This window comes from Rhinolophus hipposideros (assembly GCF_964194185.1).
Source record: "Rhinolophus hipposideros genome assembly, chromosome: 1".
Taxonomy (NCBI): domain Eukaryota; kingdom Metazoa; phylum Chordata; class Mammalia; order Chiroptera; family Rhinolophidae; genus Rhinolophus; species Rhinolophus hipposideros.
This window is the reverse complement of record NC_138047.1, coordinates 72,445,312-72,959,635: the sequence shown is the minus strand read 5'-3', so window position 1 is coordinate 72,959,635 and position 514,324 is coordinate 72,445,312. Positions and strand designations below refer to the sequence as shown.

The window sequence follows — 514,324 nt, the reverse complement described above, 5'->3', positions numbered from 1 at the left end:
AGTCACAAGGAAGGATGGAGGCATCTTAGAATGTGAGAGGCCAGGGTTGTGCTTTGTGGTTAGCCATTTCCTAGAACACAAAAGGGTACAAGGATTTCTTAGCTGTTGACGCTCAAAGACAGCTCAGCTCAAAGTCCAACACTGTCAGGTGACAGAAGAATGAGAGAAGTTTATGAATGTAGAAAAGAATTTAATGGCAACTTTTAAATTCTATGCCCCTGATCAAACCCTTTAAAATGAATTAATGTAATTATTCTTTGCATCTAAAATTATTTACTGTTAAATTTAAGGAGAATGGAAAATTAGGATCATCCTCAGTGCTACATTGTAAGAAAAGCCAATGTGTAATTGATAATTGTGAGGTGATCATTTATGCTATAAAATGATTACTTGAAGTTTTTAACAAGCTTCCCAATAATCCATTTTTGGAGATAGTGTCAATAGTGAGAGGCTACCCAAGGACTTAACAATAAGAAAAATAACATTGCCCTATAGGACAGCTACTCTTTATGGCATTTTCCAAAAAAGCTGCTTCAGTGTTTGTTTAGGTCATAGATTATACCTAGAACATCAAATAGTGCTTTGCATAGAGTAGGTACTCAAATATTTGCTTAAGCTAGTGATTTTGTAAGGATAAACTTGGAAACTGTAGAATTGTAGGACTAAAGAGTTTTGGAATACCTCAAAATCTAATCAAAACAAGTTAGGTGCAATCTTGTGAGGCAAGTCTGGAATGTAGTTAAAGTTTAATAAGTAAAACCCTCAGCAGTGGTATTATACCTTACTTAGAAAGACGATATAAATGAAGTAGTTCAGAAACATCACCCAAAATATGCTGATCTGGCATATTGACCATTTTGAGCTAAAGACACTTGAAAAACAACAGGTGAAAGAAAGGTACTCTGATTTCATAGAAAAGGTACCCTTTTCTATTGAAAGCAGGAGAAAATACCCATGCAAAATATGCTCTTCCTACCTAGAGGAAAAGAACAATCTTATCATCAGAGACAGTTAGTTGAGGCTTAGAATAATCTGTACCTATAAATACTGTTAAAATAACCCTTATCTTCCTTTATTCTCCTCATATATTTTAGGTACTTTTCTTTCCACAATTACTACACTTTTTTTCAATCTAGTATATAAGCACTTAGGTCTAATTACTTTTTGGGTCTTCATTTTCCAGTGAAGAGTTCCATATGCATATGAAAATAAAATTTGTATGCTTTTCTTCTATTAATTTATGCCCAACTGGAAACCCTAAGACGGTAGAGGAAAAGTTTTGGCTCCCCTATATAAACAAAAAGGTTTGTTCTGTTTGGAGTAGAGACCATGGAACCCCCAAATAAAAAGGTGCTAATCTCCATATAAGTGCTGTCCAGGCAGAGAGTGTGCAGACTGATGAAAATGGCTGGGGAGGTGAGAGCTCCATGCTTTAACCTGATTTCTTTAAACGCTTGAATTATGTAACTCATGTTTCTATTCTAAGCAACATTTTAATTCTAATATGGCTTCCTGTGACTATCAGAGGAACAAACCTTGGATTTAGGGAGTTTTGTACTGTCTGTACTAACCATGACAAATTGAACTGCAGCCATGCATTGAACTATTTCTTTACAGACACATTATTAACTATTGCACCTTGGAAACTAAGAGACTGAGAAACACAAGTATAGTAATATGTTTAGAATTAGGTTTTAGATGGGTTTCTCAGGCTGCAGTATGGGATTTAAGATATACAAGACCCAGGCAGAGGAGTTAGAAGGGAATAATTGAGACTGTTCAGTCAGGATAATGAAAAACCTGAATTAGGATGCTATAGAAACGTGGAACCAAAACAGGAAATAGTTCTCTGCACTCTTACTGATACTGGGTGTTATTTTCTAGACTTCTTTATTTGATAGGTGAGCAATGTTACCTCATTATTTGAATTTCAAAGTCATTCATTACTAATAAAGATAAAATTTTATCACTTAATTCTTTTGTTTAACTACCGTTTAATTTTTAAAATTTTTCTCTCATAAAATGCTTTAGACTTTAGATGTATAAGAGATTCAAACTACTTAGCATTAACCAACAATGGTAATAGGGACATTTAAGTATATAAAACTAAATAGCACTAATTGAAATGCAAAGCAACCTTACTTTACTTTAATGTAATGCATTAACTTTGTTCTGACCTTCAGCTTTGATTTACACAAAGTTGCCTGAGAGATAGAATTTACTTACTCTGAATAGACCAAAGGATTTGTGTTTTAAAAGAGTCCAAAAAGCTAATTCTAAGAAATGGAGTAAGTTCATCCAGAATTTAACAGTTCCAAGGCTCAGGAAGATATTTTTAAAAATGAGGCTAGACTGATCAATGCACTGTACACCTGAAGCTGAAGTTAAACAATAATGAATGCCAACTCAATTATATATAGTTACAAGAAGTGGAGTACAGCATTAGGAATAGAGACAGTGGTAATGTAATGGCTGTGTGCAATGTCAGAGGGGTAGTGGATGGGGGGAGGGGGGTTGTCACTGTGTGAGAAATATAAATGATAAATGTCTAACTATTACATCATTTTGTGCATCTGAAACTAATTAAAAATGTTAAAAATAAAATAAAATCAAATGAGGCTAGAAGTGCAATCAAAAAGCAAATTCCAGTGTAATGGTAAAGTTTTCTTCCTAATGGTTATATATTGTAAAATTAGCAAAGATAAGAACAACAAAGGACTCTTATTTGTTAAAAGAAAGTAAAATCATCCATAAACCCATGACCATATCACATTTTATTTTATTTTTATTCTTCAGTTTCTGTATCTGTGTAGTTGGTGTGAGTTTGATATCTCTGTAGTGTTTGGGAATTCACTTGAATTTATTTCCTTTTAAATGTCTTTAGAGAAGCTACTACATTTTTCTAAAGCAATAATAACTAGACATTACTATTAGTAGTATCTAACAGCTATTTGATATTACTGCAGTGATGTACCTAATAATTTTTTCCCATGGACCAAAAATTCTTACAATCCAGACTCAAATTTGAAAGATGTGTAAATGGCATTTAAAAATCACGTTACAATCATTTTGCCCTTAGTCATTTCTTTTTTTCTGTTGCTTTCAAACAAATATTAATTAGTATGAAAGTAATATACATATATATGTACTGTAACATGTGAAAACATCTTAGCCCTGTAACTTACGTCACACATTCATCACTAATCTTTGAACTTTAGTTTTCTCTTTTGTAAATCAAAAATTTACACAATTCTTGTAAGGAATATATGATGTCAAATTATAGATTATGCACTCAATGAATGTTCACTTTCATTCTACGAGTTGTTTTTAAATATATTGCTACTTCAAACTGAATTATGAGCTAGCTTTATGTGTATGGTGCAAAAGATCAATGCAGAAAAACATCTATGATTACTTGAGCTTTCCTGAGCACATGTGCGAGTGTCCTTCCATTAATGGCTATAATCTGAAATACATTTGCCTCACCCCTCTGGGACTGCCTTCAACTCTTAAGATTGCTTGATAAACTGCAAAGACTGAAAAACAAAACAACAAGCAAAACCCAACTTAAGCTTTATAACAAGCAATAGGGAATTTATGAAGTTACAAAAATTCTTTAAAGCTATCAGTAATTGTATAGAAAGTTCTAGTCAGAGCAATTAGGCTAGCAAAAGAAATAAAAGGCATCCAAATTGAGAGGAAGAAGTAAAATAACCTCTGTTCATAATAGAAAACTCTACAGACACCACAAAAAAACCTGTTAGAATTAACAAGTGTCAGGATAAAATGTCAACACACAAAAATCAGCTGAATTTCTACACAGTAACAATAAACAATATGAAAATGATATTACAAGACAAATTCCATTTCCAATAGTATCAAAAATACTTAGGAATTCATGAAAAAGGTAAAAAAATATATACAATTAAAACTCTAAAACTGGAGTTTTGCTGGAAGAAATTAAAGGCAAATAAATGGAAACATATTTCATGTTCATGGATTGGAAGTTGCATATTGTTAAGATTGATATCCCAAAGCAATCTATAGACTCAATCCCTATCAAAATCCTGTTTTTCACAGAACTAGAAAAACGCATTCTAAAATTTATATGATATCTCAAGATAGCCCAAATAGCCAACACTATCTTGAGAATAAAGACCAAAGTTGGAGGAATCACAATTCCTGATGTCTAAACATACTATAAAGTGGGAGTAATCAAAACAGTGTGGTACTAGTATAAAAACAGACATATTGACCAATAGAAAAGAATAGAGAGCCCAGAAAGAAATCCTTTTATATATGGTCAAATGATTTTTGACAAGGGTATCAAGACCTACAGTGGGGGAAAGGACGGTTTTTTCAACAAATGGCTCTGGGAAAACTGGATATTCACATGGAAAAAAATGAAGTTGGATCCCTACCTAACACCATATACAAAAAAGTTAATGAAACTGGTCAAAGACCTAAATGTTAAGACTTACAACTATAAAACTCTTAGAAGTAAACATATGACAAAAGCTTCATGACATTGGATTTAGTAATGATTTCTGGGATATGATATCAAAGGTATAGACAAAAAAAGAAATAATAGACACATAGGACTTTATGAAAATTTAAAAAATTTGTGAATCAAAAGACACTGTTAACAGGATAAAAAGGCAACCCACAGAATGGGAAAAACATTTGCAAATCATATATTTGATAAGGGATTAAAGTCCAGAATATATAAAGAACTAAACAAAACAATAAAAAAACCAAACAATCTGATTTGAAAATGGTCAAAGGACTCAGATAGACATTTCTCTAAGAAAGATACACAAATGGCCAATAAGCACATGAAAAGATCCTCAACATCATGAATCATTAGAGAAATATAAATCAAAATTACAGTGAGATCTATCTCATACCCATTATAATTGTTACTAGAATGTGAAGAAATTGAATTTTTGTGCACTATTGGTGGGAATGTAAAATGGTACAGCCACTGTGTACAACAGTATGGTGGTTCCTCAAAAAATTAAAACTAGGGCTACCATATGATCCAACAATTTCACTTCTAGGTATATACCCCCAAAAACTGAAAGCAGAGTCTCAATGATATATTTGTATACCTATGGCCTAGCAGCATTATTTACAGTAGCTAAAACATGGAAGCAACCCAGATGTCCATTAACTGATAAACAGATAAGCAAAAGGTGGAATATACATGCAATGAAATGTTATTTAGTCTTAAAAAGGGAGAAAATCCTGACACGTGCTACAACATGGATAAACTCTGAAGACATTATGCTCAATGAAATAAACCAATCATAAAAATACGAATAATGAATGATTACACTTATATGAAGTACTTAGAAGAGTCAAAAATCATAGAAGCAGAAAGTAGAATGGTGTTTTCCAGGGACTGGGGAAAGTGGGGAATTGGCAATTATTATTTAATGGGTATACAATTTCAGTTTTACAGGATAAAAATATTTATGGAGATGGTTGATGGTGATGGTTGCACAACATTATGAATGTATTTTATACCACTGAACCGTACACTGAAAAATATTAAGATGGTTAATATTTTATGTATATTTTACTACAGTACAAAAAAAAAAAAAAAGAAAGCAAAGAAAGCAAACCCACTACAAGTAATAATTATCCCTAAAATTTCTTGCTCTTTTCTTGTTTGCTGGCATCATGCTCTGCCTAACATGCTGGGTGTGACCGGAAGAAGTCCTGTAGGCATGCTCTTTGCTGCCCATCTCATGAAAGAAAAGGGTGTAGAACATCTAACACTCTGCCAAACTAGGTTCTGACAGAGTTCTGGTTCTCACTGCTGCAAGAACCAGTAGAATCCCTAGTACTTTCCAGATCTTGAGGGGGTACCAGAATATGGCACCCTAAAATATGCCCCTTGGAGCATATGGATGATTTTTGAGCTAAAGGCTATTGAAAACCAGAAGATTCAGGAAAAGCCCTAAAACCAGACACAAGTTTTCTTTTCATAAAGAAAATTTTCATTTGTAGAAATGTCTCCATTTGCCTTATCAGGGAGGAGGACTCTTAGCAACTCTTATCAACAGAGACGGAACCAATTTTAATTCTGCGTAACAAACCCTACCAAACAACCTGTTTACCATACTTTTCCTGGTCATCTTCACATAACTTGCCTCCTCGGCCCAAAAGCCAAAACTTCTTTTCTTTTGCTGGTATTTAAACTCAAGTTTTATTATAATTACTTCTTTGGGCTACTCAGTACTGAGTATTCCAATGCATACACGTGGGGAGCGCATATTAATAATCTTCTGTTTGTTATTTTCTTGTTAATCTGTCTTTGGCTAGTCTAATTTACAGGGCTCCAGCTGGAGAAACTAAGATGAGCAGAGCAAGAGATTTTTCCTTACCTACAACACCCTCCTTTTCTCTCTGAGCACAAACCACGGATGGGTCCCTTCTCAACCTGGGTTGAACTCACGCTGGTTTTGTGGTTGCCTTGTTTTTTTCTTTTTGATAAAGTTTAAGGCTCAGAGCACCTTGGGCTAAATGCTTGATCCTAATGCTTGATCCTTTCTTTCTGTTCTTTCATTTGCCTGAGGAACAATTCACTAGACAAAGAAGTATGTGCAAGTTCTTTCAGATAGATTCAACTATTTAATGAATTATTCCCAACTAATGTGTAGGCCTCTTCTCAATAATGGCTATAGCTATAATAGCAGCAGGTTTTTCTACATTTGTAATTTTTCTTCCTGTAAAGTGCACAACTTAAACCTTATTTTTGGCCTGAAGGATTACTGGAATTTTCAGCTCAATTGTCTATAAGAGACAAATGATATACTGTGAGTTCAAGGAGCCCCTGCCACCTGCCTCTTTGACTCATTTTCCTTTCCAATAGAAAGTAAAAAAATCTGTTATTAGCTGACAATGAATTCAGGTATGAATTATTGCTGGATGCCAAACTATCTCATTGATGAAGAATAGGATATCTACATAGCCTCAAAGTATCTAATCACAAATTACCAATCAATTACGAAAGAACTACTGGTAGTAACTTTACAATGGAGGAACTTGGCAGATATCACCTTAATCAAGTAATTAAAGTTAACATCACCAATTATGGAAAAAAATCAACATCATGTGCCTTCTGTTGTGAAATACTGGTACGAATACAATAACACTTATGTAGTATTCCAGTCCAAAATGCAGAACCTGAATCTAACCATGAATAATCATCAGATGAATCTAAAGTGAGGGATGTATTACAGGCTTCTACTCTTCAAAAACATCAAGATCATGAAAGACTAAAAAATTGTTCCAGATTAAAGGAGACAAAAGAGACATAAATACTAAATGTAAAGTGTCACCCAGACTGGCTCCTGAACTAGATTTTATTTTTGGTATTAAAGATATTAAAATATTGGTAAAAGTTAAATAAAGTTTTGTAGGTTAGATAATATTGTTCAAGGTTAAAATTCCTGTGTTTAATCATTTTATTGTGCTTATGTAAATGAAGTGTCTTGCTTGGAAACATACACTGAAGTATTTAGGGGTAAAGGGTCATGATATCTGCAACTTTATTTCAAGTGATTCAGAAAAATTATAATACATATAAAATATATAAGTAATATATATATAATTATATAATATAAAACTTATAATATTTTGTTTCTCATTTGTTTGCCTTGTTCTTTTGTTGTTTTTGGTTTATATACCACATATCAGTGAAATCATATGGTTCTCTGCTTTTTCAGTCTGACTTATTTCACTTAGCATTATAATCTCAAGATCTATCCATGTTGTCACAAATGGTCCTATTTCATCTTTTCTTACCGCCGAATAGTTTAGTGGTTATCAGAGGGTAAGAGGGGAGGGGTGTGACAGATGAAGGTAAAGGGGATCCAGTATATGGTGAGGGAAAGAGAACTGACTCTAGGTGGTGAACACACAATGGGATTTATAGATAATGTAATACAGAATTGTACACCTGAAATCTATGTAACTTTACTAACAGTTGTCATCCCAATAAACTTTAATTAAAAGAAAAATTGAAAAATATTGTAGTATTGTAGAGATAAAGCAAATGGCACAAAATATTAATAATTATATCTGAGTGAAGGGTATAAGGAAGATTTTTGTACTAGTCCTACAATTTTTCTGTACATTGAAATGATTTTTTAAAAAGTTAAAAATGTATCACTAAAGTTAATAACACCATTATAACTTAAACAACAACAACAAAAAAAACAAAACAAAAACAGAATAGCCATGAAGTGAGCAAGAATGCAAGAAGTTATTAAACTAGGGATTATCAGACCTTTTCTATAAAGAGCGAAATAGTAAATATTTTAGTCTTTGTGTGCTGTATGGTCTCTGCTGCAACTGTTCAACTCTGCTCTGGTAGCTGGAAAGCAGTCATTGACAAAATAAAAATGAATGAATGTGGCTGTGCTACAAAAAAATTTTATTTACAAAAGAGGCAGTGGACTCAATTTGGCCTAGGGGCCATAGTTTGCCTACCCCTACTAGATTGTCTTGTCTTTGACACTAAGGATGGTGTCTTCTTATTTCTCTCTGTTTCTCTGATGCCCAGAATAAGACCTAGCACTCGGCCATCCTCAACAAATATTTGTCAAGAAAATGAAGATGGCCCTTCCCTACCTTGGTGCTGGATCTTTGTTTCTCACAGGTTATGTAATTTTGACCAAATCACTTGCTATTTCTTTCCATTGCCTCAATTTCTCACCCTTCATTAGTACTAGTGACATCAGCTGTGACTACTTTGTAAGCCTGCGGTGAAAATCTGAAGGGCTTTGATACTATTCCATGCGAACAGCCAATTGACAGAAATTCCCATGAGGTCATGAGAAAGAACATAATCTGTCTATTTGCTGTTAAACCTGTTGGATTTTAGTTGTAATCTTTAGAGAGCAAGTAATGTTGAGAGTTTCTTTTTCATAACAATCTTATTGTGAGTTCCTGACCAGAAAGCACTTGGGAACTTGGTTGGAAAACAAAACACTGAAATGAAAAAATTATATTCTTCCATATACCTGCCAACCTTCATTTTCATCTTTCTTGCCACAGGTTCATATGTCATTGGATCAATTAGAAGTCATCTCCTCTTTCTGTTAATTCATATGGTATTCTGTCTATAGTTTGAGTTATAATCATTTCTGTGTGTATATTTTCTCTAATGATTTTCCCAATAGAAATAGCCCTGTCAGCAGAACAAACGTATTCATCCCTGTGTTTGGGTGGGTTTGCCTGGGTGATTCCCCTTTTGCCCTACTTCTATAGCCAATCAATGTCCCTTTTTTATGGCTCCATTCTTGCATTAGCTATGCTAATATATTCAATAAAGTACAGTCAAATCTTACGGACTTGACTTGGCAGGAACTCTGTCTTTCAGGGGACTTTGCCCATAAATCAATTATATGTAAGCACACATTTTAACTCTTTGAGGATAATATTATTTACCCAATATCCAGATTCTTGCGGCACCACCCATTGCAGCACTTTGTACTGACAATTGTAGAAAGTAAATTAATGTTTTATTTATAGTCGCAGTGAGGTTGGTGTCATTTCCTGGACATCAATAGCTATTCTGATTGTGTAAGATGATGTTTAAGGAACTCTCTTAGGCATTGTTCCTCCTTGCAATTATTTCTCTTGAGCTTAGCTACCCTGCTGCTGTATTATTTCCATGTGCCCACATTTGCATATTTTCATTGTGATAAACATCTGCATTCATGTTTATTTTCTTCCTTCCTGTCTCAGAATATGAAGTGTCCCTCCTACCCCTCAACCCACAGCAATCTGGCTTCTGCCTATGCTCCACCCCCTTCACCCCATGACTGAAATTATCTTTGCTGAAATAAAATAATGCATTATAATTACCAAATTCAGTGGCTCCTTTTCAATCTTTATCTTACTGAGTCTGATTGTTGGACAAGCTCTTCTCAAAACTCTAGCCTTTGTGCTCTTGGCTTCTTTGACATTGTTTATTCTGATTCTAATCATATATTCCTAACCAATTTCATTTTGCTTCCCAGGCTCGCTTCTCCTCGTTTTGCCTACAAATCTTTAATTTTGCTTGTTTCTGAGGGTTCTTCCTGTCTTCAGGCACTGCTTTTCTCTCTTTGTCCCCTCATGGGTTATCATTAAAATACGCATAGTTTTAACTATCTGTTGTATGCTGACTTTCAAATCTCTATATCAATCCTGAGATCTCCTGTATTCACTTATATAATTAACTATATACAAATTCCCAAGTATTGGTGATGTTTTGGTGTTTCATACTATGAAAATAAAGCATCACGTTTGTTGACCAAACTTTAAATTTCTCAACCACATGTATTGGCTTTAGGTAGAAAATTTTCATGTCATCACAGAGATAGCTTCCATGTTATCTTGTTTTGATTTTTTTCTATTTTATTAGATATGTAGATTAAAAAGCGAAGAAAATTAGATACTTTCTTAAACTTTCTTAAATGTGAGAAGTTAAATAAATGTACAATTGCAGCTGGATGTATGTTATCTCAAGTCTCTCATTTCAATGCCCAGTGTTCTTTTACCTAATGCTGTGTTTCTAGATGTAAATATGTTACAGATGCTCCTCAAATTAAGTTTGGGGTTATGTCCCAATAAAGCCATCATAAGTTAAAAATATCTTAAGTCAAAAATGCATTTAATACACCTAACCTACTGAATGAACATCGTAACTTAGCCGAGCCTGCCTTAAATGTGCTCAGAACACTTATTAGCCTACAGTTGGGCAATTACCTTGAGTTTCATCTTCTTACCAGAAGCAGGAAACACATATAGGCATTTTGTATACATGATAGGATATGAAAACTCAAAATACAATATCCAAAAAAAAAAAAAAACACTGACAACATAGTACACTGTAGGTTGTTTAATCGTGTGATTCTGTGGCTGACTGGGATCTGTGGCTTGGTGCCGCTGCCCACCATCCCGAGAATATCAGACTGCATTATCGCTAGCCCAGGAAAAGATGAAAATTCAAAAGTACAATTTTTACTGAATGGATATCACTTTAGCACTACTGTAAAGTCAAAAAATCCTAAATCACGTGATCATAAATCAGGTACGGTCTGTAGTTTTATATTGATAAACCAGTTAAATTGATACATCAGTTAAAATATTTCATCTGTAACATAAGAAACCCTTACTCAAATTGGTTTAAATAATCAAGAAATTTATTTTCTCACATATCAGTAATTCCAGAGGTAGGGTGGACTCCAGGGTTAATTTCTTTAGTGGCATGAAGATCTAGGTTTGCTCCATCTTCTAATATACTTCTGTCCTATACCTTTTTACAAAGTGGAATTATTCTGCGATTGTCAGGGTGACTTAGTTTTAGGAATGCCATCAATATAATTGTATATACCTACATGTCAGCTGTAGCCATTCGGTCAAGACACAAAAATATTCAAGGAAAGAAGAGACACCATTTTTTTTCTGTGGTTATTCCATAGAAGTAAAATTTCCTCAGAATCAAGTTTTCTATTATTCTCTAACAAATCACCACAAATCTAATAGCTTACCGCAGCACCTATGTATTATCTCACAGATCTACAGGACAGAAGTCCAGGTGGGCTGTACTGGGTCCTCTGCTCAGGGCTTCACAAGGCTAAACTCAAGGTGTAGGCTGGGTTGGTCTTCTTTCTGGATGATTTGAGGAAGAATCACTTTCTGCTCATTCAGGTTGTTCACAAATCCACTTTCCTGTGTTTGTAAGACTCAGGTCCCTGTTTCCTTGTTGGCTCTCAACTGGGGTGTTGATTTCAGCTCCTTGGGGCTTACTACATTCCTTATCAAGGGGTTCCCTTGAATCCTTTTTGTGCTTCTCATCTCTCTGAATTTCCTTTCTGCTATCAGTTGAAGACACATCTCTGCTTTTAAGTGCTTGTGTGATTAGATTAGACCCATCCAGATAATTTCCCTATTTTAAGACCAACCATGCCAAATCTCATAACACAATCATGAGGTGATATCATATTCATGGGTTTCAAGGATTAGGGTGGGACATCTTTGGGGGAGACGCATTTTAAAATTATGCCTACAGAAGCCACAGTTGTGTCACATGCTCTTTCCTGAACCAACCATTGTTAAGGGGAATGAATTTGCTCAGATAATTTTCTGAGATACATTGGGGAATAAAACACAGTATTCATTATGTACTCACATTACAATGCTTCTCTTGAGAAGTGCCAAATGGGTTTATGTATTCTCTCTCCAATACATACATATTTTTCTTACAAAGAACATTATCATCTTGTTAGTATGCTATTTTCCTCCTTATTTCTCATGATGCAGAGTACGTGTTGGTTAGGATAGCAGTTAAGTTTTATTTTTGAAGAGGGGAAAAAAAAGGAGACTTTTTGAAGTGAAGTTTAGAATTTGAGAACAAAAAGAACAGAATGTTTCTCCTACCCTATTATGGTAAACTATCTTAAAGAGACAGCTAATTAACTTGCTGATGGATCAAATTTGGAGTTTCTTACAAATCTTTATGTAAAACATGTAGTAGAATTATGGCAAATACAGAGCTGATATCGGTTCACTGTCATCGGTAAGTCACCTGAGATGTCTGGGAACAGCTTTCTATAAGCACTCATTGTCCACTTAGCGTTACCATTGGTGACCTACTTATGGACTCATTAACTTCCAAAGATCTCTGGTATTGCTTTAAGACTTCCTCTCCAGGAGACCAGATCCAAGATGGCTGAGTAGATAAATGCTGTGCTCACCTTATTCTGTGAACAGATCAAAATTATAACTAAATTATAGAACAATCAACCTGAAGTCTAGCTGAACAGAATTTTTATAACTAAGGATATAAAGAAGAAGCCATGTTGAGACTGGTAGGAGGCGTGAAGACACGAAAAAAGCTGGTCCCACATCCACGTGTGGTGGTTAAAAAACAGAAGAGATGTCTCAGCCACATAGGTTTTCCATGAAAGAGGGAAGACCCTAATCCCCACACCAGGCTCACCAGGCCAGAGTATTGGTTCCGGGAAGAGGAGCACCCACAACTTATGGCTGTGAAAAACGGTGGGGATTCCGACCATCTTGTGGGATGGAAGGCTGCAGAAAATCAAGACATCCTCTTAAAGGGCCCACACAGGCACTCACCAGGCTCCGGCAAACGGTCCATGACTCTGAGGGCATGTGAGACATATGGGGAGAGACTGAATTGTGTAACTTTGGGGCGAAGACTGGAGGAACATCCCCGTTTTCCCTGTGTGGAGCCTTCCTTCCATGTAGCCAGCAGGCAGGCACCATTTTTCCTGTGTTGAGCCCTCTGGCCAAATCTGAACCTGATTGGCCTGGTGAGCTCTGCTGCTCCACCCTGCTGACTCACTGAGACATTGCCTCACCCAACTTGCATTACCACAGGTGGCTTTATCAGAGGCTGAACCTTATCGGAGCTGGCAGGTGGTCATAGGCCTCAGAGTGTCCTGGCTTTTTGCAGAGCTACCCCAGACCCAGTACTGGTGGTAGCTGTCCTTGGTTCACAGCATGGCCTCTCCATGTGCTTCCAGGTACAGTGTAGGCAGCTATCAACTGGATCACTTTGCAGCTCCTACCAGGTACTCTCTAGCCAGTCACAGGCAGTGGCTGACCTGGGCCTGTATTGGAGTCCCTCCCAAGAAGTCCCAGAACCAACATACTTGGAGGCTGGCTTCAGACCATAACAGAGCAGCACATAGTTAGCCCCACAAATGGCACACACAAAAGGTGGTCTCAACAGGTACCAGAGTCCACTGGGATGAATCCTGCTGTGTGGGGTAAGCAGCTCTGCATAGCAGGGCATAAGCTGTGGATATGGCCAAGCCCCACAGCCCATCACCCTGAGGATGAAACCCACATACTGACATGCCAACAACAATCAAGATTCAACTATAACAGAACGACACACAGAATCCACACAAGGGACACTCCTGGAGCACCTGGCATAGGTGTCCAGGGAGACTGTGCCCGGGGTCCTATAGAACCCCTACTACATAAGGCCACCTGGCAAGACTGGGAGACATAGAAGCCCTACCTAATACATAGAAATATACACAGAGAGGCAGCCAAAAAGAGGAGATAAAGAACTGTATCCCAAATAAAAGAACAGGAGAAAACTCCAGGAAAAGAACTAAATAAAATGGAGGCAAGCAACCTACCACAGACAGATTTGAAAACAATGGTTATAAGGATGCTTAAGGAACTTAGTGAGAACTTCAACAAAGAGATAGGATGCATAAAAAAAGACATAGAAACCATAAAAAAGAACCAGTCAAAAGTGAAGAATATAATAACTTAAATGAAGAATGCACTAGAAGGAATCACCAACAGACTAGATGAAGCAGAGGATCAAATCAGCAATTTAGAAGATAAAGTAGCAGAAAACACCCAACCAGAACAGTAAAAAGAAAAAAAGAATCCAAAAATTGAGGATAGTTTAAGAGATCTCTGGGACAACATAAAGTGTAACGACATTTGCTACATAGAGGTACCAGGAGAAGAAAGTGGAATGTTGCTTGGCCAGGGAAAGGAGTGGGTTCTCGCCATCTGAGGCGGCATGGATGGACATGGGGAGTATTATGCTGAGTGGAGTGTCAGACATAGAAAGACAGATGCAATGTGATTTCGCTTATATGTGGAATCTAACGAACAAAATAGAAAACAAAACAGAAACAGACTCAGATATAGAGCACATTTTGACGGTTGCCAGATGGGAGGCGGGTTTAAAGGATGGGTGAGAAGGGGAAGGGATTAAGAGTTACAAATTGGTTGTTACAAAGTAGTCATGGGAATGTAGGGTATAGCATAAGGAATATAGTCAATAATATTGTAATATATCTACATATGGTGTCAGATGGTTACTAGATTTTTGGGGGTGATAGATGGGAAGGGGTTGGGGGACAGGGTGAAAAAGGTGAAGGGATTAAGAATTACAAATTGGTAGTTACAAAATAGTCATGGAATGCAAAGTAAACTTTAGGGAACATAGTCAATAATGTTGGTAATAACTACTAGTCAGGGGATCACTTCTCAAATTATATAAATGTCTAGTCATATCCTGCATACCTGAAATTAATATAATATTGAATGTCAACTATAACTAAAATCTTAAAAAAAGGTGGAGGGCAATAAGTAGTCCAAATACCGAGGTATAAAATAAATGTAATGTACAGCATAGGAAATATAGTCAATAATATTGTGATAGGGTGGTATGGTATCAGGTGGTTGCTGGACTTACCATGGCGATCACTTCTTTTGGTACATAAATGTTAGATAACTATTGTGCACACCTGAAACTAATATTATATGCTAACTATATTTTTAATAAAAATCTTAAAAAAAAGAAAATTGGTAAATAAAAGGAAAGAATAAAGCATAAGAAAAAATTCCTCTCCAAGAATTGTCCAACCTCTCTAACTCTCTCAGCCCATCCACAGCCTGGCTCTGTCGAATCTGTTGAAATATAAGGGCAATCTTACTATATAGCATGTCACTCCATTAATATCTAGTGTAGCCTGGGACAGTCTAGCTAACAAAGGAGATGTCATTTTCCCTACCCCCTTCTACCTATGTGGACCTGCAGAAGCTCTTCCCTTTGCCCAAGATAATGACTTTCCTCTAACGAGGACTTTTCATCAGGCAAGAATAGCTAAGTGGAGACATTTCCCTATTAAAATCTCTTAGGCAAGGATCTATCACAGTTGATTGTACCATCTGATAGGATTGTTCACTATATAATTAGGCAAGACTTCTCCAAGAGCCGAATCCAGGTCTCGGAGGTCCATGTGAGGTGTATATTCTGTTTGGCTGATGTGCTGTTTTGTATGTGAAGATATAGCTCAAGAGCTGATAAACTTTCTGAACTATAAATTATTCCAGAAAATGAAGTGATAGTAAAAACACTGGATAAGTCTGAAACTTTGGCTGTAAATACAGTAATGTTAGTATACAAAATGTCAACTGGATTATAAATCAGGTAGACCTCATTTTCTACTGTTTCTAGATCATATTTTTTTTCTATTTTTATGTATGAGGAAATTAAGGTCCTAATTGTGTATAACTAATTGTGTATAATTAAAGTCAAGCAGTGAAGTAAGAAAAATTCAGATTTTTGAATTCTTTGTCTAGTTAACTCATTTTAAGCATTCATAGTGAATGGAATCACCAGTCCACTTTGTTATATTATAGTTTTATGTGTATTAAAAATGTACATTTGATAGATGTTAATGTTTAATATCTCTAAGTATTTGATGTATTTCACTGTAGAGAGACTATATTCTTTGGATTACTTGTTATTCATGTAACACTGGAATTCTGGTTATTATGTTCATAAATAAGAACATGAAACATGGTATATTAGAATTATTATATTTTCAAAAACGTATTTATTGTTATGCAGGTTTCCTGTTCAATTATTTAGGTGAACTATAAAAACAAATTATATTATTTGTGAATTAATGAGGATGAATTAGCATAAATTGGTGAAATTGTGCCATCTAGTGCCCTTTAAAAAAATTGTATTTTTTATAAAGATATTTTTAGTTTCAAGAATATTAAAAGCTTCAGATTAAAAATGAGTCTACAAAACTATTTTTCCAACTCTTAAGTATTAAAGATAAGAAATATGAGTACATAAATGAAAATAAAGTTAGGACAAGTTACTGGATGAGTGTATTCCAGCTACAGAAGAAAATTCTAGCTGATCCCTAGGAATCGGTGTGGTCATTCCAACTATTTCCTAAGATTTATTTACTATATCTCATATAACATTCTTTGTAGAGTGTGTGTATTAGTGTGGAGTAGGAATAAGAAGAGCGTGAGACTGAAAACTACTAAATAATGAAGTTCTTGGTGGTAGGTGATGGAAGGAAAGGACCATCTTGAAGACTGGGGCTTCAGGATTCTTCCCCTCGTCCTTGTTTTTCCCTGTCTACTCTATCACCACCACAGGCTCTATTCTGAGAACTGGGGGAAGCAGAGGGTGTGTGTTTTGATAAGAGGAAGAAGATAGGAGTCATGATCTGCATTGGGATAAATGGCAGAAATGTGAAAGAGAAGGTAGAGAAAATGAAAAATTATATTTTAGTGTTCTGGTAGCTGAAATTAATTGACAAAAAGCTTTGGAGTTACATTTACCCAGATTTGGGTTTGTGTGAGTTTGGAATTACCTGATTACTTTTGAAGACTTAATTTTCATATATTTTTTAAAAAGTGGAGGTGGAAACAAAGAAAGGTAAAATCAGGTACCTTATAAAATAATTGTCTGGATCTTGTGACTTCTATCATTTTCTTGAAAATATTTTGTATCTTGAGTTGTTATTTAATTTATATTTTTAGGATTTGTGTCAATAACTCTATATCTACATATAAAAATGTTTTGCATACTTCTTATGTTTTGTTCATAGTAGACAATTAAATACTTTTTTTTACATTTTTTACTAGGCTTCAGTGGAATTTTCCTTTACATAGGTAAAGACAAGTTATCAACAAATCATTTATAGTACAACCATGAAAAAAAGTATATTTCATTAAGTGCATTTGAGATTTCACAAACACTCATGTAACTTAAAATAATTATTTATTTTTGATTGTAAAAAACACATAACATAAAATTTAACATCTTAATCATTTAGTACAGTTCAGTAGTGTTAAGTACATTTACATTATCGTACAATGGATCTCCAGAAGTTTTCCATCTTGCCAAACTGAAACATTACATCCATTAAACAACTCTCCATTTCCCCCTCTGTCAGCCCCTGGCAACCACCATTTTACATTATTTCTATACATGTGACTCCTTTAGATACCTCAGATATGCGATATCATATAGTATTTGTTCTTTTGTGGCTGGCTTATTTCACTTAACATAATGCTCACAAGTTTCACCCATATAACATATGCCAGTATTTCCTTTTTAAGGTTGAATAATATTTAATTTTTTAAAGTAGTTAGATTGTAGTCAGAAGACTTGTTTAATCAATGTGAACTACAAATCAGTTTAATGTGGTCTACATATATAACAGAAAAAATATACCTACATATATTTAGTAAAATACTGTACAAAGCCTGGACAGAATTTCAACAATTGAGAATCTTTTAAAACTATAATAAGCTCACTCCTTTGGGACATTATGGAAGACAATACATTTTTAAAAATGTAAATATGTTCTTAACAGTTTTATCAACAATTTATAAGTTGAGCCACATGAGACTTGGACCTCAATAACCACATACTTTCCATTTTTAAAAGGAGTGGACATACAGTGTATGTACAGGTAGGAAGGTCTAGGAAAAGAATACAAGTGAGTCACAGCTCTGTGAGGCTATACAAAGCTATAATAGGTTGGATTAAAGCAGAATGCATGCTAAGGAAATGAAGTTCACGTGTCTTTAATGGGTGGATTTAATGCTTCACACGTAATGCAATAACTCATATGCTTGATTTTATTTAACTTAACTTTTGGTATTTATATTATGTTGTTCTTTTTTCCCCCCTCATTATGCTGGCTTGATGTAGTGATTACTCATTCCATTTTCTTTTGTTGTTAATGTGGAAGTCCTATTGCAAGATTTTTATTTTGTTATTGGTTACCACTTTTTTCCTGTGCTGCAAATGAGACACATTTCTTTATCATTACTTGAAAATAAGATCTTTTTCTTACAAAGGGGCATTTGTATTTCTCTTTTAGTAACTCTTCAAGGTAAGACTTTAGAATATTTTCATTTTCTTTATTCTTTTCTTCTCTTCCTCATAGCCATGACCTTTGGAACACTGTGTCACCTCTTCCTCCAGCTTCCCCAATTCCTAGTTTTTTTCTATATAATTTGTCAGACTATTATTAGTTTTTTATTTACTACATCTTCTTAGTTTCTAGGGTCCTTACTTAGAACATATTTTATATATATTTGGCCATTTTTTGCATATTAATATATTTAAATATAAACAACGGTACATTGGTTAGAAAACTTTCATTGATCAACACAATTTCTTCTCTTCTTTATTGTGTCTTACCTTGAGGCTTTTCGTGTAGATCATTTTTTGGTCCATTTTTAGAGCAATTTCATGAATCTTTTAATTTGGTATATATGTGAACAATAAGTAGTTGTCGTGCAGGGCGGCCTGCAGGTCTCTTGTCCCGCTCCCCACAAAAGAACGCAGGACATGGTGAGGCCAAACAGGAACACCCACGGAGCCATGAGCAGGGGAGTCATATCACTATATTCTTGCTGGCGGCATCCGCCTCTCTGCAATCCCCTCTTGCTAGCCCCCATTTCTTCTGCTAGCATAGCTACAGCAGTTATATTAGCGGCCAATGGCTCACTGGTTATAGCTGACGGTCAACTAGCCACAGCTGATGGCCATCTGATCACAGTTGATGGCCATTTACTACCCGAGCCAGCACCTTTCTATGTGAGGCCGAGAGCCTGGAAACTGCTTTTTGGGGCTTTGTCCCCACAGTAGTACTTTCTAAATCTCACATATCCACACATATCTTACTTATGCCTTGACAGATGAACAAAATTATTACTGGGTATAGGCTCCTTTGGTTTCCATCCACTATTTATTTTTAGTAGTGTGCATATGTTTTTGCTTTTTATACTAACTTAGTGTTGAAGATGAGAACGCTGACTTCATTCTAATCCTTTCCCTTTATAGATAACTTATTCTGTCTCTTCCACAAGAATTTTTTGGATCAGATATATCTAGACGAATGTTATTTCTCATTAATCTCAACTCAGTCTTAGTTCTTTTAATCTGAAGATTCAGGTCTTGTTCTCAGGATTTTTCTGCTTTCTTCCCTTCCCTTCCCTTCCCTTCCCTTCCCTTCCCTTCCCTTCCCTTCCCTTCCCTTCCCTTCCCTTCCCTTCCCTTCCCTCCCCCCGCTCTCTTTTTACTTTTTCTGCTTTTAGAATTATTTTCACATTAGTTCTTGTGGATCTATCTTCCAGATCTCTGATCTCTTCCTCTTGATTTCTGTGTTTTCACATTTTTTGTTCTCTGTTTTGATGTATTTCTTCCATTTGGTCTTCAAGGTAATTTGGGTCTCAACAATGACTAACCTCTCCTTCAGTGATGCATGAAGGAACATAAAAACTGAAAAATGGCATATGCCAGGGAGCCTGGAAGAACCAAGCAGCTGTCTTGAGTTTCTCATAGTCCCACTATTTGTTTAATTTACAATCACTGTTTACCCATACAGTATACCCTGAAGTCTTTCATCACTTATTTTATAGTATTTCCCATGCAATTTAACATAAAAGACAAATTGTTTTTTGTGTTTTTTTTTTTTTAAAGATTTTATTGGGGAAGGGGAATAGGACTTTATTGGGGAAACAGTGTGTAGTTCCAGGGCTTTTCCAAGTCAAGTTGTTGTCCTTTCAGTCTTAGTTGTGGAGGGCGCAGCTCAGCTCCAAGTCCAGTTGTCATTGTTAGTTGCAAGGGGTGCAGCCCACCTTACTTTGAGGGAGTCGAACCGGCAACCTTGTAATTGAGAGCCCACACTCCAACTGAGCCATCTGGCCATCTGTGAGCTGAGCGGCAGCTCACTGACTTCATTCTAGTTGTGGAGGGCGCAACTCGCTGGCCCACGTGGGAATCAAATTGGCAGCCCTGTTGCCCAGGGCTTGCGCTCTAACCAACTGAGCCACCCGTCCCAAAGACAAATCTTTTGGGGTATTACAGGGACCCTTCTGAAACACTGTAAAGTTATTCTTACATATATTGAGATTTTAACACTTAAAACCTCAATTTCTAATGAAAACTAAGAAGTAACCAATCAGCATTCTTTAGCTTGGACATTTTATAACACCTAGAAACATTTTTTCCTAGACATCAAAGTTAATTATAAACATGGACATATTTTTGTAAAACCTGGGTAAAATATAATACCAATAACTGAAAAAATATGTCTATTCTACTTAAACCAACAAACTTGAACTAGCTTTTATTTACTAAGGATTAATCTTAGATCACGTGAATTTAAAAAGAATTTGACTTAGTTTCTATTTTTATGAGAATTTTAGAATAGTCAATCCTCACAAGTACTTACCTTTATATTAATTTTAATAATACCATCTGGAGGTAGAAAATTACCTCACATTTACAACATATGTATACAGACATGCACAGACAGACACAGAGACCTTTTAGCCACGAAAAAAATGCATTGGTTTATAAGAAAATATTTGGATCCAAATTTTGTTTTAGAGGCATTTGTAATTTATATCTGTCATTGACAAGTCAAGTTCCAAATTATCTTTTCCCTTTTAAAATAAGGACAGCTATTTTAAAAAAAATTCAGGATGCCTTTTTTATATAGTTTTATAGAAAGTTACAAAGATGCATTTAGAACAAGTAAACTATAGCTGCCTGAGAGACAGAGTCTCCTTCACAGATGTTTCATCAACACTCCAGAGCCAAAGACGGGGTCTGCAAAGTCTGAAAAAGGAATTTTGGGTCTCTGTGAGGTCGACATTTAATTATGAGAAATGACGGAGATTTCGAGGTGTCCATGTGTGCCTCCCTGGGAAAAGAGCCCTAAAGAGATTCTGGCAGAGAATAAAATCACGGCACAGGACTGACTTCATCAGCACAATGCAAAACTAGAGGAACACACTTCTCAGGACTGTTTATATGTTCAACACACTGTAGACAGCGGAGGGAATGGGTTTTGCTTGCTGACGACTCGCTTCTGATGTTGATATGATATACAGCCTCTAATGCAACTCACGTATATCAGGTTGGCCAGAAAACACCAGACGTCATCAATGTCCATGTCTTCCACTTGAATGAATTTCAAGATAACTAGAAAAGCATCCAGAGATAGCTGGTGTGTTTTGAGTAACACGTATACTTTCTTAAAAGATTCCTGTAGGTGATGATCTTCAGTTTTTCAAGGATAAGGAAGATACCACAGTGAATAACAAAGGTCTTGGGCTTCGTCAGAGCTTTGTTTAATAGAAGGAGATTGTCTTACAGCTTTGGTTACTTCAGCAAACTGCATGAGATGATACTTTTTCAAAAATTCAATGGTTGGCATATGATCCAATATCATTTTTACTGGAAGTAAAATATATCAGAATCTTTCTTTTGTTCTTCTGACTTAAATGATGACAGTGCTCAAAGGCAAAGGACAAGTACTCCTTGGCTTGCTTAGTCATTATTGAACGTGGCCTTTCATCCAACATAGTACTTGAGTGTCACCCTCTGTACAGTGCTGTAATCATCTTTCAGGTTTGAGCTGTCAATGGCTGATTAGGGGTTTAGACAAATGGAGTCTGTTGATCTTAAAGTAAATGTTGAATAACTGATTCACCAGAAAAAGCATCCCCCACTTCTCAGAATCCTCTATACCAGTGCAAATGTCACTGGCAGAGACATGGAAACAGCTCATCAACAATTCAGCTGCTTTTTCCAACATGTCCCTGACTTTGCTTTTTCCTTTCTTTATTAACTGCAGACCTGCATTATTGGCAAATACTCAAAGGTCAAGTGCTACTGCATACATGACAGGCAGAGCCCAGTTTTCTTCTCTGTGGACCTGAAATGCCCACAGGAATGATTGCATGATGCCAGTCTGGGATTTGTATGCCTCTATGAAGTTGTGGATCTTCACCATGTAAGTGCACCATAAATGAGCTGCAACATTTCATCGTAAGTGGGTTCCAAAACCCGTTGACATTTCTCTTCTGGAGAGGCCAACTGAAGCCGTGGGTTAGCAACATGGGCATGCTGGAAAGACACCAGCTCTGCCCAGAATGCGCCATCTCTGGTGTCTATTGTTTCATAGACCGGCTGCAGGAACTGGTTTATAGTGATGTGAGCCACCGTGGCACCCACTGCTGGCAGGAAAGCCATTTTTTAAAAAAAATTTATTGGAGTGACAATTGTTAGTAAAATTATATAGATTTCAGATGTACAATTCTGTATTACATCATCTATAAATCCCATTGTGTGTTCACCACCCAGAGTCAGTTTTCCTTCCATCACCATATATTTAATCCCCCTTACCCTCATCTCCCTCCCCCCACCCCCCTTACCCTCTGGTAACCACTAAACTATTGTCTGTGTCTATGAGTTTTTGTTTCTCATTTGTTTGTCTTGTTCTTTTGTTGTTTTTGGTTTATATATCACATATCAGTGAAATCGTAGGGTCCTCTGCTTTTTCTGTCTGACTTATTTCGCTTAGCATCATACTCTCAAGATCCATCCATGTTGTCACAAATGTTCCTATGTCATCTTTTCTTACTGCTGAATAGTATTCCATTGTGTATATATACCACAACTTCTTTATCCATTCATCTATCGAAGGACATTTTGGTTGTTTCCATGTCTTGGCCACCGTAAACAAAGCTGCAATGAACATAGGAACACACAAGGACAGCCATTTTTAACACTTCAAAGAATTGGGTAAACACCTAAATGACATTAGAGGTTGATCCATTTACTGCAATCCTATTTTTGAAGCTTTGAGAGACCAATTATATATGTTTTCCATTTATTCTGTCTAATATTATAGCTAGCTTTTTCTAATTATGCATGCCAAAGATTAATTTAGAAATATCAAAGGATCCTCATCTTGGTCATCTTAGTACTAATGGAAGTCTGACTGCTGTGGGTATTGTTGGCCTCAGAGGCACAATTTCCCATGTTAATTTTGCGATCTGTAGAGTCTGAACAGACTTCTAGGGAGAACCATCCTTTACATACATGTCTTTAGACGAGCCAAATGCGGTGGATACCCCTATAGGACTGCTTCATGCCCTTGAGGAAATTGTTCCTCAAGAAACCCCACAAAGATTCTTAGTTACTGTGGGGACAGAGCCCAGAAAGCAGTTTCCAGGCTCTCGGCCTCATGTGGAGAGGTGCTGGCTCAGATAGTGGATGGCTGTCAGCTGTGGCTGGTTGGCCATCAGCTGTAGCCATTAAGCCATTGGTCACTGATATAACTGCCGCGGAGGGGAACCAAGGAGAGTGAAGGAGGAGACTGAAGGAGGGTAAGGAGAGTGGAGGAGAGTTGGTCGGTTGGCAGCAAAGCGGACAGCAGGTCGCATGTTGTGTAAACCCAGCCTCCAGTGAGACCATAGTGGTATGACTTCCCTACCTATGGCTCCGTGGGTGTTCCTTTTTGACCTCACCATGTCCTGCGTTCTTATGTGGGGAGCGGGAGCAGAGACCCTGCAGGCCGCCCCGCCGGACACCCCGCACGACACATGGCGTAGTCGGCAGGATATGGTGTCGGCTGAAACTCTAAGGAATGTACTGGAGCAGTTTACACGTATAAAAGCTCAGTTTCATAAGCAGCGTACGGTGCTGGCCAAAACCTACCAAAGCATGGTGGAGCGGTTTGTGCGTGTGAGAGCCCAGCTTCGGGAGGCCCATGAGGAGTGACACCGGGAACGGGAGGCGTGGTCTCCCTGGGAGACTCAAGCCTCCAGCTGGCACACCACCTTCTTGGCCTTGGATGGCGTTGCCTTCATTTTGGTGATCTGCTGTGGCCTTAAGCTCCGAGGCTGGTGGACATCTTCCACGGAGGCCTCCACCCACTCAGACACCTGGCACGATGAGCAAGACTCCGACCAGGTAGGAATGGAGTCTGACTCTGGGCAGGAGGACATGTGGCCCCCGCACAGTGTGTGGTGCTCGGTGGCCACTGTTCTCAGGAGTTGGACCCCCAAGGAGGGGTGGGAGGACATGGACGGCTCTCCGGCCAGCATGGAGAGGGCCCTGCAAGCTCTGACTGAGCGGTTGCCGGAGGAGGAGAAGGCTACAGCCGGCCGAGTGGGCTGGATGTTCCTCAGGGCCTTGAGTCTTAACACGGAAAATGCGCTTAATGAAATGGCCCAGGTGCCGGACCAGGTGTCCCGGTTGGAGGCGCTGGAAACCCGGGTCCGCCTGTTAGAAGAGGGGCCCCACAGTGGAGACAATGTAGCTCCCAACCCCCAAGCCCGGCCAATCTTGAAGCAAAGGGTAAAACGTGAGCAACCTTTGGGCCCCGGGGGTGTTGCTGCCGGCAACCCAGCTGTGACTGAGTTCACAACCTACACCCCTTACACTCCCACTGAGTTGCAGGAGCTGGGTGGGCGGTGCCGACAGCGCCCTGGAAAGCCAGTCTTGGCTTGACTACTACGTTTATGGGATGAGGGAGCAGACAAAATTCTCTGCTCCCCAGGCGAGATGGAAAATCTAGCCTTTGTGACAGTGCATCCATCCCTGCCACAGAGGTTACAGAACTGCCATAGGTTGACCCACGACAAGGGCAACCACTTTCTAATGGAGTGGCTCACTGCTGCGGTATGCACAGTATGGGGACAGGCTAGTGAACTGCCAGGCGCTGTGAGTCAATGGCATTCATATACAGAACTCATGCAAATTATCCATGAAATGGGTATGAGAAATGCAATTTTTAACCTTAACATGCAGGGGCCGGATGACGAGCTTTTTACAGCCAGCATGAGAGATCTGGTTTTGGATACTGCACCTGAGAGTGCTTTTGGATCCTTGGTTGCTATTCTAACACCTTATGTAGGGCGACGGATCCATGAAGTTACAACTGCCATGGCCAGACACCCCGCACGACAGTCACCTAAGAATACCTGAGCAAGGGCCAGTGAGAGCTTACCAGACTTCACCAGAACTGTGATGCTTTTCAAGGTATAGGCCACTCTCTCGGGATAAACCTATTCTGGGGCATCCTGCCCTTTTCCCTGGAGTTCTCACCAGCTTCTCTGGAGTTAGCTGCATTACCACACTGGACACTTCGTGGTACCTATCTCTGCCACTCCAGATTCAGGGATCTGCAACAACTACTGTCGCCCCATTGGCTGTTTGGCTTGGGGAAATTATCTCTTTCAAAGCTAAAGAGAGTTCAGTCTCTCATTTAACCAGCAAAAATTTTATTCAGACTCAGTAAGTAATCCAATTAAAAAGCTGAAATTAATAGTAGCCACCCATTTTCCCCCTCCCCTTTTCCTAGGTCATCTCAACCCTTATACCTCAAGGATTTTCTAAGAACAGCTCAAATAAAGTCATGGCCTGCTAGTTAAAGCAAGGAGGACTGGAATTCCAAGAGAAAGCTCACTCAAAATCACCCAATGTGAAGTGGGGAGCCAGCCAGTGATGTACAGTGGGCCCTTGCTTGTATGTAGCACCAGGTCTGCAGGGTAGTCCTGGATGGGCGTCTTTGGAATTTTGCCATACGATGCTAAGTAAATGACAATATAAGAAACATCCAAACATGCAGAAAATATTTATGAGTTTATTTTAGCCAAAATTGACAACAATTGTCAGGAATCAAGATCTCAAATGCTTCCCAGAGTGACAGTTGGCAGCTTCTTTTATGCATTTGAAATTGAGGAAGGAATTTAAAGAAGATTACATGAAGGTGGGAGAAAGGAAGGCAGCAACTCATTACAGGATAGTTAAGATTATGTGCTCTCTTGAGGGTGGTTATACCTTTGAAGGTACTACTTCTGGTACTTCAAAGGTGTGTTAACCTAAATGCACAAGAATAATGGACAGGGCTTGCATAAAAACCTTTCCCTAAAGAAGTAATAGGCTTAGGGTGTGACTACCCACCATGACCTGCCCAAATTAGCAGGTGTCAGAAAGTATAATGAGACCCTGGAGAGTAGGGTATAGTTTTGGAAACCAGAGAGGGGAAGGTTTCCCAAAGGGGTGACTGTAGCAGAAACCAAGAGGTGCTTTTCTTTAAATGGACTCCCTTCTCTTTACTAATAGAATCTGGTACCACAAAATGGGTGATGTTTCCCTGCCTCCTTTAAAGCTAGATGTGCTTATTGACATAGTTTGGGTCAATGAAATGTAAACATATTTTTGTGCATTACTTCCAGGAAGTCTCCTTGAAAGGGAGGGGGGCATACTTTTATTTTTCCTTCCTGCTGCCTATAATGGCTGGAACTCCAGCAGAAACTTTTTGGACCATGGGGTGATCTAAGGAATAGAAGCCAAAGATAAAGATGTGGAGCAGAATGATAGAGCATTCTTGTTTCCTGTCATCAAGGGGCCACCACATCTGAAGGACTACCTCTAGAAGTTAATTTTTAGATGCATAAAAAAATGCAGGCAAGCTGCATTTTTAAGAACTGAGAAAATAAGAACTGAGAAAAAAAAATCATTGAACTTGGGAGTAGAACATAGTTGAGGGCATTTCCCTCATAATGGACATGAAGGCAGGTTCTAGAGTTAAACTGATTAGCTTTAAATAAGCTCCATCATTCATTAGTTATGTGACACTGGACAGAAATTTAATAGCTCTAAGCCTCATCGTGTTAATAGATAGATATTAATATAATATAATTTTACCTTATGGGTTATGTGAGAAGTGATTTAGATTATTCATATAGAGTACTTCACACAGAGCTAGTACATAATAGGTGTTCAATAAATGTAAAGAAAAAATTAGATGGTTACTGATAACATGGTATTAGTTTTTGAACACATTTCATGAAATTTGGTGATTTTACAGTCATATTAATCCTACAGTTTATAGAAACACAAATTTATATTAAACAAAATACTGAATGTAAAATATACTTTAAGCTTCAAATTACCATGTAAAAATAATTTTTTTACCATTTTAGCTTGAATGCCTATCATTTTATCTGACAGCTAATAACACTGAAAAGGTATATTTAGTTGATTTTGATACATGCCAAATGATTTATTACCATTAATTTTTATTTCTACAAAAAATGTACACACATTTTAAGAGATGTTAACACTTTGGTCAGCGTTGCTCAAGCAGCGTTGCTCAAGCAGTAGTTCGCCGTAATCACGAGTGTCTGGACGCTGATGGTAACCACTTCGAGCACCTCTTGTAATTGCGGAAGTCAAACAATGACTTGTATTCATTTTTTGTTATCAGTATATATTAATACAGATTTTTTCTTTCTTAAAAATGTATATACATTTTTTGGACCCCCTCTGTATATATAGCTTTTGTATGGAGAGCATTCTAACATATAAGGAACAATTAAACCACAATTAGTGACTCACTGAGTAATGAGAACTGAGTAGCAAATCGTGTTCTAGAGTTCTACAAATACTATAAAAATTCGTAGTAGGGACAAATTCAAGTACTGTTGTTCATTTGGGGCAAGGTATGGTCAAGACAGGATGTGTTTAAATCCTTCAAAGGATAATTAGAATCTGGGTAGGATTCTTGCTGAAAAAACAGCCTGAGACAATTTTGACAGGGATTCTGACAGACTCCTTAAGACCTATGGGGAAGCCAGGTTCCTTCTGCCTAAGGTTAGGAGACTCATTGGTTTAGTGGGGGTGGTCTACGCTTTCACAGGACACTCACTGGGCTTTATAAACAGAGATGAATCAATGTTGCTGTAGCCTGGCATCTAACAACAGAAGCAGCTTTCAGTTACCTGCACTTGCATCCCTTCTTTGGGGAACTTCTCCTCTCCTTTCTTCGTTCCCAGATGCTTGTCACTAGCACATTCTGAGTTCCTCTTACACCGTTTGGACTATCTGTGGGATACACTGTACGAGTGTAGCTGTAGTAGGAGTAGGGGGTGAGCTGGCACAACCCAGGCTCTGCTTCGCGCGAAGGCATTTCTTTTCTTTCAAGTTTTGCTAGTCTCTTCCCAGTCGCTCTAATTCATTTTTTGGAGTCAAGTTAGCCCTAACCCTTTTAACTCGTGTAATTGAGCTTTTCTGACGAGTCCAGGACCTGCTGTTTAGAGAGTGCAAGGCGCAGCAAGCAGGAGCGCTCATGTCTTGGAGCACACGCTCCCAGGGCTCCACGCGCATGCTCCAAGGGCTTGGCGGGGGTGGCGGGGGGTGGGGAGGGGGTGGGGGGGTGGGGGTGGGGGGAGCCCGTCTGGTTCTCTCCCGGAAACTTCCGTGGCGTAGAGAAGTGGGCGGAGTCAGGGCCGGAAGCAGAGTGATGGCGCCTATTCTTTAATCTCCTGTCTGGGAGGAGCGCCATGGGTCTCCGCCGGTGACCAGATGTTGGGGGTGTCTTATTTCTGGTTGCGCTTTCTTCCCCTTTACCACAGGGCTATAAATCGACCTGGGGGAAACTGACACCCATGAGTAGGTGGGGAGACAGCCCCTAAGTTCTGCCCGCGCCTCCACAGAGTGTTGCCGGCTTCCTTTCGCTGCACACCTCCTCTAGCCGCAGTGTTTTTATTCCTTTCCAGTCGCTCCGCCCCACCCCGCCCCAGCCCCTCCGGCCGTTATGTACGATCGGGCTCCCCGCTCGCTCAGATTGGCTGAAGGTGGCAGCACTGAGGATCACGTGGGTCCTGGATCTTACCAGGTACCTTTCCCGAAGCAGCAGGGAACAGGTAGGATGTGATGAAAGGCCAGCCCTCTGTGACAGGCACCTCACTTTCATCCTGCACCGCTTCCTTGTGCTCGTGGGTTAAACATAATAGTACCACTTCGTAAGTATAACAAAACACGAGGCCGGCAAGGCAAATTCTTATTTTACAGGGAGTCACTGGTAAAATCATTTGTCCCGTATCACAAGGCCACAAAGCATATGACTCGGACTTCTGAGTCTACAATGGTTGTCTACATCATACTTTCAAGTCTATCGATCAGATCTAAGATTTTGATTTCCTGGCTCTGTTGACTATGAGTCTCCAAATCCTGTGTACTTCTTACTACCTGCTGTCTCTTCATTGTAATCCTGGCTGCTGCACACACCTTTCCTACCATTAGCCAGAGACACATTTATTTACTAAAATGTAACTTTTATATTTCTATTTTGCAACATCATTTGAAGATAGTGACATGTATTTTTCCAGATAGATGCCTGTATGTGACCAAAACCATGTTCTCTTTGAACATAATAAGTGCCCCTTCATCCCACATTCTGTAAAGAAAAGCTATACTCTTGGGAGATGGAATGGAAATGGATAATTTAAATAATTATTTGTTCTCATTTGTTTGCAGTTAGTGACTTAGGGGAAATTGAGTAAATACTTCCAATTTGCTTTCTGCTTGTTCTAATCTGATGATTTCGTGGAGTTTAATATCATCCAAATTAGTTTTTCCCTTGCATTTTCCCTATTTCTGTGCTATGTCTGTATTTTTAGACAAATGCCAGGATCCATTACTGTTGACCGACTGATCAGATTAGGGTATTAGATTGATTTAGTTTTCTATGGGTGGAGTACAAATTTGTCATTTGTTATTATTTTAATCTTGAGTTTTATGGCTTTTCAGCATCTGACATCAATATCAGTACTTTGGAGCTTATTATGTCTGTCTTTAATGCAGCTGAGTTGTTATAAGCATTAACTCCCTAATAATTTATTAGTTACCAATGACCACCCAAATGCTTCCATTTATGATACTTTTCAATCCTTACTTTATTGTAGCACTCTCTTTTTAGAAATATTTCTTCCCCTCTTATCTGTAACATAATGTTTTTCTGGTTCTTTTCCCAACTATTGTCTTGGAACAATGCCTGATATATGGTTAGGACCAAATAAACATTTGTTAAATGCTGAATCAGGGAATCATTTTCCCCCTTCTCCAACCCAACCCTTCATAGTTTTCTTTAAAAGTTTTAATTTTTCTAAACGTCTTTTAAATGTTTATATATTGTACTTTGCATTGTTTGTTTGTTGCTTCTGTACTTGCTCATTCAAATCTATAGCTTCAATTACTGTCCATATTCTGACTCTGAAGACTCCCAGAAAAAAGTCTTTAAAGATATAGGTAATTTATATCTCTAAAGTGAGCTTTCTCCTTATCTTAAGTCCTCTGCATTATCAATTACTTTTTTGGACATCTCCACCTCTGGCATCTGAAGTTCCAAGTGTCTGAACCCATCATTTTTCCCACTGTTACTGGCTCCTTTGAAATTATATCAGTCAATTATAGACTTTAAGCTTTGGAATTATTCTCAACTCCTTCTCTGATTGACCATTCCCATTGACCTTTAAGACCTATTGATTCTATCTTCTCATTATCTCTCACATTAGTTCTCTTTCTTCATTTAACTGCCCTTGTCTTAGTTGAGGCCTCATTATGTCTATTCTGAAATAAACCAATAAAATGCTACTGGTTTCTCTCTATTTCAGTCTCCAATCCAACTTCTATCTTATGGCTAATGTGATCTTTCTAAGATGTAGTGATGTCATTTGTTTAAAAATTTCCCTTTAACAGTAAGGTTAAAATCTGAACTCCTTGACATGGTGTATAAGATTCTTCATTATCTGTTCCTGACATGGTCTCCTGCTTTATCTGGTCTTTCCAGGCAGTCACACCTCCACCAAGACTTTACCTACATACCAGCAATTCCAACTTTGCATCTTCTATAAGTTCATGCTTAACCACCTCTAGGCCTTTGTACCTGCTGATGCCTTTGCTCAGTATGCTCTCTGTTCCTTCCTTACCTGACTAATTCCTACTTATTCTTCAAAACTTAGGTAAAATGAAGTTGTTCTCTGGCTGTTCTTTCTCAAGTATTTCTTCTTTGATTCCTTAATGACTCTTTCATAGCACTTTGATTCTATATTGTAATTATCTGTTAACTCATCTGGCTGCCCCACTAAAATGAGTTTCTTGAGGGCAATAACCAGGATCTTTACTCCATTATTCTGTTTTCAGCTCAATACCATAATAGATAAGTACTTACTTAAATAAAACAAAAACAGTAATTCTTGAAATAAAGTTTAAAAATTTTAATGAACAACACATAGCAGAATAAAAACTCTTACAACATGACTTGCGTGAACTCTGTTTAGGGAGCAGTAAATAGGATATTGCAAGGCCCTTCTTTTAATGTTTTATAGAACTCTCCCTTGTATGAAGGAAACTAGGAAATTCCGTGCTTGAGAACTTTGAGTGGCTTCATCCTATAGGTCCCTGTTTTTAGTAATACTCAGTGATAACATGCTGATAATTGATGAAAAGTACAGGCGTCTAGTCATTTCCCTACTGAGTTCCCTGGCAAGATAGTTTAAAAGTAGCTGTTATCTCTCTTGTAGGTATATTCTGCCTTACCTCTCTTTAAATCAGTAACACACTGGACTATTCAGAAGTACAAACAGTTATTTCAATTAAGGATCAAATAGATTTTATAGAGTATGATGTGGAAAGAGCAGATGTCGGGACTTTGTATAACTTAGTTGTTACCTTGAATTACACAAGAGGAGAGGAACTTAACTTCTTAGATCTTCAAAAGAAAGAAGCAAATAGTCTTTATTCCCAACCTTTCTTTTTCCTAATTACCACTCCTCTCACGATGACATACTTGGTCAATCCTGCACTGTATTATCTTCACATTTTCCTCAGGAAATTCTTTCCACCTAATTTGCAAACTTCATTGCCTTGGCTTTTGGCCATTGGGTCAGGGAGACTCCTTTTTTTCCCAGGATTTGCAGCTTGAAAGGGACAGAACTGAGCTGCCTTGGTTTCCTGAGTGGGAAGGATAATGGATATTCCAATTACAGATTAGTGAGAGCTGTTGCTAATATTCTCATAATTCTCTGAGCAGCAAGTATGTCTTATCTCATCAAAGCAAGTTTTCCCCAGAGACAACAGCCTGGTAAAATATGATAAAAACATAATCCTTTTAATAATGTGACTGCTCGTGGCATTACTGGGCTAAGGAATATTTTATTGGTTTTAAAGCTTGATTTTCATAATGAGTGACACCCCACATTAGCTGTATGTATGTTAGTTATCTTGGTTCTGTATTAGTTATCTAAACTCAATGACACCAGCTCCTAAATATTTTCTTTCCCAGATTTCTTCTCTGATTGGAGAGCAGTTAGCTTTATCTGCCACAGAGGCATAAGCTGTCTCTGGTCTTGTGCTTATGTCAAAAATAATGATTTTACCTTATTAGCCAATCAGAACTTAGGGAGATCACCCCAGGGAATGCAGTCTATATTTAAGTGTAAATAATATATATGATTGTTCTGTATGTTGATGTTCCTGAAGATGAGCATATGTTTTAAAGATCTAGTTATTGCTTTTATGCAAAGAATGCTCTTTTCTTTGTTTTGTGGCTATGAAACTTATATTTTAATCACATGCTGCCCACCCTTTTTTCTCAGAATGGACTTTTATTACTTTATCCCAGTTTGATTTATCTATTGCTGCTGGCACCTCAAGCTCAATATATTCCAAACTGAACTTATTTCTTCTCAAATTTTTTCCTCTCATGTATTCTTAATTTCTTTCTACCCTACAGTTTGTTTATCATTTGTAGTTGGCACTCTACGTGTCAACATATCCATAAGTCCCAAATAAAGCTTTTTATTTTACACTTTATCAATCCTAATTCCCCAGAATCCTCTTCTATATTTTTTTAATCTTACTAATTATCAGCACTTTTTAGGTGTAATTATTTGTGTATTTGTCTGGCTTCCCCACTATTCGAGGCCAGGGTTTTTTTCAGCTTATGCATTATTGTACCCTCACTGCCTCTGTCTGACACATAATAAAACATTAGATATTAGTGAATGAATGACTAAAGGTGTATTTTAGAATATTGCCTATTCTATATTTATTGTTTAATACTCATGGCAGTATTATAGGGTTACCAGCCATCTTGGTTTATCTGGGAATGTTCTGGTTTTAGCACTAAAAGTCCTGTTTCCTGGGTGATTAGGACAGGGTGTCACCCTGACTGTAAATATTGGGTATATGGTCATGAATAAAACAGAAAATTTTCTTCTCTCATGAAGCTTATCACTCACTATAAGCTCCATGAGAGATTTTATATTTATCACTATAAATACTTACTTTCCTTATGGTTTTTCTTGAGCTCAATATTTCACATAAGTTTTTAGCCTATTGATGAAAGATTCCATATAATTAATTTTGGAAAACTTCAATGAAGATTTTATGAGTACCAGCTTTCTGAATACATGTGCTATTATCTAGTTTTTTTTCAAAAAATAAATTTCAGTATTTTGCAGTTAATTTTACATTTGTTTAGGTGGGTAGTTTCAGTTAGAATCTCTGCCATGTTCTGATAACAGCGGCCTCAAAACTAGCCTGAGCTTAGCTTTATTCATTCTCATATTACATATTACCTCAGTGTCACTATGAACCTAAATTAAAAAAAAAATATATATATATGTATATATATATATATCTTTAATTGTGACATGAAATAGACAGAAAATTACATAAAATATAAATTTATGACTTAAGAAGTAAGTACTGGAGTCAAGAAATATAACATAGCCAAATTTTCCTTTTCTGTCATAACCCTATCCCTTTCCCCTATAGGCAAGCACTATTTTGATTTTTATGCCAATTATTTCCTTGCTTTTCTTTGTGGATTATTAAATCCTCTTGATGAAATGACCCCTTTATAGTAATGAAATGTCTCTCTTATCTCTGGTATTCCGTATTCTAAAATCTACTTTGTATGATTTTTTTATATGGTCACAACAGCTTTCTTTGATTCATGGATGTATGGTATATCTTTTTCATCCTTTTATTTTAACCTCTGTGTCTTTTGTTTTAAGAGGGTTTCCTGTTGAGAGCATAAATTTGGGTCTTGCTTTTTTATCCAATCTGACAATCTCTGCCTTTTAATTGGGGTGTTTAGAACTTTTCCATTTAATTTAATTATTAATGTTGTGTTTACATGTACTCTCTTGCTATTTGTTTTCTATTTATCTTGTTTGTTCTTTGTTTCTCTTCTTTCCCTACCTTCATTGAATGAGTTGAGACAGCCCAGATAGAAATAATATACATATGCTATTGCCTGCAAATAATAGATGCTATTCCAAAATGTAAAACAGTGGTCCTCTGAAGATGAAAATATTTTATCAGTGAAATACTATAATTGCCATTTCATCTTAACCAAATATGCTTAGAAGAAAAATAACTTTTATTTTGTTTTTATTTTCTTTAGGTATTTTTTCTGTTGTTTAGTAAATCCAGTTCTATAAGTTCTTATATTTAATATATGTTAATATAAATTCCATTCTTACATCAGAATTTAAAAAATGCAACAACTTCTGTGTCTAGCCATTACTTCTGATAGTATAGTCTCATCAATTGAGGTTACTAAATTGATTTTATATATTTTGAATGATTTTCCTTTGAAATCATTGGAATCTTATCTGCCAGTGACATGATTTTACTTTTATAGGTGGCTATGCACCATTCCTTTCTTTGGCTGCCAGAGAAAGTACTTTTACAGTTGCTTCTAACACTGAGAAAGCTGTTCCAGGTCCAGGATACTATAATGTTTCAGATGCACAGGTAAATTTATAATAGTTGTTATAATTATCTACGTTAATAAAAGTCATGCTTTCTTCCTTTAATAGACTATCATGTCCATTTTCATATTTTTTCCCTTCACATCATCTTTTTCCTTTTAATCTACATTTTGGAATTAGAAAAAGAGAAAATAAATGTGTTCAATGTTGGTTGCCTCATTGGGTATTTTTCATTATTCTACATATTCTGTAAGACATAAAATATTGTTACATGCTTCATGGTCCTTGAGACTCTTGAATGGTAGAATAAGACTACTGAATGAATTATGGCTCATGAAAATTGTACAGTTGGTCAAGATATATAGAAGAGAGACGGACATAGAGTGAAGGCTTTGGTTTGTGTGCCACACTCTATAGCTAGGGCTATTGCTATTGACCTATGTGTTTCCTAATTCTATACAGTCTCAGGAATCTGTTATCAGAATATCTTCAATGGTCCATTCGTGTTCAGAACTGTGGATGTAACTCTAATATCTTCATAACTGTGAATATACCCTTTCCACATAAATTTTGCATTCTTACATAATGACTCCAAGCAGACCCTACCAGACCTCTATCTCCCCCGTTGGAGGCCCAGGTGCAGTCATTGAAACCTTAGACTTCCTGAATGAATAATAGCAACCATTCTGTGAGGGGTTTGGTTACAAGCAATAAAATAGACTTAAAACAGATACTAGGTTTACAGTAAAAGATTTACAGGAAGGGCACTTGGGTAGCTCATAGACTTGAAGAACAGTCAGGTCTTAAGGAAAGACAGGATTAAAACAATTCTAGGTATTTCAGGAGTACGAACTTCTGCATCCTTCAATAGGAACTGCCATTACATAACTTAATTCTATAACTTTCTTCCATTTTATTTTTTATTTGTGACTCCATTCAAGATTAAAATTTCTAGTAGGGAGAATCTGATTGTTCCAGTTTCATTATGGTCTAACACCTGTAGTTTCTGGGATAGGAGATCCTGTGTTTGGAAGATCCTTTAAAACCATAAAGTATGGGGGTGGTTTGATTACCATTACATTTCACCTCTTGATTGCCCAGTTATCTTCTCTTCCCTTCTCTTCTCCTCTCATCTCCTCTCCTCTCCTCTCCTCTTCTCTCCTCCCTTCTCCTCCCTTCCTTTCCCTTCCCTTCCCTTCTCTTCCCTTCCCTTCCCTTCCCTTCCCTTCCCATCCTTTCCCTTCCCTTCCCTTCCCTTCCCTTCCTTTCCTTTCCCTTCCCTTCCCTTCCTTTCCCTTCTTTTCCCTTTTCTCTCTCTCTCCGCCCCCCCCAGTTATTCTTCCCATATATATAATTTATAAAAATGCAATTATTTTATGTATGATTTTCAAAAATACCTTCCCAGAAGTAGCCAAACTAATGTCTAGCTACTGTATTCAGAGATGATATTACAGTGTCACTACCAAATGAATCCTAGATTTCTAGATTAAGGCCATTTCATCTCTTCTTCTTTCACATTTCTATTTAATTGTTCTGCAACCTATAGATTAAATGGTAACCAACACTTGATATTTTAAAGAAATGGTTAAAGAGTGTAGGCTCTGCAGCTAGAGTACCTAGATTCAAAATCTATCCCTGCACTTACTAGCTGTGAAACTTAAATCACTTAATCTCTTTGGGCCATAGTTTCCTCATATGTTAAATAGGAGTAATAACTTTATAAGCCTTTTCTAAGGTCTAAATATATTAGTAAGCATTTAGAATAGTGTCTGACTATAGTTAGCATTCAATACATTTTCATTATTATTAGTGTTGCCATTTTATAATAGAAGGGGGAAAGAATGAGATGGAAAGTGAAAGAAAGTGATGTAGGAAGCAAGGAAGTACAGGTGGGAACCTATTTTGTTTCTGTAATTGGTCATAAGGCTGTTGGTAGCCTAAGATTTTTTCAGTACTCATTCTGTGTTCTCCATCTTTTCAATAAGGACTTTATCTGCTGGAGTTCTTAGCTTGGTGGGGTGACAAGTATCTTCAATTCTAGGGAGTCTGAGCGCTTGGTTCTCAGGCTTGCTTCTCAAACCTTTAAATAAACTTGCTCTTAGCATTTTCACTGGGTTTTATAGTGCGAGGAAGTGCTGTAGGGTGTCTCTGTGATCCATCCCCCCACACTCTTCTCATTAATCCTGTTTTTCAGTCCTGGTGAGGGTTAACCACCTCAGCCAATACACTATCCTCCTTATTTTGCCTTGTAGCATAAAGAGCCTGGAATGGTCATTTGGTGGTCTCAACTTTTAATTCAGTGGACTGTTACTGTTACTTGGGGTCTTAAAACTTCCAGAATACCAGAGCTTAGAGGACAAAAACCAAAAAATTCGATAGTGGGTCATTAGATGTAATCACTCCTGCTTCCACTCCATGGCCCATAGATCAGCATATTACGGGTGTATGAGCTTGCTAGTTCCACAAGTAGTTCCCTTATTAAAACTGATTAAAACGTAACTCCACTATTCCAAGAGGGAAATGTGGTAAAATACACACAAGAGGTAGATTTCAAACTTGTTAAATATGACAAGTGTCAGGATGTTGGAATATTATTTTAATACTGATTTTAGTCAATTCCACATGTAAAATACTACGAAGTACAATTTAGATCAAATTTCATTTTATTCCAAATTGGGTGCATTTCTTGAATTTCAGGAATAAGGAATTAGGAAATGTGCTTTTTGTATAATGAATGATCTAAGAAAAAACAGTTCTAGTACTCTCTATTTTTTTCCTTATAAACAAATACCAGAAGAAGATTGATTTCCTTGGTTTAGAAAATGACTAATGACTTATTCACTCAATTGCTGTTGAGGTTTTTTTTTTTTTTTTTTTTTTTTTTGTAGTTTACGCTAAATTATTGCAGAACTGTTAGAAGTTCAAGGAGTGTGAATTTATTACACTGTTTAAAAAATAAAGTCCATTTTATTTTCAATAGATGAATTAGGAAACATGTTTATAATGTGACATAGTTTACATATTCCATAAATAATTAATATGGATAATAATTAAAGGGATAACATTGGAAATTAATGCAAGTATGTATGTGTGTATGTATATATATATATATATATATGTATTTATTTATTTTTGGAAGCATAGGTTGAAAGGTTGCTTTCTATCAGCAAAGACTTAGTAAATATTATTTAGAAACTTCAAACGAAATTCCAAAAAACCTAAATGTGGGTTGTAGTTGCAAGGGCCTTCCTACATAGTAAAATACAAAATAGTTAAAACTTTATAAAACAGAACATTTAGGAGTTGAAACTGTATGCCCCAATTTGGTCTTCTCTATTTCTCTGTACCTCTTACGGTTACTTTTGATTATGGTTTGATTATGGTTGCCACCACCATTCCAAAGTCAGTGGTGGGGTTGGGGTGTACTTTTTGCCTTTGCAGCTCTTGCCCAGTTATGGGCAAATTCACTTTTTCTTTGTTTTCTTTAGCATATCTGAAACATTAACTTTTTTCGAAAGGAAGTTTTCTTAGTTGAAAACATCATAAAGGAATTAAGAAAATAAAAGAAGCAAAAGAATCAAGTTTACAAAGTGCAGGCTTCTGATCCTTTGATAGTTATATAATTAGGTTATTAAGTCAGAATTTGTTCTGTTCTCCTGTTTCCTAGGATGATTCCTGCTGCAAAGGTCAGTACAAATTTTACTTATGTTTTCTTTCATATTTTTTATTACCTGGGAATCTCTTTTCTGGGTGTAGACAAGTAGTTTCTTTCATATTTTTTTATTACCTAGGCCTAGGAAAAGAAGTCCAAATTAGGTTTGATTTTTGATCCAAGAGATACCCCTCCTTAGAGCTGCATGATAGGATATCATAGGTGATACAGTATCTGGTCTCATGCATCAGGTGAGACTCTGACCCTGTAGTGTTGGGGGGGGGGGTTGCTGACAATATGATAATTCATCAAATAACTATAGTATATAGACAAAAGCACAATACTCAAGGGGTATTTAGACCATTTTCTCATTGGTTTTCATATAAAATGTATAATTACTTGGTAAAATTCTTTTTTGGTTACTTATCTGATACATATGCAGTTCCTTTTGTAACCTCATAAAATGAGAATAATTGGTAATTCTGAAATATGAAAATTCTGAAAAAATTTCTGGTTAGTTCCACAGTTTTTAAAAAATCACCTACATTAGATGAATTTTATTATCTTCTGTTAAAGTATTTAATATAAATTCAAATTGTAATTTGAATTGTAAGATCATAGAGACCATAGTAATGGCTTTTCAAAGAATAAAAAATTGAGGAAGCCTTATTTTTTTCACGATTGAACTATTTACACAACTTGTAATGTTAATGGTTTTTGCAAAATCATTAAAGTCTATTATTATAGATGCAATCTCTTTCAACATAGGAATTCTGATCTTATTTAAATAGTAATCAAGTAGTAAATTGGCTATCTATGAATGTAATTTCACTCATTTTTAAAAGGAAAACCTCTTTTGTGTATTTCTTAAAAGCTGAATGGGATGCAAATTAGAGCAGGCTCAGTTAAAAGTGATTGTGAACAACTGACACGTGCACACCATGTGAAAGGTCTGTTGGTAAATAATGACTTAAAAAAATCTTATCTGATCAATCAAATGCCAATTACTGTTATGAATCATCTTTAGAATGATTGCACTATGACTGTTTATAGAAACTAGTATGATAGAATTTTATCTGAATTAACTGGCTACTAGCCAGTTGATAATTTTCTGATTCTAGAGAATCCAGATATGTGGCATGGAGAGCCATGGAAGATTTCTTCCAGTGCCCTTGCTGCAATAAACAATGTTCTAAACTAATCTGAGCATAAAACCAGCTGTTGCCAATAGGCCTACATCCCTAGAAATGAACAGAATGTTATTCATGAAAATAATTAATCCTAAACAAGCTTGGAAGTTTTACTTTTTTCCTTGCAATATGAATATCAGCATTTTTAGCTCATTTCAAAGGTATGCATTCTCCAGGGGCCTGTAAACATGCACTCTTTGTTCTTGTTCCATAGCCTTGGAGATTCCTATGCCACTGATTCCTGTTTTAAAACTGTTTTGCATTCCCTTACAGTGTTCTAAGTACGCTAAATTTTAGTTTGAGTCTGGAGTTAAAATTGACAGCTATTGTCATTTTCTCTTACCCTCTTTTACTAGAACTATGTCTTCAATCAAGAGCCTTAACTTTCTCAGGCTGGGTTTTAAAACTGTTTGTTCATGTTAATATATAATGTTTATTAAATAGATATTATTAAGTACTTTTAATTATTTTGTATTTTTTTTTCTCTCCAATTTAGTATACTATAAAAGGAGGCCATAGTCTCCAAAACCGGGAGAAACGTTTTACGAAGTTTATTTCCAATAGTCCAGGACCAGGAAGCTATGATCAGTCTTGTCCTGGAACATTAGGTATCACAAAGAGAAAAGTACTAAAGGCTAAAGAGCATTTTCAATCAGTACGTTACAATTTTAAAGTATTCTTCTAATGACACTTCCTTTAGTTAAAATAAAAAAATAGAAAAGGCTCAATGTTTTATATAATGTTAAGTACATTTAAAAAGCCTTAGTATAAAAATTCATAAGTTTGTTAGTATCCATATTGTAGTTATTTTATAATAAATTGAATACTCATTTTTATAAACTTTAGTTTTTAAGTGTATTAACATCTGACTTCTTTTTTGCTTTTGATAAATCTATAGTCACTTCCAATGTCCATGGTGAACAGAAAGTAAGGGAGATTTTACAAACCACCTACATGGTTTACCTGTATATGTATATAGATAGACAGGAAACTCTGTTTAAGCATTATTAATAAAACAGTAAAATTTAAAACATGATTCCTGAAATAAAAGAGCTTGAAATTTAGATGGGAAAGATACCTAGATAGCTACCAAGATGATATGTGAGAGTTGCAAGATGAAATAGATGCTAAATGAATGATTATGTAATTAAATGCCATAGGAATTTAAAGGAGGATTACTGTGTTATGGGGAAGTATAATTTGCAGAGGATTTATAGAGGAAGTTGGCTTTGAAGTATATGCATTTTGGACATAGAGAGCTACGTGAGTGAAGATAGAGAAGTGGGATCTTACAGAGGACAATGAGGAGATTATTTTGACTGGAAAGAAGAATTTGTATAGGGAACTAGCAGGTAATTTGTTTGGAAATTACCACTCTGGCAGAGAAACCACAAGAATAAAGACTACTAAAGTTGTAGTATTTAATGGTGTGGTATGTTTAGAGAAGAACAAAGTTCTTTGGAATACTTGGAGTATAGGATATCTAAGGGAGAGTAGTAGACATAGAAGCTGGAGAACATAGGGGTACATTTTGGAAAGTCTTGACATCATGCAAATATTTTTTGAAAGTAGTGAGTGGAGGGGAAACCATTCAATACTTTCCTGTTTTAATTTGGTAATCAGTCTCATTAAGTATTAGGGAGAGTACTTAATAATGTCTCTAATGATAGAAACATTTTTAGCTAATGATAATATGCTAATAGTATAATATCATTATGCTTTTAATTGGGCATGTGTGAACTCAACTATAACATTTATCTATCTATTTATTTATTTAGAAACTGTAGAGGATCAATATATTTTTAATAAAGAATTTTCCAGATAACTAATTTATTTATCTGTATTTTATTTGATATATTTTATTCTAGTATTTCTTATATATGGTACTCCTTCCTGTTTTTATTTAAATTATAAAATATTTTTCATTAAAGGAAATTTTGAAAAAATTTCCCTAAACTCCTGACTCTAACACTGATATTAAATTAATTTTTGCTTAGCTTCTTTCAGTATTAAATCACATATGTATATGACTTTATACACTTATATATACATTCACATAACTTACATAGCTATAGTCCTAAATTCAATTTTATATATATATATATATTTTATTTCCATTCAGCATTATATCACAGACATTTTCCTTGCCACATAGTCCGCATAATTAGGATATTTATAAAGGGCAACAGTAATATAGAATTAGATCAGGAGCTGGGAAGAAATGAAGCCAGGAAATGTTACAGGAAATGTAAAGTTTGGTTTTGCTTGGCAGATACTATGATGGCATAGCATAAGTAACTCGTTTGGACTGTTGATTTTTGATGTGATTATAGGAATGAATGCCTCTTTTCAGAATCAGTGATACTAGTTTTCCTAAGCAATATAAATAACTAAGCCAAGTGAGAGAGATTCCAAGTGAGGAATCTCTCTCACTTGGCTTAGTTATTTATATTGGCTCATAAGGTAGCTATAATAGTACTGGTGTATATTATCTTGGTTTATATGATGAGGTAAGACTTGAATTCTTAAATTACTCCCTTAAATTACTTTTATAGAACAAATATTTTTGGCTTATGTTATGAAACTCATTAAGTCAATATTTAATAGTTCCTTTTTAGTAAATTTTAATATTTGATTCTTCATTTTTTCTCCTCTTGCCTTTGAATAAATAATGTGTTTTCTTACAGAAAATTTCAAGGACACCTTCAGCTTCCAGAAGTGTTGATGTTCCTTCAATTCCTTCTTGTGGATGGTCATGTGGTTATCATATTAATGAGGATGACAGTATTATGAAATGTTTTCCACCTGTTAGTGACAGCACACTCGGTCCAGCATACTATAAACCTCAATTTGTAAGTAGATTTCATTTTATATTGGCAATTGAAAGGTTGTTTATGATTATGTGTGTTTAGTTAATGTAACACTAATTGCAGTAACAAATAGACCCCCAAATCTTAGTGGCTTCAATGCAACAGAAATTAGTTTTTCCTCATTCATTTGGACATCCTTGTTAAAAGACTTTTTCTCCATGTAGAGATTCAGGCTCACTCTATTTGTGTTACTGTCATCCCCCAGGACTTGGGTATCATCTGCTTCCAGCTGGCAGAAGGGGAAAGAGGATGGAGGACTGCTAGTGGGAGATTTTTGTAGGCCAAGCCTGGGAGTTAATGCTGTCACGTGAATGCACTTAAGTGCTAAGGAGGCTGGGAAATATAGTCTAACTCTGTCTAGGAAAAAGAGGAAACAGGTTTAACTTAGTAGAAGTCTCTGCTCTACTGTGTAATCATACTCAGTCCATAGATATTCTTTTTTTTGAATTGGAAAGTGAAAGAGAACATTTTATTTATAAAAGAATTTGGGTCTCATACTGTATTATTTATTTCACAAATGATTATAAAAAAAACATAAGAAGCTTCTCTCTGATTAAAATATCAAACACAATCTATCAGGTCTATCTCATCCAGGCTTTAAATTTTAAACCTGGCCAGAACTGAACCAAGATTTTATTTAGCTAGTTGAAATTATATGGGTTATCCATGAATACAGACAATAAATATAAATAGATAATATGTCTGGTTTTACTTAATTACAAGACTGAAGTACACAGTGCTTTGAACCTGTTTGTTTTTATGTTTTTATGAGATCTGGAAGAAGTAATCCTAAGTGAGGAAAATGGCAAAAATTAAGCATAGGTTTAAGGAGAGGCTGACGAGACACCTTAAGGCAAAGAATAAGAATAGGTGCTCTCAGGATTTGCCTTGACCTTCATCCTCAATACTCTGCAGTTTTTTTTGTTTGTACATGTCTCCATTTTTGGGCTTTGGCTTAAGCATTTTCCAAAACCATTTGGTTTGTGGCAGTAGGTATACCGAAGCATTTTTGGATCTTAGATCTATTGAATTGTGAAGGTTTTTTTTAAAAATATTTTTTTCTGTAATTTATATACTCATAGTTACACATTTAATAGTACAAACATAATAACATACCCATGTACCCTCCATTACATATAACACAAATAAACTTTTGTGAATCTTGAATTAGCTATGTTTTAAAATAAGTATATTATTATTACCGTACTCAATTTCCTCCCTTTGTTCTTTTGCCAAAGTAAACTTGAATTTTTATTATATACATGAATAACAATATATATTGTTGTATGATTTAAAAAATATGAGTAAATGGTGTCATCTGGTATGTAGATTGCTTACTGTTTTATTTGTTTAGATTTAACCATATAAATATATTAAATCTAATTTATCCATTGTTTCTAGTTAGTAAGTTTCTTTCTTAAAAATAATTTTAAATTTTGAAATAGTTTCAGACTGTTTCAGAAAAGTTATGAGTAATACAAAGAATTCTTATATACCATTCATTCAGATCCTGCAGTTAACACTTTATCACATTTGCTTTATCCTTTTTTCTCCCTATACATTTATATAATTATTATTATGACATTCAGTATTATATTAGTTTCAGGTGTAGTAGTTCATAGCATAATGGTCAGTCATTTACATAATTTATGAAGAGATCTCCCTTATTTGTCTAGTAACCACCTGGCACCATACATAATTATTATAACATTACTGACTATATTCCTTATGCTGTACTTTACATCCCCATGACTGTTTTGTAACTACCAATTTGTATTTCTTAATCCCTTCAACTTTTTTATCCAGCCTCCCATCTCACCTCCTATCTGGTAACCATCAGTTTGTTCTCTGTATCTATGAGTCTGTTTCTGTTTTTTTTTGTTTATTTTGTTCTCTAGATTCCACATATAAGTGAGATTATATGGTATTTGTCTTTCTCAGTCTGACTTATTTCACTTAGCACAATATCTTATAGGTCCACTCATGTAGTTGCAAATGGTAATATTTCAATCTCTTTTATGGCCTAGTAATAGTCTATTGTATAATATATATGTACTGCATCTTCTTTATCCAATCGTGTATTGTGGGTGCTTAGGTTGCTTCCATATCTTGGCTGTTGTAAATAGTGCTGCAATGAATATAGAAATGCATACATCTTTTTGAATTAGTGTTTTGGATTTCTTCAGATAAATATGTAGAAATGGGATTACTGGGTCATAAGGTAGTTCTATTTTTAATTTTTTGAGGAACCTCCATATTGTTTTGCATAGTGACTGTACCACATTGCAATCCCGTAAACAGTGCATGAGGATTCCCTTTCTTCCACGTCCATGCCAGCACAGTTTTTTGATTACTGATTCGGTTCCATTAGTTGTAATCAGTTTGTTCAGAATTTCTGTTTCCTCTTGATTTAGTTTTGGAAAATTGTATGTTTCTAGGAATTTATCATTTCCTTCAGATTGTCCAATGTGTTGGTATATAGTTGTTCGTAGTACTTTGTCATAATCCTTTGTATTTCAGTGGTGTCAGTTGTCACATCTCCTCTTTCATTTCTGATTTTATTTATTTAGGTCTTCTCTCTATGTTTCTTGATGAAATGGATTAAAGGTTTATCAATTTTGTTTACCTTTTCAAAGAACAAGCTTTTGGTTTCATTGATATTTTGTATTTTTTTTTAAACTCTATTATTTCATTTATTTCTGATCTGATCTTTATTATTTTTTTCTACTCACTTTGGTCTTTGTTTTCTGTTCTTTTTCTAGTCCCTTTAGTGGTAAGGTTAGATTATTTATTTGAGATTTTTCTTGTTTCATTGGGTGGGCCCGCATTGCTATGAATTTCCCTCTTAGGACTGTTTTCTCTGTTTCTCATAGATTATAGGTCATTGTGTTTTCGTTTTTGTTTGTCTCAAGGTATCTTTTGATTTCTTCCTTGACCTCATTGTTAATCCATCCATTGTTTAGTAGCATGTTATTTAGCCTCTATGTGTTTGTGTGTTTTTCAGTTTCAGGTTTTTTTTTTTTTTTTAATAATTGATTTCTAGTTTCATACCATTGTGTTTGGAGAAGGCATTTGATATGATTTCAATTTTCTGAAATTTATTGAGACTCGTTTGTTGACTAATGTGGTCATTTTGGAAAATGTTCCATATACATTTGAAAAAAAAACATATTCTGCTGCTTTGGGGTGAAATGCTCTAAAAATATCAATTAAATCCATCTGGCCTAATATGTCATTTAAGGCTGCTGTTTCCTTGTTGATTTTCTGTCTGGAAGATCTGTCTATTGGTGTCAGTGGGGTGTTAAAGTCCCCTACTATGACTGTATTACTATCAAGTTCTTCCTTTATGTCCATCAATATTTGTTTTATATATTTAGGTGCTTCTTTGTTGGGTGCATAAATGTTTATAAGGGTTATATCCTCTTGTTGGATTGATCCTTTTATCATTATGAAATGTACTTTTTTGTGTCTTACGGCCTTTGTTTTAAAGTCTGTTTTGTCTGATATAAGTATTGTTGCCCCAGTTTTTTTTTCATTTCTATTTGCATGAAATATCTTTTTCTATCCCTTTACTTTCAGTCTGTGTGTGTCTTTCTATCTGAAATGGGTCTCTTGTAGATTGCATATGTCTTGTTTTCTTATCTATTCAGCTAGCTACACTACATCTTTTGATTGGAGTATTTAATCCATTTAAATTTAAAGTGTTTATTGATAGGTACCTAGTTATTGCAATTTTATTGCCTATATTTATGTTCTTTTTCCCCTTCTTAAAGAAATCCCTTTAACATTCTTGTAATACTGGTTTGGTGGTGATGAACTCCTTTAGTTTTTTCTTATCTGGGATATGTTATTATTTTTAAGCAATTTGCCCATTTTTAATTGGATTGTTTGACTTCTGTCACTGATTTGTATGAGTTCCTTATATATTTTGGATATTAACGCCTTATTGGAGGCATTGTTTGCAAATATCTTCTCCCATGCAATTGGTTTTCTCTTTGTTTTGTTGATGGTTTCTTTTGCTGTGTAGAAGCTTTTTAGTTTTATATAGTTCCATTCATTTACTTTAGCTTTTACTTCTCTTGCCATTGAGGTCAAATTCATAAAATCTTCTTTGAACCCAATGTCCATAAGTTTAGTACCTATACTTCTATGTGATTTATTGTTTCAGGTCTTATGTTTAGGTCTTTGGTTACCAGAGGGAAAGTGGGGAGGGGGGATGGTAGAATCGGGTAAAGGAGTCAAATATATGGTGATAGGAGAACTGACTCTGGGTGGTGCACACATAATGCAATATATAAATGATGTATTATAGAATTGTATACTTGAAACCTATGTAGTTTTGTTGACCATTGTCAATCCAATAAATTTTAAATAATAAAAAAAAAGGTCAGTGTACTAGGTACATACATTACTACATGGGTGTCACTGGTTCTAGGCCATTTCAATGGACAGAGTTAGAAATCTGTATTTATTTCTTCTCTGTCTGTCTATTAAACACTTTGAGTTTATACTGATACCTCCAATTTCAATCCAACTCTGCAGGTTTATTCTGGCTTTTCCTTTTCCATATTTGAACTCTCTTCTCCCACAGTGAAAAACCTGGTTCTCATTATCCTCAACATGTTTACTTATTTGCTTAATCTTATAAAACACTGAGAGCAGTTGCAGAATTACTAACCCATCACTGCAGAAAACAGACTTAAGAAGGTACAAAGCTCTTATCTCTAGGTGACTTTGAGGCTCCACACAAGCAGGAAGTGAAGGCTAAGGCAGACATTAAACTACCTACTTGTGTGTTGAACGTGTGCCTCAACACATGCACAGAGCTCCTCTGCGAAGGTTGGAGATTTATTGGTTCAGGCATTTAAGGAAACCTCTATCCAACCATTACCTGACTATTCAGCTAACCAGCCTGAGACCTCAGTGGACACATGTGACAAAGAATACAGAATTTAATGCATTAGTGTAGGAAAAATCACTAAATAAACAAACAAACAGAAAACCCTCTTGGGGTGGGGGAGATTCTTATTTTCAGAGTTGCCACATTATATTTTAAATGTCTAATATTGAACAAAAATTATGATACGTGCAAAGAATGAAAAGATATGGCTTAAATAATTCTCTCATTACTGTTAACATATCAAAATGATATTCTTGCTTTAAAATTATATTTTGATATATACCATTTCTTAATTTTGAATAATATGTCACCTATTAGAAAGCCAGAATAATTCCTCCAAGCTTCCCTAGATGTACAAAACCTTTTCACATGTGAATAAACATTACTTTGACATGTAAAATTTGATTTCTTTTTGGGTAAACTATTATTCATAGAAGATAGAAACAAGAAGAAAATTTATTGCATAATTTTAATAGGTTAATTTATTTGATGACTTAATTTAGTAATTATTGAGTCAATCCAACTTGTATTTATTGGAATAAAAATCTATATCTAATTTAAGAAAACATTTAAAAACATAGATTTATATGTAAATTAAAAACATAGTTGTTAATATTCAAGAAGATCCCATAAAGTTCAATTTGAATTGAACTGTGATATTTTCTGAAATCTCCTTCTTGAATTTGAGAGAACTAAGTAAAGCTCAGTAGCCAAAAGTTTTATTTTCTTGTTTTTCCTACAGCAAAAAACAGTTTCCTCACTGACTACTGTGAAGTTGATACTGTAGTAATGTTAATTCATACCTCATGCAAACTTCTGATAATTCTGTTTTCTTTAGATGCTTTTTGAGATAATACTATATGTGTGCTCAGATTCCAGATGTGAATATTAATAGAAAATCAAGAAAATATTCTAATAAATGGATAATTATTGTGATTCTTCCTTGACTTGGTGAATAACATCTGCTGAAGATATCTTATATAGATTAAATATAGAAACAACTCTGAAATTAAGAGTTGTATAAGACTCTAGCCAACAAATAAGTTTTAGCTGTACTTAATCTGTAAAAAGAAATTATATTTATAAGTTATTTTGTGTAACATTTTGATTTGAGAATTTAGCTTCTCTCTCTCTTTTTAGAAGAGCCCTAGTGCTTTAGAAGTATCATTATACATTTACTTTTCAGAGCAAAGTTTGCAGTTAGAATTATGGCACTGACATGTTTGCTAATGATAACATGCTGAGAATTACGTGTGTGCTGCCACACTGGAAAACAGTCCATTAGTGTTAAATTGATGCACTTTGGGACTTTTAATTCTTCATAAATTCTACTTCCATATTGAATTATGGAAAAGACTTGGGGGAAAGTTGCATAGTTGTTTCCTCATTCATTTCATTGTCACTGGTAGTGACAGTTAGTAATTCTTCTTCAAGGTATATTCCAAGATTCACTTAAAATAATGCAGCTCCTTGCTGAGTTGCTTCAATTAAGTCATATTTTATTTGCTAATGATTTTTCAAGTTGATAATGACCTTGAATTTGATATTGTCAACACTTCTTGACATAAAGAGAGTGTGATTTAGAGCTAAGAGTGCATAAATTTATTCTTCATTTTCTGTCTGTATTTTAAAAAGACTTTTAAATTAAATTTCAGATGGAACATTTACCTAAGTACTGCAGAGGTTAGTGAGTTAAGTGCTTTTCAATTCTCATGACTTAAATAAAACAAATTTTAGTGTGTACACAGAGAAAGGATTTTGCTAATGTCTTGAATGGTGTGTGTGTATGTATATGCATTATCTTTCCTTCCACTGGGTTACCTTAAGAATTGTTAAATAATGTAAATTAAATCGCAAAATCGCAATAATGTAAATTAACCCAAAGAAAGCTTCCTGGACATAATTCTGTTCACGGTCCTGAAATGCTGTGTTAAAAGAATTAATATAAAACCTTAACATGTATTTTTTTGGCTATAAAAGAATGATGTAAAAGATGACTTATAAAATTGCTCTGTTTTAAATATTGATTTTCTTTTTTTACAAACCTATAGGCTATAATAGTAAGTTAATGTATTAGCTATGCTTCTTCCTAAAATATGTAAAATATCTAACATGGCTATATTATATTAGAACAGAGTTCTACATCTGTGTACTTCACTAGTGATTATACTTAAAATCTGCACAATTATAAAATTCTGCTTCATTTCTAAGTAAAGGACAACACAAATGAGAAATTTTGTTCTTTCTTCCATCAAAACTGTATATGTACTTTAAAATCCATGGCTATATTAGGTAATTCCATTTGAAAGGTGGTCTAGAACACTTACTTTAGCAAGAGAAAGTATTGTTCTTTCTTTTCCTGAGGCTCTATAGGGTGCAGCCGTCTTTGGAGTTGCCATTGACCCAAAGGAACAGGAGGCTTTTCAGCGACTCTAGTGGGTGCCATAGTTTTTTCCAGTACTCTTCTACTACCATCTGCTGCTCTGCTGGACATGTTAGGCTGTGCCATTTTTCTATGCTACTCTGCTAGGTATTATAGCATTTCTCTCTGCACTCCAGACCCAAAGCCTTTGGATGAGCCTATTGCCTTATTTCCTTTTGTGTTGCACTCAGGAGTGCCAAAGTAATGTATACTTTATGTGTGATAGAGCCTGGTAGGATAGCTCTTTTAATTTTTGTTCATAGCTCTGTTCTAGGACTGACAGAGGTCTGGGTTTGGGAATGCTGTATCCACTAGACAACCTCCTTATAATAGTATTAATACTACTACCACTACTGCTACTAATATCTTACTTTGATATAGTGTTTGGTAGTATTGTAGTTTCATAGTGTGTTAAACCTAAACGTCCATAGTGAAGAGAGGAAAATACCACTCTGCTCTTTGTGTTATAATTCATTAAAAAGGATCTGCATATCAATTAATATAAGCACATTGAGACCACTTACAGTACTGGACATAGTCCTAGTGGAAATAAGGATTCATACTTTTTATTTATCTAACAAGTTTTTGCAGGCTCATTAAATTCATTAAATTCATTAAATTCACTAAATTGTGGGTATAGAGTCATAGTTATGTTAATAACACAAATATGTATGTTGTCTCCTCTTATTGTGGTAGAGTACCATCACCTTCTGCAAAGTTCCCTTTTCCAAGTGTTTCTAGAAGCCCCCTGAGGCTGTCACAACCAGGCTCCTGAACAAATTTGTTTCCACTGAGACAGCTGCTGCTCCACCAGACATCTCAGTCTCTTGCCAGATGGTGCTCTCTGCTGGGCATTTCCACCAGTGCACTCATCATAGCTAACGCTGCATGCTGAGCTGAGTGAAGTCCGGAGAACAATACTCTTCCTTCCTTGTGTTATATTTCTTTAGAGGGCTCTAAAACTGGTGCTTATTTTTACCAGCGTTTTAATGAAACAGGTCTTTTAGATTTTTATCATAGCCCATTTGCACTTTGCAGGACACAGGCAGAAATCCACTGGGGACTGTGTTAGGAGACAAATTCAGTCAACAGAAAATAGTATTTAGCACTGACACTAAGTTTTTTTTACTGGGCGAGGGTCATGGTTAGCTGCTTTCCATAGGATTAGTTTTCACATTCACTGTTGGGCGGTTTGCTCTATTAGTTCACCATACATTCCAAAATATGTCTGAATCTTACTTGGACATAGCTGGTAACTCCCTGTTTCTCTCAGCTCTAACATTCTCCACCATCCTAAGCAAGGAACAAGCAAGGAGATTTACTAAAATCAAAACACGAGAAATCTTCAGAGAAATTATAATTCAATTTCTCTATGAGATTGCATCTATGAAAAAAAGAATCAACAAAGGTCTCTCTTCACTCTATGCAAACATCTAAGTTCTGTCAGATTTTGTTGGCTTCTGTTTAATTCTCTAAGATCAGGTGGTGTGGAAGAGAAAGTTTAGTTTTATTGTGTTTGTATTTGATAACATCCGAGGGCTAGTTGTTAGTGGTAAGTTCTAGGAAGCAACCCACATTTTCACATAGTAGGGAATTTTAGTGCTGTGCTAGCTTCTTTTTGCATTTTGATGTGGCATCCCAAAGCTTTCTGGAGTGGTGCCTTTCTAATTAGAAAGTCTGTCCACATTAGGAGCTAATAGCAGTGCTTCATTCATTTCCAGTCACCCATGCCAAGAAGAGAGTGGGTGTTAGCATTCATTCTCTTTTACCACTTCATGTCAAGGCACTGGTGCAAATATCTAAAGGTATTAGTAGTTTCGAGATTGCTCCCTACTCATTACCAAGAGTCCATCCGATTTCCTATTTTTGTCTTTCTGGGGACATTAATAAGGTTCAGCTGAGGTTCTTTTTACATTCAGTGAAGTCTTTTTCTGGTTCTAGTTTCTGCTGTGTTCTGTTTTTCAGAAATTCCTCAAAGTTTTGGAATGTGAATGACACTTTGTCTTAGTTTATAGCACTGATTATTTGTGTCTATTTTATACACTTTTTATATTTTGGTGGGAGTGGGGCAGATACAGGTTTAATTAACCATTTTAAACTGGAATTATACTTTTTATGACAAATATTGCTATTTTTTTATTATAGTTTATAATAGTAATAGGGAGAGGTTGGTTCCACTGTTCCTGAATAGTAATGGTTACTTAGAACAACTAACACACTTATGCAATTAAACTATAAGTTTATGCTATGGGGATTTTATTCAGTATCATATTAATTGTTTTAATAATTCAAAATTATTTTAAAAGTGTATTACCTTGTCTTGTACACCTGAAACTAAAAAAAAAAAAAAAGATGATATGGGAACATTTGTGACAACTTAGATGGATCTTGAGAGTATAATGCTAAGCGAAATAAGTAAGACTGAAAAAGCACAGAACCATATGATTTCACTGATATGTGGAATATAAACCAAAACAACAAAAGAACAAGACAAACAAATGAGAAACAAAAACTCACAGACACAGACAATAGTTTAGTGGTTACCAGAGTATAAGGAGGGTGGGGGGGTGGGAGATGAGGGTAAGGGGGATCAAATATATGGTGATGGAAGGAGAACTGACTCTGGGTGGTGAACACACAATGGGATTTATAGATGATGTAATACAGAATTATATACCTGAAATCTATGTAACTTTACTAAGAATTGTCACCCCAATAAACTGTAATTAAAATAAAAAAGTGTATTTTTACAAATATGAATTAAAAATAAATTAAATAGACTAGAGTTTACCTTTTACCATCAGTTAAAAGATGAATTTATTTTAAAAATATTTTTAAATGATTGCTCAATTTAGAATGTAATTAGGTCAACAGAAGAGAACTCTTGTAAGGGAAGCTACGGTTCTTATACTAATTTATTTTACTAAATTATATTAATTTATTTTATTGGTTTTTAATAAAACCAGGTGCTCTAATTTCTCTAAAGTGAACCTTTTAATGGATCATGCTTAATTTTGATATCTGTATAGTGGATATAGAGGAAAGATGATTGATTTCTCACGTCACAAGTAATTTCTTTGGCATTAAAAGACTGATCTTGACCTCAACATTAGTAATAAAATGAAATGGTAGTATTTAATTTATTGTCATATATTTGTTACTCTTTGAAATGTTATAGTTTTAAGTATCAGGTAATTAGAAGTTATCTAATATCTGCCGATGATGTTTGAAATTTAATTTAACTTCTTGAAATTAATGTAATTTCTGTTTAAGTCATCTTTAGTAGGCTTTCTCATTCCCTATATCATAAAATTTGTCCCCCTCTTTTTAAAAAAAATGTTGAGCAGCTCATTTTCTTTGCCCTTAAGGTTTTAGATTGCTGAATGGACTGTCGGGAGAGGAAATGCTAAAACTAGAGGTGCTTCTCTAGGAATTCTGGCAGACGTAGGAGTGAAATGGGGCATAGCAATAATAACTTACCTTGAGATCTTTCAAGGAAGACTAGTATTTACCAGTGGAACTCCTTAACTAAGGTTATCCTTGCTTTAGATTTATACTTAAATATAGTTAAACATTGTTTCATAGCTTATTTAAGTTATTTCTCATCTACACTTTTTTTTTTTTTAAATAGGATTTTTCCAGTGCAACTTTGAAATACAAGGGAATACATTTTGGCAACTCTTTGGGAAGACTAGAGTTACCTATAAAGTCAGGGCCTGGTCCTGGACAGTATGACATAGTCCAGTAAGTAAAAAATAAAAAGTATACCTTTAATATAATTCTTGACTATATTCTAACAATTTGGACTAATCTATGCTATATGAAAGGAAAAATCAGTATAAAATCTCCAAGAAGTAGTATATTTTGGAGTAACCTATATGAAAACTATTGTTTTTTTGTGAGCTAGATCCTGTGCTACCTGCTTTACTTATATTACCTCATTTAATCACCACAAGTTTCTGTGTAGTTACTATTGTTATACCTATTTTATTAGTGAAAAATGAAAGAGTCAAAGAGAATAAATAACATATTCCGGATCATGTGGCTATTAAGTGGCAGGGCTAGACTTTAACTGAGGCCTGTTCAATTACATAGCCCCCGTATCTAAGTTCTAAAATATACTGTCTTCCATTATAAAACAGACAACATATCAGAGAAAATATCAAAGAAGTAACCCAGGGTTCATCTTGTCCCTGGCCCTAGTGTCCATTTTTCTGACTGCATGATAGATTTAGAAGTCATTCTTGGTGTGCATCAGAGCCGTAACATTAGATTGGAGGTAATATTAATCAAATTTAACGAGGAAATACATTTCTGCTATAATAACTCTGTCTTTAGTTTCTCCTACTCATACAGTAAGGACTTAGATTTGGGTCCATTGAAGACAAAATTGAGTAACAAATACCATGTTGTTCTTAGACTACCAATCCATTTCATCATTAATTTTCTTTTTTTTAATCAAGGTCCAGGTTGTCTACCTGATTCTTTCTCTCTCATAGAATGAGTTTTCTCACAAGAAGTCCCATAGTGATTGCCTATCCAAGTAGTTTGCTAGACAGATTCAGAAATATCTACATACCAGTGGTAGATACAACTTATGAATAGACTCTTGTTGGACTCCCCTGCTATTGTTCATTCATTGAACAAACATTGTTTGAATTCTTGCTATGTGCTAGTGCTATACTTAGTAACTTAGAATAAAAATAGTAAAACATGGCCTTTGTTTTGGAGAGTTTATATACTATTCTATTGTCCTTTCATTTTTTATTCTCCTAATATGGGATAGCCACCTTATATTTTTATTCTTTTGGTAGTTATACTGGAACTTTAAATATATATTTAGCTTAATGGGGTCTAAACTTAATATCCTTGTCATTCTTCTAAAGAAAACAAAGTCTGTTAAATGCGCTAACTCTACTCATCCCCTTGACATATGCTTTTGTTATAGAGGATTCAAATTTTATCCTCCTTGTCTTCTAGTTGGGCTGGTTTGCTTATCTATCTGTCTGTCTGTCTGCCTGCCAGTTTTATTGAGGTTTAATTGACATAAAGCAAAATTAATGTTTTTTAATGTATGTAGTTCTATGATGATTGTTTTCCATCCATTCTACAATACTTCTCACTAAGTGTACCTCAGGCATAACCAGGACTCTATCTAATCATGTTTCTCTGATTTTACGTGGTATTTTTTTTTTCTAAAGCACCTTTACTTTTTCAACCCTGTCCCATTCCCATTCTTCTATTTTGTAATATTATTTTCTTTTTGATCTTTGTCATTTCCCCTGTGTTTTCCCTTCTTTTATTTGTATTTTTATTTTTGCTTCTAGGAATGTATCCATATGAATTGCATTCCAGACTAGTTCAGTTATTACCATTTCCATTATTGGCTTTCCTGTCTTGTATCTTTTATTTGGAGTTGTCTTGTTTTCTTCTGGCAGCTGACATTTTCTACCCCTTTTTAAAAATTTTTGACTTTTGTTTTATTGAGTCAAGTCAAAATTATTCTTGGAGATTTGAGATAGTATAAAGTGGAGATACTTGCCCATTGTAAATGGAAAGATGAGCTTATAGATCTCTGGGAAAGACCAACCTAAATGATGTGTGACCTTTCTGATGTCCCAAATATAAATTTGTTATCCGTAGAACTATTCGAGGTTTTGAAAACAAATTTATTTGTTGAATTTTGTGTGAAAAAAATCAGTGAAGTTAGTGTTTAACAGTGAAGTAAGATGTTAAATGAGTATTTAAATCATAGCAATGTCAAAGAAAATAATTGCAATTATGCAACTTGAGCATTTGTCTGTATTTTTTTCTTTAATATTATTTGCTTTTTAATCTGCTTATGTTCAGGATAGTTCACTGGAAATGTTTAATGTGATATTTAAAAAATTTTTTTCTTTAAAAAATAGAAGAAAATAGTAGATATAGCCGATTTAAATATAAGTCTTATAATAATAATAGCTAACAATTATTGTGAACTTATTATGGGCCATATATGGCACTAAACACTTATTATCTGCTTTAATCATTACAACCTTGAGAACTGTTTATTACTGTTTCCAATCAGGTGAGGAATCTAATCTGATGCTTAGAGAAATTAGGTAATTTGTGTAACATTACACAGCTAGTAGGTAGTAATGCTGGGATTCATATCAGGCTGTCTGACTCCAAAGCTTGGGCTCTTAATTGCTGTTTATTTAGTTTCTTATTCTTTCTTGAGGTTGTATGAATTTCAATGAAGCTTCCCCTTCATTTTCAAAGATCTTTCTTGATGTTCTTTTCCTGATTATTTTATGATATAAATAGCATAGATCTATTTTCCCTATTATATTAGTAATAATTGAAATACTAAACAATTTGAAATTTTAAAGACTTTTTATTATAAATAGAATACACAAGAAACTTTTGGTAGCTTTTTATGTAAACTCATGACATAAATCCTCTATTTTGTTTTCTTTTTGGAGTCGTTATTAGAATGTGTTCATTATAATGCTCTAAATTGGAAAATGCAGAACTAACCAAGATAAATAAATATATTTTATAAAATTTAGAATATATTGGCCTAACACATCCAGATAATGTTTTTGTTGCATATTTTTTAAGCAGAAAATGTTGGTGTAAAAATATTTTGTTGGTTTGTTTAAATATTTATGCATTTGAAATTGAGAACTCAATTTCTTTTTAATTTTCTAAAGGAAAAAGACACCACATTATGAAAATATTAACATCAAGAAAGATCAACAGAAAAATTATTACTCACATCTACCACGATTTTATGAAGTAATAATATTACAAGAGGAAAAAAAAGTAAGTTGAAAAGTAACTATTTCATTTACTTTTTAGATTTTAAGATCATTGAATCTTACTACAAGGTTAAAGTACTCAGGATCTACTGTACCTGGTAACTAGCTAGTTGTCACTCAATGAATATAGTGGAAGAAACTGTACAATCCCCATTAAGTTATTACCATCTCTGCTTAAACATCTCTTGTAATAAAGAACTCACTAATCTTACAGTTTCTTATTTCAGTAGTGGGCAACTCTGTTTCTTACAATTTTCCTTCTTAAACTGACTTAAATTTACCTGTCTGCTGCCTACTTATTCTTTCTTTTCCTACGACTTTTTAATCTCCTTGTAAATCTTTTCTAGTGTGGATAAATATGTTTAAAATATCTTTGACTATTCTCATTATTTAACTGAACAGGGATCTCTTCAGTTTGTGAATTTCTCTCTTTAAAAAAAAAAACAACAACAATAAAAAAAACATACAATACCAGAACCAAGCATAATATTCTTGGTGTAGTACCTAGTAAGATTTTCGTCTTCCTTGTTCTGGATAGTGTGTATTTATTAATATAAGGCCCACAATTCCATTAATTTTTTTGTGTGTTTATGTTTCAGTTTACTTATTTAGAATTTGTAGACAAATAAAGCCCAAGATTTTAATTCCTTTGAGTATATTATATTTGAACTTAAAAACTTGAAGATTCTAGGATAGCATTTTAAAAATGGACCCCTTAAGAGTAAGGATAAATGATATTTGGTTGAAAAATCAATACTATTTCCTTAATAATTTTCTCTGCATTTGATTTCCTAGGTCTTCTCCTGAATATTAATCAGCAATGAAAAATATTGTTTATGGAAATATTAGAAAAGCACACAATAACAGAATAATATAGTACAGTTGGTTTCACAGAATAACAATTATAAATCTCAAACAGGATGAAAAAGTCTTAATTTAGAATTACGAGAGATACTGGTTTATAGTTAACTTGTAATGTATTTGTCTTGTTTTGGTATTAGGGTGGTGCTGGCCTCATAGAATGAGTTAGGAAGTGTTCCCTCTGCTTCTATCTCTCTGAAAAAGATTGTAGAGAATTTATATAATTTCTTTCTTAAATATTTGGTAGAATTTACCAGTAAACCATCTGGGCCTGGTGCTTTCTGTTTGGGAAGATTATTAATTATTGATTCAATTTCTTTAACAGATATAGGCTTATTCAGGTCATCTGTTTCTTTTTATGTGAGTTTGGTACACTGAACTCTTTTAAGGAATTTGTTCATTTAATCTAGGTTATTAAATGTATGGGTATAGAGTTGTTCATAGTGTTCATTTATTATCCATTTAATGTCTATTAGATCTGTAGTGATGTCCCTTCTTTCATTTCTGATACTAGTAATTTGTGTCCTCTATCTTTTTTTCTTAGTTTGCCTTGCTAGAACTTTATAGATTTTATTGATCTGTTCAAAGAACTAGCTTATGGTTTTATTGATCGTCTCTATTCATTTCTTATTTTCAATTTCATTGATTTAGGCCCTAATTCTTTTTTCCCCCTCGCTTTCTTCCATCCCCCCCCCACTCCACTCTGGTTCAAGCCGCTGTTTCTCAGTCTAGTTGTGTAGGAGACAGCTCTCTAGCCCATGCTGGTATTATGTGCCTTGCACTCCCCCTCCCTCTGCTGAGGCAGTCGGTCGCCAGTCGTTGGTCAGCCGCTCACAGCAGCTCTCGCCAGTTGCTGTTTGCTCATGATGGCTGCTGGCCGCTCATACTGGCAGCTGCTTTTTCACATTGGCCACCAGCCACTCATGGCAGCACACGGTAGCCCACGACAGCACACAGCAGCCTGCGGTGGCACACAGCAGCTCACAGCAGCTTACGCCAAGCTCTGACTGCTCACGGCAGCCCAGCTCCAGGGAGAGCTGTTGTTCACAATCTTAGCTGTAGAGGGTGCAGATCACTGGCCCATATGGGAATCGGACCGGTGACCTCTGCGTTAGGAGCACAGTGCTTCCACCACCTGAACCACCGGGCTGGCCCGGCACTAATTCTTATTATTTATTTTATTCTCCTTAATTATTCTTTGTTTTATTTTCCTAAGGTGGAAACTTAGATTATATATGCTTTTAATGCTATAAGTGATATCAATTATATCAACTAGGCTGGTGCTATTACTGAGTTTAACTATGTTCTTATGTCTGCTGGTCCGTCCACTTCTGAGAGGTTTTGAAATCCCCAATTGTGATAGTGGATTCACGTATTTCTCCTTGCAATTCTATTAGTTTTTGCCTCATAGTTTGCTGCTCTGTTGTTATGCACATATACATTAAGAATTGTTATGTCTTCTTGGAGAATTGACCCTTTTATCATTTTGTAATGACTTTTTTATCCCTGATAACTTTTTGATGTCTGCTGTGGTTTAAAAATCAATGTAATCACTCTTGCTTTCTTTCGATTAGTGTTAGTATGATATGATTCTCTACATCCATTTACTTTTTATCTGTATGTGTCTATATTTAAAGTGGGATTATTCTTTTTTTTAATTTTTATAAGAGTTTATTTGAGCCAAACTGATGACATATGCCAGAGAGCAAAATCTCAAATGCTCTGGAGAAGAACTATTTTTCAGTTTCTTTCATGCATTTGAAAAAAGATGGATGTAAGGAAGATTACATGAAGGTGGAGGAAAGCAAGGTGGGGGGTTGGATCACTGGATAGTTAAGAATATTTGCTCTCTTGAGGGTGATTATATCATAGAAGGAGGGGAGTGAAAAGGTGGTTCACAAATTAGAAGGAGGAGTCTGAAAGAGGCATTTCTAAGGTGTATTAACCTAGATGTACAAAAATAGTGGACAGGGCTTGCTTAAGACAAAGATAAACATTTTTTTTTTCAGCCTTTTGAAATTTTCTTTTTTTAAATAAAGATTTTATTGGGGAAGGGGAACAGGACTTTATTGGGGAACAGTGTGTACTTCCAGGCCTTTTTTCCAAGTCAAGTTGTTGTCCTTTCAATCTTAGTTGTGGAGGGTGCTGTTCAGCTTCAAGTTGTTGTCCTTTCAGTCTTTGTTGTAGAGGGCACAGCTCAGCTCCAGGTCCAGTTGCTGTTTTCTGTTTTCTAGTTTCAGGGGGCACAGCCCACCATCCCTTGCGGGAGTCGAACCGGCAACCTTGTGGTTGAGAGGACGCATTCCAACCAACTGAGCCATCCAGGAGCTCAGTGGCAGCTCAACTCAAGGTGCCCCATTCAATCTTAGTTGCAGGGGACGCTGCCCACCATCCCTGTGGGACTCAAGGAATTGAACTGGCAACCTTGTGGTTGAGAGCCCACTGGCCCATGTGGGAATCGAACTGGCAGCCTTCAGAGTTAGGAGCATGGAGCTCTAACCGCCTGAGCCACTGGGCTGGCCTAAAGATAAACATTTTACTAAAAACGTTATATGCCTAGGGTATGACTACCTACCATGAGCTGCTCAGTTAGGAATTTATGATTAGATCACACTGTGAGGTTACTTTCCATAGATCTCCCATTTTTGTCCAGAGTTCCCCCTTTTGGTCATAAATCAATCCAAAGAATGCATTGACAACCAAACTTTCGGTCAGATAATGTGGTCTCAAAGTTCTAGGAAGGCTTATTTCTAGGTAGTCTCAGTATCTATGTTGTCTTATTGACCATTGGGGATGGGGTTTTTTTGAAGTGGCATTTGGCATTTTTTTGAAGTGACTTTATCAAACCTTGGCAACACGTAAAATGTCTCCTTTCAATAATGTCAACTCATAAGTTTCTTCATCTAAGTCCAGCTTAAATGCACTATGATGATGCCAGGGAGCCGGGAAGAACCATGCCGCCATCTTGGGTTTCCCAAGCCCTGATTATTTGTTTAATTTACAACCATTATTTGTTTACCCATACAAAATATTCTAGAAGTTTTTCATCACTTATTTTACAATGCTTCCCATGCAATTTCAAATCTTTTGAGGTGTTCCAGGGTTCTTCTGAAACACTGCAAAGTTATTCTTACATATTTTGAGATTTTGACCCTTAAAACCTCAATTTCTAATGAAAACTAAGAAGTAAGCAATTAGCATTCTTTATTTAATAGATTGATGAAGGCATTTTATAAACTGTAAAAACAGTCTATTTTACTGGCAAATACACACACACACACACACACATATATGCGTGAATATATATGTATTTATGTTTATATGTATATACACACATATATGACATTATAATCTTTAGAAACATATTCATAGATATCAGTCAATTATTAACATAGACTTATTTTGTAAAACCTAGGTAAAACATAAATATTATATTTAATATCAGTAACTCAAAAGACATGTCTGTTCTACTTAGACCAACAAATTTTCACTTTTATTTACTAATGATTAATCTTAGATCATGTGAGCTTGAAGAGCATTTGAGTTCATTTCTATAGTCCTGGGAATTTTATTTTTATTTATTTATTTAGTTTTTTTAAGGCATTTTATTTTTTTATTGGAGAATATTGGGGAACAGTGTGTTTCTCCATTGCCCATCAGCTCCAAGTCGTTGTTCTTCAATCTAGTTGTGGAGGGCGCAGCTCAGCTCCAAGTCCAGTTGCAGTTTTCAATCCTAGTTGCAGGGGGCGCAGCCCACCATCGCCTGCGGGAATCGGACCTGCAACCTTGGTGTTAAGAGCTCTTGCTTTAACCAACTGAGTCATCCAGCCGCCCACTCCAGGGAATTTTAGAACACCCTATCCTTACAAGCTCTTGCCTTTAAGTTAATTTTAACAGTACCATCTGGAGTAGAAAATTGTCTCACATTTACAACATACATATACAAACATAGACAGACACAAACAGAACAGTTGGATCCAAATTTTGTTTTGGATACCTTTTACTATTTATATCTGTCCTTGACAAGTCAAGGTCAAAATGACCTTTCCCATTTTAAAATAAGGACAGCCATTTTTAATCCCTTAAAGCATTGGGTTGACACCTAAATGACATCATCGGTTGAGCCATTTATTTCAATCCTTTTATAGAAGCTTATAGAGACCAATTAAATATGTTTTCCATTCATCCTGCCTAATTTTATAAGCTGACTTTTTCTAATTGTGTATGCAAAAGATTAATTTAGAAGTATCAAAGCATCCTTATCTTAGCCATCTTAGTATTAATGGGAGGCTGACTGTTATGGGACTTGTTGGCCTCAGAAGCACAATTTCCCATGTTAATTTTAGCTTTTCCTTTGAGGTATGTACAGTCTGAAGATACTGTTAGGGAAAACCAGCTTTTGTATGCATGTCTCTGGACAAGCCAAATGCAGTGGGTTTCCGTATAGGATTGCTTCATCCCCTAAAGGAAATTTTTCCTTAGAAAATCCCACAAAGATTCTTAGATACCTAAGAATACTTGAGCAAGGGTCAGCAAGAGCTTACCAGGCACCCCTGGAACTGTGATGCAAAGTGGGAACCAGTGGGGCACAGTGGGCCCTTGCTTGTACATTGCACCAAGTCCAGCTCCACAGGGTGGTCCTGGATGGGCTTCTTTGGAATCTTGCTGCACTATGGCAAATAAATGTCGACATAAACTAAAGTGGGCTTTTTATAGATAACAAGACTACTATGAGGTTGGTGCAAAAATAATTGCGGTTTGTAATATGTAAGTCTTGTATTGTGCATTTTGTCTTTTGATCCACTCTGACAATCTGTCTTTTAACTGGTGTATTTAGACCATTGACATTCAATAATTATTGATACAGTTGTAATAATATCTACCATATTCCTTACTGTCTTCTATTTGATGACCTTTTTCTTTGTTACTATTTTTTTTTGTCCACTCTTTTTCTGCCTTTTGTGGTTTTAATTCAGCATTTTATGTGATTCCATTTTTCCTCCTCCCTTAGCATATAGCTATCTATACTTTTTTTACTTTTAAGAATTTGTCCTAGAGTTTTTAATATTGATGTACAACTAACCCTAATCGACTTTGATGTACAACTAACCCTAATCGACTTTTAAGTAATACTATACTACTTCACAGGTAGTGTGAGAATTTTGTAATAATGAAATAATACTAATTCTTTTCTGTTGTCACTTGTGTCATTTCTGTCATTCATTTCACTTACATATAAGCATACATAAGCCTATATGTGATATATATATAGAACTACATAATCAAATATATTGTTGCTATTATTATTTTGAGTTTATTATCTGTTATCTGTTAGATCAATTACGAATAAGAAAAATAAGAATTTTTATTTTACCTTCACTTATAACTGCTTTGATGCAGATCTAAATTTCTGTCATATGTTATTTTCCTTCTCACTAAGGAATTTCTTTTAACATTTCTTTCAAGGCAGGGCTACTGGAAAGAAATTCTTTTATTTTTTGTTTGAGAAAGTCTTTATTCCTCTTTCACTTTTAAAGGACAGTTTCACAGGCTATGGAATTCTAGGTTGTTTATTTTCTCTTTGTACTTTAAATATTTCACTCCATTCTGTTTTTGCTTGCAGATATAATTCTTTGTTTCTCTTTAGGCAAGGAGTTTTTTTTCTCTGACATCTTTCAAAATTTTTTCTTTATCTTTTATTTTCTATAGTTTGAAGATGTTATGCCTAGATGTAAGTTTTTGGGTATTTATCCTTATTTTGGGGCATTGGTGCTCTCTGATCTTTCTGGATCTGTAGTTTGATATCTGACATTAATTTTGGGAAATTCTGTTATTATTGTTTCAAATATTTCTTTTGGTCCTTTCTCTCTTTTTTCCTCCTTCTGGTAGTCCCACTATGCATATGTTACACCTTTTGTAGTTGTCCCAAAGTTTTTGGATATTCTGTTTTGCTTTCTGAAGTCTTTGTTCACTTTGCTTTTCAGTTTTGGAGGTTTTTATTGATATTTCCTCAAGCTCAGAAATTCTTTCCTCAGGCATGTCCAGTCTACTAATAAACCTACAAAGGCATTCTTCATATCTATTATGATGTGTTTGGTCCGTAGCATTTCTTTTTGATTCTTTTTTAGGATTTCCATCTGTCTGCTTACATTGCTCATCTGTTCTTGCATTCTGTTTTCTTTATTCGTTAGAGCCCTTAGCATATTAATTATGCTTGTTTTAAATTTCCAGTCTGATGATTGTATCATCCCTGCTGTACCAGGTTCTGATCCTTGCACTGTTTCTTCTAGTTTTTTTTTGCCTTTTAATATTCTTTGTAATTTTTTCTTCATAACTGGATATATTAATTTGCTCAGGTTGCTATAATAGAATACCATATGCTGAGTGGCTTATAATCATGAGAAATTTATTCCTTTAGTTTTAGGAGTCTGGGAAGTCCAAAAATCAAGGCACCAGCAGATTCAGTGTCTGTTGAAGTCCCACTTCCTGGTTGGTAGATGCTTATATTTTTGGTGTGTCTTCACATGGTAGTAGAGGCAAGGAAGCTGTCTTGTATTTTGGCTTTGTTTTGTTTTTTGTTTTTTCTTTTAATAGGTGCTCTAATCCCATTCATGAGAACTCTGCCTTCCTGAGTTAACCCAAAGGCACCCATCTCCAAATACTATCACATTGGGGGAATAGGTTTAAACATGAATTTTGGGGGAACACAAATATTTAATCTATAGCAATTGATATAATATATGAGGTAAAGAAAAAGTTTCAAATATTTCTTAAAATGTGGTGGTCAGTTGTGGGGGGATGGAAGCATTCTGCAGTCTTATGATTAGTTCTCAGTCTTTTAGATAGCTCTTGCCTCTGTACTGTGAACTTCATAAGTGTTTCTCAGTTTTTTTTCTCTCCCGTTGGGGAAGACAGGATGGCTGGTGTGGCTTGGAGTTGAGTATTTTCTTTATACTATGTGGAAGGCTAGAGGTGACTGGAGTTGGGTATTTCCCTTCCTCAGATCTTTTGGGAACTGATAATATTCCAGCAGGGCAGGCTATGGTTAGTTAGATTCTCCTGAAAGCAGAACTTGCTAAAAGAAATAGATTTCTAGTGTATTTAAAAATGGTTCCTTTCTCTCTATCCCTGCAAGAAGCATGAGGGAATTTTTCTCCAGTATTTACTGTGAGAACCTCATTGAGCTCTTGGAGATAAATCAGAACTGTGGGGTCTTCCCCTATGACTAGGCCCTTAGAGTGTTTAACAATCAGACTTGTCTGCACTGAGCATCCAGTAATTCTTTAATTACAGTTCCGATTATTTTAGCTTGGTACTGGTACCCACAGTTGTTGCTACTTGTAAGTCTCTGCTGTGATGCTCTGTGATTCCCTGTATTAGCCTGTCTGCCTCTCCAATCCGGGGGGGGGGGGAGTAGTTTGCCCTGTCAAAATAAAAAGAAAACAATTTTTAAAAATGGCAATAGTAGATCTTCACTTTTTAGTATTATTATTTTTTAAAGATTTTTTTATTGGGGATGGGGAACAGGACTTTACTGGGGGATAGTGTGCACCTCCAGGACTTTTATTTTCCAAGTCAAGTTGTTGTCCCCCCAACCCCAGCCATGGAGGGAGCCGTCCAGCTTCAAGTTGTCCTCCCCTCAGTCCCAGTTGTGGAGGGCACAGCTCAGCTCCAGGTCCAGCCGCCGTCGCTAGTCGCAGGGGGCGCAGCCCATCTTCCCGTGCAGGATTCAAGGAGTTGAACTGACAACCTTGTGGTTGAGAGCCCACCGGCCCATGCGGGAATCGAATCAGCCGCCTTTGGAGTTAGGAGCACGGAGTTCCAACAGCCTGAGCCACCTGGCCGGCCCAATCTTCACTTATTATTAATTACCTAAATGTAAATGCAATAAGCTCACCAATCAAAAGTGGCTGAATGAATTTAAAAAAAAATCCAGCAATATGCTATCTATAAGAGACTCACTTTAGAATGAAATGTATACATAGGCCAAAAATGAAGGGGTGGAAAAGATATTTCATGCTAATGATGACCAAAAAAAAAAAAAAAAAGGCAGGGGTGGCTATATGTACGTCAGACAAAATAGAATTTAAGTTTAAAACTGTCTGGTGACAAAGAAGGTCAATATATAATGATAAGAGGGTCAATTTTATAGAAACATATAACAATTATATATACACTCAATATCAGAACACCTGCATACATAAAACAAATATTGACAGATCTCAAGGCAGAAATGGACAGCAATACAAAATAGTACGGAACTACAATACCCCACTTTCAATAATGGATAGAACATCCAGACAGAAAATCAATATAGAAACAGCTAAGTTGAACAACATTATAGTACAAATGGATCTAACTGACCTGTGCAGATATTTCTATCCCACAGGAGAAGAATACACATTCTACTCAGGTACACACTGAGTATTCTGCAGGATAGGTCACATGTTCGGTCACAAAAGAAGTCTTAACAAATTGAAGAACATCAAAACCATTTTTTTTTAAACCACAATGGAATAAAAGTAAAAATCAATGACAGCAAGAAAATGGGAGAATTCACAAGAATGTGGAAACTAAACAACACTCTCTTTAAAACCACTGGTTCAAAGAGGAAGTAGAAAGGAAGTTTCAAAAGTATCATGAAATAAACAAAAATGAAAACACAACATACCAAAACTTATGGACTGCAGCAAAAGTAGTTGTGAGAGGGAAGTTTACATTACATTAAAACAAACAAACAAAAAAAGATCTCAAGCATCCTAACTGTATACCACAAGGAACTAGAAAAGGAAGAACAAATGAAGCCCAAAGTTGGCTGAAGGAAAGAAACAATAAAGATCAGAGCAGATGTAAGTTAAATAGAGAACAACAACAACAGAACAAAAATGAACAAAACTAAGAGTTGGTGTTGTGAAAAACAAAATTGACAGATTGTTAATAGACTAAGAAAAAGAGAATAATCAAATAAAATCAGACGAATGAGTGGACATTACAATGGATGCCTCAGAAGTAAATATGTAGGAGTATAAGAAATTATTACGAACAATGATATGCCAACAAACTGGACAACCCATAAGAAATGAATAAATTCCTAGAAACATACAACCTACCGCTGAATCAGGAAGAAGTAGAAAGCCTGTGCAGACCAATAACAAGGAGTTTGAAGCAGTAATAAAAATATATGACAACAAGGAAAGCTCAGGACCTAATATCTTTAGGAGTAAAGTCTATCAAACATTTAGAGAAGAATTAATAGCAATCCTTCTTAAATTCTTCCAAAAAATAGAAGAGGGACACTTCAAAACTCGTTTTATGAGACCAGCGTTGCCTTGATGCCATAACTGGGCAATGACACTTCAAGAAAATAAAACTACAGGCCAATATACTTGATGAACATTAATACAAAAATCCTTTATAAAATATTAGCAAACCAAATTCGACAGCACATTAAAAGGATCGTATACCATGGCCAATGGGATTTATCCTACAGATGTGAGGACGGTTCAAGATACACAAATCAGTCAACATGAAACAACGTGTTAGCAAAATGAAAACACAACAAAACAAAACATGGTTATCTCAGAGATGCAGGAAAAGTGTTTGACAAAGCTCAACACCCATTTATGATTAAATTCTAAACAAAATAGGTACAGAAGGCTCTTTCATCATCATCAACAACAACACAAAGAAAATAAAAATGGCAACTCTGAGATGAGAGCTATATTAATTAGCTTGGTTGTGGTGATTATTTCACTATATATGCATATCAAATGATCACATTGTAATCTTAAGTATATACCACTACAATTTTGCTTTCCTCTTGCATTTTTTCATTTACAGTTATTGTAAATTGTATGCCAAAATATTATCTCTGTATTACCCTATTGTATATCTGTTATTTGCTACAAATGGAAAAACTAAAAGGTACTGAATGATTATAGCACAAGTCTGGGTGTGTTGGGGGAGTGGGTGGTAGCGGATGTGAATACTTGAAAGAACTGAAGATTTGATTGCTGATTGGTATGTCCTTTTATAGTGAGATCTAATGTACAGTTTAAATTTGACTATATTTATGGGTAATTTACTTCTAAATATATCTATCTATCTATAGATAGATAGATAAATATATTGGAGGAGCCAAAAAAATGTATACACATGACTTGTATTCATTATTTGTTATCGGTATATATTGAGTATTACAATTTTAATACATTTTTTCCTTTCTTAAAATGTATGTGTGTGCACACACATACACACACACACATATATCTCGGGGGTGCCAAAACAATGTATACACACTGTGTATACATTTAAGAGATATTATGTATTAAAATATACATTTAAGAGTTATCTATGCTCAAGCAGCAGTTCACCATAATCAGAAGTATCTGGACGTTGATGGTAACCACTTTGAGGACCTCTTGTAATTGCAGAAGTCAATGTGACTTGTATTCATTTTTTGTTATTGGTATATATTGAGCATTACAATTTTGGTACAGTTTTCCTTTCTTAAAATATGTATACATTTTTTGGCACTGTGTGTGTGTATGTGTGTGTGTCTGTGTCTATGTGTTTGTATACTTCTAAATACAAATTTTAAATAGAATATTATGTTTACCCAGGGGCTTATCTGTTGTAACTATATGCAACTTGTTTCTTTTCCCTTCAAAAATCAACTGTGTGAAAACAATTTTGATAAAATAAGAACATTGAGGTATCAAAGACATTTATAATTAAAGCAGATGAGAAAATACTGATTTTTTTCCTATTTAGAAAGCTAATAAATGTTTGTTTTAAATAAAGAATTTTTCTCTCCACAGCTTTTTCCATGACCCCATCTGGAAACTAGAGAAATAAAATCTAAAGAATAATTTTTCATATCTTTACCCTATAAATAGAAAATAGAATAAGGAATTAAATTGAATGAATTAGTTGCAAAATAGGATCTTGATTGTACATGGCATTTATCAATACTTTTTTGTCCATAGCAAACATTTGTTTCTAAGATGTACGGATTTTTAATCTAAATTTTGAGGTAACAAGGGAAGATGAACTCTTTTCCATTTCCTAAACTCCAAATTTCTCTGTTTACATTATGATAAATGGCAATTTCTCAGTGATTATTAGGCTAGATTTGGCTCATAGGCCATAGTTTGCTGACCCCTGAAAGAGAAATATTCAGATGTTTAGTAGATAGATTCAGTAATTTTATTTGGATGTCCTATATTGTTTTGGTGACATACGCAAAACAGACCTCTCCAGAGGGTAAGCGAGTTAGATGTTCAGCACTTGAGAAGAATGAATATACACTATGAGGAATGACAGGAATAAAATTAAGATAAATAAAATAGTTGCATGACAACAGAAAAAGTTCCTATTTGATAGTGGTTAGCAAAAGCTCTTTATATCAATATGGGGATAAGACTGGGAGCCTTTATTATATGGCTATACATTGTTAGAGATTGGAGCTATAAATATAGTAAATGGTGAGGGTTTGAGAGAATCAAGATTTTAAAGACCAGAATGGCTAACCATGGAATCAAGGCAATGTGAGGGGATAAATCAGAAGGGCTGTAGAGGGCTGGCCTGGTGGCTCAGGCGGTTGGAGCTCCATGCTCCTAACTCTGAAGGCTGCTGGTTCAATTCCCCCATGGACCAGTGGGCTCTCAGCCACAAGGTTGTCGGTTCAACTCCCGCAAGGGATGGTGGGCTGCGCCCCCTGCAACTAGCAACAGCAACTGGACCTGGAGCTGAGCTGCGCCCTCCACAACTAAGACTGAAAGGACAACAACTTGACTTGGAAAAAAGTCCTGGAAGTACACACTGTTTCCCAAATACTGTTCCCCCAATAAAGTCCTGCTCCCCTTCCCCAATTAAAAAAAAAAAAAAAAGAAGGGCTGTAGAAATAGGGAGGAGTTGAAAATTGGGAGATAAAAATGAGGGTCAGCAGTAGGTAGGTAGGAGAGGGAATAGAAGAAATAAAAGGATAGTTGGTTAGAAAAAACTGTTCCTAGTGACCAAGCAATCCTGAGTGTGCTGTGTTATAGTGGCTTAGTTAAATTACATTAGTTAAGTAGAGCCTTGGGGTGTTGCATGACATGGTTCAGCAAAAGACTACAAAGGAATGCTAATAGAGAAGTGTGTTACTTACAGGTCTTGAAGGAAGTACACAGCATGTCTCAAAGAGCCATGTGGGGAGGTCAAGGCAGGGTGCAGGCACAGAGCACAGCAGGATCTCTGGGGCACATGCCTTGATTATAGTCTATGGGCGGAATACTTTGGAGTTCCTGGGCTTAGGTTGGATTGGTCAATTAAAACAAAAAGAGTTTTGGTAAGCAGGCCACTTGACCACACAAAATGGATGCCGAGGCAATAATGTGGAGTAGTTTGGCTAAACTCTCAACTTGTGTCTGTAGGTAGCTGAGGTGGAGATTAATTTAGTGATTAGGTGATAAAAAGCTTATAAAATTTTCTTAGCTCTTACAGTCACTGGTACATTACTGCTACTGCATCATGCTGGCTTTCCTGTAGGTTGGATGAACCCTATATTTTGCCACTTTCCTAGCTGCTACATAGGAAATGAGGCATAGGTTTTCTTTCTGAGTCACAACCCATCTGGTATAGATTATACCTTCCTACCCCTCAATTTAGCATGTAGCTTTATGATGGGGAAGTGTAAGGCTCAGGACCCATTCTCAAACACACATATCTAAAATCTTTTGCTTTTCTTTTCGCCCCCTTACACATGAAATCTTTCTTTAGGCAAGGAGAGAAGGTGCATGGGGAAAATAGCCTTTAAAAATTTTTTGTTTTGATGATATTTTCTTCTTTTGTCTTAATGCTTGATCCTTGACTCTAGACAATGCCAGGAAATTGCTTCTTATTCTGTATGTCCTTTACCTGTTTGGCTGCCCGAATGCAGATGAAAAGAAATGAGACTATGGGAAGGGATTTCAGTAGTGGAATGCTGCAGAATTTTAAATAGCTGTTATGAATAAAGAAAGTATCTAGTAAACAGACTGAAGAAATAATCTTGGGGACCCAGGGATGGGAAAAAGAGCAAGGAGAAGTGACTAGCTTTAAAAGTACCAGAAAAATAGCATTTTGGACTACCTCCCTCACACATTAAGAGCAGCTGAAGGAAGTATGACTTGGGAAAGTTGATAAATTTGGTGTAGGTTAGACTGAATAGCTTTGCTCCATTTCTTGGCTTTTAAAATTCAGCTGATGCACTGATAAGAATATTGAGGTATCGAAGAACATTTATAATTAAGGCACATAATGTGAAAATACTGATATTTTTTTCATAGTTAGGAATTATTTTACAAAGCAGCTGTACTATTTTACATTACAACCACCAAAGTTTGAAAGTTCCAATTTCTCCACATCTCTGCAACACTTGCCATTATTTGTCTCTTTGATTATAGCCATCTTTGTGGGTGTGAAGTGGAATATCAGTGTGGTTTTGATATGTGTTTTCTAACGACTAACGATACTGAGTATTTTAAATTCACTTATTGGACATTTATATCTTTATAGAAATGTCCTTTGCTCATTTTATTTATTTATTTTATTTATTTATTTATTTATTTATTTTTATTTATTAGTTTCAGGTGTACAAGACAAGGTAATACTTAGACGTTCATCATTTATATCCCTCACACTGTGAACCCCCCCTCCCCCTGCTCATTTTAAAATGGGATTGTCTTTTTATTGTTGACTTGTAAGAGTTCGGTAAGTTTGATTTGCTTTTGCCTAAATTTGTGATTAATTTGAATAACAGTATTTCTTGTATATGAAATCTTTTTAGAAAAAATATATTTATCTATATTCCCAATTAAACCATTGTTCTTAGAGGATAAGAATCTTTCATGCAAATTGTTTGTTGGTATACCTATAGTTAGTGGAGTGAGATACATAATGTTTAATAATGTTTTTTAATGAATTGATTACAGATCTGAAAAATGAGCAATTTAATTTTAAAATTTGAATTTAGAGAAATTCTTAGGTTTTCTCTTTCCTTCCATTTGCCCTATTGCCTTAAAAGAATAAGTTTCATAGCAGTAAAATAATTAAATAAGTAAGTACTTTAGTGTCTTTGGATTTAAGCATTTTCTGATGGTAGAACAAAATTTAACAGATAGCAATATGAATATAATATTTTAATGAGTGATTGTTGAGTTTTTAAATTTATCATTCCTTGAGATCTATTTAATTCTGTTGTATACGAGACATTGTTTCAATGCATCTTTTAAATATATTATGACATTCTACTCTACTGAGAACTCCTGTTAAAAAACTCCAAAATATCTTTTATTCAACCTGAATATTTTCCAGAGAAATGTGTCTTGCCTTTTGCAAAAAAATTTATTTTTATTATTTTTCTTAACATTAACAAAGTCTTTAATGTATAAAAACATTTAATAATTATTTCTATTGAAGTTCTTTGAAGTAGTAATGCAAAATTGATGAAGTTGCTCTATTAGCTTATCAGTTAAAAAACAGTAGAATTTCACTAGGTGGCGCCAATACTCTGGATCTTTATTGATATACAACTGTATCTATTCATTCATTTTCCACATTCATTAAAACAAATATTTTTTCATGCGAGTATGAAAATTTTCCTTGTAGTTCTTGTGAACAAACCTAAAATGGAAATTTTAATTCTTTGGAAGTTATGCCAAATGGATAACTGGAGCTAGGTATTTTAAAATGTTTATTTAAATTCTAGTTGCAAACTAAATTTAGAGTTGTCATTTCTGTTCATTATCTATATAAATTCATCAAAATTCTTAGAATATTAAAAGTTATATTTTAAAGATATAATTTATAAACTAGCTTTTCTCTGAATTAGTAGATTACCTAAATATAATTTACCAATCTTAAGTAGATTTCAAGTAGAAAGGTATAATTTCATATAAATAAAAATATGCTAAAAAGACTAATAATTAGGATATACGAAGCAGCTGAGATAAGACTGCAGCCCATTCCATATTCTTTGCTCAGATTTGTGCCAGGCACATTTTTTGCTGACATCTATCTGCAGATTTATTTTTGCAAGTTTCCCTTTAAGTATTGAGTTTTGGGTAAGATACTCGGCAAGTCATTATTTAATCTTTGGACTTAGGTAGTGAGAATTTACATTGTGATCTAGACCTATATTTAATTATGTTGTTTTAAAAATGAAATGAAATACATTAGTTTTGTTGTGGACCTTCAGGCTTTTTGATTTGCTAAATCTTATTATTCTCTCTCTCTCTCTCTCTCTACACACACACACACACACACACACACACACACACACACACACACACAGAGTTCTTTCTTGATATTGTGCATTTAAAGAAAATGCCTTTTCTGTATCCTTTGGGTTAAAGTCACAGACACTGAAAGACTATAGCATGGATTTTATGAAAGACAGTCGTTGGTTTGAGTTCTGCTATAATGTTTGCTAGTTGTGGGCCTTTGAGCAAAGTACTTAACTGTCATAAGGCTGTTCTGTGAAATGAGGAGAATCTCATAGTTTGTCGTGGGAATTCATTTAAACAATACAAGGAGATGTGCTTACTTAGTACTTATTATATTGATGAAAACATAGTATTCTACTCAATAAATAATTTATTATTTTCTATAATACTAAAAATATAGTAAGTTTAAAGTCACAGTTTGTGTAAATTTTTTCTTTTGGATTCTTTCCTACTAATATGCATTTATTTAACTTAACTGAATTAAAGTGTTATACTTGTGTTCTTCCAGTTTTTAAGTTTTTTCTGTGTTCATTTAAGCCATTGCCTACTTTTGCCACCAAATTATTTTGTCTTATATTGGAATGAAATATTTATAAAAGTAACATGAAGATTATGATAACCATTGATTATGATTGATTAATTCGTGTTAATTTGGTATTTTTAACACTCTTGAAGAACCCAAATACAGAATCATTTCCTCATATTCCTTTTTTTTTTAATGAAATAAAATAGTATGATTGCCTAGAAAAAAGTTATTTGGACAAATATGTGAGTGTAGCAAGAACACACAAGGTCAATATACAAAATAAATACTAATAAAATATATATGATATAATGTAAGATAATATATTATATATAAAATAAAGTATAAAAAATAAATTGCATTTCAGTATTCTAGCTGTGAAAAATTAAAACTTGAAACAAAAACACTATAAGTACTGTACATTATTAGAAACAATAAACAAATACAGTAAAGTTGCAGGGTACAAAATCAATGTACAAAAATCCATTGCATTTTTATATACTAACAATGAAATTTCAGAAAAAGAAATAACCAATTCTTTTTGCAATTGCAACAAAAAGAATAAAATACCTCGGAATAAACTTAACTAAGGATGTGAAAACCGATACACTGAAAACTATAAGACATTATTAAAAGAAATTGAAGAAGACACAAAGAAATTGAAAGATATTCCATGTTCATGGATTGGAAGAATTAACATAGTAGTTAAAATGCCACATTACCCAAAGCAATATACAGATTTAATGCAATCCCCATCAAAAGCCCAATGGCATTTAAAAAATAAATGGAACAGAAAATCATCAGGTTTGTATGGAATCACAAAAGACCCCGAATAGCCAGCAATCCTGAGAAAAAGCCATGGCTGGAGATATCACACTCCCTGATTTCAATTTATACTACAAAGTGACCAAAATCAAAACAGCATGGTATTGGCAGAAAAACATATACACAGACCAATGGAACAGAACTGAGAACCCAGAAATAAACCCACATACGAGGTATGATCAAACAATACGGTAAATGTTTAAATAAAAACATAAATTTATCACAGTAAAAGACTCATAGCCATTAATCCCCTTCAAAATATTCCCCCTCACTTTGAACACACTTATCCCATCATTCTTTCCAGTTTCTGAAGCACTTTTGGAAGTACTCCTTCATGAGTATCTTTAGTTGCATTGCTGTGGCTGCCTCCATGTCCCGAATTAATTTAAAATGTTTACCTTTCATGGTCATTTTGAATTTGGGAAAGAGCCAGAAGTTGCATGGTACCAGGTCCAGTGAATAAGGTGGATGAGGACACACAGTAATGTTTTTATTTGACAGAAATTGCCATACCAGAAGCGACGTGTGACATGGAGTAGTATAGTATATAAACTGTAGAAATTCCTCAAACAATTTAAAAATTACTTTACATTAAACAATATCTTTCATAGTGTTATTTATACATAAAATGTGCATAAAAATATGTTTTTTTAAGTATGTTTTCACATTCTGACTGTATATGTTTGCTTTTGTTTTTTTTTAAAGATTTACCAAATGCATTTTTTGTTTTTTTAATTAGGGAATATATGGGGAACAATGTGTTTCTCCAGGGCCCATCAACTCCAAGTTGTACTTCAATCTAGTTATGGAGGGCGCAGTTCAGCTCCAAGTCCAGTCGCCTTTTTCAATCTTTAGTTGCAGGGAACATAGTCCACCATCCCATGCGGGAATTGGACCAGCAACCTTGTTGTTGGGAGCTCGTGCTCTAACCATCTGAGACATCTGGCTGCCCCTCTGTCAGATGAGTGGCAGCTCGTTGTCTTCAATCCAGTTGTGGAGGGCGCAGCTCACTGTCACATGTGGGAATCGAACCTGCAACCCTGTTCAGAGCTTGCGCTCTAACTAATTGAGTCATCTGGCTACTCCATATGTTTACTTTTTGTATGTATCAATTTTTCTAATAAGCAATTAATAACTGTGTTAGGTTTTCTTTAAGAGTTTAGGTATAATGTAATACAGATTTTATTTTGAAAAGCAACTGCGCAGATTACAATTCTTCAGTCTTACCCAGCATTTTTCAGAAAGTAAAATGACCATCTCTATAGATTTTTATGGGTATGTAAATATTTCATGAATTGATCTGCAAAAGTGAACATTCTTTTTGGAATATGGAGTGAAATAATTTTATTTCAAAGCAGACATTTCAATACTATTTTAAAAGTATAATTATAGAAAGATTGATACTTATTATAAAGTTATATAAATGTACCTAAAGAGTTTTACGACATAGGAAAATATTACCTTTGTGTTTCATAACTATAGCATTGCTGTATCATAATATGGAGTTGATTATCTTGTGAGTCAGTCAGTAGAGAAATTTAGAAGAATTAATTTCTCAATAGTGCTAGCAAGGTTATTTTAAAAGACTGAATCTAATAAATAAGAGTAATATTTTCTAAGAATTGATAAAGACAACTAGTAAAGAGTGAATTTGGAAGAGAAAGTGAAAACAATGTCCTGGTATGACTAATGAGTATGTGAAATACTCATCTTTGCTTTTCAAACTAAACCTTTTATTTAGGTCATCAATCAGTCAAGTGTGGCAGGTAGTGACCATTAGGTGCATTCATTAACACCCTACAGCCTGTTTGTACAGAGTGACCCGCATCTGTCTTCATTAGAAGTTTTCTAGTTGCCAGTAGTGAACAGATGGGTCATTATTGCCAACACTGCCCTCTGGGCCTACCTGGAGGACGTGCAAAGTCATCCCGTACAGGACACAGACCCACATTTACCTACTAGGGTGTAAGCAAAATATTTTGAGTAATGGGGATATATTAAGACATTTTTAACCAGAAAGCTGCCCCTATAGATTCATATTTGTAAACAGTTTATACAAAAATATTATTTTGAAGGAGAGGGAAATTATTTAAATGTATATTTAAAGTATAACTATTGTGAACATCTATAAAAGCTAGTATATAATTGAGTTGTAAATTAAGCATAAGTTAATGATAAATTTTCATTCAGATTATTTGAATTTAAGAGTATATCGAGAGACTATTAAAAACACGTAGAAACATAAATATGGTGATTATTGGTGTTTTACATCACAAATACAATGTATTTCAAGATTTCCTTCCATTTATCTAATTTGGTCCAAATAAGATTATACCTTATAACATATGATATTAAATTAAAAAAATAAGATATTAAAAGCTTAGAGTTCTATATATTTAATCTTTTTAACTGATTTAAATAAAAGGAAAATCGTATTTATAGTCAAAATATGCCATTTTAGCAATGAATTATATCTTGAGAGTGTCTAATTCAATGGCAGTAAGCACTTTTGTAAGAGCAGATTAATTATATTTGTTGTAATAACCTGGGTGTAAATGATGGTGAGATATCGACTATGCACATTTATCTTTGCACCCCTGCTTCCCTTTTTATCTACTGAGATGCCTTTGTTTGTTAATATTCAGGGTCACCACAAATGCATGCTACCTGTATATAGATAGAATACTGAACCAGGAAAATTATTTTATGAAATTGTTACTCTTCACATAAAATGCTGTAAAGCAGTATTTTAAATCTAGTGTTGTTTGTTTAGAAATCTGGATGCTAAGGTCCTGGGGAATTAGAATAATTAGCAATTCTGGGAATTAATTCTTTTCTTAAATTTGATCGGCTGACTAGTGATGAATATGGTTTCTTTCATATAGGTTTCTAAGAGAATTGTATAATGAGGGCTTCTAGATGATGATGATGATGATGATAATGATGATGACAGGAGTAGGGGGAGGAGTAAGTAGTAGGCAGCTAGCTTTACCTTTATAATGATCTTAGAGATATTCATTGCCTAAGGAGTCAAATGAGGGTAAACTAGAAACACAATGCCCTACTTTTTGTTAAAAAGTGTATGTTTTCTTCATGGTTCCCCCTTTCTCCTCCCGGCAATGTGATCAATTTGGTTTACAACTGGGGAGAGAAACAAAGATTTTTAAGAATTGTATTTGACATTCAAGCTCTGTGTCTGAGATAAAATTAATTACATTTCAGGAAAACTGTCCTTGGATTAAGTTTTAAGTTTTCAAGGGAGCAAAGAGGAAAAAGAATTAGGAATATGTTGTGGGGCGCATGTACAATGTTTTTGTTCTGCCATTGTGATTGTCATTGAAATATATTGTAGGGACACAATGCAATCCATAACATTCTGTGAGAGTAAGAATATTTAGTATTAGTGAATTTTGCATTTTTGGTTTAACTTTTATTATATTATCTTTTATTGGTACATTTAGGATTTATCAATACAATAGTATAAAATTAATGTTTTACTATTTTTATCTTGTGTGATGTTTTAAAAAATAGTTCTGTAAATATAGCAACACTTTTTGGTTTGATCATTTTCTCTCTTATCATTTAGGTTGTGGGGCACTGGTTCTCAAACTTTTTGACATCAGGACCTCTTTATATTCATAAAATGATCAAGGACCCTATAGAACTTCTATTTATGTGGGTTATATCTGTTGGTATTTGTTATATTAAAAATTGACTGAGAAATATTTAAAACATAAGAGCTTACAAGTGTTCATGAGAGAGCAAGAGTCAAATAGGCAGACAAAATCTTAGTATTTTCTAGAGACTGAATGTGTCTCCCTAATTCCCAATGTGATGGCATTTGAAAGTGGAGCCTTTCAGAGGTGATGAGGTTATGAGGGTAAAGCCGTTATGAACGGTACTAGTACCCTTGTACAAGGGACCCCCAGGGAGCTCCCTTACCCCTTCTGTCTTGTGTGGATACAGTGAGAAGATTGCTGTCTATGAACCAGGAAGGAGGCCCTCACCCAGCACTGAATCTTGGACTTCTCAGCCTCCAGAACTGTGAGAAATAAATTTCTGTTGTTTAAGCCACCTAGTTTATGGTAATTTGTTATACAAGCCCAAACAGACTAAGACAGTATTACTATGAAAATAATTTTGATTTTGAAGGATCCTGAAAGGATCCCAGGGGTCACAGGAACAAACTTTGAGAACCAGGACTAGAGGGTTTTTGAAGTCACAAATAGCATCATTTGTTGATTAAATGCCTAGATCAGAGAGTCTTTAACATGTTAGCTAATGGTTAGTAGCAAACATTCTATTACCGTATATAATATCAACTTGTGTATTTTAATGTCCAGGTAGCTTTTAATAGACCTATGTTTTTCTGTTAATAAAGTAAAATTATAGCCTTTCTTTAAACATGCTGTGAAATTGTAATTGGAAATGAGAATAGAGTTTCTAAATATACCTCTTAAACTTATAGTGACCTTTAGAAATATTGCTGGCATTTGCAACTCTTATATTAAATGTCTTCCAATATTACATTCTTAGCAGTGAACATGAGGATTGACTAGTTTGAAATGGCACTCTAAAGAAAAGACATGAACTTTGAAATAACCATAACTGCTTTTAACATGAAAAATCACACACGGACAATCTCAACATTTGTTTCAGTGATTCTAAAATCTCTACAAAATTTCAAAATTATGTTTAAGAAGCATATTCTTACTTGAATTTGCATCAAATTTTCATATTGCTACCCCGGTTTTTTTTCCATTTCATTTGCATGAAATATCTTTTTCCATCCCTTTACTTTCAGTCTGTATGTATCTTTTGAGCTGAAGTGAGTCTCTTGTAGGCAACCTATGTAAGGGTCTTGCTTTCTTATCCATCACCTATGCTATGTCTTTTGATTGGAGTATTTAATTCATTTACATTTAAAGTTATTATCAATTGGTACATAGTTATTGCCATTTTGTTATTCATATTTATGGTTCTTTTTCCCCCTTCTTCTTCTTAAAGAAGTCCCTGTAACATTTCTCGTAATACTGGTTTGGTGGTCATGAATTCCTGTAGCTTTTACTTGTGTGGGAAGCTCTTTATCTGTCCTTCAACTTTAAAAAAAAATTGTTAAAAAAAATATAGCTAGCACACAACATTAGATCAGTTTTACATATACACCATAGTTGTTCAACATTTATATACCTAAAGAAGTGATCACCGTAAGTCCAGCAACCATCTGACACCTTAGCACACTATTATATTATTGACTATATTCCCTGTGCTATACCTTACATCGCCATTATTTATTTGTTTTATACCTGGAAATTTGAACCTCTTATTCCCCGTCACCTTTCCTTCCCCCTTTTAATTTTTCAGTTAGAGTTAACATTCGGTATTATTTTGTATTAATTTCTGGTGTACAGCATAGTGGATAGACAGTTGTATCATTTAAGAAGTGATCCCCCTGACTAGTACTAACCTAGCACTATACAAAGCTATTGCTATATCTTTGACTGTATTCCCTAAGCTTTACTTCACTTTTCCATGACTATTCTGTAACTACCAATTTGTACCTCTTGATCCCTTCACCTTTTTTACCCTGTTCCCCAACATCCTTGCATCTATCACCCCAATAAATCTAGTACCCATCTGACACCATACACAGTTATTACAATATTATTGACTATATTCTTTGTGCTATACCATACATCCCCATGACTATTTTGTGTCAACAAATTTGTACATCTTAATCGCTTCTTACACCCTCTCTCAACCCCCCTTCCATCTGGCAACCATCAAAATGTTCTTTGTACCTATAGGTGTGTTTCTGTTTTGTTTGTTTTTTAGATTCTACATATAAGTGAAATCACATTGCATCTGTTTTACTCTGCCTGACATATTGCATGCTGCACAATATCCTCCAGGTCCATCCACGCCACTGCAGATGGCAAGAACCCTTCCCGAGCAATATTTCTTTGTATATATGTACCTCCTCCTCTTTATCCATTCATCCATCAATTGTCCTTCAACTTTAAATGATAGCCTTGCTGGGAAGAGTAGTCTTGGTTGTACATTCTTACTTTTCATCATGTTGAATATTTTGTGCCAATCCCTTCTGGCTTGTAAAGTTTCTCTTGAAAAATCAGCCTATAGTCTTATGGGAGCTCCCTTATAGGCAACCAACTCCTTTTCTCTTGCTGCTTTTAGGATTTTCTCTTTGTCTTTAACCTTTGCCATTATAATTATAATGCATTTTGGTGTGGGCCTCTTTGGGTTCATCTTGTTTGGGATTCTCTGTGCTTCCTGTACTTGCATGTCTATTGCCTTTGCCAGATTAGGGAAGTTTTCAGTCATTCTTTCTTCAAATAGTTTCTCTATCCCTTGCTTTCTCTTTTCTCTTTCTGTTACCAATATTATGCAAATGTTATTTCATTTGATGTTGTCCCAGGGGTTCTTTAAACTAACCTCATTTTTTAAAAAAAATTCTTTTTGCTGTTCTGATGTAGTGTTTTCTGCTATCTTGTTTTACAAACCACTGATTTAATCCTCTGCTTCATCTAATGTGATGTTGATTTCTTCACTTATTCTTTATTTCATTTATTGTATTTGTTGTTTCTAACTTGTTCTTTTTTTATAGTTTCTATGTCCTTTTTTATGCTTACTATATTTTTGTTGAAGTTCTCACTAAGTTCCGTAAAAATTCTTATAGCCAGTGTTTTGAACTCTGTATCTGGTAGGTTGCTTGCCTCCATTTAACTTAGTTCTTATTCTGGAGTTTTCTCCTGTTCTTTCATTTGGGACAGGTTTCTTTATTTCCTCATTTTGGCTGTCTCTCTGTGTTTGTATGTATTAGATAGATCTGTTACATCAACTAGTCTTGGCTAGTTGGCCTTATGTAGTAGGTGCCCTGTGGGGCACAGTGGCACAGTCTCCCTGATCATCTCCACTGACCACTCCAGGAGTATCCTTTGTATGAGCTGTGTTTGCCCTCCTCGTGTAGTTGAGCTTTGATTGCTGCTGGCTTGTTAGTGGTTTGGACTGACCCACACATAGGCTGACTGGTTGTGAGGATTGGCCATGAGCACAGTGTACGAGGTGTTGTGTGGGGGCCGACCACGTGGAGTGGTATTTACTCCAGTGGGCTCTAGTGCCTGCTGAGACGACCCTTTTTATTTGCCATTTGTGGAGCTAATCAGGTGGTTCTCTGTTGTGATCTGAAGCTGGCTACTAGGTGTGTTGGTTCTGGGTCCCCTTGGCAGGGGCTATTTTACAGACCAAGGTCAGCTGCTGCCTGTGACTTCCCCAGGGCTACCTGGTAATTGCTACAAAGTGATCCATGGTTGGTAGCTGCCTGCGCATGACCTGGGGTAGTTGGGAGAGGTTACCTTGTAAACTGAGGCTGCTGTCACTAGTATCAGGTCTGGGGTAGCTTAGCAAAAGGCACAGAGCACTCTGTGGCCTGCAGCTGCCTGCTAGCTGTCAGTAAGGCTCAGCTGCTGAAAGAGCCTTGGACATTATGTGAATCTGGTGAGGTGGGGTCTCAGAAAGTCACCAAGGTTTAGAGAAATTGACTGTTAATGTCTAGTTGTATGGAAATGTGAGCGATACCTGGAGAGCAGTCTCTGAACAACTAGACCTCAATTTCTCTTCTGATGAACACCAAACGTTTGTAGCCACTATATTTCATGCTTTTTTCCACTAGAGAGACCCTTAGAAATTATTGCTTTTACTTTAGGCATCTGTCAATGAACTTTTTGTTATGATATCCCAGCCCACAGCAAATTAAAAAAAAACTTGTTAAGGGCATACTGATTGCAGCAAGTCGTGAAGACAGATAGGGAGAAGGCAAAACTTTATAAATAACATACACAAGGATTATAATAAATTCCTAGAGCTATTTATTGTGGCAGAAGCATTCACATATCAGTTATTTCTGATAGAATTACTATTCAATAGCTAAAAATAGTTAAATTTAAAAAGTCCAGTTATTTAAATAATGCTTTTCAATTATCTAGAAAATTTATGTGTGTAGAACACTAAATCTCCTATGATTAAAAATAAGTATTACAATGCAAGTGTTTTAAAAATGGTGATTGACACATTTATATAGTTGATCCATTTCAGTAGAATGAACAGACATTTTTGCACGTATATTTTTAATACATATTTTAAAAGTTAAAAACGTTTGGTGCCTATTTGTATTCTGCAATGCAGTAGCATGTAGAAGTTGTCCCTATACTTAAACTTTTTGGATCTCATTGTTTAAGTCTGGATCCAGAAAACCCATATGCATGTTTAAGGGAAAAATAAATAACTTTCTTCTCCTGACCTTGGTTATCTTTAACATTACCATGAAACTCAGGAGCTTTTTCAGATTAATGGCCATTTTTAAATACTTGTACTTCATTTAATTTATTCCACATATATTTAATAAGCTTCTGCCATAATCCAGGTATTCTGCTAACCTCTGGAGATGCAGTGGTGAACAAAAGTACATGTGGTCTGTCACCTCAGGGATGTTACAGTTAGTCTAGCAAACAGCATGTCACATACAAATGCAAGGGAAGAGAGGTACTTGGTTTTGAGAGTTTAAAAAAATGGAATTGATATAGTCATGGAGATTAAAAGAAAGGCTCTCCTTTGGAAGTGAGGTTTGAGTTGAGGACTGAAGGAGAACATCAAATAGAGGAAGAGGTAAGGGAAGTGAATTCTAGGCAGAGGGAACTTCATAGGACCTGTGGTGGCAGGGGCAGATGACAGTCAAAGGAGTACAGCCTGCATGATTCTTGACATACATATACATAAATATAGAAAAGATTATGAATTATTTTGTAAAATCAGCATCTTATTGTGGAATTAAGTTTAGACAACTTAGGTCGTTTAGAGCATACCATCAGAAAAACTTTTACCAGAGAAATGAAAATTTTAAAAATTGCTTTTGTCTTCATCTAACTTCAATAATAAATGGATCTTTTGGAGCAAAAATTAACATAAGACCCAATATTATATTATATTTTATACATATTATATTATATTATATTATATTATATTATATTATATTATATTATATTATATGACCCAGTCTTATATTATACTAAAATAAGACAGGGTCTTATATTAAGTTTTGCTCAAAAGACACATTAGAGCTGATTGTCCAGCTAGGTCTTATTTTCGGAGAAACAGTAGGATTTTGGATGTTGATAGAAAAGATGCAGGCTTAAGTACAGAATGATTATTTTCCATAACACCCAATAAAACATAATATTTGTCTTAATATTATACATGAACTACAATAATCTGCGTTTCAACCCCCAAAATAAGTTGAAAGATACAGGTTTATCAGGAACCCCTTTGGTTTCAGTGCTCATTGTTGAAAATCTTTAAAAAATGTATTTGCTCTACCCCTCATTTCTTTTAACTTTATACCTGAATAACATTGTACAAATAATAGACTATCTGGATTTAGGTGCTTTTAATATATCAAAAAGATGTTAAATATATTTTATAAGTTGATACTGCCCTCCTTTCCTGCTCCCAAAACTTCATGAAACAGCTGAATCTTTTTGATATCATTGGCTGAAAGATGATTAAGACATTAATTTACTCTAATATAGGAAGTACAGGCTCTCTGTCTTCTAGATGGAAAATAGTAAGCAGTACTCTTCAAAAGGTTAAATTGTTTAATTATTCTTAATAGCTAAATTATTGTGATTGGCTCATTGAAATGAAATTTTCTTTAAAATTGAATATTATGGGAGCTTTATCAATAATTCTGCTATGAGTTTACTTCAGGTCAAAGTAATCTAGTGTTTACATTGTGGAATTCAGACTTTTATCAAGCACTTGTCTGAGATACAGTGTCAGATTGCCTTCTGAAAAAGCCTACCTCTACATGATAACCAAATAAGCAATTTTAAGTGTTTTTATATGAGGAGAATGTTTGACTCAGTGAACTATACTGATAGTTTAGATTCCTGAAAAGGAGAGAAGTGAGAAGGAAATATTTCCTTAATGTATTGCTGAAATTGGTGAGGCCATGAGCCTTCTGACATCCATAAATGCTAAACTCAAAAAAAAAAAAAAGAAAAAGAATGTAATTTTGTCATGTTTCTGAATACATGTTATTCATTTGATAAAAATGACCATGACTGATATTGATTGTCAGAAATAATAAGCTTGTGAATAAATAAAGCAGTCACTTGTACAGTGATAGGTAGAGAGAATGAATTAGGCAATTTGAGTATATGTTATTCACTTAATAGTGAAGGTGATTTATGGATAGTACGTTGTCTTGACTCATGAATAGTAACTTTAATAGTTGATCTAGTAGAAAGGGGACATATTTGCTGCCATTTTTGCTTTCTTTTATCAGTGTTCTGACAGATGAAGATATATTTTCTTGTTAGATATGGGTAAAGGAATGTGGCATAAGATTTTTTCCAAGTGGAATAAATATTAATGTGTGGCTTTCTCTTTAAATTTTGACAAATAACTTCTGCATTAAGACATATTATATATTCATATTCAATTTGTCTTTTGTGTGAGCCAAGGTTGGATTACATTGCCCACCAAATGTGTAATTTAAAAAAAATCAGCCAATAAAGTCATTTAAATACTTACATAGGTGATATATTTGATTATATTATAAGCAGTATATTTTTGATCTCTAAAACAAACTTCCTCAGCTTCGATATATCTGTAGTTGAAACATATTGTTTACTTCTAAATAGCTGAAGTCTCTGAGGCTTCAAATTGTTGAGTTATTTTTAAGTCATAGCATAATCCAGTAGAGAACATTACATAAAATGAATGATATTAATATGTCAACTTCTCTCTACTCACAAAACACATTATAATATAGTACTTTACTAAACTGCATATAGATGCCCAAATTAAAACATGAATACGTATACTTGCAAATTCACTTACGCTGATAAAGTTGCAGCTATAAAACATACAGCTTAAACATAGAGTGTAATAGTATAAGTCAACATTATAACTAATAGTGGTCTTCTGAGTGCATCTATATTTAAACTCTATTGCCTTGTTATGATTAAATAGCAGAAGTAGCCTAGATATTGGGGCAGTTGTTTAAGCAAAGTAGCTCTGTGTGTTGAAATGAAGAATTGGTTGTGAGGGAGTCTCTGACATATATTTTGTCGGATGGCATTATTTAAGTACGTATTTGTTTACTTTGTATACTCCTTATAGATATATACTTTTCTTGGTAGGTGTATCCGGTAACAGTAAACCAAACTTAATCTGTCTTAAATAGAAAGGGAATTTGTTGGTACATTTTAGAGTAGGTCTGACTCAGTCACTGTTTCAGGCTCCAATGATGTCACCAGAACCTATTTTTTTTTGGCTCCTGAGAACCTCTTCTATACTTCTTTTGTTCACATAGGATTTTCCTAACAGTGACAAGATGGCTGTTGCACTTAATAGCCTCACAGCATCTTGTTCAAATATAGTGAGGAAAAGAATATCTCTTCCTGGACTATTCAAACAAAAGACCATTTTGACCAGTCTATTGGTTTGTGATGTTTATTTATCATGTATTAAATTCTTACATACATTAGGATCAGTTTCTGGCCTATTTAGATTGTTCAGACAGCTAATACAGGGCAGGATTTTTGGGGAAGAAATAAATCTTTATCTAGTAACTGGATTCCTTAAAAAACTTTTTTTGAAGAGATTATCAAATAATTCTCTTAGCTCTTCTCTATATATATAATCTTTATCATCAGAATGATAGTTTGGCTCCTGCCTTTGTCAGCATTATTTTTGGTTAGCTGTTTTGCTGCCCTGGACAAAATTACAGGACAATATTTAATGATAATGGTGGCATCTGATGTTCTATTCTGATGTTTTTAATGGGAATGCTTTTAGTTTTCCCCTTTAAGCATAGCATTGACTTGTAGTGTAGCATGAATATTCTTTATCATTTAAAATATTTTGTATTCCTGGTTTTGTGATGTTTTTCAATTTGGAATGTATATTTAGAGCTTTTTGTGTTATATAGACGAAGTTATTATGTGGTGAATCTCACTAAACCTACTGACATGATAGATCTTTTGAGAGATTTTCTTATATTAGGCCCTTCTTGAATTTTTGAGGGATGGTAGACTATTCTCTTAATATGCCACTGAATCAATTTTGCAGGTATGCGACAGGCCCACAGAACATCTCCCTGGTTAATGTTTTCCCAGTAGGGACTGCCTCTTATTTATGAAGACAGTAATATCGTAAAATGTACATCCTCTAAACAAAATATGAAATTTTCAACAAAATGATACGCAGGCACATTCTAAAATAAAAATTTTGCAGAATAGAAAATTCACCTATGGGTATTTTGTAAAGTACACTGAGTTATCAGCAAAGAAAAAAAAAAAAAAAAAAAAGGGGTGTTCATCTGCAATGTTGCTGGACTAAGAGAGGCATCATAGTATCAAAACACGCAAAGCAACTAACTGTTTGTTAATAGCTATGTGAATTGTTTGATTATCAGGAAGCTATGTTTTAGCATTTTACTCCTTAAACATAGTTTGTTACATATATAGACATTTATAGGGTTTTAGTTACTACATAAAAAAGTGTTAGCAGTTTTAGGTTGATTTATATACATTATAATTGTTATTTTAGCACAGAACATCTAAGTTTTAGGAAGTAATGATGTTATGCAGTTGATGCCTGTGCTTCATTTGGATGTTTTTACCTTTACTCTGTAGTAGTGATAATATGTCAGATTATGATATCAGAATTTCTTTCATAAAATAAATGGAATAATTTAATCTTGACATTTTAAAGTACGTGGCAAAATTTTCTAGTCTGGATCATTTTCGAACTATTAGTTAAATTTTATAATTCAACTTTTATCATTTTTTTTGTTTAATCAGATTTACCTACTTAATTTTGAATCATTTAGCTTTGAGTTTTTATTGTGGTTAGCAGGTGAGGCCAGCCTGGGGGTTCCCAAATGCTGGTAGGGTTTGAAACTCTTGCTGGTACCAACGGAGGGGACACTTTGGCTTTCTCATCAACTTGCCCAGATGTGGGCAGAGGGGAAGAGGAATAGGTGAAGTTTTAGAAGCTCTCAGCAGTCAAACATCAAAAAATGGAGTCAGACTCTTTATTTCAGTGAAGTTTACAAGAAAAGATATAATAATAAATGATAGGGTATTAGTTTGCAACAGTTTTACAACTGAAGAGTGAAGCAATTGATTTTGTTTGGTTTCCCTACAGAAGTCATAGTCACCCTCTGGCACTTTATGATGTTGTGTCTAAACTGGAACACAAGAAGGATTTAAGAGTAGCTGTAGTCCTACAGGCTGGATGGATTATGAATCTTTGTTGCTGACAGAATAAATTCAACATACAGGGAATTTGGTCAGTAGCCATCATAACTTCCTACACACCAGTGGCTGGGTTTTCTGACCAGGTCCACTTCATGGACCACTATGGGACAGAGCAGTTTTTTACTCTTAGTATAAAACTGGATTCACTCAGACTTTTATGTGCTCCCACAAGCAGAAGATTTATTTTCTATTTTATGTCTTCGTACTTTTGCTATCAGATGAAGGGTTAACAAGATACCCCACTCAGGCATCGATATCTCATTCTCATCTCCCTCCTCATTTTCTTTTTTTTCAGTCTCTTCTTCCACTCAATATCTTTTCTCTCGCAGTGTCTTGGACATTGGGTCAACGGTCTGAACATCTAGCCCCTACTGTTAGGCTTTGGATCAGACTACTCAGAAGAAGGTAGGATAGAAACCGCAGCTTGGCAACAGGAAAGCATCATGCATTCGTCTTCTGAGGAGTTGTAGCAGTGTCACAACACTGCAGCTCAGATGCAAGAGATTTACATTGTGTAGGTGCAGGATCCTGGCTTAAAGGCCTGTGTCCCTTTGGAGCTAATATCCCTTGTAACAACTTCATAGGCATGGCTTCCAGAAACTCCACAAGACATGGACCAATTACAATTGTCATATTCTGGGAAACCCAAAGCAATGGTATCCCCATCAGGTATTTATAGTTTTCTCATTCCAGATGCAATGTACAATGCAGGGTCATTTTTAACCTAAGTGACGTGGCCTGCAACACAGTTGACCTACTACCCTTATGTTACCAGGGCAGCAGAGCCTGACCTCTGCCGTACTTTCTCCTACCAACAACCCTATGTTGTAGCTTATTTATCCTTATATCCCAGAACCTATTTCTCTACCTGTCATAAAGTAAGTACTTTTTTTTTCATATTAAATAGAATTACAGTACATTTAAATTTTTTTTCCCAAGGGAAAAAAGGTGTTTTTCTTTTTCTTTTTTTTTAATTAAAGTTTATTAGGGTGACAATTGTTAATAAAGTTACATAGATTTCAGGTGTACAATTCTGTGATACATCATCTATATCTCATATTACGTGTTCACCACCCAGAGTCAGTTTTCCTTCCATCACTATATATTTAACCCTGTTTACCCTCTCCTAGAGCCCCTTTCCCCTCTTACCCTCTGGTAACCACAAAACTATTGCCTGTGAGTTTTTGTTTCTCATTTGTTTGTCTTGTTCTTTTGTTGTTTTTGGTTTATATACCACATATCAGTGAAATCATAGGGTTCTCTGCTTTTTCTGTCTGACTTATTTCACTAAGCATTATACTCTCAAGCTCCATCCATGTTGTCACAAATGTTCCTATTTCATCTTTTCTAACCGCCGAATAGTATTCTATTGTGTATATGTACCACAACTTCTTTATCCATTCATCTACTGAAGGACACTTTGGTTGTTTCCATGTCTTGGCCACTATAAATAAAGCTGCAATGAACATTGGAGCACATATGTCTTTATGGATAAACGTTTACAGATTTAAATTTAAAGAATATTTCCTGGGCCATTCTGAAATCACAGTAATAATTGTGTAGTATATCATCATTTCTTTTAGCCTCTTTATCCATTTACTTGAGTATCCACTGTTCCTTTCTGTGCTCAGTTTGTTTAGATGGTGCCTTTCCTCTAAACTTCTACATTTTTTTAGCAGAGATCTCAATTCCATGGCTTTAAATACAATGTATATGATGATTACTTGCAGATTTCTACCTCTAGCCGCTCATCCCTACTGTAAATATTTTTACTTAACTGCATATTAACACATTTCTACTTGGATATCTAATAGGCATCTCAAATCACGCAGGTCCGAAACAGAAATTCTGATTTCCCCACTAGTCTTTCCAATTCAATCCAGCAAGCTAGTCATTAAATAGTACCAATTTCTTTTTCCAAGAAAACTTAGGTTTTTTAATTGATCTCTCTGTAATCCATTACACACATATCATTCAGAGATATTTTTCTAGAATAAAATCATATCATGCACTTCCTCTACTCAAGACCCTCCACTGATTTCCATTACCTTAAGAATAAAATGCATACATTTAATCATAGTTTCTAAGGTCTGTCATGATATAGACCCAGCCCCCTGCTTCAATTTTATTTTCTGCCACTTTTCTTATTACTTACTCTTAGGTATTCTACTGTCTTTTTTCAGTTTCTTTGAACATGCTCAGCTGGTTTCTGCTTTCAGCTAATTTGTATTTATTCTTTCTTCCACCTTGAATGCCTTTGCTGTTGAGAGGCTTTCCTCTTATTTCATCAAATTTGTGCTCCAATGTTACCTCTTCAGAGAGGTCTTCTCTGACTAGCCGATCTAATCACCCACCCCCATGTAGTATTTTTCATTTTTCAACATTATGTATAATGTTATGCATTATATATTTAATTATTTGACCTCCCTATTCATTCTCCTATTTATAGACTTGCTATGTGTTTTTGTGCTCAAGGCAAACTTCATGGATGTGCCACCAGTGCAGTTACATAGAGCCTCAACTCAGAAGGGTCCCACACTTGGTTTAATGCTCTACTGTTTGTTTTTTTGAGTTTCTTAATAATCTTTTACAAACAATACCACATTTTCATTTTGCATTGTGCCTCAAGATCATATAAGAACAGCAAGTCCTCAATGTCATCAATAGGTTCTGCAACTTTAAGGGAAACAATGTATAATGAAGCCAATTTTACCACAGGCTAATTGATATAAATAAGAGTTAAGTTCCTAGGCATCTCATCAATGTTATAATGTAAACATGTTGAAGGAAACGATGCTATTTGCTGACCTGCTGTGGTCCTATCTGTGCGCCTTATTTGGCATTGTTTTCAGACGATAGTCTCGGTTCCAGGATTCTTCCATTGGCTGTTTCAGGTTTCCGTGCTCCAGCCGTCTCCAGACCTTTTGTGATCCAGCCCAGTCCCAGCTTCCTCTACCTTAGCATAGCTCCCGGGAACAGCACTGTGGTTACCCTTATCCTAGCCCTAGGCTCCAGAAATTTTTACTACAAGAATTTTGTGCATAGTTATTATAGAAAATATTTATTAAACATTTACTAGATATTGGTTACTGTAATTGTTAATTCCTTATTTAATGAAAACTTATAACTTATTAAAATGTTGTGAGAAGAACTTTACCAGAGCAAAATTGCAATAGAATCACTGAATGGTATGCACCAAAGAGTAATTATCTTCATTATTTTCAGAGTTTAATAATATTTTCAATAATAGCTTCGGCTCCAAAATGGATTTCAGTTATAAGCATTTCATTTTATAGTAAATGTGAAATTCATTAAAATTAGTGAAAATTTTTAATAAAATTGAGTTTCTTTTAGCAGATAAAATAAAGATAATTTACCAAAAAAAGTTGAGATCTAAGTTCCTAGAAATATCATACTTAATAATCTTTAACAAAATAAACCTTTATGCTGATTAATTTTGCTCACAATAATACTCCAAATTATGGTAATGCAAAGGTTATTTTTCTTCGTATTCATAATTATTTAGGTGTGTGCCTTTGAAAGACAACTTATTTGTATTTTGTTTCTTTGGAATAAATTGTATAAAAATGTAGAATGCAAAATTAAATATTATGAGTAACAACTGTGCTTTTGTACCCTGCTGAATGGGGTTATTTTATATTATTTGTTTTTGCAGCTTCGGGATTGATTCTTAAAGATTTTATACAGCTAGAGTTAATGGCTCTTGTAGAATGAAGACCTTGGTAGAAGTGTCTATAGAAACCAAAATATTAAAGGATATGGGATGCTGTGTACCTATACTCTAAGCAAGGGAATTCTCAAAGTGTGATTACCAGTAGATGGGTTCTTGTGAAGGGTTAAGAGCTGATCCCCAATTGCATGTTCTCATTTGTTTCTCATCAAAATCAATGACATCTTTGGCAGCAATTCTGACGTTATTTTGCTGGTTAACAGAGAAGTCCTTTTAATTCTAATGTATCTTGATTTTTTATATTACTTTATTTTTTCCTAATTCTTTGTTATAAAAAAAATTGGCAATGTTTGATGTAAGTGGGCGTGAGGTCTTTTGTATAACCTAAGAAACTATCAGGGAAACTCATCAACCAACCAGTCTTTGATAGCTACTGTCCTTTTATGTTTCATCAGTCTTTGTGTATTCCTAAAACCTTGAAAGGTAAAGTATACCTTGAAGTACTCTTTTTATACTGAGAATAAGACTATGTTAACCTCTCTCAGTGAGGAGAGGGAGGGAAAAGACTGGATATAGTCACTGAATTTACTAGCTGTCTCTTAATAGGTGGTGACAGTTTATGAGTATATCAACATAATATAAAGATTCTCCTGTAGAATGGGTCTATCGTTTCAGTGCTTGCTAAGTGACAGCGATTGCTATTTTAAATATATTATCTTATTTAGTCCTTTCTAGTTACTAAATATTTGCCTCTATTTATTTTCCTAATAACTATATTAGGTATATATTGGCTTTTCTTATTTTATTTTCACTACTTATATAGATTTATATTTATTAAAATAGAATACTAGTTGTCAAGAACATATTACTGAGTTTTAAAAGACATTAACAAAACCCACTTAATTTAAAACTGTATTATTCATATGTATATGCTTAGACAGATGTCTTAAAGGGTATTTACCAAAATGTTAACAGTGGTTAATAATTACTTAGCGGAGGAAGGTGTGAGAATTCATGAATATATAATATTTTTAAAATTAAAAAAACAAGCTATTCTTATTTCAGTACAAAAGACAGTGAACCCTATCTTTGACTTGACAAATTCAAGTATATTTAAATTCCTTTCTCATGAAGAGATAAAGAAATAGGAGCAATAAGAAAGCACTCCAAAAATGCATCAAGTAATAAATTACATTCCTATCTAGAAAGAAAAGCTGCTGGGGGATAGAGCATTTCGATCTCTATCGGGTACTCCTTTCCCATCTAATTAATTTTTGGAAGAGAATAGATTTTGTAGCCCATTTTACTGGTAAATGTTAATTCGTTTCCCATTTATACATAACAGCCTGAGCTTCTGTACCTCCTCCATGATGCTATCAAGCCTCCTGTCCTCTATTTCTTCCTCTCCATGACAATCTGAATAACCTCCAAAACTTATCTAGAAGTTGTTTTTTTTCTGCGCTAGAACATTTTTTTTTTCCAAAGAAAGAATGATAAGGTAGCAGTTTTGATAGAATCAACTTTAACTTTGGCAATTTAAGGCACTTCCTCCACATGTCTAGTCGGGGCCTTTGGTGTGGTCTTCTCTTAATTAGTCAAAGACCTGAACAGAGTTCATCAGTTATTTGAATCTTCTAAGCATACCTTCATTGTTCTTCTCTTTGAATTGACTAAGACTTGCAATGGGCTTTGTAAGACCAAGGACTTTACACAGGTCAAGGAGACACTTTGTCAGTGAGGCTTCTTTTTATGATTCTTGACGTAATGTTGCAGTTCAGCTCAGTATACACTTGGGACTCACAGGGAAGTGTCTTTCCAGCCACTGGTGGGGCATGGCTCTTCCATCTTCATCCTCGATGTAGTCCTTCTCAGTCAGTGCCTGTGCCGTCCGTTTGCAGTTATTGATTGCTTCCATGGCACAAAGTGTGTGGGCTTCAAACTTGCACACTTCCCAAGACAATCCTTCGTGGTTGGCACACTATGGCCCCTGCACCAAACCATGGCCTATAAACCTGTGCTTCTTTTTTTTACACACTCTGAGCTTACAGTAGATTTTACATTTTTTATAAGGTTGTAAAATAAAACAAATAAGAATATGTAACAAAGACTATATATGATCTACAAAGCATAAAATGACGACTATCTGACCCTTTACAGAAAAAAGAAAAATTACCAACTCCTGATCTATGTGATGTGACCCTAAATGAAACCTCTTGACACAAAGTACATTGGCCTAACCTGTGAATAGGAATACCAATTATACATCCCTGAGAAATGGTACATGTGGTATGAAGTAGGCTCAAAATATTCCCCATTCTGAATGTTTTTCAGTCTTTCGGTCCAAACATTCATTTCTTTTTTGTTATCAGTACACAAGAGGAACTTCCTACATGGAATGATGACCACAAAGCTGTTGGCGTTGGATTCAACCATATTAGCACGTGGCAGACCCACCTCATCAACAGTGATTGCCTTTGTTGTTTTTGCATAGGACAATACTAGTCCTCGAGGCTTGAAGTATCTCCCTATCCCCTACGTCCCCTCTCTGTTTTAAATGTTGGTATGGGGGTTTCTTTTCATTTGATAATTGTCTTTTAGCAGGTCTAGCCCCGATGAAGACCTTGCCGATGAGCTTCTGTAGGAGCCCAGCTCTGCCTTGGGCTCACTGTGCTTTGACTCTTCTGGGTGTCAGAGGCTGCAGTGAGCTCTGCTGAGGAATGCCTCCCTGCTGGCTAGCACACTGGCTGGTGTAAGCAAGGCCTGCCTGGGAGGAGAGGCACATAACTCTATTTTTTTATTTAAAAGATATGAACAATTAAAAGCATATACAAAAGTGGAGAGACTATTATAATGAGTTACAATGTACTCATCACCCAGCTTCAATAATTTTCAGTTCATGGTCAATCATGCTTATCTCTTTATTCTCCCTCTTGAATTATTTTGATACAAATCCCAGATATTATTTATTTTAGTGTGTAAACATTTCAATATGTCTATCTAAAATATAATTGCAATCCCATTATTACAGGTACAAAATGAACATAATATCCTCAATAATATCCTATTTGGTGTTCAAATTTTCCCAATTGTCTCATATTAAAAAAAAAGTTTCAATAAGAATTCAAATAAGTTATATACATTGTAATTGGCTGATAAAGCTCTGAACTTTAAAAAAAAATATAGGCTTCTCTCCATCTCTTTAGATATTATATTTATTGGAAAAAAAAGTTATTTTTTTCTTAAATTACCTATAGCCTGGCTTTGCTGAGTATTTCCCGGTGGTGTCCTTTACTATGTTCCTTTGTCTCTTGTACTTTCTACAAATTAGTAGTTGAACCTAGAGGCTTTATCAGATTATCTAATCCTTTCAGCAAGACTACTTCATAGGTGTATTGTATACTTCCATTAGGAAGTACATAATGCCTATTCTCTCTCCTCTTTCTGATATAATCTAGATCTAATTATTTCTTAGGAGTTTCAAAATGGTGATATTCTATAACATAATCTCCCACCGCATTTACCAGTCGAAATACACTCAGCTGTTTGATTATGCTATAGTACAGTTCATAAGGAAAAGTCAAGATGAATACTTGATTCATTCGTTTTACTTACTACTTTTCAAAATACTGATGTATTGTTGCTTAGAATCCTTCAGTGAAGACCAATGATCTTTTAAAAATATCATTATGAATTTATAGAGTTAGACATATTATGTATATTTCAATCAATATTTTTATTGCTGCCCAACATCTTCCATTCTTCGCAATTGGGAGCCTAATTTGACTTAGGCTTCTTTTTATTCAAACCTCACAGGCTTTGATTCCTTTCTTATTTTCTGGTATAGTACAGTGTTCCAAACTCATTCTCATAAGACATTTAATCGGCCATTTCTTATGGAGCCCTGGTTCCTTTTTAGTGTTATCCTTGTTTTAAAGCTGAGAAGATGAGTTTGGCCAGCGTTTTACAGCTTATAAATGATGGGACTGACATTCTGGCCCAGATCCATTTTATTTTAAAACTTCAAATCCACCATTGGAGACTCTTCTATTCCATGAACTCAATTCTTATTTTGCATTGTTTATCTACTTAAGTTTCTACATATTCTACTTTAAGGGGGAAAAAAAAACCTCAAAATTTTTTATGTGTGCTTTTTTTTTTTTGCTTTGTACATCAAAAAGCCCACATACAACTTTACTTGCTTTTTCTATTTCAAGTTTAAGAGAAGCTTTGTTCATCAGTTAGGATTAATTGCTTTACTGCTATCTCTAATTATATGAACTCTTATCCAGGACAGAGCCTTATTCTTCTGAACATTCTATAGTTCCTCTGAACATTCTTATACCTATTTTATCTTCTTTTATCTTGTGGATTAAAAAGGAAAGCCAAGAGAAACAGGACAAGACTATAACATTGTTTCATCCTTTCCAAATTTAAGAGTTTCTCCTGTTGGCCCCTCTGTATATTTCACAGTACAGTTGTTCTTAATTGAGATATTCACTAGAATCATGCATTTTTTTTTAAAAGCATACCTTTATCCTTAACTTCTGAGTCAATAGGGTTGTTTGGGGGTCTCACTTGTGTATTTTTGGAGAGTTTTTCTGGTGATTCTGATACTACATGTAGTTGAGTATTACTGTTCTTGGGACTCTAATCTCTGTGAGTTTCCTCCTCATCCGGAAAAAAAATTTATCAGCCCTATTTATGTATCACATATTCTTTCATCATTAAGCTCAGGCTTAATCCACACTTCCTTAACATTTAAACATCTCAGAATAAATTTTTGAAAAGTTTGTGGTGCAGAAAAATATAAAGAATAATGTAACAAATGACTGTATTTAAAATACAGAATTTTGCTTTGGTTATTTTTTAAAAGACCAGGCATAAAGCTGAAGTCCCTTTTTGTTTTCCATTTTCATGCATACTTTCTTTTTTTTTTTTTCACAAAGGTAGCTCTCATCATGAATTTAATATATATCTTCCCGTGCATTTTTCACATTTTACACTATAGACATTGATCCATACATGATCTATTTAGAAGTTACATAAATACTATCATACTTTACACATTTTAAAACTTTTTTCATTCAAATCTTAGGGGATTCATTCACATGTATATAAGTAGATCTGTTTAATTCATTCTGCTACAGTATAATATTCTATCATGTGACTAGCACAGTTACGAAGCAGTTGTATTGATTTACCCTTTTAACTTTGGGTTAAAAGTTTTGTTTTCACCACATCCTCACCAGTACTTTGTATTGTGGCGGTCCAGCCACCACAAATCTAACGGTACCTGGAAGGGGGAGCGGGAATGCAAAAGAGACACTCACACGTATGATGATGCGGCCGGTCTTCAGTGATGCTGAAGCATGGATTTATTTTACCTTCACCAATATATACCCTTTGGGTACATGCAGTTTAACAATCACAGGTATGCATTACCTCACAGAAGTAATTATCATATGAAAGAGACTACCAAATGTCCTGATAGCCATCAGTTATCTGTGTCCCGGAAAACCGGCCACTCCCACCTCATTCTTCAAATACTTGCAGGCCCCTAGAGGCACAGGTGAAACAATGCCTTAGGTCCTGAAACAGATTAATCATGAACTAAGCCAGGCCACAGGTTTCCAAGGAAACAAGAAATTATGGCTCCCCACATTGTATTTTCTCACTTTAGTGTGATGGATATGTGACTCTTTTAAGACTATATTTCTCAGGTTATTATGTAAGTGGACATACTTACATTTATTTGTTCCTGTTTCCTCTTCTATGGATTTTCTGTTCATATTCTTTGTAGGCAATTGTTATATAGTTTAGATACCAGGTCTTTTAGATGTGCTACAGATATCTTCTGGTCCTTTGCTAGACTCTTCACTCATAAAGTAATATAGAGGTGAATAAAAAAATATCTTCTTGAATATATTGACACACTAATAAGGTAGTAAAAATTTACCCAGCAAGATATGATTGGTGGAGAAAAGAGGCTCAAGGAAGTAAGCCTTGTATAGAAGGGACAATAATAATCCCCCAGAGATGCCCATGTCGTAATCTCAAGAACCAATGAATATGTTACCCTACATGTGAAAGACCTTTGCCAATATAATAACGTCTCTTGAGGTGGGGCATTATCCTGGGTTATCTGGGCAGTCTCAATGTCATCACAAGAGTCCTTATTAGGAGGATACAGGAGAGTCAGAGTCAGAGAAGGCAATGTGATGATGGAAGCAGAGATTTGGTAATATAGGGCCATGAACCAAGGAATGTAGGCAACCTCTAAAAATTGGAAAGGCAGGGAAACAAATTCACCCCTAGCGACTATAGAAGGAATGCAGCCCTGCCAACACCTTGATTTTTAGGACTTTTGACCTCCAGATTGTAAAATAATAAATGTGTGTATTTTAGTTAGTAAGTTTGTTATAATTTGTTAGAGCAGCAATAGGACATTAATATAGATTTTGGTACCTGGAAGTGGGTTGCTGCTGTAACAAATACCTAAAAATTGTGGAAGTAGTGTTGGAATTGGGTAATAGGAAGAGGCTAGAAGAATTTTGAGAAGCATGATATAAAGAACTTAGATTGTTTTGAACTGAATGTTAGTAGAAATATGAATACTAAAGAATGTTCTGACAAGGTCTCAGAAGGAAGTGAGGAGCATGGTAGAAAAACCTGTATCTTAGAGATTACCTAAATCATCATTAACAGACAATTGGTAGAAATGTGGACATTAAAAGCACTGCTAGTGAGGGATCAGAAGAAAATGTAGAACCCGTTATTGGAAACTATAAGAAAGAGAACCCTTATTATACAGTGGGAAAAAGCTTAGCTGAATTTTGTTCTATACAATTATGTGGGAAGTAGAATTTGTAAGGGATGTTCTTGGATATTTGGATGAAGAGATTTACAAGCAAAGTGCTGAAGGTACTCTAAGGTTTCTTCTTGTTACTTATAGTAAAATGTGAGAGGGAAAAATAAATTGAGGGAAGAACTATTAAGCAAAAGGAACCAGGACTTGATGATTCAGCCTTGATTATACAGAATGAAAAAGACACTTAAATTAGGAGATTCACTGTCAGAAAAGAGTGCTCTGGAGAGAAAGCCAAGGTTGTGGTTGAACAGTTTTTTGCTAGTGCCTTCGAAGGATCTAAGTAGTAAGCCCTACAGAAGATTTTTTGAAGAGATTAATTGTATGACTCATGGATCCCATCGGCCATCTCAGCAGAAGCCAAAAGTAGAAATGGGATAATGTAGAAAAGACCTGTGGAGGAGCCAGTTGTGTGGAGTGAATTCCTTTGTTAGACACAGGAGACCCACAAGATTCATAAGAATTTTACATCAATAGCAATAAGGCCACCTTAGACTAAAAGGGATGGAGAGAAGGAGAAATGAAAGAATGCTCTGAACAGCAGAATTCTATAGGTAGCAAACAGGCTGATAAAACTATTGAGCGGGAAGCACATGTTACCCTTCATGAAAAAGGAAGGTTGGTTTGTGGGGTAGAGTCTTGGCCCCCGAGAGTGTAGCTATGTCACAGAGGGTTACTCTCATAGCTAGAGACCTATGGAGCTTGCCTGATAGGCTTTTGATATTGCTTGGGATGGCTGACTTTTGTGTTTTCTTCTATTTTCTCCCTTTTTGACTGAAAATGCCTATGTTTGGTGTTTCACCTCATTGCGTTTTGGGAACTGATAGTGTGTTTTCTAGTTTCACAGGCCCACATGTAGAGAGGAATTTTGCTTCACATGGGACATACCCAGAATCTCATCCATACCTGATATATATGATTTAGATGATGTAATTTGTGACTTTGAGTTCATGAGATTCAGATGAGATTTCACACTTTGAGTTGCTGCTGTAATGGGTTGAGACTTCTGGAAATGTTAAGGTGCGGTGAATGCATTTTGAATGTGGGGTGGATTTGAGTATTTGGGGACCTGAGGGGCTGACTCTGGTGGAAATAGTAATGTACCCCCCAAAGATGTCCAAGTCCTAATCCTCAGAAACTGTGAATGTTACTTAACATGGTAAAAAGAGACTTTACAGATGAGATTAAGTTAAGGATTTTGATATAGAGATATTATCCTGGATTATTCAGATGTGCCCAAAGTAATCACAAGGGTGCTTATAAGAGGAACAGAAGAATGTCAGAGACAGAGGAGGGAGACAATATGACAATAGAAGCAGAGGGAGAGAAGACAATGATGGAAGCTGAGGTTGGAGTTATCATGGGCCATAAGCCAGCGACTGGGGACAGACTTTACAAGTTGGAAAAGGCATGGAAACATAGCCCTACTGACACACAATTCTAGTAGTTATTGTATCAGTTGCTTGCTGGCTATGTTAATTAATCCTCAAATTCAGTTGAAGTCCCACTGAATCCTCTTAATTAAAGACTCAGATGTAAAATAACCTCCTAATAATAAAGGATAGCCTCTCTACTCTTTGTCCTTTTCTTTTTGTTGTACTTTCTGGAATGTAGATGGAGTAATTGAATTTGCAGTGCTCATTTTATGACGATGACATAGCAAATAGAGAAAAAGATCAAGAAACCTCAAAGACTTGGATACTGACATTGTTCAGCCAATGAATCAATGCTTACATAACCTATTTCCAGACTTCTTGCATTATGACAAATAAAACTTTATTTTTAAAGGCAATATTGGGTTTGTTGATGTTTGTGGTGAAATGCATTTCTTTTTTTTAAATTAATGTTGATTGGGGTGACAATTGTTAGTAAAGTTACATAGATTTCAGGTGTACAATTCTATAATATTTCATCCATACATCACATTGTGTGTTCACCACCCAGAGTCAGTTCTCCTTCCATCACCATATATTTGATCCCCCTTACCCTCATCTACCACCCCCTCCCACCTTACCCTCTGGTAACCACTAAACTATTGTCTGTGTCTATGAGTTTTTGTTGCTTCATTTGTTTGTCTTGTTCTTTTGTTGTTTTCAGTTTTATATACCACATATCAGTGATATCATATAGTTCTCTACTTTTTCTGTCTGACTTATTTCACTTAGAATTATAATCTCAAGATCCATCCATGTTGTCACAAATAGTACTATTTCATCTTTTTTTTTTTTTTTTTTTTTTACCACGGAATAGTATTCTACTTCTTTATCCATTCATCTATCAAAGGACACTGTGGTGGTTTCCATGTCTTGGCCACTGTAAATAAAGCTACAATGGACATTGGAGCACACATGTCTTTATGGATAAATTGTTTTCAGATTTTTCTGTTAGATACCCAGGAGAGGGATTGCTGTGTCATATGGTAATTCTGTTCTCAATTTTTTGAGGAACCTCCACACTGCCTTCCATAGCGGCTGCACCAGTCTGCATTCCCATCAACAGTGTATGAGGGTTCCTTTTTCTCCACAGCCTCTCCAACACTTGTTACTATTTGTCTTGTTGATGATAGCCATTCTGACTGGGGTGAGGTGATATCTCATTGTGGTTTTTATTTGTGTTTCTCTGATGATTAGTGATGTTCAGAACTTTTTCATATGTCTATTGGCCATTTGTATGTCCTCTTTGGAGAAATGTCTCTTCAAGTCCTCTGCCCATTTTTTAATTGGATTTTTTTTGTTGTTGTTGTTGAGTATGAGTTTCTTATATATTTTGAATATTAGCCCCTCATTGGAGGTGTTGTTTGCAAAAATCTTCTCCCATTCAGTTGGTTGCCTCTTTATTTTGTCAATGATTTCTTTTGCTGTGCAGAAGCTTTTAAGTTTCATATAGTCCCATTCGTTTATTTTAGCTTTTACTTCCCTTGCCTTTGGAGTCAAATTTATAAAATGCTCTTTGAACCCAAAGTCCATAAGTTTAGTACCTATGTTTTCTTCTATGCAATTTATTGTTTCAGGTTTTATGCTTAGGTCTTTGATCCATCTCTCTTTTAATAGTTTGATTATTTGATTCCACTCCCTCCTGGCTTGTAGAGTTTCTGCTGAAAAATCTGATGATAACCTAATGGGCTTTCCTTTGTAGGTTACCACCTTCTTTTCCCTGGCTGCCTTGAGTGTTCTTCCTTTATTGTTCATTTTTGACCGCTTCAATACAATGTGCCATAGAGAATGTGCCTGTTGGGGCTGAGGTAATTAATTAGGTGTTCTATTTGCTTCTTGGATTCGAGGATCCTGTTCTTTCTACAAGTTTGGGAAGTTCTCATCGACTATTTGTTTGAATGTACTCTCTGTTCCCTTCTCTCTTTCTTCTCCTTCTGGTATGCCCTTTATTCTTATATTTGTCTTTCTGATGGAGTCAGAAAGTTCTTATAGAGTTCTTTCATTTCTTTTAACTCTCAAGTCTTTCTTTTCTTCCATCTGTGTCATTTCCAGATTTCTATCTTCGATGTCACTGATTCTTTCCTCCGTCTGATCAGCTCTGTTACCTAAGCTGGCTGTTTCATTCTTCATTTCTTTTATCAAGTTCTTAATCTCCAGCAGTTCTATATGGTTCTTTTTAAAAATTTCAATCTCTTTGGTAAAATATTTATTTTGTTTTTTGATGGTGTCTGATTTCATTAAACTGCCTGACTGTGTTCTTGAATCACATTGAGTTTTTTCAGAACTGCAATCTTGAATTCTCTGTCATTTAAGTCACATATTTCCTTTTCTTTAAGTTTATTTTCTGGAGACTTTTCATTTTCTTTTTGAGCTTCCTTGTTACCTTGGTTATTCATAGCAATTAGTGAATTATTATTTTGCTTCCTGGGCATCTACAGGAATGGATTCTGCAACTGGTTGATAGAAAGAGGTCTTTCTTTTGTTGGTGTTAGTAGAATGTTTATTTTCTCTCCAACTGCAGCCTTTTATTCTCTTTCACACTGTAGTGTTATCTTTTCTCTGCACTATTTTGGCTTCTCACACAATAGGCAGATTCCCTGGAAGGCAGGCTTCTCTTCTGTGAACAGATCGCCTGGTTCAGAGTGCGCTGCCTCCTTGTTGGGATGTGGAGTGCTTCTGAAGTTCCAAATCTCTTCCTCCACCAGATTCAGAGCCCGTTTGTTTCAGCAGCTCTGTTTACTCTTGCAGGGATATGCCCAGAACGGTGGGGACAGGGGTGGGATGGGTTGTGAGAGGTGGCCCAGAGCAATGGTGGCAACCATCACCACAGCTAGTCCTGCTTCCACATCTCCCTCCCGTTTGCTGGAACTAGTTGGGCTGTGAGTCCATATCTGTGGACCACAGTTCTCAGAACTGCAAATATTCCGTCCTATTGATCTGACACTGCTACTGTTCCGCTTCTAGCATCGGGCAGGTGGGGGTGGGGCAAGCTCTGGGAGGTTGGGAAGGGGTGGCTAGGCTCAGTGCCTAATGCTTCTGTCCTCTGCTTGGCTGTGAGGACTTAAACCACTGTTTTCACTCTTCTTGCCTCAGTCTTTGCTTCAAGGTCTCTGCCTTGAGCTTTGGGTTCAGCTGTGTTACATGCTGATCCCTCAGGCAAGACTGTGGGCCATAAATGAAGCACTAGAAGTCCAAGTTCTTCCCTATCCTACAACTGCAGTAGCTCCCGAATGGAATGAGCTAAGAGCTTTGAGCTAGATGTTCATCTACCTGTGTGGTCCGTGTCTCCCCATTTCCCACTTCCGTCCTCCCCTGCTCTCCCAATTTGCCCACCTTTAGATGATTTCAGTTGCGCGTCTCTTAGTCTTGCCTGTCTGCTATGCAGGGAGTCCTATGTGGAATTATAGTTGTTCAATTTGTTGTAAATTCCAGGGGAGATTTCAAGAGGCTCACCTCACTCCGCCATTTCTGTCACATCATGTGAAATGCATTTCTACCTGATATTCTTATAAAATGCGATGAAAAGTCAGTGACAGTAACAGTAATTATGCTGAGAGAAGCACAGTGAAAGTGAAATTTCTTTATTAAATCAAATCTCATGTCATATAATATCAGTAGCATATTGTAAAAAATCTCCTATAAACATGTACTACTATCTGTCCAAACATGTTTTGGTTTATACTTGTGTTAAACTACTGAATTGCAGAAAATTATTGACTCTGGCTTATATTTGCTACATATATACTGAGGGTGCCAAAAAAATGTATATACATTTTTAAAAAGGAAAAAAAAACTGTATTAAAGTTATAATAATCTATACCAATAGCAAAAGATGAACACAAGTCAAGTGTATACATTTTTTTTTTGGCACCTCCAGTACGTGAGGAAGAATTTGGCAATTTTTAGTTATATTTATCTTTGAAAACTCAAGCAAAGGGAGAAGTGGTGTGTCTTTGATTTAATTTTATGGAACATAGAGACTTGAAAACTTTCATTTCGATCAGCAATAAGTAGTACCAACCGTATTCACAGCATAGAAGAGTGTTATGTAAATTAAAGACTTTCTACCTCAGTAACAATCCATACTCTGCTTTGTTCAGAGAAAACAGTTGAAAATCAATAGTCTACTTTCTGACTTTAGACTGGATTTGAAATAGAACATAAAAAATAAGAACATATTCAAATTGCAGTCAGTGTATATGTGTATTTTAGTATGGATTGTGAAGAAAGAAGTAATGGATACAATTGTTTGATAATACTAAAGAAAGAATATTGATACAGGGACAGATGATCATATGAGTCATTGAAGTAAAATACAAATTCAATGTCAGTAAAGACCATTATAATTTCATGTGGCCTTTTCAAATGGCATATCTTAGAATTTTGCTTGGTCTCAATTCTTCATTTCCAAGCCAAAGTATTATACTTTTTAATTGAGGATATTTTGAGTATATTTTGCCAGGATTTTAAAAGATAACTATATTATAATACAAATAGCCTGAGACAAACATTTGGACTTGTTCCCAGCTCAATGTTTTCTTCATGTATGGAAAAAGAAACTGATGATGTATTACTTAGCTAATATATAAACCACATCCAAATGCTGCAACAGAGCATGAAGAAATAATTTCCATGACTGAAACAAGAGTGGATTACTGTTGTCTTCCAAGTTGAAACATCCAACCAGCTTTTTGGCTGTAAAATGTTAGAACCTGTCATCTATTAGAGTGCTGAAAAGTAGTCTTCAGTGAGCCATCTCTCCATAATTTCTGGGCCATTGGTGTTTAATATGAATATCCAGACTTATCTGGCAGCCATTAAACACTTGGTGCCATTTACAGTGATCTATGATTGTGAATTTGAAATTTCTAATTTAGTAGAAGCCAGCATGAGAAATCCATTGCAAATATAACCTAAATTATAAATTAAGCTATTCACCATTGAATTATATAAAGCTACCTTGGTGAAAGCCTGCAAACATTATTATCTTTCTCATTGAAATAAAACATATTTTATTGCTAATTTAAAAATACTATGTATTTTTGTTATAAGAAAATTTAAGAAACATTTAAAAAAAATTATCCAAAAATTGATGATCTTCATGCACACAGATTACTCATTAAGGAGTGTGTAGGTACCAAACTTTAGAAAACATTACTGTTGAATCTATAGGCAAGGAATTTCCTTTATCTTGAGTATTAAACACCTTGTTTATTTCAGAGTTTGTAAGTAATGACAAGTATCCTCAATTTAGGGAATCAGAATTTCCCCATCATCTTCTTCACCCTCCATCTATGTGAAATTCATATTGACATTCCATCACACAGAGTCAGAGAAAGTTCTTATTCTGGTGCTTTCATTACTTGATGACTTGATCTATTACCTTATCTGCTCAGAGGGGATCTATAAATCTGTCCAGCTGAGCCTCCTTTCACACTTCATTTTCTGATCGCCACCAGCAAATCCCCCATCCACTTTTTAGAGAAGTATGAAAAATTCTAATTTCTTGTGTTCACTAACTTGTGAATATAGCAGAAAGGTAGATCGTCTTTCTGATAATGAAAATTGTGAAGGAAAAAAATCAGTCTCTTTATAGTATTAGGCACTGCCTTTGATGTGACTGAGTCTGATCACTCTATAGTAATCTAGTTAAAGTAAATATGAATAATTGGCCCTCTTTCCTACACAGCATTTCAGAGATTACTTCAGACCGAGGCAATCCTCGTTTCAGATCTATCAGTGTGTGTAAAGATTGAGTGTCTGCTAATTACTTGTAATTATGAAAATTATAATTTCATTTTGATACTACAATTAGGAATAGAAAACTTCAACTCACTTACTGAACCTCTTTTGGACTTTGATTTTGCAAAAACTGGAGTTATATGCATGAATTTACGTAGGGAGGTATATTTTTAATATACCTATACTTAGACTAAGAGTTGAGTGTGGAATCTAGTAGCCAATGAGCTAAATTTAATCCATAAGTGGATTATGACCAGTTCATAGTTATAAAAAATTGAATTAGTTGCCAACATTTGTGATTTGTAGGATTACATATACAAATCCAGATTTTCAGCTTTTCTTAAAAATGAAAAAATAAAAAAGAAACAAAACCCAACCTACCAACAATCATTGGGGCTGATTAAATGCTGTCCTTGGGAGTGAGGGTGGGTGATATTCAGTGCACAATTTTCCTTTGAATACTTACTTGCCTGCCTGGCTCCAGTAGATATTTAAGTTTTCCATCCTTGTGAGTGTAATATCAATTAATCTAACATGGGTCCTTTAGCTTTATTTAAGATTTATAACCCTTAACGTTATTTCATTTGGATGTGTTCAATTGTGTGTGTTATTGTTTCTTTTTCCTTTAAAAAGAGGAACTTGGGTTTGCAAAGAGCAGGAGGAATACACTCATATTAAGTAGTTCTATGCAGAAGTTCATGTTGCATTGCACAGTACTAAATATTAATGAACTCTGAACATTTACATAGTACTAACTTACCAAAGTAGGCATTATAAATCTTGACTGCTATTTGATAATCCACTGTATAGGATCTAGTAATTACAGGGAAACAATATAAACTATTGTAGTTTATATTATAAAATGGGCATTACAAACAATTATAAAATAGGCATCATAAATCTTGACTGCTACTAGATAATACACCATATAGGATATAATAATTACAAGGAGACTATATAAACTACTTGTATATGTTTCCTCTTGATGAAAAGAATTTTGAGCATAAGACTCTTACGTAATTTTTGATCATAAGACTTTTTGGGATAGGCATATTTAGTCATACTTACTCTAGCTCAGAATGTGGCCATGTAACTTCAGATTTGCGCTATTAAATTTTTGACTCAGCTTAATTACTAATACCAGTGTTGACATGAACTGTTATTTCAACAGATATATTAGAGAATCTAAGTAGCTTTTTATCAGCTGTACTCAATTTCATGTTGGAACGGTTGAAATTGAATGACAAACAACCCTATACTCTAAAGCAAGAACATACATTCAAACCTAGTATCTTACATTTAAATTCTCTCTACTGATTTACTTGTTTAGATTTATGTGGGAAAGCCACTTTTGTTTTCCAATTTTGTTATTGAACATATGGTAAACTAACCAGTATATGATTTATTCTACCAAGCACTTTCTGTCACTTATTTAATTTTCTCATTTCAATGGTATCTAACCTGAGTGTGATATCTGAGACCCAGTGATACTTGTAATGCTACTATTAGTAATACAAAGCTATTTTCAATTCCTGTTTGTTCACTAAAGAGTTTCTCTTACCACGTTTTTTGATTTAGTTTTGCTTAAATTTAATTAGGTTTTTTAAAGTCATATAGAGCATGTTTGTTTCCTGACATAAGAAACAAAAAAATGCATTATGCTTTCTAAATGAAATAAAATTTGTGCTGTAATTATGAAAATTAACATATGGACACATGTTCTTTTCTACACTCTCAAGTCAAAGTTGTATATTGCTGTATCCACTTAATCATCATGATTGAGTGGATTTATTCATTTATCTGGTACCTGTTATTTGCCTGTCTCCCTTACTGGAATTTTCACTTCATGAGTGCAGAGCTCTGTTTTGTTACCCATCTAAGAAACTATTGTATACTTGAAATATATTAGACCATTAAATAAATATTTGTAACAATAAGGAATGGATAACCAAAGATATTCACATTTCATTTTATTATGAAATATGACAGGATGCATCACTATATAATAGGTTAATGAAAAGTCAATATTTTTCAGTCAGTTCTGTCATGATATTTGCAATATCGCACTTTTCTAATACCAGTTGAAGAAAGAAGAGGGACTGTGTAGTTAATCAGACCTTATAGTTTGATTTGTGCCCCTCTAGTTATGTTAGAGGTAAATTACTTAATCTTTATGGATCTTATTTTCCTCATTGGGCAAACTTAAGTAATGTCTATCTTGTAGGATTTTTAAGGATTAAAGATAACATAGGAATAGTATCAAGTATAAGTGCCTGCCACACAGTGGTGTTCAGTAAATATAGGGAATTAATGTTTCTTCATTTCATTTGTAAGAAGGATCACCGATAGGGTAAACTAAAAACATTATCTAAGTAAGTATTTTTGTAGAAGTGAAAGTTTTATTGACAAAGAAAAATCTCTTAACTAAAATAAAACCTTTTCTGCAATAGCTGGATGGAGGCTAATAGAAAAAAAAATAAATTTTTTCTCCCTCTACACTCTTTCTGCAACATCATTGCATTATAGTTTGGATATTTGAGGACATTGCTTTAGAATGAGGCCTCTTAATTAAAAATTATACTGGAAGAACAAGCAGCAATTAAATTAGTGAAATTAAAGTGTATAGGAACAAATTAAAACCTTAAAATTAGACTTCTCTCTGTATCTAATCCTCAGATGAGGATCCTACACCAATCCTCATTTGGTAATCATTACAATTTCTTCAATTTTTGTGTTTTTTGTTTTGAGTTCTAGATTGGAATAACCAGTTTAAGTCCATGGTGTAGTTTCAAATGCTATATGTATAGTATTATATTCTGTCCAAATATCAGATCTTGAAAAGTATCTTCTGTATTTGAAAATGAGATGCAGAAATGTCAAGAGTTATGGATAGTATTCATTAGTCTGTCTTTGTAGTCTCGTCTATTCAATTAATACTATTGAATTATTATGTGTCAAAAGTATGGTAACGCTGACATTTTCCTTTTCAGAATTACCACCACCATGACTCTTAGACTTTGATGGTACCATTGTTATATTATCCGCTACATTCCTAGCTTCATGAAATTCTTTATATTTTGTAGTTATTATAGGAAAGGGCAGAGGGCTTCTTATTGAACAAGGTTGATTGGATCCATGCTTATATCTTAGCTTCCTTAATCTGTTAGTTTCCTAGGGTTGCCATAACTAAGTACTATAAGCTGGGTGGCTTAAACAAAATAAATTTATTTTCTCACAGTTCTGGAGGTTAGAAGTCTGATATCAAGATGTTGGCAGTGATTTTTTTCTGAGATCTCTCTCCTTGGCTTGTAAATGACTGTCTTATTCCCATGTCTTTACATGGTCTTTCCTCTGTGCACTCTCATGTCTGTATCCAAATTTCCTCTTCTTAATAAAAACACTAGTCATAGTGGATTAGGGCCCACCCTAAAGACCCCATTTTAACTTAATTACCTCTTTGAAGATCTTATCTCCAAATATAGTTACATTCTGAGGCACTGGGGCTTAGGATATTAACATGTGAATTTGAAGGGGGAACATAGTTCAGCCCATAATGCTCCCAAAGCTTCACTAAATTAATAAGTAAAAGAATAAAAAGGTGCAATACAACAAACACAAAAAGAATAGAGGGGAGGAGATGTTAATTGATAAAAGATTTTCAATTTTCAAAGATGGGAAACTAATGGCAAATGGTAAATGTAAAAGCTGATGGGTAAATGTTAAATGGTAGAATGTATAAAGCTGTTATGTAAATACCTTAAGTGGGTGATGACAACATGAAAACCAACTCACATTATAGTCCCTTTGAGAAGGACTTTGAGAAGGACTTCTCAGAGGAATATTAATTATTTTGGAAGGTGGCAGGTGGGACTGAAAACATCAGGATTGGTGATAATCTGGATGAGAAGCACAGTCTCTTGTAGTGAGGCCACTTTGTCATTCCCACTCTAGGAGAAGATATGAGGTCTGTTGGTCGAGAAATTAAATGATAGAGTTTCTGGACTCAGGGACACTGATATAGAAGAGGAAAAGGGTGAGGTGATGTAACAAAAACAGAAGATATTTCTGGACAATAGATTGGGGTCTCTAAATATTACAAAGAAGGATCAGAGCTCCTTGGAGAAATGGCTAATTCCAGATCTGAAGTAGAAATTGTATATGATGAACTTGAAGCATCTTGTCAATACCAGAGAGCAAGGGAGCTATGAGAGACTACTAGGGTCATGTCAAAAGGATTCAGAGGCTCATGCAAATAGGTTCTCACTGACCACAGATGGGATAATTTCAGCATCAATAAGCAATACAACTCCAATATGTTTAAATCCATGGGTTTAAAATTAGAATTAAAAAAACTTTGAGACTCTTAAATAAGAGGGAAAAAAGATAAACATTTATCTTGCTTTTCCTATATGAACTATACCTTAGAATAATAACTAAATAGTTGATGAAGGAAGTGTATTTTTATAGAAGTATTTCAGCCAATAAATGGGAAAGAATTGTGGAATTATAATACCATTTTAGAACCCCTAACAAATTATTAGATCTAGTTAGTAATCATCTGTGGCTGCTAAAATTGCACAATGGGAGAGAATCAGCTATTATGTGTGCCTCCTTGTGGAAGCATGAAGCACCATCTGTGAAGTAATCTTGCAAAAAAAAAAACAACAAACAAAAAACAAAACAGAAAATTGAATTAGAATCTGATCAAGCCTTTATATCAGACTGCCAGTTTACAGAAAATATGAGGGGCGGGAACCACATAGATACTCAATCAGGAAAATAAAAACTGGGGAAACTCAAAAAATTGGACAAAAATCTTAGCTTCTTCACAAATAAATTGAAAGAAAAAAAAGTGTTGGAGAAGAAACCTATTGGTTATAAGAGATTTAAAAACGTATTAACCATTTATAATGGTATGAACTTTAATTAGTTCTGATTTCAAACACAAATATGTATTTATATATTTCTATACATATATTTAATATACACATAAATTGATGAAGCAATCATAAAAATTTGAACTCTAAATAATTAAGGATTCAAATCATTTTTGATTTTTTTAAGATATAAAAATGGTATTGTGGTATGTTCCTTATATTTTAGAGATACATTCTGAAATATTTGTTGATGAAATTAATGATATTTTGGATTTGCCTCATACATCTTTGGAGTGGGAATTGGGAAAATAGGTTGGATTAGGAAACAAATTGGATATTAGTTGAGGATTCTTGACCCTGGGTGATAAACATATGGGAATTTCTTATATTGTTCTTTATTTTTCTCTGTGTGTTTATTTTTCCATAATTAAAAGTAAGACTGGAAGAAAATGGAGACTCTAAATGAAAGTTCATATACAGAATGGGGAGACATTTCCAGGCACTTTTCCCACTCACCTAAATTGTAAACCAGACTTCAGAAAAGACTGACATTTGAGGGCCTGCTAATACAAAGGTGAATTGTGATTTCATCACAGCATAATGACGTCCAGCCCAGTAGGTTTCAAATCACCTCCTTCCTAAAACACTAGCAACAATGGCAGTATAGAATTAGTGGAAAGTTACTGTACCTGGGTGAAGCCTAGGATTGTGAGTTCTACATTGATTTAAACCTCAATATTAATTGTACATAGAAACAATCAGGAAGCTTAAATTAAAAAAAAAAAAATAATAATGCCTGGACCTCATTTCCATTGGCTTTAATTTGAATGCGGTGGAATGAGGCAGGGTTATTTTAGAAGTTTGCAGAGGATTCTCCTGTACAGCTTGGGTTCACAACCATTAATCTAGTGTGAGCTTCTCAAAAGCAGAGCCCTTGCTTTATTTATTACTGTATGCCAGTGCTTTGCACATTGTAAGCTGTTAATAGTTTTAATGAAAATAATAATCATCACTGATGGTGGCCCCAAGTTAGAGGAGTAAAGGTGAAACTGTATCACTTTCCCCACTCCCCCTAATTCTTCCTGATCAGATCCCTCCCCTTAAATACCTTTGGATCAAATGTATGATTATACCCCAGTTTTTAAAGAAAGAAGCCCATTTTTATTAGTTTGTACATGCAAAGATGCCATGAACAACCCTTTTCCAATAATCTAACCTCTGTTTATGAGGCAGAACTCTCTCTAGATCTGGGTCTTCTTCCTTCGGGTGGGTGTAACTAGCAAAAGAAGCTGCAGTAGTGATCCATTTGGGGATGAGTTTTTTTTTATGGTTCACGTGAATTATTGTGAGGATTGTTAAAAGTGTGGATTCCTGGACCCAATAAGATCTGACTCACCAGATCTCAAATGAGACTCCAGGGCGCTACATGTTTAATAGGTTAATACCAATGCAGGTGGTCTGTTGATCATAATTTGAAAAAGCAGGATAAACATCACAACATTTTCTGTGTGTGCCTAGAGTTTGCTTTTCTCAAAGTCTTTTTGCTTTCTTTATATTGTCATAAATGGAGACCTGCCTTCAAGTGGTCAGTGTCTCACAATCCTGTTTTGGAGCTTATTTTACATTTGCTTTTTAGATCCTAAGTATAATTTTTAGAAACAAAGACCTAATTTTAATACTCTATCTTGTTTTAGTGACGCAAAGTTCAGTAACATTAAGAACTTTATGAAAAAACAGAAGAAAAGAAAAAAATTAATTGAAGGGGTCAACGTTTCATTTCTACTTTTATGTGAAAGAGTTCCCTGAGACTAAATATATTCACTTATTTCACTATTCACACTTAAAATTTCCCCCTGTAGTCTCTTAGTAATGACCACTTATACAACTGTTGAAAACAGTAGGAAGGTAAACCCAGAGTGCCAGTAGTTGATTATTGTTTTTACCATGCCTGTCTATATAGGGAGAAGATGGATATAGCATATGAGTAACAAGAAAACAGATTAAAGTTATGTATTCCAACTTATGCTCTCCATATTTAGATATTTGATGCATATTGCATAGGTTTATATAAACACAAAATTGTGCACAAGTTTTTTTCTTCTAAAGTTCACTTACTGCAAGTTCATAGATAAAAACAATCTTACACGCTATAACTAAAGTGCATCTTTTCTATGTCACCAAATAATGGCATAGAGTTGTTCATTTGAGACAAGATAACATGGACCTTTGCATAAATTTTTAGAATCTAACCTACATATATAAGAAGAGGTACTTCTATATTAGAATTTCTGCTGAAGAACTTTTTTCAAATTATTGTGTTTTTTTTTTTAAATACGTGGGCTTTAAGATATTTTGCTATAATTAGAAATGGCTAATGCTATCATTTGGAGCCACTTTGTTTCCCAGATCATATCTCATTAGATGATGAGATATGATATTTCATTTACTAATCATATCTCATTATATGATTAGTGAAAATGTAGGATTAATACATGCATTTTTCAATTTATCCATTCTTTTGGCAGATGTTTACCGAGCACTTCCAGATACTCTTCTGTACCCTAAAGATATAGCAGTGAACAAAACAGAAAAACAAAAACATAAACAAAAAAAAACTACCTTGAGCTTACAACATGGCAGAAAATCGTATTTTGGATATTAAAAAAAAAATTGGTAGGTTAATAAAGAGGTAGGAAAGGAGACAGAAATTGTTTGGGGGAGGCAATGAAATTTTAGACAGGATGGATTGGGAATGACACATTGAGAAGGTGACATGGAGCAATGACCTGATTGAAGTGGAGTGAGCACTGGAGTTATTTAGGAGAAATTCCAAGCAAAGAGAATGGCAACTGGAAAGGTCCTGAGATGGACATATACCAAATCTTTTTGAGAACAGAATGAGTGGAGTGGGGAGATTAGTAGAAGATAAAGTTAGAGTAATAATAGTGTGCCTGGAGGTAAACTTCATATCATATTCAGTACCTTGGTTTTTACTTGAAGTGAGATTGGAAACCATTGGATGGGTTTGAGAAGGGGAGTGGTGCAATCTGACTTGGAGTCTTAACTGTATTCATCACCAGCTGCCGTGCTGAAAATAGGCTGGTGATGAACAAGAATGGAAGCAGTGTGGGTGGTTAGGAAGATTTCACAATAATCTAGGTAAGAGATGGTGCGTTGGATCAGAGTGGTATTTGTGGAGGGGGAAAGAAGTGGTTGAATTTGAATTTGGACATATAATGATAAAGGTGACAGGATTTGCTGGTAGAATTTCATCCAAGTTATGAGCTAAGTATTTAACTCACAAATAATGGAATAATTCTTTCAAATGTAGAAAAGTAAAGGAGGTATACATAAAGCAGAAGATTTGAGTCTAAAATTTTTATAATATGAAGGAGACTTTTTTAAGGTAATTAAGATATTTGATGACGAATGAATAGTACTTCTTGATATACGTTTAAATTGTATTACTAAGATAATAAAAACTCAATCCCACTGTTTACTGAATTAATTTTTATCTATTTTAAAGTATCTAGTTAAAAGCTTAATGTCTTACATCTTATAACATTTGTAGTTAAAATATATTCTGAAGTTCATTTGTTGGAAACAAAGTGGTCTATTGATTAACGGAAATTTGAAAGACAAAAAAATATTTATTTTTATTTAAAAATTTTTTTTTCTTTTTAAAATTTTTCTTTTTCTTTTTTTAGTTCTTTTTTAAATTAAAATGTATTGGGGTGACAATGGTTAGTAAAATTACATAGGTTTCAGGTGTACACTTTTATATACATCATCTATATATCACCTTGTGTGTTCACCACCCAGTCAGTTCTCCTTCCATCACCATATATTTGATCCCTCTTACCCTCATCTACCACCCCCTTCCCCCTTACTCTTTGGTAACCATTAAACTATTCTCTGTGTCTATGAGGTTTTTTTTTCTCATTTGTTCGTCTTGTTCTTTTGTTGTTTTTGGTTTGTATACCACGTATCAGTGAAATCATATGGTTCTCTGCTTTTTCTGTTTGACTTATTTCACTTAGTATTATACTCTCAAGATCCAACCACGTTGTCACAAATGTTCCTATATCATCTTTTCTTACCGCCGAATAGTACTCCATTGTATTCCATACCACAACTTCTTTATCCATTCATCTGTCGAAGGACATTTTGGTTGTTTCCATGTCTCGGCCACCGTGAATAAAGCTACAATGAACATTGGAGCACACGTGTCTTTATGTATAAATGTTTTCAGATTTTTTTGGTAGATACCCAGGAGAGGGATTGCTGGGTCATATGGTAATTCTATTCATAATTTTTTGAGGAACCTCCACACTGCCTTCCATAGCGGCTGCACCAGTCTGCATTCCCACCAACAGTGTATAAAGGTTCCTTTTTCTCCACAGCCTCTCCAACACTTGTTACTATTTGTCTTGTTGATGATAGCCATTCTAACTGGGGTGAGGTGATATCTCATTGTGGTTTTTATTTGCATTTCTCTGATGATTAGTGATGTAGAGCATTTTTTCATATGTTTATTTGCCATTTGTGTGTCTTCTTTGGAGAAATGTCTCTTCAGGTCCTCTGCCCATTTTTAAGTTGGGTTGTTTGTTTTTTTGTTGTTGAGTTGCATGAGTTCCTTATATATTTTGAATATTAGCCCCTTATCTGAGGCATTGTTTGCAGAAATCTTCTCCCATTCAGTCGGTGCCTCTTTAGTTTTTCGATGGTTTCTTTTGCTGTGCAGAAGATTTTAAGTTTGATATAGTCCCATTCATTTATTTTAGCTTTTACTTCCCTTGCCTTTGGAGTCAAACTCATAGAATGCTCTTTGAACCCAAGGTCCATAAGTTTAGTACCTATGTTTTCTTCTGTGCAGTTTATTGTTTCAGGTCTTATGCTTAAGTCTTTGATCCATTTTGAATTAATTTTGGTACATGGTGACAGCAGTCCAGTTTCATTCTTTTGCATGTGGCTTTCCAATTCTGCCAGCACCATTTATTGAAGAGGCTGTCTTTTCTCCATTGTATGTTTTTGGCTTGTTTGTCAAAAATTATCAGTCCATATTTATGTGGTTTTATTTCTGTGTTCTTAATTCTATTCCATTGGTCTATGTGTCTGTTTTTCTGCCAAAATCACTCTGTTTTGATTATTGTTGCCCCGTAGGACAAGCTAATGGCAGGGACTGTGATACCTCCAGCACTGTTGTTTTTTCTTAGGATTGCTTTGGCTTTTGGGATCTTTTGTGGTTTCAAACAAATCTGATGATTTTTTGTTCTATTTCTTTAAAAAATGCCATTGGGATTTTGATGGGGATTGCATTCAATCTGTATATTGCTTTGGGTAATATGGCCATTTTAACTATGTTGATTCTTCCAAACCATGAGCACGGAATGTCTTTCCATTTCTTGGTGTCTTCTTTAATTTCTTTTGAAAATGTCTTATAGTTTTCAGCATATAGGTCTTTCACATCCTTGGTTAAGTTTATTCCTAGATATTTTATTGTTTTTGCTGCAATTTCAAAAGGAATTGTTTTTTTTTAATTTTTTTTTTTTTGAGATTTCATTGTTAGTATATAGGAATGCAATGGACTTTTGTACGTTGATTTTGTAGCCGGCAACTTTACTGTATTTGTTGATTGTTTATAATAGGTTTTTGGTGGAGTGTTTAGGGTTTTCTATATATAGCATCATGTCATCTGCAAAGAGTGATAATTTAACTTCTTTATTCCCAATTTGAGTGTCTTTTATTTCTTTTCTCTTGCCTGATTGCTCTGGCGAGGACTTCCAACACTATGTTGAAAAGGAGTGGTGATAAAAATATATATATATATATATTTTTTGAGAAAAGCTGGTTGTAAACATTTAAATGGAAGAAATATAAAGCCTCTTTTGCTCATTGTAATGTTTAATCATGTGAAAAAGCAGATAATTGTTTTTGGAGCTCTATCAGTAGAGGGCAGCAAAGGTTCAAGTAGTGTTTTTTCATGTTTCTGAGAAGCTTTGATAAAGGAAAATTCCCCCTCCCCTTTTTTTTGTTGCTCTTAAATTTATTCTGTCTTGCTTTTTAATGAAGTGCTTTAGTAATATCATATAGGAATTCACTTAAAAACCCTTTAGCTTTGGTTCAGATATTTAGCCAACTGTTCTCTTAGGTGCTATAAATGTTTTCTTAATGAGAACATGTTTTTTTTTCCTTTCTTTTCTGTAATGATTTAGGGAGTACCAGGGCCTGGAAAATATGACATTAAAAGTCAATTTCAGAAGACTGGAAGTATGACACCAGGTGTAAATGATGCATCACCTGCTTTTCTTTCTCAATCCCAGGTAATGGTCTATAGTCATTTTCATAAGCAGAGTATAATAGGTATAATGTGAAGCCAGCGACAAATCCAATGATGTTCAGGGAGATTAAAAAAAGGAAAGTGATATTTAAGCAAATTGGAAACAGATATGGCCTGGGCAGATCATACTGCCAAAAAATGGAGGTAAAATAAAATGAAATAAGATTACAATATTAACAAGAATATACATAGATGAATATTTGAATTGAAACTATATATTAAACATTTTCTATTATACCGATTTGCATATATAAATGTTCAGTTTAGCTTATAAAAAATTTTAGTCTGAGTTTTAAATATACTTTGCCAATGAACATGTAGAGTGTTAGCGTGCAGTCTGTGAGGAGCTGAATTTCTTTTGGAGAAGGTTCTGAAGGCTCTCTGCGGAGCCAGGTGATAGGCCATATATAGAACTGCCACTGGGGCCTTATTAGTTATTCTAGAGTCTATTTCACAGTAATCTTTTCACATTGTCCAAGGTATATACCAAAGAGACTTGAAAGTATCTAAGATATTTCTAAGGCAAGAACATTACAATACTAGCAAATTTTTATAATGTGGTAATCTCTAGATCAAAGTAGTTGTGATATTAATTCAATTGTACTATGTACAGCTCTGATTATCTTATTTAACCTGGGAAGGTTATTAACCTTCAGGTGACAGCAGGTGACTACTTTAGTTTTATTGTACCTAAGTGGTACCTCCTTGGAGAGAAGTAGATAGATTGCAGGTATATTTTGGAGTTACAATTAACATGACTTTTTTAATGGGTTAGATGTTGTATGAGGGACTTAAGAAGAATCAAGAATGGATACCAGTTTCTGCCTTGAGCAGCTTGATGGTACTTAAGGTACTTCTCAAAGTGATTGTGTGGTAATAGGAAATTATGCGTGTGTGTGCCCTGGATTTTTAAAAATATCATTTCACAGCTAAAACTCTCAGTTTTTATTCTATTTCTGTTCATCTGGTATATAGTCCTAATTTGACATCAGTTGGCATCAATTATAATATTTTAAATATGTTTGCAGAAATGGAATAGATCATGATACCAGTTTTATTTAAGGGGATGACAAAGAAAGAATAATGGTTCTGGGGTAAAAATATGGAGGAGTTGAAACCAATAGGACTGCCTGCTAAGGGGCACTATTTGTGTTTAGTTGAATATGAACAAATATACCAATGACTCTGGTGGAAAAATGAGATTAATAATGAGATTAATAAGATAGACTTAACACACAAATTTTGGTTTATAGGTATAAAGGCAAATTAATTTTTTAAATTAATTTCATTATATTCATTTTAATTATATTCACTTTAATTATTGATTTAAGGAGTTGTCTGGTATTTTATCTAAATGCATTGAATTTCTTCATGTCTTCAACTATTAATTTTTAAACATAAGAGTTCCTTTATCACAATGTTCTTCCTCTTGCTGTGTATTAGAAACACCTGGGAAATTTTAATACCTTTGAATATCCAGGTGCCTTCTTCCCTATCTCCCAGGGATTGATTCAGTTGGTCCAGCATAAGGCCCAGGCATCAGTAGTTTTTGAACTCCTCAAGTAATTTTATATGCAGCCAGGGTTGAGTATTATAATTTTTAAAATATTGTACTCAGTAACTAAATAATAAGATAGTATTTAGGAGAAAAATTTAGAGAGCCTTTTTTGTTGGTTTCATTAATAAATTTATTTTTGGTAGTGTTAAGATTTACCTACTGTAAGAAATGCAAAAAACAAGGGAAAATAAGAAACATACATATAATTGCTTATCTTTATGCAAACACATCAAGGATAAATCAGAAAACAGTGAAATTGGTTACCTGCAGGGCTGGTGAGGAGATGGCGTGGTAGCACTGCTATACTGCTGTACGGATACATACATATACATGCAGTTCATTTCTGCTGGCTGGCAGGACCCAGTTGTTAACTTTTCCAGTTTTGCATGTTGGTTGATGTTATGTTGGTAGTGTAAAATTAGCCACCATGGAGGTGTATTTATACCGTGGAAATAAGCAAATGTTATAAATTTGGACATTTTTACCCCAGTGGCACAGATTCCATGGGAAAATGAGAGGGAGCAACACTTCTTTGAGTACACTTTAAAAAATATATATTGGTCTTTTAGAAGCATGTCAGTGTTCCACATATTCAAAAATAAGGATTAATAAGAATGGGAAGGGTTTTTAAAAACTCCCTAAAACTGAAAGCAAATGGAAACAAATGAGCCATTGTATTCTAAATGTATACTCTTAACCACATTGAAGGGGAAAAACAAAAGAATAACCCAGGTAACCACAGTATTTGAGTATATCAGTCTTGGCTAGGATGGAGTGGGGTGTAAGGAGTACAAGAATTGCATTCTGAATTTTTCTTAGTAGATTGGTTGATTGTAATGGTATAGGTGAAGCAATCATGACACTCTTTTAAGTGTATTGCAATGTTGAACTAAAAAGTTGATATTGTGAGCTAGGTTTTCACCATAGAATAAAGTATATATACAAATATGGACCTGGGGGAGGTGAGGTGGAAACCCGTGGAACAGGTTTGCATTGAAAGTTTTGATGTGAACTTATGACTTACAAAAATATGTATGTATACATGTATGTGTATATGACATATATGTACATATGTATGTGTGTCTGTGTATATGTACATGTGTAGATACAGATATTTAGATATGTATTCTAGCTCTGACTGCTGAGTCAAGAAGCAGGGACTGTGCAGAGTAGGTGGAAGATGAACCTGTAACATCTTGTTATGTCAGAAAGAACTGTGTCAGAAAAAAAACGATGAGGGCAGATCATAGGGACTTATGAAGCATCTTGAAGGGCCCCCTACTGGCAAAAAAAGTAATTAATTATAAATCATTAAAACTGGCATTCATGAGACCATATGGATAATAAGTAGATAAGTAAGTAGCTAGATAGCTAATTAAATAATTGGGGGAGAAGGGAGGGCTCTTGCTTTCAGTAGAATGCTGAGTGCACACTGATAAATGTAGGCGGAGTGTTGTGTTTGATCAAAGTTGAAATCACCAGTGAGGTCCAGAGGACATTGTGTGCTTCTTGATGTGATACTCTGAGAAGGGCACAACATCACCTATTTAGTATTCTGTCTGGAAAGGCATAACCTAACATAATCGCGAGGAAAAGGCAGAGAAAACCCACCTGAGGAAGGTTCTATCATACAAAAGAGGGGATGCTATATTCTATGAGAGTCACAAAACTAAAAGGAAGCCTTTGAAAATGTTCCTGCATTAAAGGAGACAAGAACAATATCTGATCCTAGAATAGATTATGTATTGGAGGGCAAAAATGCAATAGAGGCATTATTAAACCAACTGACAGATTTGGAATATGAATGGTAGACTAGATAAATACATCATTGATACATTTACTGAAGTTGATAACTGTACTTCAGATATGTATAAAATATTCCTATTTTTAGTAAATACACACCAAAGTATTTAAGGATAAAGGGCTATGCATATGTAACTTTCCATTAAATATGTGTGTGTGTGTGTGTGTGTGTGTGTGTGTGTGTGTGTGGAGAGAGAGAGAGAGAGAGAGAGAGAGAGAGAGAGAGAGAGAGAGAGAGAGATGGAAAGAAGGGAAAATGGATAGAGAGAAAGAGGCAGAAACAGAGAGAGTGGGCAAATAAACACAAAAAATAAATGGTTTAATATGCAAACAATAGGTGAATCTGGGCCATATGCTATCCTCTAGAATCTCATATTGAGATAATTTCCTTCAAAAAGGCTTTGTGCCGTAGTAAAGTACATAATGCGTCGCTGTATTAATATGTAGATTATTTTACTAAAAGCTATGTATTTTATGTTTTGATAGGCACAATATCTTAATTCATCTACATTTTCTTCACTCCATTAAGAACTAAATTAAATTCCAGATGTTATATTATTAAGAAGGCAGTTTTTAACTCACGAAGTATAAAAATATACTGTAGTTTCTCACTGGCATATTTTCCTGTTCTTCACCAGAGATTTGCACCTAATAAATCAACCACCCCAGCTCCTGGCACATATAATGAATCTCGAACTGCTTTCAAGTCCTTGAAGAAAACACCAACACTGAAAAATACCCCATTTGGTCAAAGTGCTGCTCGATTCACACAGGTCTCCAGGACAGAGGAAATTCCAGGTTAGGAATTAATCCGTGCATTACTTCTTTGTAGCTATATGTAACAACATTCTTAACAAGATGGATGCACTAGAGAGTAGTCATTTCATTGTGCTTGTTCTCTCATTGGTGTTGTCACTTTAAGTCAACAATGCTTTTAAAAAGCATTGTCTATACACTAAACAGATAAAAATAGCATACAGTTTTGATAAGATTTCAATTTGACATGTCACACATCTTAGTTACAATTGCCATTCAGTGAATTTGCTAATTTTCTCTTGGTGGATGAACATATAGAATATATCAACTATGTAGTCATTGCCAGTAATATAACTTACGATGGTCAGTTTTGTTAAGATTTTATTTTGGGTAGTCCAATCACATATTCTAGTATTTTCAGTGGGCGTTCTAATATACAGAGCTAAGAGATAGAACACCAAAATAACTTATATGATTGTGATCATATAGTTATCTGTTGTTGCATAATAAACTTTGTAGCTTTGACAAAACCAGGCTTTTCTATTATATCTCATTATTTTGTGGGGTAGCTGGAAGGCAGTGCTCAGATGGTACTGTCATTCAGAGGGCGTGCAAAGAAAGCTCCAGTGTTGCTGCTCCCGGGTAACTGGTCTTTGAACATGGTAGCTTAGAGCTGCACAAGACCTGGCAGGCTGCTGCAAGGCTTTTTATGACCTATCTTCAGAAATCCACTTTCCATCAGTCAATCAAGTCACTCAGGGCAGCACGTGTAGGGCATGAAACTTCATCTCTCAAAAAATGTGTGGCCACCTTTAACCTACTATAGACTACCCTCTGGTCAGAAAATACTTATATATTTTTTCTACATATCTTGTCAAGGCTTCCAAAGTCTCATGCAATTATGGTATAATCTTGAAGTCCAGGATCTTGTTATCTAAGTCAGGGATAGGTGCAGGTGAGGATTCTTGGATGTAGTACTTCAGATCAACTTCTTGAGTATGACTCCTCTCTATTAGAAGACCTGTGAACTAAAGACACAAGTTATCTGCCCCACACATCCAACACACAATGGTGGGAGAGTGATGGGATGATCATACTAAACAGACACTCCTGTTTAAAAAAGAGGGAAAACTGGAGGCCCATAGCAGTCACAGGGCTATAGCAATTCTGAAATCCAACCAGGCAGGCATACGTTGCCATTTCCTTGATTGTATCTTTTGGGCTCTTGATTTCATCCTTTGAATCATCCTTCCTTTCTATAAGAAATAGGCTGTGTTTGCAGCTGGAGCTTTCTCAGCCTGTTTTCTGCACACTGAACGTTGGGATCTATAAGCTCCTTTTCATTTTGCACTATTGTTCCTTTCATTCCAAGTTGGTACAATTCCTTACAAAAAGTTTGTAGGTTTCTTAATTTATAATCAAATATACTGGACAAAAGCCACATTTGCATGCATGAGGTGTGATCAAATAATACAGTGAATGTTTAAATAAAAAATTATTACAGTAAAAGACACATTGCCATTAATCCTCCTCAAAATACTCTCCCTCGTTTTGAACACACTTATCCCATTGCTGAGTAGTAGTCTGTTGTTCGGCTGTAGCACATTTTGATTGTCTATTCACCCACTGACAGACATTTGGATAGGTTTTATTTCTCTTGGGAAAATACCTATGAGTAGAATTTCTGGGCCATATGAGAAGTATATATTTGACTTTAAAAGAATTTGACAAATTGTTTTTCAAAGTGCCATAGCATTTTGCTTTCCTTCTAGCAATATATGAGTTATTTCTAAAAAAAATTGAAGATTTGCTCTCTTAGCAAATTTCAAGTATACAGTAGATTATTATTAACTGTTGTAACCATGCAATGCATTAAATCTCCAGAATTTATTCATCCTGCATAGTTGAAACTTGGTACCCTTTGACCACCATTTCTCCATTTCTCTCACTGTCCCCCAGCCCCTGGCAACCACAATTCTAATCTCTGCTTCTATGAGTTTGACTCTTTTATATTCCACATATAAGGTAGATTATACAGTATTTGTCATTCTGTGTCTGGCTTATTTTACTTAGTATAATGTTCTTCAGGTTCATCCGTATTGTCACAAATGGCAGGATTTTCTTCTTCTTTTTTTTAAGGCTGAATGGTATTCCTGTGTATGTTTGTGTGCGTGTAGATCATATGGTAGCTCTGTCTTTAAATTTCTACAGAATCTCCATACTGTTTTCCACAGTGACTGTGGCCAATTTACATCCACACCAACAGTGTACAAGAGTTCACCTTTCTTCACGTCTTCACCACACTTGTTATCACTTGTCTTTTTAAGAACAGCCATTCTGACAAGTGTGAAGTGACATATCGTTGTGGTTTTTATTTGCATTTTCCTGGTTATTAGTGACATTAAGCATTTCTCACATACCTGTTCGCCATTTGTATGCCTTCTTTTGAGAATTGTGTATTCAGACCCATTGCCCGTTTTTTAATTGGATTATTTTTCTTGTCATTTATGAAAAAATTACTCAGTTAAAAAGATTTAAAAGCATGTTTATTCTTACATACGATATTCTTCATAATTTTAGGTCCTGGGTTTTATAATATCCTGAGCAATACTATCATTGACAGCTTTAGCAATACGTGCTTAAAGAAACAAAAGAAAATTGCTTTTGGTTCTTCTGTTCCTCGGACTTTCTTCTCAGTTCAGAAAGAAGCTTTTGGTACTCCTGGGCCTGCTAGTTACCAGGTAATATGTGAATAACCAAATAATATTCCTTATGTGGGTTTCAAAAAAAAATTACATGTGATATATACGAGGTCTGACAATTAAGTTCACCAACTCACCCTAGAAAAAGTGCTACATACCTCATTGTTGAATATCAGTATAGTCACCTTTGAAGTACTCCCCTTGGTAAACTATGCACTGATGCCAGTGCCTAGTCCACTTTTCAAAGGAATTTTGGAACTTTTTTCTGGAATGGCCATCAGAGCTGTCATCGTATTACCCCTTGATGTCCTGAATGTCATCAAAATGTCTTTCAATATTTTCTTTATCTTTTGGTAAAGAAAGAAGTCATTGGGGGCTAGATCAGGTGAGTAGGGAGGGTGTTCCAATACAGTTATTTGTTTACTGGCTAAAATCTCCCTCTCAGACAGTGCCCTGTGAGCTGGTGCATTGTCATGATACAAGAGCCATGAATTGTTGGTGAAAAGTTCAGGTCATTTAACTTGTTCACGCAGCCTTTTCAGCACTTCCAAATAGTAAACTTGGTTAATTGTTTGTCCAGTTGGTACAAATTCATAATGAATAATCCCTCTGGTATCAAAAATGGTTAACAACTTCGTTGCAACAAGTTCGCGAACTTAATTGTAAAATCTTTGTATGCCTCATTATTAAAAGCCATACTATTTTTAGTGAAATTATTTATAGAGTAAATTATGGTATAAGAATAAAAAATAATTTATTCCACAGCTATATTTGTAATTTCTTTTTAAAAATCTCGTATGTACTTCATTAACTGCTTATCTTCATTTTTAGATTGCTCCACTGTATTTTCTGAAAAGACATTTAGGTCTTTTTAAACTTAGGTCTTCTTTAAATGCTTCTCAGCTTTATAATTTTTGTGTAGAAGTCTTGCACATCTTTATTAGATTTATTCCTTGGTATCTGATTTTTTAAAAATTCTATTGTGAATGGTACCTTTTAAATATTTGCACTATTTAGCTTTCTGTTATTGATATAAACAAATGTAATGGTCTTTACTAAAGATTTCATAATCCTTCTGCAGGTTCATCTTTAGAAACCTTATTAAAACTTTCACTTTATCTAGATAGTCTAGTTGGACTGTCTTATAGGTGCTCTGCCAAGGTGTGGACCAACCTGGAGGTCTGATTTGAGTGCCCCATTAAACCAATCAATACAAGCTTATGCTTCATTGTGGGAATTCCTTGTTCATTGGGAATAGCTACAACCCTGATTCCATGATGAATGGGGTCCACAGGGTTACCTACACTTACAGTTTCAGAGTAGGCCCGTGCTGAGCCAATTGGTTTTAGTGTGCATGCAAATTGGGACATCTAAGGGCAGCACAGACCTGCTATTTGCTTAAATCCTGGGTGACTGCCTGCTAAGAAGTCAGATGAATGGCCACTGCTTGGGGGTTGCATAACTAGTTTTTATGCCAGAATCTTGTTTGTGATCAGAATCAGCCAGACAAATTGCTCTACCAACTAAGAATGGCCATGCACCACCACCTATGGAATTGAGAAAAAGCTATCAACTTTTCAATCTTTTTCATGCCAGGGCCAAGTGAAGTCTCCTATGTTGAGTCGAATTAAGCTACTGCACATGACATTTTTGTTAATTATTCCATTACTATTTAACAGGAAATCCGCCCTTTTCAGCCTTCAATAATTTTCTCATTGCCTTTTCAGCCTCTATTAATATATTGTCATCCCTCAAGCATTTGCTAAATCTTTCTCATGATATGCAGCAGAATATATGTCGAATACTCCTGAGAAGTTCCTATTCATTCTTCAAAACATTGTTTATATGTCACCATTCTTGGAAATCTTTCATTGATCACACTTTATCCCTGCTCCCACTCTACTATTTCTCCTTTTTGTTATCATGTATTTTGTATATCTTCAGTAACTTCATGCATCACACTGTATTTAATTACATGTCTATGTCCTCTCCTAGACTGTTAGCCCCTGGACTCAAGGAAACTCATCTTTTTAATTTTGGTAGTTTCAGTATCTAGAATACCCCTTATGTATTTTGAGTGGACTGTAGAAGGCACACAAGTTAAAATCATATCATATAAAAACCCTTGAAAGACGTGAAGATGTTTAATACAAAGATTGAGAGACTTGGACAAAATAAACCAGACAGCTGGTTTAAAATTGAAAGTTTTCTAATATGGAAAAGAGTTCTTTGTGGCATAAGGCATACAGTGAAGACTAAAAGCTGAAAATTATGAGTTTCAGATTTCAGTTCAGTGGAATTAGTTACTAGATTTTGGTTTAGCACAGTTTTCAGATATATAGTGCAATTTTAAGATGAGAACAAATTGCAGCAACAATGAAAACATAATAAAACAAACCAGAAAAAAGTATGCTTAATAATTTAAAGATGGCAGTTGTTACTAACTACTTTGAAATGTGATGTTCTGAATGACAGATGCATTTACTCTTCCATGTTTTATTCATAAGCCTTATGGAATTAATTTTTATATATTTAGATTTTTTTTTCAGGTGTCTAACTTTTATTCAATTTACCTTTCAGAGATTTACTTTCTATGTAAACATTCCCAAAGAACTTTATTTTCTATCTAAAAATCTATTTTTATTCTTTTTTATTATTAAGAGCCAGTTCACTGTGGGTGTTTTGTATTTTTGTATATTTTTTTTAGGACTGTCCTTTCAAAATTGATTGCATAGCCAATAGCTTTGGAAGATAGAGATAGTGTCTTCCTCACAAGCTGTGGACATGCATGCTTACTGCTCAGTATAAAAGATTCGGGTTCCCTAGATTCATTGTTTTTTTTCTCCTGAAACAAAGCACATTGTATATACAAGTGTCCATTTTATTCCATCTGTCTTGTCCTCATTAGGACTTGAGGGCAGATATCACTAAGATGTTATTTAAAGATGTTATTCCATTGTTTTGGGCCTTCTGTTATATCTTTAGCATCTGCTAGCATGCTGATGCTCTTGCTATTTGTTATGCCATGAGTAATAAGGTCTTTTGTCTCTGACTCAGGAGTCTCATGTCTTCTGCCAGCATCAGTAAACTGTGGCAGGTTAACTTGTTAACTTGAAGTAGGTAAAAATCTCAGACCCTTTATAGCTCTTACATCCATATATCCTTAACTTATAGATGTTTTCCTTCTATTATTTTTTTGCTCCCAAAAGCCCCAGTAGTACATTTGATAGTCTTCTCAAAAGAGCTCTCTCCTTTTTGTCAACTTTTTTTTCTGTTAAATTAGCCAGTTTATTATTGAGATGCTAAAATAAGAACAAGTTTAACATGCATTTGCATACTCTAAAACATCTTCATTTTTCTAGATTACTAGATTTTCTAGATTTCTAGGCTTTTAATGTGAATTTCTTTCTTTGACATGTGTCTTTTCTCTAACTTTTGTAGTTCATTCAGTCTGATAGAAGTATATATATTTTTAATGTGGTGAAAAACACATAACACTAAATGTATCATCTTAACGATGTTTAAGTCCTTATGTAAGTGTATTTTAAATACATCATGAATGTTAGTAGTTTTTAGAACATTTCTGTTGTATTTTGTTTAAAATGTACTAGAAGTTCATTATTGTGAGTAACCTGACATTTAGATTAAAAAGGATTATTAAAATTATGTGTTAAAATAATTATTTTAAAAAATCCTTATTATAAATACTCTTTATTCTCCACTGAAGATATTGAGACAGTGTAGCACAGTGACTATAGTCTAAGAGTGCTTGAGTATATATTTTTGCTCTGTCACTTACCTTGTATAAGTTGTTTGAACTCTTTATGCCTTAGTGAAATGGAGATCATAATAGTACATATCTCAAAGTATATTGTATTAAATGATCAATTTATGTAAAATACTTTAATTAGCTTCTGGCACATAATGAGAATGCAATAAGTTTTGTTTTTATTATTTTCAGTTTAAAACTACCTTTAGGTATATCTCAGACTCTGGTAGTTTACACACTATAAGACTGAAAGATACATCCTAAATGTGCAAATTTTAAAAATCCAGTCTGATGAGCTTTGTGTTTAACTACAGTATCAATGCATTTATATTTAATGTGGTTATTAATATAATTGTATGTATATAAACTGTATTATTTTATATATTCTACTAGCCCATTTATTTTAGTATTTTTCTTACCTCACCTTTTTTCAAATTAATGAACTATTTTATATTATTCCATATCATCTATCTTTTTTACATTTTAGTTATGTAATGTTTTACTCTTCTTTTAGTGATCACCACCAAAATTATGCATCCTTTACTTTTTGCAATCCAATAAAAAGGATTACTTTTATTGCTTTCCCAATAATGCTGACCTAGAACATCTTACCTCAGTTTTGCTAACTCCTATTTTGTTTAATTACTGTCATACATTTTATGTTTATTTATATTTTTAAACCCTTTAATTATTGTTTCCTAAAGGCAGTATTTATTCATACTTACCCACATAATTCCCTTCATGTTGTGCTTTATTTCTTTCTGCGTTTCTAAGTTTCCTTCTGGAATTATTTTTCTTCTGCCTGGAAAACTCTCTTTAGTGCTTCTTCTGTTGATGATTAATTATTGTAGTTTTTGTCTAACAATGTCTTTATTTAGTCATAGTTTATTTATAAATAAACATAGTTTAGATTTTTCAGTTGGTATAAATTTTCTTTTAGCACTTTAAAGATGTTATTCTATTGTTTTGGGCCTTCTGTTTTATCTTTTGAGAAGGGAGTTTGACAGCTTATTACTTCTCATCAACTTATTGTTTATTGGTATTGTTTTCTTTTTAAAATTAGTTTCAGGCGTACAAAACAACATAATGATTAGACATTTACACCCCTCACAAAGTGATAACCCCCCCAAGTCTACTACCCCTCTGACATCGTATATTGCTATTACAGTAACATTGACTATATTACCTATGCTGTTCTTTATATCCAATGGCAATATATATATATATATATATATATATATATATAGTATATGTAATTATATATGTATATAATTATAGTTGACATTCAATATTATTTTATATTAATTTCATGTGTACAGCCCAGTGGTTAGACATTTATATAATCTATGAAGTGATTTCTCCTGATAAATTTGGTACCCACCTGGCACCCTACATAATCTTTACAATATTATTGATTATACTTCCCCTACTGTATTTCACATCTCCATAGTCACAGTTATTTTAAAGTCCTGTCTGCTAACTCCAGTATCTGGACCACCTATCCGTCCGTTGTTATTTTTTGTTATTTATTTTCTTTTCCTTTTGACTGTCTATCATGCATATCTATCTTTTGGCATGCCCCATAATTTTTAATAGAGTGTCAAATATTGTTTATAATATAGAGACTCTAAATGGTGTTATATTCTTCTAAAGAGATTTCATACTTTGTAATGTAGACCAAAGTCAGATGACATCACCTTAATCCAATCATGAATTGTTTTTCTAGGACTTAGTTTACTTCTGGTTTGGTCATTTTTAAAAGTATAGTCCTCTGGGGATTTCAGCTGTGAGCCTGATATATTCAGCACCCCTTTCTCTGTCATGTTCTGAACTCTTTTAATACTTCTGTGTTTAAGAATTTTGACTTAGATTTTTTGCATCAGTTTGCCCCTCAGCCCCTTGTAAACATCTTGATGGGGAGACAGAACGTGTTTTATGCCTCCTCAAATCTGCAATTTTTAATCATTCTAGTCCAACAAGACCACAATAAGCTTGTTTCTCGGTTCTTTAACAACAGCCCTCTGCCAGGTCTAAATCCAAATTCTTTCTCTATTGCCTATTATCAGCAAACGCCCCCAGGGACAAAGCACCTGCAGATTGGCAGCTCACCTTTCAGAGGTTCTACCCGCTTCAGAATCTTTGCGCCTCTTATCTATAGTGACAACTCTTAGAGTTGGAAGCATACACAACACTATGAGGCCTTTAAAAATAGGTTTTTGTTATATTTTATTTGGATTTTATTATTTTTAATTATTTGGGTATTAAATGTTGTCTTTTGTGCAATACTTATTCCCCCTAAAACTGAAGTCGTTCAATGAGTAATTCAACTTGCACTTGTTAACTTCTTCCCCTAAACAGAAAAAATTGCAAAATGCTTTTGAACTTCTTTATGTCATAATTTCCATTCCATGTACATGATAATAATATTATAAAAGTAAATTATTTTGCAGTTTCAATAAATATAAAACCACACAAATAATAATGTTGGCTCAGATGCTCTATATTTGTAGGCTTTCATATTTCTAAGATGTGACTGCTATTTTTCTGTTTTTGAAAGTGATAAAATCTATTTTCTTTTGAGTGACCAGCTAGGAATAATAATATAATATTAGAGAAAAAGAGTGGAAAAGCACCAATTTCAGCATTTAGGATAGAGAGGCACATAGTTTCAAAGTTATAGTATGTGAGGGATGGATTTTTTAGTAGATTGGTGTTCTTCAAAAGTGAAGTAAACGATATCCAAGTATTCTACTAGGTATAATATTTTGAAGTATTAGATATGAACATCAAATTCTGAAATAAAAACAGTGAAGTATGCAAAAATGTGAAAATAAATTCTCATCCCTTTTGTATACATAAAGAATGGTTATAGATGGTTACTGCTCATTCTAGTTTAAATTATTAAATGAATACAAATGGTTTAATTGCATGATAAATTGGAAAGTATCATATTGCAAGGATTATATGATGGCTAATTAAATTTTTGATTACCTACTTCATCTAGACTATTAATTTACATCTTCAATGCATATAAAGAATTATGATATTTAAGAGGATGTGGATCATTTCTAATAGAAAATGTATTAATCCAAGATTGTCACAAAATCCATTTAAATAGTTATTGTTATTATATTTTTATTCCATGTATTAATAGTTAAGTATTAACAAATAATGCTGTATAATTGGCTGAATATCTTATATAGTGTAGAGATTACAGCTTTCCTGGTTATGAATCAGAATAAGAATTGACGTCTGTATTTGACATTAGAGTATAGCTAATAACTCACCCATAATATGTTTAAATAATGTATGCAGATCCATCTTACTTTCTTAGAGGTTCATATAATCAACTCTTTTTCCATTTTAATATCTCATTAACTTGAAGTCTTTTACTTCTATATTCCATTTAATTTTTTCTTTTTTTGAATATATGTCTGTAATGATAGAGCAATATTGATGAGCTTCATTGCAAACTTATTACTTATAGTGCCACTTTTATTGATAAATATAAATTATATACTCTTTTCAACATGCTTTTTGGAATTCACAGGTCTGTGGAATTTCTGATGAACCTCCTCACTTGACTAGTCGATGTACTGCTTTTTTGTCAAGAACAGAAAGAACTACTAAACTATCCAATATGGTAAGAAGACTCTTTATAACCAAATTTATTTGTAATCTGAAAATCTCAGAGTAGAATGTTATATTATGATCTGAGAGAGGTACCTGGGAACCTACTGTAACATCTTTGGCTAGTATGATACTTCCGTATTTTCAAAGTTCAACAAAATTCTTGAAGCTAAGCAGAAGTCCAGCATTGTTCCGTGAGAGAATATTACGTGGAACATCTCCTGGAGGATTAGAGAGCATTCATTCCTAGGACATATAGGAAAACTGAACTCGTGTTACATATGAAGTGGAATTTACTTTAGCCTCAACTCAGTTTAGTCATAAGTATAAATTTTTTCTCTTTTCAGTTTGAATCTCTCTTGAATCCCTAGAATCTTCAGAGATTTTTTTATCCCCATTAATCTGCTTTTCATACTGTGTTGATATGAATTTTTCTAACTGAACATTCATTTTTATAGGTACTGAATAAGTAGAAATAAGTAAAGCAGATAAAATTTAAAAATGAATGCTTGACTATTTCATTCAGAATTAACTTACTAAAAGATCAAAGTGAAATTTACAGTTAAAAAGTTAGATTTCTGTGTATAGGTATTGTTAAAATAAATTTTAATAGAAATTGGACCAGCATTGTAAGATATTAATAACAAATGACCAAAACAGGATCATCAACCAGTGTTTAAAATGAAGCCAATCAACCAGAAAAGTAACACTGTTTGCTGAAATAATACTACTAGGTGCACAATGCTAAGAGTTTATTTATAAAGCTTTCCATGATGAAATAACTGGTACAAGATTAGGATGAACTAATTTAAATAAAGTACAAATACAATGCTAGTTAAATTAATATAGCTGTGAATGTCTAGGATATCATAGGAATTAGATTAATTTGGTGAGAGCCATTCAGGAATGGGTTTATTTTTTCTGAAACATCAGTTGACTGAATCTAAGAGATGGGGTCAAAATTAGCATCAGGTTTTATGAGATTTTTTTTTTGTAGATATAAATTCAAAAGACAGTTTAAAATCATCTGGCAGTATTTTTGACATGTAAGAGATTCTCATAATTGTTAAATAAATGTGTTGTTTTAATAGATCATTTCTTCATCTTGAGGAATTTAAAGATTGTGCTGTGTTTCTCAAGTGAGTCATTGTGCAAATCTTAAGTTCCACGGTGAAGTGTCATCAGTAATTTATTACTAATATAAAGCTTTTACATTTAGGGATATTTAGAATGGATTCATAGTTATTTCTGTCATAATATTATAGCTACTAGGAAAAAACAATGCGAATCTCTGTGGGTACCCATGGGAATGCGTATGTATATGTTATACTTTATGTTTGTAGTGAAAACAGATGGAGATCTGCCTTAAAGTAAGATGAGTTGCTCTACCAATTGCTCCTATCTAATATTCACATTTTTCTCTTTTAACTTTGTCTCTAACTGTATCTAGAAACTTCTTTTTGGTGTTTTGTTTTTGTTTTTGTTTTGGCAGGAAACACTTGGCAATTAAAAGCATTGGGTGAGACTGAGCTTACCCAAGAAGCAAAATAGTTTTAGTCATATAGGATACATAGAGTACTTCGGTTTTTGAATCCCTTTCGCAAATGAGAATACCCTTCAAACATGCAGGTGTATAATATGTATCTAATGAAAAATCCAACTCACTGATCTCAAATAAAAATTGATGTCAAACTTATAAAATAATGGAATTAATTTTATAATTTTTATTTGAAATACAAATATTAGAAAATTTACCTCCTGCATACTTAAAATTTGTGTATATAGTATGCTTCAATCTTGAAGGAAGGCATATAATTTAATTTTCAACTTTTTACATAAAGGTTTCACATAAAATATTTAAAAACCTAGGCTTCTTGTTTCAAATGAAATACAAAGCACATACATCTCCCTTCCTTTTACAAGTTCCCAATGAAATAATTAAAAAAAACAAACTATGACATAAGCATTAGTTGGATATAAAAAGGACAAAGAGATTCAAAATATGATAAATGGAAGCTAAACACAAGTCAAACATCTGTTTATTAGACATTCCAGAAACAGAAGGTTGAGATAGTAGTTGGAGTATTTGATATAAACAACAGTAAGTTATCCTGAGCTGAATAAAGACATAAATGTTCAATTAGACCAGTTCAACAAAATACCAAGGAGGATGAATTTTAAAAGACATATATTTTTCACATTGTTTTGCATTTTCAGAAGACTAGAAATGAACAAAATACCCTGGAAGCTTCCAGAGAAAAAAGTAAATGAGTTACTTACAAAGGGAAGAGAATCATACTGAGATCAACACTTTCTCAACAGCATTAGCATTAGCATCTCGTTTCAGAGCTACGAGATGATGGGATATATTTTCCCACATTTCTGAGAGAAAATAATTTTGGATATTGAGGATTATCCAATAACCAATAATTTTGGATATTAATTTGAAAATAATTTGAGAATTCTGCCTCCACCTAAAATTTCAATTAAATAAATCAAGAAAAACAATTTTGTGACATGTAAGAGCTCTGTTCTAGCAAAATGAAAAAAGGGAAGCAAGCCCAGGGTGACATAAACCCAGTGAAAAATAGAAAAAGCATTTTCCAGATGAAGTAAAGTGAAAACAAACTAATAAAGAAGGTGCTTTTAGCTCATGCTTGGGACATTCTTCAAGAGTCAGGGTTTGGTGACAGAATTTCATTTACCTCTATAGAAATTGCAGAGGATTTAATTATAATATAAAAATATAAATCTTAGAAGCATTAATATCAATAATCAAATAATAAAATCAAGAGATGAAAGGTTGTGAGGCAATAGAATGTGTCAAATTTCTTATTTCATATTGCAGAGGGAACAGATGTCAAAAAATTGAGAAATTACAGTGTTAGGCCCTATATTACATTTGTAATGGTGAATACAAAGCAAACAAACAAAGAAAAAACAACAACAGCAAAAAACCCTAAAAAAACAACAACAATCACTGTGAAAGGAATTAACAGTTGATGCTTGACCAACAATTGTTTGAACTGCATGGACCCACTTGTACCCAGGTTTTTTTCGGTAAATATATGTACTGTTTTGATTCCCGGTTGGGAGCCCATGGGTACAGAGGTCCTACGGTTGGGAGCTTACATTGATGGCATAAATCAATGTAAGCATTGATTTATGCCATTTTATATAGGGAACTTGAGCCTCAGCAGATTTGGAACCCATTCCCCTCTGCCCCCTCCATCCCAAGAACAACTAAGTTTTTCAATTTATGGCTCAGAAAGGGACATCAGTTGGCTAATGACAACTGGTATCAAAAAATATCACAAAAATTTTTACCCATGTTTTCTAAAAATTAACAAATGACTTGAAATTAGAATTATTTGGCAAACAGTTTGAGCTGAAACTTTTGTCATTTGATAAATAGTTTTACGGTACATAGAGTTGAGAATGAAGGGAATTTATTTTTTTAAATTAAAGTTTATTGGGGTGACAATTGTTAGTAAAGTTACATAAGATTTCAGGTGTACAATTCTGTGTTACATCATCTATAAATCCCCTTGTGTGTTTGCCAACCAGAGTCAGTTCTCCTTCCATCACCATATACTTGATCCCCTTTACCCTCATCTACAACCTTTCTACCTCCTTACCCTCTGGTAACCACTAACCTCTGGTAACCACATTGTCTGTGTCTATGAGAATGAAGGGAATTTTAAAAGTAAATTTTGACTTATATTTTGATTTAAATTCATATGAGTTGTTAAAATCTTTTAAATACCATCTCTGAATAGGTTCAAGTTTAAAAGCAAAAGTTTTGCAATCGGAAACACTTGTCTAATCTCTGCTCTGCCTTGTAGATACACAAATGTAAGGCAACGTCCCTAAATCTCAGTTTCTTCAAATATTAAATAGGGATATAAATTAAAAAGTGATAACCTGATAGGGTCATAGTAAGAAATAGGTGTATTATTGCTTATAAGAGTCACTTCATTGTTACCATAGTAAGTTTTAACTTAACTATAAAAATGATAAATGGAAGGGTGATGACTCAGGTAAATATAATTGCATTCCAGAGCCTATGATCTTTTTTCATCATTCCATAGATTAATGAAGAGTATATATTGAAATATGGCAGTGTCTTTTTCTTTTTAATACTTCCTTGCAAGTGACATTCATCTTCCTCAATCAGAGGTACCTCTATCTTGCATGGTATTGCTATATCAGGAATGCAAGACGGAAAGAACAAATGTTCAGTTTTTCACTTTGGAAACATTTCTGGAAGCTAATTTCAGAGACAGTAGTTGTGGGGAGCATGGCTTTATAATGGAGCTTTAAAAAGAATGAAAAGTGTTTTCTAATATCCACTTTTAAAAAAAAATGTTATAGAACTAGAGTATGGCTAAGAGGCCTAACTTCTGTATTAGTTAGCTATTTCTGAATAATAAACCTTAGCATCCAAAAAAAAATCATTTTTTACTTACTTGTAAATTGGCAGCTCAGCCAGAGAAGCTTACTTCAGGCTGCAGGTTTGCTGAGGAAACTGCTTCATGCTGTCATTTGATGGGGGTAATAACTCTTGGGACCAGCAGGATCGTTGGGCATGTTTTTCTCATGGTGTTGGCAGAAATACAAGAATATTACTATAAGAAAGAAAATAGGAAAATTTTAGGATAAAGGAAGTTTCCTGCTACACTGAATGAGAAAGCCTGTCCTTAATTGAAAGGATAAAGAAAGGTAGCATAGCAAGGGAGTTGCTATTTGAGTATGAGGCCTATTTCATGCTCTCCCACGTTGTGAGTGAACTCTCGTAAGACTGGGAGTTGGTAATAGGGGTGAATAAGTGGAGACTCAGGTTAATACATCCCAGAGATGATGAAGTATGAATTCCACTTCATACCTCAGAGCCTGGGAGGGTGCTAGCGTAACACCCTCCTTGCACATAGTGGGTGGCTGATGTAGAAAGTTTTAATGGTATGTTTAGGTAGAGAGGGCCTGTGTCAGTCATGGTCTAGTCAGGAGACAGAACTGCATTAGTGAGTTTGAGGTAAGTAATATAAGGAATTGTGGATATTGGAGAACTGAAAAGACAAAGAGAGAACACTAAGGTATCATGGAAGCAGGAACACAGACAATGCCACCATCCTTAAATTTTGGGGAACAAGGGGGAACAAAGGGAATAGGTTGGAATTATTAAAACATGAAAGCTACGAGAGACCTTTTGTTGGTGGGATTCAGACCTCTGGAGGGGGAAACAATTCAGCTGGTATTGGTGACCCAGGAGCTCACAAGAAAGATCTCATAAGCCTGAAACACAGAGCCTTAGGACCTAGCTTAGGACCTAGCTAGTAAAACTATATTAGACATGAATTTCAGCTGAACTGTTCCATAATAGTCACAGTTATTATGACTCAAAATTGTGTTCTGTTACCCTCAATCTTTCTTTCCTTCAATTTTTCATTGGAATATTTATAGAAAATTCTTAGATTTTTGCATAGTTTTTGAGTTTATTTTGTTGCTTGGCTAGTTTGCTTGCCGGTATCTTATTTCTCATCTAACCATTGATGGGGGAGAGCACATTAAAATGAATTTTGCAAGCCCATCAATGCAAATAAAGGTATGAGGCAAATCATTTCTGACACACTGAAGAGTGAATTGGGTACAGTACACTTACAGACTTCCTGAACTTCCATTACATTTTAAAGTCTCTATAAAATTTTCTTTTAATTGTCTAACTTCATTAGTTCAGAAAATGGGTTTGATATGCCAACACCAAGAATAAGTGCTGCTCGATGTCATCTTCGTCAAAGCAGAGAAAACACAGTGAAGGCAACTGCTGAGCAAGATACACTGTGATAAGTCAGATTCTACTAGCCTGCTTCTTGACTGGGTGGGATTGCCTGTCAGTACTTACCCAGATCGTGAGAAGAATGCAGTTATACAGTTTTAGATTAGTTATTTTTTTATTGCCCTACATAAATCTCAGAAAAAATAATAACTTCACACAGACGTGATTTACTCTTTGGTTGATAAAAAATAATTTTTACTTTCATCTGTTTTGAGAATGAAGTTTGTCTGAACATTGAAGGTGCCATGTCCTTTTAAAATGAACAACAGCAACATAACTCATATTCTACATAATCTTCGAGACTTAAAGTATACTCCCTTTGTGGCATCCTTTTCAATCTGATTACTACAGGTTATATCAAACAGTCATTGTTTTGTAGCTTATATGGGGATTAAAAGAGATAAAATAATGTTAAAAGTGATGTGGAGATGATTAGTCAAGACCTTAACTCCATCATTTAAGTCTTTGTTGCCAACATGATTACATATGAACCCTACATGTGTATAATGGTGGCATGGCATAAATACCATTAAAATCTCTTTATAATAAATTTATGATTAATGAAACATGACCTTGAGAAATTGACTTCTTCAAATGTCTCATTATCTTACTCAGATGCACATATTCATGAGGAGAAACCTTGTTTCAGTATATTTAAATGTTTAGGAATTCATATCTCTTTTCGAAATTACCTCCACTAATGAAGGCTGCAATGCTGGAGTCTTTTACAGAAATCTGATCTCATTGGCATGATTAACACGGACATATTTTAAGCAATTCAGAATATTAAAGTTTTCAGTATCTGGTCATCATTATTATACAGAAGTATGTACTAATAGTCCTTCTGTTGGCATTTTTAGGGCAAACAGTAGTTCCGTTGTCTTATTAAAAAACGTCTAGGGGGAAAGACATTTTTCCGTTACCTAACTTTAAAATGTAGTTACAAAGTAATATATTAGTATCATTACAAGTACACAGGGAGTGAATATGGAAAACCCTAATAGGTTTATATAAGTTAAAATGACATTGGTAGGAAAGCAAAGAAAAAAAGGAAGTAAAGGAAAAAGGCCAGAGATATGAGGAGTACAAAGAAGTGAGATAATGGAAAGTGGTACTCATGTTGTAAAGTTTGAGGGGGTACAGAGTGACATAAGAAAAAACTAAAGCAGAAGCATGTGGAAAAATTGCAACTAGATTCAGTTGCTACTATTGAAAGGAGCTGCTGCTTCTCCAACGATGAAGCAGATCCATAGGAACAAACCCCTTCTTCCACTAGCCATGCACATACCGTCCAGCATCTCCTGTTGGCCCAACAGAGGGCCATCTGACAAAGCACAAAGATGGTTTGCAGACTCCCAGGTTTGGAGCCTGGACAATAGTTTAAAATCTGGTACCTTTCATACCTTTGACTACTTAGCATCCATATTCATCTTTCTACTTATATTCGAACTTCCACATAATATTCCAAACAATTATATTTCTGCCTAATACAGTACAAGTATTCTTTGTATAACAAATGTTTTCTCACTCTCCAAAATGAAGAGACAGGTTTCCAACAGATTGTTTTCATCTTTGGGCAAATTTAGTCATTGTCCATTTAAATATTTTGTTATCTAAATACTGTTATATATTACTGATTTATGGCTTTTAATTGTTGCCTGTATACTAAATCATACATTGTTAATTTCTCATAAAACTTTAAAAAAATAAAAAGGAGGAGAGGAAAGATGAAAATAGTTAACACACACACACACACACACACATTTATTTGAATAGCTGCCACAGTCCTTGTTTCTTAACTGATTCAATGCTGTAGAATATATTTCTGACTTTCTTCTTCTCTCACCCTCTCTGTTTCCTTTGCCCTCAACCTGGTTGTCAGCTGTTTAAGATTCTTCACCTGATGAAAGACCGAACCTTCATTTTTGAAGGTTATGAATCCTAGCGAACCCTCTCTTTTTTTTGGTCAATGTAATTTTCAACAATTCTTAATATTGGAGATTGAAATAGTAAGAGAAATCCCAGAGAATGCGTGACAAACTCTTCCAATTCTCACTGTGTAGGAGCAACTCAGATTCCACTTCTTAATCGTGACAAATAATCCCAGTCATTAGACTAACAAGTACTTGTTTTCAGTGGCATGAGTAGCCCAAAATGCTAGTTGACAATCTTACTAGTAACTTTGAATTCTGTAGAATCAGAGTTATGTCTCTAAGTGGAAGCATTCCTATCTTGGGAATTCAGACTTATAAACAATTAGAGATCAAGGATATGGAGACAAGAGAAAAACACTTTGTGGGTGTGTTTATTAGGTGAAGTGAGGAGAAAGGTACTTCATGTATGTTGCGTATATTGCATCATGTTTGCGTAAACCTTGTCCTCTCAAGGTCTGGGCTCTCAGCTGGCACCATAATTGAGTTTTCAGCAAGCCCTTCTGTTGTTCTTCTAGGTCAGCTGCTTTTAAATAACAAGGGCAGGTTAGACCTAGTGCATTCTCTGAGCGCAGGTCCATTGTTTCATTTCTTTTGCTGTGAAGTGAGTTCTTTGATCAGAAATAATTTGTCTAGAATACCATAACAGTAAAAAAGCCCTTTTTTAAGTCCAAGGAAGGCAGTGTTGGCAGAAGAATTATTGGCAGGGAAGACAAATGAGGTCTTTTCTTGTAATGACCTTTTCTTAGGTTTTGGAGTCAAGGTTAGGCTGGGTTCTTAAATAGAGTTAAGTGTTCTTTTTCCCTCTCATTCCTGCAAAGAGTTTATTTATTTTTACACCACTGAGTTATTCTTCCTTAAATGTTTGTGAGACTTCAGTATTAAAGCCTTCTGGACTGGTGATTTTCTTTGTGGGAAGGTTTTTAAAGAAAGGATTCAATTTTTTTATCTATTAACCTTGTGTTCCTATGCTGGCATCTGGGGCCTTGTAGACTTTGGAGAGACTGCCCCTTCCAGGGTTGGCCAATTACTAGAGATAGCAAATGACTGTCCTGCAAATATGCCTTATCTATGCAAACTGTCCAATCCAGAGCTCACCCCTTTTCTACGAGGCTTTCACACTCATGGGCATTATTCTCCTGCTCTAATCGTCCCAGCCAACTAGGGACAGCTCCCTATGACCCAGAGCCTGCTGAAATTATTCCAACCAGCCAATACTAAGCCTGTGTACCCTGCCTCACTGACTCCTTCCTGTGGAAACCACAATAAAGTCACTCCTCTATATTTTCCCCTATTTCTGCCTCCTGACCAATACTTGTGCTTCTCGGTGTGACCTCCTCTGACATGACGTGCTCCTCCTCTGGAATCTGAGTATAACAAGCTCTCTTTTCAGTGGCAATCATCTCCTGATCTGTTGGCCTTGACATACCTAAATAATAATAAAACCTAATTTGTAAACATCTTACTAAATATTGGACTATTTATATTTTTTCTTTTGTCTACTTTTAATAATTCAACTTTTAGAGAAGTATATTCATTTCTTCTAATTTGTCATATGTATTTGGTTAAAGTTAATCATGATATTCCCTTCTTTTATTTGTCTGTAAGATTTATAGGGATGCCCTTTTTTCCCCTGTGATATTGCTAATTTGTGCCCTCCCTCCTCTCACTCCTCCATCTTTTTGTTCCTTCCTTTTTTCTGTAATCAGTCTTACTGGTGATTTATCAATATTCATAATCTCTTTTTCAAAGAAAAACTTTGACTTTGTTGACTTTCTCTATTTTATGTTTATTTTCTATTTCATTGATTATAATATCATCCTTTGTGCTTTCCTTAGGTTTGCTTTGTTTTTCTTTTTCTAGTGTATTGAAATGGAAATTGTGTCAATGTTTTTCATCTTCTTTTTGATTACATGTACTTCTTTTTTTTAAAAAGATTTTATTGTATTGGGGGAGGGGAACAGGACTTTATTGGGGAACAGTGTGTACTTCTAGGCCTTTTTTTTCCATGTCAAGTTGTTATCCTTTCAATCTTAGTTGTGGAGGGTACCATTCAGCTTCAAGTTGTTGTCCTTCCAGTCTTAGTTGTGGAAGGCACAGATCAGTTCCAGTTGCCATTTTTCTAGTTGCAGGGGGCACAGCCCAACATTCCTTGCGGGAGTCGAACCAGCAACCTTTTGGTTGAGAGGATGCATTCCAACCAACTGAGCCACCTGGGAGCTCAGCGGCAGCTCAGCTCAAGGTGCTGTGTTCAATCTTAGTTGCAGGGGGCGCTGCCCACCATCCCTTGTGGGACTCGAGGAATTGAACCGGCAACCTTGTGGTTGAGAGCCCACTGGCCCATGTGGGAATCCAACCGGCATGCAGCCTTTGGAGTTAGGAGCATGGAGCTCTAACTGCCTGAGTCACCGGGCTGGCCCCTATATGTACTTCAAGGCAATATATGCCTTCATATACTACTTTCGTTGTATTCCACACATTTTGTTATGTTGTTTTTAATTTTTGCTCAGTTAAAAAATTTTTTTAATTCACACTTTTTCTTATTTGACCTATTTAGAAGAGTACTGTTTAATTTCCATGATGTTGGCTTTTTTTTCTAGTTATTTGTTATTGATTTCAACCTTACTTCCATTATGAAAATAGAATATACTCAATTATTTCAATCTATTAAAAACGTAGAAGTTTTTTATGGATCAGCATGTGATTAATTATTTGTGTGTGTATGTGAAAGGAATGACTTATCCTCACTTTGTGACATCTGTAGAATTCTACCTAATGCTTAACATAGGCTTAACAATACACATTATTTCATCTATTAGCTCTCTCCATATCATGGAATAGAACTCATGCGGAGCTGCAATTTTAATTTTCTTTGAAATATTCTGATTATCTCTGACAATTATTTTCAAGTTTTTTGAAATCTATTTTGTGAACCAGTATATGAATTTTTATTTTAAGTAGGAAAGTTACTTTTTGAGGGAAAAGATGGGCGTAAAATAGGAGTTCAGTAATTTTTCTTTCCCAATCTTCTAAAAAAGCCTTTTATAAATATCATTACTCAAGAATGCCTTTTTAAAATCTTAATTGCACTTTGGACCATCTGTCACACATTGAATTAAGAACATTGCTATGAGGTTGGTTTTTACTTTCTTTACATGTGCACATATTATTTATTTCTTAAAGGTGAAGATTCTGTCTTCATTGTTGCCCTTTATGGTTTGGTATCATGCTAGTTACATAATAGGTCTTCAGCATATACTTTTATATTTAAGGAAGAATGCAAATCAGAGCCTGCTCTTTTTTCTATGTGCAGTACCTTCAAAATATTCTCCAAGTGAAGAGTAGATTTAATTATGAAATATCTCATGAGCTAAATAAACAAGAGATGAAATCTTGTCAAATTGATATAGTCTAAAAGAAACACTTGACATACATAAAAGTTGACAGAATGGCTTTATCTTTTACTATGTACCTTGCACCTTGTTTAGCTGTGGTATTTTTGTACCTAGGGTTTCAGAGATCTAGGCTGTTTGAGGTTATTTCTGTTCTCTGTATCAATATAGCTTGTTAGATGTGTCTTTACATGAATATCAATATACTTTTAAATCTGAAATTTATTGTGTTTATTTAAAAATGTATATTAACTTAATTTCTCACCGTTGTGTTTTAAATTTTTCTTAGCCAAGTGAAATATTATGCTCTTCCGTAAAAATGGGGAAAATATGAAAGTTGTTAATTAATTGCCAGTGTTTAACTTGTGTTCAGATTTTCTCAATTTGTTCTCTTATTTTCCAAATCCTGTCCTGACTTAGCTCTTTATTTTCCTGGTGGCCTATCCAATCTATACTTTCTTTAGATTAGTTTAGTGTACTAATTCTTTCTTATAATGATTACAGTGGTTTTCATTGGACTTCAGAAAATTCTAAGATTGGTTGTTTTTGCCTTAAAAGTAATTTCTAGGAATATATGATGAACATCAATTTAACTTGAGATATGAATTTGCTCTCAGACAAAGATTACTCTGAAAACAACTCTATAGAGGGAGGTTTTCTTGCTCGTTGATATCAAGTATTATGTGTGTTCAGTTCACATACATCATTTCAAAGAATTGATTATCTTGCATATGTAGGTCTAGATCTCATAAATGTTGTAAATTTTGGAGATTTTATTTTTAGTGCATGTTCTATTTGAACTTGAACATTCTCAGGCTTTGCATTTATAATTTTGTGTTATTTTTGATTAAAATAAACACTCAAAATCAGGAAGCAACCTAAAAATTACATTATTGTAAATGTTAAAATTTGCTTTCAACTTGCTCATTTAAATCTGCTTAAGTTAAAAATATTCACATTTAAATTTCAAATTTAGCATGAGACTGTATAGAAAAATTTGGATTTCATATATGCACTAGAAGCTTTACAATTTGTAATCCAATGATTCTATTTGTTACATTAAAAACATGATGATACTCCTATATTGAATGAGGATTTTTAATATTTAATCCATCATGTGTAGGTTTATGGTCCAATTTAAATCACCCTTGGGAGTATTTAACACTTGGAATTACCTACTATCATGCACTGTAACCTTAATTGAGAGTTTAAAGCTACACTCCCATCATTATACCATCAAGGAGTAGAAACTATTCTATAGTTCAAGGACAAGTACATCATTTATGAGTATGTTGACAACCCATCTTCTCCTTTGACCTAAGTGACAATTAAGTTTGCGAACTTGTTGCAACGATGTTGCTAACCTTTTTTGATATCAGAGGGATTATTCACTGTGGATTTGTACTAACTGGACAAACAGTTAAACTTAAATGCTGAAAAGGCTGTGTGAAAAAGTTAGACAAAAAGACCTGAATTTATGGCCAACAATTCATGACTCTTGTATCATGACAATGCACCAGCTCACAGGGCACTGTCTGTGAGGGAGTTTTTAGTATTAAACAAATAACTGTATTGGAACACCCTCCCTACTCACCTGATCTGGCCCCCAGTGACTTCTTTCTGTACCTGAAGATAAAGGAAATATTGAAATGAAGCCATTTTGATGACATTCAAGACATCAAGGATAATATGATGACAGCTCTGATGGCCATTCAGAAAAAGAGTTCCAAAATTTCTTTGAAGGGTGGACTAGGCGCAGGTGTCTGTATAGCTTCCCAAGGGGAGTACTTCTAAGGTGACCACAGTGATATTCAGCAATGAGGTATGTAGCACTTTTTCTAGGATGAGTTTGCAAACTTAATTGTCCAACTGAAATGTGGTTATTTCATTTTGTCTGGAACTGAAAGCCCCCTATTTAGTTTTCACAGTGTTTAGATAGCTACTGTATGTATTCTGTCTATGGTTTTTAGATGGATTCAGTGGGAGAGGTGAGGTGAATATTGTTTACTCCATCTTAACTGGAACTAAAAACCTGTATTTGATTGTTTTTTCCCTTAGTGCTAAGGTACAACTATCTTTTAAAATTTTATTTTCCAATTGTTTGTTCTACTGCTTAGAAATGCGTTATTCATATTGACCTTATATCAGTGATCTTGTCAAATTCACTTACTCATTCTAATAGTTTATATGTAGTTTACTTCAATTTATTTGCATATAAAACTATATAACCTATGGAAAATGACTTTGTAATCCCTATGCATTTGATGATGATGATGACGATGATGATTGTCATGTATTAGTACACTGGCACTAGACCAGTAGAACGTTGAATGAAACTGGTGAGAATGAACATCTTTATTTTGTTTCTGGGAGAACATTTCAGTATTTCACTATATTGTGTAATGTGAACAGTAATTAAAAAATAATCTTTATAATTTGAATAAGTCCTCTTCTATTTCTAGTTTGCTAAGAGTTTATATTGGGAATATGTATTAAATATTATTTTTTTACATCTATTGGGATATATGCAAATGTATATGGGATTCATGATTTTACTTTTTTATTCTCTTCATGTAGTAAATTATATTGACTACTTTTTAAATATGAATCCTTTTTTGCATATAATGAGTAACATCTGCATTTGTTCTTGATGTAGTATCCTTTTATATGCACATTACTTGATAATATTTCATTAAACACTTTGTTTCTGTGTTCATGGATAGATTGGTCTTTAACTTTCTTTTTAGCAATTTCGCTGTCAGGCTTTGATATCATGGTTATGATTACCTCATAAATTAATTTGGTAAGTGTTGCCTCTTGTTCTATTTTCTGGAAGAATTTGGGTCAGATTGGTAATTGTTCCTTAAATGTTTCTTGAATTCACTGGTGAAACCATGTGAGGTTAGAATTTTCTGAGATTGCTTTAAATAACAGATTAAATTTCTTTAGGATATTCAGGGATTATTTTTCTTTGTTTCTCTTGTGAATGTTTTTTTTACATTAAATTTAAAACATACCTGCATAACGTTGTTCATATATCCTCTACTATTTCTAAATATCTCTAGGGTGTTTGGTAGAGGTCTGCTTTTTTATTCTTTATAATGGTAACATGTTTTATCTTATTCTCTTTTTTGATCAGTCTTACTAGATATTTTATCAATTTTACTGATCCTTTTAAGTAATTATTTTGTGTCTTTTTTTGTTTTCTATGTTTATTGTTCTTTCTGTCTTTATTTTATTTTCCACTTTATTTTTAATTTGCAGTTGTTTTTCTCTAGAGTCTTAATTGGAAGCTTAAATATTTGATTTTTGGTTATTCTTTTTCTCTATAAATTTCCCTGGAAGCCCTTTATCAGCTGCATTCCACACATTTTGACACATCATATTTTTATTATAATTTCAATAGATTTTATAATTTCTGTTATAATTTGTTCTTTGACCCCCATGGGATTTTAGAATCATATTGCTTAATTTCAAGACACTTGTGAGTTTACTATTTATTGTCCTTTTCTGGGTTCCTGGCTTATTTCACTGTAGTCAAAATATAATCTATATTATTTAAATCCTGAAAAACATTATTAAGACTTTTTTTATAGACTGTCTATTACTATGTGGCATATTTTGGTAACTTAAAAAGAATGTGTATTCTGCAGTTATTGGATACAGTGCTCTAAATATGTCACTCATCTCAAATTTATTAACTGTGCTATTCAAATCTTCCATATTCTCGTCTTATCTGCTTGTTCTGTATCTGCTTTTTAAAACAAAGACAACTGTTTTAAAATCTTTAACTTGCAATGTGGATTTATTTATTTTTCCTTTTACTATTGCCTGTTTTTGCAAAATCAAAAGAAAATGAGAAAGTTTGATGATTATTTTCAACTCTTGAATCTATCCTTTAAAAAGTAATTATCGTCTTCTCTCTCATTTCACATTACACAAATAATTGAATTTTTCTAAGTGTAAAAATGTAACTCATTTATAAGTTCCAGCTTTTGTTTGCCATTTCTCTCTTAACTTTAATCATATCTGCACTGAACTTTATAATTTTCATTTATATGCATTTGATAAGCATATCATACCATCATTGCATTCAAGTTGTTTACAATTTAATAACTAAAGAATTTAAATTACAGTGTAGGCAGTCTCATGAAAAACTACCGTGTTTCCCCCAAAATAAGACATAGCCAGACCATCAATTCTAATGGGTCTTTTGGAGCAAAGACTGGGTCTATAATGTAGTGTAATATAATGTAAAATAATACCAAGTATAATATAACATAAAATAATAAAATATAACATAATATAATGTAATATAGAATAACATAATAAGACCCGGTCTTATGTAATATAAGGGTCTTATATTAATTTTTGCTCCAAAAGACTCATTAGAGCTGATGGTCCCGCTAGGTCTTATTTTTGGGGAAACACGGTAAGTACCTCTCCATGGAGATTATTTTAAGTAAGGAATAAATTATGGTTTCCTAGAGTGCTATGGAATTGTTACTGTATATGGAAACATTCCAGTTATTGGTATTTTGCATGCCTTGTAAGCATTAGAATACCATATCATGGACATTTACACAAAGAACATGCACAAAGATTTTGTGATTAAACATTTAGTTCTTGGAAGAGAAAAATGTAGAATTTGAAATATTAAGAGAAGTGAAGGATTTTTAAAAAGTATTTATATCCCTTAGTATTCACAATGATTCTGTAATTGAAACAACATATTGGTCTATTAAAGTTTTTTAAAAAAAATTATTTATAAGAGTAATACCTACTTGAAGAATTTTTTGAACACAAAAATAGTGAAAGAGCAAAACAAGTTCATACAATTCTACAATCTAACAGTAGCAACTGTTAATGTTTCATTGAATTTTTCTTTCATTGTAATAAGGGTGAAAATACTTTTTTGTATTTTGTTTTCTTTAATCAAGACTGTATTGTATTTTGTGATATAAAACATTATTATTTAATGACTGTAAAATATAGGAATCTCTCATTTGTTGTGAAAAATGCATTACTGAAGATGGCCTATAATTCAGCTCTCATTTAAATTAATAGTTTTCACATAGGAATGAATATACAGTTATGGGTACATTTATATTCAAGGATAATCTGCTGTAATTTAAGAACAAATTAGTTGCATTGATTTTTGTAGTCATATCACCCACAGGCTTATTTTTTTTTAATTTTTCATCATCCCTAGCTAGTTATGTAATTTTTTTTTGCAAATTAAACATCTGTAGCATCTGTCCTTATTTACTTGTGACACTATTTACTTGCGATTTTTCTCTTGTTTTCCATGTGTTCTCTGAGTTATACTAGGCATTCTTAAGGGGAGTTGACACTTTTGCTTCATTAGAATGTTATAGGATTCATTAGTTCCAGACATAAAATTTTATATTAATTTTATGTTGCTTCATTTAGGTTAATTATGATAGTTAGCATAATTCTCTCTCTCTTGCCATGGTGATTGGTTCAGGTGGGATTAGGAACTAAGTTGGCCCAGAGAATAGCCTAGGATTGTGTTCTATGGTTACAAAAAAGAAGCTTTCTCTTCTTCTGGATTCTGTAACAGATGGATGTAAGGCTGTAGTCATTATTCATCACAAAGAAAGCCTGCCTGCAGGAGTTGACACATGGAAGAGAATAGGGTTTAGAGAATCAGAGAAATAGGATTGATATACTGTTTCAGTCACATCTGAAACCCACCATTCTAAAGCAGTTTTGTTTAACCCTGTGTATACATTGGAAGTTATCTGGGAACCTGTAAAAAGAAATGTCTGGAGTACCCAAGACCACTTAAAGCATCATCTCTGGGGAGAGGCCATTGAGATGTGGATGTGGGCAAGGACAGTTTTTTTTTTTTTAATTTAAACCTCCCCTTTCTAATGCACAGACAAGCTTGAGAAACATTGCTCCTGATTTTTCAGTAACACAAAGCCACAATTTTCTTTATTATTTAAGTCTATTTATGTTTCTTTTTCTGTTATATGTGACTACAATCAACCTTTCTGATACATAAAGAAAGGAGATTTCATTCGACAAATGTAGGAAGGAAAGTTATCCTGAAAAACATATAGAACTCCTATCCCAACGTCCCTTAGGCTCAGGACTTATTAAGAGAAGATCTAACATCTAGTAAGTTCAATTTGTTAGGAAAATTTTTAAAAAGGAATGGTGCAAACCATTGAAATGAGGTAAGAAAATGTTAAGAAGATAGAACTATGGCTTTGTAAAAGTACTCTTATTCATATTAGGTGATGGAGTGAGTATATATAGAACTAATCATACATGTACCACGATCTTTCCACTTGGATAGGAAAGACACTTTGTCATAAAGTTGACAAAGCTCTTGAAAGGTAATGTGATCATGGGCTTGATTTATGAATTTTTTTCTTTATATGTTACAGGTAAAGATTGCCTTTTTATTTCCTTAGTATTTCCTTTTTATTTTAAGTGTAGATGAGGCACTGTAAAGGTGAAATTTCAGTATCACACCCTGCTTTTACATGGCAGGATGCTGCAGCATTTCTTATTTGATACTGAGCCCTCTTCATCAGACCTGGTTTCAATTGCTTCATCATACATCGGAACTGCATTGTCTTTTCAGGATACATAGCACAATGCCTACCATATTCTTGTTTTCTTTTTGAGTCATGTGATTTCCTTGTTTAGCATTTGGTCACATTTATTTTAGAAATTCATAGGATGGCTGAAAAACATAATATTGAGAAACAAAATTGAGACTGCAAATGACATCAAGTATTCTTGCTAATTTTTAGAATTTTTTCTTGACCACTGAACTTCAATCATTTTCTTCTTTTTTTAAAATACCAATTCCAGAGATCCACTTCTTTTTCTCTGAGCTGCTTTTGTTTGCTAGCCCTTGCAGACGGTTGTTGTTGAGACTTAGGCCTCTGAATAGGGATACTGGTATTGCAAAATCTGTACAAGTTTCCTGAACTGATGTAAATTTAGATCAAGGAAGACTTCAGTTTAGACATGTAAACTCTGTAGGCATAGAGATGACTGAGAATCACCTTGAGCATGACTTAATATTAGCTGGCAGGTGAAGACTATGGTTAAGATTTTAAGTAGAGTAATTAACTGCAATCTTGAGATAAAGGAGTGAAATGTTGAACCCCTTGCAGATGATCATAAAGAAAGAGATAAAGGCAAAGTTACAGCCAAAGTAGACAGGAGGGAATTCTTATCTTAGCAAGTTGTTTTAGAAAGTAAATGCTATTCTATTTTTGAAACTAGGAGCCAGAAGCAGTTACTTTGGTTTGAATGGCCTGTTTTCTGCGTAGTACAATGGGCAACAATAAAAAAATTTTATTTTTTCATACTGAGAGAAAATGCTAATATTTTCATGAAGGAATTTACCACTTTAAACCCTTTTGGAAACATGGTGATGTAAATATTATAGTAAGTAATTTGTGAATCATATGTATTATAGAAGAGATATATGACAAGTAAATTTAAAATATAAAATAATATTTACAACTGGATTTATTCATAAAACAAACCTTTTAGAATGTGGTTCATCTTTCATAATTACATAGCCAGGTCTTTTAGGAAAATAGGTTTCTGGAAAGCACACCAGACTTTTGTTTCTAAACACATAGAACTTTATACTTCATATATTTGAATAGTTCTTTTGTTGTTGACATGTTTTGTTTTCTTCTCTTATTCTGTTTTATACTCCATTGGCTTTTACCTCTGTTACTGGTACCAGGACCCATCATCTTTGATTTCCATATTTATAAATGGTATATTTTAGAAAGCTCAGAAAAATGTACCATGTGTGTGGCAGGCTGCCATCTTCCTTCCTCAACATTTATTCTCCTCTTCTTATTAGCAGAGCATTGACTCTTTTGAAGCAATAAATGCACCATTTGTAGCTATATGTAGTACAGAGCTAAGTTTGGGCTAATGAAAGGTAAACTTAATTTACTTAATAACTCGGTTTCTAAGCCCCTTTTCTCCTTTATAAAATATACTCTTTCCTTATGTTTTACTGACAGATAGCCCTGAATTTCTTCACTTTGAGCAAATTCTTTAAAAGAGAATAAGTGGCTTTTTCTTTTCCATTTCTTGGACACCAGGGACAAGGGCCTTACCTAGGGACTGCAGAGCAGTGAGTTGAAAGAATTTAGATCCCTGATAACTCTGAGGAGTGCCATATCAGCCGTGGATTACCTAGCCCTAGAATTATTGTCTTTATTTATTTATTTATTATAACGATAGATAAAATTTATTGAGTACTTTCTATGTACCATTTATCACATTAATCTTTCAACAAACATTAGCTCATTATGACCTTATAACCACATTTTACCGATAAGGAATGGAAGCCTAAATATTTGCTTAAAGTCATAGTAAGTCGTAGAATTCAGCTTTTTCTCTGAAGCCGGTGCTCTGAACCATTATACTTTATCTCAAGGACAGGTATCAGGAAACCTCGGGACTTAGTCTTAATTCTGCCAGTAATTCCTGCAGCAGTGGGAAGGTGTCACCTTTCTTCATCTTTAGGAGCCCATATAGCTACCTTTTTCCATAATCCCAAATCGTCTTTAACCTGATGCCAGCCTCTGTCATCCACACTTCACTACCTTGCCTATCAGTACTTGTCCTCAATGCAGAAACTGAACTCTTAAAGGTCACCAATGTCTTCTTTGCTAAAACAAACAGTATATCGAGGTCATTCACTCTGAATTCTCTCTGGCTTACTTAACACAATTGGCCAGTCCACTGATTTCAATGAGCTCTTCCAACCCTCCCCCACCCACCCCTTTTAATTACTATTCTCACTTTTTCTGCTTCTCTGATTCTTTCATTTTTAAATGGAGCTCTGTGGAAGTAAAATAGATTTATAGTTTGGCTATTCTGGTAGGTACCAAACTTTTCAGGGTTTATTTAGGGGTGTCCACACCTTTAATCAATTCTCAAAGGGTCTATAACCAAAACAGTTTCATTCATTCATTCCTGCATAGAGTACTCTTCATTGTAGGTCATTGCTTTTCATCAAATTGAATATTTTATGCCAATCCCTTCTGGTTTGCAGTGTTTCTGTTGATAAATCAGCCGACAATCTCATGGGAGCTCCCTTGTAAGTTACTAGTTGCCTTTCTCTTGCTGCTTTTAGGAATCTTTTTGTCTTTAACCTTTGTCATTTTAATTATAATGTGTCTTGGTGTGGGCCTGTTTGGCTTCATTCTCTTTGGGACTCTCTGTGCTTCCTGGACTGTTATGTCTATTACCTTCATCAGTTTAGGACAGTTTTCAGTCATTATTTCTTCAAATAGATTCTCAATTCTTTGCTTTCTTTTTTCTATTTCTGATACCCCTGTGATGTGAATGTTGTTCCTTAGGTCTCTGAAACTATCCTCTTTTTTTTTCTCTTCCTGTTCCAATTGGGTGTTTTATGCTACTTTGTCTTCCAAATCGCTAATTCAATCCTCTGCTTCATTTAGTCTGCTGGTGTTTCCTTCTATTGCATACTTCATTTGAGTTATTGTATTCTTCACATCTGACAGGTTCATTTTTTATGGTTTCTATGTCGTTTTTTATGCTTGCTCTCTCTTTGTTGTAATTCTCACTAAGTTCCTTGAGCATCCTTATGACCATTGTTTTGAAATCTGTGACTGGTAAGTTGCTTGCCTCCATTTTGTTTAGTTCTTTTTCTGGATTTTTTCCCCCTCTTCTTTCATTTGGAATGTATTTCTCTGTTTCCTCACTTTGGCTGCCTCTCTGTGTGTGTTTCTATGTATTAGGTAGATCTATGTCTTGCAGTCTTAGCTGGATGGCCTTATGTGTTGGTGCCCTGTGGGGCTTAGGGATACAGTCTCCCTGTTCACCTGCTTTGGGTCCTCCTGGAGTGTCCCTTGTGTGGATTGTGTATGCCCTCCTATTATAATTGAGCCTTGATTGCTATTGGCACTTCATTGGTTGGATTGACCTTCATGCTGATTGGCTGTGGGATTTGGCCACATCCATAGCTTATGGGCTGCTGTGCCCCAGTGGGCTCCGATTGCTGTTGAGACTGCCCTTTGTGTGTGCCACTTGTGGGGCCAATTGAGCAGTGCTTTTCTGTGTTCTGAAGTCAACCTTCTTAAAGAGAGAAATAGGACTCAGTTTTCTTAAGTAACTTTTTCACTTTTTCCAGTTAGTTAAACTGAGTTAGTTGGAGCTTAAAGTAATATCTGTTTGATTCTCAAACCCATTATTACACCTCTACATTTTATTAATCTTTTACACAGAAATTACAATAGTATTATAAGTGCATTGATAGAGAGAATTTTACAGAAAAGTTGACATCTCAGTAGGAGTTATCTAAATGACTTCCGGCAGTGAGAAGCACTGGGGTCAGGTACCATGGAAGTCGGAAGGTAGTTCAGGCAGAGGAAAACTCCACTACCTACCAGGTAGCAAGTTTTGGAGAAGTGCTTGATTTAGTGGAAAGGACAGATGTGATGGTTTCTGCTCTCATGGAGCTCAAGTGTTTCTCTAGTTTTGTAGAAAAGTTCATTGCTCTTTCCATTGAAATGAAATATTATTCAATTATTATTAAGTTTCTTTTTCCTTCAGAGGTTTAAGTAATTTCAGTCTAAGTAATTCAACCTCTAGAACAAACAAGACTGAATAATGGAGTGTACGTGAATCTTTTTTCTTTTCCATCCCACAAGATATTTTTCTCTTTATAATAAGAAAATAAGAGGAAAATATATTTTTGTTTTGCAGATAGGACAGAAAGTAATATATCCAAAACAAATTCACACACAAAGTAATAAGCAGTGTTAGTAATTTTAACAACGTAACAGCATATTATTCCTTATTCAGTTATCAATTGTTCTTAATATTTGGGTATCTCATTTCTTCAGTTGGCTTCTTTGATAAATAAAGCTTTATTTTTTAAGAGTACACTTTTGATCTTAAATGTAATATGTTAACATAGAATCAGGGAACTATTACTGTTCTTAAAATATCATTTTTTATGCAAAGCTTTCTCATAATATTTAAAGCAATGAGAATTTGCATGTATACCTAGTTTCTATTTGCTTGAATTTCTCATATCTTTCTTTTAGAAAAGTCTTTATTTATTTAATGAAATAGTGTTCTGTTACAGGTAAACTAGTTATAAACCCAAAACGAGAGTGAGTAACCAATTTAAACACATTCGTTAGCCACAATTAATTACATCATATATAACTAACTATGGCATGCCTGATTCACAAAATATTAAATATCATTGAAATATAATTTTAATTACTGTTGCTTAGTCTCTATGAAAATAAGAATATCCTTTCCAAATAGAGGTTACTTTAATTTATTGAAGTGACCTTATTTTCTATACTTATTCAATGCGTAGAAAACATGACCTCAAGTGAAGAGGAAAAATTACATTCTTATTTCAAATATATAATATAAAACAAAGTTAATAGTCATTTTAAAATAGAACATTTCCTGTAAGAATGTCATTGTGACACTTGATTTTTACAGACTGAAAACTATTTTGTGTTTTTTCTCCTCTTGGGTAGCATATCTTTACCTCTAGAGGAGACTGGTTAGTTTAACAATCTTTCAAATAGTTGTTTTAAAGGTACTTTAAAAGGTTTGTATTTATAATTCTCTGGAGACTTTTATCTCTTTATATTTTTTGTTAGAGAGAACTTAAATCTTTGAAAAACTTCTCTTCTGTTGCCAGCATACCACAGAACAATTTTCAACTGTTTGACTTTAAATGAATTTATTTACTTTTTTTTATTAACCTTTCAGTATTACATGTTTTCTTGTTGCCTCATATAGAGCGCCATGTAACTTTATCATATATGAAAAATATTATGTATTTATAATTTTTAAATCATTATTTTAAAAGAAATAGCAGAGGTTCCAGAAATTCGGACACATGCTATAATCTAAAGAAATAATCCAAAGAGAAAATTCTCTGCTTAAATGTCAGTTTACTGTTAGCACTCTTGCTGTGAATATTCTGTGTGTAAATACACTGTTGTGTAATTACACATATAATGAACAATACTTTGATAGTGGCTCTTTGATAATATAAGCTTCTGAAGATGGAGCAGACCACATTTGTATATATACTTAGAAGAAAGTAACTAGAAGAAAGTAATTTAAGTAAAAATGCTAGTTATTATAAATCGTTACAATCACGGTTGTTTTACTCATTACTTTGACAAAGAAAATTAATAATAATTTATCTGGGCAAGTAATTTTCTAGATGGTCCAATTTAATGTATTCCTCTTAGAACACTGGGAATCCTAAACAAGTTCAAAAGTTAATTGTTATGTGTTATATAAAATTAGCAAATTATTACAAGTAGATCACAGATGGAAAGGAAATACTTTTTTGGAAGTCTACATATGGTGACTTATAATCTCATTTACTTAAAAATTCTTTTAGAAGAAACATAAAGCTCCAATTTATTATATGTTGAGTAGGTTTAGAAATTAGGTTTAATAAAGAGATTCTCATGTAGCTTCGAAAGTGTCTTTTTTTTGTGTGTGTGAGTTTCCATAGCTCTTGAGATGCCTGAAAGTCTGAGGAAGGTCAAAGGAATCTTTTAAAAATGTTTTTTATCATTTTTTAAATAGCCTTAAGCTATTAAGAGAAACAAGCTTTATGAAATAATATACCAACTTTAAATGGAAAAGGATAGCTTATAGAAAACTATCACTAGTTTCTTGAAAACCTCAAGTGTGTTAAATCCAAACTTTCATACGTAAAGCTGGACTATTTAAATTTTATGGTGTTTTCAATGAGTTATTGCAAGAGGTTTTCTTGAGTTATGTTGGATTGTTACTAATCTAATTTATTGTTATTTATTTCTAAATAGTTTGCCAACCATTTGCTTAAATTACTTTAGCACCGGAGTAGAAGATTTAAATTTTGTCAGAGCCAGGATTTTTTTTTTTTTACTGTCAAAAGCAAATTCTAAATTATTTCTCCTGACCATTGTATCATCACTATCATTCATTTCACTTATATATAGTATATATATGACATACTTAATCAAACCTAATTGATTATATTTCATTATTTTCAGCAAACTTGTATCTATTAGATCAATTAAGAATAAAAAAAATAAAAGTTTTTATTCAACTTATTCTATTTTATTCACTTATCCTTTCTTTAAGGCTCTTTCTTTCTTTATTTAGATCCAAGTTTCTGACCTATATTATTTTCCTTCTCTCTCAGGAACTTTTAACATTTCTTGCAAGGCAGGTCTACTGGTAACAAATTCTTTCAATTTTTGTTTTTCCAACAAAGGCTTTATCTCTGCTTTACTTTTGAAGGATAATTTTGTTGGGTACATTATTCTAGATTGGCGGATTCTTTTTCTCTGAACACTTTAAATATTTCACTCCATTCTCTTCTTGCTGGCATGGTTTCTGAGGAGAAGTTGGATGTAATAATCCTTATCTTTGTTCCTATATAGGTAAGCTGTTTTATATTTTCTTCTAGCTTATTTTTTCCTCCAGAAGTTTTTCTTTATTTTTGATTTTCTGTAATTTCAAAACTGATATGCCTAGGTGTAGTGTTTTTTTTTTTTTTACGTTTATCATGACTAGTGTTCTCTGAGCTTCCTATATATATGGTTTGGTGTCTGATATTAATTTGGGGAAATTCTCAGTCATTATTTCAAATATTCTGTTCTCTCTCTTTCTTCTCTTTCTGGTATTCCCATTACAAATACGTTAAACCTTTTGTAGTTGTTCATCAGTCTCAGATACTCTGTTCTTTTTTTTTTTTTTTTTTTCCTATTTTTTTGGCTTTGCAGTTTTCCAGGATTCTTGATATATTCTCTGGCTCAGAAATGCTTTCCTCAGCCACATCTAGTCTACTGTTTTCATTTGAAGTGTGAAATCAGTCTAAACTGATCTCCTGTTATTTTGACTAGTTTAATTTCTTTTCTTTAAGCTGGCAATAATAAAAAGTAGCAAGGATCTTTTATGTTAATGGAATAGCATAAAATTACTGCTTCCAAAGAATTATTTTTTTTCAGATAGTCATAATGTACGACAATTACATTTTTAACAGCTTTAGATAGTTAGTGTAATAATCCAAAGGAGCCTTGGAGACTCTCTTATTTTATTAATCCACAGAAGCAGTCAAGGAAATAGTAAGTTTAGCTCAATGACAAATTTTGAAAATCATTGATTTTGAACTTTGTGATCCTGTTTAACTTGTTTAGCCTCCTACTTTATAATCATGTTATGTTCAGATCAGATCAACAAAATATGTGTGGTTTTGCTAGTTGTTTTGTCATTAAAAATTATAGGCATGCCACAAGAAGAGGAATGCACAATACACAATCTGAATTTTTTGAAATGAGAAATTTGGAAACTGGACTTTTTTACTTTTATGTGATATTTTGCCACGTTTGTTTGCTTACTTACTTTTGAAATGTGAGGCAATACAACTGATTGTTGAGAATGTGAGCCTAGTGTTTTCAGGTCTAAATTCTTTTTTTATTTTTCAATTACAGTTGACAATCAATATTATTTTATATTAGTTTCAAGTATACTGCATAGTGGTTAGACTATGGTTAGACTAAATTTATATAATTTACAAAGTGATCCCCCTGACTAGTCTAGTACCCACCTGGCACTGTAGTTGTAGTTATTACCATATTATTGACTATATTCCCTATGCTATATTTTATATTCCCACAACTATTTTGTCACTACCAATTTATACTTCTTATCCCTTCACTTTTTTCACCCAGTCCCCCAACCCCTCTTTCATCTGGCAGCCATCAGTTTATTCTTAGTATTTATGAGTCTGTTTCTGTTGTGCTTGTTTATTTATTCTTTAAATTACACATATAGGTGAAATATGGTATTTGTCTTTCTCTGCTTGACTTATTTCACTTAGCATAATACCCTCTAGGTCCATACAAATTGTTGCAAATGGTAGTATTTCATTCTTCTTTATGGCCTTGTAATAGGCTATTGTAAAATATATATGTACCACATCTTCTTTATCCAATCGTCTATTGTGGGTGCTTAGATTGCTTTCATATCTTGGCTATTGTAAATAGTGCTGCAATGAACATAGAGATTCATACATCTTTTTGAATTAGTGTTTTGGATTTCTGTGGATAAATACCTAGAAGTGGAATTGCTGGATCATAAGGTAGTCGTATTTTTAATTTTTTGAGGAACCTCCGTACTGTTTTTCATAGTGGCTGCAGCATGTGTAATCCAACAGCAGTGCATGACGGTTCCTTTTTCTCCATGTGCTTGCCAGTACTTGTTTGTTGATTTACTGATGATGTCCATTCAGACAAGTAAATGTGAGCTGATATCTCACTGTAATTTTTCTTTGCATTTCTCTGATGATTAGTGACATTGAGCACCTTCTCATATATCTATTGGCCATCTGTATGTCCTCTTTGGAGAAATGTCTATTCAGGTCCTCTGCCCATTTTTTAAAAATTAGATTGTTTGTTTTTTTGGTGGTAAGTTATATGTTTTTTCCATAAAATTTGGATATTAATCCCTTATCAAACATATCATTGGTGAATATCTTCTCTCATTTAGTAGGTTGCCTTTTTGTTTTGTTCATGGTTTTCTTTGCTGTGCAAAACCTTTTTTAGTTTGATGTAGTCTGATTTGTTTATGTTTTCTTTTGTTTCCCTTGCCCAAGGAGATACATGTGATTATATCAGCAATATCAGAGGGTTTACAACTTATGTTTTCTTCTAGGAGTTACATTTAAGTTTTACATTTAAGTCTTTAATCCATTTTGGAAACTGGAATTTTTTCACTTTTATGTGATATTCTGTCATGTCGTTTAAATTGGATACCATATCAATAATAATAGTAGTAGTAATAATAATAAATATTCAGAAATCTAGAACATTCTCACTAATATATTTGAAAAGTAATGTAGCTTTCGAACAAAGTATTGTATTATTACTGTTGTTGTTGTTATTTGCAGCAACTTGTATAGAACCTTCTTGAGTGTTCTCACTAGCACATGGTCACAGTTACTACCACTCTTTCATTGGCTACCTTTAGATGGCCTTAGATTTTTTGAAGTTTTGTTGATTCTATCGGTTAGATGTGTGCAGTATTTAATAGGTGAAAGGCTCTCGGGTCTAAATATTTTCCCCAGAATTGACCACTACTACAGTCACCTAGCATTACAATTTGATTTGGCTTTGTTTAAACTGAGCTTCTGAGACTCTCATATACTACAGCTTTCTTTTTCTTTTTTTATTTTTATTGGGAAATGGGGAACAGCATGTTTCTCCAGGGCACATCAGCTCTAAGTCGTTCTTCAATCTAGTTGTGGAGGGCACAGCTCAGCTCCAAGTCCAGTTGCCGTTTTCAATCTTTAGTTGCAGGGAGCACAGTCCACCATCCCATGAGGGAATTGAACTGGCAACCTTGTTGTTAAGAGCTTGCTCTCTAACCAACTGAGCCATCTGGCTTCCCCTACAGCTTTCTGAGTAGATGCCAACTTCTCTCAAGGTAATGCCACAGAAGTTACAAGGAATCCACAGTGTCATATAATTCTGATTCCCAAGAGGAGCATTTGGCTTTCTCTGGGGTATAGTTCCAGAAGGAGGATATTTGCAGAGGTCAAAAGAGCTGGCATTACATGGGAAAAAGTATCTTTCTCTATAATGCTAGGGAATAGTTTTGATAATATAAAACTTTTGCTAGGGAATAGTTTTGATAATATAATCTATGTTAGAGTAGGTAACAATTAGCCAAACCCAATTTAGATAACCCTGAAAGTCATTAACCTGGGGGACCTCTCACTCACAAACCATAAACATCTTGTCTAGCATCTAGGATCTCTTGTTCAGAGATAATACAGCCCAAGAATTTCAAACAGAATCTCAAAATACATTTAGCATCATTGACTTGGACTCAGAGCCAGTGCTGCAGTTGGAGATTGAGGACTAATTTGAGTCAGGGATTGTGTAAAGTCAGATTGGGGCAGTGTATTATTAATTTACTCATGGAAGCACAACCTTTAGGCAGGAAGGTCAGGAAAGATGCTGTTATGTGCACTTCATGTGAATTAAAATGTTTTCCAAGCCAAATGGCATCATCATGTACTTATATTGGCCCAAGCTTTATTTAGATGACTATCTTCTATAATTACTTTCCAGTAGGAATTAAGATTGCAGATACTACAGGTATAATTTTGTAGTGTCAACTAAATAATTTAGATTACAAAATACAGTTTTCTCCTTTGAGCTTGTGTTACTCATATTATGTGTCAGTTTTTTTCTTTAATCAGATCCAGTGTGGATATCAAATAAAAATCGCATTAATTTAGAGACTTTATTAGGACTATTCATGACAAACTGAAGTGTCTCACAATTTGAAAGATGAATAATAGTTTTAACAGATGTCGTCTAGTATCTGAATTGTTTAGCAGCATTAACAGCAACTTTTTCCAAATAGTTTTAAGTTTTGCTGCCTTATTTTGTCTCCTGAGTCTTCTCAACCAGTTCAATGTCTGTAAACTTAGTAAAGGCAAAACAGTGCTCTTTATCAATTAGAAAATGATGGAAGTTTGGGAAGCTTTTGGGGACTCATTGTGTAATACAGATAAAGAAATTTAATTTCTATAGACTACTATTACTTTAGAGTTATCAAATAATATAATATTTTATTTATGTGATTAATGTACTTTAACATTATTTATGTTTATAATATTTGTGAAACTATAATTTAATTCAACTTGTGAATTTAATTGTGAAAGTACATTTTAATATAACTTAATTTATTTAATGTGATACATTAAAAATACAAGTATTTTAATTTAAGGCTTTTTTTAAATTAAAGTTTATTGGAGTGACAATTGTTATGAAGTTACATAGATTTCAGGTGTACAATTCTGTAATACATTATCTGTATCTCACATTGTGTGTTCATCACCCATCTCTTTCCATCACCATATGTTAGGTCCCGTTTACACTCTTCTAGAGACGCCCTCTCCCCTTACCCTCTGGTAACCCCTAAACTATTGTCTGTGTCTATAAGTTTTTGTTCCTTCATTTGTTTGTCTTTTTCTTTTGTTGTTTTCAGTTTCATGTATCACATATCAGTGAAATCATATGGTCCTCTAATTTTTCTGTCTGACTTATTTTGCTTAGCATAATCTCAAGATGCATCCATGTTGTCACAAATGGTCCTATTTCATCTTTTTTTTAAACCACCGAATAGTATTACATTGTGTATATATACCACAACGTTGTTTTCCATTCATCTATCAAAGGACATTTTGGATGTTCATAAAGCTGCAGTGAAGACTGGAGCACATTTGTCTTTATGGATAATGTTTTCATATTTTTTGGGTAGATATCCAGGAGAGGGATTGCTGGGTCATATAATAATTCTATTCGTAATTTTTTGAGGAACCTCCACACTGCCTTCCATAACGGCTGCACCAGTCTGCATTCCCACCAACAGTGTATGAGGGTTTCTTTTTCTCCACAGCCCCTCCAACACTTGTTACTATTAGTCTTGCTGATGACAGCTATTCTGACTGGGGTGAGGTGATATCTCATTGTGATTTTTATTTGCATTTCTCTGATGATTAGTGATGTTGAGCATTTTTTCATATGTCTATTTGCCATTTGTATGTCCTCTTTGGAGAAATGTCTCTTCAAGTCCTCTGTTCATTTTTCAGTTTGGTTGTTTGTTTTTTTGTGGTTGACGTGTATGCGTTCCTCGTATATTTTGGATGTTAGCCTCTTATTGGAGGTGCTGTTTGAAAATATCTTCTCCCATTCAGTTGGTTGCCTCCTTATTTTGTTGATGGTTTCTTTTACTGTGCAGAAGCTTTAAGTTTGATATAGTCCCATTCATTTATTTCAGCTTTCACATCACTTGCCTTTGGAGTCAAATTCATAAAATGCTCTTTGATCCCAAGGTCCATAAGTTTAGTACCTATGTTTTCTTCTATGCAGTTTATTGTTTCAGATCTTATGCTTAAGTCTTTGACCCATTTTGAATTAATTTTGGTACATGGTGACAGATAGCAGTCCAGTTTCATTCTTTTGAATGTGGCTTTCCAATTCTGCCAGCATCATTTATTGAAGAGGCTGTCTTTTCTCCATTGTATATTTTTTGGTTCTTTGTCAACAATTATCTGTCCATATTTGTATGGGTTTATTTTTGGGTTCTCAAATATTCCATTTGTCTGTCTGTCTGTTTTTATGCCAATACCATGCTGTTTTGATTATTGTAGCCCTGTAGTACAAGCCGAAGTCAGGGAGTGCAATACCTCCAGCATTGTTCTTTTTTCTTAGGATTCCTTTGGCTATTCGGAGTCTTTTGTGGTTCTATACAAATCTGATGATTTTTTGTTCTATTTCTTTAAAAAATGCCATTGGGATTTTGATGGGGATTGCATTAAATCTGTGTATTGCTTTGGGTAATATGGTTATTTTAACTATGTTGATTCTTCCAATCCATGAGCATGGAATGTCTTTCCATTTCTTTGTGTCTTCTTCAATTTCTTTTGAAAATGTCTTACAGTTTTTAGCATATAGGTCTTTCACATCCTTGGTTAAGTTTATTCCTTGTTATTTTATTCTTCTTGTTGCAATTGCAAAAGGAATTTTTTTTTTGGTCTCATTTTCTGAGATTTCATTGTTAGTATATAGGAATGCAATGGACTTTTGTACACTGATTTTGCAGCCAGCAACTTTACTGTATTCGTTTATTGTTTCTGATAGCTTTTTGGTGGCGTCTTTCGGGTTTTCTATATATACCATCATGTCATCTGCAAAGAGTGACAATTTAACTTCTTCATTCCCAATTTGGATGCCTTTTATTTCTTTTTCTTGCCCGATTGCTCTGGCGAGAACTTCCATCACTGTGTTGAAAAGCAGAGGTTATTTGGGAGAGCCCTGTCGTGTTCCTGAACGTAGAGCAAAGGGCTTCAGTTTTTCAGCATTAATTATGATATTAGCTGAGGGTTTGTCATATATGGTCTTTATTATGTTAAGGTATTTTCCTTCTATCCCTATTTTATGAAGTGTTTAATCATAAATGGATATTTTATCTTGTGAAATGCTTTTTCTGAATCAATTGATATAATCATATGATTTTTGTCCTTTATTTTGTTAATGTGCTGTATCACATTGATGGATTTGCGAATGTTGAACCATCTTTGTGCCCCAGGGATCAACCCTACTTGGTCTTGATGAATAATCTTTTTAATGCAGTGTTGTATTCGATTTCCTAGAATTTTGTTTAGGATTTTTGCATCTGTATTCATCAGAGATATTGGTCTGTAGTTTCCTTTTTTGTGTGTGTTACCTTTACCAGGTTTTGGTATCAGGGAATGTTGGTTGGCTTCATAAAATGAGTTATGGAGTATTGTCTCTTCTTCAATTTTTTGGAAAATTTGAGTTGGATAGGTGTTAGATCCTCTTTGAAGATTTGGTAGAATTCACTAGTGAAGCCTTCTGGTCCAGGACTTTTGCTTTTGGGAAGGTTTTGGATGACTGATTCAATTTCCTTACTGGTGATCGGTCTATTTAGATTTTCCAGTTCTTCATGGTTCAGCCTTGGAAGGCTATATGTTTCTAAGAACTTGTCCATTTCTTCTAGGTTATCGAATTTGGTGGCATATAGTCCTTCATAGTATTCTTGGATGGTCCTTTTATTTCCATGGCATCAGTGATAACTCCCCTCTTTCATTTCTGATTTTTTGTATTTGTGTCTTTTCTCTTTTATGTTAGTGAGTCTAGTGAAGAGTTTGTCAATTTTGTTAATCTTTTCAAAGAACCAGCTCGTCACATTAATTTTTTAATGGTCTTTTTGTTCTCCATTTCCTTTAGTCCTGCTCTGATTTTTATTATTTCCTTCCTCCTACTGAATTTCGTTTCATTAGTTCTTTAAGCTGTAACGTGAGATTATTTATCTGGGATTTTTCTTGTTTCTTGAGATAGGCCTGTAATGATATAAATTTCCTTCTTGAAGCTGCTTTTGCTGCATCCCCAAAATTTTGGTAGGATGTATTTTCATTGTCATTTGTTTCTATGTATCTTTTGATCTCTTCTCTTATTTCGAAATTTCTTTGATCCAGTCATTCTTCAAAATTGTTGTTTAATCTCCACATATTTGTGTTTTTTCCTGCTTTCCTTTTGCAGTTGATATCCAATTTCAAAGACTTGTGATCAGAGAATCTGCTTGGGATGATTTCAGTCTTCTTAAATTTGCTGAGGCTAGTTTTATGTCCCAATATATGGTCTATCCTTGAGAATGTTCCATGTACACTAGAAAATAATGTATAGTCTGATGTTTTAGGATGAAGTGCTCTATATATGTCAATTATCTCCATTTCATCTAATGTGTCATTTAGGGCTGCTATTTCGTTATTTATTTTCTGTTTGGATGATCTATCCATTGCTGTCAATGATGTATTTAAGTCCCCTAGTATAATTGTGTTCTGGTCAATTTCTCCCTTTAGTGCTGTTAGTAGTTGCTTGGTGTATTTCTGTGCTTCCTGATTATGGACATAAATATTGATGACTGTTAAGTCTTCTTGTTGTATAGTCCCCTTTACCATTACGAAATGTCCATCTTTGTGTCTTGTTACTTTTTTTATCCTGAAGTCTGTTTCATCTGATATCATTATGGCTACACCTGATTTTCTCTGGGCACCATTTACTTCGAGTGTCAATTTCCACCCTTTCACTTTGAGTCTATGTTCTTGTAGCTGAGATCTGTCTCTTGGAGGCAACATATGGTTGGATTTAGTTTTTTGATCCAATCTGCTAGTCTGTGCCTTTTTATTGGTGAGTTCTGTCCATTTACATTTAGGTGATTATTAATATGTGAGGCTCTCTATCATTCTATCTTTGGTTTTCTGGTAAGACTGTGTCTCCATTGTTTCTTTGCCTTTTTGTTGTTGTCTGTTATTTCTGTGTGGTGGTATTCTGTGATTTTCCCTTCTGTTTCTTCTTTTATTATGTTACATATTTCAGTTCTGGATTTTTATTTTTTTGAGTGGTTACCATTAAGTTTATGTGAAAGAAAGTTTCATATTTAGAATATTCCATTTCATTCAGCACGCTTACTTTCTCCATTCCTATATTACAGTTCAGGCCTTTACTATCCCCCCTTTTATGTGTTGGTTGTCACAAATTATCCCTATTCATGGTGGTTGAATAGCCTCCTTCAGTATTTCTTGTAGTGCAGGTTATATGTTAAAAAATTCCCTGAGCTTTTGTATGTCTGGAAAGGTCTTTGTTCCTTTTTCATATCTAAAGGCTATCTTTGCTGGATATATTATTCTTGGATCATAATTTCTCTCTTTCAGTAATTTAAATATTTGGTTCCACTCCCTCCTGGCTTGCAGAGTTTCTGCTGAAAAATCTGATGATAATCTAATGGGCTCTCCTTTTTAGGTTACCATCTTCTTTTCCCTGGCTGCCTTGAAGATTCTTTCTTTGTCGTTAATTTTGGATAGCTTCAATACAATGTGCCTTGGAGAAGTGTTGTTGGGGTTGAGGTAATTAGGTGTTCTATTTGCTTTTTGGATTCGAGGATCCAGTTCTTTCCAGAAATTTGGGAAGTTTTTGTCCACTATTTGTTTGAATATATTCTCTGTTCCCTTCTCCCTTTCTTCTCCTTCTGGTATGCCCATTATTCTTATATTGGTCTTTCTGATGAGGTCATAAAGTTCTTGTAGAGTACTTTCATTTCTTTTAAGTCTCAAGTCTCTTCTTCCATTCGTGTCATTTCCAGATTTCTATCTTCGAAGTCACTGATTCTTTTCTCCATCTGTTCAACTATACTACCTAAGCTGGCTACTTCATTCTTAATTTCTTCTATTGATTTCTTAATCTCCAGAATTGCAGTTGTGTTATTTTTCTTTTTAATTTCAATCTCTTTGGTAGTATGTTCATTTTCTTCTTCGATTGTGTTTCTGAATTCATTAAGCTGCCTGTCTGAGTTTTTCTGCATCTCGTTGAGTTTTTTCAGAACTGCAATCTCGAATTCTTTGTCATTTAAGTCATATATTTCAATGTCTTTAAGTTCATTTTCTAGAGACTTTTCATTTTCTTCTTGAGCTATCTTGTTACATTGGTTATTCATGATAATCAATGATTTATTATATCTCTTCCTAGACATCTACAGGAGTGGGTTTTGCAACAGGTTGATAGAAAGAGGTCTTTCTTTTATTTTCCAGTAGCTGTTGGTAGAATATTTTACGTTCTCTCCAACTGTGGCCTTTTATTCTTTCTCACAATGTAGTTATATTTTCTCTGCACTATTCTGGCTTCTTACACAATTGGGGATCCCCTGGAAGGTGGGCTTCTCCTCTGTGAACAGTTTGCCTGGGTCACTGGGCACTGCCTCCATGGGGGGATGTGGAGAGTTTCTGAAGTTCTAAAGCTTTTCCTGCACCAGATTAAGAGCCTGTGTGTTTCAGCAGCTCTGTTTACTCCTGCAGGGATCCACCCAGATAGGTTGGGACAGGGGCAGGGTGGGTTGTGAGAGGTGGCCCAGAGCAATGGTGGCGACCACTACCACAGCCAGTCCTGCTTCCACAGCTCCCTCCCCTTTGCCAGAACTAGTTGGGCTGTGAGTCTGTGTCTGTGGACCACAGTTATCAGAACTGCAAATATTCTGTTCTTTTGATCTGACACTGCTATTGTTCCACTTCTAGCACTGGGCAGGTGGGGGTGGGGTGAGCTCTGGGAGGGTAGGGAGGGGGCGGCTAGTCTCAGTGCCTACGGCTTCCGTTCTCTGCTCAACAGTGAGGGCTTAAACCACCATTTTCAGCCTTCTTCCCTCAGTCTTTGCTATGAGGTCTCTGCCTTGAACGTTGGGTTCAGCTGTGTTATGTGCTGTCCCCTCAGCCCTGTCGTCATAAGTGGAGCCCTAGCAGTCCGAGTTCTTCCCTCTCCCGCAGCTGTGGTAGTTCTGGGATGCAGTGAGCTCAGAGCACTGAGGTAGGTCTGTGTCCTCTGCTCACATGGCTCCGTTTCCTTATTTCTCTCTTCCTTCTTTCCCCACTAGCGCAGTTTGCCCAGCTTTAGATGTTTTCAGTAGTTCACCTCTTAGTCTTGCCTGTCTAGGGCAGTCCTTTGTGGAGTTATAGGTGTTCAATTTGTTTTAAATTCCAGAGGAGATTTCAAGAGGCTCACCTCACTCTGCCATTTTTATGATGTCATCCCTAAAGGCTTTTCTTATCATGTAGGTTTGAACATTTCAAAAGAAATGTTTTGTAGTAGAATCATTGGCTGAATTTAATTATCTAGACTTTAGTAACTGTCAGTATTTAAAAAATTGAAATCAAACATAATGGCTATAAATAGAAGACCATTTTTAGTTATATGGTTTGAAAGTCATTTAATTTTCACATGCTGGGCATCCTTTTACCTAGTTTAATGAAAATCAGCATGATGTTGTAGCAGTTAGTATTTGATATCTGCTCTTATCTTCATAAGTAGTGAAATGAGAGAGATTCAAATAACAGTGAATAAGCTAGTATTATCTCTATCATATTCCTCATCTGAATCAGAAACTTGCATCGGCCTTCAGTAAAAGTTCTCTCTCCTTTGTAGGTACCTTCATTTTCTCTGTTCTCTGTGAGATTAGATCAGAATTGCTAAATAACAGTTTAGTAGCCTTCTTTTCAATTAAGTATTCACTTAATTAAGTATTCAATTCAGTGGATATTAGTATATAGTTGCCCTGAGAGATTCAAGGCAGAACTCAGTGATTTGATTTGTAGCCGGTGATGCGTCCATGAAAAAGAAATGCTATGTCAATGTTTATATTCATTGATCTCCATGAATATAATTAAGACAGAGTAATAAACTTTTCTTATCTTTATATAAAATACTATATGCCTTTCAAGCTAACTGTATTATTCCCATTTTGGATTTCTTTATAATATTTAAGGTCAAATTTTTATCACACAATGTCTGACCAATCTTAGCTTCCATGAGAATATAAAGACTTGATCTTTTACTAATAGCTTTTTTACTCTTACAAATAATTAATATGTTTAAAAAAATTAGTATTGGCAAATCTTGTGAATGGTAAAACTCTATATTGTCCTCTAGTTTTAGATACGCCAGTATTTTTACAGACCCTTTTGTGATACTTTCACCCATTAATCACTCTCTTATTGGTCTTGACATAGCTGTCATGATAGACCTGATCTATGGCACATTTTCACATTTGGTGGGAAACATTTAGAGTTACTATGGTAACTCACTGGGAACACTGTGATAAGTTTTTGGGTTGAACCCTTTAGAAAAAATTTAGCTAGAAACAGACTATGTTTTTGAGAAAACTGAAATGAGACCACAAATTTAGTATTTTGTACTTAGAAAACGATGCCTAACCAAAAAAAATGTGATAAATATTTACTCAGAGATATTCTTAGGGGAAAACATTTTGAAGTAAATTCAAATTCAGAGAAAATCAAATTAAGTTTAAACTATTATAAATATAGTGTTAAATATTATGCAGACAGAAGAAATTATACTACCAATCCAGAAAAATTGAATTCGCTTTTAATATTTGCTTATTATTTTAACTTTCCTTTTATACTGTACTGTATTTCAAATCAATAGGTTCTTTAAAATTCTACCTTCCTTTGTGTGTGTGTGTGTGTGTGTGTGTGTGTGTGTGTGTGTGTGTATGTTAAGCTTTACTTGAACTACTTTGACGAAGAAAGCACCAAATCTCCTATAACTTTCAGGTTAGTGGGGGAAATTGAAAAATAAGGGCATTTTTGCAATAAATAATGGTAGACACTCTGATCAGAAGGGTAGGTGGTTTTACCCAAGGAATGACAGAAATAAAATCAAATTTTAGAAAGATTTCTCTGGCAGCTAAATGGAGAATGAGTTGGAGTGGGATATAGAGGAATCAACATGACCAGTAAGGAAATGTATGAGATTTCTACAAGTACTATCACAAATGACCACAAACCAAGGAGCTTAATACAGCACCCATTTGTTGTCTCATACTTTCTTGTAGTCAGAAGTCCAGGTGCAGCATAACTCAGCTGGTTCTTTGCTTAGGGTTTCATACAGCCAAAATCAAGCTGTTCACAGAGCCATGTTTCTTTCAGAGGTTCTCGAGAAGAACTTGTTCCCAGGTTTATTCGTGTGTCGACAGAATTTAGTTCCTTGAAAGTGTAGGGTTTAGTCCCTATTCTGGCTGCTAGCTGTCAGCCAGAAGAGCTACTTAAGATCAGAAGTATTCCTTTTTATGTGACCTACACCATCTTTAAATCGGGAATGGCAAGTCAAATCCTTTGCATGTTTCAAATCTCTTTGACTTGTGACACCAGTCTGAGAAAGTTCTCTGCTTTAAAGAGTTTGTGTGATGAGGTCAGCTCACCCACTAATTCAGGATTATCTCCCCATTTTAAGGTGCTTAATCTTAATTAAATCTGCAAAATCTCTTTTGCTAACATATTTTCAAATTCTGGGAATTAGAGCATGGATATAAGGGGACCATTCTACCTACCGCAGGAGATCAGTCCTCTAATCCAAGAAAAAAGATTATTGTGACCTAAACCAAATCAGTGCCATTGGAGGAGGAAAAAAGTAATTAGGCTCAACGATCACATCAATAAATTTATTAATTATTAATTAGTTGTATGTGGAGAATAAAGAAAAGAATAAAGAAAGAGGTTTAGTCTTTAAATTTTAATTAATTTTAATTTCATTAAAATTATCCTTTAGTTTCAGTTCGTCCAGGAACAAATGTCTGTCCAAATGTCAGTGTCTATTCATTTTGGTTTTTTGAAGCTCATTCTTTAGTAGATTCATCAAGGGGTACTCATAGGAACACTATGCCCTGAGTTTTCGCATGTTGATAACAATTTTTCTGTTACTTCTATATTTGAAAATTGCTTTGGCTGCATTAAAAATAATTAGCTCATAGATTCTTTCCTTGAGTAATTTAAATATGTAACTGTTTTCTATTGGTATAAAGCATTACTGTTGAACAGACTGATAAAAGTCTTACTTTGGTTCCCTTTTAAGTGGTTTGGTCTTTTTGTCTAGATACCTAATATTTTTTTCTTTTGTTTCTATAAAGCCCAGTAATTTTGCAAGTATGCGTTTTGATTTTGCTCACTCTGGGAAGATTTTCCCAAGTAGGTGCTTTGCCCTTTATATATGTTGTATATACTCAGTTTTAAATCTTTTTTTTTTCTCCTAAGGTTTTCTTGAATTATAGGTAGTAGTGTATATTCCAATTCTTTGGTTGTTTTCTTCATATATGCACAATCATTTTTGCCTTGAAGAGTTTTCTTTCTTCACTTAAGAAAAATTTTAAAAATCAGCCTTATTTTCACCTTGGGACATTATATGTAGTGTTTATTTATTCTCGTGTACCTTTAAGTTTATTCATTATATATGAAACAGTTTTTTCATGTATTTCTATGCTTTCCTGGGTTCTGTTATTTCATATATGAGATTTTCTAACTGTGATTTATATTGTCATTTAATATCTTATACCATTTAAGAATGTTTAGCTTGTTTAGAAATACAAGGTGTTCTGGATTATATATGGTCAACTGAGTACCTCAAAACTTTTTACTAAAGTTGGAAAATACATTTTCCAGAATTCCATTTCATATCTGTTTCCAGGTTAGAGTTTGGCAATGAGGGAATCGCACTTGATTTTTGAAATGTGGAAATAAATTGAAGTCATTATTCTTGGGATGCCGTGATCCCCAATTGCCACAGCCTTAGAGATATGTCCACAAATTCCTACTTTATATTTGAGGTAACTGGACTCCACATTTCCTTTTAGACTTTTCTGTGAGTTCTGGCCTCTTCATCAACTGTAGTGTTTTAGGCTAAAGTTTAATGACTATTTCTTCAGTTCTCTGACTAGAGCCTTCTAAATGTTCACTTCTCTCACAGTGATATAAGCCCTAAATTCCCTATTAAAAATTTCATTTCTTTAATATTTTTCATAGCTTTATTTTCTTGACTAAATCCAGAGAGATATACTAGATTTGAGTTTTTAATTGTTAGGTACACATGTACTCGTTTTTCCTAGAGTGCTGTCTTTGTCTGTAGCGGTGATTTTTTGCATCTTGTTTTCTTTTATAACAGGTTTGTGTAGGTTTCTGTCACAACCCTTTTCTATTGATCATTATTATACCAAATTTATTTTCTTGAACTTTTAAAAGGGAGAGATGGGTCAGGAGAGACTTTATGGGAACCAAACTGATTCAGTATCTTCAGAACTTCTCAGGAACCATTGTGATACACATGAGTGTGCAAAGCCCTTTCTTCTTCCCTTTCTCTACCCCTCCTCCCTTCATTATCCTTCTCTCTCTCTCTCTCTCTCTCTCTCTCTCTCTCTCTCTCTCTCTCTCTCTCCTGTTTATACTGCATGGTGTACTTTGATCATTATCTGAGGTTCTTTGATTATTATCTTTTGAAAGTTTTTGCTCATTTCCTCTTCAATATTTATTTATTTTGCTCCTTCTATCTCTACTTCTAAGATTTCAATCATATATATATATATATGAACAGCACCATTTGCTGTTGTACAGAGTCTTTTTGTTGTTGTTAAGCCCTTTTTCTCTTTCTTGTAATTCACTGGGAATAACTTCTATTGGCCTATTTTCCATGCACTGATTCCTTGGCTGTGTCAAATCTATTGGTGAATATTAGGAAACATTTTGCATCTCTGTTTCTGTATTTTTCATTTCTAATGCTTCTATTTGATTCTTTCTTAGAGTTTTCATCTCTCTGCTGAAATTCCCCATTAGTCTGTTCATGTTATTTTGTTATTCACCTTTTTTCCCAAAGCCTTTATCTGTAATCATAGTTACTTTAAGTTCCATGTACGAAAGTTTCAATATCTGGGTCGTATCTGTATCTGGTTCTACTGATTATTTTCTCTCTTGACAGTTTGTTTTTTTCTTTTCTTTTCTTTTCTTTTCTTTTCTTTTCTTTTCTTTTCTTTTCTTTTCTTTTCTTTTCTTTTCTTTTCTTTTCTTTTCTTTTCTTTTCTTCTTTCTTTTTTCTTTTTGCTGTGTGTGTGTTTTTAACAGTGATTTTTTTTCCATTTGTGTCTCATAAATTTTAGTTGAAAGATGGACATGCTGTGTAAGAGAGAAAAGAAAAAAGTAAATGATATTTATGCCTAGATTGGTATACCTTTTCTTCTGATAGGCCTTAGTGTGGAGTGTTGTGCCAGTCATGTCAGGAATTGAGTTGGTTTTGGGTTCTGTGTTAGAAATACTTACCTCAGGGCGTTGCTAGCTTTGCAGTAATTTTGTTACCTTATGTTTAGGGTGAGTGTTCCTTGACAGAATATTTTTTCTCAGTATTTCTATTCCACCAACAGCTTTAGGCTATTCCTGATGTTACTTGCTACTGAGGTCTTACTGATGTTAGGCGGTGTGGGATGGATGTTCTACATTGTTCTGGCTCAGCCTGTGTTTCAGGTAGACCCATGTACCTAGGTATCTGGGGAGATCTTACAGTTATTTTGAGCTTCTGCTGTATTCTTATGATTTTAGTCCCCCCACCCCCCAGAGGATTTTCTTCCCCTTGTTCCTTTCCTCCAGCCAGAGTAGTTCTTCACTTGTGTCCAGGACGTTTACTGCCATTTTTCTACAGCTTAAGGCTTTTGTTCTCGGTAGAGTTTTTACCTGTTCTACAGCAGTAGCTACTTTTCTCCTGCAGGTCTGCACCATGAGAGATGTTTTCTCTAGTTTCCCTCCCTGCCCCCAATATTTCTTGTGAGCACATGGTCCACACAGTAGATCTGCAAGTGGATACAAACTACGTTTGTTTCTGTTGGTCCCTGGTATTCCATACTTTCATACCAGCCTGCAGTTAGTCTTAAGCAATGCATTAAAAATTCTTCATACCAGTTTCCATGGTGTTTCGCTTCTTCCTTTCATGCTCCACCGTAGGTTAATCGGTACTTGTGACATATCTTTTTTTGGGGACACCTGTCTCTTAAATTTTAGGCTAATTTTTTTGCCCTGTTACTTCTTCTATCTGATGGGATTAGGAAATGTTATTTTATACAGTGACTTTTTCTTATTGTTAAGGTGGAAATGACACTTATTTCAGGTTTTTACATCTGAAGTAGATGCTGAAAGTCAATTCTGACATTGAAAATGTTAATTTTGAATATGAGAGAATAGTTTGGCAATTATGATGGAGTACTTTTAGGTGACTATTTCAATAATCTTTGTGTTAGATAATGATGGCTGAAACCACAGTAATGAGAGAAGTATAAAAAGTCTGATAAGTTTTCAGTGTGTAGATTATAAGGTACATTTGAGGAGGAAATATTTTAATTTGAATCTGCTCTGATAAAGTCACTGTTTAAAAGTATAAAACTTATTCCTGAATATCATTTTTTCATGCTAAATGAGCTAGTATATTATTTGTTTTATGTCATTTTCAGAGTCTTTTTTTTTTTTTTTAAGATTTTAATTGGGGAAAGGGAACAGGACTTTATTGGGGAACAGTGTGTAGTTCCAGGCTTTTTTTTCCCCCAAGTCAAGTTGTTGTCCTTTCAATCGTAGTTGTGGAGGGTGCAGTTCAGCTCCAGTTCCAGTTGCCGTTGTTAGTTGCAGGGGGCGCAGCCCACCATCTCTTGGTGAGAGTTGAATCGGCAACCTTGTGGTTGAGAGGAGGCACTCCAACCAACTGAGCCACCTGGGAGCTCAGCGGCAGCTCAGCTCAAGGTGCCGTGTTCAATCTTAGTTGCAGGGGGCAGAGCCCACCATCCCTTGCGGGAGTTGAGGAGTTAAACTGGCAACTTTGTGGTTGAGAGCCCACTGGCCCATGTGGGAATCGAACCAGGAACCTTTGGCGTTAGGAGCATGAAGCTCTAACTGCCTGAGCCACCGGGCTGGCCCTTCGAGAGTCTTTAGAGTCATTTTATTTATGACTATAAGAATGTTTTAAATTCTGGGGTATTTTCTTGCTTGTCCATTTATGACTTTTGTTACTTAGTTCAAGAATATTATCCAAAAGTATAGAAAATGCATTCGCAAAGCCCAATAATGAACATTTGAGGGAGGAAAAACTACTTAAAATAACAGCATTTTGGAGATGATAGAGATCTTAGGGAACTTTTAAAGTAACATTGTTGCCTTTAATAAATGATAAAATTAAGGGGCAAACGGTAAAGTGGCTTGTAGAAAATATCCTAAAGAGATATCATGCAAAAAGGAGAGGTTTGGCTTAGATGATCTTTGAGAAAAAGTTTTGTGTTTTGTCTTTTAATTTTTAAAATGTAAGAGCCTCTTCTCAGACTTGATCCTATCTACTTTGCTCTTTTTTTCCTGGATTTTCATAGACCCAGGGCACTGAGCCTCAGATTTCATTTTCTTTATTCATTTACACCCTTCTTGTGTTTCCTCTGCCTTCTTAATGCCTGAGTCCAGCTGCACTCTTTCATTTTTGCTTTTATTTTCAAAATTGGTAAATGGACCTCTTTCTTATTAAGGATAATCCTTATAGGAAAACAGATTGAAGACAGCAGTAATAAAAAAGACATTTTGAGCTGTCAATATTAAAATTACGTTAACAAAAATGGCTGGAATCGTTTTTAACTGGTAACAGAAGTCTTGGTGGGCTTATTCCACATTTACTCTTAAGTGTGTTGTAGATTCATACCTGTTTCTCAACTTGACCATATTCCATTTCCCCCTGCAGGCCTCATTTCCCAGCATGCAAATGATGGCAAAACATTCAGATAAGAACAATATTGTACTTCAGTTCAAGTGGCTAATTTGCAGGTGTTTTTTTTTTTTTTTGCTTTGCATCTACTGATGTCAACTGCCTTACCTACACTCATGCATGACCAGTTCGTGAGGGATATGACTTCTTACCCACCAAGATTATTTTTGCTATAGGACTATTCGATTTTTGAGCTTCCCTAGTATTCCAGTTACACTGTAAGAGACCCTGAACTAGAAACCAAGAATCTTGATTTCCTGCTCAAGACTTTATTTTTGATACTATGCTGCTTTCAAATAAAATAGATCTTGCCATTTTTGCTGATGAATGAAGGCAATCTTCTTTCATCTGTGCTATTTCCTGTGTTTTGGGCATACTTTCTCTGTCCCTACTAGTTATGCTTTTGCCATTTCTATTTTTCCCCTCTTTTTAAACTATACCTACAGAAATAGAGGCTCTCAATATATCTGAAGTCATTGAAACAAAATGCAAAACATCTTTAATGAAGCATTTTATATTCACATGATGCTGTGCCCTAGTCCACAATTTTTCTGTTTTCTCTTGCTTATTACTAAACTAAGAGAACACAAGAATCTCATTGCAGAAAGTAAATACATTCATAATTCTCATCTATATATAATGGAAACTCTTTAAAAAATCTAAGTAGTAATAATTAAAAGGAAAATGAGATTTTATGCATTCTATTGTTTTAGCTTCCCTTAAATTTAAAAAAAAACCTGTTGTTAAAAATATTTTAAAACTTACATACAGTAAGTTATCCTTAACTTTTAAATGTATATAATGATTAATGTGGGAAAGATCTTCAAAGAAAGTATAAAGCACTTCCCTAAACAGTAGAGAACAAAGGAAGCTGCCTGTACTTTAATGGTAAATATCTCTGAGGATTTTCTAATTACTTTCTAATATGGCATTTATATCTAGAAAATTAATTTACCCATTTTTATGGTACCACATTCAATTTTAGAAATATGCTTTTAAGACCTCATTGCTTTATTATAATAGATGCATTAACAAACTAGATTTTTAAAACCTGAATTTGCACATTTGAGCATTTCACTAGAGTTTAAGTCCTTTTTTAGACTTTTGATTTGCTGTATACAAAGAAAAAAATCACATATTAAACATTTGCCAACAATTTCCTAATGTGCATTGCAAATACATGATTACATCTGTTTCTTCACATGAATCTCATAGTGCACACTTAGGGGGCTTTTCTTCTACTGGTATTCAATTGATTTAAGTAGGCAAGTCCCACTGATGTGCTAATTGGAAGACAGACTTTTTAGCATTCGCCTGAGATTAGATTGCATTCATGGAATCATAATTATTTTGATGGCTTGCCACAGTGAAATAGATGAACTGTGCACCAGCTAAATTTTTAATGAAGTTAACTTTTTACTTCCATTCCTGCTATAATTTCTCTCTTCGTTTTGTATATAAGATTGTTTCTCAAAATGTCCTTTGTTTTATTTTTGTTTTTTTCAGTTGTCGCTATCTTTCTAATCTGCCACATCACTAATATTTATACACAAAAATTTGTTGTATATTTACAAGATTGTCAAATGAAAGAAAGACAAAACAATGTTGATCTGAAAATGTAATGCTGGGAAATAATAGTAATTAAAATGATATATTAGAGCCCGATTGTGGCATAAAATATTTTACCTTATAAGTTCTTAATATTTTACATTCTATTATACTTTCTGATAATTTATCTCCTATTTATTTAACTGGTTAAAGTTCACGATTCTGACTCTAATAAAACACTATTACGACATTGCTATGTTCCAATCATTGATAGCATTTGGACACAAAGATAACTGTGACCTTTCTGTAGAAGAACTTCATTAGTAGAATTAATGCCTTTAAAAAAAACCTGAGGAACATTTTTTTTTTAATATTGTCTAGAACGATTCATTTTCCCATTTATATGTACATTCTGTCTGTAATTTAACCTTATCATGGATTCCCAGTTTTTCTCTTCATTTTTTTTCCTTCAAAGTCTGATCTTTTTACTTACCCAATATTTCAGAGGTATTTGACCTTTAGAGAAAAATATATAAACAGATTGATGTAATTGCAATATAAATAAGTATTTAAGAAATAATCATGTACAACCACTTTGGAAAGCAGTTGGGCAGTTTCTTCAAAAGTCCAAATATTTAAAACTCACTTACCATTGATCCAGACATCTACTTCTTTATTCAAGAAAAATGAGAGGTATGTATGTCAGTGTTTGTGGCAATGTTATTAACCAAAACCATTGTTATTAACCAAAACCTGGAAACAACCCGAATGTTTATAAACTAGTGAATAATCAGCAGACTAGTATATCCATACAATGGTATACTATAAATGTAAAATGAATAAAATATGGATATACATAAGAACATAATTAATCTCAAAATTATTATGTAAGTGAAGGAAGCTAGAAACAAAGTATAATATGATTCCATTTATATACAACTCTAGAAAATGGAAACTAATGCATAGTCACAGAAAGCAGTTTACATGTGGATGTGGATAGAAGGTGGGATCGCTTATAAAGGAACATAAGGAAAATTGAAGGTGAAAAAAATGTTCATTATCTTGATGATTGTGATTGTTTCATCATGTGACATGCCAAAACTTATCAAATTGTACACTTAAATATATGACGTTTACTGTATGTCAAATATACATTACAAAGTGCAAAAAATTACTTAGGTAAGATAAATTGATATACTCATATGTCATAAAAATACAGAGAAAAACACATTAATGACAAACAAAAATACGTCATTAAGATGATCATTGCATGAATTGGTAAGCCTAGAGAATAATGGGTCCATAAAATGTATCCAATGAAGTGTTAAATAACTAATTTTTATTTCAAATGTTCAATGTTTTTAAATGATTCTGTTTATTTTGATTGATGAGTGAACAGAGTTTACTTCTGATATCTGCTTTTACAGTTTTCTAATGTAAAATTCTTCACTCCAAGGAGGTTGACTAATGTTTAAGCTTCTCTTTTATTATCTACATTCCCTATTATCAGTTATTTTATTTTAATTACATAATTAAAGAAAAGTTATTTAGGAAAAATACTTCTACTTTTTTATTTTAAACAAAATTTTTTTTTGGTATGCTTCAGTAATAAAAACCTTCAAAGCAACTGTGAACTTAGAGGAGAACAAGTCTGTTTCTAAATTCAAAGATTCAATATGTAATAGAATTGATGTTAAGTTACAAACTAGAATTTTAATTTTTCAAGAGATGGAAATATCTCTCATTCAAACATGTAAGGATGCTATAGTGGAATGATTTTATATCTGTTTTTGTCCCTGGGAAAATAAATTATATATAAGGATATAAGAACCTTGGTAAATATTTTGGAGCAGTTTGAAATGAAAGAAAAGGCATGAATTCTATATGAAGGAGCAGTATTCAAGTCATGAATACTGTTTTTTCATAGTATTGTGAAATATAATACGATGTATTTCACAATAATTTTTTTTGTAGTATTGTGAAACATTACTCCTTAAAAAGAGAAGACACATCTAAGAGAAATTTTACATGTTCAGTAGTGCTTTTTGTTGTTGTAATTTCCTTGCAAGTAAAAACAATATTATTATTAGGAATCCAAATAAAATATGAATATAAATTTTGAACACTTTCACTAAACGCAAAAAGAACTGCTAAACTGTATTTATTTGTTCTATTTTTCACAGTGATATAGGTTGGCAATTTTAAAACTACTTTCTATGTGATCTAGGAGTAAATAAATAAGTGACTATACTGAGAATAATGAGAACTGTGATTCTCATTGTTGGGGAAGAGAGTCATGAAGAAGAGTCATGGAAAGGAGAAAAATCAGAATGTACACCGCAGAATTAAGTTGTAATTGAAAGTATTGTTATGAATCCTCATTATATAGGATTCACATATAGAAAGGGGAATATATATATGTATATATATATGTGTATATACCGTGTTTCCCTGAAAATAAGACCTAGCCAGACAATCAGCTCTAATGTGTCTTTTGGAGCAAAAATTAATATAAGACCTGGTATTATATTAATATTATATTATATTTATATTATATTATATTCCTGGTCATATATTATATTGTGTTATATTATATTATAGTAAAATAAGACTGGGCCTTATATTAATTTTTGCTTCAAGAGATTCATTAGAGCTGATTGTCTGGCTAGGTCTTATTTTCAGGGAAAATAATATGTATATGTATATGTATATACATATATATGTATATATGTATATATATATGTATATATGTGTATATATTTGTATATATATGTATATATATGTACAAAATATATGTGAGTGTGTATATGTATATATTTACATATATACACACATATATTTTGTACATATATATACATACATATATATAGATAGATAGATATAGAGGTATTTGTATATATACGAGTATTGGTGGATATGCATTTTTTCCCCCTAGCTCTGTCTGCTGAAAGGACCCTAGTAGCAATGAGCACATTTAATTCTCAGATGTTGGTTTCTAAAAACCATTCCTCACTTAATGGTTCCAGAGAGCCTTAGAGAAAAGACGGATTCCAGGGCAGGAGCAGGAATATATATACATATACATATATTCCTGTGTTACAAATTAGTGCACATTAAAAAAGTGATTGAAACATGTTGCAAAAACAGAGGAGCCAGCCTGAAGGTGTTCCTACTGGCTAATTCTGGCATAATTTGAGCATCAAAATAAATAATGACAGTAAGCAATTGTAACCCATAGAATAAATGGGAATCCATTAGTCAACATGTCTGTTTTGAACTGACCACGGTATTTTAATGTCTCTTTCTATTATTAGTGTGCTTCTATGTACTTAGCCTCACATTACCTGTAGTTTTTGTTTTATAAATGTTGATGTTTTATTTGGTGCATGGATAGTCATGAGTCATATCTTCAAAATGAATTGTGTCTTTTAGCATGAAAGTATTCTTCATTACAATTCATAGTTTTGGTTTGGATTCTGACTTATTTAATATTATGAACAGAACTCTATATTATTTACATTTTTCTGTTATAACTTTATCTTTGCCCATTCCTCTTTTTTAGACTTCTTGAATTACTTTGTTTTATGTTTGTCTCTTGCACAAAGCAAACAGCTATTTGTTGGATGTTGTTTTGTTACCCAATTTGAAAATCATTTTATTTTAATAAGTGAATTAAGTCCGTGTACACATTTATCACTAAGTAATATATGTAGTCTCTATCATAATATTTTGTTATAATTACTATAATATTTACTGTATTTCTGTCTCAGCATTCTTTTCTCCTTTGGTCTTTATGAGGTCAATTTATTTGTTTAGGAATATTTGTATTTTGTTGCAGTTGTTACTTTTGTATTTCAACTTTTTGATAACTCTATTAATCTTATTTTCTTATCTTTTTCTGTCTGATTTGTCAGTTCTTAGTGGTATCCTTTAACTACACTCTATAACCCATACAGCAATCAATGGGTTTTTTCCTCTTTTTATGTTCCTCTCCCTTCTCCTGCCATTATTAAATTGCATTACTTCAACTTTGTTTTAGTTTTATATCTAATATTGCATGTACTAAATGTGTTTAAGCCATTTTACAAAAGTTTTACCTGTCATATCTTATTTGTGTGAAATCTATCCTCATGTAGATTTTTCATAAATACCTTATTACTTGGGTTCTTGTATGTTTAAAATTATTTCCTATAATCTTGATACTTTAACTGCAGGTTGGCTGGTTATATCATCCCTGGATATGTTCAGTATTTATGTTTATTAAAAATAATAGTCATTGTTACCTAGTATGGTATTCTTGAAGAGTCTGTAGCCTGCCCAATTTTATCTCCTTTGGTCTTTTTCTTAGAGGTCTTTAGATATGCTTTTAAAATATTTAAAGTCCAGTAGATTTATTGGTATAGTTCCACAATTGAACATTTCAATTTCAGTTTTCCTACATATAAACTGGCCCCTAGTAATATGTATATTTAAATAGATTTTTTAACTTCCAAATGTTTTTCCTAAATTATTACTTTAAATATTAGTTTATTCCATGTTTTTTAATCTTCACGAACTCCATTTATATATACATTGAATCTTCTCTGCCTGTATTCCATTTCAAACTACTTTTTCTTTTCTTGCTCTTTCTTTCTTCGTCTTATATTCTTATTCTTGATTGATTTCCCGATTTTCTTCAATATTTCTTAGGAATTTTTTATGTGAACGTATCTTTCTTGGTTATCTTGTAGCTTAGTCTTTATTTCTTAGATGGTTTTGTCTTTTTTCTTCCACATTTTTTCCTATGTCAAATCAACTTTTTTATTTTTTTCATGTCTGTTTTTAATTTTTAAATTGTATTCAATATATTTTTAATCTCCAAAAGCTTTATTGAGGAAATTTAATTCAGTTTGGAGTTTTGTGTTATAGTTTTCTTCTGGTGTGTGTGTGTGTGTGTGTGTGTGCGTGTGTACATTTGGAGGACACTTATTAGCTATTTTCTCCTCATTTAATTGTGGAAATGCAGACTGAGCTCATATATTTATTTTGTGGGCAGGCTTCGTGGTCTAGTATATCTCAGAATAAATAAAAATGCTTTAAAATGAACACACTATTTTTTCCCCCTCCTTTCAATATAAGCCTTATTTGCTTGAAAATGAGTAGAAAGGAGTTTACTTTTTTCTTTCCATGACGTTTGACGTAGCTGACCTTGAGCTATGAACAGTTAAGAACATACATAGTTGTCAGTTTCTGGGGAAGGTCATTTTAATCTTCTAGGATATGACATGATGATATTAAAAAAGCATGTGGCAGAAGATCTTATATTTGATAATATAATAAATAAGATTACTATGGTGATGAAAATAAGCAAAATGAGGAAAAATCATTATATGCTGGTTGAAAGAAATGCCTGACCAGATTTTTAAAAATGATTGAGAAAGATGTACTTTATAGAGCACTGAACTACAAGTGGAAGATCTGTGTTCCTATCCTGACCCTGCCACTGATAAGCAGTAATGTGAATTAAAGTCAATTTATTTGTGGGCAAGAAGGCCTACAAATTAGATGAACTATTACTTGATATTAAAAGAGACTGAAAATTATGTTTAACTGAAATCCTCTGAAAAAATTAATGAATGGTAGTTGATTACCCCTTTGGTGTTGGAGGGCAGGTCAATACTTCTAAGATTTATGCTTGAGTAATAATAGACAATAGCAACATTACTTTCTAAAATGGTAGGGGCTGGTTAACTACAGGAGTTTGATTGCTGAGTGGAATTTTGCAAGTTTAGGGACATAGACATTCTGGATGAAAAGCAAAGGCTGAAACCTGCTAATTAAGGGTTGCCTGTTTTATTCATTCAATCCCTGATTTAAATATATATTTTTTAAAATAAGTGCTTTAAGAATATACAAATGCTTAAAATATATTTAAAGCTTATCTGTTTAAAAATGCATGAAAATATTTGTCTTCTTGGGTCACTAAATAGTCTGTCTGGTCTCTGCACAACTCTCAATTTAGTTCTGACTTAGAACAAATAACTTAGCCTTGTTGTCCCTTTTTGTTGTCCCTAAAGGACAAGGCAATTAATAAAAACTGTTTTGTTAAGTATAGTCTGTTACTATATATACCTGTATACCTTTTTAAAAAATTTATTAATTAATAAAGATGACTATAAGGCTATTTTAGAATTAATTTTAATTTAAATGACTATATGTCACCAAATTCAATAATCTGGAAGAAATGTACAATAATTGGAAGAAATTATAAACTCATTCAATAATAGAGAATACATTTCTTCTATTCTAATTTTCAACTTATTAAAATTTTGAAAATATTAAGTTATTTTGTTTATAAACTGAGAGCTTTAGGGATTTATTAATACTTTCAACAAATTCATCAACAATGATTGAGCAGAATAACACAGGAGCTCCACAAATTATCTTGTTTCCTGGCCATAAGATCTGCTGACCATATGCACATTTTTCACATAATCACATGATCAATATACAAAACTGCAAAACTAATTAAAGTTGAAAACTGTATCAAAGGATTTCTAGTTCTGGCATAATGTCAGATTAGATGACTTGAAACACTTTCACAACAAAAGCTTTGAAGTGCTAGATACGTTATAACAAACATCTTAAGAATGACCTTTTAAGAAATTAAAGGTATTTATCAAGGATAAGAAAGGACAAGGCAATTAATAAAAACTGTTTTGTTAAGTATAGTCTGTTACTGTGTATACCTGTATACCTGGGATTTGGAGGGTAGACGAGTACTGGGTACAGGTGTAGTAGGTAGATTCTAACCACTATTTGGGGATATAAGATGCAGTCTTGGAGCCGTATGAAATGGGGCGTTAGGAATGAAATAGCACAAAGCCAGAAAATTGAAAGGAGTGAACCAGAAATGAAAGTGTAGACCAGAAATATTCACCAAGCAACCCAAGAATTTGACAGGAAACTTCTTTGTTGGCATCTGAACTCTAAGAATTAAAAATAAATTTTCTGAAAATTCTAATAATGGTCTTATGTCTCACATAGCTTTGTGATCTTAATTTATACTACTACCAAGGTCTGGGAATCTCTATGCTAAGAAATCAATATAAAAATTACCTCTGCAGTAGAGTTCCTGTGAGAAAAATATAAAAATTACCCTGATGGGACGTGGTCTTAGGTTTGGATGACCAAGATTTCCGTAGATAAACCTTTGCCAAAGATGAACTCACAGTCCACAATTACAGTATCAATAAGGGAATAATCCACCATATGTATGATTCATGTGGCACAACAAATATCAGGGATAGGTACCCGTGAACTTCAAAAATAGAAGCATTATATGAAAGCTATAAAAATGAATTTTAAATGCTTAAAGGTATAAATGAAGGAACTAAAATATAAGATAGGACACAATAAAAATAACAGATTGAAAAGAAGTCAAATAAAACGAGAATAAAAATATACAGAAATTAATAATTTTTAAAGAGCTCAACATATGTGCATGGCAAGCACTTTGAATTGCTTTCCTAATATCCTTTTTTTCCTATTTAGCAGAACACCTGATTTGTTTGGGTTTGAAATATGACTATTAAAAAAAAAAGTATGTTTCTCAGTATTCTTACAGCTGTGGATAAAACATGTGATATTTTGGCCAAAAAGCTATTTTATTTTATTTTGTTTTGTTTTGTTTTATTTTATTTTATTTTATTTTATTTTATTTTATTTTATTTTATTTTATTTTATTTTATGTTTTATTAACTGAAAAGCAGACAGGTGGAATGCAGTAAAGCATCCATTTTGCTATCATAAGGCAATCATGAGAATTAACCATGCGTTAAGGTTGACAGACTAGAAAATAGGAAGAGCTTGGGCACTGATACTATTATAAAGTTGTGGATTTTTAAATCATATTCCCTCAGAGACATGAAACACCTATATCTATCATTACTCCATTTATACTTAGGACAAAATGGAAAGCAAGATTCTAGGTGCTGTACAGTTATTCCCAATCTTAGCAGACAATACTGTTTTCATACTTTCAAATATCTTCTTGTATATAATTGTAAAAATGGTAACAATATATATAACAGATTTTCAATAAATTCTTTAGTCAACTACTTAAATAGAAAATTATATACTATCAAGACATTAAATTAATACATATAAACCCATTATTAAGTGGTGGCTTATAAAGATATTTTTGGCTCACTAATTGAATTTTAGTACCTCTAGCTATAGCTCTCAAAATGTATTAACTATTAACAGACAATGGTTGTTCTCATCTTTAAAATAATCCTCTTTTCTTTGCCTAGTGAAATTTGATTTGTCAGTTGCAGTGGGCAGAATTCTTTAAATGTTTCCCAAAGATGTTGTAGCCTAATTCCTGGAATTTGTGAACATGATGAATTGTCACTCACATAATTATGGTATGTGTCACAGTTGACTTTAAAATAGGGAGGTTATTCTGGATTGTATAGGTGGGCCCAATAGTGAGCCCATAAGAACAGAGAACTTTCTCCAACTGGTGGCTGAATGAGAAACCAGAGAAATTAGAATTCTGAGAAGGACTGAATGGGCCATTGCTGTTTTGAAGATGGAACAGCCACACGAAAAGGAATATGGAGGGTTGGTCTCTAAACAGAGAGAGGCCCTCAGTTAACAGTTAGCAGGGAAATAAGGGCTTCAGATTTATAGTTGCAAAGAATTGAATTTTGCCAACAACCTGTGTGGTAGTCAGTTCTTCCCCTGAGCTTCTAGGTTAAGAGCCCAGTGAGACTGACACCTTGATTTCAGACTTGTGATACCTTGTGAATAGAAGCAAGACCTGTCCACCTCAAACTACTAACCTGTGGAACTGTGAGCTAATAAATGGGCATTATTTTAAGCCACTAAGTTTGTGGCAATTTGTTACACAGTACTAGGAAACTAATACATTAGCCCACAAAGTGAGGCCTTTATTTTTTCATACTAAATTTCTTTAATATCCATAAGAAATAAAGTGCTTAATCTGTTCAAATTAATAAATGGTTTAAATTTAAAGATAGAATAAGGAGCATGTATTTTTATTCCAACTCATGTTTGTTCTTCCCTGCTCAACTCAATGTAATTTGATTATCTTCTGTATTTCATGTATAGATTAAAAAAAACAAAACCACTGTGTAACTATATTATGAGTATGTTTGATGCTTAGGAACATCATTAAATGATGATGTAATCACTGATGAATGTGACAACACCATTTGAACTAGATGAGTGCTGAAAATGCAGAAATGATAATAAAATGCAGATGCAGTGCTGAGAAGTAAATGTCTTTATTAACTTTATTGATTTAAAAAATCATAGCAGGGACAATTTTTCATACTTAAAACAGAGCATAGAGCATACTCATAAAATCAAGAATTATAGTATATTAACTATTAGTTTTTTCAGCAACATTGCAGGTAATATTTAAGAATGTCACATTGTGATCTTGTTTGATTAGAGCTTTCCTGGATTTTCAAGTGGCACCGTTTATCAACTTTAATTTGTATTGTCTAGGTTTTAATGGTATATATTAAAAATGATTAGTATGAAAACATTACTTAATTTGCCTTCAAAAAATCAAATTTCTATAGATCTTAGATAATATTATATTGTTTGGACTAAAAGCCTTTCAGAGTGCAATAGGTTTTGTAATAGATTAAATATTTTCCTTGGAAAAAGGGAAAGGCAACAACAGTGGTTTTTACCAACTTTTGGAAAGAAGGAGGAGGGAATAAAGGGATGATGAGCATACTAAGAGTAATAAAAATTGAACACCACCCTTTCATTTTGAAAAAAAATGTTGGTTTGCCAAAATGAAGGCTTTAGGTATGTTTTGAAAACCTCATCTCCAAATCCGATGTATTATTCATAAATATTTTAATTCTACTCAAACACTGGCTGGAATCAAAGTTATACTCAAATGTTTTTAAAATTCATAATTTATTTATAATAATGAAATCTGATAATAGACTGACCAAGTGTTTCAGAATATATAATTAGTATTTTGAAATATTAACAATAATTGAAAAAAGAAATTCAACTCAATTTTTGGTTGTATGTAATGAAATAAAGAATACAAAATAATGCTTTGCACCCTCACACCCATGGGAATGTGTTTATAATGGTGACTTGGAGCAGGCTGGAGGGGAAGGCAGGAGTTCTATGGCTGACTTCACTGGTTTATAGGGAGAATCACAGCCACACCCTCTGCCTGCTAACTTAGAAGCCTGGCCGTCCAGCCAGGCTTTAAGATATGCAGATAAACCTCTACGGGAAAGACTGGGAGGTGTTGCTTGCCCTTTCAGCACTGAGACCTAAGGGAATAGCCCCACCGAGTTCTGCATTCCTTAAAAACTGCTTCTTGTGGGCTTTGTGGATACAAGCCATTCTGGCTTTGAGAGACAAGTATTTTGGGAGACTTTCTCTCTGGTGGGAGCCTTAAAATTTAGGGTGCTAGATGTGGAATCCAAACCCTTCAACTCTTTAGGGAGAAACTAGGGGTTAGGGGTTCCCTCCCAATTGTTTGGCACTGTGCCAGGAGTGGGGTTTATGGCAAGAGTGTGTCTCAGCCTTTCGGTAACCATTTTGATGTGGGTACTTTCCCATTCATCAGATGTTTAGTTGTTCAGCTAGTTTCTGGATCTAGTTGAGGGATCTGAGGGAATTGTTCCCTGTTTAGTTGTATGTTTGCTGTGTTTGTGAGAGAAGGGGAGCTCAGGAGCCTCCCATGTCATGATCTTGATGGATTCCCAGGAAATATTTAATTTTCATTATTTTGATTATTAATTGATCATGGTGTATGTTTATTGGCTAATTTTATTTGTTTAAAAATCAGCCAATCATGTTCTTTTACACTCTGTATTGTAGAATTAAAATTTTTCTTATTGCTTTCTAAGAGATATTCATATACTATAAAGAAGAACCCATTAACAATAACAACTATATTACTACCAATAATAGTTAATTGCTAATTGGGATTTGTTGTTTGCCTTTAAATTTTTGCAATAATCTTTTCATAAAAAAGTTGAAAATTCTTGTTTAGACATTTATGGATCTTTTCCTTTATTCTGAGTCTTTTTGTCAATTATAGGACACTTATCTTAAAACTAGACAAATAAATACATTTATATTAGTTCTTGTTAGGTTTTTTTTTTTTTTTCACACACCATTTTAAATCTTTGGTTTGGGAAATATTTCAAACATACTGGAAAGAAAGAGAATAGCACCACACAAAGAAGGCTTTCACACTCATCATCCTGCTCTATCTATCAAGCTCACATGCTGCTATACATTTTAAACATCCTTAAATGGGATAAAACAATCTAAACCCAGTATATAACAACATATAAGTTTTTGTGGCTTTCTTTTAACCCTGCTCGCTATTGAATTGAGTGATAGTTGATCATCTAATCTACAGCTGCTGTTCAAGTTGATTTGTATATATTTTTGATCCATTTTCATTGTCTAGTAGGCATTAATCTAGAGCAATTGTGCCCAATTCAATTCCCTTCATCTCCCTGTTACAGGAAAAGAGGGTTCTTGGTTTCTCCTTGGAAAGACCCCACATAGAGTTTAAAGTAAAAGTAAGTTTATTGAGTAGAGAATATGAAAACCAAGGCCACCCCACAGATAGAGTGGCGGTCTCTAATGGTTAGTGGACGAGAGACCTTGTCCACCCCCCAGACTAGGGTTTGTATGTGTTTTCTGCTTCCATGGAAAATTCATTGGTATGCAGAGAAAGGAGGCTAGAAGAACAATAATGTTTATCTTTAACTTCAGTAAGATGCAAGAAGAATAAGGGCATGTTTGTTTTTAACTCTTATAAAGCACAACCTGTGTTTTCTTTCCATGGGCTTAACTATGGGGATGGTCCTAAGGGGATCTCTGATTTGCTCTGTATGATGGATTAACCTCAGTCTGAGTTCTGTGTCTTGAGTACATAGTTAGTAGGCTTGGAATCCAACCTCTTTGTTCTTTCTGCAGCAAAAATAATCCTTACGCGACTTCTCTACGTTATCCTTATCCCCAGCCCCCAGCCTATTTTCCAGCACTTGGAACCCATGGAGTTCGTGGAAAACTACAGTCCTAGGTACTACCATAAGACTACTTTCTCTCTTTCTCTGACTGTAATGTTTTGCTTTTATGAGTCTTCGTACAATGCGTGTTCTGTGACTGCTTCTCCTAGTCTCTACTGGTTACCTTTCTAATGTGGAGTGACAGGTTTCTAATAGTTACAGAAATATAAGTTGATTACTTTTCCTGTAAAACAAATTAAATTGATTAAAGATTTAAACACTCAATTAAAGACAAATTTGGATTAAAAATAATCTTTCATTTCAAAGGTCTTTTTGAACAAAGCATTCATAAGGGAAACATCAGGTAAATGTTACTTCAAAAAGTTAAATATGTTTCTATTGCAAAACTAAATAAAAATAAAAATGCCTTACTAAAATAAACAGAACTCTGAAAATTTTTAAACCATAAAAGTAATGCTATAAATAGATGCAAAGGATAAATTATAAAGTAGGAATAAGATCGTAAACAAATATGGAAGACAAAATCTATTTTCTTGATATACGAGAAGAATTTATAAAACAAGAAAGAAAAATGAAGAACTCGATTAGAAAATGACCTATAAATAGCTAATAAATACATAAAAAGATGCTCAAATTTACTTGAAACTAAAGAAATATAAATTTAAAAAAAGAAAATATGTTTTCTCTTTTGAGAGATTTTAAAAGATAATATGCATTGTTAACAAGGGTGGAAGAAATAGATACACTATTGGGATAAAACCTTTCTGAAGCTACTTGATCATTTCAACAAAAAGTTCAATTGCACATATCCCTTGCCTTAACAATTTTTGAGGAATTTATCTTATTGACATTTGCACATAGTGCATAAAATACACATTTTCACTTATTATTTCATTGTTTATAACAATGAGGAAATGAGCTAAATGTTTGATAATAAAGACTGGATTAAGTAATAGAGTAGCATAATATAGGAGTGATCTTTGTCACGTGGGACTGTGTTGGTTGGTAGGAGAGAGACTTTCTTTTTTATTTTACATTTCAAATGTTAACAATGAGAATGTTATTTAAAATGCATGAGTATAGTCATGCCAAAGGAAAATGAGCAATACCTGATTGCATCAAAGATGACCTACTGGCCCAGTAATCTGTGTGGTATTGATTTTAGGTGTCTTAGCCAGGAACAGACAGTGGTGGCAGGATGCAGTGTCTCCTCCCTTTTAATGCTAATAGATACTGTCTATTGCAGGTAACAAAGTAAGCATTTTATACCAGTTTTTGTTTTCCCTTCAGGACTATGTGATTTATGTTATCAGATATTCCTCTTCACTTGTGGTTGTTGGCTTTTTTTGTTCATGTGATTTCACTTTTATGTGTACTTCTTACTTTTCTATAGATGTCATGAATACCCTGGCAAATTTGGAGTGGCTTCATGAGAGATGTGAATTAGATGCTTTTCCAATCTGAAAGCATGAACTTTTCTTTCTTTCTCTTACACTTATCTTCCTTCACATGCTTTTGTGCATGCTTAGTTGACTTTCCTTTTTATTGTGCAGGCATTAATATGGACTGTGGATTTTCTAAATCGGAAATGTAGTTTTTTCAAGGTAGTTGTATCTTTAAGGTATTGAAAACACATTTTACAGATCCAGAAGGTGGGACTAGAAAAATTACATTTTTCTTAATATATTGAAATGTAGATTCCTGATAACTATAACAAAGGCATTTAAATAACACTTTTTAAAAGAATTGATTCATTCCCCTGAAATGCATTCGCAATGGTTAAAATAAGTATTTTTTAGCATGACATTTCTTCAAAAATGTTAATAAATGAAAGAGGCCTATATGTTGTTCTATTTTTTTATGTCTATAAAGGTATTTGTTAAATTATATTTGGCCCATAATCAAGTTACAATTCCATGTCAGTCTTTGTACATTTTGTCATTTGAAACAGATACACTAATATTTTTTTAACTGCTTGCTCTAAAATTAATTTATTTTTGACATTGAAGAATATATTACTTTCAAACAGTACTTGTAGTAGTTCTTTGGGGAAAAAAATCAAATACCAGGAATTTAATATTTATAATGATGTATGATAACTAACGTTTAAGTAGTGCTCACTTATGTGCTTGGCACTCTGTGTTACACATGTATTAGCTCCTTTAATTCTTACAACAACCCTGGGAGCTGGGAACTATTTTTATTATATTTATTTTACCACTGAGGATATTGAGACTTAAAATACACCCATGGCCATATGGTTAACAATACTGGGAAGCCAGGAATCCACAGTGTCGGTCTTTACTGCTGGTGGATGCGAATGGCAGTGCTTAGTGAGGCTCAGCAAAGTTTTGTTGTTAGGCTGATAGACCAAGACTAACATAGTGTAGCACTTAAAAACAATATCATTTAAATAACATTTTGTTTATAGTACTGGGGGAAACAGTATAGCAATTGTTCAAAAGAAGGGAAAGGAAGAAGTAAGGATATTAACATTTTTATTTTAGATGATCATTTTCTTTATTCCTTATGAAGTTAAAAAATATTTTTGGATGTTTTTAGACGGCTATAACCTTTATACGTATGGCTCTGGAAAATAGTAATAGCACCATTGGAGCCCTTTTATCTAATGTTTTAATCTGCTTGTTTTGTTTTTTATCTATTCAATCAATAAACATTTAGTGCCACTAAAAAATGTGCTGTTAAACTTGACACTAAATATAAGCTGAATGAATAATTCTTTAGTGTCACATAATCAGTGTAAATCTGGAAGAAGATGGGATATTTAAAACATATTTTATTCATCAGAAAATATATTTATAGGAACATTAAGGGAGAATAATTAGGTTTCCTACATTTTCAAATGTATGATTTGCTTTTTGCTATTGAGATGTACAATCTATGTGTCATAAAATGCAAAACAGTTATTTTTGTGTGTGGGTAACATTACCAGTGCCTGCTATCTCTCTCTGTCTTGACAATGTTCATTGGCTCTTGTGACATACCTTCTTTGTCTTAATCACCTTTCTTTCTCTCCTCTCTTTTTATCTCTTTCATAGTTTATGCCTCTGTCATCACTTCTATTCTTCCCTATCTAGATAGAACCAGAACTGTTTTTGCAGTAGGTAATGGGATGCTAAGATTTTACAGCTTACAGAAAGCAAGGCCGGACCATTCTGCCCACTCTTTGCTTACTATGGTAGAGACAGCTTCCAAAAAGGAATAGTTCTACAGCTCATCTTACTGTCAGTCTCATAGAATGAAAAAAGACGCATCAACTGCACAGTGACCCATTGAATATTTCTGAACATGACTTTGAGCATACATCATGGTGGGAGGGCTTTGGATGAGTGGGTGAGATCCTTGAGGGCCTTTTTGAGGCAAATAATAAGGCTGTGCACAAGAATTCTGACTTCAAATTCTGTGGTATTTCCATGTCACTACCTTGAAATTATCCTTCTTTTTTCACAGCAGATGATTATCGCCATACTGAACATAAGTAGATGACAGTAGGGGTCATTTGATTTAAAAAAGTTTGAACATAACAAATTGATCTGACTCTTGCGTACAGACATTCCTCTAGGGTTAATCAATAATTTTTACAACTCAAATTCACATGTCTCTCACAAATCACTTTCAAAATTTTCCTCTTTTAAGTTTTAAGTTTATTAAGATGATTTTAGGGTGTTATTTAAATCTGTCCAGCTGGCTCTGGGATCAATTATTTATTTTTTAAAGAATCATATTAACTTTCTTCCTTTCACATTCAACTTCAAAATAATTAACTTTTGGGGTATGTATTGAGTTGATAAAACTAAAGAAATGACATCACGTCAATTAGAACTATTATAATTGGCAATAATCTATGCTTTTTTCCTGCCTCGGTAGCATTAGCATTTATAGGAAGAGAAAGGTTATGCAGGCCATTTCTATTCACATGTTTTACTTTAATCTTCTGAAATATGCATATTTTTTCTATAATACCAGTGTCAAAGCTGGTCATGAAAGGCTCACGCATTAAAAGTAAAAGTTATCTTCTTTTTGATAGCAAAGAGAAAGAAATGCATCTCACATAAAATATTAACCAAATTTAACTACCTGGAGACACTTTGTAATGATATTGTGAAAGTTAGTCCTTGATTAGTTTGTATGGATATATCCATACTTCTGTATCATTGCTGAGATCACAAATTATATCTATCTTTAATAGAAACAGGAATATCTTTAGGGAAAGCAATACTTGAGTAGTCTTTACACAACACACATTTCATATAGAACTGCTTACATACGAGACAAATTTAAGCACTATAGGGGTTGCAAATACTTTGAAGGCATAATGTCAGCCTTAATATTATGGGGGAACTCAGTAATAAGGCTGAACGTGAGCAGGAGTGCTTCAAGATAGACAGATAAGTGACAGACTCGCTCGCTTATTCGTTTGCTCATATGTCCACTCAGCGATTAAAAATATTCATTGATCATTTGCTGTGTGCAAGGCACTTGCCTTTACTGAGGGTACAATAATGAACAAAACAGATGCTTTCTGAACCCTCAAGAAATTTACATTCCTATGGATATGAATGATATTAAACAAATAATTAAAGACTTGTTTAATTGTAAGTATAACGGCTACAAAGGTTAGAGCTGTGTATTCTGAAAACATCCCAGGAGACCTGACAGAGCAAATGGACTCAGGGAAGATTTGAGACCTAAAGGAGGAGCAAGAATTAGACAACAAAGCCGATAAGCCATGGGTTAAAGTAGCTTTTGATAGAGATAGTCTAATATCCTGGGGAGTGTTCTGGAAGTTAGCTTTTTTTTTTAAATAGTTCTAGTGCCCTCAAAAGCAGAGAGCTATTATGACTGAGATTACTAGTTGCCTACTACATATTTATTCTCTTGTTCTTCCTTATTAGCAGAACCCAATTTTATTTAGAAAAACAACAAGCCCAAGTAAAACAACTACCTTTTCCAGGTTCCCTTATAGTTATAAGGTGGTTATTTAACACAGTCTTAACTAATGCAAAGAAAGCAAACATTACTGGATTGGGCTTCTAGGAAAGTTCCTCAGAGAAAGCTGTTTTGGCTGTTAAATGCAATTTTGACTGTTTAACTTTTCCTTCATTTCTGAAATGAGAATGTTATGGCAGGAGCTATGCTCAATATCTTGAGAGCATAATAAGCATGAGGGTCATCATCTAAATCTGGAACCACAGAAAGCATGAAAGGGCCTAGATGCCCAGTGTTATTGTGGAGCCCCTATACGCCTGGATTCCTACCATCAGTTTTCTTTAATTTGAGAGAATTAAATAAAAATTAATCTGCAAATGTGTAGGGTAAATACAGTCTTATCAGTGGAAACCTTGCCTTCCTTCTCATCAGATGGCTTTATCCACTTTCTGCTTTTATATAAAAACAAACAAAGAAAGAAATGTTCAAATAACTATGATATATTTGTTTGATGTGCTATTTATGTGTTTATGTGTTTATGCAAACGATAAGTAAAGAAGAATTAAAAAGTGAAGGGTATCACTTTTAGCTAGGGTGATCAAGAATACTTCATGGAAGAAGATTCACTTGAACTCAGTTTTAAAATTGCATATTTGCCTTCAAATTTAAAAATGCTTTGCAATGGAATACTATACTACTCTGCCATAAGAAAAGATGAAATAGTGCCATTTGGGACAACATGGATGGATCTTGAGATTATTATGCTAAATGAAATAAGTCAGGCAGAAAAAGTAGAGAATCATATGATTTCACTGATATGTGGGATATAAAACTGAAAGCAACAAAGGAACAAGACAAACAAACAAAGAAACAGAAACTGATAGACACAGATAATAGTTTAGTGGTTACCAGAGGGTAAGGGGGGAGAAGAAGTCATAGATGAGGGTAACAGGGATCAAATATATGGTGATGGAAGGAGAACTGACTCTGGGTGGTGAACACACAATGTGATACATAGGTGATGTATTACAGAAGTGTACACTTGAAACCTATGTAACTTTACTAACCATCGTCACCCCAATCAATTTTAATTTAAAAAAAAAAGGCTTTGCATTCAAGAAGAATCTTCTGAATTTTTGTTTTCCTCACAGGCACTTGGCAACCAAAGAACATTTTCAGAAAATTTCTGCCATCTTATTTGCTGTTGAGGTGCTGATTATTTGAGACTGGAAGATGTTAAGGTTAAAGAGGCAGTTAGGATAGTTGTCAAATAGTATATCAGTGCTCATGCCAGGATTGTTTTGATAATAAAGGAAAGAAACAGATAAGGTGAGAGAAAGTACAATAGATAACTGATGATTTTTAGAAACGGAAGGGAAAGGTGAAGAAAAGTGAAAACCACCTTTCTATTTTAAGTCCTGGCTAAAGAAGGAATTACTGTAGGCTGGTGAGAAAGGATAGATGGTTGGGTAATTGCGGAAGGGAAGATAAAGTTTTATTTTAAGGCTATCTGAGTATAATAAAGTGGAAATGTTCAGCAAAGAACTGGAAATTTTGGAGAAACTGGTTGGAATCAATGGTTATATTGCCTACATGATTTCATCTATCAGCACTTTTTGTTATTCTTGACTGAGCCTTGAAGTATCATGGTATAGCTGACAATTCTAGTTCCTTTCATAAAACAGCATTAGGATAAAGGATCTTTTTCACTGTGCCAAGAGAATATGGAAATCAAAACCAATATTTCCTGTTTTTGCCTATCACAATTACCATTATGTTATATCTATATTAAAATACTTTTCTTTCTAAAATAACTTACTCGTTTCAAAGTCACATATTTAAAGAGACATATGTTTAGAATGATGAATATTAGGAATGCTGAAAAATGGCAAGAGTAACATGTTTGTAATTATAGTTTGCAATTTGCAAAACAAAGGTAATTTGATTATCACCTGAAATGACTTTCTTCTTTATAAAACCCAAATTAAGCAACTTGGATAAGCATATTGGTAAATTCTTTAATCATAGGTTTTTTTGCATATTCAGGCAAACTTCCCTACATTTATGGCCTATACATTTTTTCACCATATTTATTTGATTAAAAACTTTGAAACTTTCATTGAAGTCTTCTTACGTTATTTCACTGATAGGACAATCTTCATCACAAAAGAAGTTCTAAGTAACATTTTAATAATTATATATTTGGGATTTTAAAACAAAATTTTAGGCTAGAATATACTTAGCTATGGAATAACAGCTAGAACAAGTACCCTCAAATATAATTAAAGTTTGTTTTAGCCCAAATCATAATTAGTGATTTTTACTATTTACACCACCCAACATTTTATATATTTATATCGCTAGAAGCAGAAATGGAAGAATATTTATTTCATAACTTGAAAGAAGCAGTTCTGGTTTAATTGCCTAGAATTTTAACTTTAGTGTAGTGCATGAATATACATATAGCTGTTCTACTCGACCTGTTGTATATTTCTGTGGGTTTGTCCTTTGGGTGAGAGAGATTTTGTCTTTTCCTTAGACATTTTATGACATTTCCCCTAATTGCTTCTTTCAGTTTTTCCTCCCACTGTTGCCTCTGGGAAATGGACATAGGTGCTAGCACAGCCAGTCCTCTCACTAAAATGGAATTTTTAATACTTTGTGTGTCTTTGAATAACTGGCTGATGATTCAAAGGCTGGCATATACTCCTGTGACCTAGATTCACGTCCTAGCTAAAAATTAAGCCAGGAAAATGAGAATCAGGCAGTTTTAGCTTTTGTGCTGCGACTCAGATTCTGCTGCAAAGCATGTAGAATTTCCCAAACACAGGAACAGAATTCAAATATTGGGTTTTAAAGAAAAAGACATGATAAATGTCTATTATATCCACTTGTCATTTGCCTTTCCTATTTTCTGTGATCACCAACAGAGATTTGATAATCTTATCTATGTAAACTATTTTTTTCCTTGAAATGATGTTTAAGGTCTATATATAAGTATTGTTTAAGTCATTGCTGCTGAACAAAGTTTCAGATTTATCTTACTAATCATTAGCCTGGAAAGTTACTTGAAATATTAATCTTTCAGTCAAATAAAATGAGAATTGAAGATGAATTAGAAGAGCCCAGAAACATCTATAAAGAACACAAGCAGGGAATACATTTTCAGAGAAGCGTAAATATGCTATAAGAAGCAGTTGTCATGAACAAGAGTAGTATATTTTCACTTGGTAGAGGAGTCAGTGAATCCATTGAAATTTAGGGTAACTAGTGTGATGAACTTTCCTAGGTGGGAACACACTATTGTTGAAGAAAACTGACCACTGATGCTTTCTTACCTTTGCTTCAAGGCCTTTTTAAACAATGTTTTTTGGCCTTTTTAAAAATATGGTTCCTGTGTGCCAGCAGCCAAACCCATCAGTCATGTCTCTTCTGGGCACTGGAATAAGGAATAGATGGTGACACCAGGCATGACGTTAAGGGAAGCAGGAACAGTAATGACTTTTGATAAGGAAATTAAAATGTATAGGAGAGACAATCAAGATCTTTGCAAAGCTTTCCTAAATACTCTGGGTATAATGTGTACTCATGATTTCCTTGTACTTTTGCAATCTCTTCCACTTTCCCTTCTCATACCACAGAAGCACTCCAGAAAGATCCAAGTCGTCTTTGGAGCTAGTGCTACCAAATATACTCTTCATGCAGACAAGAAGAAAGCAGCTGCAGACATTTCTTAGTTAATTTACCGATTATGGTCTTTGGTGTTTCACCAAAACTTAAACCAGAAATGTGGGGTTTCCTATAGGAATCTCCCAGTCATGATCAGTACTCTAACTATATTTAGTAATTTTTGGAAGTGGATGATAGTGTTGTTGACATATGCTTGAAGATGATAATAGGGATATAAGAAATAAAAGAAAGTATGTTTTAAAATGTATGGCTCCTAGATGGTCTTTAAAAGTATGCTTTCTCAGAATCCAAGTTTGTTTGACTTACTTGAAACAGTAAAATACTTCCCTATTATCCTAAACTGATTGTTCAGTCTGAATTTTTGCACTGAAATTAGCTTTGGTGGAATATAAGATTAGCTAACACTTTTATAGAATCAAATATTTTACTTGTTTTAACTCATTTAATCTTCCCAACATCTCTATGACATAATACATAAATACTATCATTTTCCCCACTACAGTTGAGGAAACTGAGGATCACAGAGGTTAAAAGGCTTGCCTAGGGTCTCACAGCAAGTAAGGAGCAGATATTTGGAACTCAGGATCTAATGCTAGAGTCTACACCTGTAGCCATGATAGTCTCCTGACCACCGGAAAATAATTAAAACGTTGGTGTTTAAACATAATACAGATGAAGATATATGTTATATATAGCACGTTATATTTTAAAATAATTTGAGGAAATGAGTTTTAGAAAGTTTTCATTGAGATAATTAGCTAATGGTTTACCAAAATTAATTGTGCAACAAATTTATGATGTATTTAATTTGATTTAGAATTATTATTGCAGTTATTAATATCTATGTGGTTTATGTTGATTAAAAATGTTAATATAACTGTAGAGCATATAAAGAACCATAAATGATAAAAGGGGTAGCCTTTTAACTTAATTGGAATCTATTCAAAATGAAATAAAGAGTCTCATTTGTAGAATAAGTAAAGTATGCCCACATAGGAGAGCAAAGCAAGGAATGTTTTCCTGCTTATGAAAACAATAATCATTGCTGTTATTCCTGTATGAAATTTGATTTTCATTATGAAATTTTAAAATGAGAATTTGGTAATTGTTAGTTGTCACCCCAAGAAACTTTAATTAAAAAAAAATGAGAGTTTGATCTGTATTATAAGGCAATTTTGTTTCATGAATATGGACCTAAATTTCATAATTCTGCTTAAATTTTGACAAGTGAATTTACACTTTTATTAAAAGGGCATAGGGACCCTATTTTAAATTTCTATTTTTAATGACTAATTAAAGACAATTTTCATATTTTTCTATATATACTATTGATGAGTGTGAATATCTCCGCTATATTTTCTTAGATATTTTCTATGTAAGATATATTTATGATCATCCATTGAAATGTTTTTCAGGATATTCCAGCACCAGGCAGCTATGATGTTCAAAAATCATATGAGATGTCCCAAGTTCAACATAGATACATGCCGCCTCGTAATTGTGTGGCTAAAATGAAACATGCCTCCTTTCTTAGCACAACTCCTCGGTGCCTGGACAAAATGTCTGATGGACCAGGTAAGTGTAGACTGTCTTTTTAAAGCTATTGGGGAAAAAAACAACTAAGGTTTCCATATTAAAATAGACAATTGTAAACATATACTCACATATACCATGCCTCTTTTAAGTGTGCAGGACAAAAACAAAAACAAAAAAACAAAACTCTTATTCAGTGAAATGTTTTAGATTTTTTTCAACTGTAGATTTGTTTGGAGTTTTATATCTCTTAATTTTACCAAAGACAATTTTACCAATTTTCTTAAGCTAATAAAGTCATCTTTAATTAGGGAAAAAACCCAGAATTTTTTATATGCTAGAGTTGTTTGAGGAGAAAGTTAGTTTACAATGATTTGGGACATCAGTTGCATACAAGATACACATCATGTTAGTCTTCAACATTAATTTACAAATGTATTTCCACTAAACAAACAAACTGTTGTAATGAATCTTTATGAGAATTTGAAGCAAAAAAAAAAAAAAAAAGAAGAGAGAAACAGAATGGAAAAAGTCATTCAATAATTTTTAATGAAAACAAGAGCAGAAGAATACAACCTGTCCAGCAAATAAGAATACCTGGAGAGCTTGAGATCCATAGAAGCTTACTTTGTTTTTCATTGTCTTTTAAGAATCGTATATTGCCAACTTAAAGGTTCACTTTAAGTCAAAATTTAACTTTTCTTATTTTCTTTTCCTTTTCTTGAGTTATTGTACCATTGTTGATTTTGTCAGGTTTTAGCTTTGTTAATAAAGTAGAATTTAAACACCTTTAGAGGTCCCTGACCACACTCAGTAGTGGTACTGAGAAGTGTCACTCAAAAGTGGTACAGGGAAATTAATTCTTTGAAGTTATGGTACTATCACTGACACCATCACCAAGCACAATGAATCAAATAATGAATAAATATCCACCTAAGAGTTCCTGGAAGTAGATTAGGTTGAACATATTTTCTGAAGATTTTTTTTCCCTCTGCCTTTCCTTTCCCTTCCGTAAAAATGATTGTAGGTAGAAAGCTTAATAAAAATTTCAGTAAATGCCAGGGTTGGCACTGTGAATTTCATTGCTTCTATATCTAGACCAGGGCAAATAAATTCCCTAATTGTTTCATTAGTTTCTATTTTACAAAATTAATATAATATTTGCCACCTACTTGGCTCTCATGAGAATACTCAAGATTAGTAAGACAATATTTTAAAGTCATTTTCAGAACCTCTGAAGCTTCTTATAAGTATAAAATCTTATAATTTGAGACGTACTTCTTCTTAGTGTCAAACCAACACTAGCTTTTGAGAGCATTTGGGAGAGGAGAATATCTTCATTATGAAGACAGTTATTTGAAAGTCAAAGACATAGTGATTGTGAAAGTTGCTATTCTACTGTAGAAGAGTCAGCTTACTAAATGAAAAGAGTTTATCACAGTGGTTAAACCAATAATCCATCATTTGTCATCCTACATCTTCAAGTAGACTATACTTCAAAGAAATGATAGCAGAAATCCTACATGCCTCTATAATCAACACATTAGAAGAAATATGGGTTTCTGAAGCTATTACCTGATGACATGATGTATGAAATTTGATTTCCTCTGACATGTGCAGATATTGTAATAATTATAGAATTGTCCACATTTTTAAATTTAATATGCTATCTCAAGATACGCAGCCCAAAATATGTCTCTACATATATTTAATAGCTGACCAGGGCCAATTCAATTCATATCTATGCTTCATTTTGGTAATTGAAGATTAACTTCTATTTGTTCTAACTTTGTTATATTAATCCAGTCAAGGAAAAGATATTTGGGTGTGATGTCATCAACTCTAGATTCTTTATTTTTTATTGATTTTTACTTAGGTTAGGTTTATTATTGATCAGTAAGACAAAGGATTCTTGATTCTTTTTAATGCTATATACATACTAATGGTTTTCTATTTTAAAATGAGAAGAGCCCATTTCTGTTTATAATTCTTAATACCATCTAATTTTTGCTGGGGACAACTAATGTGTTAAATCTTGTGATTTAAAAAAAAAAATCTTTGTTATAAAATCAAAAGATACAGTGATAATAGTTCTATTGGTTATATGCTTTGTGTCAATGTTTATCCTATGAATGACATCCATTCATGTCTTCATATTGTATCTTCTTAGAAATAAAAATAAGGAAAAAGTGTTTACTAACCCTGTTATTGTGATTTAAACATTGGTAATTTTGTTTTATCTTAATACCAATGGGAAGGACTTTCTTGTGTTATATGTCTAACTTTTTATGAATCAGATAAAATTATTTTATTTTAGCATGTGTATACAGGTATACATATACATGTAAATGAAACTATAAGATTGAATCAATTTATAGAGTATGATATGCATATTTGTTACTTGAGATATGATATCACTAAGAAGAATTGAGGGATTTGCTTTATAGAACATAAGGAACATGTATATTGTTATCTTTCTACCTATAATTAGACTAATTGGCAAAGTAAAATTGATTACTGGATATCTTACATCTGTAGGTAGAAGTGTTAAGAACTGAGGTTGGTAAATGATATGAGTTGTGAGTTTGGTTGATATATGAACAATATTCTCATGATATTTACAAATTTATAGGACATTCATTCAATCCTTCAATATTTTATAGCTTAGTATTTATTTTAAATTCTTTTAAAACTTTTATTAACAATATGGAAATGATTTTGTTTTGTTCTGAATTTTTTTCTTTTAATGCATATATTTAAAAGGATATAAGCCATTATCATTTGTCTAAATTAAAGAGAGAGATATATTTGCAATCAGTATACTATATACCATTAAATGTTGTGTAACTAATAAAAACACATTAGAATCATTTAATGAAGATGTTATTAAATGAGGTGTATCGCATTGTAATCTACTCTTATTGCACCACATTTTAATTCATGGATACATAAATGATTTTCTGATTGATCCAGCTCAAGTGAAGTAAAATTGTTAAGTGAAAAAAGACTTAGACATTACTTTATCTCTCCTATTGACATGTTTTTGGACATTTAGAGGAGAAAAATACTTAGCAAACTTAAATTAAAAAATGAATGAAAACTATGAGAATGTAGAAAATTGGGGACTCTCATACATTATAGTGGAAGTATAAATTGATATTAGCTATTCTCAAGGGTAGGCTGGCAGAATGTTTCAAATATACATGGCATTTAACACCAAAATTTTACTCTGGGATTACCCTAAGGAAATAATTAATGATATATCCCAAATTTAAGCATCCAGGATATTCATCAAAGGACACTAATATTAAAAAGTTTAAAATATCCTAAATGAAAGAAAAATGTGGTTTATTTAATTATGATACATCAACTGAATAGAGTACTATGAAGTATTTAAAAACAGTATATATTTTTTTACACCTGGTAACAAGATAGGATATATTTGATTAATTATTTTAACACATGTGCACTGAGAACTTCTTATGTATTAAGCACTGTTCCAAAGACTTGTGAAACAATAGTGAACAAAATATAAACATTGTTTCATAGAGCTTAGTTTCAGGTATGAGAGATATTTAATAAATGACTGAGGATATGGATCAATACATTGACAGAAGAAAGAAAGAGAAGGAAGTGAGGGAGGGAGGGAAGGAAAGAATGAATACCAGGTAGTTATAAATGCTATGGAGAAAAATAAGAGAAAAAAGGAGGATTGGTTAGTTCAGAATGGGTACTGAGTCAGTTTCAAATAATGTCATCAGAGACGGCCTCACTGAGAAAATGATATGTGAGTAACAACCTTAGGCTTGTCAAATATTTTGTTTTCAATTTTTAATTGTTTTCTCTGTATAAACATACACTGCTTTATAGTAGATAAAAATTTTAGCATTTTTAAATGAAGAGAAACAATGGAATTTCAAAGCATAATTTTTATTCATATCAAGTATGCATATAAGACATTTGTAGGCTGAATAAAATGAGTACTGAGACTTCACATAGAAAGTATAGATCACTTCTCGTGAAAAGAACATTGCGATTTCTTTATCACATTCCCACAGGAAATTAATTTAGGAAACAAATACAATTTATCTTAGAAGTTAAATATAGCTCGTGTAGGTAGTTTTACTCACTTTTTCAATAAACATAAGCAATACCTTTGACATAAAAATCAGTGTAGTGTGAAAACTAATTATTTATTCTATTTTCTCAGTGGCTTGTAATATAGTTTCAGTAGCGTTATAGAGTTTACAAGAATGCAGTTCATCCCTCTTGCTGAGTACTGTTAACCTATTGCAATAAATTTGTAATTTTTTTGTTGTTTTTCTATAGTTTCCAGAAATGCTTCTGGGTTGTTAAAATGCAAAATAATTCTCAGTATAGGTGGAAATTGATCAGATCAATTTGGGGGTTTCTTGATTCTATATCTTTATAAAAAATGATGGAAATTTTAATATTGAAAATTAGCTAACTTCATTAGTTTTCTATTTCAAGTTATTTTTGTTTCTTTGAGTACTGTATCTATCTATCTATCTATCTATCTATCTATCTATCTATCTATATGAAGTTCTTGAAACATATATATATTTCTTTGGGTAACTATTTCTTTGGGTACTTTATATATACACACACACACACACACACACACATATATATATATATTTCAAGTATATATATGTATATATATGTATATATTTCAACTTTATATATGTATATATTTATATATTTATACATGTATATATATGTATATATATGTAGTACCCAAAGAAATAGTTACTTGAAATATATATATATTACTTGAATATATATATTGAATATATATATTGAATATATATATTGAATATAATATTTCAATAGTTACTTGAAATAGTTACTTGAAATATACATATATAAAATATATATATATTCATTAAAAAGTTGAAATATATATATATATTTCAAGTAAATCTTCTTATTTATACATAATTTGAGAATGATTATATTTATAATCATATAGTATAGTATATACTATATAGTATAGGTAAAATTATCCTAATAGTCTACAGATTAATAGTTGTCTAAGTTCCTCACTATTTTTGAAAACTAAAGAATCTTTGAAAATTATGGGAAAGCTTCATTTGAAAAGGAGAGTGAACAGGCAAGGGTGGGGAGGAAAGAACGGATGCATGATATTTTATAACACAAAAGGTAATAGAATCAAAGTTTGAAGTAGAGTGGTAACTTTAAGGCAGAAAATGGGCTTTGTTTATTAAGATGGGAGATATGGAAAAATGGCGGTGTGAGCTGAGCCTCTGTAAAGCTCCCCTGGAATTTACAACTAATCGAACAACAATAACTCCACAAAGGACTCCTGCACAGCAGACAGGCAAGACGAAGAGGCCCACTACTGAATTCACCTAAAGGTGGGAGAATCCTGTGAGCGGGGTAGGAGGGAAGGGAGAAGTGCAGAGACAGAGCTGCTCCGGCGCAGGATGCAGACCTAGCTCAAGGCTCCAAGCTAGCTGCTCCCGGAACGACTGCAGCTGTAGGAGAGGGAAGAACTCGGACTGCTAGGGCTCCACTTATGGCCCACAGGGCTGAGGGGGCAGCATATAACACAGCTGAACCCAACGCTCACGGCAGAGACCTCAGAGAAAAGACTGAGGGAAGAAAGCTGAAAATGGTGATTTAAGCCCTCACTGCCGAGCAGAGAATGGAAGCCATAGGCACTGAGACTAGCCGCCCCCTCCCTACCCTCCCAGAGCTCTCCCCGCCCCCACCTGCCCAGTACTAGAAGCAGAACAGTAGCAGTGCCAGATCAAAAGAACAGAATATTTGCTGTTCTGAGAACTGTGGACCGCAGACACCAATTCGCAGCCCAACTTGTTCCAGCAAAGGGGAGGGAGCTGTGGAAGCAGGACTGGCTGTGGTGGTGGTCGCTGCCATTGCGCGACCCAGCCCCTGGCCTTACCTATCTGGGCAGATCCCTGCAGGAGTAAACAACTGCTGAAACACATGGGCTCTGAATCTGGTGCAGAAAGAGCTTTGGAACTTTAAAAGCTCTCTGCATACCCACTGGGACACTGCTCCCTGTGACCCAGGCGAACTATAAACAGAGGACAAGCCCGTCTCACAGGGAATCCCCCCATTGTGTGAGAAGCTGAAATAGTGCAGAGAAAACATAGCACTACTGTGTGAGAGAGAAACAAAGGCTGCAGTCGGAGAGAAAATAAAACATTCTACCAACAAGTATTGGAAAACAAAAGAAAAACCTCTTCCTATCAACCTGTTGCAGAAGCCACTCCTGTAGATGTCTAGGAAGAGAAATAATAAATCAGTAATTGCCATGAATAACCAAGGCAACAAGACAGCACAGAAAGAAAGTGAAAAGTCTCTAGAAAAGAACTTAAAGATATGGAAATATTGCAGTTCTGAAACAACTCAACAAGATGCAAGAAAACACAGAAAGGCAGTTTAATGAACTCAGAAACACAATCAAAGAACAACATGAGCATTTTACAAAAGAGATTGAAATTTTAAAAAAGAACCAAATAGAATTTCTAGAGATTAAGAACTCAATAGAAGAAATTAAGAATGAAATAACCAGCTTAGGTAGTAGAGTTGGCCAGATGGAGGAAAGAATCAGTGACATCAAAGATAGAAACCTGGAAATTACACAGATGAAAGAAGAAAGAGACTTGAGACTTAAAAGAAATGAAAGAACTCTACAAGAACTTTCTGACTCCATCAGAAAGAGCAATATGAGAATAATGGGCATACCAGAAGGAGAAGAAAGAGAGAAGGGAACAGAGAATATACTCAAAGAAATTGTCAATGAGAACTTCCCAAATTTGTGGACAGAACTGGATCTTCGAATCCAAGAAGCAAATAGAACACCGAATTACCTCAATCCCAACAGGCCTTCTCCAAGGCACATTGTATTGAAACTTTCTAAAATCAATGACAAAGAAAGAATCCTCAAGGTAGCCAAGGAAAAGAAGATGGTAACCTACAAAAGAAAGCCCATTAGATTATCATCACATTTTTCAGCAGAAACTCTACAAGCCAGGAGGGAGTGGAACCAAATATTCAAACTATTGAAAGAGAGAAATTATGAGCCAAGAATAACATATCCAGCAAAGACATCCTTTAGATATGAAGGAGGAATAAAGACCTTTCCAGACATACAGAAGCTGAGGGAATTTTCTTTCTTTCCTTTTTTTTTTAGGGAATTTTCTAATACACGAACTGCACTACAAAATACTAAAGGAGGCTATTTGACCACCATCAACAGGGACAATTTGTGGCAACTGAAACATAAAAAGGGGGAGAGTAAAGGCCTGAACTGGAATATGGGAATGGAGAAAGTAAGCGTGCTGAAGAAAATGGAATACTCTAAATATCAAACTTTCTTTTACATAATCTTAAGGGAAACCACTCAAAAAATATCCAGAACTGAAATATGTACTGTATAAAAGAAGAAACAGAGGGAAACCTCATAGAATACCACCACACAGAAATAATAGATAACAACAAAAAGGCAAAGAAACAATGGAGATACAGCCTTACCAGACAACTAAAGATAGAATGACAGGAAATCCTCACATATCAATAATTACCCTAAATATAAATGGATTGAACTATCAATAAAAAGGCACAGAGTAGCAGATTGGATCAAAAAACTAAACCCAACCATATGCTGTCTCCAAGAGACACATCTCAGCTACAAGGACAAGCATAGACTCAAAGAGAAAGGGTGGAAATTGACACTCCAAGCAAATGGTACCCAGAGAAAATCAGGTGTAACCATTATGATACCAGATGAAACAGACTTCAGGGTGAAAATGATAACAAGAGACAAAGATGGACATTTCATAATGGTAAAGGGGACTATATAACAAGAAGACATAACAGTCATCAATATTTATGCCGCCAATCAGGGAGCACTGAAATATACCAAGCAACTACTAACAGAACTAAAGGGAGAAATTTACCAAAACACAATTATACTAGGGGACTTATATACATTATTGACAGCTATGGATAGATCATCCAAACAGAAAATAATGAAATAGCAGCCCTAAAGGACACATTAGATGAAATGGAGATAATTGACATATATAGAGCACTTCCCCCTAAAACATCAGACTATACATTCTTTTCTAGTGTACATGGAACATTCTCTAGGATAGACCATATATTGGGACACAAAATCAGCCTCAGCAAATTTAAGAAGATTAAAATCGTACCAATCATATTCTCTGATCACAAGGCTTTGAAATTGGATATCAACTGCAAAAAGAAAGCAGGAAAAAACACAAGTACATGGAGATTAAACAATATACTTTTAAAGAACGACTGGGTCAAAGAAGAAATTAGAGAGAGATCAAAAGATGCATAGAAACAAATGACAATGAAAATACATCCTAAAAAAAATTTTGGGATGCAGTGAAAGCAGTTTTAAAAGGGAAATTTATATCATTACAGGCCTATCTCAAGAAACAAGAAAAATCCTAAATAAACAACCTCATGTTACACCTTAAAGAACTAGAAAAAGAAGAACAAGTGAAACCCAAGGTCAGCAGAAGAAAGGAAATAACAAAAATCAGAGCAGAACTAAATGAAATAGAGAACAAAAAGACAATAGAAAAAATCAATGTGACAAAGAGGTGGTTCTTTGAAAAGGTTAACAAAATTGACAAACCCTTGACTAGACTCACTAAGATAAAAAGACAGAAGACACTAATTAACAAAATCAGAAACAAAAAAGGGGAAATTATCACGGACACCACAGATATACAAAGGATCATCCAAGAATACTATGAAGGACTATATGCCACCAAATTCGATAACCTAGAAGAAATGGACAAGTTCTTAGAAACATATAGCCTTCCAAGGCTGAACCATGAAGAACTGGATACTCTAAACAGACCAATCACCAGTAAAGAAATTGAATCAGTCATCCAAAACCTTCCCAAAAGCAAAAGTCCGGGACCAGATGGCTTCACTAGTGAATTCTACCAAACCTTCAAAGAGGATCTAATACTAATCCTGCTCAAACTCTTCCAAAAAATTGAAGAAGAGACAGTACTTCCTAAGTCATTTTATGAGGCCAACATTACCCTGATACCAAAATCTGGTAAAGATAACACACACAAAAACGGAAACTACAGACCAATATCTCTGATGAATACAGATGCAAAAATCCTAAACAAAATTCTAGGAAATCGAATACAACACTGCATTAAAAAGATTATTCATCATGACCAAGTAGGGTTGATTCCCGGGACACAAGGATGTTTCAACATTCGCAAATCCATCAATGTGATACATCACATAAACAAAATAAAGGACAAAAATCATATGATTCTATCAATTGATGCAGAAAAAGCATTTCACAAGATAAAATGTCCATTTATGATTAAAACAATAAAGTAGGTATAGAAGGAAAATACCTTAACATAATAAAGGCCTTATATGACAAGCCCTCAGCTAATCTCATAATTAATTGTGAAAAACTGAAGCCCTTCGCTCTACATTCAGGAACATGACAGGGCTGTCCCCTATCACCTCTGCTTTTCAACATAGTGTTGAAGTCCTTGCCAGAGCAATCAGGCAAGAGAAAGAAATAAAAGGCATCCAAATTGGGAATGAAGAAGTTAAATTATCACTCTTCGCAGATGACATGATGCTATATATAGAAAACCCTAAAGACTCTACCAAAAAGCTATTAGAAACAATCAATGAATACAGTGAGGTTGCTGGCTACGAAATCAACGTACAAAAATCCATTGCATTCCTATATACCAACAATGAAATTTCAGAAAAAGAAATACAAAAAACAATTCCTTTTGCAATTGCAGCAAAAAGAATAAAATACCTAGGAATAAACTTAACCAAGGATGTGAAGGACCTACATGCTGAAAACTATAAGACATTTCTGAAAGAAATTGAAGAAGACACAAAGAAATGGAAAGACATTCCGTGCTCATGGATTGGAAGAATCAACATAGTTAAAATGGCCATATCACCCAAAGCAATATACGGATTTAATGAAATCCCCATCAAAATCCCAATGGCAATTTTTAAACAAATAGAACAAAAAATCATCAGATTTGTTTGGAACCACAAAAGACCCCGAATAGCCAAAGCAATATTAAGAAAAAAGAACAGTACTGGAGGCATCACACTCCCTGACTTTAGCTTGTACTACAGGGCTACAATAATCAAAACAGCATGGTATTGGCAGAAAAACAGACACATAGACCAATGGAATAGAATTGAGAACCCAGAAATAAAACCACATAAATATGGACAGATAATTTTTGACAAAGAAGCTAAAAACATACCATGGAGGAAAGACAGCCTCTTCAATAAACGGTGCTGGCAGGATTGGATAGCCACATGCAAAAGAATGAAACTGGACTGCTATCTGTCACCATGTACCAAAATTAATCAAAATGGATCAAAGACTTCAGCATAAGACCTGACACAATAAACTGCATAGAAGAAAACATAGGTACTAAACTTATGGACCTTGGGTTCAAAGAGCATTTTATGAATTTGACTCCAAAGGCAATGGAAGTAAAAGCTAAAATAAACGAATAGGACTATATGAAACTTAAAATTTCTGCACAGCGAAAGAAACATTGACAAAATAAAGAGGCAACAAACTGAATGGGAGAAGGTTTTTGCAAACAGTCCCTCCAATATGGGGCTAATCTCCAAAATATACAAGGAACTCATGAAACTCAACAACAAAAAAACATGCAACCCAATTGAAAAATGGGCAGAGGACCTGAAGAGACATTTCTCCAAAGAGGACATACAAATGGCAAATAGACATACGAAAAAATGCTCAACATCGCTAATCATCAGAGAAATGCAAATGAAAACCACAATGAGATATCACCTCACCCCAGTCAGAATGGCTTTCATCAACAAGATAAATAGTAACAAGTGTTGGAGAGGCTGTGGAGAAAAAGGAACCCTCATACACTGTTGGTGGGAATGCAGACTGGTGCAGCCGTTATGGAAAGCAGTGTGGAGGTTCCTCAAAAAATTACGAGTAGAATTACAATATGACCCAGCAATCTTTCTCCTGGGTATCTACCAAAAAAATCTGAAAACATTTATATATAAGGACAGGTGTACTCCAATGTTCATTGCAGCTTTATTTACGGTGGCCAAGGCATGGAAACAACCAAAATATCCTTCGATAAATGAATGGATAAAAAAGTTGTGGTATATATACCCAATGAAATACTATTGGTCAGTAAGAAAAGATGATATAGGAACATTTGTGACAGCATGGATGGATCTTGAGAGTATGATGCTAAGCAAAATAAGTCAGACAGAAAAAGCAGAGAACCATATGATTTCACTGATATGTGGTATATAAACCAAAAACAACAAAAGAACAAGACAAACAAATGAGAAACAAAAAGTTATAGACACAGACAATAGTTTAGTGGTTACCAGAGGGTAAGGGGGTGGGGGGTGGGTGATGAGGGTAAGGGGGATCAAATATATGGTGATGGAAGGAGAACTGTCTCTTGGTGGTGAACACACAATGGGATTTATAAATGATGTAATACAGAATTGTACACCTGAAATCTGTGTAATTTTACTAACAATTGTCACCGCAATAAATTTAAAAAAAGAAAAAAGAAAAAAAGTAAAAGTGAAAGTGAAATAACAATAAACTTTAAATGTACTATTTGTATTGAAATATAATCAGAAAATAAAAAAAAAAAATGGGCAGGGGACCTGAACAGAAACTACTGCCAAGAAGACATACGAACAACCAACAGATATTTGTGAAAATGCTCAACTTCACTCGCTATTAGGGACACGGAAATCAAAACCACAATGAGATACCAACTCACTCCTGATGGAATGGCTATTGACAACATGACAAGTAATAATAAATTGGGTAGGTTGTGGAGAAAAAGAAGCCCTCATACACTACTTGTGGGAATGTAAATTGGTACAGACACTATGGAAAAAAGTGTGGAGGTTCATCAAAAAATTAAAAATAGGATTACCAAATTGACCCAGGAATCCCTCTTCTGGGTTCTACCCTCCAAATTCTGAAAACATTTATTTATGAAGATACATGTACCCCTATGTTCATTGCAGTATTAGTCATGGTGGCCAAGACATGGAAACCTAAGTGTCCTTCAATAGATGATTGGATCAATATGTGGTTCATGTATGTAACGGAATATTACTTGGTCATAAGAAAAGATGAAATATTGCCATTTGCAACAACATGGATGGATCTTGAGATTATTATGCTAAGCGAAGTAAGTCAGACAGAGCTATATGGTTTCATTCATATGTGGAATATAAAACAAGAAGCAATAAAAGAACAAGAGAAACAAACAAGCAAAAACTCACCTACACAACAGTTGTTACCAGAAGTTAAGGGGGGAGGGGCGTGGTAGAAGAGGGTAAACAGGGTCAAATATGTAGTGATAGGAGGAGAACTGGCTCTGGGTGGTGAACACACCATGCAATATATAAGTGATGTATTATAGAATTGAAACCTGTATTGTTTTATTAACCAATGTCACCCCAATCGATTTAATAAAACTTTAAATAAAAAGAAAATCATCATTGAATTAGATTTTGGTTTCCATTATTTCTGTGTAGAATTCAGAAACATCTAAATAATGTCCATGTAAATATTGCTTCTTTGAAGATAATATGTATTTGTTTTCAACTAAACCTTGTCTTCAGCTTTCAATAATTTTACTATGTTGTACCTAGATATACTTTTCTGTGTATTTATCTCAATAGGTTTATATACTGCTTCTTGAGTTTGTTCCTTGCTGTCCTTTTTTTCCAGTTTGGGAAGGTTCTATCATTATATCTTCAAATAGTGCATCTTTTTTACTTTTCGTTATATCCTCCTCCTCTTTTCCCTTGTATTTCTTCTCCTTTTCCTGCTTCTTGTTTTTCAACTTCTATTCAACATATCTTTTCTTTTTGTTTTTTATTACAACCTCTTCGTTTTTCATCCTTTTGTTTCCTTATGCATCGTGTAGGTATTTTTTCAGCCTTCTCTTCCAGGTCACTAATTGTTTATTCTGTGTATAATCTGCCATTTGAACAATCTAATAGATTCTTAATTTTAGTTGTTATTTTTATTTTTCATTTGCAGTATATCACTAAATGATTGGCATTTTGAGGAAGTTTGTTTAGTTGGGTGTCTTTTGGATACTCATAATGTTTATCATGTGCAAAGGATTGAATAATTATTTCTTGGTTAGCATTGTGGTACATAATAAAAGAAAAGGATACATATTTCTGTTCTTAAGAGTTTAAAAGTTAAAATGTCATACAGTTGGGCAGAGGAAATACTAAAAATGTATAAACAAATTTACTTATTATTTTCTAATTTAGCCAGTAAATATATTAAACAAATTAATGTTATTTAAGAATGACAGTCCAAAATTGATGAAAATTGGAATTATATCATTTTCCTCAATTTAAATCAATGAAGAAAATAAAAGCTGAGTGTAATATTATCCACATTATGGAAAGACATTGGAAAAATATTTATATTATAGATGAACTATAATATTTGTTATAATGATAGAATATGTATGTATATATGTGTATATTACATAAATATATGTATGTATGTATATATAATATATATATATTTAATGTTTTACTAGATCATTCATTCATTGTAGAAGGATATACCTCAGGAGTAGCCATACAGAAGAGATATGTAGGACAAGGTATGGGGAAAGGGTGAGGAGCTTCCATGTCCTTTCCCAGTGTACCATTTCCTCCAAATCTCCACATGTTCATCAACCCAGAAGCTTTCTGACCCACATCGTTTTAGGTTTTTATGGAGACTTTATTACTTAGTCATGATTGATTAAATTATTTGCCATTGGTGATTGATTCAACATCCAGTCCCTCTCCCTCCCCTGGAGGTCAGGGGTCATGGGGCTGAAAATTCTAACCCTCTATTCAAATGGTTGGCTCCATGAGCTACTAGTCCTCATCTTTAGGTGTTGTCCAAAAGTCACCTCAGTGGCAATTAGGAAATGACACCTTTGTTGCTCTTATGATAGAATATTTGACGTAATACCGAGAATCAAGTCAATTGAATATTATTCAATGATGAAAAATCATATGATTTATTCTACTGCAGTGCATGTTTCTTTAATGTTTAGCTGATATGTTGTTTTAAGAATAGGACAAAGAAGTCAGTAAAAGTCAGAAATTGTCTTGGTGCGTATGCAATTGTGTTTTGAGGCAACGAATAGCAAGCTTTCTTATAATTAATGATAAAGATAGCAATGTATGAAGATCTTAAGAAAAATAAGCTAACAGTTGCATACTTGTGCCCTCTAAATGCTCCTACTAGTCACTGACCTGCTACATGTTTCACCATGTTAAGATTTTGAGAATGCTAAGTGAAGAGATCAAGAGGTTGGAAAGACATTTCTCTTTGTATTAACAACACCCACCCTGCAAAAACAAACAAACAAACCTTGATTCATAAAGTCTTTACCTCTGATCAAATTTTTTTTATTGATGGAAGTACTTTTTATAAGGAGTGAATGCCTTCAAGTCTCCATCCTTGAAAAATAAAGCAGGATCTCTAGAGTTAAAGGCTGCAAAGATGGAATGATACTGATGCCAAGTGGAGATTTCTGTTTGTACACTGGCTACTAAGTTCTTTTATTTTCTTTCTTTTTTTCTTGTGGGAAAATACACATAAAATAAAATTGGTCATCTTATATACATTCATAATGTTTTGCAACCATCACTACTATTCACTTTCAGAAGTCTTTTCATTTTGTAAAACCAAAACTCTGTACTCATTAAAGAGTAACTCCTCATTGCCCCTCCCACCTAGCCCTTCAAACTTGAGAGTGAATGGAGGGCCCACGATGTGTTACAGATGAATACATAAAAAATATGTTTCAGTCAGATATAATATTCTTTTTAAGCAAGACATGTTTAATTTTGTAGAGCAGATCCTCTTTGAAAATGGTACATTTTCATTGTTGTAAAAATTGAATTCAAACACTTGGAACACAGAAAAACAACTCCTTTTATATTAGAAGACATAATAAAAGTTTTAAAATATTTTAGTGTAGGATAATTGTTATATAAAGTCTATCTAGATAATGCTGCAAATTTATTGAAACTCAACACTGTATGATATAATAGTTTTATATGGTAGCTTTACAGAAAGCTCAGAGTATGCAATTTGTTATACTTATTGGAACTGAATTTCAGTTAAAACACTTAGCAATTTCTTTGTTCTTTTTGAAATATTTTGAAACCCATTAGTGTGTCAGTGACTTGGCATTGCTCTCTAATTGCAATAGATTTCAAGTGATAAAAATTGATTTTTTTGTAGCATACTTTGTAGAGTCAGCATTGGTTACCTGAATACATTACAGTTCTCTTAAAACATTATTCTATGTTGTTAGAAGGTTTTATTGTCTGAACTTGAGATTATATGTGCAGTAGTTATTCTTCACTACAGAGTGATTTGCATTTCAAGGAAATGTGATGAAATGTGGAGTTTTAAGAAATATTAGGGTATTTAAAATATATTTCAAAGGCTTTTTTTAAACACATAAAGCTAAATTATATCAACATAGGTTCAATGTATTTATCTCTTAGCATTTTGGGAACCATATGTGTAATTTTTATTATAAATTTATCACAAAGCCGTAAAAGAAACATCAAATTTATACTTCCAGGATACAGTGGAGCCTTGTGGCTTTCTTTACCTACTAATTATGATCCTCAACTTCTACACCATACGCTTTTTAAGATAAAAAAAGTTATTACATTAAAAATACTATAGAAAAGTACAGATTATTAGTTTGTATCAACTCATATTTACAAAGTGAACCACCCATGTAACCATTACAAGCATCCTCAACCCTTCTTTTACTTTCTCTGAGTAACTTCCATCACCCCAAAGGAACCACTGCTATTCTGGCTTCTGTAACCATTGGTTTATTTTCACTGTTTGCAACTTATGTATAAATTGAGTAAAATATGGTATGTACTATTTTGTGACTGGCTTCTTTCCCTCAACCTTATAATTTTTGGGTTATAATCTATGTTGTTACAGGTAAGCAATAGTTAGTTTGCTCTCAAAAGAATGTATCACAATTTTTTTATCCATTTTACTCCTGATGGAAATTTGTGCCTTTTCACAGTTTAGTGCTTTTATGAATACTGTTTCAGAGAATATTCTTGTAGCTATTTTTTGTGTGCACATAAATACACATTTCTCTTGATTATATACATAGGACTAGAATTTCTGAGTCATAGTTGCGGAACTGTTGGGCATAGTTGGGCAACAGTTGGGCAACTGATCTTGCCCAACAGTTTTCAAGTAGATGTAGCGATTTATATTTCTACCAGTAATGTATAAGAGTTAACAGTTGCTTTGCAACCTCACCAACACTTGGTATAATCAGTCTTTTCATTTTAGCTATTCTGGTGTAGGAATATTTCATTGAGGCTTTACTGTGCACAGTCCTCATGACTTAATAAAATTTAATACTTTTTCATATGTTTTTTGGCCACTTAAATATTCTCTTCTAAAATGCCTTTTTATGTTTCCTACCTATTTACTTATCTAAGTTCTTAAATACTTTTTATGGAAGTTTCATTGTTTTGATTTTCACAATTAGATCTACAATATTATCTCAAAGAATTTTGCACATATATTTATAAATAAGGTTAGTCTGTAATATTTTATGAATTTTCCTTGTCAGTCTTTGTTATCAGATTTTGTTTGTTCCTTTGTGGCTTCATGAAGAAAGATTTAGGGAGTTTTTAATCAGTTCTTGGTCTATTTTTAAACAATGAATTCAAAATTTCGTGGCTCACAAAACATTCTCCTTTCCTTCTGAAGGTTTTACAATTCATTATAATCATTAACCAGTCTTTCACTATTACACTTAAATGGCCAATTGAGACAAACAGTTCTGAGACCGTTCGTCCACCACTGATTAAGACTGGGGTGGCAGGTATTGGGGATAATATTCATTTAGCCTTCTGAGCTTTCTGGGCAGACTTGGTGACCTTGCCAGCTCCAGCTGCCTTCTTATCCACTGCTTTGTTGACACCCACAGCAACTGTCTCCTGTCACAAACAGCAAAACGACCAAGAGGCGGGTAGTCAGAGAATCTCTCAACACATATGGGCTCGCCAGGAACCATGTCAATGATGGCAGCATCACCAGATTTCAAAAACTTGGGGCATCTTCCAGCTTTTTCCCTGAACAATGATCAATCTTCTCCTTCAGCTCAGCAAATTTGCAAGCAATGTGAGCTGTGTGACAATCAAGCACAGGTGCATACCCGGCACTGATTTGGCCTGGATGGTTCAGGAGAACCACCTGAGCAGTGAAGCCTGCTGCCTCCATTGGTGGGTCATTTTTGCTGTCACCAGCCACATTGCCATGACAAATATCTTTGACAGAAACGTTCTTGACCATTTGTTCTTTTGTGTGGCAGTTTTTAAGTTATTAGTTTTTAAAATCAGTACTTTTTAATGGAAACAACTTAACCCAAAATCTGTCACAGAATTTTGAGACCCATTAAAACAAAGTTTAATGAGAAAAAAAAAAATCTCAGTGGCTTAAAACAACTTTGTTTGTTTGTCTATTGTCGTGCGGCGGACCCTGCTCACTGCGCCATTTGTCGTGCAGGGTCTCAGCTCCCACTCCCCGCCCAAGAACGCAGGACACGGTAAGGCCAAAAAGGAACACCCATGGAGTCATAAGTAGGGGAGTAAAACCAATATATTCTTGCTGGCGGCTGGACTGGAGACACAGGAAGCAGGATCTACATAATCTGCCTAACAGCAGTCCGCGCTTGCCAGCCACCATCTTCTTGCTAGCCCCCATTCCTTTCCTGCTAGCGTAGCCACAGCCGTTATATTAGTGGCCAATGGCTTACGGGTTACAGCTGACGGCCAACTAGCCACAGCTGCTGGCATCTGATCACAGTTGATGGCCATTTACTACCCAAGCCAACACCTTTCTATGTGAGGCCGAGAGCCTGGAAACTGTTTTTTGGGGTTTTGTCCCCACATCTATTTATGCTACTACTCTTTGCTTACTTTGTTTTCAGTATCATTCAGTTCTAAATATATCCTAATTTACATCATCATATCTCCTTTGACCTATAAGTTATTTAAAATTGTGTTTAAATTTTCCAAATATTTGCAGCCTTATTTTAAAAATAATGTTTTGGTAATTGATTATTAACTAAGTTGTAAATTTTCTAGTCAAGCAATATGATCTACCTACTGCCCATCTTTTGAAATTTCTTAAGACTTGATTTATAGCCTAATACTTAGTATTTTTGTAAATGTTCTGTTTACATTTGAAAATAATGGATGTTTGCCAGTAGTTGGATGTAATCTAGATATCAGGTAGATTAAGCTTATTAATTGAATTTTTCATATCATCTATATCTTGCTTAATGTATTACTTTGATTATCTAAAACTCTCTATAATCATGTGTTTTACAATTAATCCTCATGGTCTGTTTAATTTTTACTTAATTTTTGAATCAATACTATTAGGTGACTGCAAATTATAGCCTTTTGTTGAACTGAACTTTTTATCATTTTATAATGCCTCTATCTTCATTCATGCTTTTAGCTATTATATCAACACCCCACCCCCCTTGTTGCATTTTTTTTTTGGTTAGAATTTGTCTATTGTGTCATTCTTCATCCTTCTATTTTCAACTATTATCTGACTGTAGGTTTTTAGTGGGTCCCTTTTATTACTAACATATTCAAGAAATAGGTTGATTTTGTTTTGATAACTGGATTACAAAATCTCTATTATCTGTTGTTTTCTACTTTTCCATATTGCTTTGTTTTCTTCTTCTTTTTTTTTTTTTTTGTGCCTTTTTTTTGAAATGATTCAGGGCTTTTCCAACATCTTCCACCCCCATACCTTTTTCATATGTTATCTGTACTGGTTTAGAATTAATATACTCTATTTTTGCATTTTTAGTAAATGCTTTTGGTGTTGCTACATGCACACTTAAAAGTTTATATGTTGTCAACATCTTTGCTCCCCTGAATAATCCTTCGGCTTTGTTTACTTTTTTAACCTTATAATCTGTCTTATGCAATAAATTGCTGTTTAGATTCAACCATATTTATTATTTTCTTCATTTTCTTCTTACATTTCAACATTCCTTACAGGGTCATTGTCCTTCTTCCTGAAGTATATCTTTTACAAATCCCTTTAGTGACAGACTTTTAGTGATAAATGCTGTGGGGACAGAACCCCAGAAAGCAGTTCCCAGGCTCTTGGCCTCACATAGAAAGGTGCTGGCTCAGGTAGTAAATGGCCATCAAGTGTGATTGCATGGCCATCAGCTGTGGCTAGTTGGCCGTCAGCTGTAACCAGTGAGCCACTGGCCACTAATATAACTGCTGTGGCTACGCTAGCAGAGAAAATGGGGGCTAGCAAGAGTGGATTGCAGAGAGGTGGATGCCGCCAGTGAGAACATAATGATTTGACTCCCCTACCTATGGCTCCGTGGGTGTTCCTTTTTGGCCTCACCATGTCCTGCGTTCTTATGTGGGGAGCGGGAGCAGAGACGCCCCACCGGACACCCCGCACGACACATGGCGTAGTCTGCAGGATACAGTGCTGGCCAAAGCTTTCAGAAGGGCAGTGGAGCAGTTTATGCGTATGAACACTCGGTCTCAGGAAGACCAGGAGGAGCAGTTGCCTGAGAGCTGGACCCCTGTGGAGGGGTGGGAAGACGTGGACGGTTCCCCAACCAGCAGAGGCCGGAGAAAGCAAAGGTCATTGCGGCCATGTGGACTGGGAAGTGCTTGCTGACGCAGCCCGGATGCAGGACTTGTAGTCCCAGGAGGAAACGCTTACTGAGTCCTCTGTGGGAGATGAGGGTGAGGTCAAGGTCATCCCTCACCCCCAGGACAGCCCTGGAGAATGACTATGGACTATGGGGAATTGCCTTCCATCCCTAATTTAATGGACGCTTGACTGTTTGCTTGGGAACACACCTCCATGTAGTGGAACTGGCGGATGTTTGCCTTTGTGCCTTGACAGGCCTCCATCGAGAATATGTAAGCATCTTGATGTGAGCCGCTGTTGTTCCAGCACAGTACCCTGAGAGGCCCAGAGAGAGAGTGGCAGTGCCCTCAGAGCCCTGGCTGAGCCCAGAGAGAGTGGCAGTGCCCAGAGAGAATGGCAGTGCCCTGAGAAGCCCTGGCTGAGTCTAGGAAGTCTGGCTGTGCCCGGGGAGACAGGCGGTACCCTAAGAAGCCCAGGAAGTCTGGCTGTGACCAGAAGTACTGATGGTGCCCTGAGAAACCCTGGCTGTGCTCAGAGAGCCTGGCTGTGTCCAGGATATTGCATTCACCTCCAGGCACCTCGCACGGGGACCCTCGCGAAAGAAGCTTGTCGCGTAGATTATGAGGTGAGACCCTGTAGGGGTGGAGTGTGGGGACAGAATCCCAGAAAGCAGTTTCCAGGCTCTCGGCCTCACATAGAAAGGTGCTGGCTCAGGTAGTAAATGGCCATCAACTGTGATCAGATGGCCATCAGCTGTGGCTAGTTGGCCGTCAGCTGTAACCTGTAAGCCATTGGCCACTAATATAACTGCTGTGGCTACGCTAGCAGAAAAAATGGGGGCTAGCAAGAGTGGATTGCAGAGAGGCAGATGCCGCCGGTGAGAACACAGTGATTTGACTCACCTATCTATGGCTCCGTGGGTGTTCCTTTTTGGCCTCACCATGTCCTGCGTTCTTATGTGGGGAGTGGGACCAGAGACACCACCTAACACCCTGCACGACAAATGCTCTCACTCATTCATTTACCTATTTAAATCAGTATGTTGTGTGCTGGACATAAAAGTAATATACTCAAAAATCCCTGCTTCGTGGAGCTAAAATTCTAGGAAGGGAACAGGCAATAAACAAGATAAAAATGTAAAATATATAGCATATTACATCGTGTAGCAGAAAAAATAAGGCAGAAAAATGTGATAGGCGATTTTAGATGGGGTAGTCAAGGAAGGCCTTACTGGGAAGGTGACTTCTGAATCAAGACCAGAAAGAACTGAGGGAATTTGAAGGTAACTAATGAAAAAGCATTGCAGACAAAGAGAGCAGATTCTACAAGAGGACCTGGCAAGTTCAAGGTATAGCAAGAAAGCCAGTAAGTCTATAGTGGAAAACTTATTTGAATATTAGTAGATGTGCCCCTAGATGTATATCCAGATGGTACATGGCTTGATAGATCATGATTCACAGTGAGATGGAGGGCTGTGCTATTAGAGGATTTTGAATCAACAATTGATCTAGTCTGTTTTAGCAGGTTCACTCTACACATTATAGTTTGGAGAGGAGCAAGAGTAGAAACAATTAATAGGCGATTGCCATATCTGTGAGAGATAGTGGTGGCTTGGAACAGAGTATTGGCAGTGTGGGTGATGAGATGTGTCACAGTCTAGGTATTTTTTGAAGGCAAAGCCAATAGGATATGCCAATGGTTCTCAGGTAGACTGTGAGACAAGGGAGAAACCAACGATGACTTAGAGTTTTAGGTCTAAACAACTATCAGGGGAGATTTCTCATGAACTGAGATGGAGAAATGTAAGTGGTGATGATTTTGAAGAGATTATAAGGAACTTATTTTTGAACAAATTAACTTTCAAAAATATTCAAATGTTTTAATTCCATCCTTATTATTACAATAGAGTGTTGCTGGCTGTACCATTCTGTTTGATGTTCTGTTAGCTCTTTAAGGAATCATTCCACTGACTTCAAATTTTTATTGTCACTGCTGAAAATTCAGCCATCAAATTGTCATCTCATTACATGTAACCAGTCTTTTCTTCCTATTTTTAAGATCTCTTTATTTTTCATATTACTTGGCGATCTTGTATTGCTTGCTAGGCATTCTTCTGCAATGTGATTTTTTTCTTTTGTTGTAATCATCCAGGAATTTTTCTTTGCCCCTAAGTTTCATTAATTTGAATAAATATGAGGGCTTTATTTGTTTGTTTTGTTTGTTCTGCTGGGATGTAGCTGCACCATCTTAGTCTAAGTTCATATGCCTTTCTCTCATTCTCAAAAATTCCCAGCAATAATTTCATCTCATATTACCTCCCCAGCATTCCTTATATTTTTACATATGTATGTATGTATTTACTTATTTATAGCTAATGTTGGAAATTCTGGCCTCTAGATAACTTTTTCTTTCAATATCTTCTAACTCTTTGTATCTTTGTTTTAAGTTCTTAGAATATCCTCCTAAACTGACCCATTTGCCTGCTCCCTCATATGCAAAAAGCTTCCATTCTGCTATTCAAGCCATGTATTTATGTATTTGTTTTCAATCTGAGAAGTAATTTCTGTATCTACTTGTATTTTTTGTAGATATCTTTATTTGAGCCCACATGTTCTAGAGTTGTACATGTGTTAGCTTATCTCCCTTAGGACATTAAATATTCTGATTTTAAACTATGATTCTAAAGGATCTTTTCACTTTGTTTCTTTGGTTATGATTTTTTTTAAATTATCATTTTAATCAAGTTGTCTTTCCTCAGGTGTTTCTCAATACTTGACTTTGTGCTCATCTTTGTAATTGAAATTTCTTACTAGGTGGAGCATTTATGTAATGTATCACCCAAACTTGGCCACTATTTAGCAAAATAAATGCTAAATTTAATAGGACACCAAACCTACAGGCATAGACCAAAGTCCTGGGAAAACCAGGCCACAGGGTCACACAATTGTTAGACTCAAGAGTGTATGTGCTGGTACAGCCCACCTGGGCCAGGGGAAGGAGCTGCTGCTGTTATGGCTTGCTTTCTGAACACTATTTCCAGTAAGGAAAGAGAACTAACATGTGCCAATACATGGGGTACTTTGACATTTAGTTTTCACATATTCTGTTTCACATACTAGCCCTCTGAAACACTCCCCTGTGTGTCCAAGGTTCTCCACTTATTCTTTCTGTTCTCACCACCTGTGTCCTCCCCGACCCCTGGTGCAACGCAGGACAGAGACCTAGATGGCTTCTTCTGAGAGAGTGGTAGTGCCTGACTGTTCTTGCCTAGGCACCTCAGCTCACGGCCTTGTCCGTTCTCCCTGAGTTCTGTCCCGCATGCTTCTTGCTGCTTCACTGCATGTCCTGGAATGAGGTTTTTTTTCAATCTTATTTACTTTCAGTCTCTCAGGAATTTTTCATCACACACACACACACACACACACACACACACACACACACACACACTTTTCTATAGTTTACATCTTAAACCTGACAATCACTAAATTCATTGTTACTATTATTTAATAGATATGTCCAGCTGTTCAGTAACTCTATCAATTTTAGAGTTGATATCATATCTCTATGCACTATGACAGTATTGAAAGCTATTCCTTACTATAATGTCTCTAGACTAGTTACATTTTAACATACATTTGACAAAATTAACAAAGTAATCCTCTTTCTAGAAATGTGATATGTGATACGAATTTAGTTTTTTTTAAAGGTTAGTATTGATGAACAAAGTTGTACATTTGGTATACATGTCTATTTAGAAAAAAAACAAAATTCACACAATTATTATGCATCATAATATGTATATTTGCCCAATAAAGAGGCTGCTGTATTTGAGGTCCCCTTTCTAAATACAGTTTTTATATGATTACTAACTAGATAATTTCACAACAGTTCTATTTATGTGATTTGTATCCTGATGATAGTAGAGGTATTGCAGTTTGCCTAATCTTTCTTAATTGAATATAATAAGATTCCTGTATTTGTAATAGATTTAGAAGAGAAACTATCAGCTTGAGGCTTCAATGTGACATAAGTGATATTTCATTGGAGATTATTTGTATTCTAAAGTAGTTTTGATAACTTTAAATTGCATTCAGTCCTAGGCAGAAAAATGGTGTTACATAAAGTCATAACATCAGCGCAGAGTATGAAGTAAGCATAATAGTTGTACTCTTAGCCATTTTATTTTGTTATAAATGAAATTCATTGTTCACTATAGCCTCCTGAACTGTACTTTCCAGTCAAGTTGTTTTGTAAAGATTAAATTAAATTCATTGCAGGGTATGTGCATTCAGAGATTGTAACAATTCCTATGTGTTTGAACTATACTGTGAATTTCTTTTTGGGTAGGAAAAGGTACAGAAAAACAGTTTTCTATCTCACTGCACCTTTTCAGAGCAGTTCTCATACTTCAACCACAAGGTTTTATTAAATACCAACCAAAGTGAATTTATGTCAGTAAGAAATAATGTAAATATAGCTTCTAAGTTCTGATTTGCTTTTTCAGAGTAGGAACATAAACTGTATTTCAAGATTACTTAGAGAATAAGCAAAATTTTTGTAGAATTTGAGTAACTCCTACATTTAGAATATAATGAATGCTGAATAACTCATTGTCATTAATCAAAGGGTTTTGCAGACAGAATAATGCCTTCCCATCCCTTAATCTCATCCCTCCAAAATGCCTACGCTTTAATCTCTAGAATCTGTGAATATATATTATTGTTACGTGGCAAAGGGATTTTGTACATGGAATTAAATATTGCTAATCAAGTGACAAATTAGGGAGATTATCTTGGATTATCAGATAATCACACGGGCCTTTAAAATTGGAACAGGAAGGCAGAAAAGTCTGTGAAAAATGCAGCAGAAGATAGAAGAAGAGGACAATTAAAATGTGAGATGGATTTTATGTTTACTTGCTGGCCCTAAGGTGGAGGAAGAGGGCCTTAAGCAAAACAATACATTGAGCCTCAAGAAGCTGAGAATGACCCCCTCAGCCAGCAAAGAAATGAGGGCTCCTACATCTGTATGGAACTGAGTTCTGGAAAAAGGCTCAATGTTTTGTGAAGTAGATTTTCCTCTGGAGTCTCGAGAAAAGAAAGCAGCCCTGCAGACACTATTTTTTTTTTTTTTTTGGCCTTATGAGACAGAGGCTGAAAAACAAGCCAGAGCAACTGGAATTCTGACCTAAGGAGCTGTGAGATAATAAATTGGTGTTATTTTAAGCCACCAAATTTGTGGTAATTTCTTACAGCAACAATAGAAAACTACTGTGTTTCCCTTAAAATAAGACCTAACTGGAAATTAAGCCCTAGCATGATTTTTCAGGATGACATGCCCTGAACATAAGCCCTAATGCATATTTTGGAGCAAATATTAATATAAGACCCGGTCTTATTTCCGGGGAAACACGGTAATACAATTGGATATATGTATAGATTTATATCTATATCTGTATAGATATAGATATATAGATATAAATAAAAATACAGATATAGATATAGATCTATATATATTCTAAAATAAAAACCTCTGAAAAGGTCAGAAATATTATCATATAAAATAAAACTGAAATGATAAGGTAAAATATTGCACTTTTTCTTTCTGAATGCTTTCCCTGCATCCCTTTCTATCTTTTCACACATTATATTTGTAACTTTCTTTTTCTTTCTTACACCAGTGACTATATGAGAAGAAGGTGCACAGTCCAGGTTGTGTTGTGAACTTATAAGCACTGACAAACTCTATGTAAAAAAATTAAACAGGACTATCCAAAAAAAAAAAAAAAAGAAAGAAAGAAAGAAATTGAGAAAACAGTACCATTTATAATAGCATGAAAAAAACCCACAAAACCTTAGGAATTAATTTAACAAAGAAAGTGAAAAATTTGTACACTGAAAACTATAAGACATTAATGAAAGAAATTGAGGAAGACAGAAATAAATGGAAAGATATGTGTTCTCGGATTGGTAGAATTAATATTGTGAAAATGTCCATATTATCCAAAGAGATCTACAATTCAATGCAATCCCTATCAAAATTTTAATGACATGCTCACGGAAATGGAGAAAACAATTCTATCATTTGTATGGAATCTCAAAAGTCCCCAAATAGCCAAAGCATCTTGAGAAAGAACAAAACTGGAGTCATCACACTTCTGACTTCAAACTATCTTACAAAGCTGTAGCAGTCAAAACAGGATGATACTGGTATTAAAACAGACACATAGACAAATGGAACAGAATAAAGAGCCCATAAAAAAGTAACAAAACTTACATATGTAGTTAGGTAATTTATGACAAGCGTGTTAAAAAGACACAATGGGGAATTGATCATCTATTCAGTAAATGGTGCTGGACATCCACATGCAAGAGAATGCAACTGTACCAGTTTCTTATGAGGTCGGACAGTTAAGTTCGTGAATTTGTTGCACCGATGTTGCTAACCTTTTTTGATATCAGAGGGATAATTCATTATGAATTTGTACCAACTGGACAAACAGTTAATCAACTTAACTCTTTGGAAGTGCTGAAAAGGCTGAGTGAAAAAGTTAGATGACCTGAACTTTTCGCCAATTCAAGGCTCTTGCATCATGACTATGTAACAGCTCACAGGGCACTGTCTGTGAGGGAGTTTTTAGCCAGTAAACAAATAACTGTATTGGAACACCTGCCCTGTTTACCTGATTTGGCCCCCAGTGACTTCTTTCTTTACCCAAAGATAAAGGAAATATTGAAAGGAGGACATTTTGATGACATTCAGGACATCAAGGGTAATACAACGGCAGCTCTGATGGCCATTCCAGTAAAAGATCCAAAATTGCTTTGAAGGGTGGACTAGGTGCTGGCATTGGTTCATAGCTTCCCAAGAGGAGTATTTCGAAGATGACTGTAGTGATATTCAGCAATGAGGTAGATAGCACTTTTTCTAGGATGAGTTCACTAACTTAATTGTCCAACCTCATAATCAATGGTATTGTAACAGCTATATACAATGTCAGAGGAGTAGTAGATTCGGGGGGTTATCAATTTGTGAGGGGTGTAAATGTCTATTTTTTAAAAATTAAAATTTATTGGGGTGACAATGGTTAGTAAAATTACAGAGATTTCAAGTGTACAATTCTGTAACACATCATCTATATATCACACTGTGTGTTCACCACCCAGAGTCAGTTCTCCTTCCATCATCATGTATTTGACCCTGTTTACCCTCATCTACCATACCCTTCCCCCATTACCCTCTGGTATAAATGTCTATTAAGTTGCTTTATTCACCTGAAAATAATAAAAACAGACCTTTTGAAATATTTTGTAAAAATTTTAATTTATTCACCAGAAAACTGTGAGACTTGATTTTAATTTTATATAAGAGTTTTTATATAATCATTCATATTTTGAGCATTTTAAAATTAATAAATTTGAATATAGTGATTATAGCATATGGTGCTTACATTTGATTACTAACAGATGTAGTGATGGTGTAGAATGTGGGTTAAAAAAAGAATGTAACAATGGTAAAATGACTCTCCCTTGTTAATGGAAGCAAAATGGTGTGAAACAGGAGACAAATTATTCTTAGATTTTTAAAAATATTTGGTTTTTGAAAGTTTTATGCTTTTGTTGATGAAACAGGAATATTGTGAATGCTGTATGAATTATGCTATCATTTCCATCACATTTTGATTAGCATAAGAATTAAGATAATTGATACATGAATATTTTAGTTTTAAATGTGACACCTTTTATTTAAATCCCATAATTAAAATAACTAAGAAGCTAAGCATTCCTCTTATCTCTTTTAATTCTGTCAGTTATCCTCTGAGACAGGTATTATTTTCTCCATTTTATTAATGAAGTAACCAAGAAAATGGTAACATAGTAACTAGCAGCATCGAGATTAGAACCCAGATCTATCTTAACTCCAAAATGAGGTATTTTTCTAATATACTATATTGCAATCAATTGTGTTTTTTTTAAAAATTTTTATATTAGAAAAGAAAAAAGGCTTGAAACTCAGTGGAACAAAAAACACAATGAATAATGACAAAAATTAGTTATAAAAAGTTAATGAGATTGATAAACCTTTAGTAGACTCATCAATATAGATGACACACATTAAAAAGATACAATATATACATGAAAACCTAACCATATTTCTATATACTAGCAATAAAAACTTTTAAATTGAATTAATAAAAAAAACTATGTAACATCAGAAATTAAAAATTGGACATTTTACATATTCTACACACTTTAAAAAGGTAATAATAAAATACAAAAAACTTTATGCCAAAGAATTTGACAGCTTAGATGAAATGGACACATTTCTTGAAAGACAGAAGTTACCAAAATTGTCTCAAGAAGAAATAGAAAATCTCAATAGTTCAGGACAACATTTACCTAAGAAATTGAATTCTTATTTAAAACCATCCGACAAGAAAATATCAGGCAGAAACATTTAAGGAACAAAAATTATTGATACTTTTGTAGAAAATGGAAAAGATGGGAGTATTATTTATCTGTTTTATGAGGCCAGCGTATCCTGGATAACAAAGGTATATAGATACGTTCCAATATAAGAAAACTACAAATCAGTATCTCTCATGAACACACCCAAAAATCCTTAACAAAATATTATCAAATTAAATTTTGCTCTGTGTTTGTTTTACTGTCTTCATAAAGATTATGCCATTGAATTTTCATTTCCCAGCTCCAAGCAGCTGATAATCAAAGTATTTTTCTAAATGTAAATTAGTTCTCTTTCTAAGAAAAGTCTGGTGCCAGGTGGGGGGAAATTATTGTTTGTTGGTTTTGTTTTGTTCTTGTGTTTTATTTTTTAAAACCTGAATACACATATTTTTCTTTTACCCTTCAATTTTCTCCTTCACATTTGTCTTCCTGTTATAACCACCATAACATCTGAACACAAACTTTTTTAAAAAAGAAATCCATTCCTATTCCAGTCATTAACTTCTTCATTTGTAGGAATATAAACCTATATATAATATATTTATTACAAATTATAGTGTAACTTAAAATAGAAAATGCATGGAAAATCTTATACAATGAGTTGAAATCATTCTTTTTATGTTGTTAAGAGTAATCTATGGTAGTACTTTAAGAGAAACCCTCTCAAAAATAGACTGATGAATGGACAGATCATGATGCTCTGATGAATTACATTTTTATGTTATAATAAACAACAGGAATTGCCTTTCACGATACCTTCTGTTTAAGATACTATGTAGATGAAGAATTTTTAAACATATGCTAAGCTTTATTTTCATCTAATTTTCATTAATTAAAAAGAAAACTCTTACTGGAAAAATATTATATAACTTAGCACAATTACAAGCTACTTTAAAGACTAGTAAAATTATGCTGCTTATATTTTAAAAGATATATATTTTTGTTATCCATGCGGTTTCCAGCAAATAATACCTTTGTAGTGCCTCTATTTTTCACATTGAAAATATTTTATCTTTTATCAGAAAGTTAAAAAGCATCTCAGGCAGAGTTCATTAAGAAACATCTTTATAGATGATTGGTCTTTTGAGGCATTACAGAAAGATTGAATTAGAATAATTGTATCAGAATTTATGGACGTAATTCACACAAGAATTCTCATCCATTTCCCCTTTGTTGTTTAGCAGTGCTATTTATGGTTTTGAAAAATAAGATATTCTCTATCATAATGTTACGTTTTAGTACCTCTTATAACTAATATATATCATCATCTGATCCAATTTCCACTTACAAATCAGGAATGTGAAAGCCCAAGGGTTGAGAGATGTTCAAACCATTGCATAGCTTGTGAAAGAAAGAGAAAAAACTAAAATCCAGGTTTCCCAATATTTAGCCTATTGGCCTTTCTCCCCAACTATAGACTTTATGGGGAAAAAAACTATATATATATATCCCCTCCTCTTTCTCAGAAGCTATATTATGGATATGGATAAGGATATAGATATAAACAAAATAGCAGGATATATAGTCATTAAATTTTTTACTTTAAGGAAATAATGGTTAAATAAGTACATCCATAAAGCAGCTAATGAAAGGATTCATTCATAGATTATTTAACTCATTGTATAGTTCTCTTTAATCATTGCCAATTGATTATATAAATCCAAATTATTTGAACTAGAAATACTTTTCCTATAATTTTTATAATATAATAATATTAAACAACATGAATCACTGAATAATAAGGCAAGAAGATATTCCAGAGTCAGGATTCTGCTATATTCCTATTGATTCAATATAGAACTAACTTAAACCATTCATAGTTACTGTATTTGGAACAAAAAATATATTCAGAGATAATGAACGAAAACATTATTGGCAATATATCTTGGTGTCTTAATTTCTCTAGTGATATTTTCCCTATATACAATATCACAACATTGCTATAGTAAGATTGGCATCAATATTTAAATCTCTAATAGTGAAATGTTATTGTCATACATAATTGGCACAGGCAGTGTAAACTGAATAAAAAAATTGGTTCAGGAAAAGTAGCAGACAGTTCTTTACTAAAAATAGAATCTCTGACACGTTGGAAATTACCCGAATTATGGAGCTGTTCTACCATGTTTGACCTAATTTTATGCAATTAAATTTTAATTTTACAAATAAAGAATAGGTCATAGATTGAGTATATAATCCTCATCTTTGGTGGATAGCTTCTAAAAGTAGAAAATTGATAGTAATTTGATATCTTAGGTTGATACTCCACCAAAGGCATAATATAAAAAATGAAAGAGAATGGTAAATCCACTAAGAATCACAACTGAAGAGAGATCATTTTTATCCTAGTTAAAGCAAGCATTAGGTCAATAGTATTTAGTCTAAAGTAATGAAAGGTAGAGTAGAGAAGTTAACTGATTATATCTTTTTAGTGAACAAAAAGATAGGGGTTAATACTTTTTTTACATTTGACTGTAAAACCAATCAAGGAATAGCTTTTATATGCAGAAAGAAAGAAAGAAACTGAAAGCTGCTCATTCATTGATTTTACAATCCTTTCTGTGTTTCCGAGAGCCAGTAGCACCTGGTATAGCAATGTGGCTGGGACAATCTCATACCGGACAAGGAACCTGCACCACTTTACTTACAGCACAGAGTCCACATGGGAGTTCCCTGATCGGAAGTGGGATTTTTGACTCAATGTTGTGCTGCCTGGGAGACATGATTAAATTGCTCCTTGGCTCAGTTTTTTAAGTACAATCTGAATGGCACCTTTTAATTTGATCTTTAAAAAGAGACTATTTTGTGATATGGTTTTATCTCAAAATTGACAGGGCAAAAAAGTGACAAACCCATACAGGCAGTTGTTACAACTTAAGTATAAAATATTTGCTGAAGGGTCAATAATACTTCCCCTTTGACTAAATGGGAACATCTGTTCCTGCATTTTTGTGGAGTTATTCCTGGATCAATTTTTCAGCATGGAGTGCAGTCTGATCATCCTCTAACCTTTATTTACTGTGCTCATATATAATGATGGTGATTAAGCCTAATGACCTACTCTTATATTTGTATAGCCATTCATAGTTTTCAACATGCTGAAAGAAAAACCAATGCTTTTAATTCTCAAATTAAACTTGTGAGGTAGGCAGCATAGGTTGACATTATTCTCCTATTATTCCTAAAGTTAATAAACAGAAGAACCAGCACGGAATTCTAGGATTTTTGGCATGCACGTCAGTGTTCTTTTAGTTGCACAGTGTTGCCTATCCAAATCTCACTACTCTGAAAAATAACAACAACAAGAATAAAGAACATTTATTATCTTTGGAGATTTTTCAGAGATTTTTCTATGTTTGATTTATCTGTTTAATTTTATTAAACTAGTAGACACTAATGGCTTTAATGCTTTTAAAAGTGCTCTTCTTCCCTATACAGAATATCCTTCTGTCCACACTTCCTTTTGAAATTCCAGCCATCATTCCAGGACTGTATTAAACGCCACTGCCTCCACACACTCGGCAGATGTCAACTTCATACTCCTTACTCCTCTCCCGCTAATCCATTCATCTCTCTATACTATTTTGTTTAGATATCAGCCCCTTTATCGTTGCTGGGGTTAAAGAAAATTTAATAAAAACATAATTATGATTAATGGGTGTAGAAAATAAGGTTAAGGAGACTGAATGAATAGACAATGGAGAGGAAGAGTAATAAACTCGGTAAGAGAACTGATTTTGGAATCAGACTCCCAGAGTTCAATCTCAGCTCTGCCACTTATTAGTCGGGTGACCATGGGCAGGTCATTGCCCAATACGTTGTCACTAAATTTTCTCATGTGTAAAGTGGATATTAGTCGTGCCTTGTCGGGTTAACACAATGCTCACGGCCCTCCCGACTGGACACTGCTCCAGGCCTCCTGCCACCCCAAGGCCCCTGCTCCCTCCACATTTCCACTGCTCAGCCTCCTGGCTGCAGTGAGTCTGCACCCCTGTTTCCTTCCATTCCCTTTCCATGCTGGCCATTGGCATGGAGGGCTTCCCTCACAGACACTGAGCTCAAAGCCCTGTGGGGCATCAGAACCCCCATGCCCTCTGCGTGCTCACATGCCTGCATGTTCACCTAGGTCTCACGTATATCTCCTCCTGCACTCCAGAGGGATGCTTCCAGCCTCCCACCAACTACAGGGCAGCTCTGAACTGGGAAAGTCAGCTAACTTATTTGTTACGCAATAGTCTGAAGGACACCTTCCTCCCAATGGTTTGAAACTCACCCTTGGGAAGGAGGGCCTCCTTGCTTTGTTTGTCCTTCCTTGGGACTCTCCCTTAGCCCTAGGGCATGGTACAGAGTTTTCTTATATCCTAGAGTTACTCTCTTATTATAATTAATAATTCTTTATTCACCTTTCCCTGTTTAAACCACCGTGTGATTTCAGTCTCTTCTGATTGGCCTGACATCGATACAGCATGCTTTGATTTTACTACAGTTGTGATGCTGACAGGATCTGACGGTAACATCCACGATCATAAGTACCAGAAATAATGCCAGCATTTAGTATATTCACTTTTCCAAAGTTAAATAACAGAATTGACCTCAAAACCAACTCTAAAGCTGAACCTTAGGGCATTCCTGCTATTATTAGTGTTCAACTTCCAAATGTATATATCCAGCCTATAATTCTCTCCTGAACTTCAGACTTGTATACCCAGGTGCCTATTCAACATTTCCACTTGGATTGTTAACAGACTTCTCAAAAAAATCATAATATAAACAAAAACAAAACCAAAAACAAAAAAGTGTGTCCAAAACCAAATACCTGGTCCACCCCACCGCTGCCTCCTGCATTCTGATCTTTAACTGTCCTCTCCATCTCAATAATGTCAATTCTACTACTCATTTGTCTTAGATGAGAAATTTCATCCTTGATTCTTGTGGTACTCTCAACCCCAAGCCTAGGCAAATCCTGTAGGAGCCATCTTCAAAATATATCAAGATTCCAACAACTTTGTATCTCCTCTAATGCTAATACTTTGATCCACTCTGCTGTCTTAGCTGGATCTTTGCAAGCATTTTCTAACCAGTTTTCTTGCTTCTTCTCATGTTACTCCTCTGTTCAGAGCCTCTAATAGCTTCCAGTATTAATTAGAGGAAAAGACAAAGTCTTTATTCTGGCCTACGAGGATCAGCAGCTCGGAACTCCCTCCATTGCATCTCTGCACTCATCTTTTCTCTCCCTTCTTCACTGAGCATTAGGCACATCACAATTCCTTGAATTTGCCAAACAAACTCCATCCTGTAATGTTCTTCCTCCAAACATCCACATGGTTCCCTTCTTCATTTCCTTCAGGTTTCTGTTTAGATTTCAACTTGCAGTAGTCTTTCCTGATGACCCACAATCAGCACTCACACCCTCTTTACTTCATTTTATTTTACCTATGGCACTTCTTTCATGTCACTTGTAATATTTACATCTCCATGTGCTTATTATCAGTCTGCTACCCTTAGAATGCCAACTCTATTAAGGGTAGCACCTTGTCTCGTTCTTTCACTGCCATAGCTTCAGCACCTAAAATAGTGCCTGGACCATGGTAGATGGTCAGTAAATATTTGCTGAATGAAATGAATTCATGAAAGAATTAATGAATGACTTGGTTGCCTGTAATATTTAATTCAATCCTTGATATTAATTTTGAGGAAAAATATCAGATCCCAATTTTCAGACAGAAAACTGGAGTGCAGAAAGTTTAAATTATTTTCCTGTGGCAATAATAAATAAGTAGCTAACAATAAACAAATAGTAACAAATGACAGACAAGATAACCTAAGCCCATGCATGGTTTTCATCTAGCTCAGGGGTGTGCAAACGTTTTTCAATGTTTTTCACCAAGGGCCATATGCGGTAAAATACACAAACAGCTGGGCCACTCACTCGAGGTGAAGTACTATTGCCTCACCTGGTTTATTTAAGTACACTAAATATATTTTTGGAATTTGCTGCGGGCCAATTAAAAATGGATTGCGGACCGCAGTTGGCCCGCGGGCCGCAGTTTGGACACCCCTGCTCTAGATCATACTGTCTCTAATTTCTAATACATATATAAATAGATGTGATCAAATGTATGACAATATAAGAATATGTATTTTTAAAAAGTATGTTTGAAACTAAGATTTTCTTAGCCATTTATGTTATGATGTTAGGCTCCTTTAGTATTTAAGTGTTATGCTTGGTCTATTTTCTTCTAGTTAGGGTAGCAATTATACTCCAGAATATCCAAAATTCGTACTTAATAATTACAAACTATCTGGTAATATTTATTTATTTTTTACTTTTACTGTGTAATGAACTACCCTAAAACTGCTTCAGGGACAGCTAGGGGTTGGCAGGGGTTTGACTGATCTTAGCTGGGCTTGCTCACATGTCTGGTATGCAGCTGGCTATTGGATAATCTAGACTGGCCATTGTTGAGACAACTGGGTCAATTTAGATCTGCTCCGTGTGGCTGTCATTCTCCAGCGGGTTAACCCAGGCGTGTTCTGTTATTGGCCAAGGTGGAAGAGAGCATGCCTAATTGTGCACACCCATCCACTTCCAGCCTGTGTTTGCATCGTGTCTAAAAAATCACTGGCGTAGCAAGTCATCTGTATAAGCCTGGAATTGAGCAGTTGCCTCAGTGTTTTACCTTCATTATTCCTGAGTTTCTCTTCTCATCCTTTGACTCTTTTTTAACCTCTATTGAATTTCAGTTACTTTTTGTTTTCTCTAAAATGACGATTTTCTAGGAAAAGGCCAAATTAAACAAATTCTTTTGGGGATATGTTATAATATGGGAAAACAATTAAAACATTCAAACATTCATTATGTAAAGCTATTTCCTAATTTTGAAAACAAAACAGGTAACTAATTTTTGGGAACATTGCTTTCAAAATTGCAATTTTATGAAAGTTAGATATGAATTAAAAACTACATGGGAACTTAAATTATGTAAGATTCCCTTACTTCTTTTGTAATTATGTTATAGCAAATACTGTAAAATTTAAATTCTAATAGAAGCTACAGTTTATTATTGAAACATACTGTCATATTTGTCAGAGATATTTAGGATCTTAAAAAAAATTTTTCAACAAAACAAAATGGTAATCATTGAGAATAAATGATAAAACCTTTAAAAAAATTAACTAGAAGAAGGGAAAATAAAGCCAAACTGTCCTGGTTTATTTACTACACTCCTTTGTGGGTTTGTTTTAGGTATAAATTGGAAAAACTGATTAAAAGAATACATTGTACTTGGTATTTAGTCAACATTTTCACAGAGAGAAAAGACAAACATAATTAGCAGCAGAATAAACACTATAAAGCCTTTTTCTCAAATAATCAACAGCTGAGTTTCATTTGCCTTTTTTTTTTCTTCATTTGCCTTTTAGGTAATAAAATCACTGAGCTTCTAAACTTGAAGCTGAAAGACAATTTTCTTGAGTGTCCAAAAATGTATTACAGTTGCTCATGGTGAATATTTTGAGATTTCAGTTGTGATAGTGAGATATTTTTTACTCTTTTAAAATACTGATTTTTATGGTGATTTTGTATTTATTATTGAAATTTAATGAATATTTACTTAAGTGACTATGTACTAGCTACTTGAAAAAAATTACAGTGTATGATAAAATTAAACATTATGTCTTATGATAACTAATATTAAATACAAAATATCTAATTAGAAGATGGAGAAGAAACAGATTTTGGCAGCCACAAACATGTTAATTATTTAAGATGGCATTGAACTTACTTTGACGAAAACAAATACCAAAAGAAAATTTATTTAATAGTTATTTTTCTTATAAAAGCAAGCATGAACATTCTTCTGAAGATGTATGTAATTCATTAAATTTTAATTAAAAAGTTGGTTGATCGTAACATTAAAAATTTTTAATAAATTCTATAGTGGATGGAAAAATTGAAAATCATCAAATTTCCTATCAGTTGTCATGCTAATGCCTACAAACACACCATAAACTCATAAATGAAGTAGAAGTCATATTCTGCACACACAATAGAGGATCATTTTATAAATCTCTGTGTGCTCATTAGTAGGGCTATTTTATTTTTGAATAATATTTTGGAACAAAGTCAATTTTATATTTGTAATTTCCTATTATAATTTAAAATTTAATTACTTGATTTAAAATATTTAATCCAAATCTTTGTGAATGGTAATATTGTGTGAATGGTATTACATATTTGACTGCTACACCCAGTCTTAGACTTAATTTTGGAAACATATAACTTATTTAAAAGGAATCCTTCCTCTCCGTACCAATTCTTGTTCACAATGATTTTATAAGAACAGAATGAAGGGAAGAAACCAACATATAATGGTCTGGGTCTTTGGACACTGAGTGTCCAAGTATAATGGACACTGGGTCTTTGGAAAAAGGTCTATACTGGTTGACTATATTTTGTTATAAATTTTGCATTTTAAAAAAGTAGCCCTAATAATCTATTGACCCAACCAATATTAGAATTTTTTAAAAATAAGCTATTTGAACCTCCCAAAGTCAAGAAACTTTCCAAGCATCTTAAAACTACCAATTTTATTTTTGACAACCTCTGCAAGTTAGAAAATCTCTCTAAATGGGTTATCCCTAAAGCTTCCAGTTATTGGTCTTAATTTCACTAAGAATACACAGAACAGTTGTATTACTGTTATATTTGACCACTCATTAAATATGTAGAGTGCTACAATGTCCCTCTACATTTTTTCTTTAACAAATGGAACTCCCTAGTTTCTTCAACTATTCTTAATATGAAATCGTCTCAAAGTTTTTAGTTATTCATGGTGTGTGACACTATTAGTCAACTTTCTCTAGGTTTTGCTGTGATAATTTTATAATCTTGGTTACAACAATACATTTTATTTCTCACTCACATAATATGTCAGCTGTATATTTGCTGAAGTTCTTCTCCATATGCTTTTCTTTTAGGACTCAGGATTAAGGAGAAGCCTCTAAGTTATGCCAATCTTTTTTAATAGAGGAAAGGTGTAAAATTTGCTCAGAAGTGGCATATATCATTTGCTCATTTTCATTCATATATTTTACTTTTTATTTTTAATCTAAAGCAAGTCACACATTCAAATCTAATATTGATGAGATAGAAAAACATACACCTCCCACTGGGATGTGCTGTAAGTCACATGGCAAAGGGCGAGGATCTACAAGCCTCTTACCGAAAGGACAGCAAACAATTAAGACTAATAATACAACCTGGAACAGCCTCAAAACATGTCCGGTCTTTTTCAGTATGTTACATAAAGTGAAGTTCCCATGATTAGCAGTACACCAGGAGTGTTCTGAGTAGCTCTGTACAAAGTCTTATTATTATTCTCGTTCTAAACTCTCCTTTGTTAATTCTGTTTAAGATTACAGTATCTCTTCAGCGATAATATTGAATAGACCTCTGTTATTGACTATGTGTAGTCCTCAGAATCATTCTTAAAAATTCCTGGTCTGTGTACCATGTGATTATGTTAGCTATATTCTCCATGGTTAGTCAATTGAACGCAAATATTGGACAAAAGTTGATAGTTATGATAGAGCATCAACACTTAAAACTAAACTTGAGACTATAACAGGGCCCTGAATACTCTTACTATGTGGAGGATAAATGATATATTTGTATTTATCATTTACCAATTATCATCTACCATCCCTTGGTCTGCATGCAGCTATGTCTAAGAAGCAAAGAAAAAGAGAAAGTAAGATAGGTCCAGATGATTTTCCTATGCCATGGCCTTGTTCTCTGGTTAATGAGACTCCATGGAATTTTCTGTTCATCATACCAATTAACATACTTTTTTTTTTCCCTTGCAGGGAAGAGCAAGAGAGACAGTAGAAAGAAAAAACATATAGTTTTTTACTATATTATTAAAAATCCTGTCATCATGTTTTTACATACATATACTTGTAATTATTCCCACTCTTTCTAGTACAATTGTTTCTTTGGTCCTGACTGCAGTACCTCAACTTTATTCCTGTTGTATTTCATTTGTGATATCACTCACCTTGCTAGTCTGACAAGATTATCTTGGGTACTAATTCTCTCATCCAACATGTTCTCTATCCTAATCTTGTTTCCTTTCACCCCCTAAAGAGCAATTATTGATGTGTATTTACTTTGTACTAGGGCACTGTGCTGAATATGGTAGCTATAGTAGTGGGAAAAATTCATTCCACTGACCTCATGTGTTACAACATGGAGAGGGAGATGATCAGCTATTCCACAAATATTTTAAATTGCAAATGAAAGTAAATACTATGAATAAAAGTAAAGGATGCTGTGAGACTACATTAAAAAGGGGTCTGTTCTAGTCTTCAGGGTAGGGACAGCTGTGCCCAGGTTAGAGCCAACTGAGTTGAGGTCTATAAAGTTTACTGTGTGTATGTGTGCAGTTTGTTGTGAAGGTTGGTTTTGGAGAGTGATCTAGGCAGAGGCACCACTATGTTCTATAGCTCTGAGCCGGGCACATTTCAAGAACTGAGAAAAAGGGAGTATGGCTAAAATGGAGTAGAGAAGGGTGGTACAGAATAAGGGTAGAAAAGTGGGCTTGAGCCAAATCATGTAGGCCTTGCAGACCGTATTAAAAATGTTTAACCGTAATCATTAGGCAGTCAAAGCTGTGACTTCAATATCATCTAAGATAAAGATAAAAGAATTTGAACACAATGATGTCAAGAAATATCCATACTGATTATTGCTGATAATTAATCACCAACATTTGTTTAATATCATTCAGAGTGAATTCCCTTTCCTGTTCGGGCTGGTCATGGGTTTATTCCATGGGGCTGGAGGTAGAAGAGGGAGTACCTATCTCTAGAACAGCAGAAATTAGTGTATTAGGGGAATAAGACCCTGAATTGAATTTTGAAGCTGAGTTCAATAAGCCGTAAAACCAAAGATCAAATGAGTCTAAAGAAATATTAATTCCTGTAGTATTAAAAAACAACTGAGGTCAAAGTCTGAGGGCTAAATGTTGAGCGTAACCTGGCTTTGTGTAACTAATTGCCTAGAATAGGTGTACTTTTGTCTGGGTTGATGTTTGTGAGAGATACAATGTGACATATGGGGTAGCCAAATGTGAAATAGTAGGTATAGTCACATAAAAAAGTTATCCACATTTTGTACACTGATATAATGAAAGACATTATTAAATGCCTTGAGAAAGTCTGGCTAGACTATATTTATGGCTCACTATTCCAGAGTAGCAAACTGAGGAACACTGATCTATTGTTTATAGACTCTATCCTGTTAAAATTAGAAAAAAACAACTGGAATTACTTTAAAGAATTTCCATCTCCTCACATTCTTTATTTTCCTCCTAGATCACTATAATACTCCCATAATCTAACTTTCAGGTTGTCTCACTTCCCTGCGCTATAATGCATCCAAAGCAGTAGACTTGAATTTCTTTAATTTGAATTTCTGAGCAGATAAGTACATTCCCATTGGATTTTTATTTCCCTTATTATCAACCTATTTCTTCCCTTTTCAATGACCCAAAATAGATAAGAAAACCAATTTAGAGTTGGAGCCAGATTAGAGCAGAATGCTCTGCTATCCATAAGTGGTGATATACTGTCAATAAATCACTAGATAGAAATAACGTATCTATCTTAACTATACAAATTTTATTTTTAAAATTATAAATGTAACAAAATATTTTTACAGTGCATTTGGGGCTTAGCTTCCTGATTTAATTATTTTGGATAGGGTGACTATAATGTTGTTCATCTAAGAGGACTTTGAGAGTGAAAGGGTCTCTGTTAATGACTTCAGACAGCAGGCATAAATACAGTAAGACTGTCCCGGTCAAGCTGGGACACTTGGTCACCTACTTATAGGTCCTGTATTTGTGCTCAGTTACATCAACTGATAAAGCTTGTCCTGAAATCCAGTAAACTATGTAATAGAAATGTATACTATTGACATTTAAATATACTCAAAAAATTTATTTAAAAATCCTTTCAATTATGTTTAAATAATCTTTTGTTTTATAGTATCTCAGCTTACCTTTGTATGATTAATCTCTTGTTTTCTAAAATCCAAGGTTAAGGAGTTAGGGCAGTATGTTTAAATTTACCACTTATCACCTATATACGATGTAAGTAACTAACACTCTATAGATAATTATATGCTGGTCTTTATAGCATTCTTTGGGTAAAGCTTCTTATTATTTTCTTGTATTAAGATTTGTGTCCATTTTTTAAAAATATAACATTGATTATTATATTTACAGTTAGGTCTTCTGAGAGTCAAAATTGAGAGAATATTAGCAAGATTTAACCAGGACGCTTTGACTATGTGAGAAAACAGATATGTTAACATTTATGCAAAAACTAGAATGCATTATTCTTTTTTAGCCATATAATTTTAGGAATAATATCTTGTATAATCTGATAATGATAGCTAAGGAAATGAAAATACTTTACAAGAAATGGAAGAGTTCTTGAATGATACTTTTTTATTGTCTTGGGGCATTTCTTGTTTTCAATTTGTAAAACTTAGTATGTAGTTAGTCTTGAAATTAATGTAAAATATTTTTTAAGTAGAAGAGAGGCAATAGCTTTGATTTTCTTTTCCATTGCTGTTGCAAAATAAAATTTTCTCTGTCTGTTTTTTTTCCTGAGGCATTTTAGCTACATGTTCCTCATAATTGAAGTATGTATGTGTGCATATTTATTAATGGTGTGCACATCTATAAGGCAAATGAGATCCTTTTCACAGGGAAAAAGCTTTCTGTTAGGTGAAAAGCTCTCATTTTTCAGCTGCACAATTCACTTTCTCCTGTTCCTTCTGTTATCAGCTACTACTTGCATGGTCAGAATAGGTCTGAACCTAATGTTCCTATAAAGATTGGTCACTAGGGAACATCATTGAATGTGTTTATCTCAAAAGACAAATGTGTTAATTCTACTCTATTAAGAAGCAGAAAGATAAATCTGACAACGAAAAAAATGTGAAGAGTCATTTTGTCTCTGTGGGGTTAAAAGATCTTTGGAAATATATATTTCTTTTTTTTTAAAGACATTTATTCAGGGTCACGATCGGACTGTTACATTTAGGTACCAACAGCATGGGTGCCAAAAAATAAAATAAAAATCTACTTTAAAATCCCTTGTTGGAATGCTTTACACTTTCCACAGAACAGAAACTAAAATAACCTGTTATATAATTAGTCACAAATACAGTCCATGAGGTTTTTGCCCATACACATGAGTATTGCTAAAACTACATCTTCTTTGTTGCAGCTAGGCCCCTCCACCACTGTGCTTGGCTGTGTTCACAAATCTGTTGTAACCTGTAGCTTCCCTGTCACTTCTCTGGCTCTCCTCTCCTGCTAAGCTTTGTTTCCTGGCAGGAATTAAAACCTTCTGCCACTGCTGTAGCTACTGCTGCTACTGGAACCACACAGCCACCTTGGTTTTGTGGTTTGGCCACAACAGATTGGCCTCCACCACTATAAGGGCTAGAGCTTCTGCTTCAAAAGTTTCCTCCTTTCATGGGTCCAAAATTTGAAGATTGATTGTTGTAATTGCCATAATCAATGTAGCTTTACTACCTCCAAAATTTCTTCCATCATTACCAAATCATTTATAATCCTCCACCACCACAACTGCCACCAAAGCCACCTTGACCACTGAAGTTTCCCTCCACAACCACAGTTGTCATTCCCGCCAAAACCACCACCTCCTGGACCACCACTGAAATTTCCTGAACCACTTCATTCCAGTGCTTGGCTGGATGAAGCACTAGTCATCTCTTGTGTAGATAGGGCTTTCCTTACGTCACAGTTGTGGCCATTCACAGCATGGTATTTCTGAATGACAGTCTTGTGAGAGTCATGGTCATCAGAGGTTACAAAAGCAAAGCCTCTCTTCTTGGCACCGCCTCGATCAGTCATGATTTCAATCACTTCAATGTTCCCACACTGCTCAGAATAATTTATCAGGTGATGTTCTTCAGTCTCTTCTTTAATACCACCAGCAAAATTCTTTCTCACAGTGCAGTGGGCACCAGGTCTTTGAGAACCTTCTCTTGAGACAGCCCTCTTTGGTTCCACAACTTTTCATCTACCTCCTTCAGAGGTGACAAATCCAAAGCTTCTGGAGCACTTGGTGTTTGGGTCTCTCATTACCACAGTCTGTGAGTGTTCCCCATTGCTGAGAATGGCTCCTCAGACCCTCATGCATTGTTCCAAATCTCCAACCTCCAATGAAGGGCTTCTGCAGCTGTTCAGGCTCTTTGGAAGACTCTGACTTAGACATGATGACTGTGGGAGGGGAGACTTTAACCATGCTTTCTTGGTGGCATCAACAGACAGAAAGCCTGGAGATACGTATTTCTCTCAAAGTAAGAAAAGGAAGGAAATTCTGCCACCCCTGAGAGTGTTGTTAGATACTAGCTGCAATTAATACAGATTTAAATTTGTCTTTAAAATATTCTGTATAGCAAAGGAAACAGAGTGGAAAGGCAACCTATGACTGGGAGAATATCCATATATCTGATAAGAGATTAATCTCCAAAAAATATAAGGAACTCTAACAAAATAGGAAGGAAAAAAAAAGCAACAACCAAAAAACCTAGTACCCAATTGAAATGGGTTAAGGACTTGAATGGACATTACTCCAAAGAAGACATACAGAGGCCAACGGGTATATGAAAAAATTATCTGTGTTACTAGTCATCAGGAAACGACAACCAAAACCATAATTGATATCATCTTATGCCTGCAAGTCTGGCTATTATCAAAAAACAAAAAGATAACAAGTGCAGGCGAAGATGGGAAAAAATTGGAAACTTTGCACACTGTTGATTTTAATGCAAAATGGTACAGTTGCTATGGAAAACAATATGCAAGTTCTTCAGAAAAAATTAAAAATTAAAAATAGAGCTATCATATGATCCAGTAATTCCACTTCTTAGCTATTTACCCCAAAATTTGAAATCAGAATCCCAAAGACATCTGGGTGCTCCCATGTTCATTACAGAGCTATTCACAATAGCCAAGATGTGCAAAAAGCCTAAATGTCTATCAAGAGATAAATGGATAAAGAAAATGTGGTGTCTACATACAGTGGAATACTATTCAGCCTTAAAGAAGAAGGAAATTGTGCAATATGAGACATGATAAAACTTGAGGACATCATGCTAAATGAAATAAACCAATCATAGAAAGACAAATACTCTATGTTTTCTCTTATATGAGGTATCTAATATAGTCAAATTCATAGAATCAGAGTGGAATGGTGGTTTCCAGAGACTGGGGAAAATGAAATGGAGAGTTACTAATCAATGGTATAACGTTTTGTTTAAGTGAGTAAGCCCTAGAGATCTATACAGCATTGTATTTGCAGTCAACAATAATGCATTACACACTTAAAATTTGTTAAGAGAGTAGATCTCATGTTAACTGTTCTTACCCCAATAAATTTTAAAAAAACAGTAAAAAAACATCTCCTAAAATTGAGAGTAGAAATTATTTTTATTTTCTTTTTTTTACCCCAGTTTACTTAGGCTCTGTCATAGTGCTTAATCTATACTTTGGCTGCACATTTCTTATTTAAATTGTGTGTTTTCCTAAACTGAACTTAAAGTAGCCTTATACAGGTAAGCACTTAATTCACTTGATAGTAAAATCAGTAAAAAAGCAATGGTTTAAAATTGTTGTTAAATGATCCAAAAATCTTAATAGGAGTTCCAGGAAGATAAAAGCCTCAGGGTACTATACAAATTAGAAGAAGAAGAAAAAAAGACCATTTCCATTTCTTTAAAAAGAGATTTATCTTTTCTTTCTTAATTAGAGGGCAAATGTCTTCTATTTTTATCATTTTGCCACTGACTGTAAATCAGAATAATGCCTTCCCCTTCTCCCAATAATATCCATGTTCTAATCCTCAGAACCTGTGATTATGTTTGTTACAGCATGTATTAGTTTGCTAGGGCTGCCATAACGAAATACCAGAAACTGCATGCCTTAAAACAACAGAAATTTGTTGTCCGACAGCTTTGGAGGCAAGAAGTTCCCATAAAGGTGTTGGCAGGAGGCCATGCTCCCTTTGAAACCTGTAGAGGAGAATCCTTTATTGCCTCTTCTAGCATCTGATGTTTACTGACAATCTTGGCATTCCTTGGCTTGTAGATGCATACCTCCAATCTCTGCCTACATAGTTGCATGGCTATCTTTCCTCTGTATGCTTGTCTCATTTTATTATAAGAACACCAGTCATATTGGATTAAGAGTCCATACTACGCCACTACGAGCTCATTTTAAGTAATCTGCAACAACTCTATTTCCAAATAAAGTCACATTCTGAGGTACTTGGAGTTAGAACTTTCACATATGTTTTGGGGTGACACAATTCAACCCATAATACATGCCAGGAATAGAGAAGGTTACAAGTTGCTAATCATGATTTTTGAGATGGGGGAATTATTCTAGATTCTTTTTCGAGAGGGTCCGATATATTCACAAGGGCCTTTATATGTGAAAGAGGGAAGTGGGAGAATTAAAGTAATACGTTGTGAGACTCAACCTGCCATTGCTGGCTTGAAGGGGTCATAAACCAAGGAATGTAGGCAATATCTAGAAGCTAGAAAAGGCAAGAAAATGGATTCGCCCCTAGAGCTACCAGAAAGGAATGCAGCCCTACAGATATCTGAATTTTAGCCCGATGAGAGTTGTTTTTGGATTTCTGACTTCCAGAGCTGTAAAATAATAAATTTTCATGATTTTAAGCCACTGTGTTTTTAGTAGTCTGTTACAGCAGCAGTAGGAAACTAATATGCTGATCCTTGCTGATGAAGTATATGTAGAGATAGTTAGGAACCTGGGTTAGAGTAGCCTTTCTTCTAATATGACCATCTTTACATGCTTAGCATTATGTTTTCTTTCTGATTCTCTTTTGTTTCCATTCCTAACATACTAACCATGGAATTGTTGACTCACAAATTCGGAATCAATTTTGAAGACTCTATAGTTCAATCTACTGTTTCAAGTTTATGTCCTCTCTCCATCATCCCTGAGAGATTATCATGGGTGCCTGATTTTTCTTGTTTTATGTGAATTGCCTAAATATTAACTACCTGGTAATCACTAAATCCTCCAACCTTCCTTTTAAAATACATTGAAAAATCCAACCCTTCATACTCCCTAACTATGCAATATTGCTCAAGAATCTTGATGATTTACATTCTTTCCGACCACCTCTTATTTTAATTTCCTCTTTCCGCTCAATCCTTGATCTCTGCTTTGTATCTCACTACCTATATTTTTCTTCCTGCCTCCATTCCATTAATCTGAAATGCAGAATTCAACTCTCTTTCCTTTAGTTGCCCCAAAGTATCATGCACAACAACAGACTGCAATAAAGGTAGGTGGTGAAAAAGATTTTGTTTTTTTCAGAGAATGATGATAGTATTGACCATCTTCCCCACCACCCGCCCCTTTTTTGAGCCCTGTAATATGGGAAAGCAATAGAGATTAAGAAATCCCTCACCTTTTTGTGTACCAGGTAAAGACTGATGGCAAAAGCCCTTCCTGTCCTCTGATATGAGACCAATCTTTATCCTTTCTTGGTATATCTATAAGATTTGTGGATGACTCACATTTTCCTGCCTCTGTAAAACTTCAGGCCCCCTTTCTTTACCTTGACACATTTCTCATTAATGACATCTTTTATGCAGCAACCTCAATAAAATATCTCCTTAATTGTCCAGTGTATTTTGTCTTTCTCATCAGCAAACAATTTAAACGTAAATGTTACACATGCATTTTTCCCAAGTCTTTTGCAATGCCCTCCCTAGCAGGTCCAGCTTTCTGTCATCTTGCTAATTTCTTTTTTTGTTTTCGAATCTAAAATTTTATTGTTTCTTTTATTTATTGGATTCTTCGTCCCTTTCTGTCTAGAATGCCAGAGCCAAATATCTTTCATTTTCTAATAGAGTCTTTTATCTCTCTCTCTCTCTTTTTTTTTTTACACTTTCCTTGAAAATCACCATGTAGGGTTTCTCTCTTCTCACACAAATGGCCTCCTAAAATGCTTTGATAAACTAAAATCATTCTTTTCTGAAATATCTGTCACCACTGTCATGTGGGGCATTGGGCAGGGTCTCAGCTCCAGCTCCCCACATAAGAACACAGGACATGGTGAGGCCAAAAAGGAACACCCATGGAGCCATAGGTAGGGAAGTCATATCACTATGGTATCAATGGAGGCTGGGTTCACACGACGTGTGACCTGCTGTCCGCTTTGCTGCCAACCGACCGACTCTCCTTGACTCTCCTTCAGTCTCCTCCTTCAACTCTCCTCGGCTCCCCTCCATAGCCAAGGCAGTTATATCATTGGCCAATGGCTCAATGGCTACAGTTGATGGCCAACCAGCCACAGCTGATGGCCATCTACTATCCGAGCCAGCACCTCTCCACATGAGGCCAAGAGCCTGGAAACTGCTTTCTGGGGCTCTGTCCCCACAACCACCTCTTAATATATCATTTTAATTCTCATTAAAATTACTTATAGCCAGTAATTCAGAACCCCTAAAGCCTAGACTGACATCTTCAAATGATGTATGAAAATAATAACTAATACTTTTTATTAAAATTGCTTAAATTTTTACAGTTTATCTCATTAGCAATATTTACCAACAACTTTGTAATGCAGATTTTTTTCTTCATTGAAGGTAATTGTCAGAGAAATTAAGTGTCTTGCTCTTAACTATATGATAAATTGGGGCTAGTATAAGGCCAATGATATAGTCACAGATGTTAACTTCACAAGTTATTCAACCTGTTGACTTCTATCTACACCCCTATGTACAAGAAAATGATAAGGAAAAAGCACACTATACAGAAACAGAATGAACTGGCCACTAATCATGCATAAGTACACTTGTTTTGGAAACTTGATATTTTTTTGAACTAGTGAAGGTTTTTAGTCTCATTGTACGTAAAGTACATGGATGGATCTAGAGAACATTATGTTAAGTGAAATAAGTCAGAAAGAGAAACACAAGTACCATATGATCTCACTTATATGCGGAATCTAAAGAAAAGAATATGTGAATGAACTAATCAGAGACAGTTTTGAGGACACAAAGGAAAAACCGAGAGTTGTTAGATGGGCGGGGGGGTGGGGGGTGTTGGGGATAAGGGGAAAGGTGAAGGGATTAGGAAGCAGCTGGTAACCACAAGATGGCCTCAGGGTTTTTTGAAAATTAATTTGGGGAACTTATTCAATAATGTTGTAGGGGTTTTGTTGGGTATCCGATGGACATGCGTCCTATTTGGGAGACCACCTCAGAGATACTGTGGATGCCTGATCATGGCATTGTACACCAGAAGCTAAACAATAATGAATGCCAACTATAATTTTATACATATAATGTGATGGCTTGGTGTGAGATCGGAGGGATAATGGATGGGGGGAGGGGGCATCACAGTGTGAGGGATATAAATGATGAACGTCTAAGTAGTACCTTGTCTTGTACACCTGAAACTAATAAATTAAACAAAAAAAGAAGAAAAAAAAACATTAATCAGAAGGAGATCTACCGTTTTGTGTTGGGGATGTATATGTGTGTGTATATGTGTATGTATACTCATATATTACATATATGCATTTAGTTTAGGAGTAAATATAGAAAGTGTTAACTCTGAATTCTGGACAGTATTAATTCTGAATTCTTAATGTCATAAAGAATATTCAAGAGGGACTTAATTTGCAAAGTGTTTACTTATCACCACGAACCTGAGTTAAGCCCCTATTGCAGCTGACAATCAATCTCATGTAGCAGAGTATTAACTTAATTGCCAACTAGAGTACCTCATCCTAGTGTTAGTGATAATAAAATGAGAAAAGTACACTTGTGTTTGGAGTAAGCTTAATTAGGAGAAGAGCTGCTTGTGATATAATTAACTTCATTTTGTAGGAAGGTCAGGGAAGAGTTTTCAAAGGGTGTTTGTCATGACGAAAAGATGAAAGGATGAGATAATAAAGGGATGCTCTTGAATTATAATACACGACCAGTACCAAGTTTTCAGCTTCATGGTTACTATATGTGATATGGCTGTAGTCAGTGGAAATAAAAAAAAATATATCTGTGAATTCCAGTTTTCTCACATATTTCACCTGGTGTTCTCGCTGCTGAGTGAAAAGTCAAGGGGCCTGGAAATGGTAGGTTGCATTCTTATAGTGGCTCTTACAAATGATTGGTTTGGGTTACAATCTACAATAATAGCTTGCTGCCTTGATGATTTTCTAGCCCCTTACTACAGCAAAGAGGAGTGCATCTACACAAAGAGGATGGGATAATAGAAAAGGGAAGCAATGTGATGAGCACGTAGAAATATAACCAGATAAAAAGTATTTTTAACTTTTTTTCTGATGTTCTACTATCAGTTTTCTTCTGAAATTAAAAAGAGGAAAATAGAAATAGTAGAAATGCTCCATAAATCTGCAGTGAACATCAGAGCATATATATCTTTACGGATAAATGTTTTCAGATTTTTTGGGTATATACCCAAAAGAGGGATTGATCCAATCAATTTTAATTAAACAAACAAACAAGGGAAAAAAACAACAACCCACATCAGATTGTATTCAAAGAACTGCTTTTGGCAATGTGAACAATTCTTGAGATTTTAATAAAACCAGCAGATGAGGCTTTGGCTTTTAAAAAAAATAATAAAAAAAATTTATTTTGGAAAAAAAGAGAAATGTTCCAATGCTTCTTGAACTGAGAGGAGGAAACAAGAAATTAAGGGACTTCCTCCTCAGAGACACTAATTTCTCTTTAAAATAAGAAGCAAAATCATTTTCTGAAAGGTACAGGGAATCAATTATATAAAGAATGTAAGAGGGAATAATTTGCTTGCACTTTTAATAATTTTGTCCATCTTTTGATTTTTTTCAATTTAATATTGAAAACTTCATAATATGCCAAGGCACAAATTGCCACTGAGTGATTCATTCATGTCCTTCAACAGTTGGGAAGATTTGAAATAACTCTTGTGGAGAGAGAGGAAGGAGAGAAAGATAAAGATAAAAATAGTAATAAAAAAACAGAAGGAGAGAAAAAACAGCAGAGGAGAGAGAGGGAAAAAAATTCTGGTTAGAAACAATCAGAAATATACTCAGGCAATGTTGCTCGGTCCAACAGGAGCCATCAATTTGAAGGGCTAACTCATGTCACGGTCAAGGTTTTTCATTGTTTTTTGTGAATCTTATTCTAGGTGTCATGAATATTTACATTTTTAGAATATAAAATGTAAAATATTTTTAGAATATATAGATTTTTAGAATATAGCTCACTGGGCTGTTTCCTAAGACTTATGAAAGGAATTTTTAACATTCAAAATCAAAGAACATGGCATGAAATAAAGATAGGAACCCATAAAAAGAGAATGGATTTTACACATCTTTCATAGAGGATCATTTTTAAGAATATAAATGTAGAGCTTTTATCCACTCTGCAGCATATTCAGGAAGCCCAGTTAATATAAATTAATATAAAGATTTAGCTGATCTCTTCATTTAAGAAAAGAATTGGTCAAATTTAGGTACACATACAGTGAGAACCAAATATTTTTTAAACATCAAATAAAGATGAAGAGAAATGAAGGCAATATAAAGCGTGTCTTTATTTTTTTAAGGTAATGAGCAATTTATACCACTAGGGGAAAGGAAATGTAGTATGTCTGTGGGAAATGGGCTTATGTCAGAGTAAATAAAGATAACTCAGTTCTAGAGCAGATATTGATAAATCCTGACAATAGAAGAGAATACTAAAGCATGCAATATGAGCACAGTTTTCCTTCCCTGCACTATTATGTTGCTTTCCATGTACCTGTAATTCAGGTAGGATATTTTTCAGGGTTTTATATATTATACTCTGATTGCAGTAATATTAACAGTATATAGTTAGAGGACAGGCTTGAGTTACTAATAGACATGGCGTACCATTCTCTGCAAAATTTTCAAAATATTTTATACTTGAGAAACTATAGGTAAAGACTCATACTTATTTGGTAATTGTTAGAAAAATGAAAATAATAAAAGTGGAAAAGTGTGCCCTTTTCCTCAAAACTCGGCACACAGAATTTTTCTGAAGTATGAAGATAAGCAGAAACCTTGAAATAACCTTTTTTGTTTGTTTGTTTGTTTGTTTAATTTGACCTAGCTACTCTCATGCATTCACCAAGAGTTGTGTTTTAAAAATTATGGTCAGCAAAACTAGCCACAGGATTTTCCTGTGTCATCAAAAATGTGGTAGGTAGATTTCTCAAATGGCCTCAATGATTCTCACCTCCTGGCTTTTATGGTCTTGAGTGTGGATCTGTGTTAACAGACGGCAGTATAAGATGGCCATGCAGATGACGGTAGCTGGGCAGTTGGTAATGGGGGTCTGTGGGAATCTCCTCTGATTGCTTCAATTTTCTTGGATGTAGCAAGTACTGTAATTGGCTGACCAGAGAGGTTTATTGGGCGATTGAGAGGACAGATGTTATGAAATGGTCATTTAGGAGAGGGAGACAACATACACCAGACAGAAGTGGTATGATCGAGTAGCAGCATGAAGAGTCCCTGGAGGTGGAAATTAGATACCTGAGTCTGGGAATTGGGAGAGAAGTCTTGGCCAGATACGTAAATTTGGGAATTAAGAACCCATCTGATGAGGAGTGAAGTCAGGGAAGATAATGAAGGAAGCACCAGGAATCTGTCTCTCATCTAGACAGCAGTTGTATTGGCAGAAACTGAAGTGCCTGTTTTGGAACTCTGGAGTCTATTTGAACACCGCAGCACCAGAGGAAAGGTTGGCTGGTAAATTGCTGTTAATATCTGTCCATTTTATCCTTCAGTGCAGTAGTGACTACCCAACCCCTAAACTCTGGCAGGCAGCTGTAGAGTTGGCAACACATGTTTATGGCTTGGGTTGCTGGAGCTAGGGTGGGCAATAAGGACCTTGTATTTCAAATACTGGTGCTCTGTGTTCTGATTGCATATTGTTTCTGATCATTTGGGTGCACAAAGGCAAGTCACTGTTGTTTTAAACCCGACTGGCTAAAGCAGCTTCTAGGAAATTTAAAAGGACAGCATTTGGTTATTTATTTATTTGTTTGTTTGTTTATTTATTTATTTTGACCTTCAGAAACAGCCAAACATTCAGGGGATTTAGAAAACAACAAGGCTTGCCCTGGGAAGGACTCAGGCTTAGAAAAGACCCAAGAAGATCTTAAGCTGCCACCTATGTTCATGAACAGAAAGGCTTAACAATACTTCTCAAAGTGATCTATAGACTTAGCACAATCTGTATCAAAATTCTAACGGCCTTTTTTCATGAAAATGGAAATGGGAAAGCCAATCCCCAAATTCATAAGGAATTGCAGGGGGCCTAGACTAGCCCATACAACCTTGAAAAAGAACAATAAAGTTGGAGGACTCACATATCTTGACTTTGAAACCAGTGGTTACACAACATTGTAAATTTATGTAATGCCACCAAATTGTGGTTTTTCAAATGGTAAAAGTTATTAACATTATGATATGTATATTTTACCACTTTTTTTTAAAGGAACCCATCTGAAATTTGTATTCATGAATTTAAAATGAGTCTAGTCAATACGGCTGAGTATTTTTCTTTAGCATTGCAGGGGTGATTGACATACCGATGAATAATTGAGATAATTTACATCTAATAGGAAAACACTCTACTATTAATATAAAAAGAGGCTTTAGGAATTCAGAGATCTAAGAAATTAGAGTGAGTTAGAATGGTTGGAAAAGGCTTTGTAAAGGATACAGGATTTGAATAGAACCCTGAAGGATTTTAGTGTTTAGATATATGACAGAAGAGAAAATTAAATCTTGGTAAGGGAAATAAGTACCTACGTTTTGGATTTTGTAGTTTGCATGCTATATTCTAGGGTAAAGGTCAGGCTAAATTTGAACAGATGATTAATGTGAAGGGGTATGGGATAAGGACATACGAGTATAAACAAAGTGGTGTAAAGCTAGATTTTAAATGTTCTTGAATACGAGGGTGAAGAGTTTGAATATTTTTCTCTATGGAGTTGGGGGCCAGTGCTGTAAAATGGAGAGGTGGTATGATATAATCATTATTTTAGGGAGATGTGAGAGGTACTATGTTGGGTGAGTGAAAATGAAGTCAGGAAATACTGAACAAGAAATCTGAAGAAATTATTTTTCTCATCTTAAATCTAATATGACTAGCTTTGTGACTTTGGGGAAGTCATTTACCTGTCTAAGCTTCAAGCTTCTCATCTGTAAAAAGAAGCAATTGAATGTTTCATTCTGACGGAATACTAAGGCCATTTAAGGGACATACTTCCAAAGCACACTTAGGATCTGCTGATAAGATGCCGTTAGTAAAATGTTAATTGAAGAAAAAGAGTATATAAACATTTCTACAGAATGTACTCTCATTAAAAATATTAAAACAAAATTGTATGTGTCAATAATAAATAATATTCATTTTAAAAGGGATGGAAGGAAATACAACTAACTCATAAGGTATTTTATAAAAGAAGTGATTTTTAAAAATCATTTTATACTTTGTAAATATAATGAGCATGTACTACTTTTTAATTAAAAACAAATAATAAAAGAATTTTTGATTCTACATTAGAACTTGGACTTCTAGAGTATTGTAGTGGAGGGACCCAAAAATGGGAAGGTAGCAATATGTATGCATAAAAACAGATCTGAGAGAAAATCTGAGGGCAATTGGCAGGATGTAGTAATTGGGTGCGAATTTGAAGTCATCCGCATTATCTCCCTTTCTTCCCTTCAGTTTCTTTATTGAAGAGGACCTCTGGAATAAACTTCCACTTGTTCGGAATGTCTGACACACTGCAGATTGATGCTCATAAATGCAATTAGGCCTTGACTGCTTTTTGGGAATTCAGTTATATTTATCTATTTGATGCAATGAATACTTTCACAGTGGCTGTTCCAAACTTTTGGCTCTCCTTTTAAAATATTTAATTCCTTGCTGAATTATTTTTTTCTGTTTTCATTACGGTCAAAATTTCTTAATAGAAATGTGCTCAGTTTGACCCTTGTCCTTCACCTTGTGCTGTGCATAACTATTAATGATGCCTCATTTCACTCCAGTAAGTATATCCATCTGGAAAATGAGTTGCGTGGTCATCATAGCTTTAGGAAACATATGATACTATTTTGTAGTTGTGTTTGGGGTCCACAAGACCACTCACAGGGTTGATGACTCACTAGAAGAACTCCCAAGAATTGGAAAATCTATTATACTCACAATTACTATTTATTGCAAGAAATGATACAGATTAAAATCAACAAAGGAAACAGGTACATGAGACGGAGTCCAGAAGAAACTCAGCACATGGTCCCAGGTATCCTGTCCCAAAGTAGTTACACGGATGCACCTAATTTCCCAGCAATCGTGTGTGACCACATGTGAGAAATGTCAACCAATAAAGCTCACTTGAGCTATGGTGTCCAGTTTTTATGGGGGTGAGTCACATAAGACAGGCCTTTCTTGAAATGTGCAGTTTAATCAACCCAGGCCTGGAGTTAACTCTTTCCTGCACAGTAGTTTATAACTGAGAATTCTATTTTCTGAAGTTTTTGCTTTATTGCATTTTAATGTATTTGTATTATTTCCTCATGGAAGAAGGGAAGTGACTAGATACAGTAACTATGCATATTAAGTGTCTACAGAATATCAGGCTTAGAATTTGCATGAATTATTTTATTTAATTTGTACAATAATTCCGTTACCGAGGTGTCCCTTACTTTAAGATTCCTCTGTGTCTATTTTCAACTAACTTCGTCAAATAAGTAACATTTATATTTTTCAGGTGTCACCACCTGAAATACTGCTCTGAAATTGCTTTCTTCTATTCCTAGCAGTCTTTTATATGAAACTAATATCTTTTTCTCATTTTATTTTTCTTATTGTTGCTATATCAGTTGGTTGATTATGTCTTGTCTGAAAATTCCTCCCCTCTTAACATCAATTGCATTCACTTTTTTGGTTTTCTTCTTGCCTCTTCCATTCCATTTCACTCTTTTCTTCCACATTCTCCATTCCATCTAGTTTCTGAAAATATGGAATATTAGATATTTTGAAAATCTTCACACTATAAAGAAATGCTGGATAGATATGGCAAACATCCTTTGAAATGCAAAGCTGAGTTTTCAAGAAATCAAGAGCTGTCAAGAGGTATCATCTCTTGAGCAATAAGCAGTTAATAATGCTTTGTCTGCCTTGTGGAAGGTGGGGAGTTGGCATTTTGATAACCATGTAGAAGAGAAGATTCATGTTATGGACTAGTAGACTAGTGAGTAAAAACTGATACCTACATACAAAGCCAAAATTTTCTAAGGGCTCCACTATCAGTTAAAGGATGGGCTGGCAATATATGTGTATATATATATATATATATATATATATATATATATATATATATATATATATATATAGAGAGAGAGAGAGAGAGAGAGAGTACATCTATATATTGAGTACAGATCAAGTATAGCATTTACATTATACTACCGTCAAGATTTTGGAAGACCTTAATGTAATGGCTGTTGATCAAGCAACCAAGACTACCTGCCCCACTTCTAAATTTATAATTCTATTTGTACAAATTTCCATGTAAAATGCATTATTTGTCTTAAAGTAAAAATTAGACAGCATGTAAAGTAGGAAAATACAGGCTTCATGATATCCTAAAAAATAGAACATCTCACGAGGAAAGAGATACTTCAAAGAATGTGCAAGCATGAAATTGAAAGTGATCACAACAAAGAAGAAAAGGGAAAGTAATTTTAATATGCCTGCATGGTCACAGAACTGGCAACAAAATGTCCTCAAATTTGTAAAAAGTTTAAGAGTAAAGGACATAAAGGAAGAAACACTAAGAAACTTGGACAGAAATTAAGTTATTTGCTTTGCAGTATGTAGTGAGGAATTTGACAGCATAGATTAAAATGCCAGCATTGCTACTCTTAATGGTTATGGGACTTGGACAACACTGCTTAAAAATCTTAATTTTTTATTTACTTATTCAGTTGATGGATATATAAAAGTATCTAATACAGATTTTGAAACTTAGCTGTAATAATATATTACACTGCATGGGAGATTGTATTAGCTAACATCACACCTCTTTCTCACCCCTACGCTACCTTTTCTTCTAGCTAGGGTTGATTACGTAATCTTGTTTTGGCTATGAAACCTAGAGAAGAAGTCTTTTGGCATATTTTTGTAAGAGGTTTTGCTTCTTATACAGAAACAGAGAGATTGTTCATGCTCTATTTTCCCAAGTTTTCCTGACTTAAAAACAGATTCATTCATGTATTTAAGATATATTTGTTGAGTGCATGCCTATTATGAGACATATCAATGACTAAAACAGACAAGAAGCTCTGGATCTCATGGAGCTCGCTGGGAAGACATAAAATATAACCTCTGAAAAGGTGATGAATGCTCTGTAATGGCATTGAGAATGCTGGGAGGAGGGTGGAGAGCAATAATAATTAAGTGATCAGGATAGGCTTTAAAAATAATCACTTTACAGCAGAAATCTGAGGAAAGTCAGAGTATGAATGTGTGAATCACCGGGGGGAAAGTATTCCAGCAGAAGTAGCCAGTCAAAGACCCTGACATGGAAACATGCCAAATAAAGAGTGAGGGAGAGGGAAGTGAGGGCTGAAATTCGAGATGAGATGTGATAACTTGGCTGTGGCAACTGTCTTGCCAACATAAGAGAACAGCTGATAGAATCTCATGCACACCTACTCTGACATTGTCAGGCAGTTGGACCATCACTAAAAGCCATCTAACTCAAGACTTCTTGTTATGTGAGAGAAATAATGACCCTTTTGTTTAAGCCACTAGGTGAGTTTTTTGGTACTTGTGGACAAAATCATTCCTGACTGACAAAAAGTGTTTAGTTGAATGATTGGCATATGCAAGTGCTCACAGCATGTTGGCAAATACAGTTATGTGTATGTCTCCAGACTAGGCAATCCAGTAGAGTTAGTGGATAACAGGTCTTTAAAAACAACAACAGTAACAGTTCCAATAGACATAGTAATCAGAAGATTAGATGGGGTATTTTAGGAGCTTATGAATTCCCATTCCTGTGATAATTTGTGAGATAGCTTAGAGGTGCACAGAAAGCTGAGTCTGCTGTGCCTTTTGCCATACTAAGGAAACACAACGATGGTAACAATGCTGTCAGTGTAATTTATTTAAGCCCTTTAAAACACTTCTTTTTATCCCACTATGTGTCATTAATAGCTTTATGATTTAGCTGACTAGATTTTGGGTATGATTTTATCTTATAATATTATCCATTATTGAATCCTGTCGCAAATATGTGCTATATGGCTGAAATTAAGTGGCTTCTCAATATTTTTCATTATGGATAAAGTTTTATCCCTTCTGTTTCTGCCAATAAGAGAACTTACTGGAGAAAATCAACTATTAAGCTGGATAATCACATTGCAAGTATATTGCAGAGGGGATCTCAATGGGTAAAACCTGAAACATAATTTTTTAGTACTTTTAGCTTTAAAATCTATGGATTTAAGTATGACTATCATTTTATCCAATATATATAGCTTTGTTTTTAAACTCTTATTATGATGTCTTTAATTTAGTAAGCTAGAGATATAAGTTGATACGGTTTTATATGTGTACATTGTAACAGAATATACTGAAGGCTTAACGGTAAAATTATGGTACAGTCTATAATTCTCATGAGTGTGTCCATTTGTTAACAGTTTATTCAGCCACACTTCATCAATCATTATCAAATGACCATCTGTATAAAGAAAACTAAACTTGATGTAAAGGTTATAATATTACATAGAAATGGGCAATTGGAACATCCAAGAACTTTTAGAGAAAAAAGATGAAGTTCTTAAGCCCAAAAGATAAATTAGCTCAAATGACTGTCATCTTCTCATACCACATCTTATATAGAAAATTAGAAATCCAGATGTTAAGATTAACTTCATATTTTCAAACAAGTATTAAATTGCGATGTAATTTTGAGAGCATTCATTTTGTTATTCTTAACAGCTATTTAATTGACTTGGAGAAATATTTTGTAAAGATAAAATCATATGCACATACAATTTCAGCTTTCCCCAAGTTTTCTTAACTGATTTTAATCTAGGTTCATTGAACAATATCGTCTCATATAAATCAATGTAAGGCTGTTTTATTCATCCACAGTTTTGCTAAATTCTAATTTTATTTTCCCAAAATATTAAGACAACAGCTTTTCTGACATTTTATTTATGAAGATATTAATTTTAGTAAATATCTTTAATAAAAATGTTTAATAAGATGTATCAAGCTATTATATTTTATATGAGATGATTTCATGAAATAATAGACTAAGAGGAAAAATAAAGAGGAAAGAGAAAAAAATACCTTTAATTTTTTTAAAAACAGAGATAAACGCATAATTTTATAGATTGATTTAAAGTGGAATAAAGTTAAATATACCATAAATGCTCTTTACAGATGTGCATTTGATTTATTGGACCAATTAAGGACATTTTTCTGTACAATTTTATTTTTATGTTGTGCAATAGGCTCTGAAAGAGAAGGTAAACATGACTTAAATTTGACTGAAAGCAATACAGGTTAGGCCCTAGTTTTGAAGTATCAATAAAAAAATCCATAAATTATACCATATTGCGGCACATTTCTTTTTAGATTGACTGAATAGGCGATTTTATAAGGAATTACTTCTGGAAGTATCCACTCAGAGTAATTAAGAAGAGAAAGCTCACTGGTACTTTTAAAAGCAATGTATTTCTCTTTTATGTGAAAAAGAGATGGTAAAGAAGAAAAATACATTTACTGGAGTCTTCCATTTGAACCTATAATTTGTTTTAATTTTTTGAATGTAGTAATTATCAGCTCAAATAATCAAAGCTATTATTAAAATAAAAATTGAACTATTTTGTAAATGTTTTTTTGTAAATGTTTAATAAAATTAAAACAATATTTGTGGAAATGTAATATACATAATAAGAGGATACTATCATTCCTCTTCTCTATCCCTCCCAACAATTAAAGAGCCATTTGATATTAAGATAAGGCCACACAATAATTACCTCTGGGTTTATCCTTTACAACTTATTCTACACTTCTTAGAATAGTACATATTACATATTCTGAGTAGTATGGATAAATCGTCAAGTTTATTCTATAGGAAATAAAGTTATGAAGAAAGAAAAAATTAAGACTACCATAATCTCAGAGGCCATTTTTATTATATATATAATATGTATATGTTATATTATACATATACATACATATTATACATATTATATACATATCATATATAAATATTAATATATACATATCCATATATGTATTGTATATATGTATTGTGTGTGTGTGTATATATATATATATATATATATATATATATATATATATATATACAGAGTACCCTAAAACAGAGCTCTGGCCATATTATTCCCAAGCTCAGCAGCATTTCATGGTTTACTAACAACTACTATATAAATGCAAAGGCTTCAACTTATGTAGTATGTCCCCATACTTTCCATTCCAGTTATATCTTCTCTATTCTTCATCCTCTCCTTTATTCTGTTCTTTTACTATATCATCTAATAGAATTATACTATTCAATCTCCAACCTGTGCCTTATGCTTTGCTTTGTAAAGATTTTGATTATGCTGTTTCCTTCAACTAGGGATAGCTCATACCTATTTAACAAGAATCCACTCATTTTCTAGACTTATCTCAAATGCCTTCTTTTGTGAAACATTTTGTGATACTGCCAACCAAATGAAATCTGTCACTCTTTAAAGCCCAATAGAATGTATAGTACTAGTCTTATTCTACCTTATAATATAAGCATATATGCATTTGTCTTATTTCCCTTTCCACTCTACTGGAATTTCCAAGAGGTAGAGCTTGATTAATTATCCTCTTTGTATCCCCTGTAACACCAAGATGCTAAATGAATTAGCACCTTTAAATGGAAGATATGACAGGAGAATCTTCTTCAACTTCAGTTTCTACAGATTAGCTCTCCAGAATATGAAATGAAAGATCAACTATTTAGGTGATTCAAGCTCTGAGTAATTTGGAAACAAATGATCATACCTTTGGTTTATCATTGTCTTTCACAATAATAATTTAAAATTTAGGTTTCTTTGGTTGTGTAAATAAGAGGAAATCTATATAAATGAGACAGTGGTCAAGATGTAAACATTTATCCAAAGCTTGGAACTGAGAGTTTTAAATCTGATCTCATTCCTTCACTCACTCTGATGATATTTAAAAGCAACCTCTCTGTACAAATGCACAATACTAGATGTGGAGGATAATAAACTAACATTTTGGGGAACATCAATCTAAAAAATGACTATTGTTCATAATACAACCAAATGTAGTTCTTAGCTCTTGGTACTTGAATGCATACCTTAAAAAGAAGCAAAACAAAACTTTTTTTAAACTTGGGTAGCTTTCCTTATTATCTCTCTTTCAATCCATGCTTGAAACAAAAGCCAAAAAACAATTTAAAATTAATTGATTCTGTGAAGGCTGTGTTTCTAGATGCTTGTGATAAATTTAATCCGCCTCGTCTGGATTCTTTAGTAATTTTCCTGTGGCCTTTTACCTAAAGTGCTTCTACTCATGCTCCTTAATAGGGGTTAATGACGTTGCAGGCAGCCTGGTTTCAATCTTGCATCTGCGGGCTAATTCCAGTCCACCTCACCGACCTTGTTTAATGTTTAGAGCTCCTGAATGTGTAGGTAGGAGGGGAAAGAGCTCCTCCCCAAAATGTCAGTCTCCAAAGGCACAGCATTATCACATAGGACTTATCTAATACCTTGAACACATTTCTATTTCAATAATGGTTGTCAAAATTAATGTAATTCTGAAGTTACGACTATATCATCTATCCAGGTAGCTTCGTCAAAGTAAGAGGAACTGTGGTGACACCAGTTCTGCTTTATTCTTCAACTTTGAAAGATGGCAAAAGTCATATATTCTTTCCGATAGTCTACTAGTGTCCAACATAGCTTTCTCTGAACCTTGATAACAGGTACTTTCTTTCCAGAAATGAGCTAAGGGCACATGTCCTTGAAATGAGATGAGGATTTTAAGATCTAAAGTTATGCACTACTTTGTCTTTTCTCAGTTAGCCAAAAGAAATCTTTTTCTATCTCCCTGTCTCTGTTTCTCTTTTACTGTCCCACATGCACACGCACGCGTTCTCTCTCTCTCTCTCTCTCTCTCTCAGACTAACACAGATTTCTTTTTTTTTTTTTAATTAAAGTTTATTGGGGTGACAATTGTTAGTACAGTTACATAGATTTCAGGTGTACAATTCTGTATTATGTCATCTATAAATCCAATTGTGTGTTCACCACTCAGAGTCAGTTCTCGTTCCATCACCATATATTTGATCTGCTTTACCCTCATCTACCATCCCCTTCCCACCCCTCTGGTAACCACTAAACTATTGTCTGTGTCTATGAGTTTTTGTTTCTCATTTGTTTGTCTTGTTCTTTTGTTGTTTCTGCTTTATATACCACATATCAGTAAAATAATATGGTACTCTGCTTTTTCTGTCTGACTTATTTCGATTAGCATTATACTATCAAGATCCATCCATGTTGTCACAAATGGTCCTATTTCATCTTTTCACACCGCTGAATAGTATTCCATTGTATATATATACCACAACTTCTTTATCCATTCATCTATCGAAACACATTTTGATTGTTTCCATGTCTGCGGACTGGCTTTAGCTCAGCGGTTCCTTCGACAAAGTGCTCTCTAACACAGATTTCTTGATATAAAGATGTTCAGAAGCTATTTCTAGGGATAAGGTATTTTTCCTTTCCTTGGTTGTATTTTGGATGACATTTTCTGAAGTCTAACACTGCTGTAGCCTTGTAGGTCTGCTGAGAGGCTTGTTCAATTTGGTCAAATATGTTGTATAACTCCAGCTGAGCTTTGCTCTCGTCAACTTTTTTTTTTTTTTTTTTTGTCTCAGATCTGGGCAGTAGCTTCAACAAGTGTGCTCAGATTTTAAAGTGAATCTGTGTTCTGTCCTGAAATTTTCTCTACGATGATCATAAATAAGTTACCTTTGCTATATAGGAGAGGAAGTTAGTAAATTACCAAGATAATGACAACTTGGAAAAAAAATATATATATAGATATATTCAACCAAAAACCAAACAATTTCTACCTACTTAGGTAACCATTTTTTGCTGCCTATGAAACTAAAAAACATACTAATAAAAGTGAAAAATGTCATCGATGGAATGGAAGACCTTTTTCAACTAATATTTATAAATAAATAAACTTCTTGTCCTCAAAGTATCTCATTTCTCTAATTACCCGTATTTGCTTTTACTACCATATAATAATTCTATTGTATAAATTTCGGACAGATTATAGTCACCATGCTTCTAAGTTTTGTCTTATTTTTTTTTGATTGGAGGATAGAAAAGTTGAAGAGAATATAAATGAATAAATTTCTTGCAGCTGTGACCAATTATAGCGCATACCATTCACTATTGATGTCATTCTTTGGTTCATACTTTATGGTTGCCCAAAGATACTACATGCTGAAACTGACAAAATTATTGTCTGACTAGATAATAATGTGCATTGCTAAAGATGACTGATTATACAAATTGAGGAGGACAGTTTTATAATATCCAAAACCAAAGATGATATAAATGGCTTTTTAATGTGGCTTTTTAAATGGCTTTTTAACTGTAATTTACTTTGAATTTTTTTAATAACAGTAGAAAAAAAGTCTTTATTATAGTTTGTCCCTGCTTTCATTTGTGCTTTTTAATAAGCACCATGGCTAACATTTAAATTACAATTTCAGAATTAGTACATTGAAAATGACACTAGAAATTGGGGAACTAATGTGGCTATACTGAGTTAAAGTTTGCAAAAATATATTCCACAAACATTAGCTCTATGAGAAGATTGTGGGGGGGAAAAGAGGAGTTCATGTTGAAACATGTGCATTGGGAAATGCACACATTGTATTAATCCTTTGTGATGTATGAATTAGAATATCACAGGTGCTGCCATGACCTGCAATAAAGAAATCTGTTTTAATCTTGTTTAATCCAACTTTTCCCATATTTATTGGATTAGGGAACACTTTATGTGTGACATGAACTAACATTCTGTGAAACTTTTATTCTGCAGTAAAAACCATGGGGAATATTGTTTCAATGCTTGGAAAAGCAAGAGTTTCTGGGTTTTGCAAGTCTGATAAAAGATGAAATAGGCATTGCCATCTTTGCTTGACTTTAGCTGCATCATTTGGCAAACATACCACTTTTTCACTGGAACACCACAAAATCCATGCTGGCAAATTAGTTATAGACAATCACACTCATATAAAAGACATTTTATGTAACTTTCTCAATGATTTATTAAGGAAAATAAATATTTAAAATGGTAAGTGTGAAGCTAATATGGGACCATGAGACAGACATATCATTAATATAGAACTACTATGCCAACACACAGTATATGCCTAATATATTTATTTACATAATTTTACCTTTTCAACATTTAACTATAGAAACCAATCTGTGGATAGTTATGTATTTAATTTGTACCTATTCCTTCTGATTATTTTATGAATTTCAAATACACTTAAGCATATTTGAAGATATTTCAGCCAAAAGCATAAATTCCTTTCTTTTCAAAACTTTTCTATCTCTGCAGGACATATACTTTTAGAAACATAAGCCACAGAGATGTGTGTGTGTGTGTGTGTGTGTTTGTGTATAATACATGTACCTGATAACAAACCAAATTGTATAGAAGAGCTCAGAGAAAAACAATAGACTATTGCATCATTCTTCCACATTATCAAAGACAAACTTTTTAAGTTACTCATTGATGAACCAAATGGAATGCAATGATGAATTTTCTGTTTGTGGTTCCAATGCCATTATCTTTTGGTTTTTAAAAGTAGTACATTATTGTCATAAAAATAACCTGGATTTTCTCTTTTACATTACATTTGTTGCTTAAATTTTGCCACATTTTAATTAGTTTCATATTTAGGCCATAACTTATGATATCTGAAACTTTAACTTATCTTTTTCAAAAAATACACAGAAGATTTACCATCTTTACCATTTATAAGTCTACAGACATCTAGAATTTATATCATAATTTCCTCTTCACATTTTCTATTTTCTCTTTCTGGAAACTCTGGATTTAGTACCTCCGAAGTGCTTTTTTTTTTTTTTTTTTTTTATGTCTCCTTATCTTACCATTAGGTTGGTGCAAAAGTAATAGCGGCTTTTGCAATTATTTTCAACCTTTTAAACTGCAATTACTTTTGCACCAACCTAATACTATGTTATCTCTTGCTCTGTCTCTTTTGTCCTTTTGCTTTATATGCTGAAAGGTCTTTTTATCTTTAGCTATTTTCTTGTTTCATTGAATTTTCTATAGCAAAAGTTATGAGCTCTTAGAATAGATTCTTGTTCTCTGATTGTTCTTTGTTTTATAAATGCAATATTATAGGAAATGTATTTTAGTATATTATTTATTTAATTTTTTTTAAGTTCTATTTTTTTCCTGAACAATTTCTTATTCCTCTAAAGTTAGTTTTTAAAATTTATTTTGGTCTTTGTCTTTCATTCTTCTAGCTCTTGTCATATGCCATGTGATCTTTGGCGCCTGATCATATGTTAAATAAAAAAGACTATGTATCTATTTGGGTACTCTTCGAGCACACTGATGTAAGTGGTGTTACTGTCTTCTTCCCTCTTTTTAGAACAGTTCTGATTTGCAGCTCTATCTTGGTTGGCGGAGGGAGGGATATGTTGAATAGTGGGCCTTTTTTTAGGATGAATAAGTAGAACAGCTGACTTCTTTCCCACTATAATACCTCTTCCTCGGTTTCATGTGCTGTTTTTTATTTAGATACTAGCATGAAGGACAGTAAAGGGTGATGGGCAGAAGAACACTGCGTCTTAAACTGCTTCGTCATCTAGGAGCAAAAATAATTCAACAGAAGTAGAGACAAGAAGAGTTTTGCTGGCAGTGTGTTCTAAGGTGGTTTCATTTTTTGTACTATATTGTTTTAAAAAGTACTGTAATAAAGAGCGGTGTAAATAATATCATAATTAAATGTACCTATTTGTGCTTAAGAAACAAAAACTTGGAAAACTGTCAGTACAAATAAGTTCCTTAATTTGAAAAAGACTATAAACCAAAAATTTATACTGAACACTATTCCTAAAGGAAGGAAGACAAAGACACCCACTGTTACCATACCTTCTGAGCAAAGCAGGTGGTTCCCACCGATACCTAAGGATAGAATACCTAAGAACACAAGAAATGGAAGGATTGAAATAAAAGTGATAAAACTACCTTTAATTTTAAATTATAGCATCTTATAGCAAAACAGCTATTAAAAATGTAGAATCTATTAGAACTGATAAGAAAATTCAGTGCACTTGTTAGATGTAAGAATGATGTACATAGTACCAGTAGTGATCAAGTATGAAAAAGTAATAAAAGTAAGTACAACTCCCCAAAGAAATAAAGTTTCTAGGAAATAACTAAGAAGACAAATGTTTCTATAAAGAGATTTTATAAATTCTGATAATGGTCTGAGTAAATGAAGAGCTAATTCAAGGCTCTTGAATGGGATAACTTCATATAATAATAATATCAATTTTCCCTATTTTAATCTACAGATGTAATCTCACTTTGGATTCTAGTTAGACTTTTGAAGAAGTTGATAAACACGCTAAAATTTATGTAAACATTAAAGTACATGAATAACTGAAAGAAAGAAAAGGGAAGACATTCCCACACCATTTATTAAGACGTATTGCAGAACTATATTAAAAACACTGTGGTTTTGGCACAAAAATAAGATAAATGGATAACGAAACAAAGAAAACAGCTCAGAGACATTTCTGTGCATATATGAAGACAATTTATCATAAAGATGTCACTACAGATCAATGAGTAAGGGAAAACTTTAGTAGAACATACTGGGAAAACGAACATACTAACTAAAGAAAAATAAGGTTAGATCCTTACAAAAAACACATACAATGATGGAATCCAAATGGATTAAAAACCTAAATGAAAAGGTAAAACTACAAAATTAATAGAAGAAAATACTGGAGAAACCATTATAACCTAAAAAGTGGAGAAAGACTTCTTAATAAAATCTTCAGAAGAGCCTTAGGCAAAAAGTTGTATGAGTTTGATTACATCAAAACTAAGGATTTCAGTTCAACATTGGGCACCCTACGCAAAGTTAAGTAAATGACAGAAGGAAGAAGATAAAACTGTCAGATACTCAAATCTGGCCTAAACAAGGAATTGATAAACTCAAGGGAAACAAAACAAGAAACCCAAAGAGAAAAGGGTCAAAGCATATGAAATTATTTCATAATCTCTATTAATTATTGCTTGCTTTATTCTTTTCCACAGATATTCAACTTATCCCAGAAAGACTCATGTTCTTTCTTTTTAAAACTCATTTATTTTTAGGTTACTACTCTTAAAGTATAAAGATTCATGTTACTGTTTTTAAACCTCAGGGAATAACAATGATTGCAACTCTCCTAAAAAGTCTGTTAATTATGCGAAAAAACATAGGACTCTAACTTCAATGATAAAGTTTTCTACAAAAACTCATTGGAGTTACAATTATCAAGTCATTTCTAAAGAAAGGATAAATGCATTTTACAAAACAAATTGGCATGGGAAATAATGTAGTACTAAATTTCATCTAAGTGTAGAACTCACTGTTTCCCCTGGAGGCTTAAACAAATATTACATGAGTGAGGGCTCTTGTAAAATGTTATGTTTTGAAATAGATTTCATTAATGGTTTCTAGTGATAATTTATTTCTCCCTTTATGCGCAAGTCTCTTCTCATACCAATAATGGATAGCTTATTTGCATATAAATAGATTTCAATATTTGCTGAAGAAGAGACCAAATATGTTTCTTTTTTTTCCTCCTGGACATTGTTAAACAGAAAAAAAAATTAGAGGGGAGGGTGGTATTGCAATAATTAGCAGTCAGGATTTATAATAATTTTCTTTAGTGTTTTTATTGGTATACTTCATGTCAAAGGTTTTGACCTCTATTAAAATCATTAAAAAAAAGAACTTGCAGTTTTCTCAGTGATGCTTTTTGGTATATAGTTTGAACAAAACAAACACAACAAAGCAGCATGAATTGGTTATTGAAATGTTTACTATTACCCTCTGGGTATCTTCTCTTAATTAGTTTTTATAGTTAAGGTAGCATGTTCTGTTTTAGAGAAGGTAAATGTTACTTTTTTGGCTATATTGCTTAATTATATGAATCCTTCATTTTTGAGATATAACAAGTCACATGCTTATGATGGAGAGAGATTTTGTTCTTTTCAATTAAAAATATACAAACGCTAATCTTTCAGTTATCATATGGTTAAAAGCATCCAATCTCAAAAAATAATTCGTTATAGAACATAATAGCCTTCCTAAACACGTCTTATATTAAGAAGGCTTTTTGAGCCTATTTTCATTACTACTAAAAATGGTCATTAAAGAGAAAGAACAGTGTTTTTAAAGATATCTATTTCATACTTGCTTTTTGACTTTCAGTGTATGAAATAGGATATGTACCTGTAATATTGTTCTTTAAGTGAATCGGAGGCATCATAGTATGGTACACTGTATTTTTCAGTAATTCCTTCAGGAAATTAAGAAAACAGCTGCTTTCTTGTAGGTATGTTGTCGATTAATAAGTGTGTCTTTTTGACCAGCAGAGGTCACTCAGTACAAAATGAATAATGACTTCAGCTTTCAAAAGACAGCAAGCATGTCTATTCTATTTGAGCAATTCTATTTTACTTAATTTCTGTTACTTGCGTAAATACTGTTTTCATCTGTTTTTATACATGCTTGCCTAGCTAAGTGAGACAGTTCCTCAGGGTCCAAAGATCTTGCCAAACATGGAGACAAAAATATCCTGAAAGAAGTGGTAATGTATTTAAATGTATGTATTTAAAAATATTTTTCAGATCTTGTCGACCAGTTAAAAAAAAGTGAGAGAGAAAGTTGTCCTTCAGAGAACATCACACATTGCATTCAGCCACAGAGAGGCAGCCTTCACCAAAAGATGGGACTTAGGGCTATTTGGTTTCTAGGAAAATAACATTTAACCCTAGATATTGTTTATAACAGGTTTAGAAGTAGCAGTTGTGTGGCAGCTTTGACAATTAGCAGTGTGAAAATACGGAGATCTGAAGACAATTTGATATTTAGGATTGTGACGTTTTTGTTTTCCTTAAATGTATATGTACTTATAAGTTTAAAAGTATAGATGTAAAACCAAAATTATATTCACTTTTGGTATTCTAATGAATTAATAATCCAGGCACAAAAATCTCCCTAAATTTGTCAGATAGACCTCAATTTATTCCATTTCCAAGACCAAACTGACCAGTCGGGGGAATGTCACATTCAGGTAAAGGCGTGACATTCTCATTTAATTAACATGATATTTGTTTGGTCAATTTGATGTTTTTGGAAGGTGCTAAAGAAGATTAAGAAGGCAGTGTGTAAGCGTAAGGCGAGTTGTTAAAACCATAGAGCCAGTACCAGTTAGCTATTAACTCAGTTTCCTGGAAAATTTAAATAATTTTATTTTCCCTTCTTTTGTCTCAGGATTGAGAGTGGTTGAATAATTTGGTCCTTATTCATTGTGTGACTTTGTGTGCCATTTTATCCCCCTTACATAAAAGAGGAAACTAAATAAGGTTTAGGGACTTTATGAAGGGTAAATGCCTGAAAGTCTTGAACTTGGATTAAGATTTACAGTTTATTGTGGAAACAGACTAAAATGAAATAGAGATGATAATATACTTCAAAGAATTGCAGTCTCCATGATCATGAAATGAGTTTTGCACATTTGTCCCTAAATTGAAATAGTGTGACGTGTCTATGACAGAATTCATAATGTTTTTAAAGGATATCACTGAAAAGTAAATCTCTTTTCTATGTTAATAATGCCAGTCTCCACTAATCTCTTTTCTCTCACAGCAATTGAGTGGACTCCTTAATTGACTCATCCTTCCTTGGCTTGGCTCAGTTCAGCTCACCAAGCATCGATTGAGGCTTTACCATATGCAGGCACAGAGACAAAACATTCAGATATAGTCTAGAGGATAGTCTCATCCATAATTCAAGGTTTATTCTCTGGATTACTAGTTTTGAGATTATTTAAGGAAGAAATGATTTAATGTTAAAATATAGTATTTGAGAATAGCTACATACTAAATTTTGTATTTTAGAAGCCTAAAGCAATGCATTTGTTAAAGTTATGTTTTCTTGGTTCCACTTTCAGAGAATATGATTTTTTATTTTGGCACGAATCCCAAAAATATGTGTTCTACTATTAATTTGGGGGGTTCTGATGCCTGTGAACTACATGTTGAGAAAGACTAGTTTAAAACATATGGTACGTAATATGATCCTCTTTGTTTTTCAGTCTTGATATTTCTGGGGACAGAGTTCCAGAGAGCAGTTTCCAGGCTCTCAGCCTCACATGGAAAGGTGCTGGCTCGGTTATTAGATGGCCATCAGTTGTAATCAGATGGCCGACCATTGTGACTGGGTGGCCATTAGCTGTTACCGTTTCGCCATTAGCCACTAATATAACTGCGTGGCTACGCTAGGGGGTTGTTGGTTGGTTGGGAGAGAAGAGGACAGCGGATTACAAATCGTGTTGCTCCTACTTCCTCTCTCACCCAGCCGCCAGCGAGACTGGGGTGCAGGAAGACCCCTCGTTGGGGTACTGGTGGATGTTTGCTTTTGTGTCTCGACCAGCATCCATCGAGAATATAGTGGTATGACTCCCCTCTCTGTGGCTTTGTTATTGTTCCTTTTTGGCCTCATCATATGCTGCATTCTTGTGCTGGGAGCGGGAGCTGAGTCCCTGCATTACAGTGTTTCAAACTATAGAACAAGTTCAACCAGAGACCAGTGGAGAAACATGTCCAAAGCTATGGAAGAGCTGTGAATAGGCCTTGTGGGTCATGGGTATAAGTCAAGTGAGGAAACCCTTACCTTTTTGGAAATAAACATTATTAACATAAATAAATCACACTGTTATTAGTCTTGGTAAAATTAGCTAGTGATAGTTGGGAATGCTTGCAAGGGAAGATCCTGCTGAATTCTCATAGTAGCCTGCTATTATTCCATAAAGATATGGAAACAGGGTTAGAGAATATTTACATTATATGATCACAGGAACAGAGTGAATAGATAACACTGTTAAGGTAAAGAGATAAATCTTATTTAGATTTAAATCTTTGTATAGATTTAAGTTTACTGAAAATACATGAAGCTTTCTGAGATAATCAACTGTTAACCTAATAGTTTTTGTTTGATCTCTGATGAATGTCAACAAAACATTTGTGCATCAAAGCACAAAACCTCATTGTATCAGTCATTTAATCTATAAAATGTTTAAGTTGCAGAATTTATTCATTTAACTCATAAATGAAAGTATTAACCTTTGTTTAATTGACTTGTCGCTATGTAAATCATGTGGGCTCTTCTTTTAGAAAACTCAAAATTCTAACATTGAGTGAGAATTTCTAACATTGAGTGAGTCTAACATTGTAGCTGACCTATTCAAGGACAGATTCAAATATAAGCACTCTTAGGAGCCTAACCATTTTGAGCAAGTTATGAGAATGTCAAAAAGTCACAAATGGTTGTCCCCTATCACCTCTGCTTTTCAACATAGTGTTGGAAGTCCTCGCCAGAGCTATCAGGCAAGAGAAAGAAATAAAAGGCATCCAAATTGGGAATGAAGAAGTTAAATTGTCACTCTTTGCAGATGACATGATGCTATATATAGAAAACCCTAAAGACTCCACCAAAAAGCTATTAGAAACAATCAATGACTACAGTAAAGTTGCTGGCTACAAAATCAACGTACAAAAGTCCATTGCTTTCCTATATACCAACAATGAAATCTCAGAAAAAGAGATAGAAAAAACAATTTCTTTTGCAATTGCAGCAGAAAAAATAAAATACCTAGGAATAAACTTAACCAAGGATGTGAAGGATTTATATGCTGAAAACTATAAGACATTTTTGAAAGAAATTGAAGAAGACACAAAGAAATGGAAAGACATTCCGTGCTCATGGATTGGAAGAATCAACATAGTTTAAATGGCCATATTACCCAAAGCCATATACAGATTTAATGCAATCCCCATTAAAATCCCAATGGCATTTTTTAAAGAAATAGAACAAAAAAATCATCAGATTTGTTTGGAACCACAAAAGACCCCGAATAGCCAAAGCAATATTAAAAAAAAAGAACAATACTGGAGGTATCACACTCCCTGATTTTTCCTTGTACTACAGGGCTACAATAATCAAAACAGCTTGGTGTTGGCGGAAAAACAGACACATAGACCAATGGAATAGAATTGGGAACCCAGAAATAAAACCACATAAATATGGACAAATAATTTTTGACAAAGAAGCTAAAAACATACCATGGAGGAAAGACAGCCTCTTCAATAAATGGTGCTGGCAGAATTGGATAGTTACGTGCAAAAGAATGAAACTGGACTGCTATCTGTCACCATGTACCAAAATTAATTCAAAATGGATCAAAGACTTAAGCATAAGACCTGACACAATAAACTGCATTGAAGAAAACATAGGTACTAAACTTATGGACCTTGGGTTCAAAGAGCATTTTATGAATTTGACTCCAAAGGCAATGGAAGTAAAAACTAAAATAAACGAATGGGATTATATGAAACTGAAAAGCTTCTGCACAGCAAAAGAAACTATTGACAAACTAATGAGGCAACCAACTGAATGGGAGAAGATTTTCGCAAACAGTTTTTCTGATAAGGGGCTAATATCCAAAATATACAAGGAACTCATGAAACTCAACAACAAAAAAACAAACAACCCAATTGAAAAATGGACAGAGGACCTGAAGAGACATTTCTCCAAAGAGGATATACAAATGGCAAATAGACATATGAAAAAATGCTCAACATCGCTAATCATCAGAGAAATACAAATAAAAACCACAATGAGATATCACCTCACCCCAGTCAGAATGGCTTTCATCAACAAAACAAATAGTAACAAGTGTTGGAGAGGCTGTGGAGAAAAAGGAACTCTCATACACTGTTGGTGGGAATGCAGACTGGTGCAGCCGCTATGGAAGGCAGTGTGGAGGTTCCTCAAGAAATTACGAATAGAATTACCATATGACCCAACAATCGCTCTCCTGGGTATCTACCCCAAAAATATAAAAGCATTTCTCTATAGAGACACGTGTACGCCAATGTTCATTGCAGCTTTGTTTACGGTGGCCAAGACATGGAAACAACCAAAATGTCCTTCGATAGATGAATGGATAAAGAAGTTGTGGTACATATACACAATGGAATACTATTCGGCGTTAAGGAAAGATGATATTGGAGCATTTGTGACAACATGGATGGATCTTGAGAGAATAATGCTAAGTGAAATAAGTCAGACAGAAAAAGCAGAGAACCCTATGATTTCACTGATATGTGGTATATAAACCAAAAAGAACAAGACAAACAAATGAGAAACAACAACTCATAGACACAGACAATAATTTAGTGGTTACCAGAGGGTAAGGGGGTGGGGGGTGGGTGATGAGGGTAAAGGGGATCAAATAAATGGTGACGGAAGGAGAACTGACTCTGGGTGGTGAACACACAATGGGATTTATAGACGATGTAATACAGAATTGTACACCTGAAATCTATGTAAATTTACTAACAATTGTCACCCCAATAAAATTAATTAAAAAAAAAAAAAGTCACAAATGGTAAAAAAAAAAAAAAAAAACAAAAAACAAAAAACAAAAAACAAAAAAAACAGCCATTTAAAGAAGTTTTATTTAAATAATGGCTCCTTTATTATAGTTTCCTTAAAGAATTTAGTTTAATATTAATCAAATATTTTAATTATTTTAAAAATATAGTTGGTATTTATATTTAAAGAACTCTACATAATTTGATCTATGTCAGGAGGTGTTTTCCAAAGACATCAAGCATTATCTTGATTTTTACATATAATAGTTACAGAGGTAGGTGCCAGTCTTAAGAAGAAATATCTTACAAATTCAGCCCTAATTGAGTGTTGAAATAATGGTAGTGATCTAAAAGGACTTGGAATATATGCTGAGACTTATAATACTATTTTGCTTAGATAATTTTCTTGGCATTCTGACTCCAAACTTTAATATGAACAATGGAATATAAAACTCAAAATTCAGTTATGAAAGGAAAATTTGCTACCAATATGTCAGGCCAATTGTGAGGTATCTTATTTACCTTGAAGTCAATTTTAGATTTTATGGATTATTTGATCATTTTGTTCATTCATCAATAAAAATCGCTCATGTGTTACATATTTACATACTACCTACTCAAAGTGGTATTGGATGAAAGGTGATCATTGTTCCTTTCAGTTTCCTGTAATTCATACAAAAAGGGTGTTATACCTACATTGACAAGACTGGTGAAAATCATTCAAATTTGTACAGTGCAGTTATTTTATCCGTGAGAATGAAAGTATAGTTTATAGGAGCAGTTCAAAGACTTTATTTGAAAGGGCTGTGGACGCACATTTTGATAAATATGTACATAGAGATACACAGATAAACAGACGTGGTTGTTTGAAGGTATATTTCAGCCAAACCAAATCCATGTGATTTTGTATTTATGCCATAAGAGTGACAGCACTACAGCTAAATCAATGCTCGGAATACAAGTTTTAACAGTGGATGATTTAGGTAGGCTCCAATAGATGAAGTTCTCTGTTTAGATTGAAGTGCATTATAATAGTCCATTGCTTAGGGACTATATTGGCAATAATTCCTAGACATTCCATAGTGACTTTGAGATATCATCCTTAAATATTTAAGCTTTTTTTGAAATGTATAACATCCATTTTTTTTTTTTTTTGGACAGAGAAGTTAGCAGGATGGTAAAACATACATGGAAATTTTGGTTAAAAGTTTATGTATTTATTGGGATTCTTTTTCTCATCACATATACACTCAATTTAATAGACTGTGCAGTTCTGTGGTCATAATCTGAAGTGCCATTTAATCAAATCGAGTGTTAGAAGCAGGAGAAAAGCATTAAACCTAAATGTAGCCTTGACATTGATGATAATACTTCTTTGTGTACTAATCTTTTGTCTTTGCTGTTATTTTATTTATAGAGCTGAAGGATAAAATCAGTGTGAAAAAACATGTCCCATAAATATCTAAACTCTCTAAATGACATTTTAAAGCCATGCAGTCCATTTCAATGAACAATTTCATAGATCCTTTTTAATTTCTAAAGATATGCTCACATATGGATATTTACTTTTCAGTAGTTTTCTGTCACCTTCACATGAAAAAAAGGACTGAATATTCATAAGGAAAATTGACTACGTGATTTATAAATTTCAGCTCATTATGAAGACAGCCATTTCTTAATCTGAGGCTTTGCAGCTTTATTTATACAAGTAGTTATTTCTGAGTCCACTGTAATGTACCAAAATGAATTTTATTTTAAATTACTCATTGTTCCAGGTCTCTCCCATTTTTGCCCTGTAGCATGGGTTGACATTTCATAGAAAGTGAGTTGGCATAGGGCTGGAAAATATGTCATTATAAGAATCACCTGCTCTTGAATTTCCCATTATATAGTAGTCATGATTCAAGGTGTGTGATTTGGCATGAGAAGTTTTCTTCTTCCATGACCTGTGATTAAAATTTGGCCTTTTGGTAAATAAATAGAAGATAGTTTCTGCATAATCCAGCTGTGAATCAGAGCTGGTGAAGCAATGTAAATCTTTGACCTGTGTCATATAAGCAGTAGCATATGTAATTGGAAATATATTTTAAGCTGAAGAGCATTAAACCTTTTTTAAACGCTCTGTATCTTAGCCTAAGTGCTAAAATGCAGCAAGATGGATATTTTGCTTCACTTGATGCTCCTCAAAGGAATTCCAATAAAAGGAAATCCACTACAACTACATTTGAATATTTTCTTTTTTCTAATGAGTTATAACCACGAATGTAAATATTTATGAGTTGCTGTAGCGTGATGATAAAGGCAGGGTATAGAGCATATTTCTTCATAACTGAAAACGAAACTTACCGTTACAATAGTATTTAGATAATAGACTTACCTGTTGCATTAACCTTTATAAATCTTTATGGTTAAAGTTGCCCCTTTCATTTAGTTGACTGTGGAATTATGCACCGAATTCCTGATTATAGTTTGTGTTTACTGGATACTGAAGTAACTGGTACATTTGTTTCCCCATGCCTCATTTAGTTTATATATTTAAGTTTATTTGTAAAGATATTATGTACGTATATGCACATTAATTTTTGTACTGTAAATATAAACTATAGTATTCCAAAGTCATAAATGCTATTGTTTTATAGTAAGATGGCATTTGCTATAACTCTTTACTTGTCACTTAGTAGATCAAAACACATTAGCTTTTGTTTTAATCAGTTCGGGCTGCTATAACAAAAATACCAGAGTGTGGCTTTAAACAATAGAAATTTGTTTCTCACAATTTTGGAGTCTGGGAAGTTCATGATCAAGGTGCCCAAGATACTGACCTTTTTGATTCCTAATGAGGGCCCTCTTCCTGGTTTGCAGGTAGATACCTCGCTGTATCCTCACACAGCAGAGAGACAAGAGGGAGGGAGGGAGAAAGAGAGACAGACAGAGAGAGAGAAAGAGAGAGAGAGAGAGAGAGAGAGAGAGAGAGAGAGAGAGAGAGAGAGAGAGAGAGAGAGAGAGAGAGAGAGAGATTGAGAGAGAGAGAGAGAGAGAGAGAGAGAGAGAGAGAGAGAGAGAGAGTCACTCTACCCTTGTGATTTAATTACCTCTAAAGGGACCATCTTCAAATACCATCACATTGGAGAGAAGGGTTTGAACATATAAATTTTGGGAGTTCACAAACATTCGGTCCATACCAGCTTCTCATAAGTACTTTCCCACCTTGGTTATCTAGCCTGTTTAATTAAATTGATATTGGAATAATTAAACTAGAGCCACATGTCATTATTTATTTTAAATTTTGAAATGTCCTGTGTTAATGAATCTACAGCATTAAAAATATTTTATATGAATTTATCTATTATAAAGTATTTTAGATTTTAAAACATCAGTATTCTTCAAAGTAGATGATTTTGGATTATGTGTTCACTAAGGAGACAGAGGCATTGATTTTATATTTTATTAATACCTTTATATTTACTATTTCACTGTTCATGTTCATTGTCGGTATTCTATGCTCAAAGTTGTGTTTCCTCTCCCTACACAGAGTCTCTCTAATTCCCTCTAATGTAGTTTCATCCAACACCTCTCTTCTAAAGTTACATTCTATGTGTTCTACAGTGACCTCACTGCAAGTCCTCTCTTGAAATACTTGATATATGAGGTGTGATCGAAAAATAGGGTGAATGTTTAAATAAAAAAAATTATTACATTAAAAGATATATTGCCATTACACCCCCTCACTTCGAACACACTTATCCCATATCATTCTTGCCACTTTCTGAAGCAGTTCTGGAAGTCGTCTTTCATGAGTGTCTTTACTTCATCCTCCATCATGACAATGCTCTGTATCACACATTGCTTCTGGTGCAGCAATTTCTGTCGAATAAAAACATTACAGTGTGTCCTCATCCACCTATTCACCAGATCTGGCACCATGCGACTTCTGGCTCTTCCCCAAAGTCAAAATGACCATAAAAGTTACACTTTTTGAATAAATTCAGGACATCGAGGCAGCCATGACAACGGAACTAAAGACACTCACAAAAGAAATGCATCAAAAAGTGGCAAGAATGATAGGATAAGTGTTTTTGAAGCAAGGGGCAGTATTTTCCAGGGGATTAATGGCAATGTGTCTTTTACTGTAATAATTTTTTTTTTAATTTAAACATTCATCGTATTTGTTGATCACACCTCATATTAGATCTCTAACACTCTTGAAATACAAAGCTTGGCATGTGACAGACACTCAATAAGTATTGCTAAAATTATAAATGGAGAAAAAAAATAACCTCTTCCTATTTTCTCTCTATTGTGTTGTACTTACCAGATTCTATGCAGTTGATTCTTTCCTTCTTTGACTCTTTTCCTCCCTTTCTATATTCAGCCTCCCAAGTTTCAGTCCTCAGTTTTCTCTCTCTGCACTTTCACTTAGAGAAACCTCAACTATTGCTTCTACGTGAATAACTCCATTCTTTTTCTCCAGGCCAGCTTTCTCATGAGCTTTAGTTACGTATCTACAGTTGTCCTCTGAATGTTTCCATTTGGATATCCTGCCATCTTTTTAAACATAACTGGTTCAAACACATGTTGTTACTCTCTAATGGTATCTTCCTTCTGTGTTTCCGAATTTCTGTAACAGTATTACCTTTTTCATAGCCACTATTCATTTTTATCTACTTCCAATCACTATATATACTGTTTGTTGAGTAGCTTAGAAAATATTCTGAATTGTTCTTTCTTTCCTTTAACAATGTTAGTAAATTCCTTGTTAGTGTCCCTTAAAAAGACTTTCTTTAAGTCATCCCATCCTATAAATTACTGCTAGACTTTGTTTTTTAAACTATCTCTTTTTTCATGTGTCTCCTTTAGTCTAAAGCCTAAGAGCTCTCCACTAATAATGAACTGGTTTTCGAAAGTTTTTTTTTTTTAAATTACTAGACAACTTTGGTTAAATAAAATATTACGTGAGACCCAAGCAAAACAGAAAATCTAGAGTTGTTTTTACTGAAAATAATTCAAGCCTCGACTTGGGCTTTACTGACACATTGTCCCCTAAGCACTTTTGTTTCGGAATTTTGGGACATTTCAGAATATAATTTGAAATCCATTGACTTTAGTACAAAATCCTTATTTAGGGTTAGGCCCTGTTACATTCAACCAATCTATTTATAACTTCCAAATGTTCCATGTAAATTCCATCTTTGTGCCTTGGCTTCTACCATGTATACTGCCCATAATGCTCTTAAACCACCTTTCTGTTTCTTTAAATCTTATTCATAGCTCCAAACGAAGTTCAGTCACTACCTCTTCACTGGACATATGAATGAATATTTAGGAAATAAAAGGGTTGAGTATCTTTTTTCCTGATGTATATGTATCTTGAGGGGGTACTGTTTTCTTTCTTTTGGGGGGGGATTTCTTCTGTATTATATTTAACTATTGTATAAACAAATGTCACTATTTTATGCATATCGTATTTTGAAACACTGAACTGAATGATTTTAAGCATTTAAAAGGAATGAGTCCAAGATTGTTTGATCCTAAATTTACACGTTAACAGCATAAATCTAAGAATAATATCCCTGTGACCAAAATCAGTACTTTAAAATATACTTTATTATTTTTACATCTGTTTTCTTTTAGGGCCTGCAACATATTGTCCTGTTTTACAGAAATCTTGCTCAATACCCTTATTTGTTAAAGAATCAAAGCATTTTCAAATTTCCAAAGAGATGACTCCTGGTCCAGCAACATATGAGGTTTGTCAATGATGTTCACTTTTCTGAATAACATAAGAATAGAATAATTTCTAGAAAGTACTGAAAACATCTACATTAAAGTCCTTTTCATATCTTTTGTTCATATTGCTCCCTAATCAAAATATTTTGTCTAAGGAGCCTTTTTTTGAAGACACTCTGACTTTTTAAAAATAATTATTTAACAATTTATTTATAAATAACCTCTACAGCATTAATATATGTAATTTTTCACATCCATGCAACTTTAAGTATTTACTTGTCTATGTATACAAATTGAAATTTCCAAGTATTTATTGAAATGATGAATCTATGAGAGGACTCTGAAGAAAACCCTGTGGATCCAATAAAATCAAGTATTCATATTTTATTTTCTTTTAATAAATGTAGATACTGTAGTTTAAATTCATAATAAATAAGAGTCTCTCTTAAGCTATGAGAATTTCTGATTGTAAGGAGAAATTTTAAATAGCCCTGCACGGTTTTAGAAATTATGTTCACAGTAGATCTTAATTCCCCGTTTCATATGAAATAACTCCCCATCCCTGCCCTACTAGTGAAATATTTTATAGTGGCTGATAGCAATTAATTTGAGTTACTACTCAGTGCAAACTATGATGAATGTCCTTCTTTTTGGGTTAGTTAATGACAAGTTTATCTTTATTGGATGTATACTTTTCTACTTAATATGTCATAATCTAAATAGTACTTCAGCATTGTCAAAAGCAGACTTATAATATCAGAAAAAAAGAAAAAGAAAATGAATGAGTTATTGTTTTACTTGTTGGCTGTGGAGTCCTTCAAAAGACCACTGCTAATGCTTACTGATTAAGCAAAAGTGATTTTATTAGACTTACTTCAGAAAGAAAGACTCTGCTAGACAATCTTAGTGTTTCAGAAGGTAGAAGTCAATGGAGGATATTTATAATGTTTTAGGACTTGGGCTGTATGATGTGATGTAAGGCAAGTCTTGCAAATAGGGAACTGGTTGGGATTTGGCAACGTTTATGACAAACATTATATCTGCTTTGTATTTGTTGGGGACATGAGGAAGGGTCTTGAAGCAAGTATTGAACAGTAAGCTATTAAGTCTTGATAAATTAGATATTATAGCTTTTTATAATCTGATCATATTAAATCTTTAGCTGAATGCTTTCCCCACTCCTTTTCAAAACAGATTTTAATGGTATCCACAAAAATAAATGTCAGTAAATCTAATGTTAATTTTTCTCATTGTGATGCATTTGTCATAGAAGATGTAGCCACCAGTCCTTCTAGTATTTAAAGATGCTCTTCTTTTTTCTTTCATTAAGATTTTTAAAATTATATTTATACTTCCTCATAGTCATTGAGTGTGGAAAATTATTTTCCATGTCAGGAGAAAACATTTTTTGGATTTAATAATGATGTTTATTAAAGTATTGGCTACAATTTCAAACTAATATGTATCCTATGTATACTGCACTACCGGGTAACGTTTCTATTGAGAACTGAGTGTAATTATTTTGGTCTTCCCAATATCATTTGTTTCCTTTAACAATTGAAAAATTTTTTTTGACAAATAATTTTCTTTCTTTAAGGAAAGATTACTTTTAAGCGGATAGGCTGATAAAATTCTAGGTCCGTTTATTATATGAGTAACTTGCTCTTAATTTTTATTTAATGTTGTTCTTTCTCTGTCAAGTTTAATGTTAAGTTGGTGAGTCTTAAAAATATGTTTGCCTTAAACATTTTACTTTTTTTTTTTTTTTACAGAAAAGATGACTAGATATTTGCAACATTGCTTTAAGACTGTAATATTGGCTTTTTATTTGAAAAGTACTTAAATGTATAAGTATATAACATCTAGATGGTTATACGTTTTTTAGTGTTTCATGCCCACACTGGATCCCAAACAGTCCAGTGCTGGTGGTCTTTACAATAATATTTATAATAACTATATCTCTCTAAAGTTACACACCTATATTTGTAAAATCTGCTTGTCATTTTCATTCTTTTATGAACTCTGAATTGAGTTTCATAGGCAGCATTAGTTTTCTCTCTCTTTTTTTTTTTGTCAGAGTTGCCATTGGAATATTATCTTTATTTTGCCCATTATATTTTAATTACAAGCTAACCTGTTTGGCTTTTTTGCTTCTTCTAGTTGTTGCTATTTATTGATTCAATATCATGAACCCTTTTAAATATCTAATGAAAGCTAGAGGCTGTTTAATTTGTGGGGAAAAGCAAGTATGCTTATAACAGAAAACTGTGAATACAATTTTAGAAGGTTTATTAATCCACAAAAGCTCAATTATGGTTCTAATCAAGAACTCCCAATAGATTCTGAGATCTATGAGGGCAAAGGCGTATTTAATTTTATATGATTAGGGTTTCAACCATAGAATCTGGCACATGGTAGTATATCAATAATTGTTTACTGTATAAATTAACAAAATGGATAATCCTAGGATTTTCTTCCTAGGATTAAATCACTAATCTTTATGTAGAAATAAACATTTATTTATGGACTTAGTTCTCAGCGAAAAGAATGTGTATATGTTCTTTTAAAATAGCAGTAGATTTTATTGATTGATTCACATTCTCTTGTTAAGGAAGTGTCTGAGCAAAATCATGTATTTTTAAGTATTAGACAAGGCTCTGCATTCTTTCCTGAAATTTAAAATTGACAATTATTATATAAGGATATTCTTTTCAATGGATAAAGGAAACTTTGATGAATTTAACTTTAAAAAATCCTTCATTTAAATATTATATAAAACTTTAAATACACTTCTCTAATAAAGCAAATTCTACTGAAATTGATTAAAATTAAATAATACAAGTTTATTTTTAATATGTTTTTCTACTTTATGGAGAGATTGACATATAACATGTATAAACTTAAGGCGTGCAATGTGATGATTTTGTGCACATATAGGTTGTGAAATGGTTACCTGCAGGGGTCTGTGGTAGCTTTATGGGACATTGGCTTCATCAGTAGGGAATTGTTCCTGCAATTGTTCCTGCTGCATGTCTGCTAATAATAGCCTATGATTTTCTTCCTTGTTTTTAGCCAGCTCTACACATTTCAGCTTTGCCAGTCTGGGTAGGGTGAAACCACAATGGGACCTTCTGGCAGTCTCTGAGAGGCTGGAGAAGCTAATGTTACCCCACTCTTCCTTTTCTGGCACATGGGGCTCTTTCCAGCTGGAAAGTTCCTTTTGGGCCCTAAGCAATGTCATTTGGGGGATAGCATGGTACAGGCAAATTGTTCTCTTCGTTTTCTTCTTGTGCAATTATTCTCATTTTTTTGTTGTTGTTGTTCCACTGCATTGCTAAACTTCCTAAGTAGACTCCAGAGATGTCCCAGAAGTGTTTTGTTCATGGATCACTGTCAAATCATTGATTTTTGTTGGGGGACAGGGAAGCTGCTTTTTCCCACTTTACCATTTTTGTTTTTCCTCCAAAATATCAGCAGCTTTTTTTCTTCCAGCACTTTGAATATATCATCCCACTCCCTTCTGGACTGAAAGGTTTCTTTTCTGCTAGAAAATCCACTGATAGTTTTATAAGGTTCCCTTGTAAATGACAAGTCACTTTTCTCTTGCTGCTTTGAAAATTGGCTTTGTGTTTGACTTTTCTTTTAATACTTTTAAAAATTTTTATTGGGGAACAGTGTTTTTTTCCAGGACCCATCACTTGTGTGTCAATTTGTTGTTTGTTTGTTTGTTTGTTTGTTTGTTTTCAATATAGTTGTGGAGGGCACAGATCACTGGCCCATGTGGGAATCTAACTGGTGATTTTGGTGTTATGAGTACTGCGCTCTAACCACTGAACCAACTAGCTGCCCACCAGTAGCTCAGCTCCTAGCTCAAGCCATTGTTTCTCACTGGCCCATGTGAGAATTGAACCGGTGACCTTGGTGTTATGAGCACTGCGCTCCAACCACTGAGCCAACTGGCTGCCCTGTGTTTGACTTTTGATAATTTGATTATAATGTGTCTTGATGTGTATTTTTTTTTAATTATTCATCTTTTTTGAGATCTTTTGGTCTTCCTGTATCTGATTTCCATTTCCCACCCCAGATTTGGGACATTTTAGACAATATTTCTTTGAATAACTTTTCTGATCCTCTGTCGTCTTCTTCTGGAGCTCTCATAATGTCCATGTAATCCAGTTGAAGGTGTTTCATAAGTCCCATTAGCTTTCTTTGCTCTTTTTAATTCTTTTTATTTTCTGTTCCTCTGACTGAATAATTTCTAGTGACCTACCTGTAAGTGTATATTCCTGTCTTCTGCTTATTCTAATATTGAAATATTCTACTGAATTTTTCAGTTCAATTGTTATATTTTTCAACTGACTTATTGGGTATATATATGTATATATATATGTATATATATATATATATATATATATATATATATATATATATATATAAACTCTCAGTTTAAATTATCACTTTGTTCATTCATTGTTCTTTTGACCTTGATGAACATATTTATTATGATTATTTTGAATTCTGTAACATGTAAATCATATACCTCCATTTCCTTAGGATCAATTTCTGGAGATTTATCTTGTTTTTTTGCTTGGAACACATGTCTCTATTTCTTCATTTTCTTTGACTCTCTGAGTTAGTGTCTGCACATTAAACAAAATAGCCACCTCTCTCAGTCATCACTGGCCTTGTACAGGAGAAGGCCTTCACCAATAAGCTCAACCAGAGATTCTGGAGACCTGTCAAACCTTAGTGCTACTCCAACCCACCTTTTTTGTTTTTAGTGGCCTCCAGGTATCTAGAGTATGCTGCATGCCGTCAGTGCTCCAAAATAAGTGAGTTGAATTCCCAGTTACTTAGGCAGCCCAGAGAGGGTGAATCAGTAGAAACTCTGTCTAGCTCTTTCCTTCCCTGGGGATAAGTTGGGATTTGAGGTTTTTTAGCGTGTCCACTCTGCATTGAGCTGTGATCAAGGGGTCTGGCAATTAGCTGTGTACTAGATTAAATGCCATTGTTATACTCACTAGATCCCAGGCAACTAGAGTACGCCAGGTCTCATTAGCACTCCAAGACAGGCAAGAGAGTAGCCAGTTCTTTGGTTATCTTCCAGAAAAGTTGGAGCATTATATGTGTGGTACATCTCATTCCTCCCTGGATAGAAGGTAGGAGCTGGGGTTCATTACCTGCTCATTTTGTGCTGAGCTAGGGGAGGAGCTGTGGTAAGTTAGTTCTAACACTTTAGAATTCTCACATTAGTTCTAACCACTTAGTCCCCAGGGCTTTAGCATATGAAAGGTGCCTTTCAGCTCTCTGAGACAGGTGAGGCAGAAGCCAGTCTCTCAGGGAGCACACAGAAAAGTTGGGACCTAAATGTGTGATACAACTTCTTCACTCCTCAGGGAGAAGTTGGGAGCTGGGGGTTTTCCTCCTGATTGTATGGTACTGTGCCGTGGATGGGGATATAGCATGAAGCTCTCTCCACTTTTCATATCAGTTTTTTTCCCCCTTATCAGTTTTGATACGGCTCGTTTCACAGTCACCAAATGTGCAGGAACCTCTCAACTAGTTTCTGGATTTTTCACAAAGGGAATTGATCTAAGTGTTGCTGTGGAATTGGTGTATCTATGGGGGAAAGGAAAGTCCAGGGCTTCCCATTCTGCAGTCTTCCTCCTACTCACATCCCTATTCTCTCTTAATCTGACACAGGCATCTTCCCCTAACTACTTCACAAAAATGGCTAGCCAGTGACTTTGATAAATTTACTGCTGAGTCCAGTGATTAATCTTGTGATGAATCTCCTCATCTTATTTGTCCTAACAGCATCATTTAATACAGTGGATTCTTCCTTCTTGGAAACATTTTCACTGCCTCCAACTGGGCTTTCCTGACTATCATTTTCTCAGTTTATCCTCCTAACTCACTGGCTACTCTTTCTCAGTCTTGTTTGTTGGTCTGTCTTCTCTTGACTTATAAATGTAGGAGTTTCATTTTTAGATATTATCTCTCTCATTACTTTGGTGATCTCATTCAGTCCTCATTGCTTTAAATACTGATGACTCTCTACATCTAAATACTAACAATTCTCAAATTTATATTTCTAGTCCAGAATACTCTCCTGAACTCCAGATCTATCTATGAAACTCCCTAGTCATTACCTCCTCTTGGATGGCACATCCCAAACATTCTCTATTCATTGTCTTCCTCATTCTTGGGAACACAATCTTAATTGCTCAGGCCAGCAACCTTAGAGTGTTCTTTATTTCTTCTCTTTAATTCACAACACATAGCCCATTTATTCACAGGGATATCTTGTTAGGTCTCCTTATGAAATGTGTCAATAATTCTATTACCTCTACCACTATGGACCAATGTACCAGCACATGTGGCTTTGATTATTACAACAGCTTCTACTTTGGAAATATTGTCAGAATCTGATCATTTCTCACTATCTCATTATTATCACTTTCTTTTGAAGACACATTCTCTCTCGGATTATTTCAATAACCTCCTATTTATTCTTGATGTTTCTATGCTACTTCAAGCTAATTTTTCAATACAGCAGCTGGAATGAAATGGTTAAAGTGTAAGACAGATCCTATTCTTTGCTAAAAAACAAAAAACAAACAAACAAAAAAAAACAAAAATCAAAACAACAAAACTCCATTGTTTCCCATTTTTCTCAGAATAAACATTAAGTCATTGTAACAGTCTACTAGGCCACATACAATACTCTAACCAACTCTTTCTTCTCTGCACTTGTTTTCTACCACATAGCCTCTATTTTGCTTCATTTAGCCACACTGATCTCCTGTGCAAGCTTGCGTGGCACATTCCTACCTCGCAGATGCTGCCTTAGTTGTTTCTAGTGCCTTGAATACTTATCCCTAATACCTGCATGTCTTAATCCTATATCTTCTTCAAGTTCTTCATGAGGACTTTTTTTTTGTGTGGCTTTTCTCACAGATTTTCACTTATTAGAACAGTATGTATTAATAGTAGGGATTCAATAAATATTTGTTTGATTTTTAATGGATTTTAACTTTTTTCCATGCCATATTACTACTTAGATATTTTATAAACTTAATTCTAGTCTTTATCACCAGCTACAAAATTTTAATTTCTACTCTTGCTTGTTTCTTTAACACATTTTAAAGAGCAGTTTTAGATTTACAGCAAAATTGTGAAGGAAGTACAGCGATTTCCCACATGCCCCATATATGCATAGTCTCCCTCATTGCCCACATCACTTACCAGGATGTTACATTTTTTACTAAGGATGAACCTACATGACACATTATAATCACCCAAAGTCCATAGTTTACTTTAGGGGTTCATTGTAAGTGTTCTACATTCTATAGGTTTGGACAAATGTATAATAACACATATTCATCCTTACAATATCATACAGAGTATTTTTCACTGCCTTAAAAATTCCCGATGCTTTGCTTATTCATCTTCCTACCCATTGGCAACCACTGATCATTTTATTGTCTCCATAGTTTTGCCTTTTCCATAATATCATACAATTAGATTCATACAGCCTTTTCAGATTGACTTCTTTTACTTAGTAATATACTTTTAAGGTTCTACTCTTGCTTTTTAGAGTTTAGCTGTCTTTTAATTATTAATGTAATGAAAAAACATATGTCTGGATTTCTAAAAATATATATATATGAGCACATTGAAAAGGAGATATAGGGTTTTGCCATTTGAATCTCATAATCAGAAATTCAGATGGAGGATATAAAATTTAGAGAAAAAATATCTCCAAATCGTCTTTTCTTTCTTTGATTTTATTACTTGACAAAATATGTGTTAGATATGAATTGTTAGTCTCAGATGAGCTCAAATTGGCTTGATATTAGTATATTTTTGTCTCAGTTTCTGAAAAATTAGGCTTTTATCATCATCAGAGATTTCTGAAGTTTGGGGGTGCCTTTTTGTGTGAAGTTTGTAGATGTTATAGAAGAAGTTGACAAGATTGCTTTAGGAACTGCTCTTCAGATTATTTTTTAATATAGAAAATTGCCTATAGACAATCTTGACAGTTAGTAAAATAGAATAAGGTGGTATGCGATCAGAGCTATTGAAAACAAATTCTATAGTGCATTAGAGTGTCTGTATTTGTTCCAAAGGGCCACTTACAAGAAATTAAAGGATGCCAAGTATATGTGTCTAGAAGTCTACTCTCAGCTTCAACTGGAATAGCTTGTTGGGAAAGTATCCTGAGGTTTAATGGAACTGACCTCTAATGGAGGATGGGGCTGAGAGAAGGAAGAAAGAGGCTGACAACTCCAGAATTAAACTAAGGGTCTATTAAGGGAACTTATGGACAGAAGCAGTCTTGGGCAGCAGCGAGATGGTGCATCTCCTCACCCGAAAGGGGATAGGGACTTGATATAGCTAGTCTCCAGAATACAGGTGGCTTGTAGCCATGTGACATGTGCTTGTTAAGAGCTGTACATTCCAAAGCAGTAAACAACTTAGTGATCTACTTATCTATGTAAGACCATTGCTTTCAGTTGATATGGGCCCACCCTTCTTGGGGAGAACCAATGGTCACTGAGAGCAACTTACTTCTTAAGGTGGCATCAGTCATCTAAAGCACCAGAAACCGTTTTGTCTAACACGGCTCTATTTTCTGTGCTTTACTATATTACACATTTGCATAAAATTACCTTAGAGAAAGAGTTCTACTGCATAAAGTTAAAAAGAAAAATGTAAAACCACACTTGTAGAGAAAAGGTAGGTTTCTCAATTAAGAGAAAACTTAGTATAAATGTCATTTCAAGCATTTAATAACTCAGATGTAAGGTTAAAAATCTACTATAAGACAAAACAAGGACAAAAAAAAAGCATTTATTGGATCCAAACAGTTGGATCCATAAATTATAGTTATTGTTACTATTACTTTTATTTCATAACTATATTCATATTTTTCTAGTTCATAAATATGAACCCAGTCTGGTCTAGGCTCTGAGAACAAAAAAATAAAAAAAATCTGTTCTCAAATATGTAGCAATCTGGTAAAAATATATAAATATTTTCTTCTAATAAAATAATTATTGTATTGGGAATAGGTGAAAGGTATCAAGATACATGGGGTCAGAAATTCCTAAGTCAGTCAAATGCAGTGAAGGAATCCTCGGAAAGCATTTTATAGGAAATAAGAGATTAATGAGATTTTGCTATTTGGACAAGCCAAGGGAGCACATAGTGGGCAATAAGAAAAATAAATGCAAATTCCAGGAGGCACTATAGAATAAAATATCCTTGGGAAACTGTTATTAAGTCAGTATTGCAAACAATGTATAATAGATGGTATGACATGAGACATGTAGACAATATTAGATCATAAGTGCGTTAAAAAATATGCAGAGTTTTTGTTTTCTCCTCTAAATTACAGGTAGACACTAAAGATTTCTGAGTAGAGGTTATATACTAATATAAATTAAGCAAACCCTATTTTTAAATTTTTAAATGTTGTTTTCACCTATTTTGGATAAATTGCTAATAAAAAATGATAAGGTTGATTTAAATTATCTGGTTTTCTTGAATGAAAGTTATTTCTTAAGTTCATTTCCAAATATTTGCTTGTAGCTATAAAAACATATTTATTTTGAAATATGATTTAAACTTCTGTTTTTAAAAGTTCAGTTTTATACCTTAGTTTTCAAGTTTGTGGGATAGTATTTCAAATCCTTTGGAAATGTGATTTAAACTTTTCTTTTAAAAAATCAGTTTTGCACTTCAATTGTAAAGGTCATGGCATGTTACTTAAAACCCCAAAGTGAACGCTTAAAAGCTAGCTGTCATTTGCCATTCCCAAAAAAAGGTCTTTGACTCTCCATGGACCACATGCGGCGTTTAATTTCCCCTGCTTCATTTCTGCTTATAGAGCTCTGCATAATCCTCTGAACTTCCTCAGTTACTAAGCTTTGGAAGACTGTGAAGGTCTGTCCTGGCAATTCTATTTTATCTTATTGTATCAGGCCTTGAAATGCCTATCAGAGGTAGGCTCTGCTGTATGATATGCTGAGAGGATTCCAGATTAATCATGTTGCTAGATATTGTGTTGGACTAGCAATGACTGTCTGGATCTTAAATACTCGTTTCAACTTAGAAAGATTGCTAGGTGATTGTATATTATGGATAATTCTCATGATGTCCATAAATTCTTTAAAAGAAGCAAAATATTGTGTGCTCAGACATTTGTGTATGTTTCTGTGGATAGTTTCCATAATACACTCAAAGGGAACTGTACCCCCTCCCCAAATAAAAGTTTAAGAATCACTGCTTTTTACCCAAAGAATACCTTTAGCTACTAATAATTCAGAGAAAGAGCAGAGAATTACAATTTCTACCACATGTGAGGCAGTGCTATCAAGGAAGAAACAACAAAACCCCCCCAGCTCTATCCATGGTAACTGCAAACCTTTTTATGTACTAATCTATTACTTTCCTACATATGTATAATTAAACACAGAACTTATTTATGGAATTACCTATCAAAAATATTTTTTAAACTGGGACAGTTACACCTGATATTTTACACAGTGGAGTACTATAGTCAAAAAATGGGTGAAATATATGACTTTTACAATGGTGTTGGGTGATAACTTGAACGTAACAATATTAAAATAGGGAGAGTGGAAAGGAACCAGGTTCATGTCTATTTAACCTATTTTTAACTTGAAATAGTGTTGTTTTAATGGGTTATATTGAAATATATTAATTTATGTGTGTTTCAATATGCTAAAAACTTATCTAAGCCATGCCATGACTATTTTTATTACTAAAAGGTGTTTTTGCCTAAGACATAATTTAAGTTTGTGCTATGAAGGCAAGAAAGATCTTATGAAAGGTCTAGTATTAACAAATGAAAATTATGTTTTTCTACTTTATTGTTCTTATTGCAATTTAGAAGTTTCATTATTTGTTCAAAGAAGTATTTTAACTTTTTGATAAATAATCATGTTTATAACCAAAGAATGAATATTTTATTAAGTTTCCAAATTTTTATCTCTGGTTATCAGAATAACTCTTTTTAAAAAAATGTGTTCTCCTAAAATATAAACTTTGGTTTACCATGCCATAGCATATGTTTATAAGTTGAGGTTTGTGGATTAGAATCATTAGAGAAGTATCAGTAATAATAAAGGTACTAAGGGAAATAGGCTTTGCTTTGAATTCCCCAGTAAAATTGTTAGAAATATTAACTATTTTATCCTCCAAGAAAGTCAGAGATGAGTCTGTTGTTCTCACTGGCTGTCAAAAATATTTACTGACAAATGCCAAAATGTAGCCCCTCTGGCCCTCTTTTTCCTGATACCACCTAGTTCCAAGGATGATGTCTCTCAGGGTTCAGTGTCTCCTTTCCTTCACCTTTACTGCAGTAATTACATTCTGACGGGATATTGGCACTCAGTGCAGTAATGTTTCATCTTCTGTGATGCTGTCATTGCTGTTTACCTAGTCGTTCCTGAGGCAATTGATACTGACCTATTTATGTTTATGTTCAATAGTTGTATTTTTGAGAAAGAGGGGTATAGCTACAAAAGAATATATCCTTTCATTCACAGTTTTTCAGAATCTCAAGTTATGTTATTTGCCTTGATCTTTTTTTTTTCCCCATAGCACCTTTTTTTTTTCTTGGTTCTAGAAGAAGTTGGAAGAAAGCAATATTAACATGAACGTAAATTAATAGCTACATGTATAAGCTAATGCCATCAGGGATGCTTAAGCAAGCTAGGGTACCCTAAACTCTCTCTGCCTCAGAGTGAGTTCTCTGCTCATCAGATATTTTAGAGAGAGAGATATTAAGCGATTGGTTTCCTCAACATTGGTTAAAAATGTTAGAATTTGGAGAAGACCATCCGTATCACTTTGTATAATCATTACACATCAGAAATGGTCCTTGATTTTTCTATAAATAGGACTACCTATTGATTTGCCCAAATAGATTCATATTTTTACCCTGAAGATTAGAATAGGCCACCTTCTGGCTTTTTCCTGTATCAATCATCTTAAAATCTTTTAAGATAGTTCATTTTATGTGCTGAAAAAACATTAGTTTCTTCATAATTGGCTCTGATATGGTAGCTCAAACCTAATTATCATGAGTCTGAAATATATGGTGAGTAGCTGTTGTCAGTAAAATGTAAACGTATCAATTACTCTAATTTACTGGCAAAGAAGGTGATGTTATTCACCTTGTAAAGTGTTAATTTTGTATTTGTAAATATTGGAAACTATATTTAAAAAGTCCTGGCCTAGAAAAAGTGCTGTTGCTTCAGTGACTGCTTTATTGATTTAAATATCCTTGAAGTGTAAAATTAGTTTTAAGCCCCCTCAAATACTAAAATATTAGTGAGGACTTTAGAGAAAATATTTCCAATACAAGACAAAAAAAATCCTTATAGGTATTTTTCATGCAAAATAAATAAAATTATGGAAAGAGAAAATATACATGGTTTTGGAGTCTTCCCTTTTTGTCTTTTTGTGAAATTTTAAAGTGTCAAAGTTGACAATCTGAATTCTCTTTTTTCACTTTCATGAAAACTGAAGAATTCCCAAGTAAGACTTCCTTTTGAGGGACCTGTGTCTTAAATGGAATTAAATGATTAAAAATTAAACACAGTTCTTAAAGTTTATTTTGTTGACTATTATGAATGCTAGTGTTCCAAACATTTCTACAATTAAATTATGCTATCATTCAATGACTGTTACTGTGCCTATTATTATTTTATTTTCATTTTCTGTTCCAAAAAAGATAAAAATCTTTCTAAACTTTTCTAACAAATGTACCATTTAATATTCATATAAACCACTTCCCTATTTGAAAATTACTAATTGTTTTTGTATGTAAAATAGCAAGTAGCAACTACCGTCAATTATTGCAACAATTTTCCCCTTGTAATAATAAATATTTACATTTCAGAGAGAGGAAGAGAGAGAGAAGTAAATCTCCTAAATGTACTTTTTCATATATTGATATAATGGCCATTTTAAAAAAACACCTTTTTCTATGTGTGACACATACTGCTTTATGTTTGGTCAAAATATTTGTCAGTTTCTTGATGATAGGAAGAAAAATGGGAATATAGCGTTTTATGAATACAAAAAGTTTCATGTTATTTATTGTAAATTCCCAGATGCTTTGCTATCAATCTTGTATCATTTACTTTGTGGTGGCCAAATGGTTGACTAGAAAAGTAAAACCGACATCAGACAGCATATTCAGTTGCATGTGAAAGCTATTTATTTAGCTTATTTGAGAGTATAGTGCTCAGTGTTACAAAAACGAGCAGCCAAGCTTTCAAGTTATGTTTTGTTTCTATAGAAGTAGAGGAATTAATAGCATTGATGATTTATTTTTTATCAATCCCTAAAAATAATACATATACACGTCTTTCTGATCTCAGTCCAGAGTGAAAGATCTTAGATGACATTTTCTGTTGTATAAGGATAATGATAATAAAGTTAATTATTTATTGAATTAGTAAATGTGATGCCAGTTTATTCTTAATATTAAATCCTTGTTTTCGTCACTATTCTATAAGAATATTACTACCTTCATTTCTGTATATTCAATAATTTTAATTGATTGCTGAGATATTAGAGACATATGTGACCTTCATTTTAAAATAATGTGATACCGATTAGATATAAACAAGATCTTCTGTTGTCTTATTAAAAACCTTGTATCATTGTCATTTTCAAGAAACTCTGAATTGGTTTATTATTAGAAATCTAGCATTTTTCTATTTACATGTTTATTTTATTAATGTACACTTGCCTTAATCGAACTTAATTACTCCTATATTTAAAATCTTAATAAATATTTATAATTCTAAATGTTTTCTATAATCTACTTAATAATTTGGTACAAATAGCAGATAAATGATTTTGAAAATGCTTAATGTCAATATTTTGGCTAAGCTAACTAGATATTTATTAAAGATTTTCCTCATTTGGGTTTTAAATGAATATTTGCACAGATTGCTAACTTGAACAACTAATGGTTATGTACATATTATGTGAAGTTTGCTTTTAGGTCATAAAATTTGGTATTTGAAGGATATTGAAACGTTACCTAATTCAATTTTTAGTATGCTGTCTAATTTTATTCTGTCACTGAACAAATACAGCACACAAAGAATTATGCTTGGTACTGTGAAGGATACATGAGTAGATTAGTCTGTAGCTGTTGATAGCTGAATTCAGGGATAAAAAATACAAGTGCGTAATTAAAAAGATAGTGGTTTAGTAAGAAAATAACTTCAGAACATATACCAAATTTTTTTACATGTGATATGCATGTTATAATGTATTCAAAAGATCCCTTTTTGATCTTGACTTTGTCACTACTAATTTTTAAGAAGCCAACTCATCCCTAAATCCCTCACCCACTCCATACATGAAGGTGGAAAGACAAGGCTGGGAATGTTAAGATTCTATGCATATACTTTCATTATCCCTCTTTCTTCTGGAGTTAAATTTGAAAGCATATTGAAATGTTAAGTACGTAATTTGAGAGAAAATAAAAATTTCCATTTGGAAATTTAAGCATGTGAAATAATATTAGAGAAAATATAAATATCAAGTTATAAAACTAAGAGTGTAATGCATTTATCACTCTGATATATTTCGTCTAACGGGGAAGAAAGATTCTTAGCTGACTAAAAAAAAATGATTCAATATCATATTTAAAAATCATCCATAAAATAAAAATATTATTTGCCAGCCAATAAATTTAGTATCAAAATTGACAGGGGAGACATTATGTACAAAAAAAGGGAGGGGGAGTAAGTGAATAAATATTCACTGCAGATTGGGACGACCAGTCTTCTTCTCCCAGCTTACTTCTAGAAGAATGGCATCCAGGAGTTTAACTTTTAGGCAGGAGAATGAATGATTCTTTTCTGAATAACAGATCAATGCTGAAGAAAAAGCAAAAACAAAAGTATCTTAAAGGTATTCACATCAAGGTTTTGTTAATGAAATAGGTGAGCCACATCATCCTTGACACAAGTTCAGTTGACAAGCCCCAGCTATGCCCAGAGAACTTCTAATCAACTTTTAGTGGCTTCAGGAGCGGGGCAAAAACATGAATGGGTCACAAAGATCAGTGACATTTACATCCAATGCGTTTGATATGAGAAAGGCAAAAAAAAAAAAAAAAAAAGGAGAGAAAGAAAAAGAACACTTTGAGGAAACATAGGTCTTGCAAGGAGAAGAAAACCTTCAATAATCCAACATTCATAGTTTTCAGATTTCCATGACATGAGCGCACTCAGTGTACTTTTATTTGGTAAGGAATGCCTATATGGACTGAGTGTTGTTACCTGAAGTAAATAACATGCTTTTTTAAAATTCTTTCCATCAAACAATCCTCAGTGTCTGGCCTCATCTACAATTCAGGTTGAACCATATAAAATTACAAATTTTGTAGGTCAGCAGTGGTTAAATATTGATAATTTAATATATTTTGACCTAGTACTATTCTTTGTTATGTATATTATACACTCTCACCCAGATCATTCTCCTTGCGTTTTTTAAAAAATAGATTTCTTTATTTTTTTTTAGAGCAGGTTAAGGTTACAGAAAAATTGTGCTGAAATACGGACTTCTTAGACACTCTCCCCCTGCACATACAGAGTTTCTGCCATCATTTAACATCTTGCATGTGTGGTACATTTGTTGTAACTGATGAACCAATATTGATGCATAATTATTAACTAAAGCCCATAGTTTATATCACTCTTTGCATTGCACAGTTCTGTGGGTTTTTACAAACTCATAATGTCCTGTATTCACTGTTATGGTATCATACAGAATAGTTTTACTACCTTAAAAAAGCCCTGTGCTCCACCTGTTTGTCCTTCCCTTTCTTCCTCTGATTTCCTGAAAATTGCTGACCCTTTTCCTGTCTCTATAGTTTTGCCTTTTCAAGAATGTCATGTAGTTGGAGTTACAGTGTGTAGCTTCTTGGACTACACAATGTAACTCCAACTACATGACATTTTCAAGTCTGGTTTCTTTCACTTTTTAATACGCATATAAGAGTCCTCCATTTCTTTTCATAGCTCATTTCTTTTTAATCACTGTATAATCCTCTGTCTCCATTGTATAGCTGTTCCGTAGTTTATCCATTCACCTATTGAATGCAGGACATCTTGTTTACTTCTTTTGGCATGTATGAATCAAACTGCTATAAACATTTGTATGTAGATTTTTGTGTGGACATAAGATTTCAACTCATTTAGGTAAATGGAAGTGAGATTCCTGGATCGTTAGATAAGACACTATTTAGCTTTTTAAGAAACTGCCAGACTGACTTCTAAAGTGGCTGTACCATTTTTTTGTTTTGTTTTGTTTCCACCATCAGTGAATGAATTGCCAGCATTATGTGTTGTCAGTGTTTTACATTTACGCCACTGCAATGGATGTGTAGCGGTATTCCATTGTTTTAGTTTGCAGTTCCCTGATGACATGATTTTGAGCATCTTTTCACCTGGTTATTTTCCATCTGTATCTCTTCTTTGGTGATGTGATTATTCAGATCTTTTGTCCATTTTATAATTTTTAAAAAGTTGAGTTTCTTTTCATATCTTGGATACAAGTCCTTTATTAGATAATGTGTTTTGCAAATATTTTTTTCCTGGCTTATGACTTGTTTTTTTCATTCTTCTAAGAGTATCTTTCATAGAGCAAAAGTTTTTAATTGTCATTAAGTCCAATTTATCATTTTTTTCTCGTGGATTGTGCTGTTGGTGTTGTGTCTAAAATTTTTGCCAAATGCATGGTCACCAAGATTTTTCTCCTATATTGTCTTCTAGAAGTTTTATAATTTTATGTTTCACATTGACATCTATGATCCATTTTGAGTTAGTTTTCGTAAAAGGTGTAAGGAATCCGTTTAGATTTATTGTTTTCATTTTTTACATGTGGATGTCTACTTGTTCCAGCATTATTTGTTGAAAAGGCTATCATTTCTCTGTTGAATTGCCTTTGCTCCTTTACCAAATATCAGCAAACTTTATTTGTATGGGTCTATTTCGGGGCTCTCTGTTGTGCTCCATTGATCTATTAGTAATTTTGCCAATATCACATTGTCTTGATTGCTCTAGCATTATAGTTAGTCTTAAAGTCTGGTAGCTTAAGTCTTCTGACTTTGTTTTTCTTCAGTATTGTCTGGGATATTCTGGGTCTTTCACCTTTCCATAGAAACTTTAGGATTCAGTTTTGCAATATCCACAAAATAACTTTCTGGGATTTTGATTGCAAATGCATTCAATCTATAGATCATTTTGGAATATTTAACATCTTAATAATATTGTCTTTCTAAGCATTAACTTGAAATACTTCTCAATCTATTATTATCAGCTTTGATTTCTTTCATCAAAATTTTGTAGTTTCCTTGTATAGACCTGATACATATTTGTTAGATTTATACCTAAGTATTTTACATTTTGGGGTGCTGATATAAATAGTATTGTTTTTAATTTTCAATTCAATTATTCACTGCTCAGATATAAGAAAGTAATGGATTTTTTATTTAAATTTTGTATCTTGCAAGCTTGCGATATAATTGCTTATTAGTTTCAGAAGATTTTTGTTGATTCTTTGGGATTTTTATGTATAAGTAATCATATATGTTCCAACAAAGAAAATTGTATTTCCTCCTCCCCAATCAGTATTCCTTTACTTAATTTTTTTGCTTTTTTTTTTCCTTTTTTTTTCTTTTTATTGTATTAGCTAGGACTTCCAGTTCAACACTGAATAAGAAGGGTGGTGAACAGAAATATCCATCTCTTGTTCTGATATTAGGGAAAAAGCTAGTTTCCCACCATTAAGTTTGATGTTAGCTGTAGGTTTTTTATAGATGTTCTTTATCATTGAAGATTTTCCTATTTGTTTCTAGTATGCTGAGAGTTTTATCATAAATGGATATTGGATTTTGTCAAATGCTTTTTCTGCATCTATTAACATGAACATATGATTTTTCTTCTGGTCAAATCTCCTTGTAAACATGTTAATAACATCCTTGCAATCACACTAATGGTATTTTCCAGTGGCAATCCTTAGCCATGGAATGCTTTTATAGCAGGATATACCTGATCTGTCAAGGTTGCTAATTGTAAATAAGTCTGAAATATATTGATTTATGAGACATGACTCTCTGTAAAATGTCACTTATCTATGCAATTATAAAAGTATCAAATAGAGATCTTTAATGACTGACTAGCTTCCTTTTCTATAGTTATGTATGCATCATTTAGAAGCCACACGTATTAAATCTGGGCCAGGCCACATCCTAACGTGACACGGAAGGGTAACTGACACAGATATGTTGATGATCATGCTGCTGCTTGCTGGATCTTGCTTCAGTAACAGAGCTCTTTGTCTCTGACCCAGGAATCTCATTGTTTTCGCCAGCATCATGAAATAGTAACTGGTTAACTTATTAGCTTCTAACTAGGGTAAACATGAAATCCTGACTCAACACATTTCTATATGACAACAGTTGGCTGGATTTACTTGGCAGCTGCCCCTTTCAATGAATTATGTTTTCTTCAGTTTGCATGGTCCACACTACTGTGGCCCATTGTCAGTTTCTTCTTTTTATAATTGAGTTTTTATTGTTTTTATTTTAAAATTAAGAGTAACAATTAGCACCAAGGACACAAACTATGATTCTAGTATTCAAATCTGAATTTTACTACATAAACCTGTATGACTGTAGGCAAGTTATTTAAAGTTTCTTTGCCTCTATTTACCCCTATGATAATGATGACGGAGACAGTAATGCTTTCTTTATATTTGTTGTGAAGGTTCACTGACCTAGTTACCAACTAAATTATGCTAACTTAGTTCACTGAGTTAATATGCTTAAAGTACTTAGAATCATGCTGACTATATAGTGTTAGTTATACTATTAAAACACATGTCCCTATTAAAAATGAAAAAGTAAAGGAGGGATATTTGGGTCAAAAAATGAGAATATATTATTATTTGTGGAATTCTTCTGTGTGCTTATGTAAATTATATCTGTATTGGAGAATTAGTTTAGTAATATTCCAGGTAGCTATAGGAAGCTGGAAATGTTCCATGATTGTCTTTGTGATCTAATTTTGGTAATTTTTTTTTTTGTAAGTTTGTATTAGAAATCTAAAATTTATATAAAAAAAGAAAGTAACAGAAACTTAGATATAACCTCAACAATGAGAAAAGAGCATCTTATAGAACATTCTAAGCTTTCACAGTATAAAAGAGTACCTACAAATATTATCAGAACTTCTATTGATAATTAAATTATATAAGAATAATACCAATATTCAATTTATTCAATTCAGATTTTAAGAAACAGAAAAGCCAAATGTGGTGTGACAATTCTTCATAAATAAAGTATACTCAAGATATATTCCATCTGTCAGTTCATGGTTATGATAGAGGTTATTACTCATTCATTTTTTTGAATTGTAAATCTTGAGTCTCTTGGCCACATTCTTTTATAAATGACATAGTTTTTGAAGTTACAGATCTTTCGGATACCTGGTAGAGAGTTTACTATGACTTATATAATTTGTGAAATCTGGTAATATGAACTTTCTGCATTTAACAGTAACCTGTAGGAAAAAATGACCATTCTTAAGTAGAAAATACACGTTTTAGATAATATGACAAATATCTACATTATAAAGATATTAGGGATTTGATCCTGAACATTTTCTATAACATTGTATGAACACGTGTTTTATTAGCAGTGGTCATTTAGAACAATAGCATTTGATTCAAATGGTTCTTAACTCAGTTTACTTGATTCAAATTAGACAGTTGATCATATCAGAACAAGCAACACTGCAAATACTAAATTGGTAACTGAAGAGAACTATGTGATAGTATTGTTATATCACAGAAGAGATTAAACAGGGGTGTAAACAGAACAAATACATTAAGTAATATTAGAGCAACTCCGTCATACCTAGAAATCTCTTTAAATAATTCTCATATGGACTGTTTGAACACAGGTAGATTTTCTATAATGAAGATGATAACTAGTTAAGGTTTGACTTCTGATTTGATTTTAAAAATAGCCATGCCTTTTGTAAAGTGCCGAATTGCTTGTATGGTCAGTTCCAATTCACTAGAAACAGGGAAATGATGTATGCTATCATCGTCCATGATAGAGCCTTCAAAATTAAATCCTGAACTTAGAATCCCAATTTATGAATATCTAGGGAACCTAGTGACATAAGTCACACTTAATTTAAGTAAACAGAATTTACTATATTCTAGGCAGCTAAAATGGTTATAAAATCAAACTTCACTGATCCCCAGCATGGCATACAATTTCTCCCATAAAAGTTCATTTTCTTTTGCAGTGGTTAGAACACTTCCTGAAACACTATAATAAATTTCCTTTTCTTGTTTCTATATAGAACATAAAATGAATCTATTCACATCAGAGGTCAGAACCCCTGCTCAATTCAACAGTCTACATATTATCTGAAACTTGTATTTTGTATCTACTTAAGAATGGTCATTGTCTTAGACCTTTCACTTTCTTTTTACTTCCATCAGCACTAATAATGGGTTTCTCTTTGGGTATATATTTCTTCAGGAAATGCGGTTGTAATAGTTACTATGTTTCTACACATGCACAGGCAAATAGAAAATTACCACTTTGAACTGAAATGCAGATGCCAGCATCTTAATAATGGGTAATGAAAATACATATTTAAGCAAAATAACAAATAGGTTTTTATAAATTCTTACAGTAGTTGAAACTATATGGTAAATTCAATAAAGCTAAATTTCTATCATAGTTGTGATTACAACTACTATCCATTAGCCAAGTTCAAGATGATCTTTGAGATGAAGGCATAAAGGGAAAACTATATATATTAAATCTCCTTATTATTGAGGTCTTTGTCCATAGCATAGTCTAATCATTAGAAGTTCAACTTTTCTGATAAAAAACATAGGAGCTCCACTGGCTCTTCCCCCCTCTCTGTCCTTTACTCATCCAGAGAATTAGAAAACTGAGCTCCAGATTCCTTACCTTTAAAATGAGGGTGATACTAGGATATGTTTGATAAGCTATTTTAAGGCTATGAAAAAAATATGTATGATGTCTGGATACAGAGTTAAGTGCTGATTACATTATTTATATGAGGTCTGATTAAACAATATAATGAATGTTTAAATAAAAAAATCATTATAGTAAAAGACACATTGCCCTTTATCCTCCTCAAAATATGCCCCCCTCGCTTTGAACACACTTATTCTATCATTTTGTCACTTTCTGAGCAGTTCTGGAAGTCCTCTTTCGTGAATGTCTTTAGTTGCATTGCCATGGCTGCCTTGACGTCTTGAATCATTCTGACTCTGGGGAAGAGCCAGAAGTTGCACGATTCCAGATCTGGTGAATAAAGTGGATGAGGACACACCTTATTGTTTTTATTTGACAGACATTCTGTACCAGAAGCCACGTGTGACACAGAGCGTTGTCATGATGGAGGATGATTTACAGCACACTTTAAAACACAGCTTCTCTCAACTGTACCTCACATGTGACTCACTGAGCTGAACAAGTTGAAACTTGTCACACACTGTTACTAAGGTTCGATGTGCTGCTTCCTATGTTGAAGATGCCTGCCTTTCCATTGGATGGCACTTGGCAGCAGCATTCACCATAGTTTTTATCACAACAGAAAGGCTCTGTGTCACATATACCTTCTGGTATATGGCAATTTCTGTCAAATGAAAACATTATGGTGTGTCCTTATCCACCTTATTCATGAGATCTGGCACCATGCAACTTGTGGCTCTTCCACAAAGTCAAAATGATTCAGGACATCAAGGCAGCCACGACAGCACAACTAAAGACACTCATGAAAGAGGACTTCCAGAACTGCTTCAGAAAGTGGCAAAAACGATGGGATAAGTGTGTTTGAAATGAGGGGAAGTATTTTGAGGGGGATTAATGGCAATATGTCTTTTACTATAATAATATTTTTAATTTAAACATTCACCATAGTTTTTGATCACACCTCATACTTTTTATTTTTATTCATTAGTAGGCAACAGTTTTAGCACACTTATTTTTATAACCTAATTTATTAATAAATATTTAATTTGAATTCTATTGTATTTAAATATAAATCATTTCAAAATGTTTGTGTGCTGACTTTATTCCTCCTAAGTGGATCTTTCTTTAGTTTGTCTTCTGTATGTTAGCAGATAAATATTTAATTTAGTGTACAGTTGTTAATTAACTCTATATGTTCATTACTGGCGTGATTTCATAGTGGTTCCACTTAGAAAACTGGGAAAAAAAAGTAATTCATTCTAAATATGAGTTCTAAATTATGTGTTAAATATATATGGTTAAAATGAACTTTGGATATTTTTGTTGAGGTATATACTTCCTGCAATACCTAGTATTTCCATTTACAATTGTTTGTTTTCTGTATATTCACGCATAAATCATAACATTCACAAAAAATTTAAAGAAACAGTGGAATGGTTTTTTTTCTAACAGACAATATTTAATGATATATATATATATGTATATAGATATATAGATATACATATATATATATATATATTGAGTTTTCATGATGCTTTAAGAAATTTTAGACCTACAATTTAATGAGAATTAATCTTAAAAATGTCAATGTTGATTAAGAGTAGGATCAGTTTCATATAAAAGATAATTCAAAATAACTAGAAATTTTTCCTTTCTCATGTAAAATACGTAGTTTAGGGCTTATCCAGAGGCTCTGTGAAGTTACCAGGAACTTGCCGTTCAACCAGCTTACCATTTAGCAACCCTGGCCATTTGTCTTCCTCTTCCTGGTTCAAGAGGGCTATTCCAGATATCACATCCCAGTTCCATGTACCAGAGGGAGAGAAAGGAAAGGGTATCCCCTCTCCTTTTAAATGAAATGCCACCAAATTTGCCACAAAAAGTTACTTTTGTAATCAGATAGTAATTCTCTTTACTTGTTAATAGCCTGTACTTACAGATGCATGTTCACATCCAGATATAAGGGGCACAACTGAAAATTGAGATATTATAACCAATTAACAATCTCTGCAACATCTTTTGAAGAATACAGGTATGCACTCAAACGTGGTAAAGATAACTATTAAATCTGTCTTTGTAAACTATAGAAAATTGGTCAGGAGATTCCAACCTAGTCATCATTTCTTTTCTTTCTTTTTTTCGTGATTAAATTGTTATAATAGCTATAATTGGTTCTGCATCATCTGCTAAGGAAATGGTAGTTGTTAAAAAACAGTAAATGCCATGTCATACTATTCAACTGCTCAATACATCAAACCATTAGAATTCCTTTAGAGTTTTTACTAAGTAGGTTACAGTCTTTAGTTGCACAGAGAATTTTATGGTTTATGAGCAGACAATGTCTGTCTGTTAGTATTGATTTAGAACGATATTCATATTGACTAAAATACTTCACTAATTGACTTTCAAGAAAACATTTTTTACCTCATACTTTTAATTTTGAAAAATAAAAAGCCTAGAAAACTATTAATCTAAATTTGTTAAAGATTGAAATTGAAATAGCTATCTAATTCATAAAGTTGTTCATATGAGTAAATACCTCTTTCTTCAAAGTAGCACTGCCTGTTCTTGCTTTCTAATGGAACTACTAAAATATGAGAGAAATTACCGGAGAATTTTAAAATGCAGGTTTGTGTCTGTTCTGGTTATAATGAAAACAAGTCATTTGCCTTAGATTCAAAAATCTGTGACAGTATAGCTAATGTTTTAACTTTAATTAATTTATCAAGGCATAGAATTTTAGAATTTGTGGAAACCTTTGAGAATATATTCTTCAGTGATGTCATTTCATGTTGAATGTTGAGACACTAAGGTCTGGAAAGTTTAAGTGACTTGGCAGTCACATTAATTAGTTAGTGGCAGTACTAAAACCATGGCTGAAGTTTTATTGCCTTTTAATCTAGTACATTCTATCTCCCTTCCCCTTTCCCTCACTCTCCTCTCCTCTCCTCTCCTCTCTGCTCCTCTCCTCCCCTCCCCTCTCCTCTCCTCTCCTCCCCTCTTCTTCTTTCCCCTCCCCTACTCTCCTCTTCTGTCCTCTCCCTCCCTCCCTCCCTCCCTCCCTCCCTCCCTCCCTCCCTCCTTTCCTTTCTTCCTTCCTTCTTCTGCTTTCTATATTTTATTAGTAGTAGCATTAAGATATTTGTGTATCATACCAGGTTCAGATGTAGAAAAGGAAATCAATTTGATTTGGCAAAACAAAAAGTTAAATATAGGGAACTACTGGAAAAATTGGTGGAGGAAACTCTAACCTGGGCTTCCAGAAATAACTTGCAGAACACCATGGTACAATCCAGCAGGGAAGCAGAGATCGCTACCACACATTTCTCTCCACATGCATAAAACTAGTAACTGCCATTTAGAATACTGGTAGGGAAGCTGCACTGACTCTGTGAATGACAGGCTTAAAGCTACTGAGTGGACCTTGGAAAACTCCATATATTAACTACGTCTACCAGGAAACAGCTAAGCACAAAATGATGGCCTCCACTTCAGTATTCCTTCTACTCCACATGTGTGCATTTAATTGTTGGGACCTAATACACATCCAGAACCCCAGCTGTAAAGAATTTTCCTGAAAGTTGTCTTCAGTTTTGCAACCTCTATAATGCAAAGAAGGCACCCCATAAGAGGTGCTTATGGAAACTGGTGTTACATAATGCAAACATAAACAAACACTCCTAAACACAGAGACAAAACAGAGCAGAAGAGAAAATACTGCTGTGGCTTTGGCTGGAAAGTCTCTTCTTATTCTTTGGGCACTCAAGGAGGTACGACTTCACATCAGTGTAGAGCAGCACATCTGAATGTGGCATATGTTTCAAAGTCCAAAGAGGCTTGGCGAGATATGCACTTCTTTCTTCATTTTAGGGAGGACAGAGGATTTTTTTTTTTTTTAAACTTTTCTTTGGCTGCATCAGCTCAGTGGAGCCCCAGACCCTTCATAATAGTGGCAGGTCTTTGATAGTGGTAGGCCTTCAATTTTCATCAAGTTGCTCCCACGCTTGTAAATATAATTAATTCATATAATCATAGACTTCATAGAAACTGTGGAGAATATGTACTCCAATGCTATCAATTAATAGTTGGGACAGTTGAGGTCAAAACCATTTAGGTCATTATGGAGTAGCAGTGCTGAGGGTAAAACTAAAGATCTCTTCTCTCTAATTTAATGCTTTTAATTGCACGCTGTTTCCTCTAAATGTGTGATCATCATTAATATGTCGAGAATTTTGTTTTATGTAACATTTTAATTTTAAGGCTCAGATAAAAATTATTGGAAAAAAATGAATGTTTTAAATACGAGAATGAATGAATACCTGCTTTGGTTAATCTCTTCAAAACTGGCAATAATGTCATCAATAGCAATACAGTGTGTTGTAGTTGAAGGCAGACTCTATTAAAAGGACAGAATTGATCATTTGAAGTTAGGAAAAACTGAATGTTCGCTCATTGTAGAGCTCTGGACATGTTTCGGGGATTGATTGCAGAGCATTCAGCACCATCCTTTTCATGATGCTACTCTGTGTGAAGTGGAAAAAAATCAGTTTGAGCTCCAGAAAAGTATACGTGGAATAAACATACCCAAGTGAAATATGACTACTGCATTAGCAGTTTGGGCTTGTTTAACCAATTCACTGCTATGTTTTGTCAGCTTTCCAAAATAACGTACTAGAGTCCTAGTCTCTCATGTTCTGAATATTATGAACCACATTTTGAATTTCAATATTCCTATAATAATACATTTCCTAGATATCTGCCTCTGCCCCCTTCCCTTCCTCTTCTTTTTTCCCTTTTTTCATCATCGTTCAATCTTAAATTAAAAAAAAACAAATAAAACATTTTATGAACCTCTGTTATATGAATGACTTGTTACTATCTAGAATGGGAATATGAAAAAGTAAGGCACACTTGTCCTCAAATAGCTTCTAATCTGGTTAGAGGGACAGGCCCTATCCTAGCAAAAAACTGGTTAACATTAAACAAAACAAAACAAACAAAAAACAATGTATGAAATGATAAGCATTAGGGAAGATCAGAGCAGGAAGAGATCAGCCATGAGTGGCAAGTCAATTAACAAAAACTTCCAAGAAGAATATCTATTTTAGATTTGAGGGATTTAGTCGGTATACATTACAATATGCATAAATTGTACTAAACCCTTTAAGCCAATGTTAGGTCTTTATAGACATTTAGAGTAACTTTGTTATAAACTACCTGACATTTTAAAGTTATGATGAACTAAATCATCTTCAAGGACATTTAAATTTAAAACACAAAATGAAAAATTTCATTCAGATGATATAAACCAATTACAAAAATATACACTTTAAATATGTGCGCATATATATTACAAAATGCTAGATATGTTTTATACACTGCAATAGAGATAGGATGTGATATAATAATCATGTATGTTTCTGCACTTTAATTCTTTTCATACTTAGTTATAGGACCCTGTCAATGTAGAAAGAAAAACAATATAAACTCTCATATTCTTTAATTTAATTCTGGTAGAAAATATAACTGAAGCCAGAGGCTACGAGCCTCAGTTGACAGTTTAATGAAGACTTGGAAGAATGGTAGACTCTGGGTGCTTTAAGACAAACTCTGAGCAAGCCATTACATCTGTTTAGACAAAGAAAAGATTAGTGAATATTTATGTATCATTACAAAAATATTTAAGTTAAATACATGTTTATTTTTTATCTAGTTATCGTACATTTGCATTTTTCTTTAAATCTATTGGCTATGAAGGCCAAAGATCTTTCCAACAATATTGAATCATTTATTTGTAAACTCCCAAGGGCTGTTGGCTTGTGACTGTGAACCTATAAATATTCATTATAGAAGACTACATGTTAAAATGTTTGTTGTGAAATACCTGCCTTTTCATTTAAAGTTGTAAATTCTGTTGTTTCTTTCAAGCTGATTTTTTTTTTTACCTACTACACTTGTGATATCAACTATGACATTTTTTCCTATAACTTTCCTATATAAGTGGCTTGAGTTTGTTAGATAAAATGCATCAAGGTTTTTTTTTTTTTCCCTACAGGCTTACTTACAATAAACCTTGAGACTCTAATGCACTCAGTTTTGGAAAGTATCACAGTGTGAGTTTTTCGCAGACATGAAGATGTATTGTACACGGTATAAGTTTGTTAGGTTCAGGTTCAGAAACTGCTGCAAATATAGAGGTAACTGGGAAGTTAAAAAGGCAGTGATTTCCTGGATCTAAACACCAGCATATTAGAACCCAGTAACAAGTTCCTTCCTTACCCCACCAGTGGATTTTAACATGAATTTTACTGTGTCTTACACAAACCATTATCACATGCCTGTCTGCAACTAGAGAAGATAACACTCTTCTTTTTGCTCCGGGTAGTTCAAATGCATACTGACCTCCTTCAGATAAACTCAGTCATGTTCTTCTGAGATCCACCCCTAAAATCCCTTTCCTTTGAATATATATTTTTATACCCCTCTTCCAACTCTCATTAAATTATTACCTTATGTCATCAATACTTGTAGACATATTTCATATTGCTTACTCCCCTTACTATATGAAACTTGTTAGAAACAGGTTGTGTAGACATATGTTGGAACTACAACGGGTTTGGTTCCAGACCACTGCAATAACGTGACTATCAATAAAGCGAGTCACACATATTTTTTGGCTTCTTAGTGCATATGAAATTTATGTTTCCATTATAGTCTCATATAGTAAGTGTGAAATATCATTATGTCTAAAAAATACTTTAATGAAAAAATACTTGATTACTAAAAATGCTAACCAACATTTGAGCCTTCAGTGTGTCATAATCTTTTTGCTACTATGGGGTCTTGCCTCAATGTTGATGGCTGTGGTGATCAGGGTGGTGTTGGCTAAAGGTTGGAGTGGCTGTGGCAATTCCTTAAAGTATGACAACAATGTCATTTGCCACACAATTGACTCTTCCTTTCAGGAACAATTCCTCTCTGTAGCAAGTGAAACTGTTTGATAGCATTTTACCCACAGTAGAATTTCTTTCAAACTTGGAGTCAGTCCCCTCAAACACTGCCACTGCTTCGTTAACTGTTTATATAATATTCTGAATATTCTGAATATTTCAACAATCTTCACCGCATCTTCACCAGGAATAGATTCCATCTCAAGAAACCACTTTCTTTGCTCATTCATCAGAAGTAACTCCTCATCCTTTAAAGTTTTATCAAGAGACTGCAGCAATTCAAACACATCTTCAGGCTCCACTTCTAATTCTAGTTCTCTTGCGGTTTCCATCACATCTGCAGCTACTTCCTCCCTGATGCCTTGAACCCCTCAAAGTCAGTCATCCATACAGGTTGGAATCAACGTCTTCCAAACTCCTGTTAATTTTATTTTGACCTGTTCCCATGAATAATAATGTCCCTAATGGCATCTAGAATGGTGAATCCTTTCCAGAAGGTTTTCAATTTACTTTGCCCAGATCCAACAGAATAAGCATTTATGGCATAGAGAGAGGAGTTACTATCAATGGCAGCTATAGCCTTAGGAAACATATTTCTTAAATAATAAGGCTTGAAAATTGAAATTACTCCTTAATCTATGGGTTGCAAAATGTGTGTTGTGTTAGAAGGCATGAAAACAACATTAATCTCCTGCATCTCCATCAGAGCTCTTGGGTGACCGGGTAGGTACACTATCAATGAGAAGTAGTAGTTTGAAAGGAATCTTTTTTTCTGAGAAGTAGTCTCAACAGTGGGCTTAAAATATTCAGCAAACCATGTTGTAAATAGATGTGCTGTCATCCCTCCATTTCTTGTTCCATTTATCGAGCACAGGCAGAGTAGATTTAGCATAATTCTTACGGGCCCTCGGATTTTTGGAATGATAAATGAGCACTGGCTTCAACTTAAAGTCACCAGGTGCATTAGCTCCTAACAGGAGTCAGCCTATTCTTTGAAGCTTTGAAGCCAGGCATTGACTTCTCTCTAGTTGTGAAAACCCTCTATGGCATCTTCTTCCGATAGAAGGCTGTTCCATCTTCATTGGAAATCTGATGTTTAGTCTAGCCACCTTCATTAATGATCTTGTTTCCTTCAAGAAACTTTTTTTTCCTTTTGTATTCACAACCTTACTAACAGTTTGGCACAAGAGGCGTAGTTGTTGGCCTATCTTGGCTTTCGACATACCTTCTTCACTAAGCTTAGTCATTTCTAGCTTTTGATTTAAAGTGAGAAACGTGTGGCCCTTTCCTTCACTTCAACACTTAGAGGCTATTGTAAAGTTATTAATTGGCCTAATTTCAATATGGTTGTGTGTTAGGGTATAGGGAGGTCCAAGGAGAGGGAGAGAGATATGGGAACAGCCAGTCAATGGAGTAGTCAGAACACACACGTTTATCGCTTAAGTTCCTCACCTTGTATGGGCATGATTTGTGGTGCCTCCAAAACAATTGCAGTAGTAACATCAAAGATCACTGATCACATGTCACCATAACAAATATAATAATAATGGAAATGTTGAAATATTGTGAGAATTATCAAAATGTGACACAGAGACACAAAGTGAGCAAATACTGTTTGACAAATGGTGCTGATGGACTTGCTCGATGTAGGGTTGCCACAAAATTTAATTTATAAAAAATGCAATGCCTGTGAAGTTCAATAAACTGAAGTGCAATAAAAGGTATGTTTTATTAATTTTTATATATCCTAGCTTTTCTAATACTGATGTAAAGAGAAGACTTTGAATTTCTAGTTGTGTAGTTTAACTTCTTTGAGACTCAGTTTCTTAAACTCTGTACAACGGAGATAACGACAACCTGCTGCTCTAGTATTTTGTGGCCATCCAAATAATTGAAAGTGTCTAACAGTGCCTGGCGTGTAGCTATCGCAGCAGCAGCAGTAGCGATAGAAGTAGTAGCATTGATGATAGCAGTAGCAGCAGCGGCAATAGGTGCTGGACAGAATTTTTCTTTTCTAATGTTATAAAGAATATCTTTTTCACATTTTTTTTGTTTGTTTAAAACATTTCTGCTTTAATGTTGGGGAGCACTGGTAACATTCAGTTCAAAATAAAAAGTGTTACAGCTAAATACAAGGCCTGCAAATCTAAGTTTGTAGGTATATATTCTTAACTTAAAAATAAAAGGCCAAACTGAGAGGCAACAAGTGTGTATTTGAGATTACAGAATTGCAATTTGGGGCACAGATTCAGGCAGAAACTCAAATGTGCCCCAATTACAGGGTAAAAGCAGCATCTTTTTTTTTTTTTTTTTTTTTTTTTTTACGAGAAAAAGGAAGGGGAATGATTGCATGAATAGAAAAAAGGAATTTCTATTGGTGTTAAAAACTGAGATACTCTTTAGCTATCCCTGTCTGGTTACTGATTCTATCTTCAGAAAGAGTCCATGATTCTCAGTACTTGTGGTGAATTTCTGCTTTTCCGGTGAGCTTTGCAAACAGTTGTTTGTAAGACGATGTTTATGTGGCTCAGTCCAAAGGTTATTTTGCTCAGTTTAAACATTTCAAGGGTTGAAGGAGCAAAACATACAAGCAGTTCCTCTGGCTCTATTTCAGTATGGCTCCACTTATGTCAGGTTTTCACAGTAGTATGTATTCTTACCATATACTGTTGTTGTGGTATAATCCACGTAAGAAATTCAGTCCCATTGCTTTTTAGTTACATTTCCTAGCTGAATATTGGTAGATATATATGTGACGTGAACTAGAGGAGCAAATTAAGTGAAATGGAACAAAAATATTTGCCTTTCTAGTGCAATCTTTTGAACCTTTTTTGCCTCAATTGAGCCATTTTCACAGAAGCCGAATGTAAGGGTTTGGGGTGTGGTGTCTATTGTTTGGTCTTATTACAGTCATTAACCGCAGTCAAGGTGCCTTTCAGGAAGAAAGGATGATCGATAGGCCGCATGCTCACGACCACATTCGCTGTCATGGGGAACAAAAGTCAGGGAGGCGGGAGGTAGCAGAAGACAGAGTGCAGTGGGATACAGGTGCACCGTTTCCAGAGAAGAACAAGATGAATGTTCCCATTGTCACTGCTCCCTGCATTTCCTCAGTCATTAGTGTGACAGGTCTGTAATTGATGGCATGACAGGGGACCTGTTGTGAAGCTTCTTTCCCCTCCTTTGAAACTACTTCTGTGTCCTTTAAGCAGTATATGGTTATCTAATGTGTCATTACATCTTCCTTCGTATCCAAATCTAAGATATTTTGGTAATGACAGAAAATCACATCACTTGTAACAAGGGAAGATGATATTAAAGTTTTATAGCAGTGTTAACTGCAATTCTCAGCAGTGGTTTCTTATGTAATAATAGGCAAGGTCAAGAATAAATTTATCAGAGTAAGAGAAAATAGCATAATGTGAGCTCTCAATCTGCTGTAGAAATTCTTTATATGCTTTCTCTAGTTGCACTGTTTAGATTAAGAAACAGTTTAAAAGTTCTGTTTCAAGAGATACTACATTATGTACTTCATTTGAATGAATTATTTAAATTAAATACTTGAGCAAAAAAAATAAATATGCAAATCAGGACTAACCATCTTAATACCTTTTTAATAATTGTTTGAAAATTATTAAATCTTTCAAGAACTGCTGGAAAATATATTTAATTGTAATTATATACTTAGGCTTATTTCACAATTACTTATTAATTAATCAATATTGTCCATCTGGGATTTTATTGAGAAAATCACTGTAAGAAACCACAGAGGTGAAATATATGTGCTGTTACAATACATGTTTAAAATTTTTAAAAAATGAATCCTTATTATTAGAACTTTATTACTCATTAAAAAATGTTACCAACAATTTAATGAAGTTTGTTTTACTTGGCTATGTTTGTCTTTTTAATATTATAAAGGATGTCTTTTTCCCTCTAAGTTTTTAGTAATATAGCAAAAATAACAAGATAGGAATATAGCAAAATATGTTATATTATAGCAAATAATATAGCAAAATATTTTATAATATAGCAAATATTTTATAATATAGCAAAATAAAATATAATGTTGCAAAAATTTTCATAGGAATTGTCCATGAAATACCCTATACATGTTGGGAATAAATCCTTTTTTTCTATATTAAATTTGACTACTGCATATGTAGAGTTGCTTTACTATAACTCTTTTAATATTTGTAACATCATTAGGAATGTAATGACTTACGCTTGCAAAGGAAAATTACAATGAAAATTAAAATGAGCATCAGTGATGATACAAGTCAAAACTACATTTTATTAGTATATTTCTAGCTTTTTTGTTATTCTTCAAACTATACTCCCATGTCTGATTCTCCAAGATTATATCTTTAATAGAAGATTTATAGTTACCTCCTTCAGACGTATACTTAATTTTAATATGTTTTGCATGAGACCGTAACCTGTCATCCTGGTGAACTTTACCAGTTCATGAACCAACATATATATTTTTTTGTTGTTGACTAGTTAGGTCAGAGTTTGTGAAATATTTTCTTAACTAAAAATCTACCTAGATAGCCATCAAAACATCAAGGGAAGATCCTTAAATACATTTTATTGTTCTCTTCTTTATGTGCCAAGTACACATTTTTTTCCCCCCTTTGTTTCTGACTCAAGACTTCCTCCTGGTTTTCTTTCACCTCTCTGATCATGTTTTCTGTTCTCCATGATGTCAACTCCTTCTTTGCCTGCTGCTTAAATGTCAGTCTACAGATATTTGCCAGAGTTCTGTCCTATCCTATTTTCTTCTCAGGTACTGTAACTTTATTCTCAATTTTATAGCATTTAATCTAATTTTTTTATAATCTTCCATTTTTTTATTGAGATTGGGTACATGCTTCTTGTCTTCTGAGATCTGCTCCTGAAAGATTTGCTGATAATGCAAACACTGCTTCCCCCATCAAATCCCAATCATTGTTTCTGTTTTATTTTTAATATATTTTAAAAAAATTTTAATTACAGTTGACATACAATATTATATTACTTTCAGGCATACAAAATAATGATTAAACATTTATATAGCTTATAAGTGATCACCCAGATAAGTCTAGTACCCATCTGATAACATAGTTATTACAATATTATTGACTATATTCTGTATGTTATTATTTACATCCCCATGACTATTTTGTAACTACCAATTTGTACTTCTTAATCCCTTCCCCTTTGTCACCCACCCTTCCATATCCCCTCCCATCTGGAAATCCTCAAAGTGTTCTCTGTATGTATGAGTTTGTTTCATTTGTTTTTGTTTCCTTTTTTCTTTTTTTGTTAGATTTCACATATAAGTGAAATCATGGTATCTGTATTTCTCTGTCTGACTTCATTTAGCGTAATACCCATAAGTCCATCCACGTTGTTGCAGATGGCAAGATTTCATTATTTTTTATGGCTCAGTATTATTCCATTATATATATGTACCACTTCTTTATCTATTCATCTATTGATGGGCACTTAAGTTACTTCCATGTCTTGGCTATTGTAAACAATGCTGCAATGAACATACGGATGGATGCACATGCCACTCCGAAGTAGCGTTTTGGGTTTCTTCAGGTAAATACCCAGAAGCGGGATTTTGGGCCTTTCTTTGTCTCTTGTTATAGCCTTTGTTTTAAAGTTTATTTTGTCTGGTATAAGAGTTGCTACCCCAGATTTGTTTGTTTTTCTGTTTCCATTTTTGTGAAATATCTTTTCTGATTCCTTTACTTTCAATCTGTGTGTGTCTTTCAATCTGAAGTGAATGTCTTATAGGCAGCATATGTAAGGCTCTTGTTTTCTTATTCTTTCAGCTACTCTATGTCTTGATTGGAGCATTTAATTCATTTACATTTACATTAATTGTTGATAGATATGTAGTTATTGCCATTTTATTATTCATATTTTTGATCCTTTTTTCTCCTTTTTCTTAAAAAAGTCCTGTCAACATTTCTTGTAATACTGGTTTGGTGGTAATGTACTCTTTTAGCTTTTTCTCGTCTGGGAGACTCTTTATCTGTCCTTTGATTCTATTAATAAATGATAGCTTTGCTGGGTAGAGTACTCTTGTTTGTAGTTCTTTGCTCTGCATCACTTTGAATATTTCTTGCCAATGCCTTTTGGCCTTCAAATTTTCTGTTGAGAAATCATCTGACAGTCTTATGGGAGCTCCCTTTTAGGTAACTAAATACTTTTCTCTTGCTGCTTTTAAGATTTTTCTCTTTGTCACTAACCTTTGGAATTTTAATTATGATGTGTCTTGGTGTGGGGCTCTTTGGGTTCATCTTCTTTGGGACTCTCTGTGCTTCCTGGACTTGTATGTCTGTTTCCTTTGCCAGGTTAGGTGAGTTTTTCATCATTAATTCTTCAAGTAGGTTTTCAATTCCTTGCTCTTTATTCCTTCTGGTACCCCTTTGATGCAAATATTGATAGCCCTCATGTTCCACAGGCACCTTAAACTGTCCTCATTTTTATTTTTTTTTATTCTTTTTTCTTTTTGCTGTTGTGATTAGGAGTTTTTTGCTACCTTATTTTCCAAATCATTTATTCAATCCTCCGCTTCATGTAATCTATTGTTCATTCTCTCTAATGTGTTTTTAAGTTTAGTTATTATATTCTTCCTTTCTGACTTTTTTTTTTCATGTTTTCTATCTCTATATTTATGTTTTCTATATCTCTGTTGAAGTTCTCCCTGAGATCAGTGAGCATCCTTATAACCAGTTTTTGAACTCTGCATCTGATAGATTGCTTGTCTCCATTTTGTTTAGTTCTTTTTCTAGAGCTTTGTTCTCCTTTTCATTTGGGACATGTGTCTTTCCCTCCCCTCTTTGGATTCCTGGCTGTTTTTGTTTTATATATTAGGTAGAACTGCTATGTCTTCTGGTCTTACTAGAGTGGTCTTATGTAGTAAGTGTCCTGTGGGGCCCAGTGGTGTGGTCTCCCTGGTCTCCTGAGCTGGGTGCTTGAGGTGTTTCCCCTGTGTGTGTGTGTGTGTGTGTGTGTGTGTGTGTGTGTGTGTGCGCCCTCCATTGTAGTTGAGCCTTGATTGCTGTTGACACACCACTGGAAGGGATTGATTGTCAGGCTAATTGACTGTGAAGAGTGGGTGTGACTACAATTGGGGATCTGTTGTGCAGGGACTAACTCTACAGAACAGGATTTGCTTTAGCAAGTCTCTGGTGCCTCCTGAGTCTACCCTTTGGGTTTGTCATTTATGGAGATGGTTGGGTGGTGCTCTGGTGTGGTCTGTAGCTAGATACCATGTGTGTTGTTTCTGGGGCGTCTTGGGAAGAGCTCTGGTGCACACCAAGGTCAGCATCTACCTGTGCCCTACCTGGGGCCACCCTTTATGAGCTACAAACTTATCTGCAGATGGTTGCTGCTTGTGCTGTGTGTGGAGGTGCCTGGGAGAGTCTAAACTGTGATCTGACATTGGCTGCTACTAATGTTGGGTTTGGGTCTTCTTTGGAAGAGGATTAGGGCACACTGAGGCCAGATGCTGCTTGTTTGGAGTTTGTGAACTTTTGAGAGATTTTTGCAAAGTCCACAGCATGAGCCAAGACAATCCATTTATATGGAAAAACCACTGGAAGTGGCTTGGGTAAGTCACAAGTTGAGTCAGATGGTGTCTCAGGGAATCACCAGGGTGGGACAAAGGGTGTTAGCTAGGTTGATGGAGACTCAGATATGGCACCTAAGGGCTAGGTGGTAGAAGTGCTCAACAAAGGAACAATGCGTTCTACCAGCACTTCTGTCTGGGAGAAAGCTACCCCTGAGGCTCTGACTCTGAAGTCAGACAATTCAGTTCCTCCTTCTATGTCCCTGGTGCCTTTCAAGCTGCTGTCCTAGCACAGAGCAAGTAAGTCCATCAGTGAATAAGTCTGTGCACTGGCCCTTTAAGAGGAATGCCTGGGACTCCAGACCCTTCAATCTCACTCAGCCACAATCTGTGCTTGTTTTCACAGCCAAAAGTTGTGGGCACTTATCTTCCCGGTACTGGAACCCTGGGTTGGGGACCTGATGTGTAGCTGGGACCCCTTACTCCTCAAGGGGGACTCACAGGCAAGATATCCCTCCCGTTTTTCACCACCACACATGGGTGTGGGACCAGCCCTTTCCGTGTATCCCTCCTACTAGTCTTGAGGTGGCTTCTTCTGTATATACTTAGTTCTAGGACTTCTGTTCAGATAGACTTCAGAGGATTCTCAGTGATGGTTGTTCCACAGTTTAGTTGCATTTTTGATGTGATTGTAGGAGGAGACAAGCACAGTTTTGACCTACTTCACTGTCTTGACTAGAAACCCCCACTAATTATTTCAGTGTAGAAATCTTGATGTCATCTTCCGTCTTTTTCCCTTTCTCCTCCTTCAATTCTATGAATCTGTAATCCTGTGAATTTGGTCTCTACAACTGCTCCTAAATTCATGCCATTTTTTTTTTTCTATTCTCAGAGAGAGAGTCACGTATTATCTTTTACCTGCATTATTGCAACAGGCTTTTAATTCTGTTACCAACCTCATCATGTGATACTCACAATTATCTTCCTAAGGCATGGATCTGATCATTTCACCCTCTTGTTAAATTGCTTCACTGGCTCTTCATTTCCAACATAGTTAAGTCCGAATTCCTTAGTACAGTCATCAGAATGTTTCATAGTCTGGCCACACTGTCTGTCTTTGCAGCCTCATTTCCTGACAGTTTCTTATGGAACACTACTGCCTTTCCCAGAATACAGCATGTATCTCTGTGTCTCTCTTCCTTTACTTTGGTTTTGACTGCTGTCTTGATGCCTTACCCACTTTTTCCTCCTGATGCCCTCTTCATTATTCTTAAATTCAGTCACCAAATATCTATTATTTATTACTCTATTATTATTTAGTTTTTTTTACATAATTGATTCATACTATGTATTAACTTTTGGTAGCTGACTATTTTGCCTCAATTTTTGAGATGTAGTTATGTTAAAACATGTAGATTTTGTTTATTACTTTTAATAGCTGATAGTATCCTGTTGTATGAATACACCATTCTTTTCCATTCCATATTGAGGACAAATAACTTGTTTTTACTTTTTGTTCCCTTTGAATAAAACATGCTACAGAGAACAATCTTGCCCTTGTATTTTTGAGCATATGTGCACAATTCATTAGGTAATTAATGAATTAGTTTCAAATGGCTAGTCTGGGGACTTGTGGAGAGTAATGAGAGGATGGTAAAATGTAGACACCTGCCATCATTTTCCAAATTTTCTTCACTTCAGATGTCCTTGTATGAAGTATGATAGTGTCAAAATGCCTGTGCTATGCTTGGTTTGGCATGTAGTTATATGATGCAAATAATGTAAGGAATGAAATGTTTAAAAAAAAGTTATTAACCTAAGTTTTTTCTATGCCATGTCAAATTGTAATATCATTTTACCTAATAAGGCTCTCTCATTAATATGCCTTAACTGCAGGAACAAATACAAAATCTTGAACGTCAGTTTATTTTGTATTACTTTCTTTGTCCTAAATTATGCAAATATATTGGTACTTTAGGAATCATTTATTCCTTATAAACCTAATTGGTTTTTACAGTGAAATCTTACTAATATACTTGCCTGAAAATTATACTAGGTCATACTGTTCCAAATGGCACAAAATACAAAGGTGTGTACAACTGCATCTATACTTAAAACATTATTCCATTTACCCTTTTATTTATATTTTTGTAGCCTTAAAAATATTTGTTGAAGTATTTTAACAATTGAAACACTCCCATATAAATTGAATCACTATTGCATATTATAGTGGTCCTTTCTTTTTATATAGTGTAAGACTTCCTCGGGAGTGTGTTAAGATATGTTTTTTGTTTCTACTATGGAATACTCTGATTCAGTAGTTTTGGGGTATATATTTTGAATTTTATCTCCCTGACCTTACTACTGCTACCACTATTCCAATTGTGCTCTGGAAACTGACTTCTTCGGAAACACAGGTTGAGGCAAAAGATGGGGTGGCAGTAGTCATAGTCATGGTTGTGGTGATGGTGGCTGTGATGGTAGTGATGGTGGTATTGGTGATTTTTGGGTGATGTTGGAGGTGGTGATAGAAAGGAGCTGCCACAATTCAGGCCTTTGGAATCAAATAATTCTGAGTTTGAATCCCAGTTCTAATACTATCTTAATCATCTTGGTCAGGTTAGTTAACTGTTCTACATCTGAATTTTCTCATTTGTAAAGCAGAAATAATAATTTACCTAATTCATAAGGCATTCCCAATTTCTGGCCAGTAGTTAGTACATAAAAATTGCCAACTGTTATATATTCCTAAAGTGGTTTTATTTCTTTTCTGGTTTTGTAAACAATATTTGAGGGTGGATTTTTTATAGAAGAATAGAAATAGATCCAAAATTCTAGATCTCTGACTTTCATAAACCAAAAGCCAAGGGATATTTAGGTATCTCATTTTCCTTATTTCTGTGAATATTACTTAATGACAATTTAACATCAGAAAACTTAAAGGTCATTTAAAGAAGAATAGAAGAGAAATCATAATTTGCTTCCAGAATTAAGTTTTGAACTTCATGAAACTGAGAATGAAGTTTCATACATTCTCACATTAGAGGTATTTTGAATTGTTGTGGTGCTTTGCTGGGCAAATTTAGGATACCGTTAAATTACCAGTTTTAGATAGGGAAAATATCAATTCTCTTTTTATATATATGTATGTAAATTGAGCATTAACTGCTATGAAGCATTTTACAGAGTGGTAGAGAGCTGTGGCATGGAGGTGGCAGTTGGTGCTCTGAGAATGAATGAGAACATAAAGAAAAGAGAGCTTAGTGTTCAGACTTAGAATGCAAATCATATCAAGTCCACTAGAATAAGGATGGGGACAAGTTAGAAGGTCAACTGAGAAATTTAGGAATTCATAGACTTATGAAAGTATTATTAAAATATTATTTATTAATTTAACTAAAATATGGATTAATCTATTAATATGTATTAATGGAACCCTGAGGAGAGAAATGATTATTAAAGGGATGGGATAGTGATCAAAGCAATCAATTTAGGCTCCTAGGTGAAAATGTAGTGGAAGTTAGACGAGGCATTACAGCCAAACCTGCATGTCTTGAATCATCCTCCTTCTACTTTTTAATAGGCCTTATTTTTGGAGCTGTTTTAGGTTCACAGCAAAACTAATCAGAAAGTTCAGATATTTTCCATAGCTCTTCTGTCCCCTCACATATATAATCTTCCTTATTCTGAACATCCCCCTTCAGAATGGTACATTTTTATAATTGATGAACTTACGTTTCACACATCATTATCAATCTGAGTTGATAATTTACATTAGGGTTCACTCCTGGTGTTTTGCATTCTATGGGTTAGGACAAATGTATAACCACATGCACCTACCCGTATAGTATCATACGTAGTTTCACTGCTCTAAATATCCTATCTCCTGTTAACCACTGATCTTTTTACTATCTCTAGAATTTTTGTTTTTCCAGAATGTCAAACAGTTGGAATCATACAGTATGTAGCCTTTTCCCATTCCCTCTACTTTTTTTGTGACTTCTAATTCACAGTTTTCAACTATATAAAGTCCTTTACTCCAAAAAAGGCTTTGTGAATACACAATCTAGAATATAAGACTTAATGTTATATTTTCACATTGCCCCTTTAATTTTTTCTTCTGCAGTACTTATTGTAGTTTATGTAATTAATATATATCCCCATTACAATGTGAACAATTTAATCGTTGATATTTTTGTAGCTAGCAGTGTTCAGCATACTCAGGTACTCAGTAAATATTTGTAGAATATTTGAAATAAATTAAACCTAGAAGTCATATACTAAAATATGTTACGCATATATATATAAACTGACAAAGCTGATTCCATAAGCTATAACATAAACTCAAATTCTTATTTCATTGGTTTATCACACCTTATACTTGTATAGGTGCTCTAATAATATATACTTTTATTTTTAATCTAGTAGAGTTTATATTATTCTATTCTAAAACTACCTAACCATTGTTATGAACAAGTTGGGTGTGATTTCTATATACCAAATAATGTACTTGTTTATAGGGCATATTTTGGAATAACCTTTCAATGTTTTAGTAGCCATCTTTCACTTATCTACTACTAAAACCTGTTTGGTTACAGTTACTAAAATAAACAGTATGCAGTTATTGGATTTCATAGCTTGTAGAGACTGTAGAATTCATGCAAATAGTCGAACACTCATTTTACAGAAGAATAATTTTAGAATCTATTGATTTGTATAGGATTACAGCAGCACACAGTGCTGGAACCTTCTTATCTAACCTTGAATTCAATGTTTCTTGGTGTACTACTCTGGGTCACTCCTTCCAAAACTCTTTCTTGGTAGATCAGGCCTATAAAATGTAGCAGAGAATTGGGAAAAGTAAAGTTAGAAGCGTAAGCCTAGATTTGAGAATATAGTTTTTTTCCTTTCTTATTTATGGTCTTTTTGCCCCCATTAGTATAAGTTCTTTTCACTCAAAGTATATATTGTGGATAGCATTCTTCTTTTAGATATTAATGTTTTACGAAGTATAGAACTTAGACTTCGCCCCTTTCATCTCCATTTTAAAGAACATTTGATAACATGTACCCTGTGTCTTCTAATTCAGTGTTCCCAAATTTATTAAAAGTCTGCCTTTTTTCCCCCTTGCATGCAAATGATCAGCTCCAGACAATAAACACATTATCCTGATACAATTCACTCTAGAGAATGATATGATGGATATGGATTGTGGGAGAGCCACCATGTCACAATGGCCTTAGTACACAACCACTAATTCTAACAATAGCCATGCCATTCAGTTCCTGAGATCCTCATTTTATTGATGAGGAAACTGTCTCAAAGAGGTTAAGTAACTTGCCCAAATTTACACATCTCATAAGCAGCAAAGCTAGGTGTATCTAGTCTATGTTTGTATTGGTTTTGTTTTGCTTTCATGACACAAATTCCCTCTATTATTATAAATTGTTTTCTTAAACTGTCAATAATCCATATTAATCATGGGATCATTGCTATAACTGTGATAGCTATAAGTAAATTGTATGTAGAATTTCACCATTTTAACAATAGATTGCTATTTAAGTCATTTTTGCCTTCATAGAAATACTTTGTGACTCCCTGTTTCTGATAATAATCTTTCCATCCAAATGTGTATGGTTTTATTTTATGTGCCTTGGCCAAGTGTACTTCATGGTTCTTACCAGGAATGTGAGTCCCTAATTCAAACAAATCTCACAAGTCAGAATGTAGCTAATGAATTAATACATACATTGGTTAATCTATGAAATGGTTGTAATTGAAAAAGTTAACAACCTAGCCTCTTCTATTTGCTAACTTTGTGATTTAGGGCAATTTATTTAACCTTTTTGAACCTCAGTTTCCTGACCTATAAAATTCGGGTGATTACAGTACTTCCTTATAAGATGTTTTGGGGATCACATGAGAAAATGCATGTAAAAAACTTGGCACCATATCAGCTCAATAAGTTTTTAAACCAGATCTTATTTGTCCTGTCTGTGGATTAAACAGTCAGAGCAATATCCCCAGATCTGGGAATGTTGCCATTATTTAGTAGGTGTATTTTGTGAAAGAAGTATGAATAAATGGCACCCTTTTTCATCCATGCTGGGAGGTGTTTAAAAAGCCCCTCATGCCATGTATCACATACCTCTTTAATTCTGATATGATTGCTGCACTATTCTCATTCTGGTAGTTGTATGTGACAAAGTGCACAAAAACCCTTGTTGGGGTGGGGCAGGGGATTTCAACAGCTAATTTGCTCAATAGCTACAAGGCAAAACCTAATTTACCAGATCCATCAATATAATATGAAGCCTCATCTACAAATGCTCCACTCCCTTAGGAGGATCATGTCCAAATTACTGGTCAGAAGCTGAAAGGAGGCATATTATGATGAATTATTGTTGGGATATGATAGATGTGTTCTGTCTCAAGTTGACAGAACCTGCACTAGAGTGCAATAGTTTCCTTTTCCAGTTCTTTTAAATGTGTGTTCACTAGGTCAGCTACACCTTAACAACCTTTTCCCCCCTACTTACTATTTATTATGTAACAAAATGGGATCATGTCCAGCACTGTAGGTGAACTGTTCAGAAGCCAAAAGTAGTCATTATTGTATTACTGAATGGACATTAAAACCTAAGGTGTATGTAGTAGGCCAAAACACCTTTCTTTTACTCTCTTTATTGGCAGATACAGCTTTATCTGAAATAGCTACTTCAAAAATAAAAAGGTTATTCACTCACAGATTTTCTAGCATCATGAGCTGACAGAAAGCCCTAGAGTATATAAGAAATCACTGCCACTGTCATCCTATAGAAGACATTACCTCTTTTTATATAGTAGATCGCTCTTCAGCTCTGTAGAGACCTAAAGTCCACTTTTGTAAATTAAGTAATAAATCCTTGGATTAAGCTGTAATTCTGTCTTTAATGATTTGTAGTAGTTAGTCCAGAGTCTGAATATGTTCAATCCAAGCTAGATAACAATTAAAATGTCACATGTACACTGAACCTATTTTGTTGTTTGTTATACACATATAAATGTTAATGAATTTCTATTTTTTGAAGGGAGTTCTCCAACAGGCCTTCCTCAATTCCATCTAGAGAGATGTGGAACCAACTTGGTTCCTAACTGTTATTCTGATCACAGAACCATTTTACACTCTAAAAGCTATTGAGGACTACAAAGAGCTTTTCTTTATGTGGGTTATATGTACCAATATTTACTGTAGAAATTAAAACAGATAATTTCTATCAGTATTTATTCATTGTTTTTCTGCTGGGTCATTCCTCCCCCGAGGAATACAGAATGGCTAGTCAAATGAGTTGGGGAAGAGAGCATAGGGCAGGGAGGATAACAGGGGCAGAAACTCTAAGGTTCATATTTTTAAAATTCCTGCAGCATATGTATTTATTCATGGATGTTGTATATATTTCCTTAATACTCCCACTGACTACAATAATCTCTGCTATTTTAGAGTTGAAATCTATTACATATTTCCATACATATGTATGTGTATGCAATAATATCTGGTCTAGTGATTTTTTAAAGAAAATTTAATTTCTTAGAAAATGCAATTTTCTACACAGTCTACTGGCTAAGTGCTCTTTACAACATAAAATGTCCCATTAATGTCTCTTAGTCAAGTCTCTTTCGGCATCTCTTTCCTTATCCAGGAAATATAACTACTGCTGAGATACCCTTTATTATTTCATAGTCTATGAAAGGCTAGACTTTATTTCAGTAAAACAGCTGGAACAGTTACTCTACAACTTACCCTGCCACGGGCAGTGAGTCAGGGGTCTATTTCCAAGTAGTTGTCCCTCCACCTAAGCCTAAGCCCCATTTCCATGCAGTTTACCAGGCCATGCTGTGTCTTACCAACATATGACATAATATTTTCTGCATATTGACATAAGCATGGATAATTCTGCCTGATCTTGCTTCTCTAAGTAGTTCAATTCAACTTAATACATTTGTCACTAGTATTGTAAAGTTGTTAATGACTCATATACTTGAAGGCAATGTGTGGAATTTATTATATATTTTTCCTTAAAAACTAAATCCCAAATTTAAATATTGCTGGTGTATATCGTATTTAGTATTGACACAACAGTCAAAGCACATTACAGTAGATATCTTCTGTTACTTATCTCTCAAAATATTGTCATTCTAATTGTTAGAAAGCCTGTCTATGAAATTTGATAAAATGTGGACATTTTTAGAATAATCCATGATCATGGAATTATCCATTTTGGAAAGGAAAAAATAAACAAATCATGTATATTTTTCCTGCAGAATTTTATCATTTTGTGTAAGTCATATCTTCTGAGGAAGAATCAGTTTTGACCACAAAGAATCATTTCTCCCACAACATGCAGCAGTTTACATGATGCCTCCTTGCTCTGCTACGCAAACACAAACTAAAAACTAATAGATGTTCATAGCTGTGTTTCTAAACGGGGTTTTCATTATTTTAGATAGTTCACTTTTGACATGGAAAACTGGGCATGATATATAATTAAGTCAACAAGGCAGTTTACCAAAGAGTATATTTGCTCAGTATGACTCACTTTTGGATAAATATGTATTTTTCATGTAAAGTTAAATCTGGAATCATATACAGAGAAATATTAATTCTGGTTATTTCTGGCAGATAGAGTTCACAAGTTGATTCACTATTCACAGATGATTTTCAATGTTTCTATGAATTTATATACACCGTGTTTCCCTGAAAGTAAGACCTAGCCAGACAATCAGCTCTAATGCATCTTTTGGAGCAAAATTAATATAAAATCCAGTCTTATTTTACTATAAGACCATGTCTTTATAATATAATAATAATATAATATAATATAATATAATATAATATAATATAATATAATATAATATAATTCTGGGTCTTAAATTAATTTTTGCTCCAAAAGATGCATTAGAGCTGATTGTCTGGCTAGGTCTTATTTTCAGGGAAACACGGTAGTATGTGCTTTATAAGAATAATGCATTATAAAGCTATTTCTAATGAAAACATGTTGAGTCTAATATAAAGAGCCTATGGTGGTTAAAAGACTATGTCTTTAATTATTACAATGTAGTGAACTGATCAAACATAAAACAGACAGACATTTGAAAATGAACAAAACATTTGTATATATTGTATTATGATACTAACTTGTAAATTCTTTATATAATCTAGACTTGTATATTAGAGTTGCAGAACTGTGGTATGAGAACTAAACTAGCTTTACTAGCTCTCTAATGAGACATATTTATGTGCATTTTGTAGAAAAAAACAAACTAAAATTAAAGTTGTTCTCTTTTACCTTTTCAGGAATCTGATAGACTAGAACTATTAAACCAAAATGTAACTTTTCATTTTGGTTAGTGTCTTGATTCGTATTAATGTCAACTTCTTATATTAATACTTTTGATGCAATAGAGAAAATAAAATTCCAAGAAAAGAAGACACTTCCATTTTTTGTTTATCAAGATAAAAAATGTATAACACCAACTATATTTTAATAATGCCTATATCACCAAACAAGAGACTTTAGGTATTTACTTAAAATGTCTGGCATAATTATTTGTTTTATTTGCTACTTCAGTTTTAGCATTGTATCCATCACTTATGTTGCTGCAATACTACAATCTACTTTTTTTTGAAGAACAGAATTTATACTATTTATGACAATTAGTCTCCTAATCCCTTGACATATTTTAATAGAATAAGTGAAAAACAAAAACAAAAAACACTTTAAGACCAAGTAGTGATGCAAAGCTAGAACCTAATTTAGGGTATACCCTTTTCTCTAGTTAAATAACATTTATTGGTATTTCATATTTCATGTATTTTTAACATGACTCATTTGGTGGCAATCACAAGAGCTATATAGATGAGTATCTTTAAAAAATATTTTTAATTCATTTCCAATTATAGTTGACATTCTATATTCATTTATATCAGTTTCAGGTGTACAATATAGTAGTCAGACATTTATGGAGCTCCAGTGGCACAATCGGTTAGCGCGCGGTACTTATATGACATTTATACACATATAATTTACTAAGTGATCTCCCCAATTAGTGTAGTACCCACCTGGGCCTATACGTAGTTATTACAATATTATTGACTATATTCCCTATGCTATACTTTATATTCCCTTGATTTTTTTTATAACTGACAATTTGTGCTTCTTAATTAATTCACCTTTTTTTCACCCAGCCCCCCAAATCCCGTCTCATTCAGCAACCATCAGTTTGTTCTGTTATAGATGTATGACTGAAAATATATGACAAGATCCACTGTCTTTAGGTGGTGGTTGCAGTAACCACATATCACATACCCTCAGGGCTGCCCGTAGTACCAGCAAGAAGGGCCTCTGCCTCATGCCCTGTGCTTAGAGGCGCTGAATATCGCAAACCCACAAAGATAAATGTGTTAAACAGTGCATGGATGTTCTGGTCATTGTGTTGCCATGCTCAGTACTGGTACGGCATGACCAATAACATTGCAAATCCACTTTCATGACTAACACACTTTACCTCAGGGAAACACTTCACGTCTCTTTCCCTATGTTCTCAAAAATAAAGAGTGACTTCATCCAAAGGCCATGAGGTTTGTAGTATGTGCTCCTGTCAGTATTGGACATAGGCATATTTTAAAAAGGGGAGATGATTTGAATAGTAAGTACTTAAGTAAGAGAGGGGACAAATTAACTATCAGGTCCTTACTCTGAGGACAAATGCAATTCAAGTGTTTTTTCCAGCTTCATTGAGGTATAATTGACAAACTTTTTTTTATATTTAACATGTAAAATTGATGTTTTGATATATGTATACATTGTGAAATGATCAGCACAATTAAGCTAATTAACATAGCCATCACCTCACATAGTTGCTTTTTGGGTATGTGTGTGGTGAGAATGCTTCAGATTTGCCCTCAGCAAATTTCAAGTTTACAGTGCAATATTGTTACCAATAATCCAAGGCTACAGAGGCCACTCTGGCCTTTAGCATAGTGGACCACAAATGCCAGAGAATCTACACTCTTTAGGGTAGCTTTGAAACAATGGCTGGAACGAATTAGTGGTAAATAATCCACTTTCCCTTACCCTTTGTGTTTATAACCCTGATGCCTATGTTTTTGAGTTTCCTCGAGTTTCCCTGTAGGATTAGCTATTGTCACCACAGTGATAGCTGCTTTGATAATGTTCCCTTTATTAGCTGCCTTCATGTTCCCTCTTTCCTGCCATTGCTTTCAGCACTTTCCATAAATTCTTCACATGTGAATTCTTCTTTTAAGAACAGCTTGTAGACACTGAACACTATTCTTAGACAATAGTTGTTCCACTTCTCTTTCATTGCTACAAGCTTTTAAGTTATCAATAATACAAGCATTATCAGTTACATAACTTACAGATAGATTTTTAGTTTGTGCTTTTTTTATAGTGTTTTCTCAGAGAGAAATTTTGCATTTTTATTAGGTGAAATGTATCCAAGTTGTTTCCTTTATAATTTCTGGCTTTAGGGCCATATTTAATTTTTTTTAAAAAAAATTAACATTCTAAAATATAAAAAACAAACAAACAAAAAACCTCTTACTACTCTTACTGCTTTTTTTTTCTTTTTTTTTTTTTTAACTTTCCATTTGAAATTTTCATGGAAGATGAGAAATCTTTGGTGGAGATTCAAGTTACTTTTTTTTTCATGTGGGTAGCTATTTTTCCCAATACAGTTCATTAAGACATTATATTATTTGATCAAAACTTTTCTTGGGTTATGTTATTAAGTAACAAAATTAGATCCTCAAACCAACTCTCCTTTCTTTTCTCATTCCATGCTGCTGTGTGGTTCCCTATGTCCTGAGTGAAAAAAGTTTTGGTTTTGTACTAAAGGTATATACGGTATCATTGTATTATATTTGGACAAAAAAATCCTCTCTTAGCGCCCAATAAATCAAAGAAAGTGATGATATTTTAGTCCATCTTCATCTAAGGACAAACTTGAAACGTCAGTAAAATGAGTTGTTGAAGAATCTACTTAGTGATGGCTTGTTGCACCCAACGCAACATGGGCAGTGAGAGAACGAAAAGGGACAGCGAAGGGTTAAGAAAGAAGCAGAAATCAAGAAAGTTTTGAATCAGAGGGCCAAGGGTCTCCCAGCCTCAAAGGACTGAGAGCCCCGAATCAGGCTGCCTTGTGGCTTTTACTGATAAACATACAAGGAAGTAGCATTGTTTTTTTTCCACGGTCTGTGAGTCTCATACATCATACCAGAAAACTGATTCAAATCAATTACCCTTGCCTGCAAACAGCCAGAATAGAAAGTCCCATGATGTCTTAACAATTATGATATGTGCCTCCCCAGGAACAAATCCTTTATGCTAAAACTTATTGTTAAGAATGGAAGGAGAACTGATGTTATTACATCATTGGCTCACTTACCAAGCAGGTTGTGGGAAGGAATAGAGCCACATAGGCAGAAGCTCTCCTTAATTGGGGGAAGGTGGGGACTGTGCCTGCCTCTGTCGACCCTGTGAGTTCTCCTGGTGGTCCCCACACAGTTCGGCCTGGCTTCGGTTGTTTCTCCTGTGAGAAATCTTACATTTGGCTGACAAACCATTTTTGGGGGCCAAACAGAGAGGCATGAAATGTATGCACAAAGGTAAAGCAAGGTCCCTGAAAGGAACAGTCTCACAGACTCTTCTTTCTTTAGGGATAGGCGTGAGGGGACAGATGACTAGGCTGCTTCATCACAACAATGGCTGACCTCATCTTTGATAATTTCCTTGGCTTTTAATGTGTTTGTGCTCTTAGGAAACTTCATTTAATGTCTATATCATCCATTAAAGTTTTGATGATAATTTTATACTGTTATATTTTATAACTTTATATGTACATGAATTTTCTTTCCCGTGTCCTTCCACTATCTTTTAAGGTGTGGATTTAATTTTATTTTTGATTATCTCCCCAATGTACATAGCTGAGAATGAAGTAGGGAAATTAATCTATAATTTTTGGATAAAGTATACAAATTTAAAATATTTTAAAGCATATGTATAATTTTATGTATAATTTTACAAAATATACATTCTAATACAATTAGCTTATGGATAAGTAACATAACTTACCCATAAACTATAGCATTTTTTTCATGGCAGAACATATAGCATCAACTTCTAGTACTGTTCTCTTTACTTTTTTAGTCCTGAGTAGAGCACTCAGCGGTCAGAGACAAAGAAGGCTGATGATGAAGGTGCATTTTATACAGCAAAAGACAGGCTTGATTTTGTTTATATTTTCATCAAATTTTCATTTTATAACAAGTTAGAGAATAGTTATAAAATGGAATGAATTATAAGAAAACTCTGCTTCTTGTTGTTTTTTTGTTTTTTATTTGACTTTTATTCTATCAGTAAAAGACTGATAAATCAGTGTATTTGTAGGGCATGGTAGAGGACGTGCTAGCAATTTTAAGTCTTTCCTATGCTTCACTTTCTTCATTACAATATGTAAATGAAAATATTCATCATAAATGCCATAAAACTTTTATCATAAATAATATCTCAAGGCCTTTACATAAAAACTCATTTGAGCTTGTACAAATCTGTGATAGTAATATTACTACCAGAGTATCCATTTATCTGTTCAAGATTATATACTTGTTTTTATTATATGTCAGCAATATAATTCATATTAATAGGCTTTACCAAAATTTTTACTCACGATATTTTTAGCATAACTTTATTCATAAAATGGGAGTTCTTTCATTGGGCAAGAATAATTTCCTCAGAATTTTGTAAGAGTCAGTGGAGAAAATTCAGATATATTTCACATTACGATAGGCTAATATTGTTAAAAATGTGGAAAATTCTTTTAAATATGAACCTGTTTTTCATTTCTTCTTTATTTGCTTTTCAGATTCACACTACTCTTTCTTAGTTCATGCAAAACCTTCATCTAGTTTCCTCTAATTATATCATCTTTCACTGTTTTTATCACCTATTTTCTTTGCTTTCAAGTGTGACTACTTATAAAATGATAAAAAGAGGAAATGGCGGTTTTTTTGCTACTTAAAAAATAAATAACTTACAACAAAGTCTAAAACATAAGTTTATCTGACCAAGTGTATTATCATTCTGATGTTTTACTTTTCTATTTTAAACACTTGTCTGCATCATTTAGGGATTTATGTTCAATTCAAATTCTACTTTGATGATTCTAATGTTCTAGGTAGCCTGACAACATAAATATAAATATATAAAAATAATATAGCAACATAAACATAGATTTTCATAATAATGATTTTATCTGTTAATTTCTGATGCTGAGCATTCATGATAATGCATTCCCTTTCATTTACGAGGTTTCTTCATATTTTTAGATATAGAAATCATTTGTTTTATAAATAAGGAGATATAAACAGTAATTTTTGCTCTGTTTTGGAGAACTATATTTGTCCAAGAAGAATCACATCTATACAAGAAAGTTATTGACACATACAGGAGTTTAAATTGGATGGTTTTAAGGGCTTTGTAACTTTACTTTCATTCTTAGGAAGAAATGATGGGGGAGCATCTTCTTACAGTCTTTTACATGCATACAACATGCATGGCTTATTATTTTTTTCTGTTGGTTCTCTAAAAGGAGATGCAACTGAACCAGACTGAGCCTCCAGTCCTTGTCCTAAAGCCAGACAACTCATTCTCCCCCCTCCCCCCCATATGACCCTGTTGCCTCTCCAGCTGCTGCACCAGTGCTGGAGCTCAGAGCCAGTGATTCTGTCCATGAATAAGTTAGATGAGCATCTGGGATACTCCAGCTTTCCTCCATCTTACTCAGCCACAATCTCCACTGGTTTTCACAACCAGAAATGATGAGGACTTCTCTCCCTGGCACTGTAATCTTGGGCTGGGGAGCCTGGTGCAGCACTAATACCCTTTGCACCTTCAGGGCACTTCCACAGCTGAGATATCCATACCGATTTTTAACGGTCACACGTGGGTGTGGGACCAGTCCAGTCTGCATCTCTGCCCCTCCTACCAGTCTCGAAGCAGCTTCTTCTGTATGTCCTAACTTGTAGAGCTTTCATTCACCTAGGTTTCAGGCAATTCTCAATGATGGTTGTTTTGTAGTTTAGTTGTAGTTTTCATGTGGTCATAAGAGAAGGTAAGCCCAGCATTTACTTACTCCATCATCTTGATCAGAACTCCTGTATTTGGTTAATTTTGATGTATAATTCAAACTTTATATAAAAGACCAAGTTTTCAAAGTAATAGAAGATATTGCAAAAAAAAGGAAGATATTGCATTATAAATTATTTCCATAAAATAAAACAAGGTATATCAAAACAGTTAAGTGATCCCTTTGGATTTTTACTGAGAGTGATAACAAGATAACATGAGACTTCATTGAGATACAAATGGTAGGTGGAGGTCTAGCTTTTGTTATAATAAATCTCACTTTTTCTTGCATATAACCTTGCAGTGTATGCAGATAAAACTAGTTCCTTAGCAAAACTAAAAACTGCTACTTGTCATAGTACTTCAAGGACTCTCACAAATCTTCAAAACCACATATTTTAATTTGTGAAAGCCAAGCATGGGTCTGTTTGAAGCAGCATGAAGTTTGTGATTGATTACATATAGAAAGACCCACAGAACCATGGGCTTTTCCAATGACACGATATCAGATCATTCATCCCCACACCTCACTACAAAGATGAAGCAACTGAAACCCAGATCTCTGGACTCAAGAAGTTTGTATGTGGCAGGGCTGGGACTGTAATTTACGTATAGTGGAAACACTTTTTTCTAGTACCTTATGTTACCTCCTCACTAAGCCAAGTATAGGAGAGAATATTAAATAATTTGCAGTAATGATTTTTACCTCAATGAAGTTTTAGAAGGAGTCCAGAAACAATATGTATACCTATAGCAAATGAAGTAAAACAGTAACTAATTGAACTTCTGCAGGAGTCATGAAGTTGGCCAAAAAGAATTTGAAAACGTCCTACAAAGGATGGCTTCCACAATGTAGTTTGATCATAGGATGTACCATCTGGCGGATTTCTCAAAGCCTGGAATGGAAGCAACTAAAGGTTGCCAACCCCCCATGATCAGATATGAGAGGCTCTGACAATGTCTATTAATTATGTCATAAAACTAACTAAACAAGCCACATTCACATGCTGCATGGCAGAGGTTAAAATGCAGCTTGCGAAGTCTAAGGATGCTAGAGTATTGGGAACTCTGATAGCTGCAGCCTAGTTGGAAGTCAGTAGCAGAATAAAGAGGCTTCTTGATATTATTTTGTGAACTCTATCTTTAAAACCCAACTTTCAAGTCCTTCATGTGGAAAAGAATAGAGAGCTGAGCACCCATTGTTGTGTTGCTAGTTTCTTTGTTTTTCTAGCAAATGCTTTCAACGCGCTCTGCTCAACAGCTGCCGTTAGTAGAGGCTTTTTCTTATGAGTGGGGAATTATTTTTTTAACCATAGCTACATAAAACAATAGGCCATATTCAGTTCTTCATCTGTCTTTTATATCCCTCTGGATTGCTTAAAGAGGCAATAGTTTATTTACAATCACCATTGTACTCTAAATAATATTTAATGAAGGCTAGTTTTTAAATTATCTGAGAAATTATGTAATTCTACCTTTAGGATATGAGAAAAAGTGCACTGCAGTTCCCTGTAACTTTCCTGACCCTGCTGAGCCATGCAGTTTGCTGGTACACTTTATCCAATTTTGAACATGACATTGTAGGGAACAAAAGATGACAACCGTTGATCCAAACTCAAGTGTTGTCACTGACAAAAAGCTTGACTACTACTTTTAAATATGTGCTTGGGAGGAAGACAGCAAAGTAAATTGACCTGTCTTGACCAAAGTTCAAAATAAAGAGGCGTTAGAGAACTAGAATACTGAGAAATATGTTACGGATCTGTTAATTGTGCTCTGGTAAATCACTGGTGGCTCTTCAAGTGAAAGAGTATTGAATGTCATTATACTTTTAAGTGAGATCTGCTTAATTGAAAAATAAATCATATTATGTTCAGTGTTCCCAACCTGCTGAGTGTCAAATTCGACCCAGAGGGTTTCACAAAGTGGTTAGAACCATGTGATATTTGCTTTCTGATTTTTTCAATTTGGTATTAAAAGGTAGGGCGTATCAACAAATTGTGGATCAAATAATACACATTCCTCCGGCACAATGTCGAGACGGTTTGTCAGAGAAAATAATCTATTTGTGGAGTGTTTATTTGTTCCTTTTAAGGTGCTTATTTGCTTGGCTGGGGACCAAGGAAAGATAATTCTTTTGTCAAAAGCAGTGATGTAGGGAAGATAGAATGCTCATTTTCTTCCTGAGTTCTTATGACAATTTGTGTTTTATTTATTTTTTTTTGAAGGGGAAAGGATACCTTACATGTTTTGCATGCTTTAAAAACATTTTCCCATTTTAATTGCCATAATAAATATGTGGGGCAAGTTTTTCTCATAAATAATGTATACGTATGTCATAATAAAATGAAAGATTTTTACTAAAGTTATGTTTTCATTTCAAAGGTTTTGAAAATCAAAAGATCAAAGGTCACATCAAAGAAACATCACATCCTCTTTGAATTTCATTCTCTTAAATCACAGGATGACAGGACATTTGAACTTTGGTATATCAATTCAACTCTAGATTTTCAGGTTTTCAAATCCTTGAGATGGAAATGATTGAAAAACAGCTTGTTTAAAGATATGCATCTACAATGTTTGAGGTAAAGTCACTATCTCTAATTTCCCAGTGATTCACATTTTGTGTAACCCAGTTTTCATCCTACAAGTATTGTTAGAAAAGTAAATATGGCTGGAAATAGGTGAATTTCACCCAAATTTTCTTTGGAATAGAGGAAGTTGTCTCAAATTCTCTCTTAATATCAAACACTGTTGAAACAAAGTCCCAATTGGAAAAGACATTAACATAACTTTAATTACTGCTAGATACCGTGTTTCCCCGAAAATAAGTCCTGGTCTTATATTAATTTTTGCTCCAAAAGACACATTGGGGCTTATGTTCAGGGGATGTCATCCTGAAAAATCATACTACGGCTTATTTTCCGGTTAAGTCTTATTTTGGGGGAAACACGATATGTATGTTTATAGAAGTCAACTGAAAGAGTTCCATTTGAAAAAAACAACCAAAAAAAGAGGCAAAGAAATTTTACATTAAACTAATAAATATGTCTCTGTATATGACCTCACATCTATATGTTTAACGCTATTGCAAACAAGACATTTAAAATGAAGAACTAAACAGTTAAATGATTATAGTGTTGAGATTACTTATATATAAGTGCAGAATGAATAAAGACACTACTATAATAGATGGAGAAGTACATGTGGCTTAGTATAAAATTTGCCATAACAGTATAAAAATTTGTTTAAAAAATGGCTGCATTTCAAGTTACTTAGATGGAAGTGAGAATAATATGCTCCAGGTAACGATGTGACTAAAAATGTGGCATACAATGAGAAAGGTGTTAATGTCTAAAATGAACGTAGAGGTTTAATAAAATTGTTTCATGAGATGTGAAAACAGAACCAAGGAAATTCTTTATTAATAATTTAAATAGCCTCAGTAAAGTATTGAGATTATTTTATAATGTCCTTAAACGCTATTGTATTGAAATCGAACGACCTCCTTTTTTTAAGTTGTGTCATAAAAATTTGTACCAGACTGTAAGCCTCATGAGTTTTCATTCTAGTATTTCTGAAACACAACAGGCATTCAGTAAATATCTGTTGAATAATGAATGAATTAAGAGTGATTTGTGTCATTTCCAATGAAAAAGTTGCAATTGCATAATTTGATTGATTCATTTATTTATCAAATGTTCATTACTACACTCGTCCAAGAATTTTTCAAAGTGGTGATAAATATTGCCTGGATTCTGAAGAGTTCTGTTGTTTTTCAGTCCTTTTGAATTTATTTGGCAATTATTCTCTGAGGTTTAATTTTCTCTTTGATTGTTTTGATTATTTTATGTTTTTCTAAAATTTCAATTAATACATTCCAGTGTGACCTAAGATATAAGAAGAAAGATACATATATAACATGAATTTTCTTTTATTTATTGTTTGATGTTTATTTTACTTATTATGTGGTATTTTCATTTTTAAGTTCAGCAATTCAGAAATAGCAAATTAAGATTATTTCCACATTTCCTGTTCATAACTGATCCAAAGTAAAATAATTTTGTTATATTTGGTAAACCACTTCAAATTTTATTGTGTTCTCCATGTAAATCAGTCATATATTGCTTTAGCTTTTCTAGAAAATGTTTCAACATTAATATGGCCATAAAATATTTTTCACTTCTTTGAATGTGAGAAATTTATATAATATTTCTATGCATTTTGTTATAAATACTATTATAGATGAACTATTATCTTAAGTATATCAAAATAATATCAACATATTTTTCATAAATGCTGTTAATATTTTCTAAATATTAAATGTATTCATTATTTATCAAAATAGGTGATTTGAATATATTAATATATTTTTCATAAAGACTTTTGATGGTGTACCCTAGATATTAAATATATGAGTTATCAGGAATTAATGTATTACATCAGAGCATTCTATTATTTTTATACTGAATTAGATTTCTTTAAAAATACTCTACAGATAGGTAGCAATTGAATATCTATGGATCTACTTGTGTTGAGCGGTAAAAGCCATAGGCGCATCACTTTCATTTGTCATTATTGACAATAAAATAATTTGGAGAGAAAACAGGGTTATAGTTTATTGGTTAGAGCATAAATAAGTTAAATTGCAAATAAAATCAAGGAGAAGGAAGAATTGTGTTAGTTTGTTCATAAATACTACACGTGCAGCTTTCCTATGTCATATTACTCCTACATACTGATGAAAGTGAATTATAAATACAGATTTAAAGGGAAAGAGTTTAATAAGCTTCATTTCATCCTTTAACAAACATTTCCTATTTAGGAGGAAAATAGGAAAGAAAGCAACATAATGAATTGCTTAGAACACTTCATTGAATTTCCTTTGTTGTTATAGTACTACAGAATAATTGTATGTATGTTCAATTTTTTTTAATTTTGTTCATTTGGACATTTTGACTAAAAATATTTGGACATTTAGACTAAAAATATTTTTATATAACTGCTCTGCTGTCATGGTCTATTGATAAGGTGAAATTAATTATAGTAAAAGTTATAATGAATTAGAAAATTAGCTAAAATTGTATCCGTATGTTTCCCTTTATATTAGTTCCAAGATGTTCTATTCTAGATATGTAATAGAAATACTAAAATACAACTGATAAAGAACACATATGCCTATTCATATATGTCTGTGTGTGTGCACTCATATGCTGTAATGGCCCAGTAAGTCTAAAAGATTGATTTATGTGACTAACATCAATTATAAGTGGAATTATTTTATTTTTAATTCTTTTCTGGTATATACAGAGATGTTGTATATTTATGAATGTTGATTTTGAATTTCATTATCTTACTAAATTAACTTACTAGTTCTAGCAGTTGCTTGTGTATTTCTTAGTTTTGATAATAACATTGATAAAAGAGAAGTGTTAATTCTTGCTTTAAATACATTATGTCTTTTGTGGTTTTTTTTTTATGCCATTATTTTCCTAGCTATCACCTCCAGTACAATATTAAATAAAAATGGTGAGGGCTACAATCCTGACCTTTTCCCCAATTTTAGAGGGAAAGATTCCAGTGTTTCACTTTATTTAAGATGTAGGTTTTCATAGACATAGCTTTCACATATGTCATATATTCATTATAAGATCACCTGTGTTACAGAACTGAGCTCCTTTGTTCCTCATAGTGCTTGTTGCATTACATGCTACTTAGTCTGATATTTAACTTCGTTTTTAAAGTCTTATTTTATTATATCTCTGCCCAACTTCTATTTATTTTCTCTGCTATTTGATTTACATATGATCATCTCAAAAGATGCATAAAAAGCATTTGACAAAATTCAACAAACTTTCATGATAAAAACTTAGCAAATTAGAGGTAGAGGGAATGTTTCTCAATGCAATAAAGGCTGTATATGACAATCCCACAACTAACATCATGCTCAATGGTAATAAAACTAAATGCTTTTTTCTCTTTGTCTCTGTTTGCAGATGACATAAAATACCGAAAGGAAAAAAACCCAAAGACTGCACACACAACACACACACACATACACACACACACACACACACACACACACATTCAACCTTAAAAAGTAAATCATGCTATTTACAACAACACGGGTGAGACTGGAGGACATTATGCAAAATAAGCCAGAAACAAAATGACACATACTGAATGATCTCATAATGTGGAATGTAAAAAAGTCAAGCTCACAGAAAACAACAAGTGGAATGGTGGTTGCCAGAGCTGAGGGGAGGGGAAAATAGAAAGAGATTGGTCAAAGGGTACAAACTTTCAATTATAAGATGAATAAACCTGGGGATCTAATGGACAGTGTAGTGACCACAATTAATACTGTACTATATACTTGAAATTTGCTGAGAGTAGATCTTAAGTGTTTTCAACATACACACACACACACACACACACACACAGAATTAAACTGTGAAGTGATGGATATGTTAATGCATTGTTGTAATCTTTCACAATGTACATGTTTATCAAATCATCATATTACACACTTTAAATATGTACAACTTTTATTTCTCAATTACTCTTCAATAAAGCTGCAGAGGGAGAAAGAAAAAAGTGAGAAAGTTTTAAGAAACAAACATCATGTGTTGTTAGGAACTTATAGGGAAAAAGCAGCATGATTTTTCTGAGATATAAAATAGAAAGTTAAATATTTGGAGTATAAGAAGTCTTTATATTTCAGCACTGATGATTAATTTTAAAATCATACATTGACATTTCATAATTAAAATTTTCAATGTGATCACTAGGTATGTCTAGAAAAGTGATAGTAAAACAAACCTTGAAATAGAAAAGGGTGAGGTCATTAAATAATTCATAAAATGGGAAGTTTAAGTAGATGAATTTGCCACTTCAGATTCTAAATGAAATTTCAAAGTTACAGTAAAAAGAAATATATATATATATATATATATGTATATATATATATATATATATATATGTAGCAATTGGTCTTGAGAACTGAGACAGCACAGAAATTACATAATAATAGACAGGTGTACAATAAAATCTGTACTTGTTAAAAAATATCTCACTTCACATAACAAATACACATATATCCAACATTATTTAAAAATTATATACATATATATTATATATATATTTATAAATTATTATATATATTTAACTATAGCATTGTTAATATTGTCTTAAATATGTGGAAGCAATACCCATATCTATCTATCTATCTATCTATCTATCTATCTATCTGTCTGTCTGCCTGCCTGCCTGCCTGCCTGCCTGCCTGCCTGCCTGCCTGCCTGCCTGCCTGCCTGCCTGCCTGCCTGCCTACCTACCTACCTACCTACCTACCTACCTACCTATCTATCTATCTATCTATCTATCTATCTATCTATCTATCTATCTATCTATCCATTCTCTTTTAAATGTAATTAGAACAGTGCCTGGCATATAATAAACATCCAATTAAATTGCTCTTGAATGATAATCCCTTCTGACCACTCAAGTATTTTAGCACTACATATTACTGCTACAGGCATTGCTCCTATCTCCACATTTCTTCCTAGATTTGGGCACATTGAACACAAGCTGTGTATCTCTCTGCATCTGTATATTGCCATTCTTCAGCAAAGTGACTAGTGTGGCATTTTTTGTTGGCATTTTTTGTTGGCTCATGTTAGTTAAGGTATGACTTTGTAAAAGATATTATGAGGAAGTAAATATATAACACTGTTGTTCTTGAAAACGGATTTTTTTTGTATATATATTACATTTTAGAGCAAGGATTCAAGATCATAAAAATGTCATTTTATTGACACATGTAAGTAAGGCAGAGTCATATTAGGTAATTAGATTCCATCCATAAATTATGAGTAAATATCAGTGTTAATTCATGATTTTATTAGATTTGTTTTTACTTTTAAATGAAATTAACTTTTATTTAGGCATCATTGTATCTTGCTAGTTCAACTTTCCAAAATATAGCCATCATCTATTTTACTTTTCCCATGCCAATGGAAAACTCAAAAAAAAAATAATAAAAAAAAACTATAAGAACACTAAAGTTTTTGTTTAATTTTAGTAAACCTAAAACGAAAAATAATGCTATTTTGCTTGTATATTTTAAGCTTAATAGTGATTTTTAATAACAGAATGTGATTTATTGTCATAAAAATGATGACTTAGTTTTAATTAACCTTTTGTGATAGGAGTACAAGTGAAGGTATCAATATAGAAAGATGGATTTTGTTGTTCTTTAATGATTAGATAAAAGTAAGTACCATTTTAATGTTTATGTCCTTTAAATAGAGACAAAAATAATGTGATATATACTATTTACTAATATATTCTGGTTTGGGAATGTGCTTTTACATGTAACGGAAAGCATGTTATTCAAGATAGGCTTCTTCTGATCTGTTTCTGTCTTTTACTAAAACATTTTTCTAATGTTTATTTTTTTATGAATTGAAAAATAGCAAAGTAAAAAATAGTCTGCTTTTCTCAGAGCACATTGCCTTGCACTGTCAGAAATGTCACAGGTTAATGGTACAGCTCAGCTCCATTTATCTTATTCTGACAACTCAACCAACCTAGCGCAATCTAGCAAAAACATGCTTCCTAGGCCATGTGACACTCTCGGCCTTTGTTTCTTTAATATGGTAGCTGTAAGAACCTTTAGTGTGCAAAAAGTTTGTACAGAAACTTTTACTTTAGGTTTCTTCAGTATTCAATCAAGGGCAAGAGTTTTTAGAATTTAAAATCCTTTCTCAAATATAAATATACAGAGTGCACTTTTACTTTGAACCAACCAGAGGATAAGCTAAAAAATTACAGAATATATTTATAATTCTCTAGCTTATTGATTGCATAAACTGTTATTATTATTACTTTTTAATGCTGAAAGCTAAATTTAACATCAGGATTGATATCAGGTCTCAAAAGCACTGTCCAGATCACTTGGTAAATGAGTCTGAGTATCTTTGTAGAATATTTCTCACTGTGTTGATGGAAATTTAAACAAGTTATGACACCTGAATATTTCTGAACCCATTTATTTGTTCTGAATTTGATATTGAATAATATCTTGCCTTCTCTGTCACGGAAATAATCACATTAAAATAGTGACTGTAATACTTTTCTTCTCTATTTTTGATTGCTCAGATTTAGTAAGATATATTTTTCTCACTATAATAGGAAATCAATTAAAAAAGAGAAGTAATGTTTTGTTTTTAGGAACAATAGATTCATGAATATGTGTTTGTATATCTTGCTGTCATTTTCACAGTAGCTTTTATATTTTTGAAATAAATTAAGAATGTATAGTCCAAATAAATCTTTACCTCTTGCCTGATCACAAAACCATAAACATTTAATCACATTTACCTAGATTCGTTGTTTTTGTACAATTTTGTAAATGTTTCATATTTAATTTTCATACTGATTATGTAGTCTATTACCTCTGGAAACACTAAATTCTTAAATCAATTGCATAATATTATTTTTATAGTATTTTGTAAGTTTTTTTAGGATTAATAAGACAAACATGATTAACCACCTTTGAGTTTGAATAAGACCTCCTCTAATAGAGCACTCTCTCATAACTGTAATATTTTTGCCATATACTTAATTATTTTGACATATATGCTTTCAATCATCAATTTTATAGGGAAAACTAATATTTATTTCTGCTGAAGGACAAATGTGTTTTATTTATATTTAATTTGAATTTCAGATAAATAATCTGTTAACATGCCTGATCAAGATGTAATTGTGATTTAAATGTATACATAAATAATAAGAATGCTAGATAAGTTATTTGCTATAATAACAATGAAAAATCAATAACAAAAACAATAACATTGGGCCAAGAAGTAGAGTCCATTTTCACCATATTATATTGTAATTTATATTATTTAAAAAAAATAAACTGCTTTTGTTCTTACTGAATTGTAGCTAATAGTTCTTTAAAATAATGGAAGTTGTATCATAATAGCTAAAGTCACTTCAGATATTCTCTTGAGATAGATTGTTTTTTAGAAAAATAACCACAGTTATTGTATTGCAGGATTAATAGTAACTGAAAGAGATACGTAAATCAATTCAAATAGAATCCTTGGCTTTTCCTAGTTTTGGTGATTTTAAGCATTATTTTGTAGCTCTACAGCAAGAATTGCATACTGTAGTACATGATTTTGTTTTTTTGAAATCAGCCAATGAATTCCATTATTATTTTGCATTGATAAATTGAATCAGTTTTATATGGAAAATGTTCACATATTTATATAAATTATAACTAACAGCTGGTGCTTAATATGTAGATAATTATTAATTTATTTTACAACTGAATTAATGTCAGGGAAGATTCATTGTCTGATTACTAGTTTGATATTGTCTATGGGTTAATAGGCTTATCAGCTTTATATAGAGCTTTCCGAAGTTTTTGTGCTTTCACACATTCTATTTCAATTACAAAATTTCCTTTTGTTTTGACCATGTTAATGATTATTCCAACTTATTTACTTGGCAATCCTAATTCCTTTTATTGCATTATTCTGTCATATTTCAGAATGTTACCACTACTCTCAGATCTTACAGATGAAATTATTTTGTAGCCAAATGTGTCTGTATTGTTTGCAAGATACTGATCTTCGTAATCTACTGTTTCACAGATCCGTTCAACCAACATTTATGGAATACCTTCGTGGTACAAAGTAATGTGCTCAAATTCACTGTATTAATCATTCTTGAAATATTTTTTTCTGTCATTGAAATCCTTAAAGTGTATGTTCAAGATTCACAACTAAGCATTGGAGCAAAACCACTCTTTTCTGTTATCTTTATCTTGTTTTACTTCACAAGGACATCCTCCCTGTTGAACTTTCTACAGCATGTTTTTTTAATTCATTTTTTATCTCAATAATAACTAGTAATATAAATATGCTCAAGTAGCAAAAATGGCACCAAACAAGCAAAACAACCTTTCTTTTTTACATTATTAATGAGTCATTAATTGTATGTACTCTTTGCCCAGATTTATGATTAATGATACCTTCATAAAGTAGTTTACTTATATAAAATTCACATTTTAAAATCATTATTTGACTCTTTTTTAAATTTTATTAAGTTTATTGGGATAACATTGGTTAATAAAATTATATAGGTTTCAAGTGTACAATTCTATAATACGTCATCCATGTATTGCATTGTGTGTTTACCACCCAAAGTAAAATCTCCTTTTGTCAACATATATTTGACCTCCTTTACCCTTTTCTACTGCCCCCATCCCCCTATTCCTCTGGTAACCACTATACTGTTGTCTGTGTTTATACATTTTTGTTTGTCTTGTTAGTTTGTTGCTTTCAGTTTTATATCCCACATATGATTGAAGTCACGTGGTTTTCACCTTTTTCTGTCTGATTTATTTTGCTTAGCATAATAATCTCAAGATCCATTCATGTTGTTGCAAATGGCAGTATTTCATCTTTTCTCATGGCTGACTAGTATTTCATTGTGTATATGTACCACATCTTCTTTATCCAATCATCTACTGAATCTTCTTTATTCAATCATCTATAAGGACACTTGGGTTGTTTCCATGTCTTGGTCCCCCTGAATAATACTGCCTGAATGTAAGGGTATATATGTCTTTACAAATAAATGCTTTCAAATGTTTCAAGTAGATACCCAGAACAGGGATTGCTGGATCATTGGTAGTTCTATTCTTAATTTTTTGAAGACCCTCTATACTGTTTTCTATAGTGGCTGTACCAATTTACATTCCCACCAACAGTGTATGAGGGTTCCTTTTATTCTACAACCTCTCCAACACTGGTTATTACTTGTCTTGTTGATAATAGCCATTTTAACATGTGTGAGGTATATCATTGTGGTTTTAATTTTCATTTCCCTAATAGCTAGTGAAGTTGAGCATCTTTTCATGTATCTGTTGACCATTCGTATGTCTTGGGAGAAGTGTCTGTTTAGATCCTCTGACCATTTTTTGTTATTAGTTTGCTTGGGGTTTGTTGTTGGTGGTGGTGGTGAGTTGTATGAATTCTTTATATGTTTTGGATATTAGCCCTTTATGGGATGTATTGTTTGCAAGTGTCTTCTCCTATTCAGTTCATTACCTCTTTGTTTTGTTGATGGTTTCTTTTGCTGTGCAGAAGCTTCTTAGTTTTATATAGTCCCGTTCCTTTACTTTTGCTTTTACTTCCTTTGCCTTTGAGATCAAATTTATAAATCCTCTCTAAGACCAAAGGCCATAAGTTTACAACCTATGTTTTCTTCTATTTTTCTTGTATTTTATTGTTTCAGGTCTCATATTTAAGTTTTTGATGCATTTTGAGTTAATTTTTGGATGTGGTGATAAATAGTCTAGTTCCATTCTTTTGCATGTGGCTTTCTGATTCTCCCAGCACCATTTATTGAAGAGGCTGTCTTGTCTCCATTGTACATTTTGGGCTCCTTTGTCAAAAATTATTTGCCCATATATATGTGGTTTATTTCTATGCTTTCAATTTTGTTCCATTGTCTATGTGTCTGTATTTCTGCCCATACCATGCTGTTTTGATTATTGTAGCTTTGTAGTATAATTTGTAGTCAGGGAGTGTGATACCTCCAGCTTTGTTCTTTTTTCTCAGGATTGCTTTGGCTATTTGGGGTCTTTTGTGCTTTCACATAAATTTGATTATTTTTTTTTGTCCTATTTATTTAAAAGCTGCTATTGGGATTTTGATGGGGTTTGCATTAAATCTGTTTATTGCCTTGGAGAATATGGCCATATTAACAATGCTGAGTCTTCCAATCTATGAACAGGGAATATCTTTCTATTTCTTTGTGTCTTCAATTTTTTAAAATAATGTCTTACTAGTTTTAGTGTGTAGGTATTAGTTGGCTCTTCAATAGCACATGTTATTGATGGCTTTTCAAGGCTTATTATTATTATTACTATTACTATTATTACAATTACTGCTATGGCATTCTGACTCTAAATTCATTTTAATCCCTTTGCACTTTATGCTGTACATATTTAAGATGGCTAATGTATTTAATTAAAGTTTACACATAAATATGGGAGATAAAAATCAGTTAACATTCTAATATTTAAACATATAAATGTCTAGAGAGAGAAAAATATGTCTGAAGTCTTTGCCTTTGAAAGCTTGGCATGAAACTTTTCCTTTAAAATATGATGAACAATTGGGATTACTGTCCCTAATAATGCAATACAGATTCTATTTTTCAGGAAAAATTAATCTAGAGGCAATTTGATCATGAATGAGAATATAGTAAAATGTACTATTATTTTATGTACTAAGAACAAAAAATATACTACCAGTTTATCTGTGATCGTTAGATGATTTGTTAACTGAGGCATTTCAATTATTCAGTCACACTACTAGATATAACATCCAAGTTTATGTCTGAACAGAGCATAATAACTTAATTCTAATATTTGTTTGCCTCTCAGTGATTGTAAGACAAATCTATATTTCATAAATATTAAAATATGAAAAATAAGTTGCTTACAATTGGTGAAATATAGTAACACATGTGAATGCTAAGCACAGTGTCTGATACAAACATTTAATAAAATATTAGAGTATTACTATTGAAAAATAGAAACACAAATTGGATGTATATTTGATTCCCTTTCTGTTTCCCTAAATTTAAATTTAGTTTTGTTAATATTTACTAAGAATGTATGCAAAAATCTAGTCTTCCTTCTGGTTCTGCCAACCAGCACAATGTAGTTTAGTTTATTTATTCTGATACAGCTTGATTGTTGAGTTGCTAAAATGGTTGGTGGAAAATAGACCCATGCATGTAATTTGTCATCCAACTTAAAAAGGAGATTTTAAAATGTCTCATTGAACCTCACCAGGTTCTCACTGATAATCTTGCTAAAATCAGGAGCAATATCTGTTAATACAAAGTACTCAAAGAATAGTGTTTCTTCTACTTGACTTCATACTGTGTAGTAAAACAAATTTGATGTATGTATAAATAATTCTGCCCTTTAAACATTTTATTATGGAACATAAAAAGAGAGGGGAAACCTATTTTGTAAGTGTGGCTTATAACAGAATGTCTGTCACTATGTATGTTTAAGAAAACCCTTCAAGATACTTTATATCTTGTTCTATACTCTGTCTTATATAATAGTTTCATAAATGTACATGTCTCCTCAGATCAATATTTTACTTTGTAATTTAGCTCAAGTCGGTTAAATATCTTACTTTAAATAAACGGATTAGCATAGAAAAATTACTTTCCAATTTCATTTTAAAAATATTTTCTCTATATTTAGAATTTTATATTGAACAGAGCTATGCAATGAATTTCAAGTGGATGAAACTTTAACTCCCAAAATATTAAGTGCATCCCTTTTATGCTTCGACTGAGTAGTGAATGCCTTATATGTCCTTCAGTTCCCTAGATATGGGCTTTTCAGTTTTGCAAGTGTCTATTTTTTAAACTTTATAAATCTGATCCATTTAAGGCGATGTGGTAAAATACAATGAAAAAGGAAAAGGAGGGAAAGGAGAAGAGAATGAGAAGGAGAAAGAAGAGGAGGAAGAACCCGACATCTTTGATTAAAGATAAATAAATATATTTGGAAATGTTGAGACCCTCAATGGGTATTAGACTATTTGGGAAAATTCTAAATTCCAAAATGAATGAGACAGATCTTGCCACGTAGAGAGACATAGTTAAAAAGATCTTCATTTCCTGACTCTTCACTGGCATAGATTTTCACGTAGCAGAAGCAGGTGCGAAGGAGTAATGTGTGCCCAGATTTGGAAGAAACCAATTCTGTTTCTGTAAGAGCAGGAAAGGTAAGGAATAGTCCACAAAGGAGGTGACAGTTTCTGAGCCTTGAAGAATAAATGGGAGTCTGTGACACTTATGAAGAGGGCAAGGGTATTTCAGATAGAAATAGAAAGTGTCAGGTGGAAAAGAGCATGGCATATGTTGTCAGGAACTGCAAGTAATTTAATAACAGGGATATGTAGGTCCAGGGCTATGCATTATGGCAAATCTGGGTCAATTTTACTCAAATGTTTTTGGAAAAAAATGTATAATAATTTTTCTGGTAGTAATTAAAAACATTACATTAAGCCAAAGATAAATATATTGTGGAGTAGAGAATAACATTCATGAGATTTCAAATAACTTGTGCACTTGGGAATGACTACTTTATTCATATGATTAACCTCGGACACTGTGAGTAAAGATTAATTTTTCTCAGCAGTTATGGATAGATTGCCATGAAACATTCAGAATGTAAGTGTAGGTGATAAGTCACTTTCCAAATATTATAAAATCGTCATTTCACCTAGGATCAGTAATATCTGTGGGACAGAATTTGGATAAGGGTTTCTAGAGGTTGTCTGCAAATAGCTTAAAGGTTAATGTTTCCAGCTACTACCATGCTTGTTCCATGAAGTCACAGACCGTCATGGCTCTCATCATTTCCATTCTAGCTACAAGAAAGGAGCAGAAATCCAGAGCCAGAGATTCACTCTTGCATATATCTTTGCTGTTTATATTTCATCAGCAAGAGAACACAGACATGTAGACCCCCAAGAGAGACTGCAAAATGCAGTCAGCCTCGTGCCCAAGAAGAAAGGCAGAACAGATTTTGGTGAATAGCTTGCATCCATTCACTTCTAAATGATGCAATTACAGAAATTCTTCATTGGAATCATTTTACTTTAATCATAATAAACACTGTTTATTATAGCCAAGTTCACTCAAGTATGTCTGTCGGTATTGCTATAATTTTCTGTATTAAAAGATATCAAGCTGCATTTTCAAAGTTGTCAATTATATTAGTTTGCTTGGGCTGCCATAACAAAATACCACAGATGGCATGACTTAAACAACAGAAATTTATTTTCTCAGTTTTGGAGGCTAGAAGTACAAGATCAAGGTTCCAGCCAATTCAGATTGTGGTGATAGCTCTCTTCATACTTTGCAGATGGCCACCTTCCCACTATGTCTCCACATGGCCCTTTCCTCCTGCGTACACATGGAGATAAAGGGAGCGATCTCTCTCTCACTTTCTCTTCTCTTCAAGACACCAGTCTTATTAATTTAGGGCCCCACCCTTCTGACTTCACTTAACCTGATTACCTCCTAAAGACACTGTCTTCAAATAAAGTCACACTGGGCATTAGGGCTTCAAAATACGAATTTGAGGAACACACAGTTCAGTCCACAGACCCTGTATTTTATTGTCTGTACTGACCCAGAAAGGATTTGTCCCTCTACATCCATATAATTACTCTAATAACTAGATGTTAAATTCTGTGTTTAGTGGAAAAAATATCTGCACTTGAGTTAGCCACTACAAGTAATTCTTGAGAATAGAAAGGACATCTTTTAAGTCTCACAATGAGCCAAGTAAACAGGAAGAAACTTTCTGGAAATAGAATGAGAAACCAAAATATTGGGGCTTTGTCTCACTCATGAAGTTTTCATAGCACTGCATAAATTAGTGCTCAAAAATAACTTCTTTGAAAATTCAGCCCAACATAGCACACAGAAGGGAATTTTCCTGCAATTTCTACAACTCTCCTTTCAATGAATATTCATTACGACTTTTTGATATGCCAATTATCATCTTAAGCATTGAGAATACAATTTTAAAACCTTCCTTTATGGAGCTTAAGGTATAGTGGGTGACCATAGCCCATGAACAGGAAATTACAAAGTGTGAAAAGTACAGGGCTCTTTAGGAGTACTTAAGAGGGACAAAAGACAGGAACTTGAAGGGGTCATGAAGGGCTTCTTGGAATGGCTGACAGCTCCTGAAGGCATTTAACCTGGAAATTATTTATTCATCTGTGGCAGGGGTGCATTTTGTGCATTGGGAAGACGAGGATGGGGTAACTTTGCTACAGCGAGACAGTATATGGGAAAGTTCTGGGGTGAGAAATAGCATGGGAATTGTGTCAAAATATCGTCTTCCTACCAGCTTTCAAGACAAAACATGCAATACTCTTCTAGTGACTATCACATCATGTATGAATTCTTCAAATTTTTAAAGCCCTCTCTAATCTTAAGAACTGTGGAGAGTTTGGTATTGTATTCTACTTGTGAGCTAAGTTAGCCTGCCACAGTTCATGGATGCTGGCAAAAGACATGAGACACCTGGATGTGAGGGATAGATCTTTCATTTCTCGCAGCAAGAGCAGTAGCCACAGTATGAGCATTTGCATCATTTCCCCAAGACCCAGTTCCTTTAGGAGGTCTGCAGAAGGCCAGGTGAGGTCCTGCACATAGAATGTGTTGCATTACATCAGTGGGATACCCAACTGAGGGAAGATGAACTTTGAGCAAGTAGACATTATCTTTATTACACATAAAAGTAAACAAACTTGTCCTTTGCTCTGGAAGGATATCCTATATTTTTCAAGACTGTTCAGTTTATAAAAATCCTTGAAAAGTTAGTTAAAACAATTTGTATTTGCTTGTAAGAAATATAACAGTCCCCTACAGAATTGCTTCTCAATGATTTTACGATCCTCTATAACCTTATTTTTTCTGAATACGAAATTTTATTTTCTTTTTATTCTCCAAAATAATGTTCCATTTGGCTCAGTTTCCCTGTCTAGAAAGCCCTCTGCCTTTCCTTTGCTTATCTATAAACTACTAAAATGGACAGTTCCAAACAGAGTTCACTTTCTGTGTGTCAGAAACTGAGTAGAATATCAGATTTTTCCATACTCGCAGGGCAACATGTTAGCTTGTAACTGTTTCATGGATGCCAGGAAAAGACAGGAGACTCCTGGTTCAGCGACACAAGACTTTATTTTTCACGGAAAAGCAAAAATAATTGCCAAAGCTTCATGTTTGTTTTTGCTGATTCCCATGCTTCCGATAGACCCTAGAAAGAGGCTTGCCAAATTTAGTAAATAAAAAATACAGGCTATTCAGTTAAATTTTTATTTAGTTCAGTATTTTTTATTGTACGCTTGTGTCATGCAATATCTGAGACACAGGAAAAGTCCATTATTTATTCAAAATTCAAATGTAACTGGGTATCCCGTATTTTATCTGACAACTATATATGGGGGCTGTGGAGGGCCAATGCTGGATGCCTGCACATACAGGGGGCTGTGTGACAGGAGATAGAACTAGAGCTTGGGAGAGTCACTCACTTTTCATAATGAGTGGGAGCAAGGCTGTTCTGTGGGAAGAGATGAAGAGATGTTACTTTATCTCTCAGTGATGCTCACTGAAGAAAAAGAAAAACAAACTGGAAAATGGACCAGGTAAAGAGTGATCACGGCCTTGCATTCTTTGCCTACTTAGCAAGAATGTGTGGGAATCCTCAGGGCCCATGGTGAATTGTCTACTCCAATATTCTGAAGGCTGCCGCTGCTGCTTCAACCAGCCTGAATTCCCATCAAAAAGATTGTGCTTGGACATAGCATTATAACTTTTGATATTTACATCTTTCATATTTCTTTAGTTTAACCTAGCTTTTTTTTTTTTTTATTTGTTCTGTAATCTTAGTGAGGCCAGAGACAGTGTCCTATTTTTCCTTTCGAGTTGTCTTGATCTGTGCTCTATAATAAATAACAAATTTGTCTTTTGCTCTCTTATGTATCCTAGTGACCTAATATCTTCTTACGTTTATCCTTTCAGATATATTGGCATGTGCAAATGAGTAAGCCTGTTCATCTTTAAGGTTGAATAACTTTATGAAGCTTGGCAGGTTACCATCAGTTAAAGCTTTCAGATAGAATTTCAAAGTGGTGTCTGGGTACTGCTTCTCTATATTTCCTCTTAGACAAAATGAGGGTTTTTTTCATTTGAATTTCGAGATAATCAGTCGCTATAAGCATCAAATATCCATGCACGCATGCATGCATGCAGACGCACACACACATGCTCTTTCATTTTTTCCCTTACCCATCCATTGACTACTATTTGAACAGAGGTAGCAGTGAGGCGAGGCCATTCTTTATGCAAAAACAGCTTTTTAGACATTCTTCGGTACCTTTTCATCCTCAGTAGAAGGGATTTTTAGGGCAGGTGAGAAGGTGTATCTGTGATCCGGGGAATAAATAAGAAAACAGCAATAGATAGCTCCCTCAATAAGTCCTGTGTGTCAAGTTACAGACCACTTTTTAACTGATTATTGTAAATAACTTAGTAATGAATCATTAAGCTATGTTCTGTCTCTCGAATGTATGAAAGCCCCACTTATATCTGACCCTACTCTGTTGATGGATGTCAAGTGACAACTCCTAATAATAAACAGCTTACTAGTAATGAGTGCCATTGCTGCCAATTCACTTACCTAACAACAAATGAGAATATAAATTCCGCAGTAAAATAGCCACCACAGTGCAAGTCCTCCATTTGATTCTAGCAAGAAAGCTCCTTATAATGAATGCAAACCACTTGATTAAAAAGAAAACAGCATTCAATTGAAAAACACAGTGCATCTCATAATCAGTGTTTACACTCAGGTCACCCATTTGGATGATATAAAAATTTTTGGATGAGCTGTTTCCTGAATGAGCTTGTACCCTGAAAGAACTCATTTTTTCAAGGTTTCTCATACCCTGAAATATCTTACATTCCTAATGAGTTAAAAGTGTTTTGTTCCTTACATGTATTGTCTATTGCTATGTATCAAAAGACCCAAATGTTAAATGGCTTAAAATAGATGTTTTTTATATCTCATATTTCTCTAGGTTGCCTGGGTTCAGGTGGGTGGTTCTCAAATAGGGTTTTCCATTGAGTTGCAGTGAGATGTAAGCAATCTGGAGCTGGCATTATCTAAAGGCTTAACTGAGCTGGATATCTAGAAAGGAACACTCTCATGACTGGAAGTTAATGCTGGCTTCTCACAGCTTGGCACATGTGTTTCCAGAAGGAACTTCCCCAAAAGAAACATTCTAAGAAGCTAGGCTTCTTATGACTTAGCTTTGAAAGTCCCAGAATACCTCTCTGCTTCATTCTGTCGGTAAGGCAAATCACAAAAGCCAGCTCAGGCTCAAGGGCAAGGGCATTAGACTCCAATTCTTGATGTAGGAACGGCAAGGTCACATTGCAGAAGAGCATGTTGGATGCTCTTTGGAAAATATATTCTGCTACAGTTCCTTAGGGTTATATGCCTGGGCTTTGAAGCAACTCTGGATTTTTATACTGAAGACTACTTGCTAGGAATACTAATTAGATAAATAGAATGATAGATAATAGAGACCTACCTAACCATCATTCTTACAAACTATGATGTGGTATCATCATAATCTAATACAGATTTTCACCATTTCTAGCATGCACATCTCTCTCTGTTACTGGCACTCTTCTTAATACTACCTGGACTCCACTTCTGATATCCAACTCACATTTTCCTTTCCTAGGCTGACTTGCTAGTGTATCATTTTATCTAATACTTAAAGGGATTTACATGGCTCAGAGAATGAAAAGGAACAATCTTTGTATATTGTTATTGCTACCAAATGGCATATCCTCATATCTCCATCAAACCTACTAAAGCCATATAACTTAAGTTAAAAAAAAAAAAGTTTACAATACAAACGAATCTTCCAGAAAAGTACCCTTTCAACTACAGTTAGTCCCCCTTATGTGTTATGGAGATATCACCAATTCTAATTCCTAACCTTAAAGTTGGCAACACGAATAAATCATTTCCAGTCTGAGAACTAGTGTTTTCCATATGAGATCAGTAGTCAAAAAATTATAATCATAAAACAATAAATATGTACTTTTTCCCCTTATTCTTGAAATGAGAATAATGACACCTCTTTCTACATTTTATTTATTCACTTGTACACCTATTTAGTGCCAGGTATTGGGGATCCAGCTTTGAACAAAACAGACAAAAACCCTTGCCTTCGTGAACCTTACATTCTAAAAGAGGGATAAAGCTAAAGTTTATATATCTGTTAAATTTATATATATGTATATAAAATTTAAGATGGTGTGCACATTTTGTCTAAATAATCCCTCTATTCTTTACTTTCTGTTACAATGTAAGCATGAAATAATTTGCCTACTAAACCTGAGTCAACATATTAAAATAATATAGTATTTAATTTTTTTTTTAATCTGAGGAAATGTGATAGGATTTATTAGTTGTATTTACAATGTTTGACACTTCATACATTTAAAGTAGTATGCCCCTTCTTTTCCTGCAAACAAGATCACTCTTACCTCTTACTCATTTTATAAGTTAATAAGTCCTCAGAGGGCACATATGAATTGACATAAATTAATCAAGCTTTTGCTAAGAAATAATTCCCTAAAAGCTAACCTTTGTTATTGTATGAATTTAAAGTCTTTTTTTTTGTTTGTTTGTTTTTGTTTTAGTTTTTGGAGGAAATTTAGTGGTAACACATAGTTGAACCTAAGTTAGCAAATGCTATTCCCCAAGCCATACTTATATTACCACTCATGATGTTTTGACAAACAACAAATTAATCAGTCCTCATGCAATCTGTGCACAGAAATAAATGGAGTAGAAAAAAAAATCAATAATGCCAAAGAGAAAAAGGCAAAAACAATAATAAAATAAAAACGATTTCCTAGTCTCCAAGAGAACGTTACAAATAATGAAAAGGAAACTGAAAAGTATGACTCTAAAGCCTTTTTCTAGATAGGTGGAAAATCATGTTATTTCTCAAAATTTGTTATGGTGAGTATAGAATAGTTATATTTTATTGCTACTTCACCTGTGAAAATAGGGCTATAAAAATCAGAAGCTTAGTGAGAAGGAAAAATAAAAAGTATTGATCCCATTCATTTCTTGCTAATTGAGTTTACACTACTTAATATTTTTTTTCTTTCTTATCTCACTAAAAAGATGTAGGAAATCACATGGAAGTTTTCCCTAAACAACACATTGAATAGGTATTTTAATCTGCATGACTTTTTAAGGTACCTCCCTATTTCTCTAAGGTTTTCTAAAACTCGTATCTTTATATCATTTTATGTTCAATTGCATATAAAATGGGTTGATTTAATCTTACTTTTGAAGGATGTTAAACATTATTTTTTTTTGCCAGCTCAATAGTACAAAGCAAGTTAGTATATAACTCACTAGCTGTTCCATCATTTTCTTAATAATTGCCAGGAGCAATTCAGATGTCAATAAAATATGCATTTTATTTATCACATTGTATACCATGGTAAGGTTAGGGATTTGAAAAATATTATTAAAATAATGAACAAGAAATAATAGTAAATGAGACAATTTTATATTACAAAATAATTATCAATATATTATCAAATTAAGGATTAATTTCCTTTTTTATTCTTATTAGTTTCAGGTGTACAAAACAATGTAATAGTTAGATATTTATACTCCTCACAAAGTGATAATGCCCCATCCCTCAATCTACTACCCCTCTGACATTGTATATAGCTGTTATAGTTCCACTGACTATTCCTTATGCGGTACTCTACAAAAGAATTAATTCTTTACATATAAAAATACATATACACACAATACACATTCATTTCACATTAATTCACTGTCCTGGATGTTGCATTTTATGTCACCATAATCACCAGCAACAAACATTTATTAATTGTAGCTGTTAATGCAGTCAGGCCAGGGCCCAGATCTTGGTTTCTAAATACCATTTTTCAATAAAATAAACCAGAGCTCCTTGGAGAAGTGATCAATTCTAGCACTGGGGAAAAGAAAATCCATGAGTCTAGTACATCTTATAGTGCTAGAAAATAAGAAGTGGTGTAAAAGATAAAAGGATAGGACTGTCTCAATGGCCAAAGCTGGAACAATTTGAACAATAACATAAATAATGTAGTATTGGATTGTAACCCAAAGTACAAAATTAAAATAAATGAGTCCAGATTGACAGAAATTAATAATTGAATAAATGAGGCAGAAGGGACAAATTTTCCTCAAAGAAAAATTTTAAATAATCTATGCAGGTTATTTAAACTTTTGCCTCCAAGAGGTAGAATATAATCCTCTTCCCCCCATGCCCCCAACACACACACTTATTTGAGTGTTGGGTGGACTTAGTGACTCACTTCCTAAGAATAAAGTATAGAAAGGAAAAATAATAATGGCTTTATAGTACAGAAACCTGGCAAGCACTACCTCAACCAAGTGATCAAGGTGACTATCTCTAGTGGTAAGTCATGTTAACATCATGTACTTTCTGAGTTGGTGTGATGAAAAGGGCATTTCACCTTTTTGGTATTCTTCACCTGAGCCCATTACCCCAGTCTAATCATGAGAACAAAATCACACAATCACATACTGAAGAACATTCTACAAAATACCTGATCAGTACTCTTCAAAACTGTCAACAGCATGAAAAACTGGATATTTTTAATATTACAAAATAATTGATCATTGTTACTTCAGAGTTTTTATTCCTCCTTATTTTTTTTTTGTGTGTGTATGTGTGTGTGTGTGTGTGTGTGTGTGTGTGTGTGAGTCCTTATGCATTTGGATCTATTTACATATATTCTTGACTATTTGTAACTGGGAAATATACTGTGGTAGATTTTTATTTGTATTCATTAAACCCTGTTCGATTTTTGTTCCTTTCACCTGGGCACAGCCTGGGCCATATTTCCCAGCGTCTTTTAGTTAGATATGGCCCCATGAATGACTTCTAAACAATGTTGTGTGGTAGGCTGTAAGGGAATGCCACTTTCAGACCAAGACCATAAAAATTGCCCCACATGTGTTCATCACTCTTTCCCCATCTACTGACAGAAAAGAGAGGACACCAAAGATTCAGACTGTTTGCTTCCTTAGTACAGCTTAAATTACAGTGTCAACGGTCTGAGTATTTACAAAGTAATTTACATATATTGCCAAACTATTTTCTAGAGTGGTATACAAATTACACTCTGGCCAGAATTGTTTTGTTTCAGAAAATCTTCATTGTTTAAAATTCTGTTTTCCTTTTTGTTTTTTCTTCATCATTTTGATAGGCAAAGAAAATGTATCTTATAGTCTATTAGATTTGATAAATGATGACTATGATATTCTTAAGTAGTCATTAAGCAGGTTTCTTTGTGTGAATTGTCTAGTCCTGCATTAGTGCCATTTTTCCAATGGGTATCATAGTTTTTCTTTTCTTGATTTTCTTTTCTTGATTGATTCAGATAGATTCAGCATGTTACACCATTTCCTGCCATATATTTTGCAAATATTTGATCATAACTTATTAGTAGTATGTTATGTACATAATATTAGAGATTGACTCTTACTCTTTGTGAGTGCTTCCTCTACTTTTGTTCTTACAAGGGACATAACCTGAAATCCGTAACCTGACATTCAATACATATTCTTTTATGTTCTTTCATTTTTATTGTTATTAAATTTTTTACATTTATCTATAATCCATCTGAAATCTATCTTGTTTCTATTGTTATGTAACGATTTAACTTTCTTTTTGATAATAGGTAATGAATAGTCTTATAACTAATTATTGACTATTTCTTTCCTCACTACCTTAAAATGTCAACTGTATTGTACACTATGTTAGATCTATTTATTCTAAGTTTTAAAAAGCTTTCTATATTCTTTTTGTACCCTTATATTTTGAAAATTTTAAAAAATTTTGGTACATTCTAGTCATTATGTTTGTGTACTTAATTTTGCCAAAAGTAACATTTTGCTATCTATTTAACTAATCACATGGTTTTCCATTTTTGACCTTATTATTTAATGTATTTTCTAATATTATATCAAAACTTTAATATTGAAATAAATCACACTTGTTCATAGTATTGTGTTTTATTATGAAAGCCTAGTTATTCTTTACTAGCATTTTTTTCTTAACTTATAGCATCTTTGTTCATTTTGTGTGTGCGCGCATGTGTGTTTATGTATTTGTGTGTTTGTGTATCATCAGGTTTTTATATAATGGTTATACAAATGAAAAAACTTGAAGTTTCCTATGTTTTTCTGTGCTCTGGATTTGTGGTCTCTCCACATACTAGATTGTAAGCTCCATGAAGACAGGAACCATGATTTTCTTGCCACCACTTTATTCTTAGTGCTTAGAAGTCTATCAGCACATAATAAGTAGCACTAGATGAATATATTTACTGATTTTTTACTTTATCTGTTGTTTAAAAGATTAAAAACATATATGAGTCAAATTGTTTGAACTAAGAGATTTTTGAAGATAGAAATTCTATGAGAATTTTTTTTAATTCCTTCATGAATTATTATTATTTTGTCTAACAACTGATCATTTCCCCCAGAAAATATTTTATTTAATTCAAATTTTAAAATATATTAGTATAAATTTACAAATAATATTATCTTACAAATATAGAAACATTTCATCTATCTGATTTCTAAAATTTACCTTTATCTACTGAAGAATTTTTATTCCTTCAGCCCAGGTGCATTTTTTCTCTTCTTTTATATCATACTTGGCGTGTTATTGTTTTTGTGTTCACCATTTAATGAAGAGTCATATTTGTCAACCATCAAATATTATACATTGGTCTTTATTACTCTACCTCACGAATATTGGTTGTTATTAGAATTTTTCAGCCACATCTGAAATTAAAAGGTTCGTTGCTTGTAGTCATTAATCTAGTGAGCTGTGCTAGAAAGGGACTCCTGCTTTCGCTGCCTGGTCAGCTATGTCAGTGTGTAGATAAGAATTAATTTTAGGATAATTTGAAGCAATCTTATAAACTATAGCCCAGAGAATGTGTAGTCTTTCTATGATTATTCTTGCTTTCAACTCCCTCTGCTTCTGACTTCTTTCTGGGGTGTAATTTGTTATTTCTAGTATAATTTTGTCATGCAATCTGTTGATTTTGGGATTTATAGTCCCAGTTGTTGTAACGGAGGGCAACAGAGAATAACTTTGAGTTGCTTAGAAAACTGTTCCTACTCATTAAAACCCTCTGAGTGTTTTTTTTTGTTTTTTTTTACTGCCCCCTCTCTAGACTTGTTAAAAGGATGCACTCTACCCCTGCCTTTAACTCTGTGGATATAAAATGGTTGGGGTGTTGGATTCTTAGCATAGTAACAGCTCTTTTTTTTTTTTTTTTTTTTAAGATCTTATTGGGGAAGGTGAGTAGGACTTCATTGGGGAACAGTGTGTACTTCCAGGATTTTTTCCAAGTCAAGTTGTTGTCCTTTCAATTGAAGTTGTGGAGGGCACAGTTCAGCTCCAGGTCCAGTTGCCATTGTTAGTTGCAGGGGGCACAGCCCACCATCCCTTTGGGGGAGTCAAACTGGCAACCTTGTGGTTGAGAGGATGTGCTCCAACCAACTGAACCATCTGGGAGCTCAGCGGCAGCTCAGCTCAAGGTACCAACTTTAGTTGCAGGGGGCAGAGCCCACCATCCCTTGCAGGAGTTGAGGAGTCAAACAGGCAACCTTGTGGTTGAGAGCCCACTGGCCCATGTGAGAATCGAACCACCAGCCTTTGGTGTTAGGAGCACGGAGCTCCAACCACCTGAACCACCGGGCCAGCCTGGTGACAGCTCTTTCCACCAATTTTCTTTTCTCCTCTCTGTGATGCCTTCTAATATCTTTGCTTTGAGTAATGACTCCAAGAGCCACGGGACAAATTCTTTATCATTTATCTTGTAAATTCATCATATCTCCAACATACTGCCAGGAAGAGCCCCCTACATCACACCTACCCACCTTATGTAATCTAGCCTGCTAAAGAGAGAGTTGCGGTGGGAAGAGAGAGAGAGACAGAGAGAGAGAGAGAACATGTTATGTAAAACATTTTGAGATACTCAATTCTGCAGCTGTAGCAGCAGCTGATATTTTTGCTGCTGTTACTGCTGCTACTGTTATTGCAGTACCTGATATACATTAAAAAATGTATCAAATTGTGGGAAAAATCAATACCTTGAACATTTTATTGAAGTTTAGTGAAGATGTTTTTTCTGTTAGAAGCAAAACCAGAAATAAGTCAATTTTTTTGCTATAAATACTTCTTTGTTTTATTATTTTATCATATAAAAAGTGATAACTGCAGTTCTTTATCATTTGTGATACTAATTGTAGCCCATAAATGCCTGTACTTTTGAAATTTCATTTTAAAAGTTGCACAAAAGTTTGTTATTTCTTTTAGATCCTTCTTTGTAAACTCTCGAATTATAGGCATAACAGAAAGGATGGAAACATCTGATAAAATCCAAATACTTAAAAACACACATTTTCAAGATGAAAGACAAACTGATATAAAGACTTTAAAGTTAAATCAATTGTCACACTCTTTCAGTTATTCATTTAGACTCAGTATTGTATTGTAAACAATACAATGGTAAATGTGATTTAAAGAATACATTTCCCAAAACTTGATATGTCAGAAATAAAACCTGCCAGTGGATGAATCAAACATATAGTGTATTTAATTAGTTATTTTGTCGAAGCACATCTGTAAGAGAAAATATACAGAGTTAGCATACATCTCTGAATTTGACCTATATATATTTTTCACTTTTTTAAAATTATGTATTTTTTATTAAATTTATTGTGGTGACATTGGTTAGTAAAATTATATAGATTTCAAGTGTACATTTACATAAAACATCACCTATATACGGTGTTGTATGTTCTCCACCCAGCGTCAGTTCTCCTTCCATTACCATGTATTTAACCCCCTTTTCCCTCTTCTACCCACCCCCCATCTTCCCTTACCCCCTGGTAACCACTATGAGTTTTTGTTTCTTTGTTTGTCTGTCTTGTTCCTTTGTTCCTTTGTTGCTTTCAGTTTTAATAAAATATTTTTATATGTTCTCTATCCTTGGCACAGTAAAGCTCCCTGATAGATAGTTCCATTTATGGGATTTGCAGAAAATGTGCAGCTCCAAGAAAGCAGGACTCCCAAGTGCTCAGTGGTTATATATATATATTCAGTAATCGTGTCAGTGAAGAACTAAAATAAAAATCAGTTAACAGTTTTTATTTAGAGAATAGTGTCTATCTTGAAAACATTGCTACTCTTAGTAACAAATACCACAGTGCAGTCAAATGTCATGCCCTACAGTCACAAACTACGGTACCATAATGCCTCCTCTACTGATGGGAAGGGCAAACCTTGTAAAATAGATATTATCAGCATCTTGCATTATGCAAGATCCTAGACCATTTCAAATCATTTTGAAGGAGGTGAATAGAGCTGAGCTGCTGCTTGACAGTAATTCCTATTTCAGTTCTTATCTAGAAATGAAAATTAGATTTAAAATTCCATAACAGGAGGGTTTATAGCACATACAAAACTCACAACAATGAAATTGCCATGGCTTTGAACTAGTTTTTCAAATTATTCTTTGTGGAATATTTTGAGATGATACTGAGAAACCTGTACTGGGGTCTTCCGTTTCCCTTTCTTTCCCTTCCTTTCTTCCTTCCGTCTCTTCTTCCTTCCTTTCTTCCTTCCTTCCTTCCTTCCTTCCTTCCTTCCTTCCTTCCTTCCTTCCTTCCTTCCTTCCTTCCTTCCTTCCTTCCTTCCTTTCTTCCTTTCCTTTTTTCTTTCTTTCCTTTCTTTCAACATGGAATTCAGTTTTCTTTTTTTGTAATAATACAAATCAAATGGAAATATCTGATTTTCCTCTGATAAATGTATACATTAGTTAATAGGTATTGAAACTAAGTTTATAAATATAATATCGGGTTACAGCATAGGAATCATGATGATTCTATTATATTTACACACATTCTGATGTGTAGTTTTCATATTATCATCAGCAATTTACTATGAAAAAAATACCTCTATACAACTTTCAAATCATAGCACATTTCCAAAATATTGATTTGTTAACAATAAGAGGCAACATATTTTATTCAATACAGAAAGTGCAGATCTTGAAATAATGAACTGGATTTTAGTTCCCGGTCCATATAATAGCCTTATTGCAACTTTGGACATCTAGAACAAGGCTCAAAATAGCAGCATGGGCCACGGAGCTGTGTCCTACACAACTAGACTAGGAAACAACGGCTTGAATGGGAGTGTGGCGGGGAGGAGGCGGAAGAAGGGGAGGAACAAAAGAAAGATAGGAAGCAAATGGATATGATTGTTGAACTAACTAAATCACATGTGTATACATCATAGAGTTGAGATTTAGCTCTTCAAAGGGTTATTTGCTATTACTATAGGCAGTTAGAAGTTATTATAGTGCCTTAATTCAACTAGAGCAACTTTGGTTTATTTTTGGAAGAGTAACAATATATTCTAAAGTTCTATTTTGTTAATCTTTTCTAAGACAGGGAAGGAAAAGGAGAGGAGATTTGTTTGCTATCTGGGTTAGTTCTTAAAAAATACTATTGAGATCATCTTGCCTTTGGAATAGAGAGGAGAAAGTCATATTAAATATTGTTGTGCTCAGATATTTGGTATGTTTAGAATTAGAATATAATATAAATCAGAAGTAACCTTTACTTGGTAGCCAGACCTGGCCATTAAAATGTTTTATTTCTCAAGTTAATAAAATTGCCTCCCTTGGCATTCTAAAGCCTTATTCTTTTGAATGGGTCTTGGAGAAAATGTGTCAAATAAACAAAACAACTACCTTTGGAAGAAACCAATGAAGATTGAGCTCTTTTCTTATGGACATCGGAAGGGCAGAAGATTAAATTCATTCAGATGATATTTTGGCTCACAGTCAAGTACTGTTTCAAGAGGACATCATGTCATTCAACACATTCATTCTGAGAAAGAATGCTCAGACTATGCCTTGGAACTAGGGATTGGAAATTAGAAAATTAAATTGTCAGTGCTGCTACATCATTTTATTTTTCTTCCTTCAAATATAATATTTAAATATCTATGTATTTAGACATATGTTCTCTTTTAAATGCGGATGTTTAGGAGTCCTCATTCAGTTCACTGTGGATACGTGTAAAAGATTTTTAATACGTTTCCCTCTGGCTAAATTTTTCCCTCACAAACTTAGAGGAAGATATGGGACTATCCTTTCAGAATATGGATTAATAGATTACCATTTAGAATATAGAACTACCCTAGAGTAAAACTGAGTCCAAAGATCAATGTAAGGACATACACACATTCCTATCTTTGGGACTGGATCTTTTTCACTATGACAAAGATTTTCCCACAAAAAATGTTTAGAAACAGATAGTTTCTTGAAAGATTAATTTTTAATTGTGGTAGTATATACTTAACATAAAATTTATCATCTTAACCACTTTTAAGTGTACAATTCTAGAGTGTTAAGTATATTCACATTGTTGTGTAACCAATCTCCAGAACTCTCCATCTTGCAAAACTAAAACTTTATGCCCATTAAATAACAACTCATCATTTCCCCTCCCCTCAGCCCCTGGCAATCACCATGGTACTTTCTGTTCCTATGAATTTGAATACTCAAGTTACCTAATATAAGGGAAATGATATAGTACTTCTCTTTTTGTGACTGGCTTATTCACTTAGCATAGTAGTTTCAAGTTTTATCCATATTGCAGCATGTGTCATAATTTCCTTTCTTTTCAAGGCTGAATAATATTACGTTGTATTGATATAACACATTTTGTTTGGCCATTCATCCATCAATGAACACTTGGCTTGCATTCATCTTTTGTCTATTGTGAATAATGCTATAAATATGGGTCTCTTCAAGATTTTGCTTCCAGTTCTTTTGGGGGTATATCCAGAAGTGGAATTGCTGGATCATATGGTAATTCTATTTTTAATTTTTTGGGGAGCTGCTATACTGTTTGTTCTCCATAGTGGTTACACCATCCTATATTTCTACCAACACTCATATTTCAGTTGCTCTACATCCTTGTGGACACTTATTTTCTGATTTTTAATAGTAGCCATCCTTTGGGGTGTGATGTAGTATCTCATTATGGTTTTGATGTGTGTCTCCCTAATGACTAGTGATGTTGAGTACCTTTTCATGTGCTTGTTGGTCATTTGTGTCTTTTATAGATACATGTCTGTTCAAGTTCCTTACCCATTTTTAAATTGGATTATTAGTTTTTTTGTTGTTGTTGAGGGATTTGTTATGTGGAGGGATATGTTGTGTTGAGGGAAAATTAGATTTATAGGATTACCTTATATATTCCAAATACTTATCTCTTACCAGATATATGATTTGCAAATATTTTTCCCATTCAATAGATTGTTTTTGTTTTGAACAACTTATTTTTAGAGCAGTTTTAAGTTCAAAGCAAGTGAACTTAACCAAGTAAAGGTTACTTCTGATTTATTTTATATTCTAATTCCAAACATACTAAATATCTGAGCACAACAATATTTAATATGACTTTCCCCTCTCTATTCCAAAGGCAAGATGATCTCAATAGTATTTTTTAAGAACTACCCCAGATAGCAAACAAATCTCCTCTTCTTTTCCCTCCCTGTCTTAGAAAAGATTAACAAAATAGGACTTTAGAATATATTGCTACTCTTCCAAAAATAAACCAAAGCTGCTCTAGTTGAATTAAGACACTATAATAACTTCTAACTGCCTAGCAGAAAATACTGAGATTTCCCATATGTCCCCTGACCCCACAAATGCACAGCCTCCCTCATTGTCATCATCCCCCACCAAAGTGGTACATTTATTACCAAGAGTGAACCTACATGGACATATCATAGCTACTACCTAAAGTCTATAGTTTAGCTTAGGGTTCACTCTTAGTGTTGTACATTGTATGGGTTTGGACAAGAGATGATGACATATATCCAACATTATAATATCATATAGAGTATCTTTATTGCCCTAAACTTCCTCTGTGCTCTATCTATTCATCCCTTCCCCTCCTGGAATCCCTGGAGACCCCTGGAAATCTTTTTATTGTCTCCACAGTTTTGCATTTTCCAAAATTTCGCACAGTTGGGATCATACAGTAGGGTCGCTTCTTTCACTTAGTAATATGAATTTGTTATCCTTCCATGTGCTTTCATGGATTTATAGCTTATTTCTTTTTAGTGTTGAATCATATTCCAATGTCTAGACATGCCACAATTTCTCCATTCATCTATTGGAGGGCATCTTGGTTGTTTTCAAGTTTTAACAATAATGAATAGAGCTGCTGTAAACATCTATGTGGTTTAAAAAAAAAATGTGTGAACAAGTTTTTGACTCCTTTGGGTAAATATCAAGGACTGAGATTAGTGGATCACATAGTAAAAATATGTTTAATTTTCTAAGGCACTGCCAAACTGTCTTCCAATGTGGCTGTACTATTTTACATTCCCACCAGCAATTAAAAAAGAGTCCTTGTTGCTCTACATCTAGTCAGCTTTTGTTATTGTCAGTTTTGGGCCATTCTAATAAGTGTGTACTGGCATCTCATTGTTGTTTTTATTTGCATTTCCCTGATAACGTGATATGGAGCATCTTTTCCCTATGGATATTTGTCATCTGTATATATATTTTTAGTGAGGTGAATATTAAGGTTTTGGCCCAATTTTATGTAAGTTGTTTGTTTTCTTATTGTTGAGTTTTAAGGGTTCCTTTTATATTTTGGATAACATTCCTTTATCAGATATGCCTTTTGCAAATATTCTCTGCCAGTCTATGGCTTGTTTCTTATTCTCTTGGGAGTGTCTTTCACAGGGCAGTTGTTTTTAATTTTTATGAAGTTCAGCGGATCAATTCTGTCTCTCAGGGATGTATCTTTGGTGTTGGATCTAAGAAGTCATCACTTTACCCAAGGTCATCAAGGGTTTCTCCTATATTATTTTCTAGGAGTTTTGTAATTTCGAGTTTTACATTCAGGTCTATGATTCATTTTGAGTTTATTTTTATGAAAGGTGTAAAGTCTATGTCTAGATTAATTTTTTTAACCTGTAGATGTCCAGTTGTTCCAGCACCATTTGTTGAAGAGACTATCTTTGCTGCATTGTATTGTATTGTCTTTGCTCCTTTATCAAAGAACAATTGATTATATTTATGGAGGTTTATTTCTGGGCTCTCTATTCTCTTTCACAAAGATTGCTTTTTTGATTGTGTCCTTTGATGAATTCTTTAAGGTTAACATAAGATAAACTTTTGAACTCGATAGGTAAATAAAATAATCAGAAATATAACAAAATTATAATATTGGTTACGTTTTGGTGAGGCTATGTAGTCTATTTTCTTTTTTCCTTTATGATTTACATTTTCTAAAATATCAAAACCTTTTGCATTTTTTATTTAATAGATCATAAACAATGTTCCATAACGTTACATAACTTTTTTGATTCTTTTCTTGTTGCTTTATCTGAGTCTTTATCATTTTAAAATATCATTCCTGGATTTCTGGTTGAAAATGGCAAATTGATCATTGAGCTTAACTCATCCTCATTGCAAAGTTCCACTAAACAATAAAGGAATAAAAGAAATCATTCCTGTAAGGACTAAGACAATGGAAAGTAGAAAATACATTAATGCAATTAATATGTTAACATCTAATGCAATTAATATATTAACATTTAAAAGAAAAAAAAACAAAGGATGCAAAATAAAATAATAATGACAAAAGGTGTTCCCTGAACTCAGCACCCATTGTGAAATTTAGAAATATATATTTGGTCTTTTACACTATAACTGGCACAGAGTTCCTAAAACCCTTGGAATTTCCTAATTGATGAGAGCCATAAAGTGCTCTTTTGTTATGTTAATGACATAACTTTTGGAAAGCACCTCAAGGGTAGTGGCTGGTTGTCTGGGAACCAACCATGTGATTAGAGGGTTGGAACTTTCAATTTAACCCCTTGATCTGCCAGAAGAGGGGAGGGGCTAGAGATTGAATTCAATCACCAATGGCCAATGGTTTAATCAATCATGTGTATGTAATGAAACTTCACCAAAACTCAAAAGCACAAGGTTCAGAGAGCTTCCAGGTTGGTGAACACTTGGAAATTTGGGGAGAGTGGCACTCTAGGAGAGGGCATGGAAGCTCTGTATCCTTTCCCTATATCTTTCATCTGCTGTTCCTGAATTATATTCTTTTATATTAATTAGTAATCTAGTAAGTAAAATATTTCTCTGAGTTCTGTGAGCCATTCTAGCAAATTAATTGAACTCAAAGAAGGAATTATTGCAACTTCCAATCTATAGCCAGTCACTCAAAAGTGCAAGTGACAATCTGGACTTGCAATTGACATATGAAGTATGTGGAGGATGCAGTCTTGTAGGGCTGGCCCTTAACCTGTGGGCTCTGACTCTATCTCCAGGTAGATAATGTCAGAATTGGATTGAATTGCAGGATACCCAGCTGGTGTCAGAGAATTGTTTGCTGTGGGGGAAAACCCCTGACACATTGCCATTGGGTACAGAATCTTACCCATCCTCAACAAAAACTCCTAGGAAACTAGTAATAATAGATAGAAATGTAATTAATCTAATTAGAGTATTTACTCAAAACATAAAACATTGTATTCAATATTATAATCTTAGAAGCATTTTATTCAAATTCAGGAGAAAGACAAGGCCGTCTCATATTTCCAGTCCTATTTCAATAGAGAGTAATGTAGGCACTATCTTAAACAATAAAGTAAAGGAAGAAAATGTGGATAAATTGGTACTATGGAATTCATAAAGATTGGAGCAGGAGGATGGATGGAGTTTTAAAAGGACAAATTTATGTCTTATAGGGCTGCCAGGTACATTTCAGAATTTGAAAAAGTGAAACCAATAGGCATTGGATTTGATGGAACATGTGAGACATTAGTGATAGATACATAGAAAATCAATAAAATGGAAAACCTTTGAAAACTAGCATCATTTGAAGATGATATTTTTAACAGAGAAAAGACGACTCTATAAGCCAATAAAGTTCATTAGAGATTTTGACAACTTCTAGTCATAACATCATTATACAAAAAGTGATTGCATTTCTAGAAGTGATTAGAAAATGTAAAATTATTTAAAAGTTACTATGTAAATAGCAATAAAATATGAGGTACATAGAAATAAATCTAACAAAAGAATTATAGGTAGAGGTATATGGAAAGACATTGCAATGACCTAAAAAAATGGAGAAATCTATCATGTTCATGAATAGAAAGCTTCTTCAAGTTTGACTTCTTCAACTTGTTCTGCAAATGTAGTGACTTTTTAAAAGGCTTTCTCAAGGAAGTTGACATGGTCGTTTAACATTTATTTGAATTAGTAAAGAAAATATAAGACAATCCTAAGGAAGAACATTGCAGGGAAATTCCTGTACCACATAACAAGTTTTTATAGTGCAATAGTAATTAAATTAGATGATATTGGTGTAGGGATAGACACACACACCAATAGAACCAGAATAAAATACTTCAAAATAGACTTGTGTATATATGGAAACTTAAAAGAGAGAGGTGGCCTTGAAGATCATTGTGGGAAATACTGACATTTTGAGAACTGTTGCAGAAAACAATTAAGCATCCATGTGGGAAAGAAAAATGGATGTTCATAACATGCCATATGCAAGACTCAGTTCTGGGTAGATTAAATATTTATTTTAAAAAGCATAATTTAAATATTTTAGAAGACTATATAGAAGATCTCTTTATAAGAATTTTTACTTTTAAAAAATTCACCCAAAAGCACATAAAGAAATCTGGAAGACCGAATATCTAACTAACAGGAGTTCCAGAAAGAGAGAACAGAGCAAATTAAGGTAAGAAATGTATCGAAGAATTAATATGAACATTTCTCCCAGATATAACAGCATGATTTCCAGATTGAAAAGGTCTACTAAAACCCTGGGAAAATGAAAGAAAAAACAAAAATAAATGCACAAAAAAACAAAAGCACATTATTTTGAAGTACCCAGACCAACTGAAATAATGACAACAACTTAAACTTTAAAGTCAATTTTGGCTTTAAGAACTTCTGATTTAATTTGGGTTCTCAATAAGGTAATTTAAAAATTTTATCCATTTCTATGTTACTATTTAAGTGTTAATCATACTTATTCCAATTTTTATTGCCCTTTCTGATTATCTTCTGAAGTTTTATGCAGTGCAACTTACTTATTTAAAAAATGTATTTTAATGTATTTTCTTTTTATACAATTTACATGTTTGAGTTTAAACGATTTATTTAATCACAAAAAATGATTTACAGACACTCAGATGGTTCTCTAAATTTTTTATCAAAGGAATAGTATGCTTAGGGAATTATTTAAAAGCAATGGCACATATGTTAAAGATAAAAGCATATTTTAAAGCATTTCTTATTACTTGCAACAAATAATATTCTGGAATTCTTAATGTACACCCTGTAAGAAAAAAAAATACATCCTGACTGATGACATTCACGGGATTAATGAGAAGGTTAGTTTATGCCTTCTGAGAGAACCATGATTTGGATATTAATACAAGAAGAGAAAACCAATTTGGTTGCAGTGAACCATGGCAGACTAGGGTACAACACGTGCTTGACAGAAATCAAATAATTTTATCCCTTTATCTCTTATTTCACATCATTTTTCATCTTCAAGTGTGATGATCTGTGGAAGAATCAGGTTATCCCAAAAGTGTACCATTTATTTCTAACTACAAAATATTCCAAGCTGCTAAAACTTTTTCCTTTTGTTTCAAAAATCAAGTATGTCAACTTATGGACTGGCTCACATGGGGATGATATAATATAACTTGGTCTTCATTATTATGTAAACTAATTAATGGTAGAGAAAATAGAGCAGCAAATATTTATCCTTTTCTGAAATAGTTATACCCTTTCTCTATGTATGCAACATTGTTTTTTGCTTTAATTCCAAATACCAGGGTTTGTTAATAAAAATTGATTTATAACATATAAATGTCACAATTTTATTTAAATTATTTTTAAATATTCTGGTAAATGGATCTCTCTCTCTAGTTTTAGGTTTCTTTGAGGTCATACAATTATTCTGTAGTTGAGTATTTATCACTTTATTAACTGAAATCAGTTTCTTCTGTCTTTGAGCTATTTTTAAGGCTGTTGGATGGACAGCTTGCAGGGTTATTCTGTATGTTTCTGATACTGAAGTATGCAGCTAAAATAAGTTTTCCAAATACAGACTCAATATTGTGTAGTGAAGAATATCCCCTCCTAGTTTTGATATGTAATGTCTTTTACTTATTACAAAATAGCAATGGCCTATTTTGTTGATGTGTTTTAATGTAAATTCAGGCAGTAATTAATTTGCTTTCTTTATGCACAAACTGAGAATAAAACTTCATCATGTTTTCTCTTTGAAACCTTTGTTGTTAAGTAATTTGTTTGGTATCAGTTAAGTACATAATCATTAAATTATTAATTTTTACATCATTTCATATTACATCTGAATTTCTTATGCTTGAGTCAGGAATAACCTCTTAGTTGGTTCTTTCACTCTGTGTATGTGTATGTGTGAGTGTCCACATACAATAGGTATATATTAATTATATGCATATATACTTATTATAACTATACATATTCTTGGTATTTGTAGGTGAAGGACACCTATTTGCAAATTGCAGTCCATGGGCCAAATCAGGTCTAATACCTGTTCTTGTAAATAAAGTTTTATTGAAACACAACCATATTAATTTTTTATATGCATTGTCTGTTGTATGTTTGCAGTACAAAGGCAGAGTTGAGCATTTGTGACCAATACCTTATGATCCACAAAACCTAACATATTTTCTATCTAGCATTTTCAGAAAAAGTTTGTCAACTCTTGACTTGGGAAATTATTTATATGTTTAAGTGCTTAATAAATATTTGTTTAATGAATGAATAATTAATTTTATATGTGAATGAGTGAATTTAATGATTGTTAGGTTAGAAACTACTGATTTGTGGATTATTAGTAGCATTGCTTTCATTACTTTAAAATAAAACATTTATGTGTTTTTAATATATATATGACTACAAAGAGATTAATAACACAAGTCATAACTTTCTTGCCTATATAATTGCAGTTGATGTTTCTGAAAAAAAATAAGTACACATACATAATCAAAAGTTAACTAGATAATTATTAAATTATTTTTGTAATTCTTTTCAGAAAATAAAATCCATATATAATTACACAGACATAAACTAACACACATGAGATCATACCCTTCATCTGTTTTACAAATTTTTCTCTTGGAGATTTTTTTCACATTAACTCTTGCATAACTACCTTCTATTCTAAACTGTATGGTGTCCTTTAGAATAGGTACTTCTTAATCATACTACAAGGGTTTACATCTCACTTCTACCACTTCCTCGTTGCGGAACCTTGGGCAAGAGCTCTTTCTGTTTGTGTTTTTGTGTTTAAAATAGGCATGATCCCAATATTTTTGTGTGCTTTAGGTAAAATTATACAAATTAAGTGCTAAGAAGAGTGAGTAGCATTGAAAAGAGTGGGTAGCAAGTGTTAGTATTTGTTTTGTTTTTGTTTTTGCTTTTATTGTTGGACACTTTAGTTCTTCATATTTCTGCTATTACAGTTTTGCAAAGATATAGTTTTCATAATATCTTGGAAAACTTTGATAATTATATCTGTAAGGTATATTCCAAGTTGTGGGTTTTCCGGGTCAAAAGTGATGTCTGTTTAAATTTTCAAAATATACTGCCAAATTATTTTTCAGAAATGATGCTTCAATTTATGGTGCTCTCTAACGATGTGAACTCTTTCCACCACACTTTTGCCTGAAGTGGTTCTCATCGTACTTTTTAAATTTGTCAGTTGGATTGACGACAGTGATACCTTTTATATTTCCTTATTATATTAAAGATGGAGTACATTTTTTCTTATACGGTTTATACTGAATATATACTTATTTATATCCTATACCCAGATTCCACTAGGGTAGTTTATCTCCTTCTTAGTGGATATGTGAGCCCTCATAAATTAACCAAAATACTCATCTGGCTCTCATAATGTTGGATAAATAAACTTTCCTGGAATAATGTAACTTTTGCAATTGCATTTGTGGTATTTTTTTCGATACTGGAGTATTGAATATTTTTCCAAATCTGTCAAGATTTTTTTTGGAGAAACTGGTCTTGGTTTATTTCTTACAAACATTACTTTTATGTCATATTACTATTTGTAATATTATACATTTTATTACCTGATTTGGAGAAAGGGGATTTCAGGAACATCTCCTCTTAGTTTCACAACCATGATTTAAACTTCTAAAGATGAATAGGATTATGAAATTCATTTTTATCTAGGTTTAAGTATTTCTATAAATTTATTGATGCACATATCCATCAGGAATTCATTCAACATTAAGAAGAGTCAGACTAAGTCCTTAGATGTAACTCCTCAAAATTCTAAAGAGATTTTTGTAGAAAATGAACACTATAACATTTCATCTTCTACAATGTTTTGAGACTAGAGAATATAGGAATACAGGTGGGGGCTTAGGTTAGATGTGGGAAGTATGAGACAGAAGCTTAGGACATTTTAGTGCTGCAGAGACTATTTCAGAAGATGCCTCCAATCTTCTCCAGATCTGCGAATGGAAACTTGGGCAACTGACCGCCATCAAAAATACCACAACTTAAAAAATAAAACCACAGGACTTGTATACTATATCATCTTACCCACATTAATTCCTAATGTTGTTTATATTATTGAGCTTGGCTATGGAAGAAGGGTTCTTGTACAATAAAATGAAGGTTCTTAGTACAGTATTTTGAAAAATTTGATTTTTTTGGTAAATTCTTTATTATATTCTCTGTACTTCCTCAATTGCCAAGAAGTTATAAAGCCATATATCTATGGAATGTTGTTGAATGTTGTCCTAAAAATAGCATAACACCAAGAAATATGTTGGTTAAAAATAATGTGACCAATTAGGCACACAATTATAGATGGCAGTATTTCTTAGCAAACGGCCTTTTCTAAATGCTTTTCATAAAAATCATTTTAATATTTGAGGTATTTAGAAGAAGAGAGAGTGATGGTAAATATATCTCATATTTTTGTGTATTTTAATTATCAAATGTAATTTATAAAACTCAAGAGGAAAAGGATAGTCTCTTGTATACACCCATATTTGTGCTTTTTCTGTAGTTTTTCCTTCCTTGCTGATGCTCCGTAATCTTTCCTTTTATCGCAGAACATTTTTTACTCAATGCTTAAGGTAAGTTGGCCAGCAACAAATTCTTTTAGTTTTTCTCCATCTGAAAATGTCTTTATTTCCCTGTCATTCCTGAAGGACAGTATTGCCAGGTATAGAATTCATGTTGACAGTTCAATACTTTCAGCACTTGAAAAATATTGTGCCACTATTTTCTGGCCTTCATGATTTTATATGAAAAATCTGCAGTCAGTTAAATTGATGTCCTCCTGTAGATGTCATTTCTCTCTAGCTGCTTTCAAGATTTTTTCTTTTTTTTCAGTTTTCAGGTTAATTATGATGTGCCTTGGCACAATTTCTTTCAGTTTATAAGTTTTGAGTGTACTCAGCTTCCTAAACATGTAGGCTTGTGTCTTTCATCAAGAAGTATTTCTTGGAGTATACTTTTCTTTCTCCTTTCCTTATGCGACTCAGATTACATAAATGTTGGGTATTTTCATGTTGTCCCCCAGTTCCATTACGCCCCTCAGGCTATGTTCATGTTTTTCAGTAGTATATTTTCCTTGTTGCCTGAATTAGATGAATTCTATTGATAGGTCCTCAGTCTCACTAAACCTATCCTATGTCTACTGTACTATTAAGTCCATCCAGTAAGTGGTCTGTTACTGAATTTTATAGTAGTATAACTTCTACTTAGTCTTTTTTAGTAGTTTCATTTGCAGATATATTCTATGTTTTATTTCTTTTAAGGGAATTAGTAATTGATTGTTGTATAATGTTTATGATGGCTTCCTTAAAATCCTTGTCAAATAATTTCAGCATCTAATTTATCACAGTTTGGCATCAGTCTTTTCTCTTTCAGGTTGTAATTATCTTAGTTTCTGACATGACAGATGATTTTTGATTGAATCCTAGACATTATTTTTCTTTTCATATTTTGTCTGGGTCCTATTTAAATCTTTTATTTTAGCAGGCAGTCACTGTTTAGGTTGAACCCATAGTTACTGACCTACTTTGAGGGTTATGGTTCTAAAGAGAATTTAATTTTAGGAGACTTTGCAGTATTATAGTGATATGTTTGCTTTTATCTGGTACCCACTGGTGTTCCTACTAGTCTCTTCTGATGCTACCTGAGGAGGCAGAAGATGTTTCACAGACTGCACCATAGTTTTCTCTCAGCAGGAGGAGTTGTCAAACATGTGGAAATAAAGAGGCTCCCTTGTTGTGGCAGAGTTGCCCTGTCTATGAGAGATCTATTCCACTTCTAAGTCTAGGTACTTGTTGTAACAAGATCTTTCCTGCCAATGCCCTTTGGCCACATTCATATTTTTAGGTGTGCTGGGAAGGGGAGTTTCAGACCCACAGGGTCATAAAGGCTTTCTCTGCTGGACTGCTTGTAGTGGTTAAATCCCTCTCACCAGTGCCACCCCAGCAATTGTGGTATTTCTCTCCGGGTAAGATGAATCTCCGTCGTGCTGCTAAAAGAGTCCTTCACTCGATCACTTAATAGTAGTGGAGCTCTTGACTGATCCTCTTGATGATATTCACTGGCTAGCCTGTGTCACTTAGAGGGAGAGAGGAATTTCAGCCTGTTGACAGCAAAAAGGGTTGTAAGTCTGGTTTGCATGTTCTGGTTGGCTCCTAGCTGACTCTGCCTACCCACTCTAGTGTCAATGGATAGGAAAGGAGAATCTCAGACCCACAGGGACAAAGAGATTTCTGCTATTGAGTTTTGAGGGTTCTTTATCTGTTCTGGATAGGAGTACTTTATCATATATTTTTTTGTGATTTTTTTTTTAACAGTGTGTGGCTTGTGTTTTAATTTCTTTCTTTTTTTTTAAAGATTTTATTAGGGAAGGGGAACGGGACTTTATTGGGGAACAGTGTGTACTTCCATTTCTTAAGAATACCATTCAAAAAGAAGAAGTTCTTAATTATGTACATGTCTAATATACATCGTGTTTCACTTCTTTTGCCCCCAACCAAATACTAAAATGCTTATTTCACTGGGGATAATTATTCCCACATTCTAAAGTTGGCTATAAGAGCCAGTGATTCTCCTAAGATGGTTTCCTATCGGTTAACTCACATGAAAACAGCAGGAACTCTTGGTTAAGCAAAAATACTTCTTAATCCAAATATTTGCCTTTTTTTTTGAATTGACATTTTTGTTTGACTTAATCAAAATATTCCCCAAACTTGTAAAATGTAGGTTCAATATCATTATTTTTTTAAGAGATTCTTTCAACTTAGTGTCTCTTAATACCTGCATTATGACTAGACTAGTTTTGCACTTTACAACAGCATTATAAAGGGCCCACCAACTGACCAATAAATTACAGTTGTTATCCCTTCAATTTGTTATGAATAACTATAGATAGACCTTTTTCTATTGCTTCTCTAAAAGTTTTTATAGCTAATAATAGGGTGAAACTGGTAGCTGGCCACTGTGAAACTGGTTTTCAGCACATTAAATCTCTTCTAATGGAAGAAATTCCCTATAAGTCTGTTTGTACTTTTGGCAAGAAACCATGACAGCCTAGATCATCAAATCTATATTTGTTTGTAATTCAAGGGCTTTAAAAGTAGCATCACAGTAATAATTTAAGGGAATTTTTATCAGTAATGTCAAAAATTGTATGTTTATGCAAAAGAATATGTCCCAGGGATGTTTCACTGATAAGCATACTATAGTGTCTCAAAAACATCAGGAAATTGTCACATTTTTTATAATATTTGTCCATTTGTAGACCTTCTTTTCTCCGTTTATAACAGCAATTCATATAGCACTGACCTCATTCATCTCCGTGTTGTAGTGTAAATAATACAGAGCTTGCTGGTGAACCAGTTAACCTAAAATTTATATTTGGATAGATTTTAGAGTTATTATTAGCATTTGGATGCATTCAATAAATACAACTGTTAAAGGTATCATTGTGCCACCAATCAATTTATCATTCTAGGCTATATCTTGTACTCTGTTATAAATAATGTTTGTTGATTTAGGCTTTTTCTTTCCTATATCATATCAAAAACATTCTTTTCTGAGAAATCACGAGTGATTTCAATTTTTGTTAGAGAAGTAGATTTATTGATGGTTGATGAGAACACAAATTAATGACAGAGAAAAAGATAATGAGTATAATTAGCAGATGGAAGAGAAACATTAAATGGTATAAGCAAATGACTATTATAATAGTAAAACAATACCTTCTATTACTAGATTGGCTCACTTTTGTTTTCATTCATTATCATTTACCATGAAATTTGTAAATAAACCAAAATTTTTTCGTGTTGCATTCTCTCTGATATTTACTATTTTTCAAGCTTATCTATTTACTAAATTGATTTTTCTAGTCCACTAACCTAATTCAACTTGCAATTTGGCAAATGCACTGAGTAGAGGCATGTGCATTCTATAGGTCTTAGTAATTTGTGGTTTAGAAAACTTTTAGAGAAAGAATTGTTAAATGTCTAACTTCTTACATAATGAGGGAGAACCTGGGGCAGAAATAAGAGGTGATGTTGGGGCAGAGGCTATGGTTCCAGGATCCACTGTTGATTGCAGCTAGAGATATTAGGCAAAAAGAAAATTGTAGCCTAAAGTCATAGTTAAAACAGTTATTTAAAATATAATAAGGCCAAAAAATAAATAATCGTAATTGGGAACAGAATAAATGGATATAATTATCTTCCCATTATTTTATCTGGATAGATTCCTAGAGCACCATTAGAAGCTCTAGGGAATGAGGACTCATAGCTGGGATGGAGAGATAATGTGAATTCTGGATCATATCAACCACAATACAATTACAATTCTTTGTAACTTGGGCTCCTTTAAAATATTTCCATTTTAAAATATAATTCCATTTTCTGAATATTTTTTTTCTAAGCACAATAGAGCTATTTTAAAAGAATTACAAAGATCTTGTTTCAGGGCATACAGTGGTCCTTTCCTGCTATAGACAATGTTTGTATCCTCACAAAATACACAATTTGAAGCCCTAATCCTCAATTTGGTATTTAGAGGTAGGGATTATAAGAGGTAATATGGTCATGAGAGTAGAACCCTTGTGAATGGGAATGATGCCATTTTAAGAAGAGAATATGAGGATACAGCAAGAAGGTATCCTTTTCAAACCAGGAAAAGGACTCTCACCAAGAACCAAAGGCCTTGATTTTAGACTTCCTAGCCTCCAGCGCTATGAGAAATCAATGTTTGTTGTTGAAGACAGCCAGTCTATGATATTTTTGTTATAGCAGCTTGAACTAAGATATCTTTCATTTGTCTTTGACCATAATATTATAATAATCATTTCCACTTAGTGAACTGCTAAATTCTAAGTTAAATTTAATAAACCAATCAATGAGTTAAATTTCAGTGTTTTGATAAAGTGCTCAGTATTTAGACTTTAGAGTATAATTAATTCCAAATTATATTTGAAGGTAGGCTGAGATTGAATTTACATGAACTTATCATCTTTATTAATTAAGTGTTAATTGATCTATGTTTGTATTGCCCTATTTGCTTTTAAAATACTTTTACAGTGTCCTCTATAGCTAGTGAGTTGGGCCAAATATAATTTGTATATAACTGTTTATCACTACTATACATTCATAAATTGTGCTGAAACTGTATTATCAAACAGAGTATCTTTGGCTAATGAGAGATATTGGTTGCCAAATGCTTAGTGCAGTGGGAAAAGCAGAGACTAAAGATAGACCTGGGTCCAAATATTGGCTGTATGAGTTACAGCACAGATTGCCCAACATCACGATCTTTTCACTCTTTGTGGTATTCCTAGAGCATCACTGCTCAAAAGAACTTCCTGAAATAATGGAAACGTTCCATATTATCTGTCAATTAAGCAACTAAAGTGTGGTTAGTACAAGCAAGGAGATGAACTTCTAATTTTATTCACTTTTAATTAAATTTAAATAGCTGCATGTGGCTGGTATCTACTTTATTAGATAGCACAGTTCTAGAGTGTACAAGTAAAGAATTAATCACCATTACAATCACACCCAAAGTAAACAAATAAAATGAATAATGCAAAAAGCTTAACTTTTAATCATTAATAGTTTTTTATCAAAACTTCTTCTGATTTGAAAAATAATGATATTTACTCATAGGAAATGCTAAGGAAAGCATATCTTTACAATGTAGGCAGGAAAATGATCTTTCATGCTTATTTGAAATAACCATATTTTCATGAAAATTCAAGTGTATTTTAAATAATGAATCATATGCTCCATTAGCATATCTGAAAAAATCATGAGAATAAAGTATTTATTAATTGACCCATTCCACTTCAAATTATGATTTTCCTACACTTAAATATTTGCTTAATATAGAGTAGAATTACATTCTTAGATTTCCTTTTATCGTAAGACAGTTTAGAGTTGTCTGGAAGCTACAGGCACTTGTTCCTGATTAGTAATTAAAATAGAATTTCTTAGAGAATTTAATGACTGTGTTTTTGTGCGTGTATGTGTGTGTGTGTGTGTGTGTGTGTGTGTGTGTATGAGAGAGAGACAGACAGAGAGAAAAACAGAGACATACACAGAGAAAGAGACAGAGAGAAAAATTTTTATCTTGACTTCTATTAATAATTATCAATGTAGGGAACCATCAGTGATTGGTTGTTCTTAAATTATCAAGTGTATAGGTAGAAGAATATTGTAAATTTCATTTATAGATAAGTGTACAATATCTATTCTTAGTAACTGTCAGATAATCTTTATAGTACTTTGTTCTGTATTTTTGATTACACAAATTATATGTTAATGATTATGTTAGATAATCATTACAGCTTATACTATGTAAATTACAAGTGTGTGTCAGTTGGAGATTCTGGTACGATGTCCTCTAAATTGAATGAATGAATATCGTTTTGTGATTTTATTACAGACTAGATACAAGTAATGGGTGTCTTCATGTGACAGCTGCTGAGCAGTTACATAATTCTTGTATTATTTTATGGGGTAATAATTTGTTATGTGGAAAAGTATTATTTTGACTTTAGTTATTCATGTAGTTCATTGCACTCCAGTGTAATAAATATCCATTGAAAAGTTAGCATACTGATTGGAGTGATATAGGTCATAAATATGCAATCAGTCTAAACTTTCTTTCACTATCTTCATTTGCCAAATCTAATTGACAAGACATTTATAATTGATGATAAATTATCCATATATAATTCTCAATTTTGATTGCTGCATATGTGTAAATTTACAATGACTTATGGAAAAAAGTGGTTTCAATAAAAGATTTGGTCATTGTAAAATATAATTGTTATTATTATTTTTTTAAGTTAGGCAGTTTACCCCAATTAGTCTGCAGAATTGTGTAAGAGAGAGAAAAATCAAGCTCCATTATTCAAGACCAAAGCATGAGCTTAATGACCATAGATCTCCTTAGTGCGGTGCACTGGAAACCACAGCCAGAGTGTGGTCTATACAAGTAAATAGATGAGTTAAAGTCAAGTCATAGTTTGTTTCTTTTATAAAGGTGGCGGCAGGTAATTTCCAGCTTCCATGTAGGAGATGAAAGGCCATGATTTTAACATTTTCCCAGAAATATTCAACTTTAATTTCTTTCTAAACTTGTAATTACTTTCAAATAGAGTTTAAATAAAAGTGGAACTTATAAAGTCAGGTAATAAAATTAGCATTACAAAAACCTTTCAAAGAAAAGAGAGGGATACATATTTATCTACTCCCAAACTACTATTTAGACATATTTCAAATCTTAGGATTAAATCTTTTCTAAAATGTTAGGTCTAACTCCCAATTATAACCTATACTTTGAATTTTCCAGAGCCAATATATTGGTACCTGAAAAAAATGTATTAGTTGGTATTTCTTCCTTCCGTTTTCCTGAAGATACTTAGTAAAAATAGTTATGTATTTTAAGTTACATAGGCAATGATTTGTATTTTCTGAGTGTGTGTATTGTGTGTGTAGTTATGTATGTAATGTGAAACTCTTCAGTATCTTAATATGTGCTTTTCTATTAATAGGAAATCAATGTTGGACACATTCAAATATCATTTAATAGCCATATGTTCATTTTAACCCAGTGAGACCTATGTTGGACTTTGGACCTACTGAACTGTAAGATCAAGTGTGTTCTTTTCAGCCACTAAATTTGTAGTAATTTGGGAAATGCTGCTTTAACTTTAATCTCTTTATTGGTGAGAAAAATGAGGCCTACTGATATTGAAGATGTTTGGCAAGCTCAAAAAAGTGTTTACTTTTGTAGGGATGGCAAAATTTTCCTTTATTTTCTTTGTTTCTTCCACAAGGCCTGATAATTAAGCTGATATCAAACAAATTAACAGGAGAAAAGCATATAAATTTTATTTATTTAATGTTTTTACATGCACGTGGGAGCCTTCACAGAAAAATGAAGATCCGGAAAACAGTTATGTCTAAGTGCTTATACTGTGTTGAACAAAGAGTAGTAATATTGGAAAGTAACTGAAATATATGGGGAAGACTAAAGGAAGATAAGAGTTATTTTAACAAAGTTTATCTGTCCAGCTCTCTCAGGCTTAACTTCCCATATTTTGTAGTAGGAGTATTCTTTTCCTCCTGGTTTAGGGAGTACGTCTTTCACATGGGAGTTTTATTTCTTGCTTTTAGGAAGAATAAAAGCAGTCAGAGTACCCTTCCTGAATTTTTTGTTTTCCAAGTAACTTTAGCTCAAAATAGTCCTTGTGCCAAAGTGGAATATTTCGGGATCCCATATTCTGCTACCTTTCACATGTTAGTGTTGAAACTAAACATAGTTGACTTAGCTCATAATGCCATGCAGTTTCCACTTACGCCATAATTCTGGTAGATGAAGAAAATGATAATGAAAATGTATGGACACAGGATATTAAGGTCATTTAAAAAAATTATGTATGTATATATGTATCTAAGTTTTGAGTACTGATATGTTTTAAATTGCCTTTTTCTCATAATAGTAAAGTGCAGAAAATTTCCAATTAATTGAAATTTCAGAACTTTTAGTTTTGTTTGCATTTAAATCTTTTTATTTAAATTATAATTTAAAAATAATTATATTAATAAATACATAGTAAAATCTTGTTTCTGCCATGTAGCCTTTACAACTAGCACTGTGACATTTTCATTCTTTCCTTTTCAGATTCCCCACTTCCTGATTTTAAGCTAGCTCATGCTTTATTTTACTTCAGGCATCTGATGGAATTACCAATATTGGTCTAATAATTACTTGTACAAATGGGTTAATGACTATGCTAATGAGTTGTAGAGCATATTTTAAATGCTATATTTTTATTTAAAAATATGTAAAACAATTTGATTTCATCAAAATAATTTTTATATAATGTGTATGAGTTTGTTCCAATTATAAAAACAATTTGCTATAGAAGTTCGGAAGAATTATAGATATATAAGGAATTCAGATACTCAAAGTGAAGAAGAAAATTACAACCACATAGAAGACTGAAATTTCACATTGTATTTAGGCCTAGCAAATATCTGAGGCATTTTTATTGAGCCACTGCAGAGGGGAGAAAATGAACTAGGCTTCTGTCTTAACAACTACAAGTTACCGTGAAGATTTTTATAGTGTTAAAGATCAAATTCTTAACTCTAAGTGGGATTAAGCTTGTTAAAAGCCCACTGAATTTATTTAAAATTTATTTACATATGAAATTGATTAATAATAGTTACACTTTATGAACAATTACTATCGCTAACAACTAACCATGTTTTCTCATTTCCCACATTTATTTTAAAGCACGTTTCCCAAAACTTTGACAACCATTAAACTAGAAATGAATGGAAGTTTAGTTTCGGTTTGATATTCAGCCATAATATGCTATTCAGCTTCAACTTCAGATCTTAAAATTTAAAAAACAGAATGGGCAAATATTTATTTCAAAATCGTTTCTAGCATCCTTGAACTTGGAGTAGTTATCGTAGGATCATGCAGGTTTCCAAAGCACACTATCATTACCACCACCACCAAAGCATGACACTTGCCTCGATGTTAATATCCCAAGATTCATTTTCAAAGAGAGATGAACATATAAGATGTAATTCAGAATATGCTTCATATTTTGAAATTCTGTCATTACTTAAAAGATTTTGGAAACTGTTCTTACATGAGATGTTCAAACAAGGTATAATAACAGCTATTACATATAAAAATTTTTTTCCTAGATATTGCTTGAAAAAAATCTTATCAAATTCCGGATGATAGGAATGACTGACAAGCAATGGTTACTATTACTAATGGTTACTATTACTAATAAACAACATATAATTAAGGACAACAGTCTGATGATATCCTTGAAAATGTTCAGAAAGCATTTGATTCAAGTAGTGCACAAAACTTCAGTTTGAGGGATTACTTGACTTAATTTCTCTCACTGTTGTAGAGAAAATGGTAAAGTCCAGTCAAGAAGAACATAGGTGTACACCTTGATCAGTTACTAACCAAGCGATAACTTGATGACAACATCATACACATACTTGCAGAACAAGCCAAAAGATACTCGTCCACCAGCTTCATTTAAAAGCTATCATTTATTAAATTTCATGTATGTATATTAAGAAAACTAACAGCTGATATTAGTAAGAAATTATTCTTCCAGTAATATTATGTCAAAATTTTAATAAACACTAATGCAATTTTGCTAATGCAATTATTAAAATAATTAAAATTGTTTTAATTATTTAAATATATTCTACCATCCCAGAAGTTCATTTTATGTGGTTGATATAAGATTTGGGCCTCAGATTTTACTTCAACTTTAGTGTTATGTTGAAATCTTTAACCTTTTATTTTGAAATATTTTTACACTTATAGTATAATTGCAACAATAGTTTTCTGAACCATTTGAGAATAGGGGCATACATCATGCTGCCCTTAAGACTTAAAATTTTAGTGTGTATTCCCAAATAATAAGAACAATAAGGATATTATATATACAGCCCAGCACAGCTATCAAATTTAGAAATTTAAATAATATAAAGTAACTTTAATTAGTAATCCACATCTTATTTTTGTCAGTTATCCCATTAATGCCTTTTGTAGCATTTTTTGGGAGATACAGAAACCAATCCAGGATAGATTATGTCTGGTATTTGTTGTCATGTGTCTTTAGTCTTCTTTAATCTGGAATAGGCTTTGTCTTTCATGATGGTGATATTCTTGAAGAAATTGAGCAGTTTTTCTCAGTTGAGACTTCTCTCATGTTTCCTCATGATTAGGATCAGATTATTCATTTATGGTTGGTATGTATATGTGATATGTATACTTTTCAGTGTATCGTATTTTAGAGGCACAGAGTGATTATTTGCCCCTTAGTAGTAAGGTCATTTGATTAAGGTTTTTTCCATTTTCTCCACTATATAGATTCTATGGAATGTTTTTTGTAATTAATATTTTATAGGGAGATACTTCACGACTATGTAAATATTGTTTCTCATCATCATCCTTTCTCTACCTGTACTTAACATCAATTGATAATTTTTGCCTAAACCAATCTTTATAATGGTTACCAAACAGATTGTTTTCCAACTCTGCCACTCATTCCAAATTCATCAGCTGGCTGTAAATGTAAAGAAGAGACCTCCATTCCTCTTTATTTGTTAATCCATCTACCTATATACATACTAGCTGTGTGTACTAATACAGTTTTATTATATTCAATTGATTCTAACCCATTACTGCAAAGAAATATTTTTGATGCTAGCTCCTTCAAACAGCTCCTAGAATTTTTTGGCATGCCTCTCCCCATCATTTTTCAGCCTTTTTTTGGTATTTACTTCATTTGTGGTATGAGAAAATGTTTCGGAATCATTTTGCACCTTCCCTGCTCAAGTCCTGGACTCAGCTATTTTCCCAAGAATCCTTAGTTTCTTCTAGTAGGCAATAGTATTTAGAAACAAAGATCTCGGTGCTAGATGTGCTCACTGCTACTGGCATATGGTTGTTTCTAGCCACTTCAGGAGAGAGAGAGAAACACTGATGTGTTTGTGTGTGTGTGTGTGTGTGTGTGTGTGTGTGTGTAAATTATAAGTCCATCCTTGTCTCTAATTTCAATCACCTGCCACAGACTACTTTCTTACCTTTCTCTAGTCCGTAGTCATAGCATACTTCTTTCATCCTTAGTGGCCACAGGAATACATTTACTTATTTGCTTAATTTTGTCCTAATATCAACATTTACTCATTTGCTCAATTGTATCATGTACATAAAGAGTTTCAGAACTGCTGTCTTCCACTAAACAAACCTACTAAAAAGAGTTCAAGACTTGTTTGTATTTTTTCTTGTACTGAAGTTAAAAACTATGATCAAACAATATGGATTAGTTTTTGTTTTGTTTTTTCTCTTTCACTGTTGTTATGTTATTCATTTTAAATGGAGTTGGGTTCATTGTTTCTATTTTCATTCTATATATTTTTGATATGTAGAACATTAATATGCTTCTAAAAGTCAAAACTATGCAACAACATATACTCAGTGAAATATCACTCCCCTCCCATCTTTTCCACCCCGTTTAGTAATACCCACCCTTTGTAGGCAAATACATTTCATTGATTTCTGGTTTTTCATTCTTCGGTGTCTTTTTGCAAAACAATTACATGAGTCTTTTCTTACACAAAGGTCACATAATATACACTCTTAAGTCCTTTGCTTTTTACACTTAATGAAGATTCCTTCACATCAGTTCATAGAAACGTTCCTCATTTTTTCACAGCTATGTAAAAATTTAATGTGTAGATCTAGCATACTTTTTTCAACCAATCTCATATTTGGACATTTCAATGTTTTGCAATTATAAAGGATGCTGAAATGAATAAGCTTGTACAGTACAAATGTCTTTTCTTCCTGTTGGCCTAATATCTTCAGGATAAATTTTTAGATGTGAGATTGCTGGGGTCGGGGGAAGGCAAATGTAATTACAGTTTTGTTCACCCTTGATAAATTCCCCTATTCTGGGGTTACTAGAATTTGCATTTGCACCTACAATTTGTGGTGCAAATTTGCCTGTTTCTTCAAAGGCTCACCAATAGGGTGTACTGTCCAGCCTCCTCCCAATAGCCAGGGAGGCCTCGTTCCAACAGCCCTTGAGGAAGTGAACTCCATCAACAGGAAGTGGCATCCTTCACCAGTTGAGACACTTGGATGCAGCCTCGCAAAATACCCTGAGCCAGAAGACCTAAGCCATCCAGATTCCGAAATGAAAGAAACTGTGACCTAATCAATGTTGTTTTAAACTGTTAAAAGTTGGTATCATCTGTTAAGCAACAAGATAACTAATGCAATATCACTGTTTAAAGAATTTTGTCTTAGCAAGATTTATATCTTTGTGTTTGTGTCATATAGTCACTAAAGTCTAAGCAAATGCCGGGACAAGTAAAAATGTATCATTATTACTGCTGGATTTGGAAAAAATATATGTAAAAAGTTACTGAGCAATGAGCACTGACCTCCATAAAGGCTTTATTTTATTTTGTGTTTTTTTGCCATAAATTTGTCTCACATTATCAGTAGTCATTTTACCAATGAGATTGTCTTTATTTTTTTCCTTTTGGGATAACTCCTTAATGAGAAAAGATAGGGAATCATCAACTTTAAAGATAAAAAAGATCTAGAACTTGAAACTAATATGTATTATTTAAGCATTACCCAAGACTAAGTTTTTGTAAAATTAGAAATTAATTATATAAAGTGAAATAATATGTTTAAAACAATAGAGCCTAGTTTTATATTATTCCATTCAAAATTTAATTAAATGTTTTAAGAATGTATAATAAAAAATGTACTGTATTTCATTTAAATCAAATACTCAATTTTTTCTTCTAGTAGGAATGTTGTGCAATTATTTACTTGCAATAGCTTTTTTTTTTTTTTTTTGCCTATGTCCACACACATAAGCAGAAAGTATAAAATGAGTGGAATGAGTGGAATGAGTCAGAAATTCCTATCTTACTAGAATAAGGCTTACTTCATGTTTCTATTTAATGATGAAACTGTTTCAAGCCCCCTGCTCTTCCACAATCCTGTTTTGTACTTTATTTGTCCTCTGAAACCTGCAGGAGATGTTCAGCTTCAACTGACTTCTGGCTTCTTTGACTGTGTTCAAGTGTGACTTTGCTGAAAGCTGTCCTGACTTTCTGATTTCCAGAACTGTAGTTATCTGTGTTGATTTCTGCAGTATGTTTGACCTTCACTCCTTTGTCTATAGTTTGGAGTTTTTACTAATTCAGTTCCAACTCCTGTCTGAGTTACCTTACCAGTGTGTATCTTATGCCATCTTTCATTCCTATTGCCCTTTTGACAAAAGAGCAAAATATTTTAATCAGCACGTTATTGCTCAGCAACAAATATTTAATAAATATATAGTAAGTGTGTGCCTTTTGCAAAGCATTTTCAGTTCCTATTTCAATTTCCTTGCCTCTTCCTTCTGCAGTATCCCTGCAGTTAATCCAAATGATTTGTTGTCCTCAATTCTCAGTCCTTCCTGCTCACCAGATAAATCTGAATGGTAGAGGGATAATATTTAAATGGTATCCGCTGTCATTGACTCTGTCTTAACATCTGACATTGTCCCAGGTGGCAGATTCCAACACTGACCCCTAGGGAACTTATTCTGCAAAGCAGTGTGATACAGTGGAAATTGGTCTGAAGGCAGATGAGTCTGAGTTAAAATTCTAACTCTAATTATAAGAGCTTGGGAAAGTCATTCGGTTTCCCAATTATGAAAGAATACCTTCCTCTGCTGAGATATTAATAAGAAAATGGGCCCCAATACAAAGTGTAATGTGCTCTCGTCAACCACATTGTAAAAATTTGTGTGCAGCCAAAAAAGACATACCTCCTTTCCTTCCTGAAGTACTAAAAGTGTTTAGGCAAGGAAAAATAAATCTTCTGTGACAGAAGACATAATTTTTTTTGATGAGTGAGGCTCTATGCCCTTTGAGAGAGGGAAAGAATTAGGAACACTTTGGAGATGTAAGGGAATGTTTAAGAGAAGACCTCAAAGACACTTGAGCTGTGGCAAGTCTGCCCCTCTGTAATCTAACACCGGATTGAGGGATGATTGCATATTGTTGGAGCCATTACTCTAAATTCCCCTTTTGTCAGTCTGCAAGAGAAGATACAAGTTGACATAAACCAAAAAACAGAACAAAACAAAACAAAACAAAACAAAACAAAACAAGGGAGCTTGAATTGAATCCAGAGAGTAACATCAGGTAGTCTGGAATATTGGTTTTAAAAGAGCTCCTAGCAAATAGGAAAGAAGGTTAGAGAGCCCTATCAAAGACTGGGACTTAGAGAAGATAACAACTTGAATTAAAAAAAAATTGGGAGAGGGGGGAAATTTAAGAGAATATTGATATTTGAAAACATTAATTTCATAACTTTAATTAAAATTCTATAAAATTAAGTCAATCTTATATAGTTTATCAGGTTAGAGTTCACACTGTTTTTATAGCCTCCAACCCCAAGTTTCTCCCTGGCTGTTGACCAGAGGCTGGCTTTAGTTCTTTGTCATAGACGTCTATAGCACAGTTCATGCAATGACAGCTGTCTTTCCTCAGAGGAAATAAACCAGAGATAGAATGTGAACAAGATGGAAGTCACAGGCTTTTTTAACATATTTTCAGAAGTGATAGCCTATCATCTTTTTCATCAGAAGCAAGTCACTAGGTCTTGCCCACATTCAACTGAAGGGACTACTCAAGGTTGTGAATACAAGTAGTTGGGGATCATTAGGGCCACCTTAGAAGGCTGCCTACTGTTCCCCCCTTTCAAACCCCACTCTGCATTCTGGGATTTTGACTAATTATCAGGTAGGATTTACGTGATCCACAGATCTGTGAGTAACATTTCCCAGACTGGCATGTTAATTCTCAACTATATTAATTAATAGACTATAATTATCTGTTGAGAAACCAGAACCCATACCAGGGAATAACAGTGTATATGACCCTGCATGGATTTATCATATGGCTACTTTAGGCACAAGTACAGGCTTCCCCACCATCAGAGCCTTCCTACGAAAAACTTTGTAAGTTGAAATGGTGAAGTGGAGGAAGCAATTACAATTAATTTGTATGGACAAGTTTTTTGAGCATTCCTGGACCCAAAACTCAATACATTCACACTGTCTTTGTTTCACTCACCATGATTGAAACACTTAATAATGCCCAGTTTTATACTAAGCATAACACCCTTACAAGCTCTCTTAGGCTTTTCTAAAAACTTAGGACACACCTTGCTAACTAATGTGCAAATAAATGGAGATGGAGCACAGATGCTCACAGACACAGTTCAGAGCTATGGGGCTTGATGCTGAGATGCTGAGTGTGGTTCCTGGGGAAGGAGCCCGGCGGGGCTGCTGTTGCCTCTGGGTGCTGCTGCCTCCATATCGGCTGCTGCGAAACAAATGCTGAACGTGATTTTCACTTTTCATCATTTTCCTAAAAGCTAAAATCCTCCTCAGCTTTCTTGCAGTTAGCAAAAACAGGTGCTAATGTGGGTATTTTGTAAAAGCAAAGTGGTGTAATACAAACTTTTGAAAACTGGGTATACCTGTATATATAGCCATTCTAAAAGATATAATATAGGGTTCTAATGTAAAGTGGCACTGAATTACCTCTTTCTAAGAAAATGTAAACGCTGAGTTTGGCCTACGAAGTAGTCTGTATTCTGCTTTTAGCTAGATTTCTCTCTTGTGTGTGTCACGTTGCTCTTGTTTCTATGTCTTTCTTCCTTGGTGTTGATACCTCTTATTTCAGGATCTGTATTCTTTTTGCAAGAAAATCTCAGTCCTTGCTAATGCAATTGTTCAAAGGTCACTTTAAGTACAGTCTTTATAAATTGATTTCTATAGAGTCTTTGCTTCCTTTGCTCCAAGATGACCTGCAAAATGCTTGCTGCCTGCATTAATCGTTAACCTCAGGAATGACTTTTATCTATTTGGTTGGCCCTGCAACCCCTTCTCTTGCCAGAGAAATCTGTGTCTGCCCTTGTGTCTTTTCTACCATCTTATTTCTCTTTCTGAAGCTGAGATAAGGTGGTGTTTTATATTCTATTCCCTGTGGCAAGATGAGTCAGTTTTGGGGTGTCTGAGTTGAAGCCTGACCCTGCCACATTTGTAGTACCATGGCACCAGAAGGATCTCAGGAGTAATTCTCTTTATAGCATTTTATTGTCATGTTTTATGTGCCGCATCATGATAAGATAGAAATGATAGCCACTTTGTTCATCTCATTTGACAAATTCTGAAAAACTTGTATTGTTTATCATAATAGCAAATATCAACTGCTTCATTTATTTTGACTCCCTCTGTCTCTCTGATAGCTGACTAGGGAATTACAGATCAAGAGACCCTTCTTACAAGATTAATTTTCTAAATGAAAAATTTTATCCAGTTTATATAATTTAGTTTTATACTGGCACAAATCTCCTAACAAAGTATGAGTGTTTTTTATAAAGGGAAATTAATGTACTCTATTGATGTATGTCTCCTCTTTTTGATTCTTTTATGCAGTAACTTTTGATTCAATAGAGTAGGACCATTAATAAAATACACACATATATTATTTTAGTTCATGTTTTAACCTTTTTATTCCTTCAGTCTTTCCAAAAAAATAACTGTAAAGACAGGAGAGATTTATCATTGTATTCCAAAAGTGGGAGAGAAATGATCATGATGTTTTTACAGTTTATAGTTATAGTTTGTTTCTCAAATAGAGCTAGATGTCTCATTTTTCTATTGTAGTTTAATGCAGTAAAATCTTTAAGTTAGTGTTATGGCTTATTAAAGACTTTGGTTTTTGTAGAGGGAACTGCATAAAAATATGTAGATTGTGTGAATTCAGGTGTGTGATGTTTTCAACAGCCTACAAATCATAAAATGCAATTTTCTCCTTTTAGTGCCAAGTTCATGATACTAAATGGCTTAGAAAATTGCATTAGGTAATTTTCTCTAGTGCATTTGATGCAAATTGCACTAATATTGTGAAGTGCCTTTGTTTAACACATTTTCTTATAAGTTAGATAAATTAAAATTTCTGAAGGATGGAATTGAATCAAGATGATTATGATTAGGGAGATGGCTTATACCTCTCCAACAACATTAAATATCATTAATCCCATGCATTACTGGTGTAAACCTAAGTAACTTCACCATTTACTCTAATGACCACTCTTTTGCTTATCTTTTAGTAGACGAAGAGTGCTTTGTCTAATAGTTGTACAATAAAATTTCTTTATTTCTGCAGATATGTGTAGGAGGCATTACCAGTTTTCATTAAATTATTTTTACCACTTAAAGTAGCTATTTTCAGAGACACCTAATAATTACTCAATTTATTTTAGGGGTTTAAAAAAGCATACTGGAATCTGAAGGAAGATAAGACTCTATCATGCCTTATGATGCTCAGAAAAAAGACGTGTTATGTTTTAAAAATAGAGACCTTTGTGGAATGCTTAATGTATATAGCTGATGGTGTGATACAGGCAGATAAGAATGACTTACTCAGAGCAAGAGTTTGTCTTTCTTGTCTCCCATCTTTAATGTTAGGTTTCTATTTTACCTACCTATTCCTGGGAGACTATTTTTTTCATGCTGATATCAATCCTGTATTTTTTGTCTCGTATTATTTGTTTCAGGACTTCTAGTCAGGCACGATCTAGCATATATTGAGTCTTTGTCATATAGTGAACACCCAATTAATAAATGTTGATTTTGTAAATTAATTAACCTCTGGAACTATCATTTCTTTTTACTCTTACGACAGCATAACCATAAATAATGGTTCTTAGTTACATTAATATATTAATGGCAGATAATGTCCTTCTCACCATCATTATTTCTTCAGTACGTTTACTTTTACAGGGACAAAAACCTAACATGCTAATTAATCTTATAGGAATTTCAGCCCCTTTGGCAGCCTGAGGTTCAAGGAGCTTCTACCTGCTGTTACCTCGGCATCACATTACCTAGCCAATGTCTTCTATTGAGATAAAATGAGACGAAAGACAGTTTGTAACCAAGCCATTGTAAAGGAAAAGTGATGCAATTCTTAGGAATAGATGTTATTTGAGTGCTCAAGTTGAGGTAGCCTATCTCGCATAAGCAGATAAGCATATCTTATGTAGTATTATCATTAAAGTCTGAAATACTTCCTATTTTCCATTCCTGAAATTCTGGGACACATAGGTCTACATCTGAATAGTTCCCTTAGCTCAAAATTTTCTATACTCATTTAACTTTGTTAAGAGAAAAGTAGAAAATAAGACAGGAAAAAAAGCTTTGATTTAAGAATAGACAAATAACGAAAGAAGTTAGAAGCAGAGTCAGTAGAAGTTATTTATGTGGACATATTAGGAGAGAGAAAGCTAACGATAAGAAGTTAAATACAGACCTTAGAACTGTTAGAAAGTAGGGAGTTGAAATTGGAAATAGAATGTGTGAAGTGTCTCCTACCACAAGATTCTTCATAACCTAAGCCTTAAAGTTCAGATAATAAGATTGAGCCAGCACTGAGAAAAATGCAGATTATTCTCATTCTCATGAGGTGTGGTTTGCAAGTGCTGTTGAACAGACTAGACCAAAAAGAGAACAGGCCAGACCCAAGAGAGGGGCCTATGCCCGGAGTTGATCAAAGCTGCTGTCCATTGACCAGGAAGACTTGAAGCTAAGACAGAATGGTCTTACAGTCATGGGAGATTCAAGAGAGATGGAGGGATTGTCCAAAGATATAGATATTGAATAGCAAAGTAAATTGGACCCAGTTATCTGGTACCCATTACACTGTTCTTTCAAATATACCCAGAATCTTTTTTTTTTTTTACCAAAATATAAGTAAATATTGAGGATTTATAATTGAAGAGACTTAGTAATGATGTTTAAAATAAAAGTGGCCCTAAAATGTACTGACAATTTGAATAGTTTAGAGCCTACATTTATAAAACTGTATAGACTCTATCTCAATGTCACATGAAAAAATTCAGTAGTACTTGATAATGATGAAAAAGAGATGACTGGTCCTCACTGCCTCTCCCAATAGTGTGGTGATTCTTTCCCTAAATATTTGCAGTCATATATTATTCTGTAACAAAAATAAAATGCCCATGATACACCAATACAGCAGAAAGTAGGAAAAAACAATTTAATTTTCTGTCATGATTTGGAATGTTTCCAACAAAACCACTCATTTAGGATTTCGTTCCTTATCTCACAACCCATGCTATTAAGATTCATGTCAGAAAGAAAAATATAAGCCATTAACTGCTTTCACAATAGAGAAAATTAAAGATGTACTTGGGAACTATAAGAGGAACACTACCATCTCCTTCTAGAATGGAGGTGGATTATTTAGAAAAGGGCTCTGTGGAAAAGAGCGTTATCATTGCAAGTAATTTCTCTAATGGAAAGTGATTAAGAGTTACGAGTATCAGTCTGGTTTTACTTGCTATAAAAGATAGCTCATAACATGGCATGACCTTTTTCAAGATTCAGGGTTCAGTATTACTAGTACCTAATAAAATTATTTCACTATCATGGGAAGCAACTACTAACATGCTTTTGGGAACTTGAAAAAAATGTGTTCTCATATTTGCTCCAATGTTAGTTTTTTTAATATTTGAAAACACAATACATTTCATTTTTCTTCTTTACGTTAGAATTTGTCTTCAAAAGTATAACATTTCTCTGTATGGTTTTCTGGGTTTTAAAAATCTAAATTCTAAAATTATTACAAATTGTAACAGATATATTTTGTTTCCTCTAGTCTATATTTTAAATTCATTTTATAAGATTACTTCTTCTAACAAGAACTCAGTGGCAGAAAAATCACATTTTGATAACTTAGAACTGGTCTTTCCTTTGATATGATATCCAGTCACAAAAAGGCAGGATTACTTGGAAATGAGAATTAGAGCTGGCAGAAATGTGACAAGGGAGGAGCAGAAGTGATTACCAGTTGGCTAGGAAAATTATTCACTGTTCCAGAAAGTTCTAGACTCACTATGGTTCTAATTGTTCATATATTTCTTTACCTTACAAACAACCGTTTAAGCACTTATTCTATGCAAGAACTATTGTATTAATAAATGATTCTTGTGTATCTGTCTACTCATAACAACTGTATGTGGAAAGTTCTTTTATTATACATATTTTACAGATAAAGAAACCGAGACCAAGAGAGGTGAAGAAACTTGTCCATGTTTGCCCTGATATATACAAATAAAATGGAATGTATATCAGTCTTGATTTTAATAGTGGCTATTTAGTGTTTTTTCTGTTTTTGTAGACTCAGATTAAATACTTTCCTTGCCAGTTCAGAACATTCTTGGCACCAGGAGGGCTTATAGATACTCTTCAGATCTGTTTAATACAAACTGAACTAATTTAGATATTTATTCTATTTGTATTTTTAAATACACGTCTTTCTATTTATCCCTATTGAATTTCACATTGTATTATCTCATCATCCTGGTTTACTAATATATTAAGAGTGTAGATAATATTATGTTGTGTTGATTAGGCCTTTAAGCTTTTGGTAATCTCTTAAATGCCTTTAATGGGCACACAGTAAGAGGTGCCTACCTCATCTCTAACTTGTAATGACGGTGCCCGGAAGCAAGTAACTATGATGTGAAGGACCTACCAATCCTAGGGAAGCCTGAGTGCTTCCCTGAACTATATCTACATACTTGACAACTGTCAAAGACAGCTAGAAAAAGAATTTTTGTAGTGTTATTTTTTTCCATGTACATTAGTGGGAGCCCCTCATTTTGGAATTATAATTTACATAATAATATAGTCACACAACGATTAATGAGAGGGCCAAGACTAGAATTTAGGTCTCCCATGGAGATATTCAATAGCAATTGAAATTTGTTTTGTTCTAATGCAAACTGAAAAAAATCAACAGCAGATGTTGATCAAAGAAGTAGGTGAAAAATTCTCAGCAATGTCATAGTGTTGTATTTAGTCCGTGTATAGTTAATTCTCAGGTTCTGGGTGGACATATTATTTTGTGGGGGGAGGATGGAGTGCGGGGTCCCAATTAAGTCTACTATGTCTACATATACTAATATGACTCATGCTAGGACTTTACATATTCAATCTCCAAATCCAATACTATTTGTTTATATCCAGGCTTCAAAAGCTATGTCTCACGAGGTAAAAGAGGATATTTTAAATTAATTTCATGCTTTCTGATATAGTGACATTAAATTTGAGCAGGTCAGTGAAAAATTGCATTGCTATTCTCATTATCATTTAGTTTTTGCTAGGTCTAAGCGTTTTGCTAGTAAAGTGAATGTATGTAATAAATATATTATTTCACTTAATTCTCACAATGGCATAATGTACACTGTATCCTAAGTTTATAGATAAAGACATTGGAATACAGCTGGGCTAAGTAATATGCCAAGGCCACAAATTGGTAAATAGAGTGATAAAATAGGTACTCTGATTGGTTCATTACAAAAGTCATTCATGATACCATAACTGAACTCATTTTATTCTAGTTCATATGTTGAGTATAGTCATATGTGTATATAAGATGTCTCATAAACTCTTAAAGTTAGTTTGTCCAAAGTGACAATTCTTTTTAAACCAACTCATTGTCTTCTTTTTTTTTTTTTTTTTTTAAAGATTTTATTGGGGATGGGGAACGGAACAGGACTTTATTGGGGAACAGTGTGTACTTCCAGGACTTTTTTCCAAGTCAAGTTGTTGTCCTTTCAATCTTAGTTGTGGAGGGAGCCGTTCAGCTTCAAGTTGTTGTCCTTTCAGTCTTAGTTGTGGAGGGCGCAGCTCAGCTCCAGGTCCAGTTGCCATTGAACTGGCAACCTTGTGGTTGAGAGCCTACTGGCCATGTGGGAATCGAACCGGCAGCCTTCGGAGTTTGGAGCATGGAGCTCTAACCGCCTGAGCCACCTGGCCGGCCCAACTCATTGTCTTCTAATGATTCCTAGCTCACCTTCCCTTCATCCTCCTGTTTTCTGCAATCCATTCACATAAGCACTCTTTCAGTTTCTTTAAACACTTCATGCTTCCTCTTTCACGTGCTTGTTAATCTACCTGACTCTCTTTTGTATCCTTTTTCTAATAGAAGCACAGTTTCCTCAGTATTGGATAACATAAGTAGGGTACCGTATTAGTGCTTCATTCTATATAGCACAACTATAATAGAAACTTGACAAGTTTTAAATTGGGATACTTTTTATAATCTGGTATAGTAGGGCAATTTTAATACATGGATATTTTTCAATAAAATTATCAATATGTAAGTACAGCACCATTTCAGAGAATGTGAATAAAAAATACAATTATGAAATTATCTCTAATATATCTTTTTTCTTTCAATATCATCAGAATTTGTGAAATGTTTTTTTTTTTCCTATTTGGAAACAAAAAGTGTCCTTAAATTCCAAACAGTGCATACATCATTTCCTTTGTAAAAGCTTCACTGCTATGATAGTAAGGATTCAAGGCAAAAATGAATAATATAAATTTAAGTATGGCCTCCAAATGAACTAAAGACCATAACATAATAATGTGAAGTTTATTCTTTAATCATAAGTAAATGCTTCCATCCCTGGTTCAGTCCTAGGCATTTTGGATGTAGTGGTGAATAAAACAGATCAGATAACTGTCCCATGGACCTTGTATTCTAGTGGAGAGACATTAATTTAGCTTTCTATAACTTAGGCAATGTTGGTTCTCTCTCTCTCTCTCATTCCCCACTCCTCCCCTCTTATTTTTTGTTGTTTCCCCCCCTGCTTCTATGATATCAACATCATGCTTTGCTAATTTTCCTCCCGTCGATCTGGCTGTTTTTTCTTAGTCACCTTTTCCACCCCATGCTGTAAATAAAGGTTGGTATATTCTCAGAGCTCTCTTCTCATTTCACACATTTTCCCAAAGGTACTCTATTCAGACTCACATTGTAGGGGAAGAAAAAATAATTTTCCCTCCACCCTTCTTAGTTCTCGGCAAATACATATTAACAACAACAAAAAAAAAACAAATAGAAGTTGACTAACATGCATATCTCATGTATACATGGGAGGTAACCAGGGGAAAATGAGCTAACTTGAAGCAGTGTCTTAGAACTCAGGTTTATATACTGTCGCCAACAAAGAACGATAAATTTGTAGAGAAATGGCAAGACAAAAGAAGGCAGTTTTAGGCTTCCGAAGATGGGCTAGTATGTGAAGGTAAATATATGGGAGAAAACTAATGGTAGATAAAGGATAGTTAGTAAAGTTTGTTATGTAAATTCCTCTGGTATTACTATCTCTAGACTGATGCGAACTAAGGTTGTCTCCTATGATTAACTTTTGTCCTTTCTGGTAGAGAGGGAAATGGAGACACTGTAAAAATGTATGTTGGGCTTTTAGGCAAATAGGGAGAGTGCAGGAAGACTTTCTTGTATCTGCTCTTTCTCACTTTCCTTTATCTTAAAATAATCCTTATACCAAGGTGGCGTATTTAGAGTGTGTATACTACCACGCTTCATTATATAGCTAAATACTTATATTGAAGAAGCTTCTGGACCTTACTTCTAGCACTGCATATTTAACTGCTTCCTGTCATCTCACTTGGGATACTTGTAGGTGACTCTTAACTCAGTAAATCTCAGCACCTTTTCCTATCCCCAGTTTATTCTCCATTTTTCTATTTGAGCAAATGGTACCAAGACTTGAACCTGGGTGTTATGTGTCCTTTTTCCTCACTAACAAACCCCCATTCAATCAAGTAGAAACTTATTGATTTTACCTACTAAACATTTTTCTAAATTGTCTGCTTTCATTCATTCTCAATATCAGAAACCTAGTCATAATTATCAATGCTATGGAAACCGTATGAACTCCCAGCTTTCAGTCTTTCTCCCTACTCCCCACCACAATCTGTGTTCCACATTGCAGCCAGAATATTTCCTAAAGTGAAAATTCAGTTGTATATTTCTACCGCTTTAAAATCATTTAAGAGTTTTTCATCTCTCTCAGGCAAAAGCCCAAACCCTCGTGGCATGTGTGACACGGCATAGGTTTATCTCCCTAGCCTCTTTTCCTGTCTCATGTTTAGTTTGGAGATGCTGAACTCCTTTCATCTGCAAGAATATACAATATAATTGAGTTTGCTGAACAAATTAGCCTTGCTGCTCTTTACTTGAGTAATATCTTTTAAGCTCCATTTTAGGAATCAGGTATTCCAGAAAACTGTACCTGATGCCCTACATTTGGATTATGTGTCTCTTCTATATGTTCCTATATCACCATAAAGTCATACTGCCTGCTACACCACTTCTCACACTGCAATATAACTGCCTGTGGGGTTGGCCTGCTGAAGCCAGGGACAATGTCCTTCTTGTTCATCAGTTTCTTTCCAGCATCTAGCGCAATTACTGGCACATAGTAGGTATTACTTAAGGAAATCATGATTATAATCTTTGATTGAGGCTTTTAAAATGACATTATTGAATTTTAAATCTATTTTTTTATAAGAAGTAGTAATGAATTTTAAAAAATTGTGTGTTTTTTTTTAGAAACATTAGAGGGGACTAATTAGATCTACCTTGCTTATCATGTTGAATATGGCAACCTTTTTTTGCTGTTTACTTTTCCTTCTCTACGCTGCAAAGTATAGAAATAGTCAAAGGAAAAATTATCTTCCTACTTTTAACTTATTATATTATATAACATACTGCTCCTCATCTTCAGATATAGCTATATGCTATTATTTTAAACAGTGTCTGCTAATCTATTCTGTCATTTTATTTACCTAGATAGTACAATGCCCTTTACAATAGATTTTTCATAGAAGGACATTGTGAAGAATACATATACCCTTTATTTGTAATATTTGTCTACCTTCTAATACTCATATAATTAGATTCTATTTTTTTCTAGTACTAGCAAATGGTCTTTAGAAATATAGGTAAATTAGAGTGCCCAATCAGTTTTGCCATTAGGACTCATTGTTTTATACACTATTACATATCATTTTAATCTTCCCTTTCTCAATTAAATATATCCTTTACTCTTTTATCATAAAACAGTTCCGCATTTTCCTTGTAAATGTAATAGTCTCTCATTGCTTTCTGGTTCTGTGGTTGTTGTTTTTTTCATATCGCCTCCTAAAGACAATATGACTAACATGACTACTGTAGTACTATCGTTAAGATAAGGAGTTATTCTTGATTCATAAATTGAGGTATGATAATACATGTGTCCTATTTCTGGCCTCTTTTAATATAGTTTAATACCTCATTCCATTTTTATTGCCTCTAGGTAGTGAAAAAATGTCTTCATTGAATTGCACAAAGAGATACATACATCTTATTCCTGCGAAAATTACATTTAGCACAGAGCTCATCAATGTGTATGAGTAATTTGAATTTATTTTTCAAATGTGCTTTGCCTTTACATATTTTAAATGGATTTTACCAACCTTTGTGTTTCTTAATTACCTTATATTGTTAGGTCTTTTGGAAGTCAACCAATTTACCTAATCTCTAGAAAATTAAAAAATATTTTTTTCTGCAAATTTTAAAACTTCACCTTCTTTTCCAGGTCATTAACAAAAGTATTGAATAGGAGACACAGTTCTGGGTCCTAGACTAACCCTGTTAATTAACCTCTTTGCCTCCTGAGGATTTGGAACTCATTTCCACTCATTTCTACCACTTAACTTGTTTTTAATGGTTTAGGGCTATCCCTGGGGTGGTAGAGGGTCCCTAGCAAATCATTTTGCAATCCCATTGCTTAAAGTTCTTATTCAAATGGACTCCTAAGAAAATTAACCTTAGAGACATGCTTAAATTCTAAAATTCCTGGGAGCTATGTGTAAAGAAGGCAATTGTTTTTAGGCAGGAAATCCATTCCCATACCCTTTACCAGCTCTTTTTTATGAGCCAGTGCTTCACAAATTTTAGGATTCATAGAGAATCACCTGGAGGAGAATGTTAAAAATGTAGATTCCTATGCCTCCACTTGAGTCTGCTGAATCAGAATCTGGCATAGTTTCGTTGACTCACTTTACCCTTTTCAGAAAAAGCCTAGATGAATTGCAGCTGTCTAAACTGTGTTTCTCAAAGTCTTGTCCAAGAATTAGAAGAATCAGCATCACCTGAAAGTTTATTAGAACTGCAGAACCTTAGATCTCTTTCTAGGGCACTGAATCAGAATCTGAACTCTGAACAATAGTCTTATGTTGTTTGCCCATTAAAATATGGAAAGCATCCTATGTACCACACTGAGAAGTACTGTAGTGTAAGAAAATAGTCACTTGCCATTTATAATATCAGCTATAGATTTCATTTCAATTCCCTTCTCTCCTCTAGCATTTACCGTTTTACCCAGAGCTAAGTGGATACTGAACTATATACTGTATGTAAATGGCTGTTGAATGAAAAAAACTTGCTATCTAGTATATAATTTAACTTCCAATTTTAATTTTTAGAAAGATTTAAGTAGAGATTGGGCCATGGGAACTAAAAAACTTAGTACTTTTCCTCCCACCTTCTAAGTTCTACCTGGACTAATAATCAAATTCACAGAGACAGATTAACAGGAGAAAATCAAATTTTTAACACATGCACAGCATATGAATGAAAATTCCAAAAACAGTGAGGCAACACTGAGTATATAAGACATTTTTGGACAAAGGAGAAAGGAGGGATGGGGTATCAGTTTTCAGAAATGAGAATGCAATTTACAGGGAGCTGAGGAAGAGTGGAACATACATGGCAGGAAAGTTCTTGCTGGGCAACTCAGAAACAGCGGCACACGGGGTATCTAGCTAGCGGGACACGGGGTATCTAGCTAACTGGCTTTTGGACTCTTCCAGACTGATGCTAGGGTGAAGATTCTTAAGGTGATTAAGCCAAAGCTCCTTTCCTAAAGCAGGTTTTTTGTCTTAATCTCTTGGGCAGGAAAGTTGGGGGGGGGGGGGGGCAAAGGTTCTTTCTGAGTCTTTTGTTTCTTAATAAATATACAGCTTAAAATCAGTATCTCCCAAAACAGCTTCATGGTGGCAAAATTTTGATTCCCTTCAAGACACTATGTACCCTACATTCTGGTGTGTTAAAGAAAAATATATTCATTACTCTTATTAAAGACAGTAAAGACTATTCAGGAGGGATTAATGCAATGGGGTTCCGCAGTAGTGGAGAGAAATTGAGCTCATTTCCAGATACAACAGGGACAAGTGGAGGTTTATAGCAATGGAGCAAGATAGGGGTCAGTGGATGGAAAATTACCAGGATGAACCATCAAGGTTAGGGGGATTTTTCCTAGACCAACTCAATAGGATTCTTACTGAAAGCAGACCAGAATGGTAAGATATTGAGGGTGTAGATGAAGAGTTTGATCAGATAGCCATATTAACATTATACCAAGAGTAAGGGATTTAACTAAATTGAGCAGATTTCTTGATTAAAACTGTACTAATGGAGCCATGGACAGAGCCCAAGATTGGGGCCTAATCGAAAAGAGGAGAAGCCTGATTCTAGTTTGGTCAAGGAGAGAATCTTGCATGTGTTCTATAGCCTTTAATACATTGGGGGAATTTTAAAAGCCGTGTTAATTTCCTGCTTTTATTCTGGCTTCTTGGAAATGGCTAGTCTTCATTTCTTCTCTTACAAAAAAAATTGAGAACAGCTTAGTTTAAACCTTTTTGTGAAAAACTCAGATAAAAAATTATTATATGTATAATTAACAGATTTTAAGTAGAGATTATGATTCCTAAGATCACCATTTTCCCCTCTATAAAAATAATGTAAGCAGGCATGTGTTTTTAATCATATTCTATGCATTTAATTTAACAAATTTATTAACGATTCCTCTATTTAACTAAATCTCAAGGAAACTGGGATTTAGTTAAATAGTTCAGCACTGAAACCGAGAAAATATATATACAGGTTAAGTAGGTGGAGGGAGAGGGAATCAAGCCTGAGAAATTTTTAGAAGCTGCTGGCAAGGACAGGTAGAAGTATGCATGGAAACTGGGAGTAAAGAGGGATTTTGTTTTTGTTTTTTTAAATAGGAAAGAAATACCACTAATTATCATTAAGTTGTTTGCTCTGTACTAGGTCTTACACCTTTTCTTTTATAACTACTAAAATATTCATTGAAAATTACATTGCTTCCTCTTAAAGCTTTGTAAAGAAAATTTGTATTTTGGAGTTGGGGTGAAGTGTTGAGTTCTGTTTTTAGATATATATTTGTGAAGATATAATAGGCCTTTATTAGATATCCTTCCTTCCATAAGCTCATGTGGGTTTATGTTCATATGAGTTTTTAAAAATATATCTATAAAATTTCATTCTTCTTTAATGTAAAGGGTATGCCTAACATATTTGTATTACTACTTTGCAGAGAATTCTACCTTATTTTTGCTGTACTTATTCTTTCATTTTTTGGACTGGAAATCATCATAAAATCATTGGTTTGAAAAGGAAAGTGAGGGTCAAGTATAACACATTGCCTAGATCAGGAATTCTTCTAACAACTTGGACTACCCCTCTGTTCAATTCCTGTTAATTCATCGAGCACCTCTAATCACTGCAGACTGTTTATATTATATAATTTCTTCCTTACAACTTTCTTCAGTTTTTCTAGTTCTCTACAGCAGTTTATATGGCTCCTGCATTTCTTTTATGAATGTTCTTTGAATATTTGTAGGTAGCTCTACTATTCCCATTGTCCTTTTAAAAATTACTTAATCCATTTATCCTGACTTTCTTTCAACCTATGAATCTCATAATGAAGAAAACAGTATATAGATATAATCTGAAAAGTTCTTCTTAGTAGTACTGTTATCAGAATCTGAACTGTCTGCTTTTATGGATATCTCTGTATTCCATTACCTGTGGGATCATGCATTATGAGACACTGACTTGTAATATAACTAATTACAATTTTATTTTTATAATTTTAGATGCAAAGAGCTGTTTTTTCATTATTTTCTGATGAAGTATATCTGCTTAGGTAAATTTGTTAGACACTATTTTACAGCTATGTTTAATTTTAAATTAAGCGTCCTGTGACCTCTTTGCAGAGTTTCCTTTTAGATAAATGAAATTATGCTGTGATTGGGGGAAAAAAGGCTTTTCAGTTCTTGTCTCTTTTGAAAGTGTTTTTCATTGTGATATGCTAATATGTGGGCAGTAGATCACATATATCAAGAGCACTACTAATCACGGAAATATTTGAGTCCTATCAAGATGTACTGGTACCAAACATCTAAGTGTTTAGTAAGTTTCCAGGTGATTTTTCCTAAAATATGATAACCTTCAAAAGAGTTTATTTATGATTTCAAGAAGCTTGGATCAAGACTAAAGGTCACATAGTCAATTTATTATGGTACAAAATAAAATTATGTAAATCTTGTGTTTCTGAAATCATAAAAAAAATGGTAGCTTTAGTAAATCATTTATAATTTTAATTATCACATAAATCTAGGCAGGGCATTTTCTCTCATTAGAATTTTGCCATCCAATAGAGTAACCTAAAAAGACAAAAAAGATCAGGCAAAATGAAGGCTTGTACAATTACCTGGCAGTAATAAATTATACATTTATTATTAATTAGGATGATATGGTTTCTAAAAATTTTTTAATCGTTATTTTACTACTACATTAAAATTGTATTCTCAAAATTGAGAATTGGTAGGAAAATTGACACTGTAGATTTATATGCTGTTCTCTTTTCACAAATGCATTGCTAAATTATAAGCAATCTGTCTCTTTAATAAGTCAGAAAAAATGATTTATTTCTTTCCACATATCTCTGCCAAATGGAGTTTCTTCTTTACACTCTAAATTTCTTTTCCAGACAACTATATCACAAGTGGTATAAGAAAGCCCCACCATTGATGTGGGATTTCTAAGTGTCTGTCAATGAAGAGTTCTAAATCTGACTACTTGTTTGCCAGAGGGAATTTCTAGTAAATATATTTGCATGAGAACTCAATGAGCCTCATAGAAAAACAAAGGATAGAAACTGAGGACCATGTATAAAACACTACAACACAAAGGATAGAAACTGAGGACCATGTATAAAACACAACAACTCATGCCTTCAGAAGAGACGATGAAAAAGAACACCCTCTGTCCTTTCCAGGGGTATTCTGGGTGGGCAGATAATTTATATAAAATATGTCTACATATATATAGACACCCAAACTGATAGATGGAGAAAGTGAGTCACTCATTGAACTATACTTTGCTCTTTACTCCTTCAATATTTGGATAAGAATTTATAAAAATCTAACAACAATGCATGGAATTCATATTCACTAAGAAATATTATTTAGGTATTTCCTAATAATTTCATATGTAAGTTTTGACATGGAAATTCTAGCACTGTGGTTAAATAGATTTTTATATTATTTTAATCACATAGTAATAATACAATTACTTTTTCTAATAGAAGTATATTTAGTGATTTTAGTGAGTTGAAATGACAGTTTGAAATTTTTTTTTGTACATTGTCAGGTTTCTTAAATCTTTAGTACATATATATATATATTTGCAGTTAAATTTTTTTGTATAACCTATAAAAGAATTTGGAATACATCAGTTTACTTGAATTATTTTACTACCAACAAAATCAGCATTTTATTCCCTTTGGTTTTAAAGAAATTATTTTTCTTGCATTTTTAAATGTCAGGACTACATTCTTTCAAGGAAAACAAAGAAGAATTCCCTCCTATTTGATGATTTAAAGTAGTATACAAAAGGAAATGAAATAAGCTACTCTGTTACAAAACCTAATTAAAAGTTTGCTTTCCTCAAATTAAGGAAAGTACGTGGAAAGAGGGCTTCTTGAAAGACATGTTGAAATATAATATAGATTAATTGTACTCATAACGGTGCAGGAAAAAAATGGAACATACCTTAAAGAAGTGTTAGATACGATTTGTTATACAAAAATGTGCTCATTCTAGGTTAGATTGGCTGGAATATGCTTGTACTACTATAACAATAGACAAGAAAAGAAGTTTAATTTCTATAGAGTATATTACATTTAGATAAACATAATAGTAAAAAGAAATGTACATTTGACAAAGTACAAGAATTGTTTGAACTTTTTTTTTTCACTACTCATCTTACCGAGCATGTTGTCTTATAGAATTTAACATAGAATAATAATCACGTGGAAAGGAAGAACAGTGCATATTAGAGGCTCAAAAATACTATTCATACTATAAACAATAACATAAACAGAACCACTTTAAAATGGAAAGGTGAAAGATTTATACGATCTGAAGAGAAACCAGAGTATAGAACCACTTTAAAATGGACCTAGAGCTATCATGTCAGAGGAACTGTCTTGCATGTCTTATGCCTCAAATCTTTGGCATGTTAAAACAGGACAAAATAACCTTTGGATTGGGCCTAAGAAACCCTGTTTCCCGAGGAACTGTGGACAACGATAACAAGAAAGCAGTTATGACTACTGGACTGATGACTACTGGACTGGAAATTAAAAACATTGGTTAGAATTAATATCACTATATTATCTTTACCAATACAAATGCCTTCCTTCTATTGATACAATTGTTCCCCTTACCCTTTTTAAAAATACCCATTGCCTTCGTCTCCTAGGCAGAACAGTTTTTTGGACTTTGGCCTGAAGCAATGATTCCCAAATAATTCTTCTTGTTGATCTTAATAACTGCTTGTTGCCTCTCACTTTGAAAGGTCTTTTTGTTTTTAGGTTAGCAATAAGATGAATAAATGTAATAATTAGTGAGAGAATAAACTCAGATATTTATATTCTCATAGAATATCAAATTTTTTATTGAATGGAAATGTATTTCTTAATTTATCAAATTACAGTTTTCTGTGTTATCTTTATTACTTTTAATATATATATATACATATATATATGTTGATGTACAATGAAAAGCATTTTAAATATACAACTTGGTATGTTTTAACCAATGTAAACACCCATGTAACCACCATTCTAATCAAAATATACATTCCCTTCATACCAAATATTCCCTAATGTTCCTTTGCAATCTGTTTCCCTTACTTGCCCCAAAGTTATTCTTATTCTGATGTACATGATGTTCTGATATACATGGTGTACATATTTTTCTCTGATTGATTTGATCTGCTCTTTTATATCATTTGCAGTTATTATTATGAACTTTGGTGTTATCTTATGTTAATTTTGCTTCAGGTTTGTTAAATTTCTTTGGTCTTAATATTTATATTTTAGAAAATTAGAAAATTTCAGGTATTATTTATTTAAATATTTTTAGTATATGTGCTGCCGAAGTGAGCACTATTTAAATATTTTTATTCTCCCCCCATTCTGCTTTTCCATATGAGATTACAGTTGCACATATGTTTGATTGTTAGGTATTGCTCTACATGTCACTAGAATTGTTATATTTTCCATCTTAATTTTTTCTCCTTGGGCTTCATTTGAATAACTCTTAGGGCTGTGTCTTCAATGTCACCAATATTTCCTTTTGCAGTATATTCGTGTTTAACTTGATTATGATTTTTTGAGTTATTTTATCTGTGAGTTTATATTTTATATTTTAAAACCAAAATTAGAAAAAAATGGCCATTATTCAAATATTGTCTCACTTTTTTTTTCTGGACTCCTTGTGATATGCACATTAAAAAAAAAAATCCTTAGATATACTTATGATAGCTCTTTAAAAGTCCTTGCATGCCAAATTCAGCAGCTTAGAAATTTCTGAGTTCATTTCTAGGGCTGATATTTTCTCCACGTCATGAATCACATTTTCTTGCTAATTCTTATGTGTAGTAATTTTGCTTGAATACTGAGCATTGTGAGTATTATGTTGTTTAACACTTTATGTTGTTTTTCTTCAAAGAGTATTGAGGTTTATTCTAGCAAGAAGCTAATGTAGTTTCGCTTCCACTGGATTTTTAAAATAGTTTTTAAAGCCTTTTTTAGAGTAGAATAGCCCTTACTTTGAGATTACTGTTTTTACTACTGAGGCACAACCCTCTGCATTCTGCCAAATGCTCCAGGTATTCAATAAAATCTCTACAGTCTGACTTGTCCGAACTTAAACTTTTCTTCACCCTGTGTGACCTCTGGGAACTATTCAGGGATTGGCTCCCCAGTAATTCCTCTTTCCTAGTAGTTATTTGTGCATATGGAATTTTATATGTGTGCACAAATTACTATTTAGATAAAGACTCAGAAAATAATGCTCCAAAAGAGATGGTTGCTACAGGCTGAGAGACATACTATTATTTTTATTAAATAATAATAATAATAATAATAATAATAATAAGAGTAACGCCTTGGAATCCAATTAGAATAAGATGCTTAGGAAAAGAAGTATTGCTGATCTTTTGAGTTTCAACAAAACAGTGAGAAGCAAGGCAATGTTATTATGAACAGAAGGCAATAATAAATTAAGGAGATAAAACAGGGAGCTGACTGTAAGTTGAGAAAAAAAGATCACATCAATTTAACACCAAATGGACCTTGATAATCAAAGATGTTTTGAAATTTGCTCTCCAGAAAATTAGCACTACAAAAATTTGCAGATTTGTTTACTCTGATTATAAAGTTGAGACCACCAACCAAAAAAGAACAAGTCTGGCATAGCTGTAGTGATAAACTTAGGGATTTATTGAAGTAATTTTACTGGAGAGAAATGATAATTGTATAATGGACAAATTAAACAGTTGGTAACCAAATTTAATCTTAATTTCCTTTGCTTTACATTTTGTTAGCTTTTATGTTGTAAAATAAATGGAACTCTTACAAATTTTGTTATAGTTCAACTTTTTTAGTGCACTATGCTATTTACCTGGGGTCTCCATTGTTTACTACTGTCACCAAAACTTTATTACATTTTTGGATGCATGATCAGCAAAGGCTTCTTCATTCAGAAAGTATTTTCTTACCCCTGAACCCAGTTCTGATTCCTCTTTTAGAGACTGAGATATCTTATCTGAGTTTTAATTATGCACTCATTCTTGTATATCTTCCCATTAAAAGTGAAATGATTTTTGACAATTCCATTTTTACTATATTATATGCTCCTTTTATTAAATATATACATTTAATAAAACTACCAATAATTCATTGGGTTTTAATATGTGATTGGTATTAGCATGTCACAACTTTTAACCTCGTTTTATAAAAAGAAAATGAATACTTAAATGCACCTGCCATCATTTCTGACTTATTTTTTATTCCTAGTTTTGTTTCCTCTGACATTTTTATCAAACAGTTCTTAACTCAGTGCTTTTATAGTTTTTAATTATTCACTGTCATTTTTAAGTGAATGCTCTGGGAGTACTTGAATATTTACATAGTCTTTGTCACCTTGCTTAACTTGCATGTCTCATAGAAGGGTCTTGTTAATTATTGTAATAGAAGTTGAGAGAAGTTATGTCAGCCTGCACATACCATTAGTGCATTAATGTGTCAAAATAGCAGTGAATGACACAGGTCTAGGCAGTCTTAAAAGCTACTAATGGCAGACCAACTCTAAGGAATTGATTTGTAAGCAATACTAAAGCTATAAAACGTTCTCCTTGATATATGGTCTCAGAAAGCCTAGTTCTATCATTCACCTTATTTTTAGTAAATGAGTAATAGCTATTTGAATGAGAGCAATCTATAAAGACAACATGGTTGATGTTCTTTTTGTTAAAGTAGCGATAGGAAACTTTAAATAAGAAAACTAACAAGGTAGCAGCATGTTGACATTAATTCAGTTGTTAACATTTAAACTGCAATTTAATCATGGGTCGAATCTTACAAGTTACTCTTTTGTGGTTAATAGAAATGGATGTGGTAATGTAGTTTGTCATATTAATAGCTTTTGACACCTAGAAGAATTTAAGAGGAAATATTAAAAAAGTGAAATAAATGTCATAAATAGAAATTTGTGAGAAATAATGTAATAAATATCGTTGTGTATTGGTTTTAAAAAACTGAAAAAAAAAACATATTTAAAACTTAGAAAACACAAAGTCCCACGGCTAAATGACCTGACACATTTTATGTTGAGGTTTAGATATGAATGTACTTCTATTGTTCTCCATACAGCAATCAGAGATCCCTATAAACTATATCATTATTTTGGCCAATCTGTCTCTTTCCTAGGGAGCTCCATTAAAATAGGGATCACCCCCACTGTGCTTTTCATTGTGGCTTCCAGGACTAAGCCCAATATGTAGCACAAATTAGAAGCCTGATTAATATTTTTATACAAAAGAATGTGTGCACCTTCAAGGGCACATGTGTATAATTTTAATACAAGGCAGTTTTTTATATGTGCCACAAGAATGGCACAGAGGAGAATTTAAGTAAGATGAACATATGTCTCAGATTTCCTAAACCTTGCTCCAAATGGACAGCTGTTGAAAGATAAAAAACAGTGTAGCATGGTATACTGTGCGTTGGGATTGACATTCAAATTTGCATATAAAACAAATGAGTTCAATTAGAGTATTTGGAAATTTCCATTTGACCCTAAAATTTGTAACTCTGATTCAGGTCCAAGTTCATGGATAAACCGTTTAAGTGACTCCAAGTAATTGCTATTTTGAATGAATCCAGAAATACTTTTTTTTTTAGTGTACAATGAGCTGAGCTTAGAAACAGGCAGCTTCGTAGCTTATGGATTTTATTCCATATGAGTGACAAGGAAAAGGGAATATCAGGAAGACCCTAAAGCGCTTTGAATATTTCCAAGGTGTACTCGGAGACACTGCTGGGGAAAAAAGATGACTTGCTTATTTATTTTTTATTTCTTTCCTCCACTCCTCATTCCATCTTCATATTTCCATGGATTTTATTAAGTAGTTGAAAATATAGTGACTTTTGAAACAATTTCTTTATTCAGGCTGAAAATACAGTATCATAACAGCAGCACAAAATATAAGCATCTACATAAAATTTTAAAGTTACATTTAAACAAAAGTGTATATATAAACTTTTAATTTATAAATTTTATAATTTTATAATATATAAATTTTAATTTATAAATTTATACATTTTATATGTATATATAAATTTTGACTATATAAAACATATGCAAATATTTTTTCTAACATAATTACAGGCTGAATTTCTAGGGAATTTTATACTCAGTATTACAGTACATTTTTTTCAAGTTGCAGAAAAACAATACGGCCTAATTCCCAAATATTTTTCATACATTACAATTACTTTAAAATTCCTTACTTCAACTTTACAATATTTTAACTTTACAAACTGTGCATTGTATCCTAACTTCCTGTTTCAAATTTCTCCCTCAACTTATAATTTACTACTCTGGAGGCAGTGGTTGACTTTTTATGGGGTGATTATTTTCCAGTTGTTTCTTCTTTCATTTCCCTTTTCTGCTTTTCCCCTCTAAGCACCCACAAACACATGCATGTGTCTTTTCTCATTTACTTGATATGTGGTCTTTACAATGAGGCTGTCTTTCTGTGAAAATGAAATTTTATATCTTGTTAAAAATTCCAGAATGCTGCATCCCCAATTGGGTATACATTTCTGAATCCAAGACCCTAAATCTGAAAAGTCAGAAGGAAAAATGACTTGCTTGTAATATCCATAACTACTTAAAATAATGCAACCTTGTAGATTTACTAAGGCCATGATTTATAGTCATGCAAATTCCTATAAGTAAGGTTTTCATCTCTGAAAGTGTTCCACACCAAAAGAAAACAGATTTGTAGTTCACTTAATTACAGCTGTATATCTTCATAGCATTTATTAGTCATGCCTCACATTCACCTTAGGGAGATCATGTTCCAGATACATTTTTTTTTATATTGTCAGAAAGTCTGATTATTTTGCATTTAGCTTGATTTTACTGAGACCTTGATCTTAAAGTCCCATGCATGTTTTGAAAATCATTCTCAGTGTTTCTCCTCATAATATTTTACAAACTTTCAGATAAGGTATTCCAGTTAGTGACCACTTTTTTCAGCTTTGTTCCATCCCCAGTCATCCTAATGACACATTAAGATGAAGATGAATATATGTAATTTTGTGTGTGTGTATGTGTGTGTGTGTGTATATATATATATATATACATATACATATATATGTGTGTGTGTGTATATATATATATATATATATATATATATATATATATATATATATAATCTCTTATGTGAGACCTTGCAAGATACTAATATATATTCAGGCCAAGGGAGCTACAACTAAAGAAATTCAGACTTGATTGTGTATATGATTTTTGGTGGTAATAAAGAAGATAATAGCACAAGGTAATCGGCAGCTGGAAAGAAATTTTGAGCTGACAGAAAGAACTGGGAGTTTAACTTTTATTTAAATATCTACAAATAGTATTTTCAAGTATATGAAAGCCTGTACTCTTGAAGCTAACAAATTATAAGGAGAAATATGAATGATTTGGAGTTTTGTTTGCTCTTTAAGTTATACCAAATCATATGCTGTATGAAATATACTTTTATTGTTAATACAATTCAACTCACTTTTTTCTCCTTCATAAGAAAGTTGAAGTTTCAGGAAGAACTTCTTCAATTCTTTCCTTTTTTGGGGCATCCACTTATTTTTAAACCTGTTTTTTTAAATTAAATTTATTGAGGTAACATTGGTTAATAATATTATATAAATTTCAGGTGTGCAAAATTATAGTTTAATATCTATATACTTTATTGCATGCTCACCACCCGAAGTCTAGTTTTCTTCTGTTACCGTACATTCAAGCCCCTTGCCCAGTTCACCCTCCCCCACTTTCATTTACCTCTATATAAAACAGGAAAGTCACAAATGAACTAACAAAATAAATGCATAAATACGGACAACAGAATGGTGACATTAACTTCCTCAGTGAAAAGAAATTTTCTCCTGGGATTTGAGGACAACTATAATCTCAGTCCTGACACAATCTTCCAGGAATCTCACACTTTCTGTTCTTCCTTTTTTTTTCCTCCTTTTTTTAAAAATTAAATTTGTTGGGGTGACATTGGTTAGTAAAGTTCTGTAGGTTTCATGTGCACGGTTCTATAACACATCATCAGATGTGATATCATCTGTATATCACATTGCGTGTTCACCACCCAGAGTCGGTTCTCCTTCTGTCACCATATATTTGTCCCCCTTTGCCCTCTTCTACCACCCTCCTCCTCTCTTACCCTCTAGTAACCACTAAACTGTTGCCTGTGTCTGAGTTTTTGTTTATCTGTTTGTCTTGTTCATTCGTTGTTTTCAGTTTTATATCCCACATATGAGTGAAATCATATGGTTCCTCGACTTTTTCTGTCTGACTTACTTAGCATGATAATCTCCTGGTGTCCTGTTTCTTCAGACCACTCCCTCATTCAGTTGCCTTTTTTCTGCTATTTCTTTAACATCTCCAGCTGCTTACACTCCCTTCTGCACACAATATATTCATGACTCTCAGATACGTGGGATAAAAACCATGACACATTAGCTCCTCTCAAGCTCCTTTTCTTCATATCCAGGCTCTAAAGAAGAGTCCAAATTTATTTTCTGTCTGTGTACCTTGTATGAATGCCTCCGCTTATTGGATTCTATTTACCACTAAGTCACAAGTGTTTTTGTTGACAGCAGCTATGGACTCTTGAATGCAAAATCCAAAGAACATGTTTTTGAAGCCTTGTTTCTTGCTTTTTATTTTTCATTTGTTTTAGTTTGTTTTTGCAGCATTGCCCACTGTGACCACTTCTTTGGTATTTTATCATAGCTTTGTGACATAAACTGGGCAGGTACCATAACATAGTGTTTGATTTCATGGAATTTGTCAGAAATACCTGGATTTAGTGTCTCTATTTTGCTTTTTGCTATGTGGATTACTTTGGGCACATTACCTAATCTCTTCAAGCTCAGTTTTCTTTTATTTGAACTAGAGATGGTAATCACATCAACCTAATAGGGTTGTAAGGATCATATTTAAAAAAAAAATAATTTAAGGACCTATGTTACATGTATTGCATGCTGAGCCCTCATAAGTGAGAGCTATTATTAATATTTTAAACCATGAGGATTCCCTGTACCTCTCTTATTCTTTCTTCTCTATATCAACTACTCTATCCTTTCCTTCTTTCTTCTTTCCATTCCCTCCCCTTTCTTTTGTTTTTTAATTTTATTTTAATTTATTAGTTTCAGGTGTACAAGATAAGGTAATACTTAGACGTTCATCATTTATATCCCTCACACTGTGAACCCCCCACCCCCCATCCACTATCCCTCCGACCCTCCCCTTTCCCTTCTCACCTTTTTCCTTTTCTTTTCTCCTGTCTTTCCTGTTACCTTTCTCATCTAGTCTCAGTCTGTTTCTTTAGTGCCCTCAGGTGCTCCAATAACTCTCATGGCTGTTGCTCCTGGTAAATTCCAGTTCATTTAACCAGTCCACTTATGTCTCAAATGCTTCAAAACTACAGATTGAATTTCATGCTAAACACTTCCAGCTGGATATTTCCTAGGCTTGTCAAAGACAGCATTTCCAAACTGAAGTGAACATATTTGACCACTTGCCTTAAATCTTCTTGCATTGCCTACCTTTCTTCTCCTAGGTATTGATGCTAGTCACTTAGTTCTGGAAATTCTTTAATTTTATTATCACTTAAATCTATATCATTTTTTCCTTATACCCACTCTTACTTCTCTAGTTCATAATCTTATTATTTTCACCTAGATTACTGAAATGGCCTACTATATATGGGCCTATATTGTCTTGCACACTTCCATGCCATTATTCAAACTGTTGTCAGTTTGAAACTTTGAAAGTGCAAATCAGATTTTTTTATGAAGCTTGTTGTTTTTTCGGTTGTTCCCTATACAATCTCAGAATTTTTTTAAAAAAGCAAACAAACCAAAAAAGGCCTTTAAAAAAGGTTATGCTTATTAATTACATAATTGCTTTGTTTTCTATATATTTTTGTTTTTATGGTTACTGCCTATTTATGGCAAGTGATCCTCTAATGATACATTTTGCTCAATGTTTATTGAAACATTTTCTATTCTGTAGGTATTGTGCATAATGTTCTATATATGCCAATGAGGGCAACTTGATTAATTATGTTGAAATTTTCAACGATGTTATTGTTTTTGTTTGTTTTGGGTTTGTTTGGTCTGTTTATTCTACCAGTTACTGACATAGGTGTATTAAAATCTCCCCCACTATGACTGTGGATATATGAATTTCTCTACTCATCTGTTAATATTTTCTTCACATATTTTGGATTTTTTTATAAGTTAAACAGAAAACTAGAGATTTTTATTGAAATTATTTTTTATCATTATGAATTATACTTTTTTGATCCCTAGTAATTATTTTTACCTTAAAGTCTTCTTAGTAAGATATTAATATAGCCACACCTCTTTCTTTTAATAAGTATTTTGTGATATATCTTATTCCATTTCTTTACTTGCATTTTTCTATATTTGCATATTTTAAGCATGTTGTTTTGTAAATAACATGTGGCTTTATCTTATTTTTAAAAACTATTCTGATCATCTCTGTCTTTTAATTGTGGCTTTAGTACTTTTAAATTTTATGTAATTACTAATATATTTGTGTTTAAATTTACCATCTTGCTATATATTTTCTATTTCTTTTATGTGCTTTCTATTTTATTCTTCCTTTCTGATTAAGAAAGAGCTTTATTTATAAGTATATTAATTGTATTTAATTAATGATATATTCTTGTTTCTTCTCTGTATTCCTGTTTAGTGCTTATCCTTGAGAATTCAACATACATTCTTGATTTATTAGTCTACCTATGCTAGTGGTATCATCAGCATTTCTTAAACAATGCTAAAAGCATGCAACACTTAGCTTCATTCAGTCCCCTTTTACGTTTTGTACTACTGTTGTTATACATTTTTCTTTCTGTGTTATACATCCACAAGACACAAATAATATTGTTGTTTTAAGAAGTCAGTATTTTTTTCTATATATTAACATAGTCGCCTTTTCTAGTGCTCTTCATTCATTCCTTCAGTTTCATCTTTGCATCTGGGGCATTTTTCTTTCAGCCTGAGTAAGTTACTGTTTTGTTTTGTTTTGTTTTGTTTTGTTTTATTGCAACCAATTATCTGAGCTGGTGACTAATTCATTTTCTTTTTCTGAAAACATTGTTATTACACCTTACCTTATCTTTGAAGGATATTTTCACTGGTTAAGTATAGGAGAATTTTATTTTTTTAATCTTCAGAGCTGAGCACATTATCTACTGACTTTCATATTTCAATTGATAAATCTGCTATCCGTCTTATTGTTACTTTTTAAAATAATTTATTTTAGTCTTTTTATTTCAAAAACTTGACCTTGATGTGGCTATTATGGTCTTCATTTTATTTATCATGCTTACAGTTTGCTGATCTTCTTCAATATGTGGGTTGATACTTTTGATTGGTTTTGGAAAATTCTTGGTCATTGTCTGGTCAAAGATTACTTTTGCCATAATCTATGTCATCTTCTTTCGGTAGTGTAATTACAAATATGTTAGACCTTTGCTGGTCCCTTCTGTCTGTTGTATTCTATTTTGTTCTTTCAATGCATTTTTCTGTTTCAGTTTACAAATTTTTTTATTGACCTGTTTTTTTTTTGTTGTTGTTCACTAATCCTGTTTTATTTTCTGTCCAGTTTACTGTTAACCTCATCCAATGAGCTTTAAATTTCAGATATTGCAGTTTTTCAATTTTTACATGCCTTCTTGATATTTATAGATTCCATTTCCTGATGGAAAATGCTCATCTTCCCATCAAATTTGTCAATCTTTTCCCTAAGTTTTAATAACATAGTGATACCAGTTATTTTAATCTTCTTCTTGGACAATTCCAGTATTTGGATCATTTGTTCCTATGCTTCCATCGCTTACTTTTTGTCTTGATAGATGATCACAATTTCCTGCCTCTTTGTATGACAAATAATTTTTGAGTGTTAGTCAGACTTTGTGTGTAAAACAATTTTAAGTTTCAGCGTTATAATTTATTTGCCAACAAGTAATGATTCCCCGTGGGAGACTAATCAGTTCAATCCAATGTAGAACAGAGCAATATCAGATTTGGTTTGCAATTTTAGTTAAGACCCAATTCGCTTTTGGTTCACTTTTCATTTATCCCTATTCCTTGGACATGGTCCTGATGAGCTTTTGATTAAAAGCCTGGTAGATTTTTGTCTCCTTATCCCTGAAAAACTATAGGAGATATAGCTTTAGTGTTTTCCCCCAGAAAGGCTCAAAATAAGTCAGGTGTACATATGTAATGGGACACCTCCTTTAGTAGTATTTGTCTCACAAACACAACAAGATGGAAAAAATGTCATGCTTCCCTTCAGGCCTATCTCCATCCTGTCCATTTCCCCACATAAATTTGACTGATTTGGAAAACTGGCCACTTGCCTGTGGCTTCTCTAGTTTCCAGTCACAAAGCTCCACATGCCCACTAAATATTCTGCTGGTGTCTCCTTATTCCAGTGAAGTCACTTTGTGGGATCCTACTGTGATCCTCAGATCATACCCAGAATCAAATGCCCCTAGAGAAGAAAATAGATAGTGATAATCAGATAGCCTACGAAAGGCTCATCCCTTTGGTATTTTAGTTTATCTAATCCTTATTGTTTCCTCAAAACTCCAATATCTTAAAAAAATATGACTTTTTCAAATTATCTCTTTCATTGATTGTGACAATGTGAGCATTGTCCTTCTGCAATATACTTGATCCTATTGAGAAGTGGAAGTTCCCCACACTTAACTTAAGCTTGTTTGTTCTTTTCTAGGATTCTCCTCACATTCTAAGACTCTGTGCTTCTCTTTATCATAATACTTTTCTCATTTGATCATAATGATCCGTGTGTGTGTGTGTGTGTGTGTGTGTGAGTGTGCAGGAGATAAGGAGTCTGGGTTGTGTTTATTTGTCTCTGCCTCTAGACTGTAGGGTTTCTAAAGTCAGTGTTCCCAGCATTTTATCCGTGATACATAGGAGATGAAGAGTACACTTGGAATTAACCAGTGATCCTAGGACTAGTAAAAGTTGAGAATCTTATGTTTCACAAGTTTATGGCCTTTCAGTCTCTATGGTTCCAATACAAGCCCTTATTAGCTGTTGCCTGAAATACTTAAATTAGCTTATCATAAATGTTATCCACATTCTCTCCATACCGATATGTAATTTAGCTCCAAATATGGGATTTTGACCACGACACAATATGAACAGCTTAGCCTGGTAACTATAACACTTCCACTTTGTATCTTTCACAGAGTTTGTAGAGTGCTTTGTTCTTAGAAGGCACTTGATGTTACATGTAAGATGATTGCTAAGGTTTCTATTTTCTACAATTTTTAAGGATTAATTCTAATAAACAATTGAGTAACATTTATTACCAGGAGTACACAGTTATGATGTCAGTTGTAATTCTGAAGCACACATTACTATTTTCCATCTTCAAAATGAATGCCCTTTTTAATCTCTCTAACATGTGGCAAAAGTGGGGGAAACAATTGCAGTTTTAAATATTTTATTTACTCTTATATAATGTTAAAAGTGCAGGTTTATCTTGATTTATAATCAAATACTATAAATACCTTCTATTGTTAACACCCAAATAAGGTGTTTTTAGATTTTATTTTCATATTATATGACACAATTTCTCATTAGTCTATTCTTTTTCACACTTTTCTTTTTTATTTGGAAATTCTCTATGATTGTCTGAACAATATGCTAAAGAAAATGAAACTTCACTGCTCTTTACAGTTTATTTTAAGGCAAGATATTGTTACAATTTCTTGTAAGATTTTTCTGAACCTAATTAAAAATTAGTACATCAAGTCTAATTTTTATAGATTGGATGTCTAAAACTCACAAGGAGGAATAAAATTTCATCCTCAACTTAAATGAAAACTTTTGCTGTGTTATGTAAGTTTGCATCTGAAGCTTTTAAAAATTTTCTCATAAATTGGAATTAATTGGTGGATTGTTTTTAGCTTCATATCCCACATAGAAGTCAAATTATACTTTTTTCTACTAGAACTGTTTTGTTAATTTAAATAAACACATCACTAGTTATTTAGGAAAAGAAAGAAAACCACAAGAGTTTAGTGAGTTTTCTGATTTATTTTTAACATAATCTGAGAGGTATATATCAAGAAAGACTGTGTTAACAAATAATTCCCATAATTATTGGCTTAAGAAAACACAGTTACATGTTAGATGTCCATATCGGTTTTCAGGGCTCTTCTCAATGTAACTGCTCAGAGACCCAAAATAAAAGGTCCCACCAACTCAAGCACTGCTAGTCACTCTGCCAGGGGTAAACTAATGTTCTGGAGGGTTCTACATTATCCATTGAATGCTCAATAAACATCACTTCCACTTAAAACTCATTGGCAAGAAGGAATCATATAACTAATCCAAGGTAGGGATGGAAGAGGCACGTAATGAAATCCAACTCTGTATTTGGGAGGCAGAGAACTAAAAGTATTAGAATAGTTACATAAATGTTTACCATAAAAGATCTCTGCTTTTATTAGAAAATGTAGCTTATTCATGGTGGTGATTAATGATATTATTTATGGCAGTGTTCCTGTAACCTTGTTTATTCAGCATATTTTCTTATAATTTGTTTTTACCATTCTACCTATTTGATTGATTAAATTGGGGTTGGTGATAATAGTGATGCTGATAACTACTGGCAAATTAGGTTGAAAATTTTAGAATTAAAAAAAAATATATATCTGTGATCCAATAGCACATCTCATTTAGCTTAGAAAATATCTACATATAAGAAATCTTCTTCCATCAAGTACTATCAACTTCTATTTTCATCTTCTGGGTTAGATAAGTTAAGTGTCTTGAAGATTGTATATTTGCTGATAGTGTTCATTGTAGGGGTGATAGTGAGCAAAGAGTTGGGGTATTCATTATTAAAATGAGAAGAGTGTTGCTTGGGGGAGGTGGGTCATTTAAAATGCCCCCAAGATTTTTCCAAAATGTGAAAAAAACAAAAGAAAAAGAAAAGAAAAAAGAAAGGAAAGAAAGCATTAGGCCCCTCCTATGTCTTTGGGTTCATCCTGAGTAAATGCTTTGATTTCTGATTAAGTTGGTACTCGAGTGCAGTCTTATTTTATTAGTTACTTGTAGGCTAAAGATCCAGCTCAGATTATCTAAATGAAAAAATCCTCTGGAATATACCACTATTTGTGGCTGTCCTTTGTGTTTGGACTTCAGACTTCCATTTTTAGTTTTGTTACTTTGGGCAAGCCTAATTTCTATGAATGTTGGACTTGCTTTGTCATTAACATGGTGACAATAATAACTTCCTTTCAGAATTATAAACAGCAAAACACATCATATTAGAGTTATACTGAATAGTCCCTGGGACATAATAGGTCTTTCATTTGGCATTCAACTACTTGTAAAGCTAAAAGATTTCTCTTTAACTTAAACGTCAAGAACATTTCTCTTTCTTGCTTTGTGTGCATTTTAACAATCCCAGAGGAAATTCCAAAAGCTCTTTGTACTAACCTGCTGCATTGTATGTAGTTTTGGCTCTTGTTTTCCTATTTTTCAAACAGCACTATACATTGATAAAAGAGAACATTCAGAATTTAAGATCCTAGAGAGTAGCAAGTTTAACAAAACAATATATATATATTTTTTCCAGTGAATGTAATAATTGGTTATATGGAACATAGCTTAGAATTTAAAAATGATGAGAGATATTATTTTTCCCACATTATTTCCCATGGGTCCTTTTTTCAATTTTTCTTATTATTTTTCAATGATGTTCTCCTTCCCCCACATTCATCCCCCTCTCCAATTCTATAAAGCTTATCTAAATACAGAAGTGTAATTTTGATATCAAAACCAGAATCCATTTAGTATAAACTATAAACAAGTTTTAGTTATATTTTATAAGAATTTTAAAGAAGTTGATATTCTTTTCCTATGTAATCCAAATTCTAGGATACATTTTAAGGAAGTAACCAGAAAAAAGGAGGGGGAAATGCTCAAATCTTTTTTCTTATAATTTTGTATGTTGTGAAAATTTTGAAAACGTAAATATTCAACAAATTCAGGACAATTTTGTACACTATTAATTCCACATAGTGAACTAGTTTATTAAAATATTGCTTATAGGTAGATATGTATGTTACAATGTAAAGTATGAAAAACATAATTATAACTTGCACTCTGATTTTTAAAAACATATATTCTTAAAGGTTATAAAAAAATACACAAGAACATTGACAACATTTATGATTAGGTATGTGGTCCATTTGATATACATTTTCTTTTCTTCTGTTATTATAATTGTTTTCACATGACCATTCATTGTAAGTAAGCATGTTTGAAAAATATGGAATCTCCTCATTGGAAACAAATCTAAATTATTAATAAATACATATGTCTTATTCATAGCATCTGACTATTTCTGTGGTGTAAATACTTCTACCATGGCTGATTTTAAACAACTAATTGATGGAAATTCTGGAAATTTAACAACAGTTGTGTGAGCTGGTATGAGCCATTGTACCATTTCATGGATCTAATTAATCATCCTGAAAACTAGGTACATAAAAGGAAAGAATCAAATGTTTATAACCCTTTTACAATTGAATTATCTCCTGGATAACCAAATAGTATATAAGAGGTATCTTCTTATAAATAATAATTTCAGCTATAAATGAATATAAAATGATAAAATTAACTATTATAACTTTTCTATTGTCAATAAATTCATGAATCTGGACTTTGTGCATCATTTGGAGGGGGGAGGTAGGTGTGGTAGACGGTCTAAACTGCAGAGTAAAATAGACATGGTCCCTGCTATTGACTGTTTAATAGGGGAGAAATAAATTAAAGAGATGATTTTAGTTACGTGCTCTAATTTAATCTGCATATAATGACTCCCAGATTTACAAATTAGTTATATGTTTTATCAATCCTCCCACTTTCTAATTCTGTTACTAATACTATTTTTCTTTGGTAGGGTTTATATCGTAGACTCTCCTAAAACCCTAATTTTTCTGGATGGTTTGCCCTAGTTCCCTAAATGAATTCAATGTTTACCATCATCCCTTTACTAACCATACCTACATCATTAATTTTTTTTTTTTAATTCTCAATTTTTGAATCATGTTTTTGGTTGTGCAGATTTCAATACTAAGTAGTTAATTTTTTAGCCATCCATGAACTCATGGATACTCTGATGTGTTGTCTCATGTATATGGATGTATGCCATTTGCCCTTATATCCAAAGGCAACTTGGTAGAGAATAATAATCTTTACTCACACATACTTTTGAACACAGTATTTCACTGTATTCTGGTACTAAATGATGCTTGATGAAATTTGAGGTGAGCTTGAATGTTTTTCTCTTTGAAGTTGATTTTTGTTTTCTACCTGTATACCTGAGGGATTCTTTATCATGGAAACACGATAGTTTAACCAGAATTTGTGTCATTTCTGAATGTTATGTTAAATTTCTTTGTGGTATATGATGTAACATTCAGATTCAGTTATTTCTTCATGTCAGAGAAATTTGATTGTATTACATTTCTTAAATTTGTTATTTCATTTACCAGATTTCTAATAAGTAGTTATCCGTATATTGGATCATTTTAGTGTGTCTTCTTACTATCATCTCTCAATGAAAATCTTTAACATCTATTTCTATTTTCTCTTAATTTCTTATGATTGCCTGAAATATTTTTTGTCATTTATTTGACTTTTTATTGTATTCATTCTGAGTCTTGCTATTTTTAATTTATACGTTCTATTTGAGTATTTTGACTCTCAATCTCCTTCTCTGTGAAATCTTATGTTTTAACTCATTTTGCTGTCTTTCATCTTATCTTTGTGATCCATTTTATTGACTCATAATTTCTCTTATTATATTTTTCTGTATCTCAAAATGTTCTTGAGAATATACTTTTAGTCCTTGGATTTTATTTCATGTAAAGTCTTTGTTTTGTCTTGCATGTGATGTTTCATTTTTTTTTCTTTTGCGCTCTCCCATCTCTAAACTTTCCCTTCTTTTCTGTTTTTCCCAATACAGTATGTTTGCATAGTTTCCATATACTGTTTTCTTTCATTTTGAAAAAATCTTAAAATGGGCAGCTTTAAGGCAGATCTTGTATTTGCTCTGACATATGTAATTGGATTATCCTTGACGTATTTTCTACTTTTTAAAGACTTGTTTGTTACTCTATTTAAAGGCTAAATATTCTGACCTATGCGCACATTTGCATATTCGGCAGTGTTCATGAATGTGTCCTGCACCTATATGAGACCTCCTCTCTCATCTTGTACTAGATCAAGTCCCCTCTCACTCAAAAACATCTCTTCAGCAATTCTTCTCTAATGTCATTATTAGGTTGACCCAAAAGCAGTTCTATCTCTTCTTTCTCTTCCACTATGTGGAATTAATAGTGTGCAAAAATGTAATTGCAATTTAAAAATTGCAAAAACTGCAGTTAATTTGCACCAACCTAATAGATCATCTCAGCAGCAGACAAACTCCTGTGCTTGACATCCAGGACACCATCCTACCTCGCTGACCACACATTTTCAGTTTTCTTTGCTGGTTCCTTCTAATCTCCCTAACTTATTAAAGTTGAGTGCTTTTAGGCTCTGCTTTTCACTTCCTCTTCCCTTTGTCTTACAACTTTGGTGACAGCTAAATGCTATCTTTATGTTGACAAGATCCCATGTTTTACCTCCAGTCAGGATTTCTTCACTGAAGTCCAAACATCAAATCTCCATTTTGATATTTCGTGGGCATTTCAAATTTATCCAAACCCAAACTTTTGGCTGGATTTGTTTTTTTCACACCTTCATCTAGTCAGAAAGTCCTATTGGCCCTACTTTCCAAATATATTCAAATTTCAACCTTATTTTATAATCTCTGCTGCTACCACTCTTATCATGTATTTTCAAAATTATTGATATAACTTCCTAATGGATCTCCTTACTTCTATGTTTGCTCCACCTCTTGTCTACATAGAATGTGCCAATTAAAATATAAATTAGATTAAGTCTCCCCTCTGTTCAAAACACTCCATGACTTTACTTCTCATTCTGTGTTAAAGCCAAACTACTTACAATGGTAGAAGGCCCTATACAATACACCTGCCCCCATCTCCAGTACAGTAACTCTTTTAGCTCATCTCCTGCTAACTTTCACGTAGCTCACTCCATCTATGCGGCAGTGTCTAGCTGGCTGTTTTTCACACTTGCCTTTTCTCTCACACCTGCTGTTTCTGCTGCCTGGTATCTTACCTTCACCTGTTCACATGGTTTATTCCCTCACTCTCTTCCAGTCTTTGCTCATTTGTCACCTTTCCACAGAGGATTTTCCTGACCACTATATTAAAAACCGGAACTGCTCTCCCCCAAGGATTGTTCTTTCTCTCTTCTCTACTTTAATTTTTTCCATACCACTTTGTTTCTTATTTTAGTTAAAATATGCAGTTAATTGGTTGCAAGTTTCAAGACCAATATGATATTTTTTTTCAGGCTGCTTTTTAGTTTTACAGCTGTAGATTTTACTGTGAGAATTTCTAGGTAGCATTTTCCTAAATTGTATATCATGCATTTTTCTTCTGTTTTTATACATGAAAACATTTGTTTTGTGATTTATAAGTCTTCATAATTAAACAACAGTAACATTCAGCAGTATTACATACATATAATCAAGAACAAAATGTCTTCTGAAATGTTAAGGCAGAACTTTATGAGGTTTTTCTTAATCTTAAACTTCATAAAACAAAAAATTGAAACACATGAACTTTTAATTAAAATTCTTTTAGTACCTTACTTGAAATATGACATGTACCTTCGAAAGTACTTCACCCACTTGCAATATTATTCTTCATGAAAATGTTCTCTGCTAAAGTCCACCATTTAAAATTGGGCAGCATGGTTTGCTTCTGAAATGAAAACTGAGTCATTATTTGAGAGTGCCTAATGCATGGTGGACCCACAAACACTAAATTGCATATTTCTTTCTTAAAATTCCTTCATTTAATAAACATATTGCCTTAATTACATACCCCATTTTCAGGAAAGAAAAACAGTCTGTGAGCTTCTGATTTTCCCCAGGGTTCATTTAGAAAGAGATGTCTGTAACTGCTTCTTCCTGCATATGGTCAGAAGAATTGGTCCCCATGCTGTTACTATTAAAATCTGTTAGGCTTCAGCATCAATAAGTTACTTTAAGGCAGCAAAGGAAATAGAATAAATAACAGAAATCATGGGGATAATGAAAAAATATAGGAACCAGGAAAACAAGTACATGAACATGGAAAAATAGAAAAATTCATTGTGATAGTTTGTGAATTTGTGTTTTCCTTATTGATGTTTTGAAATCATATTCATTTCTCTGACAGACATACCATACCATAGCTCTCTAGGAGCATAGCAAAAAGAAGGCACAATAATGTGGCATGGATACGTGGAGTATTTCCGTTTGCATTGCTAAAATTTTTTAAAGTCTTTACTCCGTATAACAACCTTTAAATTATAGTTTCCAAGTACTGATTTTATATTGAGTGTACAATAATTCTTATTAATTTAATTAGCTAATAGAAACTAGCAGACATCTATGTTTATTTAAAGACTTTAAATAGAAGAAGTATGTCTTTTTCTATTAATTAGAAGATTTCTTTTGGTAGATGATTCCTCAAAATTGGAAAAATAATTTGGAAAACATATTATAGGACAGAAAAATATTGCCTTTGCTTATTATATCAGAACTTAACTGGAGCATTTATATTAAGGTTATATATTTTGTTTATGTGACCTAATCAATAATGTTAAATAATTGACATTCATTAATTTGCTAGTTTCCTTAGATACTATAATTAAATTGTTGTAATTCAATATGTAATAAAGGTTGTATTCATCAATAGCTTTTGTGTAATTAATTTCTACCTTTTTTTTAGGTTGAATTTACAAGTAGTCAGAATCATATATGCTGCTGGCATATAGTTATCTGTTTGGATTATCCCTAGTAGCACTTGGAAAGTAATGGAAATAAGTAATACTTCCAAACTATTTCATCATTTTTATTTTAAATAGTACTTATTTTTTCTGTGCAACTCATCTTGAATAATGCTTCTTTTGTCCTATGTAAAACAGTAACCACACTCCTGCCTTTTTTTTTTTTAAAGATGGAATTAAACATGAGAAATTTATTTTTCTTAGCATTTTTATATGAATGTTGCTTTCTCTTCTTTCTTGGAGTCATGACCTACTGTCTAAAGTATAAGGGCAGAAAAACAACTTCTGAAAAAATATTTGGCAGACGAAGTGAATGCCTCATGGTGAGTCTCACCGTTTGGGAAAGTCAAAGTACAACCAAAGGTATATTTGTAAGAGATTATTAGACAAGAGAAATGATTCACGTACTGCTGGGACACACATACTGCTCTGTGGGAACTTCTTTCAGAGTTAGGATGTTTCTGAGACAATGCGTAATACTGTACAGGTATCTATCTGCACGAACATCGAAGACATGTGTATGACTTTCCAACGCAAAGATCGTTTTATTTTCAAATCGAGTATTTTCTTGCTACCTTCTAGATTATGCAGTATATTTCACTGGGTAACCATAGCAGTGCAGTGATTCTCAGGTTAAAGCTTTTTCATGAAACAAAGCTTACATTTTTTTTTTTTTCTAGCAGCAGGAAACATTTGACTGAAAAGCAATTCACAATCTTTTGAGACTAGATACATGCTGTGTAATTCTGAGTTCAGCATGTATCTTCGGGGGTGTTTTTAATATATATATATATATATATATATATATATATATATATATATATAATTTTTAGTTTTTTTCTGAGGCAGTTCTATTTTTGTCTGCTTAGGGATACAAAAGACATTTTATTCAAGTACTAAAACTCTGTATTGATATGGATAAGAAGATATAATTGTTAAAATCAAGTGAAAAATTGCAAATTATATTTTGCTTTCTCTTTATATTCTGATAGAAAACACTGCTTTTTCTGTTTGGGCATATAAGCAGGTTCTTTGAAGATATTGTCATGTTTAGAGCAATAGAATTGTAAAATGAAAGTCCTATAGAAATTTGCCTCTATTAATGTTAGTCATGTATAATTTATAAAACACATTTGCTATTTCTCTCTTTCTCTATCTGATTTTTCAACAATTGAACGTGTATAAATCGTTTTTTGATTCTTTATTTCATACATCCATGAAATCTTACAGAGAACATAACAAAACAGTTCTCTCCTCTCATAAGAGTAAAACTTTAGATGAAAAAGCTTGCAAATATTTAGGCTCATGTGGACAATAGCTATTTATTGATATGCATAGATGTTAATAAGCTCAATAAAGTAAATTACTTCATCTTTTTTTTTTTTTCTGAACCAAGCTCTTTGGATAGAATTCATGGGAACTTGAAATTTTGTTTACTTGATAGTTCCCTTGGTTGTTTATTTTTGTCTAAACATCCCTTTTTCAAACATTTAATATATAATTTTTGGCAAAAAAGAGAGATAGTTTTACTGCTGAGAGACTGAGTTTATCTTGAACATTATAAATACAATTAATTAAAATAGCTTTTACCTGCATTTACATAGTTTTGAAATCTAAATTATTTTATTCAAACTCATAGTATATCACTCCCAAAGAATGAGACAGGCTATTGCCTCATGGAATTTAAACATTAAATTCAATACTAGAAAGAAACTCCAAAAAGAGTAGCTTGTCCAATATCAAAGAATAGAGACCAAAACAATTGTGTGGATTGTTTTAAGGCTATTATTTTGTTTCAAATATGTATATGTATTTTGAAATATTAGTGTTAGAAAGTGATGTTTTGTGTATCGGGTTTTATGCCATCTCTTCGGATAGAATAATGAAAAAAACATGGAGATAAGATGTTAAGAAAAAATACATAAATAAAATTTGGTGATTTTTATAAGGAAGTAGGAATAAAGCAGGAATAATAGAATAAAGAAAAGGAATGATTGAAAATAGAATAAGAAATATTCTACATACAAAATAAAAATACTCAACCAGAAAAAGCATGTAGTTTGCCACAATTCTTTTGTTTTTTAAAATGTTTATTATATATTCATTATTATATATCTGTTAGTACTCAGTTATACTCTGAAAGAAACACTAGAAATGTGGGTGCTAACAATTTATGTTATAGAGATTAACTGATACACTGTTATTCCTTAACTATATCAAAAATATTTCTTTTGACATTTGTTTTATATCATCTTTATTCCTCATTTTTATTATCATCAATGTGTATAGTTTAATTTATGATTATTATGATGGAACAATGTTAATATCAGATTGCAGAGAAGCTTGTGGGATGAGAGATTGTTTTAACTATCTTTGAAATTGCAGTCTACTACTATCTGCTCACTGACCATAAATATTCAAACACTTCCTGCATGAAAAAATCCTTACTTCTCCTCCAAGAAGTCTCAAATTATTACTCATTGGCTTGAAGTCCATTATCTCATCATCTATATTGTCAACTGGGGGATGGTGCTTCTCAAGGCTGGTACCTAAGGTATGGCTCCTTGGATGTAGTTTTTCTTCATCCAAATCTTTACAAACTAGAAAGACAATTTGCCCTTTCTTCATCCAACATACATTGGGGAGAACAAAATAGGAGGACCTCAATAAAAATATATAATGGGAAGAGAGAAAGATAGAATACACATAGAAACCATTGGTCCATAGCAATTCTAACTCCAGGTAGGCAGATTTTCTGAGTTTCTTGGGAATCCTTCTTTGTAACTGCCAAATGAGTTGTCTTCCTTTTCTGTAAGAAAGGCTTTTGTCTGCAGCTGCAAAGTTTTCTCAGCATGCCACCTGTTTGAAGGAGTTTGGAGGCAAAGAGGCAACTATTTTAAAATATCTGTATATTTCAGCCCATGAATGTGTATGTTCTTTTAAACCTTGTTGATTTCCTACATATAATTATAAACTTACTGCATTTGGCAAATCCATACCCACAAATCTCTTTGAGGTAATCCTCTCTCTGCTTTGATTTAAGATGTTGTGGGACAATATTCTTAAAAGATTTTGGTCTATGTGAGTGACTGAGATACTGCGTTCGGATGCTTAGGAGCCCATTTGTTTAGCGAAAGGATTCTAGAAGGCTCCCCCTGAAATTATTTGACAGCGTAACAAAGGGTTTTACAGACCTTTGGCTTGATTGTTATCCTTGCAGCACTGTGAATTTAATCTTTGCATTGAAACAGTTTTTTACTTTGATAGTTCTGGTTGGAGGAGATGGCAAATGAGAAACAATTTCATCTTTGATCCCAGTTCACGGTTTTTTTATACTTTCACTAAATCCTACTTGAAAATGGAAGAGTTCCTCCTTTAGTGCATCTTAATATGGGTAGCTAAAATAAGACAATTGACACTTTGAATATTTTGTATGAAGACCTTAGCAAGAGATTAGTAATGGGAGATTTTATTGTGACCATTTGGAAATAATCTAAAATATATGGTGTAATACATTAGTATTTTAGATCTTTTGAACTTTTAGTCATCAGATATTATAATTTTTATGGTGTCTTCTAAGCTATACAATTTAGTGTTCTATACAAGAAGGACTCCCTTGTTGGGGAAATATAATTAAAAATAAAATCTGCTAACTCAGAAATTTCTCTCCACAAAATATGGGAAAGAAAGAAAACATTTTTATGATTAAATGAGCTGTAAACCAGTCTGTGATGCACGTCACAGGCAATCCCTAAAGAGATTACAAAGAAAAAAAATCTTTTATACAGCCAGGCCAATACAATTCATTAAATACATGTTAAATGCCTTTATCTAAAAGAAAACAGAAACTTCTTGCTTGTTTGAAACAAGTAGGAAGTTACATCTTAGTCAAATGCATAGGATTAAACTTCCAAGAAGACAGGGAGAAAGAGATTCACTTTCCTTGATGTGCATATTTCAAAAAAGATGGCCCCAAAGTCCACATGAAAGATTTTCCTGGGATGCAAAAGTGGAAATAAGCTTATTGTGCTTTTAAAAGATTACATATATCTCAAGGCGACAAAGAAAACATTTACAATTTCAAGTTTTCTAAAGAAAGGGAGGGGGTTCGCCAATCAGAAGAGGGAGGGAGAGTTCCCCTTCCCTTTTCACGCCATGGAAAAATTTTAATGTAGTGTTTTTAGAATTGTATTTACCCTTACATTCTACACTATTATTATCAGATGATCATTTAGTCACACACTGCGTACATATCAAGAGAAGATTATTATGGCATTGTAAATTGTACCATTATTGGATACTGTATTTTATTGGTCATGGTTCTCCAGCAAACAGAGAAACAGAGCAATAGGATACACACACACACACACACACACACACACACACACACGAGATAATGATGAGATTTATTTTAAGGAATTATAAGAGAGTTATTGTATTTATTATAATGAAGAGATTTATTTTAAGTGATTATGAAGGCTGCCAAGTCCCAAGATCTGTAGTGGGCAAACTGGAGACACAGGAAAGTGAATGGTATAGTTCCAGTCTGAATGCAGAGGCTGAGAACCAAGAGAGAAACTGGTGCAAGTTCCAGTGTGAATCCAAAGGAAAGAGAAGACCTATATCCCAGCTCAAATGACAGTCAGGTAGAGAGAGTGAATTCTCCATTACTCAACCTTTTGTTCTATTGAGGCCTTCAATGGATTGCATAAGGCCCACCCACATTGGGGAGGGCAATCTGCTTTGCTTAGTCTACACTTCAAATGTTAATTTAATCTAGAAACACCCTCACAGACATGCAAAGAATAGTATTTAACCAAATATCTGGACACCCTTGACCCAGTCAAGTTGAGACTTAAAATTAACCATAAATGATACTAATCATTAGAAAAGTATTCCTTACATTAATAGAAAAGTTGTACCAATTTTTACCCATTTACCCTAGGGCATCATTTATTTCCTTCCCTGCATTGCATACATGAAGGAGTTTCTGTGGGAAGGATATACCAAATAAGGTGGGTTTGGAGTGATTTGTGAAATACTGTTGTATACTAATACTTGAAAGAGTGGACTTAGTGTTCAGCTAAGATGAGGTTAACATTCCACCATAGATTTAGAAAGAATTAACAAAGACATTAACCTAAAGTATTAAAATTAGAAAAAAAAAGTTTAAAATTGTTTAAGTTAGTGAATCAGGAAGAGAATCAAAAATTTACCAAGCCAATTGAGGTTATAGTAACTAAATTCCCTACTCTAAAAATGGGATTTAGTTACATATTTACATGCCTTTTAGTGAATTTATTTGTGTACCTTTTGTCAAAGACTAGTCAGTGAAATGTGGGCAGAAATGAAGTGTCTGTTCATAGGCAATGTTTGAATAAATGATAGCAGTGTATCTGTACTAAGAATATGTTAAAAGAGTAAATAAATAAATTCATTAATAAATAGATTTATTAAGAGAGTGAATTAATGCTATATTGATTGACTTGTGGAGATATCCAAAATATGTCATTAAGTTAATAAGCAACTTAAAGAATTATTATATATTATATAATGCCACCTATTTATGAGATAAATCTATATATGTATATTTGAACAAAGAGAAAAGTATAGATGGATCCACATGAAAAAATTATTAACTTTTATCTGCTATGGAAATGGTGAGTGGTTTATTAATTTTTAAAAATGCAACTCTTTAACTTATTCCAATGAGCACTTTTTATAATTTTTATAATTTTATAAAAATTCAATAAAATAAATGTGAAAATAATGATATTAATTGAGGCTTTTCTCTCTAAACGTCAAAAAGGCATCTGGTTCAGCTTCTAGGCTTTCTCCTCTTCTCTAAACATCTTCCATGGACCTGGTTTACCAAGGGATGGGGTGGTAGGAGCAGTTTGTCCTACGTTCATGCAATAAGGAAGTATATTGTGAAATATTTAAAAACAATAATCAAAAGTCAGCTAGACTTTTATTGTAACTATGTGCTAGCGATTCTAAACAATATTAGTGGTGACATCCCCCTCTCGCCATAGCGTCCACACTCACCACCACCACCACCACCACCACCACCACTTTTTCATGTTCTATTTTAATCAAGAAACTTAACTAAAATAATGTTACATGTCATTATATCTCAATAAAAAATATTTGTGTGGATAACTAATTTATTAACCTGTAGCTTCTTCTAACGTGTCTCATATTTAGAGAACTTTTTCTCTAGTTAAGCCTCAGCTATCAATAAAGTGTGCGTGCGCGTGCGCATATCGTGCATATATTTTGGAGATGGCAATTAGTAATTAATATGAACTACATTTTTGTTTTGTAAATCTACTTTAGTCACAATAGAAATATACATAAGGTAACAGAAGGTAAACAATCCTATTACCAGGGGTTCAGACAGCCTGGTGTTGTGAGAAGCTGTATTGTAGAATAGCCTCCCACAGTATGTCAAAGGCTGGACCATCCTAAATGCCTGCAGACACTGTCCCTGGAGGAGCCCTTCTGATGTTTTTAGACATAAACATTGAAATGATAGAGATAGCATATTATTTTAATAATATTGATATTATTATTTCCTCCTACCGTGTTTCCCTGAAAATAAGACATTGCCAGACCATCAGCTCTAAAGCATCTTTTGGAGCAAAAATTAATATAAGACCCGGTATATATTATATTATATTATATTATATTATATTATATTATATTATATTATATTATATTATATTATATTAAAGACTTGGTCTTATATTACAGTAAAATAAGACCAGGTCTTATATTAATTTTTGCTCCCAAAGACGCATTAGGGCTGATGGTCCGGCTAGGTCTTATTTTTGGGGAAACACGGTATTGTTCCACCTAGAGACTATGGTCAGAAGATATTTACTGAGATTAAAGGAGACTGAAGTTTAATTATGTGATAATATATTCTACATGATATAATAGTATATAACAATTCTATAAAGATTAATTTTGTAGCATAAATCAAACATACTAAGAATTACATGTTCCAAAATGTACACTGGAAAATACTATAATATATTAAAGGAAAGGAAAGATATATACCATACCAAATACTCCTTTGCAAAATAATGACATTTTTCGCACATTTATGTAAGTTACAGATACTATTTAGTGAAAAACTTTGACAAAGTAGCATAAATCATCAAAGCAAAAGTGCCTCAGATCTCAATCAGCGGTGTTTTAAAATCATAAAGCTTTTATTAAAAGAATTCATCCACAATATTTCTCTAATCGCGTTTCTTCCATATTGTATAGTATTGTATTGTGTTGTATTGTATCACATCATAATAGATTGTATTATTTTATTTTATTGTTAATTATCAATCTCCTGAGACAGACTTGGATACACATCACAAAATAAGTGTCTCGAATCTTACTTTCATTTTATTTCATAAAATAAAACTTTGTATTTTATAAGCCTAAAGCTCCCATATTCATAGCTTATCATATATAGTGGTTCTAATAGGATCCACTATTATAGAAAGGTATCTTTTACTCCCATGTTAATGTCTACTTCTTTATATAATCATAGCTTCTAAAAACGAGGCATACTCAAATAGAATCTCCTTAATTGTCTGTCATTTTGGTTATTCGTCCTTTCAATTCTGTCAGATCATTCCCTCACAATTCCTTGACCTGCACATAAAAGTAGGCAAGGGATAACAAAACCTTCCCTAGGCTCTTGTGCTCCCTCTTGCCTTCCTGACTCCCTGACATATAGATTTCTGCCTCAAAGTTTTAGCTTCTGCATCTTCTGTATCTGTGTCTTTATGCGGCATTTCTCCAGATTCCCTTTTTGGATCTTTAAGCTTGATCTTTCTATTTGCTTTTGCTTGCATCTCTGGTTTTTTATCTTCTTTGTAGTCATGGGTCAGAAACAGCTAATTTTACCTCTACTACCTTGTGAGTTCTAGACTCAAAAGTACAACCACTTACTGTTTTCATTATCCTAGCTTTCCCTCAGATGTCTCAGGCTCAAAATGTCCAGAACTAAACCTAGTCTCTTCCTCTCTGATTTTGCTCTCCAACTGCACTCTCTGTGTTGGTGAATTATAGCAACATCCTACCAGTTATATTTGACTCCTTTGTCTAAATCATTTCAGTATCTAATTGAACAACCCACCCGATGTTTCCAGGTAAATCTCCAATTTTTTTCTTCCAAATGTTACAGAGTTCTTGATACATCATTTCAGGTTTGGGTTATTTTATTAAAAAAGGTGAAAATGATCACAGTAATTCCAAATTCTTCAGAGTGAATTCAGTTCCTTATTGTAATATATTAACATACATTTGTAAAGTTTTATAAATGTTATTGGGTTGTTATTATAGAAAACTGAGCACTCTGTTAAGTCAATAAACAGGTGGATTTTTAATAATACTACCTGAATGTCATGATGATATATATTTGCTTAATTATATATACATATAGCTGTGTGGCAGTATTTACAACCTCTGTTTTTCTTGCCTATTGTTCCTAGAAAAGTGGCAGCTAATTTAATTGCCTGACCAGAATACCAAAATATTTTAAAGATCTTAAACTTTGATTATACGTAATTTTTGTTGGGGTTCTAGTATAGTGCTTTGTTTCTGTGTAGAAAGAAGCTAAATAGCAAGGAGAAAGGAGTTTGTGGGTTTTAGTATCTGTGAGAAATCTGAAAGCAGCCTGACTAAATAAAATACTTTTCTCAAATATCTTTTTCTTCATTCCCCAGTTCCAATGCATATGCCAAATTACCACAAGTTTATTCGACACATGGAAGAACTTTCTCTGCCTAAGGGGAAGAAAATGGGATTCATCTGAACTAGGAGGGAGTTGATTTGCTGCTCTATAGTGTTTATAGGGCAAAGACAAAACATTTAGTAGTCTAGGTTCAGGTTTATAATGACCACCTCCAGAGAAACTGTTTGAACTATTTATTACCACTGTCAAGCATCTTTTCTTCTAAAAGCTCAAAGGCTCCAGATGCAGAATTTTATGTAGTAGTGCATGTTATATATTTAGGAATTTGAGAGAGAAAAATGGTGTAAAGCTCAGAAGGAGAGAAGACTGATTCTTCTAGGAGCTTCCATTCTAGATGACATCAATTACAGCAACTTATCCAATTAAATTCTCATTTCCAGAGGCCAGAGGTCACTGGGGTTTTTCTTTTTTCCTGATGGTCAATCAGAAGAGAAAAGAGAGCACTTACCCTTGATTAATTAAAACAAAACAAACCTGGTTGGATATAAATGAGACTTTTTAAAACCCAAAGAAATCACTTTTTAGTATTGCTTTCAAATATTCATAAAGCTAAATTCACAAGTTTGTCACTGTCATAAATTTCTAACAAAATAATTAAATGAAAGAAAGTTTGATAGAAATATTTAATGCGCTAATTTCTTAGAGTCTTATAAACATTTATCTAAAAGCAGACGCCTTTCAGTTTTTCGTTGTTTATACAAAGTGATGATAGGCTGTTAAAGTATAATTTAACCGCAGGATTAATCTTTAAGAGGATATATAGTAAAATCATTTAAATATGCTTGTGCCCCCTTTCCTATCACCTTATTTTCTCATTTTACAAATAATATAAGGCTTATTCTCTGTAGTCTACAATATTCCAGATAAATGTCATACCAAGTAGAGAATCCATTTTTACTGCAGTATACAGTATTTCAATTTGTAAAAAGTGTAAAGCAGTTTCAATAACTTCATCAGCTATATTCTTATTTAAACCATGGTCTGACTTTTAATTAGTACAGAGTTTTGGCAGTGCTCCTTGATCACAATCTAATTATTCTGCATCTGTCTACTCAGTTTGCATTTACCTCCTGACCCAGTCACTGAAACAGTCTTAATTTTTTAAACCTATTTACAGTTTTCTCATTATCTTTTTTTCTCCAATTACATTTTTAATATATTGGTTAACAGACTGGTCTCTTTTCAATAGGTTTTAAAAGTCACTTTATTATTAATATGCTTTGTGGTTCACATAAACATGAATACTGTATGAATGTAAAATGAATTCTTGAACACATTATACATGTAATTTATTTTAAAGTTGAAAACGTCTTTTGGTGAGTCATCATCTAGTGATTCTTTTCCACTTTGGCCTTTCGTAAATGAACAATGATGCTTTTGGAATTATTTTTCTATATGAGTAAAGGAAGTACAGTATTTGATTATAGTAATATGTAACTAAGAATATGTATGCTTTTATCCAAACTTAAATATTTAGTGTTCTTTTAATCACATACTTTTTAGCATTTTAACTTAAAAAATAAAAAATCTCTTTCATAGTTTCCATGAAAAACCAAAATGGTTATTTTGGAAGATTTTGAATACATTCAGTGAAGCTGGCTTATGTTTTCCATCTGTAATAATGTCAAAGCATTGACTGGTTAAGGCTTCTCCATAAGATGGGGTTAAATTCAGTGGCTATGCAATTTTCATGACCTTTTTTAGATACTGGAGATAACTTAGTCATTTTCCATTTCTCAGCTATAATAATTCTTTTGAATGTTGTGAACTTTTAAAAAATGTCACTAAAATGTTAACTATTTTTTTTCTTCACACATTTGTGGGTTTTGACTATACTAGCATGAGTGCTAAAAACTCTATTGCAAATATCTTTAACACACTGTGTAACTATTTTCAACATATAGGTAATCCTATTTCACACTTGAATGCATGATTTATGGCATTGATTAATTTATGCTCTAGTCTTCTGAAAGGACATAGAAAAAGATCACCAGTTTCCTTTTTTATTCATGATTATGTATTTAAAGTAGCTCATTTTTTATTCTAACATTTTTACTATGTTGTTCAGATACTTTTTGGATGACTTTGTTAAACTCCAGCAGAGTGTGAATATATAACCATAAAAGCAGTGGAAGAACCCCACAAAAGACAACTGTGATAGACTTATCCATCTAAAAAGTAAAAACTTTTGTATGAAAAATAAACATTTAAAATCCTCAGAAAGAAATGGAAAATTATTATTAGCAAATACCACACACATATAACTAACAGATATGGATAATTGTTAGGTTGGTGCGAAAGTTATTGAGGTTTAAAAGGTTAAAAATAATAGCAAAAACCACAATTACTTTTGAACCAACCTACTGTTATGTGCCCAGCTCTCCTAAGAACGGCTCATTCTCATCAGTGGAAAAGGAAACCAAGCTCTTATCCCCATTCAGAAAACTACTAAGAGGCAATATGTGGTTCTAAATCTGGAAAGTATAGCTTGAGAGAACATAACTCTTAACCTCTCCACTAAGAGTTAAAATAAATATACAATTATTTCCATTATGAGTGAAGAAATTCAGAACATACCACCCCAAAATATGCCACTCTTAGCATATTGACTATTTTGAGTTAAAGGCACATGAAACATAGAAAATACAAGAAAAACACTCTAAACTTTGTTCTTGTTTGTAAAAGCAGGAGATCAAATTCCCGTGTGAAATATGTCCTCCCTATACCAGAAGGAAAGTGAAATTCTTATCATCAAGGACGAGAAGTTGCAACTGAGAGAATTCTATACAAAGAGATTGTGTTAAAATAATTCTTATATTTCTTTAGCCTCCTCACTAGTTTAGTTGATTTTCCGTAATTGCCCCTATTTGTTCAACCTAATATAAAAGCCTGTAGGTTTCACCATTTCCTTGGGTCTTCACTCCTTATGAAGGATCCATGCCACGTAAAACTTGTATTAAATGAATTTATATGCTTTTCCCCTGTTGATCTGTCTCTAAATGGGTAAAGGTAAAATTTAGACTCCTCTATACTAGTAATTAAAGCAAAATCATTAAAAGGACTAGATGATATTACATATCAATCAAGTTTGTAAAAATTTTTCTTCAAAAAGATACACAATGACAAGTATATGAGAAAAAAGACAGCAGTATGAATCAGGCCTCTTAAAAAATTCAAAATATGATTCCCTCTGACTCAGTGATTCTATGTCTAATCATCTATCTTAAAAGCGAAAAACTGAAAACAACATAAATTACATATATTAAGTAAATGTTGAAGTACTATATGACATAACCACACAGTGGTGTATTATGCAGCCCTAAAACAGGTTTTTGGAAGGTTTGAATAGTTTTGGGGAAATCTTCGCATTTTATACACAGCGTATAAACCAGTGCTGCATAACACAGAAATAAACAGGTGGCAGCAGCATCAACAACAAACAGATTCCATAAAGGAATGCAGGGAACAATAATTAGGAAAAATCTAGATTTTTCAAAACTAAATGGACACAGATGAATCCCAACCTCTATCAATTACATACTCAGAATGACTGTATGAACTTACAAAAGTTTCAACCCCAAATATAAGGTTATTATCATTGGAGCTAGAGATTGGTTTTGGCTGGGTATTTAATAAGAAAAATCTAAATCACAGGCCTCCCATAAATCATAGGTGGGGGTTCAATTGTTATTACCTTTTGGAATGAAAATAAATAGATATAAAGAATTATTTTAAAACCCTAGAATCTTTTAAAAGCAAACACAAAACTCCTCTGTAGTAATTTTTCCAGCTTTGAACAGATTTTTCTTCCTTAACCCATAAAAATGAGCTAACAATAAAACATTACAAACTGAAACTGAAGTTGCAGGGACAACCACCACTTTGAAATCTAAAGAGACAAGCATATCCCGAAATATACAGTGCCTGAGATCCACCTATCTGGAATAGAAGCCACTGGAGCCATACATAAACTGGAAGGAATACTTGCATGTTAAATGTGACAAATTGTTGGAGGCTGCGTCTGGACTAGCCTGAACGTGAGAAAGTCCTGGGGACTGCAGGCTTAAGGAGCCGCCACACTGTCCTGGACTTTCTCTCTAATTACTTCTCTACCAGATTCTAGAAAGATACCCTTTACACCCAGAGAGGAGAGTGACCATTGTGAGATGAGCCCAGAGCCTTCTCCATAATAAAGGTTTACTCTCCAGGAAAAAGGACTTTGCATGATGCAGTTTTGAAACTTTATCCCAGCTGAAGAAAACTGTGGCACAGGAAGTATAGGTTACCTTTTCTTTGAAAGAGTACATGTATTAAGAGGGCTATAATTATTCAAGTGGACATAAGTGTGACATTTTATGAGTATTGATATCCTCGTATTCCTATGTGATAATGCATTTAGATTCTTCGCAAATATTCTGTGAAATAATTCAGTCCATCCACGATTTATCACCACTATTATAAATAACAGACAATACAAATTGCTGGTGAGGATGTGGAGCAACAGGGACGGGAACAGAATTCATTCCTGGTGGGAATGCAAAATAGGACAGCTAGTTTGGAAGATAATTTGACAGTTTCTTACAATGCTAAACATAGTCTTACTATGTGAACCCTCAATCATGCTTCTAGGTATTTACCCAATGGATTTGAAGCTAATGTCCACACAAAAACCTGCACACAAATGTTTATAGAAGCTTTATACTTTATTGCCAAAGACTGAAAGAAACCAGGGTGTAATTTAATAGATAAATGGAAAAAAAAAGTGTGATACATCTATACAATAGAATAATATTTAGCAATACAAAGGAATGAGCTATGAAGTCACACAAAAACATGACTACTAAATGTAATGTGATATCCTACATGGGCTCCTGGAACAGAAAGTGGATATTAGGTAAAAACAAAGGACATCTGAATAAAATATGGGCCTGATAAATAATATTACTCAGTATCGGTTAATTGTAACAAATATACCATGTTAATGTAATATAATCTTATTGGGAAAAGTAGGTGTGGTTTACATGGGAACTCTTTGTACTACTTTTGCAACTTTTCTGTAAACCTAAAACTATCCATATATAAAATGTTTATTAAACTCTGTTAATATTTCTGGAATTTATATATACACATATACATAAATTCATTTAAATAAAAAAATTGTATTAGGTTGGTGCAAAAGTTATTGCGGTTTTTGCAATTTTTTTTCCCCCCACTCCTGGTATAATTTTTTTTTTAATTAAATTTATTGGGGTGACAATTGTTAGTAAATTTACATAGATTTCAGGTGTACAATTCTGTATTACATCGTCTATAAATTCCATTGTGTGTTCACCACCCAGAGTCAGTTCTCCTTCCATCACCATATATTTGATCCCCTTTACCCTCATCACCCACCCCCGACCCCCTTACCCTCTGGTAACCACTAAATTATTGTCTGTGTCTATGAGTTTTTGTTTCTTATTTGTTTGTCTTGTTCTTTTTGGTTTATATACCACATATCAGTGAAATCATAGGGTTCTCTGCTTTTTCTGTCTGACTTATTTCACTTAGCATTATACTCTCAAGATCCATCCATGTTGTCACAAATGGATGTGACAACATCCTATATCCTTTCCTATATCATCTTTCCTTAACGCCGAATAGTATTTTATTGTGTATATGTGTATATGTACCACAACTTCTTTATCCATTCATCTATCGAAGGGCATTTTGGTTGTTTCCATGTCTTGGCCACCGTAAACAAAGCTGCAATGAACATTGGAGTACACGTGTCTCTATAGAGAAATGCTTTTATATTTTTGGGGTAGATACCCAGGAGAGCGATTGCTGGGTCATATGGTAATTCTATTCGTAATTTCTTGAGGAACCTCCACACTGCCTTCCATAGTGGCTGCACCAGTCTGCATTCCCACCAACAGTGTATGAGAGTTCCTTTTTCTCCACAGCCTCTCCAACACTTGTTACTATTTGTCTTGTTGATGATAGCCATTGTGACTGGGGTGAGGCGATATCTCATTGTGGTTTTCATTTGCATTTCTCTGATGATTAGCGATGTTGAGCATTTTTTCATATGTCTATTTGCCATTTGTATATCCTCTTTGGAGAAATGTCTCTTCAGGTCCTCTGTCCAGTTTTCAATTGGGTTGTTTGTTTTTTTGTTGTTGAGTTTCATGAGTTCCTTGTATATTTTGGATATTAGCCAGTTATCAGAGGAACTGTTTGCGAAAATCTTCTCCCATTCAGTTGGTTGCCTCGTTATTTTGTCAATAGTTTCTTTTGCTGTGCAGAAGCTTTTCAGTTTCATATAGTCCCATTTGTTATTTTAGTTTTTACTTCCAATGCCTTTGGAGTCAAATTCATAAAATGCTCTTTGAACCCAAGGTCCATAAGTTTAGTACCTATGTTTTCTTCAATGCAGTTTATTGTGTCAGGTCTTATGCTTAAGTCTTTGATCCATTTTGAATTAATTTTGGTACATGGTGACAGATAGCAGTCCAGTTTCATTCTTTTGCACGTGGCTATCCAATTCTGCCAGCACCATTTATTGAAGAGGCTGTCTTTCCTCCATTGTATGTTTTTAGCTTCTTTGTCAAAAATTATCTGTCCATATTTATGTGGTTTTATTTCTGGGTTCTCAATTCTATTCCATTGGTCTATGTGTCTGTTTTTCCGCCAATACCAAGCTGTTTTGATTATTGTAGCCCTGTAGTACAAGCAAAAATCAGGGAGTGTGATACCTCCAGTATTGTTCTTTTTTTTTAATATTGCTTTGGCTATTCGGGGTCTTTTATGGTTCCAAACAAATCTGATGATTTTTTGTTCTATTTCTTTAAAAAATGCCATTGGGATTTTAATGGGGATTTTGCAATTATTTTTAACCTTTTAAACCGCAATTACTTTTGCACCAACCTAATAATGGCTGGACACTTGAGGAATGAACGGCATAGTAGGTAAATATAAGGAATCAGAATACACCTCAAAGACATAAAGAGATGGAAATTTTTGTTTCCAAAGGTTCTTGACAACATGGAGAATAATTCAGGATAGCAAGGGTAAAAGAATAAAATATGAAAAATTGTAGTTTACCACATTTGCTATTATCTCAATAGATTCAATAGATTCAGAAAAAAATGATAAAATTCATGGTCATTTATTGTAAAAACTCAGCAGATTAAAAGATAGAAATGAACTTCCATAATCAGATAAAGATATATTTTTTAAAAGCCATGCTTAATGATGAATTATTGAAAACTTTCCATCTATGATTGGGAATGAGCCAAAGATGCTAGTATAGGAAAGACTTTTCCTATACTGTCTTATGTTCTTGCTAGGGTCCCTGAATTAAACTGACAAAAGACAGAATAACATGAGGAAAAAGCATACAAATTTTATTTGATGGTAATATTTTTATGTGATATAGGGAAATTCATGGGAAGAAGTGAGAAGTTCCAAAGAAATGGTTAGACCTGGGGGTCTTTTAAACCATTTTAACAAAGAGTGAAAAATTGTGAAGATGTGACAAGAAAAAAGGGGTTTTGTCTAGGGGTAGTAAATTGTGGGAAAGTGACTGGGAAATATATGGGGGAAGTAATGGAAGATAAAGGTAAAACATTGTAGTAAGTGTTGTTTGTACAGAGTCATTTAGGTTTTGACTTCCTGTCACTGGGATAAGATGTTCTTCTCTTCCTGGTACAGGGAGGACACATTTATCATGGGAAAATCATACCCTGATTTTAGATAGAAAGGGGGAAGTGCAGAGAACACTTTCTGCATTGCTATTTCTCAACTGTCTTCAGCTTGAAATAATCAGGATGCCAAACTGGCATAGCGCGGAGTGATGTGTTCTGATTTCCTATCCGTAACCACTTCTACTTAACCCAGTATTGGAAGTCTTAGTCAATACAATATGGGGTGTGGGAGAGGATGTGGGGGGATTAAAAGAATAAACAATAGAAAGAAAAAATCAAATTGCAATCATTTGCAAATAACATATTTTACATTTTCAAAATAATCTACAGATAAGTCACATGACTAAATAAACATAGCAAAAGTCAATGAACAAAAATAAATTACAAATATCATCAACAGATGATTAGAAAACAAAGCATTTAAATACCATTTCAGTGACATCAAAAAACATACGATACCATTTTTTAAAATCAAATGAAAGATGGGCAAGACCTCTAAACTGAAAACTACAAAAAAAAATTCTGAGAAAAATTAGGAATGACTCAAATAAGTAATGGAGGAACATAAGTTTACATGTTAGAAGTCTCAATATTTTAAATATGTCAGTTTGCTCAAATTGACCTTTAAAGGCAATGAAATCCCAATTAAAAATCTCAGCAGTGTATGTGTGGAAATTGACATGGTGACTTTGAAATTTATATGGAAATTGATAGCCAAAGTAATTATGAATAAAAACACAGCTAGAGGATTTACATACAAGATTTACATACAAATATCAAGATTTATATAAAGCTACTGTAGGTAAAGTAGTGTAGAATTGACATAAAATAAAGAGAGAAATGAAAGAGTAGTGTATGTATCAGAAATACTTCTATTTTATGATAATGTAGTGTAGTGGAATACATTGATCTCATCAAAACTCATTCAACTGGCTTATGGTAAAGAATCTTGACTAGTATCTTACATCATGTACAAGTTCAATTTCAAATGTACTGTAGATCTAAGAATGAAAAGAAAATAGTAAAAATTCTAGGAAGAAAGCTATAGGAGAATATCATGAGCTTGAGCTCGTCAAATACTTTAACAAGACATGAATAAAACCTGCTAACTGATTATGAAAAATGATAAATTGGATGATATTAATATTAAGAACATATTGATTTAAAGATGTCACTAAAAGAATGAAAAGACAAGTCACAGAGAAGGGTAAAGATATTTGCAGTACACATGTCTAGAAATAAACTTCTCCAAATTCACAAAGAAGAGCAGACAACCTAATTTAAAAATGGACAAAAGCTTGAACAGGCATTTAAAAAGGTGAGGATATTCTCGAATGGTCATAAACATATGAAAATGTACTCAATTACATAAATGATAACAAGTTAAAATTACAGTATTCTACCGCTTTATTCTGCTTGGTATGGATAAAGTACAAAATAAAAAAAGGAAAAGACAACCTAGTATTGGAAATGATGTGGTAAAAAATGAAATTCACATGTACTTTGAGAAACTATTTGGTAGATTGAGTAAAACTAAAAGTGTAGATTGTTGGTGACCCAACAGTTACTCTTCTAGGTATATAACCAACAGAAATGTGTACTATGTGCACCAAAAGACAACCATTATGATGGATAGCAGCACTATTTATAATTTCTAAAATCTGGAAACAATCTATAAATGGTCACCAGAAGTAGAATGTATAAAATACATTGTGGTATATTTATACAATGGTATACAAACGAGAATGGAGAATGAATGGATACACACCACTTGGATCCATATCACAAGTATAGTGTTGAATGAATGAAACCAGACACAGAAGGAAACGCTCTCTGTGATTCCATTATGTAAAGTTCAAAATCAGGCAAAACTTAAACTAACAATGTTAGAAGTCAGGATATCTGTGACTCTTGCAGGCTGTGAAGTGGATAGAAGGAGTTGCCACGAGGTCGGGGCATACAGGAGCCTTCCAGAGGGTTGGTAATGTTTTATTTCTTGACCCGGGTGCTGTTGACACAGTAGTGTTCACTTTTTTGAAGATTTGTTATACTTATTTGTTCATTTTTTTCTCTATGTATGTTGTACTTTAATAAACATTTGCTTAAATAAATGCATGGAAAATATTTAAGAAGCTAGAACATATGTCTAATGCCAGTTCCAGAAAAAGGGAGCAAAGAAAATGGAGAAGAGATGCACAAATAATCTTAGCTAAGAATTTTTCCAGAAATAAAGACTTAAAGTCCTTAACATTTTAAAACAAACATAAAACCCCTCTGATCTCTGTGTCAGGCATAGTTGTAAGTACTACAGATCAAAACAGACAAAAAAACTACTTCTAGCAAGCTAGATAAGAAAAAAATCAAGATATAAAATAAAACATATTATATGCAAGTTAGTAATAAGTAGAAATAATAAAGCAGAGAAAGAGGCTAGTAAACACTGGGTTTGGTGAGCAATGCTGAAATCTTAAATGGGGTTTTCAGGGATAGCTTTACTGAAAGTCAAGAGACATAAAATACTCAGATGCAAGTTGGTGGGTAGATATGGTGGTGAGGGTTGAGAGAAGAGGAAAAAGTGAGACTTTCTTCTATAAATACTGTAACTAAATCATAATTCAGTTACCTATTACCTGATTGTGAGGGATACACCATAGTGTTCTATATATATATATATATATATATGTATATATATACATATATATATGTATATATATATACATATATATATATATAAACTATGTAGAATGACAATATACATCAGTTGTTAACGTAATGTATTACATGCACTCTCTCGCTCTTTCTCATTGTCTTTCTCTCTCTTCTCCAGTTCTTCCCCTGCCCATCCCTCTCCCTCCCCTCATCTCTTGCACACTTAGTAAATGAAGCATAGTGTTGCTTTCAGCATCATTCTCTAATTATTTGAAAGAGGTTAACATCAAAGGACCATACTATTTCACAAGACTTACAGAAAGACAATGAAAATAACATACTTCTCTCCAATACTTGTATATGTGTTGGATAGACTTCATGCAAATAGAATTGACAGTTAGAAGGACCCAATCAGCCCAATAATATAGATTTTACAAATCTCTAGGAGAACAATGAAGCTGAGGCTGTCTAACATTGAAGCGGATACTTCAGAGGGTACTCCTCTGAAGCACATGGTATGCTGCAGAGTAGAGGACAGAGGACTTACACTTCTAGGGGAAGAGGAATTGTAACCAGAGTATTAGATAAGTAGCAGTTAAACACTTGAAGTCATGGTCAAAGAGCATGTGTTGAGTTTAAATTTTATTTCAACATTTGTTTAGAAAAAATTCAAACTTCAATATACCAATTGTTAGCATATTGTATCATTTGTGGTCTATCTCTCTGTCTTTTTATCTTCCCCTCTGTCTCTCATACACAACCTCACACATGTATACACACATATTTACACATTATTATTATTATTGTCGTTGTTGTTATTATTAGTTTAGAATACATTGTTGTGGAATTATATTGTGTAAACCATTTGGATTTACCAGGTGCCATAATCTTTCACTATTAAATACCTTAGTATGTACCATCTGACAACAAAAATATTTTTGCATCACAACAAAACAATGATCGAATCTGGGAAATTTTACATTGTTACAGAACTCTTGCCTGTAATATAATTCTTATTCTAATTTTTCGAATTGCTCTAATAATGTTCTACACCCAGGATCACTATTGCCTTTAATCACCATGTCCCTTTAGTCTCCTTTCATCTAGAACAGCTCCTCAGTCTTTTTTGTCTTTCAGGACATTGACCTTTTTGAAGCTATTTGGTAAATTTAGTTTCAATATTTGTTTATTCTCTCTTCTAAATGTATACTTCTAATCAGTAGTACAAAAGTTATCAGGTCATTGTCCTTTCATCCTTCTCTGACAGGGAGCAATGCTTTTTGTTTTGTTTTGTTTTTTTAATATTCCATTGTGGCTTGAAAAGACATTCATCTCCCCAGGAAAAAGATAATAGTTGCTATCCTACCAAACATATGAATAAAAATACCCTAATGATTCCTATTAACTAAAATGTCTTAGGCAATGTGTTTTACTTCACATAATTAAATGTACAATATTATTTATAAATTCAATGAAAACCATAAACATGGCAAATTAGAATAGAGCCAGTTTAGCTTTTATTTCGTTATGAGTTTGAGAAAGAAAACATACAGCTTTTAACATTGTATTGATTTTATCTCAATTGTAATTCAAACTTCAAACACATTTATCATAATTTCAATGAAATGGCATATATAAATTGTTCTTTAGTTTAGATTAATTTTAAATCAGTTTTGCAAACCATAAAACACAGAATATTGAAAGCCTAAGGGGACATTAGGTTACTCTTTGCTCCAGACAAGTGGTTTCAGATGCTTCTGTATTCTGAAAGCTACAATCTGAACATGGTTTCAGTAAAGATCAAATATACTTAAGAGCCATCTCATATTCATTCCAATTTCAGGTGGAAAATGCTTGGAATGCAAAATAACTGTTTTCCTCCCTCTATATCAAGAATAGAAGTATTTTTACTTCTCCCACTTGTATATGATTTAAGAAAAAAGCAAGTTGTTAATTAGATGTTCTTGCATAGTTAAGAATTTATGATTATGTGCTGTCATCCACATCACTTCACTTTTTTCACCCAACACTGTAATAATAGTTGAAGTTTAGTTCTTTGGTCATTGTCACCTCTTCATCACGGTTATTTGAGCCACTAAATTTTGTTTCTCTCCAATTTCCTGTTAATATCACTCCATTTTTAAATGCCCTGTGGTTTAAAGTTAATGTTTAGTTTAGGTTTCACCTTTTTAACCTTTGCCAAACTTAAGCCATCTTTTCATATATTCATTTATCACTCTCCTTTGGCAATTATTTGCAGTGTTAGTGATATTTAACCATTTATTTTACATTGCATACCATCCTTAGCCTCTAAGTTTGCATTTCAGGGATGAAATATATAAATGCATTATTGAACATTCCCCATGAATGTCTTATTTTAATTTTCCTTACATTAAAGAATATGAGATGAAATTACATTTAAAAAATAGTCCACAAGGGTGAATTAATCATGTTTGGCAAGTAGGAGTTTAAAATGGAAATATATAGGGCATGGTAACATTTAAGTTTGACAAAAGTTGTCTCCATCCAAAAATGTGTCTGTCAAATAGCATACTAGTATATCTCTGTTTTAATCATAATGGCTATTTAAATTATCTAATTTATAACAGGGCAAGCTTATTTTCACTATTCTTTTTAAAAATGTGCTGATCTTTTAAAATTTACTGAATTTTTAAGATACATTTCAGAACCACTCCACAATTTATAATAGGTTATGTTAGAGTAGTTCTATGTTCATAGTAAAATGGAGTGGAAAATACAGAGTTCCCATATACTCTCTGCCCCATCCCAGCATCCCTTATTATCAACTTCCCCCACCACAGTGAAATATTTATTACAGCTGGTGAACCTCAGTAACACATCATTATCACCCAAAGTTCATAGTTACACTAGGGTTCACTCTTGGTGGTGTACATTCTATGGATTTGGACAATTGTATGACAATATGTACCACGATTATAGCATCATACAGAATAGTTTTGATGCTCTAAAAATCTTTGTGTTCGAACTGATCATCCTTCCCTTTCCACTAACCCCTGGTAACCACTCATCTTTTTACTGTATGTATAGTTTTACCTTTCCAGAATGGCATATAGTGGGAATCGTACAATATGCAGTCTTTAAAGCTTGGTATCTTTCACTTAGTAATATGCATCACTTAGTAATATCCATGGCTTTCCCTGGCTTAATAGCTCATTTCCTTTTAGCACTGAATAATATTCCATTGTCTGTACCACAGTTTATTTATCCATTCACCTACTGAAGGATATCTTTGCTGCTTCCGAGTGTTGGCAATTATGAAAAGCTGCTATTAACATCTGTATGCAGGGTTTTTCATAGACATAAGTTTTCAACTCACTTGGGTAAATACCAAGGAGCAAGATTATGGAGTGTATGGCAAAAATATGATCAGTTTTGTAGGAAACCACCAAACTCTCTTCCAAAGTGGTTGTACCATTTGACACTCTGGCCAGCAACAAATGAGTTTGCCCACATCCTCACCAGCATTTGGAGTTGTCAGTGTTTTGGATTTTGGCCATTTGAATAGACGTGTAGTAGTATCTCATTGTTTCAATTTGCAATTCCCTAGTGACATATGGTGCTGAGCATCTCTTCATATGCCTATTTGCCATCTGTATATGTTTTTTGCTGAAATGTCGGTTCACATCTTTTGCCTATTTTTAAATCAGATTGTTCAGTTTTAAGAGGTCATCGTCTATTTTGGATAACAGTTCTTTATCAGATATATTTTTGCAAATATTTTCTCCCAGTCTGTGGCTTGTGTTCTCATTTTTTTGACAGTGTCTTTGGCAGAACAGAAGTTTTTAATTTTAATGAAATCCATTTAATCATTTATATTTTTCATGGATGTGCCTTTGGTGTTGTATCTAAAAAGCCATTGCCAAACCCAAGGTCATCTAGATTTTCTCTTATGTTATCCTTTAGGAATTTTATGTTTTTACATTTTACATTTAGGTCTATGATTCATTTTTAGTTAATTTGTGTGAAGGGTGTAAGATCTGTATTTACACTGATTTTTTTGTACATTTGGATGTACATTGGATGTTTCAGGCTCATTTGTTGAAAAGGTAATCTTTGCTCCATTATATTGTCTTTGCTTTTTTGTCAAAGATCAGTTGACTATATTTGTGTCGGTCTTTTTCTGAGTTCTTTGTTCTGTTCCATTTACCTCTTTGTTCTTTCACCAATACCACATTATCTTGATTACTGTACCATGATAGTAAGTCCTGAAGTTGGATAGTGCACATATTTTTTGATAGTGAACAGTAGCCATATTCTTATTATAAAAAAATATAATACATATCATCTCAGATACAAATTTGTGAAGACTCAGGATGATTTCCTAAAAATAAAATCCTGGACCTGAGATTCACTTGTCCTTTCTTCTATTTATTCTAATGTTCTATTAAAATAATTTTTTAAACATTTAATTTTATATGAGCCCATAATGTGAAGTTATGATATATAGTCATTTGCTTTTTACAAATCTGATTATTCCAGTACAGATGACCTTTGAGTACATTCTTTTTCTGTTGGCTTGAAATGCCAATTTTACCATATGCTAAATGCCTATATTTATTTTAAGCCTAGTAAGCTACTTTCCACTGAATTTACCACTTGTTTTTGGACTTGAGCCACATTGTTTTAAGCTTTATACATTTATATTATTTTATAATATTTGGTACCATGTCACTCCCCTAAATCTTTCTCAGATGGACCTTCAATTTCAGACCCTTTTAGATCCAGAAGCCTTTGTGGAAAGATATAGAGAAAACTGATGCAGGGAACAGACACAGGAAGAGTTTATTTTCTTTCCTCTGCTTTAGATAGATAAAGCCTGATGCCTCTACTCCATTTTTACTTCCTGATGCCCAAAGTCAGACATGCTAATATGTTCGCTTTGTCTGACTCCTGTCAGCATTTCTAATTTTGTTCTGTGTGCTGTGCCAGGATTGAAACTTGGAACTTCTCAAAACTGTACTGAATCCCAATACTTCAAATATATTTCACTCCCAATGATAGATACTATACCACTTCATCATTTCTAGATCAAGCATGACAAAATTTCAACTTCTTGAAGTTAAGATTTTTTGGGGGGAGTTAGCTGAGGATGGAAGATAGAAGGTCTGAATCAGCCTTCTAAATTTCCCCTTAGTCCATTCCCATCATTAATGTAATTAGCAGTAATTCTTTGAAAATTTCAACAGATAAATGTTCAATCCCTATTTTTCAACATTAACACAGGATTTTTCCTGATCATATATTTGCTTGGTCATTTACACGGGAATCTGAGTAGGAGGAACATTTGATGCCAAACATAGAGCAACGAAACAAAGCATCAGAGGGAGATATACTCAACTAATTGTATTTAATTCATAAATACATATACATCTAGATTTATCTCATAATCTTTTCCAACTGTTACCATAGATCACTCATTTTTTCTAACACCAAATATCTTAAGCTATGAAATTTATTCCTTTTCTGTATTTTCTGAAATATTTCACTATCAGTTATCCCCTCTCAATCTCAACTACAGAATGATTCCCATTGTCTTTTAAATAGTTTCCAATCTCTTCCACCTTCTAGTTTGGAAGCTAACATTTCAAAAAAGTTTCTCCTTATTGCTGTACTTCCTTACTTCTCAATTTCCTCCAGTCGGGTTTATGTTCACTTTAGTTTACCTCAACTAAATTAATTAATGTACTGCTTTTCTCTCCATGTGATGAACATGTCTCACTCCACTAGTCTCAATCCACTTAGTAGATCTCTCAGGAGTGTTCAAATCTTTGTACACGCTCCTTTTTTGGCTTCCCTGACACACTCCTCTCTGATATTCTTCCTATCTCTCTACCTCCTTCATTTTCTTATCTTTTACAGTCTCCTCCCAACATATGGCTATGAATTTGGTAGTTCCTAAAGGCCTGACCCTGGATCCTTCTTTCATGCTATTAGTATTATTTCTCAGTAGTCTATTTGCATATAACCTGCAAATTTTTATCTTTAATCCATTCTTCTCTGAGTGTCAGACTCTAGAGTCTCCCTGCTTCCAAATGGTAATTGTAACCTGGAAAAACTCTTAAGTAATTTTTCTTTAAAATATAAACAAAAATAAATAATTCCCATTGAAATTAGTGATACACAGTTATTTCAGTAGTAAGTATACATATGATATTCAATGTTTGCATAATACGAACATTTATGAAAAACACAGTAATGCATCATCTTTTCAAAAAGCAAATCAGAAAATCATCTCTCACCCTCTTCTTAATAAACTTCTATGGTCTGTCATTACTTTTATCATAAGACTAAAATCCTTAAGTCTTAAAATCTGGCCTACTCGCCTCTACAGCACCATGCCTCACGATGCCTCCCTTTGTCCACACCTCCAGGCCCACAGGTTCTCTTTTAGTGACTGGAACATACTCCAGGGTCTTGGCTTATGCTGGTCTCTGAGCCTGGATTTAACTCCCTCCATCCCCTCCTCACCATTACCTCACTAAACTCTATCCTCCCTTCAGATTTCAGTTCAATGATCACTTCCTTAATGAAGACTCTGACTGCCTTCAGATGATCAAATCTCCCTGTTTGCCTCTCTGTACCTCTTCTTGAGAGTTATTATCACCGTTTGTACATTTATTCTATGATTATATGATTATTGGTAATAGGTTTCACAAGGCCTGGAATTTTCTTATTTGTTGATAGTTTTATCATTAGATGCTAGTATAGTGCCTGGCATGTTGTATGCAATTGATATTCTTTTGTGGAATGAATGAAAGGAAGGGGGGATAAATGGAATTTCCCAAGTTTTCCTTTTGTAAATCATGCAACATTTTGGATTAAGACTAAAACTTTGGGGATAACTCTATGAATGTTGAGTCATTGTTTTCTTTGGTATTATCTTCTAAATAGTTGTAATTTTTAATTTAATAGTTATTTTAAATGCTCCCTTTAAATTTTTGAGTGATTGAGGGTTTACCCGTCAAGATTTATTTATTTATAATTTTATTACATTTTTCCTGAATTTAAATTTCTGGATTATGACAGTCCTCAGCTATTTTTGTGAGTGTTTCATTTTGTACAGCATCTACACTCATCCAAGTAGCCTGTATTATAGATTTCATTTTATGCATCTTTTAAGCCTTTTTTTCTTCCTCAAACGTAGTATTTTGCAAAAATCTTCCGAAAATCTTTTCTGGTGTTGACAAAAGCACATCGTCTCTCAGGTCTGAGGACAAACACTTCTGTTTCAATGCAGTGGCAATGCAGGCCACTTCTGCCTTGGACTTGGCACGTTCTTTTCACAAGGATTCAGGAACAGATATGAGGAACATCACCAGCATCCTACTCTTTTAGGACTCCCCATCTTCAGCCAGCAGAATAGAAATTGCTACTTGGGCTGTGATTCCCCCAGTGCAGCTGATTCCAGGCACCACTGGGGTGGTGTACCAAAGGGAAGTGAGTGTGGGCTGTAAGCAAAATGTGATTTCCAATATTTGCTCATATTATAAATAAATATTAGAACTTTCCCCATCCTCTATTATTCAGGTTAATGTTATTTTCCTTTAGGTTGCATTATATTCATTGGAATTATTTAAATATATTTCTTTTTGCTCATGCTTTCAAAAAAGGACATCTATGAAAAACTGGTATTTTCAGACAATAGGGTGTGTGGATTGTCCAGACTCTGCTTTCTGTCTTCTGATCGTAGAAATAGTTTTCCTGTTAATTTTATCCTGCCCGAGAAATATATCCCAATAAACTTTCAGTGTTTTTGCGGACCACTAGACTGAGAGCTAATTCCACCTGCCCTGCTTCACACTTCTCTAAATATAAGAATGAAAATTTATTTTTAAGTAATTTTATGCAAATATTTCCTTTTGGGGTGGGGTGAGCTAATAGTACTTGATACTTACATAATGGTTTTGATATTCCAGGCTTGATATGCTTTAAATACATTAACTCATTTAAGCCTCAAAACAATATTACAAAATAGGTATTGTTTTATCATCCTCATTTTCCAAATGTGAAAACCAAAGCACAGAAAGGTTAAGTAAGTTGCTTAAGGAGATGCAGGAAGTAGATAGAAAGAGTGGGGTTCTAACCAACTTGCTAAGTCCATGGTCTTAACCACTGAGTTATATTGCCTCTCAAGAACAAAGACCACTTTCCATACTTTAATACAATTAGTATACCCAGAAAGTCTATATAAGATAGATACCATTGCCTCCATTTGAACAATGAAGAAACTGGCATTCAAAAAGGGGATATATCCTTCTAAAGGCCACAGACATTGGTAGTATTCAGGTCTAAATTTACACTGAGGTATTAATTATCCTTCTACACGGAGCTAACTCTAACACTATAACTCTCATTCTATCACATGCAGCCAATGAAAAACTATAAATCTAAGAATGCAGTATTCTCAACATTTGTATTTATTAAATACTCATCCCAATTTCCAACGTTTTTATGTATCCTATTGTACAGTGTTCTTGGGGAGGGGAGCATGAACATAAGAAGTGTTGATAGAGCTATATTAGGACGGGTGCCTGTCACATAGAAGGCACTCAATAAATATTGGTTAAATGAATATTTTATTAATTTTGTTTTTCAGTCATGTTTTTGCAAGATATTTAGTAGATATTACAGCAGTTGAAAATCAGAAACTGTTTTTTTTCCCCAGTTTTTAGAGTTGTTTCAATTTTTGTCTTTCTTAATATTTCCATTGGTGGGTGAATGGTGAATATAAATGACTTTATCTTGTTACTGCATGTTTATAGCACTAAAGATATTTTGGGACAGATGAAATGCATTTAGTCAATATTTGTTGGAAGGATAAATGTTGAGAGAAGGCACATCTGGGAAATCAGTATCTACCTTCATTGGAAGCAAATTTATTTTAGAGTAAAGATGATTTGATATTAACATATGCAAAAATTATGTATTTCTTTTTTAAACAATGGTTTAAGGTTTCAACAAAGATTTTGGTCTCTCTCAAATATATATACATTTTTGCACAACTGTTAAGCGTGCTTTATTTAAGCTCATGACTAGTAACTTGTTTACACTTGGAAGTATATCTATAGGCATTAACCCTGGGAATCTAAATGTGAAAGATATTAATATATGGTGTTAAATTGTAAGTTTATATGCATCAATGAGTTCATTATTGATATATATAAAATAATTTTTCAAAGTTTATGAATGACATGATTAAAATATACTATTCTTTTGTTTGAATCTTCATAGCTCAGTCCATTTTTAAGACATTCTGTTCTGAAGAGGACATTTAATGTCACTCTACCAAATCGTTTCCTGATTAAGAGAGAAAATAGTTCTACTGTAGGACAGAAAGCCAAACAAAAATGCCCAAGAAGAAAAGTAGAATCTTCTAAGTGGTAAGTGTGCTTGTCCTCACTGAATTACATGTTTGCTAAATTTTTACGATCCATAAATTAACTGTCATTCAGAATCTGTGGGTCAGATCACATTTTTCTGTCTTCAGAGCAATGTATTTTCATTTCTGTTCTAGAAATTGATTATGTTTATGGAACCAAAGAGTAATTAATGGATTGCAGGAGAGGGCATCTGCACGCTTCTAGAAATAAGTGTTAAGCTGGTCATGAAGAGCCATTACATTTTCATTTTTATAATGTCTGCTTTTTATTTGCCTTTCATACGAAGATAGGAGAGTTACTTTAATGAGGTGAAGGTGACAGCCTTTCTTTTAATTAGCCTATCTTTTTAAATGCAAAGGTATGTAAACAATAATGCCATGGTTTAGTCAATGATTGTGAGGTTATATCTCATTGAAACATTAAGGCTTTTTGACAAAACTGTACAGTCTGGAAAGTTTGGACTAAGAATAATCTCAATAAATACTTAATATATATTAAACTATGGATTAAACATTGAGTATATAATAATGCCTGTGACAGTGGTTTAGACTTTGAGGTTTGTTTTTTTGTTTTGTTTTGTAAGATGGGACTGGATTTGAATGATTTGATGTTACTGTATTCCAGACAAAGATTCCTTTTGACTTTAGTATCCACACTACCAAGTACCACCAAGTGGCATGATATTTCAGGAACCTACTGAGATTGTATTAATTGCTCGTGACCTAGATTCTAAACACCGCATCATTTATTAAAGTAATAAAATATAAAGTTTAATATCTGATATATTATTAGACTACTTATTGGCGTAGATCAAATTTATATAGATGCCATCAGAGTTTATTTTTCCTACAGTCTAGCCTTCTGCTATCCATAATTGTAGACTCATGTGACCACTGAGCACTTAAAATGTGGCTATATCAAACTGAGATGTGCTGTAAGTCTAAAATGCATACCAGATTTTGAAGACTTCACTAGACAAAAAAGAGTAAAATAGCTGATTAATAATATTTTTATTCATTACATGTTGAAATAATATTTCAGATATCTTGGGTTAATAAAATATACATTATGATTATTATTATCTGTTTATTTTTACTTTTTAAATGTGGTCATAGGCTCATACTTTATTTCTATTAAACACTGTTGGTCTAGAACTTCCATGTTTTGGAATAGTGAATTCATCAGTAAATTATGTTGAAAAACAATGTCTAGAATAATGTCTTATTTTTGATTCCCTTACACACATTATACTTTTGCTTCTGTTATATATTTTATTATGGCAGGGAACAAAAGCCTATTAGCTATACACATACTCATTATTAATTAAAATATGCTGTATTTCCTTTCAAATGAAAAGATTTGAAAACTATTTCATTTTTTTTTAAATTATACCTTGCCTTTTATGCTATAATTGTCATAATTTTTAATACTATATACATTTTGCCCCCTTAAGAGTTTATTATTATCAGTTCTTAAGTTATATTAATTTAGATTTACCCAAATACTTGTCTGTTCCATTGTTCTTAATTCCTTCCTTCATTTCTCTGCTTCTCTTTGGAATCATATTCTTTAATGTACTCCTTTTAATATGTATGTTCATTCAGGTTTACCATTGATGAGTTCTCTCAGTTTTTGTTTGTTTGGAAACACTTTTATTTTCTCTTTATTTTTGAAGAATATTCGTCCTGGATAAAGAACTCCAGATTCACACATATTTTCTTTCAATATTTAAAGATATCATTGCATTATCTTCTGCCTCCCATGGTTTCTGATGAAATATTTTTCTAAAGATAGTGTATTTTTTATTTATCTGGCTACTTTTTCATATTTTCTTTGTGCGTTTTTAAAAATTAATTTTACACTAATTTGTCCTCCCACCCCCAAATCCTAAAGTTCTAGATTGTATGGGTCACTGTCTTTTTGTCAATTATGGAAAATTGTCACCTATTACCTCTTAAAATATTGCTTTTTTAGCATTCTCTCTTTTTATTTTGAAAAGTCAATTATAGATATTAAGACTTTTTACTCTCTCAAGTATCTTGGATGTTCTTTTGTATATTATAGATACTCTTTTCTTTGTATTTCAGACTATATTTTCTAACGATCTATCTTCTAGTTCACTAAGCCTCTCTTCAAATATAGATATACACATCTACTGCACTTTTAATACCAATTATTATTTTTTTAAATCTACAATTTCCATTTATTGTTTATAAATTCCAGTTATATGGTGAGATTCTCTATCTTATCAACAATTTTGTTAAACATTTTACTCTTCATTATTTTGAAGGCTATATAACTCTAACTCACCTTTGTATCTGCTGATAGTGTTTGCTTATTCTCTTAGTTTCTGTCTTGATTCTATCTTCTGGCGGTCCTAATATGTTTGATCAAATGTTGGTCATAGCCTATGAAAAATTATGAGATAATTTTATGCTTTGTCTCATATTAACTTCTTCCAGACAGGGTGTCCTTTTGCTTTCTCTGGGGCATCTGAAATATAGGGCAAACTAACTTTTTCCAGGGTGGGATTTTGTTTGTTATGACTGGGTTGCCCATTTTTTTAAAATATTGATCTAATTCCCATCATCCATGTTCCCAGAGTGCAACATTTCTGTGGTCCTAACAGGAAGTCAGGAAAAATTACTGGATTTCTTCCCTCCGTTGAAGCTGTTAAACACTGTATAGCTGTCCAGATCATTAGCTGTCACTTTTGATTCTAGCTCTTAGTTTCTTTGTCCATCCATAAAACAAAATTTAACAAATTTCTTGACACGTAAAAATGACACAATCCTAGACTTTTATCAATGTTCTTCCTTTTTCTTTGGGATTTTGCCCCTGCATGTCCTGCTGTCTTGGTCTTGAAATATAAGGTTTGTTTCTATAGATCCCAAGAAAGCCAAAATCTCAGTTTAGATTCCTATCCAGTTTGTAGCCATCTTCTTAGCCTTTTTGCCTTGTGTTGCTTAGGAACTAAGAGTCCTTTAAAATAATGTAAGGCTCACCTCAGTGTAGTTCCTGCCTTACCCTTCTTACCAGGTTCCTGGCCTTATGTGACCTGGTTGTCTGTGTAACTTTTCATTCTCTTAAATAGATATAAACAGAAATACATTCTCTGATTTTTCTCGGACACTTGTTCTGCAAAAAAGTTACTCTGCCATATCTGAAATTCTTCCTGTACTATAGTTTGCCAAGCTCTTTCTATTTTACCTCTCAAACAACTCCTTAAATCCTATATATATCTTGGATTAACATTTATAACTAAAAAGAATTTCTGCTAGACATGATATATCTGGACATGTAATGATTTACTCATTGTCCTACTTTAAAGCACATATTATTTTTAAGGAAGTATATTTATTTATTAAAGTTACCTGAAGATTTAATTCATTGAGGATTATTATTGTCACATTATAAACTAAAAGAACATGTTAATGAGACACGTTTAATTATTTAATTATTTTTACATAAAGTTACACAAAATAAGTCCTGAAAAATGTTTCAGTGCCCAGACATGCCCACCCACATCCCAACCCCTCTTTGAAATAAACCTTCAGAAGATAAAGCCAGACTAGCTCCTTGTTCAACATTACCATTACACATGAACAAACTGATTCTACCTTTTCTGTTTATACACTCTCAAATCATACCACTAGAGAACATCAAAAATGACATCAGATTTGCATTCAGAATTATTCTGCCTTTCAATAAGTATAGTTTCATTTGGAGACTCCCTCCAATTAACTTACAGGAAAAATAATTCCATTTCACAATTAAAGAGACGTTTAATGCTCAGTGAGTTACTACATTAACTCTAAACAAACACTGAGTTAACGTGTTCAGATGGCTGCTGTCAAGCTCCACTCATGTTTGGGTAAAGGGGGAATGAGGTAGATAACAGAATGTGTTGGATGATTGAAAATGAGGAAACAATCACTATCTGAATGTCAAATACAAAGGTAATGTCACCAGAACAAATTCTCTGGACTTGACAGGTTTACCTTGGGTCAAGCTAGCCACATTTTGTTCAACTGTTCCTGATCATAATGGAAATTAACATAAAATAGTTTCGTCATGTGTAGTCTCATATGTATGAAACTTAAAGAAAAAAATGATATTTCTTCTAGTATAGACTCCTATGTGTTACAAGAACATATTATAGCTTAATTTCATTATAAAGATCTTCATTCCCAGAATATTCCTCAGTAGATAAATCAGTACATTAAATTATATTTTGAAAGTTTTAACAGCGTATCTGATTCTTTTCTGTTCTATCAGTTGGTACTTCATCTTATTAAATTCACTATTATTATGATATAACACACAAACTTTTCAGGTATAATATATATTGTAAAACACACTTTTGCTTGAGTCTCCAATAGAGTCATTAGGACAACCAAAAGCTAGGATTATGACATAATATGAACTACTTTATATCAATGATACTTAGTTAATTTGGTTAGAAAAACAAGTTGTTTCTTTTAATTTTTGTATTTTTTTATTTGAAGTAATGTAACTAGAGAAACAATCTGAAAGGACATTTTGAGTTAGGTGAGAAGTACAATAGAGATACCACTTACTAAAACAGTTTTTCTTTCCCAACAGATATATTCCAAAAGTTTTATCTATTAATATAAAGTTAAGCTGACAGTTCTCTCACAAAGAAGTAATTCGATTTTGATGATGTTCTCCATCAGCAGCTCAAAAGAACATAACTGCTCTTCTAACCTCAAAAGAGAGAGAGAAATCTGTTATTTTAAGACATTTAGTTTTCTATTTTTACCTAAAAAAAGTCCTACTTCAAAAGCAACACACACACACACACACACACACACACACGCACACACACACACACATCATCTGTTACATTCTTTCTAAACATATTACCAGTGCTTGCATATAAAATATAATGCTGAATAAAGACATCTGATGAAAAGTATTTCTTTTTTACTTTGGAATCTCACTCTCTAACTAGAGAATACAATTACTTTCCAGATACTAGGCATGCTGAAACAAAGGAAACAATGTTATTATGTGTATGTGTTATCCATTTGACTTATTTTCTTACTCTTCATTTCTCTGAAATTATGAGTGGAGAATAAAAATAATAAAAGAAAAATTCAGTATGTTTCACTTGTGTGAATTTTATGTACAAATAGGAAGGCAAGAAAAACAAAAGATTAAATTGTGGCAACACATTTAATTCTTTCCAGTAGCCTACACATTTGGAGAAGATGGATAAATTTAAATATTAAATTCAAATATTTTTGGGATTAATGCTTTACCTGTAACATGGTCTTGCAAAACATATCAGAGACAAGGATTTGGACCAATATTCCTTAATTAGGGTGGGTAGCATAAGCCCCTCTGAAATTTTGATAAAAGCTATAGAAACTTCATTGATAAAAACATGCTTATGCAAATAACCTAAAATTAAGCATAATTTCAAAGGATTCAAGTACCCCTGAAATATTTCAATGTATTCTGCTTTAAGAAACTTTCATCTAAAACATTTCCATTATTGTACTTAAGTCATTCAAGATTGGAACCATAAATCCCAGAATAAATGGTCAATAAATACTTGCTCTTCAATTGGACTGGATGAATTGAATTGAATTGATTTGAGAAAACAGCACAGAACTTATGGTTGATGGAAACCTTGAGCTCATATCCTAGCTATGTAATCCTAGGTACATTATTTAGTCACCAAGTTGTTTGTTCTATAGTTGTAAAATAAAGCCCTTGGTGTGCTAGATCAGTAGTTTCGAAATACAGATGCTGGTTCACAATAACCAAAATGTTGATAAAATAACTTAGCTTCCCAATGCCCAGAAACTTTCCAACTATTATGCACTGCATTCTGGGAAAGAGACCTGGAATCCATATTTTCCTTTAGGTGTTTATGTGATGAAGTTAAACTGTAGATACGTAGTGGGGGAAAAGCCTTCCCCCACTACCAACTGATCCTTTCCAATAGTTTAATTCAACATGTCCCTTATTTGCTTTAGTTAGGTTTTCTTTCTACTGAACTAGCACTTAACATTAGGCTTTCTTGAGGAGACTGGTCTTATTTGATAATTATAGAGATCATTTTAAGGAGATAGTTTTGTTGTTGTTTAGAAATATTTTTTAATCATCTCTTGTCCTTTAGTATTACTGAACAATTTAACCTTTGCTTAATATGTTAATGTTCAGAATATTAAATGTTACTACATTTTGTTATTACAAAAGGGATTTCATAAGCAGGATGATTCATCATATGGGCACTCTCAAGATTTATGCTGTTGCTCTTACACCGTAGGTTTTCCCTATGTTGCCCAGGGTCATCACTAACCATGGTAACAAATAAATCCCTGCTACTCACAGTAGGGCTTGTTGCCTAGAGTGAGAAGCAGCTATATTGCAAACAAGAACTATGATATAAATTATCTTCCCTATGACCTCTAATTCTGTGTCTAATTTTAAAAACATTATATGTTTTCTTGTTCTCTGGCCTATTAATTACTATATTTCTCCCAATCAGCAGCTGTTTAAAAACTAGTGTTATACCTCAGTTTTAGCAGTTCTGGAAAGTTATTATTTACCTCTTTATCTCCAAGATTGCTGAAATGTGTTTTATGTGCTTAATTTTCTTTGTTTTGAATCAGACCCTCCCAATGATTATCCCTACATTTGGAGAAAACACATTGAGCATTTTTCATGGGAATTAGTTTTAAACCCTCAAAAATTAAAAATGTACCTATGCAGAGAAATTATATGTGACAGTTAACATAGACTATTTATTTAGAAATTTACCATATATAGCTATATCTCTCTAGATATATGTATAAATTATACAGAGAGTTTAAAAGATGAGTGAGCTTTACTTACATATCCAAATATAGATAGATAGATAGATAGATAGATAGATAGATAGATAGATAGGTAGATAGATATAGAGATATAAAGTTTAAAAGCTGAGTTTTACCTATAAAACTCAAGATGAGACATAATCTCTTTAATGATTTTTTTTGTTGTTGTTATTGTTTTGACATTCCCCAAGAATTTGCTATGATTTCTATGATAATAATATCATCTTCTTTGTTAATTTATTCTTTCTAATATCTGTCTTCTAGATTTAAATATAAATCCCTTAAAAACTGAAAAAAAGATAATGAAAGCTTCTTTGATTTGTAATCTTGCATTCATAAATACTGAATATAATATTTATTTATGTAGGTTACGGATGATCCCTAATAGTAATTCAAATTCTAATAAATGTCAAACATTAAGAAAAATCTTGTCTAAGAATTTGCTCTAGTATATATATTTATAATAAGCACCTCTTCATTATTTTTACCTATTTCTTGAAAAGGTGAGGAGTGTGATTTCTTTATGCCCTATTGAAAGTAAGGTACCAAGCATAGAAGAGGGACATAAGATTTTGGGGAATGATTTTGAGCGAATAATGATCAGTCAGAGACAAAATTTTGAGTGTTGGTGACTAAAGTAATGAGGAATATAATTTTCTGAATATAAGAAAACCACATAGAAGGTAACATTAATCCATGAGGTACCAATTAATTTTACACACGGCAGATTCTATAATGAGGCAACAGATAATTAAAAAATAAATCGACATCAAGAAAGAAAATTCAGGACCCATGTCTTGGTCAAGGCCTCCTCAGAACTAAATCTTTTCATTATACATCTGTGTCTAAAATCTTATTTTGCTATATTAAGTGACAATTATATAAAAATGACTAAGGTGTCAAGAAAAATTCATTTAACATCATTACTTAACATGACAGTAAAGTGAATGGTAAATTTAAGAAATGTGTCTATTAAAAATAATTAAATGTTTTAATTGACGGTATTTAAAAGATTACAGCTCAACTATCTAGATAATTCAGATATCCAGATTACATATACTCTAGTGATATGATTCTACCTTCATGTGAGGTAGATTTTACTGATGAACTACCTTTAGTTTACTTTGGCACTCATACATACTATTTTCTCTATAGTCAAATAAATAATAAAAGATCTGAAGTTGGATTTAGCATCATTCTTAGCAGATGATATCATAGGAAAGGCATAAGTTTATTACTGAAGCTTATCTTCTCTATACATGGTTAAATATGTCTTAAATCTTGTTGCAAAATGATTTATGTGAAGAAAGACACTATTCCAAAAATACAAATTATCTCATTTTAAATTTAATCTTGTAAATTGTTTCAGAAGTGAATAGGGATCTCTATGTATTACATAGAGATTATGTGGAACATGACACTTAATTAACGCTGTCTTCTTAGAAAGTGCTGTTTACTTGCCTAAATTCTTATTCTTTTTTAGGTAATAGTGAGACGAGCAAACTTAATGTAGCATTAATTGTTCATTTTTTATTTAAGAATCATAATGTATTGTCTGCTGTTTGTTAAGGGGTCATAGAGTAAAATTTCAACAAAGGACAGGTTATTTTCCCAGATCCTGTGCCTAAAGCTATTCCTCCTCAACTAAAATCATGAAATTAATACCTAAGGGTACTTTTTCATGAATGTCAAATAAATGTATCCTAGAACATTTGCAGATCCTAGAAGAAAATGTATTTTAGGACAAATGCTGATCTTAGAACAACAGGGAAGTTAACTACGGTGTTTCTCCAAAAATAAAATCTAGCTAGACAGTCAGTTCTAATGCATCTTTTGGAGCAAAAATTAATATAAGGTCCAGTATTATATTATATCATATTATATTATATTATTTATATTACATTACATTACATTACATTACATTACATTATGTTATATTATATAGGACCTGGTCTTATAGTACAATAAGACTGGGTCTTATATTAATTTTTGTCCAAAAGATACATTAGAGCTGATTGTCCAGCTAGGTCTTATTTTCAGGGAAACGTGGTACCAACTGAATCTTTTCTGCAATAGATCATTGTTTTAGCATTAGGAACCCGGTAACTCTGTGAAATGGGGTCCATCGTGGGAAGGCTGTGGTTGGCACACCAAGACTCTAGGAGGTACAGTCTACCCTAGGCAAGGTTCATGGACCGGCCGTTAGAACCTGCTTGCTCCAAGGACTATGCCAGAGACTTCTAGGAGTGTCCACCAGCACTCAGTGCTCAGGCGTCAGGTGCATGTTGCTTAGCTGTGGGGACTGAAGACCCCGAGTGCCCTGTGGTCTCAGGGCCTTACCCATTCAGGATAAGGAATACATACTACTCATGCATTTACATTTTAATTTTAAAATTTAAAAGAAAATGGAGCCTTTGAAGATTTTGGAACAAGGAAGTGAGCCAAGGGACCTAAATAAACTCTGTAGAAGTACACAAAATCCAGAAAATCATGCCTCTTATGAAGACTGCAGAGAGAAAGGAACACTCAGGTAATAATCTGCCATAGGCCTCAGGTGCCTTGTTTATCAATTGGCAGTTGCAGATTTATGTCCTTATCGTCCATTTTGACCTTGAAGATCTTTAAGAATTAGTTATCTTTTCATCCCACAACAGGATTCATCCCTGTGGGAGTGGCTGTCTATGACCAATATTGAAAACAATAACATTCAAGGAGGAGGAATGGCAACCATTGAAATCTGCTCAGAGGAATTTGTACAGGGATGTGGGGCTGAAGAACTATAACCTAACAACCTATTAATAGTAGGCTGTCAACTCACCAAACTAGATACCGATTTCAAGTTGGAGCAAGAAGAAGAGCCATGAGTTGTAGAGGAAGAAATGCTAGGAAGATATTCAGAAAATTGGGAAGTTGGTGAGCAGATGGAAACAGAACAGCAAAGACTTGTGAAAGGAGTTGCAACCATACTTGAGAAAACCTTGACTGAGGAGAAAGGCAGTTTGAAAAGAGTAGAAGAAGATGCCTTCACATTACTCGTCCTTGTTGGGAGGGACCATACTGAGATTAATATAACTGGGTGACAAAGTAGATTGCTGACTGACTTCCTGGAGAAATCTAAACACCAAGAGAAGGTTTGACTAGAGCTGCTTTTCCATCAGCCAACAATTTCAAAGTGTATCCAGGAAAAGAATGTATGAGTGTTACCCAAGGAACATGTCTGGCCCTAGGTCTAGTGAAGAAGGGACACTTGGAGAATTGAAGTGAATATACTTTACCATAGAGAATCTAGAGATATTTCTAAATTCCTATAAACTGAGGAATGGAGATATACTTGTCTGAGTCAAAGGGACAATAGCCTCCCAACTTCTGGGTGTTCTCCAAACAACCCACAAAAGCATTTCACGAGCTGGTCACCTTTAAACATCTGTCAAATGCAGAGAACGGCAGTGTTGAATCACAATAGTATCAGCCAAATAAGAAATTAGCTGCTCCCTTTTCTTTTTTGTTCTAAGAAATGTTCTAAGGCACATAGTAAGACATTCTATAAATGATAGCCATTCATATATTTCAGAATCTCTTGTAGTAAGAATTCCCAACATGAGCTCTTTTTGACCAAGCAGACTCTGCCTGAAACTTGAAGACCAAATGTGCATTCTGCATCATAAGATTAGATTTATCAACATGGTGGCAAAGTCCTTGGTCCTAACTGTCTGCAGCCCTACTGGAGATTGTAGTACCAGTTCTTTAGAATCACAGGGACTGAATGGAAGGGGCAGTGACAAAGGCAGTTGTTTTTCCATCAGTCCAATGGTGTGTTCGACATTTCTCTTGATTTCACTGTCCTTGGAACTGTGCCCCCACCCCTGAGTTTCTGAAATCTATGCACTATCCTTTAATAAGCCCATTTCTACTTAAACTAGCTACAATGATGTGCTAAAAGCTTTGACAGAAGAAATCAACTGTGATATATTTCTATAATGGAATACTAGTACATGCGTAGCAATAAATGAAGTTTATGTGTATATTTCAGCATGAAGAGGTCTGAAAAAAATGAAGAAAAATTTATGGAAAGATAATATCACTTGAAATTAAAAACTGAAAAACAACATGTTTATAGGCACACATACATGTATCTCTCATTATCTGAACATGCATTATCTAAATATTCACTGAGAGCCTTTACAAAAAAAAATTAACCCAAAATTCATCATCTGGATTAAAATTTCTCAATAATAAATCTCAATTCTCACACCATGTAAAGAATTTAAATTGAAGCAAGTCTGGGTGACGGGATGTAGAGGGCACTGTGGTCACATCTCCGCTAACCTCCTGTTTGTTTGAGCATCCCACTTCTATTGTTTAAAGATTTCGTGCCTTATCACTATCATTTTTCTGATAATTTAGCCACTCTTGGATCCTAATCCCCTTCCCTAGGTGCTTAGGAGCACTACCAACCTTGTTTAATTTTTAACAGATTATTTCTCCATTTAGTTTCATTATAGAACATATCCTCTTTCATTATGAAAGGAAAACAACTTACTGAATTTCTTTTGCTAAAGAATTCTATAATGTTTAGATGCTATATGTTAAATCAGAAGTCCTTAGTAGATGGATTAGTTTATGGATACTTTGAATGTTTTAGTTTCATTGAGGAAACTGGAGTTTGGGGATGAGTGAGATGCACGGGCTCCCACTATTTAAAAATTATCCATCTGAGGCAGAATTAACATTATTAAAATGTCCATACTACCCAAATCAATGCTTATCAAAATATCAATGGCATTTTTTCAAAGAACTACAACAAGTAATCTTAAAATATATATGGCACCACAAAAGACCCTGAATAGCCACAGAAATCTTGAGAAAGAACAAAATTGGAGGTATCATGCTACCTGATATCAAATTATACTACAAGGCTATAGTAATCAAAACAGTATGGTACTGGCATTAAAAACAAACATGTAGATCAATGGTACAGAATAGAGAGCCCAGAAATAAACACATGCCTATATGGTCATTTATGACAAAGGGAGCAAGAATGTACAGTGGGGTAAAGACATTCTATTAAATAAATTGTGTTGGACGGATACATGAAAAAATGACCTTCTTAGACCTTATATAAGAATAAACTTAAATGGATTAAAGACTTAAATGTAAGACCCGAAACCATAAAACTCCTAGAAGAAAACAGGCAGTAAACTCTCTGACATTGCTCTTAGTAATATTTTTTTTCTAATCTATCTCCTTAGTCAAGGAAAACAAAAGAAAAAATAAACAAATGGGACAACATCAAACTAAAAAGTTTTTGCACAGCAAAGGAATCAACCAACAAAATAAAAAGACAGCCTACTGAATGGGTAAAGACATTTGCCAGTGATACGTCTGATAAGGGGCTAATATCCAAAATATATAAAGAACTCATACAACTCAACACTAAAATAAAAACAACAATAACAACAACAACAACAACAACAAACAATCCAATTTAAAAATGGACAAAGGACATGAATAGATATTTCTCCAAAGAAGACATACACATTACCAGTAGACATATGAAAAGATGCTCAATGTCACTAATCACCAGAGAAATGCAAATTAAAACCACAATGAGATATGACCTCACACCTTTCAGAATGGCTATCATCAATAAATCAACAAACAACAAATATTGGCGAAGACGTGGAGAAAAAGGGAACCCTTGTGCATGGTTGGTGGGATTGCAAAATTGGTGCAGCTGCAAAGGAAAATGGTTTGGAGGTTCTTCAAAAAATAAAAAGTAGAACTACCTTATGACGCAGAAATTCCACTTCTGGATGCATATTCAAAGAAATCCAAAACACTAATTCGAAAAGATGTATGTATCCCTATGTTCATTGGAGCACTATCTACAATAGCCAAGATATAGAAGCAATGCAAGTGCTCATCAATAGACGGCTGGATGAAGAAGATGTGGTACATATATACGATGGAATACTACTCGGTCATAAAAAAGAAGTAAATCTTACCATCTTCGACAACGTGGATGGACCTCGAGGGTATTATGCTAAGTGAAAGAAGTCAAAGACAGAGAGATACAATACCATATGATCTCACTTATATATAGAATCTAAACAAACTAAACAGTAATACACTTATAGATACAGAGAACACCCTGATGGTTGCCAAAGGAGAGGGGAGTTGGGGAGCTGGGTGTAAAAGGTTAAGGGATTAAGAAATATAATACAAATTTGTAATTATAAAATAGTCACAAGATGTAAACTACAGCATAGAGAATATAGACAGTAATGTTGCAACAACATTAGTCCAGGTCGGTACTAGATGAAGGGGAGTGATCATTGCATAAATTATATAAATATCTAACTACTATACTGTACACCTAAAACTAATGTAAATAATTTCGGGAACGTAATCAATAATGTTGTCAAGATTTTGTAGGGTATCTGATGGACACAGGTCCCATCTGGGAGACCACCTCAGGGAAGATGTAGATGCTTGATCAATGTACTGTACACCTGAAGCTGAACAATAATGAAGGCCAACTGTAATTTTATATATATAATGTGATGGCTCAGTGCGATGTTGGAGGGATAGTGGAAGTGGGGGTGGGGGAGAGGGGGTTCACAGTGTGAGGGATATAAATGATGAACGTCTAAGTATTACCTTGTCTTGTGCACCTGAAAATAATAATAAAAAAATAAATAAATAAATAAAATAAAACTAATGTAAAATAACTATTGAATGTCAACTGTAACTAACAAAAAGAAATAAATTAAGTAAAAAAATAAAAATTACTCATCTAACACACCTAGAGAACACATTAGATCTGAAAAAAAATTATACTTGTATGTGAGCTGGAATTATAAGCACTAAATCTGTGATAGCGCTGCCACAGGGATAGAAAGGGAATAGGATTGAGAAACAATGGGTCTTTGATATTCATCTTTAATGTTTCATTTTTTTACTATAAAAATATGAAGGAAACATTATACAGTGTTAACATATTAATTCTATGTGATAAAAAATAGACCATTGTTTTATTTAGCAATAAAAATGCTTTAAATAGCCTTTAACAATTGATAAGTTCTTCTTCTATTATAGTCATTCTCAATGTAATTGGTGATATAAATTCATAGAATTGCAAGATTCAAGGACTTTTCACAACTTCCAGCTCTCAGAGTACAAACCAAATTCTGCAATGAAGAAATGTGTTAAAAACTGAAGAAATGTATAGCATTTTTCTTAAATTGCAGACAGTACTTAAATGTCTTTGGATCCTTGATGTTTATATAAATACAATATTATAAACATTTCAAAGGCAAAGTCCTCAACTTGTGTATCTTCATGTCACCCAAAGTGCATAGTAAAATATTTTTGTATGTAATCATCCATCAGTCAACTTATATTGATTTACTAATTCTGCCCATGCCAGACTGATGAAAAAAATAAGACATACAAGAAAACTGTAAAACAAGGTATTATTTTCCTTTTGCTTAAGCTAAATATTATAGCTTAATATTAATTAATATAATATAATATAATTAATATATTATATATTTAATATATATAATTATTATAATATAATATAATTAATATTATATTAGAAGTATTAAGCTACCACTATGTACATATCTTACTAGAACTTTTTGTAACTCACTTGTACATGTAAAAAGAATCTTTCATATGTATATGGTTGAATTGTGTCCTTCAAAAAGATTTTGAAGTCCTGACTCCCGGTACCTGTGACTGTGACCTTATTTGGAAATAGATGCTTGTAGATTTAAAAAAAATAATAATAATAGAAAGGCATATCTTTTAGAATATAGTTACACATATTCCTTTAACCACTATGTTTGTATTAGCTTCGACCTTAATCCTCCAATCCATATTTTTAGGTCCTTCCTTTTTCTTAATCACTTTCCCTAAATCCTCTATTATCTCTGAAAATATTTATATAATTCAACAATCAGGATACCTTTTTCATAACAAACATGTTTGACATAATATTAGAAGCTGGGCTCCTTGGAAAATAGTTCCTGGTACACATTTTAACATGTAGAATGTTTTTGTAAGGATACTTTCAACACTTGTGGAAGGGAGTAGAAGGAAGCTGGATTAAGCAGAGGGAGAAGTTGAGCTGCAATTCTAGATCAACAGCCACCCTAGTCAACCCATAGAATGGACTTAAAGATTTGTATTAAATTGGGCTAAGATGGCTGGCCTTTGTTCTCCTGCATAGATTAGTCATTGGGTGTGGGCCTCCCCAGGATTAAGAGTGACCTTGTGCAAGGTGGTTCTCTGCAGCTGAGTCAATCACTCAAGAGGGCTGACAGTTCAAAGCTGTCTGGCAACAGCAACTGAGGAAGTAATTCCTTCCCTGAAAGGAACCTGGGTACTGCATGACAAAGTCCACTACATGGAGGAATGACTATCCCCGTAAATTCATCTCACAGTAATGTAAAATATACTCTCCTAATATTCTGTAGGGATTGATTTTTTTAAAAAAATGGAACCATATTAATTATCAGGTAAGAGATGTCATGTTCAAATCTTTTGTAAATGAAGGATTATTTATTTCATTAAGGAAATAATTACCCACTAATTTAGATTTTTAGCTTTAATATATGAGGTATGGTCAATAAATACTGCAAATGTTTAAATAAAAATAATAATACAATAAAAGACACATTGCCATTAATCCCCCTCAAAATACTCTCCCTCTCTTGGAACATACTTATCATTCTTGCCACTTTCTGAAGCAGTTCTGGGAGTCCTTTCTGGTGAGTGTCTCTGGTTGCACTGCTGTGGCTGCCTAGAGATGTCCTGAATCAATTAAAAATGTTTTCCTTTTAAGGTCATTTTGAATTTGGGGAAGAGCCAGAAGTCTCATGGTCCCAGATCTGGTGATAAGGTAGATGGGGACACACCGTAATGTTTTTATTTGACAGAAATTGCCATACCAGAAGTGATGTGTGACATAGAGCCTTTCTGTTGTGATCACAAAATATGGTGAATGCTGCTGCCGAGTGCCATTCAACAGAAAGGCAGGGATCTTTAATACAGGAAGCAGAACGGCGAACCTTAGTAATGGTATGGGACAAGTTTCAACTTGTTTGGTGCAGTCAGTCGCATGTGAGCTACAGTTAAGAGAAGGTATGTTTTAAACTGCCGTAAATCATCTTCCATCATGACAAAGCTCCGTGTCACTCATCACTTCTGGTATTGCAATTTCTGTCAAATAAAAATTTTACATTGTGTTCTATCCACCTTATTCACCGGATCTGGCACCATGCGATTTCTGGCTCTTCCCCAAAGTCAAAATGATTTAGGATACGGAGACAGCCACAACAGTGCAACTAAAGTCACTCACAAAAGAGGACTTCCAGAACTGCTTCAGAAAGTGGCAAGAATGATGGGATAATTGTATTCAAAGTGAGGCGGAGTATTTTGGGGAGATTAATGGCAATGTGTCTTTTACTGTAATATATATATACATATATATATTTAATTTAAACATTCACTGTATTGTTTGATCACACCTTGTATATTCACATATTGACCTTGCGAGAGGAAGGGTTCACCTCTACGTAGGAATACCCTCTAAAATTTTGAATGCCAAATGATTTCCTACACTGATACATGCTGACCTGAATTTTCAAACACAATTATATTAGCATGATAAAGCAGACTTTGAGCAAAATCTAAAGAGTGACTCCATGTTATTTTGTCACTCAGTGGTCACCTCTTACTGCTACCACAGAAGAGAATTTAAACTGGGACTTTAAAACAAAAATATTTTAAATACCATGCTTTTGATGCCGTAAACTATACCCTTTTTACTTGTCCTAAAATATTTTCAGCCAGTAACTTCACACTTCTGCCTAGAAAGTTCGGGTTCTACCAGTACCACAGATAGGAGTTTTATGGGTTCACAGTTTTGCTGCTTAAGCTCTTTACCTATTGCTTTCTTTGTTCATTAAGCTCTTAATTTGAAATCCAATTCTTCCCTAGGTTTTTATCCCCTGTATTTGACCATGAACCACTTAGCTCCTTCAATTTTCCTTTATGATCAAGCTTATCCCCAAAACAACTTATTTCTGCATTTCTGCTTCAGCTCTTTTTCTTTATTGTTAGAGAATTAAGTTTTATTCCTACCCTTTGTAATCATATAATTATTTCTAAGCTACATTCTTTCTATGGCATTAGGTCACTTCGTCTAATCATCACTAAGCTTATTCATTTTTTATAAATCTTTTCTCCTCACTGATAAAATTTGCTCAACCCTTTATGACACAAATTTTGTGTATTTATTTTCTTTGTAGTGGCAGACTTTCCAGTGCTCTGATTTAAACTTGTCTGTAAATATTTTGAAATTTCTGGCAATAGACCCATGGCCTCACCAGAACCAAAGTGACATTTAAGATATGTTTGCACAAGAAGTATATTCAAACTTTAAGTATTAAAATAGGTTTATATATATATACTCACCATTTTTTTTTTAATTGAAAATCTATTTTGCTTAGCCACTAGGCTTCATTTTGCTCTTTCTTCAAGTGATTCATAAGGCTTGGTCGGCAGGTTTATTATTTACTCACCAAACAATATTTTGTTTACATAAACAATAGGCATTCTGAAAAAGAGTGTACGTTATGATTATTTTGGTTTCAATCAATAAAGATTATCTTAAATTCACTGTTATGTTGTGGAAGGAGGTATATGATAACAGCCAGAATGTGATAAGAAAATAGTCCTATTGGTGTTTTTAAAGTGTAATGATTTCTCTGTAGTAACTAATTGTACGTACCCACGTTATCCAGGCATTTCTAGTCTGTGTTTGACTAGTCACTGTTAAACAAAAACCTTCAAAGCCAAAACCTTTTCTGAAAGAAAATGTTTATTGAGCCATGTGCTAGCCAGAAAAAGAACCAGGTCCTGGGACATACAGTCAAAACCACCAGAAGCAGAGTAGATGGAAAAGATGAACATGTCTGCCATCCTGGAGCTGACAGTGCTCTTTTCAAGATGTAAGTTGTTCTGAAAGAATTTACGTTGGCTATAGATAAGGGTGGCAGGAGATGGTGAAGTGGGTGCAGTTCTAGGACAGGTGTACAGTTTGTAAGGAAGAAATATTTGCTACTTTTGATTGGATAGGGGCAACAGTCTGGAAACTTCATGCTAATCAGGATGCAGTGGCATCTGGTGGTTGACTCTTTTCTTTTTAGATAGCAGCCTGGAAGTTGGTTCGAAGCTCCATCATACATTCAGGGATGTGAGCCATCTTTTGTCAATTGGACAACAGCCATTAACTGGTTAATTACCCTTGTCTCTTTCTCCCACTCCCTAGCCTGCTCTAATTTAATTTAGAACAGCTCAGAATTTTTCTCTTGTCACTATAATATGAAAAATAGTTTTATGAAATGAACTCAGCAAAGTTGGGGGATACAAGACCAATGTGAAAAAATCAGGCGTATTTCCACACATTAACAATGAACAATCCACAAGGGAAATTTTTGAAAAAAAATCTATTTATAATAGCATAAAAAGAATAAAAGACATAGGAATAAATTTAACCAAAGAGGTACAACTGGCACATTGCAAACTATAAAATATTGCTAAAAAAAAAATTAAACAAGGCTTAAATAAATAGGAAGACATTATGTGTTTATGGATTAGAAGCATAATATTGTTAAAATGGAATTATTTTCCCAAAGCAATATACAGATTAATGCAATCCCTATAAAAATCTAAATGGCTTTTGTTTTCGTTTTTTTTTTTTTTTTTTTTTTAAGAAATGGAAGAGCTGACTCTAAAATTAGTATGGAATTGCAAGGGACCACAGATAGCCAAGACAATCTTGGAAAAGTAGAACAAAATTGAATTGTAAAACTTACTATAATAGTGCTACAGTAATAAACTACAGTAATCAAAGAGTGTGTTACTGACATATGGAATGGCATATAGATTAATGGAATTAAATTTAGACTCAAAAAATAAACTAGTACATCTATAGTCAATTTATTTTGATAAGGGTACCAAAACCATAAAATTGAAAAGAATAGTGTATTTTAACAAACGATGCTAGGACAACCGACTATCCACATGAAGAAAAATAAAATTGGACCTTTCCTCATACCATATACAAAAATTAAATAAAATAGAACAAGTAACTAAATGTCAGAGCTAAAAACTGTAAAACTCTAAAAAGAAAACAAAAGAAAATCGTCATGATCTTGGATTAATTATAGTTTCTTAGATATGACACCAGAATCACAAGCAACAAAAGAAAAAAAAATAGATGAATTGGACTTCATCAAAATTAAAAACATTTGTGCTTCAAAGGACACTACCAAGAGAGTGAAAAGGCAACCCATATAATGGGAGAAAATATTTGTAAATCAATACCAAGGGTGCCAAAGAAAGTATACACATGACTTGTGTTCATCTTTTGTTATCGGCATTTATTGAGTATTATAATTTTAATACATTTTTTTCCTTTCTTAAAATGTGTATACCTTTTGTTTTGGCACCCTCTATATATGAAAAGGGTTCAGTATCCAGAACATGTAAAGAACCCTTACTACTAAAAAAAAAAAAAAAAAAAAAAAAAAAAAAAGACAAACAACCCAATTAAAAATTAGATGAAATACTTGAATTGACATTTTCCAAAAACAAGATATACACATGGTCAACAAGAGCATGAGAAGATGCTCAAGATCATTTGTCATTTGGCAGATGCAAATCAAAACACAATGTGATACCGCTTAATAGCTAATACGATGACTAAAATAATGCCAATAATAATAATTATAATAATAAATGAATATTGCAAGGATATAGGGAATTTGGAACACTTATATTATTGGTGGATATGTAAAATGGTGCTGCTACTGTGGAAAACAGTTTGGCAGTTCTTCAGTAAGTTAAACAGAATTGCTATGTGACTCAGCTATTCCATTCCTAGGTATACACTCCAAAAAATTAAAAACTTATGTTCAAACAAAATCTTGTACATGAATGCTCATAGCCGCATTATTTAGAATAGTAATAGAAGATGGTCATAACCCAGATGTTGATAAAGTGATGGGCAAACAATATGGTATATATCTATACAATAGAATATTTTATAGCCATAAAAAGGAATGACACACTGATATCGTGTTTCCCTGAAAATAAGACTTAGACAGACAATCAGCTTTAATGCATCTTTTGGAGCAAAAATTAATATAAGACCTGGTATTATATTATATCGGATCATATCGCATCGTATCGCATCGTATCGTATCGTATCATATCATATCATAGACCTGGTCTTATAGTAAAATAAGACCAGGTCTTATATTAAATTTTGCTCCAAAAGATGCATTAGAGCTGATTGTCCGGCTAGATCTTATTTTCAGGGAAACATGGTGTATGCTATAGCATGGATAACCTTGAAAATATTATGCTAAGTGTTAAGTCAGACATAAAAGGCCACATATTGCATAATTCTGTTTATTTGAAGTATCCAGAATAGGCAAATTTGTACAGACAGGAAGTAGATTAGTAGTTGCCAGGGTTTGTGTGTTGGGAGGAATGGGTAGTGACTGTTTAACGGATATGAAGGTTCTTTTTGGGGTGATCAAAGTGTTCTGAAACTAGTGAGTGCTGATGATTGTACAACATGTGAATATACTAAATATCACTGAATTGTATAGTACTTTAAAATAGTTAAAATGGTGAATTTTATGTTATGTGAATTTTACCACAATAAAAAGTGAATTATGAAAAAAAAAATGCCCTACCAAATGGATCATGTACATTCTTCTCTAAATTTAATTTCTCATTAAAGTAGAAATTTCTTTTCACATATTTGTAATGGGTAGAATTTTATCTTAAAACACAAGTGAAAGAATATCTGACAACTCTTCCTCATTTATATAATGGTAATTAATTTGCTTGGTCTGTTAGAAAGTTATTTAGCTAAATAGATATGATCTTGCCACCAAACAAGAAATTCTGTAATTGTATAAAAAAATATAATTTGGATCATACAATTAAATCTAATTATGTGTTCATTTTATTGAATTGTAAAAATCACTAAGATAAGTTTTGGTATACTCTGTGTCATAGATTTGTGGCAGCTGTTTTCACACTTGTCACCTGCAAATTGTAATTTCCATCTGTAAGTCTGTGTCAGAAGAGTTCTAGACCTGAGTGACATCAATATAATAGGTCATCACACTGATTCTTAACTTTTCTGCCTCACTGTGGTAAAAATTGATCAAACTCAGAAGGGCCATCTTTACCCAGTGGCTTGCTTCGAAAGGGCAATCATGCTGTCTAACTAAGCAGTGGCAGCACAGTCATTGATTTTAGAATCAATGGGACATCAGGGCAACACTGGATCTCTGATTGGCAGCAGGAAAATGGGTTAGAACATTTCAAACTTTATAAGATAAAAGAAAGTAAACGTTAAATTACATGAATCACATCTGCTCTGGCGGCTTGTTATCTTAGGATTTAGTTTAAGGCAGACATGAAATGTCCAACATTCAACTTCAAAAATTTGATAGTCAGCCATCCATCCTGACTTTGTAGCCCAACGCCCAAAATTCCAATTGAGACTCAAATGTTGACTGACTTATTCTTGAGGCCTCTTTCAGATATTTCATTTTGAGATTTTTTTTTATCAGTTTTCAAGAGCTGGGATGCTAGGTTGTGAGCTTGGATAGGAAAGTACATTCCCAAAATCATTTATGACAAAAGCCCAGCATTGTTTTCTGGGCAATAACTTGACAAATGCTAAGTTTACATGCTGGAGAGGTAGGTAAAACATGCCTATTGGAATAAATGCCAAGTCATGGTTTCATCTCATAATTAAGTAAAGTAGAAATAGTGATTTCTTTCAACTTAATATGGGTTTTTAGACGAAATTATACTAAGCAATGGAATATTTATTCTTTGTATTTTTTTCTGAGGTTTGTCTCTCTTGCCCCCCTTTACATATCCCACTGATGCTTTTAACTGGATTCATCTGCCAAAATAGTGGCAAATAGTATCCTTCCTTAGGCCTCCTGATACTGTTTTGGGCAGTTGATTTTAAGTTACAGCCTGTTTCATTTTGATTTTGCAGACATCTCTAATCCCAAATATCTAAACTTTTACTGATACACAATTTGTACTTAACTTTCTTTGTACCTTTAATTCTTTGACAGATGGCTGCTGCCAAGAATCAGCTTGGGTGGGGAGCTAAAGTTCCAAGAAATATAAGAATTTCATGCATAGCTAATATCCCTTAGGTGTATTCCTGCATTCCATATGATAAACAGAGACCCGAGCCAGAGCTCCTGCCTTCTGGGATGGCCCTTACCAATGATGGCTTTGTCTCTTGCCTGAGTCCCAGTTCCCTAGTCTGTAAATCAGACATAATTGTGTTTGTCATCCCCTTTACTTCACCAGGGGATTTTAAGGATTGCAAAACCACATAGCACTTGACAATATAAAATGCTATGGTAATGGTTAAAATGAAGAATGACCTTGTCCTGCCAATGAGTAATTTACTCAGAGGGAGTAAGTTAGGCATCTGGGATGTGAATTAACTCTCTCAGGCCATCAAAGCACCATTTTCAGCTTTGTGCTGGAGGGCATGAAAGAATATACTATTTCCACGTGAGGCCAAAGTACTTCTGCCCTTTCCATTATGACTACATTTTAAAGTAACTAAAAATTTACAAGAAAATATTAGATACTCTTGGAAAATACTAAAAATTAAATCTGGAAAATTGTCCCAGTCCTGTACATAATTATAGAAATCACCGAGAATGTTTATCACTTTAATATAATAAAACTAAAATCTTTTCATGATGTCTGTCAGGTTCTCTCTCTGAAGCCAACTTCAGATTACAAGCATATATCATAATTTTCCTTCATAGCTAATTATAACTTTATGAATTATTGATTTATACAAGCTTTTTTATTTTATTGGTAAATTATTATCGCTTTGTAGTGATGTATGTTCTTTAAGTTTACAACTTATTTTCTAAGTTAACAATTAATTTATATTACTTTGCTAGAGCTGCTGTGATAAAGTACCACAAACAGGGTGACTTAAACAACAGGAAGGCATTATCTCTGGATAATTCTGGATAATTCTGGATATTCTAGATAATTCTGGATATTCTGGATAATTCTGGATGCTGGAAAACCTAAATAAAGTTATCGGCCAGATTGGTTCTTTCTGAGGGCGGTGAGGAGGAAATCTGCCCCCTTCTTCTCTCGCAGCTTCTGATGGTTTGACAGCAGTCTTTGGCCTTCATTAGCTTCTGCTGTATCTCCTTGATGTCCACCTTCATCTTCCCTTGGCATTCTCTCTGTATGTGTGTCGGTGTCCAAATTTCCCATTTTTTTTGGAAGATGCTTGTTATATTGGATTAGGAGCCCACTTACTCCAATATGATCTCATCTTAATTGAATTAATTATATCGCAACAACTCTATTTCCAAGTAGAGTCACACTCTGAGGTACTGGGGTTAGGACTTCAACACATGAACTTGGGGGTAGGGGGCACATAATTCAACCCATACCACAGTTTTACTAAATATAAATTAAATTTACTCAAGCAATAAGAAATAGCTCATTATAGTTTGAAATTTATATTTGAAGCCATATTAATTTTTTAACCCTCTTCATGGCTATTTAGATTTCAGTCACACCTCTTTTCAGCTTCTACTTTCAATGTCTATGTTGTGCCAATTGTTTTTACTCAGATGTCTTACAGGCACTCTTTCTTACCCTTTCTAGAGTAATTTCTACATTTTTAGGGTCCTCAAATACATTACCATTGTTTGGATTACCACTTCATGCATGTGTCATGTATCACCTGTTTACTCCAAAATTTATAAATGCTAGAAAGCCAAGCACCTGAAGCCAGGATTTAAATCTGGAGTCTGCCTGATAGTATATCTATGACCTTGCCCCAGTGAGTTTCCTCACTGGTTAAGGGATCCAGTTAAGGGAATATTCGTAATAGGGTATCACAGAGGACAAAATAGAATATTACAAATACGGTTGGTAAAGCTGTTAGCAAAATGCTTCAGACTTAGCAGATGCTCAGGTAATTTACTTGTTTTCATTTTATTATTCAAAATGACAGTGTTACGTATCTGAAAATTGAAGGGAAAACAATGGCAGCATTTCTCCAGGTCATTCAACAAAATTACATAAGACTGTGTCAATTTTTTTTTTCTAGTTTAGGTTGGTGTAACAAATGGCTGTCCCAAAAAGCTCAAGCAGCTTGTTCTTGTAAGAATACATAAGGCTTTTCATGGTTTTCTTTTGGCTTTTCCCCTTGTTCCTGTTTTGTATTAGCTGCTTGTTATGGTAATCCTGCTCCTGCCCTACATTTCTTCCTTAGACCAGAATGCAGGCTAAAAACAGAGCCTGGAGGCCCTATGTAGAACATGCTATTATTGTAACAAGGGAAAGGAGACCGAATCCAAGTATCTAATGGCTCTTGAAGCTTCTGCTCACAACTGGCATATTCTCACTTCTACTCAAATTCCATTTTCCAAAGCAAATCATTTGGACCAGCATGATGCCATGAGGTTAGGAAGTGCAGTCCTTCCACTGAAAGGCACTGCAAATCATGTGATGAAAGGTAGAAATGTATACTTTTCTAACAGGGAAGGAGGGAGAAAATAATTTGGAATATCATACAATCTACCACAAAGACCAATCCTAGTTCTGACATCTGAAAAACACCAGTATTAGTATTTTTCTCTCTGTAGATGTCCCTTTTTATTTCAAACTATGGGTTTATTTTGATTATTGTTATTGTTTCTAATCTCCTGGAAAAACATAATTGTAATCTTGAAATGACTATTAACAGCCTTCATCAAAGGATATTAGAAAAACATCTAATCAGCATACTTTCATCTACATGCATATTTAATCTCTCCAAACTCCCCAAACTAATACATTGTTTATTTATTTATGTACAGATTCATATTACCTTTTTCATAATTTATACCCAACTATTTAGTGGTCTGTTAGACATCTTTTGTTTCTACCTACTTAGGAAAACTTTTCACCTTCTTCTGGGAAAAATGCCCCAATTTTTGTTGTTGTTAATTACCCTTTAAGCATTTCCTGTCCCCATGTCTCAGTTGGTTATTCCATGCTTTAAAATGTCACAATAATTGATTCTTGGGTTAGTATTTGAATCAGCTTGAGATCAACAGACCCAATAGGTGTGTGCCAGACAACTCTGACAGAAACCATGGGGACAGACAATCTCTCTTTTTATGGGGTTTATGAAATACTAAGATTCATACCTGGAGATACTGGTTATTGTCTGACCACCATAAGGATATAGCTTATCTGAATTCTCCAGGGAAGAGAAATGAATTTCTGACAATTTCCAAGCACCTAGATAAAGCCTTAACTGAAACGCAACTCCTTGGATTTGTGACCAATACAAATTTGTGACCTTTTTTTGCTTTAACTGGTTTGAGTTGCATTTCTGTCATTTGCAACCAAATAGTTTTCACTCATGCAATTTTCTAGAATCTTCTGGACTAGCAAGGAGATATGGATATATGCTTTCTTTCTGTTTCTCTTCCATTTACCTTTTCTGTAAAAGTTTTCATTTGATTAGAATTCTATGGAAATGTTTCATTCATTCATTTGACATCAAATTAGTATAACCAAAAATTATTACACAGATCTACCTTATGACAAGAAAAATTTACTTCTGACTCTATGATGGTAAGAAATAAAAAAATATATATTACAACAAAGAATTATTTACTATAAATTATTTTCAAGTTTCAAGAAGGGGTGGCATTATGATGTCAGGCCAAAGAATAAAATTTGGAATTAATAGGCCTGAGTTAAAAATCTGGCTCTGCTATATACTAGCAGAGTGAGTAGAGAAAATCCTATAATCATTTATGCATATCCTTTCTTCATTTTTAAAATGGGAATAATACTAAACATCTAAGAGAGCTATTGTGGGAATCAAATGAAAAGGTATCTGTGAAAAGAATTCGTACATTTTATAGAAATTACTTCCATTCTTACTTACCACAGTACTGACGTGTAGTTCCAGAATTAGCAGCATTTGCACCACCTGGGAGCTTGTTAAAAATCCAATTCTCATACTCCAGTCTACTGAATTAAGAGTTTTTGAGATGCAGCCCAGGAGTCCATGTTTTAAGAAGATCTACAGGGAATTTTTGTGAAAGCTATAGCTTGAAAATCATCATCTTAAAATTATTGTACACATGAAAGAATCAACTCACCTGCATATCTATGCTGCTGAGGAGGATTCAGTGAACTATAAGAGGAAGCTTATTTATCAAACATTTTCTGATATAGTCACAGAGATAAAAGGGACATACGGTTTTAAAAAGTTCAATAAGTAAGATAGTGATATGTGAGATATAAAGCCCTATATGTTTAATTATCGAAACAATGATATACTATAAGTGATATGAAATGAAAAAGGAAGGATTAGTGTGCCCTATAATATTCTCAGAGGATTGGATTGTTTGGGAATAAATTCTCCAAAGTATGGGTAGGATCTAGGTAAGTTAAGTGAATGTGGAGAATTCCAAATGACAGAATTAGGGTGAAAAACAATATTCATGAGAAAGGCCAGGAGTAAGTTCAGCATGAGTGGAGTATAGTGGGCTTTAGTATAGAATGCTTTGGGTGAGAAAAAAAAAAAAATTAGGAAGGAGCTCGGGAAAAACGAAAGAAAATGGCTTTTAGTGACAAGCAAAAGGAACTTGACTTCATCATGTCAAGCAGTAAGGAACTTACAAGTAGAGAATGGAATAATGACAGTGCAGAGCATTTTGCTTGGATCTAAATCCTAAACAATAACTTACTACCTGTATACATTTAACAGACATTTAACTACTCTATTTAAATTGTATAGTGGGAATGCATTCATCTATAGAGTTTAGTGTTCAAGGGAAGTTATCATAATCCATTCTGATTCATGTAAGCATGGAGAGAATGTTAAATAGCCTTTGGAAGCATTGGCTGGACTGAAGAAAGCAGTCGTTATGCTGACTTTTAAAAAAATGATGCCCAAAACCACACTGCAGAACTGGACCATCCCAGAAGCTGATGCTCCTACCATATCGAGAAGTCACCACTACATCTCTGAGGTCCAGAGTCAGGACATCTTTAACTATAGTTCTGTATCTCTTCTAAATTTACTCAGTTCTAATTCAAGCTTTTCATGAATGTATATGAATGATGTCTGAAACGTTGGCTGGGATCCAGTCTGGGGATTGTGGCATTTTGCTTTTCCACCTCCAGCTCAGGAAGGCACACTAGGAGAAAATTAAGTGTTGAAGGAGCCAATCCACATTATCATCTCAAAACTCCCAGGATGACATGCGAGAATTAGATGAGATTATGTGTGTCAGCCTTCAGCACATGTCTGAGATACAGTAAATGCTTAGCAAATGGCAGCTTACAAAGATTTTAGGATCACAGATTTGAATAAAGAGAAAACAGAAGCAATGAAGCCATTTCTGAAATAATTTCTGTAGTTTAGAATAAAGGAAATAATGGCCCAGAATGAAAATAAGACTTAGAAATACGAACAAAGGAATGAATATTTGTGCTATTTCAAAGGCATCATGAACAGGATTCAATGATAGCATGTAACTACTAGTTTCTAAGTTTATTGTTCAGATTGCTAGTGATTTTCAATGTAAGTCTCCTTGTTTCATTTTGACATGCACATTAGAAAGGGAATAAAATCTGTTTCAAGTAGTAAACTTGGTTGTCCATAGCCTTCTTGTGTTTTCAGACCCAGATATCGTTAGGCAGACATCTGAAAAGTTTGTGGTAATTCAGCACTCTCTATGAAAGAGTAAATTTCAATAAATATGTATAGATGCCTCTTATGCAGTATTTGAGAACCACACTAGACGTTTACCTGGAACTGGAAATGAAATCAATATGCTGTATGTGTGTGTGTGTGTGTGTGTGTGTGTGTGTGTGTTTTATTTCTTAAGCTCAAAATATCATCATTTGAAGATAGGATCATTAGTGGAGAGAACCTTAGGACTATTTTCTGTAAAACATTTATTTTCCTGAAAGATGATTACTAGCATGACCAAAGAATGTGTTGATTCCAAATGGCTCAGTAGTACCTTCAGTGTAACTAGGTTATAAACTAGTCAGTAATAGAGTTCTCAGTGTTTTCTTGCACTTGACAAGAGGGAAGCAATCATTCACTTAGCACCTTCTTCATGTACTTAGTACATGAATAATGATCCTTTTGTCTGATCTCTAGTCAGGGTCTTTGGCTCTTAATCTTCTGTGAGCTTCTGTTCACAGCTCTCTCTCTCTCTCTCTCCCCCTCCCCCTTTCTTCTACTCACATACAAAGTATACAGGCTAGTTTAACTAACATCTTTTACTGATCACTGATTTCTGTCCTCTTAATGCGATGATTTAGCTAGTGCAAAATGACACTTAGTGCATTTGGTTAATCAGATTGATCCCAGGAAGTATGCTGATTCCTCAGGCAATATATTCAAGATTTATTTGAGACTATTCTAACCTCTAAACCCCTGGGTGTGTGGGCCAGATTAGAGGAGTATTGCCTCTTTTCACTTGAGAATATTCACTTTGAAAGCAATGAGAAGTGAATTTTCTGCTTCCATACATGTTTTTCTCTTGTCCATAGGAAAATGTAGTCAAAGTTAGTTTAATGATGACAATTTTAGATACGATGGAAGAGATTGGAGTATGATTATGTTATATCAATAAATCATGATTTAACGTTTGGAAAAGTACATTGAAGCACTTCCTATTTACCAGGTATTATGGGAATTCTTTCCATATATTTTCCTAATTATTCCTTTTAACAATCATGTGTTAAAGACTATTGTCTACATTTTACAGACAAGCAAACTGAGGTTTAGAGGCATCAAGAAACTAACCCGATGTCACACACATGCAGCTAGGAAGAGCAGTGCAGGTATTTAAACCAGGCAGCTTGATTCCGGACTCAGGGGAAATAGACATGTGTGTACCATGTGAACTAAGATCTTAATTTCTTAATGCTAATATGAAATTGATTTACTATGATGTTTCTCTAGAAAAGCAAATACTAAATGTCACAACAGATGGAATACTAGTTTGTTGTCTTATTCTGCCCTTTGGATGTTTCAAACTGCTGTTTCTGGCCTCAAGATTTCAGTTAGGAAAGTCAAAGTTAGAAAAAGTGGATGGGAAAGAATAGAACAAGCAGCAAATCTATCAGAAGGACAAATTCAGATTATTTTTCAATAAGGAATTGAAAAAAGAGTACATTCTGCTCATCTCTAAGCCACTTTTTAAAGAACAGGAGTTTTAAGGGGACACAAAAATTTGTTTATCCCATTCTTTATTCAGAACTTTTGTAACATACGTTGTGATATCTCTATGTAGCATATATTAATATTGCTTGCATCCAAAAAATCAAGAGATTCAGCTATCATTTCCTGCTTTTCTTTCCTTTTTTCATATTTAATCACACGTAGTGAGGAAGTGATGGTTTGTGGCCAATGAAATGTCTACTCCAAGACCTCGGATCAAGTGGAGGGGATTTCCAGCTTGCTCAGTACTCCTGGAAGTCTAATGGATACTTCAAGATTAAAAAAAAGAAGAAGAAGAAGAAGAAAATACTTGAGTTAACAGGCTGCATCTTAGGCTTCATCCCACAATTTTTTTTGTCAGAAATTCTAGTGGCCACTATCAGAGAAAGTGTCTGTGCAACTTTCCTTGATTTCTTGCCATTTCCAGGTTGTACAATAGCTTATGGCAGTTCAGTGAACTAAAGGCTTTGTCTGATTAAATCCTACACTTCTTTTTTTTTTTTGGTTCAGCTTATGACGGTGAAACAGGCCTGAAGGGCCAGGCCCAACAAGGTAAATTCCCAATGATTTATGCAATGTCACTTTCTTGATGATTAAACTGAATAAATCATGCTGGTATTTTGAGCAGTGATATAGCTGCCCTTTATATTCTTATCAATTTTAAGGGCAAGAAGAAATTAGCCCAGTCCTCTCGTTGATCTTCTGAGGAAAATTGTACCTCAGAGCAGGGGTTCTACTGATAAACAATGAACACTACAAATAACTTTTCAGTTTGCTTTTAATCAATATAGCTTCTCATGATGCATTATCTTAGCAATCGTTCTAAATCACTGTGCCTATAACCGTTGTTTTCAAAACCTTTTAATCTAATTGGAAAAATCTTCCTTTGTACTAGTAATAAACACTCACTAAACTGCCTGCATTGCACTTAATTGAGCTGTAGTAATTTATGGGTTCTGCCTACTGCTTTTTCCCTCTTTAATCAGACTGACTGCTCTCTGTCTTTAACTAATGAAATCTAAGAATCTACCCAGTAGGTCTCATCAAATGTCACTAGGGAATAAATCTTCATTAACACTGGCAGGTTCCAAACCTGGTCTCCATTTTAGTTTCATTATTATTGCACAACTGTACTCTTGTCAAGTGGCAAACCTTTTCTCTGTTTTCAGATAATAAGCCTTCATCACCAGATCTGCTTGTAAAACACAGCCCTCTGACAGCAAGTCTGGGTCCTCTGTAGGGATGGCAGCCGGGCTGGCTCACTAATGTATTTAGTCCATGTCTCCTGTCATGGGCACTGCTTCTGTTTCAGCTTCCTCTGCAATTTGTTCTACTTCTTACTTTTGTCACTGTAAAAACACACTTCTATTAATTCACTCAAGATGTTCAAACTGGTCAATTAATTTACGCTACCCAAAGTCCTCCCCAAAACAAACAAAAGATAAGCTGAAATACTGTTAACAGGAATAGACTATCTCCACAATAGCTGTTCATCCCAGGAGGAAAGTTTTCTTGGGAAATTGACTTAGGCCAGAGCATGTGGAGTTAGATGGTAGTAAGCTTAGAGGAGTGTCACAAAGCAGGGACCGACCTGTGACCAACCAGATCCACTGGAAAGTCTCCTTTAATGACATTTACATTAAACTGACAGATCACTTACGTATTCCCCTAAACTGTTCTCAGAAATACTGACTGGTCAGGTTCAGTGTGAAAGTTCCTTTTTGTTTCACCTGCTTCATTTTGAAACATGCCCTTCTATCACTTACATAATTCTAAGAAAGCGTGCCACCCACAAGTAACTTGGATATGTTAAAATTAATAAATGGTAACAGGCAGGAGATGTGAACAGATGCTTAATCAATAGAGAAAGCAACAATATTGGCCACAGAGCTAGTTTAATTGCTAGTTAACAAATACTTGTGTGCTTTTAACCATAAGGGTACCTTTAACCAGGTACACTTCTAAACCTTTCACAAATTTTAATCTTAAAACAACTCCAAGAGGTTGCTCTTATAAAAATAAATAAGTAAGTAAATAAATAAGTAAGTAAGTAAGTAAATAAATAAATAAATAAATACATTTTCCAGCCGAGGGAACTGAGTCATAGAAAGTTTAAGCAACTATGTGGAGTCACACAGCTAAGAATGGTAGAAGTGGAATTTAGTTCCAGGTAGACAGGCTTTGGAGTTCATGCTTTCTCCTCTATAGTATTATGCTATCGCTTTGTGCATGCACAACTGGTTTATCTAACTTGATTCTGAGTTCCAGAATGTAGGGCAAAAATGGAGCATCGTGATATTTTAGGGAAGACATTTCCCCTGGTATTTAATTATGAAAATGTGTCCTAGCACTTATTCCAGAGAACTCTAGTCTCTCACAGTCATCCAAAAAGAATTCCATGGGTCAATGAATTGGGGAACTTTACCCATGTTGTAACTTCCTTGGAAATTCACAAAGCACATCAGCATGCTAGAGATTCTAAGGAGATGTACAACGTAGACATAAATAGAGGTGTAATTTAGTGTTTGCAGACCTACTCAGCAGCAGAATAAGTTTTCTGGAAGACTCACTAAAATCTTGCAGAACTAATAACTCACCATGAATCACCTTTATGGAAAAGTCATATTAACATCTTGTTTAATCTGAGACCTCATAGAGACACTGAATAACATATTTAAAATTTTCTTGAAACAAATAAAAAAATAACAACAACAAAACAAATATCAAATTGGTGTTTGCATGCTTTCATCAACTTTGTTTTTGAACTTAATGTTTAGCACTGAAATACAGTGTGTATAAGATGGTCCTGAGGGAATCTAAACTACATGTAAACTTCCTATGATCACTAGATCAGATGTAGATGGAATGCAGGAGCCACCTACCACAATTTTCAAGACTAAACTTATAATGTTTATGTTTCAGATTATTATTCAGTTGCTTCCCAACTGAGATTTTGGAAAATACTTATTAACATAGCCATAAATCATGTTTTAACATGGGGTGCTATTTTATTCCATAGTACAGTAGTTTTTATGTCTATAAGGAAGGTTATTTTTTTCTCATCATTGGGTCAATTGCTGATCCCCAGAGCCTTGATTTTTTTGAAAAGTTTTACGTAGCCTTTTCTACTTTGGGCTTGCAGTTGACTTTGCTATAGGGCCTTGTGGGAACAGAGTCCGGACAGCAGTTTCCAGGCTCTCAACCTCACGTAGAAAAGTGCTGGCTCAGGTAGTAGATGGCCATCCACTGTGACTAGTTGGCCATGAGCTGTAACTAGTTAGCCATCAGCCACTAATATAACTGCCGTGGCTATGCTAGGGGCTGGGTTGGTTGGTTGGCAGAGAAGTGGATGGTAGATTACGGATCGCGTGGCTCCTCCTTCTTGTGTCTCAACCAGCCACCAGTGAGAATATAGTGGTATGACTCCCTTACCTATGGCTCCGTTGTTGTTCCTTTTTGGCCTCACTTTATCCTGCGTTCTGGTGCGAGGAGCAGGACCAGAGACCCTGCATGACAGGGTTACAGGGCATTTTCGTTTCTACTTGGCTATCCTTCAGTGGCTAAGAGTGTGAATTTTAGACTGCTCAGAATGTGGTTAGAAAGCTAGCTCCCAATTGTTAGTTCTGGGACCTTGGCGAAGTTAGTCCACCTTGATAATCATTTGATCCTTGACCCATACAATGGGAGTAATGATATAATTACATAATCATTGTGATGATAAATTGACCTAATGCTTATGATGTATCTAATATGGTACAGGGCATCACCCAATAACTGGTGTCTATTTCTAATATTCTAGCTTCAAACTTTAGTGTGCATCAGAAACTCTGGAGGGTTTTATTAAAACACAGATTTCTGAGTCCCAATCCCAGAGTTCCTGATTTAGGGTGAGTCCTGAGAATCTGCATTACTAATAATTTTTCAGGGGATGCTGACACTGTTGGTTTGAGGGCCACACTTTGAGAATCACTGCCATAGAGTAACTGACAACTGCTCTATAAAAATAGAAGTTGTCAAAGTGATCACATAATATCAGGTACATTTATCAGAGGCATTTAACACATACATATATCACAGATATTTAAGAAGAGGGCCTTCAGGCAGAGTTATTGCTTTAACCTAGAATCAGTCAAGAACAGGATTTATGAAGAGGTATATAAAAGTCTTTTTTATAAAAAAAAAAAAAAAACCTCTAAAGAAGTTTATAAAAGTCGAGTCTACACTGGTTCTGCATTGGCCTGGGATGGTTTTCTTTTTCCCAAAACAGTATGTCATTCAAGCTCACTGCTAAGTAGCAATGTTTTGTTTGATTATTGTTTTGTATCAACTTCTCTTGCCATGACTTAATGGTGGTCTCACAGAGCCCATTTTACATTCTCCCTGGTATGTCTCAACAGTGCATTTCAGATGGTCCCCCCTTAAAAGTTATCCATTGAGAAGTGCAGCACTCATGAGTCATCAGAGGCCCCTAAGTGTGCAACCTGGACTAGAATCATTGAAAAGTTCATCTTTTTCACCTTAGAACAGATGGAAGCAGCTAGAGTAAATGATAGACAGAAGGGGAACAGACTTCATTACACCTTCAGAGTTAATATTGACCTGGGAAAAATACAATGATTTCAAAGTTTGTCCTAATAACTGAGAAAGTCTTCTTAATTAGAGGTAATGTCAAAAAGGTGGCTTTTCCCCCAAATTCCTGCTCACCTACCATCTGCTGCTGATAAACGTTGGCAATTAAGCAATGTTAAGAGTAAATTCTAATTACCTTCCTACCCCTGTATCTCATTCCCTTGTTGCTCTTTGATAGCCTAATTGAAGCCCTCCCCATGTGTGAATCACATCTTCAGTTGCATGCCTGCTCCTTCTGCCTGAATACGCAGAAGTCAGAAATCAGCATAAAGCCAAAGTTGCCCTCAGGTAAGTGTCTGATGTTAAAAACATATTGTTACTTTTCTGTATCTGCTCATCTTATTTTACCTGTATTACTCTGAGTGTGGTGGTGATAGCAGTTCTAAATTTAATACTCCAAGAATTGTTCTTGTCAATTACCCTAATCCTCCCCTCTGGTAAACTTGATATGCAGTGGAAGTGGCAGCCTTTCTCACCAAGCTCTGTGTGTTGAGATCTATGCGGTCATATTCTGTTGGTGTCACCTCTTCTTTTATAAGTCGCAGAAACAAATTTCAGAGTCTCTATCTTCAGTAGGGACATTGTGCTTCCTGTACTTTGGGTGTTGCCAGTATAGAATAGAAAAAAAAGAGCAGCATTATTTTGGAAGTTACTTATGACTGCTGAGGAATAGGAACTGATGTGCCCTCATAATGCGAGATAAAACTATGATATTCAGACTCCATGTTACTATGGCGGTTTTTGGAGGAGAGATTACACTGACCTGGAAAAGTACAAAATAATCGTTTGAGTCCTTCATAAATATATCTTTACAAATGGTGCCCAGAATCCACAGAAGATGCCCAAATATCTGAGTCCATGAAATTTATTTATATCCAGCATCTGTTCATTTTTTTTCAGTAATTATTTTAGCAAAAACTGAAGAGCCAGATTTTGATAATTTTCCACTTTATCACACAATTCAGAAATGCATAAAAAAAAATCACAGGCAGTTATTCTTCATGGAGCACTTAAAGGAGCAAAACCATATGCTTCTCTGTTTGGGATGATTATAAATCTTTAGACATTAAATGTAGTTGTCTTTAAACCTGATATTAACTCCAAAACAAACAATTTCATGTGAACAACTCAACATCTAGAATATCTATGTACAAAAACAGTTAATTAGGCTCATGTATGTATCCATGCAAACAATTACAAACGGCTTTTGTGTGTTTGCATGAATAATCAAAGTAGGCTATAAATTAATATATTAATTTTTTCTTTAAAATAGTCCACCAGGACGTGAAGTCACTGAATATTCGGTATCTACCAAAGTGAAGGATCTAAGATAGAGAAAGAGAAAACAAGACAGAAGCCACAGTGCCTTTGGTAACCCAATCTTGGAAGTGACATACCATCATTTCTGCCACATTTAGGTGGTCACAGGGACAAACCCTAGTATACTATGGGAGGAGCCTACACAAGGGTTAATACCAGGAGGCATAGAGCATTGAGGGCCATCTTGAAACTGGCCATTATAAGTGGGGAGCTGGGGACTGCAGGACTAGGAGACTAAACCATCGTTAATGAAGGTAAAATCCAAGGATTGGCATCACTTGGGAGCTAAATAGAAATGCTGAATCTCAGGCCTCATCTCATATATTCTGAATTAGAACCTATATTTTAATAATGTCCCCAGGTGATTTGTAACCATACCATACTATATTCCTTGAAGCACTAAGAACAAATTACTGATTCAGATACTTTGCCTTTTCAAAGTAATTGCCTTGAGTCATACACCTAGTTCAAAGAGACTGTTGTTTCTTGAAATCTTCTATGAAGTTTACTTTGAGACAGATCATTAGGCACCTCAAGAAATCAATATCTTCCCCATAAGGCCACACTACCTTACTGTAATCATAACAACATTTCATCCTTTGGTCACACAAATTTTAGTTAACTGAATTGACTCAATGATATTTAATTTCTTTTCAAAACACCAAAAGCCAATTTAAAGAATAAAATCTATTCTACAGCATGGATATTAATAATGTATTGCATCCGCCAAAGGTCATTCCTAAATTATAATGCAGTTTTCAGAAACAGCAGCCTGAGTTTCTAGCCTCTCAACTTCTTCTGAAAGAAGAAATATGGTCTTGCCCTCAAATAATTTGAATCCAGTGGTGAACTGAGTCCGACTAAAAGCACAACAAAGCACTGACCAAACTAAAATATAGATTACATTAACTCAGGCCATAATACCAATAGCTTGAGAGAATAAGGGGCCTAACACCCAGCAGAACACTGAGCATGGGTTCCCAATCCCAAGGGAGGACCCCAACCACCGGGAGGATATTAAAGGTCATCACTGTGCTAAGCACCAGAAACAGAAGTCCCAAACACTTCAGTCCATTGCATTTTGGTATTGGAATTACCAAGGAAAACACAACATAAACAAGCCATGGATGGAAAAATGCATCACTCACGTAGAGAAGACACAGAGCAAGATCATCTTCTATAGTGGGTGTCAGTTTTTCATGGCCAGTGGGTCTCTCTGTAGCCAGCACAGGGCAATTCTCCTATGGGCACTCTTCTCGTGCTACTGTGGAAGGACCCCATCCCTGCCCTGTGGAGAAGAGAGATAACAGTGTGGTTGGACAAGTGTCCTAGGACACACAAGTCAAGCAAAACCAAAGAGCACCTACTGAGCATGAAACAGGGAAAGTAATTCCCACACAAGGTGAGAAGCCTGGTGCGGGCTGTGTGAGCTCTCCATCTCTTGGGCAAGAAGTATTCTAGCCCCAAGGCCCATTCCTACCAGGCTGAGTGGGGGTCAAAAGACTGAACATGAGACTACCTTTCCCAACATACAAACTTCTCTAGGAGACAAATATATTTAGCATCTTGTTTTTGTTGTTGTTGCTTACACATTGTAACTGTCATGTGATAAAAACTTATCAAACACATAACGAAGTAAAATATATATATATATATATATATATATATATATAGTCAAAGAGGAAGGAGTCAATAAAATTAGTCTCAGAGATGCAGCAGATGTTGGAATTATCTGACAAATACTTTAAATAACCATGAGAAATATGTTAAATATTCTACAGGAAACGTTAGCAACTTCAGGGAACAACAGAAGAGAGATGAAAACTAGAAAAAATGGCATTTCTAGGGATAAAAAGTATATGATATCAACCATATGGAATTTATTTGATGAGCTAATGTGATCTGGGCACAGTGTACCTGAATTAATGTCAATAAAACTTATCAAATCTGAAACTGATGAACACAGACACAAAAATGTTTAACAAAATATAGTGAATTAAATCAAGTAATACATAGAAAAGAATGACACATCATGATCAAGCAGAGTTTATCTCAGAAATGTTAAATTTGTTCAGAACTAACATTTTTTACCAATTTAATGACCATATTAGGAAGAAAAAGTCATAAATTAACCTCAATAGAATCATAACAGGCATTTAATAAAATTTAGCACCCATTTTAATCAAGACCTTTCAGCAAATGAGAAATAAAAGGAAACTTCCTCAGTCCGATATAGGGCATCTATGGAAAACCTATAGCCACTGTCAGCCACAGGTCCTTACCAATTAAGCTAAGCTATCCTTATTTAGGGAAGTCTTGTCCTCTGCTTGTCTTCCCCTGATAACCCTAACAATTTGAGGATAAATACATGGCAGTGATAATCTTGAACTTGGGTGTCCTTCAAGGTCTCAGGACCTCCTTCATTTGATCAATTCAGAGTCTGCTATGTGTGAGGCACTGTGCTAGGTAATGGGGAATTATTTACAGTCTTTGTCCTTAAAGAACATATAGATAGGTGGAAGAGGTAAAATAATAGACCTTTTCAGTAGAGGTTGACAATGTGCTACTCCAGGGATAAGAGCAAGCTACCGTGGGCACATAGGCGGGCATTAACCTTGCCTGGGAAGGATAGGCCAGGGAGAAGTAAGGAAAATCCTCCAGAAGCAGGTGAATATTAATCCTCAAATTTGGCTGCTAGCCAGTAGTTTCTTGCTATAAAGCCTCAAGTACCAAATTCAATGCAGACAAAAGGATTTCCTAGTGACCCCATGTGCACTTGGTCTTCATTCGCAACAAGCCAGATAAAACATATTCATTTATTCCCACTTGAGAGCAAGGGAGTGTGAATCCAGCCTCAGCCCAGCCAAGGCTCAATGGTCCACTGCGACATACTGCTGGACCTTCTTTTAGCCTGGGTCCTGTGTGTGACAACTCATGCTGATCAGTCCTTCTTGGTCTTGGTCCTGCTTTGTCTGGAACCATCTGACTTAGTCATAATTTTCTATGTTCACTATTTTCAATTTATATGTATAGACAGGACTAGATGATGAGCAGATACTAACACTTTTATGTGTTACCACAGAGGAAAAAGGAGAGTGATGAGTTGTTCTGACAAAGCAAATTACAAGTGCAAAAGCTCAGAGGTAAGAAAAGCATGGCTCTTTCATGGAACCCCAAGAGCTTCAGAAGTGACTTCTGAAAGCCAAGGGTGGGGAGTTGAAGAGGAAGGGAGGGTCCAGGCCATAGAAGGACCTAGATGTCACACTGAGAAGTTTCAACTTTTCTTTCCCTTAGTTTCAACATTCTTCCCCAATGGAGAGCTATTGAAGAGTTGTAAGAAAGGAATGTGCCACTGCATAATTCAGTTTTGTTTTAAGAAATATTACCCTACTGACAATGTGAAAAGTGAACTTAAGAGGGCAAGATAGGAGTCTTGGAAACCATTTAGGAAATTGTTACTATAGTGGACTGCAAAATGATGACACCATAATTCAAGGTGCTGGTACTAGGGTGGAGAGGAAAGGACAGATTCGAGAGATTGAATAGATAGCACTTAGTGGTTAATTGGACATGAGGAGTGACATAGGATAATTATGTTTTAGCCCTTCCTCCTTGGTCATTCATCAAAGGGTGTTTTTGAAACACTATAAGTTTCCTATGTTTTATCCTTCTTCACCAAATCGTGCACTTCTCCATTACCTTATAAAAGCCTGAAAATGTTCATCCATTTAAAATGTTTTTTTATTGTCAGTTCCTAAGATTGAAAAAATAAAATGTATCTTTGAACAAACTATCACATTACTTTCCAGTAAAAATCCCTGAATATAATACACAAGTATATGGAAGAAAAGCACAAGATACAATTTTCATCTGTTGTTAAAGAGCTTTATATGTTTGTTTCCGTGGAAGCTTGAACTGAAAGAAATCTAAGGAAAAGCAATATTTTAAATTATTTTTCTGGTTAACTCTAAATTAACCAGAGATCTCTCTGCATATCAATATCCATTGTGGAGAATCTTATTAAAATTAAATTGTCAATCCCTTGCTTTACTAACTATATCATACCAAACATCATTTAATTTTTTGATGAGTCAAGGTTATTTTTGTACCCTTTAGTCATTATTATAAATATCAATCATTAATCGCCCTTCAGCCCACTCTATATTCAGTAATGACTTGACTCATTAAGCTTACCAAAGAAAAAGTAAGATCAATTTTCTTTAAGAAATGAATAACCTGATATAGAAAATAGCATAGTTTCAAGGGGGAAATTAAGTTAGCTTTCAGGTACACTATCAAATATAGACAGTGGGGGGAAGGGTGTTTTTATTCATAGATGTTGAGTGAGCAGTAGTAGTGCAAAGGCCTTGGGAAGGGGCATGCCTGGTGTGTTCAAAGAACAGCAAGGCGGTGAGTCGACTAGGACTGAGTGAGCAAGGAGAAGAGGTATAGGGATAAGATCTGAGAAGTGACCATCTTTGGTGGTTTTAAAACTTAATTCCCCAAATCTTTGACACTCTTCCCATTGAGAGGTGGAGCCTGACTGGTCAATGTAGTTGAAGTTATTCTGTGGCAGTTTCTAGCTCCAGACCTGGAGAAATTGGCACCTTCTCCTTACTGTTCCTTAGGATACTTGTTCTTGGAACACAGCTGCCAGGCTGTGAGAAATGTGGCCACGTGAGGAAAGTATTTGGAGATTCCAGCTAACAGATCACTGACAGGCAGCATCAGTTATCAGACGTGTAAGTGGGAAAACCTGTCAGATGATTCCAGCCCAGACTCTAAGTGCACGAGAGAACCTGAGAGAGAGCCACATAGCGGAGCCAAATCAACCCCAGAACCATGAGAGAGAATAATAGAGTGATCATTGTTCTTTCCATCTACTAATTTGGGGGATGATTTGTTATACAGGAATAGATAAATAATCAGAATACTGGTTTTATATCCAGTAAACTTTTTCAGGCCATTGTAAAACTTCAACCCTGAGTGTTAGAGACTGTGAAATTTGAACTGAAGATTGATATAATTTGACTTAATATTTTAAACGTGTCACTGATTTTATAAAACAGTAAATACTGATTTGATAAAACACCGGAAAGAGGAAGGGGTAGAAGCAAGGAATTTAGGCCACTGACGTAACTGAGGTAGGTGTGAGTTCACAGCGTTCGGGATCAAGGTGGTGGCAGTGAAGTGGGTAAGAACTGGTCACAGGATATATCTTAAGGGAGCAATAACAGAATTTCCTGAAAGCATTGATGTGGGTGTGATTTATTTTTATAACGCACATTCTCCCGGGTGATTTTTATTTATAAACATTTTCCTCTTAGCACAGAGCAGGATATATATGCATCATTTTTTTTTTTGCCTTGTTTCAGTCTACTTTTTAACGTATTTGAAGGGAATATTGGAATAGCAGGCACTTACTGTTTCTATACATTCTATTTTATTTTATGGAACCTATTTTACCTGGTCACTGGAGGCCACTTTTCCAGTTTTCTTTAAACTTCCACAAATAAGTACTCCCTCTTCCCACTTTGTTTAAAGTAAGATAAATGAAAATTAGGAAACGAGTGGACAGATGTTACCTGGAACCCACCTACCTGTTTTCTTTTGATATCTCTCACCTAGGGAGAGATTGAATTAGCATGAAAAAACTTAGTGAATCATCTTGTCTTATAAAAATAAATATATATTTACGGCCTATGGAAAGCCATGCATACTTTTTAGCAGCTTCCAAATTTGTTATACTCTGGTAAAAATACAGTATGGCATGCCAACTACACATTAAAGCCAAGTTTGCTTTCTGGGAATATTTTGTCCAAAACTGATGAAGTGAATGAGTTTAGGTCAAGGGCCCAGGAGTTAAAAAATAAATAAATAAATGACACCCAAAAAAACAGTGCAAAAGTAACACAAGATAATAGAGAAAGGAAGGATTCAGAGATTCTGGATGTGAATGTGTATAAGGAAGAAGAGCTGATGAAATTATGAGTTGTCATCAAAAATATAAATAACTTAGCCCTGTGAGACCAGCTGCTGACGAGCTGCCCTCTGACACTGAAGGGTAAGCATATGTCACGTCAATTTGAGATCGGTGTGTCTCTTCCAGCCCGAAATCTGAACCATTTCAATAATTATTCGCACAACTTTAAAGCACAATTTCCCAATGAAGAGAATCACCAGTCTAACGGGTAATGCTAAGTTTGCTAGATGAGATCTAAAAATTCAACAAATAAGTCACCACATACCAGCCAAATGCAGTGCCCTTCACAACTGGTTTTTGAAAGCATTGATTGTGGAAGATGGGGAATTAATATTTTTACTCTGACTTAACATTTAAAGACAAGAGTGACTTTATCAGAACTGCTACAAAATCATAAATGAAAGAGAAATATGATGCCTGGTTATAACAGCTGCTGGACCATGTGCAACACCATTTCAGGAGGGGTAAGAAATGAAGCATGAAAATATAGTAGAGGCACCATTAGAGAGCCACATGAAGAATCTTCTGAAATTATAACTTAATTAGACCTCTGGGAAGAGAATGCCTTGCCAAATGCAGGTATTCATCTATCATATTCTGAAATATTTCTTCTCTTTATTATTCAAATGCACTTACTGAGAATAAGCTCACTGTCAACTGAAAAAAAAAATGAACATACACTGGAAAAATTACTAGAGTTCCAGATCTTTTCCTGTCACTAACATGTAAACCTGGGCAATTCATGACCCATCTGGTCATGGTTTCCCCATCAGGAAAACTACAGTTTAAATACCTCTTCCCCGACTCCTTAAAGCCGCTGTTTTGTTTTGGTTTTGGACTGGCTCACTCTAGACTATGGGGGGAAATGCAGGTGTTGGTTCTTGGTTTGCTTCTGCTTTGCACATGTGCAGAGTCTCTGGGGCCTCCACTCATGACAATGCTTCCACCTTCTTCTCCTCTCTCTAGGCTACAGCCTGTTGTCTATGTGAGTTAGTGGGGAGGTGGAGGTCCTCCTCTTTGGCACCTAGGTCCTTCAAATTAAAACAAGACCTTAACACCAAGATATCAGGGCCAAAGGGACTGTATTACCGTGTTTCCCCGGAAATAAGACCTACCCAGGCAATCAGCTCTAATGTATCTTTTGGAGCAAAAATTAATATAAGACCCAGTCTTATTTTACTATAATATAAGACCAGGTCTATAATATAATATAATAATATAATATAATAAAATATAATAAAATATAATATAATATAATATAATATAATATAATATAATATAATATATAATACCCGGTCTTATTTTGCTATAAGACCAGGTATTACATAATAAAATATAATATAAGACCTGCTCTTATATTAATTTTTGCTCCAAAAGGCGCATTAGAGCTGATTGGCAGGCTAAGTCTTATTTTCGGGGAAACATGGTATTGAAGGACTGGAGTACATTAAAAGGGAAATTATGATGGAAGAGGGCAAAAGTGAATATTATGCACTAAATATCTTTTCTAGAGTAAGTACTGCATGGGGAGAAAGTACCATTCTAGAGTACATCTCCTTTCTTAGCCTGGCTTCTCAGCCTTCAGGGCCTATAGGACAGTGGAGGTGACAACTAGGGAAGTGGCTTTGAGTTCAGGTCCCTTCAGAAAGAGCAGATGTGAGGGCCTGGAAGCAGGCCCCATTGCTTGTGTGGTAATTTAAACTGCAGCAATGTTCAGCTGTAGGGTTTTAACTTCTCATGGCTGCCTATGTTGAATCTCTCCAAAACCATTTTCTCTCTTTCTTTTTTTATTTTTATTTATTTTTTTATTGAGGAATATTGGGGAACAGTGTGTTTTTCCAGGGCCCATTAGCTCCAAGTCAAGTCATTGTCCTTCAATCTAGTTGTGGAGGACGTAGCTCAGCTCCAAGTCCAATCGCTGTTTTCAATCTTAGTTGCAGGGGGAGCAGCCTACTGTCCAATGTGGGAATTGAACTGGCAACCTTGCTGTTAAGAGGTCGCACTCTAACCAACTGAGCCATCTGGCTGCCCAAGTTTCTCCCTTTCTTTCTCTATCTCTGTCTCTCTCTCTACCTCTATCTGTCTATCCCTCTTTCCCTCTCATATATGTTCATTCACTCATTTATTTTTCAAGTGTTAAAAGAGAGCCTACACTCTGCCAAGTTAATAGTAAAATAATAAACAAGGCATTAAGCAACAAAATCTTGGATTGTGACTATGCTCTTAAGAAACAGTAAGATGAGTAAGAGTTGCACAGAGCGGACATTACTGTAGGCAGATAATCAAGACGGTCTCGCTGAGGAAATAATATGAGCTGATATATTGTTTATGAAGTTACAATAACAATTGTATTTACCTTGATGGTTTTTACTGAGGATTAAACGAGATAATGTATGTGATGTGATTACCACTGAGTGACTCATAGATTGTGTTCAATAAATATTAGCAGCCATTATCCATGTTATTTTTGTCATTAATCTTTGTAACAATCTGGCAAGATATGCAAAGAAGATATTATGATTCTATTTAACAGGTGAGGAAACTGCAATTCAGAGATGTTAAAAGACTTTTCTGTGGCCACAGAACTTGTAACTGGTAAAGCCCTGTCTCACACCCCAATCTTTTGACTACTATTCCAATGCACTTTCTGCACACATTCTCAAATCACTTGGGAGCAGCACCTTTTTATCTTTGTATCTTTCCCTCTCTCCATCCATATACCTTCACCTATATATCTATCTGCTTACATTAGTCGGGGTTTTCCAGAGGGAAAAGAGACCAATAGAATAAATACAGAGAGACATAGATATATCCCTATGTGTCTCCTATCCTACAATAGGGGGGAGAGAGATAGAAATTTTAAGGATTTGGCTCATATGACTGTGGGCGCTGGCAAGTCTGAGATTTTTAAGGCAGGCGGGCAGGCTGGAGCAAGAGTTGATGTTGCCATCTTGAGTTTGGGGGCAGAATGCCTTCCTTTTCAGGGACCTCAGTCTTTTCTCTTAAAACCTTCAACTGACTAGATGAGGCACACCCATGTTATGGACAGTAATCTGCTTTCCTAAAAAGTCTACTGATTTAAATGTTAATCACGTCTAAACAACACCTAAATAGCAATAACTACACTGATATTCCCAAACAACTGGGCACTCTAGTCTATTCAAATTAGCATATAAAATCATGTATCTTCCTACCTATGTATCTAGGAGTGCATACTATTGTCACAGGTCTTACTCGTACATTTAGCAGTTCAATAAGAGGAAGCTGTCTGTTAGTTTTGGTTGTGGGCTTGGGAGGTACAGGAAGACTCAGATTCCTGGCAAGCATTCTTCCATGGATGCCCCTTAATAGAATGTGCCTCGTATTTTAAATGCCATAATAAATCACATGTTATTCTAGTTACAGGCATTACTGTGGATGTGCACCACTGTTCCGGGAATCTGATATAACTATTTTATTTCTTTTCCTTCAGCTTAGCTGAACTAACCAAGTGCTTTCACAGAATGATCTCCCACACTCATTCTAACATTACAATGTCAAAGAGACCCCAAGAGGAGAAAACCAACCTTCCCTGTGTGTGTGTGGTGATATGGATTTCATGCTTGGGCATTCGTTAAATTATATAAAACTAATATTTTGTGAGTTTGATAATGAAGTGGGTTGTCAAAATAAGGTATCTTAGTTCCACACATGTAATAACACCTAGATATTTATTATAAGGTACTATTGTGCAATGTATATACAATGGTTTATGCACTAAATATTATTTGGAATTGTGAAAATGAATACAAACAATATTTAATAATAGGCAAATGGCTAAATATATTAAGTATGTTTTTTCAACCCCTTAAAATGTTTTATGAGATTTTTTTAAAGTCATGGGAAGCTTCCTATAAATGTGTGCAATTGAAGTAGAATTCTCTCTTTATTTGTCTCAATTTGTAATATCTACGTAATATTACAATGTCAAAAAGCCCATAAACTAAAATGATATTTACCTAAAAAATATATAGTTATTAATTATAATGGCTATTATCTCCAGATGAAAGTAGTATGGATGATTTTATTTTGCTTCTTTATATTATCTTTATTAAAATTAGCTTTTATTACTCACTCATACATTTTTATAATAACAAAAATAAACAAATTTAGTATGCCGATAAAAATAAAGGAAATGAAAAAAACCCTAGGTATCCTAGTTCTCCATGAATAGCTTAAGTGGTATGTTTGTGGCATATACTCTCTTTTTGATGTTCAGTCTTTCATACACTAATAAAACAGAAACATGGCAATAGTCCATTCCATTGGCTATCAAAGTTTTATAGTTTAATTTAGAAGAGAAATTCTAGAAAAAATAAAACCATTTCTCAGTTTCAAATTGTACCTCTAGAGCTTCACACCATGAAGCTTCTCTTAAGATTGGTGAGCAGTCTATGTAACTACAGTCACATTGTTTCCCCTCCTAGAATGCTCACATCTTCTCTCCCATTCACTTGGTCTACTTTCAAGGTTCTGTCAAGTTCAACACCTTGGCACTTCCAAGAAGTTCAGTTTCCTCAAGCCCAGAGTAGTCTTTTTTCCTCATACTCAGCACATTATGGGTTTGCATTAGTTGTAAGGGTTAGTCCCCACTTGAACCCTTTACTCCGTCGTTGCCTCTCTCTTCCATTAACTGTTGTTTATTTGCATTAATTTCTCCTTTAGATTTACCAGTGGGTCCTTTTCTTTAGTGTACACCCATGTTCAAACTTTTTTCTGCCCACACTTTCAGTATGCTCTCTTACTTCCGGCCTTAGCAGCCCCATTGACCTATGCTATCTACATTTCCCCTTTCTTTAAGTCCTGGAGGTCAAGCTTTAAATCTCTGGATGTAACTGACCCTTCATTACAGAAGGTTACCCATAACCTTCTACTCTCAAATCTCATTTGGGAATAGTGTTCCCCAGGATTATGTTTTTTTTCTTTTCTTTTCTTGTCTTCAGTTTATTGCACTTACTTTCAACTAGAATCAATATGATTAAGACTCTGATGTACATCAGATGCAATTTTTCTCCTAAGTTCTAACTTCTATCTCCATTTATCCTATGAACATGTACACTGGAATTTTCCACACATACCTGGAACACCACAGGCTAAAACTAAACCGAGTAAAGGCCACTCTTCCTCCTCTCCCCCAATAACAATGATCTGGTCGTCTTTTTTGTATCCCTTTTATAGTTGGTAGCATCACCATCTACCTAATACCTGAGAAAGACTCCTTTTATATCTTCCATTTTCCTCCCTTTCTCCCACTGCCCTCCACCTGCTCCCACAATAGCAATGATTAAATACTCATTAATATTTAGGAATATTATTGCAACAACCCCCTAACTTATCTCCCTACCTCTCTTCCACTCCCATCTGATTATCTTCCATAGTAAAACCAGAATTCTATTTATTTTTAACAGTTATCAGTATTTCCAATAATTCTTTATTTGATTTTCACTACCCAATAAAGCCCAAGCTCTTTAGGAGGACACAGGAGAACTTCATTGATTGAACCTCTCCGTACATCCAGAAAAGTCATGGCTTTTAGCTGTTGTTTTAAGGCCAGATACTGCCCCACTATTAATCTATGCTTTTAATCCATGCTTCCACTACCTTCCATTCTTCAAATATACCTTATTTTGTTCTGTCTACCTGAAATACAAATCCTGTCACGATTTGCCTGTACAAGTCCTATTTATCTGTAAATTCCCTCTCAGAGATAACCTTATACAAAACCTTTCCTGAAACACCTACTCAGAAAGAACTAGTGACTCATATATTTTTGTTCAAAAATCATCATCTGGTTCAACTTCATCATCTTGTTAAGAATTAATTTTGTACTACATTTGCCTTTATTACTAAAACGTGAAATGTCTTCCCAATGCAATTATAAGATTTCTGAGGATAATCTTATTCTGATTTTTCTTTTGACTACCCTATAAATTTAGTGCAAGGGTGAACTATAGGCACGGCTCAGTGAAAATTTAATGCATGGATTTCACAACTCAGAAGTCCCTTTAGTAGATTATATGTGTTTGCTTCACAGTCATTTAGTTTACTTGTCTATAATTCAGCAATTACCCACAACAACAAACAAAGATCATTGGGTTTCATTCATGGTTTGTGGCTTGGGACTTGCCTGCATTTTTCTTTTTTATATTAAAGTTTATTGGGTTGATGATTGTTAGTAAAGTTACATAGGTTTCAGGTGTATAATTCTGTAATACATTATCTATATATCACATTGTGTGTTCATCCCCTTGAGTCAGTTCTCCTTCCATCACCATATATTTGATCCCTTTTACCCTCATCTGCCACCCCCTGACTCTCCTTACCCTCTGGTAACCACTAAACTATTGTCTGTGCCTATGAATTTTTTCTTCAAATTCATATGTTTCTTCATTTGTTTGTCTTGTTCCTTTGTTGTTTTCAGTTTTACATACCACATATCAGTGAAATCCTTTGGTTCTTGACTTTTTCTGTTTGATTATTTTGTTTAGCATAATAATCTCAAGATCCATCCCTGTTGTTGCAAATGACATTATTTCATCTTATGGCAGAATAGTATTCCACTGTGTATGTGTACCACATCTTCTTTATCCAATCATCTATTGAAGGACACTTTGGTTGTTTCCATGTCTTGGCCATCAAAAATAATGCAGATTGGTGCAGTCCCTATGGAAGACAGAGTGGAAGTTCCTCAAATAATTAAGAATAGAATTACCATATGACCCAGCAATCCCTCTTCTGGCTATCTATCCAGAAATCTGAAAACAGTTATCCATAAAGATATATGTGCTCCTATGTTCATTGCTTTTTCCTTGTTATCTATCTTAAGGGAGAGGAGCGTAGCAAGGCTCTTTTACAAAAAGAAAACAAATACACACTGCATCTTCTCAATATTTTGAGACCAGCATTTTTATTTCAAACTGTATGCTTAGTCTCAGGCAAAATAATGAAGTTAATGGTTTGCTTTGGGGACACTCCCACCTTGCTTCTGCAGTATCTTCCCCTTTCTGTTTACAAACTCATTTGGAGATATAAATGTATCTCCAAAGTACATGGTGTTCTGTGGGGCTCCCCATCAAACACAACCTTGAAAACAGTCTCAGGTTACTAGTCTTTCTTGAAACTATTAATCCTTTACACTGTTATTAAAGGTTGCTTTTACTGAACTAATAGATTAAGTGGCCTTAGATATGAGTGATAAAAAACAATTTGATGTGTTATCAGTCACAGATACATTTAAATTTTAAAGGACATCTCTGAAGATACATGTTTTTAAAATTGTATCTTTCTAATGGTGAAATGTTAGTTGCTTGGGGCAGGAGGGAGGCTGGCACTAAGGTATCTTGGCACAAAGGTAGCTGGCTATTCTCTTAGTCACATGGTATTTATTTGAAGAGTTACTAGGAGTTGGCAAAATCCAAGATTTTGGCACTGCCCCCATAAGATTGCCCTCACTTCAAATCCCGGTTGCAAGTTTAGGGGTCCATAGAGCCACCCTCAATTCTGACCACCTAGCTATAAATTCAAGGGTTGCCTCTCCTCAGGTTCAATAATTTATAGAACTTACTGAAAGCACCATACACACAATTAATTTGTATTATAGCAACCAACCAAAAGAGAGATACATAGGGCTAAGTCTGGGAAAGTTCCAAATGCAAAGTTTACAGGGATGAGTTACATTCTCAAAATCAAAGTGTGACAATACTCAGAGTATTGCTAACCAGATGCTTCACAGGAACTGTGGTGTCCAAGTCTTTATTTAGTCTTCTTTATGTGGATATGACTGATCAAAACATTGGTCATGTGGCTGAACTCAATCTCCATCCTCCCTACTCTCCTCAGAGGTAGGTAGGACTGGTCCTCAAAGTCAAAACTTTCTAATCATATGATCGGTTTTTCTGGCAGAGCAGCCCTCATTTTGAGTCATTATTAACATAAACTATCAAATGTGGTTCATGGGCCGACCCCGAATAACAGATACTCCTAGCACTTGGGAAATTCCAAGGTTTAGGAAGTTGTTTCTAAGAAATGGGGACTAAGGCCAACAAAATCCTTTATTACACAATAGTAAATACACTATTTAAACAACTTTCTTACAGAGCAGAAAAAAATTTAGCTGCTTGGATTTCCATGTGTACATTTTAAACCACATGAAAAACAAGTCAGTGGCCACAATTTATAAGGTATCTGTATCTTCATTCTCAATTACATTTATTAAAATAAATAAAACATGGTACCAAACAATCAAATGCTGTTCATTTCCTAGATTCCCATATGAATCAGAGGGCAAATTCGTTTTGCTGCCAAGCCATTTAAAAAAATATGAACAATACTGTTGCTAGTTGAATTAAAATCTTTAAAAAAGGAAGAGTAAACTATAAGCTTAAGAGTCAGTGGAAACTCAAAATGGATCAAAGATCTGAATTTGAGAGCTAATACTATAAAACTCTTAGAAAGAAACAGAAGAAAATCTTCCTGACCTTGAATTTGGCAATGATTTTTCAAATATGACACCAAAAGCATAAACAATAAAAGAAAAAAGTAACTTGAACCCATCAAAATGTAAAAGTTGTGCAGGAAAGAACACTATCAAGAGAGTGAACATACAACCCACAGAAAGAGAGAAAATTTTTGCAAATCATATATCTGATATGGGTTTAATATTAAGCATAAAGAACTCCTAGAACTTAAGAATAAAAACACAAACAGCCCAATTATAAAATGGGTAAAGGACTTGAGTAGACATTTCTGTAAAGAAGACATATAAATGGCCAAACAAACTCATGCAAAGATGCTCGACATCACTAATAATTTGGGAAACGCAAATCAAAACCACAATGAGATGCCACCTCAGACTTAGTATAATAGCTACTATCAACACACACATAACAGCAACAAAAAGTACTCTAGAAAATAACAAACGTTGTTGAGGATGTAGAGAAATTGAAACCCTTGTGCACTGTTGGGAATGTAGAATGGTGCACCTGCTATGGAAAACAGTACAGCGGGTCCTCAAAATATTAAAAATAGAATTATCACACAAGCCAGCAATTCCACCTCTGCGTGTTATAAGCAAAAGTTCAGAGGATCCTTTTGAGAAATTAAAAGAGTTTATTCAGATAATGATTTGCAAACCAGGTAACGTAACTCGGTATGAATCTATAATTTGTTCTGAAATAAAGGGATAGGGCAAGGTTTTTAAAGGCAAAAGTTGTAAGAAGCTAATGATTAAGGAGATGGGTTGCTAAGGGAAACAACACCAGAAACTTACATCATTCATTTTCTGATTGGTGGGGGCAACTAGACTTTCATTAGTCAGCAAATTAGTCGTCAAACAAGTGGGGTTGTGAGATGAAAACAACGGGTAATACCTGATTAAGCATTTATCAATGCCCTAGTTTCAGCCCAGGCCTGCAGAACAAAAAGGCTGGTTTTTGATTACACAATCATAGTACAGAGAGTATGATTTATCATCAATGCAAGGAGTACGATTTGTCAAACAGTACAATCAGCATAGGGGGGCTGCTTGCTCTGCAGGTGGTTTTAGAGTCCAAAAGGGCAAAGTTATGCCTTGTAAGCAGCTTCAGAGCTCAAGCTGCAGAAATCAAAATGTTAGGCCACAAATTATGATATTAAAGTTTTTATATAAGTCCTTAGTATATACTGGAAAGAATTGAAAGCAGGGTATCATGCAAAGGCATGAATGTCAGAAGGCAGGGATCACTGGGGTCACTTGAAAGTCCGTCTGTCATACCCGGTTAGAAATTACATGATTTTGTGTCCTCTTCCTGTGCTTAGCAAGTGAACTGATAACCAGGCTTAGGTTATTTTTTCGTTTGTTTGGTACCTATACTTATTTAGAGGCAAAAATGGTGAGCATTTGTTTAAAACACTGATTTTGGAGTATTTACATAGATCTGGAATCAAATACCAGCTTTAATGTATAATTTCAGACTAGTTATTTAAGTGCTGTGAGCATTGACTTACTTTTATAGAAAATACACATAAAATTACTTATCTAATAGTTTTTCTTGAGAATTAAATGACGAAATACAAGTAACATATTTAGAAAAGTGAGACAATACAAATTATCTATTTTATATAATTTTATTTTTATAAAAATACATATATAGGATATATATACATATATGTATATATGTATATATGTATATATGTATATATATATTTATCCTCTTGGTCTTTAGGCAAGAGTCAAAGTTATTATCAGGGCAAAAATAACATGTTTTACAAGATATCTATATAGCATAAACCAGTCTGTCAAACAGATGCAATTTATGCCACGTGAAAAGACTTTACTGATTACACGTTTAATTTTAAGTCATTTTTTATTAATCTATAACATCTGTTTTTGGAAATTTAAATTTTACAAATTTATATTATTATGAGAAATACCAAACGTGAAGCTCACATTTTAAATAATTCCTTCTCTAGAATTAGATTGGACTGGATGGACTTATTGATGTATGTATTTAGTAGACATACAAAATAATTGAACTCCTTAACAATTTTTTCATTTTGTTTCTTCTTTGATTCCCACTTTCAGAAATGACTTTGTCTGCATGAGGTATGAAGCCATGGGAGTACTTAAATATAAGAATCAAGTGGCAGCGCAGGGGACAATTTTTATAGCAACCATTGTTTTGTTATACCATGTGCTCTATTCCATTTCACATTTATTGTTGGACTATGAAGCGTGGTTCATGGTATGAGTTCATGTACCAGCTGAATTTATTTTTGTCAATTAACAGCTGCATACGCTGCTGAGATCCTTTGGCTAATATACTGTATTTAGTTCATATTACAGCATCCAATGCAGATCATACCACGGCATGGTTGTCTTGCAGAGAACACTTTTATTGTAGTTATTATTGTCATTGGGGAAAATGTCCTTTAGCTTTTTATTGTACTTTACTCATCGAAGACATATTGATAACAAGGTAGGTAGGTAGGTAAGTAGATAGATACTTCTTGTAAGTGATTCATACTGTATCATTTTGACAATTTAGCCATATTAAAAGTGCCTTACTGAAAAATGAATAGAATTTTATAAATCAGAGGAAGTATAAGACTTGAGAAATAAAGTTAATTCTTAATTTGATGGTTTAGGTCTATTCTTGTCTGTGTTTTTCTACTTTTTCTTTTTAATTCTTTGTTCTTCACAGCTATTTTTTTTTTTTTTTTTTAATGAGCATGAGATTCAGGAAAGAGATTTAGACTTGTAGTTCAAAAACTTGGGACCAGGTCTCACACTTAATAATTAATTGTTTTGGTAAATCATAGAATTTTTTTTAGACTCAACTTCTTCTGTCCTACCTACCACACAGTTAGAATGATTAAAAATATATAAATAATGTATAGATTGTGTCTCACAATTTCTTACCGAAGTATATCTTAAGGTTATGGGGATGTAGTTTTATAATCCTGGGACTCTGGGGCTAAGTCTGAACCAGTCACACACAAAACAATTTCTTTGATTTTCTAGTTTTTTAATAAAAAATGTATATACCTTTTAAAATCCACACCTCAGTATATTGCATTAACTTTAATAAAATTTTGTTTTATATTCATCTCTGAGTAAAATACATGTCATGCAAAGATATACTTTGGCTGTAAGAATTTCCTGGCATATGGCTGCTTTGTAAATATAACTACTTTGTAAATTATAACATCTTACACATCTGAATTATTTTAGTAGATAAAGAAGGAAAGACATTCTCAGTGAAATAAGCTAATAATAATTTTTATTTCTCTAATAAAAGAATGTGCTTAAATGAGATTAAGGAAGGCCAAAAATATGTGATAGAGGGATAAATATGAATATTCTATAATGGTTACTCAAAGTACACTTTAAGTAGTTATTAGCAACAGACAGAAGATATCCTAAAAATTATATATCAGAACCTTGTCAAATAAGTGCCTTTTAAGCAAGGTAATATTAAATACTTCATATACCTTATCGTGAACAATAGCTTTAGATACCACCTTATAAAATGCAGTGAGCCTTTTACCGATCATGGCAAAGTAATTGAAGGGTGTGATTCAGTGGCAATTTACATAATCCAGTCTTATATATAGTTATTAGGCTATTTCTAAGACCAATGGCTATATTAACTACTTTAATCTGACACTCAAGGTGAAGGATTGGCTCCAGGTACAACATGATTTGCTTTTGTGTGGGAGCTTACCAGATCATTCCAGATTCATACCAGCTATTTCACAGGGCTGCATGGTGGAAGCTAGAACTCCATTGCTTTCCAAATGTGCACATTTATTCAGACGTCTTCATCACCGAAGAAAATCTTAGGTTGGTGAACATTTACATGTCACCATTTGACTGATGTCCACAGAGCTGCTTTGCATTACCAAATGATTGAAGAAATCACACAAGCCCATCTGGAGTGTACAGTTCATGTGTCCTTAAGTTCCTACTCCAAAGATTTTACCACGTCTGTATCACTGGAGCTATTCTTATAAAAATGGGTTTCCAAGAAAGCTGAATAATTTGATATACGATACAATAAATAGAGGAGAGAGCATAAATATGAAATGGAGAAAATTTACAGGGTAACTATATTCTTTCAATTTTTATGCCTCTACATTATATCATTACAATTCCATTCAGCTGTTCATTCTTTTAAAGTTGGTTAAACTGCTCCATTTAAGGATTTATGTACTAGATTCCTTACAAATATGGAACATAATTATCTGTGAATTATATTCTGAATATGACACTTCTGAATCATTTCACGTAGGCCTCAGAGATAGGAATAGAAGGTCATATTTATGATTGATTTAGCTTACTGCGTCTCACAAATGATCTTTATAAAACATGGTAAAAAAAAAAAAGAAAATCCTACCAAGTGATTGTGTTGAACATAAAGCTAAGTGTAACTTCTAATTTTCTAATTATTTGTTTCTATCTTTAGTCGATTATTGAGAAAGCTAAATCCCTAAACATGAACATATCTTTTCCAAAAGCCTTTTCTGCTCAAAGTAACTGCAAGTGTAAGTGGTTCCTATGATTGTGTTTATCTTCTTCGGCAATTTAACTCTCCATTATGTAAATTCAAAGACATTGAAAAATGCACCCCCATGTTCAGATATTGTTGAGGACTCCTTTCTCGTTCATGCATCAGCTGGGAGCATGAGTTGTGAGAGCAATTCAGTTATAGCAAAATTGCCAGAAACCGACCAATTGAAAGCCATTCAGTCTCTAAAAATATGAGCATGTTTTCACAATAAGGCTGATTGGTAGAGAAAGTGAAAAAAACAAAAAAATGGCCAATACTGATTTATTTTTACCATCTAGTAATCCACTGGATGGGAAAAATAATTTAGCTATATTCTACAGATGTTCTTAAACAAAATGTTGCTTTCTTTAGTCCCTCTTTTGACTTTACTCATGTTTCTCTCCAAGTTATCACCAACATCCCATGAGTCATTCATTGATTAAGTGAACAAATATTTATCGTGTTTCAACTATGTGACAAGCATCTTTGTTAGGCACTGGGGTTACAGCAATGAACAAAACAGACAAAAATATCTGCCCTCATGAAGCTTATATTGGGGAAGGGAGAGGATAAAATATTAATTTAATTAAATAAAAATGTGAGGTAGGAAAATAAAGCAGGGAGGGAGGTTAGGACATTTCAGTATGGGAGGTGGAGGTTGCAATTTTGGCCACCGTAGCCAGGGAAGTTCTCATTGAGAAGGGGGGCCTTTGAGGGGAGATCAAAAGGAAGAGTAGGGTGAGCCATGTGGCTATTAAGAGCTAAAAATTGAGGCACACATACAAATGCCCTGAAGTGAGAGCCTGATGTTTAATGAATAGCAATTAGAGTAGTGTGTTAGAGCAGAGTGAACCAGCATGTTATTAGGTGATGAAATCACAGAGGTGATGGGAGAGAGACAAATCACAGTGTGACTTGGAGGGCCTTGTAGGACTTTAGCTTTTACTTTGAATGAGATGGGAAATCAGTGGAGTTTTGAACAGTCATGAGGTATTTAACTTAAATTTTGACAAGACACTCTGGTGTCTGTCTTGAGAAGAGAATGAGGAGAGACTCAGGACAGAAACAGGGAGATCATGATTCAGGTAAGAGATGGCTAGTAGCAGTGGAGGTAAAAAGACTTGGCTAGATTTTCAAAATATTTTGAAGATGGAGTGAGCAGATTTGCTGACAGATCAGTTGTATGTGTGAGAAAGAGATGATAAGGGAGACTCAAGATTTTACCATGAGTCTTTGGGAAACTAAATCTAAAGACAGTAAAAGTAACAGATTTGTGGGAAACTCTCAGACGTTCAGTTTTGAACATGTTAGGTTTGAAACATCTACTAGATATACAAGTGAAGAGAATGAAGAGCTAGTTGGATATATGTCTGCAATTCAAAGGAGTGATCTATATAAGCTGATGAGACTTGAAGACAAACCTAAAGATATGATTTAATCCTCCGACCCTAAGGAATGAATGTACATAATGAAAGAAGTTCATGGATGGATAAAACTCCGTGATTGATTTTAGTTTGGGATCTTTTTGTTTCTTGAATTAATTGTGTATTTTAGCTTGATTCTTTTTTGGGGTAGAGAGTGTAGGACAAGCACTTTTTTTGTTATTTTTAAGCTAGCATTACTTCTAAAATCTCATTTGGAACTTAATTATAACTCATTAATTAATTGTAACTAATTAATTACTGACATTTTATTGTGTCTTATACATATTTTCAATTCCCAACATATACAAAAAGATAGTACACAACATTTTTATACCCTAATAAAAATACACATACTACATATAATTATCGTATCGTAAGTCATTTTTCATTATTTCATAAATAAAAAAAGAGAGATTCGTGATTCAAAGCCTGGCACTTTTTGTTCCCAGCATCTAACACACTGTCTCATATATAGAATGTGCTCAATACATGTTGATTGAATGAGTAAATGTGCATGCTAATTTACATAACACATGAGATATTTGAAGATTTTATTTATAGAATTGAAGAAATGATATTCCAATTATTCTTTAATAATAAGATTTTAAAAGTTATTTTTAATTTTGAAACTTATACAATTATAGAGATGTAGTTAATACAGAAATGTAAAGGTAAGGAAAATATACCCCAGTTTAGAAAACACTTAAAAAACCACTAGTAACATTCTGCTGTTTTACTTTCTAATCATTTTATCTATACCTTAAAATTAGTTATGATTGTTACATATGTATATTAGATTAAGCTTCCTTTTTCAGTAACATCACAACAAAATATTTTGTAGCTATTTTGTTTTAAGGCTATACAAATTTAACCAAACCATTCTCTTTTTAAGATATTTTGGATATTTCCAATTTTTTATTTCCAAAACACAATGCTCAATGAATATCTTTGCACATATTTTTCTGAGGTGGTATTCTAGACTAGAATATAATAAAACTTAAAAGGTATTTTAAAATGTTTTGATCTTCAGTATCAAAATCTGTATATGATACCTTTGTTTACACAGTAGCTGCCAAATAGTATAACTTTAGAAGTAGAGAACAAGTTCTCTCAAGCATGAAATCATCACCTTTGTAATATTTCTTAAGAATAAGGCCTAATAGTCTGATTATATTTAAACTTATATGTTGACTATATCTATGCCTATATTTATATCTATGCAGTGCTATATATAATATATATATATATATATTATATGTAATATATAATATATATATACAAGGTAACACAAACATATGAATGCTTTTAAGAGGAATGATAATTATAATATGCAATAAAAGATTATAAGGAAATGTCGATGTAGAATCCTAGACAAACGTTGTAGTAATCACACACTCACTCAACGACGGCCAGAAATCAAAGATGAACAAAACAGAACTGCCCTTGAGAAGTTTAACATCTAGAGAGGGAGAAATACAGATAAACTGAGTGTTACAACACAACCCATAAACCCTGCAGCACTGGGGTTCCGGGTCTGCGCAGTACCATTTAGAGAAGCACTGGACAGCACCCAATATAAGTAAAAAGAACGTCAATCGTTACTCATGTCTCTTGAAGGGCCCAGGGCGACACATCTCAAATAACCCAGTCATTCATCAGAACTTATGTGGACCTCACACCTCACACTAATCATTCTTTCCATCCCAAGTTTTCTTTTACTCAATTTCTCCCTCTGTCTCTAGCTCTTTATTACATTGATTTAGCCTCTGAAATCAAGTCCTGCACTCTTGCCTCCACCCTCTCCCAGGATCCTGTTTCTTTATTTACAAAATATCCAAGAAATTTATGTATCTCCTTTGTGGGAAAGAAGGGTAGTAAGGTAGGCAAGGAGGCAGAAACATTCATATGATAAACCTAGCCCTTATCATAGGTTTCTCCCCATCTTTATTTGAAAATGTGTGCAAAGAGATACCTAATATGTATGTAATTTTGCCTCTAAAACTCTCAAACCCTTTCTTCTTGTGGTCACTTCCAGAGGTGCTGCCAAACTTGGCCTGTTTGTGGCAGTCAAAATTCTTTTTCTGGGATGTGGGAGGTAGAATAGTGGGTGATTGAGCGTTAGGGCTTGAGTATTGGAATTTATCAGTTGGGTACCCTATCACCATAGGACCTTCTGAGTCAAAAACAAATGTACAGTTTTCATTGGTGTGGATTTGGGATTTGCCACATACTTAGCTCTGAGAGCAGACCCGTTTTCTAAGCCACACTGCTCCATGGGAATCAAATGTACTGGCAAAGCTATCAGTGGCTGTCTCTGAGCACCACTATGGAAATTACCACTGTCCTTTGAACATTGGGGTTTGAACTGCACACATCCACTTATATGCAGATTTAGTTCAATAAATACTATAAATGTATTTTCTCTTCCTAATGATTTTTCTTAACAACATTTTCTTTTCTCTAGCTTACTTTATTGTAAGAATATAACATATAATACATATAACATACAAAATATATGTTAATCAACTGTTTATGTTATCTGTAAGGCTTCTAGTCAACAATTAGCTATTAGCTGTTAAGTTTTTGGGGAACTACAAGTTATATGTGGATCTTCAAATGCAAGGGGGCTGAGGGAGCGGGGCTCAGCACCTGTAACTCTGGTATTGTTCAAGGACCAACTGTACTATCTTGCTTTTCACCCTCCCCTACCCCCATGAGTGATACCTCACTTAACAGAAGTCCAATCTCATATCCCAGATCTGAATTATTCAATCCTGTGTCAGTAGTTTCCTTCATCAGTGACTAGAATTTAGATAAACCATTGGTTTTACAATACTGGGGATAAATTAAAATCTTGGGTTCCTGATTTTTTGTGCTTATTCTACTAAACCCACACACTGGTTAAATTCCAGATGTTTAGAATTTGTTCATGTGAAAAGAACTATTGGAGAATTTTAAGAGTCGATTTAAGAGGGTACTCAAGAGAGGCAGAGATGTGAAATATTTTAGAATAATCTGTGAGAAATGAAAAGGAAATTGAGTAATAAAAAAAAACAACAATAGAAATTGGCAGCTAAATGGGTAAGCTTAGTGGATTTTGACTATATGGAGAAATATTAAGTGGCTTGCCATGGAATTCAATAAATATTACTTTAGTGAATAAATAAATATCTGTCACAGTTTTAAAAAAATCTCTTCTTATGGAGGTTTGTATGAATCGAATAGCCAAATCTTCTGTGAAGGATTTGATATAGTTTTTCTGAGAAGACAAAAATAAATAAAGAAATATACTCATCCTAAAGTCTGATTTAGCCTCATGATTTTATGTATAACTTTATCTTTATTTATTAGCATGTCTCTGTAACTTTCTAGGAACAGATGTTGATTTGTCAGAATTTTTGTAAAGTCTCAACATAATTTGAAATCTTGATTTCCATTTGTTATCAACTGTGAACTTTCCATATGTGTTTTTAAAGAACAATTCTCTAAGAAATAAGTTGTTACAAAATAAATGATAGTTATGTGTACAGAGAACAACATTTATCTTTCTTTATAATTTTTCTAGGAATTTACAAGACTTAAAAACATGTTTTTGTTAGTTTCGGGTATACAAAGCAATGCAATAGACATTTAAATGACTCATAAAGTGATAACTCCTCTCCCCCAGTCTACTACCCCTCTGACATCTTATATAGCTGTTAAAATACTATTGACTATCTTCCCTGTGTTGTACTCCACATCCTGTGACTATATATACCTATATACTTAGTTACAGTTGACATTCAATATTATTTTACTATTTTACTTCAGCTTTAGGTGTATAGCACATAGGTCAGGTATCTACACAGTCTATGACGTGATCCCCCTGATAAGTCCAGTGCCCATCTGGCACCTTACATATCTTTACAACATTGTTGATTATATTCCTCATACTTTATTAACTATCAATTTATATTTCTTAATGCCTTCACCTCTTTCCTGCTGTCCCCAACCCCATTCCCATCTATCACCCTGATAAAGCTAGTACCTATCTGGTACCATGCCTCGTGTTACAATATTATTGACTATATTCCTTATGCTGTGCCCTACATCCCCATGACTACTGTATAACACCTAATTTGTACTTCTTAATCCCTTCCCCTTTCACACATTCTTAACCCTGCTCCCATCTTATAGAAGTCCCTCTAAGATTCCCTGTAATACTAGTTTGGTGGTGATGAACTCCTTGTTTTTTTCTTGTCTAAGAAGCTCCTTATCTGGCCTTCAATTCTAAATGACAGCCTTGCTGAGTAGAGCATCGTGGATGTATGTCGTTGCTTTTCATCATTTAGAATATTTCTTACCACTCACTTCTTGCCTCCAAAGTTTCTGTTGAGAAATCAGCTGGCAGTCTTATTGGGGACTCCCTTGTGGGTGACTAACTGCTTTTCTCTTGCTGCTTTTAAGATTCTCTCTTTGTATTTAACCTTTGGCATTTTAATTATAATGTGTCTTGGTGTTGGCCTCTTTGTGTTTATCTTGTTTGGGACTCTGTGCTTCCTGGGCTTGTATGTCTATTTCCTTCACCAGGTTAGGGAAGTTTTCTGTCATTATTTCTTCAAATAGGTTTTCAATTCCTTGCTCTCTTTCTTCTCCTTCTGGTACCCCTATAATGAGAATGTTGTTACTCTTGATATCATCCCAGAAACCCCTTAAACTCTTCTCAATTTTTTGGATTCATTTTTCTTTTCACTGTTCTGGTTGGGTGTTTTCTGCTACCTTATCTTCTAAGTCGCTGGCTGGATCCTCTGAGTCATCTAATTTACTGTTGATTCTCTGTAATATATTCTTCATTTCCATTATTGTATCCTTTATTTCTGAGTTGTTCTTTTTTATGGTTTTCATCTCTCTGTTGAAGTTCTCCCTGAGATCACCGAGCATTCTTATAAACAGCGTTGGAACTCTGCATCTGATAGATTGATTATCTTCATTTCACTTAGTTCTTTTTCTGGAGCTTTGTTCTGTTCTTCTATTTGGGACATGTTTCTTTGTCTCCCCATTTTGGCTGCCTCCCTGTGTTTGTTTCTATGTATTAGGTAGAGCTGCTATGTCTTCTGGTCTTAGTAGAATAGCCTTATGTAGTAGGTGTGCTGTGGGGTTCAGTGGCTCAGTCTTTCTGGTCACCTGAGCCATGTGCTCCAGGTGTGTCCCTCATGTGGGTTGTGTGTGCCCTCCTCTTGTAGTTGAGCCTTGGTTGATAATTGCACATTAATGTGAGGGGCTGACCCTTGAGCTTACTGGTTGTGAAGACTGGCATTGATCACAGTGGAGGAGTTGTTGTGCAGGGGCTGTCCCTACAGAGCACCATCTGCCTCAGCAGGACTCTGGTGCCTGCCCAATCCACCCCTTGGGTGTGTTGTACTTGGAAATGGCTAGGTGATGCTCCAGCTCATTTTGAAGCTGGCCACTGGGGGCACCATCCCCAGGACCACCTTGGAGAGGATCCGCTGTAGGTCTACTTCAGCCACAGTGTGTGCCCCGCTGAAGGCCACCTAGTGGGAGCCAGAAAGAAATCTGCAGATATCTGCTGTCCATGCTGTGCTTGGAAGTGACTTTTCTTCAAGTTATTTCCTGTAATATACATACAGGATATAATATAACCTCTTGTCATAATTTGGATGAAAAGTATTGCGTTTAGCCTTTGTTTCCTTCCTTCCTTCCTTCCTTCCTCCTTCCTTCCTTCTTTCATTACCGGGTTCTTTTAATCATTTGTAACACTTTTATTTTAAAAATCAACAGATGTATCTAGCCATCTTTTACACTTAGGCTTTTACTCCAGGTCTGTATCTGGCACACAGTAAATAATCCATATACATATCTTGGATCAATAGATGGAAGAGTCATTTAGCATTGATTTCTATAATTTCTGAGTAAAATATGAGTTAGGAAACATTAGCAAAATTACTGAGATAAACTTGTAATATTTGCAAACTGATCAATGTGTTTTGTAACAATTTTAAAACTTTGAGAGATTCAGATTTTTTTTTCACAAGTGTAAAAGTGGACATAGGAGAAGAGTTCACATAGTTTTTTTTTCCATCTTTGCCATAGATTACCTTACCAAGGACAGCATGAATAAAACATAAGAACTTATTGAGAAATAGCAGTTCAGTACAGTTTAATTACTTGCTATTGTCAGGGAATTATTATATGATCCATGTAAATATGTATTGACATGTATTCCTTACATGGCAAAGTGTGTTGTTATTGTAACCAAGAAAGAGATAAATCTTCTTTTCCACCTCTACTTGTTATATACTATTCAAAAAGTATATAATTAAAATGCATTTATTATTGAACAACTGGGAAAAGTAATAAAATACTACACTGACTCAAATTTCACTACCTAGAAATAACTGACAAAAATTTTCATACATGTTCTTCTATACTTTAAAAAAAATGTGTATATTTTAAAACTTCTTAGTGCAAGGGAGAAAAGCAATTTTTCCTCTACCCTTCTAAGTTCTCCTGGCTGATCTAACCAATTTGGCATGAGACAAATTGGAGAAAATAACCAAATGTATTATGTGTGTGCATATGGGGGTTCCATAAAAGTATGGGACCCAAAGACAAATCGGACAGTTGAAGCTTACATGACATCTTTTTTAAACTTTTATTTATTTTAAGTGTGTTTTTCCAGGACCCATCAGCTCCAAGTCTAGTAGTTGTTTCAATCTAGTTGTGGAGGGTGCAGCTCGCAGTGGCCCATAGGGGATCAAACTGGCAACCTTGTTGTTAAGAGCACCATTCTCTAACCAACTGAGCTACTGGCCACCCCATGACATCTTGAGCTAAGGAGAAGTGTGTGTGTGTGTGTGTGTGTGTGTGTGTGTGTGTGTGTGTGTGTGTCTTTGGTGGTGGCTGGTGGAGGGGTAGGTAGTAATTTGGAATTCAAAGGGAAGATAGATAAGAAGGAACAAACATTTGATAAATTCTTGCTAGGCCAGCTAAAAATAATGGGACACAGAGGGGAGTCTAACAAGCAGACTTTGCTAGGTTCCTTCTCATCTGCCACACTTAGTTCATGTTATGCTAAGATGATCTCCCTTTTTTGGAGCAGGTTTTTCTATCTGAATTCTTTTAGGCAGGTCAGTGGGAGGTAAAAAGCTCTTCTTGACTCTTTCTTAAAAATAACGAGCTTAAAATAATCAATATCCCAAACAGGAATATATGGGGGTTGGCAAACTCTGCTCCCCTTCATTAGAAAACAGGACTATTCTAGGTGGATTGTTTTAATCTTTTTGTTTTTGTAATTGAACAATATAGTATGAAAATCTGTTCATGTAATTAAATTAATCCATCTTATTTTTAAACAACTGTGCTATATTATATACATGTACAATGACTTATGTCCCTAAATTTCATACATTTACATTCTTTTTCCTACTACAGTTGACCCTTGAAAAACACTGGGGTTAGGGTTCCAATCCCCTGCACAGTTGAAAAGTATAACCAAAACTCCAAAACTTAGTTGTCCCTCAGTATCTGCAGGGGGTTGGTTCCAGAACTTCATGCAGATACCAAAGTCTGTGGATGCTCGTCTCATACATCAAATGCCGTAGTTCAATGCTTACAGTCATCTGTTCGCATCCACGGCTTCCCAACTGTGGATCAAAATTAGTACAGGTATTTATTGAAAAAAATTCCACATATAAGTGAACTTGTGCAGTACAAACTGATATTCTTTTTTTTTAATTTATTGGGGTGACATTTGTTAGTAAAATTGCATAGATTTCAGGTGTACAATTCTGTATTACATCATTTATAAATCCCATTGTGTGTTCACCATCCAGAATCAGTTCTCCTTCCATCACCATATATTTGATCCCCCTTACCCTCATTTTCCACCCCCCACCCCCCCACAAACTGAAATTCAAGGGTCAACTGTATAAGGAAATATTTAGCAAACAACTTTATACATATACTTTTCATTATTTTTCTAGTTTTTATTATGGATTCTACATATTGAATTATTCCGTTGTTGATTCATATTGCCAACTTTCCTTCCAGTGTGGCAAAACGATTCATTTGGACATCTACATATAATGTGGTTCATTTATTTCTCAAAATCACGCAAGCAAACATTATATACCATCATTTAATGCTTTGACTAAATAACAAATGAAGAAATGATCTCATTAATAGCCACCAATGCATCCTCTTTTTTAAATTCTTACAGAACACTATGGAGTAAGAACTAATACTATTTTTTCTTTTATAAATAAAGACTCTGAGACTCGTAATGCCTTAAGTATCCTGCCATGATTCACAGAGCTAGAACCCAAACCTCTCCTATTCATGAGCTGGTACTCTCAACAGTGTATCTATCATTCAACTTTTCCTACTAAATAGGGCCATTTTAAAATCTCATCTCCTAGCTACTGTTATTTTATAAAATCTATTCCCTACTTGTGTTTTTCGCTGACTATGTTTGCCTTTAGACCATCATTTTTTTCATTATTGATTTGACAGAAGTCTTCAAATGTAAGGCAACAACTCTGTTATACTACATTTTCAGTTGCATTTGGATCTTATTTAACTCTGTGCAATAACTCAGTATATCCAGAGGATTCTGCAAAGTTTCCATAGGTTGGAAATCACTAGTTTAGACTATTCAAAATGTGTGATTTCCAAATAAGTAAAATGCTACTTGAGTTGACATGGCTTAACACATCAATTCCTCTGCAGGATCTCTTCCGACTCAGTCTTGTTTCTCAGCCTTTTCTGAATTACCACCCGTATGCTACAGAACTTGCTTAATTTATTAATTTCTCTTCCATAATTGTCGATCTATGGATAATAAAGGTACTTACTGCCCTCCTAAATCTTTCCAGATAAAGCATATTTCTTTCTTTGTCTAAAGTGTTTACACACACGCTTACGCCCATGTGAACGGTAAGAGTAACATTCTATTTTAAAAAGTCATTTATTTTTTTAGATCCAGGAATAATGATTTTTAAACTCTTTTGCATGAAACTGAAAAATGGGTATTTGATATACATTTTAAACAAATAAAAAGATCTGTATTATTACCAGATTAGAAGTTGCTTTGATGAATTATGGTCCAAATAAAGGGAAAATGAAGACTACTAAGGGTACTAAGAATGCTTTTTTTTTCCTTTTCATGAGCTCTTGAAAGTCAATTTCTAAATAGAATTAAATTTTTTCTTCATTGAATACCACCTTAATTTTATTAGAAAGCTTCCTGAAGTTGTTCAGCAGGAGTTCTATAAAATGTATCTTTAACCCCATTTTCCCTTCTTTTCTCTCATCTAAAAACAGCTTGAGGATACTTGCCCAGTTGGTTGTCATTTTGAGAGGGCCTTTTAGTAAACGTGTTCTGAGCAGGAACTCTCTGGCTCTGTAAGAGACAGCTGGCTCTTATTAACAAACTTTGCATTACAAATAGAGGCAGGCACATCACACGTGGGGGCTCATGCATCTATTTTCTTCACATTCCAGGCAGGTGTTCTTCCCAGAAAGGCCGACTCTCAAGCACTTTTATTTTAACTATAGGTGAATTATAGGAAACACGTGCTTTCCTTTTGAGAGTTCTGAGTAGCCTAGAAGCGTATTTACCCAACTCTAACTGCAAATGTGGAACAATTGTTCCCCAGAGCAAAGGTAAACACAGAATCAAATATTTTTGGAAAGAAAAATATAAATAGCTAATAAACTTTATGAAAAGATGCATAACATAACAAATAGCAAAAGAAACATAATTTGGTGGGGGTTTTTGCAAAGATTATTTGTAAGGGCATGTATGGAGAAATATAGACTTTGATGTAAAATGTCATGTTTGCATACACATACATGTATATGTGATATGCACATGATACATACACAATAATTACATGATATATAGGTATATGTGTGTATAAAATCTATTTATAAGAATATATATACACACTATATAACATATCTATATGTATGTATGAAATTTATCATCAGAATATTTGTCTTTGTACATACTGCTGCAAAATATATGTATATACATGTATATATGTATAGACATCTCTCTCTCTCTCTCTCTCTCTCTCTCTCTCATCTCCTAGAGCCCATCTAGTTTATTTATTCTAGGAAATTATCCTATATAAATGATTGGACAAATATACAAAAATATATATACAAGATATATATATATATATATATATATATATATATATATACACAAGAATGTTTATTATGACATCAATCATAATAGGACAAGTAGCTTAAATGTTTATTTATATAGAATTAGTTAAATAAACCAAGGTGCATCTATACATTAGGCTAGCAGACAACTGTTAAAGAGGATGAAGTCCTTTGTCATTCCACTTAGTGATGTAACCTGGGACAATTTACTTGACCTCTTTACACTTTATTTTTCTCAACTGTAGGTAAAGATAATAATTGTATCCAACACACTGGTTATTATAAAGATAAAATGACAACTTATGTCAAGTGCTGAGAATGATACCCAATGCGTAGCTATATAATTGTTAGCTTTTATTATCTATAGTACATTATGAAGTACAGCTGTATTGAAATATTAGTTATGTGAATAAATCAGATTATAGGAAAATATGTATGTATATTTCAATATATGCACATTTAATGAATGTTTTATAATTTTATTCAATTTTTGTTTACACATATAAACAAATCTGAATGTTTATTTATTAAATGTTAACAGAAATGATCTCTAGAGTGATTTAAGGAGCAACTTAATTTTCTCCTTTATGCATTTTTGTTTATGATATATTTAATAATATCAGCACATTACTTTTATAAATGAAAACAGCAAGGTTATTTTGATTATGGAAATAATCTGAAGAACAAAAGCATCTTCCAAATAAGGGAGACAATTTAATTACCTATGTAAAATAGGCTCAATACTTACTAGTAATTTAACAAAATACTTGTGATCAGATGTTATTCTGTAGATGGAAACAGAATCAGATGTAAAATCTTCTGATTTTTGTACACTTTACCAATTTCCATCAAGTTTTCTTAAGACAGGTCAGAGTAAAATGTTTTTATGCACATTTGTTTCATGCAGCTGCACTTACTTATTGAACAATTATTGGGGCTTTTATGTTCTATTTTTACATAATATCACATTATTTATATTTGTTTTTCTTGCTTGATTATATTTAATTAATACTAAAGACTTACTTTTTAACTATGACAACATTCCATTATTTAAATTGCAACTGTGATCATGAGTTGACTATATTAATGACATTCATTCCCAGGACCTAGCCTTCTCTTATAAACTTCCTGTTGTTAGAATGATAACTTTGAACATTGTGGACTCCTGGGGAAACTGAATGTGTTTACTACTTCTGACTCTTGCACTATTGTGAGAATGTTATTAACTATTTTACTGAGGATGAAGAATAAAATGGGGAATTGGGGAGAAATTGTAAAAGAATATTCCAGATATTTCAGACAGAAATGAATGACAGAATTGATCAAGATTCCATAAAAGGAGGAATTAACTATCAATGATCATGAAACAGCATTTCTATGCCACATTAGAAGAACTAATCATTTCCCTGTGCTCCTAAAGGAAAGTCCACCCCACTGTAGCTATATACCCACAATCATATTTCTTGATACATCTGAAAGTTTGTCAGACTGGTACAGTTCTGCATTGTGATGATGGGCCATTTAAAAGTGTGTTTTTCTTTCAAAATATTTTTCTAATGTATTTAATATCTTATTGTTATTAATCTCTAATTAGCATTATTGTGGTCAGACACACTATTCTGCATTGTTTTGATCCTTTGAGATTTATTAAGACTCATTTTATGCACCCAGCATATTGTCCTTTCTGGTGAATGTTCGATGTACACTGTGGGGACAGAGTCCCAGAGAGCAGTTTCCAGGCTCTCGGCCTGATGTGGAAAGGTGCTGGCTCAGTTATTAGATGGCCATCATCTGTGGCTGGGTGGCCATCAGCTAATAGCGGTTAGCCATTAGCCACTAATATAACTGCTGAAGCTAGGCTGGGGGCAGGTCGGTTGGTTGGTTGGTTGGTTGACTGGTTGGCTGGTTGGCTAGCAGAGAAGCAGGTGGCAAATTGCGGCATTGGTGAGAATATAGTGATATGACTCCTATCTATGGCTCCATTGGTGTTCCTTTTTGACCTCAACGTATCCCTCGTTCTGGTGCAGGGAGTGGGACCAGAGACCCTGCATAACATACGCTTACAAAAAAACATGTGTATCTATAGCTGTTGGTGTTACCAAATAGTGGGCCCTTCTCGGTGAGAAGTCCGGGCTTGGTTTCCACACCAGCAGTCGAGCCCGGGCCTCGGGCAGAATTACTGGGAAGCTTAGCTGCTACAGGGGTTTATGGGAAGATGGGCCAAACTTGATGCAATGTCCAGGTTCTTGGCATCTCGAGCAAAGAATTGAACAAGATACTGCGGTAAAGTAGTAAAAGAGCAGTTTATTAGAGGAAAAAGTACATTTCAAAGAAATAGAAGGGGGCTGGACAGAGCCAGGAGTGAAGTTTCCAGGCTCTCGGCCTCACATGGAAAGGTGCTGGCTCGGGTAGTAAATGACCATCAACTGTGAGTGGATGGCCATCAGCTGTGGCTAGTTGGCCATCAGCTGTAACCAGTGAGCCATTGGCCACTAATATAACTGCTGTGGCTACGCTAGCAGAAAATGGGGGCTAGCAAGAAGATGGTGGTTGAGTTAGTAAGCGCGGA

At 33.9% G+C, this 514,324-nt stretch overlaps 1 protein-coding gene and 1 pseudogene across 2 annotated transcripts; one reads left to right on the top strand and one right to left on the bottom strand.

The window, feature by feature from the left end:
* Nucleotides 1-21,659: 21,659 nt before the first annotated feature.
* Nucleotides 21,660-22,349, bottom strand: LOC308499556 (PCI domain-containing protein 2-like; annotated as a pseudogene). The gene has a single exon. The product of its transcript is annotated as a PCI domain-containing protein 2-like (transcript).
* A 6,888-nt stretch (nucleotides 22,350-29,237) lies between these two features.
* On the top strand, nucleotides 29,238-277,426 carry STPG2 (sperm tail PG-rich repeat containing 2; the record flags this gene model as incomplete). Its single annotated transcript, XM_081052765.1, has 13 exons — nucleotides 29,238-29,346; nucleotides 35,136-35,248; nucleotides 40,544-40,702; nucleotides 42,735-42,899; nucleotides 53,871-53,983; nucleotides 56,935-57,046; nucleotides 116,666-116,773; nucleotides 120,790-120,949; nucleotides 123,488-123,648; nucleotides 130,929-131,021; nucleotides 197,533-197,692; nucleotides 275,550-275,665; nucleotides 277,418-277,426. 13 exons carry the CDS (start codon nucleotides 29,238-29,240, stop codon nucleotides 277,424-277,426), a joined length of 1,578 nt encoding a protein of 525 aa, XP_080908891.1.
* Nucleotides 277,427-514,324: the final 236,898 nt, after the last annotated feature.